General features: G+C 38.9%; 4 protein-coding genes and 1 long non-coding RNA gene across 13 annotated transcripts in view; 2 read left to right on the top strand and 3 right to left on the bottom strand.

Moving 5' to 3' along the window:
* Nucleotides 1–90830: 90830 nt before the first annotated feature.
* On the bottom strand, nucleotides 90831–97124 carry LOC141550500 (uncharacterized). The gene is made up of 2 exons (XR_012484609.1): nucleotides 93997–97124; nucleotides 90831–93392 (listed from the first exon to the last, which is right to left on the bottom strand). It is a non-coding gene; the product is annotated as an uncharacterized LOC141550500 (long non-coding RNA).
* Nucleotides 97125–99427: 2303 nt separating this feature from the next.
* Nucleotides 99428–254289, top strand: TNRC18 (trinucleotide repeat containing 18). Its single transcript, XM_074281226.1, is given in 31 exon segments — nucleotides 99428–99800; nucleotides 102138–102356; nucleotides 102358–102526; nucleotides 151871–152026; nucleotides 168765–168890; nucleotides 170718–172523; nucleotides 187056–187161; nucleotides 190791–190996; nucleotides 191810–191959; nucleotides 197645–197829; nucleotides 199526–199949; nucleotides 200663–201649; nucleotides 205715–205887; nucleotides 206129–206265; nucleotides 206576–206704; nucleotides 208851–209025; nucleotides 211120–211480; nucleotides 215099–215377; nucleotides 222246–222494; nucleotides 227549–227982; nucleotides 229488–229637; nucleotides 233860–234001; nucleotides 239327–239444; nucleotides 241599–241674; nucleotides 242401–242509; nucleotides 243528–243644; nucleotides 244268–244432; nucleotides 246007–247328; nucleotides 248594–248830; nucleotides 249856–249930; nucleotides 251973–254289. Coding segments are annotated over 30 exon segments (9015 nt in total). The 5' UTR covers nucleotides 99428–99800; nucleotides 102138–102311; the 3' UTR covers nucleotides 252180–254289.
* Nucleotides 254290–263637: 9348 nt separating this feature from the next.
* SLC29A4 (solute carrier family 29 member 4) lies at nucleotides 263638–339628 on the bottom strand. Of its 6 annotated transcripts, none has more exons than XM_074281223.1 (11): nucleotides 339507–339628; nucleotides 312253–312425; nucleotides 307909–308040; nucleotides 292323–292436; nucleotides 288214–288342; nucleotides 284757–284831; nucleotides 281806–282071; nucleotides 274127–274262; nucleotides 273022–273209; nucleotides 268898–269138; nucleotides 263638–267272 (listed from the first exon to the last, which is right to left on the bottom strand). In XM_074281223.1, the coding sequence occupies exons 2-11, from the start codon at nucleotides 312413–312415 to the stop codon at nucleotides 267130–267132; spliced, it is 1587 nt and encodes a 528-aa protein (XP_074137324.1). In that variant the 5' UTR covers nucleotides 312416–312425; nucleotides 339507–339628; the 3' UTR covers nucleotides 263638–267129. The 6 variants fall into 6 exon arrangements, with proteins under 6 accessions (XP_074137324.1, XP_074137325.1, XP_074137321.1 ...); XM_074281224.1 differs by lacking the exon at nucleotides 339507–339628 and adding an exon at nucleotides 328660–328734; XM_074281220.1 differs by lacking the exon at nucleotides 339507–339628 and adding an exon at nucleotides 328179–328558.
* A 145786-nt stretch (nucleotides 339629–485414) lies between these two features.
* Nucleotides 485415–513296, bottom strand: WIPI2 (WD repeat domain, phosphoinositide interacting 2). 3 transcript variants are annotated; one of them, XM_074281218.1, is made up of 12 exons: nucleotides 512925–513276; nucleotides 507254–507336; nucleotides 503392–503561; nucleotides 502591–502737; nucleotides 501087–501203; nucleotides 500702–500794; nucleotides 498892–498962; nucleotides 497803–497910; nucleotides 496657–496821; nucleotides 495515–495622; nucleotides 488857–488987; nucleotides 485415–486119 (listed from the first exon to the last, which is right to left on the bottom strand). In XM_074281218.1, the coding sequence occupies exons 1-12, from the start codon at nucleotides 512996–512998 to the stop codon at nucleotides 486007–486009; spliced, it is 1380 nt and encodes a 459-aa protein (XP_074137319.1). In that variant the 5' UTR covers nucleotides 512999–513276; the 3' UTR covers nucleotides 485415–486006. The 3 variants fall into 3 exon arrangements, 2 of the variants coding, with proteins under 2 accessions (XP_074137319.1, XP_074137320.1); XM_074281219.1 differs by having other exon boundaries at nucleotides 501087–501184; nucleotides 502641–502737; nucleotides 512925–513273; XR_012484608.1 differs by lacking the exons at nucleotides 485415–486119; nucleotides 488857–488987 and adding an exon at nucleotides 492929–495300 and having other exon boundaries at nucleotides 495354–495622; nucleotides 501087–501184; nucleotides 502641–502737; nucleotides 512925–513296.
* Nucleotides 513297–558633: 45337 nt separating this feature from the next.
* MMD2 (monocyte to macrophage differentiation associated 2) overlaps nucleotides 558634–561937 on the top strand; it is a 110144-nt gene continuing 106840 nt past the window's right edge. The window contains exon 1 of one of the 2 annotated variants that reach the window (XM_074281217.1): nucleotides 558634–559153. Coding sequence is in view for 1 of the 2 variants with exons in the window: in XM_074281216.1 (XP_074137317.1) it covers nucleotides 559107–559153 (47 nt within the window). In the remaining variant the exon portion in view is untranslated. The remainder of the gene's footprint in view (nucleotides 559154–561937) is intronic. The other variant, XM_074281216.1, reaches the window with a different exon arrangement.

The following is a 561937-nucleotide window of genomic DNA, read 5'->3' as shown; positions in this document are numbered from 1 at the left end:
GTCCGGTGGCAAGACACAGATTAAGAGACCTCAGTCAGACTGAGACCTGTTGAAGGCCTTACCTTACAAAGGCCCAGGTCCCCTATGGCATCCAGGGCCATCCCCAGTGGTCCTGCTCTGTATCTTGCCACCGGACCCAGATGGTTCTGGAGGGGGAAATGAGGTGCCCTTGCCCTGCCCTTAAGTCCAGTTCACTTTCCTTCCACAGCACCACCTCCCTGCTGTCATGCATGTCTGAGAAGGAAGGACAACTACGGAAATCTTAAGTAAAATATGTCCCAGAACGGACAGTCTCTTCTCGCGCTTGGTCGCCTCACAGGATGGCTGTTAGCTGGGTCCCTGAGCCTTCGATCCCTGATGTTCCGAATGGGCCAGCACCCCTCCGGTCGGGGAGACCCCCCTCCCCAGGGCCCCACAATGCAATTCCCTGTTTCTTTTTTGGGCCTAACTCCACAACAGTCTCTGTGGCAACCGAAGCTGAAGTGGGCAAAGCTCTTACCTAGTGCTGCTTTCCACACTTTCCCGCCCCCCTCCTGCCCAACACATGCCTTTGCAAACGTGTGCTCACTAGGGATCTGGACAAATGGAAGTAATTAGCAAGCCGGGGAGGTGGCCGTTCTTGGCTGTCTGGGGTGGGAGAGAGGCCGGTGCGGGCCCGCTGGAGAGCGCCGCCGGCCTGGTCTTTGTGTAAGGAGTGGGGGGTGGGGGAAAGCCCCGCTCTGTGTGGGAAGGCATGTCAGCTCATGCCGCAGGAGGAGGATTTTCCCAGGGGCCTGTTGGGGCCAATGCAGCTTTTCACTGCCTCCTGATCTGAACGGTTTCTGCTTGTTTTCCTGCCAAACCTGGCTGCTCCCCCCTCCCATTTCACCCTCCATCTTTGTTAGACTCCCCCTCCCCAAATTCTATAACTGACGGTGGCCAGAAGCCTAGTAGAGGCAAACTGTACAGTAGCACTTACTGATGTCTCCCACCATTGTCCGGCCTTGCCCCTCACCCGCACGGGAGGGACTCCTTGGAATAAAGGAGACACAAGTTAACACAAGCACAAAAATTCCAGAAAAGCCCCAATCCTCTTCAAAAGAAGTAACTCCCCCCAGTTTGTTAGCCTAAAAAAAAAAAAAAAATCCCTTTTTAGCATAAGTCCTGGTTTTTTTTCACACTTACTAGCTGTATTACCCTGGACAAGTCACTTTTTAAAAAGTCTTTTTTTTTTCTTTTTCTTTTTTTTTTTTCATAAGGAAGCATTTAAGCTTTCTAGAGAAGCACTGGGTATAGAGGAAAGAACACTCAGTTTGGGAGAAAGCACCGAGTTGTGATCCTGACTGTCATCAGATCTGGCAGCAGGGGGTTTGTGTTCAAATCCTGGCTCTGTCCCTTTCTACCTGTGTCTTTTTGGACAAGTATTTGACTTAATCTCTCTGGGGAAAAGGAATAGACATTTATTAAACATCTCTGAGACACAATATACAAATAGCATCTCCTTTGTTCCTTTCAACAACCCTGCACGACAGGTGCAATTTTACAGCTGAGGACACTGAGGTAAACAGAGGTTAAGTGACTGGCTCGGGGTCGCACAGCTGGGAGATGTTGGGGGCCAGCTTTATGTCCAGATCTTCTGATTACAGAGCTAGCATTCTACCCACCAGGCTGCCCAAGCAACTAAGCCCTTCCGGGTAAGATGAGGGATGCTGAATAACCTTGAAGATCTCTTGCTGCTCTAAACCTATGATCTCATGACTTGTTTAGAATCTGAGCTGGAAGAGATCCTAGAATTTACTGAAATATTCCTACCACACGGGAGAGAAAAGTCGGTCAATCTGTCAGGAGTCCAGGAGGTCTTAGCCTGGTGTCCATGAATTTAAATTTTTTTCTTTGGTAACCATGTCAATATAATTTGTTTCTCTTATTATCCTATGTGTTTTATTGTATCAATTAAAAATATCATTCTTTATGTTTATAAGAATTGCACATGTTTAACCTATATTGTTGTCCTGGGTGGGGGGGAGAGGGAGAAAAGTTTGGAACACAGATTTTTTTTGCAGAGGCAAATGCTGAAAATCATCTTCACATGTATTTGAAAAAATAAAATGCTATTGAAAAAAATACCATTCTATGTAAATTGTTAGCACTACTGTCTATCTACCCAGGTTACTTATACCTTCGGAATCTAATACTTAATGTGCAACAAGAAAATGGTATTTACACACATATATTCTATCTAGGTTTTATTGTAACACGTGTAAAATGTATGGGATTGCCTGTCATGGGGGGAGGGAGTAGAGGGAGGGAGGGGATAATTTGGAAAAATGAATACAAGGGATAATGTTATTTAAAAAATGACTCATGCATATATACTGTGGGGAAAAAATTCTAAATAAAATTAAAAAAAAAAAAAAAGAAAAAGAAAAAAATACCGTTTTAAAATGAATTTCATCAGGCTTCCAAAGGGGACCATGACACAAAATAAGTTAAGAGCCTCCCTCCTTGGGTCCCATCTTGTTTAATTCTCTCATGCAGTCTTAGTTTTAGAGCGAAGGGTCTAATTTTTTTCACTTTACAGATAGGGAAACTGTGGTCCAGAGAGTAGTTAGTGACTTGCCTGATATTGTACCACTAAGAAATATTAGAACCCGATTTGAACTCAGATTTCCAAATTCTAAAGTCAGAATTCTTTTCCTATATCACATATTCTCCTTTAAAAAAAAAAAAAGAAAAGAAACTGAGGCAGAAAGGGGAGATGATTTGTTCAGAGTTGCATAGTTAGTAAGTGGTAGAATCAAAATTCAAAGTCAGTATTTTTTTTACTCTACTGTACCCCTTCATTTTACAGAAGAGGAAACTGAGACAGGTAAGTGATTTGCCAGTGACTTGTCCAGACCCAAACCCCAAGGCCATTCCCCTAGAAAGTCTACTTCTCGTCCCACTAAGTCAAGCTGCCTTCCTTTCAGCCTTTTCAATTGATTAAATTCAGGGAAAAGTGAGCTCTCCCTGATCATACAGAGAGGCCCCAGGGAAGGAACCAACTTGATTACTAGAGTTTTTCCTGGCAAACCCCCAAAGATGACAACAATTATCCAACCCTACCTATAGACTCTGGCCAATGTTATTTTATTTAATTTATTCAAGTCCACAATTCATAGTATCATGAAAAGAACCTTGGATTGGGAATTATGACACTTAGATTCCTATATTGGATCTGCTGCTTTCTCTGAGTGACCTTGAAAATTAAACCTCCTTGGGCCTCCACGTTCTTTGCTTTCAAAGAAAACAATAGGCTTACTGATGCCTGTTCAAACTAACACAGGAGTATGGGAAGGCTCTGGGGAGTTTAGTCAAATAGCCTACCACATGGGAGACAGAGGAGTCAGTCTGTCAGTCAGCAGTCAACAAACATTAAGTACCTACTGTATGCCTGGCACTGTGCTAAATTCTGGGTATACACAGAAAATTAAAAAAACAACAAGAATTGGTCTTAATATTTCAGAATGAGGGAAGGAGAAAAGTATAGGATATAATGAAATAAGAAATAAGAGTTGGGAGAGTAAGGAGAGTTAAGCAGGATTGAGATGGTCACTGAAGCCAGGATTAGGAAATGGATTTAGGATTTCCTTGTTACAGAAAACTCCAATATCTATCATTTGTCCAAAGAGGCACAGAGTCCAGATCTTCTCCTTTCCATGCCAAATACTTTCCCTATTATTACTTTATTATACTGCCTCTCAGGAAATTTTAAAATTAGAAATATTTAGAAGTACTTGGCCAAAAAAAAAATGGTTAAAAACATAAAAGAATTTAGCATCAACCTTCAGTTAGCCAGAAACCTAATTAACTGATCAAACATTTATGAATTCATCAGAATGCTTTCTCCCTGGGATCTTTTGGTTAATTGAGGTTTCACTACTTTCATTCATTCATTTATTCATTCAGCAAATACTTTGGCCTGCCTCAGAGTGTTACATGGGTTTTAAGCCTAGTAGACACATAAGCAGAATATATAACACGTTGCTGAGGAAGGAGGAGGATCAGCTTGTCTCTGGCAGAGCTGACTCAGGGATTCTAGGGCCCTCACTTGCTGGGTGACCTTGGAAAGTCAGGCAGCCTTTTTGGACCACAATTTCCTTCTCTTTCAAATGGGTGGGTTGGGCCAGGTGATCTCTCAAATCCCTCCCATGTTTAATAGTCTAAGCCTGTGACTCCAAGCAGAGCTGCTGACATTAAAACACCATTTAGGTACGAGTACAGAGACCAAGAGAAGGAAGAGCTACAGAACATTAATGAAGCAGGACAAAAGTAAAGGAAAATCCCTTTAAGCAAGGAAGCTGACATGAATGTGGGCTTTAGATTTACAAAGCCCTTTGTACACACAAGCTCATATGATTCTTGCTACAACCCTAATAGGGGAAGGCTACAGGTATTATCTCCATTTGACAGAGAAGGAAACTGAGACTTAGATTGATTGAGTGTCTTGCCCAGGGTCACAATCCAGTAAATAATGGGGGGCAGGATTCTAACTGGGTTACTTTTTAAAATTGTTACTGCTATCTATTATTTTCACATCACCGTCATTTTCTGAATACATTCCTCCCCCTTCCCATTATTCAGTGAGTCACCTATTTATTGTAATAAAGAATAAAAGAGAAAGGAGGAAAAAAAACCAGTTCCTCAAAACTGAACAACCCCTCAACCAGATCCGCACTTCCACACCCATAATCCCTGACCTGTGCAAGGAGGAGACAGACAGAGGTACATTTTTCTCTGGGGCCAAGCTTGGTTATTGGAATTACACAGAGTATAACCCCTGGTTTGTTTTGTGTTTTTTTTCCCTGACTCCTAATCCAGCATCTTTTCCCCTATATACCATAATGTCTCTAGGTAAAAATCCCATGGGGAAAGGATGTTGTGAAATATTGGGGCATTATAGGTATCTAGCATTTATATGGGGCACTAAGTGGCACTCAACCTAGCGTCAGGAAGTCCTGAGTTCAGATTTTACCTCACTTATTTACTAGTTGTGTGACCCTGGTTAAGTCACTTAACCCTACTTGTCTCAGTAAAATAAGCCAGAGAAGGAAATGACAAACTACTCCAGTATCTTTGCCAAATGGGGTCATGGAGACCCCAAGAAATGACTTCTTATTGTTGTTGTTGCTTTTTGTCCTTGGGCTCACATCAGGGAGGAAACAACATGATGTGCGAGTACGGGAGAGCTGTGCAAGGTTATCTGCCTCACTTTCTCCTCCAGAACCATTGGGGTCCAGTGGCCAGATGCAAATGAAGCTCACAGCTGCTACTTGAACTACTGTACAACAACAATAGTAGCATTTATATGATGCTTTAAGAATTGCAAAAAGGGGGCAGTTAGATAGCACAGTGGATAGAGCACCAGCCTTGAAGTCAGGAGGACCCGAGTTCAAATCCAACTTCAGACACTAGTACTTCTTCACTGTGTGACCCTGGGCAAGTCACTTAACTCCAATTGCCTCAGCAAAAACAAACAAAAAAGTTTGCAAAGAGCTGTTCATATCATCACATGTGAGATAGGGACTATTAATATCCAGCATAGTGGATATGGTGTTGGGCCCAGTGTTGAGAAAAGTGGATTTGAATTCTGGCTTTGAACCTTAATTAAATGAAATTATATCTGTAAATTGCTTTGCAAACCTGAAAGCATTGTGTCCATATAAGCTATTATTGTTTTATTATTATTATTAATAATAATAATGTTTGTTGAGTTTTCTGTAAATCTGGCTAAATTACCTCTATGGGTTTTTTTTCACTCTCTGATTCTGTGAAGTCATTTCATTCTTTGAGTTTCAGCTTTCTGATCTGTAAAATGGGGAGAATTAAATTTGTACAGTTTGCCTCCCAGGATTATTGTGAGGAAATGACTTTATAGGTTATTCAGTCAAAGGATCTAGGTTCAAAGCCAGCCTCTGAAATTTACTTGCTGTATGATCTTGGACAAATCTTTTTGGACTTCACCAGATGACCTCTGAATTCCCTTCTATCATAGGACTTATTGAGCCTAAAACTTCAAGTGCTATAGATATGGGAATTCCTAAAGCACTCTGTGTGTTCTCTTACACTGTGAAGATTTCATCCTCACAACATCCTGTGAAGAAGGAGTAACTATTATTTTCCCATTTTTATAGAGAAAAAAAACAGAGGTTCAGAGAGAGAGAAATTTGTCTAGAATTAGTATAGATATGGAGTAGTAGAGTTAAAACTCAAATACACAAACCTCTAACTACAGCTTCACAGTGCTTACAGGTAATAGGGCTGGGTAGAGAGAAGAAAATATATCTAAGAGCTAGAGTGACATGGTTCCCCTGGAAGGGAGTTTGCCCCATCAAGCAGTTTTCATTCTGGCCTTTTGAGGCACACTACTGCCAACCAGCTGCATGGTTTTTCAGCTGGGTTGTTTTTATTGTTTTATGTAACAACCAAACTAATATGACTTGAAAATAGTTGACATGTCTGACTCCTTGTAAAAGAGGCTGGGAACAATTAGCAGAGACCTGGTTTGGGAGATTGATTTGAGAAGGCTTTCTGTTTAGTTGAGAAAGGGGAGCTTTAGAGTATTGCTGGTAAAGTGAGATTTCAAAGAAGAAAGAGGAAGAAGAGAGAAGAGGAAGAGGAAGGGAAAGAAAAAAGGAGGAAAAGGAGAAATGGGGAAAAGGGTGAGCACAAAGAGAAAAAAAGAAGAAGCAAGAAGAGGAATAAGAAAAAGGAGATAGGAAGAAGCAGGAGGAAAAAGGAAGATAAGGGGGGAAAAGGAAATAAAAAGATAAGGAATTAAAAAATGAAGAAGGCAAGGCAAGAAGTATTTGTTAAACACTTATCAAGACCCAGGCACTGTGCTAAGTTCTGGAGATACTAATGTAAGAAAAAGAAAGACAATCCTACTCTCAAAGAATTTACACTCTAATGTGGGTGGGATTGGAGGAAGAGAGATGGGGCTGAAGTCTGAGGCAGAGCCAAAAAAGAAAGGAAGGCTGGCAGTTCCCCCAAAGGGAAGCTAGGAGGAACTCATTAATGGGAGAAGGGGGTTGGCCTGGAAGAGAGTTGTTTCAGGATGGGACTGCTCAAGCATAATGTTGAAAAGAAAGGAAAGAAGAAAAACCAGAAAAGGAAAACAAATCAGTAAAAGGAGAATGTAAGGGGGAAAAGAAAGATGAAGAAGAAAAATGAAGAGAAAGAAGAAGACAAAGAGGGAAGGGGAAAAATTATGAACTAAAAGGGGGGGTTAATGTTGTTCAGGCTTTGTTTTTGAAGGGGACCAATAGCATCACAATAATGGAGTATAAGTGATGTCTTAATTTGCCTGTGGATTGGATTTAAGTGAGACATTCTCTCTTCCAGTCATTAATTCCAGTGGCAAGACAAAAGTCAAGATGAATGGCAATGGCCCAGGATGCAATGGATGATCTTGGCATTTTTTATTTCTGATGCTCCACAACCCCTGCTTTACCCTCCTTCATGGGCATTAGAGCAAATTGTTCTAATCTGATCATTTCACTTGGGGAAGCCTCCATGCACTTGATGTAGACATTCCCCTACTCATGGAGAGAGAAGGTTTACCAGGGTGTAGCAGCTGCACATGCTCTGGCTTCTTGGAGCTACATACAGGTGAGGATGGGGTGAGAGGTTCTCCAAATCTAGATCTACTTTTAAGAGGTGCTCTGAGGTGATGATAAGGGACAGGAAGAACAATAGAAAATGCTTAAAGAAAGGCATAAATTGGTGTGGTTTACCTGAGAGAAAAAAGATTAAAACATAACCTAATCAGTCAATGGCCATGAAAATTGCTATCTCTCATTACTATTATGATTATTTTTAAAATTTTATTCTTAATAGTACTTTATTTTTCCAAACACATGCAAAGATAGTTTTCAACATTCACCTTTGCAAAAGTTGGTTCCAAAATTTTCTCCCTCTCTTCTCCTTCCCCTCTCCCCAAGGCAGCAAGGACTCTGATATAAGTTAAACATGTGCAGTTCTTCTAGATGTATTTCCATATTTTCATACTGCACAAGAAAAATCAGATTAAAAGGGGAAAAAAACATGGGAGAAAAAACCAAGCAAACACACCGCAACAACTTAAGGTACAAAAATTATGCTTTGATCCATATTCAGTCTTCATGGTTCTGTCTCTGGATGTGGCGGGCATTTTCCAACTCAAGTCTGTTGGAATTGTCTCGTTGTTACAATTATTATTGAAGAATCTAATAGAGAACATGTCATGGAAATGTTCGAGATAATCAGGAAGATATGAGTTCAAATCTCACATCTGATACTTACCAGCTATATGTATCATCATATAGGAACTAACCTTCAACTTCTTTGTCCAGAAAATAAGAACAATAATACTTGTACTTATGCCTCCATGTGTCTAGAATATATTCTTTTCCTTATCTCTGAGTCATAGAATTCCTAGTTTTATTCAAAACTTGGATCAAATGACATTTTTTCCCTCATCCGATCAGCATAGTGGGCTCTTCATATTTGCTTATATTTTTTTATCTTGTACAAATTGAAAAAACAAACAAACAAAAAAACAAAAAACAAAAAAACAGAATTTGTCTCATTGAAAATTCCTTATCACAAAATTAAAGAGATGAATAGAATTTTAGAAAAGTTAGATATGATAGACCTCTAGAAAAAAATGAATTGGAATAGAAAGGTATATGTTTTTTTTTTTTTTTTCCCCCAGCAATATGTGCAATCTACACACAAAAAAAATGGCCATTTATTAGGGAATGAAAGTTTTCTGTTCCAATGAAATGTGCTTTTTTTTATTCCCCTGACCCAATTATTTTGTATATATCTTTATGTATACACTCCATGGCATATAAATTCCTTGAAGACAGGAATTATTTCATTTTTATCTAGAATCTAGCACAGTGTCTCTAGCACATAGATTAGGGAGAATTAGTCAGCTATCACTTATGGAGTACTTACCAAGTGCCAGATTCTATGCTAAGCAGTAGAGATACAAAGAAAAGCAAAAGATGGTCCCTCTTTTTTAAGGTTCCTGTTTTTTAAAGATGATCCCCATCTAATGGGGAGATTACATGAAAACAACGATGTACAAATAAGATATTGAAATAAAAAATTAGGCACCAGCCCTGAAGTCAGGAAGAACTGAGTTCAAATCCAGCCTCAGACATTTAACACATACTAGCTGTGTGACCCTGGGCAAGTCACTTAAGTCCAATTGCTTTAGCAATAAGTAAATAAATTAGAGATAATCAACAGCAGGAAGGCACTATTAAGGGAGATATGGAAAGTTCTTAAAAGTGAGATTAGACCAGAGTTTAGGAAATTCCTAAATGAGGAAACTCCTTCTAATGTGCAAGTCTGTACCTAAGAGATGACTAATAATACTCATGGATTCAGGTAGCCAGATAGTAGAGTGGATAAGGGACTCAACTTGGTATCAAGAAGGTCTGATTTCCAATCTGCTCTCAGATACTTGCTAGCTCTATGATGAGCAAGTCACTTAGCTTCTGTCTGCCTCAGTTTTTTTATCTGCAAAATGGGAATAATAAAAGCAACTACCTCCCAAGGTTATTGTAAGAACAAAAAGAAAAAAAATATTTATAAAGCTCCTTGTCAATTTTTTTGTTGTTGTTCAGTTATTTAGTGTTTGTGTCCTCATCTTCATGACCCCACTTGAGATTTTCTAATCACAAATACTGGATTGGTTTGCCATTTCCTTCTCCAGCTCATTTTACTGGTGAGGAACCCAAGGCAAATAGGATTAAATGTTTGTCCAGGGTCACAAACTAGTAAGTGTCTGAGGTTAAATTTGAACTGGGGAGGAAGATGAATCTTCCTGACTTCAGGCCTGGTATCTAACCACTGCACCACCCAGTTGCCTTTGTAAATCTTAGAAAGCACTATATAAAAGATAGTTATTATTATTAAATCCTTCCTAAGACACTAACTATGCAACCTGGGTAACCTTGACCCATCTCTTATCTGTAAAATAAGAATGATAAAACTTGTCTACTTCACAGGGTGATTGTGAGACTTTATGCATCTGTAAAGTGCTTTGCAAACTTGAAAACATCATATAAGGGTCATTTATTATTGTTATTAGCAATTATATTAATAAATTAAGATTAGTGAAAAGCGAGAAAATTCATCAATTAAAAGAGGGAGGAAAAAATGAGGGATGAGAACATGAGGAAAGAGATGATTTGTGTTCACTCCTTTTATTGTTATTGGTTTGAGAAATGTGATATTTTAAAGAAATTGGATCAAGCTAAAGAGAAAAATGGTTGACAGACTGGTAATGCAGAGAGGAGAGAAGGGATTTGGATGAATAATACCGTTTTTAATGTTTTTTAAAGAAGCACCCCCTTTTAGTCTAGCCAGAAATGCCTTTCAATAAAAATCCATACTCCCTCATGAGATAATAGATGTGAAGAGGCTTTGATCTCTTGAAAGAAAGATGTTCGATAAAGCCAAAGCATTGTGACTATTTAATTTTTATTTCTCATTTTAATCTAGTCTTAACAGATGAGGATGAATTCAGCATTGGCTAACTCAGAGTGTATAATTAAAGTGACCAGACATTCTGATTTGGTCAGGATTGGTCTTAATGACCAATATTGGGTGGGCAAGCATCCTGCAAAATTCCCTCTAAACCGATTTCTCCTTGGGAGCTATGGATCAATTAAGAAATGTTTTTTCAGCTCTGTAAATTTCCATATTGAAAAAAACAGAGGATTTTAGAAAGTCTTTAGAGGTCATCTGGTCCAACTTCCTTATTTTACAAAAGAAGAAACTAAGAGTGAGAGGATGCAAGTGTAGTGAGAAGAATCATGGATTTGGATGAGTTCAAATCTTCACTCTGTGTGTTGGTCAATGCACTTAACTTTTTGGGACTCAGTTTTCACTTCTGCAAAAATGAGATTAACTTGATGACCTGTGAAGTGCCTTGTAGTACTAAATCAAAGATTTATATATGATCCACACGTACAAAGTTGTCTAGTAAAAATGCTCGCAGTCTAGAGAGTGGACATTGTCCTTCATTCTTTTTTTTTTCCCCTAAATTTGCTAGGACAGTTGGGGTTAAATGACTTGCCCAGGGTCACACAGCTGGGAAGTATTAAATGTCTGGGGCTGAATTTGAATTCAGATCCTCCTGACTTCAGGGCTGGTGCTCTCTCCACTGCACCACCTAGCTGCCCCTTGATGGAGTACTATTGTCCATGAGAACTACCTTCAATGTCTCTATCATTTTATCCTTCCCCCAACCTTTTTCTCCTATAATCCTGGAGGCAAAGAGCAGATTCTCTTGAGAATGGGCAGGAGTCTCACACAGGTACCTTTTGTGCTAACCTATAAGAAGGGAATCTTTATCATGAACTTAGTTATTTTTTGTCCATTTCATCTTATCTGCGAGAACTTGAGAGTTCAATAGAGCTAGGAGGGCTTGGGAATTAAGGAATGCCTTGACTTAAAGCACATAGGAGCTAAATGCACTCCAGCCCACTTGTCTTCAGAGAAGCCTTGGAGAGTCAGAAATATAACCTGTCATGTATAGGGTAGCGGTGGAAAAGGAACTATATGGTCTTATTAGAATGAATTCTTGAATCCCAATTTTCCTAAGGAGTTGGAATATACCCTTCTATCAAAAAAGAGGGAAGATATCAAAATTTCCTAGATTCCAAGATATTAAAAACCCCAGAATCCAATTTTCTAAGTAGAAAAGGAGAATTTTCTGGGCAGAACAAATATTGAGTGTTGCATTTCTAGTTAATCCCAAGTCCTAGAGTTCAGCACCCTCGTCTTTTATCAAGAGAAGGGGAGATTTTAGATACAGTCAATATCTTACAGAGAAAAGAGGATCAGGGAGGTGATCCCCATTTCCCCCTTTTGATGGAGCAAGAAGGCCACAAAATGGGGGGAAAGGGCCCTAGACCTTGCCTTCTGTTATTACCATGATTTTTTTTGGATGAAATGGAGATCATTTCTAAAGCAGTCACAAATTCATTTTCTTTCCTAATTGAATCCAAATCACAGGGTAATCCTCTGAGTAGGAAAGACTTTAGGACTCTGGGGAATATGGGGCTCTGAGAGATTTGTTTCTATTGTTTAAGGACCACCCTGAGTACTGTATTTGTTTTCTGCCTCTTAGGTGGGGAATAATAACCGCTATCCTGTACCTGATATATGTATGTGTTATCTTGAGTGCTTGTGGGGGAACAAAGGACCCTTTTACCAACATCTGGAGGATCCTATACCAGCTCCATTTAAGCTATTATTCCAAAATTTCCCAGAGACAACTGTAGATGAAGAGAACATGAGACAAAGAGATTGATTTGGAGAATAGATCCGTGTAAGCTCAATGATATTATTATGTTGTTGTTGTTCTCGGTAGGGAACCTTCTCCAGGATGCACCAAGGAGAATTAATTGGCCATATGTGAAGGGACATTAAATGACCCCATCCCTGACACTCTGTCTCTCACCTTCTGGCCTGAGAAGGAGCCCTATAATAAACAACATTACAGCTTTATTCCTGTGGATTACAGAATTCTCTCCAGAAGGCTCTTATTAAAATGCAGATTGCTATGGGGCACTTCAGGGAGGGTAGGCTTGGGTGAGTGCCCCGGTGGGTGGGCTCTGGAGGGCAGCAGGAGAATCTGGACAACCATTGAGGCTGACCAAAAGGAAAGAAGAAACATTCAAAAGAATTCTGAAGGATGCAACAAAGGCAAATTTAGACGTTTTTATTGTTTTGTTTTTTCAGTTTTTCAAATCACCAGAAAACTGGCAGCCTTCATGGCTACCTTACCTAATGAGGAATGTTTGAAGAAACTAGGGAATCTTGAACTTAGAGAAGAAAGCCTTACAGGAGGCAGGGTAGCTGTCTTTAGACATTTGAAGGGTTGTCTTGTGGAAGAAGCATTAAACTTAATCTGCTTGGCCCTTGAGGGCAGAACGGGGTCCAGTGGGTGGAAGATACCGGGAGAATGATTTCTATTCAGCTTAAGGGAGTGCATCCTCAGCTGACAATTAGAGGTGTCCAAAAATGGAATGGGATGCCTTGGGAGCTAGTTAATTCTCTTTTGCTGCAGGCCTTTAAGGGAAAACCAGATGACCCCTTGTTGGAAAGGTTGTAGAAGGGTTACCTACTTTGAGCCATGAGTTTGACTGAAACTTCCTTGACAATACGATCCCAGAATTCAAATTTCTAGATAGGAAAGGAGGATTTTTCTGGATAAATATGGGGGCTGAATCTCTCTTAACCCCAAGTCCCAGAGCTCAGTACTATAGTGTTCCATCAGGAGAAGGGGACATTCTGGATAGAGTCAATATCTTGTAGAGAAAAAAACATCAGGAAGGTGACCCCACAATTTGGTGGAGCAGGGAGAGAGGGCCCTGGACCTTGCCTCTGAGCTCTGAGTTCCTCTCCAGGTCTGTGAGTCTTTCATTTTAACTCTGGAAGCTCCCTTGCTTTGCAGCAGAGAAATTCAAGGTTAAAATGATCTCCTGGATCCCAAGAGAAAAGAGAGACATTGTCTCTTACTTTTTTCCTGTCTTCTCTTCCCCCTCCCCCCAATCTCTCCATTCCTATGCTTCACTGCACATTGACTATTTGGAAATATGGTCACTTTGATTACAACCTGTCATTAGAGTTGTTATTATTATTTAGTGAGCCCACCCAGCAAAGCAAAAAAGGAACCATTGTCCTCGGGAAAGGGCTCCACCCTGGGCCCTGCTCCCTCCCCACTCCCTCCCCTGCTCCGCTCCCCACACTCCCCAGCACACTGACACACATTGAGCTGGGGCTGTGAAACGCCCTGAGTTTCTTTTTTTAGACTTGCTTTTCTGCCTGATGCTGAACATGTGCCTGTACCTCCCTGAGATGCCAAAAACTAGGCCAGCCATCATCCTTCTGGTCTGTGCAAATGCTTGGAGCTCCCTGGAATACGGCTTTAGCAGAATAAGTGTGGACACTGTTGGAAACCTGGGGAACTGGAAAATTAAGGGAGAAGAGAGAAAGAATAGAGAAGGACAATGCAAAGGCTCTCTCTTCCTTCCGTGGAGTGGGGAGTGGAGAGGGAATTAATTACTCTAAGTCATTTCTATTGCCCTATCCCCTTCATTTTACAAAAGGGGAAACTGAGACTCAAGGAGGAAAAATTGATTTCCCTAAAGTCACACATCAAATTAGTAGCAAAGCCAGAGCGTGGACTCAAGTCTCTGGAATCTGGGTCTAATGCTAACTTGGAGACAGAAGTAGCCACAATCCAGGGACGCAGGGCAGAGAAAAATGGGAATTTCCCTTTATTCTCTAATTTTCCTCCAATTCACCCTTTACAATTTTACCCAGTACTAAATGTTTTCCCTCATACATGATTAGCTCCTCCTCTAGAACTGATGATTTCCTTGGGATCTAGGGATGTAGGAGGCACTTTCAAAGGATTAGCTGCATTTTAGGGCAATTCAAGACTGTAAGGAATAAAGATGCTCCTGATTTTCTAGCCAGATCTAGGTATTATAAGGTGCCTTGTCACCTTCCCTAACTCTGGCCTCTCACTGGTTGTTTCATATTCAAGAATTGCGTAGTCTCTGGTACTTGCCATAGTTTTAAAGCTGTGGCCCTTCTATATACATCTTAGGGTCACAAAAGGGCCTTCACATCTGTTGTTTCATGAGGAGCTTCACAAATGTTTTGTCAGAGATTGTTATCCCCATTTTTCAGATCAGGAAACTAAAGCCCAGAGTGATAAAACACTTTGCCAAATGTAACACACCTAGTAAGTAACTGAGTTAAAATTCAAACTTAGACCTTTTTGTTCTGGGTCCCATCCCGGTCCCTAGTTAGACCCAAAGAAGACAATTTGGAAAAAGTAATTATTCTCAAGTTTAGAAGTCTTTCATTTCACGGGTATTTTAATTCTCCTGCTGCTATCACCAGAGTTATAACTAGGGCAGGGTGATTGGGGCTTTTCCCCAGGGTGCCAAATTTTGGAGGCATTTGATTGTAGTTGAAGTCTTTCGATAAGGTAAAAATAACAGAGTTTAGCACCTAGTTAACAAGAAAGCTAACTAAAATAGTAAGCCACCAGATGGCTGGTTGGGGTAAACATATCCTTTGCCAACCCTTGCACTCCACCACTCCAACAGTGGGTGGTCTTTAAGCCATTTGTACTGGGTGATGTTTATGGCGCTTGTTCTGATACAAAAATTACTAGCTATATCTTTGGTCACCACCTCCCTAAAAATAATATTAGTAATAGCTGATATTTACGTAAGACTTTTTGATTTATAAGATGCTTTATAGATATTAGCTCCTTCAAAGTAGATATACTTATTATTATCCCCATTTGACAGATGAGGAAACTGAGGTTCATAAAAAATAAACCTTCACAAAGTTCTCCATGACTATATGGTTGGTAATAAACTTGCTGGTTTTTTCTTGCTCTTAAGCAACTAAAAAACAGATAGATATTGCAGTGGAAAGAGAACAGGGAACCGAGAGTCAGAAAGATCTAAGTTCATATTTGACCTCAGCCATTTCTGGCTTTGTGACCCTGGGTAAGTCACTTAGCCTTATTTGCCTCAGTTTCCTCTTCTAGAAAATGAGCTGGGAAAGAGATGCCAAACTGCTCTAGTATTTTGCCAAGAAAACCTCAAATGGGGTCAGCAAGAGTTGGACTGAAAATAACTCAACAATAATAATCTGTACATAAGAATTTCTATGGGTCACATATTGACCTAGAAAACTAAATATAAACAATATCTATATTTTATTACATTTTTACTTATCTTGTTAAATATTTTCCATTTTATTTTAATCTAGTTAGGGCCACATTCAGAGTGTTGTGGGCTTGTGGACCACATATTTGTTACCTCTGTTCTAGAACATCCAGGTTTCTTATGTGTCAGTATTGTCTCTCAACCATAAAGGGACATCAACATGATGCCCATAACAATGCCTGTGGCTCACAATCTTTTTTTTTAATTATAACTTTTTATTTTCAAAACACATACATGGATAATTTTCAACATTCACCCCTACAAAACCTAATTTTTCCCTCCTTTCTCCTCCCCCAATTGGCAAGTGATCCAATATATGTTAAACATAGGTTCACAATCTTTATCAAGGATTTGGTCTCTTTTGCCCCTGCATATCTTTGAAGGAAGGGTTCAGGCTGTGCTTCTTTGTACTATTCCAAATCCCATTCCCAACCCAACCCCACATACCTCTCCCACTATACACTTGTCACAATAAGCAGGTATCCAGGATATCCTCCATACAGATCTATTGACTGATTAATGAGTGTACTAGGATAACACCTAAGGGAGGAGAAACTATGCAATTAGGAGATTCCTACATTGAGTTAATGGCTTCAAGATGATAATTCCCCAGAGTTAGGATTCCGGTTTAGAGCTGGAAAGGTGTCCACCCCTCATTATTTAGAAAAGGAAAACGAGGCTAAGAGAGAGATTAAGTGGCTGTAGTAAAAGGCAGACCTGCACCCAGATCATCTGACTTCTAATCCTGGGCTTGTCCCCCCAAGTTAACATATTTCTCTTCCTTCTCCTTGCCTCCAGTTCTAGGTTTCCTCCCTGTTCTCCCTTTCTTCTTCCTCTTACTTACATCTGAGGATTATTGTAGCATTTTTCTTCTCATCATGGACCAGGTTTCTTTTTTAGATGCCAAGTATAATATTTGCCTGTACTGATTTTTACAGCAGTTTCTCAAGGGCATCAAAACCCAGAAATAATTTGCATCAAAAAGAGAAGACTTGATGGGGAGGGTGGGTTAATGGCTCTATATTGAAAGGCTGACTGTCATGTGGAAGGAGTAGACTTGTTGTGTATGACCCCAGAGGGCAGAGCTAAGCCCAGTGGGTAGAAATTATAGGGAGGTAGATTTCAGCTCAGTATGAAAAAGACTTCAGAGCTGTCCAATGATGAAATGGGCTGACTCCCTGGCTCCAGAGGGGATCAGTGGAGGTGGGGTGGCCATCGTTAAGGATCCTATTAAAAGAGGTTCCTGTGAAATTAGACTATTTGATTGCCAAGTTTATTTCTCACTCTTAAAATTCCTCTCTTTGTCAGATTTCTTTTGTTGTTATTATTAATTGGTTGCCGAACCATAGATTTGGAGTAGGACCTTAGAGGCAAACTGAATTAAAATCTAACTCCCTCATTTTACCGATGAAGAAACTGAGACTCAGACAGAAAAAGTAATTTCTCCAAAGTTACACAGCTAGTATCAGGGACAGGATTTGAATTTGGATCTTCTTAAACCCTTAAGCTTGACAACATGGGATAGTGGTAGAGAATCAGTCTTGGAGCCAAGAAGATCTGGATTCAAGTCTTATCATTGACATATATTGACCATGTGACTGAGAAAATCATTTAATCTTTTAGTAGTCTAAGCAACCGTTAAAGAAGGTGCCCAACTACTTTGGTCAAGGGAATTTTCTCTTTGAGAATTTCCTTTACTACTGAAATCATATAGGGATCGCTAGATGGTACAATGGATAGAGCACCATCCCTGAAATCAGGAGGATCTGAGTTCAAGTTCAGCCTCAGATACCTAATACTTACTGGCTGTGTGATCCTGAACCAAGTCCCTTCACCCCAATTGTCTCTCAAAATAAATAAATAAATGAAATCACAGGTACAGCTCCTATCCTATGAATTGGTTAACTCTATATATTTGTTTAAGTGTAGTAAAGAGAAAACCAACTAAGACAAGTTCCCAGTGTTCAGTCTTTTTGCAGAAAAACAGAATGTATCCTCCTCATCAAGAGGAAAAAAATTCTATATAAAAACCAAAAATGAAAATCCCAGGTAGGGATGGGACATTTGGCTTCATAAGGGGAGATGGGTAAAAAGAGGCTGAGACTTTGACGATGAATATGTACTTTGGAGGTTATAATGCAGTTCTTCTATAGACCAGGGGAAGTGGGCAAAATAGAACACACCAATGTACCATAATTGTTGTTATGGGCATCATATTGATGTTCTTCAGCCTTGCCCTCTAAGATTACCCCAGAAGAGAACAACCTCCTTCTCTTCCTTTATCCTTCCCTATGGTTTCTGTGTCTCTCCATCCTTTTCAAAACTTCCACACCCACATTCTCATTTGATTCTCACAGTATTAATGTTTTAATTAATTATTAATGATTAAGTAATAATCAAGGCAGGGTTTATTATTATTATTATGGCCATATTACTTTCCTGCTCAAAATTCTTCAGTGACTCCCAGGTGCCCATTGAGCAGTGTAAATGTTCCCTACCATTCAAGACCCTTTACAATTTATTACTACCCCACTATTTAGGCTTATACCATTACTTTTCTCCCTCTATTTGTAGCCAATAATTATAATTTGTTGTTGTTCAATTATTTCTGACTCTCTGTGACCCCATTTAGGGTTTTTGTAGTAAAAGTACTAAAGTGGTTTCCAGCTCATTTTACAAATGAGGAAAAGAGGCAGAGTAAAGTGACTTGCCCAAGGTCACACAACTAGTAAGAGGCCAGATTGGAATTCAGGAAGATGAGTTTTCTTAATGCCAGACTCAGCTCAGTCCACTGGACCACCTAGCCAATAGATAGGACCTGAAGGTTTGCAGTGCATACGCACAGGGGTGTGCTGGAGCCAGCTTATCCTGAGTAAGAAGAGTCAATTGTTAAATTTTCATTCTGGGCCTTTTCATCTTGAAAATTGGCAAATACTACAAATTAGGGCTTGATTTATTGTTTTATTGATTGTCTAGACTTAAGAAAGTGATGGAGAAAATGTTAATAACACACATTAAACTCAAAAGCCAACTGGCATTTTGAGAGGGTTTGCTGTTAAACATTTACCAGCACACTCCTATATATCCATGATCTCATTTTGTCCTCACAGCAACCCTGCTAGGCCATAGGACGGGAGAACCTTGTCCCCCAGACACACTCTGTGTTTTTTCCTCCCTAGCCTTCCTCACACTATTTCCTATTACTATAACACTCTCCGGCCAATTCCTGTCCATCCTCTAAAGATGATTCAGATGTCATTTCTACCATGAAGCCTTTCCTGATTCCCTTAGTGAGTCCATAATGACCTTTCCCCTTAGACTTCACACAGCAGTTTGTACTATAAACACTCAAGCTCTTATCATTTAACACTTTATATTACAGTAATCAGGTTTTTTTAGTTTTTTAATAGTATTTTTTTGAAATTTTGGAAATTATTTTGGAATTTTGGAAAATTATATTTTCCAAATATATGCAGATATTTTTTATTTATAATTTTTTTCACAGTATATATGCATGAGTAATTTTTTTTATAATATTATCCCTTGTATTCATTTTTCCAAATTATCCCCTCCCTCCTTCTACTCCCTCCCCTAGATGACAGGCAATCCCATACATTTTACATGTGTTACAGTATAACCTAGATACAATATATGTGTGTAAATACCATTTTCTTGTTGCACATTAAGTATTAGATTCTGAAGGTATAAGTAACCTGGGTAGATAGACAGTAGTGCTAACAGTTTATATCCAATTCCCAGTGTTCCTTCTCTGGGTGTAGTTATTTCTGTCCATCATTGATCAACTGGAAGTGAGTTGGATCTTCTTTATGTTGAAGATATCCACTTCCATCAGAATCTGGTTCTGTTCATTTCACTCAGCATCAGTTCATGTAAGTCTCTCCAAGCCTCTCTGTATTCCTCCATGCAGATAGTTTTTAACATTCACCTTTACAAAACCTTGTGTTCCAAATTTTTCTCCTTCCTTTCTCTCCCTTCCACCTCCCCAAGACAGCAAGCAATCCGATATAGGTTAAACATGTGCAATTTTTCTAAACATATTTTCATATTCATCATGTTGTAAAAGAAAAATCTGATCAAAAGGGGGAAAAACATCAGAAAGAAAACAAAACAAATAACAACAACAACAAAAAAATGAAAATATTATGCTTTGCTCCCCACTCAGTCTCCATAGTTCTCTCTCTGGATGTGGATGGCACTTTTCCATCACAAATCTATAGGAATTGCCTTGAATCATCTCATTACTGAAAAAGAGTAAGTCCAATCACAGTTGATCATAACATAATCTTGTTGTTACTAGGTATAATGTCTCTTGGTTCTGCTTATTTCACTTTGCATCAGTTCAGGTAAGTCTTTTCAGGCCTTTCTGAAATCAGCCTGCTCATTTCTTATAGAACAATAATATTCTAATGCATTCATATACTATGTGTTTATGTTTTATTCTCCCAACTGGACTATAAGTTCCACGATGGCAGGATCCCTACATTATTTCAACTTTGTCTCTCTCCTTCCTTCTGAGGTTTTATATTTAGTAAGTTCCCAATACATAAATAAATAAATAAATAAAATAAAGGGATCCTGTGGAATGACTTGAAGAACCTAACCAGCTCCTATGCCCAAAGTCACATTTGGAAGTGAATGTGGCAAGAAGAATGCTATATAGAAATTGCATCAAGTTTGAGTCCAATTTTCCCAAGGAATGAAATGGGATGGGGGAGAGTGTGTCCCCAAACATTAGGGGAAATGTTGATATTTCTGTTCTTATTGTAAATAAATTACTTATCTGTTACTTTTGAAGCATCAATGAACTGAGGATCAAGAGCTCTGGTTCTAATGCAAATCCTAGATGGCCTGACCAGCATGACTTTGGACAAGTGTCCCCCTAGGTCTCCATCTAAAATGTGGGAGTAGTCCTGGAATGATTCCTGAGAATCTAAGACTTCAAGAAATCGACCTTGTGTTTCCGCCATACAAGCTCCTCATTGTCTCCCTCTGTCAAACACAGGGGTATTATTGAAAACATATGGAATTGGGGTTTGGAAGCCCAAGGAAGAGACAAAGTCCAGGGTCAGCTTTTAAACAGTCTGTTGCCATTTAAATGTTCTACTGTAATGGTCCCCCTAAATTGGATTCAACCGATGACATAAACCAGAGATTGCATGTTAAAACAAATATCACTTGATTATTAAAATGTGTGTAACTGCACTCCCCGGCCTCCAGAATCCCAGGGAGCTCTCCTGAAGTTGAGGCTGAAACGGTCCAGGCGTGATCCCTGGTTTTCAGAAGCCTTATTAACTTTCACCTGGAATTATATCTTCAGGCCGAAACTTTACAGACCTTGTTGTCGAGAATAAAGGTAAGTTTAGCCCAGGGAGAGAGAAATTGGTGAGAAACGAGTGTTTGTTTCTGTCATAGAACTGTCATAGAATCAAAGCTGGATGGAGCCCTGCAGGCCATCATGTTCAACCCTCTTATTTTACATATGAGCAAACTGAGGCTCAACACAACCCAGATGGTAAGTTGCAGAGGTAAGCTTTAGACCTAGGTCCTCTAATTCAGATCCATTGTTCAGAGGCATCTACATAGCCCAGTGGATAAAGCACGACTCCTAAGTTAAAATCAAATCTACTGTGTGACCCTGATCAAGTCACTTAACCACTGTCTGCCTCAGTTTCCTGGATTGTAAAATGAGATTAATAACAGCACCTACCTCTTAGAATTGTTGTAAGGATTACTTGAAATAACTAATACCTTTAAAGCACAATGACTATCATATAACAGGTGCTTAATAAATATTTGTTTGCTTTCTCATGTATCACATTGCCTTTCCTACTGTCCACAACTCCTAGTCTTTTAAGCAACAACTTATATGTCTGACATACTTCTTTTCCTACTCTACTTTATGCGTCTTTCCTGTCCTTTGTTCCAACTCTATTGATTTGTTTGGGCTTGAAGTCAGAAGTCAGAAGATCTGAGTTAAAATCTCAGTTTTGCAATTTTTTAACTTGTGTGACACTTTTACCTGAGCCCCAGCTTTCTCATGTGTAAAATGAGATATCAGGGCTAGATGATCTCTATGGCTCCTTCTACCATGAGCCTGAGAATAAATTCACCTTTAGGTGATGTGTGATGCCATAAGAACTGACTGGCAATCAGAAATCTCAAGTTAAAGTTTGAGTTCGGAACCTTACCATGTAACCTAGGAAAGAAGTGCTCAGCACTTCCATGCCCTCATCTGTAAATTAGGAATAATAATATTTGTACTACTTACCTCCCAGGACTGTTGTGAAAAAAACATTCGATATACCTTAAAGTGCTATACAAATGAATTATTTTTATTATCGCTAATAATCGTAAAAATGATAGCTCATAGTAGTTTAAGGTTGTATCCCTTGAGTAATGTTTGCATTTTAACATCAGCCTTCAATGCTCTAATTAAGGTGAAAGAATGAATCATAGAGTCATAGAAGGTGAGATCTGGGAAAGAATCTACTACAAGCTAGATTTTACCAAATGGGAAACTTGAAGTTTAGAAGAAAAGAAGAAAATACGGAAGGTCCAGCACTTAGCACAGTACCTGGCACATAGTAAGATCTTAAATGTTTGTTTATTAACTGACTAACTGAAGGTCTCCGAATCAACTAATGGCAGATCTGGAAATAGAAGGTGAGTAATGTGGGAATTTCAAGCATCATAGTAGGGAGAGAGAGGCAGGGAGAGTCTTGCTGGGAATGGTGCATCTTTCTCAGCATTTCTTTCATTCCACTGTATAACAAGATGCTTCTTCTTCTTTCTTGATATCCCAACTCCCTCATCCTTTCCCCAGGAATTTTTTTATTCAATTCAATTAATTAAACATTTTTAAAGCTTTTTATTTTCAAAACATATGCATGGATAATTTTTCAACATTAACCCTTGTAAAACCTTGCGTTCCAATTTTTCCTCCCCTTCCTTCACTATCTCCTCTAGATGGCAAGTAATCCAATATATGTTAAAGATGGTAAAAATACACATTAAATCCAATATATGTATACATATTTCCACAATTATCTTGCTGCACAAGAAAAATCAAATCAAAAAGGAAAAAGTGAGAAAGAAAATAAAATGCAAGCAAACAACAACAAAAAGAGTGAAAATGTTAAGTTGTGGTCCACACTCAGTTCTCACAGTTCTCTCTCTGGGTGTAGATGGCTGTCTTCATTACTGGATCATTGGAACTGGCTTCAATCATCTCCTTGTTGGAAAGAGTCACGTCACAATTGATCATCGTATCATCTTATTGTATAATGATCTGGTTCTGCTCACTTCTCTTAACATCATTTCATGTCGCTCCAGACCTCTCTGAAATCATCCTTTCTTATAGAAAAATAATATTCCTTATTGTTCAGTAAGAAATGACCAGCAGGATGAATACAGAGAGACGTGGAGAGACAGCATCAACTGATGCTGAGTGAAACAAATAGAAGTAGGAGATCATTATACACTTCTACAATGATACTGTATGAGGATGTATTCTGATGGAAGTGGATATCTTCAACATAGAGAAGATCTAATCCAATTCCAATTGATCAATGATGGACAGAATCAGCTACACCCAAAGAAGGAACATTGGGAAATGAGTGTAAACTGTTTGCATTTTGTTTTTCTTCCCAGGTTACTTTTACCTTCTGAATCCAATTTTCCCTGTGCAACAAGAGAACTGTTTGGTTCTGCACACATATATTGTATCTAGGATATACTATAACATATTTAACATGTATAACACTGCTTGCCATCTAGGGGAAGGGGTGGAGGGAGGGAAGGGAAAAGTCAGAACAGATGTGAGTGCAAGGAAAATGTTGTAAAAAATTAACCAGGCATATGTTCTGTCAATAAAAAGTTATATAAAAAAAGAACAATAATATTCCTAGTTTTCAATATTCACCTTTGCAAAATCTTGTGTCCAAATTTTTCTTCTTCTCTTTTCCCCCCTACCCAAGATAGCAAGCAATTCAATATAAGTTAAACACGTGCACTTCCTCTAAATATATTTCCATATTCATCATGCTGTACAAGAAAAATCAGATTAAAAGTGAAAAAAGATCGAAAAGAAAAAAAAAACAAGTAAACAAACAATCAAATGACAAGGTGAAAATAGTATGTTTTAATTCAATCTCTGTATCCCTCTCTCTGAATGCACATGGCATTTTCATCCCAAGTCTATTGGAAGTGACTTGAATCACCACATTGTTGAGAAGAACCAAGTCCATCGCAGTTGATCATCAAATAATCTTGTTGCTGTGTACAATATTCTCCTGGTTCTGCTCACTTCACTTACCATCAATTCATGTAAGTCCCCCTTCTTACTTTTCAGAGCTTTCTTATGCCTGCCATGATCCAGCTGACCCAGACTACTCACTGAGTTCCTAAAACAAAGAACTTTGTAGCCCATCTCCATACCTTTCCACTGGCTGTCTCCTCTGTCTATCATAATCTGTTCCCTTACCTCTATCTCTTAATTTTAAGACTCAGTACAAATCCTACCTTCTGTAAATTTTTCCCAGTCCCCATAGCTGCTAATTTCTTCCCCTTTCTGATTATCTTCCAGCTACTCTGTATTTATTCTATATGATCTAGTTTTTGATTGTTGGTTCAGTATTGGAATGTAAGCTCCTCAAGAATGTGCTATGATCAACTTCAAAAGACTTGGTTCTTCACAGTGGTTCAGTTATCGGAAGCAATCCCAATAGGCTTTGGACAGAAAATGTCATCTGTATCCAGAAAAAGATCTGAGGAGACTGAATGTAAATCAACACATGCTATGCTTACTTCTTTTTTCTGGTTTTTTGTTTTGTTTTGTTTTGTTTCTCTCTCCCAGGGTTTTCCCTTTTTGCTTTGATTTTTCTCTTCCAACATTATTCATAAAATCATGTGTTTTAAACATAAATAAACTTACTATTAAAAAGGAAAAAAAAAGGAATATAAGGTCCTTGAGGACAGGAACTATTTCTTTCCCTACCTTTGTAGTTTGTATTCCCAGAGATTAGCACAGTCCTTAGAACATAAGTGCTTAATAAATATTTGTTGATTGATTGATCTATTGACAAGTGACAAAAGATGAACATGGAAAATGTTGGAGGGTCTGTGGGAAGAAGGACATACTAATGCATTTTTGATGAAACTATGAATCAATCCAAATTTTTGGACAATTTAGAAAATTCACTAAACTGTATATGCCCTTTCATCCAAAGATACTATAAATAGTTATATATACCATGGAAGTGAAAGACAGAGGGAGAGGTCTCATATATACCAAAATACTTATAGTAGCAAATATCTGGGGCAGGAAGGGGTGGAGGGGGAAAGTGAGTATCCATGTATTAGACAATGTTTGAATAAGTAAAATTTTAAATTAAAAAAAAAAAGTGTCATCAACCACTTTAACCACTCTCCTAAGCCTTAGTTTCCTTAACTATAAAATGAGGGAGTAGGGCTCCATGATTTCTAAGGTCCCTTCCAATTCTAACATTTTGTTAATCTCTGATGATTGCAAGACAACTTTGAGCCAAATCCACCCTGTTTCATTCTTCCCTCCTCCACTGTTAGGATTCCTTGATGACCCAGATTTCAATTAATTAAATATGTACATGCCTATGTGTGTTAGTCACGGGCTGTCAAAAAACAATCTTTTGAACAGTCTATGAACATGTTATATGTTTTCCTGACTCCATACTTTTGCTGATTACATTCCCCTTAACTGATATGCCTTGCTCCCTGCTCTCCACTTGACCAAATACTATCCATCCTTCAAAGACCCAGATCAATTCTTTTTTTAAAAAAATAATAGCTTTTTATTTTCAAAATACATGCATTCAACATTTACCCTTGCAAAACTTTGTGTTCCAAATTTTGAAAATTGCAGAGAAAGTACCAACATGTATTGGTTGAAGGAGCTTCCTCACTGGTAATTCCCTCTACCAGTGAAATCATATATGCTTAAATCTTTTTCTTGAGAGGCACTACACTAATGAAAAATTTCTAGGCTTAAGAACAGGAAAGGATGAATTTGAATCTTACCTCTGATATTTATAGTATGATCATGGACAAGTAAATCCCTTCCCCCTCTCTTGAATTCCTGTTTCTTTAATCTATAAAATGAGAAAAACAATACCCAGAGTACCACAATACAACCATACATCGTTGCTCTGAGACTTAAATGAACAATATTACAAAATGATTTGCCAGCCTTCCAAAAACAGGGTAAGGGTGGCTTTTGTTCTGATTTTCCTTTCACAACATGACTGATATGGAAATATGTTTAATATAATTGTATGTGCATCATATTGCTTGTCATCTTGGGGAAAGGGGATGAGAGACAGACAGACAAAGACAAAGATAGAGTCAGAGAGACAGAGAAAGAAATAGAGACAGAGAGAGAAAATCTGGAACTCAAAATGTTATAAAAGTGAATATTGGAGGTAGCTAGATGGAGCAGTGAGTTAGGTAGAGCACTGGTCCTTCAGACAAGAGGACCTGAGTTCAAATCCACCTTAAGATACTTAATATTTACAGTTGTGTGACCCTGGGCAAGACACTTAACCTAAATTACCTCAAAAAAAAAAAAAAAGTGAATGTTGAAAACCATCTTTGCATGTAACTGGAAGAAATAAAAGACTATTAAGTGAGGAGGAAGAAATAAATAAAAAGGGGGGAATGACAAAAAAGGGGGAGGCTAAGTAAGTATCAGTTGTTATGGTGTTAATTCCCCAGACTCACTCAGCATAGATATAGGGGTGGGAATATCCTACCCTCAGTCCCAGTGGGTCTGATTAATTTCCTTATTCTTAGCACATAATGGATGCTCCTTATCTTTCAAATAAACAAAGTGATCATTCCAAAATTGTAAGCATCAAATAGAAGTACCTTAATCTTTTTTTCTTCTCCAAGCTAGAGATTCCTCCAGAACAAGATAGTATAAGGGAGAGAATGCTTGAGTTGGAAGTAGGAGAACCCAAATTCAAATCGTCTCTGAGATACTAACTCTGTGATCCTGGGTGAATTATTTAACCTTCCTCAGCCTTGATTTCTTTATCTATAAAGTGGGGATGATAGCACCTTCCTCAGAGGGTGTTGCGGAGATCAAAGAAGATAACAAACCTAAAATGCTGTTTCTGTGGTTCTTAAAATATGTTCTGGGGGTGCCCCTGAGGGTTCTGGAACAAGATCAAAACTGTTTTCAACACGAGGCCATTTAAATTTCTAGTATGGTAAATATTAATAGATTTAACTTACATAAACAAAAACTCTTTGAGGGGATCCTCAATAATTTAAAGAATCTTAAAATAGTTCTCAGATCTGAAAATCACTGCACTATATAAATGCTAATCCTTATTATTATCTTTATTCTTAGATATTGTAAGCAACTAGATGGTATAGTGGTTAGAGAATGAGACCTGTAATCAGAAAGACTCGAATTCAAATCTGACCCCAAATACATATTAGCTGTGTGACCCTAAGTCATTTCCCTACTGTTTCCTCATCTATCAAATGGGGAAAATATAGCACTTATTTCTCGAGGTAGTTATGCAGATTAAATGAGATAAAATAGGCAAAATGTTTATCAAACTTAAAAACAATATGAATGTTAGCTATTTTATTATTATTTTTATTCCCAGTTTAAAAATAAGTGAAATGGAACAATATGCCAAATAATATAACAATATACTATATATGTATATATTACATATGAATGTAATATACTAATGGAAATATACTACAATAAGGTAAATGAAAAGAATTCTAAAAGGAAGAGGGCCATATCTGAGTAATTTCAATGGTCAAGTCCAGGATCACTTGTTGAGAATAGTGGATGTGTTGATTTAGATAATAGTTGAACTAGATGACCCAGGTGGTCCCTTTGAACTCAGTGCAAATGATTCGATGAATCTCTGGGAGCCTCGATTTCCTGTCTATCACATGGGGACGATAAGAGGATCAGTGTGAGGGAAGTACTTTGCCAACTTTAGATGCCATTGAAATGTGTATTGGAATTATTGCTCCTCTCTCTGAGCGACAAACATATGGTGACCAGGCATCCCAGGGGATTATAGTCCCAGTTTCCAGAAAAGAATGTGTATTTTTGACAATTCTTTGCAGAAGGCATATCATTTGTCATACCACATGCCCTGATTTTAGGTTTGGAAAATGTGGTCACCATCTCCCTGAAAAGGTGGTTGGGGGGAACTGTCTCCTTCCTGGAACCCCCACAGTGAGTGAGTGTTCCATGATCCTTCTCTTCCCTGAAAGAGATCTGGGTGCCTTTATTCAGAGGTGGCCTGATAGAGGGAGAAGAGGATAGGATTTGGAGTTAGAATTATAAAGCTAGGGCTAAAAAGATCTCTTGTTGTTCAGTCATTTTGCTTGTGTCCTGCTCATTATGATCCTATTTGAGGTTTTCTTGGGAAAGATACTGGAGGGGCTTTTTTCTTCTCCAGTTCATTTTACAGTTAAAGAAAATTAAGGAAAACTGGGTTAAATGAATTGCACAGGGCTTGACATTTGAACTCAAGTCCAACTCCCTCTACTCATTAGCTCTGGTCATCTACCTGATACTCTAAGATTACCTCATTCAAATTTTAGAAATGAGAAAAGTGAAATTCAGTGACCTGCCTAAATGACAGTCACTGACAGAGGTGGGATTTGAACCCATGTCCTCTACCTCTGGGAACAACACCATATTTCACCGAGTGAAGCAAGGATCCCTCTATACTCAAGGAGACTTGGGCACCTGAGGGAAGTCAACCTCTCTGAGACTCAACTTTCTCATCTGTAAAATGGAGACAATAATAGCATCTACCTTACAGAGTTGTTTTGAGGACACAATCAATGTATATAAAATGTTTTTTCAAACTTTAAAATATTCTGTCAGCCTCATCTGGAATTTTTTTATTTATTTAATATTTCCCCTAGTTACATTCAAAACAAAAATTTTTTTTTACATTTGTTTTTAAAATGTTTGAGTTCTAAGTTCTCTCCCTTATCCCTACTCACAATTAAGAAACCACTTATGAAGTTATGCAAAACATTTCCATAAGAGTCAAGCTGTGAAAAAACCCACAAATCTCCCACACTAATGAAAATAAAAACCTCAAGAAAAACTAAGTTAAAAAAAGGAAAGAGGGAAGAGAAAGAGAGAATACTTCAGTCTGTATTCGGACACAATCAATTCTTCTCTGGGCATGGATAGGATTTTCGTCTTAAGTATTTCAGAGTTATACATGTACATCCATTTTTTTACATATTTCCTTATGAGTCATGTTGGGAAAGAAAAAAGCAGAACAAAGGGGAAAAACCACAAGAGAGAAAAAAAAGAACAGGAGAAAAAAAAAGGTGAAAATGGTATGTTTATCCACCTTCAGTCTCCATCGTTCTTTCTCTGGATGCGGATGGCGTTTTCCATCCAAAGTTTATTGGAATCGCCTTGGATCACTGAATTGCTGAGAAGAACCAAGTCTATCATAGCTGATCATAGGGTTATTCTTATTATTCCTCTGTTCCCCCTCTGGCTCTGACCTGATCCCAAGTCCAGGTCATTTAATCTCCTTTCTCCACAATGCAGTTCTTTTTTCCGACTTTTGTTTCCTTGGTCACCCACGCAAGCTGCTCTGTCCCAAGAGGTTGTCAGTGTTGTTTGCCAGTCTTCTGTCGTGGTCATAACTACTGAGGGGGGTCCGATGGGTGGCCATTTGGTGATATTTCATGTACCACATACTCACATGCATGCATGTCCCTCAGGCGCTATGTGCCTCAGTTTCCCTGTCTGTGAAACAAGGAGGCTGCCCTCAGTCTCTAGGACCCCTTCCAGCGCTAGACGTCCGCAGTCCCCTGCACATGTGTACCCGTAGGCGCACACCCACCCTTGCATAGCTCCCCTTTTTTCCCTTGCTGCCTTGGGGAGGTGAGGCCGGGAAGGGAAGGCAGGGGAGAGGAAATTCCCCACACAAGAGGCTTCTTTTCTTCCCGGAGAATGTAAAGCTTTCCTGTACATTGTAAGAACAGTAATGAATGGGTTTGGATGGGTGACTGGGCTGTAAATTAGCCCCCATTTCGGGCGCGACGGCAAACCTTGGGTATCATCAGAACCTGTTGGCTGATTTACAGCCCCGCAATCATCGGCCTGGCCATTATCCCCCGCGCAGGCTGGCTTCGGGATTCTTGTAGTGGCTTGTCTTTTGTGCACCAGCCTCCTCGCAGCTTTGTTTTGAATTATGTGTGTCTCCCACGTTTCGCTAGTCTTTTGTCGGCCTGTTTAGTGCCGTAAATTTTGCATTCAGCCTTTGAGTCCTTCTCTGCAGAGGAGATTGTAATCTCCAGGGCTTTCTACCTGGTTAGAGAAAAGCACAGAATCGAATCGGGTTTCACGGAGCCTCGGCATCCCTAGCATCCCCCACAAAACGGGGAGCGGGCGCTTCCGAACAGGTGAGGGAGGGCTGTCTGCGCTCCCTTTCCACAGGTCCCCCGTTAGTCTCCCACCCTGGGGGTGGGGAGTCTGAGAGGGGGGCCACTGATAGACTTAAGGGGAAACCGATGTTCTAGCGGGGGGGGGGGGGAGCCCTTGGAGACAACTTAACATTTAGCAGTTCTCCAATCCGCCCGTTCCGTTTGCCGTCTCCTTCCCCCCCAAAGCAGCTTAGGAATCATGGCGCCGTATCTAGGAATCCGACCTGCTGCAGCGGAAAGTGCACAAGCTCTGGAATCCAAGGACCTGGATTCAAATGTTGCTTTTTCCCGTGCGGTTTTGGACAGGTCTCTAATCTGTCAGGGTTTGGTGCAGGGGTCTCTGAGGTCCCTTCTAACTCTGGAGATAGATTCTTGATGGGCTTCTCTGGTCAGTGCTCCTTTCACTTGAGACAAACAAACACCAAAAAAAAAAGTTGAGTGGAAGTGAAGGAGTGGGTAGTTGAGTGGGAAGATAGTCTAACATTAGATATCCTGGGAGACAGGGTAGCCCATCCCATAAAGAATCACATTCTAGGGGTTTGGGGGAGAAGGTGAATCCTAGGAAAGGGGGAGAGGGCATGGTGATGGTCCTGGGCCAGGCCAGGGACAGGGGCTGTGCTGTGTGGTGGAGGTGGGTGGAGATCTAGGAGGCACAAGAGAAAGAAATGTGCCCCTCCCCAGATTTCAGCACCCAGGGACATAGTCCTAGCTGCCCTGACTTAGTTATGGTTCTGAATGAGAAAAAAGACTGGGGAAACTACAGCTGCCCCCTGAATTCCTTTATGTGGAGACAAAGGTCCCTGTCAGCTCTCCTAACTTCCCCTGACATTGGGAAGGTCATTGGACCTTAGTTTCCTTCTGTGTCAAATTATGAATTTGGCCTTGATGATATCTAAAGTCCCTCTAGCTCTAAGTCTTGTGACCCTGTGACTGGTTTCCATTACTGAGAACAAAGGTTTACATTCATGTATAAGCTCTCTTTTCCAGTTTGGTTGGATTCAAAGCCCAGGGTGGGCTAGGCAAGAGGAACTCTGCTTTGCAGCACTATCTTAAAATCCCTACACATCAAGGCGGAAACCATTTTTTGAAAAAATCCTTTTGTTTGTCTCTCTTTCCTTTTCCCTCATCCCTTTTATCCTGCATTTTCTATTGATCCTCTGCCTGCTATGGAGGAGGCTAAAAGGCTCATTATTGCTGTTTTCTGAAGCTCTCTGAGAGACACAATCAGGGGAAGGATCACAGCACCTGGCCTCACTATATAACCTTGACCAAGATGGCAGTTTGACCTTGACCTTGAGCAGGAAGTGACTTCTCCCTGTCAGACTTCTAGACTCTCAAATCATTTGCACTGATGAGGCCAGTTCCAACGGTCTTGTGATGGAGAGAGCCATCTGCACCCGGAGAGAAGACTGTGGGAACTGAGGGAACTGAGGGTGGATCACAACTTAGCATTCTCACTCTTTTTGTTGTTATTTGCCTGCTATTTTTTCTCTTTCTCATTTTTCCCCCTTTTTGATCTGATTTTTCATGTGCAGCATGATAAATGTGGAAATATATTTAGAAGAATTGCACAAGTTTAACATAGAGGGAGAAGAGGTTGGGAGGGAGGGAGAAAATTTAGAACACAAGATTTTACAAGGGTGAATGTTGAAAACTATCTTTGCATATATTTTGAAAATTAAAAAGCTATTTTTTTTAATCCATTTGCATTGGTTTCATTATAAAGTAAGGAATCTGAGTTTTTACTTCTCTTCTTTTCCCCCTCTTTTTTCTAGTCCTGGAGGTAGGCCCTAATCAGGAAGTTGTTTCAGAAATTCCACCTGCCCTTAGAAATGCCTTCCTCCATCTAATTCTGCATTCTTGCTCCCCATCCTGGTATCTCCCCCTCTTTTATATCCAGACTCTAGGCTGCCTCTGATAGACCAACTATTTAAACTTACCAGGAAGGGAGTGATTGACTGGCCACCCATAGAAACTCACTCCTTTCTCCTAAGTGCTGTCCGTTTAGGGTCGCAACCTAGCACAGGTTAGGAAATTCTACTAGGGTCAGCAAAGATCTCTCAGCTGGAGGAGCCTCCTTCTATCTCTGTCCATGCCATCCCTCCCCCTCTACTTTCATAGGATCCCAGATTTAGAGCTGGAGATCTTCTAAGGCAAGAATTTTTTTGGTGTCATGATCTCAGAAGAATTTTTTTTAATTAAAGCTTTTATTTTTTAAATATATACTTGAATAATTTTCAACATTCACTCTTACAAAACCTTGTATTCTAAATTTCCCCCCTTTTTTCCCACCTTCTCCCCCCTAGATGGCAAGTAATCCAATTTATGTTAAACATGTGCAATTCTTCAGAAGAATATTCTTAAATAATTCAAGGAAATACTATAGTACATCAACATTATAGTAATGTAATTAACATTACAGTTAGGGGTTAACGAAAAATAAAGATGTGTTTTTTCTATGTTCATAGATGATAGACCCTTGGGGGAGGGTACGCTATAGACCCCAGGTTAAGAACCTCTGATGTCCAAACCCCTCCTTCTATAGATGAGGAAAATGAGATCTAGAGAAATTCAGTGATTTTCTCAGTGTCACAAAGGTGGTGAGTGACAGTCAGCCAACCTGTCAACAAGCATCTATTAAGTATTTACTATGTGCCAGGAACTGTGCTAAGCATTAGGATACAAAGAAAATTTAAAAAAATAAATTAAAAAACATATGGTCCCTGGCTTTGAGGATCTCACATTTTAATGGGGAAGACGATATGCAGATAACTGCATACAAGATACATAGATTGTAAATTGTAAAGCGATCCCGGAGGAAGGGAGCAGAAGTGGGGTGCGAGGGAGGGGGGAGTGTGAGGAAAGGCTTCCCTGTAGAAAGTAGGATTTAAACTGGGTCTCGAAGGAGTCCAGGGAATCCACGATGGGAAGAGTGTATCGTAGACAATGGAGAACCTCCGAGTTAGTGATGAGCATTTGAACCCAGGACAGCTAACTCCCCAAACGCAAAGTTACAAGACTGCATTGGGGTGCTCCTTCCCTTCTCTCCCATCGCCCTCCTCCTCCTTCCCTCCTCTTTCTCTAATCACACACTCACACACACCCTCCTTTTCCATTGTTAATGACCAGCTGGTAGCTGCATCCCCTAGCTAATATTCTCAGAACAGCAGCAGCCCCGGGTTGCCTCCAGGACAGCTAATGAGGGAACCAGTAACAGCCAGTTCCAGGGGTGAGGGGGAGGAGGTGTGTAATTACGTTAAATATTCAGTGTGTTCACACTTCTTTTCCTATTCATCCCCTTGGTTTTCTTTAGCTGGAACCAGTGGCCTGTCAGGCCACATCAGTGCCAAGATCAGTGAGTAGATTCCCAGAAGTCAGTTCCCTACCTTGTTAAGGAATAAAATATAAAATAAAAGAGGATCATAAAATCAGTGCTCCCCTCCCCCACCCGGTCTCTCCCCCTGGTCCTCTCAGGCAGCGGGGCCAGGTTGGATTTGACAAGCTTCAGCCAGAAGGGTAGGGGCCCGATGGCCTGGTTTTGGAACCAGGGGGTTGGCTGGAACACTTAGAGGTGGGAAACAAGTGGGGCTCCCAATGGCCCGGAGGAGCTGCCGTTTGCAGAATGAAGCTCTGGGCCGCTGAGTTGCAGCTTGCTGCATCAGTAGCTTTGGGTTTCCAGCCCTGGGCAGCTGGGACTATGTACATGGAAATAAACATGGATTGACTTAAGCAGGCTGGAGCTGTACGCAGAAGGGCATCAGGCTAGGTGTCAGGAGCCCTGGGGCCTTATTCCAGCTCAGCTCCGAGGTCTCTCTGTAATCTTGGAGGGGGAGAGGGAGGCCCTTTGTTCCCCAACATCACCTCCCCGTAGGTCTCAGTTACTTTAACAGATATAAAATAAGCGTGATGTTTCCCTTCCTTCTTTTCAAAGATGGGGAAAATTACACAGACTGTTATTTGCTGGCTAGTTTTTCTAAAAGGCTTCTCCCTTTCATTAGAGCTCTGTATAGGAGAAGGGGAGCAGATCTGTTTGGAAATAAAGGAGATATAAAAAGAAAAGCAAAAATCAAAATATTTTAAAATATATTAAAAAATTAAAAGATGGATGGTACGTCCTTGAGCAGCTAGGTGACAGTGAATCGAACGAGGGGCTTGGGGCAATTCAAATCTGGCCTCAGACACTTACCAGCTGGGCAAGTCATCTCACCCTGTCTGCCTCCGTTTCCTCATCTATAAAATGAGTAAGAGGAGGAAACAGCAAACCACTCCAGAGTCTCTGCTCAGAAAGTCCCAAAGATCCCTTTGTGGGATCACAAAGAGACATGTCATTTTCAGTCATATCTAACTGAAAATAACTGAACAACTGATGCCTTCCTTTTCCTTTTGCAGAAGTCAAGAGGACTATAGAACATTGTAAATATGGTCCACATTTGATTGGCGTGTTGGTTAGTTTTGTTAAAGTGCATTTACCTATATTATCTTGTTTGGTTCCATCCCTGTGAAGTAGTAGATAATATTATTCCCATTTCACAGATGAGGAATCTGAGGTTCAGAAATATTTAAGTGACTGGTCTAGGCTTATGTAGAATGTCAGAATCAAGATTCAAATTAAGGGGGAAAATTTAAATTCAGTTCTTCCTCACTCCAAGTACTTTCCTTTCTTCCACTTTTAAATTGCCTTAGGCCCATTTGTGTAATTCAGAACCTGGAAAATCAGGTGGAGGTAATCCCCACACACACTCTCATACACAGGATCGCTGCCTCTCATTGCTCTTCCTTTTGTCCCTTGGTGAACTTTGAGAAGATTCCTTCTAAATTGGGCATTTTTGAACTGGAGTCTCCAGACTTACCTGTGTATAAGACTTGATGGAGGCTGAAGTGACTATGAATAGGGAAAAAATTACATCTTTAATTTTACTAACTGCAGTTTCACATTTCCTTCCATCATAAATGTAGGATAGCAAACACTATTCTTTGAAATATTTCATAAGTTTTACCAGACAACCACAGGGGTCAGTGACATAATAAAGGTTAAGAAACCATGCTCTGTAGGGAATGGCTGAATAAGTTACAGTTATGAATGTAATGGAATAATATTGTTCTTCCAGAAATGATGAGCAGGATGATTTCAGAAAAACCTGGAAAGACTTACATGAATAAACACTAAATGAAGTAAGCAGAACCAAGGATTGTACACAGTAACAAGATTAGGTGATGATCAGCTGTGATGGACTTGGCTATTTTCAACAATGTGGTGATTCAAAGCAATTCTGATAGACTTGAGATGAAAAATGCCATTCCCTTCCAGAGAGAAAACTATAGAGACTAAATGTGGATCAGTGCATAATATTTTCATCTTTTTTATATTGTTGTTGTTTTCTTGTTTTTTTCTCATATTTTTCCCTTTTGATTTGATTTTTCTTGTGTAACATAACAAATATGGAAATATAATTAAGAAAAATTACACGTTTAGCCTAAATCAGATTGCTTGTTGTCTTGGGGTAGAGAGGGGAAGAGGGAGAAAAAATTGGAATACAAGGTTTTGCAAAGATGAATATTGAAAACTATCTTTGCATGTATTTGGAAAAATAAAATACTATTTTTAAAAAATCCAATAAGGAAAAAAAAAGAATTGCACATGTTTAACCTATATCAGATTTCTTGCTGTCTTTGGGAAGGAAGGAGGTAAGGTAGGGAGGGAGAAAATTTTGGAACACAAAGTTTCATGAAAACAAATGTTGAAAACTATCTTTACATGTATTTGGAAAAATAAAATACTATCTTAAAAAACAAATCCTGCTCTATGGGGAAACATTTCAAACAATTTGGAGCTAAGGTTAAAGAAAGTCTGGGTCGGTGAAAAGTATTTTGGATTTTAAGTCCCAAAGCTGAAACCTTGACCCTGCTGTTTCCTACCAAGTCACTTAGCATCTCTGGACCTCAGTTTCCTTATCTGTAAAAACTGTAAGGACCTGTAAGATCCTTTCTGGATCTAAATCTATGCTCCTGAAGGAAGGGAACCAGTTTCATTTGTAAATTATCTTCAAGTTATTCAGGATCAACTTGTCTTATCTTCTCCAATGGACAACTAACTCTTTGAGGACAGACCAGTGTCATGTTCATCTTTGTAATTATCCCCCCAGTGTCTAGCACTCAGGAAATGCTCTATACAGACTCGATGAATAAAAGAACAAATGGTAGAAAGAAGATATGGTAGGGGAATAAAGAAAAGTCTATATAAAAGGAATATCTTAGGCTCCATATGATCAAATGTCCTTTGGTTCTCAGAATCCCACATCCAGGCAGCAGGCAGAGTCCTTGTGGCTACTGCAGAACAGTGTGTGACTTGAGCCCCGTTTATTGAATTAACAACCCCCCAAACACAAGATAGAACATTAGCATCCTGCAGTCACTGGCAATATTCTGGGCATTGAGACCACAGTGGGTGCTTTTAGGGTTTAAGTGGTCTCTCTGCTGGGTCGTAGCAATTCACTCCAGGGGAGGTGAGCCTCCTTTGCAGGCTGTGTTCACCCCCTGCCTGAGAGATGCTGGGAAATGGAAAAGGGAAAAATTGATCATACCGGGGACTGGGAGGACAGCATGTTTCACAACAGCTTTTTATGAGGTGCTCTGAGATCACTAGCACAAAGTAGCTCCATTTCTCTATTCTTCCTGCAGATGGGAAGCAACTTGAGAGCAGGATGCCCAGGGCTACTCTGGTCCCTGCAGACAACACCCTGTACTCTGCCAATCCTCTGAAAATACAAATCAAAGATGAGAATGTGTGATAGGCATTATAGAGTTTATTAAGGATTTAAGCATGGCCGGTGCTTGATAAAGGTTGTTGACTGACCGCCTGCTTCACTGATTATAGAGAGGGCAATGGTCAGCTGTTCTGTATCCCCATATGAGACAGATCAATAGTAAATGAGATTAATCTTTAGCTGGGGAGAGCTAGGAATCTTCTGGAGGAAAGGTTAGTTGCTCTTTGGAGCTGATGATCAAGAGAGAAGAGGAAATGGAATGATGGAGAGGTAGCCAAAGAGATGGGCTACGGGTGGTACTTCTGAAGGGTGGTGGATGGCTTGGCTCCAAATCCCTTGCAATGCTCAGATTCTATGAGGATCACCCCTTGTCTGTATGGAGAAACCTGAACATTCTTTGTGTGGGGCAAATCACTTAATTTCTAAAGGTTCCAAAAAACTCTCTAAAGTTCTAATTTGCAAAGTAGGTACTGATCTGCATTCTTAGAAGGAAGTTCCTCATTTGGGAATTCCCAAACCTAAATAGATCCAGCAAAAACAAAAACAAAAACAAAAAACCTATGTTGTCCAACAGGGTTATTGTGACACTCATATAAAATGACATATTTAAAGTGCTTTATAAATACTAAAATACTATTCTATGTGTCAATATTTTTATTACTATAATATTACACTAAGATTATAAATTGCAGAAAAAGCATCAACTTGAATTGGTTGAAGGAAGTTTTCTATACTAATGAACTCACAGGTATAATCCCTATCCCTCCCCTCTTTTACCATAGACATTTTATGTAAATGAATTTGATAGGTTAAGATATACATTTACATAATCCTTTTAGGCTTATGATCCTACCACAAGACTCATATGTCTATTATTTGAGGACCAGCCAAAGTTCAAACAGGTTCATCAAGTCAAATGAAAAAAGCACTTAATTGTTTTGTTTACTTAAAATTTTTTTGAATATTTTATTTTCCCAAATATATATAAAGATGATTTTCAACATTTTGTTGTGTTCCAAATTTGTCTCCCTCCCCCTCCCTCACCTCTTCCCTCTCCAAAACAGCAAATAATCTGATATAGGTTAAATATGTGCAATTATTTTGAACATATTTTCATATTTGCCGTGTTGAAAGCACTTATTTGTTAAATACATAATATGTGCTAGGCACTTTACTAAGCCCTTGCTTTGTGCTAGGCTCTTTGCCAAATCCTGGGACTACAAAGAGAAGTAAAAATCCCCAAATAATGACAGCAACAAAAAAACCGTTTCTGTTATTAAAGATCTGTAGTTTAATGGACAAGACAACATAGAAGCAACTATATGGAAGATGTATGTGGAATAATAATTTGACGATGTTCTCAAAGGAAAGGTACTAACATTAAGGTATCAGGAAAGATTTCTTGTAGAAGGTGAGATTTTTGGCTGGGATCTGAAGGAACCTAGAGAAACCAAAAGGCAAAGCAGAGAGAAGAGAGTTTCAGGCATAAGGGACAACATAAAATATCCAGAGTTGAGAAATGGAGTGTGGTGTGCTCATTATCATATGAGGAAAGATGAGAATTTTTTTTTTAACTACAGCAACTCTGGAAGATGCTAACAAGTCATACAGGGGTTAGAATCTACATCAATGGAAGAAACACCTAGATTCGTGAAAAATTTTGTTGAACCCTTAAGTACTGTAGCATTTAAAGGCCTTCAAAGCATGTGATCTCAATTGTGTCTATCCCCAGAGCTTGCCTCCCCAAGGAAGGCTGAGCCCTTCTGCTTTACCAGCATTGCCTGGACAGGATAAATACACCACAGCTGTGTTCCAGTTGTCACTCACCAGCATCATTGCACTGATTGTCTATGCCATTTGTTTAGTAATTATTTTAGTGATAGAGGGGCGGTTCTTAACATGGGGTTCATAGATAGATTTCAGAGGGTCTGTGAATTTAGATGGGGAAAAAAATTACATCTTTATCTTCACTGACTACTAATTGAAATTTTGCATTTCTTTCAATTATAGTTTAAACAAACAAACAAACAAACCAGAAGGGTTCTGTCCATGAGATTTCACCAGACCATCTAAGGTGTTCATGGCACAAGGAAGATTAAGAACCCCTGACCTTGGGCTACTTTATTATCATTTTTTGAATTCTTTCATTTCTCACTAGTTTGTATTTTGGTTCCTGGACCAGATTGTAAGCTCCTTTGGGTGAGGAACGAAGTGGGGAGCAGTGAAAAGCATACCAGATTTAGAGCAGGCCACCTGTGTTCAAATCCTAGTCCTACCATTTGCTACTGTGTGACATGGGTTAAATCATTATTTCTTGGTCTTAATTTACTCATGTATAAAATGAGAATTCGGAGTATAATGATCCCTAAGTTCCTTCTAGCTCTAAACCTATGCTCCTATGTTGCTAAGATCTGCTCAGGTAGGATTTTTTCCCCTTGGGAACAAAAACAGTAAGGAAGATTCTTAGGAATTGGATTCTGTTGTTGGTATCCTCCAGTTGTTTCGGGCAATTAACATGTTAGTACCTGGAACAAAGACTTCTTCATACCACACTAGTACCAACTATAGCTCTGCTTTGGCTCCTTGTGTCTCTCAGGCACACAGTAGGTACTTTCTAGTGAATTCTAGGGATTGATTTTGTGATCACCTCCCTTTTGTGTTCTCACCTCCCTTCCTGAGAAGTCAGGGATGACGTGACCACCTGTTCTAAAACAAAAGAATGCGGGAGATTTAGAGGACCTCAAGTAGTGGGAGAACTCTGGGAAAGATACTCTAAGCAAAGATACTTACAGCATGGTGTTTACTCAGTGTGATTGATGAGATGATGGTTCTCTGCTTCACATATACTTAGTGTGATGTAATGATGTAATCACTCTAGTTGGCTTATACTTAGTGTGATATGGTGATGTCATGGTTCTGCAGTTGGCACATGCTCAGTGTGCTATAGTGATGTAATTGTTCTAAGGTATTTGAGGGCTGAGAGGATTTGAAATAAAGGGACTCAATCTTTGACCATCCTCGTGAGTCTCCTGCCTTCATCACTCCTCCACTAAGACCAAGGACTCCAGCTGGTCCCAAGGTCCCTCCAGAGAGCTAGTCCGGACGATATGTTTTGGTACCCCAGTGCAGGGACTGTAGAAAGCAATGGTATATTTTGTTACTCCAACTTGACTACCTACTAGGTTATAGAAATGCTTGTTTTATTCCATAAATTAATGAAAAAAAATTTTAAATCAATATGGAAAATCACAAAAAAGAGAACAAAATTTCTTACTCTCCCTACCTGTGAGGATCAAATAAGAGAACTGAAGTAAAGTGCTTTGTAAACTACAAAGCACTATATTGATATAAGGACTTTTTCCTCTCTCTTCTTCTCTATTTCTGTCCATGGTACCAATATTCATCTAGTCTTCAAGGAGGCAAGGAATCTCACCTTTGACTCCTCTCTTTTCTTTATGATCTATATCTCATCTGCTTTTGAGTCCTCTTATTCCTTCCCATGAAAGCTCTTTCCGCTAGATGGTTTCCTCTGTGTTCCTACTTTTACACAACTTGATCCAGGACTCCTGACTTGAAAGCTAAGCTCTTCCTAGTTTGAGCTTCCTCACCACAATCTCCACCACCTCACCTCCAATACAACCCATATACCAGAAGCATCTTCCTAAAATGGTCCTTTTCTTACATCACTAGCCGATTCAAGAGCCAACCAGTGGCTCCTTTTTGCTTATCAGATTAATTCCAAAATTCTCTCAATGACATTCAAGGCCTTCTGGGGTAATCCTTTCTTTTTGTTGCTCAGTTATTTTTTTAGTTGTGTCTAATTGTGAGCTCATTTGAGGTCAAAAGATACTGGAATGGTTTGTCATTTTCTTCTCCAACTCATTTTACAGATGAAAAAACTGAGGTAATTAGGGTGAAGTAACTTCCCAGAGAAACACTGCTAAAAAAAAAAAAAAAAAAAAAAAAAAAAAAGAAGCAGATTTGAACTCAGAAAGATGCCATGAATTCAGACATGACATTGTATCTACTGTGCTTATTGGATCTAAACAAAAGAATAAATGCAAATAAAGTAATAGAGATATGTGTGTATGTATGTATATATGTGGGGCTGTTATTGTTATTATTACTACTACTATAATAATAAATGTTTCTAATAGTAGGTACTTAATGCTTCTTTCCTTCCTTCTCCTGTTCATCCTCATCTCTATTACTTTATTTGCATTATTCTTTTGTTTAGATCCACTAAGCATTTATAAAACATTTATGATATGCCAGGCAACAATTAGATTTTGAGGATTGCTGAAGTTAAGGATTGGATCTATGATTTCTTTAATAATGGGGATTCTTGGGCATAAATATATGTGAGTTTGGTTTACTTACCATATTTTGTGAACAGTTGTCATTTATAAAACTAAGAATATCTGTTCAAGTATGGTATGGGTCAAGTAAGTTGGGTTATTTTCTCCTAAGGCCCTGCCATGTAAACTGGGCTAATTTCCCCCTAAAAGGTAAGGAAATTATCTTCAAGAATTGATTGGTCAAGGGGCTATGGCCTGAGCCATTGATGTGACTTTCCAGTGGCCCATGGAATTAAAAATCTGCTCCACAGGGAATCGGTGACTTTCCTACTTGATAGATATTCTGCTGTCAACCCTGTCAGCATCCCCTTCTTACCAGACATGGTTCTGTAATGAGATGAGACTGTATCTTTGCTGAATATTCTTTCTGTATTATGGTGGAGAAACTTTTTTTTGGCATCCTTCAGATGGTGTAAGATAGAGTGATAAAGCTTTTGTTTAGCTCTTACTGCATGCCAGGAACACTGGACACAAGTGATTTGTTTTGTTCCAATCCCTAGACATACCTGAGTCAGTCAGGATCTCCAAAAGTATCACATCCTGTAGTGGTTAGTGGAGGCTGGGCTTAAATTAACCTTGCAAATAAGTACTTACCCATAGAAAATTTGTACCAGCCAGCCCTTCCCATAGCCTATATTCAGATAGGAGATTTAATCAAATCTTTTTTTTTTCTTCTTACCTATCCTGTGCCAGATGTCTCTGGTTATTAGTGATTCTTAAAGCTGGCTATATTGAGTAGGAGTCAAGGTTAATTAAGTACTTCCTTTACTAAGAAGCAGTGCAATAGAGTGGAAAGAGTCCTGAATTGGGAGCCAGAAGCTCTAGACCAAGTCACTTAACTTCTCTGTGGCTCTCTTTCCTAATCAATAAATCTCAGAATCTTTCTCTACAAAATTATAGATTTCTTGCTGTGTGGCTATACATAAATCATTCACGCTATTTTAGCCTCTGTTTCTTCATCTGTATGATGGAGAGATCCATAGTCCCTCCCTATTTTACAGGGTTGTTGCCATACTCAAATGAGATTATGTTTTCAGAGTCAGCTAAGAAACAAAATGTAAATAGAATGTTGGACCTGGAGTCAGGAGGAAATGAGTTCAGAACTAGCCTCAGACATAATCCATGTGACTCTGAAATAGTCATTTACCTTTCTTTCTTTTTTTTTTTTTAATAGAATTGTTTAATATGTTGTTTATAAGAGAAAACATTTGAAGCAGAAAGACACACAAAGAATGTAAGCAAGGGGCTGGAGCATAATCCACCTATGCCTAAGATGAAGAACAAAAAAGCAGAGGTAGTAAAATGACCTCAAACAAAACAAGTAAAAAATACATCTAATTAAAAGACTGAAGGAAAGAAACTATATTCTACTAAAAGATATCATAGACAATGAAGTGTGTGTATGTGTGTGTGTGTGTGTGTGTACTAACTGGTATAATATCCATATTCTTTTTTTTTTTTTTATTCATTTTTCCAAATTATCCCCTCCCTCCCTCTACTCCCTCCCCTAGATGACAGGCAATCCCATACATTTTACTTGTGTTACAGTATAACCTAGATACAATACATGTGTGTAAATACCATTTTCTTGTTGCACAATAAGAATTAGATTCCGAAGGTACATGTAACCTGGGCAGACAGATATTAGTGCTAACAATTTACATTCACTTCCCAGTGTTTCTTCTCTGGGTGTAGCTACCTCTGTCCATCATTAATCAACTGGAAGTGAGTTGGATCTTCTTTATGTTGAAGATTTCCACTTCCATCAGAATACATCCTCATACAGTATTGTTGTTGAAGTGTACAGTGATCTTCTGGTTCTGCTCATTTCACTCAGCATCAGTTGAAGTAAGTCTCTCCAGGCCTCTCTATATTCCTCCTGCTGGTCATTTCTTACAGAGCAATAATATTCCATAACCTTCATATACCATAATTTACCCAACCATTCTCCAAATGATGGACATCCATTCATCTTCCAGTTTCTAGCTACAACAAAAAGAGCTGCCACAAACATTTTGGCACATACAGGTCCCTTTCCCCTCTTTAGTATTTCTTTGGGATATAATCCCAGTAACAGCAATGCTGGGTCAAAGGGTATGCACAGTTTGATAACTTTTTGGGCATAGTTTGGGCATAATTGCTCTCCAGAATGGCTGGATTCTTTCACAACTCCACCAACAATGCATCAGTGTCCCAGTTTTCCCACATCCCCTCCAACATTCATCATTATCTGTTCCTGTCATCTTAGCCAATCTGACAGGTGTGTAGTGGTATCTCAGAGTGGTCTTAATTTGCATTTCTCTGATCAGTAGTGATTTGGAACACTCTTTCATATGAGTGGAAATAGTTTCAATTTCTTCATCTGAGAATTGTCTGTTCATATCCTTTGACTATTTATCAATTGGAGAATGGTTCAGTTTCTTATAAATTAGGGTCAGTTCTCTATATATTTTGGAAATGAGACCTTTGTCAGAATCTTTAACTTTAAAAATATTTTCCCAATTTGTTACTTCCCTTCTAATCTTGCTTGCATTAGTATTATTTGTACAGAAACTTTTTAGTTTGATGTAATCAAACTCTTCTATTTTGTGATCAATAATGATCTCTAATTCTCCTCTGGTCATAAATTCCTTCCTCCTCCACAGGTCTGAGAGGTAGACTATCCTCTGTTCCTCTAATCTATTTATGATCTCATTCTTTATGCCTAAATCATGGACCCATTTTGATCTTATCTTGGTATATGGTGTTAAGTGTGGATCCATATCTAATTTCTGCCATACTAATTTGCAGTTTTCCCAACAGTTTTTTCCAAATAATGAATTTTTATCCCTAATGTTGGTATCTTTGGGTTTGTCAAAGACTAGATTGCTATAAATGTACCCTTTTTTGTCCTTTGTATCTAATCTGTTCCACTGATCAACTAGTCTATTTCTTAGCCAATACCAAATGGTTTTGGTGACTGCTGCTATATAATATAGCTTTAGATCAGGTACACTTAGACCACCTTCCTCTGACTTTTTTTTCATTAGTTCCCTTGCAATTCTCGACCTTTTATTCTTCCATATGAATTTTGTTGTTATTTTTTCTAGGTCATTGAAATAGTTTCTTGGGAGTCTGATTGGTATAACACTAAATAAATAGATTAGTTTGGGGAGTATTATCATCTTTATTATATTCTCTCGGCCTATCCCAGAGCACTGAATGTCTTTCCAATTATTTAAATCTGACTTTATTTTTGTGGCAAGTGTTTGGTAATTTTTCTCATATAAATCCTGACTATTCTTTGGTAGATGGATTCCCAAATACTTTATACTCTCAACATTTGTTTGGAAAGTCATTTACCTTTCATTCTTAGTTTCTTCATCTAGAAAATGGGGATAATAATAGCACTACATCCAGGGATGATGTAAAGATCATATTAAATAATGTTTGTAGGGGCAGCTAGGTGGTGCAGTGGATGGAGCACCAGCCCTGAAGTCAGGAGGACCTCAATTCAAATCTAATCTCAGACACTTTGGGAGAGTTATTTAGCCCCAGTTGCCTGAGGGGAAAAAAACTGTAAAGCATTTTGCAATTTAACATTCTATACAAATAATAATTATTATTGTTACTTAAAGTGCTTTGACAGCCTTAAAGCCCTGTATAAATGTAAATTAATGGATTGATAATAATTAAAATTGAAGAACAAATGAGATAACAGGAAAGTGCTTTGGAAAGCCATATTCAAATTTAAGATGGTATTAGTAGAAATAGTATCACCATTGTTATTCTTTCTTTGTTTTCAAAGAGAATTGGTGACATCATGAATATCTTGACTTGTGCATGGATTAGATTTTATCTTGTGTTCTCCAAAGGACCATGATATCAGGGAGGTGACGCCATGACTTGGGAGTGAATTGGATTTAAGTGAAGGTGGCTGTGCGAAGTAGTAGCAACAACAGTAACAATAGTGCTATTGCCATACTGTCCCCTAACGTGTCCCTGCATTTCCTACATTGCTACCTCCAGAGACTAAGAACAGACTCTTTGAGGGAGGTCATTGTGCCCTTGTTTGAGCTGAGAGTTCATCTTGCTTCTGAGTTGAAGAGCCCATTTACTCTTGTATATTCTATCATGTAATCGAATCTGTATAACTTCTCAGGTTACCGCTCACTGCTTGCTTTTGATAAATATGTTTGCTCGCTATTCATGATAGTCTTGGGTGTAATAAGTATCCTGTAAGAGAGAAGACAAGTTGACCAAAAGTAAGCTAACTGTTATCCTCCCGATCTGGGGAGTGCTTTCTGCTGAAAGTGACCAAAAGAAATGGCTTTTATTCTGAATTCCAGAAGAATACCATACCTCTCAACCACAAATATTTGATGTATAATAGATATAATTCAACCCTTCCTCTCAGTCCTCCCCCAAAAAAAGAAAATGAAATAGTGATAGCCCATTCAAGACCATTCTCCAGCTCCCCACTAAGGCAGATATTGCAGTCAACCTTGGAAGATGAAATTTGCCAGATCCTAGATGCAGCTAAACCGAGAGTTTAAACTAGGAGGTCCATATACCCCAAATTGTTAACAAACAGATTTCAGGGGCTTCATGAACTTGGATATAGAAAAATTGCATCTTTATTTACATTTCTTTCAATTACTAATTTTTTATAATTGTTGTCAGGAAAGCTCCTTCACTAAACTATCTAAAGCACATGAAAAAGGTTGAGTCTCTGACGTAGACAAATTCCTGCTACATGAGAGCCTTCCATGTTAGGTGGTTATCTATATTAGAGATAGCTTTCTATGTTAGATATATTCTGTCAGTGATAAATGCTCGTTTTGGTTTGCTCATCATTTCTGGGAAGAATACTTTGCGGTTGGTTTGCATATCTGGTTGGTTTGCATCTGCTGAATAAAAACATTTTTTAAAGTACCCATAGTATTCAACCACCATTTTATTTCAAAGCAGCAGCATTATCCACAAATTAAATGTAAGGTTTATCCTGGTGTCCTTTATCAAATTGCTTACCCTTTCGGGGAAGGGATAGGGGAAGGAGGGAGGGAGAAAATTTGGAACTCAGAAGTTTTTTAAAATGCTTAAAATTGTTTTTATATGCAATTGGGAAAAATATTATTTTAGAAACATGAGATACTGACTTGAAAAGTTAGAGTGAGAGAAATGGACCAATAAACATGAATCCTGAATATTTGGTGTGATGCAATATGGAAAGAATTCTGATTCTAGAATCAGAGGTACTGAGTTCAAATCTCAATTCGGATATTTGCTTTGTGACCTTGTACAAGGTTCTTAGATTTCAATTTTCTTAACTGTACAATAAGGAAAAGGGGTGATGGTGGTGGTTGGCAAGCAGTTGGACAGGGAAAGGGGGATAGTCTTTAAGATCCTTTCTAGCTAATTCTCGGATGAAGAAATTGAAGCTATTTCTAGCCATATGAAAAGATGCTCCAAGTCATTATTGATCAGAGAAATGCAAATTAAGACAACTCTGAGATACCACTACACACCTGTCAGATCGGCTAGAATGACTGGGAAAGACAATGCAGAATGTTGAAGGGGATGTGGGAAAACAGGGACACTGATGCATTGTTGGTGGAGTTGTGAATATATCCAGCCATTCTGGAGAGCACTTTGGAACTATGCCCAAAAAGTTACCAAACTGTGCATACCCTTTGACCCAGCAATGTTGCTACTGGGCTTATAACCCAAAGAGATCTTAAAGGAGGAAAAGGGACCTGTATGTGCAAGAATGTTTGTGGCAGCTCTCTTTGTAGTGGCCAGAAACTGGAAACTAAGTGGATGCCCATCAATTAGAGAATGGCTGAATAAATTGTGGTATGTGAAGGCTATGGAATATTATTGCTCTGTAAGAAATGACCAGCAGGAGGAATACAGAGAGGCTTGGAGAGACTTACATCAACTGATGCTGAGTGAAACGAGCAGAACCAGAAGATCACTATACACTTCAACAATGATACTGTATGAGGATGTATTCTGATGGATGTGGCCCTCTTCCACAATGAGATGAACCGAATCAGTTCCAATAGAGCAGTAATGAACTGAATTAGCTACACCCAGCAAAAGAACTCTGGGAGATGACTATGAACCTACATAGAATTCCCAATCCCTCTATTTTTGTCTGCCTGCATTTTGGATTTCCTTCACGGGCTAATTGTACACTATTTCAAAGTCTGATTCTTTTTGTACAGCAAAACAACTGTATGGACATGTACACATATAGTGTATTGTACTTTAAGATATTTAACATGTATTGGTCAACCTGCCATCTGGGGGAGGGGGCGGGGGGAAGGAGGGGAAAAGTTGGAACAAAGGGTTTTGCAATTGTCAATGCTGAAAAATTACCCAGGAATATATCTTGTAAATAAAAAGCTATAATTAAAAAAAAAAAAAAAAAAAAAAGATCCTTTCTAGCACTAGATTTGTAGCTTTGAACCTAAGTCCAACCTACTCATTTTTAGTTGAAGAAATGGAAACCTAAAGAATTCAAGAGGTTCAGTAGTCAGCAGCTGAGATTGGATTTGAACTCAAGTCCTCTAACTAGGGAGACAGTTCTACACTAGCTCTCTTCCAGCTCTAGTACAACTGTGATCTAGTCAGTCGAACCCATTGAGCAGTTGGAGAAGTTGAGGACCACAGAAAAAGCAATGACTTCTCCACTTTTCCAGTTTGGTTAATAACCAAACAGAAAAGAAACCCAATAATGTTTCCTAAAAATTGTCCTCACTACATTGTCCCAACCCCCACATTGTGATCAGCTAGGCAACATACTGCTATTATGACTTTTGGTATCTCTTTTCCCCTTCATGCCTGATTGGTTTGAACAGTATTTGTTTAAACTTTCATTTTATTGGTGTTTTTGTTGAATGTACAGAATTATTCATGGTTGATTTCAGAGCTCTCCTTGAGACAATTTCTTCCCCATGCGTAAGGTACAAATTATATGTCAGCTCAATTTACCATCAATAAGACAATGCGGTCCAGCATTAGCTCTGAGGAGTACTTGCTAAGCCTTTCCACATTTATTTTTCTGTTCAGGTGATGGTGAGGAATCTCATTTGGCTGTAATAATGAATGACACTTGGTTTTGAGAGCAAAACCTTCATTCCAGAAGGCCCTCTGAAGCACCCAACACGATCAGTACCCCACCATGCCATAGGAGGGAAAGTCAGACAAATCCATGTTTTAAGAACTAAAACAGATTCATTTTAAAGATGAGTCCCAGAGAAATTAAGATATTTTTCAAGGTCATACAAGTAGTAATCACCAGAGGTGAGATTTGAACCCTCAACCTCTTACTCTATCATCTATCAGTTTCCATTGTAATCCCATGCTGTAGTGGTCAATGCCATCAGTCTACGGGACAAAGGGAAGAAATAGGTAACCTGCAAGGCCATAGCTGAAGTTAAGACTATTCTGGGGAAAAAAAAAAATTCTGGTTTATTAGATTCTTCTTTCACCTTCCAGTCCCCATCCCTTCTGTTTCAAGATCATAATGAAAACAAACAAATAAATAAAAAATACCTTAGGAGGACTAGAATATGTGCAGTCAACAAGCATTTAATAAGCACCTATTGCATGCCAAACACTGGGTTCAGTGTTAGAATCAGCGACTCAAAATAGAAACATTCCCTTTTCTCAAATAGCTTACATTCTATTGGAGATAATAATTAGGACCCAAAGAAACAAATATACAATCTATGCAAAGGAAATCAAAGTGATTTCAGAGTGGCAAAGATATAGACTCAGTTTTATGTTTTGGAAATGTTTAGCAATGAGATGGGGTGGGGCTAAGCTTATCACACTTTAATTTTTGTTTTTTATTTAATATTTATTTTTTATTTCTCCATCACTTTCTAAAAGCTTATTAGTTTTCAACATTTACTTTTACAATATTTTGATTTCCTTTTTTTCTCCCTAAGATGGCAAGCAATCTGATTTAGATTTTACAATCATATTAAACATATTTCTTTTCTTTTATTTTATTTTTTTAAACTGGCTTTGGCCAGTTTATTAAAAAATACTTTTGTACAATTTACTTTTCACTGATCTGTTTTGTTTTATCTCCTGAACCAATGATAGCTAGTATACATACATAGTACTTCCCACATGCTGTTCCCAACTCAATGTTATTGCCATTGTAGTGATGTACGCCAATTTTGGCCAATGTAGCATAATATTTGATCTCTGATTTCCTGAGGATTGGGCGATTGTTGGCGAAGATGATCAATTTGGCTTTGCCTTGTCCCATCATTTTCAGGGTTTGTTTGTAGATTAGCATGTATTTGGTGTTTTTTAACCAGTTGAAGCCTCCAGTTAATGGACTCCAGCAACATTTTTGTCTTCTTTATGGCCACCATCTTCCTGCCTGGTATGGGAGGACCCTCAGCCAGAGAGCTCTGCCACCAACATGGCTGGGAAGTGAGAAAGGAAGAAACTCCCACAATAGCATATTAAACATATTTCCACATTAGTCATATTGTGAAGAAATATCATATAAAAAAGGAGAAAGAAAAGACACAAAAAAGTAATATGATTCAATCTGCATTTCCCAGTTCTTTTTCTGGATGTGGGTAGTATTTTCCATTATGAGTCTTTTGTCATTGCCTTAGATCGTTGTATTGCTGAGAAGAGCAAAGTCTCTAATAGTTGATCATCTGCACAATGTTGCTGTTAATGTGTCTAATGATCTCCTGGTGCTGCTCACTTCACTCAGCACCAGTTTGTGTAAGTTTTTCAGATACCACGTTGGACTCTTAAAGCTTATTTGGCTCAGGAAGAATCATTCAACCTCTTTATATTTTAGTTAATTCCTAAGACTTATCTGCTAAATCAGATAATTTGGAAGTAAATCATAGATACTTGCATTTGATTTGTTGAAATTATGGATTCTTTACTATATGCATCCATTAGGAATTACTGGTTATTTTGAAGACTGACTATTTCTGTCTTCCCTAGTTGGGGAATGTCAGATTTTCTGGAAAATGTGTTAAATAGTAAATTTAATAAATATTAAGTTTTTTAAAAAATTAATTAACAGTTTCCATGAGCCCCTGGGTATCACTAACAACTGGAAGAATTGGAATATAAAAGATGACACAAGTTCAGCTTAAAGTTACAGGTGCTTAGAAAAAGGAAGAAAGTCTAGGAATTGATAACAGTCTGGGCAAAGCTATTAGGGTAGAAATTTTAGAATACCATAGTCTGAAAATCTCACCTTCAGGAATTCAAATCTGGCTTCAGACACGTAAAAGCTAGGTGATCTTGGGCAAGTCACTTAAACCTGTTAACTCAATGTCCTCATCTGTAAAATGAGCTGGAGAAGGAAATGGCAAAGGACTTTAGTATCCAGTTGAGAAAACCGCAAGTAGAGCCAGGAGGCATAGATATAGTTATAAAGACTAAACAACAACATATGAGGATGAGAACCACAATTGCAGTTATTCTGAATTCTGGTATCTCCTTTCCCTAAGGAGCTTTAATAAGCTCCTCCTAAATATAGCACCAATACAAAGTAATTCAATTGAACATTAAATAAACCCTACTATATGCAGAATACTTTGTAACCTGAAGAAAAGCTTTCCCTGGTCCTTTATTCTGAGCTTGGATAAAAAAGTCTACATCCTGACTTTTTTTAGGACACTCCTCTCTTTCTTTTGAGCCACAATCTTGTGGAAACATGGGTAAACTGATATTGTGATAACAAGGAAATCCTCAACTAGGAGAAAATTCAACAGAAGCATCTTTTACAACCAGCCTCACATAGGTGGAGTCAGGAGAAACTGAGTTCAAATTCAACCTCAGACCTCCTACTAGCTGTGTGACCTTGGGCAAGTCATTTAACCCCAATTGTCTTAAAAAACAACAACAACAATAACCATCAAACCATTTTACACTTCATACTTCTCAGATTGGCTAAGATGACAGGAAAAGATAATAATAAATGTTGGAGGGGAGGTGGGAAAACTAGGACACTTATGCATTGTTGTTGGGATTGTGAAATGATCCAACCATTCTGGAGAGCAATTTGGAACTATGTCCAAAGGGCTATCAAATTGTGCGTACCCTTTGATCCAGTAATGTCTCTACTGTGTCTGCATCCCAAAGAGATCATAAAGGAGGAAAAGGGGCCCACATGTGCAAAAATATTTGTGGCAGCTCTTTTTATAGTGGCAAGGAACTGAGTGGATGCCCATCAGTTGGAGAATGGCTGAATAAATTGTGGAATATGAATGTTATGGAATATTATTGTTCTATAAGAAACGATCAGGAGGATGATTTCAGAAAGGCCTGGAGAGATTTGCATGAACTGAGGCTGAGTGAAATGACCAGAACCAAAAGAACATTATACATGGCAATAACAAGATTATGTGATAACCAACTGTGATGTTCTTTTTTTTTTTTTTTTAATAGTTTTTATTTACCAGATATATGCATGGGTGATTTTACAGCATTGACAATTGCAAAACCTTTTGTTCTAATTTTTCCCCTTCTTCCCCCACCCATGGCAGGTTGACCAATACATGTTAAATATGTTAAAGTATAAATTAAATGCAATATATGTATCCATGTTCAAACAGTTGTTTTGCTGTACAAAAAGAATCGGACTTTGACATAGTGTACAATAGCCTGTAAAGGAAATAAATAGTGGAGGTGGACAAAATTAGAGGGATTGGGAATTCTATGTAGTGGTTCACACTCATTTCCCAGAGTTCTTTCACTGGGTGTAGCTGGTTCAGTTCATTATTGAACAAATGGAGCTGATTTGGTTTATCTCATTGTTGAAGAGGGCCATGTCCATCAGAATTGATCAACATATAATATTGTTGTTGAAGTGTATAATGATCTCCTGGTCCTGCTCATTTCACTCAGCATCAGTTCATGTAAGTCTCTCCAGACCTTTCTGAAATCATCCTGCTGGTCATTTTTTACAGAACAATAATATTCCATAACATTCATATACCACAATTTATTCAGCCATTCTCCAACTGATGGACATCCACATAGTTTCCAGTTTCTTGCCACTACAAAGAGGGCTGCCACAAACATTCTTGCACATACAGGTCCCTTTCCCTTCTTTAAGATCTCTTTGGGATATAAGCCTCAACTGTGATGTTCTTGGCTCTTTTCAACAATGTGGTGATTCAAGGCAATTCCAATAGACTTGTGATAGAAAATGCCACCTGCATCCAGAGAAAGAACTATGGAGACTGAATGTGGGATTGAAGCATAATATTTTCATCTTTTTTGTATATTTTTTCTTATGGTTTTTTTTCCCTTTTGGTCTGATTTTTCTTGCACAACATGACAAATATGGAAATATGTTTTAAAGGATTGCATAAAGATTTTACGATGATCAATTCTGATGGATAGGGCTCTCATCAACAATGAAGTGATTCAGACCATTTTCAATGTCTTGAGATGAAGAAAGCCATCTGCGCCCAAAGAGAGGACAATGGGAACTGGATGTGGACCACAATAGAGTATTTTCACTCTTTTTGTTGTTGTTTGCTTGCATTTTCTTTTCTTTTTTTTTTTCCTTTTGGATCTGATTTTGTTTCTTGTGCAGCATGATATTTGTGGAAATATGTATAGAGGAATTACATATATTTAACATGTATTGGGTCACTTGCCAACTGGGGAAAGAGAGGAAGAGAGGAGGAAAAATTAGAACACAGGGTTTTGAAGGGGTGAATGTCAAAAATTAATCATGTAGATGTTTTGAAAATAAAAAGCTATAATTTAAAAAAATTTTTTAAAAAGGATTGCATATACGTAACCTATATCAGATTGCTTCCTGTGTTGAGCAGGGAGAAGGTAAGGAAGAGAGGGAGAAAAATTTGGAGCACAAAATCTTACAAAATCAATGTTGAAAGCTATCTTTACATGTATTTGGAAAATAAAATACTTTTAAAAATTAAAAACAAATAAAACAAAAAAATTCTAAAGTATTAAAAGTGGAGTGGGATTTTGGGAAGGAAGCACATGCAGAAGATCAAGAAAGAAGGTGATAGGAGGGAAAGAGAAGATTGGAATAAAGAAAAGAGATTTTCACTGACCTTTTTGAACAAGCCCCAAATCACAATGGTAAACTAAAGTTTCACCTTAGGGGCAGCTAAGTAGAAGAAATGGAAAGAACACTGGCCCTGGAGTCAGGAGGACCTGAGTTCAAATGCGACCTCACACACAATACTTCCTAGCTGTATGACTCTAGGCAAGTCTCTTAACCCCAATTGCCTCTCAAAAAAAAAGAAAAGAAAAGAAAAAAAAAGAAAGTAAAAAGGCACCAGAGAGCAATGGAAAGCTGAGCTTTCTAATAACTTACTGTAAGACTTAGACAAATTATTTCCTCTCTCTAAGACTTAACTTATCCCTCCACATGTTAGACCAGATATCATCAAAGGTCTTTTCCAGTTCAAACTGTATTCTAAATAACATCCTTTGTTTTATTGTTTCTCAAGTATAGTATCTTATGTCATCTATGAAAGGCCATGTAGTGGAACTAGACTTGGAATTGCCAAAACTTCAGTTCAAATTCTGCTTCTGACACTTATTTGTCAGCCTATCAATAAACATTTATTTTAAAATATATATATATATACCAGCAGTATCCAAATGGTGTTCCAAAGAGATAAAGCAAAGAATCCATACAGTGACGGTGAAAAATGAAAAATATTTATGAGACTCTAAGCCTTCAGGGTTTTTTCATTTTTAATTTTTTTAAGGCTTCAGATTTTAAGTGTGGTTCTGATTTCTATGTCACTGAACAGTTTAAATTAATTGAAAGATCTACTTTGAAGAAATTTCCTGATTTTAAAAACACATGACAATAATGAGACAAAAATGAGGAAAAAATATATTAAATAGTTTTAGAAATTCTATATAAAAAGTAATAAATAAGTAACCTTGAGGGTAGCTAGAAGCACAATGGACAAAGCACTGTCAGAAGGGACCTGAGTTCAGGTCCCACTTATTATATGACAAATCACTTCACTCCAATTGCTTCAACAAAAAGAAAAAAATTAATAATAATTAACCTGGAAAAAATTACTAAATTGTATTGTTTTGCTTGATTGAATATGTTTAACCTATAACAAATTGCTTACTGTGTCAGAGAGTGAGGAGATGAGAGAGGGAGAGAGAAAATTTGGAACTATTTTAGGAAAAGAATGTTAAAAATTGTCTTTATATATAACTAGAGAAAAATAAAAGGAAAAATAAACATTTACTAAGCACCCATTATATTATGAATCAAGTATTGTGTAAGAGTTCTAAGAATATATATATATATGTATATATATATATATATAAAGAACAAAGAAAATTTCTGTCCTTGAGGAGATTACAGTCTAATGGGAGAAGATAGAATGTAAAGGGAGGCTAAAAACCGGGGTAAACAGGGGAGGGGATTGTTGTTCAGCTATCTGTCTGTGTTGTCCGACTCTGTGGCAGAGATAATGGAGTGATTTCCATTGAGTTCTCCAGCTCATGTGACAAATAAGGAAACTGAAAAAAAGAGGGTGAAGGGACATGATGACAAAATCCAAGAGGACTGCAGGGAGATAAGGGGGGGAAGTGTAAGTTTGCTCCTTAAATGAAGATTCTGGGAGAAGCTCTCCATCTCCTCCCTATCCAGTCAAAAGGAGGAACCTCAGGGAAGATGGTACTGATGAGGTGGAGTTCCAGCATTGAAAGCATCCTTCAGGATGATGAGATTCAGTCCACATCACCATTGGCCCCTCCCTTGAAACTCTATTTCTTCATCTGTGAAATAGGGATAATAATACTATTAGTAACTACCAAACAGGGCTGTGGTGAGGCTCAAATGAGATAATACACACATATAAAGCTCTTAGCAAACATTAAAAAGCAGTATATAAACGTCAGTTATTATTAAATTCCCAGGTCCCTCCCAGTTCTGACATTTTGTAATTCTAAGTTTCTGGCTGGGTGGGGAGGGGTGCAGGAAACTGTCCTTTATTTGTGAGTGTTCCTGAGTGTCATGGTGACTTCTGATGAAGTGCCAGGAAATCCTGGGGCCCCAAGTCCCCAGAGCAGACTAATATTATAACAGCTGGGATGAGCTAGGATGACACAAAGCACAGATGGAAATTATTTCAATTTTTATCCCAGCTTCCTGAGTAGAGGATGCATGGTATAGTAGCAGAAACAGTACTGATTTTGGAGTCAAAGGATTTGCATTCAAATCTCACTTCTGATGCTTATTTCTCTCTTTTTAAAAGCTTTTTTCTTTTCTTTTTTTCCTAGCACATTCATTTATTTTTAATACACATTGCTTTATGAATCATATTGGGCGATAAAATCATGAGAAAGATTAAAAAAAAAAAAAGAAGAAGCAAACATAGCATGTGTTGATTTACATTCAGTCTCCTTTAGTTCTTTTTTTCTGGCTGCAAATGGCATTTTCAGTCCATTGGGATTGCTTTGGATCACTGAACCCCTGAGAAGAAACAAATCTTTCATAGTTGATCATCATACATTGTTACTATTATTGTATACAATGTATTCCTGGTTCTGCTTTCACTCAGCATCAGTTCCTGAAAATCTTTCCAGTCCTTCCTAAAATCAGCTTGTTCACTATTTTTTATAGAACAATAATATTCCAGTATCTTCATATACTACAACATGTTCAGTCATTCCCCAATAAGCTTTTTATTTTCAAAACTTATGCATGGATAATTTTCAACATTCACCCACATTTTTTTTTCTCTTCCTTCCCCTTGATGGCAAGGTATCTGATATTCTTCCATATATATTTCTACAATTATCATGCCGCACAAGAAAAATCAGAGCAAAAAGGGAAAAAATGAGAAAGAAAACTAAATGCAAACAAACAACAACCAAAAGTGAAAATACTATGATATGACCCACATTCAGTCCTCATAGCCTTCCCTCTGGTTGCAGATGGCTCTCTCTCTCTCTCACAAGTCTATTGGAACTGGCCTGAATTATCCTATTGTTGAAAAGAGCTACGTCCATCTGATGCTTATTTCTCATATGAATTTGGACAAATCACTTTACTTTCTTAGCCCTCAATTTCTTCAAATGTAAAGTGAAGGGAAGGAGCTTTGAAGTCCTTTCTGGATCTATGGACCCAGCCCTCTAAAAAATTCCTTTGATGACCTTGCACTGTTGCTAGGTCAGTGGTTGTAATATTCTTTTTTTTTTTTTTTTTTTTTTTAATGCTCTTCCTACTTCTGACATTTTATGTCATCTGTGAAAGGTCATGTTGTTGTTTAGTCATTTTTTAGTCATGTCTACTCTTTGTGACCCCATGTGGGGTTTTCTTGGCTGAGATATTAGAATATTTTTGCCATTTCCTTCTCCAGTTCATTTTACAGATGAGGAAACTGAGGCAAACAGGGGTAAGAGACTTTCCCAGGTCTGTTACTCTATCCACTGAACCACCTGGCTGCCCCCCAAGGCTATGTAGTATAGCAGATATAAAGCTGAATTTGGAGTCAACAAGATCTGAATTCAAATCTTCTTACTGGCCATGACAAGTCAATCTGTCAATAAGCATTTATTAATCATATTTAATTAATATCATAAAAACTGATATATTAAACCTACCCCAGACCTTTAGGGTCTTCAGTTAATAACCTCTGAACCAGGACAAGGAATGCCACACTCCCAAGGGGACTCCTGTTGAATCTGACAGTCCCAGCATTTCCACTTAGGGCTATGGTGACCAGTACTCCAAGAATATTGCTGTGCGTTATTTGGGGAGACTTGCTAAGTGCTAAGTGCTAGAAATTATTATTTTTTAATTAATAGGACATCAATCTAAGCCATCTTATTTAACAGGGGAAGAAAGTGAGGCTCATACAGATGGCAAAAGATTATAGATCCTGTAAGGACCAGCCTGATAAGATATGTAATCAAGAAGAGGACAGGGGACAGGGGAACTGCTGCCATATGGCAGACAGATAAACATATGGAATCTATGCTCATACTTAGCTCTCTATCATCACTCCTACAGGTCTCCGCCTCCTATTGTCTAGAATTCCTTGCCTTTCTCCCCTTTGCTTCTGGCAAACCCTTTAAAATCTAGCCCTTCTAGATTTCACCAGCCCAAGCTTGAAGCTTCTTCTTCTAAATTTCCTGGATTCTCCTTAATTTTTACCTGCTGCATCGAGAAGGCTTCAGAATAATATCTCAGTAAATTTCCTGACAGAAAACTGCCTCGCCTCCCCCGATTTTGCAAATTAACCAAGATTTCTGGGAACAACCAAGGCAGACTTTCCTGACCTTTTTTTTTTAATTCTGTGAACGCCTTTGGCAAAGCAGTGAAGTCTATACATATCTTCTCGGAATAACATATTTAAATAACTGAAGGAAATGCTTTATTTCACTAAGTGAAATAAGTGATTAGTGAAAATAAAGATGAATGTTTTTTTTTTCCATCTGAATTCACAGATACCCTGAAATCTGAAATGATAGGTAGCTAAGTAAAGTAATGAACATGGACCTGGGTTCAATGAATCCAGCCTTAGAGTTAATAGTATTGGAGGATGCTTTCTCAAAGGGGCTCCTGTTGAGTCTGCTGAGCTCCTAGATAGTCCCAGCATTTTCACTTGGAGCTATAGTGACCAGTAGTCCAAGAATATTGCTGTGCATGATTTGGGGAGACCTGCCAGTTTCTTTGAACCCCAGTAAGAACTGTGAAGTGAGCTTAAGGTAGAAACCTAATGGGGTTAGTGGTCACAGGGGGGCAGCATGGACTCAGAGGTTGGGGCTGCTATTTATGGACTAAAATTAAAATGCTCTCCAAATTGCCCTCCCTTTTAGAAAAACATGTGTTATAGCACTTAGCCCAGCACACAGTAGGTGCTAAAAAAATCTTTCTGGATTTGAATGTGAATTAGTTTTTGAGGGATCCCTGAAGGGCTATACAGGAGGTGTACCAGAATCAGCTAAAACCAGCTTGTGAAAGTCAATTGTTACATTTTCAGCATGAGCATTTTACTAAGTGGAAACAAGTAAATACTACAAATCAGTACTTGATTTATTGTTTTGACTTAAGAAAGTGATGGAGAAAATGTTAATAATGCAAATTAAAACATAAAACTGTGTCACGCATATATTTCCCCCAGACAACCAGTTGTTAAACATTGACCAGCACACTACTGAGCACACTACTGCATGTATGTGTTTCTGTGACTCCCTAGGTCTGTGCCTGAGGAAAAGGAAGGTTTATTGTGACACTTTTTTTAAAGTTTTATTGATGCCCTTTGTTTTTTATACTAGTCATTTCCTGATATGGACCACTCCTGTTTAAAAGGAAAAGTAATTTGGCTGAACCAACGGATCCAACAACTTTGCCTGATGGTCCATCTAGCATTGCACATCTTTACTGAGAAATGTTTCATCCTCTGTTCCCTTGAACCAGTTTTGGTTATGGCGTGTAATCTGAATTCAGCCATTTTTAGCTCTGTTTTCATCATTATATTTGCCATTCATTTCTGTTATTGTGTCTATCATCCTCCTGGTTCTAATCAATGTCTTTTCCTTGGGAAAATCTTTCTGACTCATTCTCCTGCCTTAAGTGTAACTCAGAGCCAGGGGTCACTCGTTGGATATGACTTTGTAGAGATGGGGAGGTCTGATAGTTGACATTTTAATAGAGGAAATAAAGCTTAACAAGGAGAGATAAGGCTAAGATATGGTATAATACAAAACATAATGCAAATTCTTTACAAGGAAAGTAGACACAAAGAGCTATAGACTTCAAGGAAGCATAGATTATTTCTTACTAGGGACTGAGGGTGAGGGGATATCAAGAAAGTCTTCAGCCTGACCTATATGACAAACCCCAACTCTACAGTCATTCTTGAATCCTCAAGTCAACCTTTTGAGAACCCTCAATGATTCTAATAGAGGAAAGATAATAATTTCAGCAGGAGCTTCTGATTATCTGAGCAGATGTGCCTGAACCAAGTGCCAGAAGGACTGACCTGTAGAAGGAAAGAGGGGCACAGGAGAACTTCCAAATCTTGGCCCTCTGCAAGTGAGAAATGCGTCAGATTCCGTAATATTTCCTGTCAATAATCAAAATGCTTCCATGGTGCCAGGAAGGGGCCACTCAGGTCCTGGCCCATCCCTCTAGTCCTTGGCTGCAGACTGATATGGTAACATTATAGACATCCCTCTTGGGTTCCCCTGATGCCAACCAATAGGATTGCCAGTTGCCAAGAGAGTAACCAGTAGGTATCCAGCCCCCAGCAGAAATGAAGGGGAAGAATGTGACCTCCTGGCAGTTCCAGCTGAGGAAAACTGACCTGAGAGAGGGGAGGGGAAGGAGGAGGATTAAGGATTCTTGAAATCTTTAAAGTAACATTGTGGACCAGTTGGGCCTTGGCAGCCAACCCCCCTCCTCCTGCCTTCCTTTGCCCCCTCCATCTGTCCCTGCTTAAAAGGAAAACATCAAATGTCCAGGGTAATTCCCAGGTACCTATCCAGCCCTCAGGGTTTTCATGAGGAAAGCACTCTGTGATTCTGTGAGTGCTGACTTATCATAACTAATGCTTACCTTGCAGCTGTTATGACTGTATCATAACTGCAGTTACTATAACTGATACCCACCCTGATCACCCTGAGATGGCAGATAACAGCCCAATGACAACAATAATAATTTCTTGCAGATGTGTAGCACTTCTATGTTGTTTAAAGCACTTTCCTCTCTGCTATCTCATTGGATTCTCAGGATAACTCTCTAAGGGAGGCAGAGGGAGTTTCAAATTAACAGCACATTTATTAAAGGTTTATTATATGCAAGACCTCATGGTAAGGATACAAAGATGAAAAATAGCAGAACTGCCAGCGTTATAGCATCTCACTATTTAGAAGCAGCTAAATAATGGGCAGGTGGTGCAGGGCTGGGCCCCAGCGACTCAGATTCAAATACTACTTCAGACAGTTATGAGCTGGGAAATCATTTAACCTCTGTCTGCCTCAGTTTCCTCAACTATAAAGTGGGGATAATAATAGAAACTACTTCTCAGGGTTGTTGGGGGGACCAAATGAGATAATATTTGTAAAGGGTCTAACACAATTGTCTGGTACATAGCAGATGCTTAATAAATGCTTATTTCTTTCCTTCCTACTAAGACACAAATGCTAAGTGTAATTTTAAATTGGAAGGTAATCCTAGCAAAGAGAGATCTAGATAAAGGATTACCAGCTTGGGCTGCAAGAAGTCCATCTAGGAGAACACAGGAAGTAGTTTCATACTAACTGATGTCTACTTGGTGTGAGTCATTACCATGAAACAGCACTATTTTGATTTGATTTTTACAATTGATTTCCTATCAAAGAAGTTATCAAAGGTTTGGCCTCTTCTTAGAGATGTCTATCCTGAGCTTATTTTTCTTATGTAAACTTAATCTCCCTAATTTATCTTCTTTTATATTGAATAGGCTGGGTGTGAGTAGGGTTTTTGTTGTTGTTGTTGTTGTTGTTTGTTTGTTTGTTTGTTTGAAAGCCAAGGGGTAGGGGAATCAGAAAAGGTTGGGAATCAATTCTTGGTCTAGACTAGATGCTTTAAGAGGAAGAAAGGAAAAGTATTTGTATTTATATGGTATTTATATGGTACCTTTTATGGGCCAGGCACCCTGAAAGAAAAAGAGAGGAGAGAAATCATGGGAAAGATATTCATGAGGCAAGAAGGTGATTTGATGGATAGAGCATTAACTTCAGAGCCAGGAGAATCAGTTCAAATTTGACTCCAGATACTTACTATTTGGATAAGTCACTTAATTCTGATTGCCTCAAAAAAAAAAAAAAAAAAAGAAAAACAATTGTGTGATAGTAGAATTTACAGGTTGAATATGGAGAGTAATGGAGAGGAAAGACTCAAAGGATGGTGTCATCCAACAGTAAGAATTGAGTTGGATGGAGGGATAGGCTTTGAGGAAGGGTCAGTTCGATAAGTTCAATTCTAGACATGTTATATTTGAGGTACAAGTGGATTTGGGAGTCATCCCCAAAGAAGTAATCATTGAAGCATTGGAAATTTTTTTTTTTTTTTTTTTTTTAGTTTTAGGAAAGAAGAGGCAAGAATTCAGAAGAAATGACTGATGAAGGTGTTTATCCCAAGCTTAATATGAACCAAACAAATTAACAATGTAAAATAGGTCATAGGATGTCTATTCTGAAGAGAGAGTTTACAGATTATCTTAGTTCATCTTCCTTATTTAGCAGATGAGTAAACTGAGCAAGGTAGGTGGTTCTGGGTGGTAAGAGTGCCCATCCCAGAGTCAGAACCCTCATCTCTTCCTGAGACCTGAGTGGTCTCAGACACTAGCTGTGGGACTCTGGCCAAGTCATTTCATCTTGTCTGCCTCAGTTTCCTCATCTGTAAAATGAGCCGGAGAAGACAATGGCAAACCACCCCAGTATTGCTGCCAAAACCCCAAATGGAGTCATCAAGATTAGGATGTGACTGAAAACGACTGAACAACAACAAAGCCAAAATATCCTCAAATCTGAAGAGATATATAATATTTCACATCACAGTTCCCTGATGATTGCAGAAAAGAGAGGGCGGTTCATTTCTTTTCCTCTTTGGAAACAAGCTTGATCATTCTAATTACCCAGTGCTGATTTTTTTCCAGTCATTTTGTGTATGTGGTTGTGGTTATTATTGTTGTTTATCCTTCTTGAAGAGAACTAAGACATCAGAGAGGGGATGCCAAATTGGATTTGAGTGGAGGGCTGTGCTTCCCTCTCCCAGATTTTGTTTGTGTAGAGAAAAAAAGACCAAGTTCAGCTGCTACCCCCTACCTGAAGCCCTCCAAGATCACCTCAAGCCCCTGGAATCTCTGCCTTTTCTGAGTTCCTTCAGCCCTTACTTTCTTTTAATGCATTTAGAACCATGTTGTTTCTCAGTTTATTGTTTTTTGTTCCTAACTTCTCATATGTCTAAGAGTCTCTTATATCCAACTAAAACAGGAACTTCTTGTGGGTAGAAATCCTGACATGTTTCTTTTTTGTACAAGAGAAGTACATAGACACAATGCTAAAAATGTCTATTGAGTGAATGAAAATCTCTCTTTTTTTAAGTATTTAATGTGTACTCTTAGCTTGTTGTCTTCTATTGCCTAAATTGTCATATGTCTAAGAGTCTCTTCTATCCAACTAAAGCAGGAACTTCTTGAGGGCAAAAATCCTGACATTCTTCTTTGTACAATAGAAGTACATGTACAAAATGCTAAAAATGTCTATTAAATGAAAGAGAAACCTTTTTTTTGGAAGCATTTATCAGTCCAATTCCAACAGATTTGTGTTGGAGAGAACCATCCAGAGAGAAGACTATGGGGAATGAATGCAAATCACAACATAGTATTTTCACCTTTTTTGTTGTGTTTTTGTTTGCTTATTTGGTTTTTTTCTCATTTTTTTCCTTTTTTGATCTGATTTTTCTTGTGCAGCATGATAAATATGAAAACATATTAAGAATTGCACATATTTAACCTCTATTGGATTACTTGCTGTCTAGAGAAAGGAGGAAGAAGGAGGGAAGAAGAAAAATTTGGAAGACAAGATTTTGTAAGGGTGAATGTTGAAAACTATGCATGTATTTTGAAAAATAAAGCTATTATGTAAAAATACAATTAAAATTTAAAAGCATTTACCGTATGCTAAACATTGTGCTAAGTTATCCTTAGAGATACAAAAAGAAAAATGGATACAGGCCCTGCTTGCAAGAAGCTCATACTCTTAACTGTTTTGAGGCACCGTAGATGAGAGTTCATTTGCAGGACAGCTATCCAGGCCCAGGGGTCCTTAGGATGATTGAGAAGGTCATAAGAATAGACTAAGCTCATAAACTCTGACCTTTGGCAGGCTATGTTTCAAGTCATCAATCTGCATTGATGGGTGTCCATCTGAATCTTAAAGGGGGTAGGTTAGATTCCTGTTTCTTCAAATCCTCCCTTCTTTCCCAGATGTCCTAGAGATACATGATCATTTTGTTGATGAGCATAAACCCTCAGGAAACAAATGCAGCTGAACAGGAGCTGTGAGAGTGGCTAAGTATCCATTCAGAGAGGAGAAATAAGGCCTTGCTGTCTGGGGAGGAAGTTATTCTGCTGTATATCAAAGGGAGTGAGCTTAGAGATTCTTCTATTCTCAGAGGCTCTTGAAAAAAAAGCTTGGATGGTCTTTGAATGAGGCTTGAAAGAAGGGCAGTGTTCTCTGCTGGAGAATGTATGCATCCTGTCACTGGTCCTGGGCTCGGGCTTTATAAATCCCAGGCTTGCTGTCCCAAGGCAGTATGACCCAGGAAAGCAATCTTGGGGGAGGAGGTGAAAGGCCCCAAAGAACTCTGATTTCAAACTATGAACAGTCAGCTAACATTCTCCAAGAAAAAACTGCCTCTCCCTAAGCAGATTGGATAGAGCAGTGGGCCTGGAGTCAGGAAGCCCTGAATTCCAATTTGACTCTAGACACTTACAAGCTGTGTGACACTGGACGAGTCACTGAATCTGCCTGCCTCAGTTTCTTCATTTGTAAAATGGAGATTATACTATCACCTACCATGAAGTATCATTTGTGAGAATCAAATAAAAATAAGATTGGTAAGACACTTAGCACTGTGCCTAGCACATAGTAGATATTTAGTAAGTGTTTGCTGAATGTGAATCAATTCATATTATTTTTACCCTTTTTTTCTGTTTCCCCACCTGATTTTTCCCTTTTGTTCTGATTTTTCTCTCCCAACATGACTTATATGGAAATATGTAAAAAATGAATGTACATGCATAAACTAAAAGAAATAAAGAAAAAAATTTTAATAGAAGAAAAAAGTATTCTCTCCCTCCAACCTCCCCTATTGGACTGAAGTTCTGGCCTTAGTATGGAACATGTTGTGAGTTTTTCTTTTTTTTTTTTTTTAATATAAATCTCCTCCCTTCCTCCCATTAACAAGCATTTATCTCTTCTATTCCCTCCCTACCCCTACTGAACAACAAAAGAAAAAGTAAAAGAATACCCTCATAACCAATATGCATAGTCAAGAGAAGCACATTTCCTTGTTGGCTATATCCAAAAACATGTGTTTCATTCTCCATCTTTAGTCCATCACCTTTTGACTAAGAGTTGGGTAGTGTATTTCATCTCTGATCTTCAGAATATGTGGATTTTATCCATTTCATTGATCAGAGTCCTAAAGTCCTTAGTGTTGTTTAATATTATTTTACAAATTGTCCTTCTGGTTCGGCTCACTTTGCTCCCTGTCCATTTATAGTTTTCTCAATGTCCTCTGAAACTATTGATTTTATTTGTTATATTGTAATAATCGTTCATTATATTCCTACATTCTAATTAATTTAATCATTCCCCAACAGGGCACTTCCTTAGGTCTCTTTCCTACTGTTCTGAATTTTCCCAATAGGAAAGTCAGCTAAACCAAGATCTAGCCATGTTAATGTTGCAAAGGCTGGGGATTTGGATCTTCATGAGTAAACTCCCAATCTCAGGACTAGACATTCTCCACACATCAGGAATGAGGGGGAGGAGTAGGTGGCAAACCCAAGAAACAGTGCTGTGACTAGCCCTGCACTTGGAAAGGACGGCAAGGCCAGGAAGGAGGAAAAGGGTAGGCCTCTTGAATTCTTTTCAAGACTCTATTGTTGTTTAACTCTTTTATTAAATTAAATTAAATTCATGCAGAAGGTGGGATTTTAGCCAAGACTTAAAAGGAAGCCAGGGAAGCCAGGAGGTAAAATCAACTAAACTTGAATTCCAGGCCTTTTTCTGACATATCCAAGACATATTCAAGCCATGTGACCATGAGCAAATCCTGCAGAGCATCAGAAATCTCTTTAAAACTATACATTGTAGGAGTGGAGAGAGTTTTAGACAGATTTAGATAAAACCAAAAAAAAAAAAACCACACACACACACACACACAAAAAAAAAAAAAAAACCTGTGCTGGGCATTGAGGAAATGAAGACAAAAATGAAATGGATACTGTCCTCAATTGGATCATTCATTCTTTTGTTCATTCAATGAACATTCATTAAATACCCATGTTCAGTCTCTATGTGAGATTGGGGATGAAAAACTCAGTTAATTAATTAATTAAAATTTAATAGTCTCTGCTGTCAAGGAGCTTAATTCCACTGGGGGAAAATAACTTGTAAACAGCTAACTATAGGGATTAGACCTATGACTACATCAGTGTAGGGCCTCTGTCAGCACAGGTGATCCCATTTTCTCTGCAGCTTGTAGGCAGAAAGAGATGCTTGGATCAGAGAAGTCAAAAACATTGGTGTAAGATGAGGTAGCTGAGTAACACAGCAAACAGAGCACTGGCCCAGGAGTCAGGAGGACCTGATTTCAGATTCAACCTCAGATACTAGATGTGGGCAAGTCACCTAATTTTGCCTCCAAAACAAACAAACAAACAAAACCCCCAAAATGAAACAGGTAGTCCATAACACTTCCTACTGCTGCTGGAACCAGATGGAAATCCAACTGGGAAATATAACAAAATAAATAAAAATAAAATAGAACATAGATAAAGTTGTTATATGATTTTCCCTTTGTGAGTTTGACATCCCTGACTTGGAACAAGAGGCTAAATATGTCAACCAGAGACAGAGCCATTGGAAGCAGGATTCAAAGGCTGGTCTTTCTGGCTCTGAGTCAGGATTCTCTCTTCTACTTTCCCTTGTTTCAGAAACATAAAGTAATCCCCAAAGCTTACACGGGTGAGGTTAGTGGTGAAGATGGTGATGGCAGACTTTGTAGTTTTCTAAAACCTAGAGGATAAAGTTCAAATTACTTAACCTGGCATTAGAAACCCTTCGGAGACCCTCCATTTTTCCAGTGTGTGGCTCCTAGGTAACATTATTCATATGGGTTCTCTTTGGTTTTGAGTGACTAACACTCCTCTCTTAAATTGTTAATTGATTTTCTGTCTCCAGATTGCGGTTACTTCTCCTATATTCTTCTATATTTGCTTCCAAGGTCAGGGTCCTGCTCTTTCTGGCTTCCCTGATTGACATCCTTCCCCTTTCAAACAGTAGCAGGTCCTTTCCACCCCTCCCACTCCTGCCCTTCCTAATAGCCAAGCCATTAAAAAGGGCATGTTAACAGGATATATACATACATAGTGATATATCACAGCATGGGCAGGCACTATATACTGCATATATATATACCCTGCTTTCCATTATCAGGCATCTCATAAAGGCTCTGTCTCTCTCACCTTTCCCCTCCTTTTCTTCCTCTTCCTTTCCCCCCTCTCTCTCTCTCCCACTTTCTGTCTGTCCTTTCTCTTAGTATCCCCTTCTATCTTCTCTCTGTCTCTGTATCTCATGTTTATCTCTCTATCTCTATCTCTCTATCTCTGTCTCTTGTGTCTCTCTGTCTAATCTGTCTATTCATTAGTTTCTCTACCCTCTTATCCTCCAACATTTTCTTACAAGGACACGAGCAGGACATTGGAACAGGCACAGTATAAAAGAAAATTGCTAAGCTGAGATTCAAGAGACCCAGTTCTAATCTCAGCTCAAGCAAATTCAATTGAATTCAACAGTTATTTATTAAGTACATATTATGTGTGAGATAGAGAATGAAATAGATGGTTCCACTTCTAAGTTCTAAAATTCTGTGATCCTGAAAACTTTAAGCCTCAAATTTTGCTCATAAGGGAATGTGCCTAGTTTTCTGGATCCAGAGAGATTGGCTGTTACAGCTGGGAAGAGGAAAACCTAAACTGAGAGCTTGGAGTTTTCCCCATGTGACTCTTAGCATTGGTCCCTGCCCTAAAGTGGGTCACAGACAAGTATTTTGGATCAAAGTTGAGTTATGGCTAAAGAAGATACCCTGCTAGGCTAATTTCAGAAAAGCCTGCTAAGATTTACATGAACTGATGCTAAATGGAGTGAGCAGAACGAAGAGAACATTATATATAGTAACAAGATTATATGATGATTAGCAGTAATGGACTTGGCTATTTTCAATAATGAAGTGATTCAAAGCAATTCCAATAACTTGGGATGAAAAGAGACATCTAGGGGCAGCTAGGTGGCGCAGTGGATAGAGCACCAGCCCTGAATTCAGGAGGACCCGAATTCAAATCTGGTCTCAGATACTTAACACTTCCTAGCTGTGTGACCCTGGGCAAGTCACTTAACCCCAGCCTCAAAAAAAAAAAAAAAAAAAAAAAAGAGAGAGAGAGAGAGAGAGAGACATCTGCATCCAGAGAGAGAACTAAAGAGACTGAATGTGAATTGAAGAATACTATTTTCACCTTTTTGTTATTGTTGTTTTTTACTTAATTTTTTTCTCTCATGCTTTTTCCCCTTTTGATCTGATTTTTGTTGTGCAGCATGATGAATATGGAAATATGTTTAGAATTGCACATGTTTAACTTATATTGCTTGCTCTCCTGGGAGAAGAGATGGAGAAAAATTTGGAAAACAAGGTTTTGCAAAGATGAATGTTGAAAACTCTCTTTACATGTATTCTGAAAAAATAAAATACTCTCTTAAAAAAGGTTAAATAAAAAGTTATACTGCAAAACAAAGTAATGGCCCATGATGTCCTTTTCCAAAGATCCTTTCCCCCCCACCCTTGTCCCAAACCTGAGTAAAATATTAGACAATTGTTGCTATTCAATTGTTTCAGTCATGTCTGAGTCTTCATGACCCCATTTGGGGTTTTCTTGTCAAAGATACTGGAATGATTTGCCATTTCCTTCTCCAGTCCATTTTATAGATCAGGAAACTGAGGCAAAATGGGTGAAGTGACTTTCCCAGAGCCACATAGCAGTGTCTGAGATTGGATTTGAACTCATGTAGATGAATCTTCCTGATTCCAAGCCCAGTGCTGTATCCATTGTACCATATATTGGACTATTTAGTCATAATATATTGCCTCATATTACATATTGGACTAGTTGGGCATAGTACAGGTATTGTGCAGGTCTTATGCTGGTCTGTAGAGGTCTAATCTCTGAAGTCTAGTCCTTACAAAATAGAGATCTGGGAGCACATCTAGTCCAACTTCCTAGTTTTCAGACAAGGAAACAGAAGCCCAGAAAGAAGGATGTATTTGTACATAGCTAATAAGTGACAGAGGGAGGATCTTGGAGCCAGGCCTTCAGACTCCATTATCAGTGGTGTCTTCCCAGCATAGTAAAGTATCTCTCCTTTCCAATCCCTCTTGCCTGGCAGTGGAAGCAGAAGAGGGACCATGGACAGTGGCACAGTGACCCATTCAACCTACGCTACAGAGACTTGGGATGTGGAGAACTTCAGTCTCTTACAGGAGAAAAAATACCCACCTACCTGAAGGGACAACTAGATGGTGCAAGGGAAGGAGCACTGGTCCTGGAGTTTAGGGAGGAAAAATACCTACCTGATGGGAAAACTAGATGGTGCAATGGATGAAGCACCGGTCCTGGAGTCAGGAGGACCTGAGTTCAAATGTAGCCTCAGAAATATAACCCTTATTAGCTGGATGATCTTGGGCAAGTCACTTAACCCTGATTGCCTTGCTCTCCTAAAAATACACCTATCTGCCGAGCCAGCTCCCCTTTATCATGGGTTCTTTTGTAACCCCCTCACCTGCTAACCACACCTCTGCTAGGTTGTTGCTTCTCCTCCTTTAAAGGACAATTCATCCTTTACCTGCCCAGAGCTGCATAGGGTATAGCCAACAATCAGGGCCCCCTCTTCAGGCTCCCATACTCAGCATGATTGTTTTTAATGATACCCAGGACATGCCAGTTCAGCCTAGAGTCTCTACCAGTACCAGGTCCCCTAAGCCTTGCCTTCAGTGACCTCATCTCTGAGCCTGAAAGTCCCCATGGATTACACACATCAAGGCCTGTTTATTTCTTTTAATTATTCCTTTTTAGAGGGACATGTTATTAAAAAGGTTAAAATTGTTAAGCTTCAGTTTTCTAGGCCAAATTCTCCACGCTTCTTTTCCAAGGGAGCTCCCTCTGGAATGGCATCTGAGCACTGGAATTTCTTTCAGACAACCACTCTTTTCTGGGGTGAGGGGGGACAATGAGAAGCAAGGACCCACTGAAAAATGATGATGTCATTGCAATAAGTCTTTATGGTCCACTCCCTATCCCTCTAGTCAGTGTCTCAATGTCCATTTTCCAGGTACTGCCCTTTGTTCTATTTCTACCAGGTTCTCAGCCACTTTAAATATTAATTCATCCCCAAAAAGGATATGAACAGTAATAGCAGACCTTTGAAACCAGGAAAACCATCAGGATCTAAAAGAATGAATTTCTGATAGTGGAATTTTAAGAACCATTGACACAGGTTGGTGGTGAAGCTATATTTGGGAAGTCGCTTTATTAAGATCCCTTTAATCACATTGCACAGGGAGCTGCCCACACTTGACACCCAGGACAGTGACATATGCATAGACAGCCTTGGTCTTGCTTTGAAACTTAGGTCTAGTTTCTCCAGCTCCCCTGTCCTGGGTTTCCTGCCAATCTGACCCATGTAATAGGATCTTTTTGGTCACAGCTGTTCCCCAGGCTCTGTGAAGTTGACTAGAAGGTGCTGGGCCTCTGTGAATGATGTAAGGATTGGGAGGCAGGATTGAAATCAAGCAAAAAAAAAAAATTCATACCAAAGGAGAGATTCATTAACCCGTATCTAGTGACTTTGGGGAGAAGAGTTTCCAAACTGTGGAATCTCAGGGTGGGGGAAGAATGCAAAGGGAACCTTGCAAAAGGACAGTCCCTTTGTTTCCCTCCTGGGAGCTATTCCCTCCTCTAGTGGGTAATCTGAGTGACAGGGTGTGAAATAGCAACAGGGTAGTTTGCTAAGTCCCTGTTAGGCACGCTACAGATAGAGACACATGTATCCATCCATCTCAAGGGTGTGATTCAGAGCACCAGGAGACTGCCTGCCAGTCATGAACATCACAGGCTCCCAGCGTTGGGGGAGATTTGAAAGGTCAAGACAGAACCACAGACTCTCCAACCTCGGGATTCTGTGATTCGGGCTGCAGGGACCATCTAGTACTTCGGGATCCATAAGAACTTGGGAGAATCCCTCCGTCCCTGTGAGGGTCCATTTCTAAAATAACAGGGTTGGACTTAAACACCTCCACAAACCTCTCTAACTTTCTCTCTGTGGTCCTATGCTATTTATCGTCACAAATCCTTTCCACTGGTGCAGGGGGTAGAGGACTGGGCTTGGAATCAAGAAGATTTAACTTCCTGAGTTCAAATCTCATCTTAGACACTTGTACGTGGGCCAGGCACCTAAGGCTACTCACTTTTGTTCCTCTTCATCTGTAAAATGAGCTGGAGAAGGAGATGCTAAACTACTCCAATAAATTTGCCAAGAAAACCCTAAGTGGGTTCACAAAGAGTCAGACACGACTGAATGACTGAACAACAATCCTTCCTACGGTATTGATCAACAAGCATGCCCTGGGACCCAACTATATGTCAGGTACTTGTGCTAAGAGCACAAAGGTGAAAATGACATCCCCAACAAATAGACATCCACCTAAGTAAGGTCCTTCTCCCTACTTCTTTCCTTTATCTCCTTATCCTCCCAGACACTTACCCTTCTAGGCTAGCCCTCTTTCTCCGGTAAGACCAATCCCATGCGGAAACTTTCCAATTTCATTCAAGAAGCATCAGTTCCGTGCCAGTTTTTGTTTATCTATTTGGGGAGAGACCATCGGAATTAAGTGATTGCCCAGGGTCACACAGGGAGTAACTGAGGTAAAATTGGAACTCAGGCCCACTCTACGGTCAGTGCTCTATTCATTGTGCCATCTAGCTGTCTCTCTATGCCAATTATAAAAGACAATGTGGATAACCACTTAGCATTGAGGATTCCTCCAAGAAAGGAAGTCTAGGGTATGTGACTTTGACACATAAAGGCTGTGCAACCCTGGGTTTTCCCCTTCATTTCTCAGCATTCTCTCAGCCTATAAGTTGACAAGATGGTGTTGATGTGTATTGATAGAGGGAGTTTCCTTAGTTGAGACCCATGAACCCCTTTGTTGTAAATTCTTCCTGTCCTGTAGGGAAATTCTGCCTGAATCCATGTCCTAATTCCTTTCTGTTACTGCTTCCTTCATTCTCTATCCACTTGCTGCAGAGACGAGAACAGCAGGTTATCATCCTACAGACCCAGTGCAAATGCTTCTTAAGGGCCTTTGATCATCGGACAGAAAAATGTAGATATTCTGTGGGAAATATAGAAAGGAGCATTGTTGCAAGATCCCCAAGTGGGGTGAGAAGATACAGACCAGAGTGAGTGTACAGGAATCAGCTTCAGTTGGGGATGGAGTGGGAAGGTTGGGCTGGATGTAGGGGCTTCTTCAAGTCAATAAGTATTTATTCTGTTCACTTTGGTGCTCGGTATCCTTCTAATCACTGCAATACAGATACAAACAGCCCCACCTTAAGGGGTTCTACAAAGCCTAAGGTGTGGGGTGAGGAAAAGTATTGTTTTGGTGGAAAATAATGAGATGGCTGACCTAAGCCTTCTTTGAATGGTTCTAGGAGAAGCCCTCTACTCTCTAATCCGAGGAGGACGCTCTGAGTTGGGAGTTCCAGAGCAGAGGGAGCTTCCAGGGGTGTGATAGAGCACCAGATGGAAGAGATTTCTGGGGCTTGATGAAAGAGTTTCAAGAGAAAAAAGACCTGTGTTTGATGTAGGAGGGGAAGAAAATATTAAAGAAGAAATTAAATTAAGAAAATATTAACAGATTTGTTGTTGTTTCTAAAAATGAACTTGTGATTTCCTTGATATAGGAACCTCTCCATGGTAGGTACCTTCATTCCAGGTAATAGTCTTCCATCAGTTCCCTGACTCACTAAAAAGGGTGTGGGACTTAGGGATGACTAGAGCCTCTATGAGGACTTGCTGAGCCCTTTTCAGGGCTGCTTATTGATGACCACCTGGCACCTACCTCCCACCTGTGGCTCCAGGGAGGACATGCAGCAGCCACATGAAGTAGAGCCATTCAGTGGATGGGCTAAACAGACTGAGGAGAACCCACAGACCTCAAACCTGTCAGTGACTTAGGGAGGTGTCTACCCCAAATGAAGACTTTTCTCTGTGGAATGGACAGATGAGAACAATCAGTTGCCATGAAGGCAACTGAAGCAGCGGCCATCGCCTTTCGTCTGGACATTGTCCTGACACTGGACTTTGATGACTTAGGAAGAGTTGAGGACTTTGTGCAACTCTTCCTTAATTAAATCCAATTCATATTCATTTCAAGTCATCACCCCATGATATCATTGGGTGCCTCTGAAAGACGAACACTTAGAGAAATGACTTGCCTAATCAGAGGCAGTTCATGGACCTGAGTCCATCCCATGTGTTTTTTTTCAGGGGGGAGGTGCGTTAAGTGACTTGTCCAGGGTCACACAGACTGTAGTCTCTGACTCCAGAGTGGATGTTCCATCTACTGCAGCTGTCCCACTATCCTGTCTGCATTCATACCCCTCAGCACTTATTTTCAGTTTCTTTCATCCCTTAAGGCTTACAAAAGCTGGACTGTGTTGGGATAGTATCTTCTATTTCTATCTTACCCTCCTACCCTTACATCCATCATTCTGCATCTGCACTTAGAGGGAGGTCATGTTCTTAGTCAGAGTCTCTAAGTAAGAGTGGAAGTAGAACTCAGAACCCAGTTCTTTGGACAAGAGGTCCTGGGTCACTGAGGTTGTCAGACAAAGCCAGAAGTACTGATAAAAGTACTCCCTGAGGAGAACAGAGAAGGGCACTGAAGGGGATCAGTTCAACCTTACGGTCACAGTCTCTGTGGTGGTCATGGGTCCAGTCAAAAATCCATGTTATGTCAAATCCCTGAGGTTAAATTTCCCCTATAAATCTATCGATGTCCCGCACTATCTCTGTGAATCCCTCTTGAGGTTAGCCCACCATGGCTCATTTCTCCTTCTTATAACTAACTCTTTTAGGGCGCTAAATGCCTTTTAGGATTTAGCCTGCCAGTCAGTAGTATGCTTCCACCTCATGGAATACTTCCTTTTTCCTAGTTAACTGGGAGTTCCACTAGGGAATTTGTCCTTTCCATTGTTAATTGTTGTTAAAACCGCTTTGCTGTCTAACTCTGCTCTCACAGCCCTATTTCATATTTCCTGGTTACTTTGTCTGTAATCTCTTCTCCTAAATAAACTTACCTTTTGCCAAAAGGGATGGCCATTGTGAATTCACGTGACAGGACCCCAACATTTGGTGCCTACATCCATCCCATCATGTGGTACTGTACCCCAAATACATCCCTTACCACTACACACTATGATGGAGAAAATTATTCCTGTTTAGAAGGGATAGCTCGCTGGGAGGGAGGAGAGGAGATGGATACAAAGGGAAATTTAGGCAAGGCACAAAACAAAAAAAAAGTGTGAATAATTTTTTTAAGTTTAAGGGGAGAAAAGAAACCTGAAGTCTTTGCACCAGAGAGGGAAGAGAAAGCCAAGAAGATTTATCTTTGTCCATGGAATGAACTGGGCAGTGGAAGCTCCAATACAGATTGCCAATTTGGGAGAATTCCATTTGGTGAAAGGACAGAGAGTACAGAGGGACCATGAGAAAGTGACCTTCTCACAGCTATTGCAAACCTGGGTTCAATTCAATTCAAAAACATTTACTGAGCATCTGTTATGTGGAAGGCACTCTGCTGGATGCATGGGATACACAGCTGAAATAAGACCTGAAATGTGTGACCTTAGCAAGACAACTTACCTCTCGGAGTCTCAGCCTTCCCATCTGTTAACTGGAGACTATGCTTCCCTCATGGGGTGACAGTGAGGATTAAATGACAACAAATTTTATTCATTCAAAAATATTTATTTAGTAATTACTGTGTGCAAGACATTGATCTGGACACCCGGGATATAGAGATAAAAAATACAATCCCTGTCCTCAAGGAACTTACATTCTCCTGGGAGGATAAATACAAATAAATACATATAACTAACTAAATAAATATACAGTAATTTGAGGGGTAGTAATAGAAAAAACAATTAGGGGAATCAGGACTGAGCTAAGTTTGGAAGTAACTAGCGATTCTAAGAGAGTCATAAAGGAAAAGAGTATCATTAAAAAAAAAGAAAAGATGAAATATGTATAAAGAATTACGCATGTTTAATATATATTGGAATACTTGCTGTCTAGAGGAGGGGGGCAGGAAGGGAGAAAAAAACTTGGAACACAAGGTTTTGCAAGGATGAATGTTGAAAACTATCTTTGCATATATTTTGAAAATAAAAGGCTATTATTTAATATTAATCAAAAAAAGAATTTGGAACCTATTAAAAAAAGATGAAAATTATTGATGGTTTCATATTCATATTAAAGACAGACCTGAGGCTAGGCTGAAGGATAATGCCAAGCTCTCTGGGCTTGACCTTTGTGCCTTATTTTGATGACAGACAGCAAAGCTCTGTGGGAGATGTACTTCTAAAAAATATCCAACAGTGGGTCAGACCCATGTAGTTCTGTAGGGTTTCTCTGGCAGGAACCACCCTCCAAATTTTTTTAGTTTAAAGGCACAGAAGTTTTGTTTAGTTGTTTTCCCTCATGTCTAAGCCTTTGTGACTCTATTTTGGGTTTTCTTTGGCAAAAATAATGGAGTGATTTGCTATTTCCTATTCTATCTTATTTTACAGATGAGTAAGCTGAGGCAAAGTGTCTGTCCCACAGCTAGTAAATGTCTGGGGGTAGATTTGAATTCCGGCTTCTCTTACCTAGCTTTTCCTTTACCAAAGAGTTAAAAGGAATTTCTAATCCTAAATCAAATCAAGTTTTCTGACAGAGAACCCTGCCCCTGGTAAGCAGGAAGCCAAGGTTAAAAATAGATTTAAGCCCGCTTATGGATACTAGTTATCTGGTTCCTAAGGCAAGGACTCTCCTTTTGGAGAGGAATCTTCAAGGCTAAAATTACACAGAACCTACTTAAATGAGGGAAAACCACTAAGAGTTTTTCCCTAGACTCTGGTTTTCTAAGAGCTGTAGCAAAAGGCATCTTTCTTCTTGGGGAGAAGCAGTGGGAGCTGAGCTGTGAATTCCAGCTAAACCAGGAACTGAAGTCAGAAAGGAGCTCCAAAGCTTGTGTTGTATGGGAGAGGGACCCTTAAATCAATAGAGAATATGAGTCACGGAGACCATTTACCACGCTCCCATGCTTAACACAGACTCTGTGTCTGGCAGAGACCAGCAGGAACAGCATTAACATCCCTGGAAGAGGCTGGCAACCTTCCACATGTCAGAAGTGGTATTGTCCTTTCATGGGCGCGTATTTGTCCCACATGTTCATTCTGTGCATGTTCCTCTGTGCCATGTGCTTTGGCCACATGCCCTTTCTATATTTGTGCTTCTCTATCCATAGCCCTTATATGTGCCCTCTCTTCCCACTGATGGAATATATGTTTGTGGGAGAGTGTTTCCCAGGTGGACAGGTAGAATTTTTTATCCTTACTTTTCTTGCTTCTTATTTCGTTAAAAATTAGTTTGAAGCCTTGGCTCTGAATTATTTATGTTTAATGGTTCACTAGTAAATACAAATACATCAGTGGGGGCTTGTCATCTATGGCTTTTGAGAAAATGTAGACTCACAGAGTACCTTGAAACTGGGGTAGCTGGTCCTCTCAGCATGGGATGGGGGTACCTCAGGTGTTGTATTATAATTATATGAAATAGGGATAGTCAGTCTTCCATTGGGCAGGAGGTGGGTCAGGGTGGAGGAGAATTCTTGATCCCTTTTCAAACTGCCACACAGCGAACGGCTTTCTTCCCCTAGGTGAGAAAAGGAAAAATTCAGGGACTCCTGGTAACATCAGATGAAGTTCTGTCTCTCAGGTTGATTGTTTCTAGTTTTCACCATTGTCTTAATGGGCTTTGTGGCCTGGAGAGGGGCAAACAACCCCATCAGCTCCCAAATCCTTCTGCCTTTTTTCTCCCCAGCAAATTTAATTAAAAGTCATTGCTGTCCTTCTGAAGGAAAATGTCTGCCAGGGACACAATTACATTTTAACCAACCAAAGCAGGGCTTGTGCCAATATATTGGCATTGGGAGAGGGCTGTCGTTATTAGTTCTAAGCAAGTAATTTATTCCCGTTATTGTGTTCAAATTACAGGATATTACCTCCTGAGGAATAATCCCGTTATTTGAAATGTAAAGAGAATTTGTCTGGACAACAATAGCTTCTTAAATGAGTGAACAAGGAATGCAGGATGGAAAATTTTTTTACAATGCCTCATGAAACCATCATTCAGTGACATGGAGATGCAAGATGGGAAAGGATTACATTCCTTTGGACTGGTCTCCCCCTCCCCACGACTGTCTCCTTCCCCTACCAAAGTGGGGACAAAACACAAAACACTCAAATTCTATGTGGGTAGAAGGAGAAATAAAGGCTTTTAAAGGGAAGTGGGTTTGTGAGAGTGAGAAAGATCTCTACTTGTAGTTCAATCACTTGGTTTTATAAATTTGAAAAACTGTGGTTAGTGAGATTAAGTGATGTATCCAGTGGGAAGTCTCCTACCCAGAGTCACACAATGGGAAAGATTCTGAGGCAGAATCTGAACTCAGATCTTCCTGACTTCTTCACTTTTTCAATATCCACAGCAGTAGTTATTCTGAGTTTTATATGCTTTGAATTCATCAAAGGTAGACTGCTGTTATTCTCTTACTGTCTCCTTTACTTATATTGACTGTCAACACCCTTTGAATGGTTTTTGTTCCATTCTTTCCCATCCACAGGATATTCTCTTTGGCAGAGAAAGTATGCACTTCTGCCTTTTCTTTATGGACTATTACAGTTATCCAATTTATCTCCAAACAATAGGCAGATATTTTATTTGATTTTCTCTTCCCCTAATGTAGGTTTTTTAAAATCCTCACTTAGTGTTGTTCTTAACTAATCTCATCAGCCTGGGATTGTTCTGAATTCAACTACTCTTGGGCTGTTGCAGTAAATGCAAATTTTTAAAATTTGAATCTCCTGTTCTCACTTTCATGGTTTTTATGTCTTTTAAAAATCTAAGTTGGTTAGTGAGTTCTTTGCCTCTACATAACTTCTCTGTTTTTTCCCCTAAGTGGAATCACCTCTTTGACTTTTAGGGAATCTCATTTTTGGGAACTTCCCATATATCCTCCCCTACAGAATTTTAGTCAATGATATCTTACCTGTTCTTTCTCTGAACACTTGAAATTTGCTGTTCCCAAATTAATAGGGATGTGCTGGAATCAGCTTGAATCATTTCAAGAGAGCTGATTGTTGAATTTTTCTGTGAACTTTTACAGCTTGAAAATCAGTAAACTCTACAAATCACGATTTGACTTATTGTTTTAACTTAAGAAAGTCATGGGAAAAGATTAATAATGCAGATTAAATTTAAAAGTGTGTCATCTGTACATTTATTTTTCCTAGAAAACATTACCCCTGAGTGGATGTCAGACTATACCTGTTTTTCCTTTTTTCTATCACAGATTTTTAAAAATTCACTTTTCCTCTTCTCCAGTGTTCCCATCATTTTCACCCAAGAACCACTTCCTTCTTGTTAGTGAGAATCAGATCTAGAAAAGAATTCCTCTCGGTTGCTTCTTCTACCTTTTGAAGGATGAAATTATCATTAAGGGAAGTCAAGAAGTTATTAGCTACTCGGATTTTGGCAGAGAGAGAGAGGGAGAGCCAGTAGCTGTCTGGATAATTGAAGTCCCCAGTCACTAGTACATCAGGCCTCGGAGCCAGACCTGTGATCTGTTTCTCAAGCGCCTCATTTATTTCCCCTTTTTGTGCAGGTAGCCTATAATATACTCTGATGACAAAATCGTTTTTATTTTATCCTCTATTGATCTTCACCCATATGCTCTCTACTAGTTTTTCTCCTTCTAATTCCTGAATTTTCTCCCATCAGCATACCTTATTAATATGCCATATTACTCTTTGACATTATACTTGGTTATTTTCAAAAAAGTACATCTTTCCAGAGTCAAGTTCCAATTATAGGTTTAATCTCAATAAATTTCTGTTGTACTTAGAAAGTTAACTTTGTTTACCTGTATTAGGACCTCAAGTTCATTTTGCTTGCTGTTTAGACTTAGGCTATTTTTTGGATAGAAATTGAGGCCTGGATTTTATTGCTAGTTGCTTTTTTCAGTTTTTTTTTTCCTGTGAACTTGAATATTTTAGCTACTGGTGTTCTTACGTACAACTCACCAGGTATTCATGTACATAGATAAATATAAAACATATGCAAAGCAAATATAAGGTAATTTGGGGGAGACTGAGGTAACTAGCAGCTGGGGGGACAGGGACAATCTCTTGTATAAAGTGGTACTTAAATTGAACTTTGAAGGAATTTAGAGATTCTAAAAGGTAGAGGAGATAAGAGTCTATATTTCTGTTGGGGAATACCATATGTGCCTTGGGATCCCAGAACTTGAAGGAGATGGCCGAGAGGAGTGGAAATAGCACTAGACCTGGGTGTGAGTCCTGATTTTTGCCTCTTATTAGCTGTGGGATCTTGGGTAAAACATTTTAATTTCTTTAGATTTCTTTTTCTTCCTTTGTAAAATTAAGGTAGTTGGGTTGATGATCTCTTAAGCTACCTTTCAGTTTAAAAAAGCTGTATAACTATATACCTCAGCTCTTCTCTGCTTAGCCTATTATATAGGCCAAACTAGTTTTCTTTTAAAATTGCATAGGTATACTGCATTTTATTGTGCTTCAAAGATACTGCATTTTTTGTGGATAAATTGAAGGTTTGTGGCAATCCTGTATCAAGCAATTTTAGGGATGCCATTGTTCCAACAGCATGTGCTCATGTTGTCTCTGTCACATTTTGGTAATTCTTGAAATATTTCAAACTCGTTCATTATTATTATATCTGTTATGGGGATCTATGATCAGTGATCTTGTATGTCACCGTTGTAATTGTTTTGGAGCGCCATGGACTACGCCTATGTAATTTGGTGAACTTAATGCATAAATCTTTTGTGTGTTCTGACTATTCCACTAACCATCTGCTCCACATCTCTCCTTGGACCTCCCTATTCCCTGAGACACAATATTGAAATAAGGCCAATTAATAATCCTACAATGGACTCTCACTGTTCAAGTGAAAGGGAGAGGCCATTGATGCAGAAAAGTTCATTGTTGTCTTGTTTTAAGAAATTGCCACAGCTACCACAGTTTTCAGAAACTACAGCCACGATCAGTCAGCAGCCATCAACTTCAAGCCAAGACCTATCAGCAAAAAAGATTATGACTTGCTGAAAGCTCTGATGATGGTTAGCATTAAATACTTTTTAATTAAGGCATATATATATATATATATATATATATATGTACATATATATATATATATATATATATATATATATATAGACAGTACAATCATATACTTAGTAGACTACAGTATAGTGTAAACATAATTTTTAGAGGCATTGGGAAGCCCAAAAATTCATGTGACTTGCTTTATTGAGATATTTGCTTTATTGTAGTGGCCTGGAACTGAACCCACAGTACCTCCAGGGTATGCTTTTATTGAGAAACTAAAGATTCAGGCTGTTGACCAAGCCTTCTAGTGGCTTCAGTTCAAAGCCCAGTGGAGAGGGAAGAGTGACTCTCCTTCTCCAGGTAGATTGGCAGACCAGCATGGCAGGAAACATAGAACAGGGAAATTGAGGATAACTTAATCAGGCTGTGTCTTTGCTGAATAGATTTCCCCGGATTTGGCTAAGCAATTATCTTGTGGTTAGCTTAATATAGTTTAAAAGTGTGAGCTCAAGCCCAAAGTCTGGTACTTTTTGCCATTGTGTCACGGCTACTTCAGTTCTTAGGTTCCCTTCCTCTTAGAATACCCCTTAGCTCAGCCTTCGGTCACACCAGCCCCTTATTTCCACTGATGAGTTCCACCTGGTCCTTCCATTCTGAGGCACATTCCAAATTAGCCATCTGATGGACAGAAACAACTACATCCAGAGAAGGAACACTGGGAAGTGAATGTAAGCTGTTAGCACTACTGTCTATCTACCCAGGTTACTTATACCTTCGGAATCCAATACTTAACGTGCAACAAGAAAATGGTATTTACACACATATATTGTATCTAGGTTATACTGTTACACATGTAAAATGTATGGGATTTCCTGTCATCAAGGGGAGGGAGTAGAGGGAGGGAGGGGAAAATTTGGAAAAATGAATACAAGGGATAATGTTATAAAAAAAATTACTCATGCATATATAATGTCAAAAAAATTTATAAATAAAATTTAAAAAAAAATAAAGTAAAAAAAAAAAAAAAAGCCAAATTAGCCATCTGAGATCCTGTCTTTTACTTTGCTCCTGACTTTCTAGACATCAATACCATGTCCCTGTGTGACTACCTCCCCATCCACCATCATCACTCCCCTGTATGGTTTACTACCTTTTGTGTATTGTCTTCCCTGGTTAGAATGTAATTCTGGGGACCATCTTTCTTGCATTTGCATCTCCAGCATTGTACCAAGCGTTTAATAAAGGCTTTCAGCCTATTCTCAATGCTTATCTTAATGAGACAGGGTTTACCCTAGTTTCCAAGATATGACCCCCACCTACTTATCTAAATCAAGTCAAGTCAATCAACATTTCTAGGTTTTAGGCTGAATTAACTATACAAAATCGAGTGGAAAGACAGTCCCCACTGACAAAGAGTTTACATTCTAACGGAGGAAGACAACACATAAGAAGAAGCTGAAGGGAGAAGAAGGGTGGGAGGTGAAGATGCCCAGTGACGGTGGGGAAGGGAAAACAAGTGGCAGACAAAGTCCACAGTGGAGAGGAATTAATACTTATCTTTAGTTCTTCTTCAGAGACTTCGAGACAATGACAAACTGGATTCACTGACACAGTCCTACTCTTCCCTTCCTCAGGGGTTTTGCTCCTACCCACTGATGGGCATCCCCTATATTTGGAATGGGTTCCCTTCTCTTCCACAATGTTATGCTTAAGATTGGGCTAGGCAGGCTACAGGAATATGTGAATCTGGAAAGAACAAGTTGGTTTTTGAAGAGGTGGAGAACTAGAAACCAAATTGCCAACATTCACTGGATTATGAAGAAAGCAAGAGAGTTCTTCTGTTTCATTGACTAAAACCATAGCAAAATGTGGAAAGTCCTCCAAGAAATGGGAGTACCAGATCATCTAACTTGTCTCTTAAAGAAAATGTATGTAGGTCAAAAAGCAAGTGGAGAATCAAACATGTAATAACTAATTGGCTTAAGATTGGAAAAGAAGTGCACTAAGACTGTATATTAATTTAACTTATTTGCAGATTACATTATGCAAAATACTAGGCTGGATGAATCAAAAACTGGAATTAACGTTGCTAGGAAAAATATCAACATTCTCAGATATACAGATAACACCGCTCTGATGGCACTACAGTCAGTGACTATAATCATGCAGTTAAAAAACACATATTCCTTGGAAGAAAAACTATGGCGAGTCTAGACAGTATATTAAAAAGCAGAGATATCACCTTACCAAAAGAAAGTCTCTATAGTCAAAGCTATGGTTTTCCAAGGAGCAAAACATGGTTGAAATTTGGACTCTAAGGAAAACTGAGTGCCACAGAATCAATGCTTTCAAATCCTGGTGCTTGAGAGGACTTTTGAGAGTCCCTTGAACACCAAGGAGATCAAATCAGTCAATACTTAAAAGAAATTAATTCAAACTCTTCATTGAAAGGTCAAATGCTGAAACTGAAACTTAAATGCTTTGGCCACACAAGACTCATTGGAACTTTAACATTGGGAAAGATTGAAGGCAAAAGGAGAAGGAATAGCAGAGGATGAGATACCAATATCCCACTGTTGAAAAATCTTGATTTGTCAGGCTCTAAAATTACATTTATCCATCTCTTTTACTAGGCCTTCCTGCCACATTATACTTTTAATTATATGTTGGTTTTGTATCAGTTTTGAAATTACTTACCTCTCCATATATTTTTCCCCCTCTTTAGCATGCAAGCACCTTGAAAATTGGCAGGTAGGTGGCAAAGTGGATAGAGTATAGGACTTGGAGTCAGAAAGCCTCATCTTCCTGAGTTCAAATCCAACCTCAGATACTTGCACAAGTCATTTTACTCTATTGCCTCAGTTTCCTCATCTGTAAAATGAACTAGAGAAGGAAATGGCAAAGCATTTCAGTATCTTTGCCAAAAAAACAACAACATCCCAATGAGGTCACGGAAAATGGAAAATCACCTTGAATATAGGGATTGCCTTAGTTTTTGTTTGCCTTTCTAGCCCTTGCATTTTACCCAAATGTAGATAGTTGATAAATGTTTGCCAATTTTTGTTACCAGGTTTTATTTTTCAATGGGATGTGGATGGGAAGGAAGGAAGAAAAGGAGACAAGACAAATGTTGGTAAATTTAAAAGTAAAATAAAAATTTTAAAGGAATGCTTGTTGAATGGGATTGAAATAAATCTCCACTAAATTTCATTTTAATAGATTCAGCCCCAATCGCAGCTTATTAAGAGCTCCTTGAAATGTGGATCTGTCATCTAACATGTTAACTATCCCTCTTTAATTCCATCTGATATCTGTAATGTGGAGAATACCTCCCTTGCCTCCATCCCTTTCTGGTCTTCTTATACCTTATATCCTCCAGTGAAATAACATCCTCCAATGACACTGATCTTCTTTCTCAAAATGATACCCCATCTCTTGACTCAGGGATTTTCACTAGCTGTGACTCAGCATAGTAAACTCTTCATTTCTGCCCTCTAACTTCAGCTTCCTGCAAGTCCCAGCTAAAATCCCACCTTTTAGAAGATGCCTTTTCCAATCACCTTTAATTCTAATATATTCTCTCTGTTAGTTATTTCTAGTTTATCTAGGATATAGCTTTTATCTGTACATAATTACTTATATTAGACTATAAGCTTCTTGAAATCAGGGCCTTGATATATGATAGGAATGTAATAAATATTTATTGATTGACTGACTTTTGTCACCTGAAAATTTAATAAGCAGGTTGTTTATGTCTTTATTATTAATAAAAATGTATGTGTGTGCTGTTGTATTTGTAGTCAGAGGCTATGAGTTCAAATCTCTATTGCTCTGTCTGTAATCTCAACACAGGTCACTTAACCTCAGAGTGGATCAGTAGAATCTACTTGTCTCATCTGTCAAATGAAGGGATGGGATTATATGACTTCTAACATCCCTTCTAGCTCCAAATGTTTCTTCCTAAGATTTTATGATCCTAAAATAGAGCACATGGCCAAACACAAATGGGAATACTTATTCAGAGACCTTTTAAAATGGACATTTTAAATTTAAGTGGACATTCAACCTGTGTTATTCACTGTAATTCAGTCATGTCCAACTCTTCATATGACACCATTTGGAGTTTTCTTTTTTTTTAATTAATGAAAGCTTTTTTATTTTCAAAATATATACATGAATAATTTTCGACATTCACCCCCACAAAACCCAGTGTTCTAATTTTTCCCTCCCTTCCCCCACCTCCTCCCCAGTTGGCAAGTGTTATATATATGGTGAACATGTGCAGTTCCTCTACACATATTTCCACAAATATGCTGCTCATTTGGGGTTTTCTTAGCAAAGGTACTGGAGTAATTTGCTATTTCTCTACCTTATTTAACAAATGTGGAAACTGATATAAACAGGGTGAAGTGACTTGCCCAGTAGGTAATGACTCAGATCTTTCTGACTACAGGCCCAGAGCTCTATCCACTGTCACCGAGTTGCCACTTAACAGTATTTTTGTCTATATCATATCTCTCCATTTTGCCCGTTAGAATAAAGACCCACTATATGGATAAAATCTGGGTGGATATCCACAGCATTTTTCTGATCTCCCAGTTTAGTAACTGTCAACCAGGAAATGAGTTTAATCCTATTTGTTCTTGGATGAAGATTTGCTGGCTGTTTGGGATGATTTTTTCCTTTTCTAGTTCACTAACTATCCTCCAAAAACATTATAGAATTGTACCAGGAACATGAATTGAGCTCACTGGCCTATAGTTTGAATTGTCTATTTGTTCCTTTTTTTAGAAAACTGGCACATTTTGCCCTCTCCAATCTTTAGGCACCTCTCCCATTCTTCATGATCTTTCAGAGATTACTGATATTGTCTCAGCAATTACATAACATATATTTGTTCTTTCAGCAACTGAGGAGGTGGTTCATTTGGTAACTTGAACTCGCTCACCAAGGGCAGCTTGGTGGTCTCTTACTGTCTTTACTATTTATCTAGAATTCCAACTCCCTAATAGCTATTTCTCTTCTGTCATTCCTAGGCTAAAGCTCATTCTCCTTTGCAGGAGGAAAAAAAAAAAAAAAAGATTAAAGTAGTTTGCCATTATCATTGTCCTATCTGCTTTAGCCACAGTCCTTTTCCTTTTTTTTGATCTTCCTTTTCTCCCATATAGATTAAATTTCTTTTTTATTATTGTCCTTTTTCACTAAACTCAGATGATTCTGAACTTTACCACTGAGATATTTTTTTATAGGCTCATGTTATGCTGCTTAAAAACTAAGTTGGATTCTTTACATTCTTGGCTGTTCTGTCAGATGACTCCATTTTTTCTTCTTCATCAAAATTATTTCTCTTTGTGACTTTAAGAATTTTATTCTTGAATTTTAAAAAAAATTTTCTTCAACTGATTTTCCCTATTACATTTTAGTTTATAGGATCCTCCCTATTCTTCTGAATACTTTGAAATCTGTTGTATGTTTCATACTATACCTTGGTGTTTTTTTTTTCTCCTTTTCAATCATATATTCTAAGCTGATGACTTCCCTATAACGTTCCTATTATTATCATTATCAACAAACATTTATTAAGGGCTTACTATGTGCCAAACACTACACTAATCATGAGGGATAGAAAGACAAAATTATACTGCTAACTTCAAGGAGTTCACATTTTAAGATGGAAGGCAACATGCTAACAATTATATACATGTTATGATATAACTGTTATAATAATAAATGAAAAGTAATTTTAAAAAGAAAGAACCAGCAAAAAGATCTGAAAAGTGGGGAGAAGGCTCTTGCAGAAGTTGAGATTAGAACTGCGTCTTAAACGTAGCACAGAATGCCAAAAGGCAGAGGAGTGAGGAGGGAGATTATTCCAGACAAGGAGAAGGAACAAAAACACAAAGTCAGAAGATGTTATATTTGAGGAATAGCAAGAAGATCATAAAGTACAAGGAAGGCAGTGAAGTAGAAGACCAGAAAAGTAGGGAGGGACCAGGCTGTTTGAGCTTTAAAAACCAGATGATTTTATTTCCACTTCAAGCAGCTAGTTCCTCCTACCTTGTGAGAATCAGATTCTAGAATATTATTTCCCCTGGTTGGTTATTTCACTTTTTGAAATATCAAATTAGCATCAAGGCAAATCAAAATAGTTGCTCTGCTTTTTTATTTTTATTTTAGGTGAACAAGTATCTAGATAGTTGAAGTACTTCCATCGTTATTATTCTTAACTAGTGATGTTTCCCAAACTTTTCTTCTCTTTCTTCTTTCTGTTGGGGTGGTTTATAGTACACTCTGATGACATTACTTTTATTTCTTTCTTTCCTAATTCTTTTGAATATGCCCTGAGGCAGCTACATGATATTGTAGATAGAGTCCCAGAGTTGGGAAGACCTGAATTCAAATCCCAGCATTGACCCTAGGCACTAATCTCTATTTGCTTCTGTTTCATCAATTATAAAAAGGGGATAATAATATCATATTTACTTGCAAGGTTATTGTGAGAATCAAATGAGGTCCTATTTGGAAAGCATTTAATCCAGTGCCTGTCATCTAGTATCCAATGATGTGTTCTTTTCCTTTCTCCCTTTCAGCATCATTCTAGTCATGGGGTCCCAAGCTACTAAGTCTTATTGATGTTAGTGAGATTCTAATCTTTGTCTTAGAATCTCAAGTTTTTGCTTATTATCCATAGAGTGCACATTTTATGTATATATATACATGTGTGTGTGTATATATATATGTATGTATGTATGTATATGTATATATATATCTGAGGCCAGTTTTTTATTGTCAAATCCTTTTTAGGCATTTCTCCTATGAATTTCTGTACTCTGTTCTTTCTCCTTTTTTCTGTTATAATTATTGTCTAACCAGAATATTCAAGTCTAGTGACTGTACATAGTTTTCCCTTATTCCCTTTCTTTTTGATTTAAATACCTTTTGATTATATTTCAAATACTATAAACCATTTTTAAAAATTTTAGAAGCTAAACTATTTTTATCAATCAGTGCTGGGTGAATATTTCTGGGCACAAACTTGTCATTATTGTAGTCGAGGTTATGGTCCAGAAATGTAAATCTCATTTTTAGACACTAACTTCTTAACTAGATATCCAACACCTGAATCTCTGTCCCATCTTTCAAAGCTAAATTCTAGTGTCATCTTCTCTGTGACACCATCCATGTTCTCCTGGAAGAAGTCTGCTCTGATCTTTCATAGGATTTGAATCATACCTCTTCTATGCTCTTTTATCATCCTTTTGTACCCTGGTATTTTTATGTATGGCTTATCTCCTTAGTGAGACTGTAATCTCTTTGAGGACCGGGACTAAGTTTTGCTTGGCAGATAAGAGTTAAATGATTGATTATTGAATTAATTTGTTAATATCTCCAGATCTAAAGATTTAGGCCAGTGGTCAGGTTAATGCAGACTCTCAAACAAATGATACAGTATACTTTCTCACTTAAAGCACTTACTCGGCTAACTTCTAGTCACCTTGAACATCAAGGACAAGCTGGGAAGGAAAAAGAAATCTCAAAAGGGATATCCATGTGTGCAGGCATGAGGGTGGGGCTGCTCCTTGAGAGAAAATGAGTCTTGTAAACAAATATATATAATTACTTCTATATGAACCTTAGGCCTTAAAAGTATTTGCTGTAGAAAAAATCTTTTCTTCCAAAGACCCTGCCTCCTTGAGTCACTAACCCATCTGCTAACAGATGGAATACCCCAGATCACAGGCTCCTTAGACCATTCCCCTAATTTCAGGGTCTGGAGGGTAGGTTCTGCACAGGCTAATAATAAACTTTAACTCTTTAATTTCCTTCACTTTGGGCTCTGGGCTTTGGCCACTATAAAAAACTGAACTTTCCCCTCCTCTCTTCCTCATACCTTCTGGGACTTAACTCCTTTGGGTAGAAGACTCCTCCCTTTATAATTTAGGGGTCATTTTCTTTAAATAAATGATAGACTCTTAGAAACGATCCTGACTCTCCACTACTGTGCAATGAGCTGCGGAAGGTGGGGATTGGGGGTTTCTGTTTCTAACTGATCAGAGTTGAAGATGTTGGAGAAAAAAAAAAAAAGGACATAGGAGAGGAAGAAGGGCGGAGGAGTGCAGCTAGCAAAGTCTGTTTGGAGAGATTTTTTTTTTTTTTTTTTTTTTAATCTTTTCAGGTTTGTTTTTGGACTTTGAGCTGCAAGCCCGAGGAAGATTGAGACGGGTGGGAGGAAGCAACGAGAGGGAATCTTTCAAAGTAGTAGCCATGGGAAATGTTTTTATTTTCTGCTTGAAAGAAAATGTCAGAGAATAAAAACCTAGAGGGAGGAGGAGCGTGTGTGTAAGACTCTTTTTTCCAAAGACTGTCAGTGACACTGAGGAAGGTGAGAACTAGTTTACCTTGCCTTTCTTTTTCTCTCCACTCTCTCCTTCTTTCAGAAATTTCCCTTTCCCCAATTAGTACCCTTTGATTTGATGACCCTGGTTGGAAAAAAGATATATACAGAACAGCGCAGGGTGTTTGTCTTTGTATTCCACGGTGAAATACTATAGCTGAAAAAAACGAGCACCCAGGGGTCGGGACATTTCTAGAAAAAGGAAATGAAGAGCATCCTTCCCTTCCTGTACCCCTAGAGTCCCCGGGAACCCGCATGCCCCGTCCCACCAGATTCTGGCCTAAGTACTGAGTTTTGGCCCCCGGGAGGCTTCCTCCTCGCTTTAGCCGCAGCCTTTTGCTTCGAAGCTACCTTGGCGATTATTGAGATGGCTTTCCTTACACAAGGCAGACACATCTCTAGTTAACTGAATGATTCAGCCAGCTTTCAGAAACCCTTTTGGTTGGAGATGTGGAAGAAACCCTGGGCTTCAGTTCTCGGAGTGAGACCAGGGGTATGGGCTCTGATGCACTGTTTAATGTGCACGGCCCGGCGGTCCCCTAATTAGACTGTAAGCTTTTCCAGGGCAGGACAGGCCTCTACTCAACCACAAAGTTGCAGCAATTAAGTTCACGGAAAAGAAGGGAGCTCCTAAGTGGTTCCTTTGATCCTTGGGGGATGGGAAGGGTGGTGAATTTCCACTGTAATTGGCAGCCCAGAGCAGAAGGACTGAGGGGAAAAGCCGGCACGTATCGGGTGTCCCAGGCCCTGAGTCGGAGGATATACGATCCTAGGGGCTGCGGGGAGCTCGGAAGTCCTCCAGCGCAGCCCTTCACAGATAAGGAAACTGAGGTTTCCTCTTGCTTAAGGTCACTGCGGTAGTGAGCACCGAAGGTGGTATTTGAACCCAGGTCCTTTGAATTGACGATCCACGCTCTTTCTTTCAAGGCCGGCCTTGAGGAGTCAGTTCTCGGCGCTTTTGCGGGAGACAGCGGGGTGCAAGCACAGATCGCAGTATGGCTAAGGGTTGCGGGCGCAGTAATCAGAGCTCGTTCCCGCAGTCACTTCCCTCACCCCCCAGCCCAGCCCAGCTCTGCTTAGCTTAATAGCACAGCAGGGGCTGAGGGCAGGACTCCGGCGGCGCGCTCTGACACTCAAGCAAAGGTTACACTGATTGGCATCTCACGCGGAGTCAAAGGCTCGGCCGAGTTTGGCAAGAGGCCTCTAAGGTCACCCCCTCTCCCTAGCCCGGGATGTGAGAGGCCCGAGCCAGGCTGGGCCGGGCTCACAAGGCTAAACAGAGCTCGTGAAGGGAATATTTAGGATGCCCGAGGTGTGGGCAGAAATGAGCCGGACTGAGAGTCTTCCTCCCTCCCCCCCATTGGGGTGGGACTGCCTGGGGGAGGCGCCGGGATAGGCGGCCAAAGGCTGCAGATGCTCTCGGGCGCCTATGGGGTTAGGGGGTGGGGTGGGGTGGCGTGAAGGGTCGCTCTCAGCTGTCCAAAGCCCGGGACGGTTGGAGGACTCTGCCGGCATGCTTGGAGCGCCGGACTGCTGGGATTCGGGGCTGGGGGCACAGAGAGGGGAAATCGCAGCTATTAATACAGTCAGGTCTGATCCCTGGCGGCCCCCAAGGAGAAGAGGCGCCCCAGCAGCTTCCTCCAGGTTTGGCCGCTGCAGCTATTTCTGGGCTGGAATCCGCAGCGCGCACTCCCCAGTTGCCTGCCCGAGGTTGGCCGAGAACTAGCGATGGGTGATAGCGGTGGCCCAGACCGCAGCAGGCTGAAAGCACGGGGAGAAATCGGAACTAGGGCCGGCGCCAACGCCCGCTGCCTCCTCCGCCTCTCCGGGAGGGTCAAATGCCTTCCATTTTGGCTTCTCCCTAAGCTAAAGCTAGCTGGGAAGAGCCTTTTCACGACATATAGGCAATAACACATACATCTACAAATACGGATCCTCCCCACTCACATATAACCCCCCCCCATAATTACACATGTGTGTATAACTGTACACAAACCTGAATACCGTTTTTCTTTCAAGATTTGGCTGGGTGGGGGAGAGCGGAAGGGAGAGACACACTGGCGGAGGTGATAGGATGTCAGGGGCTACTCTTTCTTAAATCTCTTCCACTCCCTCATCCCTCTACAAGGGTCCACAGGGTTAAGAAATGCAAGTTGCTTAAGGTTGCCGGGAGCCCTTCAGCCAAGCCAGTCCCTGGGGAACCGGGCCGCCTGGCTGATTTATTGGCGGTTTATTTGGAGAAACGCTATCTTCGATTCTGTGTAAAAATGTGTGTACTGGAATGTAACCTTGGGCTGGAAACTGCGGAATTTTTTTTAAGAGTGGGGGAGAGGAGAGAAGGAAGTTGCTTCTCCATTGGATTCCAAATCTGGGTTTTCCAGTTCCTTGAGGGTTCTGGTTTAAATAGTAGTGGTTTAAGACAAAGATAGAGGCAGCCAACTTCTGAATTCCTTTCTCTCTGACACCCGCTGAGCAAGTCCTGTAAGATCTTGTCCAGCAGCCCTTAAATCCCTGTCCCTTTAGCAAAAACAGACAGCGAGAAAAAAATGTAATTTTAAAAATATACCCATAGTGGTTGGAAATGTGGTTTAAAGCAGATGCGAAATCCATAGAGACTGGTTTCTGTGGCAGAGACACCTGGGAGAACTTCGCTTAATTCATTGATCAGTGTTTCTAAAAGCACGGGGCCCAATGCACCCCGGACATCTGTCAGTCAGTGTATCTTGATGGCCCATCTGTGAGTTTCTGAATGATTACTTTCCCTAGATTTTTTTTTTTTTTTTTTTTGAAACATTTAGATTTCAGCCTTCTGGCTTTATCAGTGACTGATGGTGTTTGCTGTTTAAAAAAAGGGGGGGGGGGAGGAAGGAAATGTTAACTATCTCCCCTCTCTGAAAAAATACTGGGAAAAAAACCATAAGAAAATAAGGCAAAAGAAAAGATAAGGGAGTATTTTGCTGTCCCCAGAATTCCTGTATCTTGAGTCTTTAACGTAGAGGTCACAAGATGTAATGGCATTTCCCCCCCCCTCAGCTGGTAGGCAGAGTAATGCAAAATAATTCGTGATGGAATTAATTAAGAGAAAATAAACTCTCTCTGGATTTATATACTAGGTTCCCCAGGCACAGCTGACTACGTGTTGATGTTTTTCCACCTTTATACCCAGGGAAAAAACTGAGAAGAGAAATGTTTTTATCTCTGTCCATGAACTAGGCTTTAGAATCAATGGACTGTTTTCTCAGACTTCCAAATTTACAGAATTATAAATACTTGTGGTGAATTACAACCCTTGAAGCAAAAGAATCCAGCCCCAGGGCCTTGGGACTCTCAAAAGATGTAAACAAGAAGATTTTCAAGAAAGGCAGGAATTTTGAAAGTTCTCAGGCTATTGCCAGTTTTACAGGTCAACTGATAGTGACATGGAAATCTGGATGTTACCATCCTTGGTTTGTTTTTTGGAGTTTATTGTGTCGATCTAAATATTTCTGTCTGGGTTCAGGTGGAATTCAGCTCCATGTGAGTGAGAAATAGGGTATCAGTGAGGTGGATGGGTCAGCGGCCATGGAAAAGGGAGATTAGTCAAGTGCATTTTGGAGATTTTATCAAGATATTCGTGAAAGAATTTTCCAACCTCCCTCTCCACCAGCTTTGTCTGAGGTCAAGAAACAGTGAAGAAAACTAAAGGATAAGAGTTAAGTCAAAAATCGGATAAGAATGGAAACATTAGATGAAGACCAACCCAGATTAACCGTGTAATTTATCTCTCAAGTCAAGGGTATCCTCCCTGTTCTATCCCAAACCTTTAGGGGTGACCTCTTCCATTATATTTCCGATCCAGAATGAATCCAAACCCGCCTGGCTTGGATAGGGTGGAAATGGAACTTCTGGAACTGGCAATTCTTGCAGCTCCCTCCACTCCACTGTATTTGGGGCGACTAGTCTGTGTAGTCTACGGCTGCCCCTTTGGACTTGTAGCTCAGCTCCCAAGGGCGGCTGTGGATAGGCAGACCCATATGGACGCGGCACAGATCTCAAAGCGGCTGGGTCCTCTCTCCCTTTATCATGCAGCTGTCCCAGTCTTCCTCCTTGCTGGGACAACTTCAGGCCCCAACGAGGAAGTGATTGAGTCAGACCGAGCCTCAGAAGCCGATTCCGGAGACTCCAGTCTCCCCTTGGGGTCCTGTGGGGCCTCGGTGCAGACAAGAGCGCCTTGACACCCGTGGGCTCAGAAGGTAGACTACACAGAGGACACTCATTGAGTGTCGGCCTTCCAGCTAGGCTTTACCCCGGAACTTTTCGCCTTCGGATTCTACAGCAAAACGAATTACAGTGCCGCTGTTCAAGCTCCCTAACCTCCCTCAGCTCGGTACGGATGGGGGACCCACAAGCCTTAGAGACTTTCTTGGTTCGGAATGAAAGGTCTCCGGGGAAGGGGAGGGGGGAAGGAAGGAAATCAATTTGTTCGCTCCTCTCCTGTAGAAGCTTTGGGGCTACCGAAGTCAGCCGCCCAGGCTTATCTACTAAGCTCCAGCCCGCCCGGGCCCCAAACTCTAGTCGCCCGGATTTATCTTCCGAGGAGATCCTTTCCTCTTGTGTACGGAATGTTAACTAGGGTAGCTGCTGTGGAATCCGACAGACCAGAGGATGGAGTCGGAAGGCGGAGAGGGTGACCGATTTCTGGCTAAGAAAAATTATCCTCTCTCACAAGAGTGGAAGGAAGAGCTTGGGCTCAATGCCCTGGTTACCAGGTGCCGAAATGGGCCAGGAAAAACTACTTAGGCTCGGAACTATGCACCGACTACCGAGCTCTAGGGACTGGGGATAGCCCTATCTGAATTGACTTGAAGGGGGGGAACTGAGGGACTGAAGCTTGGGAGCAAAGCCTATCTCCAGTAACCCCAGATCCCGTATTCCCTCTCAGTCCATACCACTCCCGGCCCAAACCGGTAAGAAACCCCAGCCGTTTCGGCTTGATCCAAGCGTCCCCTTGGGGGGGACCAGATTCTGTTTTCCCTCTACGCCTCCCACCCACGGTCCTAGCTCGGAGTTTTGGGGAGGGGACAAGTAGTGAAAGTCGAAGATGTCCACTAATTCCAGACAAGAAGTTGAGCATGGGGGAAGAGCTGGAAGAAAGGAGAGGAACTCGTAGAAGCTAACACAAGATTTATGGCTGAAACTGTCCTCCCTCGGCGAGGAGTCTTTAATTCCTTTCCAATCAAAACAGAGTTGAGTGTAAGACCCGGCCGGGCGTTGGGATGGGGGCTGAAGCTTCGGCTCACGCCAGGTCCTTTCTAAAGACAAACAGGGGGGAGGTGAAACTCTAGCGATCCCCCAAACCGCTTGGCCTCCCTCTTACGCCAAACCTATTCAGGGCAACGCGCTGCTCTCTTCCCGATGGACCCATTTTCACTTTGCCAAAGGGACCATGGGAGGGGTGCAGACGCTGGCTGTGCTTCTCCGGGTCTTCCCTAAGAATAAGAGAAGTAGGTAGAAAGAACTGGAGACTGCAGCCCCGGTTTAGAAGCTAGTCTCCGCTAAGTAGTCTCTGGACTCCATTGGAGGCCCCTAAGGCCTCACTTCGGCCAATCTCCGAATAAACACAGCAAGCAGGAAAGTCAGAGGTACTTGGACCTCCTAGTTTAAAGAGCTGGAGGAATGAGGATTGGGGAAAGCAAAAAAAAAAAAAAAAAATCCCCCCAAAACCCCCAAAAACTTTACAAATCGCCTCCCCTTTCCTTCCCCAAACGCAGTGAGATTACAGTGTGTTTTGTCCAGGACAACAACTTGGAAAAACCCAGATTTAGATTTGGAATAAAAAAAATCTCAGTTTTATAATTAACCCCAAACTTTTTGATTCTGGAATTAAATAAATGCTTTCGTTTATCGGGATACAACCTTTAGGCGAACAGTCTTGGGTCCCTCAGCCAGGAAATGACCGCGTCATTTTTTAAGGCTCCATTTTGGGATTTGCAAAGTTTTTAGCCAGTAAGCATTGTTTACGCCACAGGGCATCGCCGCCCAGGCACTGGGAAGCCCAGTGGAGAGCCCCAGAGGGAGGTTGGAAGGACAGGGGTGCTCTACGGCAGTCGCCCAGCACCGGGTTATTTGGGTAGGGCAGGAGTAAGTGCCCTTGAGTCTACAAAGAATGGGGGGCTGGGCTAGATTGGGGGGGAAGAGACTGGAAGACGGACTAGTCACTAGATTTTAGAGCTGTTAGGAACCTTGGAGAAGCTCGTTCGGATTCGGAGATGAAGACTGCGTTAGTTTTCCTTTTTTCCAAGGTGAATGAGAAGGGACAGAGGCTGAGGCTGACGACGGCGACAGGCAGCGAGGAGAGATTCCTATCTGGTCCCCGGGCCGAGAGGATTGCGCCGTGGGAAACAAAAGAGCCGTTTCTCCCCTGCTAAGCCAAGCAACAACTGGGGGGGGAGGGGAGGAGGAGGCTGTGGATATGAGTGTAAAAGCCTCAAGGTTGGCTTGTCCTTTGATTTAAAAAGGGGGGGGGGGGAGTATTTTGTCAACCCAGCTGGGGCATGGTTACGTGTTTATGCTACATTCCGTCAGAAAAAAAGGCCCCCACAGTTCCGAATAGACCGCAGCGAAACAAAAGAAGGGCTTAATCTAATTAACACAGCCCGAGAAGGGAGCTGGGACTGGGGAGAAGGGTGGTGGGAGAGGGGCTGGGAGCTATCGAATGCACTTTCCCTCCAAGGATTTTATTTGGAGAAAGCAAATTCAGGTCCGAAGGGCGGTTATACTCACCCCTTTCTCTACTCCCTCATCCACCCTTTCTCGGGAGTGCGCAGCTTGGGGGGAGTGGGGGAGCGGGGAAGACAAAAGGGGAAAACCTAACCCAACCATTGAAACAATTTGCCTAAGTCTTATCAAGTCCATTTGAAAACAAAACAAATAAAACTAACTCTTAAGCCATAGCTCTCCCAGCCAGCGTGCAAGGCGAGTGGAAGTTGGGATGGAGGTGCTGGTAGTGCGGGGGTGGCGAGTTGCACTGGGACTTGTAAAGCTGAACGTTTCAGCTCGGAAAATGGCTGTTGTGAAGTCGAGCACAATCCTGTCCCCGCTCCCGGAGGCTTGGGAGAAGCGGGGGGTGGGGGGTGAAGAGAGAGAGGAAGAAATTACAAGATCTAGTTTTTAAATTTAGGTTTTCGGGTAGTGGAGGGGGGAGAAGGCGGGGGCAACACACCAAACACAACCCACAATTTTCAAGCGAGGAGAGTAGAGCGAAGCCAATGATTAACACCCCAGCCACCCCGCTCCCCACCCCCAAATAAATAAAAAGAAATTCAAACGCCCGCTAGAAGGAGAAGGAGCGGAGCAGCAAGAGCCCTGCTGAACCAGCCGCGGGTGGACGCGTTATTCAACACTGTACAAGCTCTCTCGCTTGCCTGCTTTGCTTATTGGCGGGGGTTGGGGGGGGGCACTCCATTCCTCTTATACAACACAAGCAACCCTCGTTCATTCCACACTTACACCTCCCCTTCCCCTCCCCCCCACAATCGGTTGTTGTTTTTTTTTTTTTTTCACTACATTCCCTGCAAAGCTCCTGGCTTCGGTTTCCCCACCCAACCTACAAGATGGCTCCCAGCTGCTGTTTACCAGACTGACTGCAGCAAAAGGGGGGGCGGGGGGCCGCAGGAAGAGAGAAGGAAAAAAAGGGCTTAATTCAAGTCGTGACTTCACTATCGGTGGCAAAGATCAAGGCAATTAAACATTCGCCACGGAATCAGACCTCGTTTCTTCGGGGAGGGCCCGATCTTGCATCAACAACCGTATTATGCACACACACATATTTAGGTCCTACATAAACATGCCAGCCAGCTTGTTTACTGCTCTAGTGTTAACAGGATCTGTTTTGCATGTTTTCCTCACCCCAGTGTATCCCCACCCTATTCACACACGCCCCCACCCTCGGTTAAAAAAAAAAAAAAAACAACTAAAAATCCAACCCTTCAGTCTCTTGTCTAGGTAACCATTTGATTATATAAAACATTCTTCAAAATAGCAGAGGTCTTGGATTTGTGGGGTTTGGAGCGACTAGTCCCGCGAAATATTCTCACTTAAGCTTTTTTTTTTTTTTTTTTAATTGAGGTGTGTGGGGGGAAGGGGAAAAGATAGGTTGGATGACTGACAAAAGAAAGGGGTGTGTATGGAGGGGTTGGGAGAGAGAAAAAAAGATTGATCAACACCGAAATTGCAGCTTTAATGAAATGCAGATTCTCTTTGCCCGCTGATGAGAAACACTTGAAAAATGCAAGCGCCATTGGCAAACTCAAGACAAACAAGCAGAATTTTTATTAGCAACTAAATGATTTATTGCATACATACCCCACCGTCACAATTATAGCGTCTTGTAGCATCCGGGTGTGAAAGCATTAAACATTTATAAAAATATGCTTTCCCTCCATCTTCGTCTTGCCCCCCCCCAACGGTAAGCGATTAAACCCTTATTTCTTCATGTCTGTATATTTTAAATTAAAATTACCTCTATACAAGAATTTAAGACTTTCTCCAGTTTCTGAGTGAGGTCGGGAGAAAAGGGGGGGAGATTCTTAATCTAAATCCCGGTATGTATGGGGGGGGTTGAATTTGCAAGGTTTTCAAAGAATAAAGAACTACTTTTTAAAAAGCTTAGAGAGAGCGCCTGTCACTCATTGCTGCTCCAGTGATCGCTCAAGATCCCTCGGCATTCTGTTCAGGCAGCCATATAAGCTTCAGACTTGCATTAATTTTTCCAGCAATCACCTCCCCCCATCCCAAGTCTCGCACTCTCATTCTCTCAGCACCCCCCACCCCTCCTACCCCTTCCCTCTCCCTTTTCATCGGGAGGATCCTCCTGCTAATTTGGGAGCCGTTCGCTGTAGTGTCCTACCCAAGTCAGTGTCCTTTCCTCCGTCGAGTCCGAAGTGCCTGGGTGATATTTAGATGAGCGCTTCCTTGCTTTTAACATACAGACATTGCTTTCCTCCTTGGCTCATTACTATTTTAGTTTCTTTCTTTCCTCTTCTCTCCCTTCCCCCCACTCCCGCCTCCCGCCTCCCTCTTCCCTCCCCTCCCCTTCTAGATCTTCTGCTTCCAAAAGAGGGCAGCCTAGAAACCAGCTAGATAGGCTTTGGCGAAGGGCAACTTGAAACTGCCCTCCAGAGACTGAACTTTTTTTTTTAATTTATACTGGAATTAAATTAGACCCCCCTCCCCCGCTCGCGCCACCTCCCCCCTTTTTTCTTTCTAAAAGTCGAGAAAAAAATAGAATGGAGTCGAAGTAGCAGAATGCTCTCTTCTGAAAGTTTAAAAGAAGTGGATATGAAAAATAAAAAAGGATAAAATCCTTAAACTTGCAGTGATTTGGGGAATACTCTGGGGTTCTGAGGCCTTAATTTAAAAAACGACTCAGCTTCCTTTTGTAATCAGAGAACAGGACTTACATCTTCCCCTCAATGTCTTCTTGTTAATTTTATTTAGCTAAAATAAGGAAACAGACGAGCACTAGATTTTTCATTGTGTTCATAGCTACCGTCATCCTTAGACACTCTCCCCCGATTTCTTTTCTCTACAAGAGAAAGCCCCAGATATATCCGAGCAGCTCTTGCTTAACCTCCGCCTGGGAAGTCACGGCGGAGCCCGAGAGGTTCCGCGGTGACTCGGGTGGCTGCTCCGGCTCGGGAACTGCAGGCAGCAGAGCTTCCCTTATTACCGAGTCGCTAGCCCCTTTATTTCCCCTTCTAACCAGGTACGTACTCTCTCCTCTGCAGACAGGCGAGCACGAGAGAGATTTTGCTGAAAGGGCAGTATGGAAAGTACAAAGTCTGGGGAATTGGGGGGACTCTTACCCCTCCTTCCTCTCCCTCCCGTACGAGCGGCCAGTAAAGCAGTTTAGGGGTTTGGCTGCTGCTTTCCTTTAGCTAAACACATCGCCCCCCCCCCCCCCCCCGCCCGTAGTCCACCCCGCCTTCCTTCCAGTAGGGAGCAGAGAATGAGGGGCCGGAGAGCAGGGGGTTGAGAGGAAAAGGGATGGGGATGTGGAGCGGTTGGAGAAGGACCTACGCCAAGAGTTTTTAATATTACAGTTTAATAGGTTTCAGAAGGCCCCGCAGAGAAATGCAAATAGGATGAAATGTCAGAATCAAGTGGGATTCTGTACTCTAGCTCAGCCGCTTTAATCCTGTTTTCTGCTCAGATTTTTTTGGGGGGAGGGGTGACGGCGCTTAAAGAGGGGTTTGGGAGGGGCTGGAGGAGGAACGACTGTAAGTGGCTTCTTCGGCTCTAGAGCACATCAGCTTGGGATTGTTTTAGGCAGGGAATACTCTTATCACGCATCCGCACCCCCACCTTCGTTTCTATAGGAACCCCCCCCCTTAGAAGATTATATAGACACTCACCCGCTGTCGCCTTGACCTCTCCAAAATATTAATCATTAACGATCTGACACTGCGTTAAAGGGAGGGACCGGGACTAGGAAAACTGCGTTTGCTTCCCCCCTGCCCCCCACCAGAGAGAATGAATGGTGGCTTTGTAAAGAAAAAATAAATCACGTCGCTTCCTCCCTCCTATTCTACACACAATTGGATTGTTACTGCACCGTCCTCCATGGTTGTGCAACTTGGAAAAGATCTGGGGGAAAAAGGAGATGTATTTTCTGTGTGTGTGTGTGTGTGTGTGTGTGTGTGTGATATGAGGAGGAGGGAGGGAAAGACTAAAGAGAACAGGGGGTTAGGGAAAAGCAAAGCAAACGGCCTCAGAGCTCTCCTTTCTCCCCTGGTTCCTCTGGATCCTACAAACTCTGTAGTCCTCGTCCCTTTGCCAGGTCCCCAGTACGCAGGAAATTGACAGCATTCCCATTAAACAGCGGAATGAAAAGAACTGAATTGCAGCTACAACCATCTTCTACTATTTTGATCAGTCAGCCCAGACTGGGAGGGGGTGGGGGAGGAAGAGGGAGGAGGAGGAGGAGGAGGGCAAGGGCGGGCGGGGGGGGGGGTCCACTGGTGGAGAGGGGAGGGCTGCCTGGAAACGGCCGGGAAAAATTCTCACCACCAGTTTTGATCATTCAGCCCCGCCGAGGGGAGCCTGGAAACTGCTCGAGCCCCTTGGTCCATAATTGGTTTTATAGGAATGGCTGAGGGCCAAAGTGTTTACATGAGCGTGATTGGCAGCGTAGGGAGCCAATGAGAGGTTTACTATGAGATCCTGGCTGGCCAACTCGGGAGGAGGAGGGAGCAGGGGAACAATGCTGGTTTCATTGCTAAAGAGTTGTCCTCCCCCCCCCTCCCGATTTTTTTTTTTTTTTTTTTTTTTTTTTTTTTTTTTTTAGATCCAGCGAGAGGAACTTGAAAGGGGGTTGTGTAATGTACCTTTTCCAATCCCGGGCTGTATATGGAGATTTGGGATTCTTTAAACCAGTGCTACCTGGATTTTATTAAAAAGCGGGGACCTCTGGAGAAAGAAAGCTGGATTTTCCAGGAAAGCAGAGCAAGCCGGGTCGCAGAGCCTGTTTGCTGGAGGGTGGAGGAGTTGGCGAGCCGAACGGATGGACTAAAGGACATTTTCATACCAAAAAAAGGAAAGGCGGGCAAAAAGTCTGAGTTGGATCTAATTCCCCAGAGGGAAACAAGAACGGGGGGCAGGCGGCAGGATGGCCGAGAGGCGAGGCGGTTAGGCGGGAAGGGGATCATCCGCTCCAGCAGGTAGGTTTTTCCCCAGTCTCTTATTTTTTGGAAAGTTAAATAGTTGCTTCTCCCACCGGGTCTCCTACCACAGAGGTTTTACCTGCCCTGCTCAGCCTTCACTTCAACCCTTTCCACCCTCAAAGAACTTGGGAATGCAGGGACTTTTCTGGGATCTGAGCTGCATTGAACTCTTCGACTATTCCCCATTTCCCCCACTTTAGCCCCCTCCCTGAGACTTATCCTTCAGAAAAATGCAACCGGGAAGGGGGGGATCCCCACTCCATTACAAAAACACCCCAGCTTTCCTCCATGCCCCTGCAGGCTGTGAGAGAGATGGGGAGAGGGAGAGACATTTTAGATTATAGGCTGTTTTTAATTAAAAGCCGGAATTCAGCCATTTTAACTGCATTTAAGGGAGAAGAAAAGTAGGAATCATTCAAGGCAGCGCACAGAATGATAAATCAACCCTTTCCATAATCTGAATAAGAAGCTTCAACTTTAAGTCTCCATTTTTTGTCCTGTATCTATCTTTTGAAGATAGTAAAAAAAAAATTTTTTTAATCACGTGAAGCTCATCTACCGCTGTGCTTAAGATGGAAAACATGTATCCAAGGTTGTGATATTAGATTTTTAAAAGTAAATGTTTCATCTGGTAACCAGAGAATAGGAGAGAGGGGAGGGGGACGAGGGACGGATGAGCTGTTTGTAAGTAAAAACCAGGTTAAAATAAGAAACCATTAACAAAGCTGGTAAGAGAAGCCCTGGTAAATGACTGGAGGTAGATATTTTTGGTTCAGGGTATTTTAAGCTTAAATTATGTGCAAGTCCAAAGGGAAGGAGAATGTGGCAAACTCCCTGCTAGTATTTACTCTGTAGATAAGACACCAGCAAAACCGAATACTGGAGACTTGTCCTGGGGATGTGGGACTCTTAAGACTGGGGAGGGGTTTGGGTTAGTTTGTTCGGGGGAGATAGCTACTGGGGTTTTTTGTATAGTTAAAAAGAAAAACACAATATAAAACATTTCGGCTGTTTGTAATTGCCCATCCCGCTTGCGTTTGAAAAGAGAGGGAAAATGTATCCAAACTGATTCTCCCTTCCCCCAAGAAATCAGCAAAGGACAAATCTTTTAAACAAACAGCTTTAAATTGGAACTTCGGGAATATTTACCAAACTTGGGGGTGGGGAGGACGGAGGAGGAGGATACTCCCTCTATTGAGAATTTTAGGAGTCAGATTTTAGGAGGGGAATTTTTTTTTCAAGTTTATTTTTTTTTTCGAGGGTGACTGAAGTAGACTTGATACCATCACCCACCCACCCTTAAGCCCTTCAATTGCCCACCGCCATCCTCCAGGTTAGGGTTAGCGACCTTCCTTTTCCATACAGAGTTTCAACGAAAATGAAACCATAGCCTGTCCTGTTTTATTTTAAAATTTTCTACAAATCCTAGGGTTAGAATATATGCCACGTCTCACGGAATTTTCTGAGACAATCTTGTCACAGGAGAGGAAGGAAAGAAGAAAAATCCCGACTTGATTAATAAAACCACTTTAAAACCCTTGCCCCCACTAGTTCAGAAGAATGGGAATCTGCTTTTGGTGGATTCGGGAAAAAATAAAATTCTAAAAGGGGGAAAAAAAGGGGAGATGATTTAAACTAAAGAACTAACAAGGTTAAATATTAAACTTGTTCCACCAGATACTAAGCAAATGTTTAATGAGATATTTTAATCTTCAGAAGCAAAAGATTTCACAGTTTTTAAAGCTGAAACATGTGACATTTTGGAATAAAACATTTCAGCGGGTGGGATCTGGTCTTTCCGAGAGAAGCAATACTAGCCTTTCCTTCTCTGGTTTAGGATTTCTAGAGAAAGGGAAAGGGAGGGGGGAAAGCCTATGAAAACTGCCCTGGAGATTGTGTGTGTGTGTCGAGGGGAGTTTAAAAAAAAAAAAAAAGCTATCTTCATTTTAAATAATATTTTGAAAGTCTGGATCTGAGGAAGACCGAACGGGTAGAAAGCAGTGGTGATTTTTAAAAATTGAAATGCGATGCTCCTCTTATATATATATATTTTTGGCTACGGAAATACCCGCTGGGTCTAATGAACTGCCTTGCCCCATTCAGGGGCAAAGGGAGACTTTGGGGAGAAGACACTTGGGAGATTTTTCAGAGTGGTTTCCCTTTTTTGGTGGTGGAAGGGGTGTTGTTTGTTTTTTCTTCGGGCCGGGAGAGTTCCGCGGGCTCCTGCCTACCTGCTGGCCTGGCTCCGAGCGGTGCTGCAGTACGGAGGAGGGAGCGGTAGGAGGAAAGAGCTCTAACTCTAGTGTTTGTGTCTCTGATCTCTCCCCACCGCAGGCAAAGAAAATGCCCCCAGCGGAATCTCCGCCGGCCGAAGACCATGGAACTGCTCCGAGGCTTATATTTTAAACCCCTCTGATTTGGGGTGTGTGGAGGGGGGAGGGGCCCTGGAAGGGGGGGCGCCTGGGGAGGGGTGGAGGAAAACGAAACGGCTTGGAAGTTGGCACTCAGATGATGGATGGCCGAGATTTGGGGCCTCCCCGGTCTGTCCACGGCCCCCCCCCCTCCGCTACTGTCCGGGTTGGCAATGGAGAGCCACCGGGTCGGTGCTGCCACGGCCGGTGGCCGCCTGCCTTCCTCTTCTGGCCACTTGGCCGCCGGGCTGCCGGCTCCTCTGCCGTCGGGAAAGTACATGCCGTCGGGAATCAACCTCCACTCGCACCCGGGTAAGTAAGGTCTGAGGTCCCGGCACTCGACCTCACTTCCCGGTACCGCTTCTGGCCCACTCTGTTTCCCCTTCATTGGAGAGCTGTGGCCTCCCGACCCTCCTGAGTTGCACTGTCCGGAGGTCCCTTCGGATTTCTAAAATCTGATATAAATAAGAACTGCCGACTTGAGGCAAAGGGGATCTTGGAAGATCCAGTATTAGAATATTGGGAAGGGGAACAGGGGAAAAATTCTGATAGGATTTCATTCTTTCAAGTAAATAAATGCACTTGGAAATCTTCCCTGTCTGCTGCTTCTGCAACACTTTCAGTCCACTTGGGAGTGTTTCCTTGGAGGATAAGGGAGTCTGAACAGATCATCTCCTGGCTTTAGGGACCGGATCAGAGAGTTGAGCCCCTTCCCAAGAGAAGTATCGGGCATAGATAGCAGCTGATTGTTATTTTGTTAGGATTTCGGAAAAGGAGAAATCTAGATGTTTCATTTCCTTTGGGACAAGGCGGGGACTGGAGAACTCTCGAAAGCTTGAGAATCCTTGGAGGCTTCAGCAAGAGAGTTAGTTCATTTCGTGCCCAGGCTACTCTTGGCTCCACTCGGAGCGAGCCTGGGTTGTTTGGCTGAAGCAGAGAGAGGCTACCGGAGTTAGGATGGGGAAAGGAGACAGCTCTGTTTGTGAAGGAGCTTCCTGGGAAAGGTTTGCCCTCCACTGGAAAAGCATGTGTCCTGGGAATACAGTGGGCAGATGCATCAGGGGCTAGAGATTAATTTACACTGAACCCCTTCTCCTCTCCTCACCCTCTGAGTCTGTCCTGTCCCATAGGGTGCGGCCTCCGACTGGCTTTGGCTTTTCTGCTTAGGGGGAGTTGACCTCCCGGCCCAGCTAGTTGGATATATTCCTGCGGCAGGAACCAGGAAGAGAAAGCCCGGGGCAGAGCGGACTTCGTGGGGATTAAGCCAGGTCCAGGATCCTTAAGAAGTCTCGGTTTACTATATCCTTCCTACCCAGTCCCCGGCTGGGAGAGCTGGTTGACTGCTTTGTGACCTACCGCTGGGGACTGAAACTTTGGGTAGGGTAGGGATAATTCCTAGGCAGCTTTTTGAGGCAAGTCCAACCCGAAGAGTGTCGTTTTCAATTTTAGAGCATTTTAAGATACAAAGAGAAAAATCCCGCAAAAATCAGAACGATAAAACTTTTTTCTTTGAAAAATATCTTTTCTCATTGACTGCCCTTTTTTCCCTTTAAGATTTGTTTACTAAGATTTTTGGAAGCTCCAGTGTGTTTAATAACATCCAGTCACTCTCCTCTTTGCGACTGTTTCTGTCTCTGAGCTGACTGATTCCCAGATGTTGGGCAGTCAGACTCCTAGCTGTACCGGGACTGAGCTTCAGGACTGCGGGGGAGGGTGGTAGAGGGCTCCACTGACTCGGGGTGGTGAATTGCCTTGTTCGATTGTGGCTCTTTGATGTCGCAGCTGTCGTCTGCAAAGTTGTGCGGAGACCCTCTGCCCTTCTGCGGTTCAAGACTTTTTTTTTCTGGGGTGTGGAGAAAGGGGGTTGCTGTGATGACAATAGACTTTGCTAAGGTGACAAGATTTTGTGTGTGCTGCTGCAATCAACCCTGCCTCCCTTCACCCTTCTGCAATGAATGACTTTGAAATTTTGCAAACCTGATTGCCAACATCTGCAGAGAAGGAAGCTGCCCAGATCGAGGGGAAAGATTTATGGGCTAGGGAATGGTTGGCAGTGCCAATTTTCCAGGTGCTGAAACGAGAGGTGTAAAATGAACAAAGCAATAAAAGTGAGCACATGGGCACCGGTCCCCCTTTCCACCCTTTATCCCCGACCGGCCGGAACTAAATCCAGCTTTCGGCAGTCTCCTCTCGGCTATCTTCTAGTGACCCTCTCCGCTCAACCGAACTAAGACTTACACACGGTTTACTTGAAATTAACTACTTTTGCTCTCTCTGAGCAGGGAGTCCAAGAGCTAGTTGGTCCAACTAACTTGGCCTGGAGAGAGAAGGGAATTTTGTTTGGTTGGACTCCAGCTTTGGGCCCTTCCTACCACCACTTGTCCCCGTGATTGTGACCTGTCACATTCTAAGCTTCTCTCTTGCCCTGTGTTGTTTACCAGGTCTTGCTGTCTGTTCCCTCTGCAGTTGTGTAAAGTGGGAGGCTGAGGCGGCTGCGGCGGCGCGCTGGGACGCGTAGCCTAGGGCTCGGACTATAAGGGGCCGGGGGAAGGGAAAAAGAAAAGGGAGCGAGTTCCTGAATCCTGGAAGCTGGGGTCTCTGGAGGAAGGCGCCGAGGGCCACCGGAATGCGAAATCGTCCCTCTTCCTCGCTTAGTTTTCCAGCCTCTTCCCGGTCCTTCTCCTTCCCCCGTAGCTCCCCCTCACCATTTCTAGACAGAAGAAGCATCCCAAAACCTATCATTAAAATGTAATTCTTCTCAAGAGCAGGGGGCTATTTTGTTTTTCTTTTGAGGGTTTTTTTTTTTTCCCGATCGGTATTTTAGGGCGTTAACACACTGGAAAATGTTCGACCGGTGGCTGCAGGATTCATTTGAGCGCGGGGGAAAGGAGGGAATATATCTAGCGGTGGGAAAATCTGAGAGGTGGGGTTTGTGGGGTGTTCGCAGTCTGACTGACCGGGGATTCTCTTTCCTGCCTCTGCCGGGTCGGATTGGTCCTAGCCCCGGAGCTGGCGCCTCCCTCCCCTTCTCTCTACCCCGAGTCCCGGGGGCCCAAGTCGACCTCTTCCCGCTTTCTCTCTTATTTATTTTGCGTGTTTAACTTTTCAGGAACCTGCCCGGGAGCGAATCGGAGGGACAAAGGGTCTTTGTGAAGCGACACAGTGCAGGGGGTGGGGGGGAGGGGTGGGGGCGACCTCTCGGAGCTTGCGGTGACCTAGATTGGGGGACTTTGGGGGAGAAGAAGTGGGGCGGGGCGGGATTGTGTGCTGGGGTGTAAGGAACCGACGCGGAGGAGGGTCTTAGCCCTAGTCTAGCTCTGGAACCCTCAGGGTGCCGCCGCGGAATGGATAAGTGTTTAGCGCTCTCGGTCTTTCCTAAGACTGTAAAGTGGGGGTGGGGTGGGGGAGGGTGCAAAAGGATAAAAAGCTTCGCCTGCTCCCCTCCCCCCCAAAGCCCGAAAAGACGTGATCCTACGCTTTGTTTATGAAAAACGTAGGGTGAGAAGACCCAGGAGTTCTGGCAAGACAGTTAGCCTGGCCTAGACCAATGGGCTGATCTTGCGGTGATGACCCTCCCTAGGCCCGGCTAAATTCAGTGCTCACTGGGCCTTGAAATGACTGGAACTCTATTCCCTTCCTGGCGTCTGGCCCGGATGGGCAGGGAAGGAGGGAGCAAGTCCGTACTAGACGCCACGTCTGCCTCAACTCTGCCGAAGAAATCCCCTAGTTAGGAAGCAATCTGGGGAGGGAGTCACCTGACAGGACGGGGATTGGGGTCGATCTGGGCTTTGATAGGAAGAAAAAAGGACTAGATTTGGGTTACTGTGGGATGGGAATATAGCAAATTAGTTAATAGCCCTGCCTTTTCCCAGGTGCAGACTGTAGTAGGCCACCCCCCCCTCCCCTTTCGCCCCTCCCAATTAGGAAATGGACTGCCTGGAATTGAATGCAATTTTGGGAAAATGCTTTTGTGGAAATTAAACGTCAACCCAGTCAGGGGTCTAGAATTGGGGTTTCTAAGATTAACCCCAGAGGTGAACTGGGCATTCCCCTTTTCCCAAAGACGAGGGAGAAGGGTGAAAGGGGGCGGCGCGGGCAGTCCGTAGGATCCTTTAGGACTTTGTAATTATTTCCGCTGGTTCTATTTTGGTCTGCCTCAGGCTTTTTTATTAACTGGGCCTGGCCAGTCACCCTACCCACAGCCCTGGGGCAGGGGCTGGGCTTAATCCCCGAGCCCAGACGTCGGCCTCCGTGAAATTAGACCTGCTCTGGGCCAGCCTCTTTCTTCCCCGCTTCCACCCACCATTGGCTCCCGGGAGTAGCCGGCCCTGACTGGGTCAGGTAGGTGACTGGAGGAAGGTGGAGCCAGGTTCAGTTAGGAAGCTCCCAGCTCTACGTCCCTTCCATTACTGGGACGGGGAAGCCGAGAGTTAACACTTCCTGGTGGACGTTTAAGGGTAGTTTTTCGGTAGTTTCCTGGACTACCTCTTCATTTCTTCCCCTTGAGAAAGAGCTTTTAATTCTGTCTTACAGGGAACATTTTTTAAAAAGTGCTTTCATTTACGTTTTAAATATTCAAAACAGTTATGAAGAGGGTAGCTTGTTATTACTCCCATTTTAAAGATAAGGAAACTAAAGTCCAATGAGATTAAACTTAATTTGCCCAGGGTCACATAGCTGGTTTGTGACAGATATGGGACAAGGATCCAGGTCATCTGACTGGGACCAGAGTTCAGTTCTTTGAACTCTTTTTTTTTTTTTTTTGTCTTTCTTAGTATCCCCCGAACTTACACACAGTGCCTAGTAAAATTATAGGCACTTAAAAATGCTAGTTGACTCTTTTCAACACTGTGTTTGCTTTTCTGGAAGCTAATCTCTAAAGCGTTAATTTCTGAATATTTGTTGACTGATGTCATGAAGGAAATGTCAGGAGGGTGTGTTAAACCAAGAAAAAAGCTTTCTTGTAAAAGGTCGACACATATCTAGGGAGGATATCGGTATTGTCTAAAAGCTTTACTTCGCTGGAATGCCGTGGATTAGATGGTTGAAATCTAGATTGAAATCTCCTATTTTTCTTTTCAGGTATCCTTACCTGGATCTTTGTCTATGTATTTTTTATTTTTTAAAGAATTTATCTTTTTAATAATAGCAAATATCTTATTTAAATAAGGGTTCAGTGTTTAATATAGATTCATTTGAGCCTCGAATAACAATCCTGTAAGATTGGTGATTGTGGCAGAATGATTAATACCATTGATTCCTTTTCTACATAAGCAAATGCAATTCTTTCATTTTTACAAATGAAGTAAAAGGTTAGTGGTGGAGTGATTTGCCTAAGATTATGCAGGGCTAGCTTCTGACTACTGCTCTTCTCAAAACACAAGGATGTCTTGGAGTTTGGCTGCTTCTTCATATTTACTGGGGTTTTAAAATTGTTTTTTACTTTTACTTATTATTTTGAATGGGGCCTGAGATAGTGATGCTGCCCACCAAGCTTCCTTTGGTGCCCATTGCTAAGGTTTTATTTCAGTTTCTCATTGCTGGTAGCTCCACTTCCTGAGGGTTTACTTAGGCTAAACGTGGAACTTAATATCAGTCTCCTCTCATTGGAATACTAGTAGACTATCTCAGAATACTCTCAAAAATATTAGTAGGGTCTCTTTTCTCCCTTTTTCTTCCCAGCAGAGCTTCAAGATAAAGTGGAAGGGTCAGAAGACTTGAGATTGAAGACCCTATCTACTTGTGTGGCCATAAGCAAGTCACTTTACCTGGCTGAGCACTAGTTTTTAGTGATAGAAGCTCTTCATTTTGCAGATGAGGAAACGCCAAAATGGATGAAATATCTTTCCCAATGTCTTTGAGCTAGTAATCGGGAAAGAAGTAGCATTAGAAATGAGGTGCTCCGATTTCCAGATCCAGTGATGGTAATGCTGCTTGCCAGAGCTATGTGATAATAGTTAACATTTATATAGCACTTTAGAGTTTGCAAAGAGTTTTATATTTTCCCACTTGATCCTCAAAACATTGTGAGTAAGTGCTGCTATTATTCTCATTTTACAGATGAGAAAACAAGCTGAGAGAGGTTAATTGACTCATCAAGCTAATAAGCACATGAGGAGGATTTGAACTTAGTTCTCGGGTTTGAAGTCCAGCCCTTTATCCATTGTTCCATCCTGCATAAACATAGAAGGATTGTTATTTCTTAAGCTGCAGGGTGCTGGACATAGGTTCTTTCTTTGAACTTAGCCCTTATTATGAATTTGTGGCTTTAACTTTGATCAGAAAGTCACTCTTCTTACAAGGGAGATTCCATGTTTTAGGTTAAAGCATCCCTCCTATAACTAAGCAATAGATGATACCATTCTTGCCTTGGCTGTAAGTGACCACAGATTCATTCCATTATTAGCACATGATTCCTCCCTAGGCGTTGCTGCTGGACAGTTAGCATCAGATAAAACCTATTTGTATATTTGGGTGAGGCTGAAAGATTGAAAAGTCAGTTCAGCTTTAGATTTTGGGAGGTGATATTAGGCACAGAAGTCTGAGATTATCTCATGCTGTCAGAAGCCCCAGGCACTTCAGGATCACCACAGTGTCCTGGAGCTCCCATAGACATTTCTTGTTGCTCTCTAATAATAATAATAATAATAATAATAACAATAATAATAGTTAATATTAATATAGTACTTTAAAGTTTGCAAAGTGCTTTACAAATAACTCGTTTTATCCTCACAAAAACCCATGGGAGGCAGATATTGTTATTTATTTATTTTTTAACAAATGATGAAATTGAGGCAGACAAATTTGACTCACTTGAATAGGGTCATATGTTTGTGGATTAATGGATTAGTGTCTGAGACTGGATTTGAATTTAGATCTTTCTGACTCCAAATCCAGAGCTCTTTCCATTGTGCTACCTAGCTGCTATAGGGTACAACAAGAATGTAAGGGAAATGCAGAGGAAATAGATCTTGAAATAATATTACAAATTTATACTAGATTCTAAATCTTATAACTAGAAGAAACTTTAGAGGTTATCTAATCCATGTACCTTATTTTACAGATGAGGAAAGAGTTCCTCAGTACTCCTTAGTACTCTAAAGAAGATCTGGAATTTCTAACCAAATCCAGTCACTTTCCACTTTTGTTTGATACCTCAAAAGTATCATATTAATAGTAAGGAATAAGGATAGGCTGTGGACCTGTAATTTATTGGTGAATGGGTCTCCTGGATGAGAAAACTCGTTTCAGGACCTTCTCTGCAGTTTATGCTCTTAGAATTGCCTAGGATACTTAGTAGTTAAGTGACTTGTCCAAGGTCACACAGCTAGTAGATGTCAGGTGAAAAAGATGAATCCTTGGACTTTTAAGTAAGACCAGTTTTTGTTTTTGTATTTTAAACTGTGCTACACTTTATCTCTACATTAAAGAGAAATTCTCAATATAATATTGAGAACATAGGCTATTAAACCTGGGTAGGACCTTAGACTATGAATAGCATCTGTCAGAGCTGAAAGTGACCTTAGAACAAAGAACATGAATGTAGCTTCTGGGAGAGACCTTTGAGACCATGGAACCATCCTTGCATGACTTCTTCCTTCCCTCCACCCCCAGGGTCCTTCTAGTAATGTGACCTAAAGTAATTGCTACTAAGTGTTAAAACCTGGCTAAAACCCAGGTATAATAATTTTAGTCTAGAAGCAGCTAACACCTCTGTTGCTGACACTGTAATGTGAGGGATAGGGAGGTATAAAATAGTGTCCCTACTCTTATCAAATGAGATAATATTTGTAAAACATTTATTGGGGCAGTTAGGTAGCACACTGGATAGAGCACTGGACCTGGAGTTAGGAGAACTTGAGTTCAAATTTTGTAGCACTGTGTGACTCTGGGCAAGTCCACCTCCATTTTCAGGGGGACAGGAGAAGAAGTAAAGTATTTAGCTCAATGCCTGGCACTTAATAGATACTATATAAAATGCTTATTTCTTCTTGTCCCACTTTAAAATATCCCATCTATATGTTTTAAAAATCATACATATATTTAGATCTGGAAAGAGATGTTAAGACATCATCCATTCCATCTTTCTTATTTTATCTGTGAGAAAAGGTCTAGAGAAAAGGCTTGCTAAAGGTGACATTGATAGTAGCAACTCTGCCAGTTTCACACAGATCCTTTAACTCCAAATCCACCATTCTTTCCACATTGGTAACTTAGTGAGATTTTTAGCTCTTTTTAGGGGGGAGAGGGAAGGCAAGGTCTAGAATTCATACCTTCATTGGTAAAAGTAGGAAACAGTAAGCCAACAGTATTGAAGAGTATTTGATATTGATACCGAACTGTGATTGTAAGAATAATTGTGGGAAGATTGAGTTTAGGTTAGCTGGACTTCTCTTTTAGTCTCCAGTTTTTCTCAAATGGCCAAAAAAGGACATTTCACACTGTGATCTTTAAGGTACTTTCTGGGCTCCTTCCATAGGATTCTGCGGGAAAGTGGAGAGAACTGTGCTGAAATTTGGAAATAGGGTTGGAAATCTAATATGTATATATCAACATATATTTGTGTATTATTTATATATATTTATATATATATATATATATATATATATATATATATATATATATATATGCATGCATATATATATATTTAAATAACACATGTATATACATATATGTGTGTATATGTATGCAATTAATGTAATATAAAAAATCAAAAGAAATTCCTAATTATTAATATGTCAAAGGATACAAACAAAAGAATTGCAAACTTGTCTGTGACCCTGGAAAAGATTGCTTCTGATCATTAAGAGAAATGCAAATTCAGGCAACTGACATTTCACTTTGATAGGAGTGAGGGGAAAAGGCAGGCACACTAATACACACATACTACAGCTGTGAATTGTTTATTTCATTCTGGGGAAAACAATCGAATTATGTAAGAAAAGTCATTAATAGTTGTAAAAAACCTTTAATTCAGACATTTCCTCTACTGGACTGGGAAATCAAAGGCAGAAAATTTCTATGTGTGCAAAAATTTTGGTATCTGAATGGAATTGAATTTTATTTTGTCATTTAAAAATGATAAATGCATAGGATTTATACAAACATGGAAAGATGTATGGCCATATTCAGAGTGAAACAAGCAGAAAAACCAAGACAATAATATGCACATTGGCTACAGTAATGTAAGCAAACAAACCCCCCCCCCCTAAAATGAAGGAGAAGCTTGAGTAATTATATCCAGCTTTTGGTCCCAGAGAAGAGATGAGAAAGCACTTGCCTCTTTTGGTAGAGTCTAGGCAAGGGTGGCAAATATTGCATATGCTGTGAATTATTCACTCTAGAACCCCCCGCCAGTTTTACTTAATTTATTTTCTTTGTTATGAGGGAGGCTTATTTGTTGGTAGTAAGGGAATATGTCTGAAAATGACTGACATAAAAAGAGAAGGCATGCAACCTTTGGGGGGAAAAATTATGAAAAAGACTAGAAAGGATGGGGCCTTAAAAGCCCAACTGAGAAGTTTGAATTTGATCATCTTTACCCAGTAAAGGTTCATCTTAGATTCTAGAGCAGGGGATATGATTAAGTGGTATTTTAATTCATTACAATTTAACAACATCACTGCTAAGAATACAGTCCTCTAGGAACTTACAAGAAGAGGAAAGGGGGAAATAACATATACACCAATAAGTAAGATTGGTAAATAAGTAAAATCAGGAAAATTGAGTATGGAGACAGTGTGAACATCTAGATGATAAGGGATTTAAGCCCTGAAGAAAGGACCAGCATCCTAAGGATCAAAAATGAATTAATTCCTGTCATGGAGGTACTACTCCTGTTAGAAAAGATGAGTATTGAATTCTAGCCAAGTAGTAGTAATGATAATGGTAAATAGTTATCATCTACTTTGGCTGGAATATCATCATTTCTAACAGGGAGTAAGAAGAGAAGAAATAAGTCTGACAACCCAAATGGGAGCAATGTTGTGGATGCTTTAAGTATGGTGCTAAGGAATTTGTAGTTAATCTAAGGATGGGACTGAAGGCCTTTGAGTAGAGGAATGAATGAAGTAGTCAAAGGAAAACAAGAGAATGAAGAACAAGTTGGAGGGGGCAAAGATTAAAAGCAGGGAGGACAATTAGGAAACTAAGGCATATAGTATTTGGGTTTTGAGGGCCTGACTTGGGGTAAAAGGAAGTCAGTTCATGATTTACGAGATGAATTAGATAGGAGGGAAGTTTAGTGATTCTTTCAGATCAGAAAAAAAGAATGAGATACAGGAGAGAGTCATTTTGTGGAGAATCTTCCTGTGTGGGGTGAATATGAATGGGGAAGTGTGGGAAACTGAGAATGAGTAAGGCTGTAAACTCTTACACATGTTTACTAGGTATGCCATCGGGAGCAACTCCCTTTACTTTGTTGATAATCAGTTTCTTTTTTGTAAAATGAGACTAATAATACTTGTACTATAGATTGAGACATATACTTATCTATATACATAGATTCTTATGTGTACATACATGTATGTGTGTGTGTATATATACATACATATGTATATATACACACAAACAAATATGTAGGAGTAAATGAGATAACATGTAATTTTTTATTGTCTGACTCTTCATGGCTTCTTTTTGGCAAAAATATTGGAGTTGTTAGCCATTTTCTTCTCCATATCTATCTATTTCTGTATTTTCTCTCTTTGTCTCATTTTATACCCACACACACACATATATACGGGATGGGTGGCTATGTGTATATACATATATGTGTGTGTGTATATATAGATGAATGGGTGGACGTTTCAATCTCTAGAATAAGTATGATATATAGTAAAACAGATTCCCAATTTTGTCATGTCATACATGTGTATATGTACATATACATACCTCCCACAGAGGCATATATTTATATGTGACATGACAAATTTGTCTTTATATGTATGAGATGTGACAGATTTGGGAATCTATTTTGCTTGATGTTACACATTTGTAACAAAAAACAAAAAGTCTATGAGCTTATAGGGAAAAAAAGAGTAATAATTGAACTTCATGCCCCAGGGCCTGGCTGTTAAAAAAAAAAAAAAAAAAAAAAAAGACAAAAAAACCCCCCAAACTTTGTAAACTTTGAAAAGCTTTGTACCAGTAATGAATGCAGGAGAGACTGGAGATCATCCTGTGTTAGACCAGGATTGTGGAAAGCCTAGGAGACTAGACAGGCAGTATAGGACAGGGGAAAGTGCATCATACATTAGGAATTGAGACCTGGGTTCCAGTCCCCGCTTTTACTACCGAGTAATATCTTGGATAGATTATTTTTATACTTCTCTGGGACTGATTTGTTGAGGGAATAATTTTTAAGAGTTCCTCATTGATCAGTATAAATTCAAAGCCAAAGAAGGTAGGAGCTAAAATTGCCAGGCCTTGATCCTGGGACTGTTGCTTATAAACATCTGATCTAGCTCTATTGTGAGCATGCAACTAAATTAGGTTAAATGGGAGCCAAATTTAATCAATTATGTTAATTGACCCTAATTATTATAAAAATTAAGAACTATAGTCAAGTTAGGATAAAGTGTTGAGAGTTGGAGAGGGCTGATACTGATTACAGCCTGGACTTCCAAAACCCACTGGAAAAAATGAAGACAAAGCTTCCTTAGCACCCAATTCCTTAATTTTTTAACAGTAAAGATTGCCTTAAACCTGGTTTGGGCACAGCCATCCCCAATGTCAGAGCTATTAACAGCTGATAATAATAACTGGCATTTATATAATGTTTGGGAAATGTTTTACATAGGTTAAGGTAGCTAGGTGACACATGGATAGATCACTGGGCTGAAATCAGGAAAGCTCATTTTCCTAACTCCATAGCCAGCCTCACATATTTACTAGCTGTGTGACCCTGGGCAAGTGACTTGACTCTTTATCTTAGTTTTCTCATCTGTAAAATGAAGCTGGACAAGGAAATGGCAAACCATTCTCATATATTGGCCAAGAAATCTCTACAAAGAGGTCATGAAGAGTTGGACACGATGGAAAATGACTCAATAAACAAAAATTATGTGTTATCTTATTTGCTCCTTGCAACTACTCTCTTTATCTTCATTTCTCCAAGGTCATCAGATCTTTTTGTTAAGGATCTGATTCATATTCAAAGTGTTCCTGACTCCTAGTACTATTTACTCTGCTACAGCTGCCTAGGGTTCAATACTTTAGGGCAATCTTCCATATTTTTATATGACCTTTTAATAAGTGCACATTTTAAATTCCTGGTAATTTCATTCTTCATGGTGGCTCAGTATTTATTTGGTGATAGGTCCTGTTCCATATTGGAAAACCTAACCATTCTGCCAAATTTGACATGATTGACTAACCATCCTCTCTTGAATGCCCTTTTTCCTGTCTGGGTTTTTATGATGCTTCCTTGTCCTTTCATCTTCTTGGTTATTCTCCTACCTGTCTGACTGGTCCTTCTCAGTCTTCTTTTCTGGATCATTCATTATCCACGCTCCACTCTTTATGTGGGCTCTCTTCTCTCTTTAAACTCTCCCTTTTGGTTTTTTTCCTTGTGTCCTTTAGTTGAACTATCATCTCATTCCTAGATCTGTATATCTAACTCTTTTTCCTGAACCTCTATCATTATTAAGTGTCTGTTGGACATTTCCATCCGGGCATCCTGTGACACCTTAACATATCCAAAACAGAACTCACCTTTCCCCTACCACACTCTTTCTTCCCTCTTCCTAGTGTCTATTTCTCCTGCAAGGATCTACTCTCCAGGTACTCAGCTTGGTAATTTTGGAGTCATTCTCCTTCACCTCTCATGCCCAATCGTATCCCACTTCATAACATCTCTCAGATCTGCCTTCTCTCAAGTCGTAGCCGCCATCCCAGTTTAGTTTCGTTATATTTAATCTGAGCTATTGCATTTTCCCTCTGATTTGTTTCCCCTCTTATCTGGGCTGCTACCAAATTGATACTCCTGAAGCAAAGGTTTGCACCCCAACTCAGTAACTCATAGTTCAGAGACTGAGATCTAAAGTTGGACTTCTAGCCTTGCTCAGTCATTTTACGGCTGTGGAAAATAAGACTCAGACAGTCCAAGACTGCTAACTCAGACTTTTCAAAGGTTACACAGGTGGTCAATTACAGAGCTGGGATTTGAACCTGTGTTCTCTGACTTCATATCTTGCTCCTTTCCCACTGTATCCTACTCTCTGGCTCCCTTTTGCCTCTTGATAAGAGATACATTTTACTTGGTGTTGTAAATTACTCACAATTAAGGCCCTGCCTGACTTTCCAGGCTTAATGTTATATTAATGTTATGAACTCTGCAGCAACCACTGCTATTTCTGAAAACAGACCCTGATCCCTCCTTGTCTCCCCCTTAGTATCCCAAGTTTTCTCCCGAGAAAGCCCTAGACTTGTCTCAAATGCTCAGGTAGGTGGCGGTTGAGTTTTCAGAAGCAAAAGAAGGGCATTGAGCTGAACATGTGGAAGAAAAGTGACTAAGACTTCTCTGTCTCATTTTCCTTTTTGTTAAGGGAACTGGAAGGAATTGTGTTGGTTGTTTAGTTATGTTCAATTCTTTGTAACCCCATGGATCTTACTATCTGTGTGTTTTTTTTGGTAAGGATACTGGAATGGTTTGCCATTTCCTTCTTTAGTGGGTTTGGGCAAAGAGATTAAGTGACTTGTCCAGGGTCACATAGAAACGGGATAAAGGGATTTGCCTGGGGTCATACAACTAATAAGTAGATAAGGCTAGATTTGAATTCAGGTCTCCTTGACTCCTGGACAAGTAGAGGGTATAATTTTTTAAAAAAATTATCTACAGTAATTTTATTATTTTTTTTAAATTAAAGCTTTTTTATTTTCAAAATATATACATGGATAATTTTCAACATTCACCTTTACAAAACCTAAATTTCTTCCCTCCCTGCCTTCCAACTCCCTTCTTAAAGGTCAAGTAATCCAATATATACTAAACCTGTGTAATTCTTCTATACATATTTCCACAAGAAAAATCAGATCAAAAAGGAAAAAAATGAGAAAGACAGCAAAATACAAACAAACAATAACAAAAAGAATGGAAATACTATGTTGTGATCCACACTCACTTCCCTCAGTTCTCTCTCTGGGTGCAGATGGCTCTCTCTATCACAGAACTGGGATGGTATAATTTTTAAAAATAGTATTTTATTTTTCCAAATATATGCAAAGATAGTTTTCATCATTCACCTTGGCAAAACTTTGTGTTCCAAATTTTTCTCCCTTCTCCTCTCTCTCCTCTCCCCTCCCCAGCAATTAATCCTATATTGTTCTAAACATATTTCCATATATGTATAGAAGAATTGCACGTGTTTAACATACATTGGATCACTTGCCATCTAAGGGAGGTGGTAAGAGGGGGGAGGGAAAAAATTAGAACACAAGGTTTCATAAGGGCAAATGTTGAAAATTATCCATGTATATATTTTGAAAATAAAAATATTTAATAAAAATTTTTTAAAAGATAAAAATAAACATATTTCCATATTCATCATGACACATAAGAAAAATTAGATCAAAAGGGGAAAAAACCAAACAAGCAAACAACAACTACAAAAAACGTGTAAATACTATGCTTTAATCCACAGCCTCCATAGTTCTCTCTCTGGAGGGTTCTCTCCATCCCAAGTCTATTAGAAATGTCTTGAATCATCTCATTGTTGAAAAGAGCCAAGTCCTACACAGTTGATCTAGATGGTAGCTTAGGTAGAAGGTTAGACTGGAGTCAGGAAGACCTGAGTTCAAAACTCACCTCAGATACTTATTAGTGTGACCCTGGGCAATTCACTTCATTCTATCTCAGTTTCCTCATCTGTCACATGAGCTGGAGAAAGAAATGGCAAACTGCTCCAGTGTTTTTACAAAAAAAACCCCAAATGGGATCAGAAAGAGTTGGATAGGATAAAAATGACTGAACTTGTTGACTCTAGGCACAGTGCTCTATCCATTCAGGCACCTAATTGTTTAAGGACCACTATGAGTGCTGGATTTGTTTTCTGCTGCAGGTGGGGGAGAATAAAGACTTTATATAGATATACAAATATAAACATACGTATATATACCTATGTATTATCTTGTATCTATGTATGCTTGTAGGGGAACAAAGGACCCTTTTACCTACATCTGGGGAATTCTATAGTGACTCCACTTAATTTATATTCTGAGATTTTCCAGAGGTCATTCTGGATAAAGATAAAATGAGGCTAAGGGTGTGATTTGGAGGACCCAATCCATATGAGCTCAAAGGTATTATTGTTGTTATTATTACTAGGCAATCCTCTCCAGGATACACTGAGGAGAATTAACTGGCCGTATCTGAAGGGACATTAAGTGACCCCCTCCCCGATACCCAGTCTCTCATCTTTTGCCATGAACGAGAGCCCAAGGTTTTTCCAGTGTACCTGGCTGCTTCTTTAAGGGGAATGAGAAATCTTCAGAAGAAATGCAATTTTTCCCTTGTGCTTCATATTCAGTTGGTCTGCTTGATCTCTAAGGTTCCTTCCAGCTTTTACAAATCTGTGAATCTACTATGTTATTACCATGGTGACCTGTGTTTTCTAGGACAATCCTGACTTCTGGAAAAGGGAGTACACTTGTGAATGAGGCTTTTTGAAAGAGAAGTATCTTTTGTCAGACTGCTGCATATGATTTCTGTTTGAGAAAGGGTGGTTGTGGTATTGAACCCCTCATCAACCTGTGTTTGTTTGTACGGGGCTGATGGGGTGGGAGTAGAGAAGACAAAGGGACAGAAGGCTTGATTGGTTTGAGCATCTCATGTCGTTGAGAGCCCAGGCTTTGGTCCTTCTTACTTGTATGATTCTGAGCAGGTCATTTCATGACCTCTGAGGGTCATATAACAACAAGATCCCTCTAGCTCCAACAGAAAGCCCCATGTTGACGTCTTGCCTCGGAAATAGCTGAGTGATACTGAGAAAGTTCCTTAAACCTCTCTGTCTCAGTTTCCTTATCTATAAAATGGGGATAATAATAGCACTGACTTCACAGGATTATTGTGATTATCAAGTGAGGTAATCTACAGCACTTTGCAAACCTTAAAGTGCTATATGTTATTCAGTTCTCTCCCTTTTTTGTTGGCTCCATTTGGATATTGGAGTGGTTTGCCATTTCCTTTTCTGGCTCATTTTACAGATGAGGAAACAGAGGCAAATTGGGTACAGTGACTTGCCTAAGGTCACACAGCTATTAAGTGTCCCAGGTCAGATTTGAACTCAGGATGATGAATTTTTCTGATTCAAGCCTGGCTGGCTATCCACTTTACCGCCAGGAGGCCCTGAAGTGCTATATAAATGCTGTCCTCCTAAGGAGGAAGATAAATCCCTGTAATCTGAATTTGACACATGTATACCATTGAATAGTATAGATAATAAGAGCTACAAGAGAAAAATAGGTGAGAGTTTTCACAGTAGCCTTGAAGGCTTTGTGTGGAGGTGATGAGACTGAAGAATGAGGGGGGCTTGAATAGGTTAAGTGGAAAGAGACTGATTCTTAGACGTGTAATGGTTTGGTGGGGCTGGGACTTCAGACTTGTTCAGACAACAAGGAGGACGAATGTCCTCCACACTGGCCAGGCTGGAGAGGGGAAAAGCTAAGGATGACTAAGGTGTTTGCTTCCGGCCTTGGGGACTGAAGATCAGGGTTTTATTTTTGATTATTACTCTTTTGTCAAGTCCCTCTGATGCTTCTGAGGCTGTTTCCTTCCCGTTAAAATAGGGACACACAACTCTTACTCATAGGATTGTTGTGAGACCAGGCAGAGTGCTTTGTAAATGTGATTTGTAGTATTTGTTTTCCCAAATGGTAAGAATGTCTTTGTGGAGCCCTTCTGATGGGTCCTCCTTGATACCCTACAATTTGGAAGTTTACCAAGGGGTTAACTGGGGAATGGGGGCACTGAGCCTGATTGTGCCTAATCAGCTAACCAAAATAACCTTAGACAATAACTGCTGACCTACTTGCTTCTTGAGGCCTGAGATTCTGTTATTGTCTAGGCTTTGTATTTTGCCCATCTTTTGCACACTGAGTCACTCCAGGTGGTTAGAAGGGAAAAAAAGGTTTTATTAAGTGCTTTCCTGAGTGTCTGACCTTGGTCTGAGATACAGATACAAACAAAAAGAAAGATAAACTCTGTTTGTAAGGAACTTGCATTCTTATTGGGAAAGACTGTATATAGAAGGGAGCAGAAGGAAGAGTGGGAGGTGAGATGAGGGAGGTACCTATGTAGAAAAGAGAATCAATAGCCGAGTTGGGACTGGGAATGAAGAACAACTGGACTGGACCCCTATCCCATGGAAGGCTCTAGGAGGAACTTAGCAATGGGAGAAAGCCCCCGGTGCCGAGGAAGACTATGGTCTGGAAAGACCCTGAAGCTTGGAGGTATGTGAAAGGGAACTGGAGAGGAATGAATGTTCAATTGGATTGCTTTTTATTTTGGGAAAAGATAGTAAGTAGTCCCGTGGCCTAATTGCTGTTCTAATACTGGATATCTTATCTCCCACCTCCAAGCATTTGATCTCCTTTGAAAACTCCTCCAATTAAATTTTTACCTTCTTGAAAGCTGAGGCTGGCTTGTTTTTCTATTTATATTCCCAAGGCTTATCAGCACAGTGTTTTTGAACATAAAATAAAGACTTTTTCCCCTTAATTTCATTCATTCATTCATGGAATGGACTTTCTCAACCCTTGCTTTTTAAAATGAATGCCTTTTGTTCAGTCTTATTTGACTCTTTGTGGTACCATTTGGGTTTTCTTAGCAGATATTTGAGTAGTTTGTCTTTGCCTTCTCCAATTCATTTTTATAGATGAGAAAACAGGGAAAGAGAGTAAAGTGACTTAAAATCACACAACTAGGTGTCTGAGGCTGAATTTTAACTGGTTTTTCCAGACTGCAGTCCAGTGCTGTATTCAGTGTGCTGCTTAATTTCCCTTCAATATCTGATTTCCTTTAATTTTCAACTTCTAGTACCAACTCCTTCTGGATGCCTTTTTCTTATTCTCTTTCCCCAATGCAGGGGGAATGTTTTCCCTCTTCCCCTGAATATGATTGCTCATTTATTCATATTATTTTCCCTTATGGAGAAGGTGGGTTCCTTGAAGACTGATTTTGTGTTTGTTTGGAGTACCTAGCACAAGATCTAACCCTGGAAGATTATAGATGGATGTTAGTTGGTTGGCTGAATAAATGAAGGAGTTAAACTGCTCTTGAGTCTACTAGCTTAGACTTGACTAGACTGATTCAACCTAGAGATTGTAAGGTGGAAAGTTGTGACTAGCCTGCCTTTAGGGTAGGGAGGTCTAGTGACTAATTTGGTTTTCACTGGTGTTAAAACCTACTATTTTAAGCAGTAGAGTTTTCTTTTCCTGCTTTAGAAACCTAGTGAAGAAAATAAATCTCCTTAGGTCCATACCCTAGAGATTTAGGTCTACCTCCCAAACCACTTTCTAGAAATAAGCAGCAAAAATAGTACTTTCATTAGTTCCACTTTCTATAGCACTTTAATTCAGTTTGATCAGGTATTGATTAAAGGCTTGTTCTTTGTAAGACACTAGGCTAGACAGGGGGAAATGAAGATCCTCAAAATAAAACAATTTCTGTCTTCTAAGAGCTTATATTTTATAGATAAATAGATTGGAATTGACAAAAGTTATATAAAGTAATATGAGAAATTTTCCTCCCCTTGTTGTACTAGAAGGGAGAAGTGCTTGGAGGAAATTAGGTATTCTTTGAAGTGGAGGGTCTAGGGAGTGAGTGAGTGTGTGTGTGTGTGTGTGTGTGTGTGTGTGTGTGTGTGTGTGTGTATTTGTGTGAGAGAGAGAGAGAGACAGAGACAGAGACAGAGAGAGACAGAGACATTTAGGCAATGGTCCATGGAGATGGGAAGTGAAATATCACTTAAGGGGAGCAGCTAGCAACGATTCCCCCCTTCCTTTCCCCCTCCTTAATTTCCATATTAGCTCTATCACAAAAGAAACCATACCCAAAAATAAATCCCAAGAAAAATAAATTTTAAAAAATGCTTCAATTTATACTTAAAAGTTCATAGCTTTTCTCCCTGGAGGGAGATAGCATTTTGCATCATGTGTTCTTCAGAATTGTCTTGGATCATTGTTTTGCTCAGAGTAACTCTTTCACAGTTGATTCTTGTTACAATAATGTAACAATGTACACTGTTCTTTTGGTTCTGTCCACTTGGTCCATATAATAAGTCTTCCCAAGTTTTTGTGGAACCGTTTTAAGCAGGCCAATTTGATTAGAATCGAAAGTTCATGAAAGGGAGTAATATGAAGTAATAATAGCTAACATTTATGTAGTACGTTAAGGCTTGCAAAATCCTTTATATAGGACTGGAAAGATGGATTAAAGCTATCTCATGGAGAGTTTTAAATGCCAGCCACAGGATTTTCTACTTATCTTAGAGGCAGTAGGGAGCCCTTGAAGATTTTTTTAGGTTTCTGAAGACTAGTTCTTTAAAAATCATCCTGAAGTAGGTAGTGACCTTAAAGAAAACCCAATTTCACACAGATTGGGAGAAAGAGAAGTTAGATGGTGTAAAAAAGAAGCTTGGTCCAGAAAGACACTCATTCTTCATGGTGATTTTCTAAATCAGCAGGCACTGTGAAGTTTGTGTGGTACTTGTTTTCTTGACATTTCTGCCACTTTTTCCTTTTAGCATTTAGTCATATTTTAGCTAGTGGATAGAGTCCTGGATTTGCAGTCAGGAAGACCTGAATAGAAATACTTAATTGCTGTATGACCCTGACCAAGTCATTTAACAAGTGCCTCAATTTTCTCTTCCTTTAAATGCAGATTATGGTTGGGTGAGAATCCCATGATATAATAATTGTAAAGCACCTAGCACGGTATATGGCAACATAATAAATGCCACATAAATGTTAGTTATTATTATTATTATTAGCATCTTCTCTTATGCTCTCTGTACCAAGAAGCATTTTGAAACTTAATCAGTGGCCAATTTCGTCATTTCCAGAAGGAATATTTCTTTCCAGCATAGAGTGGTGGGGAATTGGGATTGAATGGAATGTGCTTGTTGTAATGACAGGTGAGGAAGGCTACCCCTAGAGAGGGGTCTCCTTTATGATTCTGAAAGTGAATTCCCAGAGAATGGCATTCACACCGGATGGTAAAGCAGCCTGATGTGGAAAGTACCAGATTTAGTTTTGGAGGAACTGGCTTCTTGTTCCGGCTCTATCACTTCCTAGCTCTCTGATTCTGGGCAAGCCACTTTATCTGTCTAGGTCTCAGTATCTTCATCTGTAAAATGAGACCTTGTTGGATCAGGAGGCAGAATGGAAAATCTCCTCTCTCCCCCCAAGTCTATGACCTTGTACACATCATCTACATTCCCTGAGCCTCCTCAGTTTCCTCTGCTGTATATGGCCTTTGAGTTCTGTTCCTATTAATGAGGTAACCTTTATTTAAGGTTCCTTCCTGGGCTCTAAATCTATGTTCCTTTTATCTGACCTGCTCATGACCTGGCCTTAAGTCACTGAGTCTGAAAATAGCCTTCGGGGCACAGCTAATGATGCAGGAAAGGAACACTGGATGAGAGCTCCTTAATACCCATTTAATTACTGCTGCCAGTAGCCTGGTACAGGTGAGCTCAGACCCTGCACCTGGCCTGGCCCAGCCATTAAGGATGCTTGCTAACTGATGGATGCCCCTGTGTAAAAGAACCTTATCTGCTGCTGCTCTGTAAGGCCTTTGTAATGGAAAGCCCTCCGGTAGGCCTTATCTTCTGCCCGGGAATTAGAGAAGGCCCATCTGATTTGTTTTCCCCGGTGAAAGAGCCAAGAAGAAGAAAGTCCAGAAAAACCATGTTGGATTCCCCAACTCTGGCAGCAGAAGCAAAGCGGGGTGAGGGGCTGGAGGTAGGGAAAGCTAGCCCCTCCCCTTCCCCCTAGCCAGATCCTTGTCAAAAACATTATCTAGCATGGCTCCCTTAGCCATATCTTCCTTTAAGGTTTTCAAAGTGCTTTATATACATCATCTCATTGATCTGATAGACTATTATTAATGAATCATATCTGATTTGATACATTATTTCAGAAATCAATTATTTCTCCTTATAAAGATCAGGTCTTTGGGGTAGAGGACAACTCTTAGGGGAGCTATCCCAGGAAAAGACCCAGACTATTTAAAATTACCTTCTTTCCCTCCTTTTTTTCTATTCTTGTTTTACTCTAACATTTGTTTTTGTTTGTTTTTTTTTACTTGCCCTTATGGAGAATGCTAAGAGAGTGCATGTTATATAGAGGAAGAATCTCTTACAAAACCAGCAGAGGGCACACAATAGTCCCAGATCTGTCTTTGCAGCTGTTAAACACCAATCATGCTTTTAGGATAATTGCCAATGGGAATTAACATCAGTGATGATGATGATGATGATGATGATGATGATGATGATGATGATGATGATGATGATGTCCTCTGTTTACACAGCCTTTCCAACTTTTCAGATCATTTTCACAGCTGGGATTTGATCCTCACAGTCTCCCTCTAGTGAGGGGGAGGTAACCTCTTGTATTGTCCTCATTTGAGAGGAAGAAGAAGCTGGCTTAGGCAAAGGAAGGAAAGTATTTATTTAGCCAATGAATGGCATAGGCCAGAAGACTTCCATGGAGGATTTGGGATTCTACTCCAATCAATCAGTCAATTATTAAGCATTTCTCAAGTGCCTGCATTTCAGCCCTCAGCTAGAAACTTTAAATATAAATGCAAAGCCAAAAAATGAGAGCCCATGTCCTCAAGATTCTGACAGAGATAATAATGATAGTAAGGGTAATATAATATATACTAATATAATTATAAGAACTAATGTTTATCCACTGTGCTTTACAAATATTATTTCATCTAATTCTCAGGATAGTCCCGGGAGGCTGGTGCTATTATTATGTCCGTTTTATGGTTGAGTAAACTATGAAGTATCTGAGACTGGATTTGAACTTGGGTCTCTGGGCCTATCACTCTGTTCATTATTAGCTGTCAACATCAGTGACAACTTAGATACAAGAGTTCTTTCTACTATGTGAGGTTACTTACCTTCCTTAAGTTTTTTCTTTTCTTTTTTTTTTTTGCTAGGCAATTGGAGTTAAGTGACTTGCCCATAAGTCACACAGTTGGGAAATCTTAAGTGTCTGAGGATGGATTTGAACTCCTGACTCCAGGGCTGGTTCTCAATCCTTCCTTAAGATTAGAAGGAAAAAGGTGCTAGAAAAGGATTGGTAATGATTGTATAGTAAAAAAAAAACAAAACAAACTAGATTAGGAAACAGAAGTCCTGAACTCTAGTTGTACCTGTGTATATTGCAGTATCTTCACCTTTCTAAATTTCATTTTCCTATCTATCAAAAGAGGATACCAATCATTGATTACTGCAGTGGTAGTTGATCTGCCTCCCTCAAGTCTATTTCTACTCCCTTCAGCCATTAGAATGATTTTTCTAAAATATGAGTTCAGGAAAAAAAAAAAAAAAAAGGGACTATAAATAAAATATAAAATACGAGTTCAGTCTTACTCAGAAGCAAATACAAAAAATTCCCTGCTTAGCGTTCTAGCCCCCTCTCGCCGAAAGCCTTCTTATACCTTGCTCCCAGATACTTCAGTCTGTTGTGATTTGCTTCCTGGTACTTCCAGGAACCACACATTCTATCTTTGGGATCTGGCCATTTTCTCTGGTTGAATCTCCTCCCACTCCCTCCTTTGCTCTGATTATTTACTTTCCTGGCTTCCTTTAAGTCCTGGTAAAAATCCCACCTTATATAGGAAGCATTCTCTAAGCACCTTTTAATTGCAGTACCTTCTCTCTTTTAATTATTTCCAATTTATCCTGTATATGGCTGACTTTGTATAAATTTTTTTGCCTACACCTGAGTGTAGGTGCTGTTTGTGGGCTGTTTGTGAGTGTTTTGGGTGAAAGGTACAAAGCACTATGCAAATATAAGGCTTTCATTCTGCGTGAAGAAGAAGGGATGGGTCTGATAAAAGGAGGCCCAACCCCCAACCCACTCACCAAAGTGGTTCAGGTTTGGAGTGATAGATAGGACAAAATCACAATAGTTGTGAAATATAGCAAGGCACCGAAGGCCCAGGACAGACCTGTTTTGAAACCTGTTCCCCATTATAGGAAAGAAAGGCCGATCCAGATGTGCAAGAGGGAAGAGAAGGGGAGCTGGTTTGACTTGTGTGATCAGCTAAGGAGTTATTTCTGTAATGGATTTAAACACCACTTTGAGCAAATCATCCTTGAACCTGTTTCCATTTAAGAAGAAAAAGAGGGGCCTCTCAACTGTTATTTCAGGATCTACTGGGGACTCTACCTCACTCTTTGCTTCTTCATTTGTTTTGTATTTTATTTATCTGTGTATATGTTTCCCCCCATTAAGATGTAAATTATTTAATTGCAGGGACCTTGCCTTTTTATTATTCGGATGCTAATTTCAGATTCCAATTCACTTCCTTTTTTCTCTTGTTCTTTTTGCATTTTAGGTCTGCATAGGGGTATTACTATCCACTGCTTTCTCAGCTTGGTGTTTCTAGTCCTTCAGTTTTAGAATTCAGGGACATAAAATGTAGTCCCCTAAAGGCTTGTGAACCATCTATCTTTAAATTTCTTTCTAGTTCCAAAATTTCTGAGTTTTTTGATTAATTTCTTTGTTTCCCATTTCTGCAGTTTCAAGTGGGGCCCCATCGTTAGGAAATTTTTTTTACAGACAAGCCTCCATGGGAGATCCTGGAAAGAAACAGGGTTTGGAAGCCAGAGTTTAGCCCAGAGTTTAGAGAAGCTTAATGTCCTGGAGGCCCTAAGGAAAGAATTCCAATTTTAATTTGTTCTGTACTTTAAAAAAATGTAAATGGCTAAGCTGATAAACAATATTACTGTTGTCTAAAAGTCATGCTTTAACTAGCCTACCATCTGACCAACAGTGAGGATAATTTAGAAGGGATGGGAAAAAGGGAGGATTGTGAGCCATGGTCAAATCCCTCTTCTCTAGCTAGAAACTGCCTTTCCCCTGTTTCTTCAGGATGTCACCAGACTGAGACATCTAATTAGGACTTGACTGTTGTCATGGATGTTAGTGCTGGTGCTCGGGGAGGGGGTGGGGGTGGGGGGGGGGCTACCCTTGGAACAACATTTCCCTCTTCTGTTCTGTGGGTCTAGATCAGCTTCAAATTTCAATTCAAGTTCCTGTGCTAGATGGATCAGAGTGAGTGGATTAGGATAGTGATCAATCCATTAAAGTGTTCTTGAGCACCTACTGTATACTCCTCTGCTTGGCTCAAAGATAGGTAAGAAATGATCACTGCCTCTGGAATGCTTTTAAGATGTGGTTTAGGAGAAAAGACTTACATGATTAAGCAATTAGATATCAGATTTTAATGTTATATTGGATTATTTTTTTTTTTTTTAATTTAAAAAGATTTTAATGTCGCTATTAGTTGAATAGAATACAACCTCTTTAGAGATAGGAAATTCATTTTTGATTTTATGTGCTCAGTGTCTAGCAGAGTGTTTGGTAAATACTAGGTGCTTAATAAATGCTTATTAAATTCAGACCCTTCATGCTTTCTCATCCCGAATGACTTTTATTGCCCATATCTTTACGTAGTGGATGAATAAATGAAAAATTATTTATTCAGTGGATGCTTTATGTAAAAATAGCAGACTAGGATCTGCCCAGTGCATCGGAAGCCTTGCGGTCATTTCGTATTCTGTAGTACAGTACGGAAGCCATCCATCTATTTTCCTTTTTCTTGATATGGTCCTTGACTGTTCCATCTCTTTTTTCACTCACACTTTTTATGCTCGTTCTCTTGAGCGCACTTTTTACACCTTGTGTGCAGAGCCACATGTTTTGTTGAAGGTGTCTAGCCATATTCATACTTTGTGGCCTTGCTTGGGGTTTTCTTGGCATTTCCTTCTCCAACCCACTTTGCAGAAGAGATAACTCAAGCAAACAGAGTTAAGTGATTTGTGCAGGGTCTGAGACCAGATTTTGAACTCTGCTCTTCCTGACTTCCCACCTGTCACTGTATCCACTTTGCCCCCTACCTGCCAGACTGACCAAAGTAGTAGGTGCTTGTGATTTTAATTGATTGTTTTTGTCCTTGGACATGGCTGAAATTTTTATTTGTCTTTGAGCAAGGCCTTCCATGACTTGCAATTATGTAGCACTGCTGGAAGAATATTGATGAGCAATAATAAGAACCTTGCATTTCTATGGTTTTGTGGACCACACCTTGGATTTCATTAGCTTCTCATGGACATCTCAGTGGGAAAACTTAATCTGCAAATGCAGGTTGGCATTTTTTCTGTAGTTTATAAATTTGCCCAGAACACTAAGAACTTAAGTGAGTTAGACAAGGTTACACAGTCTGTATCTATCCAAGGTGGGACTTGAATCTAGAGCCTGGCTCCAAGGCCTGTTCTCTATCCACAGTGCTTTTCACTGTTTTTCTTTAGCATTTTAAAAAAGGCTCATAAAGTACTTTTCTGAATACAATTTTCTGAGGAATAGTTTATAATGGGGTTTGTCCTTTGTTCTTGAACAGGACCATGACTCAGGGAGGGGATGCCATGACATATAAATGAATTATCCCTTCTGGGTCCAGTGGGAAAAAATAGATCAGGTAGACTGGAGATCGTCCAGTATCTGTCTTGTATAACTTTCTAACTTCCCTGTGATAACATTATGGTCCTTCTAATGAGATATTATTTGTAAAGTCCCTGGCACATAGTAGTCACTTAATACGTTTCTTCCCTTTCTCCTCCCTCCTTCTTTACTTCCTATGTTAAAAATGGTATTGTCTTCCACAACTGAGTCAGTTTTTAACATGTCTGCTTTAGAGCGGTGGGACCTGCATCAGCTGAAATAGTAAATATATTTGAAATCGGGGTAGCTCTCCCCTGATGGGCCTGGTTGGTGTTAGATATACAAACATGCCACCCACACATCCTTCTCTGTTTTGCCAGGCTTTGCTTGGAGATCTAGAGAAAAATCATAGTCTGTAAGTAACCCCCTGAAGTTTGCATTATCAGGCAACAAGACAGGCTTCTACAGTTACCTCTTATCTCTCTTGATTTAAAAATAAAATAAAATAAAGTAAAATAAAATAATCCAGACACTCCTGGAGGAGGTGAGTGAGGGAAACTGACTGGCAGTTTTGCTTAGAGGGTGAAGGAGAATGATTGTCAGGTCTTCTGTGGGGGGTTGGATGTACAAGCAATGTAGGCAGAAGGTAAAAGCCAGCCCCAAACACTATTTTTGTAGATGCTGTGAAAGCATCTTAACACTTAAGTTTGGAATTTTCCCACTCTTATACAACCTAAATTTGGTGGCAGGTCTAGGCAGAGGAATGCTGAGCAGTTAGAGGGTGACAATTGAAAAATTCTCAGTGGACACCTACTGTGTGTCCAGTTCTATGGTAGAATTATAAGATTATAGATTAAAAAAAATTAATAGTATTTTATTTTTCCAAATATGTGGAAATATAGTTCTCAACATTCACCTTTGCAAAACCTTATGCTCTAATTTTTTTCTCCCTCTCTCCCGCTCTCCTTCTTCCCTAAGATAGCAAGCAGTCCTATATAGGTTGAACATGTGCAATTCTTCTAAACATATTTCCATATTCATCATGCTGCACAAGAAAATTCAGATCAAAAGGAAAAAAAAAACATGAGGAAAAAAACTCAAGTAAAGCAACAATAACAACAAAGTAGAAATACTTATGTTTTGATTCACATTCAATCTTCTTAGTTCTCTCTCTGGATACCGATGGCTCTTTCCATAGATTGTAATTGCCTTGAAAAGAACCAATAGTTGGCTCCTAGTTGATCATCACACAATCTTGTTCTCTTGGTTCTGCTCACTTCTCTCAGCATCAGTTCATGTAGGTCTCTCCAGGTCTCTCTGAAATCATCCTGCTGGTCATTTCTTACAGAACAATAATATCCCATTACATTCATATACCATAACTCATTCAGCCATTACCCTAATTAATGGACATCCACTGAATTTCCAGTTTCTTACCACTACAAAAAGAGTTGCTACAAACAGTTTTGCACATTTTCCTCTTTTGTGAATATCATAAATCTTGAGCTTAGAAGGGACTTCAGAGGCTGATTTCTTTTGGATAAGGAAAGACCTAAGGAGTTGTGATTTTTTCCCCAAGGTCCTGTAGGGAGCAGTATTTGATATTGGGCAAATCACATAATGTTTGCTTCATTTTGCTCATTTGTGAGATGAGCTGAAGAAGGAAATGGTCAATGACTTCCCTATCTCTGCTCACCTTAAATAGGGCCACAGAGTTGGACGTGACTGAATCAACTCAACAGTAACTTTATGCAGTCATCCAGGTAGCAAGTGGCAAAACTGGGCTTGGGTTCCCTGCCTCTATGGGCAGCAGTCTTTCCACTACAGCATATTGCCACTCGTGGTATGTTGCAGTTGAAGTTCCCAGATGGAGACTTTTTCTCTGTGGTGTTTGTGCTTGGATAGCAGGCTATTATAGGTTGTATCAAACCAGTTGATGGCATCCCATCGGGGGTCCCAGTTGCATTTGAAATTGATAATTTCCTTTAGGCAGCCTTCAGATTTAAAAAGAAAAAAAGTCTGTTTAGAATCTTTGAATGTAATGACTGAACATCCTCAGAAATCATCCTGGCTATTCTGATTTTACAGATGAGGAAATTAAGGTCCATGCAGGTTAAGTAACTTGCCTAAGATAATACATATACTAAGTGTGGGAAGTGGAATGTGAAGTCACATTCTCAACACCAGAGCTAGTGTTCTTGTTGTATACAATAAGATTTTCTCTTGAGAAAATGTATTTTTATCCCCTCTTTGCAGGGTGAGGGGGGTGTGAATGGACTATAGAATATTGTGGCAATGTGTATGGAATAATGCACATTCTAGCAGATGATTGATGTGTTCCCTTCTTTACAGGGGGAGGGTGGGAAGTGAGGAAATGAGCAGACTATGGAATATTGTAGAATAGTGTATGGAATAATGCATATCTGGCAGACAATTGATGTGTTGATTAGGTTTGCTGAATACTTTTTTCTCCTTTTTTTATATTGGGATGGTTATTTGGAAATGAAGGTGATGTAAAAATAAAAGCTGTCAAGCAAAATAAAACTTTAAAAAACCCAATATGATTTTCTCTCATGAGTGATTGATTAGTCTTAATGAATGGCTCTAATTTAAATTCAATTTCTTACTGACCTTCTTTATCTCAAAGCAGAGAAGCCTTGGTGGGTCAGAGGAGAATGGCAGGGCCTTAGAAAAGATGGTGAAAATAGGAGCCCACAGAGATAAGTGGTTACTTGTTTTATTTAGATTATTTAATGAGAGAGATTAGTGCAGGCTGAGAAACCTTGGTCTCCCTTTTGCTCTCCTACTGTTGGATTCTAGAGAGGCTGGTGTTTTCATGCTGAAAATGATAACAGCAATTGGGGTTGAGTCATGTCCAACTTTTGGTGACCCTATTTGGGGTTTCCTTGAAAAAGATACAGTAGCAGTTTGCCCTTTCCTTCTCCAGCTCCTTTTACAGATGGGGAAACTGAGGCAAACAGGATTAAGTGACTTGTCCAGGGTCACACAGCTAGAAAGTGTCTGAGGCTGGATTTGAATTCGGGAAGATCACATTTATAATATGTAATGTCTTGAGGTTTACAAAATGATTTGATCTTCGCAATAATCCTGAGAGCCAAGAACTTTTTTTTCTGTAAAACTGAGATCTAGAGAAGAAAAATGACTTAAGCACATGCTAGCAGTTAGTGGAATCACTGGGATTTGAACCCAGGTTCTCTTATTCTGAAGCCGGAAGTCCCAGCGAAGTCTTCTGGAAGTGGAACTGTGGGAGAAGATTCAAGCACCGGGGAGCTCAGAGATAAGAGCGCTCAGCCCCAGAGCCTTTCTAGAGAACCAAGGGTAGCCAGCCAGAGACAGGGAGGGAGAAGAGCTCAAAGGAAGGGGGAGGAGGAGACAGAAAGTGGGGAAAGAGACAGAATTTGTAGCCTTGAGAGAAGTGGGAACAAGAAATAGACCTCCCTAGATACTTACAGAGAGAAATAATACAGAGAGAAAGATCTTCTCACCAGGTTTCAGCCACAAAAGGGAAGGATTGTCAGAACAGGAAAACCACATGCACTGAAGAATTACCCAGACCCATGTCCCCGTTGGTACAATAAGTCATGGGGGCCCGATGGGTCCAAAGGACAGAGGGGAGTGACTTGACCTTCTCAAAGGGGAAGAGTTTTTTTGCCCAGCTAGAACTCAGTTATGAATCAGTTCTGTATTTTGTGTCTGGATAAATAAAAACTGCTCTATGTCTTGTCAGCCTGGGTATTTGCAAGGGAATTAAGGGACTTTTTATTTAAAAAAATTTTTTGTGTGTGTTTTTCTTTTTCTTTCTTTTTAAAATTATAGTTTTTATTTTCAAAATATATACATGGATAATTTTTGACAATCATCCCTACAAAACCCTGTGTTCTAATTTTTTCCCTTCCCCCTCCATTTGGCAAGTGATCGGATATATGTTAAATATGTGCAATTTAGAGAGAGACATGAGCCAGAAGCTGAAGAGATGAACAAATGAATGAATGAATGAAGAGCATTTCTTAAGTACTTATCCTTCTCCACCTTTGCTACTATAAGACTGGAAAAACCTGGTAACTGCACAGAGAATTATTATGGAGGGATGTTTCCAAGATGAACACGTGCCATTCTACCAAAGACCAGGTTGTCAATCACTGCATGAAGCAATCTACCCACGTAGAGGAGAAATTTGTCTCTCTGACTTTCACCCATCGGTCCTATTTCTATTCTCTGAGAATAGTATTGTAGATATAGTAGCTAATAAATGTTTGTAGTATTGAAAGGCAAACGGCCTTACATTTTTGTGAGGATAATAATGTCCTCTATAGGTCTTCCCCCCCCCCCCAAGGTTTGCTATCTCTTTTTGTTTTTGTGCTGTTTTTTTTTTGTTGGGGGGGAGGCAATCAGAATTAAATGATTTGCCCAGGGTCACACAGTTAACAGGTATCTGAAGCCAGCTTTGAATTCTCCTAACTCAGGATCAGTGCCAACCATTTGCCCCTCCGGTTCTTTTAACAAATTTTTGCATGATATGATTTCAAAATCTTTGAAACCGTGACCTCTCTTTTCCAGACTGTGTGCTAAAATTTGATCCCTACTAGTAAACAAAATATTTCAACTGTGACTACACAGGATTGGGGAACCAATGTTATCCTTGTTCTGGAAACTGCTTATGTATTAACACAGCCTAAAATCATATTAGGTTTTGTGAGTGGAATGATGACTTATGTGGGGCTGGCAGGCAATAAAATTTCTGAAGTCCTTTCCACTTATGTTGTCCAGTCACATCCCTCCCACCTTGTACAGTTGATTTTTTTTAGCCCCTTTGCAGAAAGGGTTTTACTTTCATTCCAGTTTCTTAAATTCGGCCATTTATTCCAGCTTGTAGAGCCCTTTCTAGAAATGGATTTTATTGTCCAGCATTAATGATCTCTTCCCAGTTTGTGTCTTTGGCAGATTTTGTATTTTTGTCTTTTGTCACTTAAGTCTTTAATAACAATAAATTTTTTTTATTTAATAACAATAATTGATCAAAAGGTATTGAAAATCATTGTATCATAACATGAGTTCAAACCCTTTTTTATTTTTATTTTTTTGTGGTATTTTATTTTTTCAAATACATGCAAAGATAGTTTTAAACATTCACCTTTCAAAACCTTTTGTTCCAAAATTTTCTCCCTTTCCCTCCTCCCCAAGGCAACTTTAATCCAATATGTATTAAACACGTGCAATTCTTCTAAACATTTCCATATTTATCATGCTGCACAAAAAAAATCATATCCAAAGGGAAAAAATGAGAAAGAAAAACAAACAACCACAACAAAGGTTAAAATGCTATGTTGTAATCCATACTCAGTTCCCCAGTCCTCTCTCTGGGTGTAGATGGCTCTCTCCATCACAAAATCATTGGAACTGGCCTAAATCATTTTATTGTTGAAAAGAGCCTTATCTATCAGAATTGATCATCACATAATCTTGTTATTGTATACAATGTTTTTCTCATTTCACTTAGAATCTGTTCCTATAAGTCTCTCCAGGCTTCTCTGAAATCATCTTGTTGGTCATTTTTTACAGAACAATAATATTCCATAACATTCATATACCATAATTTATTCAGCCATTCTCCGATTGATGGGCATCCACTCAGTTTCCAGTTTCTGGCCACTACAAAGAGGGTTGCCACAAACATTCTTGCACATGTGGGTCCCTTTCACTCCTTTAAGATCTCTTTGGGATATAAGCCCAGTAGAAACACTGCTGGATCAAAAGGGTATGCACAGTTTGATAGCCCTTTGAGCAAAGTTCCAAATTGCTCTCCAGAATGGTTGGATCCGTTCACAATCCACCAACAATGTATCAGTTTCTTAGTTTTCCATTTCCTGCATTATCTTTTCCTGTCATTTTAGCCAATCTGACAAGTGTGAGTAGTCAAATTTGCATTTTAGAGCATTTTTTTTTCATATGACTAGAAATAGCTTTGATTTCTTCATCTGAAAATTGTCTGTTTATATTGTTTAACCATTTATCAATTGGGGAAATCCCCCCATTTTATTAATGAGAAAAAATGAGAAGACAAGCTAAATTGATTGACCAAGGAACCACAAAGTAGGTTGTGGAGCTGGGATTTGAACTGGGGCCTGAGAACTCCCATTTATCTCACTGTCCCTTCTGGAGGTGACCCACAATGACCATCTGAGTCAATTGCTGAATTGCTTCCTCCTTCCCTTCTTTAGTCTTTGCTACAACATATGGCTCCTTGGGTAGGGGAGGGAGAGGGAGACATTCACAAATGAAGGCAATGTAAAAATAAAAAATAGCAGTAAAATAATTTTTTTAAAAAAGTAAATCCTTTCTTCGATTATATGGCTCAAATCTCCTGCTTCTCAGACTAATGCTTTTTCTTTTGTAGCATACTGCCTAACTCATTCCTCCCCAAAATCTAGATTCTAGTTAGAAGGGGAGAAATCAGAGAAAACTTTTATTCTAAGGCCTTGTCTCTAGAAGGGGCTTGTCCCCAAAGACAAACACAATTCTAAATCCTACTTTTGGCTCCACTAACAGAAAAATCAATAGGGGTACTGAGTTCTCATGGACCTTCTCTTCCTTTAAAGTGAATTCTTGTGAGAGGCAGTAGCGTATAATTGGTAGAACACTATCTGGAATCAGGAAATCATGGATTTAAAAAAAATTAATTTTAATTTTATTGTTTTTGTTTTTTGTTTATTTATTTTGATCTGACTTTCAGACTCTGATTAGCAGCATAAGTAAGCTAGTCACTTACATTCTCTGGGCTATATTTAAGTTTCCTCCTCATCAAATATAAGTATGAATCGGAAAGTTCAGTTGTTTCTTTGGTCCATAGGTTGGGACTCTAGTGGGTCTCCTAATTAATCTGCCCCAAAAGATTTAAATTTCCCCCACTGTTCTCCATCCCGTCACTCTAATGGAATCCCAGCTCTTCTCTCTGTCACTCACTACCTTTCCTGCTCTCTTCTTGGAACTTAATCATTTCTCTTCATCTCACTCTACTTTTCCTATGGGGTCCACTTCGACACCCCAAAATTGCTAATACTGGGATTCCAGCCTAGCCAAACTTTTGAATTTTCAGGCCCCCATTCTGCCTTTCCAGGAGGGAGGTTTGGCACTTGGCAGAGGTAGGGTAGGAAAAAGAAAGGATAAAGGGACTAAGATAATAAGAAATATGTTAATTAAGGTTGTAGCCTTTGGAAGCAGATTTGCATATGGCTGATTCTGTAGTCTTATGCAAATCTTGTCAATCCACTGTCAGTCAATAAATATTTATTAGTGCTTATTCTACGTCCGGCTCTCTGGCTTAGATCTGAGGGTTACAAAGGGAGGTAGACTGGATGCAAATGACTAGCTTTAAGGAGCAGAGGGGGAAGGTTTCTTTGCAGAAGGTGGGATGTTTAGTTGGGGTTTGGAGGAAGGCAAGGAAGCTGAGACGAAGAAGGAGAGAGCTTTCTTTGCTGAGACACAGCTAGTGAAAATGCTTGCAGTGGTGAGAGTATATTGTCAGAGGAAGATGGAGGAGGTCTCTGTCACTAGAACACAGCAATGTGGGGTATAAGGTGTAAGTATACTGGAAATATGATGGGGATAGATTGTGAAGGACTATATCCCAGAGTACATTTGGTCCTTAAGGGGATAGGGAATCACTTAATTTTGTTCAGAGAGTGAGAAAGAGAAAGACAGAGAGACAGACTGACAGACACATACAGAATTAGCCCTAGCCTTTAGGATTTTATTTTGACAACTGAGTGGAGAATATATTTGCATTTGGGAGAGACTTGTGCCTTGAAGAGGCAGGTGCTATTATGGAATTAGCTCTGGTCCAGACTTGGCTGAAATACTCTCACTTACCAGAGGCTTTTCTTGGTTATTGTACTCTCCACACACTGTAACTTGTATTTAGTCTGCATATATTTAGAACTCTTATTTACTTTTCTGTGTGTATGTAGTTTCCTCTTCTCATCTCTTCTCTCTTCTAATTTTCATTTCTTTAAGTAAGTTTCTGAAGGCAGGGACCATATTCCTGACCCCCCCCCCCCCCTTAAAGTATTTGGTAGGCATTTAATAAACACTTGTTGAATAGACTTGAATTGGATTGCCCTCTATCTCAATTATGTTTTGGTATTAACTGAAGACCTCCTCCTCTTTTGCAGGGGTGGAGCAGTATGGAGTAGCATTGTATATACCATTCAGGGCTGAATTGCTTTTTTGTTTATTTCTTTTTCATTTTTTGTTAGGAGCTATGACTGGTAGTGGTGGAGAGAAAATAAATAACGTTAAAAAAAAGACATAAAAATTTAAACAATTATTTTAAAGCCTGTTTCTAGGATCATCACTTCAGCTCTTCTGATTTTCCAATTATAATTGTCTCACATTTATATTACATTTTAAGCTTTTTGAAGTGATTTCTCATCCATTATTTCACACAAAAGAGAAGGAAAAAGCATTTATTTGAAGTGATTTCTTAGACATAATTTTCCATGAAAGGAAGGGGGAAAGCACCTACTATGTGCCAAGTGCTTTAAGAACAATATTTAATTTGATACTTACGTGACTCTCAAAACAGCTCAGTTAAATAAATAGCAAATTTTGTTACTCCCATTTTGTAGGTCATAGAAGATAGGAGCTGGAAAGAACCTTAAAAGAGCATCCATTCCAGCCTTTCATTTTATAGAGAAGGAAATAACAATGGTAGGCAACATATTAGGTTTAGTGAATGAGAAAGACTGTTATTTCCACCTTCACATCTCTAAATATCTATGGCCCTTAGTCTCTCTGACCATCACCTCACACCTGGCTATGTCTGCAGCCACCTGTATGGCCCTGGAACAAATTGTTCTCATCCACCTTTTCTGCTGGGGGAAATCTTAACTACAGGTAGCCACACCTCTAAAATATTTACAATTTTGGGAGCTGTCAGTTACCCTTTCAAGCTGGTTTAGCCCACTACCTGTGGGGTGTGGCTGCTGCATAAGCTACAGCTTCTTGGAGCCTGGGGGAGAGTAGTGTCTCTTTTTCTCTCCCTCCCTCCTTCATTCCTTCCCTTCCTCCTTCCCTCTTTCCTTCTTATCCTCCCTTCTTCCTTCTTTCCCTCCCTCCCTTCTTCCATCTTTCCCTCTCTCCTCTTCATCCCTCCCTTCTTTCTCCCTCCCTTCTCCCTCTTACACACACACACATACATACATACATTCTTTCTCCTCTCCTGAGATTACTTCCTGTTTATACTGTATTATATTGTTATATTATTATTATATAACTGTAGATATCTAGATAATATACTATAGTATATATATCTATATATATATTGTACTATGATATATAATATAGTAAAAACATACTATTATATAACTATACTATATGGCATATACTACACAGCATAAATATATAAGACAGCAAAGGTGAATTCACAACCCTGAAAAGGATTTAGCAAGCCCCTTGAGATGTCAAATGCTAATAGCATACAACCCAGCCAAAAGGTTAGGGCTGGATAAGTAGATTTGCGAATCATCAGCCTAGACATAATTGAATCCATGGAAATAGGTGAGACCACGAAGCGAAATAGTGTAGAGGGAGAAGGGAAGAGGGCCCAAGATGGATATCTGTGGTTAGTATCATAACCTAGATAAAGATGCAGCAGAGGAAACTGATGAGTGGGTCAAATAGTTAGGGGAAAACCAGGAGAATAATGTCACAAAGAACTAGTGGGAAAAGAGTATTAACAAGAAAGTGCTCTGCAGTGTCAAAGGCTGCAGAGCAGTCACGAAGGGTGAAGATTGATTTGGCAACTGAGAAATAATTTCTAATTTCCCAACTTTGGAGAGAGCAGTTTCAGCCAAATGATGAGATCAGCATTTAGACTGTGTAAGAGTGTGAGAGCAAGAGATGGGGGGATGGCCATTATAAGTCCTGCTGCTTGCCAGGTGCTCTAGCAACTTGACAAAAATATGGTTTGTGTTCTTAGCGAGCTCACATTCTAATGGGAGACAACACGCAAACTATATATCTCCTATGTGTGTATGTATGTGAATACACACACACACACATACATATATATTTTTTCCTCCTTTCCTGAGCTTACATTTATACCATATTATATATTATATATAAGTATATACAATAGATACCAAACGTATACTATATGCTGAATATCAGACTATAGCATAGATCTATAACATTATACTATGCTATGGAATATGCTAAAATATACTATTATATTATAACACACATATATTATATAACAATACTATATGGTATAAATTTATAGGATGTATAGTATATCCTATAACATAATATATAGTAGGATATACTATATATAAAATATCACACACACATATATTCTTTCCATTTGTACCATATTATTTTAAGTATATATAATAGATATATTTATGCTATATTTATTAATCTATATAGTATAAATCTATATATACTGAATGGATATAGCCTTAATCAAACTGAGACCTGTTGAAGACCTTAGCTTAAAGAGGCTCAGATCTCCCATTGCTCCCAGGGCCATCTCTAATCATCCTGACCTATTTCTGGCCATGGACCCAGATGGCTCTGGAGGAGAAACTGAGGCAGGTGACCTTGCCCAGCTCTCCCTCTCTTAAAGCCAACTCACTTGCATGCCTCTTTGAGAAGGAAGGACAAATAACTACAATATTATACTATGATATAATAAAGTAAAAATATACTGTTATACTATGTGCACTATTATATACATAACTATACTATATGGGTAAATTTATAGGATATAGTATATCATATGGTAGTATAACACACATAATGTATAGTAGAATATACTATATATAATATCATAAACATACACAATTGTATATACACGTATATACATATATATTCTTTCACCCACTCCCTTGAGATTATTTCCCATTTGTACCATATTACATATAAGTATATATAGCACATATCAAACATGCTATATGCTGAATATCATATTATAAACATATACTATGTTATGATAAATAATATGGTAAAATATATTATGCTTGTTGACTAATAGGTTATAACTGTACTAAAGCATACATTAGTAGGATATATAGCATATCATATGATTGTATAATAATATACCATAGGATAAACACACACAGAGAATTTAAATGATAATCTCCAAACAAGGGACTAGAGTTAAGAAAAGCTAAATAAGAAAAATTTCCCAACAATTAAAGGTAGCCAAAAATAGAATGGATTGTTTTGGAAGGAAATTCCCTGTCATTTGATGTCTATGTGGGGCCCAGTGTAGAGGGCATTCATGTATTATATATGGGTTGCACTATATGACCTACAGATCAGCAGCAAGGCACTAGGAATAAAAAGGTAGTCTCAGTCCTTGCCCGTGAGAAGCTTATAGTCTTGCCAGTCTGTTAACAATTATTAAATGCCTGCTGTGTCCCAGGCATTGTGATAGATATTGGAGGTACAAAGAACGACCCACGCTAATCTGCTCTCCAGGAGCTCCCAATCTAATGGACACTGTAGAAAAGGAGGGGGATACTCTGAAGGAGTTTTGTCCTGTGAGCTTTCTGCTCTAGGTGTTCCTTAAATGGAGGTTTTGGGATCTCTACAATCCATGTTTTCATGGACCATAGGTGGGGGAGTACTGAGAAAGTATGGTATGATGAGCTTCTGGAGACACAATGAAAGTCTCTATGACTTCAGTGAGTGAGAAATAATCTAGTTTAAAGGGGCAACAGCATGGACTTAAATTAGTATATAAGAAACATGGATTCAGACCAATTCCAATCATCTTGTGATGAAGAGAGCCATATGCACTCAGAAGGAATACTGTGGGACCTGACTGTAGATCACAATAATCTTTTTATTGTTATATGCTTGCATTTTATTTTCTTTCTCATTTTTTTCCTGTTTGATTTGATATTTTTTTTGTGCAGCAAGATAATTGTATAAATATGTATGCATATATTGGATTTTAAAATTCTACGATGTTTAACATCTATTGAATTATTTGCCATCTAGGGGAGGGGGTGGGGGAAGTGTGGGGAAATTGGAACACAATGTTTTGCAAGGGTCTATGATGAAAAATTATCCATGCATATATTGTTGGTTTTTCTTTTTAGCTAGTAAATTAATCTTTATTAAGCAAATTTTCCAAGAACTGTGCTAGGCACTGGGGGTACACAAAGAGTGTAAAAATAAATACAATTCTTAAATCTCAAACACATGCATAGGTTTGGAAAATAAAATGCTTTAATAAAAAAAATAAATATATTAAAAAAAAAAAAAAGAAAGAAAGAAACATGAAATCTCTTCAAGGTCTAGGGAGGGGGTGGGGAAGTAAGGTACTACCCAATAGAGTGACCAGGAAAAGTCTGTTCAGTCTGGAAGAAAAACAATGGCTCTTAAGAAGGTGGAGATGAGTTTGACATTGTTCTTGAATGAGGAAAAGAGTGCATGGATGGGAAGATGTTATGTTGCCTATGATGAATGGCAAGAATTCTTAGTACCATAGAGTCCAGATTTCTGCATGGTCCTTTGAAAAAATCAGATCCTATTCTTTCTAGGTAAAATTAGAGAGAAAATTGGGCTAGTCAGAAACTTTGATCTCATTGAGTAGGGTTTTAGTTCTCAATGTCTTGGGTGTGGTCTGACCTTGTTCCTAAAATGCACTAAGGAGTTGACTGACAATCAAATCAATTGGATGATGAAACATCTGAGTGAATGGGTGGGTTGTGATTTAGACTATATATATATATATATATATATTATATATATAGACAGACAGACCGACCGAGAGAGAGAGAGAGAGAGAGAGAGAGAGAGAGAGAGAGAGAGAGAGAGAGAGAGAGAAGAAGACAGTCCTGCTTCTACCTAAAGCTTTGTGGAGGGGATGGTTTTTTTTGGTAGTACCTAAAATACGTGAAAAGCTGCAACCTTTGGAAGACATGGAGAGTGTAGGAGACAGAGAAAGCAGCTTGGAGTGTCTTTAACCAAGGAGACTGCAGGCTGAGAAATCTACCTGGCCAAGTAAGACTATCACCCATGGATCTCAGTTTGGGCTGTGAGTGACCTTAAGTGTTTAGGGGGGGTGTGAGGGCACTAGAGCAGAAAGGCAAATGAGCTGTGGTGAGAGAACTCTTTCAAGTATGTTGTGTTGCACAATTGTTACTGAGTCTGTAATTTGTAACTTTCTAGTATTTGGAAGTGGAAAAACAAGTAAGATATATCTCCCAGATTGAGGGTATATATTTGCTTTTATATTTCTCTGATGTTATTTCTTTTAAAATTTTCTTGCATTATCTTATATTTCTTATATATCTTATGTTGCCTTATATTTTCTTACATATTTTCCCTATGTTAATTCCTTAAGAATTTTATTAAGAATTTGACACACGTGATTATGTTCTAGATAAGGATTGTATGTTAAAATAAGAATCTCTATTTTTTAAAAGTATGTAATACATTTTAAATAGTACTTTATTTGAAAATGTTTTTTGTTCTGAACTTAATCTCCAAAAAAAGATCGTTTCCTGAGCATTTCCAATCCCTCTGTTTTTATCCGCTTGTATTTTTGATTTTCTTCTCAGGTTAATTTTACCTTATTTCAAAGTCCGATTCTTCTTGTGCAGCAAAACAACTGTATAAATATGTATACATATATTGTATTTAACATATACTTTAACATATTTAACATGTATTGGTCTATCTGCCATTGGGGGAAGTTGTGGGGGGAAGGAGGGGAAAAGTTGGAATAGAAGGTTTGCAAGAGTCAATGCTGAAAAATTACCCATGCGTATATCTTGTAAATAAAAAGCTATAAAATATATATGTCTAATGTGGAAATATGTTTACTATGATTGTAATTGTATTACTATATTAGTTTGCCATTTTAGAATGGGGAGAAGATAGGGAGGGAGGGAGAAAAAATGGAAATCAAAATCTTAAAAAAATAAAGGTTGAATATTACACATACAAAAAAAAAAAGCATTTCCATATACACAGACACAAAAAGAGTATTTTGTATGAAATCATGAATCTCCATTTCATACTGCTTACTTTAAAAAAACCCACAATATATAATACATTCTTCACATTACTTTTGAAACTGTCTAGATTATGCTTTCTTCTGAAATTTTCTTTGGAGCATTTGTAAAAAAAAAAAAAATCAGTGACTTATTTATTTTTTGGTATCATTATTGTTAATTCTACTTTGGGACTCAGGTTTTGGAACTGAATTCTTTACTCTAGGGACTGAAATAATATGAAAAATTTTGCGGCATATTCTCCAGTCCATCTAATCATCCACTTATTGGACCTACTCTCTGCAATTTTACAACTTGCCTAGTTTCTCACAATACCTCTTTCCCACTTCTACTTCATTTCCTACAAACTTTTGCTTTGAGCACAGAAATCATTTGATTGTGTCTCCAAATGAATAATAAAAATAAAATAAAATGTAAAAGGTCTTTATAACCTCCAACAATACTAGTTATTATTGCCTTTGCTTCTAGAAAGGGTGTGTCAATTGATTTATTATTCCTTTAGATAAACTTATCTTTTTGGTGAATTCTTAGATCTGAGCCCCTTGGCTACCACAGGTGGGTTTAATTTGGTTTAGAATGTTAACTCCTCCGGGTCAAAGACCTCATATTTATTATTTGTATCACCCTGATTTAGCCAGTGCTCTGCAACATAGTATGTCCTTTAATAAATGTTTCACCCCTCATTTCATTCATTAAAGGGTCTGATAGTTATGAGTTGTTATGTTACCCATGCCCTCTAGAAGATTAAAGTAGTAAAAACACTACTGATTAGAAATCAAAGACCTAATTTTGAATTCTGGTTGTTACTTATATGTTTGTGACCTCGGACAAGTAATTTTATCTTCTTGACATTAATTTTTCCTTATTAGTCAGAAGAGAGGTTAGAGCTACATGATGCTCTCCTAGCTCCCAATCCTATGATTTAGGGTTAGCATTCTGGTTTTCCTGGGTGAATAAGTCTCCATGATCTAGGCTTGTCATATTCAATAATTATTTGACAGGATCTTACTCTTCTCCTAAAAGGACTACCAGGTATCAATAAGGTACTCCTTTATCTCAAAATAAAAAAGGTTCTTAGCATTTAGGAAAGGTGAGTCAGAGCTCATTCTGTTAAAGGGGTGATTGATGTCCAGGTTACCAGTACCCCTTGCTTCTGGATTAAAAGAAAAAAGATGGAGCTTAATTAGAATATATTGTAATGAAGGCAGGGGACTTAGCCTGAGTAATTTTGGCAGATTTTAGGAAATAATGTAGCACATGGGGTGCTACCCAACATCTAGGGTGCCTGTTCAACCTGGAAGGCAGCTTCTCAACCAAGACTGTGGTAGGTCATTGAAATGGAGAATTCTCATTACTCCATGAAACCATTGAAAGGAAGGAAGGATGAATGAAAAAGTATTTTATTAAACACTTAACTACATTCTAGGAACTCTGCAGAGCTGGGTATACAAATATTTAAAAAAGAAACATTTCCTGACTTGCAAAAGGTTACATTGTAATAGCACCGCATTACCAATAAGGGAGTAGCAGCCATGATAGGGTGTTTTGGTCTAGGGAGTAACAGAGATTGTTAAAATAAATCTTAGAAATAGTCAGTGGAGAGATGGGGCTGGGAGTGTAGTGTATGCTGTGGAGCCCTTGTTTGTGTGGTAGAATTTTTATGTTTCTGGAGGAATTATTTAAAAATTAAGCTTTTCTCATAAGCTATGAAATGTAGCCTAAGTTCACCCCAGTTTGCAGTAAGGTCTTTAATTGCCTCTCAAATACTTTGTACATCCTTTACACATTAAGGAAGCGAAGTGGTACATTAATAGAGCTCTGGGCCTGAAATCAGGAAGCTCTGAGTTTAGATGTTCCCTCAGCCTTAATTGTGTGACCTGGGCAAGCCACCTAACTTATCTGCCTCAGTTTCCTCAACTATAAAATGGGGATAATAAGTACCCTACCTCCTTTGTTGTGAAGATGAAACCTTCTTTAAAACCCTTGGCACACAGTTCCATTGGTCTTGCTATGGAGAGAGCCATCTACACCCAGGTAGAGGATTGTGAGGACTGAATGTGGACCACAACATAGCATTTTCACACATTTTGTTGTTGTTTGCTCACATTTTGTTTTCTTTTTCTTTTTCCTTTTTGATCTGATTTTTCTTGTGCAGCATGATAATTGTGGAGATATGTATGGAATTGCACATTTCACATATATTGGATTACTTGCTGTTTAGGGGATGGGATGGGGGAAGGGTGGGAGAAAAAAATTTGGAGATTTTGCAAGGGGGAATGTTGAAACTCCCCTCCACAAATCCTGGAATCCTGAAATATGTTTTGAAAATAAAAACCTTTTAAAAATTCCTTGGTACAGTGTATAGTGTGTAAAACAGGTATTTAATAAATTCTTACCCCCCCCCCCAAAAAAAAAAAAAAAAAAAAACAGAGATAGAGAGAGCAGTTAAGAAATGCTTCTTGTCATGTTTTACTAGATTAGGAAACCAGAACGTGTTAGTTCCTAGAACTCTGTTAACCCTGGTTAGTTATTCTCCTTCTTAGAATATCAAATTATTCATCTGTAAAATGACTTAGATGTCATGTGAGGTCCTTTTCAGCTCTCCCATTTTATAATTCCTACCTTTGTATATCTGCTGCTCATTAAAGTGAAAGTTTGTGTTTATATAATGATGACCTTGAGAAGCCTTGTAAGATCCTGGGATCTTACCTTTGGATGGGACCTCAAAGAGCATCTATCCAACCCCCTCATTAGCCTGATGAGGAAACAGAAGCCCAGCCAGGTGATCCAGAAGTCACTTCTGAATAATCAAGGAAAAACTCAATTATGTTCACATAGTTTTATTGTTGAATACATAAATGCATCTAATTGCAGAGTTGAGCCTTTCTTTGAAAAATCAAACCCTGGTTCTGTGTATTCATGATGCTGCTTTGTTAACCTGCCAATAATTACTGTGTAGTTACAAGAGAGAAGGAGCATCAGTTTAGCCATCAAAAGCTTCCTGACTTTTCTGGAAAAACTTGATTTTGCAGTGTGTTTGTTTTTTAAGTTGAAAAGAATTGGAATTTCAGAAAAGCACTTGAGAATTTCAAATATTCCACTTAACAATGGCCTTATCTCCTTCCTTTCAATTTCCATATTGTTTCTCAAGAGAAGTGTCTAGCCCTAGATTTTTATAGTCAGAATTGATTAGAGAACCTTTAGTTCAACCCCCTTTTTCATAAATGTGGAAACAGATCCCACTAGGGAAGAGTGAACTGCATGGATATTAAAATGGTTCTAGGGCTAGATCCAGGACTTCTTAGCCCAAAATCTTTTGGGGAAGGTACTTTCTAAAGTACTATCTCCTGTGGAAGGTCTTTCATAGAATTTAGTACTAGAAATGACAACTTGTATTCATAAAGTATTTGAAAGTTTTGTGGAGCATTTGACTAACATTTCATTTTATCTTCACAAAAATTTTGGGAGGCAGAACCTTTTTTGTTCCTTTGACCTGTGGCAATTTGGGGAAATCTGCAGATTCTTTTTAGAATATTTGTTGTTTGCATTTACATTTCAGTTTGAGGTCAGTGAAAATAAAGATGTTATTTTCCACCATCTAAGTCCTAGAGAAACCTGACATTTCTTCAGAAGGGTGGGGGAAAGTTCATGGAGACCAGATTGAAGAACACTTGTTCTGTAAGGTTTGGCCAACAGATCCACTTTAAGAAGTTTGTCCCATTCCTGGGGGAAAAGTACAGAAAATTGATAAGCATCTAAAGGATTTTTAATTAGAAAGCCCACACATAATGACTAATGAGAGGCAGAATTCCTGGGTATATTCCTGATTAGGCAGTCTGATTAATCAAGGTCAGCTTTTTGAGCCAGTCTCCCAGCTCTGGAACCTGGGCTAAGGAGGAAAAAAAGGTAGAATTGAAAAGAAGGAGTAGAAATGGCAGACTAGGGGAAATAGTTCTCTAAGGACATTATTAAAATCTGACCCAGCCAGAGGGAAGTGGGAGGAGGGAGGGGGCAGAGAGTATGTGTGTTTAGGGGGCAGTCATAGTAATGGTCAGATTGGTTCTTTTCCTTAGCTATATTTACATATGATTAACATTGCTTACTTTGGCTCTTCTCTCCAGTTCTTTAATTCCCAATTTTCTATCATGTATCTCATTTCTGAATTGTTCTTTCCCTTTCAGATCTATTCCTTCCACTTTCACTGGCTTGGCTCCCCTCCCCAAATCCTGGCTCATTCTAGGAAGAATCCTTTGATAGGCCATGAGAGAGAAGAGAAATAGTCAGGGAAAAGGTAAAATAACAGGGAGGAAACCAATGGACGTTTTCTTCAGGCCCTAGATAATGACCCTGAGAAGGAAGGACCTGGACGGATAACTGAATCTGACATGGTTTTGGCATGGTATACACAGTAACTTAATGTCTGACCTTTAGAGAAATTACCCAGAATCAACCCTAGGGAGGGGAGGGTATTAACAACAGGGATGTGGGCTTGGCAAGTCTTACATCCCTGAGGAGAGGTGTGTGTTGAGTTAATTAAATGAAAATTTCCTAAGTGTTCTGTTAAAATACTTTATGTTAAAATACTCTGTTACAAAGACATTGGTGACTGCTCTGGTGAATATTACAGTCCAGGTCAGAAGTAAGATGATAGCATTTTATAATGGACAATATTATGTGATAAGTGTATTATCACATACTTAGTATAAGAAAAGGGTTTGGAAAAGATGCTATGAGAGTTTTCAGATGAGAGATATTCCTTTAAGTTGATAGGCATAATAGCACCCTATGAATCTGCAGGAATCCATGGAGATTGGGTTCATGTGAAACAAAGCCATGATCCTTCCGAGAGTCTGGAAAAAGTGAGTGTTGGGAAGGGGGGGGGTAAGCTGTTAAATAGGATAGACCAGAATTCTGGTACTGGTCCAGAAAGTCCTCCCTATCTCATTCTCTAGCATTCTTCCCTTCTCACCCTCTTGGGGCAGACAAGTTTGGGCTTGGGAAAGATTGGACCCTGGGAATGTATTCTGAAGTTATAGTTAGAGAACTTGACGTTGATGGTGGAGGCCATCATGATCACCTCCCATCTCTGCCTTTGACCTGGATGTATCCATGATGGAAATCTGCCTTTTCATCTGCCTCTTAGAATGATTGGTTTCTATCAGGGAAGGAAGGGACATTATCCCCAACATTTGACTTTGTGAAACTACTCGACTTTTTTTTAGGGTCAATAAATAGAAGGTTATAATTTTGGCACTTGGTCCATAGGGACTACTCTTTTCTCATTGTCTTTCTGGAAAGGATCTATCTAGGACTGTCATTTTCCATGTAGCTCTGGGATATGGACAGATAGGACTATTTCCAGAGAATGTCAATGAAGAGGAACAACCCTGCAGGAAATTAAAAAAAAAAAAAAAAAAAAGAAACTTTTCCTTTTTTGCCATCTTCCTTATAATTTCTAATAGAACTTAATATAACTATCTAAATATGCTAATGCTAATAAGAGAGAGAACAAGAAATTGAGAGATATGAGAAATTTAAATTGGAATTATGAATAGGCTAATCATCCATCAATAATTAGAAAGTTCTCTGGGACAAGATTTGTTAGAAGTTTAATAAGGGAGAAGTCTCGTATGACCAATGAAAGTTTTTTTTGGCAAAGAAGGGGTTAATATAACTTGCCCTCCTGGCATGCAGGGAATTGAAGTAATAATGAATAGGACTATGTCTATTGGAAATAGCATTTTCCCTGATTTCTAAGGAATTGAAAATCATCTGATGCAATTCCTAATTTTGCCTTGCCTGCTGCTCTAAAGTTGTCCTTTGCCTTTTTTGGTGTGATCATATTTATAAAATCTGAATTGAAAAAAGTAGACTAGATTTCTTGCTAAATATTAATCAGTTAATAGTTATTAAGCACCTATTTAAGCCAGGCCCTGTGCTTAACTGCTTGGGATACACCTGAGAAAAAGGTGGTCCCTATCCTGGAGGAATTAAGACAAGATATAAAAGGAAGCTGAAAATTGGTGGGGATTGGGGATGGGGCCAGGGGTGAGACCCATCTGGCATGGTGTTCTTTGAAATCAAGCCAAGCTGAATTGCTGATGGAAAATGGAGTTGTAAGTCTTTTATAAAGGAAGACTTTGGGAGGAATTTTATATTCTGACCTCTATCCTTCTAATCAGAGGGGACAGTCTACTAAGGATGAATTGAGAAGGTGTTGAGTATCAGAGTCTCAATAAATCTGCATGGGGATAAGATTTCTGGTGATCAGCTTATCCTGGCTGGGGTATGGTGTTGCACTGAATCAAAGCTATGCTGAGCTGCTGATGGAGAACGGAGTGCTGCAGTTTTCAGTTACTATAAGCAGGGTAAGGAACATTCACAAAATCTCATCCCAGTATTTTAAATACCCAAAGAGCTGGCTTATAGTACTACACGTTGCCACTAGGTGCTGCTGTCTTAGAATATTTCATAAACTTCCACTCTAATTATGCTTTAAGTTGGAGGCTTTCAGTTATAACTCATCTTTATAGTGTGCTGTATAGTCTACAAAATGCTTCATTTCTTGTTTTATCAGATTGGTTCATTGAGAATTCAGCATATTGTGTAGGTATAACTTTAAATGGGATAGTATCCCACCCTTAAGGATTTATGATTTAGAGGGGAGATAGGACATATACATAAAAAACTTAAATTGAATTTAATCAGTGCATAAAAGCAAAGTGATTAGATTAGGACTCCAGTCTTTGATAGTTTTTCTTTACCTAGTATTACCATCTTCATTTCTTGAACTGACTAGTTGTTTATAGAGAATATGAACACTTGAGTCAGCCTAGATCTATCAGGAAATCCTTCCTTTTTCCTGGAATGCTTTTCTTCTCTCCAATGAGCATAGAGCAGTGTCCTGTTTGACTCTTGGATACAAATAAGTTTGATCTTAAGAGATAGCAAAAGATTAGATCAGGGATGTATTCCAGAAAGGATTTTTCTCTTGGATTTAGGCTGTCTTCTCCTTATGGGTGAGTTCCTTGTAGTTGTTCAAGACTAGGGTGGATCACCAATTGGATAGGGTGCACCTAAGGACTTAGGGAGCTGGGGTCATTGATCCTGGCAGGAAGGGGCGGCCTTCAGAATTCTCTGGTTGGTTAGAGCCGTTGGTGGCATCCGGGCACCTGCCCCCCACCGGGCTGTTTCTCTCCCATCATGGTATCGCCTTCCCCTCGACGTGGTCATCTATCAGAAGGCAGTCACAGGAGCCATACATGTATGACGTTGGTGGTTAGCCATATTTCACAAGAAGTAGGGGCCTTCAGACAGGCTGACAGGCCACATCTGTTTTTGGCTGTGTCGGAGGAAAGGGAGACGATGGGGAGGTTTATGTAACCGATTGTGCAAACCTTGAGGGCTGCTGGCTGCTGGGTACTGGTTTCTGACTTCCGGAGTGGGCCCGTCAGGGGGAGGGAGGAGGAAGCCGTCGTCTTGGATTCCCGACTTACTCACTGAGGGCACAGAGTGCCCACTTGGGGTGCCCTCCCCAACAGCTGTCTCCCCTATCTTTGACTGGATGGACACCTGCAAATCCTGGCTCTCACCACCTGCTCCTGGTAATGCCCCGGAGCCCGCCGAGGGGGCCGCAGCACTGCAGGAATGGGCTAGTCATGAAGTCTGGCAGGCAGGTGTCTACAATGGGTGAGATCCGCCTCTGGACTGAAGGAGCATCTTCTGTTGGAAGGGAGAAAGGGGACTGACTATGAAATTCATAGGAGAAGTATGAAGGGGAATTCAGTTAGATAATAGCCCCTTATTTTTTTCTTTTTCCTTAGACTCGCCTCAAGCCTAACTTAGAAAGGAAGAGTTTTCAGGCCCATTAGTCCTCCTAGTGACCTGAAATATTAAGAACTTTTCCTCTACACATTAGTGGGCAAGAAGGTAGCCAAAGGCTCTTGAGCTGGTGGAAGTAATACCCCACTCCAAGTTCAGTTTCTCCTTGGTTCTCCTTGTAAGCCTTTTATTTTATTTTTTGGGTTCAGTTTCATTTCCTGAAGTTATTCATAGGGTTGCTCATGTTCACCCTTGGGGTTTCCCAGAATGGGAAAGAGGGGGAGCCTGGGAAAGGGGAAGTTCCATTTAGACCCTTGAGAGATCTGCTCTAGTAGCCATCCCCAACAGGCGAGCCTTGGCGTAAGCTCATTGGTAGTGCTTTTTAGACAAATGTTTCTGCTTAGCTAGCTTTGCCGAAGGGAGTAAAGGAGGGGTGAGAGGGGCTGAGGAGGAAGGGGTGGTCAGTTGGGGGTAAAGAGAGGGCAACTTTTCTCTTGGTATGTTTTTGCTCTGCATTTTTTATTCCATGCTCAGCAAAAGGGTCATGCAGACTGACGCCAAGCCTGTTTCCCCACCTTCCCTGCTTAACCAAACCTCTTCTGCATCTGCTGAGGCTTTCCCAAGAAAATGACCTACAGACCCGGCAGCTAGCTCATTAGCAGGTTTCAGACGCCCCCTTTCCCACTCGGCCAAAGGGCAAGCTTGTCTTCTCCCTGCAGCTTGATTAAAACCTACCGACTGTCCAAGAACAGAAGAGGTCCTGTTCCTGTTGTTGGGGGAGGGATGGAAGGAGAGTAACGGCTTATGTCGAAAGCCCTTACCAAATTCTGTTAGATTGGGGGTAGGAGCCAGTGTGCCCCCTCCCTTCCTGGCCTGACCTTTCAGCCCCTAAAATGGGCTTTCAACAAAGATCTGTCTGTTTCTAGGCTTCCAGCTCACTCTCTCTTCTCTTTTTCTTCCTCTGCTCTCTTCCTCCATCCAGTGATTTCCACTTTCACCTCAATACAGACAACTCCTGGATCTCTTGACCTCTCTCCAAAATCCTTAACTTGCATTTGCAGTTGGCCACTGGACATTTTTACTATTTAAAACCAACCTGCATTTGTAAAAGGAGGAAGTTAGACTAATCTCTCTCTCTCTCTTTTTAATTAGAAGTCATGCAAAACTTTTCTATAGGAGCTATGTTGCATATCTGATCAGAGTAGCATGATCATCATTACAATATTGTTGTTATTGTGTGTAAAGGTCTCCTGGTTCTACTCACTTAATTTTGCATCAAATTCATAGAATTCTTTCCAGATTTTTCAAAAAACTTCTAATTCTGACATTCTTAATAAGTGTAATTAACAAGACTTAAGAAATTTGGAAAATTAGGAAAATCTCTTTGAGTCTTGCTTCCAGTTCTGACAGTCTTTGTAAAGTAACAAATTTTGCATCAATTCATATAACTCTTCCTAGGTTTTGCCTTATCTTGTATCCCATCTACTAGATTGTAAATTTACTCTGAGAGTAGGGATAATGTCTAATTTTTATATTAATAATGTCTTATTTCTAATACGAAATATTGCCTTCCCTCTTATCTCCTATTTGGATCACTACTTTGTATGTGGTCTGTGCTTGAATAAAAGGTTGTTGAAAGAATAAATAAAGCCGGAGCACTTTCCCCTTTCCCATGTCCATTTTCCCTTGACTTAATAAAGTAGGACAGCCTACGACAAAAGCCCTTTTCAGTCTCTGGTGTAGGCTCCGGAATATTTCAGTACAAGGCTTAGGTGATCATTTTGCCATTTCATCCCATCTTCCTTCCCTGTCTTAGTTTCAGAATGCTTGTCCCCTGTAGCTTTGTGCATAGAACTCATAGGACTTAGCAAAGAAAAGGGAATGTTGGTTAAGAAGGCTCTGTTGTGTTGAGGATTGAGTAGCATTTGGATAGACCGCGTCTGTGGGTAAAGAGCGGAGGAAATTCCCATCAGTTGGGATAGGTGCTGCTCCTGGGAGACTGGAGCAATACATGGGAGAGGGAGGCTGGGAGGGGAGCTCTGGGCTGGACTGCCTTAAACCTGCTGCCTAACCCTGACTTCTTTCTCCATCCTTCCCCATTCAGGTGAGGCCTTCCTGGGTGGGTTTGTGGCCAGCGGACTAGGGACCTCCTCCACACCCCATGGAAGCCCTGCCCCTTTGCCCTCTGACCTTCCCTTCCGGTCACCTACCCCCAGCAACCTGCAGATGGTGCAACTGTGGGCCGCCCACTCCCATGAAGGTAATGACCCGTCCTGAGGGGGAGTGGCAGTATCCCTCCTCTCCCTATCTTTCCTAGGTGAGGGGGCAGAATGGGGATGAGTGTTCTCTGGTCCCATGAGCAATCTTGGAGGCCTGAGGAGAAGCGGGGAGCAAGCAGAGGAGGGGAGGGATGTGGTGCCAGACAACAGAGGCTGGCCACTAATCAGAAACGAGGCGGGCAACCGGAGGTAGGAAGGAATGGCTGGTCGGCCGTGTGATTAGCAGGTCACCTGATGAGAGATGGGACAATTGTCTTGGTAGTTTATAGGTGTAAGGGATCCAGGAATAGAGAGTTCTTAGATCTGAACTACTGTGTCTGGGGGGAAATCTGGATTTGAAAGTTCCTTGTGTTTGCAGGTAGGGTGGGCTGGTTAAGGATGACAAGTTTCAGATAGAGAAGAGGGGCTTCTAGCATGCTCTTTTCCCCAAGAGTTTTAACTTATTTTTCTTTCATGGACTTTTTGACCATCTGCTGAAGCGTTATGGACTCCTCAGAGTAATGTTTTTAAAGATATAAAATACAATACATAGTTTACAGAGGAAACCAATTACGTTGAAATGCAGTTACCACAATATTTTCTAAAAAGCAAGTTTGTGGACCCCAGGTTAGGAACCGCTAGGCCTTGGCTGTTTTAACGGAGAAGAAACATGGGATGAGGAGTTTAGAAAGCTGTTTGTATCTTAGTGCTTGACTCTTGGAGTTATAACTTCAGGTTTCTGTGTTTCCCGATCTGTAAAAGGGGCATGATAATGCATCCCCTGCCTATCTTGTAGTTGTAAAGGAGCAAGTGAGAAAACCTGTACTGTATCAAGTTACTTTGAAACAGTAACCTGACATATAGTGTGGGGAACTATTATTATTATTCCTGAGGTCAGGGAATGGATGGACTCCTGGCATTCTTTGGTTCCTTCTAAGTGCTCCAGTGAACTAAAACATTCTGTGTTCTCTGTTAGCCTAGCCAGATGTCAGAAGAGTCCCCAGGAAGCGGTTTTCCCACTCTATTTTAATACTTTTCCCTAAATTCATAAAGCGCTTTACAGTTTTCAGAGCACTTTGGCAAATGGGATCTCATTTGCTCTTTCAACAGTGGGGGTTGTTGGTGAGGTGGAAGATGAGAAGGTGTGGGTGAGAGAAGTAGAATAATTCTCATTTTTTATTCACACTGAATATTTCCAGCTGGGGTTTTAAAGACAGCCCGGGTTCTTCTTCAACTCAGTGGCCCAAGGCCCAACAAAAACAAATGACAAGAAGTTGGAGGAAGAAGGGGAACTAATCAGAGCTTCTAGGTCCAGGCCAAGCAACCCCTACAGGGAATAACTCCTCCAGGCTCTTCCACGAGTGCCGCAGGACCTGCTGATGAGAGCAGTGGCCGGCTCCGCAAGGGTTCCTTCTCCTACATTTAATTTTAGGAGCAGGTGACAAAACGACGCTTTCCTCTGCGCTCACAGAATCAGTAAACTATTGGGCTTTGCCTTAAGGGTTAATATTTATAGCCGCCTGAGGTGTCTCTGGCAGACAGAGCTGCCCAGCTGTGCCCTGAGTATGTAAAACATAAGTACACAGACATCAGTATGGAGTCTAGCTTCATAAATTTTTCCTTCTCTCCTAGTCCTGTGAGTTAGCCTTGTGGTTGGGGAGTTCAGGATGAAATTTTGTCTATTTGTGTGTGTGTGTGTGTGTGTGTGTGTGTGTGTGTACTTTAATGTGTGAATGGGTATCCATGGTTTTTTTTTTTAATATTTGCATTAAAATTTTTTGAATTTATTAAAACGTAATTTTTTTTCAATGAACAACAATCTATTTTCTTTTCCTCTCCTTCTTCCCCATTAGAAAAAAACAAAAACAAAGCAAAACCTTTGTAATAGATTTCAATGATTTTCTTCTTTACTCATTTATCCCCTTCCTGCCTAGTTCCCTTATTTATATTGTGCTTACCTTCTGTCTGTACGCTTTAGGGGGGTATTTTTGGACATGCATTCCTTTCCCACCAGCAGAAATTGATTTCCCAATTTTTGTTTTTGTTTTTGCTTTTTTTTTTTCCCATCTGGGATGCCCAAATGAACATTGATGGCAAGGGCTGTGTTTGTGTGAGAGAGGCAGCATAAGTAGAGAGGGAGAGATAGATAGATAGATAGATAGATAGATAGATAGATAGATAGATAGAGAGAGAGAGAGACAGAGAGAGAGAAAGAGAGAGAGATACAGAGAGAGAGAGAGAGGGAGAGATAGATAGATAGATAGATAGATAGATAGATAGATAGATAGAGAGAGACAGAGAGAGAGAAAGAGAGAGAGAGACAGAGAGAGAGACAGAGAGAGAGAGAAAAAGAGAAAGAGAGAGAGAGAGAGAGAGAGAGAGAGAGAGACAGAGAGAGAGACAGAGAGAGAGACAGAGAGACAGAGAGAGAGAGAGAGAGAGAAAAAGATAAAGAGAGAGAGAGAGAGAAAGAGAGAGACAGAGAGACAGAGAGAGGAGAGAGAGAGAGACAGAGAGAGAGAGAGAGAGAAAGAGAGAGAAAGAGACTATGTGTGTATGTGTGTGAACACTTCACCATGTCAATGGCTAACCATGGTTTTTTCTTTTTAATATTTTCATTTAAAAATTTTGAATTTATTAAAACATAATTTTTTTCAATGAACAATAATCTTTTTTTCTTCTCATTGAAAAAAACAAACAAAACCTTTATAACAAATATCAATAATTTTCTTCCCCTTTACTCATTTATCCCCTTTTCTGCCTATTTCCCCTATTTATGCTGTGCGTACCTTCTGTCCATAAACTTTAGAGGGGGTATTTTCGGACATGTATTCCTTCCCCATTAGTAGAAATTTATTTCCCCAGGTTTTTTTTTCCATCTGATATGCCCAAGTGAACATTAATGACAAGAAGTGTGTGTGTGTGAGAGAGACAGACAGACAGACAGACAGACAGAGGAAGAAGGAGAGGAGTATGAGAGAGAGAGAGACAGACTGTGTGTATGTGTGTGAGAGACAGACAGACTGTGTGTGTTCTCCTGAGGCAGCTAAAGGGATATAAGAGCACTAGATGTGGATTTAGAAGTTCTGGAGTTCAGAACTTGCCTCACATACCTCACTAGTTTTGTGATTTCAGGAACAGGCTTCTCATCTGTAAAATGGGCATGATAATAATAACAGCTCCCTCCAAGATTCTTTCTGAGGATAAAATGAGATGATTGCCTTGTAGATCTTAAACCACTATATAAATGCTAGCTATTATTATTCTTCCTATCCCAGCCTCTGTTCTCATCAACCATATATCACTAATAACAATAATAATAATAATAACTAAAAATAGGACTCTGACATAAACTATCTCATCTGATCCTCCAGAAAAGCCCTTTGGAGGAAGCACTAGAGGTAATAGCTTTTTTTTTTTTTTTTTTTTTGTTCTAATTTTTATAGATGAAGAAACAAACTCAAAGATATTTAGTCTCTATTTTATAGAGGAAGGACATAGGCCCTCCTGTCCAGCATCACACAGCTGACAAGCATTTTAATGTGGAAGTTGAATCTTTTTCATTTCAAGTTCAGCACTCCTCCTATCCCAAGCTGACATACTCTTCTCATTTTTTCTTCCTTCTCCTGATTTAGTCACCTCTACCCTTTCCCTCACCCACATTTCTTTCTTTTTTTTTTTTTTTTAATTTTATAATTATAATTTTTTTGACAGTACATATGCATTACCCCCATTTCTGAACCTTTATTTCTTTAATTATAATTTAAGATGGATGGGCACACAGTCTTTTCTGGCATTAGAATCTTTGATTTTTAACCCTAAAGAGAGATTCCCCAAAGATCTGGAGCAGCATCTAGTCAGGGCCTCTGGTTGGTGTCCTGAGCAGTCAGGGGTCCAAGAGTGAACCTGCATTCTGGTTTCCATCCCCCCTTTCCCCCATGACCGTGTTTATTAAGCTTGAGTACTTTGCTTGAGGAAACTGACTAGGTGATGTCATGAATAAAATTAAAGGCAAACGTTGTATCCCATTTGTAAAACGGGGATAACAAAAGCACCTACTTCCCAGGGTGGTTGTGAAAATTAAATGTATAAACTTTGATGGAATATATAAATGCTAATATCTCTAGTGCTTCCTCCAAAGGCTGTTCTGGAGGATCAGATGAAACAGTTTATGTCAGAGTACTCACAAACTTTATTAGTGGTATATGGTTGATGTGAACAGAGGCTGGGATGGGCAGAATAATAATAATAATAATGGCTAGCATTCATATAGTGGTTTAGGGTCCACAAGGCAAATATCTTGTTTTATCCTCAGGAAGAATCTTGGAGACTAGTGCTATTATTATCATCAGACTCAATTTAGGCAGACAGAGGTAAAGAGATTTTCCCAGTCCCAAAGCTGGTTCGGTATAATTCTGAACCCCAGACAAATGACCTGATGAAGATGCTGATGATGAATCTTTTTTTTTTTTTTTTTTTTTTAATTAAAGCTTTTTATTTTCAAAACACATGAAAGGATAATTTTCAGCTCTGACCCTTGCAAAGTCTTGTGTGATGATGTTTCATGTACCTCTTCTACCTTATATTTTAGTCAAGCACCTCGTTTATAATGAAAGCTCCTCGAGGGCAGGGTCCTTTTTTCTTCATCTCTGTATCCCTTGCATCTGGTACCAAGGAGGCATTTAGTAAGTGTTTGCTGCCTTGCCAGGCTTGGCACTACTTTGCTTTGCTCCCTGCCTGGCCTTCAAGGTAATTTTCTCTCCTGTGACTCCGGGCAGGAGCCGGGAGGTGTTTAGGTCCTTAAGTCAGGCTTGTTCTGACTGTTAGGATTTTTCAGTGACCTGGTTATTGATTAAAGTTATACCCTGGGGCTCCCCGTCGGGGACTGGAAGTCACCTTGCCAAGTCCAGGACCTTGCCAAGTCCTTATACCGCTTTCTCTTGCTGTTTTGCCCTGAGGCTCTCTACCCTTGCAGCTGCCTCTGATTCCTTTGGCTCTCTGCCCCCTCCTCCACCCAACTGGCCACTGAGTGAAGCCCCCCCTCATCCTCACCCAGCAAGCCCCCCTTGGTGATTCCCTAGGTCTGGTCAGACCTTGCTTCTGTTGCCATGGCAACCACAGGGCCCAGACCTGCCTGGACCTTCCTTCCTCTCTGGGATGGAGAGGAGGCTTCCCCTGATCTTTGTCCTGGGTCCCCCCACACCTTAGTCCCCCCTCCCCTTCTGAAGCCCCCGGGGGGGCCCCCTTCACCTCTCCTCCACCAATTTCATTATTACCAGATGGCCTGACTGAGCCCTTAGCTTGACCTGGGAGAGTGGCTAGGCTGTGGGTGGAATAGGCAGGCTGGATGATTAAAGGCTTGGGAAATAAGTCCCTCCACAAAAGCCTAAAGGGACTGGGATTATTTGACTGGAAAGACTCCAGGAGGCATTTAATAAAGGTCTTGGCCTGTGTGCAAGGGCTCTCCAGCCAGAGGGTGACCAGCTTTTGACCATCTCCACTGAGGAAAGAACAAGCAGAGACAGGCTTAAGATGTAGCATGAGGGATTTGGGCTACATTTAAGAGAGAGATTCCCCCATTGATGGCTCCTAAATCCTCAGAGCCCTGGCCCAGGGGGTGGTGGGCTGACAGAAAGTTAGGGAGTCGGCTGCCTACCAGGGGTCTTTCAAAGCAAGATGGCCTTCCCTATTGAAGTGGGAAAATGGGAGATGAAAAAAAAAGCCCTTTCTCTCAAGGTCCGTGAAACTCATTGTCTTACCTCTGAATTCCCTGAAAACCTGTATGACATTCACTGATAATCTACTGAAAGGGGTTGTGGGGTGGTCGTGGGAGAGTAGGGGGATAGTGCTGAGGAAGGAATATATAATATATAGCCTCTCCTTGGTACTTCCCTTCCCCCGGCCTCTCTCCCATCCTTCCCCTACCCATTGGTAAGAGGCAGTCTTAGAACTAGGAAGGCCTAAATTCAAGTACTGTTTCTCACCCAGACTGGCTGTATAACCACTTAACCCTTAGGTGTTCTAATACTTCTTTATCTCAAGGCTCAGCCCTTATTCTAAGTGATCTTCCTAAAAACCGGTGGAATCTCAGCAGATTATTTCCATACAGAACCACTCTGTACCCTCACCAGAGAAGGTACATACATACATACACACACACACATACACACACACACACACACACACACACACATATATATATGAGATGCACAAAAATTTTTGTCTGACCTGAGCATTTGGAGCTCCTATTGATCTGCTCAGCCACAATCAGACACAGCAATTTGACTCTAGCATGGTAATGTCATTTTGTTCTCTTCAAGAACGAAGAATAACAATCCACCAAGTTTCACCTGCTCCCTATTGCTTCCAGGATCAGAATATCAAAATGCTATGTTTGGCATTTAAAGCCCTTAATGACAAAGGGAGCTCCTTTTCAGACTTACACTTTATTCTGCTCTCTACTACTTTACAGTTCAGTCACACTAGCTTCCTTACTGTCCCTCACACCGGGCTCTTGCCACTTTTTTCATTTTCTCATGCCAGGAATTCACTCCCTGCTCATCTCAGTCTGGGCTTCTCTGGCTTTTTCAGGCCTCAGTTCAAATCCCACCTTCCATTAAAAAAAGCTTTTGGGGTCCTCCCTAATTCTAGTGCCTTTCCTCTGTGCCTAATTTCTGTTGTGTCTAGTTAGTGTGAGAAGCTCCTCCAGAGAGGCACTGGAACATCTCCTTTCCGTGTATCATCCTAGTTCTTGGCACAGTGCCTGGTACACAGTAGGCACTTAATGAATGCTTATTGACTTGGCTTGATTTGGTTGAGTGCTACTGAAGGAAGTCATAGGTTCAGTCCTGTCTTTTCACCTCTATATGTAGTATATGTGTACTTGACTTGTTTCCACTGTTAAGATTTAATCTTCTTGGAGACAGATGTTTTTTTTGTCTGAGTAATGGCCATACCTGGTACAGTGCCCTGACATGTTTATAGGTGCTTAATATATAAATTCTTGTTGATTTATAGGAAAGCTTTAATTAAGGAGGGCAGATATTGGATTGAATTCCATTTCCTGGTTAATCCTCTGAACATTAACTGATAAAAACACATTTGGGTTTTGTTTGTTTGTTTGTTTTAGAAATTATCTCAATTCTCACAATCTACTTTTCTTTGGAACAGCAAAATGGTCTGAAGTCAGGAAAATTCATCTCCTGAGTTTGAATCTGGCGTATGACAATTATTAACTGTTATCTTAGGGAAGTCACTTAACCCACTTTGCCCGAAGTTTCTCATCTGTAAAATGAACTAGAGAAGGAAATGGCAAAGCCCTCTAGTATCTAGCCGGAAAAGTGCCAAATGGGTCACAGAGTCAGTCGGACATGACTGAATAACCACACATAAAAAGAACCTGGAAGATGGTGGGGGTGGGGTGGGGACAGAGAAGGTGAAGGCTGCCATTGTTGGGCATGGTAGGGAGAGTCTGGAGAAGGAGTGTCCTGGAAACCTTCCTTAAATTGAAATATCATTCAGACCTCAGATATCTCTCTCTCTCTCAATCTCTCTCTCTCTCTCTCTCTCTCTCTCTCTCTCTCTCTCTCTCTCTCTCTCTCTCTCTCTCTTTTTTAATAAAAGCTTTTTATTTTCAAAACATGCATAATTTTCAACATTCATCCCTGCAAAACCTTGTGTCCAGTTTTATTTTCCTCCCTTTCCCCACCCCTTCCCCTAGATGACAAGTATCCAATATATATTAAACACATGCAGTTCTTCTGTACATATTTCCACAACCATCGTTCTATACAAGAAAAATCAGTTCAAAAAGGAAAAAATGAGAAAGAAAGCAAAATGTAGGCAAACGGTAACAAAAGTCCTCTCTCTGGGCACTGATGGCTCTCTCCATTACAAGTCTATTCAGATTGGCCTGATTCATCTCGTTGTTGAAAAGAGCCACGTCCATCAGAATTGATCATCGTATAATCTTGTTGTTGCCAGTATAATGATCTCCTGGTTCTGCTCATTTCACTTAGCATCAGTTCATGTAAGTCTCTTCAAGCCTCTCTGAAATAGTCAGTAATATTCTATAACATTCATATACCATAATTTATTCACCCATTCTCCAATTGATGGGCATCCACTCAGTTTCCAGTTTCTGGCCACTACTAAAAGGGCTGCCACAAACAGTCTTGCACATATGGGTCCCTTTCCCTTCTTTAAAATTTCTTTAGGATATAAGCTCAGGACAAACACTGCTGGGTCCAAGGGTATGCACAGTTTGATAACTTTTTGAGCATAGCTCCAGAATGGTTGATCCGTTCACAGTTCCACCAACAATGCATCAGTGTCCCAGTTTTCCCACATCCCCTCCAAAATTCATCAATATCTTTTCCTGTCATCTTAGCCAATCATCTCTCTCTTAAGGCTGTCATTCCTGTACCCTATTCCTAAACTTACTCAAGCACTATCTGACCTATTTTCTCTTTTGCTTAGTTATTGCATCTCTTTGGGATAATGAAGATACCTGTTTAGCCTAAGAAGGAACCGAGGCAGGATTTAGGTGCTTTGCCCAGACTTTATAGCAAGAAAAATGGTAAAACTGGAATTATATCTGGGATTTCCAGAGAACTATTGTTTCACTGTTCTTGACACACTTCCCTGATATTTTATTGGCATGAATATTCCCTCCATTGAGATAGAGACCTAATTTTTTATTCAGTGGCAAATATTCAAGACCTCACACTGGTCTGTGAGGAGTTATGATGGCAAGAGCAAAGAACTCTGGATTTGGACCCAGAACATCTGGCTTTGAAGATCCCACTCTTTTTTTTTTTTTTTTACTATCTACTAGAGCAAAGAATTCTGGATTTGGACCCAGAACATCTGGCTTTGAAGATCCCACTCTGTTTTTTTTTTTTTTTTTTTTTTTTTTTTTACTATCTACTAGAGCAAAGAACTCTGGATTTGGACCCAGAACATCTAGCTTTGAAGATCCCACTCTGTTTTTTTTTTTTTTTTTACTATCTACTAGAGCAAAGAACTCTGGATTTGGACCCAGAACATCTAGCTTTGAAGATCCCACTCTGTTTTTTTTTTGTTTTTTTTTTTTTTTTACTATCTACTATCTTAAGAAAGTCACTCACATCTTATTTATCTTCAATTTCTTCATCTGAAAGACATTTCCAGCCTTAAATCTTGGAATCCTAAGATTGAAGGCCTGGATTTGTCATTTAATAGCTATTGTTGACTTTGTCTCTGAGGCTTAATATTGTTTTTGGTAAAGTGAGGAGATTGAATTGAATGAAATCATAATAATAGTGATAATTTGTAGAACACTTCATATATATTTTCTTGTGTCAACCCCACAACAAGTGAGCTCTTTTATCATCACCCTCATTTTATAGAGGAAGAAACTAGGGCTGAAAGGTTATGACAGCTAAGTCTCCAAAAAGCAGGATTTGAATTCTAGTCTTCCTACTCCACTCTATAGTATTCTATTTGCTGTAGCCACCTAGCTATGAGCTTAAAGATAGACCTCTGGGCTTGGAGTCAGGAATACCTGATTCAAATTTGACCCCAGACACTAGTTGTGTGACCCTATTCATTTAATCCTGTTTGCCTCAGTTTCCTTATCTGTAAATCGAGCCAGAGAGGGAATAGCAAACTCATCCAGTATTTTTGCCAAGAAAGATGGAATCACAAAAAGACAGGACTAGTACAACCCAACAAATATAGCATTTCAAGTTTTGTAAAGCAATTTATACATCACTTCGGTTGCTTCAATTAATTTGTTTATCTTTAAGGCAGAAAAATTTGATAGGTATATTTTCAAGTTTTAGACCAGAATTGGGACTTGGACAGTGAGTCGGTTTGCTGTTTTTTTTTTTTTGTTTGTTTGTTTTTGTTTTTTAAGTGAACTTTATTTTTTTCCCCCCGACTAGCTCCCCTCTCTGGCAAAAACAGCTTTGATATGTCTTAGGTTAAGGATGTATGTTGTATAATTGAAAAAGATGATTGAGCCAATTATGTAACTGCCTGGATTTAATCATATTTAATATTTTCTGTATTGAAATCAGAAATAAACTGTTTCCTCTACCTCCCTTTTTTCTTTTCTCCTTCATTCCCTCCTCTTTACTTTCCCCTCTCTTTTTTCCTTTTCCTTCTCATTATTTCATTTTTCATAGATTCATCTCGGAGCTGGAAGGATGCTCAATCAGACATTATTCAATATGAAACCTGATTTTCTTGTTTTCACATACCAGACAACTGAGGCTGTGTCTGATACATGTTTTAACAATGGAGCTCTCCTGAAATAATATATGTAGACACTTTTAAGTTTAATCTGCATTATTAATACTTAAGTTTAGATAATCAATTAATAAGTCAAGTCCTAATTTGTAATCATTGTTGATTTCTAAGGTATAAATACTATCACTGAAAATTTAATTGTAGACTCTTACAAGCCCAGTTCACTTCTGCTGACAATTTTTCATCCAGCCTTTATCCAGCTATGGAAGCTCACTACCTAACATTCCACTTTTGGACACCTCTTATTTTAATTACTGGTCCCCATTTTGCACTTGAGGAATCTGAGACATATAGGGATAAAATGGCTTCACACAGCCAGTAAGTATCTCAGGCAGGATTGGAATTCAGATCTTTTTTGATTGAGGATCAGTACTCTATCCACTGGACCACTTAGCTACCAGTATAGAATTGTGATTTAAACTAGAGCAAAGTACAAAACTTATGGAGTGGGAGTGGTGTTAGATTTACTCTCTAGATTTTGTATTTCTGTTAATGCAGCCCAAGTTTGCACTGAATTTTAGGGACTCTGTTTTTTAGTGTTGATTGATTTTTGACCTTATGGTCCCATAATCCTGTCCCCTTCATACCTGGGACTTTTTTCCCTTAGGAAATATTTTCTCATAGTATCTACCTGACCTTTTACTCGTATAATTATTTAGTTAATTATTTTGGAACATTATATTTATCCCTGTTAAATTTCATTTTATTTAGATTCAAGTCTATCACTTGCTCTATCTAGTCTGTCAAAATCTTTGGAATTCTCCAGTTTCTCACCCAGTATTCTTCCTCCACACTTAATTGTTGTCCACAAGTGCATAAGCATTCTATCTAAATAAAGACATCCTTCTTTGAATATTTATTAAGTCTCTACTATATTATCTCTATTATATGCCAGTTAATCAATAAGCATTTTGGTTTTATTATTTGGGGTGAGGGAGGCAATTGTGATTTAATTACTTGCCTAGGATCACACAGCTGGTAAGTGTCTGAGATCAGATTTGAACTCAGATTCTCCTGATTCTGAAGCTAGGGATCTATCAACTTTACCACCAAGCTGTCCCTTAATAAACCTTTTATTAAATTCTTACTAGGTATTAGGTACAGTGCTAATTACTGGAGGGAAGTACCTCTACATTTATCTAACTATACAGTTACCCAGTCCATACTTCTCTACATAAGGATATGGTTGAATAATATGATTAAAGATACTTTAATTTTTCTTTCTCAGGCCTTTTAAATTTAAATTAATTATCATTTGTTTAGAAGAATTGCATGTTTAACCTATATTGAATTGCTTGCTGTTTTGGGGAGGTAGGTGGGAGAAAAATGTGAAACCAAGGTGTTTTGCAAAAGTGGATGTTGAAAACTATCTTTGCATGTCTTTGGAATAATAAAAATACACTAAAAATAAAACCATTGAAAAAAGAAGAAAAAATAGTCATCAAAATTAACCCTTCTATGAAGAAACTTGTTAGGAAGACCTGATTCTTAATAAGAATAGCCAGCATTTATATAACATTTGGAGGGCAGTGAGGTGATACAGTAGATTGGGCACCAGCTTTGTAGTCTCGAGGACTTGACTTCAAATGTGGCCTGAGACACTTACTAGCTGTGTGATGCTGGTCAAGTTACTTCTGTTTGCCTCAACTTCCTCATCTGTAAAATGAATGGAAGAGGGAAAAGGCAAACCATTCCAGTATCTTTGCCCAGAAAAGTCCAAGTGGGATTATAAAGAGTCAGATAAAATTGAACAACAATAAAAAATATATAATATTTTAAGGTTTGCAAAGCAGTTTACACATGACCATTTGATTCTTACAACTCTGAAGGAAATGCTATTACTAGTCCCATTTATTATAAAGCATTTTATTTCTTTCAGTTATCAATTTTTTCCCTTCCTGCCTTCTTTCACTCACTGGAAAAATAAACATTTTACCCATGATGAAAAAGAGCCTACTTATCCAGGACTGCAGAGTTAGGCTGGATGGAGGACAGAATTTGAATTGGACTTTTAGTTTCAGCACTGGAGCCATTAAGACTAGTTTTTGCATCTTTGTGGCCTCCAGTTTTCTCCTTAGATTGGGTTTCCTAGGGCCCAATTCTAGAGTGGGGCTGAAGGTTAATTAAAGTAATTAGCATATTCCTCCTATGTTTGAATTATTTCTGGCTAAGAGGTATAGGAGAGCTTGGGTGTTTGCCTTGTGCTCTGAAATTTTATTGGGATGATAACATTTAAAGTTCTTTTACTAGGCAAAATTGCTTTTAGCCACTCTGTTACTGGGAAGCATTAATTAAAATTGGAGGCCAGTTCTCTAGCACTTCCTTCCCCAATGTCTCACATCTGGGAAGTTGTATATGCTGACCAAACTCCCTAGCCATTGTAGCCTCCCTTGCACTGAGTGTCTGTCGCTATTCCCAGTCCCTAACCCTCCTTGCCTTCCAAATTTAAGATAGGGAATATCTTTTTTAAAGTAAGTGTTAAGTGTCTGAGACCAGATTTAAACTCAAGTCCTTCTGACATCAGGGCTGATGCTCTAGCCACTGCACCAACTAACTGTCCCTGGGGATATCTTTTTTACTACTTGCTCCTGGCCCAACAATTGCTAGTTCATTGTTGTTGTGTCTTCAGTTAGTTTGGAGTTTTTTTTGGGCAAAGATGCTATTTTGCCACCTCCTTCTCCAGTTCATTTTACAGATGAGGGAACTGAGGCAAACTGAGTAAAATGACTTGTTCAGGGCCACACAGTAAGTATCCATGGTCAGATTTCTGACTCCAGGCTCAGTGATCTATCCACTAAGACACCTAATCACTGATAACTTTTTCAGAGGAAGTAAAGTAAACTTCCCACTTTCTTTGCTGAAGGGGGGACTTAAAGGTGTGGAAAACTGCATATATTATCAGATTTTTTCCACGTGTCTTAGTTTTGTTGAACTGTGTTATCCATAAGGAATGTCTCTATAGGAGAAGGAAAGATGAAATTAGAGAACAGATGTTGATGAAATTTTATTTTTAAAAACAAAACTGAATCCTGGGAACTGTCCTTTCACCTTTATTAGCTTTTTTGGAAATTCATGTTAAAGTGACAGTACCTTACTACAAGGGAATGTGTAGGAGAATGGGAATTGGTAAATTATACCCCATTGGTTTCCTGTAAATCCTTGCAAATTTAAATCTACCCTTGGACCTTAATATAGACAAAAGCATAATTCCTTTTTTAGAATAGAATAATATAGGAGATTGTCTTTCTTGGGTCCTATCCTGGAGCCAGGTAATTGCTGAAGACTTCTCTCAAAATGGCCTCGGGGCTTTATAGCTCCATTCACAGGTATGAATTTCTCAGAGAAGGACATATAGTAGTATACCTGAGTTGGAAAAGGGTATAAAGAAGAAACGTTATCCTTTGAAGTGGTAAATTACTATGATGCCTACAGGGTTTGAGTCAAGGTGACTCTGCCCGAGCAAGCAAGCTATGATTTGCCAACATACCTGCTATCAGAGACAGAGTGGGTATTTCAGGCCTGGTTTAGAAGGCCAAAGACCATCTATACTTGGATGTGTGTGAGTGTGTGTTATACATACATACACGCAGTATACACTTATGTGTGTATGTGGATATAATATATATTTTTATATAGCTATATATATATATATATATAAAAGCATGTATAATTATATAGTTATTTTTATGTATGTGTGTGTGTATATATATATAGTAGTATTAAGAAGAGTCAAGTTCAAATTTGACTTCAGATAATTATTGGCTCTGTGATCCTGGGCAAATCATTTAATTTTAGTTTGCTGCAGTTTCCTCATCTGTAAAATAGATGGAACTTAAAACACCAACCATGCTGCTCTGCAGGTGACTGAGTCTTCCCTTACTCTTGGACTTCAAGATTTGGGATTATTGCCTACTCTACTCTAAACTGCTGTATGATTTGGGACTAGCACATCCTCCCACCCAGTGCTTCACTTTATTCAGTGACATTGTCTTCTGAGTCACGGTTTGTCCCCATCCTCCACTGGGTGGCTAATCCCACATTTGCATATTCAGATTTTTCTTGATTAGATCTCTAGTGGTAAGAATACTGCTGGAGTTGGAAGGGCCTTTAGAAAGGATGAAGACCAACTCCATTATTAGAAGGTCTTCCTTGAGACTCATAAAAGAGAAGGGAAAGTCCGGTCAGAATTATCCAGTCAGAATGATCAAACACTTGTAAAAGGAATTTTTTTTTATTTCTTTCAAGAAAATAACAATTCTAGCTGGCACAGTCTGAGACAAGTGCTTGGTCTTGGGTTGAGTTAAAGATTATTTAAAGCAATTAACATTTTTCTTCATTTCAGTACTGGAAGAAAGTCTGGTTAAGGATATGGGAGAGATGGGGTTGTAGCCTTGAACTCTGGAATTTATAGAAGGAGGTAATTATAATTAGCAATTGTGTGACAAGGTTTACAGAGCATTTTACAGATACTGGGTGTTCCAAAAGTCTTTGAAGCTATAACTTTTGGAGCACCCTCTATTATTTCATTTGATTTTGATAAGGACCTTGTAAACTAGGTGGTGTCGTTCACTACAAAGTAGCAATTTCATAGATGACCGACTAAGGCTCAGAGTCTAAAGTCATACAGATAGTGTTTAAGGCAGAATTTGAATCCAGCCCTCCTTCTGGGATGCCTGGTTACCCCATAACCAATTAACATTAACATTTTAACAAAGTACTTTCAATATTTTGAAAGTAAAAAGCTAATATTAAAAAAAAAAAAGTCTACCCTTTATTGGTCAGTTGCTAATATTAGATTCTTCAATTTGGAAGGGAAAAAAAGTTTTTCATTTTTCTTATCTCTTCCCCTCCCCACAGCATGAGTATTATGGAAATTGCCTCCATTCCCAGTGGGTTTGGAGGAGGAAGGGAAAGAATATGAAATTCAAAAGTTTTAAAAAATAATGTTAAATTTTTTTTACATATAACTGGGGGAAAATAAAATACTAAATAAAAAATTTAAAAGAAAAAAAAGTACTATCAAGTCATGTTCTCTATTGGCTTGACCTAATAGATAGATTCTGACATAATTGATAGCCTCTGACATAATTGTTTTTCATTGTATACTTGAAATCAATGAAGGCTATTATTAAATAGCTTCCATGCTTTTGACAAGCTCTGTGGGAAAGTAGACCCTTGTCCTTAAAGAACTTACAATTTAGTTGAGAAGATAAAGTTAACAGAACTTGAAACAGTTACAAGTTCTACAATGTGTGGGACTGACTTGATGTGGCATCAGAGTGAGCTAGAATTAAGGGAAAAGCTGGAAGGGACCTTGGAGATCATGATTGTAAAGAGAATAACTCATTTGTTTCAATCTTGACTGACTCGTCCTGACCCCATTTTTCTTGGCAAATATACTAGAGTGATTTGCCATTTCCTTCTTCAGTTTATTCCATAGATGAGGAAACTGAGGCAAATTGAGATTTAGCCTCAATTTGCTAGTAAGTGTCTGAAGCTGGTTTATCTGTAAAATGCTTTGTAGACCTTGCCACATAATTGCTAATTATAATTATAACTGCTATAAATTCTGGAGCCCAAGGCAAAGTCCCCATCTCTCTCACAACTTGTACCAGTTTAGCATTCTATCCACAGCCCTCCTTAGCTTCTCCTCTAATAAGGAGTTAAAAGGAATTTCTAATCCTAAATCAGGTGAAGGTTTGTGAGAGAGAACCTTGCCCCTGCAGAGCTGAGGCTCTATTTGACCACTTATCTTCCCACATTTACATAATGCTTTGAAAATCACCAAGTGATTTCCCCTCCCGCCCCCCAAATTCAGTGGAAAGAAGACTGGATGTGGAGATATAGGACTAGGTGTGAATGATCCTGTGAAAGAGGCAAGGCCCAACTTCAATAAGAGGGATGACGGATATGAAATAAAAACTTTGATTCTAGGAGATTGATCCAGATCCTATGTTCATTTTTGCTTTATCCATCAATAAATGGAGATTTTAGAAATGATTTGCCCAATAGCACCCAGCAAAGCAAGAATTAAAACCCTATCTTCTGATCTGAGATTCTTATCACCCTACCATATTGTCTCTGAAGTTCACTCTTCCAGAGGAGGAAGTGGGAGGCCCACCTTCCTAGTCAAGAGCAAAGGCGAACCTAGAACCCCATTCAGCTGCTCCGGAGCAGCCTGTCCCCTTAATCAGTTGTTGTCCTGATCATCATTATCCTAGGAGGTGGAGCTTCTAAGCCTTTTCCTCTGGTCCACAGGGGTGCTGACGGGTCACTTTGGGGCCTGCCGTGTTATGGAAGGCCTTGTGTTTAAATCTAGCACTTGCCTCATCTGGCATTTGGGGTTGCCAGCCAAAACAGTCTGCAATTCTGTGTTTCAAAAAAAAAAAAAAAAAAAAATTGCTAGCATGCTGTTCCCAAAACATGTTTCCTTTTTCTGTTTTTTAGGCTTTTCCCATCTGCCTAATGGGCTGTACCCTTCGTATATTCCCCTGAGCCACCTGGAGCCCCCCAACAGCGGCAGTCCCCTTCTGGCCCAGCTGGGGCAGCCGGGCCTCTTTGACTCTCCGAAAGGTCAGTGTTCGTGGGCGGGTTGTTGGGAGCTGGGTGCCGTCTGTCTGCACACAGTAGACATATGTTTCAGCTCCCCTTTTCTCCTCATCTTCCCACATGGCGGCTTTCCTCCGCCTTTGCAGGGCTTGGCAAGATGCTTCCCTCCTGCCCTCCCTATGTCCCTCTCTTTGTTAATGCCAGTTTCTCCCTGGGAGGCATGGTGGGGGGCAGGGAGGGAAGGGAAGCCAGGGAAGGGGAGGGATGGTGAGATCTCAGAGTGCTTATGTCAGGAGTGGAGGGGGATCCCCATGGCAGGAGGCTCTGGAGGGGGAGGGGGAGCATTGCAGGCCCGCTTCCTTTTGCAGCCTGATTCTTCCCAGCTCTCAAGGACACTTACCCCTCCTCCCTCCTCTGGCCCCCTGGCCCTAGCAGTTGGTATTATTATAGAAGAGAAGTCAATCCAAGGGATTCTCTTTGGGCAGAGCCACATTCCCGGCCCTCCACAAGTAGGCCCGAGTTCTTATAGATTTGTTTGTTTCCTTGTTGTCTACCTGGGATACACCTGCATATACTCTGTGAGGATGTGTACTTCATCTGATCTCTTCTTAGCCTCCCAGTAGCTGACTTCCTCCTAGACATATTTTATGCACTGACAAAATCCTGTCCCCTTGGGCACACACACACACACACACACACACACACACACACACACACACACACACACCTTCCTGTATTTTGAGAGTAAATATTTGTTTAATAATGTGAGGATGACTGAATACATGCATATGTACATACAAATATACATATATATATGTGGGAATGCACCTCTCTCCCCCAGATATCCTCCCTTCATTAAAACTACGTCACCTTCGGTCTCTATCTCCCTTCTCCCCTACCTCCTGGGTGAAAAATTGATAAACAAGAGCGAGGAGACCTGATTCCTCACGTAACCAAGATATGTTCAGGACGCCGCAGAATATCATGATTTTATAAGATTCTGGCCTTGTCCAGCAAGGAGACAAAAACCCTTGGAGTTTGTTTTAAGAAGGCGAGGAGGTGGAGATGGCTGCTAAGTGTGACTAATCTCCGCCTCGCTTGGGGCTGTGCTGTGGGTGTGGGTGCTAAGTTCCAGACTTGGAAATTACTCTGCCTGTACTGTCAGGACAGACTATTTCAGCCTTCCTTCAGCCCTGGCTCGCTGTTTTGCCTACTTGAGGTAGGCAGACCTTCCATCATCCCTAGGAGGGGAGAAAGAGAGAGAGCTTGGTTTTATCATGGCCAATGGCGCCCACTGTATCTTTGTTGAGACCTGAAAGGGTTAGAATGAGTCTTGGGTTTACTCTAATTGGGCCTGAGATAAAGTCACATTGATTAGATTTTTTATTCTTGCCCCAGGTTAAAAGAAGTGAAAGTTTGGTGGGCCAGATTTGACTTTTTCTTTTTAAATACTCTTCATTTCATTTTATTTTTCATTTAACAAACTTTTTTTCTCTTTTTTCCCCACCATTGAACCAAAGAAAGAAAGAGGAAATGCAAATTTGCTTTGACAAATAAGCAGTCATGCCAAAGCAAATCCCTACCTCGGCCAGGTTCAAAAATGCCTTCTCCGTTATGTATTTTGAGCCCATGACCTCAGGTGGCAGGTTGCGTGCTTTATTGCTGAAACTTTGGGATATCCCACTTTGTTAAGAGGCAGGGTATCCCACTTTAGTTAGGTAGCAGAGTGTCCCACTTGTAAGGGGTCGCTCCTCCAGAACTTGCCTTAGTGGTTTGGACGACACCGGTCCTTGGGGTGGGGGGTTGGCTAGTTTGAGGAAGGGACGACTTACCGCTTTCCTGTCTTTCCAGATGGGTTCTACCTACCGGGCCAGGTGGCCCTGCACCCGCAGAACCCCGTGTCCAGGACGGCAGCCGGCCATGCCTCGGCCGCCCTGCTCCGGGACAAGGAGCTCGGCCACCTTCCCAAGGGCTCCCGGGAGGGCCCCGCCAAGGAGCACGGCAAGGAGCGGGCGTGCAGGGGGGACCTGCCGCCGCCCTTCAGCAAGAGGGACAGCAAAGCCAAGGAGGAGCCGCGGCCTCGCAGCGTCGTGGATCTGACCCAGGACGCCAAGCCCGAGGGGGAGCGGAGGCTGAGCGGGCTGGAGCGGGCGGCCAAGATGGGCGAGCGGCTCTCCCCCTTCCTGGCGGAGCACGTCAGCCACCGCGCTCTGGGGGGCGCGGAGCCCAAGTCCAAGAACCCGCTGCAGACGTCCTCCCTGAGCAACTGCAACGGCGGGGGAGACCCCCTGCTGAAGGTGCTGGGCGCCGAGCAGGACTGCTGCGGGAAGGACGCCGCCCCGCACGACGAGAACATGAGGCCGGCGCTCCACGGCCACTTGGACAGGATGAAAAGGGGCGAGGCCGTGATCCCCGCCATCACCACTTTGCACATCTCCTGCACCTGCCCCTCCCCGCACCCCGCCCAGCCGGGGAAGATGACCCCCTCGTCCTCGTCCTCCTCCTCCACAGTGACATTCCCCCCGCAGCCCGTCCATTCCAGCATGTACACCATCTTTCCCCCGGCCAAGGAGCCGGGCCGGGAGCACAAAGTCATCGCCCCCACCTTCGTGCCTTCCGTGGAGGCCTACGACGAGAGGATGGGCCCCATCCAGATCGCCTCCCAGGCCCGGGACAACAAGGCCAAGGACAAGGAGCTGAGCAAGGGGGAGGGGCTGCAGCCCCCGCTGGAGAGGGGCCTGGCCGAGCTGTCTCGGACCCTCCTGCCCCAGGACTTCCCCGGCCCGGGCGACGCCAGGCGGGCGGAGGTGCTGAGGGAGAAGAACTCGGTCATCCGGGCCAACTCGTTGGTGCTGAAGCGGCACGCGGCGTCCGAGCCCTTCCAGAGCCGGCCCGGCCTGGGCTCCCCGGAGCGCAGGGACTACCTCCCCGCCAAGGACTTGCTGAAGCCCGAGGTCGAGCACCGGGCCTGCGAGCGCGAGCGCTTCTCCAGGGCGGGCGCCAAGGAGGCGGCCAAGGCGTACGGCACCCTGGAGCCCTCCCGGCAGCACCCGGAGCCCGGCCCGCTGAAGCTGCCCCCCGAGCAGAAGTGGAAGCCCTTTGACATGGGCAACTTCGCCACCACGCAGATGGCGGTGCTGGCCGCCCAGCATAACCACGTCAGCCGGGTGGAGGAGGAGGCGGCGAAGAAGGGCTATTTGGACCCCAGCGGGCTGCAGCGGGTGTCGGTGGTGGGGGGCCCCCGGGGGGGCGGGGACCTCCACCCCGTCTCTCACAGCGAAGGCTCTGCCATGCAGAGCCTCATCAAGTACAGCGGCAGCTTTGCCAAGGAGGCCTCGGCCCGGCCCGGCAGCGGCAAGAAGAGCCCCTTCGGTGGGCTGGGCAATATGAAACTGGACCCTTCGCAGCTGGGCACCGCTAAGGTCCAGCAGCTGCTCTCCCACCCAGGGGGCAAGCAGCTAAAGAGGGACCCTGAGAGGCCAGAAAGTGCCAAGTCCTTCGGGAGGGAGAGTATCGGCTCGCAGGGCGAGGTGGAAGTAAGGCACCCGCCCGTGGGCATCGCGGTGGCCGTGGCCCGCCAGAAGGACAACAGCGGCAGCAAGCTGGGGCCCGGCCTGGCCGACCAGGACCGCTCCTTATCCCTGAGCAACATCAAAGGTAGGACCGGGGCCCGAGGCCTAACGCGCCACCGACCATGTTTTATCCTCTATCTGCCTTTCCCTTCACATCCCTGATTCTTCTCTTTTTCAATGATATTTTATCTTCCCAAATACATGCAAAAATAGTTTTCAGCATTTAAAATGCTCCTAATCTCTGCCTAGGACCAGGTAGGGATTTTGGGGAACTTGATTTTGTACTCAGCAGAGCTAAGGAATTTGGGAACTTGATTTTGTTGTATTAAGGGAGCCTAAGCCCTGTGTTGGGACAATGATGGGATATTTTGGTCTAGTGGAAAGACCATTCAAGATAAAACAATGGAGACCTGAGTTCTGGTCCTGGTGAATTTTGGCAAGACAGTTAATGCTCTTTAACTCAGTTTCCCTAATCTTAAATCTGAGTAACTCTTAATTCTCTGACCAAAAGAAATAATAAATGAGGGGTTAAAAATGTCACCAACAGACGGCCTTTCTGCCTTTGATGTTTTAGGGTTTGTAGTGTCAAGTATTTTCAAATACCATGTGCCAACAAATGCACTTTTTCTCCATGGGTTAGGATGACAGTCTGGTACTCTACTTTCATGTTTTTTGGTTCCTTGGGGTTTTTTTCCTGTTAATTTAATGGGTTAAATGTCACAGTTCCAGTGCCTCTTGTTTTTCCTTTTGTTGAAATGTAATGGCAGCTATTTCTAAAAGGTAGGAATAGGAGAGATGGGTAATAGGATAGAGATTGGATAGGATAGGAAGAGTTGACAAGAGAAAGTATACTAGATTGACAAATTAATCACCAGATAGAAGAAAAAATTCAGCCCAGGCTTCTTTAGATTCTGGACAAGAGATCTCTTGAAACTGTTCCTCTCTCCTTGTGTCACCTCAAGTTATGAAGATCCATCTTTCAGGAATTTGTAGGGAACAGATATGGAGAGGATGGTCTAGATCCAGGTTGGATGCCATTTGAACAGAGGGCCCACGAATGATTTTGTTGAACTAAGATGATGCTGATCAGGTTTAGAATATCTATGATTCCTATAGAGATGAGGAAATTTTAGCATTCATCAGTAGCTGCTTGTAGTTTATACTCTTTGAGAGTAGTCTGGGAAACTGAGAAATTAAGTGACTTTGTTCATACAGAGACTAGGGGGATTTGAATCCAGGTCTTCTATTTCCTTATCCAATACATTTTTGTATTTGTTCTATAGGACTAAAGCCCAGATCTTTTAGAGATGAATTAGTGAGGGATGCTCTTGGTATCGTCAGGGGAGTGGAGAAGGTAGGAAAACAGGACAGGAAAACTTGGATTTCCTCTTTTAATCAGGCTGGACAAAAGTGGCCATTCACTGGCCCGATCCCTATATTGATCATTATGGAAGCTTTAATCTGCTCCCTTTTCCTGACCTAGGCTGATTTGCCTTATTCTTAGATCATTCTCTCTGACCTAGTGTCAGACTTGGTGCATAAACTAGATTAATTTACTCCACGGCAGCTCAAAATTACCTAATTCAAGTGATTATGAGCCCCAGCCTTTCTGGGAGCTTGGATTGCAAACATTTATCACACCAGTCTCATGTGAATATTTAAATATCCATCCCTACCCTCTTTTATTTTTTAAATTGATTTAATTTTTTCCCTACCTACCCTCTTTTAAACCTTTGTATCTTTTTGCTATTATATTGTGATTTGAAGTTTCTGGTGGATTTTCTGGAAGGTGATTGATTAAAATAGATGACTTGAGATTTCTTTCATCTCTGAGTTTCTCTGGTTGAAGTTGGGTTGGAAGGATGAAAGTTGAAGGGTAGATATCTCTGCATGACAGAACCAAAGAGCTGTGAAGGCCTCTCTCACTATGTGAACAAATCTAGTCAGGTGCTTATACAAAATTGTAAGGCCAAAGGAGGGCCAGGAGATGGTGCAGTGGATAGAGGTCCGGGCCTAGAGTCCGGAAGATCTGAGTTTGAATCTTACCTCAGACACTTAACTAGCTCTGTGACCCTGGGCAGATCACTGAACCTAGTTTGCTTCAATTTCCTTACCTGTAAAATAAAAGGGAGAAGGAAATGACAAACCACTTCAATAGCTTTGGTAAGAAAACCCCAAATGGAGTCATAAGGAATTGAACATGACTGAACAAATGGCTGAACAATCAAGGGTAGCACTGGCTTATTCTTAGTTCAGATTTCACTCTGGGGCATGGAAATATCTTGGCTATACGTGGAAGCTTCAGTTTAATGGAACTCAATGTCATTAGAATTAATAGAATTTATTTTTCATTATTTGATATTTTTTTGCTTAACTCCTTTAAGAGCTACCCTCTATTCTTATAAGAAATACAGAGTAGATTGTCCATGGATTGTCCATCATTAATCTCTTTTTCTTCCTCCTTCTTCTCCTCCCCCCATCCAACTTTCTTTTCATACATCCCTCAAATATTTCCTTTCTTTTTCTTTATTCTAGAGTTCTTAGCCTTTTTTTAAAAGTCATTTTTTTGGTTGGCCATATGTTTGCGTATATATCTATATCTCTATATACACACACATACAAGCACCTATGAGTATATATACACATACATCCATATGATGCATTTGTATCTGTATATATTCACACAATCCACATATATACATATGTAATATAGACACATGTGCACATGTATATATGCATGAATGTGTTTATACATATAACCTGCTTTCTCAAAATATTTTAAATGCATAAAATAAAATATATAAGATTCCAGAGGAAAACAATTACATCAAAATACAATTATCAGAATAATGATAGCTAGCATTTATGTGGCACTTTACGGTTTTCAATGTGCTTTATAAATATTATCTCATTTTATCCTTCCAACAACTCTGAGAGATAGTTGTTATTATTTTCATTGCTGTTTTACAGTTAAAGAAAAAGAGGCAGAATGAGATGAAGTGCCCATTCTTGGATCCCAAAGGTAGCAAATGTCAGAAGCCAGTTGGATTTTAGACTTTACTGATTCCGGGTCTAATGCTCTAGTTAAGCACTCCAGTTACAATCCCTTAACCTTCTTCTTTCCCTTCCTCTAATCTTTTGTCCTCTCCACTTTCTTTTTTTCTCTCAGTTTTCTTCTTTTTCTGTATTCCTCACTTCCTCTTTCCCTATTATGTTTCTTTTTCAAATAATGACTGGTCTAATGATTTTGATTGAGATCCTTTTTCCTAGTTCTTTCAGAGTGGGAGCATTGACATCTATTAACATTTACCATATCAAACCTTGTTAATTATGCTGGAAAGAGAGCAGCTAGTTGCTGCATTGGCCATAGCGTTAGACCTGGAATTAACAATATTTAAGTTCAGATCCAATCTTAGATAATGATGAGCTGTGTGATTCTGGGCAAGTCACTTAACCTGCCTGCCTCAGTTTCCTCAGCTGTTCAGTGGGGACAGCTACAGCATCTATCTTCCAGGAGTGTTGTGAGCATAAAATAGAATAATATTTACAAATTTAAAAGCACTCTGAGAACTAGCTAGGAGAAATTCTACTCTATATTTAATTATTGACATCCTGAAACTAAGGATTTGCTAAATCTAATTGTTTTATAATTGTCTTAACTAAACCATGGGGGTCATTAATTAACTTGCTTTCTGGTAGAAGTCCTTGCTTTCATCTGATCAAATGGCCGTTTTGTCAAAATACCTGCACATGAGAGGCAGTTCCCCTTTAAGCCAAATTTCCCCTGACTTCCAGTGTTATTTAATATTTAATTGAGCACCAACCATGTCCTTGGTACCATTCAAAACATAGTGCAAGACATGCTTTCTACTCACGCTCTAAATAAGAAAAACAAGACAAGCGAGACAGAGAGCTCCCAGGAGAAAAGCGGGGGTAGCGTCCAATCTCACAGGAATAGTAGTGAGTGTAACATTTCGATTTCCGTCACTTCATCTCTGGACCTTCCTTCAAGTCTCCTTGGTTCTAGGACAAGAGTTCAGCAATAGCAGAGAAGGACGTAGCTAGGATAGAAACTAGAGGAACTTCTGAAAAGAAAATAGCATTTATGTAGAGATTTAAGGTTTATAAAGCGTTTATATTTTATTTTTAAGGTTTATAAAGCACTTTTATTTTATCATAACTGCAGGAAAAAGGTGCTATTTTACAGATGAGGAAATTGAGGCAGAAGTTGTGATTTGCCTCGCTTTACACAGTGATGAAATGAATCAGACTGAATATGAACTCAGGTTTTCCTGGCTTCAGGCCCAGTGCTTTATCCATGGCACCCATCCTGATGCTTAGAGACTTAGCCTGGGGAGGCAGTGTTTGCTAAAGGTTCCTCATCTGAATAATGGTTGTGTTGGATTTGATGGCCTTATTTTGAATTCCAAATCAAAGATCCTGTAAATGTCTAAGGGAAGCTGGTGGTTAGTTTGTGTGTTGGGAAGGACTTAGAAACTTTGGGTCATGAGAAGGAGTGCGAAGCCTTTTGTACTTTTTTTCATTGTGGGGGGAAAAGCTAGTTGAGTCATATTGTTCTGAGGGGTGCAAAGAACCCTGAAAACCTTTTCAGACCAGCAGTTTGGCTGAATTTAGAACCAATTTAGTCAAGATTGTCTTTTATTAGATCTATTCATATAATCATACTCCACAGTCTTATAAATAGGCAGACACTTGACCATGATGGGTAGCAGTTTAAGTAAGTTGAGAAATAAGAGCGATAGGGTTTTCCTATTCACTTCCTACCAATCTTCTCTGATTGAAGGCTGGGAATTTCTGGCAGAGGTTCACAAGACTGGATTGTGAGAAATTAAACATTGACTGGGATAGAATGAAGGCCAGAGCCAAGAAATTTTTGACTTGAAGTGGACAGTGATGGGACCAAGGAGGGAATCTTAGAGGACTATTTGGCTGCTGGGAGATTAATCTGTCATGTGTTTTGTGTGGGGAGCGCGGGGAGAAAGAGGTTGGAAAGAAGGGTGGTAGAAAGAAGCTGAAATGGTTAGAATTCCTTAGAGATGGAATCAGTAAAGAACATTAGAGAAAAAGAAGTGTTTTTAGAAGGCCAAGGAGAGCTAGTGGAAGGCAGCCCAGGTGGCAGGGAAGATCAAAAATGAGAGGATGTGGTCAGTGCTATAGTGCCAAGGAGAAGGAAAAGGCAAAGGTAGTTTCAGGTTGGTCAGGTATTTTTTTCTTACTTTAAACTTTAAACAAGTTTTATTGATGTTTTTTCCTTTTAATAGATCCCTATCACTTTCCTTGGCTCTTCCTTCTGCCCCACCCTTTTACTTCACAACCCTTCTAACAAGTCAAAAAAAAAAAAATTGACTGTGTCTGAAAATGTATGCGTCATCCTATACCTGAATGCTACCATGTCTCTACTGAGAGAAAGTAGATGTGCTGTGTAGTTCTTCTGAATTCTGTCAGGTAGTTTTTACCTTGCTTCCTTCAGCCCAGATTTATCAGGACTCTGGATGTTCTGTTTGGAAAACTGACTCAGAAGAAGCCTTTTAGCCCTTGAGGAGTGGGAGTGATTTCATACTGCAGCTCAGGGAATGCCTTGGAAATATCTTGTTAATTAGGATAAAATTGTGGTCTTAATTCTCTGGGGAAGCTTCACTCTTTTAAGTAGTGTATAGGTTAATCTGAGCTTTCCTATATGTTTTGGTTCATAAATAGAAGATTTTGGAAGAGGGAATCCAAGGGAAAAATATGGCTGGATGGATGCATCTGTCTATTCCTGGAAAAACATCACAAAGTCAATGTTCCATTATGGCTAATGGACCAGTAGTATGGTTTTTGTATCTTACTAACTGGCCATTATGGATTCCCACTTTCAAGTTCCATTATTTTTTTGGTGTTGGCACTTCCTTACACTAATAAAGATTTCTAACCCCATAGAGGCATAGGCCTTAATACATGAGCTTTCTGAGTTCCAGCTGGTCAGACATAAAACATAGTTGGTCGTTAAAATTGTTGTTTATATTTTTAAAAAACCTTAATATTTTATTAATGTTTTTAAAAAAACCCACTTACTTTCAATTGATCTGCCTCTCTTTCTTCTCTCCCACTTTGTAACAAAGGATTATTAAGTAAAACAAACTAACACACTAATGATACCTTATAACCTATGCCCTGTTTCCTACCTGTAATTCACTATTTTTCTTCAGAGAAAAGAGAATCACGATTGATACTCAGGCTTCTGACTTACCTTGAAGTCTTCCCAGCTTGATGAGACCTGCTCCCAAAGTCATTTCCATGTCACAATATAAAATCAGTTAGTGGAGGATTATAGTATTACTATTATTATTGTGTTCCATGGAGAATGAAAGCCCTATTTTACTATCTTTGTCATTTAATTCTATAGTTTTTCTCATAGGCTCCAGGCCAGGTGTTCTTAACTTTTCTGTGTTCAGGATCCCTTAAATAGTCTGGTGATACCCATGGACCTCTTCTCAGGATACATTTTAAAAAAATTATTAAGTAGGAAATATTAAATTTCAGAGGTAACTGAAAATAAAGATGCCATTTTTCTCCCATCCAAGTTCATGGTCCCCCAGTACTCTGTGCTTGGACAGAATCTGTGGACTTCAAGTTAAGAAACAACTTCCTCTCCCCCCAGCTCTAGGCCATTCTTAGGGTGCATAGGTCAGCAGAACTGACATTGGGCCACCCTTTTGTGGCTTCCTGTCTTCTTGAACACTGTCTGTTAGGGTTAAACTTTAGAGGTCCTTAATATAGCCCCATAAAACTCCAAAAAAGAGCCTGGGCAAAACATTCTACTACATCTGAAATTTTACTTATTTTGTGAGGTTATTGAGATTAAATGACTAGCTAGGAAATACAGCTAATAAGTTTTTAGTATCTGAGGCTAGCTTTGACTGGATCTCTTGACTATTATCCACCGTATTACCTAGTTGCCCTGTTCCAATGTAACTGAAATGTTTAAGTGAGGTAGGTGTTAGGAAGAAAGAAAGGGAGCCCTGATGATTTAGGATTAAAATAATCTCTTGCCTTTCATCATTAGGCAGGCTCTGTATCTTTTTTTCTCTCTCTCCTGCCCAAAGGACACAATTTTTCAGCTGAACTTTCACCTTGGATTCTGGGTTCAAATATTGGCTCACCTACTGGCTTCTGCAACCTCTGTGAGAGATTTCATTTGTAAAACAAAAGGATTGACTTAAATGACCTGGAGGGTTCTTTACATCTCTAACTGTTGTCATACTCTAGTAAGAGTCTAGACTTGGACTGTGTTTTAACTTAGGGACACTTAAGAGACCAGACAAATAGGATTTGCCTTTTGGGGGGATCTGTGGGGTTTCTTTTAGGGAAGGAGGAAAGAATGTATTCTAGACATTTTGGAATGCCTTGTATTGGTGTTAGTAGCTGCTGCCCATCTGGAGCAGGCCTGCCTGCGACCAAATAGGAGAGTCCTAGCTGTGGTAGCCAAATAACTCACTTCTTAATCCTTTACACGATCCTCACTTCTGATTGGCAGCTCCTGATAATCCTTCCCCTTCCCCTCCCCCCTTCAGGTGAAGGTTAGGGATTGTGTGTGTGTTTGTGTGTGTGTGTGTGTGTGTGTGTGTGTGTGTGTGTGTGTTTTGAAAGACGAGGGATGTTTGCCTTTTCCCAGTTTTTTCCTGGACAGACATGGCCATGTTTATTCAGTTGGTCATCTAGGTGAAATATTTGCCCCAGAAGCCATTTTTCTCAGTCCCTCTGCCATAACTGCAGAATGTCTTAGGGTTCCTCATCAGCAGGGGGGGTGGGTGGGGGTGGGGGGGGTGACTGTGTATAAGAGCCATTCAGCCACTCAGACCCTCCCACCAAGCATTAAATGTAATTTACTGAGTCCAACTCAGAGGCTGAAAACAAGGGTTGAATTCTGACAGGCCTCTGGGTCTGTTGCTAAGCAATGGAATTGGCTTGGCAACAGAAGCTGGCCCTCCTTTCCCTCCCCTCCATTCCCTATCCCCCTTTTCCTTTCCCCATGTGCCAAGAGTCTAGTAATAACATTAGTTTGCTTGCTTGGAAGTGGAGAGTGCTTGAATATTTAGACCTTTTAAGAAAGAGAAAGCAGGCTTTAGATGACTAATCTGTAGTATTTGGCTAGTAAAATGCAAGTATTTAGTACTAGGCCTTGGTTGCCATGGAAACCGGCCCTCAGCCTGTCCTCTGTGCATAATTGATTGAATTTTGTATGCAAGTTCCCTGCATCACGTTATAGATGGACAAAATGGTCATTCACTGATAGAGACAATAACTGGTTTGTACCAGAGGGAGCCATCCCAGCCCCAGAGAGTGGGAGAAGGGGGAGCTGGAGGAGAGGGGCAGGGGTGTGGTGAAAGGGGAGATGGTGGAAGCTTTAAAATTAAACCTGCAATAAATAATGACTCTTCCATAATATCATCAGCCCAAATAAGGTTGGCATTGGAAAAGTCCCGGGATGGCAGGCTCCTGTGGCAGATTTGAAAGGAAATGAAAGAGCAATTCACTGGGGGTGGTCCAGTCTGAATTTGGGGGGCTCTGAGATGTTAGCATTTCTTCTCTTTCCCCATCATTTAAAAAAAAAAAAGTTTTTTAAGAAGAAAAAGGTGGGGAAGGGATGATACAAGAATAAAAGCCTACCTTGGAGCAAGAGGTGTGTTTTTACTGGTGAAGTTAGTAAGCATTAAAAATGCAGAGATTAGTCAGACTTAAAATACTCAGAAGATTCATATTGAATATATAATCTCTTTGCTTGCCAATTAATTTGATGGATGCTTAAGTTATCTACTCCCCCCTCCCCCTCCCAGACGTGTACACACATACCTTTTATTTTTATTTTTCTGAACGGTTAGGGATTTAGCAAGCCTGGACATTTATTCTATAGGAGGTCTTTTCTTTGGGGGAATTAGCCCGGAAGACCATTTTTATCACTCAGATGAGGTGTCAGGGAGCTGTCAGGCCTACCTGCTGCCTTCCCCTCCCCATCCCCACTGAGCCATTGGTATTGGCATTCAGCCCTCTGTGGGTGGTTTGGCAGAGAGGAAGCAGAAGCTGAGAGATAAAAGGCTCTGGGCATCAGAACCCTCAGAATAATACCACCATATATTATGGGGGACATTTTCTGTTTTTCAGAATTTTCTTGAGTTTTATAATCACTCTGTTAATTTCTCTTAGTTTTTAGATGAGGAGAGAGAGGCCTGAAGAAATACAATGATTAACCTCTCTAGACTAGGCTAGGGCTAGACCTTACAGCTCCCAATCCGTAGCCATGCCTGTCTCATCCTGGCAAACTGCCTGCCACAACTACCCCAAGACACCACATTTCTGGGCCTGTCCCTATTTGGCCAGTTGTCTGGTCCCGTTAATTCTGTTAATCTGAGTTTGGTGTTAATGAGGCTAACTCATTATGAGTTGAGTTTCCATGGGGCCACTTAATTTCCCACCAAGGGACACTTTGTTCTATGGCTCCTCACTGTAGCCCAAACTCCAAGTAATCCATTTTCAAATTCCTGCTTTGATCATGAAAGAATAGCTTTTAGAATGTGTTGTTCCTTATAGGATCATAAATCTTGATTTAGAAGGAACCTTTAAACTTTAAACTTTTTGTTTAGTTTTAACTCTTTTTTTTTTTTTAACGGATAAAAAAACTGAGGTTGAGAAATTGTACCACTTGTCACAAATAGTAAGAGTCAGTGAGGATTTGAATTCTGTTTCCCTGATTCCCAAACTCAATGTTCCTTCTACTGCATGACCAATAATATCCATCTCATTAAGGGAAGAACAGCACATTTCATCCAGTATCCAATAATTTGACTTTGGGCCTCAGTGTTGTTGTTTTGATGTTGCTGTTTTCTATGCCTCAATAGTCCTACCGGATTGTGTTTATATCGAAATATAAAAAAATAGATGGACTGGAAGGAGTTAAATTCTCGGGGAGGTTGTAGAATCACCTTCTCTGGGAGATTCAAATGGCAGTATATTATCTGTATAGGTAGGTATTTAATATGCTTGCTAGCTTGAAATGGTTACAAGTAGGAGTAGGATGATTAGTTATCTTTTAAAAAGGTTACATTTCTTATTAATTATCATGGTGTGCTGGAAAGAACACTAAAGGTGAGAGCTATTGACCAGGTATCAATCGTGGCTCTATTAGTAGTACCTGGCAGTGAGACCACAAATTTTCCCATCTTTAAAACAGGGAGACGTCAGACTAGATGTGTTTTCTATATGGTCATTTCTAGATCTTAACAATGTATGATTCTGTGAGAGTAAAGTGTGTCCTTCTTGAGGGGAAGGAAAAAAAAAAGGATGCTGGGAATGGATCAAGGACCATAATGTTTCAAGAAAATTTAGGGGTCATCTTGCCCAATCTCCATCATTTTCTAGATGAGGAAATTGGGGTCTTTAAAGCAAAGGAACTAGTTCAAGGTTACACACTCTTGGGATTCAATCCCAGGAGATTCTCTTTCCAAGACAAATACACTGCTCTTTCCACAGTACTTGCTGTTTTCAGATAAGGTAGATAAATTAGATTAGAGGTAGGGAGTTTTTTTCTCCTCATTCTACTACAGGCCGTTGACCTACCCAAAGAGATCATGTTTATAAGTAGAGAGCTGCCATCTAGGGCCAAGCCCAAGACTATAATAATTAAATTCTGGTTGCTATGCCAGTGCAAACACTCTGCTGCCACCCACTCTGCTATCAACACATTTGTATCGCTCATGATGATGACTGTATGCACGAAAAATGCTGTTAGAGAAAAGTTAGAAGTGCTCCTGTCATTCAGAAGTCTGTATTTTTAGAAATAATTGCTGTGGATTTGATGAAATCAAACAATGTGAAGGCCATAGATTGTATATTCCAAGGTTAGTTTCTACAAGCTTCCCTCCACCCTCATTCCCTCTTTCTGAGAGAATTCTCTGATTTGATTTGGTGAAAAGTACTGTCTTTGTTAGAGAAGCCTGTGAACTACTGAAAACCACTTATGGTACTATGGGAAAAGGGCATAGGATTTGGAGTTAGAGTTCAAATCTAAACTCCATTATTTATTGACTTGTATGATTTTGGATAAATCATTTCTTTCCTGATTTGTAAAAATGAAGGCATTAAACTATATGTTCTCTCAAGTTTCTTCTGAAATGTGAACTTTTTGGGGCCCCTTAGGCACAAGAGGGAAGAAACAAAGCAGAAGCACAGTATTCTTCTTTGATTAAGATCAGTTTGATTTCCAAAGTCTGTGCAAAACCCCTGAAATGTTATGACATGACATCTCTAGCACTTTCCTCCAAAAGGAGAAGGCCCTTTACAGACTGACAGCCCAGCCAGGGCTTATTCCTGGGAGACAGACAGGGGCACATTTTGGTCTCCCCGTTTGACAAGTAGACAGACTGAGCTGAGCAGTAACTTTTTTTTAAAAAAGCTTTTTATTTATGAAGCACATGCGTGGATAATTTTTCAGCATTGACCCTTGCATAACCTTTTGTTTCAAATTTTCTCCTTCTTATCCCCATCTCCTTCTCTAGTTGGCAGGTAGTCCAATACATGTTAAATTATGTTGAAATACATGTTAGATCCAATATATATATACATATTTATACAGTTATCTTGTTGCACAAGAAAAATCAGATCAAGAAGGAAGAAAAAGAAAAACTGAGAAGGAAAACAAAATGCAAGCAAATAATAACAGAACGAGAATGCTATATTGTGTTCCATACTCTGTTCCCATGGTTCTCTCTCTGGGTGTGGATGGCTCTCTTCATCACTGTATAAATGGAACTGGTTTGAGTCTTCTCATTATTGAAGAGAGCCACGTCCATCAGAATTGATTGTCATGTAGTCTTATTGTTGCCATGTATAATGATCTCCTTTTTAAAGATCCCAATGGGAGACACAAACAGGAACAAATTTGGGGTCTCCTGGCTTTCCAGTTCCACATTCATTGCAAAGCACCTCTGCTCCCACTGAGACTGACTGAGCAGACTCTGGGGAGTCTGAGGTGACTGGCCTTAGTGAGGTCTTTAAGGCACCTCTGCCCCCTGGGTTATCCCAGCAGAGCTTTAGCTGGAGGTGCCCCAGTTTCCCCCCAGAGAGGAATGGGACTGAGCAAAACTTTTGTGCCGTTTGTCAGTTGGCTAGAGTAACTTCTGGTGCCTTCTTATCTTTCCCCTAATCCGGACTAGGTACATTTAATAAAAAGAGACGTCTTCTATCCTCCTTGAGACTGAGAGGGCAGGAGCCAGAGGCCCGAAGCAGAGCGGGCAGGGCGAGTTGGAGAGGTGTCAGAGGAGGCTTCCAGATGGCTGTGGAACCGCAGGGACACCCCTGTCTGCCCAGGCTTGAGCCCACTTGGCACGCCAGCGCAGCCAAGACCAGGGCTAGAACGGAGTGCGTGGAAGCCCCGTCTCTGTGCCAGCAGCTACTGTGTTTTTGTACTCAGCAGCCCAGCCTCCTTTCTGGCATTCCTGGGGAAATAGACCATGAGAAAAAGTAATTAACCACACGTAAATTAAAACATATGGAGCCTCAAGACAATTAACATATTTCTCCTTTTAAGAAAACCATCTTTGTTGTTAGCTGATGTGTCTTGGATTGTTCGTAGATAAGTTGTATCCATGTTTCCTTTCCTGCTTGTTACAGTTGTGACACTATTTATTCTGGCTCTGCTGGGCTGTGCGTACTTTATAATAACACCTGAACGGATTAAGGATCTGGAACAGGGAAGGGAGGGAAGTTGGGGGATAGAGGCAAGGTAAGGGGAAAAGCAGGGGGTCTGGGCTCCCAAAACTGTGATCCAGGGCTGGATCTACAAAGTAGGGGGATGCATCCTGTCTGGTCTTACACCTACCTGTGCTGATGAAACGTATCTTGCGGAGGGGAGGAAAGAATAAGCTCCTGGGTTCCCCCTGTTAAGGACAGAAAAGCTGCTTTTCTTCTCCCAAACTCAATCTCTTCCCCTGTGAGACAGGTACTGGGAGAAGAGCTTATGTAACTACTTAGAGAGAGTTGTTTTGGGAGTACTAGTACATAGTATAAGAAGTGATTGCTACTGCACATGGCAACTTCAGTCTAATGCCCAGATTGGACTGGAATAGGGGTTCTTAACCTTTATTATGTCGTAGACCCCTTTGGCAGTCTGGCGAAGCCTATGGACGCTTTCTCAGAATGTGATGCTTTTAAATGAATTTTATATGTGCGTGATTATAATTATATTGGAATATAGTTACTAATATTTCTAAAAAACAAATTTGTGGCTTTTTTAAAAATGGGATTTTTTTTTGCAAGCTGGATCTAGGAAAACCCTACTTATGACACTAGCTCACTAAGGCTGAGTTCCCAGAGGTGACTTCCTGGATCCTACACCTAGAAAAGTACTAATTTCATCAAAGACTGCAGTTCAAATGTCTAGTTGCTCTCTGGGATAACCTAACCTTTCCTTCCTTCCTTCCTTCCTTCCTTCCTTCCTTCCTTCCTTCCTTCCTTCCTTCCTTCCTTCCTGCCTGCCTTCCTGCCTTCCTTCTTTCCTTTTCCTTCCTTCCTTCCTTCCTTCCTTCCTTCCTTCCTTCCTTCCTTCCTTCCTTCCTTCCTTCCTTCCTTCCTTCCTTCCTTCCTTCCTTCTTGCCTTCCTTCCTGCCTGCCTTCCTTCCTTCCTTCCTTTTCCTTCCTTCCTTCCTTCCTTCCTTCCTTCCTTCCTTCCTTCCTTCCTTCCTTCCTACCTTCCTTCCTGCCTTCCTTCTTTCCTTTTCCTTCCTTCCTTCCTTCCCTCCTTCCTTCCCTCCTTCCTTCCTTCCTTCCCTCCTTCCTTCCTTCCTTCCTTCCTTCCTTCCTTCCTTCCTTCCTTCCTTCCTTCCTTCCTTCCTTCCTGCCTGCCTTCCTGCCTGCCTTCCTGCCTTCCTACATTGCTTTATGAATCATGTTTGGAGAGAAAAATCAGAACAAAAGGGAAAAAAAAATAGGAGAAAAAAAAACACATAAAAAAGAAGTGAACATAGCGTGTGTTGAATTACATTCAATCTCTATAGCTCTTTTTCTGGATGCAGATGGCATTTTCTGTCCAAGACAATCTAACTTCTGATCTGTTCTTCCTTTGAAACAGAAGTGATAGAGTGGGAAGATCTCTGAATTTGGAGCCTTAAAACATGAGTTCATCTTCGTATTCTCATCTGCAAAATTGGAATTAGGCCAGATGACCTAACGGTCTCTTTCCAGTTCTAATTCCATTTACCCCACCCCTTTTTTGACATGCTGTTGGAGAATTCAACTCTTATCTTGCTTGGCAGTATCAGTGTGCCAGTGACATCTCGGAATTTGGCCAAATACTTGTGTGAGAGCTGGTACTTCCCAACCGTGGCCAGGGAACCAAACATTGCTCCCACCCTGGTCTTGCGAAATCTGATAGATTAAAACTGTTTAATAGAAACTCTGGCAGGCTGGTCCCACATACAACCAAGGTGAAGATTAGCAGAGGGAGAGGAGAGATAAGGGAAGGATTGAGTCCAGGGGGATAGAGCAAGGTGGAGGACCTTTGGCCTCTGCAGTTTTTGTTCTTCCTCAGACTGCTCTCACTGACCGATTTGATCTTCTTGTTTAGGACACAGTCGCTCAGACGAGGACTGCGGAGATGACCGAGGCCGTCACAGGGAAGAACGCCTCCTGGGGGGAGGACGCTTGGAGCGGGACCAAGAGAAGCTGCTCAGGTGAGCCTCCACACTGGAAGAATGAGCCCCCTTACTTGCTGTGAGCCCTTCCCCATCTCCATGACTCCCATTTGTTTCCCATCTCTTAATGTCTATTTGTCTGGGGCCAGAGTGTCCAAACTCCAAGCTGTGCTCTGAGGCTGCCACTCTTGGCAGGCTGCTTTTAGGGAAGGAGCTAATTAATTCCTTGAGATCTGAAGTAAAGGATTAACATCATGGGGCCTAGAAGCTTTGGGAAGCAGGAGCGGGGGAATAAGTGGGTATGTGTAGATAAAGGGGAAAGAATAACTAGAATCTGCAGAATGTCTTGCCATATTGTCTTTTTTTTTTTTTTTTTTTTTTTCTTTTGGTAAAAGGCCAAGGTTAGTTTGAGATTAGTTTTTGTTTAGGGCCTTGCAGGGCAAACCTGCAATACAGAGAGCTTTCCCTTTTTTTCTTTCCTTACTTTTGATTAGCCTTCTTCATCTCAAGGGCCTTAGAGAAATGCCTGGGACGCGGAGAGGTTACTGGACTTCTCCAGCTAGTATGTGTCAGATATAGGAGTTTGAAATCCAGTCTTTCTGGCTTTGCAACTTGCTCTCTAGCCACTGTACCAAACTGTCGACGGGCACAGCAGATACTGTCCTAGTTCCAGGTACTCCTTTTCTGACTCCTTGAATAATAACCCCTCTGTAGCTTTTCTCCTTCACTTTATGTCTCTTTCCTTCTAAATGTCAGAACTCCCCAAGACTATGCTCTCCATTCCCTAAATGTCTTTCTCTGGGTCTCTCTTCTTTCTTTGATTCCCCAGTTCGGGCTTATCAGTGGTATATGGAAGACTCTCTGACATCTCCATGTAACTCTTCTTTTGAAGAGTTTGTTGGACATTTCTTTGGGGATGTCCCATTGCCAACGCCAACTTGGCCTATTTCAAAGAGACCTTATCATTGCCTGTCCTTGCATATTATTCTATCTCCCAATTCCCATTCTTTAGTCCTTTCCTCCTCTCAGATTCTTCTCCTATCCCATTCAGCCCGCAATTATCCTCAGTTCTCCCTTTTGTTTTCCTCTCTTTCTTGCAAAGACATCATAAATATAATTTCCTGAACCATTAGGATCAATTCTTTGATATTAGATTCCTTGTTTTCCCCCATCTGGCAGTTTCTAAATTTTATCAATCCAAAATAAATATTGAAAATTATCTTTACATCTATTTGGAAAAATGAAATACTATTTGGAAAAAAGTTTAAAAAAATTAGCAAAATCTATCAAAAAAAATTTTTTTCCTCAATCCTTCCATAATGCTTCTTCTATCTGTTCTTGTCTTTTTCTTTCTTTTTTTTAATATAAAGCTTTTTATTTTCAAAACATATGCATAGATAGTTTTCAACATTCATTTTTCTAAAACCTGTGTTCCAAATTTTTTTTTCCTTCCTTCCCTCCATCCCTTCCCCTAGATGGCAAGTATTCCAATATATGCTAAATATGTGCAATTCTTCTGTACATATTTCCACATTTATCATGCTACACATGAAAAATCAGATAAAAAAGGAAAAAAAAAAGAGAAAGAAAACAAAATGCAGGCAAACAACACAACAATTCCAGTGAAGATGCAATCCTATGGTCCACACTCAGTTTCTGCAGTCCTCTCTCTGGGTGCAGATGGCTTTCTTCATCACAAGAGCATTGGAACTTATCCTGTCTTTTTCAAAGCAGCCTCTCCCTATCTGAATTTTTGCATTAGTTTCATAGCTCTTTTTTACCTATAATTTTACGCTCTGCTTATCTTTACTTCATACAATCTACTATTATGAGATTAATTGTCTTAGTACATAACCTCAGGATTACACATAGGGCAGATTTTTAGATTCCTTAGTCTTGCATCGAAGACATCCCACAATCTGACCCCAATTTACCTCATCAGTCTTATTCCCACCTATTACAATCCCATGCTCCAATTAAATTTATCTGCTTGCTGTCTCTGGAACATACCTTATTCCTCTTTCTCTCTTTGCTCATGCATTCCCCTGTTTCCTTTCTTCAGACCCATGTCCCTCAAAACCAGCGTAATTCCCACATCATCTCTGATGAAGCTTTCTTTGACCACCCCCAATCACAATGATTTTTCCTTCCTGAGAGCTCTATTGCATTGTCTATGCTACTTTTTGGTGTTTTCCATGTTATTATATTGCTATTGGTTATCTTTTTTTCTCTACCCAACTTAGCCATGGCTCCCAGATTATAGAGACTATGGTTTTTTGTCTTCTTTAAAATCCTCTAAGGAATAGGATGGCAAAGTGTAGAGATGGTCCTAGGCTTAGATTTTGGGAAGACATGAGCAGACTACCTTTGTTTGATACTTATAATTAGCCTTGTAACTGTGGGCACATCTCCTTGAGCATCCCTCAAAGGCAACCCTCTAAGACTTATTTGCTTCCGTAGACAAGTTCCTCCACTCTAACAAAATCATAGGTTCTTGATATACTGACCACCTTTTATAGGGTTTTGTATATATTTAGGTGCTCAGCATACATTTAGTGACATTGATGACAGCTATAAGTTGTTTATCTTAACATAAAAACAGACTTTGGTCTGGGAAATCTGGAGACAGAGACTCCAGTCCTGTCTTACCATATTGTGACCTTGAATATATCACTTAACTTTTCTGTATCTCAGTGTCATTATCTGTCAACAACATTGACTGACATCTATATATTCATTTAGTCAGCAAGCATTTATTAAATACCTATTATATGTTAGACATTTTGCTAGTTATTAGGGATTCAAAGACAAAATAAAAGGATCTTTGCTCTCAAAAAAACTTACATTTGGTTGGGAGAGACATCTTGCATATAAGTATATTTAGAATAAATACAAAATGAACATAAGTTAGTTTGGAGAAGGAAGACACTTGCATCTGGGGGATCAGGAAAGATTTGGTATGGAAAGTAGAGATAAGATTTGAAGAAAGTAAAGGATTCTTTTAAAGAAGGGGAGGAAAGAGAATGCTCCAGACTTTAAGGTTTGCAAAGAGTTCTTTATATACAATGTCATTTATATATATGTGTACATTATATACTTTATATATAGATAGTATATGTAGTGAAAAAGTATATTAAAGTGTAAAATCTATATATCTCAGTATACACACACTTTTTACATATATCTCATTTGCTATTCCCTTTCTTTCTCCCTCACTAGGGATAGGTAATGGGCTTGCATGATACATTTTTGTATGTATACATGTATATTATATATAGTGTTGGATTAAGGCAGTGCATGTACCCAAGGGGCCCAATCCTTTGGCCATATATGCTCCTCAAGAAGTTTCAGAATTATCTTCTTCTAAGAAGAATAACTATATATAGTAACTATAACTGTTTTCTACCTTTTGCCTGCTATACCAGTCAACCATTACTGCCATTCTTCCTCCAACTTGACTTCTAGAGTCTCTTTATTGCTGACTGATAATACCTGAGAAAGAGATCAGACATTTCAATAAGATACTGACTTCATCTAGAGCTAAAAGCAAAAGTTTCCTTGAATATATAAATATAAGTAAATAAATAGACAACACATGTACAAACACCGATCTCTGAGTATTATGCTAACTCCTCCATTCCCCTTTATCTTCCTTCTCTTACCTTCAGAGAAAGCAAGGAATTAGCTGACTTGGCCCGGATCCATCCTGCTAGTTGTGCCACAAACGGCCTGAATCCCAACCTCATGGTGACAGGAGGCCCAGCCCTGGCTGGTTCTGGGCGTTGGTCTGCTGACCCAGCTTCCCACCTGGCTGCACACCCATGGCTACCCCGGACTGGTAGCCCCTCCATGTGGTTAGCAGGCCATCCCTATGGTGAGTGCTGAGTTAGGAGACCTGAATTCTAGTGAATATGTGGGCAGGCTATCTCTGGGTAAGATTAATTCAGTAGGGTGCTGGTAGCTCTTGAGCTTGCCTGGCAGAGAAGCATTCACTCATTTGCCAAGTGTGAGTAATGATTTGGTTCAAGCAAGTAGGAAAATAAAGTTACACATTTGACTGACTTTGGCGAAGGATTTGGCCAATAAAAAAATTAAAGGGGTGGCAAATATTTAGTACCTAGAGTCAGCTCTTAATTGCCTGAGAATGAGTTATTTATTTTGGATTAACCATGGCTTCATCTTCTCCACCACTTATGTATCCTAGATTTCCCAGTGTCAGGAGCACAAAGGGAGGGTATTGGGGCTGGGCACCAGAGGGCATGTGCATGTTTGAGTATATTAACTTGTGCGTCTGAAACTGCTGATATGGCTTCTCTGAATGTACTTTGAGAAGAAGTACTTTGGGGATTATTTGCCTCCCTGCTCCCTTCCATCAGGCAGAGAACCAAAAGCTTATGAAAAGACGTTCAAGTAAATATAAAGATAGGGCTTTGGGTACCCACCCAGCCTGTGACTGGTTCTTCTGTGTACCTTATAATGGTTCCTTAATCAAGGAGGGCGGCATTTCCTGTTTAAAGGCAAGGCCTTTGAATGCCAGTGTGAAGTCTAATCATTACCCTTTCTCCTACTGAGTCTCTTGGATGGGGATCTCATGGTTAGGGAGCATCTGAGCTAGTTTTAGTGCATGATGGGGAGTATCTTAGCAATGATATAAACTGATGTGAATCTTTTATGTTTTTTCTCCTAGGCTTAGGCCACCCTTCCTTGCACCAGGGCATGACTCCAGCTTTCCCCCCTGGTATGGGGGGATCTATTCCTTCTTCTGCTTATCAGTTTGCCAGGGACCCTCAGTCAGGACAACTGGTAGTGATCCCCAGTGAACACTTGCCTCATTTCGGTAAGTAAGCTCCTGGTAAATGGCCAAGCCCGTGGGGATCCATGGTAGAGACAGGTTGCATTTTTTACCTATCTCAGGCCTTTGCAAACCATGTCTTTCTTACACGGTGTATCCGTCTCAGCCTCAGATAACTTCCACAGTGGACTTTGGATACAAGCTTAGCTGGGCTTAGCTGGAGGGATTCAGCCACTGTTTTTTGGCTACTTTGAATGGTGTCTCTCTGGCAGAGTTAGGCATCCAGTCTGAATCAGAGCTTCAGAGAAGATAGTGTGGTTAGAGGAAAAGCACCAAGAGACTAGATATCTGCATTCTAGACAAAGCTTTATCACTCGTGAATGGCTGTATATTCATGAGCAAGTTCCTGAATCTTTTTCAGTTTCCTCATCTGTCAGATGGGGATAATAAGACCCTGTCTTTACTCTTTCAAAGAAGGTGTTGCAGTTATAAAATCAAAGTAGATTAAAATTAGAGCAACAAATTGATCCACTCATTCTGGAAAACAAAAGCATTGTGTGGGGAAAAAAAGAGGGAGAATAAAATGTTCCACTGGGGGCATGCATTCCAAAGATGTCCGAGGCAGAAAGGATCCATATAGCTAATTTTGTGTGGTGGTAAAAAACTGGAAACAAAGTGGGTGCCCATCAATTGGGGAATGAAAAATGGTTTGCAGTGGATATAATGGGATATTTTTGTGGCATAAGAAAAGAATAAATATGAAGAATTCAAAGAAACATGGGAAGACTCATGTGAATCCATGCAAAAGTGAAGTGAGCATAACTAGGAAAACCACATATAGTAACTATAACAATACCCATGGGAAAAACACTGACAAAACTAAATGATGTGAGAAAATAAAGAAAGATGTGACTATGGTCTGAGACAAACGATCTTATACATATTTATGGGATTACAATTAGATCATGTTTCCCCACACTAATTTGGGGCACTCTGGAGTTTGAAATGTTTTGATGGAATTCATTACTACTGGTCCACAGAGAGTCAAGGGACAGAATGAAATTGAAATAAGGATTGTTTTTCTTTATATATTCTTATCCACAGTTTCTAATACTGTTCTTGGTCATATAGTATCATATAGTGGTACTTATTAAACATTTGTTGCTTAATGGATTGATAGAAGGATTTTATGGAATTTTTAAAAACAGTATAAATGATTGTATGCTTTAATATTCAGATTGTCTATAAATATTTTTGATAATGCTAGTGAAATTAGGTAAAGCCATCTTACGATAGAGATACCACCCCTTGAATGAGATCTTTTTAAAAGAAAAAAAAAAAACATAAGTATGTACTGAAAAATAATTATCAAAAAAAAATCTGTGAAAGTTTCATAATTACAATTCAGTTAAAACTTTCGGCGACTAATATTAACTTAAAGGCATGGCCATTTAATTCCTTGGCACAAATTGAGAAATAGATATTTTTCATCCATTTTGTTGTTCCCTTATGGATTGTTTGGACAATATATTTGGAGTAATCTTGGATTTTATTGAGGAATATCTGTATTAGGGGCATGATACAATCAGCACGGTATCAGACAAAGAGGAATACTAATTAATAGGTGCGGGTTGCTGCCAAACGAATGCTGCCAAATTGGTTCCTTTTTTTTAAAAAAAATTCACACTGAATATTTCTATTGGTTTGAAGCTAATGATCATATCTTACATGTTTATTACATTGAACAGTATGAATTTGGTTATATGAAGCTATGTCAGGGGGCTCATTATTTCTATTAATCAAAACTTAGCTATATCTGGAGGTGATCACCATTTAAAGGAGTCCTTTTTCCATTTGGACCCAACTCAAAATATCCTCCATAGAAATAGAATTCACCTTTGGCATACATATTTCTTATTTTATCCCTCATTTGATTTTAATCATCCAGAGAGTCATTGGTTCCATTTATCAAGAAATCTTTCTGAACTAATAATAGAGTATTTTTAAAGATTGGTTTTTGTTCTACTAAGGTGGGGGAAGAGGCGGAAGGTGTAATCAGGATGCTAAATGTAACGTGATCTTGTATTCTTGGCTTTCCAGTCAGTTCTTTGACTGTAAAGATGTGCTCAGCTATAAAGGATTTTTACCAATGTCTGCCTTTTCCCATTTTCATATACTTTTGATGCAAGTGTAGACCATTCTCATAATGATACATAATTTTGGAATGTAGACTTCAGATGTATGATGAATTGAGCCCAAAATTGAATAGAAGGAAGGAAACATAATAGGCTGCATTTAGACAATTGGATCTGGTTTTTAAATCAATTTTTATTGATAGCTTTTGTTTTTATATCACATGCATTTTCTGATGTATCCCTCCTTTTCTTTTCCTCTCTGAGAGCCTTCCTTTATGACAAATAATAAAGAAAAACAAAGAGTTTAGCAAAACCAACACATCAGTTACTCTGACATTACATATGGTTCCCTATACCTATAGGTCTGCCACCTGTGTAAAGAAAATGGAAACATGTTTTCTCATAACTCTCCTTTGGGATTAAGGCCAAGACCTATCTTTTTAAGATAAATGGTCTTTTGGAATAAGAAATATGTGGGCCAAAGGTGAATTCTGTTTCTATGGAGGGTATTTTAAGTTGGGTCCACATGGAAAAAGGATTCCTTTAAATGGTGATCCCCTGCAGATATAGCTAAGTTCTGATTGATGGAAATAATGAGTTCCCTGACATGGCTTTATATATATATGCTTATGAATAATGGAATTCTGTATTATCCAAGGAATCAAAGTTGGGGTCACTCAGAAGGCTATGGAGAAACCACAGGTTATCCAATAGTATTGTATACTCAAAAATAGCATGTGGAATGGTTATAGGATCATCAATTTAGAACTAGAAGGAGCCTTAGAGGTCATTTAATAAAATTTTACAGATATGGAAACTGAGGCCCACAGAGAGCAAATGGCTTGCCCAAGATTATTCAATAACAACCTGCATTTGAATTTTAAGTCTTACGGTTACAAAAGCAGAATTATTTTTGCTGTAAGCAACACACTAGGGAAATGTATGATCAGAAAATCAGGGAGGCCTTTTATGTGTTACAAACAAGGGATAACAGATGGACAGCCACAATGCTCCTTTGGTATCTAGAGGAAGGCTTCCATCATGCTGAGTAGAGGTTCTATGGAAGAACAAAAATCCCACAGGATAATAAGCCATGAACCACCAAACCCAGAGTTGGGAAAACTCGAATTCCAATCTAGCCTCAGATACTTATTAGCTGAGTGACTTTGGTCAGGGCTCAGGTTCAATACTTGTAAAATGGGGATAATAATATCAACTGCTCATCAGGATTGTTGTGAAGATCACATTGTCTGGCAATCATAAGCCTAAAATAAACAAATAAATAACTAGATAGGTCTTTTCTTTTTCAATTAACCAACCTACAAGCATTTATTTAGCACTTACTCGGTGCCAGTTGTATTGGGGATGCAAAGACAAAGATAAAATAGCCCCTCCCCTCAAGGAGCTTACTTGCTAAAGGAGAGACAACATTTCAATTTTAATCATCACTGCTTCTGCTGTTTTCCTCTTTCTTTGTCACTCCCATTCTAAGAGAGCAACTTTAGTCAGATTTGGGGAGAAAGGGGGAAAGTATGACATTTAGACCATTGTGATACATACTTATATCAAAATATTACAGCTAATATCAACATTTTCTAATGGATTCCCCTCTTTATTTCTTGTATACTACCAGGGTTTGGCAGAATCTAGTTTAATCCAATCTTAACACATTATAACAATAAATGTGCATTAGCCAAGTATGCTGTAATAAGGTCAAGACAGAAATCTCCTGTTTATCTGATAGGTTTCTAGAAATATTTTCTTTCAAAGTTATACCTGTATTCCTTCTTTAAAATTTTTTTTCATAAGTCATGTTTTTATAGATTAGACGAATCTGATCTTAATTTCTATAATGACCTTACTAGACTTTTAGTGGGCTTTTTTTGAGCTTTAATCTGCATAAACTTCTTGGTTTATTTATCAGGTAGCCTCAGTTATTAAAATATAGCCTAGAAGGTAAAAATAAGCCAACCTTTCTCCTCTCCTTATCCCTTCAAAACACCCCTTTGAAACAGACCAAGTAAATATTGCAAAGTCCATATGTTCAAGTTACAGATTGCACTTTTAGGAGAGCTTCCCAGGTCCTTACTCCAAGCCTTTTAATTTTATTTTATTCACAATTCTAACAAGCTTGTTTACTCTAGTCCAATATAAGTAAAAATAGCAAATTGGAGTGAAAGGAGTAAGAGGAGGTAGTTTTGGCAGAGACAGGAAGGGAAAAGTCAGATTCTAAGACGCTTCCTGGGTTCATTTATTTTAGGGGCAAATAGCCCTACAGACTTCAGTTGACTCTGAGGGTTTCATTGTATCACTGCAAGTATAATATTGAATATTCATAATGTTATCCCTGAGTCATCAGGGCAAGGCAAAGTTACTTAATTCAATATACTGTTTATGAGGGCAGGGAAGTTTACGACCTATTTATTTGGGACTACATTATTATCTTCATTTTTCCAAAAGGATTTGAGATGGCATTGAAATTAAATATAATATTTGAGTTTACTGCAGTGTGAGACAATTTGGGATAAAACCAGAACAGAGAGCATGCAAAAGAAGCAGAGGTAGCTGTTGCCAGGCACCCGAGTTAAACAGATTCCTGCAGTGGAGCCTGAGTTTGGCTCCCAAATTTCTTCATTCATTTGTTTCTTCACTCAGTAAAGATTTACTCAGCATCCACTATTATAGAGTTCTCTGTAAGTTCTGAGAGAAATACCAAGATAATTAACTTAATCAAATCTAGATAACCTATCCTAATCTCTTCTCAGCTGTAGTCTACATCATCAAATGGCTGTCTGGAGATACTCACCAGAACCCTTGACCTGCCATTTAAACCCTTTCCTATGCTCCCACTTGCCTTTGCTGACTTATTTTAAATTACTCACTTTCATAACAATATTTTGGCCAAACTGACCCTCTGCCTGTTCCTTCCTTCTCCTGATGACCTTTGCACTGGTTCTCTCTCCCATACCTTGCATCTGTCTCTTAGAAGCCCTAGCTTCCTTCAAGATTCAGCTGTTTTGCATTCACTTATGCCCAGCTTTTCTTGATTTTCCCATTGTTCTTGTCTCTTTCTCTTTCCATTTTCTTTTCTGTTCACCCTTTGTCCAAGTGGACACATAGGAGGTCTCCCGATTCAGTTTTTGTTACATTAAATTGAATTTGATTCAGTTTATGAAAGTAGGCGAGATGAGTATCATCTTAAGTATAATATGTTCATATGAGTTGCAAAAATACTATGAGACTTCAGGAGAGATTGTTTAATCTTCCCCACCCCCCACCTTCCAAAAAAAATTCACATATGAGAAATCTCTCATTTCCCTGTGGGGTCAAATAAATGAATATAATTTTCACTGTGATCATGTCAGGGATGGAGAAAAAAATGAAGGGTGGGGACTTTAGCCCTTTGGGGTTGGAAACAATGTGGAGACATCAACTATATCTTAACTTAGCTTTATCTTAAACCCAGGCCTCCGGGAATCCATAAAGAAAGCTATGGACTGATTTCCCGTTCTTGATGGTCTGCTAGACAGTGAGATTTGTGGTTCAACCGAGTCTGACTTGGCTCTCCATTTGTGCATGTTTATGTTTTTTTCAGCTGAGTTGATGGAGCGAGCACCCCCTCTGTGGCCTGCGATGTACCCCCCAACCCGAAGCTCCCTCCAACATGCTCATCAGCTCCAGCTGCTGTCTCACCAGCAGTTGCTACGGCAACACGAGCTGTACATCTTGCAGCAGCAAGCTGCGCACGCCATGGAGCTGCAGAGGAGTGCCCAGCTGGTGGTGAGGACTTCACGTGGACATTTCCTGCCTTGGACCCAAACCCTGTTGGGGGTAGTGGGGCAAGCCTGTGCCAGAGATAACCCTGTCTGAATAAAACTTAGCCCCCAGGGCTCAGCTGCTGCTGCCTCTCAGAGAACAATTCCTTGACAGGATCCCCTGGGGCCATTCATAAATCAGACACAGTCCAGTTCAGACTTTGAAGGCTGATTTTATGAAACACTTGTGTCCCTTGTGGGGGCATACTAGTCACAGGAGAAGACTCGGAGGTTTTATTCTTTTTCCTAAGAGGCTGAGGTCTCTAACCCCTCTCTTGACATTTTATAGATAAGATTCTGGTGTCTCTCTTTCCCTTCTTTCCACCAATGCTTTCTTCAGTTAAATGCTTTATTTAAAGAGACTTTTTTTTTTTTTTTTTAAAGGTGGATGTGTGCTGAGGAGGGCTTAATTTACAGATAGAGCACTCGTTTGGGCCGATTCAAGTGGTTCAAGATAGTTCCCTTTATAAACCCAGCCATATCTCATTTGGCTTTCTTTTGCTCTGGAGTTCATGTGCAAAGAATGGATTGCTTGCCTTTTTATAGTCTCATGTCCTTTTTCTCCCTTCCATACTCTACAGGGAGGGAGAGGGAAAGGGTTCTGGACCGTTAAGTTTACATTTGGGTAAGAAAGAGTTCATACTACTGGAGCTACCATTTGTCATGGTATCCACTTACCAGAATCTGCCTCCGAAATTAATGGACACCTTTCTAAGTGATTCCAATTTCAGAAATAGCAGATGCAAAGGTCTGAGAGGTGCATTTATGGTGTCTACAAGAAAGAATTACTTCATCCAAGGGGACTAAACATGTCAAGAATAGAAATGTAATCCAAAAAGTTTTAGGTGAAGTTATTTTTTAAAAAAAAATTCCTTTTTAAATTTTTAAAATTTATTTTTAAAAGAGCTAGTGAAATTTTTTTTTTGTGGAGAAACTCATGGTCAAAATGACCTTTTGAAACTACTGTGAGTGAGATAACCATATTTTCCCACAAAGCATTTCTTGGTACCTCCATCAGTAACAAGAAATTTAGGACAGGGGAGAAGTGCTAGTATGGCAGCTACTATGTTCTTAGGAAGAAATCCACCATCTTATTCCTCTTTCTCTGTCACACTGATTCTCTCTCCCTGACCTCATGAAACATTCTAAATGGGCCCAACTCATGGCCCATTCATATAGAATTAGATCAATGTGGAAAATGGTGATCTGCAGGCCCTGAGTAAGCTCACCCCTGATTATTGGAGGCAATTCTTGAAAGAGCAGAATTGGCTTAAGCAGAGAGCTTCTCCTTGGAGGGGAATTGGGCTTGTCTGTTCTGAATGGAACAGTTGTGCTTATTACACGTCCTTAACAGAACAATTACGTCATAGTCCCAGAGAAGAGACTGAGCTTTGGCTGGAAGACAACAAGACCTCCTCAGAGCCCTTCTTCAGCTCTGACCAGGTGGTGTGCCAGCTTTTACCTGAGGGCTGTCAGTGTACACTTTTAACACTTCTGGGGTATAACCGAAAGAATAGTCTCCCACTCAGATGGCACCCTTTTGGTAGCATTAGATTGAGATCTACCTTTTCAGTACTGAGGGTGAGCTCAGTCCGTAGGTACAAGTGACTTCTGGACCCCTCAGAACAGCTAATGCTCTTGTGTATTTTTTTCTCCGATAGGAAAGATTAAAAGTCAACGAACAGCGGGCAGAGATGGAAGAGAAGGTCTCCAAGCGGAGCCTAGAGAATAGTAAACAGAGTCTCCCCTCCTCTGGTTCAGGACTTATCCACCGAAAGCCCCCCGTCCTCTCACCCAGCACTTCCACGTCCTACAGCAAGGCTGTGAGCCCACCGCCCTTATCCCCTCGTGCCTCACCTGTGACAGTGCTCAAAGCTAAGGTGATCCAGAAATTGGAGGAGACACCCAAGCCACCAGCTTACTCTTACCCTGCCACCCCTAGTTCCCACCCTTCTAGCCCTCCTCCTGCCTCCCCACCTCCGACCCCCGCTATCCCTCCCAAAGAGGAAGCTCCAGAAGACATAGAGAAGAAAGACTTGGAATTAGAGAAAGAAGCCTCCAGCCCATTTCAAGCCTTGTTTCCAGGTAAGAGATTCATAAACTTTTTCTTTCTTTAATATGATAATCTTGAAAGTGATCCAAGTTCTTCTTCATGACAAGTAGCTCCCCTACATTGAAGCTGGAGTTTGGCTATAGCCAAAATGATCTCAAACTTCTGCAGTCCACCATCTTTTTCTTCCGTCCCAGTGCCCATCAAATACCATAAATCATTTCATTCTCTTCCCTACATTTTCCACAGCCTGAAGTTGGTAGCAGTTTGTTTAGCAGCTAGGTTAAGGGAGAACTCATGCCAGAATCAGTATATTTTAGTTCATGAGCTGGTCAGAGAATGTGCTAACTGGGACAACCTAATTTCAGGAAAACTGATTTTTACAAGGGGCTTAGCTTGAGTAAAAGTTCCAAATGAATTAATAAGTAGTCATTCAAACACCAGCAGTGTTCTAGGCCCCAGAACACTGTTGTTGTTTTTTGGGTGGGTGGGTGGGGTAGGGAGGAAAGAATATAAAATAAGTATGCAGGACGTTATCATCCTCTAGTGATGGATTAGTGAGTAAGGACCTAGTTTGTTTACTTTTCAGTATTGATTAGCACTTATAGAAGGTGTGAACTATGCTAGATACCATACTAGAGACTAGGGAAATAATGCCTGCCCAAGAATAGCTTTCCCACTAAGACTGAGAGGAAATAAATAAGGATTTTGACAGTATCTAATGAGTGTCTCCCTATGTCTTTGGCAGAGATTCCTCCAAGATATTCATTCCAGTCCCTTCCCACTTCATTTGGGAGACATTACCCATATCTCCTCCAGCCCACAGCAGCTTCTGATGCCGATGGGTTAGCCCCTGATGTGCCATTACCTGCTGAGGGACCCGAACACATGGAATTGTCTCCTGAGGATAAGCCCCTTCATTTGCCCCCGTCCAAAATAGTCGAGACCCTCCAGGCCAGCCCCGAGGAAGAACCTTTGGAGGAGAGGGTGAAGGCTGAGGTGGAAGAAATGGAGGAGGGCCAGGAAGGACTCCCTGAGCCAAACTTGGAGCCGCCCAGTCCCCTGTCCCCAGCAGCTAGGCCAGCCCAGAGCCCGGACAACTGTAATCATCTGTCGCAGCCGGGAGAATCATTAGGCCCAATGGAGCAAGAGCTGGAGGAGAGTCAGGGCTGCCCACCAGAGTACCAGGTTGGGTCTTGCCCGGCTGAAGTTGAAGCTAAGATTCAGGAAGAGCCAAGTGCTGGGCCAGAGGCCTGCTCCATTCACATGGACTATGAAGGCCAACTGGATAAAGATGTGGAAGACCTCCCCCGAGGGGAACTTACAGAGGAGCCAAATGAAAAGCAGGGCACTCCTCTGCCCAGCGGACCTCCATCCAGTGTGGAAATACCAGAGAGGGAGTCTGGGGCCGGGGGACAGGAGCTCTACAGCCTCCCTGCGGAGGAGGCAGGGCCCGTGCCAGCCAGCCCCCCATACCTAGAAGAAGCTGCCCCCTGCCCCCTCCCCACTCTGGACATCAAGCCCGATGACCCACTGGCTGGCATGAATGCCTTGGTGGCTGCCACAGAGCTCCCTCAGGCCTATCCCTTGCTGAACACTGGCGGTGTCACCCAGGCCCTGGTGAACCTGGAGGTGGCTGAGAGCCTGTCCTTAGAGCAGAGCTTCTTACAGGGGATCACTCTGCTGAGCGAGATTGCTGAGCTAGAACTGGAGAAGAGGAAGCAGGAAGTTGAGAGTGAGTTGGGAAAGAGTTTGATGTCTTATGGTTTGGGTGGGTATTTTTTAAAGCCAGGGTGGTCACTAAGCTGGCCAAAGCATCTGGCTTTTGACTCTGTTGCATGAATAGGATCCCACTCGTGTTGGCCATGGATTCCTTTGACACTTTGCCATGTCATTTTTAAATCTTTCTGGCCCTCAATGTGCTTGTTGTGAGATGAGGAGGCTGGGCAAGATTTCTTTCTTTCTTTATAAAGCTTTTTATTTACAAAGCATATACATGGGTAATTTTTCAGCACTGACCCTTGCAAAACCTTCTGTTCCAAATTTTCCCCTCCTTTCCCCCATCCACTCCCCTAGATCTGGGCCAAATTTCTTGTCAGTCTCTTCCAAACTATAATCTTTTAATATCTTATTTTGTTTTGTTGGGGTTTTTTTTGAAACTGTCCTTTCAGTTTTATGCCTAAATCTTACTTCATTATTACCTTATGTTTCTTTACTCCTTTCCTCCAAAATTATCAAATTATAAAGATTCTCTAGACCAAGTATAGAGAGCCAGAACTCTGGAGAAGTATACTTGAAACAAGGTGTTAACTCAGTGGAATTGATGAGATGCCTGTTCTCTAGTTCACATATACTTAGTACTTAGTATGGTGTGTAATAGTTCTTTAGTTCACACATATTCAGGATGCTGCAATTGTACTAAGGTATATAAGGGCTGGGAAGGACTGGAAATGATTCATTCCATCTTTGACCAGCCATGTGGCCCTCCTTTCTCCTTCACTCCTCTAAGACCAAGGATTCAGGCTGATCCCAAGTTCCTCCAGAAAGCTAGCCCAAACATTACAACCAGGGGTCCTTAACTGTTTTTCTTTAAAATATTTGATGCTTTTCTTTAAAATTTTCCCCACTTAAGTGTTAAAACAATTTCTAACATTTGTTTTTAAGTTTTGAATTCTAAATTTGATACCTCTTTTTCCCTCTCCCCCATCTCCAAGATAGTATAAATCTAATTAGGTCATACATGTGCAATCAGAATGGTGTGTTCTTAAATGCATAAGAAAAAAAATACACAGGATTACAAAAGAAGTCAATCTTATAGAAGTACAAGGTATCCAAAAAGTCTTGTGTAGAGTTTTATGGCTTTTGGAGCTTCAAACTGCATTAAAGACTTTTGGGACACTGAATAGCTACTAATACTAAAATAGTAGTTACTAAAATAATTATTATTAATAAAATGTCATTATTAAAATTAAATAATAAAATTAACATTATTATTAATAAAATTATCAGGATACTGAACAGCTACTAATAAAAAATACACAATGTTTACTAAAATAACAATTATTAAAATTATTAGATAATAAAATTATCATTACCTTTAAATTGTAATTAAAATTAAATATTTAAAGTTATTATTATTAAGAATCTATTATTGGTGCACCAAACAACTACTAATATTAAAATACAGAATATTTACTAAAACTTATTTCTAATAAAATTTTTATTATTAAACTAAATAATAAAATCAGAATTATTATTAAAATTAATATTAAATTAATAAAATTATCAGGATATTAAATAGTAATAAAAGGCATGAAATTTTTACTAAAATTATTACTAATGAAATTATCATTACTTTTAAAATTTAATTGAAATTATTATTAAATTGTTCTTAGGGCATCAAATAGCTACTAATATTAAAATACTAACTATTTACTAAAGTTATTAATAAAATTACTTAAATCACAAAACTAACTAAATAAAATTATTATAGAGATTATTATGATGATGAATAGTTATCATTTGCTAAAATAAAATGCTAAAAATACTAGAATACTAAAAAAAAAAAAAAACAATTCATGGTGGCTAAGTGAAGAACCCCCTCTCTAAGCCATTCTAATTTGACAGAGGAAGGAACAATCCCAGAGGGACTTTCTCAGGATCACATAGTTGATTAGTGGCAGAACTGGGACCAGGACACAGATCTCCTGAGCCTTTAAAACACAGTGGCTCCTGAATTTTTCTCTGTTCTCCAGTATTGTCCACAACATCACAAAGCCCATAGTAAAATGTGACTTTTTCAGTGCTCTGCTAGGTCAGCATAAAAAGAAATCTACATTGGGGGGTCTACAGACAATCTTAAACAAAGATCATCTCTTCCTCTCTCAAGTCACATAAGTCCTAATTCCTACCCATAGCATCTTTCAGCCTGATAGAGGTACCTGTACTCCTTTCTTCCTAACTGCCCTGCTATGAACTGAGTTTAGTCAATAAAAACAGTGGAGCTTTAACCAGTGACTGGCTTTCTCTCCAAGCCAGGGGCACTTCTCAGCTTCTTTTTGCCATGAATCTGCTTGGGCAGGTAATTTTAAAAAATATTTTTCCCCAGTTATATGTAAAAACAAATTTTTGACATTCATTTTAAAAAATTCCAAATTCTCTCCCTCTCCTCAATTGATATACTGCGTAGACATTATTAAGCAAGTTAGTTGCCAACTCTGTGACTCAGTTTTTTATCTGTAACATGGTAACTCTTTATATTAGAGAAACTGTATCAGGATGGAAATGAGGTAGTCAGAGTGAGGATGCTTGAATAAAGTTAAAAGTGTTATAAAACCCAGCTTCTTAAGCTGTGATTTGCAACCCCATGTGGGGTCTCATAACTGAATGTGGAGGCTGAGAAATCATGATTTAAAATCAGTAAATGTTTGATTTATTTGGCTATTTTATATACCTATATGCCAAGGTGATGTAAAAATTTTTTAGATGAAAAGGGGTCATTAGTGGAAATAGTTTAAGTAGCCCTGTCTTAAAAAGTAAAAGGCCACCACAATGATAGTGAGGTCTGCCTTTCTCCTAATTTTGTCCTCCCACAGGTTTTCATGACATCCTAGAACCTAATAGAGAATTCAGTGTAATTTGACCTTTGGGTTTTTCATTTACTCATTCCAGTGAGTAGTTCCAGAAAAGTGGAGTGTGCCCTGGGCAAAGGAGCAGTAGATTAGGAGTCTAGAGCAAATGAACATTTTAGTGCTACCAACTAGTCATGAGAAATGTAATAGGGAATAGTGGATAGAAAGCCTGCTTCGGTGCCAAGCTATATGTCCTGCTTTTGGAATATACTGGCTGTGTGATCCTAATCAAATCATATAACTTCTTTCCTGCCGAAAAATATTAAAAGGAGTTCCCTAAACTAGTGAAATCGCAGGTACAGACCAAACTCATAATCAGTAAGCAACATAAACAGGCAAAAAAAATTAATAATAACGGTTTCATCCCATTCTGGAGAACAATTTGGAACTGTGCTCAAAAGGTTATCAAACTGTGTATACCCTTTGACCCAGCAGTGTTACTACTGGGCTTATATCCCAAAGAGATTTTAAAGAAGGGAAAGGGACCTGTATGTGCAAGAACGTTTGTGGCAGCCCTTTATGTAGTGGCCAGAAACTGGAAGATGAATGGATATCCATCAGTTGGAGAATGGTTGGGTAAATTGTGGTATATGAATGTTATGGAATATTATTGTTCTGTAAGAAATGACCAACAGGAGGAATACAGAGAGGCTTGGAGAGACTTACATGAACTGATGCTGAGTGAAATGAGCAGGACCAGGAGATCATTGTATACTTCAACAACAATACTACATGATGATCAATTCTGATGGACGTGGCCCTCTCCAACAATGAGATGACACAGACTAGCCCCAATGATCTTGTGATGGAGAGAGCCATCTGCACCCAGAGAGTGGAAACTGAGTCTTTCCACCTTTTTTGTTTTATTTGCTTGCATTTTACTTATCTTGCTGTTGCCGTGTACAACAATCTCCTGGTCCTGCTCATTTCACTCAGCATCAGTTCGTGTAAGTCTCTCCAGGCTTTTCTGAAACCTTCCTGTTGCTCATTTCTTACAGAACAATATTTTATAACAGTCATATACCACAACTTATTCAGTCATTCTCCAGCTGAGCAACTGAGGGCATCCACTTAATTGCTGGTCCTTGCCACTACAGAAAGGGCTGCCGCACTAACGGTTTTACACAAGACATTTGTTTGCTAAGTTTCAGCCTTTTTTCCCGGCCCAGGTCCAGAGAGCTGTCCTGTGCGACCCACCCTGGAGAGCTTGCTAGCTGCCAGCACCCATATGTTGATGGAGGTGCTCTCCAATCCATTCATGGACCCTTTGAAGACCATCAAGCTGCCTCGGGAACTGAATCCTAATAAGAAGTATAGCTGGATGCAGAAAAAGGATGAACCGGTATGGGTCCATTCTTACCCCTCACGGGGCCAGAATTTTAGGTTTCCTTGCATTGAGCCCCGGTCCCCTTACAAGCAGTCTTTCATTAAACAAACACATCTCTCATTCCCGTAGCGTACGTTTTCTAACCAGGAAGCCTGTCCATAAGCAGCCCCCTTGGATGGAGGCAGGAAAGGGCCGGGTGCCCTTGACCTTGAAGACCTCTAAGGTCTCCCCCTTCTCTTTTTCTTTCCAAACAAAGATGTACTCTATCAAGTCTGCCATTGAGAACATGGACGCGATGGAACTAGACTACCGGATGAGACTTGCTGAGCTCCAGCGCCGGTACAAGGAGAAGCAGCGGGAGCTGGTGAAGCTGCAGCGACGCAGAGATTCTGAGTAAGTGCTCCGCCCCCTCTCCCCCCGCCGCCCTCCCCGGCCTTCTCGGCCTTTCCTCGGTGGCCTTTCTCCCTCTCAGGTCCGAGGCCGCTTCCCTGGCCGGCCGTGCGCGTGTGGCTCGAGGGCAGGAGCCCGCCACTCTCGTCGTTAGGAAGCCATCTTTGTCTTGGTTGTTGTGGTAGTTTTCCTCTAGTGGTCTGGCAGTGGTAGGTGGTGTAGGCATGTGCGGGTCTGTGGTGTGTGTGCGCGCGCGCAGTGTGCGTGTGTTGTGTCTCCCCTGGTTAACAGCGAAGCTGTGGTTCTTTTAAAGGGAAAAACGTGAAGAGAAAAGTAGAAGTTTGGCGCGAAGAGGCCCTGGAAGGCCGCGGAAACGGAAGCATGGATCCAGTGCTCTGTCTCCTCCTCTGGAAAAAGGGAAGAGTGACAGCAAGAGCGGAAAGTAAGACTGGCATCTTGGGCCGGGGTCAGTGGCGCCCGGTGGAGGGGGAGGAGCATGTGCTTGGAGGCCCAGGAGAGCCTGGGGCCTCGTGGGGATGTTGGCGTGCTGGCGTGACTGCCGTGTGTCAGTGTCCTGGATGGTGGCTGCCCACGGGCAGTGTGTGTCGGTGGCAGGTGCGGCGCCTCCGCGGGCAGGGCCGCTGTGTGCTATGGGGTCCTCGGCGTGACCGCGGGGGTCACCGGGCCAGTGCAGCTCCGTTGGTAGTGTGTGTGCTCTTTCAAAGAAGAATGACTGGGCAAGGGAGAGTGAGCGAAGGGAAGATTCCCAGGCTGGTAATGAGGTGAACGACAGGTAGGAGGATGGACCGGCACTTGAGCACGCGTCTTGGCACTAAGCGGGAGGAATAACCCCGCGGGAGAATGTACCTTAATGGTGCGAGGGTCCAAACCCACCTCCTCTGCCGCTGGGAATTGGCTCCTGCTCTCCAGGAGTCCCGGCGCCAGGACTCTCAGTGACCGACTCCCGCCTGGGTCACGGACCTGCGCCTGATCCACTCCTGCTCCTCACAAGCCCGACCTTCCCCGATTGGCCCCAGCGCCTGGCTTCTAGCAAGTCTGCTCCCTCCATCTCCTGCTGGCCGGCCTTCCCCGCTCTGTGGCTTAATTTCTGCACGCCTGATCCATTGTTCCCGGGCCGCTCTCGCTGGCTGGAGAGGGCCCGGCCATCTGTGGGGAGTGATGTTGTTCAGACCTGACTCGGTTTGCAGGATGGTGGTCTAGTTAGCTCCGAGCGCCAGAAGTGAGCAGCTTCCCCTGGAGTGAATGAGGGGAAGGGAGATTGTGAGGAACAGGTTTTTCTCTGGCCATTCTCTTAGCTGTCCCCGAGGAACTAAGGAGGGCCTAGACCAGTGAGGCCGGAAGGTCGGCTAGGGGCAGGACTGTGAGGGAGCTGGTCTGCCCTTCGCTCTGTTGGCCTGTGTGAGCGGCCTATTGATCAATCTGAGAGTCAGTCGCAGTTTCCATTGGAGAGATGCAGAAGTGGCCTGGATGGTTTGTGGTAGTGTGCATGGAAAAAACAAAGAACAGCTGCGGAGGGATGGTTTCAGGTTATCTATAGAGAAGTAAGTTGGCCTCCAGCTCCCTCCTCCCCTCTCCAGAACTGGGCCTACTGGAACATTCCTGACAAACCACAGCATCCCTGGAGGCCACAGAGCTGTTTGGACAGAGGCGAAAATTTCTTGCTAATGACCAGCAGTGAATGAGGAAGGAGAAATAGTTTGGCAACATCTACAGCGACTTTATTGGAGTTTGAGGGAATAACAGTTTTTCCCCAACTTTTTGACTAAAAACAGACAAAAGGTCCTTTCCTTTGGGCTCCTTTCTACTTTGTTCTTCTGGGTACTCAGGCAACTGAGCAGAGAGGAATGGCTTTTTATTTTATTTTTTTCCCTGTGTAAGGTACTTTTTAGCTCTCTCCTTCCCACTTTCCCTGGATTCTACTGAACATTATAAATAACTTCTCAATCATAGCACATTGTGGTAAAGAATGATGAAATTGTGTATGTGTGTGCGTGCGTGTGTGTGCGTGCGTGTGTGTGTGTGTGTGTGTGTGTGTGTGTGTCCCTGAGCATTAATTAATGGTACATGGATGAGAATTTCTTCTCTGATTCTATACATTCTTATTCTTCCTGATGGAATTTCCTAAAATTCCTCACACAAAACCTAGCCCTTTGTCTCGGGTACTCCCAATCCGAAATCTCTAACATGTTCTCCTAGGAGATAAGGGTTTCAGTCTTTGAACGAGTTCTGGATTTGAACTCGGAGGAAGTGGGTTCATGATCTGATTCTTGAACAAAGTACCTCTCTGGACCCTCAGTTTTCCCATCTGAAAAACAAGCGGATTGAAGTAAGTTTCAACTCTAAAATTGACGAGATTTAAAATGATAATGATCCTGAGGGTGCTTCAATATCAAGCAACCTTAGGGAAACTTAAATAACTTCCTCCTTTTAGGGACCACCAAGTGCTCTTTGACTCCTGTGGGAGATTCACCTACCAACATTAAAGAGTGGTTAATGCTGGCTGATTCTGGGGGCTGAGAAATGGGATGGTACCCGAGCCAATCACCAATGGTTCATTTGGGTTGCAGGCTGAGCAAGTCTTTGCTGCTGTCAGAAGACTCGGAGACTGGAGAAGGGATGCGGAAGAGACACAAGGGGTCAATCCCTGAGGATGAGGAGGATATAGACAGTGGAATTGGGAAATCAAAGGGGAGACACCAGAATTGGGATGACCATGAGACCACGTCGGGCTATTCCAATGAGGTTAGTAATCCAGGAATTTAATGAACAAAAAAGGTTGGGAAATGTATTTATTATTATTTTGGGGTGGGCATAATGCTAAGCTGGGGGTAGAGATCCTAAGAGACAATTTCCATCCTCAGGAGGCATATATCTCAATAAGGGAAGAGAACTCTTAGGAGGAAAATGGTGACTAGGGAGGAGTGTTTTGGATCAGGAAGAAGATAGTGAATTGGGCAATTGATCAGCATGTCTAGAAACATTAGTATTAAGTTGAGTATGGACCATGTACAACAGCCACCATTTGGAAGACTAAAAGGAGACCAACTAGGTAACACTAGGTAGAATTTTGGGTCTGGAATCAAGAGAATTGAATTCAAATCTGGCCTCAAATACATATGGTCTATGTGCTCCTTGGCAAGATACTTACCTTTGTCCACCTCCATTTCCTCACCTATAAAATGGGAGTGATGATAACAGCTACTCTCCAGGGCGATTATGAGCCTCAAGTGACATATTTGGGATGTACTTAGAGTGTTATATAAACACTAGTTATTATTAGCCCATCTCCTTCAGAACACTAACTGTCTCCTTTCCCCAAACTCAGGTTTGACAGGGCAGGTTGTTGTACAGTGTTAGTAAACTAATGTTTACTTAACTGTCTTATTCTTTAGATCTAAGAGAAGACATTTGATTCCATTGTAACTCCAGAGTAGTAATCAGGATAGAGCTAGTCTTTCTTTTTACTCTGATGTTTAAAATCATTTCCCTTAAAGCCATCCCTCTTCTCTGTCATCTCTCTTTTTTTTTTAATAGCTTTTTATTTACAAGATATATGCATGGGTAATTTTTCAGCATTGACAATTGCCAAACCTTCTATTCCAACTTTTTTCCCTCTTTCCCCCCACCCCTTCCCCCAGATGGCAGCTTGACCAATACATTTTTTTTTTTCCCTGAGGCCGGGGTTAAGTGACTTGCCCAGGGTCACACAGCTAGGAAGTGTTAAGTGTCTGAGACCAGATTTGAACTCGGGTCCTCCTGACTCCAGGGCTGGTGCTCTATCTACTGCCCCATCTAGCTGCCGCCTGACCAATACATATTAAATATGTTAAATACAATATATGTATACATGCCCATATAGTTATTTTGCTGCACAAAAAGAATCGGACTTTGCAATAGAGTACAATTAGCCTGTGAAGGAAATAAAAAATGCAGACGGACAAAAATAGAGGGATTGGGAATTCTATGTAGTGGTTCATAGTCATCTCCCAGAGTTCTTTCGCTGTCATCTCTTCTTTTTTATCCTTCCTACATAAAACCCTTTGCAGGAGGTGTGAGTTGGGTTGACTCTAAATGAGAACATTGTTTTGTAGGAATGCTTTGCTATAGTTAAGGAAGCCCAATTAGCAAATTCTCGGTCAGTGTTCTGTTTATTATTTTTCATTACCATCATTTATTTATGTAATACCATAAACCTTCATTATAAACTTTTAACAGAAAAGACCTAACTAAGCCTATTTCCTCCTATGGAATTCAGACATATACAAGGAAATTAAAATACATTTGCAGTTACTTTATAGACATCAATGACCTTAATCAAGACAGAATGTCTAACTTAAAACAAACAAATGGTCAACTTTAACAATAAGGTAAAAACAAGAATGTGATTGATTGAATTCTTTTTTTGTTTGGGTTTTTTTGTTTTGTTTTTTTGGCTCTGCGCCTCAGCATGGTAAATTCATTATCAGCCGCCATGTTGTGGTATTTGCTGCTGTCCATTGGACATTCTGTGTAGTAATCTGAGGTAGTGGTTAATGTGGTCAGAATAACCAGACCAACTCTGCTGCAATCTGTTTCATTTCCATGGTATAGGATATATTGTGTTTTGTGTGTTAATTATTATTATTTTTATTCTTCCTCTCGATGCCTCTTGTACTTCCCAGCTGAAGGTCATTACTGCCTGTTCACCTACTGCCCAGCAGAGCTAGTCCTCCTTAGGAGAGGCTCTTTTATCCACTCCGTCAGACTTGGATTCCTTGCCATAAAGGCAAATTGACAAGGCCATTCCAGGGCCTCGTATCTGTATCTTAATGTGTGACCATGACTTCTCCTTTCCAGCTAAAGATCAAGAAGAAGAAGGTGGCCAGTGACCAGGAGCAGCTGGCAACTAAGCTGGATAAGGCCCTGTCCCTCACCAAGCAAGACAAGCTGAAGTCACCCTACAAGTTTTCAGACAGTTCTGGGGGGAAGCAGAAAAGTAGTGGGGTTAGCACCAGGTACTTATCTCCCCATGACACTCTGCTGAGCAAGGAAGAGAAAAAAGTCCTGACCAAGGGCCTGAGCCTATCCCTAAAACCCCCTAAAGAAGGTAAAAATAAGTTCGCTGCCAAAATGAAGATGGAGGTGGGGCTAAAGGTCAAAGGTCAACTGAAGGTTTCCCACTCACCTGTGATATCGGAAATGAGCAGCTACTCCTATAGTAAGTAATCTGCCTGTTCTTGTCAGGGCAGGGAGGGGATGTTTCTTTCTTTCTTTCTTTCTTTCTTCCTTTCTTTCTTTCTTTCTTTCTTTCTTTCTTTCTTTCTTTTTTTCTTTCTTTCTTTCTTTCTTTCTTTCTTTCTTTCTTTCTTTCTTTCTCTCTCTTTCTTTCTTCTCTTTCTCTTTCTCTCTTTCTTTATCCTTCTCTTTTTCTTCCTTCCTTCCTTCCTTCCTTCCTTCCTTCCTTCCTTCCTTCCTTCTTCTTTTCTTTTTTTTCTTGCCTTCCTTCCTTTATTTCTCTTCTGATTTTTCTTTCCCTCCCTCTTCTTTCTCTCTTCTCTCTCTCTCTCTCTCTCTCTCTCTCTCTCTCTCTCTCTCTCTCTCTCTCTCTCTCTGTTTCTCTTTTTCCTCTGTCTTTTCTCTCTCTCTTTTTCCCTCTATTTCCCCTTTCTCGTGTGTTTTTGGAAGAATGTGTTAAAATTATGCTTTACCATGTCCCATCAGAGCAGATATGTATTCCCTTCCCTTGCCACCTCTAAGTCTTTGGATGATATGTTTGGTTGCTGGGTCAGAGTGTTCTTTGCTGTGTGCTGTCTAAAAAGTCAAACCTTTGTGGTTCACTTTTACTTTCATGAAATAGCGGACGTGCATGTAGTATGTGATTTCCCTTGTTTTGGGTTGTTAACTTCTGTTGGTATCTGAAGAATTCTGATTGATGGAAGGATAGGGTTTGTTTTATGAGTGATCGCCATGATAAGCTGGTTATAGATAGAATGCTCTTCCCTGTGGTTGAAGAACTTTGTAGAATTTAGGGCTCCTGGGATAGAGCTTGGAATTATCTTTGAAGAGAAGCATTATTCCTGCCTGGTGTGAGGACAGAACTGTTTGGAGGCCAGAGGTGTTCAGTTAAGACTGAAGGAGATTAGGAGGGAAGGAAACTTTCTAGGGGAAGCAGTGACCACTCCTTATAGGTTGGCCCCTCTTCAGGAAAAACAAAAACCCATAAATCCACACTTACAAATGACATAAATTTGGTGGCATAATTACTACAGAGGGATGCTTAGCTTTCTGAAGCAATACTCAAGAAATATGTTGTATGGTTCCTTTAAACCATGAAGCTCCCCTGGTGCATTTAAAACATGAGTTGATGTGACACACTTTGCTGGAACACAATTGCTGTGTTTGAGGCACATCTGCATTTATGTTTCCTTACCTCCTATGATGAGTAAGATGGAGCTTAAGGGACCCCAGCCACGTCTCTTCTTTCAAGATTTTTTGATTCCCATGGTGATGTTTGAGTCTTTCCAACATCCATGGAATACAGCACGTGGAACTATGAGTAAATAATGGTAGACCACCTGAATGCATAGTAGTGACTAAACAGCTGTGAAATTGAGAGCTAAGATCTGCATCCCAATTGCAATTTCTTCTAGCCCTAAAGGTGAGAGATTGGGTTTGTACATATTGCCCATTCTTCCCTGCTTCCATTGATTGTTTTGCAAATTGCTTTGCTACCTGTCCCCTATTGTTATGTTGGCTTCCATACTAGGGTTTTAGAATTGGTTTCTTGTTTAGCAATTTCAGAGGCTTTAGGGTCAATTGTGTGTCTTATGTTTGGACTTTTGATTGGACCAGAAACAAGCACATATTTTTCTTAAATGATTAAATCAAACCTTTCACCTGAATTTTCCAGTGACCTAGCAGATCTCTTGCTCCATATCTCTCCAGTGTGTGATCTAAGCAAATCTCTTATGGTTTTTGCCTGGACACATCCCATGGTTAATGAAACTCCTGACTAGTCACTCATTTAGTAAAATGCCTTAGGGAAAAATCCTCCTCATCATATAGCATTGCTGCCTGGTTGTAGGAGATCTTCCTCTTACTCATAGAGGAGGTTGTGTTTGCACTAGTTTGGGTAGCATCTGCTTGTAGTAATCAATTGAAAGTCGCTCAATTTCTTTCATTGTGCCTGGTTGATATTGAGCAAATTATATGTTCCTCCATGCTACATTCTAGCATTCTCTCATTAGCAGGACTTGGTGGATATATGATACTCTATCCTGATTTTGTGCTATTGATTGACTCCACTTTGGATTAGGAATCCAATCTGATCAGAACAAACCCTATCATAAAACACAAAACAAAATAACTTTGCTATGTCTGCAGAAAGAGACGAGTTGGGGGGAGGGGTTGCTACAGTTTTGACTGAGCTTTGACACCCAGTTCTCAAAAGACTGTGTGTGCATTAGCTGTTCTCAGCTGATTTATTGCTAGAATGCCAAAAGGGCTGTCTCAAACAGTTTTGATTAGATGCTCTGTCGATAGGAGAGCTGCTGGTTTGTTTGTTTTTTTCCCCTAGGCTGGGCAAGTGGGTAGGCTGCTCATGTAAGAGAATTTTTAAAGAGTCCAACGAACCCCCCCCCCAAAAAAAAAAAAAAAAGATACACAGAAGAAAAAGTGTCTTATGATTATTAATTAGATTGCTATTATTTTATCTGAAGAAGGAAAAATTGCAAGGTGGTTTTAAAATGCTGACCATCTATTCTCTATTTTCAGAGCTAGAGAAAATGGGTTTAAAATTTTTTCAGTAAGGAAGATTTGGGTTAGATTTGCAAAAGACTTTTCTTTGAGCTGGAACAGCAGAATAAACTCCTGAGGGATCTTACTGATTAGGGAACATTTTTGCAACGATAGACAAATATGAGTACCTATGGAGGGAGGAGGAAAATGATTTTATCTTACTTGGCAAAGATAGAGTATTTATCAGAGATAAGTAGGTTAGATGAGATGACCCTGAAGTTCTTTTTAGTCTTAGAATTCTATTAACATGTAGAAATGATATGGATTCAGACCTAAAAGTTAGTTATTTTCTGGAATGTGGAATTATTGGATTACTGAGGAAGTAAACCCTAAACTCAGCCTCTGGGGTTAGGGACAAGAAGTATCATCAGCCTGTATGCTCCTGGGCTTCCCAGGCAAAGGGCTCTGGAGCTAGATAGAGATGTTGCTGCAGATCCTTCTCCCTCCTCATGGGGCAGCGCAGGAGTGTGTGCTGGGGTCTTTTCCTTTGAAAAGAGAGAGTAGGCCCAAGGGGTTGGGAAGACGAATAAGACATTAAGAGAGAGAGTTCCATTTTGTTGTTTTCTGAGACTCCCATGGGCTCTGGGAGATTACAGCTCTTCTATCAGAAAGGATAATATTCCACAGGAGGAGGGACAATAAGTTTTCAGTTGCTGGAATGTCTTTTTTCTTCTTCCTTGGCCATGGGGGGAAGAAACGCACTGGGAAGCTCAGTTGTTGGTTTTTGTTGGCGATCACAGCCTAGGAAATGGCCCAGGTCCAAGCTTCATTAAGAGGAGTTACATGGTGGCAGCAGTTTGGAGGTCAAGTCAAGTGGGAGTAAGGCAGAAATCAGGTTATATAATGTGCTGGTCAAAGTAGGGAGGATGGGGGAAATTTAAACCGCTTCCCTCGTTTGTCCCCACAGGAGTTTCAGCCTCTATTTTCAGGAGCACTATTGTTTTCACATCCCCACTTAATGTAGAAATAAATGACTAAAGGAAATGAAACCCCCAAAATTATTTGACTTAATCTCTATTAAAAACTACTTTGACTGCAGATACGGACTCAGAGGAAGATGATGAATCCCTGAGGGATGAGTGGCCTTCACAGTCTCCATCCAGCTCCAAAACGAGACCTTCCAGTCTCTACAGCGTAGTGGCCAAAAAGAGCAGCAAGTCGACTGGTGGTCTCAAACCACCCAAGAGGGGCGTGTCTGCCACCAGAACTCTCAAAGCTAAGCAGGCCACAAGCAGAAAGCAATCATTTGGTTTGCTACTCCGAGAAGCCGAGGCTAGATCTTCCTTCAGTGATTCTTCGGAGGACTCATTTGATCAAGGTTACTAGCTAAAAACACAAAAATACCTTCCATGTTTTATAGAGAAAGAGAGAAAGGGAGGGAGGGAGGGGGAGAGAGAGAGAGAAAGATTGAGAGAGAGAGAGAGAGAGAGAGAGAGAGAGAGAGAGAGAGAGGAAAAAGTGAGAGAGAGAGAGACTGAGAGAGATGGCGTTACCAAGGTTGGCCATCTTGGATGGCTGAAGGAAGGGCAGCCATCTTTGTTCTTGGCAGCGTAGCCTGCTTTATCAGTATAATTTTTTATTTTATTTTATTTTGTATTTGTATCATTGTGATAATATTATTGGCTGGCTCTTTTAGAGCTTTTATATGGACTGGTTTTTAGTCTTCACCTTTCTCCATTCCCTTCCCCCCCTCCTCCCCCTTCCAATTCCTTCACTTCTTTCCTGACCACTGTCACCATGGTTTTTGGTTTTATTTTGTTTTTGGCATGGGCCTTATAGAGGCTTCCAGAGGAACTTTTTGTAAATGGAATACTGTTGTGTGGGCGTGTGACTTGATGTTTGTACTGCGATTTGGTATACCAAGCTTTATTAAACATATCGAGTTCATTTTTAACTAAACCAGTGTGCCTTGTCTCTCTTGCTGTGTCTCTTATTAGGTGATTAGGTTGACGCTTCCCTTCATTTGTTCTACCCTCCCCCCAACCTCCTCACAACTCCAAAACAAGTAGAAATTGCATTAATGCAGTCTGACGCTCTCTCTATTATTCAAATATCCCTGGTAGCAATTGGCATTCATTTCATTTTTCAGGATTAAAATTAATTGTTCTATTATCACCATCATCATTCCTGCTCTTTTTTTTAAGCTGCTTATTTTATTTTTAAAATTTATTTTCTTAATCTCTGTTATCATTCAACAGTGGTTAAAGAATATTTGGAAACACTAGTTCAAAAACATATTTCCACTTTGAAGGGTGACAAAGCCAGAATGGGGGTGCAAAATATTTGTCATTTTAAACATTTCGTGGTTCGTATTTTGAAAAGGTAATAGCAGTGACAAGGTAATAGTTGGGCAGGCTGCACGGTGTAGTGACACGGTCACCGGACGTTGAGATTTCAATCCTAGTCTGGATTCTGTCACTCGCATGCTATGTGGCCCCTGGACAAATTACTTCTACCCTCTGGACCTCATTTTCCTGTATAACGTGCAGGGGCTTGTCCACATGATTGCTGAGGTCCTTCCCAACTCTAAAAATTTCAGTACGGTTTTCCAAACACACACTTTTTTGGGGGGAAGTCTAGGTTGTAATTTTCTCAGATTCTCCATTTCAATTGGAATGTTCAGAGAAATAGAAGTAAATGAGAATCTTTGGGAAACTACACTCCATTGACTTCCTTGGCCAGGGTCTTTGGTACCTGGGGTCCACCTCAGTATTAGCTCCCTGTTATGACTGGGAAAGAAAGATCTCTGACGACCTAATTAAAAGATACAAGGAAGTTACTTTTTTAAGGGCTCACTCATTGAGAATAACGGAGATGGGTCATCAGAATGGTTCTTTGGAATTTGGAAGTGAAGACCCTCACCCTTAACCCCAATCCCATGACAAATAAAACTACTATATAAATATGGCTTAGCCATAACCATGCAGAGGGAGGTTGACCAGCCAAATTTACATGGGGGAAGATAATTTGAAAATTCCCAGGCAGTGCTGTTTATGCTCCATCCCTTCTTACCCCTAGCTTCCTATTTCCTCCCTTTCCAAATTGGCAACTCTCCATTTTTGATGACCATTAATCCATAGCAAAATGTTCCATTCTGGTTGAATTGCTTTGAAATGGCCTTCTGATACAAATGCTGTATCAGAGAGAGAGAAAAATCTGTGTGACCAAGAAGAGAATCAGCCCTTCCTAGCTCTGTGACTGGACATCTTTCTCCCACCAACCTGCACACACACACAGACACACATACTCACTCTAGAAGGCCTTAATTTAAAGGGCCCATGCTCTAGTGTTTCCATGGAAGAATCTGGTTTGTTTTCCATTCAATTCTGCATCCCCATGTGTCCCTGCAACTTTGGGTGTTTGTCCTCTAAGCTTCCCCCCCTTCCCCCCTTTTTTTTTCTGAGTGAAGCCCAATGCTTTGAACTTTTTTAGTTTTTCCCCAACTTGGACTTCATGTACAAATATGAAATTTCTCCTGATTCATGAGGAGAAAGCCAACTGGCCAAGAGTGTATTTTTTAAAATGTGCCTCCTATTTATTCCCATTAGAATTGGGCAGGGTGGGGGTTGGGTACATTATTGATGGGAAAATGCATTTGGTCTTCCAGTGGGATTTCTTAGTGGGGAAAGGCACTGGGGATCCTCGGGGGGTTGGGAGGGAGGAGGGTGGATTATTCCTTTTATGAATGTTTATTTATTTATTTATTTCCCTGCAAATGAACCTTTTTTTTTTTTTTTTTTTCTCCCAAAGTTTCTTTTAAGGGATATTTGGGTAATAGGGTTTCTAATGACTTTCCCTGATACTAAAACAATTAATAACTTAAGCTTTTCTAGCGTGCTCGCTTTCTCCTTGCAGCTGCTTGACCATCCCTTCACCCTTGACCCCTATCCATGATGCTTTGAATGTCTGTATCGGTCTCTTGCATTTGCTCTCACGCTGCACTAAAGAAGCAAAGGGAAGGCTGGGAGTAGGGCAGACCCTGCTCAGCGAGGGGTCCCTAACCATGAACCTGAACCTTGCACATTATTATGTAGGTAGGCAAAATACCTTTTCTTTCTGTCGTCTATAAAACCTCCGGCTTTTTTGGTGTTTGCCCCCATTTGATAAAACTTAAGTATCTTTTTCTTTATTTCTTTTTTTCCTTTTTTTTTTTTTTTTTTTTTTTAACTTATTGGGTTTAAAAAAAAATAAACAAAAAAATACAGCATCCCTCCCTTTGGGTTTTTCTATAGGAAAGTTTCTTGCTATTTGTAAACCCTGCTTAGTTGGTTCTTATGCTAAGGACTCCAGAAAGAATTTATTAATTTCCAAAGATCCCTAGAGGAAGAAGCTTTTTCTCCCAAGCTCTGGGCCTTCCTCAATACTCCCAGTAGATTCGAGAGTACCCTCTGTAGGAAACTTCACATCTTTACAGATCTGCTCTTGTTTTTAAGGAGTTGATGAAGGACCATAGAGACCCAAGTTGGGTTGAGAGCTGGAGGCCTGGTAATTCAAAGTTTGATGGACACATTTGAACGGCCTGATTATTGATAGCAGTGATCACTGGTAACTTTAAGTAGGCAAAAGGAGAAATATTAGAAAATAGTACTTGGGGTTGGAGTGAGGTGGGTGGGAAGACTGAAACTCATAAATACTATTTTGCAAAGTGCCACCTGAGTCCATTCTCTCATTGGAGGAAGTGTTTAGGTAACATTTTGATGATGCCTTTACTTATAATAGAGCTAAGCATTCTCCAAGTGATTGAGTAGGGCTTGGGAGATGGGAAGTGGGGAGAAGAGGGATAATTCCATTACAAGCCAGCTGGTTCCCTTGACATGCCAGGCCTGAGCTGTCAAGCCCATTCTTGGATCTTAATTTGGATGGAAAATCTTTCTGGAGTCAGTAGCATAATATATGGGGAAGAAATCCTCCAAACCAAAGTCAAGTATCCCCATTGGAGGGGAAGACATAAAAGTGTTCAAACAGAACCAACAGGCAAAACAAAAGCAATTGCTAGATAACCCCTCCCCCCAAAAACCCCCCAATAAAACAAAACAACTCAACAACCTAGAATTGGAAAGCCCAGTCAAAGCCAGATGTGGGGGGGACCCAGATGCTGTGGAAAGTCTGCCTACACTTAGCCTGCTTTGCATGCTGTAGGCCTTGCTTGGTGCTCTGACAGAACCATGTTATTTTAATATGTGAAATGGATCTCAAGTGTGTGTTGTTCAGTCCTCTCTCTCCTTTACCCTCTCCTTCCTGCTTCTGTCTCCTTTCTGGTCATCTCAGTCGTATCCATTTCTTTCTGGAAGCTATCGCTTTCTCCTGTTTTCTGTTAACAGATCCATCTGTCCATTTTCTCCATTCCCTCTCTCTCCCCCCTCCTTTTCTTCCTTGACTTATCACTCACCTAACCGGCTCGCCTCCTTTTTGAGAGATTGCCTAATAACAGAAGTTAAACCTCAGTCTGGGTTTTGGTGCCAAATTGGTCAGACAAGATGAACTTCCCACTCTCGTTAGCCATTTCTGGCTGTCATTAGCACAGAAAACAAACAAATGGATTCTGGCAATTGCAGAAAGTCTTGGGGCTTTTCCCCCTTTGCCTTCCCAAAGTACAGTCTGCTTGCTGCTCTTGGTTCCAAAGATTTATCATTAAAAGTGACATTTGCCTTTCATCTCCATCCCATGCTTTCTTTGTGCATCTGTTAGATGTCCAAACCACATGTTTCCTTGCCACAGGCCACCATGATTGAGCTTGTGTGTCTGGTACCAGCTTAAGTGTTTCCACACCATGCATATGAACGAGACACACCCTGCTTTCCCATCCGCTGCCCTATCCTTTTGTTATTCCTCCTGGGAATGTACCCACCTTTCCAACCCTCCCAGTAATTGAAGTGTGCAGTGATGCATCTATGTGTATATACTAAAGTTGAAGGGACCTTCAGTCCCTTTGGGGCTTGTCCCCTAAAAGTTAAGCTTTGAATTAACAAAGGAGGAAAGTTGGGGAAAGGGAAAGAATAAAGAGCTGCTTGCTATTTGAATGAGAGGCCAGAGAGTTTTATAGCCCATTTTACTTGAAAAACACTTCTCTTGTGGGTAGAATGGAGGCTTCATCCTTCTACATGGGTGTTTTATTTCTTAAAATTTAAGGGACACCCATTAAGTTTTATCTGATATGACTCCTGCCTTTGTGCCCTCTTTTTTCCCCCCTTCTAATAAATAGCATGCATATTGGCTGGCCATGTCGAGTTTTAAAAGTGTTTTTTATGTCTTGTTGCATTAGAAATATTTGCACCACAAATTTTATGGAATGTATGACTCATAGGCAGAAAATGGCTCTTTTTGCCCAGATGGGATTCTTCAAATGCTGGGCAGTATTATCTCTTTCCTTCCTTTTTTTGATCTTGGCCCACCCACTTCTCTAGCTCCTTGGCCTAACCTACATAAGCTAGAGCAAATTTAATGGAAAACTCTGTTCTTTGTAAGAATCAGGCGGGAACAGTCTGCGTTACTGAAAGCCCAGCTAGATAGTCTCACTAAAGAGATGCTCCATGGAGTGCGAAGGGCAGCATCAGTCTCCTCTGATCAGACCCTTCTCAGTGGCTCAACTTGGATTTGGGATGTTTCTTTTTCTCAATTCACTCCCAGACCATCAGAAGTCATCCCAGGAAAGCAAGAGATTTGGGAAATGGAAAAAAAAGTTAGTCTTATCCCTTGTTCTGACGTCAGTCTCTTAGGTTTCTGGACACCCTCATAAAGCAGTTATGTGCTGAGATCCTGGACAGTGAACCTTGACTGCTTTCTGATGGATGTCATTTTGGTCATAATGAGCTACAAAGCCATGTCTCATTTGGCTAGCTCTTTGTAGATTAGTCTAGGGACCTTCTAACTTGAGAAAACTTGAAGTCTTTTAACAGCTTAAAGGTCTTAAAGGCCACAAATGGTTAGCCCATCAGGGGAGAAGTAGTTTCAAGTTCCCTCTAGAACAATCATCTGCATGACTCAGATACTTTTTTTGGTTTTTTCATTTTGTTTTGCTTTTAGTGAGATAGACTACAAGGGAAGACCAGCTTTCTGTGATTCATATTTGAAATAATTTCATATTTGGCTTGGTCATTGATTCTCCCCTTGACTGGCCTTTCATATCCTTTTCCTGTGATTCACCGCTGGATTTTCTTTTCTTTGCTCTTCCCACCTGGTATTGGGACAGAGGATGCCAGCAGGTCATAACAGGACTCTAGAACTACTTTAACACACTCCTAGAGGAGTGGTCTGGTCTCTGTTGCTGCTAGTTTTAAATTCTTTATGGTCACTCTCTTCTCCCAAATAGAAAGGTAAACCCCTTCCTACTGTCCCCCTGCTGGAGCCCAGCCCAATCCAGATACATTTTATTGTCAGATTTACCACTTAAAAATGTGGTTCCCCATTTCCAGACTGAGTCCTTAGAGGCAAAGGAAGCCCAAGAGCCTGGTTACTGTCTTTTCCCTTCCACACCTCAGTTTCTTCCAATTCTATCCTTTTTCTTTCTTCTTCCTTTCCCTCCATACTTGGCCCTGCTTTGCTCCATCTCTCTTCCCTTTGGGCCTTTGTGTGTGAGTGTGTTGAAGCATGTCTGTGCAAAATGTGTGTGGATGGATATGTTCCTCTGTCTTCTGTGTGTGTCACTTACTGTCACTTTCCCCTCCTCTCCCACAGCACATACTGATTGGTATTCCCCTTACAAAAACTGATTTTAAAACTACTGGGGCCTAACCACAAGGTCCCTGATTGGTTAACAAATCCAGGAAGAAATGGTACAAAATGCTGGGTATCTGTCCATTTTGATTTTAAAAATTATTTTCCTTTCTTTGATGAAAAGGGGGTAAATATTTGTTGTCCTCCTCCCCCTGTTGGGCTCATCCCAAGGAACTGGTTAGTGTTAATCCTTCCAGTTCTTGAGGGATAAGGTATTTTGGGTTCTAAAGCTGTTTGGCTGCCTGGTTTGAATGGTTTTGAGTCTGTAGCTAGGTGAGAACCTTCAACACAGAGCAGAATCCAGAGCTCAACACCGGTGTAGTATGTAGGAAAATGGGAAATGGGGGAAAGAAACTTTACTACCCAACTGGGTGAGGGGAGAGGGGAGTTCTACTGGGGATACAGACTTTGGCAACTGCATGGTCCCCCTCTCCCCCAGATGTATAACAAGCTTCCTGTTTTCTGCATGCTAGATTATAGTTCTGGAGAGGAGGAAGAAGAAGATGAAGATGATGAAGAAGACGAGGAAGAAATGGACAGCTATGGGATGAATGGCCCCAACAGGCTGTCATCCCCATCTTTAGATGAGAGTGGTCTGGGGTTGCTGGCCCGATTTGCGGCCAGTGCCATGCCTAGCCCCATTGTGGCTCCCCCACTTTCTATCATCCAGTTGGAAGCCAAACAGAAGGCAAAAAAGAAGGAAGAAAGGCAGAATCTAATGGGTGAGTTCTGTGCTTGGGGTCAAGGGTAGAGGGAAAGTTTGGAGAGAGAACAGACGTGAGTACTTCATAGAGACCATGATCAACAAAGAGCTTTTAAGTGCCTCGTAAAATACATACAGGTGGTCACTGAAAACAAATCTCATTTAAAGTGATCCATTCAATAGAGCCCACTTTAAATGAGTTCACCTTTTGTAAAGGTATATTGATGTGTGAGTCAGCCATCTTCTTTTTATTGAGTAAGCCCAGGGCATTTAGCTGATCAATATTTGTTGTTCTGTGTGGTTGAGTCTCAATGAGAGATAAAGGTAGATGTCAGTACCTATTCATGCAAGTAAATATTCTCCAAGTTTTTGGTAAGGTGGCTCTTTGGAGTACTTGAATGTTCACAAAAAGGAGATGGCATTTTTTATTTGATACTCTGAGACTAGAGGGTGCCCAAGGAGAGCTAGAGATTTGGAAAATCTCACAGCGGAGGCTGAGAACTGAGATTGACATTATTCCCTCTCTTGATGAAAGTATTTTACTTTTCTATAGATTACTGGGAAAATACTAGATTGTTTTTTTTTGAGGGAACCCTCTTCATCGTTGCCCAAGGGATTCTTTCTATACAAAGGACCATGTTGCCTAATTCTTCTGGCTAGGGACTCGTGGAATCAGAGGATTATGGATGTAGAGTTTGAAGGGATCCTCAGAGGCAATCTAGTCATTTTACGGGTGAGGTCCTTGGGGCCCTGAGAGGTTAAATAATTTGCCTATGGTCTCAGTGTTAGTAAGTATTAGAGGTGGGGTTTGAACCCAGGAGCCAGTACTTTTTCCACTGTACCACAAAGGGCCTACGGTCAACTCTTGCCTTTACTCTCAGCTCAGCATGTTTTGCTTAAGAGATCATTCCAGTCTTTTTTTTAATAAAATGAAGATATTAAAATCTGTCCAATTCCTTTCTGATCTCCAAGGATTCATTAGATCAGGAAAAAAAGAATTGTATATACAGTCCTTTGCCTGCTGGGAAATAGTGGGAACAGCATGGGGGGGGGGGGTTTGTCAAGGTGTCTCATTTTTCTCTCCCTTTAGGGGATAGAAATCCCATTTAAAGCCATACCCTGCTCAGGGAAGCTGCTTAGTTATCATCAGTCTTCTGGGAGAGAGGAAGTTTGGGATTGGGGGTGCTCCCAGGTTTCCATTCAAAATTCAGGTCTGAATCTCATTCAAAGCTATGAACCACCTTCACTTACTGCTGCTCAGACAAATTGAGGAAACAGAACTACAGCCACATGCACTGGCCCTCTCCGCCCCTCTCTGGAGGAAGGAGGTGATCTAACCAAGGTGACCTCACTCTATTCCCTTTCAGAGCAGGAAACTTCAGCTCAGAGAGGTGTCACAAGTTAGTTCACATTTGTATCTCTCAGCACAGGGTTTGTGGGCCCCAGTCATAAAACTAGGAAGTGGCAAAACTGGACTCACGGGGCTGAACTCAAGTTGGGGATTTTTTTTCACACTAGCACACTTTTGTCCCTAACAGACCCCACGCTCAGAGTCAGTCCTCTTGAGCCAAGTCCCGGTGCTGACAGTGGAATAACTGAGTCGTATGTTCAGTCCCTCACCAGCGAGCTCTGTCCTGTCTTATTGCCTAATTCATAGGGTTGCACATAGACCTAGAAGGGATTCAGCTAATCCAGTCCCCTCTTTATAGATGAGTAAACAAGAGTCCCCAGAACTCTGCCCACAGAGGGCTTGTCCAAGATCACATAGTAAGTCAGAGAAGCCTAGGTTATCAGACTCAAATTTTGTTCCTCAAAGAAGTAACAATGTGGATAATAATCTGTAACTAACGTAATATGAAGTTGTATAATAGAAATGTAACATTGTCACTTGGAGCAGCCAGCCTATTTCATTGGACGGCCGATGGCCCACAAATGAGCTCTCTCCAGGGCCGGGGGCACATGCAAGGAGATGGCTGTGAATGCATTTTAGCATCTTAGGCCCGGGAAAAACCTCAGGAGTTATCTAGACTAACATGGACCCAAAGCATCCATCTCCTTTATAACACCTCTCTTCTCCTTCCAACAAGTATTTAACTAGAAAGCCACCTAATGACCCCAGGAGACTTGAACAGGGAGCCCACTCCCCTTTCTGGAATTAGAAAACCTAAGTACAGATACCGCCTATGAGGTTTGGAAAAGGCATTTATTTTTCAGATTTCATTTTCCTTAGCTCTAAGGTGAAGGATTTGGACTCGATTACTTCTGAAGTCCATTTCTGCTCTAAATCTCAGACCATATCACTTTTTTGTATTTCATGGAAATACAAATACAGACCGTGCTTAGACATGCGTCAAGGCTGATCCCTTTTATAAAAAGTAAATGCTCTGATTAAGGTATGAATTTTCCTTGACCTATATATTCTCATTAGTGTGTTTTTTCTCTCTCTATTCCTCCCTCCCTCTCTCTCTGTTTTTAGCTCTCTATGTCTCTTGCACTCTCTGTGTCTCTGTCTGTCTGTCACTCTTTCTCTATCTCTGTCTCTGTCTCACTTTTAACAGTGATTATTTATTATAATGGAAATCAAAGTATGAATTTTGCCAACCAACAAAATTAATAGATTATGGCCTTGCTTAATGAAAACTGTTAGTCACAGTAAAAATTTTGAGCCTAAATTTTTTTAACCATCATTTTAGCACTTGTTAATGCCCCCCCCCACGTATTTGTATTTATTCAATTATTAATTTTTACATGCATTTGTCATCTGTTTCTTTCAAGGTCCCTCCAAATACTGTCTTCTTTCTAACACTTTCTCTTTCTGTCTCTGTCTCTCTCTCTCTCACACATACATACACACACACATGCACACAGAGGGAGAAATAAAACCATAATTATAAACACTCATAGTCGGGGAAAAAAGAATTATTTTTTTAAACCTGTAGTCTCTATATCCCATTGATATGACCTTCTTTCAGATTATGAGCACCAGGGAATTGACACTGATCTGAGTCCACACATCGAGGCTGGCCTATGGGCTTGGTCTTTGAAAGGAGAGGAGAACTGCCCTCCCTCTCTCCTCAGGAGACAGATTGAACCACCTGAGAGGAGAGAGAGCACTTTATAGGAGAAAGCACACTCAAACTTCCACAAAGGTCTCCTAGAAGGAAAAACCAGAGTGAAGAGACATAAAGGCATGGAAGCAGGTGGAACACTTTAGTCACAGACAGATTGGACCATGTGTAGATAGAGAAGTCACAGGCCATGATAAGGCCTACAGGAAAAACCACGTACACTAAGGGGACACTAATGTTAGGCCTGTGAGAAAAGGGCACAGGTCCCTAATACTGACTCTTGTTGACTTTAAACTCCTCAAAATACAAACACACACACAAAATACACATATATCACAAATCTCCTTAGAGACTCCACTGCCTACAAGTAACTCTTTCTAGTATCTCAATTGTATTTTTTAGGTAACCCTAAGCTATGTAGCGGGTCCCCCTTCCCCCCAGACTTAAGGTAGACACCTCTGCCCTTTCAGCCATTTCTAAATCTTGTAGTAGTGAGTTAGGTGGCAGCCCTTGCTCTGACATTCATCACAGCTGCATTTTATTGCCTGCACCCCTAATAAGCCGTGAAACCCCCAAGCTGTGTCTAGGAGCTGTTGGAAGTCTGTTAATAAAAGATTGGTTAATAGCATCATTAAACTGGCAAGCAGATCCTTCCCTTAAAATATCTCCCAGTCTGGTCTCCTTCTGCTGCTGGCTTACAAAGTTGAGAGACAGAAAATGGAGCCTGGTGTAATGAAAAGGAACTAGGAGGTGGGAGATCCTGAGCTGCAACTCACGGTGTGACCTGGAAGGTCCTTGTACTCTTTGGGTTTCAGCGTCCTCCTCCTTGATTGGAGGGATGTCATCTCTAATGTCTCTTCTAGCTGTGAAAGTACCGTTCTGCTAATTTGGGGAGTTTTCATAGGGGATTTCTAGCCCCATTTTGTGAGAAATCAGAGCTTCCAGGAAATAGACCATGATGATTCTAGCCAATAATAAGCCTCTTCCATTAGTTGGGCCAATCTGAGAGTTAACCCGATTTCTTTAAGTGAATAACATTTTTTCTTCTTTCTTTCTTTCTTTCTTTCTTTCTTTCTTTCTTTCTTTCTTTCTTTCTTTCTTTCTTTCTTTCTTTCTTTCTTTCTTTCTTTCTTTCTTTCTTTCTTCCTTCCTTCCTTCCTTCCTTCCTTCCTTCCTTCCTTCCTTCCTTCCTTCCTTCCTTCCTTCCTTCCTTCCTTCCTTCCTTCCTTCCTTCCTTCCTTCCTTCCTTCCTTCCTTCCTTCCTTCCTTCCTTCCTTCCTTCCTTCCTTCCTTCCTTCCTTCCTTCCTTCCTTCCTTCCTTCCTTCCTTCCTTCCTTTCTCTCTCTCTCTTTCTTTCCTTCCTTCCTTTTTCATTCTTTCTTTTCAAACTCAGGATATAGTGAGAATGTCCCAACAAAGTATTCTGAAGCCTGAACTGAGTACAGCACTTCCTAAGGAGTTCATGAAACTCCTTCATGAAAGTTGTTCTCAGGGCCATAACATGCTGGAATTTTTACACTGAAAAGGCCCAGAATAGCTCTAAAAAGAGCAGGAGGGGTCAGAATTTGAAGCCCTGGAGGCAGATGAGATTTGGGAACTCTCTATGCCTGGTTGAAGGGGCCATTGAAAAAATGGAGGGAAGCATATAGGATACCCTTCTGACTTGTTCTTGGCTTTGGGACTTCTGCCATTTGTCTTTCCTCCCCTGATTCATAAGACAGGGTCACTTATTTCCCAGAAGGGAGAATAGCATCTCTTCTTTGCACACAGGGTTGTCAAGAATAGAAAGGGAGCAGGGACCGAGGATGGAAAGCAATGCTTCAGATGCAGTGAATCCAATGGGGTCTTCAACTCTGTCAGATACTCTTTTGTTGAATGAATTGATTGTTATTAAGGTGTTGGAAGGGAAGGAGATTTAATGGGGACTTCAAAAATACTCTGGCACCTACTGTCCACCCGCTGCTGAGTGGTATATGCCATAATCCTTTCATCCAATTGTATTTAGGGACTGAATTTGAGTACACCGATTCTGAGAGTGAAGTTAAAATAAGGAAGAAGTCCCCACCAGGTCTGCTTCGTGGGAAGAAGGGACTGATGGAGCAGGGAGGAGCCCCACCTGTACCCTCTGCCAGTACCCTGGGTATCAGTCCCCCTGTCCCGGAGAAAACCAAGATTGCTGTGGAGAAAGGGCGAAAGTCAAAGAAACTCAAGTCCCCCAAAGATTCAAGCTTTGAGTTTGGGCTGGAGGTGAGCGATGACGATCTGTGGAACAGGCGCCGGAGTGAGCGGATTTTCCTCCATGACGCTAGCACTTCAGCCCCGGTTCTGTCCCCTGCTTCCTCCACCCCTGTCTCCAAGGGAAGCCGCTGCGGCAAAGGGACCCCACTGAGCCCCAGAAAGGAAGGCGGCAAAGGGAAGGAGAGGAAAGAGCTCAGCAAGGTAGGGAGCTGGGAGAGGGCCGTCATGGAACGGGCTGTGTGTGGAGTGCTCTGACTTTTCTTGAGGGATTTTCTTTTTAGGATCTGGGGACAGGGTCTAGTGCTCAGCACAAGGTCTACCCTATAGACACTTAATAAATTCTGGCAAGGGACATGGAAACCAACCACACAGTATCCCTCTTTGGCAAATTTCAAGAATTTGAAATCACTCAGTCCCGGGAAGTAACCCCCTATGTCTACTGCTATTGTTCCTCCCTATTTTCTACTAGCGTCTTTCTCCCAATACTGATTTCTTTCTCTAGTCTGACTGTCCCAGCCATAGGCGACAGTGAGGTGCAGTGGGAAGAGTGCTGGCTGTAGGGTCAGAGGACCTGGATTCAAATTCTACCCTCTGACAGTTGTGTGACTTTGGAAAAGTCACTTAAATGTCCAAGGACCTCAGTTTCCATATCTAGAAGATGAAGGGATTGGACTTAGCCTCTGAGATCCCTTCCAAGGACCTCAAGAGATGAATTCTCTTGACCAACGTAGATTAGTTTTTTCCCTGCTAACTTATTTTTCCCCCTTTGTTTTATTTTCTAATTTTACATGTACTATAATTTTTTAAAAATACACATTTCTTTATGAATTCTGTTAGGAGAGAAAAATCAGAGCAGAAAAAAAAAAAGTGAACATAGAATGTGTTGATGTTGATTTATATTTGGTCTCCATTCCTTGTAACTTATAGTTTTAGATGAGAGTTGGCTAGAACCCAAAGGTCACAGAGCCAGTATGTGGCAGAGGTAGGATTTGAACACAGGATTTCCTGTATTAATAATAGCTAACCTTTCTATAGCACTTTCTAAATACCAGGCACTGTGCTAAGTGCTTTCCAATTAATATCCCTGGGGAGTCAGGAGTGTGGGGTGCTATTATGCCCATTTCACAGATGAAGAAACTGAGGCAAATGCCATTTAAATGCTTTAAGTGGTTTGCCCAGGATCATGTTTGAGGTCAGATTTGAATTCAGTACTTCTTGACTTCAAATCCAGTACTCTACTCACTATGCTACACTGCTTCTGTTTTTCAGATGGTACGTCCTTAAATCCTCACCCTAATCTGTGGCCGTAGCATCTCTATCCCACACCTCCTTTTTCCTTGCCTGGTTGATCAGGTTTTGAGCTTTCTTTGGGTTCCAGAATTCTAATATATAAATTATAATTTTGGGGGGAAGTGGTCATGGGAACCAATAAGTCATAAGATCTCTTTTTAAATGCAAATTTGAAGTAAGAATAGGCTCAGGGAAAGGGAGGAATTTCTTACTCTGGACCCATCCAGTTATTATTTTTTTAAAAAGCAGGTGGAGAGTGGTTAGGTTGATGCAAGGGCAAAGGAGACCACCATTGTGAGAAGATAGGATCTCAGGGAGGGAGGTGATGCTTAATGTACTTCCTCCTCTACCAGGGCCCCTTTCCTCTCAGCTGATCCTCTGACCTTGTCCATCTGCTGTGCTTGTCCCTCCAGCAGAAGAAGAAAGGAAAGGAGAGCTCCTGTTGTTCCTCCATGTCCCCACCTGGTATCCCTTCCCTGACCTCAGAGTCTCGGACATCCTTGACTAGCTCCATGGCCAACAAGAAGAACAAGGGCAAGGCTAAAGGGAAGGAAGTAAAGAAAGAGGTAAGTCTCTTTACCTCTCTGGGGCCAAAAGTAAAAAGAGAAGTACAAAGCAATGGACTTGGTTCTTTTATCTATCTTTGTCAGCATTTGGATGAGGATAGTGGTTCCTTAGATATAAAGTGTTAGAACAGAAGGAGATGATAGAAACCATCTAGTCCATGAATTCATAACTGGCATTCTGAATTTTCTTTAATATTGTAATAATTATATTTCCATTAAAATTATTTAGTATTTTATTTTCTCCCAATTACATGTAAAAGCAATTTTTAATATTCATTTTTTAAACTTCTGAATTCCAGATTCTCTCTCCTTTCTTCCTTTCCCATTCTTTTTCATAGAGAATGCAAGCAATTCAATATAGATTATATTTATGTAATCATGCAAAACATTTCTATAATATTTGTGAAAAAATAAACATAGGACATCTCTCCCCCCAAAAAAAAATAACTCAAGAAAAATAAAATTTAAAAAAAAGTGTGCTTCAATCTGCATTCAGCACTATCAGTTCTTTGTCTGGATATGGATAGCATTTTTCATCCTAACTCCAGACTTGAGAAAAGTTCTACCTTGCACAGCTGATTATTTTACAATATTGCTATTACTTTGTACACGGTACATTTCACTTTGCCTCAGTTCACAGAAGTCTTTCTGGTTTTTTTCTGAGAGCATCCTGCTTATTGTGTCTTAACAATGCGATAGTATTCCATCGTAATCATATAACATAATTTATTCAGCCATTCCCCAGTTGATGGGCATCCCTTCAAGTTTGAATTCTTTGCCCCCGGAAAATGCCGTCAGCATTTTTGTACATACAGGGTCCTTTTCCTTTTTTTTTTTTTTTTTTTTTTAATCTCTTTTGGGAATATTAATGGTATTACTAGTCAAAGGGTATACATGGTTTTATAGCTCTTTGGGAATAGGATAACTATATTTCAATAGATTTTGGTTCATTTTGTAATCCTATATTTATTTTATATATTTAAAAACATTCTGAACTGAGCATGGTAGCCCAGACTGTAGTTCCCTGCTTTTGGCGAAGCCAGAGCTAGCCTCAGGAGTTCAAGAGTTTTGATCAGAATTTGATTTAAAGCCAAAGCCAGCGCCGATATGACAAGCTTCCAAGAGTGGTTAGGCTACCAGGCTGCTAAGAAGGGACACTGGGCTGAGAAAATGGAGTAGGTTCCAGTTTCTATATATCAGTATTAGGATCGAGCCCTCAAGGAGCTTACAATTTAATGAAAGGGGGGGAGGGTCAGGAATAGGAAAAGGACCCAACATTGTGCAAAAATCAAAGAAGTCCCAAAGTAGTACAACTGGATGAGAAATGAGGAGATATTCTAACTGGGATTTGCTCCCTAAATGAAAATTTTGGAGTTCAAGGCACCACCTTTCAATCATAGGGGACGGGGGCGGGAGGAACAGGGGTGAAGTAGAATACCAAGGCTGATAGTTTCTTGAAGGATGATGACTCTATAACTATGAGCAAACAAATCCTCTCTGTTCTTCTTTTTCCTCAACTGTAAGGTGAAATGAAAAACAATAATTGTATTACTGAGCTCATGGGATTGTTGTATGGGAAGGCTTTTTTTTTTTTTTTACTTTTTTTTTAGTTTTGTCATTTTTGCTTGTTTTGTTTTTCTTCTTTTTTAATTTAAATTTTGTTTCAATTGGCAAAAGTCAGTATTCTTTTTTTTTTTTTTTTTTTTTTTTTAAATCATTGTCATCCTTGATTTAAAAAAAGAAAAAAAAAACTAAAAACTTTGTAGCAAATGGGCACAATCAAGCAAAACAATTTTCCTCCTTGGCCCTGTCCAAAAAATCTGCATCTCGACTCCGTCACTTCCACTTCATCCTCAGTCCTTGGGAACTCTGGTTGGTTATTGCATTGATTAGAGTTCTTAAGTCTTTCAAAGTTGTTTGTTTTCATAATATTGTTATTGTATAAATTCACTCTGTAAAATACAAGTCTTCCCAGTTTCCCTAAAACCATCCTCTTTATCAGTGATTATGGCATAATGGTATTTCCTTACATTCCAGGTCCCTTAATTTGTTCAGCCATTCCAAAATGACGGGCACCTTCTTAGTTTCCAGTTTTTTGCCAATGAAAAAAGAGTTGTTACGAGTATTTTATACACAAAGTATTTTCTCTTTAATTTAGGTCTAGTAGTATTATCACTGGACTGTTGATGGGTATGTTCACACTTTAGTAATTTTCGGGGCCTTGTTCCAAATTACTTTACAAAATGGCCATACCAATTCACACTTCCACCAATAGTTCTTTAATGTGTCTCTCCCACCTTCATCCCCCCATGGCTCCTGCATCATTTGTCATTCTTCTTTTTTGGGTCAATTTTGCTAATCTGATAGGTGTGATGTGGAATCTCAGAGTTGCTTTAATTTTGAATTTCTATAATTAGTTATTTGGATTTTTTTTAACCTATTTTCATAGCTCAATTTTTTTTCTTTAGAAAATTTCTATTCATATCCTAGGAAAATTTTTTTAAGACATCTTAAATTTTTTTTTTTTATTGATAAGTTTTATTTTTTCATCACTTATTTTTCTCAATGCATCTTCCCTTTTAAAAGAATAAAAAGAAAAAAAAAGTTAAGCAAAAATAATCATTATATTTGAAAAGCTGGACTAAATTATATAATGGGCTATAGTTCCTCTCCTTTGGAAAGAACCTTGAGGAAGGGTGGCCTTCTACCTCTTCTTTGGGGTTAATCTTGGTCACTATAATTTTATCACATTCATTTTGTTCTTTTGCTACTGTTCTTTCCATTTACATCACTGTAGCCATTGTGTATATAGTTTGCCTAGTTCTGCTTAACTTCATTTTGCAGCTTTAAAATTCTGTAATTTTAGCACTCACATCAACTTCTCGGAAATTTCTCCCCCTAGATCATGGCTTCTTAAACTTTTTCCACTTGTGACCCCCTTTTTGTCCAAAAAATTTTTGTGACTCTGAGTATATAGGTACACAACTCAAACATTTACTGACAGTAAATCGTAATTTCACGACCCCTACGTTTAGTTACAAGATCCCATATGTGGTCACGAACAATTTAAGAAGCTGGGCTTTATACCTTTATTGCTATTATTCTATAGGTCGTCTTTGGGAACTAAGGAGTAGAAATAGAAGAAATGACAGCTTGTCTGGGGCTCTGAACTGACCAGGAACCAAAGAGATGAACCCTATTCAGACCAGCAATAATCTTCAGTGGTGGCTAGATCAGTTCCCATAATGCCTTGCCCCTTAATATAGTAGTCAAGAATGTCAGATCATTGATGAACCCTTTTCCATCCAGATGTTCAGACTGTTTTGCAACCCATGGGATAAATGCCTTGTTGTTCTTTGTGGTATTTTAGCTCTACCTGGTGTTGACTACCATGAATTCTATTCTTTAGATCTCTTTGAAAAATCACAATAGCCCATCTTTCATACCTGGGATTCAACATCCTAATATTTACTGAGTATCTAATGGTGCTAATTTTAATGGAAAGATGGGTCACTTGGAAAATGGAATTTTAATACAATAGTCACTATTTGTGCTTCAAAAAATACTTTCTCTTTTTTAGTCACTTATATAATTCTTTGCTCATGAAGCCTAGAAACATTAGATTAAATTATTATAAGAGATGGCTCCTGGGGAGAGAAGGTAGCAATAAAATTCGATTTTTAAAATAAACTTAAAAAAACAAGGTGACATTTAGAATCAAACACCTAGTCATTAGACATTCATGATTTACAGAGCTCAGGTCTTCTGACTGTGCTCAATGATTTCACCCTTTATGTCTAAATCATGTTCCCCTTTGGGGCTTATCTTGGTGTATGTTGTGAATTTTGATCTATACCTAATTTCTGTCAGACTATTTTCCAGTTCTCTCAATATCTGCATCTTCCTGAGTGTCTGGGACTGGCCAAAATCATCTTGGTACAGTATAATGGTATTCTGGTTCTCTCTTTGACTTCTCCTCTGTCTCTAATCTCATTACTGGAGAAAAAAAAAAATGACGTAATCACTCAGTCCTTTAGCTGGAATAATAAATAATTTTTTGAGGGTTTGTCCAACCAATGAAAATTATAAAGACTTTATTCTATAAGGATGGTTTAATAGCATGGCAATATGGTCTCCTAATTTTTGCCACCATTGAGTTACAGGGGACATAATCTCTATTTTCAAGGATTTCACAATCTTGTGTGTTTCTGACCAACTCTAGAACCGAGGGAAGGGAGGAGCTGTGAGTAAGCTGATGGAAAGTATGGCAGCTGAAGAGGATTTTGAACCCAATCAAGACAGCAGCTTCTCCGAGGATGAGAACTTGCCCTTGAGCATGTTGGTAGAGCGGCCGCTGACTCCAGGTGAGGGAAAGGAAGAACTGGGGCCTGGAGACAAAAGGACAAGGCCTTCCCATGCTATAGTACCATCCATGGGTCACCACCAATGCATTGTCAAAAATGTCCTTGGTGTGTTATTAGTCTAAGCTTTCCAAAAAGAACAAAGGGGAAAAAGAAGACTATCCTGGTGACTAAGGCAAAAGTGGAGATTTAGATAAAAGCCAGAAGTATGTAAATAAATGCAGTTATGGATGTAAATAAGACCACACAGATTTCATACATAGTCACATATTCCATTCAATATTCTGTATTTTATTGTGGTGTGTTGGGGGTTTTTAGGCCTGCTGCAGTGAATAAATAAATAAGGCACTGGAGTTGGAATCAGGCAGACCTGATCAAATCCTCCCTCAAACATCTCCTAGCTGTGTGATCACGAACAAACTACTTGGCTTCTCTTGGCTTTAGTTTCCTCCTGGGTAAAAGGAATGAGTTAGAATTGATATTTTCTAAGACCCTTTCCAATTCTTACATCTATGACTCTTTAAGTGCTACTGTGCTGGAAAGTCTTTGAATATGGGCCCAGGAACAGGCTTCAACTTGCCAAAGGCATTCAGAAGAGATATTCAGAACCTCTTTCTCATTCCCTACCCTCTCCCAACCCCATCCCACTGCACACATAGTCCCTTTCTGAAAACTTCACCAACTCTATCCTACAACTTCTGTCCACCGTAAAATGAAGTCTGTTGTCCAAGGACCAGCCTAGCTAAGTTTGGATAGATTTATCAGATTGAATAAAAGGTGATAGATTTCTAGCCATAGAAACTTTATTTTTCTTTCTTTTTTTGGCTAGGCAGTTGGGGTTAAATGTCTAAGGCTGGATTTGAATTCAGATCCTCCTGACTCCAGAATTGGTGCTTCATCCACTGGGCTATCTAGCAGCCCCACAGAAGCTTTCAAAGACCATGCTAAGCTATAGAAGGCTTATAATCTTTGTAGCAATAAGTGAGTCCTCACACTGATAAAATCACAGCTTCTTAAAGTATATATATATATAAAGTATAAAGTCAAAGTCTATGTACAAATCAATTTAAGTATATGTGTATTTATAGAGGTAAATTTAGGTATTTATATAGAAATACAAATGTATATAGTAAATATATATGTTGGTGGGAGTATGTTTGAGTATATATATACAGATATAGATGCAGATGTTAGTTATGGGCAGTAGGGTAGGAGGAGACATGGTGGATGGCTTGAGGTAGAGACACAGAATATTGATTTTTTTTTTTAAATAGTAGCTTTTTATTTTCAAAATACACACAAAGATAGTTTTCAACTTTCACCCTTGTGTTCCAAATTTTTCTCCCTTTCTTACCCCAGCCCCCCTCCCTTAGACATCAAGTAAACCAATATATGTTAAACATGTGGACACAGGCACACCTGAGATCCCATCAAATTCAGGTTCACGAGTAAAAAGGCTGCAAACAATGAGCTAAGCAGCACTGTCTAACGCTCCTGGTAGGTCTAATAGGTCTAAAACATTGTCAGAGGGGAAGGATTAAAGGGGTGAGGAAAAAAATAGATGATGAAAGCAAGTTAGAGAAAAAAGAAAGGAGATAAAGTAAGGGAAGGGAAGCAATGAAGAGAGAAAGAAAAGAAAATCTGGAAGATGACGGGCCAGGCCATAGATCTTCCTTCCCCAAATTGAATAATGTCCTGGAATCTCTGGATAAATTTGAGGAGAGCTTGCCAAGTTGATTGGCATAGTGTAATGTCCTAAGTGAGAGATGCTGTCTCTTCTTCAAATTATGCTCCCCCCTCAGTGCTAGCTATCATTCCATTTAGGCCAATGGTTTCCAATGGTTTTTGTCCCATGAATGTCTTTCAATAACAGTTTTTTAGAAAGTGACAAGAACCCTGGGGTGGATGGTTATATTCAGACAAAGTAAGGTAATTGTGCAATTATTTACTGCTTTAAAGGCACCCTTAAAGAATTTCCAGTACAAATTCTTTGGACCATCATTTTGTACTTCCAAATGATTCCCTCTAAATGGAACCATTGACTTAGACCGAACTTCTTGTACTGAAGCTCTTCCTCAGGAATAACCAAGGAAATGGATAATGAAAAGACCATAGACCGTTGAAATCTATAGAGACTCACAAGCTAACTGAAGCCAGAACTTTCAAGCTCCCTTGACTATGGTCTCAGTCTACTATGGTGTCAGTCTGGACTTCTTTGATTTCTCTTCCCAGTCCTTGCTTTAAAAAAAACAACAATAAAAATTATGATTCTGGCTTAACCACATGCTGAATAATTGCCAGTGAGCAGATAGTGATTCTGCATCTTTCTTCTGATGGAGAAAGAACCTTGGTTCTTTGAGGTCCAGATTCCAGAGCCAACACACGACTTTGTTGTCATGGTTTTAGTTAGTCCAATTAACCATCTCATCAGTATGACATAGATCAAATTCAGAACTTGGAATAAAGAAAACTTGAGTTTAGATCCTATCTCATTAAACTTACTAAGCACTCTCAGTCTCAATTTGCTCATCTGTAAAATGGGGGAAATAATAGCATCTCCTCATAAGATTGTTATGAGGCTCAAGTGTAAAGCACTTTTGCAAATATTTAAAGCACTATATAAATGTCAACTTTCATTGCTGTTATTGAGAGACAGATTCATCCTTCAAAATAATTTAAATTATGGTAGAGTGCTCTCTGTTATGCTACCTCATACTCATACAGTATGCATATCCTGAACTTTTTCTCTTATATAAGGGGGCATCAGGCTTCTAAAGCAAACTAAATTTTCTGTATTGTTTGTCCTTTGTTATTGAAGAGGACTATGACATGCAAATGAATTGGATTTGAGTGAGGGAGGGCCATGCAAGATCACCTGCCCCCTTTTCCCTCCAGAGCCACCTGGCTCCAGTGGCCAGGTATAGATCAGGATGACTGGAGATGACCCTCAAACCTTATTGATGAATAAACCCTTGGAAAGGCTCATCTTTGAATGCCCTATAGACTGTACATCAGTTCACTGAAAATGAAAGAGAGTAACCAAGGTGTGTACTCCAGAATTTTAGTTTTTGAACTTTTAGTCAGCAAATATTTGTTTAATGCCTACCATGTTCCTCTCACTGTGCTCATCTTTGGGGATAACTTTGAGGAGATCATAGTCAAGAGGGGTAAAGAACATGCAAAAAACTATGTTTTAAAAAGCTATTTATAGGATAAATTGGAAATAATCAACAGAGGGAAATGCTTCCCATATAGAAGATGGCACTTTATTTATTTTAAGTAGTATTTTATTTTTCCAAGTATACGCAAAGATAGTTTTTAACATTCACCTTTGCAAAACTTTGTGTTCCAAATTTTTCTCCCTCTCTCCCTCCCTCCCTCCTTCCCAAGACAGCAAGCAATCCGATATAGATTAAACATGTGCAATTCTTCTAAACATATTTCTATATTCGTCATGCTGTGCAAGAAAAATCAGATCAAAAGAGAAAAAAAAACACAAGAAAGAAAAAAATCCAAGCAAACAAACAACAACAACAACAACAAAAAGGTGAAAATATTATGCTTTGATCCATATTCAGTCTCCATAGTTCTTTCTCCAGATGTGGAGTCCATTGGAATTGAGATAGTGGGATTTTAGCTGGAATTTGAAGAAACCTAGGAAAGCCATCTAGGAGAAGGAAATGAAAGGGTGGAGCTCAATCGGTGAGAATGCCCAGAGTCTGGAGATGGAGTGCCTTGTTTGAGGAGCAGCAGAAGTCCCGTACCACTATAGACAGTGGAAAGAGGAGGGGGGGCCTAAGGCATTTAAAAAAAAAAAACAAAAAAAAAAGGAAAAATGGTGTGAGGAAGAAGTTTATAAAGGCCTTTGAATGTCAAGCAGGATTTTGTATTTGAGCCTTAAAGGTGATAGGGAACCATTAGAGCTTTTTGAGAGCTTTTTGCAGAGAAACCCATTTGGGTGGCAGTTAATAGCAGCCTTGAAAATTATAGGAAAGCTCTCTTGACTACTTATTGTTTGCCCTATGACACTCCCAGAGTAGAGGTGGGAAAGGGAGGGAAGTAGAAGACATAAAGCTCCATCAGTATTCTGATTGACTTGAAACGTATTGGTCCGTTGGACATTCAGAAAGTGTCTAATGCTCCTGGGTGCTGAGGAGAAGTACAGGGACTACCCAGCCCCAGCTTTGTCCACAGTGTGTCAAAATCCATGAAAAGAACAGCTATGTTAAATAAGCCAATAAGTCAAGTCACCAAGCATTTAATAAGTGCCAGTCACACTAAGATACAATAAAGGCAAGAAGAGTTTCTGCTCTCCAGGAGCTCACAATCCACTAGGCACAGTTGGTTTGGTGGATAGAGAGTGGGCCCTGAAGCCTGAAAGATCTAGCTATCAGTCCTACTCCTGCATGTCCTGGCTCTGGGATCCTGGGCACACTTCCCTATTCCGCACTTTAAGACTGTGAGTTGCAAAGCTGGTAACCTTCTTTGGTAGAGGAAATTTCATCATCTGGACTAAAAGTCAGGAAACCTGAGTTCAAATCTGCTTCCAGACTCTGCCAGTTGTGTAATTCTGGGCAAATCATTTAACTTGTTTTGTCTCCAATTCCTCAACTATAAAATGGGGATAATAATGGCCCCCTGGGGTGAGGGTCCGAGCTAAAATGCCCCCTTCCAGAGGAAGCTTTCCTGATCCCTCTGCATGGCAGGCTCTGATTCTCTCCGACTTCTCTCGTCTGCACCCGAATGGTTTTGTCTCCCCTACTGCACTGGGAGCTTCTGTATATACCACTGAAGAGCACTTCTCGGTTCCTAGGCAATTCCCTAAGACCATAAGTTACAGAGATGCTGACCTATGGATGGAAGGAGTTTTCTCGTCTGAGAGGACTCTGTATTAATGAGAATCACAGGTTCAGTTCTAGGTCTGTGTCACCTTTCCCTTTCCCCCCCTCATGAATAATTGAGAACGGGCTGCAGGAAACCATTTGATGTATTAGTGGCCTGGGGGTGATTCTGCACAGTGTACAATCTCAAAAGATCAAATAGGAGAAAGAACAGGAAAGGGGAAATAAGCATTTCTGTGGAGCCAGCTGCTCCACAAGCCAGGGGGAGAGAAGCTAGCTCCAGGAGTTCACTCGTGGGGAGAAAAAAAGCGAGTGAGAGGCTTCCTAATTGAGGTTCCCTGCATTCTGCTGAGTAGGAAGGCTGCCATTCATCTGGTGACAAGTAATAAATCCTTCCTGGACAGACACCATTTCTCTGTGCTGACTCAGATCCTTCTGATTGGGGAACAGGGTGGCTCATTCCTGCTGTCCCTTCCCTGTCCCACAGCCCCTCGATCCTGTATCATTGACAAGGATGAGCTGAAGGACGGATTGCGGGTCCTCATCCCCATGGATGACAAGCTGTTGTATGCTGGGCACGTGAAGACGGTCCACTCGCCTGACATGTGAGTTATGTGAGGAGCTGGGTCCTGGGTCCCCCCCCCCCAGTCTGGGCAAAGGTTAAAGGTAGGGGGCCCTGACAAAGGGCCCGGCAAGTCACAGAGCCAGAAGGAATCCCAAAACAGGGGAAACCATGAAGGAAAAAATGACGTACAGGCTAAGAGGGCTGGAGGATAGCCTCTTCATTGGAGTCTGGTTGAGGCTTGTCAGATTTCCCAAAGGTCTGAGGGACTGAGGAAGCTCTCCTTGGCAGTGAAGAAAACCCTTTTAATAGATCAGAATCTAGTGAAAGCTATGGACCCCTCCGAATCATGTTTTTAAGTACATAAAATAAAATGCATAGGATCAGAAAGGAAATGAGTTAGTATGAAATAGAGGAATCAAAATATTTTCAAAAAGCAAGTTCTTAGACCCCAAGTTTGGAATTCCTGCTCTAGATCATGGCTTCATTAGACTGAGGAGTTCTTGTATAACTAATTAATCAATGGCCTAGTTCTTCTCAACCACTTATATCCAACTTAATTCACAAAACATAGTACAGTATTGTATTATAGTAGTGTGTATGTACAGGGAGAGGCAATGAGAGGGTGACTGGTGCAGTGGGTAGAGAGACAACTCCTTAAGAGACAGCAAGACCATTTCAAGCCCCCTTTCTTAACATATATTGACTGTATAGGCAAATTGCTTAATTTTTATCTCAGTTTTCTCATCTGTAAAATAGGGATAATAACACTTTCCTTGCAGGGTTATTGTGAGGATCAAATGAGATAAGTAATTGTAAAATGTTTAGCACAGTGCTAGGCACATAGTAAGTGCTGTTTAAATATTAGCTATTACTATTGTTATTAACATTTTCCCTGTCACTCTCTTAAGTGCAGGCAATTCGCAAAACAACCAAGACTTGATTTATATCTTTTTATGGTTTATGGTTAAATAAGGAATAAATGCTCACACTGAAAACTGGACTGGCTCCAGCACATTCGTTTCCATCTTTATGCCTAGAACTCACTATCATAACACACTCATTCTATATTGGCAAATAGTACCCCTAGGGGTCATTACCATTAAATAATGCTAAGGGTGGCTAGGGCCAAGTGAGGGGCGAGAGCTAAGGAATCCAGGTCTTCCACAGTTACAGTTTGGAAGAATCAAGTTGCTAGGCTATGCTTTTAATTATTTAAAATTTTATGATTTTTTTTTTATATATTTTTTCCCTAATGACAAAAGTGTATTCTCTACTTCCCCTCCCCCCCTCCCCCCAATCTGGAGACAAAAGTACATAACCAAGCAAAACAAATTTTCAAATTGGCCATATCCAAAAATATATCTTCTTTTGCTCTCTGAGTCCATCCCCCTTTCTCAGGAGATAGCGTACTTCCCCTTGGGCCTCTGGAATTAGAATTGATCTCTATATTGATCAAAGACCTTATGTTTTTCAAAGTTGTTTGTTTTTACAAAGTTGTTGTATAATGTTATTGCATAACAGCAACAAAGATTTCTCTCAGTTCTGTTCATTTCACACTACTTCAGGTCATACAAATCTTTCTAGGTTTTCTTAAAAATCTTCCCTTTAGTTTTTCTATTACTTTCATTTCCAAATGTATCCCTAACTAGTTCCAAAAGTTTTGAAGAGAGAAAAAGAGCATATCAGCAAACCAACCGAACATATCAACTGAACCTGATATATATTTTATACCTACATTCCCCCACTTATCCAAAAAGATATCCCCCCCCAATTAATTGCCTGTCTTCTAAGATTCTCTTTGAGGTTCTTCTGCTATTGCTTTGACCCTCTCCCAAAGACACCTACTTGGTGAGACCCGAGGTGATGACCCATGGAGACTAAGGCATGGGGCATGGAAGAAGGAAAGGACTTCATTTAAGGGATCTCCCTTAGCCATCACTTGACCCATCAGTGGTAGTCAGAGGGAAAGTGACCTTCATCCAGTCTCTGTGGAAGGAAGCTGGAAGAGAAGGGAGCTGTGCCCTGGGGATGGAGAGCATGGCCATGTCACAACAATTGAATTCAATGACGGTCCAAAGAATTTGCAGTCCTGGTTGGAATTAAATTGAATGAATTCATTGAAGGCAATGAAAGAAGTTTTCAATATTGATGAGTTTCCCAGTGGCTTGACACTTATTCTGATCTGGTATTTTAGATACCGAGTGGTGGTAGAAGGAGAGAGGGGCAACCGGCCCCACATCTATTGTCTGGAGCAGCTCCTGCAGGAAGCGGTGAGTGAACGTGACCTTTTCCTTTGATAGGAGGGTTTGGAATAGGAGAGGAAGAAAGTTACAGAGGAAACACATAGTCATCATTCCATGGGATTCCAGTTCCACAGAGAAATATAGAGAAAATTTAAGGCTTTTCCTTTCCCCAATGCTTTGGAAGAAGCACTGAATTAGAACGAAGACTCTTCTCATGACCCCATTTTTTAAAAATAAGTTTTTATTGATACCTTTTGTTTTTATATCACTTAAATTTCCCCATTATCCTTTTCTTTTTCCCTTTCCTTCCCAGAGAGCCATTCTCTATAAGAAATAATTTTTGAAAACAAAAAGTTTAAAAGTGAAAGGAGGAAGGAAATCAGCAAAACCTTCCAATGTATCCCAGAAATCTGATCTTCAAGGGAATGAGGGAGGGGATACCCCGGTTTTAAGGAGAAATATAGGGGGAAAATATTAAAAGCTTGTCATCTTTGGAAAAGGACTTATTTTTGGACATCCACGCCTAACAGGTGGTTTTTTTCAGTTTCTGGGTGAGTTGGTAAGAGTATTCCATATTTTCCCCCATTACCATGAAGGGAATTCCCACTAATGTCAACTGATAACTCAACTAGAAGCTAGTTGCTAAATCCTGGCAAGGAGAGCGTGGGAACTATTAGGGACAGACAGGAAGCATTTTTTTAGGGTAGCCCAAGGAGACCCCAGTGTATTTACCCTGTTGCCCCCCTCCCACAGATCATAGATGTGAAGCCACCGTCAATCAGATTCTTGCCTGAGGGAACCAGGATTGCAGCTTATTGGAGCCAGCAGTACCGTTGTCTCTACCCTGGCACTGTGGTCCGAGGTGAGCCAGCCCCATCCACCATCTTGCCTGACCAGTTTTCTCAGTCATTTGTAACACCGTCAGAAAAAGTCCGAAACTCCTGATTCAGCTGTGCCCTCATTGTGGTCCTCAAATTCATCGCCAGTTTTCTCAGTCGTTTGTGTCTGTGTCAGAAAAAGTCTGAAACTCCTGATTCAGCTCTGTCTTTAACGGTGCTCCTCAAATTCACCTCTGTTTCTACTGGAACTCTCTCTGCTACTGCTCAGGCTTTCCCTGTGACACACTGTCCATTTACACGGTTGCTTATTCCCATGTTTGTCTCCTCTGTGGGGATGAGAGCTTCTTGAGGGTAGGGGTCATGAGCTTTTTTTGGGGGGTATTGTTTTTGTGTGTGTGCGCGCCATTTTTGTATTCCCGCTGTAGGGCCTGAGACCAACAAAGTTTTTGCTTGTTGGTTGATTGATAGCATCCTAGGATAAAAAATGCAGCATTAACTTGCCTCCCCAGACCCAGGATTCCACTGTTGCTGTTTCTTGTGCTGAAAGAGTGTGTGTGTGTAGGAGATGAGTGGACGTCACACTTCCATCCAATATTATCCTGAGATCTTAACATCTTAAAGGACAAGGGACCTAATTAGTAGTCACCACTCTAACAGCTCTCCCCTCCCTCCCATGCGATGCACCCAGAGAATTCTTGTGAATTGATTTAGTTGAATTTTACATAACAAGTGCTTAAAAAAAATACCCACCTGTATTAGTGTTCCCCCTTATAGGTGGAGAAACTGATTCATAAAGTCAAGTTAGTCGTTGACCCTAAAATAGAATCTAAGTGCCCTGAATTATTGACTTGTCCTTCGTCCTCCTGGAGGTCATTTGATGTGGGAACTGATGTGGGCTGGGTATTGTATGTCTTCCTGCCTTACACACACACACACACACACACACACACACACACACACACACACGCCCTACATTTTGAGGCTGGACATTGTGAGGTCCCTTGTAATGACTCCCTCTGCCTCTCCCCTTTCCTCCCTCAGGGGCACTGGATCTTGAGGAAGACGGGGATCTGATCACGGTAGAATTTGATGATGGGGACACTGGGCGGATTCCCTTATCTCACATCCGCCTCCTGCCCCCGGACTACAAGATTCAGTGTAAGTGTGGGCCTGGGTCTGACTCTCAGCTGCTTCTCTGGGCCCGCCTCAGTTGGCCCGAGCCCCCTAGGCTCGGCTCCCTTCTAACCGGAGGGAGTCCCAGAAAAGCACAACATGGACTCTTGTGACCTCTCTGGAAGTCACTTTGCATTTCTAGGCCTGACCCAAGCCAAGGCTAGGCTACCTTTGAAGCCCATTTACGCATTTTGAGAAGCCTGCTGGCTCTATTCTCTTCCCCCTGGGGAGCCTAATGGCTGCTTTGGTCCTGTTGTTTATCCTTCCTGAGAGCTGTGGCAGTCTCAGCATACACCTTCATGAATGGAAAATAAAGAAATGGAGGGGATATCAGTCTGGGGATTCCCTGGGGTGGGGTAGGTATACATTTTAATAGGGGGATTCCCAGAACCTGTCAAAGGTTTAGAAAGTCCCTTTTTTCCCCACAGATGCCCATAAACCCCGAGCTTGCAGTGAGGGAGCTCCAGGTGGAGGGGAAGGCCAAGGAATAGCAAGCATGCTGGGGGGAATGTGGCAGCTCCATGTGCACAGAAGTGCCAGAGGGTAGCTCCAGCTCCTACGCCTGGGGGCACAGCGGCTCCTGAGCCCTCCTGTTCTTGCTTCCACAGGTGCAGAGCCCTCCCCTGCCCTCCTCGTGCCCAGTGCTAAACGTCGAAGTCGAAAATCCAGCAAGGATGCTGGAGAAGGAAAAGACGGCAGCTCCCTGGGGTCAGAGGAATCTGGTGCTAAGGGCAAAGGTCGTGGGCGGAAACCGAGTGCCAAGGGCAAAGGTGGTAAGTTGGACCCGGAGGGCCGAGCTTTGTGTTCTCCTTCCTCCCTAGAGAGGATTCTTGCTTATTCTCTGATCACAAGATCACAGGTCTCATAATAGCCTCTAGCATTCATATTAGTTTATCCATAGCAAAATGCTTTACAAATGTCTCTTTCCTGGTCCTCGCAATAATCCTGTGAAAGGGATGGTATTATTAATACAGAAACTGAGTCTAAAAGTTAAGTGATTTCCCTCAGGCCCCACAGCTAGTAAGTTTCTATGGCAAGGATTTGAATTCAGGCTGTCCTGATTCCTAGATCAGTGTTCTATCTCCTGCACCACTGAGCTTCCTCCAGAGCTGGGAAGGAACACAGAAACGATCCAGTCCAGTTCCCCCCATTTTACAGATGAAGAAACTTGAGGCTCAGAGAATTCTGTGGCAGGCTGTTTCATAAAATCCTAGGCCTAAGGGCAAAAGAACCTTAGATGCCGTGTTATCCATCCCCCTCATCTTCAACCACTTTGAACAGCCACCGAATGTCACAACCTTCCTTCCAAAGTCCATTTGGAGTGGTCTGGTTTGCAGCCGGGGTCTGCTTTCTTGAATAGAGAGTGTACTGCTGTCAGTATTGTGGGGGAGCCCGCCACTTAGCCTTCCAAAGGAGCCAGAGGAGTCTCACGAGGGTCAGAATCTCGGACATAAATGGAGGCCCGGAGAGGCCGGGGCAAGGGAGGCAGCTGTGCCCTCTCGTTGCACCTTCCCTGGGCCCTCAGTTGGCAACAGAAGCTTGAGCCGGGTGGCTCCATGGGTCGGATCCACTACGACAAACTCCGGTGCTGTTCATCTTTGAAATTATATTCACCTTCCTCTCCCCTCTTCTTTTTTCCCCTAGTAAATTTTTTTGTTTTTAATACTTTTTGCTTTATGAATCATGTTGGGAAAGAAAAGCAAAATCATGAGAGAGATTAAAAAACAAACAAAAAGAAGTGGACACAGCATGCGCTGATTTACATTCAGTCTCCTTAGCTCTTTTTCCGGATGCAGATGGCATTTTCTGTCCAAAGTCTACTGGGACTGACTTGGATCACTGAACTCGTGAGAACCGGGTCTTTGCTAGCTGACCGTCGCCCATTCTTGTTGTTATTACGTACGGTGTATTCCTCCCTCTTCTTGTTTCGCTCAGCCTCAGTTCATGTCCTCTGCCCTCTTGTTGCTTTTCCTTTGGCCCTAGTGCTGGGAGAATAAGTCAAGATATTAGGAGTGCCCAGCTAGGGAGAAGGCTGTTGAGGACTCCCATTAATAGTTATTTATGGGTAAAAGAGCTTCCCCAGTATTGGCTGAAGAAATCCCTTTTAAATACTCCTCCCACCCCCAAATGAGCCATGTGGCGGGGTGGCTGGGGGGCATCTCAGGGTCCACATTGACTTGGAGATTTCTGACTCGGCTGAGTAACCCAGGGTGGCAGCTGGCGCGGCAGCTGGGGCTAGGCTCCAGAGCGCTCAGCCGTGTCCCTGTGGCTGATGGAGATCCCCATTAAAGGAGGCCCCCCGCTTTCGATGGGGGCCTTTAGCATGTCTGTTTTCTCCCCTTTCCAGAAGAGGCGAGTCTCCCAGAAGAGGTGGCCCAGAGCGACCCTTCTCCAGGGGCCCCTTTGACTCCGGAGAAGCCAGGCAATCTGGGCAAGGCGGGCACCAAGAACTCCAAGAAGAACCCGACGGCTCTCTCGGAGGAGAAGCGCAGCAAAGCAGCCAAGATGAGGATGCCCCCCAAGCTGCACGGCCCAGCGGCTCCCGCCTTCCAGACGCCCACATTCGCCAGCACGTTGGCCCCGGAGGCTTATGGAGAGCTGACAGCTTTCAGCGCAGCCGACAGCCCCTCCTCGGGGAGATCCAAAGGGAAGAAGGGCAGAGGGGCAGAGGAGGCAGCCGAGTTTGGCCCGGCCTCCAAGGGCTCGAGGAGGCCGGCGGACAGTGAGCTCCTCATCAAGCTGGACCACGAGGGGGTGACCTCCCCTAAGAGCAAGAAGACAAAGGAGGCCATGATGATGCTGGAGGACTCGGGTCTGAACGGCCGCCGGGAGAGCAAGAGCCTCGTGGCCTTGAGTGGCTACTCCTCCCTGGGGGGCTCTGAGGCGAAGGCCAAGGCCGCGCGCGGCAAGGCCTCCGAAGAGGACCCTCTGGTTCCCGGCTTTGCGGGCAAGTTTGACGGCTCTGGGGACCCACTAACCTCCATGGAAAAGGACAAGGGGGGTGCAGAAGCTGCAGACGCAGCAGAGGAGTCAGAGAGCAGCAGCAGCAGCAGTAGCAGCAGCAGCAGCAGTTCGGAGACCGAAGGGGAAGAGGAAGGGGACAAGAACGGGGGGGACGCCCGTGGGGAGGACAGTAGCTCCTCCAGTTCCCGGGCCTCCAGCCCGATGTCTTCATCCAACTCTTCCTCCTCCTCCTCTTCCTCCTCCAGCAGCAGCAGCAGCTCCTCTTCCTCCTCCTCTTCTTCCTCCTCCTCCTCCTCTTCCTCTTCCTCCTCCTCCTCCACCTCCTCCAGCTCCAGCTCCTCCTCCTCCTCCTCCTCCACGACAGACGATTCCTCCTGCAGCTCAGATGACGAGACAGTCGAGGAAGCCCAGGCCGGCCCCTCTGTCCAGCCAGACCTCCCTGCCAAGGCGGCCAAGCAGGCCGGGAAATCTCGGACCTCCTCCCACCCTCCGGGCAAGAAGCAGCCTCAGCAGCCACCCACCCCGACCCCGAAGGCGCAGCCTGGGAGCAGCAAGAGCCGCCCCAAGAAGCGGGAGGGCATCCACTTGCCCACCACCAAGGAGCTGGCCAAGCGGCAGAGGCTGCCGTCCGTGGAGAACCGGCCCAAGATCGCCGCCTTCCTCCCAGCCAGGCAGCTGTGGAAGTGGTTCGGCAAGCCCACTCAGGTAATGAGTCTCCCCTCGGGCCCTCGCAGAGCGGCCTTGTCCGTGACACAAATAGCTTTATAGAGCACTTTTCTTAGGGAATCTCTCTCGGCCCTCATGATAACCCTATGAGGTGTGAGGGTCCCAGATCGCTGGACTTAGGGTTAAAGCAAGAACAGATCTCAGAGGTCATCTCGTATAACCTCCCCATTTTACAGCTGAGAAAACCGAGGCGCAGAGCGGAGAGTGGGGCTCTGTGACACGCAGAGCAACAAATCAGGAGATGATCCTACGCTTTGCCAAAATCTTCACCTAGAATTTTTCCATGAAATAGCAGATTCCTCTAGTGCAGCTAAAATGATTCAGTTAACAGCAGTTTCAGTTTACACACAATTTCACAAATCCATTTATTATGAAAAGCAGAGTTCGGTCCCCCCATAGAGTGTCTTCCTTGGAAGGTTCGCTGTCCCATTCTGGCCAGTGAACAAGAAAGGAGACGCAGGGCTGGCCACTGATCTGCTCATCGTCCCCCTAAAGGATGGATAGACCTTTCCAGTCCCATGTTAACTGACTCCTTCCCACTGTGCCCCCCCTTCTTTCCGGCTAAGAGATTGTTAATAGTGCCGAGGGAGTTTGGCTCCGACCTGTTGAAACAAGACTCTTGTTGCCATCTGGGAGTCAACCTAAGCCCCGGCCTTGGCCCAACTGTTCCCCTTTGTTAAATCAGGTGGCGCAGCCTAATCCTCCATCCTCTGGGTAACAGTAACCCTAAGAAATCCCGTTCCTTTTAATTCAGCCACAGGGCCCAAAGGAATTTCTTGTTTATGCAGGCAATCAAAGTATGGGTGGGAGGGAAAATGTGAATCCCGTCTCACAGCAGGGGGGGGGGGGCACCTGGGCCACAAAAAAGGTCTCCTCCCTAAGACATAGAGTGTCTGCTCCGGAAGTCTTAGCGTTTTTGTGATGGTCCCATGGGTATCTGACAAAGCCTCAGGGGCTCCTTTGTGCATTATTTTTTAATGTTTTGGATCACAAAGGAAACCAGTTATATGGAAAAAGAGTTCTCAAGACGGCCCAGGCTCAGAATCCTTGCCTTCTCCTTGAGATAGCAGTAAGACAACCGAACCCACTCCCATAAATTCCTGGAAGCTAGGATGGCAACTTTGTGGCTCCTTCGTGCTGGCCCCACAGTGCCCGGTACATAAAAGGCCCTGCCTGGGGAGGGACTGATGCCCTTCTGGTGCACGCCCACACACCCATGACCCGGTACTTGTGGCTCTCCACAGAGGCGGGGCATGAAGGGCAAGGCCAGGAAGCTCTTTTACAAAGCCATCGTCCGGGGGAAAGAGATCATCCGCATTGGCGACTGTGCGGTCTTCCTGTCGGCCGGCCGGCCCAACCTGCCCTACATCGGTCGCATCCAGAGCATGTGGGAGTCGTGGGGGAACAACATGGTGGTGAGGGTGAAGTGGTTCTACCACCCCGAGGAGACCAACCCCGGCAAAAAGCTCCACGAAGGCAAGGTAGGTGGCAGGGTCCCCCGGCAAGAGCAGGCCCTAAAGCTCTCGTCCCCCCCAAAATAGCCAAGAGTGCGTGAGGCTCTAGGAAAATCTTGGGCCCTATGCTCGAGGCACTCAGGGGACAGGAAATGCTCCCAAGGAAGTAGGCGGCCAAGCCAACCAATGGGCAGTGATCTTCATGGTATGGGAGGAGAATCTTCCATAGCATCCCTATCAATAGTGGCTATCCAAGTGGCTAGCTCCATCCTCAGCAGTCTTCCTAGTGCTATGGGATTCTGGGTGATCTTAGTCTTCACGCCGTGGATTCTTAACCTCTTTGGCAATCTGGTGAAATCTATGGACCCTTCTCAGAATCACACGTTATCCTTTTTTTTATTAGAGCTTTTTTCTGACAAGATAGATGCGTGGGTAATTTTTCAGCACTGAATACAGAATATGGGTTAAGTGACTTGTCACACAGCTGGTAAGGCTAGATTTGAATGCAGTTGCTCCTGACTCCAAGACTGGCGCTGGATTCACTGTGCCAGCTAACTGCCTCACTCTGAATTTACTTTAAGAAATATCTTGATGACTATTTCAGTATGATAGTTTAACTTTGTATATTTTGTTTTTGCATTTGAAAGCCTTCAAGGAGTCCTTAGCCCTCACCAGATTGCCGGAGGGATGATCACACAGAAAAAGGGTTAAGAACCCAGTTGTAGACTGTTCCTTGTGTCCTCCAAAATGTCTATGGTGGAGAATGACTGGGGAATCAGCTGGGGCGTCCTCTGGAGATGGGAGGGCAGGGTCAGCTTGGGGCCCTTGTGGTTACCTGCATAGCGTGGGCAAGCCTGTGAGCTCCGGGTCTGTTAGAAATAGGGATCAATGCAAGAGTGGCCGTCAGGTAGAGCAGTTTGTCCTTATCCTGGCTGGGGCTGCCTAGTGCTTCTGGATCCCTGGGGCGGGCTGCAGGGGGCAACCTCGGCTCATCATCTGCATTCATTCAGGGAAACTCATTGATTTCTTCTCGTTCCTGCTTTGGGAAACAGCGCTGGGATCAGAAGTCAGGGAGGAGCATCCCCACCGCCCTGCAGACCTCCAGCCAGAGGAAGGACTTCATGGAGGTAGGTAAAAGTGGCGTCTGCCACGAGAGGAGCGGGGAAGCTCCCAGCTGGAGAGCCGGCTCCCCCCGAAAGAGAGAAGAGAACTCAGAGCATCAGAGGCAGAACTCAGTCATGGGGTCACAGATTCAGAGATGAAAAGAAACTTTTAATAGTCACTAGTCAAGCCTCTTCATTTTACAGTTAAGGAAACCGAGCCTCAAAGGTTCGTGCAACCAGTATGTGTCAGATGAAGAATTTCATGAGTTCAAATCCAGCCTGCAATTAACCCGTCCTCCTAGCTGTGTGACCCTGGGCAAGTCACTTAACCCCAGCTGCCTCAGCAAAAAAAAAAAAAAAAAAAATTTCAGCACAGGTAATTCCGGACTTCTGTGTGACACTTTGCCACTCGAGCCACTGCTGAAAACCAGAGAGGTAACAGTCCCATCCATATCTGTACAAGGAGGAAAGTGGCAGTCAGCCTGGGAGCAGGGGCGGGCTGGAGCCAGCCAGACAGCTGGAAAGAGCTGGTGGTTAAATTTTCAGCGTGAGCGTCTGCGCTTCGGGAACCAGCAAACGCTACAAACCAGGTTGATGTGGTTGTTGTTTAATATAGAGGTATGATGGAGTTTAAATTTAAAACGAACAGTTTTCTTTTTTTTCTCCTTGGAGAGCTGGTTTTTCAGTACTTGACAACATATTATTCACTAGAAGCTAAGTATTCTGACAGTAATGAAAAGAGACCCGTGCTTTTCTGACATGAAGAGCCAGATACCTTATTACGATGCCTTGTTTCCTCCTCGGCTTCACTAGGAGAATCTGAGTTTAAGTCTGGTCTCAAACATTTGTTAGCTCTGTAACTCTGAGCGATTCAAACAAAGGTGGTTGTTGTTTTTTTTTTGCCTCAATTTCTTCATCTTTAAAATGGGTATAATAGTTACCTCCCAGGGCTGTTAGAATAAACTGAGACCACGTTTCTAAAGTGTTTTGCAAACCTTAAAAGTGCATTATGAATATTAGTGGTTATTATCCTCCCAGGTGGCCTTTCCATTCAGAACAGTAGCATGGATTGATCTCTTCTTTTTTTTTTTTGCTGAGGCAATTGAGGTTAATTGACTTGCCCACAGCTAGGAAGTACTAAGTGTCTGAGGCTGGATTTGAACTCAGGTCCTCCCGACTTCAGGGCCAGCACTCTGTCCCCTTCACCATCCAGCTGCCTCTGATGGATCCCTTCTTTAAGCCATGAATATTTGAATTGATAGTACAAGTAAATTAGGAGGTTACTTTGCAGGAAGATTCACTAGAAAGTTCCCTTCAGATCACCTGCCTAACTCCAGGAAATTTGAAATATGATTGATTTTACAGATTTAAGTTTATGAAGCTAATTTTTAAAAAAAGAATAGCTTTTTATTTTCAAAATACATGCAAAGATAGTTTTCAACCTTCACTTTTTCAAAACCTTGTGTTTCAAATTTTTCTCCCTCCCTTCTGCCCACCCCACTTCCCTTGGAGAGCAAGTAATCCAATATAGTAGCTATTTTGGGGGAACTAACCTATAGTGCAAAGTCTGGCACATAAAAACCATGGCTTTGGAAGTGCCAGGCTAAGAGCACTGGTTCATCATAAGGCAGGTAAGTGGATAGAGTAGACTTTGACTGAAGATGTGAGTTCATGTCCTCCTTCAGACACATAACTGGGTATATGGTCCTCGGCAAATCACTTTTAACTCTTCTGGGATTCAGTTCCTTCATCTGTAAAATGAAGATAATAATACTTCATAGAGTAGTTGTGAAAATAATATAAGCTAGCACAGTGTAAGTCACTTTCCTTTTCTTTCCTCTTTCCTCTTCTCTTTTCTTTTACTTTTCTTTCTCTGAGACAATTGGGGTTAAGTGACTTGTCCAGGATTACACAGCTAGGAAGTGTTAACTGGTGCTCTATCCACTGTAAATCGCTTTTCAAACCTTTAAGTTCCATGATGTAAATGTTAGCTCTCATTATTATTATTAGGTGGGGTTGGGGCGATTTTCTTAATAAACTTTGATCCATCTTTCATTTCCCCTCAGCGTGCCCTGTACCAGTCATCACATGTGGATGAGAATGACGTCCAAACCGTCTCCCACAAGTGTCTCGTGGTTGGCTTGGACCAGTATGAGCAGATGCTGAAGACCAAGAAGTACCAAGATAGTGAGGACCTGTATTACCTGGCAGGGACCTATGAACCCACCACCGGCATGATTTTTAACACAGATGGAGTCCCAGTTATCTGCTGAGTTGCTGAGAAAGGGGGAGAGATCCTAGCCAGCCCAAATAGGATCTCTCTCTGACCTGGACAGAGGGATCAGAAGGGGATAAAGAGGAAGAGACAGAGAGAGAGAGAGAGAGAGAGAGAGAGAGAGAGAGAGAGAGAGAGAGAGAGAGAGAGAGAGTATATAGACGACATGATTGTTTCTTTCACTTGCCTAACCTCTGAGTCGTTGGGTGGGGGGTCATCACATAGGGACAGCAAATGCTCAGCGAAGGAGACTTGCAGATGCTTTCAGACAGCACCAAGGACAGACTTTCCCCCCTTAACCCCTCACTCCCTTTGCCGGCCCCCTCACCCGGCTGCCCGCATAGAAAGGGCTCATGACCAGCTGCCTTCACCTCCCCTGGGAAAAAAAGGGGGGAGATTCTCATGATCACTGCCACGGCGAGGGAGACTCTGTGTGAGTGAGTGAGTGTGAGTGAGTGAGTGTGTGTGTGTGTGTGTGTGTGTGTGTGTGTGTGTGTGTGTGTGTCTCCAGCCTCCATTCAGAATCCTGAGGTGCCCTTGGCTGGGGACACGGGAGAACCATCAGGGTATATATAAAATATATATGGCTGATGCTCCCTCACCCTCCCAGTTGTCCTGGATGGAGAGGGAAGCCCAGCTTCTCTTGAGCACCTTGGACATGCTTGGCTGCAGGGGTGGACAGCGGGCAGGCTGCTGCCCAGGCCCTGGAGGACAACGCTTTAGGAACGTCAGGATGTCTCCGGCGGTGGTCTGGGCGGCGGCAGCAGGAACCTAAGAGACACTCAAGCCCGGAGGGCCCCTGCAATTCGTGTTTTCTCACAAAATACAGGATCTCTGAGTGGCAGAAGAAGGCAAGTGAGAGGGGAAGGAACCAAACGGCCCGGATTCAGGACATGAACTGCATGAGAACTTTTCCCAACCCTTCCAAGGAAACTCCCAAATCCGGATCTACTTGTGGGTGGAGAGATCTGTTTCCCAAACTCAGGGCTGGCTGGCTCCCAGGCAGTGCCGTGGGGAGGTTTGTGACCAGAAGAACGAGCCTGAGGGGAATCAGATACCAGCATCCTCTCCCCAGGCTACTTATCACCCACCGAGGAGGGTGACTGGTGATGGTGGGGCTGGTCCCAAGCAGGTTCTCCCCATCCCTGTTGGAAAGCTGCGTCTCTGCCTCCTGGTACACTGCTCCACCCACCCTAAAGATGAAGCTTCAGTGGCCTCTTATTCATGGAGAATTCCCAGCCGCCCCACAAGGCCTGTGCAATCAGCAGGCTTGGGGGAAACATGAAAAAAAAAAGCCAGAAGTGTCCGGGGTCCCGCCCTTGCACTCAGAAAGGGTGCACCGACACCTGCTTGGGACACCCCATCCCGGGCCCCCCTCCCTCTAAGGACGGCCGGGGTATCGCCTCACACTCCTGGGAGCACGGCTCCCGGGGATGGATCTTGGACTCATCTGCAATGGTACTTGGGGCCCGTCCTCGGGAAGGGAAGAGATGAGGGGCAAGCCCACCTTGCAGCGCTCACACTACGAAGAACCACACATGGTGCTGAAATTGACACCCCCTCACTCGCCCCTGCACCCCCAGTCCCTCTCCCGGATCAGGGCTCCCCAAGAGCCTCGAGGAGAATGCTGTTTCTTAACCTGTACAGTTTTAATGTACCGAAAAGACTCTCTAGCCCCCCTGTATCATACGTCTTTAAATGGATTCAACTTTTTAATTATATATATAAATATAAATATATATAAATATATATATAAATATAAACTTTTTAAAACTGTGAAAAAAAGTTATGGAATTATAAAGTGAACACGGTCTGACGTTTAGAATATTATTTTTTATTTCCTGTTGGATTGTGATTGTAAAGCATTGGGCTCACGCACCACACTTCCACGCACACCCCCCGCCCTGCCCCTACCCTGCCCCTTAGGCCTAAAGTGTACTGTACTCACCCCAACGGACTGTGTGCGGACATAGGGAGGAGAGAAGCCTGAAAGAGCGAGCGAGCGAGAGTGAGCGAGCGAGCGACGGAGCACGGCTCCCCGTGCCCCACAGAAAGCACTTATCTGCCCCAGCGCCTTCTAGGAAAACACAAGGGTTTGTCCAGACAATCGCGAGGGAAGGAAAGCCAGACTTCAGTTTTGTTTTGGGGGGATTTTTTTTGTTTTTAATTTTTTTTTTTTTTTTTTTTTTTTGCAATTTTGTTTGTTGGCGAATTCTGTGTGATCTTTTTTCATAAAAAAAAAAAAAAAGATTCAACTGAAAAAAAAAAACCCCAACTAACTGTTTTCTGGCCTGGTTTTTCCTGGGGGAAAGAATTCTGGTTCTGTCTTCTGGGGGGGGGGGGGGAAGGGGATTGGGGACAGCCTTGGTCCAGCCTGCGCGGAGGTTAAGAGATCTTGTCTGAAACATTGGTCCCAGTCTTAGCTATCAGAGGAGCAGGAATTCTTGGCTTGGCAAAGGCCAACTTGGGCAGCCCACCCACAGCTGGAGGAAGGAAGCGGGAACTGCCTTTTTGAATGGGATGTCCTATCATTGGTGGGAGCGCTAGCTGTTCCTAATTGCAAGGAGACTGCCGACTGGTGTTCCAGGCCAGAGAGATGAGATATTATTCATAGATAACCCTTCAGTCTCTGAGGTGGAGAATAAGTTCCAAAGGTGCCCCCGGATTTACCACAGCGCCTCTGTGGGGGTTAAATACTCCTTGAATTGTTGGGGTGAGGATCAGGACCTGGAGGAGACGGCCACCCTGGGATAGCTGCTGTCCAGACAGGGATAGTAACTGGAGTTGGGGGGTCAGGCGGAGACGATTTGAGCCACGGCTCCACACTCTGCAAGCAGAAAAGGGCCACAGCCTTTCCCCAGTTGCCTTTCCAAGGTGTTGCCCTAGAATTTGCAGTGTCTCTCTTGAGTGGATTGGTACATGGGCACTTCCTCTGCATTTTCTGGAACAGAGAAAGGTATGACCTCAGTACCTTTCTGGAAGGGTGATTTTCCTCCTTGCCCCACCCAGTCTATTGTGGGATGATCCTGGACTTCTCTGGCTTGGAGGAATGCGAGGGGGATGCCTGGAGGGCAACTCAGGCCTATTATTAGTATGGAGGCAGGAACTGACTTGGGACTTCCCAAAACTGGCTAGACAGGTTGCTTCGAGGCCAGACTACTGGGGCAAAGTTTGCAGGTCACTGCTCAGCCCTTAATTCATTAAGCATTTATGAAGGGCTTACTGTGTGCCAGGAACTGCTGAACATTAGGAATAGCAAGAAAGGTAACAAAATTAAGAGTCCCTGCTCCCAAGGAGCTCAGCTCAAAGGACGAGGAAACACGTGAACCACCACATGCAAATACAGAGTCCCTGGGCACTGGCATTAAGGGGGATTGAAAAGGCTCCTGTAGAAGGTGGGGTGTTAGCTGAGAATCAAAGGAATCGAAGGAGAATTCCAGGCTTGGGAGATGGCTGTGAAAATTATCAGAATTGGGTGATAGGGTCATATCTGAGGAACAGCAACAAGGCTAGTGCAGCTAAATTGGAGAGTATATGCAGAGTAAGAGGGTATGAAGAAGGGAATGGTGGGAAGGGGAAGGTTTTGAAGTCTTTAAAAGCCGCCTAGGCAGCATTGGCCAGTAGCTGGATTGTAGGGCTTGCAGGGGAATTAAGTATACTCAGAAAAGATGGGAAAGGGGGCCTGGTCTGGAGTCAGGAGGACTGGGCAGGTCACTTTACCCTGTTTGCCTCAGTTTCTCCATCTGTAAAGTGAGCTGGAGAAGGAAATGGCAAGCTTCTCTAGTGTCTTTGACAAGAAAATCCCGAATCAGATCATTAAGAGTCAGAAATAAATAAGCCAAGCAAATGATTCTATATTTGGTCTTGGAGATCATGGGGAGCCACTCTAGTTTATAGAATGGGGGGGAGAGTGTCAGAGAAGAAAATCCCAAATAGGTTCATTAAGAGTCAGATATAAATAAGCCAAACAAGTGATTATATATGTGGTCTTGGAGGTAATAGGGAGCCATTGCGGTTTATGGGATTGGGGGGAGAGTGTCAGAGCTGTACTTTAGGGAGAGGTATTTGGAATGGAAGATGGATTGGACTGGGAGAGGCTTGAGGCAGGAAGATCAATTTAAAAGTTATTGCAATAGTCTAAATGTGAGGTGAGCCTGCCCTGATGTGGTGATGTCATAAGGGAGAAAGTGGGTGTCTCTTGAGTTTTATGAAGGTAGAATAGACAGTACTTGACAACTGATTGGATGTGGGAGTGCAAGGAGAGAATCAGCAGTCCTATTAAATGTCTAGGTGCAAAAGCCTGGGTGGCTGGGAGAGTAGTCGTAACCTTGGCAATAGTGGGGAAATTTGGAAGAAGGGATGGTTTGAGGGGTTCAGTTCTGGACATATCTATGGAGTATCCACTAGGAGATACCAGTCAGGAGATGGAGAAGTAAGAACCATTGTCAGGAGAAACGTTAGAGCAGAATCATCTGCACAGAGGTAATAACTGATTTCTTGGGAGCTGGGGAGATCACCAAGCAAAATAATACAGAGGCACAAGGATGGATGGCAGGGAATATCAGGGAAAAGACACCAGTAGCCAGTGTGGGGACAGAGTAGGGCCGGGCCAGAAAGGCCTCCTGTGAAAATGAGCTTTGAGCTGAGTCTTGCAGGAAGCCTGGGAGACTTAACTAAGAGTGTCTCCAAGCATGAAGGCAATCACTTCAGACAGAAGAAGAAAGATGGAGTCTTGCGTTAGTGAAAATGCCAGTCGGCCAGTAGCTGGATTGTAATGCTTGCAAGGAAATTAAGTACACTCAGGAAGAGGTGGGAAAGGGCCATGTTTTTGCAAAGGATTTCAAATGCCAAAAAGGATTTTATATTTGATCCTGAGAGTTTGCTCTTACCCTAAAGGCCTATTTTATCTGGGGAGAACTTGATCTCATTGCCTGCATCTCCCTATAACCTTATATTTGTGTAGCTCTTGGCTTTAATTTTGCATGACTTTTGACATGCTCTCCAAAATCCCTTTCAACTCTCACAGTCTAAAGTCCACAGAACTGGAAAAGATTGTGTGTGTGTGTGTGTGTGTGTGTGTGTGTGTGTGTGTGTGTGACAGAGGCAGATACAGAGAGAGATTAAGTCTAACTGCCTCATTTTATAGATGAGGAAACTCAGATTAAATGACTTGTCCAAGTTCACATAGGTGGGAGAGCTGTTGATGACTAACTTCATTTGATTCTCAGGATAGATAACTTATGGGATAATGAAGACTTAGTTCTCTTGAGAGAGGGATAGCAAGATAGAGAGAGCAGCACCCAACTGTTCTTGAACAATTCAAGTGAGATCTAGACAAACTCCATCCCGGGCTGCTAAAAGAACTTGAAATGCTATTCCTGAGCCATTATCCCAGGATCTTTGAAAGGTGACAAGAAGACTCTCATAGATCTGGGGAAAAAAGAGATTAGGATGGGGCTCGGACCAAGTTTGATTTCTGGGTAAAATCTCAGATATTATTAAAGGCATGGTTTGTGACCATGAAAAGGGAGCAGCGATCAAAGAACCAGGATAGTTTCAACAAGGACAAATCATACTTGAATAATCTCTTCTTTTTGAGAGGGGGAGTTACAAGATTGATAAATTAGAGAATGTCATAGATACTATTCAGTTCCATTTTTAGCAAAATATTAAATGTAAGCAAATTGAAGAGATGTAGGTTATCCAATAGTTCAGTTGGGTGGATTTAGAGTTGTTTGAATGATTAAATCCAAGGATTAGCCATAATAGTTGGAGATGTCAGGTTGAAAAGAGGTCTTTTTCTGCTAGCCTGTGCAAGGGAAATGGCAGACATCTGTGCTTTTATCAAGTTAAGACTTTATTTAGGGGCTATGCTAATTTAACCAAGCTAATGTGTTGAATGACATTCAGGACCCAAAAAAGATGTTGATGGACTAGAATGGACGATTTAAAATGATAAAAATAATAGGGATAATGTAAGATTACAATTGGTGAACCTGTCTGCCTCAAGTCTCTCCCTATTCCATTCAGCTACCAACATGATTTTCCTGAAGCTTTGATTTGCCCTAAAGCGCTGCTTAATAAACTTCAATGCCTTCCTGTAACCTCCAGGACCAAGTACAAAATTTCTGTGTGGCATTCAGAACCCATTCCTCCCTTCTCAGTCTTCTTATACCCTATTTCTCAGCATGTATTCTTTAATCTGGTGCTTTTAGCTTTCTCGCTGTTCCACAAACAAGATTACTCCATCTCTCCTCTCTGGGCATTTTCTTTGGCTGCCCCCCATGCCTGGAATGCTTTCTCTCCTCAACTTTGCCTACTGGCTTCCTTTAAATTCCAACTTAAATCCCCTCTTTTACAGGAAGTTTTTCCCAACCCTTTTTAATTCTAGTGCTTAATTCTGTTTTAATTATTCCCTATTTATCCTTTATAGAGTTTGTAAACATTTGTTTGAATGTTATCTTCCCCCATTAGACTTGAGCTGTCTTTTATTTTTGTATCCTAAATATTTAGCACAGTCCCTGAAATATAGTAATGCTTAATAAATGTTTACTAGTTGATTGTAAGATCATACATCTGGGTTTTTTTTAAAAAAATCCTCTTTATAAGATGGGAAAGTATAAATAGACAGCAGTTTATCTAAAGAAAAAAATTAGAAAGTTTCATTATAGGGTCAAAATGAGTCAGCCAAAAAGTTAGTGTAATTATAGACTGCATTGAGAAACTGTGAAGTGTTTTAGGGCAAGGCAAGTGATAGTTCCCTGATTAGGACACTGCTAGAGTACTGGATTTAGTTGCAGGAGAATGTCCAGAGGCAAACAACTAGTATATCATGCCATTTCAGGATCTACTAAAGGAACTAGGAATGGTAAGCCTGGAGGAGCCCTCAAGCAAATGTCGGGTGGCTTTATTTGGGAATACAGAATTCTTATTCAGGTATGGGTTGGACTAAATGACTTGCAAGATATCTTTGCATTCTGAGACCTCATGAGAAATGAAAACTTAGAAGAGGTTCTGCTAGTTGTCTTCAGGTATCTGAAGGGCTGTCATATGGTAGAGATGTCACACTTGTTTTTGGACTTGGAGGGCAGCAATGGGTAGAAGTCACTCAGACAAAATGAGGATAGAAGGAAGGAAAAAAAAATTTAACAATTAATTGCCCAAACATGGGATGGACACATCAAGAGGAGAACTAGAATTCTCCAAGCAATGACTGAATATCTCTTTATTGGGGATTCTCAGGAAGGGGTTGGATTAGAAGGCTTCAGAGTTCTTTCAAATGAAATTCTGGAGTTTGGAGGAAATCAAGACTTAGAGGTGAGAACTGAGTACAGTTGTTCACACTCTGGTCAAAGCTGTCAAAAGGTGCAAAGAGAGCCCGGGCATAAAGTTTGGGCCCCGGTGCCTTTGACCACGGCTACGATCTCCCCCTTCTTCCCCTTCACAACCCCAAAGCACAATCGACTTTTCCATCTGGAGGGATGGGATGGGAAGCCCAGGAAGTAGTTATGGTCCCAAGCAAGATGTCCGGGAGGCATCCTTCACTAGAAGGAGCCTGATGCTTCTTTGGTCATCCTACTTGCAAGCATTTGCAGTCTCTGGTCCTTTTCCCCTCAACCTTGGGAGAAAGGTCATTTGGGTGTCTGTGCTTGCTCAAAGGTGGGAGCCGCTGTATGAGGCAATAGTACCATCTAGCGGTCATGCAGGGCATCTCCCTCGGGCCCCAGCCTCCCGAGGGAGATGAGGGTCTTTGTGGTAGCCACCCTGCGAGGAACCATTCGGCTGCAAGGAACCATTCGGCTGCAAGGAAGGGAAAGGTTGGTGGTTCAGCAGGTCTTTGTTAGAGGAATAGTGAATGGACACAGAATAAAAGGAGAGTCAGAAGGCGCCGAAATCAGATAATGTCAGAGCAGGAACAGTACCAGCGAGAGGACGAGACTGATGATTTCATTTCAATTTTCCTCCACCAATCCAGGCTGATTAAGTGACTTAATCAGGTCACACAGCCATATGGGTCAGAGGCCGGACTTGAACCCAGGTCGTCATGGCTTCAAATTCAGCTTTCTGTCCACTTTGCTGCCTCTTGGGGATAATAACAATAGCTGACATTTATGTGACATTTTAAGGTCTGAAAAAACTTTATTCTTTCATGTGATACCTGAAACAAGTGTCTGAGATTGGTGTGCCATAGAGGAGGTGGTCCTGATTCAGAAGTACTCAATTTAGGGTCATAGGATTGGAGTTCAAATCCCAGCCTTGCTACTTAGTTCCTGTGGCAAATCATTGATTCTCTCAGAGCTTTGGTTTCATTTGTAAAATGTCCCTCTCATACCCCATCCAGCTCCAATCCTGTTACCTTCCAGAAAATAGGTGTCCCTATGTGATAGACAAGGACACTGAGGCTCCAAGGTGTGAGAGGCGAAGGGACTTTAGCAGAAGTTCCGTTCAAATGGAGGCTGCCTTGACCCCAAGGCTTTTATATTCTACTGTGCTGCTAGAAAGGACCTTGCACGGGTCCAGTCTGAGTCCTACCTGCGACATGAACGCCCTTTAAGGCTCCTGATGGACAGTCGGCCATCCTTAGGACAGACATTGCTAGTGACAGGGAACTCTCTACTTCAAGAGGCAGCCTGTGTGGGCCAGGTGAACAGAACCTTCAGAGGACTGGGGGCTTTCCTAAAACCTTTGTTGGGTAGAGATGGGAACAGGCTAAACCATTCAGACTCCCAGCAACCCTGGGTGGCCAAGGGCCTGAGGAAGCTGGGGCTACAACTGGACTACTCAGGAAAGCAGCCTAAAAACTACAAGTGTGTGTGTGTATATATATATATATATATATATATATATATATATATATATACACACACACACATGCATACATATATGTATAGAGTTATAGTTGTTATGTAGTTACAAAGTTATATAATTTTATGTGTAGTTGTTATATATAAGCGATACAGTTATCACTTTTTATATAGTATATTTATATATAAAGCTATAGTTATATATAGTTTTGTGTAGTTATATAGTTATAGTTTTACATACAGTTATTTTATATATAGTTATAGTTAAATATAGATATGGTTTATATATAGAATCATATATAACTATAGTTATATAATTTACTTATATATACATATTCACGTGTGTATCTGCATATGTGCATATATATAACTATATATAATTTGCATATAGTTTTAAATATATAGTTATTATTATATATGGTTATGATTATATAGAGAACTATATATAACTATAGTTATATATACATATACATATGTATCTGCATATATGCACATATAAAACTATAGTTTTACATATAGTTTTTATATATAATTTAGTTATATATACATATACACATGTGTGTATGTGCACATATGCATAAATATAATGGATAACTATGTGTGTGTGTATATATATATATATATATATATATATATATATATATATATATATATATATATAAGTATGTGTGTATGTAGACATGTTACACAAATAAACTCCACCTTAGCAACAATCATAGTTCTCATCGCCTTCTGACTACCTCAACTCTACCTATACCTAGAAAAATCTAGCCCCTACAAATGCAGATTCGACCCTGCCAAGTGTCACAGTGGATAGAGGACTGGACTTAACAGGAAAGCTCATCTGGCCTCGGACACTTACTTAATTTTGTGACCCCAAGCAAGTCATTTACCCTGTTTGCCTCAATTTCTGCATCTGTAAAATGAGCTAGAGAAGAAAATAGCAAAATATTGCAGTATCTTTGCCAGGAAAATCCCAAGTGGGATGAAGATTTGGACTCGACTAAGTGAACAATGCACACTGTATACGTATAATTTTGTGTGTGTATAAAACATGGATATATCACATGCATATGCATGGTTATATACACATGCGATCACAAAGGCATTTATGTATTGCAAACACACCTATATGTATGTGGATGTGCATGTGCATATGTATATATTATGCATATAATCTGCTTATAAACTCTCAGTAGCATTATTACCAAAACAAAAACTCTGCCCCTTTCGTACTCCATACCCTTAGGCTGTCTTTTTGGAAGGAATTTTTTCCTTTCTAGGATCGTGGAGTACAATATTATTCAAGCTAGAAGAGATTTGGGAAACCATCTCATACAGGGGTTCTTGACATGGGACCTACCTACTTGTTTTAAGGTTGTTAAAATGTAATTTTGTTTTGATACAATTGATTTCCTTTGTAATTCTCTTTTATCCTATGCATTTAAAAACATAATTAGCAGACTGCCAAGGGGGTCTATGATATCAAAAAGATGAAGAGTCCTTGCTCTCTGTTAGAGAGAAGGCAATAAGCTTAGGGAAGTGTGTGTACATACATACACATATACACATTTATGTACACACACACATACAAATGGGTTGTCTAAGAGTCATTTGCCTTTGTAATATTCATAACCTGACTTCACTCTGATAAACAAATGGGTCTCACCCCAACCCCAAGACCCACACCCAGGTCTCCAAAGGACATTCTAGTTGGAAACATCCTAGGCTGTGGAGGTGGAATATTGGTGTTTAGTTTGGGTGGGCAGTTATGATTTCTGCATAATTCTATTTTTTAAAAAATTTCTGCATAATTCTAAAAACCTCATCTCAACCTAGAGGAGTAGGGAAGGAATACTGAGATTAGAATACTTTCTCTGCCATGGATTACCTTTGTGATGTTGCACAAGTCACTTAACTTCCTCATTCCTGTTTTCTAATCTGGAAAATAAGAGATTAGGACTAGGAAGCCTCTGAGATATAGTCTAGACCTAAATCTATAATTCTATGAACTACCAAGTCACCAACTCATTTTTTTTCAAGAAGTGCTGAGTGGAGGTGAGGAAAAGTCTGCTGCTTGGCAGAAAAGGCAAGGCCCCAAAAGTGAATTTAATAATCCAGCACAGTCCATCCTACAAACAAGGCTAGTTTCTAGCACCATCTTACTTTGAAAATGGAGCAAAAAGTTTCATTCTTCCAATAACTAGTCCAAAGCCCTATGCTGCTTCTTTCTGTAGGGCTGCACTCAGCTCGGCTCTCTCACATTTAAAAAAGTGTTCATTCAATACCTGGAACATGTAAGCTAATCACAAAAAACAGGGATGTGCTAGAATTAACTTATTAATTAAATTGTTAAAATTTTAGTGCATGCATTTTGATTTTGGAAATCATAAAATGCTATAAATCAGGACTTGGTTTATTGTTTTGTTGATTTATCAACTTTAAAAAGTAATAGAAAAAATTTAAAAATACAGATTAAGCTTTCTTTTTCTTCTTCCTTCTTCTTCTTCTTCTTCTTCTTCTTCTTCTTCTTCTTCTTCTTCTTCTTCTTCTTCTCCTCCTCCTCTTCCTCCTCCTCCTCCTCCTCCTCCTCCTCCTCCTCCTCCTTCTTCTTCTTCTGCTCCTCCTCCTCCTCCTCCTCCTCCTCTCCTCCTTGTTCTTCTTCTTTTTCTTCGCATATGGAAATGTGACTTGCCCAGCGTCATATAGCTAGTAAATGTCTGAAGATATGAATTCAGGGCTCTTGATTCCAAGGTCAGTGTTCTTATACATTGCACCATCTACCTGCCTTGCACATTGAACTTAAAAGTAGAGTAGATTTTTTTTTTTAACCCAGAGAGCCTTTTGTTAAATGTTACTTTGCACAAGTCCTAGTTTTCTGCAGAGATCCAACTAGTGAGAGACTATATTATTTCTAGAGACTTCTTATTCATGTGAAAGAGGAATTAAGGCTTCTTGTGCTTGGTCCCAGGGAGCAGAATTAAGGGCAATGGGTATAAGTCCTCAGGAGGTAGACTTTATATAAGAGAAAAATAGTCTGTGACTTTGCAAATCATTTTAATCTCTCTGGGTCTTGCTTCCCTTCTCGGTAAAATGAAAGGCTTGGACCAGAGGATTTCTAATGTCCCTGAACGTCTTAAATTTATGCTCTTATGATCCTAATAAAATCTCTTCATAAATGGAATGAATTGTAGTGACTTACTCATCACTAAAGGAATTCAAACAAAGGTGGTTTAATCCCTGGAAAGAGTAGGGCACTATGAGATGCATAGCCACCCTTAATTTCAAAGGTTCTATTGTTAAGTCTATTGAGAGACTGATTCTAGTTTTATTCAGTTGATTGCCATTATCCAAAGGTCCTAGAGTCCCTGGATCTCAAATTCTTTCCTTAATCCCTCATTACAACTAGGGAAACTGAGGCTCAGGGTTGGGAAGGACATCATCCATCTGCCAGATCCACTCAGGACTGTGTTTGGGTTTTAGAATTCTGCCTCAATGTCTCCATCTCCAAGCATCAGTGGGCTTCCCTCTCATTCCCTTGCTTTCTTCCCCTCCCCTCCCCTCAGCATCTTGGCAAGCACTTTGTCGAGGGCAAGAGTGAGAAGACAGGGATGGAGGATGTGTGGACTGTATTTCTGAGATGACACAATTCTCTACATTCATATTGAAAATATATGGAGTTTAGAGTATTTCAAAGACCATAATCTGCCCTCTGCTGTAATATTTCCTCTGCCTCTTATATATTTTCACATGATCTTTTAATGGTCAAAGTGGTACATTTTTATGAACAGACAGATATATACACACACAATAAAATTCAGTGGTACAGGATGGAGGACTCCCCTCAGGGAGAGCGCAGGCTGTTGAGGGAGCTCCCATCTTCCTCTAGGCAGCATCAGAGAATTGAGCAGTGGAGATGGGCAAAGGTTGGAGATCAGAGACTTTTCTCCTTCAACTGCCCACCAATAACCAGTTGGTATCGTTTTTCCATGGAGAAGACTTTTCAAAGCTCCCATTGCTAACGTCCTTGAGGGCAACCAATTATGATCTGTAAAAATATCTTATTTCCCTCTCCAACCCTGACTTTCCTGGCCAACCTTTAGCCAGGTAAAGAATAAATTAATGCTAAGGATTGGGGGGGGGGGAGGGTTGGGAGAAATAAAGACTGCATCCAGGCTGAACTAGGTATGTCTCTTCTGTTGGCATGCCTCCAAACTAGGGTGATTTCCTTTGGCTGCCACCTTGCAGTGCTGGGGTGTCTGTCTGTACCCCATCAGAGCAGACCTAAGTACTTCTCTCACACCCCATCATACACCTGCCAGTGTATTTTATTTCTTTCCCTAAGACCCTTCCCTTCTCTTCTCAGTAGAACCCTAAAATGTCAGAGACTACAGAGCACCCCAGAAATCTCAGCTCCAAATATTCTGCTTGTATAGAGGAGGAGACAGAAGCCTGGGGTATAGAGGTGGGGGAGTGACTTGTCCCATTCATGCAGCATGTCAGCAACTGAGCTGGGACCAGGACCCTCTCTTCTGACTCCTAGCCCACGTAGAACACTAGAAAGATGTGAGCTGGGGTCCAAATCCCAAGGTCTGCTGCTTGCCTGCCCTGCCATGTATCTCTGCTAGGCCTGAGCTTTCTTATCTAGAATGAGGGAACTGGACTTGGGATTTTTTGAGATCTCTTCTAAATCCTTTGAATGATTCTTTCCACTGGACTACACTGATCTCACAGAATTAATTCTTTCCATCTCATGTTTCCTGGAAGGATTTGTTTTTCTTCTGGAGAGGTAAAAATGATCTATCCCAGCACCTACAAGGGGAAGGATGATGGTGGTGGCAGAGGGTTGGCTAAAGCAAAGGAGAAGGGACTGGCTGGACTATGGTCTGCAAACTGGACAATGGAGGTTGGCTTCTTTCCTACATGGCCTTGGGGACCACAGGACTCATTGTTGTCCTCGGTGGTCAGAAATGGTGGGAGGACATACAGAGGCACCCCCACACCCATCCTGCTTCTGGGTCACCCTGCATCTCTCAGGAACTCCCCCAGAGTGACAGTGCTGGGTCTCACGTTTGCCATGCTCCCCCCTCCCAACTTCAGGGGAGCAACAACTCCAGACATCTGTTCTGGGCTCTTCCATCTCTAAACAGCCCACACATAGAACAGCAAGTTACACAGTGTTTGAGAATAGATAGGCAGGGAAGTTAGACAGACAAAAATGACCAGGGTTCCCTCTTCCTCCCCAGAACCTTGCCAGGAGGAAGTAATCCCTGGGCTTGGCTAATTAGTCAGAGCATCCCTCAGCTGAATCTTCTTGGTTTAAAGAAGACTAATACTGGGGGGGGGGGAAAGCGAGCTGGGGGCGTTGCTGGGGGGCAGGATACACCAGATCCTGTTCAGGATTCTGTACTGGCCCTGGCCTTCACCTGACCCTGGCCTCGGCCTGCCCCTGCCTGAGAAAGGTTCTCCCAGAAGTCCTGGGAGCCTAAGAGCTACCCCATTTACAATCGAGGAGAATCTGGCTGCTTGAAGAGTTCAGAGGGTTCACTACCCTTCCCCCCCGGGGCATCTCCTCCTCTGCTCCCTGCCCTGGACACAACACTGTGGGGCTCCAGGCTGGGCTGATGTAGGATGGGGGTGCATGGCTTGGTTATAGTAAGGCTTTGGGTTGCCTTGACTCAGCTGGACTCCTCCCCTGGCCTGCTGCCTCCACACGAGCCCTAATCTCTGCCCCACAGGTTGTACCCCAAGTGTCAGGATCCGTCAGTGAGGCAGGAGGAAGCAGGAGGGAGGGAGAGAGGAATCTTCAGGGGACACACACACACACTCATTCGTATCCTCCCAGGACAGGGCTGGGGACTCAGCCTCCTTTAAGGCCCTGCCCTGAGACTTTCTCCCACACTCCTGGACTCCCAGACTTCCTATTACTGTCAGACAGAAGAAAGGGGATGAGGCTTTCTGAAATTTGGGGACTTTTTTGTTTTTCTAGGGGATTGGGGCTATGAGGTGCAGGGGAAAGGGAGGGTGCTTTAACTTACTCACAAGCAGAAGAATAAAAGGTGCCCCAGCCTGCACCCACAGCCCCATCACACACCCCCGAGACACACTGGCCAGCTGGTCTTCCTGCCGGGGCCTTAAGGCCGCTCAGTACCCTGATGTGAAGCTGGTGTTGAAGGTCTCGGTGTAAAAGCAGGTGCTGTGGGAGGTACTGGTGAGGCTATAGGCGAAGTACGCCACAGCCGATCCCAAGGTCAGTCCTGTCATGTAGGAAACCGTCATGGTGTTACCTGGAAAGAGAAGGGGACCACCCGCTCAGCCCTCCTGATCGAGAGCCTGGGGGGTGCAAGGGAGGGACCCTCTAAGGGACACCAGCCTGCTTCTGTCAGCTGCCCACCCTGCCCATCCCCGGACCTCCCCTGGGCTGGGGGGCATCTGAGAATCAGTGATGGGGAAGGAGGTGCCCGTTACTGAGAGAGTGCACAGGAGAGTACCAGGTCCGAAGTCAGGGAGATGGGACCACAGACTTCCTGGCCATGTGACCTAAAAATCAGGTCTCTCTGTAAAATGGGATAATAACAATCCTACCTCACGGTGCTCTTGTGAGGATCAAATGGGTTCAATTTACTTTATATATGTAAATTTTAAATTATGTTTTATATATTTCACTTAATATATAGTTAATATTTATCCAATATTTAATACATTTAATATTGAAACAAAATTTAATAGTAACAATTTAATAAATAAACAATATTATTAATAAATAGGAAATATAATATTTAAATATTTGATAAACATATCAATCAATACAAAAATTAATATTTGACGTGATTTATAATATAAATTTACTTTATTTATTATATTCTATATTTATTTTTATTAAAATTTATTTAATATTTGTAAAAGTGCTTAGTGCAGTGCCTGGCACACAGTAAGCACTTTATAAATGCTTATTCTTTTTCCTTCCACTCAGTTGCATCTCTGACAGAAGGTTATCCGTCTTCTGCTTATGCACTTTTAGTAACAGGAAGTTCACTACCTCCTCACAAAGCAGGACTGTTCCTTTGTCATTAGCTTTATTTGCTGGAAAATTCTTTGATATAAGAATTGACATCTGTGTCTCAGTTAGCTTTTGCCCACTGCTCTCTGGAATCACATAGAATATTTCTCATTTCCTTTTTGGGGGATGGGGAAGAATTTCATTGGAGCTTCTGGTGAGGAATTCCCTTTTTCAATTGATTTTCACACCACCCTTGTAAATAGGCGCTATTATTATTCCCATTTTATAGATAAGGTTAAAGTTAAGTGACTTGTCCAAGGTCTAAGTATATGGCTCTGAGCACACTCTGGGCAAACATTTGAGGAAGGATTCAAACTCTGATACTCCTAATTTCAAGACAGACAGTGCCATCTGGCTTTCTCAGGCTGAGATGGGCATTAACAGAGCAGAGACTGTACCAAGAGTGGGTAAAGGGACACAGGAGGATGAGAATACTGGGGAGAACCACAGGTGGGCAGTGGGTGAGGTAGAAGGGCAAAAAAAAACATAGGGGGATGATTAAAAATAAATGTCAATGGTATCAACTTTTGCTGAGGGCAGATCATTTCAATAAGTTTCAATGGCACAAGAAATAATCTCCCTGGGACTCAGTTTCTTCAGCTGTAAAATTAAGGAGTTAAACTACATCATTGCAAAGGTCTTTTCCTGCTCTAATGAACTATAAAAACCCTGGAAGGGCCTGCATGAGGGGGGCACAGAGGGAGTGAAGAAGTATTTGGGATGGGAAATTGTGCTTTTTTAATCCAGTGGTTAGTCTGAGATCTTCTGAAGCCCGGAGCCTTGAGACATTCTGCTTTGCCCAAGGCTGACCTCCTCATGTTGAGCCCCTCACGTTGAGCCCGCTCCCCATACCTGCAAGCTCTCGATGCTCAGGGCTCACTTTGCCCGCAGCCAGGATCATGGGCACACTGCCGAAGTAGCCGTTGCTGATGCCCATGAGGAGGGAGAAGATGCAGGGCCAGGCGGGGTGACTGAAGGTGGGCTTCCCACTGGGGTACACACACAAGATGAAGAGAGGGATGAAAACCACCCGTAAGCAGGAGTAGATGAGGAGGTGGGTCCCTCGCCAGTCATAGGGCAGAGCTGCCAGGATCTGTAAGACAAGGCAAAAGTATGGCAGCCCCAGCGGACATGGCGTTCAGGCAGAGGCCATAACAACGAAAGTCATCCAAATGACCATGTGTGGGGCACTTGGGGAAGATAAGATTTTTGCCCTCATATTGCCTATGTTCTAGTAAGGGGATAACCCAAATAATTATTATACAGAATACTGAAGAAATCAGGAAGTTGCACAGTGGTTAGAGAGCCCACTCTGAAACCAGGAAAACTTGGGAGAGCCTTCAAGATACAAATAGGTTGGGAAGAGCAAGAGGGCATTCCAAAGAGGGAAATGATAACAATTAAGTGGGAAAATATTAAAAATATCTCTCTCCTGAGAGACGTTAGAGTTGGGGGTTAGGGTAAATCTTGAAGAACCTGAGTTCAAATCCCAATTCTGACAAGTCACTTGATTTCTCAGTTCTCTAAGCCTAGAAGTTTTAGGTATTGTCCTTCATGGAGTGGGTAGAAAGGTGGGTCTGGAGTTAAGAAGACCCATTTTCCTGAGTTCAAATCCAGCCCTAGACACTTACTGGCTGAGTGACCTGGGCAAGTCACGTCACCCTGTTTGCCTCAGTTTCTTCATCTGTAAAATGAGCCAGAGAAGGAAATAGCAAACCATTCCAATGTCTGCCAAGAAAATCCCAAATGAGGTCACCAAGGTCAGACAAGACTGAAAAATGACTCAACAAGAGAAACAATTGATCTTCATTGGTGGATTTCTCTATCCTATCCAGGGAATTCTCTATCTGAATGAAATAATGGATCCTAACAGAGGAGAAAAGGAAGAAAGTCCTTATTGGTTAGGGTAAGGAGTGAAGAAACACCCCAAGCTAGGTTTTAGCATCAGTTCATATAAATCTTTCCAGGACTTTCTAAAATCATCTTGTTTATCATTTCTTATAGAACAATAATTACTTTCATATGCCATAGCTTATTTTTCCTCTTCTTAAAATTTATTTTAACACACATGGCTTTATGAATCATGTTGGAAAAGAAAAATCAGAGCAAAAGGGAAAAACCATGGGAAAGATTAAAAAAAAAAAGAAGTAAACATAGCATGTGTTGATTTACATCCAGTCTCCTTAGTTCTCTCTCTGGATGCAGATGGCATTTTCTGTCCAATGTCTATTGGGATTGCTTTGGATCTCTGAACCACTGAGAAGAACCAAGTCTTTCATAATTGATCATCACACATTCTTGCTGCTACTGTGCATCATGTATTCCTTGTTCTGCTTGTTTCACTCAGCATCAGTTCATGTAAATCTTTCCAGGTCTTTCAAAAATCAACTTGCTCATCATTTTTTATAGAACAATAATATTCCATTACCTTCATGTACCACAACTTGTTCAGCCATTCCCCAAATGAGCTTCCACTCATTTTCCAGTTCTTTGCTTTTATAAAAAGAGTTGCTATAAACATTGTTGCACATGTGGGTCCTTTTCCCTCCTTTAAAAGTTCCTTGGGATATAGACCCAGTAATGGCACTGCTGGGTCAAAGGATATGCACAGTTTGATAGCCTTTTGAGCATAGTTCCAAATATCTCTCCAGAATGGTTGGATCATTTCACAATTCCACCAACAATGCATCAGTGTCTTAGTTTTCTCACATTCCCTCCGATATTTATCATTAACTTTTCCTGTCATCTTAGCCATTATGAAAGTTGTGAGGGGGTATTTTAGTTGTTTTAATTTGCATTTCTCTAGTCAATAGTAATTTAGAGCATTTTTTCATATAAATATAGATGTATATACTATAATTTATTCAACCATATTCCAACTGACAGATATCCACTCATTTTTCAATTTATTGCTACCACAAAAAGAGCCATTACAAACATTTTTGCACATATGGATCTTTTTTTCTCCTTTATGATTTCCTTGGGATACAGACTCAGTAGTAGAACTACTGGATCAAAGGAGAAGCGCTATTTAATAGCCCTTTGGGCATAATTCCAAATTGCTCTCCAGAATGGCTGGATCATTTCACAATCCCAACAACTATGCATCAGTGTCCTAGTTTTCCCACATCCTCTCCAACATTTGTCATTATCTTTTCCTGTCATCTTAGCCAATCTGACAGGTGTGTAGTGGTACTTCAGAGTTATTTTAATTTGCATTTTCTCTAATCAATAGTGCTCTAACATTTTTTCATGACTATAGATGGCTTTAATTTCACCATCTGAAAATTGTCTATTCATATCTTTTGACCAAGTTAGGTTTTAAGGATTACAGGAATTCAATATGGGAAATCCAGGAATAGGCAGGCACAATGTGAAACAAAGCATGAAGTAAAGAAAGGATAGGGTGAGCTTAAGGAACAAAGACTTGTCCAAATTGGCTGGAGCAGATTATGTGGAAGGGAGTAATATAAGTCTGGAAAGGTACAAAAGGGCTGGATGGGGATGGGCATTCAATGTCAGGCAAAGAAATACATATTTTACTTGAAAGGCAGCAGGGATCCTCTAAAGGATAGCTGTGAAAAAGTGATATGCCCAGGGTAGCTAAGTGGTGCAATGAATGGATAGAGTGCTGGTCCTGGAATCAGGGAAAACTAGAGTCTACTCATGTCCAGCTTCAAGTTCCCCTCTTGGCTTTTGGGGACTTACATCTTAGAATCAAATAGAACAAGATTCTCTAATATATATTCCTGGATAACCAAATTCAATATTTAGACCAATCACATAAAGGGATCCAAGACCTGTAACCTCTTATGAACAAATTCCTTTCTTTTTACTTGTGATTCTTACAGAGCCCTGGGATTCAGGCCAGAATATTATCAATTTTTTTTTTTTTTAGCTGAAGAGATTGAAAATTAGAGCAATAAGTGACTCATCCAAAAGCCCCCAGTGGAATCAAGATTTGAATTCAGGTTAAACCAGTTCAAAGTCAGTGCTTTCTCTCTGAACCACCCTGGCTCTCAAGGAAGGCATATTGCTGCCTATCATGTACAGGGATACCCATTGTTCTTCCTAACAATAGCTCTCCCACTAACTTGTCTCAGGACATGACATTCCTTTTTTTAATTTTAATTTTTGATTCTAATTTCTTTCCCTCTCTTCAACTCTCTCGCTCAATCATTGAGAAAGCAAGAAATATGATATTCAGCATATATATACCATCAAGAACATGACATTTCGAATGCAGTTGCATGCATTATATGTCCTTACCCTCATGATGGGAGAGGAGGGGACTAGTCTAGTTAGGCTAAAATTTTATGTTATATTTTTTACCATGTTAAACATTTATTGGATTACTTGCCATTGGGGGGGGAGGGCGAAATTGGAACACAAGGTTTTACAAGGGTTAATGTTGAAAAACTATCCATGTACATCTTTTGAAAATTAAAAAGCTTTAATTAAAAATAAATAAAATCTTATGTTATAGGAGATAGATAATATAGTTAGTTTATCTGGCTAACTCTTAAGAGAGAACAGGGCCCTGAAGAGATGGGGGCAGAGAAGGGGTGAAGTATTGCCAGGGAAGATGAGGATAGAAGTCTGAAAGATGAGGTACTCTTACAGGAGGAATGAGAAAAGGAAAAAAGGGCATTGATGCTTCTGGGATCCTATTCTATGCCCAGCAGACATGCTGATCTACAATGAGGTGACTCTCCCAAAAGGGCTTGCATTTTAATATAGGCTTCCTAAGAACTGAAAACCCAGATGGAAAGGTAGAATTTTAGGTCCTGGAAAACTAAAGGGCTGTTGAGATAATTGATATGGGATAGTCTTCCCAGTATCTGTCAAGTCAGAACACGTAGGCAGCCAGCTATTTTGCAGATGCAGAAGGCAGAGGTGAGCGGTTGTCTGTTTAGGCCCTTCCCTAAGGAGCCCTTTCACTGGGCTCAGGCCTCTGCCTGGGCCCTGGGTCTTACCTTGCCCACGAAGTCAGAGAGGTTGAATATGGCCATTACGAGGATCGGGAGCCACTCGCCCAGAGTGCAGTTGCGGATCTCCGATTCCAGCCCAGGAAAGAGGCACAGTGTGATGAAGTAGGACATGGCGATGGAAAGCATGTAGGCCCAGATCACCCGGGACACCACATAACGTTGCAGCATCATGGCTGGAAGGAGGAAACACCAGAGCTCTTGTCATCAGGATGGGCCCTCCCCCTTCTTTTGCCATCATAGAATCAGAATATTTGAATCCAAAGGCACCAGAAACCTCGGAGTACAAACTCCTCCTTTCACAAAGGAGACAAATTCATACAAGATCACTCAGTGGTTAAGTCAGAACTTGAACCCAGTTCTGGGTGGAACCAGTTCTTCAAAGTCAAGTAGTATTTCCACCAACTCACCACCTCTCCAGAAGTGGTTCAAATTTCTCCCCCAGTTTCTATGGAAACCACTCGGTTCCTGGCTTTTCCAAAGAAAAAGGACCTTAGGCCTAAGTTTCTGAGAAATTATCTGGTCCAAACCTCTTATTTTACAAATAGGGAATTGAGGTCCTGAAAAATAAAGCCACTAATCAGTACTAATCAGTGGCAAAACCAAGTCTGGTTCAGACTTCTTTTTTTTGGAGTAATACAGCCCGAAATGGGAATAGCACCTGAGTTGCCAAAGGCTAAGCCAGTTTAAGAACTGGATGGTGTAGCGTTGTCCAGCCATCATTCAAGGGACACTGACATAACCTCAGGATGATTTCAGCTCTTATACAGACATAGGGTTCCTTCCATCCCCTATGAATCCCCCACACTCTGAATATGTGTGAGAGGTGAGAAGCTATAGATGTTGCTAACCCTTGGATAAAAATGACTATCCTTGCTAATCTGGTGGGCAAAAGGAGGTACAAAAGCAGGATATTTTTTTGGGATGGCCCCATGAGAAGCAGTGAAAGGGACTCCGAAATCCCTCACCATGACCTGCCTTTCAAAAGTAATAGTAATAGGAAGAATGGCAAGACATTCTGTCTTTTTTTCTCCCCACTCTTCTCCTGTCCTCTAGCCTCTAGCCTAATTGGGATGGATACCCTTCTCCTTACCTCGGAAATCGGGCCAGCTCCTCTTGAATTTGGGCTGAGGGACATCAAATCTCATGTAGGTTCCACTATCAGCCAGTTCAGTCTCATGGCCCACACTGCCTTGAGGGGAACCTCCTGGGCCATGATGCCGATCTTCCTGAAAAGGTGGAGGTGGTGGGGAAGAAAGGGGGAAAAGGGTCAGGGTCAGCAGGATCTTTCTTGGGAGAAGGGATCACCAGTGTGCACTCAAAGAGAGACTTGCATCCTAGAGCATCAGAACTGGAAAGGATATTAGACATCATCTAACCAAACCCCTTCATTTTTTTCATTTATTCATATTTTATACTGAACAATGGGGGTATTTGCATATTTGTGGTAGAACAGAAAAAGAGAGAACATTGTAAGTGAAATTTTGGATCCCTATTAGATATATCTCGCTTTTCTTTTTAAGCACATAATAATTTAACCTGTAATTTTCAGAGGATGCTGCTTATCTAACCTTCTGTATTTTTCTTATTAAAAAAAGATTTCTCTATGATTTTTTGTTTTCCTTTTTTGGGAGGGATTATTCTATTTTAATTCTACCTTACTTTTCTACTTTTTTGCATTGGATAAAAAGGAAAAACAAATTAAAACAATGCCTTTATAACAAATAGACTCAGTCAAGCAAAGCAAATTCCCAAATTGGTCACATCTAAAAGCATATATTTCATTCTGCATCTCGAGTCTATTGCCTCTGTCAAGAGTGCTGAGGCCCCAAGAAGGCTACCAATTTTGTGAAAGTCCTCATTATAATTGGGGAAGTAAGAACCTTCTCAGGCTAGGTTGAGAAAGTCCCCACTGGCTTAGGCCTCTGGAGAGAGTTACCTGAGCTCTGACTCACATTGAATATAAATAGAAATTATTTCTGCTTTGCCCAGAAAACCTGAAGGTTTTCCTCTCCCAAATTTATTGATTTATTTAATTAGATTTTTTTTTTTTTGACTAGGTGAAAGAGGAGATTCTTTGCCTCAATTACTACCCAGCTTTAATCACTGAATGGGTCCATTCTCAGTCAACTGAGAACTGTTGAAGACCTTAGCTTAAAAAGGCCCAGGTCTCTCATTGCATCTAGGGCCATCTCCAGTTGTCCTGATCTATATCTGGCCACTGGACCCAGATAGCTGTGAAGGGGAAAGGGAGGCAGGTGCCCTTACACAGCCTTAAATTAAATCCAATTTACTTGCATGTCACGGCATCACCTCTCCATGCCATGGTCCTCTTAAAAGGATAAACAACAAGAACAACAACTTCTCTGCTTGAAAATCATCAGAGCTTTTTGATTTAGGACTTAATTGTTCCCCATTCCTGGAACAGTCTCCTTCCTCGTATCTGCCTACTGGTGTACTTGGCTTCTTAAGTCCCAACTGAAATCCTGCCTTCTGCATTAAGCCTTCAACAACCCCTCTCAATTCCAGTGCTTTCTCTCTATTAATTATTTCCTATTTATTCTCTATATATCTTGAGATATATATATATGTATACCCACATATATTTGTTTGCATGCTATCTCTACCACTAGAATATAAACTCCTTGAGGACAGTCTTTTGCCTCTTTTTGTATCCCCAGTGCGGGGCACATAGTGAGCCCTTAATATTTACTTAATGGGAAAAAGTTAACTTAGTAAAGTTCACATTAGAACCAATTTCTTTTGTTTTTTCAAAATAAAAAAAATTAATATATTTTATTTCCCCCATTACATGTTTCTTTTTAAATGTTAAATCAATCTTCTTTTAAATCAACATCTTTCTTAATGATTCTACCTTTCTCCCATAAAACCCTCCCTTGTAAAAAATAAGTCTAGCAAAACAAACCCACATATCGACCATATATGAAAATGAAAATCCTATCTCCTGAGAGTCTGGAGATGTATCAATTTAAGGAAGTCAGTCTTTCTAATGTTAATTTTTTTCTATCAGATTGACTATTCCTTTCTGTGAAGCCTATATTCCAGCCAAATTGGACATGTCTCCTAGATACACCCTTCACCTTCTTGTCTCCATGCCTTTGAGAAAAGATGTTTCCTTTGTCTCCTATTATCCTGTTGAATTCCTACCCATCCTTTTAAAATTAGTTCCTCTCTAAAGCTTTCTTAGGTGTGTCCACTAGTCTATAACCTTTCCCTCATATTTCATCTAATGATAATTTTGTACTTTTCTTTTTTTGAGGTCTTTTTTTGTAACCCCAATTCTTAGCATAGTTCTTGGAACATTCAATAAGTATTTAATAAATGTTTGTTTAACTAACATTAGAGGATCATAGATTTAGAGATAGAATTCATCTTAGAGATTACCTAGTCCAATCTTTTCAAATGAGATGATGTAAAATGTTTTGTAAACCTTTAAGAGCCATTAGTTATTTTTCTCATAAATGAGAAACTGAAGCTCGGAGCAGTGAAATGAATTGATTAGAGTCATCTGGGTAGTAAGGACCAAAGCCAGGATTCAGAATTCAGTGCTCTTTCCACCTTACTATATTTCCTGCATCATAAAATATTAGAATTATCTGTGTTTTTGTCTTATTCCCTTACTAGAATTTCAACTCTGTGAGGGCAGGCAACTTGCTTGAATGGAACTTTGTATCTCCTGGAGGCACAGCAGGAATTTCCTCTACCTACAATGTCTCCTGTCACCCTGCTGTATTCCTCACAGCAGAGCAGTCATTCTGGACCTGGGCAGAGGACCTGGCTTCAAGTCCTGGCTCTTTCACCTGTATGATGTTGAGCAAATTTGCCTGAGCCTCAGTTTGTTAACCTGTAAAATGGGGGAAGAAGTTAGACAAGATGGTTTCTGAGGGAGATCTCTAGCATGGTGCTCTGAACATAATGCTGAATTTCCAGGAATTCAGGATAATGCTATTATTCTCTTGCCCACATGGCTATGTAGAAAGGATAGGAACTGAAAAATGTTTCCTTGCTCTTGTTCGGAGAACAGAAAGGGTCTCAGAAGGCAGGGATTCTTAAACTTTTTCCATTTGTGATCTTTTTGTTCAAGAAATTTTTAGTGAATTTGGGATAAAAATAATTTTATAAAATGAAAAATATATAAAACATAAAATATACAAAAATTTAAAAATATATAAAAATCAAAATTTATAATAAATCATAATTTTACAACCCCCAAATTCAGTTATGAGACCCCCTATGAGGTCACCACCCACATTTTAAGAATTTGGGCCATAAGGAATATCATGGTAAAGTAAAAAGGATGTATCTTGGTTCATGGATGAAGAGATGAACTTGGAGGCAGGAAGCTCTGGGTTCTAGTTTTGATCAGACACTTACTATCTGTATGACCCTTAACCTCTCTAGACCTCAGTGAACTCATTTGGAAAATGAGGAAGTGGGACTAACAAGCCCTTTAGAGCAGAAGGCAGGTGCGTTACTTCTGGCCACCACCAGATGGCATTCCATGCTTAGCAGGAACAGCTGGGCATCCTCCTTTGATCAGGCTAATTGGGATACAGCTGTGGTGGGAGCAGACCAAAGTCCCTGACTCTAAATGAGCATTCTGCTTAGCCCAGCAAATGTTCCCTGGATGCCCATCGGTGGGGATGCCCTCATACATCCTTCTCAAGTTAGAGATCTCCCACCCGTTCACAAGCTCCACTGGCTGAGAAATAATCTTCTCGGGCCAGATGGGCAGGAAGCTGGGGTAGATTGGCCCGCTTTGTCATCTCCCATTCACAAAACCCTGGGGCTGGGGCCCCTGGAGGCAAACAGCCTCCGCTTTCCCGTGGCCTCAAGTCTGGAGGGAGAGATATTGCCAAGGATTTCCCAGCTTACCAGACTTAATTAGCATGCTTAAGTTTCGGGATGCTGACGGGGATAAGACAAAAACACAGATCACTTTAATATTATATGATGCAGGAAACATTCTCACGTATATTACATTATGTTTTATCAAAAGACAAAAACAAAGATCCCTTTGATATTATATGATGTAGATATAGAAGAAAGAGCACTGGATTTTAAGTCTTGGCTTTGCTCCTCTCTATCTGGGTGACTTTAACCAAGTCACTTCACTTAAGATGTGGTTTATGCTTTTAAAACTCTTCTTAACCTGATCCTTCCTACATGGCCTGACAATGTTCCTATCCTAGTTAGTGCTATCGCCTCCAGGATCAAATATAAAATGCTGTTTTAACATTTAAAGCTCTTCCCAACCTCAGCCCCTCCTGGCTTTCCAATCTTATACCTTACTTCCCTCTTTTATACTCTAGCTTCTAGTGACACTGGTTTCCTAGCTGCTCCTCAAATATGTCAGACATCTCCCAACTCTGCACATTTTCCCTGGCTTTCCCTAGACAAGGAATGCTTTCCCACTAAATCTGTCTTCTCCAACTTATCCTGTATATATCTTGTTGGTACATAGTTATTTGCATTCCGTTTCCCCCACTGAACTCCTAAAGGGCAGGGGCTGGCTTTTGTTTTTCCTTATATCCTCAGTGCCTGGCACAAAAAAGTACTTAATACTTTCTGACTTGTTGACTTGACTTTATAATTCCAGAGAAGTTAACATCTTTGTGACTTGGTCTCTTCATCTGCAAAATGAGGCATTGGACTAGATAACTTCAGAGTTTTTGGAGTTCTAAAACTATGCTTCTATGTCCTTGGGGCCTTCAGAGGTGGAAGACATCCTTCAAGGAATACTTTAGGACTCTTTAGGGCCTCATACATGATTTTCTACCTCCAATTTCTGTACTTTTGCAAAGGCCTGAAATCCATTACCTTCACTTCTCTATCTGGTAGAATCTTTTACTTCTTCTGTGATTCAGCATGTGGCTCTTCCTCATCTCAACTTCAGCCCCAGGTGCTAATGCCCTTCCTCTCCCAAATAGCCTACATTTATTTTGCATTTACTCTTTATATATTTATATTATCCAAGTGACATGTAAGTTGTAAGTACATGTAAGAATGTAAGTTCTTTGGAGACATAATGCATTATAAGGAGTCCCTTATTATCTTTTATTCCTAACATTTAGCACATTGCCTGGGATGTAATAGACCCTTGGTAAAAGCTTATTGGGGACAGCTAGATGCTGTAGTTGAGACTCATGATGACTCATTCTAATTTCTAATCCAGCCTTAGACATTTACTAACTGTGTGACTCTGGGTCAGGCACTTAACTCTGTGTACCTCAGTTTCCTTATCTGCAAAATGAGCAGAAGAAAGAAATAGCTCCAGTGTCTTTGCTAAGAAAACCCTAAATGGGTCATGAAGAGTCAGACAGAATTGAAATGACTGAACCACAAAAAAGCTTATTGATTAATGGATTGATTGATAATTTCCTCCCAGCATAACTGCACTAAGGTGCTGTGACCTTATTGAGTAGCACCTTCTGGGACATCACAGACTTTCTCCCTAGTGATTTAGCCCTAGGCAGATTTGTAATTAGTGTATGATTCTACAAGGCTGGAGTATATTACTAGAGTTGAAGAATCCAAAATATCGGATGAAGTGGACTTGAGGATAAAAGTCTTCCTTCTTTCCCTCTAGGACTTGCCTGTTACCAGTAGGTGGGATGTAATTTTTTGGCCTTTTAGCAAATGTGGGATAGTGACAGTAAGTGACCTATCCCCCCAGTAACTCATAGATTTTGGGCTCATTTTACAACTAAGAAAACTGAGGTCTCACCTCAAAGAAGCATGGAATCATAGATCAAGAGATGGAAAGGGCCTTTGAGACTACTTAGTCTAATCCTGGTTTAGGCAAATTTAACAAGTTGTGCTAGCAAACTGGAGAGGAGGGGAACAAGATTAAGTACTTTGTGTTAGAGGTATACAGATAAACTATGCTAAGCACTTTACAAATGTTATCTCATTTGATCCTTGAACAACTCCATGAGGTAGGGGCTATGATTATCCTCATTTTATAGGCAGACAGAGACTGGAGCAGGATCACACACAGCTAGTAAGTATGAATCTGAACTTAGGTTCAAGCCCAGAACTCTTATTTATTATATCACCTTGTCATTGGGGGCAGAGATAGCTCACTAGTTTGAACTGTTGGGCATGAGCTGGGCTATCTCTGTGAGCTCATTTTCCTCTGAATATATACCTTTGCTACTTCCCTAGGAAGAAATTAAGTATAATTTTCCCTTCCACATTGAGACTTACTCCATTGAGATTTCCATATATTGAGGGTCAACATAAAAAATTAAATGGGAATTTGGGGGGAGTTTTGTAGAAGCTACAGATGACATGAGGAAAGTTGGCTAACCATACAGATAAACTTTAGATATTCAGATATGCATAGCCCCAGTATTGTATAATATCAATTGATTTTACTTTTTGATAACATAATAATTCAGACTTCTGCTCTGGTAAGAAGGGAAGGTTGAAAACTTTCCAAATCATGGGGGTACCAAGCTTTATCCTGCAATGTGGGAAGGATAATTATACAGGTACGGGACCTGTGATTTCATTGATATAGAGAACTCCTTCTACCAATAGATGAAGTGGACTTGAGGTCAGAAGTCCTACTTCTCCTATAGGATTTGCTCTTTATCAATGGGGGAGGTATTATCGGTTTTTTTTTGTTTGTTTGTTTTGTTTTTTGCAATTTATAGTCTTAGTTGACTTGTTCAAAATCTCAAAGCTAACATGTGTTTAGAAGGGTTTGAACCTAGATGTTCCTAGGCCCAATGCTAGATTTTGAGATAATGTTTGTAAGGTGCTTGACTTGTAGTAAACTAGATGTTATCATTGTTATTATCACTATCTCTGTCCACTATGACACCATGTCTCTTAGGAAAAACAAACAAACAAAAAAAACCTTATTATTTATACTTTTAAAATTATAAAATAATGAAGGTACTTTTTATAACTTAAAAAAAAAAAATCTTTCTTGGAATGTCTTCCCTGCTTCTCTTAACTTATTTGCATCCTGAAAACTTCTTAGACTGTAAGTTCTCTGAGGGAAAGGGACTATTTCATTTGTAGCCCCAACACCTAGAATAGTGTTTTTCACATTAGACCTTCAATAAATATTCAACAAATTGACTCTTACCTAGTCTTCAAGGACCAGCTGCCACAATGTCTTGTTTCTCTAAATTACCTCTGCACTTATACTTCATTTCAAGACTTCATTGATTACGTTCTGATTATAATCAATCTCCAAAAATCGTAAGAAGCCCTGTATGTGTAGCACTTTCTGCTTTGCAAAGGATTAATTATTGTTCATGCACGTATATTTTTGTCTTTCCAATAACCATCAGTCCTTGGCGGACAGGGATCATGTCTTATGCTTCTTTGCACAGTGGATAGAGCCCTGGGTCTTGCTTGTGTGGGGAAGATTCATCCCTAAAATCACCACGTTAGGCGGACAGCAGCACTAAAACAGTGATGATGTCTTCTGATTATCGGAGTGTGGGAATGTGGAGGAGAAGGGCTTTTTTAATGGAAGGAATGTGCACACAAGGAATGTATAGATTTTTTTTTTGAAGGGAAATAACGTGTGTGCATGTGATTTGGGGAAGGTATTTGGACAGGGGGAGTAGCGTATAGGGAACAGTATGTGTCTGTTTCTCACGGTATAAGTTGATGGGAGCTGGGTGTTTAGGGGAGCCCCCCACGGGAGGGCTCTTGGGTTTGGGTGTGTCCGGTCTAAGATCCCACGGTGAGTCTGCCTCCCCCACCCCCTTTCTCCTAAAAACTTACAAATCGCACTTCCTCGGCAATGACGTCATGGTGCACGCGGTAGCCCGTGCCGGCACTCACGCTGCCCTTGAGCTCAGGTGCGCCCTCCTGGGATCGGGCAGTGTAGTAACGGACAAAGCGGGTGCGCTTCACCAGCACGTGCAGAAGCAGGCACATGAGCTCCATGCCGATCGAGATGAAGAAGAAAATGATCGTGTTCTCCTTCTCGTCTGACAGCAGCAGCTTGGTGAAGATGCGACTGAGCGAGATGATCACCCCGGCAGTGCCTGAGCAAGGGGGAGCTAGGGTCAGATGAGGGGCTGGGGGGCCTGAGCTGACCCTCCCCACGCTTAGAGAGCGACAGCTCCACTGCGCTCCCCACATACACCGCTCCTACCCCCTAGTCTCTCTCAGACACACACTACTGCCCTCCACAAATGGATGCACGGACCGGATCCCCCCACAAATACACACAGAACCTCCCCCACAAACTCACGCACTTCCCCTCCCAGACTGGTACACAAATATACAGCACGCTCACCCACCGCTTACACAAAACCTCCAACACAAGTACACTAGTCCCAGCATAAACATTTTACACCCACTGTGCACACACAGCTCTCACAGACATACACGAAGAAAATAGTCTTTAAGTCGATTGCTTAAATTTGAACTTAAAATCGAAGAATTTGGGGATACCTTGTACATAAGCAATATCTCCAATGAGGAAATTTGTCTGTCAGTCAATTAGCATTTATTAAGCACCTATTTTGTGCTGGACATTGTGGTAAGGGCTGAGGATACACACACACACACACACAGGCAAGCAAAAAGATAGTCCCTTCCTTCAAGGAGCTCACAACCAAATGGAGGAGTTATTAAGCAAATATTTGTGCAAACAATGAGAATTAAATAAATAATAAAATAAATACTAAACACTGAATAAAGTATAAGAATGAATAAATAATAATAAAATAAATCATAAATATTAATAATGATAAATATTAAATAATAAATCAAATTATTAAATGGATGGATGAATAGATAAGTAAATAAAAGAGGGAAGATTCTTAGAGGAGTTGGAGAAAGCTTCCTCTACAGGAATTTAAAGGAAGCCAGAGAAGAGAGTAAGCCGAGATGAGGAGGAAGAGCATTCTAGAGAGGAGAAAATGCCCAGAGCTAACAGCTGGAGCATCTTGTTTGTGGCACAGACAGGAGACCATTGTCACTGGATTGAAGATATGTGTAGGAGAGTAAAGTGTAAGAAGACCGGGGAAAGGAGGGAGGAGGTGCTGCACTTTGAAGGGCTTTGAATGACAGGATTTTGTATTTGATCTTAGAGGTGATAGTGTGCCACTGAAGTTAACTGAATGGGGAAGTGGCTGAACAAAGGATGGATTAGAATGGGGAGAGACTTGAGGCAGGCTGATCCAATAGCAGGCTCCTTCCTTGACTTCATTATACATATTTGTTACAAGAAATTTATTTTTCTTTTTTTTTCCTATTGGACTGGGGGTGGAGGGAAATAGAACATTTTTAATTTTTAAATAGAACTTAACCTAGGATATACTATAAGATATTTAATATGTATGGGAATGCCTGCCATCTAGGGGAGGGGGTGGAGGGAAGAAGGGGAAAAACTTGGAACAGAAGGGAGTACAAGGGATAATGTAAAAAAAAAAAAATTACCTATGCATATGTACTGTCAAAGAAAATGTAATAATTATAAAAATTAATAAAAAACAAAATTTTAAAAAAAGGAAAAAAAAAAAAAGAACTTAAAAACAGAGAGTAAAGGGAGCTACAAATGTGGAAGATTGCATGCCCTTTCAGATAATGATACCATATTGTTAGTTTTACTCATTGTTTTACTTTGTTACAAGAGCACAAATCATAAGTTGGAATAATTTGTAAATATTTGGAAAGTAAAAACAAAATGCATCCTTAACTTTTTTTAAAAAATAAAAACCAATAACTTAGCAGTCCTAATACAGATACCACATATCCACAAATATATGCATTATTCACACACATAGCCAATCATAAATATATAGACATACTACTCTACCCCAGCGCTTATACACACATTGCACACACTTATGGTCCCCAACACACTATTCCCCCCAACACACTATTCCCCCCAAAATGGATTGTCCCACCACAAATCCTTAAACTGTACCTCCCTACTCCCCAAACCTACACATGCACACAAATCCAAGCCCACCCAAACTTGCCACACTCTCAGAATGGAATGAGTTCTCACTCATTTCAAGAAAGACTAAGTTTTATAGAGAGAGAGAAGGCAAATAAAGAAAGGGGGACAGCCAATGGTGTCAAATAGAATTGGGACCCCTAAATCCTAATGATCCCCCAAATCTTGACTTAATTTTAAAATATAATATTTATGTTTTATTTGTATTTTCATTTATTTTGTTAAATATTTCTCAATTACATCTTAATCTGGTTCAGGATGCACTTGGGAATGTTGTGGGTTATAACAGTCTGCCCCTCAGGCTAAATGTTTTGACACCTCTGTTTAAGAATGTGGGTCTGGGTCCTAAATTTCAGGTTCTTCTGATTTATTCTCATTAGCTAACACCTTGGGCAGGCATGCTTTTGTTGATCTTCAGCAGGGAGGAGAGCAGTAGCAATTAGAAATCTCAGACCTTGCTTCAGGGTCTGGCCTTATAGAGTCCTAGACCAGCTTCCTCAAAGCCAGATTAGCCTCTCCCATTGGTTTCTGTGTCCTACTGTATCCTCCACTCTTTCCCCAGCATTTCCACACTGGTAACAAGTAAGAAAGACTTCAGGATGACCTTCAGAAAAGGAATTCACTTCAAATTACCTCAAATGTACTTCTTACTCCCCATTTCCTATCATACCTCCTGTTGGGGTAGACCAGAAAGTGACCATATGAGAAAAACCAAGCTAGGAAAGCCTGCTGGTGACATGGGATGGATACAGATACTCACTCTCCCCAGTCATCACCCCTTGGGTGTACCTCTTGGGCAACATCCCTGTGTAACCGTAGAAACTGGATTGCTGCACTTGAAGAGAGAGGGGAGGGTGAGAGAAGAAAAAAAGATATGTTATTACTTCCCCACCCACTATGATGAGGTGGGGAGAAGAGAGAGTGGGAATTTTCTGTACACTGGACCTGAAATCTTTGAAACTTTTTAATTAGTCCCCTAAGTTACTCATCTCCAAAAGGTTTCAATCATGCACCCCATCAGTAAAACATGTGTGAGATTCCCCCCTCTTATGTGTAGTTTGAGATTTATTAGTTATATGTAACTATATACATATATTATATATATTAATTATATGTATAGCTTCTAACCTAAACTTTTGCATATGTGACTCTCCATATACAGGTGGGTGTGTAACCCAAGGTTCAAGTTTAGGCATAGGAAGGAACTCTTCTCATTGGTAGAGGGAATGATTAGTCTCCCACACAGCCTTCCTTCGGGCCTAGATAGTAATTATTCTTTCCATCAATAATAATCATATCAATACAAATCTACATATTTAACATAGTCCCATGTAAATATGTAGGCTTGAATCTCAGTGTTACATACATACCTGTATTTGCCTATTATATGCATATTACAAAATTTACTCAAAAACAAAAATGGAAAATAATTAAATAAAAATGATATGATATACTCCCAAGAGGTTCCTGCTGCAGCTACAAGGTGGAGGGGAGGAAGGAGAGAAAGTGGGTATGTTGGGGTGGAAGTGGGAGTAGGGAATTTTCCCAGTGGCACCCATATAGTTAATGCTGTGAGTGCCCAAGAAGAGGTTAGGTTTGAACTACTCAGTGGAGTGAAGACTCAGAAGGCTGGAAATTGGGAGTTTGAACAGAGGAGGAGGTTGATAGCTTTGGGTGATAAATACAGATGTAGTTGTGTTGGAGACAAATCCCACTTTTATGGGGAGGGTGGATTTTGACTCCTCTTCCCAACCTTTGATTAGTTGATGACATATTCCTTGGAGTTAAGCCATTACCCACCAGGACTTTGGAGACTATTGTTGAGAACCACATGGAACACCTCTCCCCTTCACCTTCCATAGAATATAAGTTCCCCGAGGGCAGGTATGTTTTATGTTTTTGTTTTTTATCCCCAGCACCAAACACAGTCTGACACATAGTAAGTATTTAATAAGTGCTTGTTAAATTGAATTGAACTGGGTGTCAAAGTGAATAGAGTGCTGTGGCTGGATTCAGGAAGACTGAGTTCAAATCCAGTCTGAGATACTTGGACTATACAAATCACTTAATCTTTATTTACCTTAGTTTCCACATCTGTAAAACAGGGATAATAATAGTATCTATGTCCTCAGATTGTTGTGAGGATGAGTGAGATGATAATTATAAAATACTATACTGTCACATAGCAAATGCTACATGATATCTATTATGATTACTTCTAGAACTACTTTAGCTAGAAAGTAACCTTTTTAGCTCCATTTCTTTTGAATTCCCAGGGTCCTTCATGGCTTGGCTACAGTATCCTCCAGCCCTAATCAGAGGGGAGAGGAGGCTGAGAGATCAAGCCTTGAGTGAGAAGCCTGGTGCTGAATTTAAAAGTGATGAGCTTATTCTGGGAGGGACTACTTATCTATGGAGTTGAAACCAGGAAGAGAAACAGTAGCAATGGAAAAGTACAATTTTTAATTCTTTCCTTTAAAATTATCTTAAATCAGTCTTGCAATTACACACACACTATACACACACACACAATTACAAGACTGATGCAAGTGTGTGCATGTATATGTACACAGGGGTTATTTCAGATTTATCTTTATATATCCTTGTGCCCAGCACTGTATGTGACACATAGTAGATATTTAATAAATACTTGTTGATGGACGGATTATTTATCAGGCCTATTCCCTCACTGGCCCAACTCCCTTCAACAGTGAAGAAGAAGCCAGGAAGGACAGGCTCCCCATATTACCTGCCTTTCCATATCTGGCTCTGGGGATCTGAGCCCTCCCTGAACTCCCCATCCCCAGACTATCCCCAGACTACCCTAGGTAGAAGTGAGAGTAGCTGAGAACCCCCTGGATTCTCACTGCAGACAAGAAGGAGCAAGGCTCCCTGGATCTGCAGGCTGCCCAGCTTGCCCACCTCATAAAAAAGCCATAAAACAAAACATAAATATTGGTGGGAATAGTTAGTGCCAATTAGCTGGCAGAAGCCTAGGTTTTAGTGGGTGAAATATCTGGCCAGACTGTGGCAACCAGATGGAACATTTTCTGACCATTAGCAAGTTGCACCATCTTGGGCTGCTGACAGAGACAGTATGAAGGTCTTGGAAAGTTCCTTCCCTCAAGGCAGACATATAAAGAATCGCATTGGGCTAACTGATTCCTGCTTATGAACAGAATAGACATAATGCAGAATCTGTCTTTCTTTTCTTCTTTCTCCTCATCCCACAAATTCCTGACTCAATTTAAAATTAATAAGAAAAGAATCAATGTTTGTACCATCCAGGCCATTCTTTATTTATCATGATTTATCAGAATATAAGCTTTTGGAAGCTACAGGCTGAGGGTATGAACAGGTTCAGTATGGTGCCCGCATATATGGGAAAAGATGGAGGAATATTCAGCTATTGAGGACCACCAGATATCAAGCCATTTTCCCTTTTATAAAGTACTCAGGAAGTCATAGAAGTACAGATTTAGAAATAGAAAGATCCTTTGAGGCCATTGAGTCTACCCTCTTCATTTTACAGATAAGGAAACTTTACAGATGAGGAATCTGAGGCAAATTGGTTTGAGTGAATTGCCCAAGGATTAATAGGTAATAAAACATTAGAGGAGAGATTTGAATTCAGGTTTTTCCTAATTTTAGAACCATTCTTCCATTCTACCTCTTAGAAAGATAGCATCTAGAAGAGCCCCCCTCCCTTGGGGAACTGACCGTGGGTCAGCTAAATCCCACCCTTCCTCCAAAAGTGGGTGAGGCTGAAATGGTGATTTCCCCCCTCCCAATACCACTTAGTGAGTTCCTGTAGCCTAGAGATCTGGTTGAAGATCAGACAAGGAGGAGAACTTTGATTCTATCTTCCCTCCCCAACTCTCAACATCATGGAGATGATTCTACCTCAAATTGAATTGAGATTAATTGAAGGGTTAGAATTACTTCAGGACTCCCAGGCCCATTGAACTCCCTTAGAAGAAGGTCATCCTCAGAGCAGATCAGTCTTTCCTGGGCTAGTCCAGGGCCTAAGAATGTATTGGAGCCCCAACAGAAGATGTTTCCTCAGACCCCATGCCCTCCCAAAAGTTGTGCTTTCCTAGGTCCAACCTCCCCTAATCTACCCCAAGATTGCCTAACAATCTAGGGCATTGTCAATAATGAAAGGAGTCACTGAAATTCCTTTGTGCCCTTCCCCATTCCAGGGTGCCTTAACCTACCTGTACAACCAAAAGCCACCGTACCCACAGCAGCCAAGTTGATGGCATATGCTTGTCTCTGGGAGAAGAGCTGCAGCCACACATCACAGATGCTGACAAACAGAAGGGGGCCCACTGCAAAGAAGTAACCTGAAGATGAGAAGATATACAGGATAGTCAGGGGCAAGGCTTGGGGAGACCTAGAGTTCATCTCCTGTGTTAAAGGTTAGAAGAAGCTCCATATCTTCTCCCCAAGCACTTTGTCAGGAGGGCAACTTCTGCTTCAGCCTCAGCTTTCTGTTCTATCCATGTAAGGTTCAGATTTAGAATGGAAAGGAATCTTAGAGATCATAATAGATTTCTTTCGTTATCTTGTGTATTTTATTTTATGCATTTAAAACCATTATTTTTGAGAAGGGGATCATTGAACTCCTTCACTATACTGCCCAAGAGGGCTCATGATACATAAAAATATTAAGAGTAACTATCACAGAGAGATGGTTATTCACTCAAAGTTTTATGGTTGTTCAATCATTTTCAGTTGTTTTCTTCATGACTCATTTGAGGTTTTCTTGGTAAAGATACTGAATTGGTTTGCCATTTCCCTCTCCAGTTCATTTTACAGATGAGGAATCTGAGGCAAATTGGTTTGAGTGAATTGCCCTGGATCACTCAGTTAGTAAAACTGTCTGCCACTGGATTAGAATTCAAGGCTTTCTGACTCCAGGTCCAGTACTCTATCCACTGCATCATCTAAATGTCCAAGGTTACATAGGTAAAAAATAGCAGATCCTTTCACTCAGGAATCAGTGCCATCTTTCACTATATCACATAGGCTATGGTGAGAAAAAGCTCCTCTGGGGAATCTATCAGCTACCTAATTTTTCTCATTGTCCTAATCCCCAGTAGTCACTGTTCTGATAAAACTAAGTATTGCTGAAAGATATATGGTATATTAAGGCTGTCTAAAAAGAAGTGAGTAAATGAATAGATTAATTTCACATCCACACAGTGGAATCCAGTGATTTGTGCCTAGAGGGGACGGAGAGGATTGAAGTAGTTTTGTTTTGGATGCCAAAAGATATGGCATAGAGGGGTGGCGAGTGTAGTCCTTGTACGGCCATGAATTGTTGAGAAGTAAAGGTGATCAAGAGTCACGGAATGGTAGAAGCTGGGAAGGACCTTAGAGATCATAATAGAAAGAGAGATGGATTTAGCACCACTCTTCACTCTGAATCCTACCTATAGCATGGAGTAGCTAAGTGACAGTGGATAGAACACTGAATGTGGAGAAAGATCTGAATTCAAATTTAACCTTCAGATACTAGCTTTGTGAACCCAGGCAAATCACTTAATCCTGTTTGCTTCAGCTTCCTCATCTAAAATGAGCTGGAGAAGAAAATGACAAACCACTCCAGTATCTTTGCCAAGAAAACCTCAAATGGGATCACAAAGAATCAGACTCAACTGAAAAACAACCAAAAAAATTTGAAGGAAAAATGCTACTCTTTTCATTAAATATTTTTGGTCTTGGAAAATATAGTCATTTTCCAGAAAAATTTCATTTATGTTGTCCTTATTTTAAATGTAATTAATGAAAATATTTTAAAAATGTATCAACTTTAATTTCCAATATGGTGAATATCCATCGATATAAGCTGCTTAAATAAAAGCTCTTGGGGGGAGGGTTCTCAATAATTTTTCAAAATGAAAAAGGGACCTGAGACCAAAAAGTTTGAGACCCATGGGATTAGAGGTCCCTTCTGGCTGTAAATTTATGATTACCTGATACTCATTTAAAAAAAAAGAAAGTGATTTATTGTGAATCTAACTTGCAACATTAAAATCAATTAAGTACATTTGCAACTAATTAAGCTTTTAAAAGATCTTCAACCTACAGATCTCATAACAACTTATCTTCCCTCTGTTCACTTCAACCATTTATCTTTCTCTTTTCTCTGCTGTACTTGCAGATAGTTTTTATATAGTTTTTTTTTTTTTTTTTTTTTTTTTTTTTTATATAGCCCATGGTCTCTTGGCTCTATTTTTCTTCATGTTAATTTTTCTTTTTCTTTTTTTTTTTATTTACTATGAACTCAATAAACATGAACAGTTTGTTATAAAAAGAACAGAAAAGATGATTTTAAAAGTGACCTATCATACTTTTTTTGTGTGTATATACTCAACTTAACATCAATTAAAAGAAAACTGCCTTGCTTATTTGTGTTTCCTTTTGTGTTTGTGTTTGTGTTTTCCTTTTTCCTCCACAGCAGTTCTTTTTTTGTATAATAATAGTAATAATAATGAACATTATTAACATAATTTTAAGGTTGGTAAAGTATTTTACATATTTTGTTTCATTTGGTCCTCATAATCACCTTGGAAGGTAGTCTTCCAACTCCATTTTATAGATGAGAAAACTAAGATTAGCAAAAATTTAAGTGGCTTGCTAAGGGTCACACAGCTAGGCAGTGTCTATAGTAGTTTTGAATCCAGGTCTTCCTGATTCTAGGTCCAGTGTTCTAGCCACTGTACCACTTAGTTGTATCTTCCAATTACTTGATATTAGTTTTACCAGATTTCTTCAATTTTGTTCTTCCTAACTGTATCCTTGCTCTAGTATTTACTGTCTGGCCGTAAACAAGTTATTATTGAGCCTATTATCTCATTTGTAAAATAGGATTGATAAATATATTATCTGCTACATAGAGTGAGAAGTTGCAAGAAAAGTGCTTTGTAAACTTTAAAGTGATATATGAATGTGAATCATCATCATCATTACCATCATCATTTTCAGGGCCTCAGAAAATTGAGACCCCAGAGATAGGAAGAGGAAGACTGCAAAGTCACATAGCAAGTTTGTGGCAGTCCGGACTAGGATGATTCATTGGAATGATCTCTGGATTGGAGCCAAAGGCCCTATATTTGAACTCTGACTGCCATTTATTGTTTGGGTGATCTTGGGTAAGTCTTTTACCTTCTTTCAGCCTCAATTTCCTTCCCTGAAAAATTGATAGCCTCTCAATTACCCTCCATTTCTAGATCTATGACTCTTAGAACCATAACTTTGTATTTGTATATTCATCACTTAGCACAGTGCTGGCAAACAGAGTAGGTGCTTAGTAAATGCTTCTTGATTGATAAGTCAAATATCAACTGTTTTAAAAATTCTTTTAAAAACTTTTTAACAGTTTTTATTTTCAAAATACATGCAAAGATAGCTTTCAACGTGCAAAACCTTGTGTCTCAAATTTTTCTCCCTCCATTCCCACCATTTCCCCCAGATAGCAAGTAATCCAATGTTAAACATGTGCAATTTTTCTAAACATATCAAATATCAACTGTTAAGAAGACCATATATTTTCACATTCAAGATAGTGTTTCTGCTAGGAATCAGGATTTAATCTAAAACCCTTATTTTACAGATGAGGAAGCTGAGGCAAACAGGATAAAGTGACTTGTTCAGAGTAGTGAGTGCCTGAGCCCTGATTTGAGTTCAGGTCTTCCTAACTCCAGGCCCAACATCCTATCCATTGTACCCATCTAGCTTCATATTTAACTGGGACCTTCTAGGCAGGACCACCATATTGTGAAGATAAACACTGGACCTTCAGTCAGAAGAACCTAAATTCAACTACAGCCTTAGGCACTTAATAAGCTGTGTGACCCTGGGCAAATCACCTAGCCACTGTCTACCTCATTTTCTTCATCTTTAAAATGGGGATAATTATGGTAACTACCTTCTAGGGTTGTTGTAAAGATTAAATGAAATAATATTTTCAAAATGCTTTGCAATTTTTATTGCACGTATATAATCTATACCAAATTGCTTACTGTCTCAGGAAAAGGGAAGAAAAAAAGGAGAAAACTTGGGACTTAAAAATTAAAAAAAAAAAAACCTAAAAATTGTCTTTACATGTAAGTGGGGAAAAATAGAATATTATTTTTAAAAGTGCTTTGCAATTTTCAAAATGCAATAAAATGCTAGTCTTATGATGATTGGAACTTTTAGGTTGGTGGGGTAGAGCTGCAATGGGGAAGACAAGCCTTTTTCCAATACACAAATAAGATAACAACCAATAGCTGGCCCTCAGATGACCCCTGAAAATCAAGGAAGGACACTCACTTACCCACAGTGATTCTGGTATGTAGGCTCAGCATCTCTACCAGAGCATTGTTCAGGAGGACAGCCACCAAGGCGACGAGGATGTAGGTGAGGCTCATGTCAAACACAATTGAAGTCCCTGCAATATAGGGAGAAGGAGGTCAGGAAAAAAAAGAGATGTTCCTTCCTTGTTTTCTCCCCATCCAAAAGGCAAGGCTGGCTTCTGGGGGGGGACCTGGCAAAAGAAAAGACTTTCCCCTTTGTTTTTGATGCACTTTGTGGAACAGACTTGGTCTGGCTCTTTCTCACATACAGGTCATTTTTCTTTCTCACCTCTTGGTGTTACTGCTCATTGGTCATTTAGATGAGGAAGAGTAGGGTTAGGACTATGTCTCTCTCAAACAGCATGGTTTACATTTAGGCAGTCAAGAAGGAGTTGGTGAGTGACAGAATGGCCAGTCTTTGATGAGACTAGGGAGATTCTCCAAGTCTTTGAAATTTTTCTTTGACCAAAAAGTTTGTGGGCAGGGAATGAACACAGAGAGTAGAGGGTGTCATATAATAATACATAGAGTGCTGAAATTGTACCCAGAAGCTGTTGCTCTTCAGTCATTTCAGTTGTGTCCAACTCTTCATGAAACCCCATTTGGGGTTTTCTGGGCAAAGATACCAAAGTGGTTTGGCATTTCCTTCTCCAGATCATTTAATGGATGAGGAAACTGAGGCAAACAGGGTTAAGTGACTTGCTCAGGGTCATACAGCTTACAAATATCTGAAGTAAGATTTGCAGTTAGGTTTTCCTGACTCCAGGCACTGTACTCAAAAAACCTGGGTTCAAAAATGCCCTTACTATGTGATCATGTGACATAACCTTTCACAGGCAATAATCTCATACATGTATTACTTAACTAGTGGGATACATTTTGTGAACCATAAAGTACCATAATAAAGATGAATTATTATTAGAATCATAGAGTTAGAGCTCCAAGAGTCATTAGAAATGATCAGTTTCCACTCCCACCCTCATTATATAGTTGAAGAAACTGAGTCCCAGAGAGTAATACTATTTAGTGTCTGGGACTAGATTCCAAGGCAAGTTCTATTATTTCCAAGTTCAGTATTTTATCCACCATGCTGTCTCTCAAGACCTTGCCACTTCCTCAGCCTTTTACTGATGTGTTTCCCTCAAACGTCCAATTGAAGAGGGACATGGGAGATGGGAAGAGGCATTGAATTACCCACAATGATCCTATTGTCTCATTTGTGCTCCAGAAACCATTCTTTGTGATCAACAGTGAGTGCTACAGTTAAATGAAATTCTCAAAACTCTGCATCTCAGTCCTTCTCATTTTCCCCATTTTGATGCTTTCCACTCTTATTCCCCAATCCCCACAAAGCCCATTATTCTTCCCAATATTCTGATTTCACCATCCAGCCAAGTTTCTAATTTCAGTCATCCTCACTGTCTTTGTCCAATTAATGGCTTATTAAATCCTACCAATTTCACTGCTACTTCTTTTGCATCTATTCCATTTTCTTACCACACACAGCCACCACTTTATTCAGACCCTCATCACCTCTTACCCATATCATTACAATTGTTTCCTAAATGATCTCCCTGCCTCATGCATTTCCCTATTCCAAAGTGTCCTCTACAAAGTCATCAAGTGATATTCTTGAAGCACAAATATCTCCCATGTCACTCACTCTTTTGCTCAATAAGCTTCAATGGCTCCCTTTTGCCTCACATACAAACTCCTTTGCTTGGTATTCAAAGATCTTTGAAATTTGCCTCTAGCCTGCCTTTCCAGACTTAATAGACATAACTCCCATCTCCACAATCTTCACTTCAGCAAAACTGACTTGCTATGAAATGGGCTATTCTCCATGCACAATATTCCATTCTTAATTTCATACCTTTGCATGGACTGCCCCTTTGCCTGTCCTTCCCTTCCCTCCTAGTAATCTCTAATTTTTTTCAAAACTTAGATCAACAATTCTGATGGGCGTGGCCCTCTTCAACAATGAGAGGAACCAAATCAGTTTCAATAGAGCAGTAATGAACTGAACCAGCTACACCCAGTGAAAGAACTCTGGGAGATGACTATGAACCACTACATAGAATTCCCAATCCCTCTATTTTTGTCCACCTGCATTTTGGATTGCCTTCGCAGGGTAATTGTACACTATTTCAAAGTCTGATTCTTTTTGTACAGCAAAACAACTGTTTGGTCATGTATGCGTGTATTGTATTTAACTACCTGCCATCTGGGGTAGGAGGTAGGGGAAGGAGGGAAAAAATTGGAACAAAAGATTTTGCAAGGGTCAATGCTGAAAAATTACCCCTGCATATATCTTGTAAATAAAAAGCTATAAAAAACAAACAAACAAAGCCCTTGGATCTTGTAAATAAAAAGCTATAAAAAACAAACAAACAAACAAAAAAACTTAGATCAAGTACAATCTTCTTGACCTCCCCAGCTACTGGTGTGCAGCCCTGAAATTACTTTGTGTTTACTTAGTATATAGATTTTATTTCTAATGCATACAAGTTGGTTCCTCAATAGAATCTAAGTTTTGTGAGGCCACTTAGGTTGCCTTTTTGTCTTTGTATCTCCAGTATCTAGTGTAGTGCCTGGTACATGCTAGGTACTTGATAAGTGTCTGTTGGATTAGAGAAATCAGCTGAATTATTTTCTTACCTAAAAGGGGGAAGAAAGTTTTCCAACACTATAGGTCATTTATAAGATTCTATGACTTGTCAAAAAAAACAAATAGGAATTTTTTTATGTTGAAAGGACCAGTGTAGTAGTGATTAAGCCTAGGTCCAGTTATGACCTATTCTTCTTCCCAGCATCCCTTATACTACAGAGATTGCCAGATCTGAAGTTCAAGTCTGGCCCCAGACACTGACTAGCTGTGATCCTGGGCAAGTCACTTTGTTTGCCTCAGTTTCCTCATCTGTTAAAATATAAGCTGGAGAAGAAAATGGCAAATTACTCCAATATCTTTGCCAAGAAAACCCCAAATGGGGCCATGAAGAGTTGGATATAACTCAATAATAACAACAATAACTCTGTAGCAATCATACTTTCATGTTTTTTTGTAGAGAGCCTGGCATGAATTTTAACATTAGCCTGGGAATAACTTACACTGACATTTCACTAGTTCCATGCCTAGGATCATAAGAGCACAAGAGCCTAGATTTAAAACTATCAGGGATATAAGAACCATTGGGTCTAATGATTCAAGAAATGAAATACAGAATAGTTAAGTGATTTGTCCAAGATCACACATCTTGTAAATATCTGAGTAAGAATTTGAACTCAGATTTTCCCAATACAACTGGCAAATATAGTATTTAATGGAAGTGATTCCAGCCTATGAAGAAACATAAGGAGAATTTAATAATTTATTACAAAAGGACTATGGATTGTCAATCATAGAAAGTCACAAAACTAGGATTTTTCCACCCCCTTCTCCCAGAAGAAATTACTAATCTGAACAAAGTTTCATAGGATAGTAGCATTAAAGGGGGCTTCAAAGGCCATCTAGCCCAATCCATAACAAAGCAGAAATCCTCTTTTTCTTCTTCATTTTTTGGGTGAACTTTTAAAATTTTACAATTAAATAGAAAATGAGAAGAAAAAAAACAATAACATTACTATGAACACAGTAGATCATAAGGAAAGACTCAATATAAAACAATAAATTTCCATTTCAAGAAAACCTATAAAATAAATACAACACATTGTTTTCAAAGCTGCCCTGCTTTTCTTTTCTTCCTTGTTGGTTTCTTTTGTTCTCTACCATGCACTTTTTACTTTACTTTTCCTCCCTCCCTTCTCTACTCTCCCTAAAGATGGCTACAATTATAATGTCAGAAAAACTGAGGCAAGATAGGGATTAGAGAGTTTTTAATATTTTATTTGAATTTCTGAGAGGGAGAGATTGTCTGAAGGCAAACCAGAATCCATTTTGCCCCCAGGGCTGAATTGGACTTTCATCTCAAAGAATTCAGCATTGAATGTGAGATTTATCTATCAGGGGTGGAGTCCTAATAATGGTAAGTGGAAATTTCCAGGAAGGGACCATCAATCTGGTTCTAACAGGTTGGGGGTAGGACCATAAATTCTGATAAATTGGGAGTGAAAGGGGTAGTCAAACTAGAGACAGGAAATCTGGAATAAGAGATATTTCCCAGATCTGAAATGATTCAGCTGTATTTTTATGACTCTTATGGAATGCTAATGGTCAGGACTCCCAGCCCTAATTATCTCAGTCCTAACGGTCAGGAAGGGGGTTGCAACCAGGGGGGTTGAGGCAGAACAATTCAAGGAACTGAGGCAGAACAATTTAGGAAACTGTGGCACAACACAACTAAGCATGGATATATAAATATATGTGTGTATGTATATATTATATATATAATTATAATATATATTTTTATATCATCATTTTTATAATCCTCATTCCTTATACCAGAGTAATATTCCATCATGAACACATGCTACAATTTATTTAGCTGTTCCCCAAATTGATGGTCATCCCCACAATTTACAATTCTTTTCCACCATAAAGAGAGTATATATATATATATATATATATACATATATATATATATATATGTATATATATATATATATATATATACACACACATATATATTTATAGTAGATGTGAACTATCTTCCCCTATCAGGAAGAAGTCCAAGCAACTATTATCACATAAAACCAAATTCCCAAACTATTCTGCTTATTTTTTTCCCCTGAGGCTGGGGTTAAGTGACTTGCCCAGGGTCACACAGCTAGGAAGTGTTAAGTGTCTGAGGCCAGATTTGCTCTTGGGTCCTCCTGAATTCAGGGTTGGTGCTCTATCCACTGCGTCACCTAGCTGCCCCTATTCTGTTTAAATAGAATGATTGTGAGGATGGAACTCCTTTGTCTATCCCTCAAACTTCTAACCATCTTTAAACAACCTTAGAAGTAATGATTAGCATATCTTTAGGAAGGTCTGGGATCTAGTCTACCAGGTGCATTCCACCTGGCTCCATGATCCCTCACCTTTAAGCTCCCTGGCTCTTTCTCTTTCTTTGATACTCCTTCTGAGTTCCTGCCTTGACTTTTCTGGTCTCTTTGAGAAACCCCCAAAGGCTATATTCCCCCATAAGTATTTCTACTTATGATGAAGATAATAAGATTTGCTAGTTCTTTTTTAGGACTAAGCTCACTGTGAGGTTACTCTTTCTCTCCCTTTCCCTTCCCAAAATGCCTTCCCTCTCATGTTATCTTTCTCTTTACTCTGGCTATTCTAACTATATGCTCTCCAAATTCTATTTCATATTTACTATATCTGATGGCTATTTTACTTCTTATTTTTGCCTGTAATCTCCTCCCCTAAATAAATTTGCCTTTTGCCAAAGCAAATAGCCATTGTGACTTTGTCACATGTTTCTTTTCTAACTAGGAATTGCTACCCTGACTCCATCATTTACACACACACATACATATGAAGATGTTTGGCTCTCCTGCACCTCTTGGGATTTGGCTCAAAGATAGGGAGTTTGGGGAACCCCCTTCTGGTGGGTGCAGGGATTCTCTGTAAAGGAATTTACAAACCCAAAAACCTAGATTAATAAAAGAGGTTTATTATAGGCATTGGGAAGTAAGGTTAGAAATTCTGACAGAGGCATAAAGTCTCATTAGGGAAATAGATAAAGGTAAAGAGAGGGTAGCGCTGGAAAAGAATATTATCCAGTAGGCAGAGGGTTTCTTGGCATAGCATGGGCATGTTTAGAACTTCTGCAAAGAAAAAAAGCATTTGATAAAATCCAACATCCATTCCTACTAAAAATGCTTGAGAGTAGAGGAATAAATGGACTATTCCTTAAAATAATAACAAGCACATATTTAAAACCGTCATATGTAATGGCGATAAACTAGAACCTTTCCCTGTAAGATCAGGAGTGAAACAAGGTTGCCCACTATCACCATTACTATTCAATATAGTACTAGAAACCCTAGCCTCGGCAATAAGAGCCGAGAAAGAGATGCAAGGAATTAGAGTAGGAAATGAGGAAATCAAACTATCACTCTTTGCAGATGACATGATGGTATACTTAGAGAACCCCAAAGACTCTGCTAAAAAGCTATTAGAAATAATTCAGAATTTTAGCAAAGTTGCAGGATACAAAATAAATCCACATAAATCCTCAGCATTTTTATACATTACCAACACAATCCAATAGCAAGAGATACAAAGAGGAATTCCATTCAAAATAACGGTCAATAGTATAAAATATTTGGGAATATATCTACCAAAGGAAAGTCAGGAATTATATGAGCAAAATTACAAAACACTTGCCACAAAAATAAAGTCAGATTTAAATAATTGGAAAGACATTCAGTGCTCTTGGATAGGCCGAGCGAATATAATTAAGATGACAATACTCCCTAAACTAATCTATTTATTTAGTGCTATACCAATCAGACTCCCAAGAAACTATTTTAATGACCTAGAAAAAATAACAACAAAATTCATATGGAACAACAAAAGGTCGAGAATTTCAAGGGAATTAATGAAAAAAAAAATTAAATGAAGGTGATCTAGCTGTACCTGATCTAGAACTATATTATAAAGCAACAGTCACCAAAACCATTTGGTATTGGCTAAGAAATAGACTAGTTGATCAGTGGAATAGGTTAGGTTCACAGGGCAAGATAGTGAATAAAAATAGCAATCTAGTGTTTGACAAACCCAAAGATCCCAAATTTTGGGATAAGAATTCATTATTTGACAAAAACTGCTGGGAAAACTGGAAATGGCAGAAATTAGGCATGGACCCACATTTAACACTACATACTAAGATAAGATCAAAATGGGTCCAAGATTTAGGCATAAAGAACGAAATCATAAATAAATTGGAGGAACATGGGATGGTTTACCTCTCGGACTTGTGGAGGAGGAAGGAGTTTGTGTCCAAGGGAGAACTAGAGACCATTATTGATCACAAAATAGAAACTTTTGATTACACCAAATTAAAAAGTTTCTGCACAAACAAAACTAATGCAAACAAAATTAGAAGGGAAGTAACAAATTGGGAAAACATTTTTACAGTTAAAGGTTCTGATAAAGGCCTCATCTCCAAAATATACAGAGAATTGACTTTAATTTATAAGAAATCAAGCCATTCTCCAATTGATAAATGGTCAAAGGATATGAACAGACAATTTTCAGATGATGAAATTGAAACTATTTCCACTCATATGAAAGAGTGTTCCAAATCACTATTGATCAGAGAAATGCAAATTAAGACAACTCTGAGATATGTCAGATTGGCTAAGATGACAGGAACAAATAACGATGAATGTTGGAGGGGATGTGGGAAAACTGGGACACTGATGCATTGTTGGGGGAGTTGTGAAAGAATCCAACCATTCTGAAGAACAATCTGGAATTATGCCCAAAAAGTTATCAAAATGTGCATACCCTTTGACCCAGCAGTGCTACTCCTGGGCTTATATCCCAAGGAAATATTAAAGAAGGGAAAGGGACCTGTATGTGTAAGAATGTTTGTGGCAGCCCTTTTCATAGTGGCTAGAAACTGGGAAATGAATGGATGTCCATCAATTGGAGAATGGTTGGGTAAATTATGGTATATGAATGTTATGGAATATTATTGTTCTGTAAGAAATGACCAACAGGAGGAATACAGAGAGGCTTGGAGAGACTTACATCAACTGATGCTGAGTGAAACGAGCAGAATTAGGGGATCATTATACACTTCAACAATGATACTGTATGAGGACATATTCTGATGGAGGTGGATATCTTCAACATAGAGAAGAGCTAATCCAATCCCAATTGATCAATGAGGGACAGAATCAGCTACATCCAGAAAAGGAATACTGGGAAATGAGTATAAACTGTGAGCACTGTTTTGTTTTGTTTTGTTTTGTTTTTCTTCCCAGATTATTTTTAGCTTCTGAATACAATCCTTCCTTTGCAACAACAACAACAAAATTCAGTTCTGCACATATATATTGTACCTAGGATATACTATAAGATATTTAATATGTATGGGAATGCCTGCCATCTAGGGGAGGGGTTGGAGGGAAGGAGGGGAAAAATTTGGAACAGAAGGGAGTACAACAGATAATGTTGTAAAAAAAAAATTACCTGTGATTTTGTACTGTCAAAGAAAATGTTATAATTATAAAAATTAATAAAAAAAAGAAATATAATAAAAAAAAAAAAGAACTGCAAAGAGAGGGTTTTAGATTGGCTCTTTTATAATAGGAGCTTTGGCTACAAGCTTAAGGGAACTAGTGGGTGGAGTCCCAAGTTGGCTCTTCCAGCGGCTGGGTTTCAGCTTGAGCTGGGATTTGAATAAGAATTGAAATAATTTCTTTAATTCAATAGAGTTGGAATTCTTTTGCTCAGTACTGAACCAACTCTACCTAGATAACAGAATGAAACTGTTGGTCTTGTTTTCCTCAGGTGGGGTCTCTCACTGAGGCAGAGTCCAAGGAGAATTTTTCCTTCAAGGAGTTTTAGAGTTTCGGGGTCCCTTCTTCACATACGCACAAATAAAAATATTTGTATATATATATATATATTTATGGATAGATATATGTATGTACAAATACATATATAAATATAGATATCTATAAATATATATACCTATATATACTCATATACATGTATTAGGCCACATTATGCTTATTTTCTCTGTTTCTCTGAAAATGGATAGCATTTTCTATCATAAGTCCAAATATTTTCATGTTTTTTTAAGGTCAACCAGCTCATCAGTTTAAAAAATTTAAATTAGCTTTTTATTTTCCAAATATATGAAAACATAATTTTCAATATTCCCCTTTGGTAAACCTTATATTCCAAATTTTTCTCCCTTCCTCTTCCCAACCCCCTTCTCATCGGCAGCAAGAAATCCAATATAGGTTAAACATGTGAAATTCTTCTAAACATATCTCCATATTTGTCATGCTGTGCAAGAAAAATCAAGTCAAGAGGTGAAAGAAAAAAATACAAGAATAAAACAAGCAAACAACAACAACAACAACAAAAGGTGAAAACACAATGCTTTAATCCATATTCAGTCTCCATAGTACTCTCTCTGAATGTGGATGGCTCTTGCCATCACAAGTTTATTGAAAGTGCCTTGAATCATCTCATTGTTGACAATCAGCTCATCATTTTATACATAACAGCAATATTCTTTTCTAAATTCATTCAGCATTTTTCTCAGAATGACTTGGTTGTTCAAAATTGTTCTTAAAACAATATTGCTGTTACTGTATACAATGTTCTCTTGGATCTGCTTATTTTGCTCTTCATTATTTCATGGAGATCTCTCCATGTTTTTCTAAAATCACCGATTTCATAATTTCTTATAGCAGAGTAAGATTCCATCATGAACAATTTATTTAGTTATTCTACAAATGATGGTCATTCTTGCAATTTCCAGTTCTTTGCCACCACAAAGAAAGATGATATAAATATTTTAAAACGTACGTTTTTTACATTTTCCCAAATTATCTTTGGAAACAGACCTAATAAGGAGTATTACTTGGTCAAAACTAACCTGTTATTGAAGATCTCTGCTGAAGGAGAGCTCATTACCTATTCAAGCACCCTGCTCCATTTTTTTAGATAGCTTTAATTATTAGGGATTTTCCCATTATATCCTTATTTCTTCTACATGACAGTTCTTCAAATATGTGAAGATAGCTATCAAGTTCCTATCTCTACCCCTCCAAATCCTCTTTTTTTCCAGACTAAACATTCTCAATTCCTTTAAGTAGTCTTCATACAGCATAGCTTTCTGGACACCTTCATTACCTTCCTCTTTTTAGAAATTAAAGTTTTTTTTTTTTCAATCAATAAACATCTGCCTTCTTTTTCTTCCATTTCCCACTCCCTAATCCCCTCTGGAAAGCAAGAAAAACAAAGCATCTGGGGCAAACAGGTATAGTCAAGCAGAACAAATTCCCTTACTGACTATATCTTTAAACACCTGTCTCAGTCAGCACTTTGAGTCACCTCTCTATCGCTTCTCTATCAGAAGTAGACAGCAAGTTCCATAATCAGTTTTCTAGAACAAAGGCTCATCATTACCTTGATCAGAGTTCCTAAGTCTTTCAAAGTTGTTGTCTTTACAATATTGTTGTTATTGTATGAATTGTTTTCCTGGTTCTTCTTTGCATCAATTTGTACAAGTCTTATTAGGTTTCTCTGAAACTATTCCCTTCATCATTTCTTCTAACATAGCAATATTCCATCACATGCATAAACTGTAATTCATTTAACCATTCCCCAATTGACTGGCATTCCCTCATTTTCAAATTCTTTGCCACTGCAAAAAGATCTGCTATGATTATTTTTGTACATATGATATGCAGAAATATTCTTCTTTCTTTGATCTCTTTGCAGATATAGATTTAGGAGTAGAATCCCTGGGCATATGCATAATTTAATAGCTTTTTGGACATAGTTCCAAATTGTCATCCAGAATGGCTGGACCAATTCATGACTCCATAAACATATTAATGTGTTTTTCCAAAGCCCCTCCAATGTTTGTCTGAGGCTGATCAAAGTTGAGATTTGCTCAAGTTCACACAATTAATAAATGTCTTAGCGTTTAAACTCACTCTTTGACATCAAGTCCAGCACACTATCCACTCTGCCACCTAGTTGCCGTTCTTTGCAGTATTTTTAATGGTGGCAAAGTCTCATCTTTTGAGGATGGATTTGATTTTTGAAACAACCCATCCATTCAAAGTTTATTCTGTTGATTAATATGGGGGATATCAGTCTGTTTGGATACTACAAAGCTTGACTATAAAGTTAAGAGAATTATTGCCATATATAGCTTATAAGCTGGCTTTGGTGTCTCTTTTCAACAAGTGGTTCCCCAAATGGTTTATGCAATGGTAGCCTCCCACTGGAATAAGTACATAGTATTCCACGTTGACTATTTTGAAGGGGCTAATATTCACCTGGTATGAACATGTTCTGGTTTTTTTGTTTGTTTTTTTGTTTGTTTTGTTTTGTTTTGTTTTGTTTTTAATGACCCAGTCTTTTGAATCCCAAGGAAATCATAAAGGAAGAAAAAAGGATCCATATGAGTAAAAATGGTTGTAGCAGCTCTTTTTGTGGAGTCAAAGTAGATGCTTATCAATTGGGGAATGGTTGAATACATTATGATATATGAAGGTAATGGAATATTGTTTTTTTTTTAAATTTTTTATTATATATATATTTTTTATAATATTATCCCTTGTATTCATTTTTCCAAATTACCCCCCTTCCCTCTATTCCCTCCCTCCGATGACAGGCAATCCCATACATTTTACATATGTTACAATATAGTCTAGGTACAATACATGTGTGTGAATATCATTTTCTTGTTGCACAATAAACATTAGAATCCGAAGGTACATGCAACCTGGGCAGACAGATATTAGTGCTAATAGTTTACATTCACTTCCCAGTGTTTCTTCTCTGGGTGTAGTTATTTCTGTCCATCATTGATCAACTGGAAGTGAGTTGGATCTTCTTTATGTTGAAGATTTCCACTTCCATCAGAATACATCCTCATACAGTATTGTTGTTGAAGTGTACAGTGATCTTCTGGTTCTGCTCATTTCACTCAGCATTAGATCATGGAAGTCTCTCCAAGCCTCTCTGTATTCCTCCTGCTGGTCATTTCTTACAGAGCAATAATAGGAATATTGTTTTTCTTTTAAAAATTATGAACAAGTTGATTTTAGAAAGACCTGGAAGGATTTACACAAACTGATGTTGAATGAAACAAGCAGAACATCATACATAGTAACAGCAAAATTGTGCAATGATCGATTATGACAAACTTGGTTTTTCTCAGCAGTTCAGTGATCCAAGGCAATCTCAATAAACTTTTAATGGAAAATGCCATCCACATCCAGAGAGAGAAATGTGGAGACTAAATATAAATCAACACATGCTATGTTCACTTTTTTCTTTTTTTTTTTTTTTCTCTCGTGGTTTTTTCCTTTTGTTCTCATTTTCCTCTCCCGATATGATTCATAAGAAATGTGTTTTTAAAAATGAATGTGTGTGTATAACCTAAAAAAATTAAATAAAAACTAAAGTGATAAAAAAATAAAAATGACCCAGTCTTATCACTTTATATCTCTGATCACTGTAACCATGGGACAAGAGGAGGACGATGACCTAGTGAAGGAGAGTCAAAAGGATCAGTCAGACAGGTAGGAAGAGAATCCAGAGAGAACAGTATTATTAATCTACATCAGATAAATTATTTGTTACTCCATCATTGTTTTAAGACCCTGAGTGCTGAGGATAGGAATGGGCACAAAAAATCATTGCTACATTGCCAGTTGCTATGAATTGGATTCTTAATCCTGGTGATGGGTTTGACCTGACCCACTTCCAATCTGTCACCTTGTTCCTCTTAGGACCAAAGGCATAAGACAAGATTCAAAATAGAAAAGCAAAACTATCTGGGCCTCTTGGAGAGATTTAACCTATCCTTGGACCTTGACCTTCCTAATGCCATACTCTAGCCACCTGAGCTATTTGAAATGAGCTCATATAAATGTGAGCTCTTATTAGTCTTTAGTCATAGGACTAACCTGTCATGTTTAGCAGAAAGTGTTAAAACCCAATACACTGCTAAAAAGAAGACTCCTTAAAGAAGGGGCCAACATATGCATATGTACATATATACATGCTCTAGGAAGATAGTTTGGCCTTCCTTCCTTCCTTCCCTCCCTCCCTCCCTCCCTCCCTCCCTCCCTCCCTCCCTCCTTCCTTCCTTCCTTCCTTCCTTCCTTCCTTCCTTCCTTCCTTCCTTCCTTCCTTCCTTCCTTCCTTCCTTCCTTCCTTCCTTCCTTCCTTCCTTCCTTCCTTCCTTCCTTTCTCCCTTCCTTTCCTTCCTTCCTTTCTCAGAATGAGTTAGCTATTGTTTCTGTTTTGGCCAGAAACTCTGAGGGTCTTCACTTCCCAGACTGATTTTTTTTTTGACTAGGTAAAATAAACCATTTGCCTCATTTCTTTCCTAGCCTTAATCACTGAACAGGCAATTGCTTCAGTCAAACTGAGACTTGGGAAAGACCAGTCTCCCACTGCATCCAGAGCCATCTCCAGTTATCCTGATCTATATTTTGCTACCGGACCCAATGGCTCTGGAGGAGACAATGAGGCTGGTGACTTTTCACAGCCTTTCCTCACTTTAATACAATTCACTGGCAAGTCATGACATCACCTTCTTGATCATGATCCTCTTTGAGAATGAAGGACAAATAATTAACACATAATTCACCATTGTGATCCTGGTTTAGATTCTCATTATCTCTTACTTGAATGATTTTAATATACTTCTGACTGATCTCTCTTCAAATCATTCCCCACTGAAGCCTATTTTTTTATTTTATTTTTATTTTATTTTTTTGCTGAAGCAATTGAGGGTAAGTGACTTGCCCAGGATTACACATCTAGGAAGTTTCTGAAGTCACATTTGAACTCAGGTCCTCCTGACTTCAGGGCTTGGTGCTCTATCCACTACACCAATTACCTGTCCCCTAAGGAGGCCTCTTTAAAGCACAACTGTGTCTATAGCACTCTTCTCTTCAAAACTTTTTCAGTGTCTCCCTACTGCTGTTGGGAAAGGTACAAAGGTACTCAGTCTGGCACATAAAGCCTTCCACATTTGGGCTCTAACCTACTTTTTTCAGACTCATTTCTCCTTCCCCCCCACTTCATTCACTCTGTATTTGAGCTGGAATGTAGCTGCTCACCAAACCCACATGCCAAACCTCATCTCCTACATAACACTCTTTTGCAGTGATTATAATGATTGTTTCCTTTTCACATAAACTATTGAAATCCTACCTTCTCTTCAGATGCCACTTTCTCCATGAAGCCTTCCCTAATTCCCCTCTTAACAAAGTGATCTTCCTCCTCTTGAGTTTTTCTAGTGCAGTTTATCTGGGTCTCTTTTTTGCCTCTACCTTGTATCATAGTGATCTGTGCACATGGTATGTATGGTATAATGCAAAGCTTCTTAAATTGTGGGTTGAAACCCTCTATGGGGTTATGTCACTGAATGTGGGGGTTAAGAAAAAATTTGGCAGCAGTAAAAGATATCAAATATTCTGCCAAGACTTAATTTTTTATGTAAAAATAAACAAGCACATCAATCTTATTAGTATATAAATTTGCTTTCCTCTTTCATGAGTGATAAAATTATATGCATGCCAAAGAATTATTTTAATATAAATTTCTTTATGATTTATTTTCAATAAATATTTGATTTGTATATCTATTTTACATACTCATATTCCCAGGATTGTGTAAAAATTTCTCAGGTGAAAGGGGGTCATGAATGGAAAAAGTTAAAAAAGGCTCAGTATAGTTTATTTATATTGGATTTAAAGTCATGAAGACCTGGGTTCTGAATTCTTAGACATTTATTAGCTGGGACCCTGAGTAAGTCATTTAAACTCTTATCAGCCTTAGTTTCCTCATCTGTAAAATGAGGACATTGGACTTGATGACCTCTTTAAATCTATGATTGAATCACTGTCACTTCCCATTCCGTTAGATTGTAAATTCCTTGAGAAATGGAATTGCTTTATTTTTCCATTTCTTTTTTTTATTCCCAGTACTGTAACTTATAGAATCAAAAATTAAATAGTTCTGAGCTAGAGACAACAGAGTTTTCTAATATAAAATATGTTCACTTGTAAAAGAGATATTAGGAAGTATCTATGTTATTTTATGTCTTAGAAAGCTGCTTATCATGAATATCCTTTGTCCTGGGTCAACTTCAGATAAAGAAGGATGTACTAAGGAGCTGGAGCTGATGAGGCTAGCCAAAGTTTATAGATCTGGAATTTGAAGAATCTTTTCCAATTCTTGATGTCACTTATTTTATAGATGAGGAAGCTGAGACTCAGAGAGGTTAAGTAATTTGCCCAAGGTCACACCATACACAGGAAGAGACATTTGAGGTTATCCTCTCCAACCTTCCTATAAGAGGATGATGAAAATAAAGTATCTTGCCTAAAGTCACGCAGAAGGCATGTAATCATAGCTCTAGAAGGACCAACATTCTCATTTTATAGATGAAGAAATTGAGGCTAATGGAGATTGAGTATTTTGTTCAAGGTCACAAAAGTCATGTGACTCTAAGTTTACTGTACCACATTTTGATTAAAGCCTCATCACAGCAAGTCAAGTAGGGACCAAAAGCTAATCTATTCACTGTCTAAAGTACCTTTAACTTCATGATTAATATTGGAAAGGGTAACTACCAAAGTATCTTCCCATTGTGAAATTCTATGACTCATCTCATCCTAATTATTTGGTCCCCACCAGCCTGTGGCAGTAAGCTATGTGGATGCTGAATGAGGCATAGTATAAAGTAAACCCAAGCCATATGTTCCCCTACAAGCCTGAAACCCCCTCTGCCCACATGGAAGGATGGATGAAGTGACTCCCAGATATCAGATCCAATGAGATTCCTGCCCATACAATTTAAGGTTCTATGAAGAGAGGTGTCTATTTTCCATTAAGAGGCTGTGACTTACCTGGGTATTTATGATGCAGATAATCAACATCTGTGATGAAGCTATTGTATGGCAGGAGAAAGCCCACTCCAGCCAGTAGCATGGCAAAATAGATCCCATGGTACTGGTCATCGGGTTCTGGCTCCTCAGTCACTAAAACCCCAAACACATGAGAGAAAAAGTCAGATTCATAACCCAACTAAACTGATTCCTGGGGGAATGAGCAACTAACTGTACTAACAACAGTTGATGTTTATTCAGTATTTTGAAGTTTGCAAATTGCTCAACAGTTTTACCTCATTTGAACTGAATGTCAAATTTGTTTGGTTAACTTGTCAACACACAAAGAAAAATACAAGACATTTAGGAGACGCAGTAGATACAATGAGAACTAGATTCAGTCAGGAGAACCTGAATTCAAACTTCCTCAGAAATTTAGTAATTGTATGATCTTGGACAAGTCACTCAAATTCTCTGGACCTCAGTTTTTCTGTCTCTAAAATGGGGAAGGGCTTTGAACTTGATGGTATGTAGGAGCCCTGGCTCTAAATCTAGGGTTCTGCCATTTTAGTTGTGTAACTTTCTTCTTGGTTGGGCCCCTTTTTTTCTTTTTTGGTCAAATAAAGGCCCAGATGCCATATTGGACTAGAGGAGTTTGGAGGTCCATTTCAACTCCATCATCCTGTTTACATCAAGAAGACAGATGAGGATGTGTGTGTATATATGTAGACGAGGATAAATGTATACACATACATCCTGGCATAAGAATTCATAACTCTAGCACTCCTAGATTTTATAGCTGATTTGACTAGCTCATACCTATTATGTACCAAACTCTTTCCTATTTTTCCATAGGCAAGACACAAGAAGAATAAGATGTGGCTTTGATCTCAAGTCACAATCTAGTTGGAAAGAAAACCAATATACATGAAATAAGATAGTAGAAGACTAAATGTAATTGAACATTATATTATATAAGAGTTGGAAGAATTCAGAAAAGGAAATTGATGGAAGATTTGAGGAGGAGGTAGTTTTGGAAAATGGGTAGAATTAAGAGAAGTAGAGAATTGGGAAAGACAACATCTTTGGAGTCAGAGCACCTGAATTCAAATCCAAGTCTATTGTCACTTCTGTGCCTTGGTGCAAGTCACATGACCTCACAGATTCTCAATTTTCTCATTTGTAAAAGGAGATGGTTGAATTAGATGACTTAGGGGGAGGAGAGGGCATCCCTGATAAGTAGAGATGTATGTACCTTCATAAAACAAATGTGAATTATGGTTTTAAGGTTTGCATATCTTTTTAAAGTGCTTGTAATAGAAAGAGAAATAGATCTAAGTATAATTATTCCCATTTTGCAGATGAGAAAACTGAGGCTTGAAAATGTTAAGTGTATTGTTGCTGGTCATACAGCTAGTAAAAATCTAATACTAGATTCAAAGTCCAGCATCCTGACTTCCAACTCCAGCCCTCTATCCTCTCTTCCCTATATGCTGCATGAAATGATCTTGGTATATTCAGGAAAGAGCAAAGAGAAGAACATATATGCTGAGGGCTGAGGGAGAATAAAATAATTTGTCAGTTTCTTTGTTTCCACATCTATAAAATGAACATAATAATGGCTATCTATTCAAAGGTAGAGTGACAAGCTATAGAAAAAAGCTGCTACTGTGGGTCTGAAGTCTAAGCATCCATTTGACTTTGTGGTAGCCCACCGAGATTATTCCCTCATCCTCTACTTCATGGGAACTGTGTTATCCTAGAAATGATGAGCAAGGTTTCTCTATGAGTATAATTTTTATCCAGAGTCAAGGTTAGAATGACTTGTTAATCAATAATAGCCCCTGTACTTAGCAGGGAGTGTTTTATTATCCCAGACGTTGAATTCTTAGCCTATGAGAAAAGTCTTTCCCCAATAAGAGCATATGGTAATATCCCAATTGGGCATGCCCCAGTAAAAGTTGGGAAGTACTTGGGAGTAAGTGAAGGGCAGGAAGGGTCCCAGGTTGGGTAGTTGTGCAGCAGGATGTCCCCCTAGGGCTTGGCAGAAGATCAATAGTGCATCTGAGCTGAGAACTAAGGGATAAATATAGCTAGTATCCCAGAGTTCCCTTGGCGTAGACAAAGAGAGCAGCCAGGGTAAGCAGTGGGAAGCATAATTACCCCTCTGGTGATGTACAAAGGATCAAAGTTGCCTGGTATGAGGCAGCCAAGACCTGAACAACCATACTGAGCAACAGGCAGGAGGGCCAGGACTGATACTAAGTATGTAAACACAGCTGGCTCTCCCCTGGCCCAGTGGTTGGAACTGCCCACTTTTAAGGGAGCCCACTGACCAGGTAGGTGGTTTTCCCATTATTGTCTCTACAATGTCTTTATTCTCTGTTACTAAGGAGATCCTATCGTGGTGTCAAATAGTACAGATCTAAATAGGAAATGATCTCTACTGTCTCCCAAGAGCTCTCCAAAAGGCAACTAATTAAAACCTCCCAGCAGTTGAGCAAAGGAGGGATTTTTCCCCTTGTTTTTGCAGCAGGAGGAACTGAGGATTAAATATTTTGGAGGATAGAGGGAGCACTTGGGAACAGCCCAAAGACGGAAATGCAGATGGTTTAAAAGGGTTCAATTTGGTAGCAGCATCACTCTGTAAATAGCTAACATTTATACAGCATATATATATGCTATATAAGCATAGTATTTGGCACATACATAATATATATATCACTTGCACATACTATGTATACATGTATCATTTGTATATACAATGTATATATATATATCACTTATATGTGCTGTATATGTCACTTATATACTATGTATATATATTACTTATATATATTATATATACCTCACATTTTTACTATGTATATATATATGTCACTTATATATATATATTATATATACCACATATAAACTATGTGTATATATATTAAAACATATATACTATATGTATATGCCTATATAATCTATATATACTATGTGCTAAGTACTGTACAATTATTATCTCATTTAATCCTCACAGCCTTCAAGGTAAGTGCTATTATTGACCCCCATGAGAAAACTGAGGTATACAGGGGCTAAATGACTTGCCCAGCATCATGTAGATAGTAAGTATCTGTGGATGGATTTGAACTCGTCTTCCTGATTCCAGGCACAGAACTATACTCACTATACCACCTAGCTGCCCCATAAAAAGAGTATTTCCTTTTCTCCTAGAACACTAAAGATTACAAAGCACTTTTCCTCCAATAACCTGAGATTTAAAAAAAATCTTGTGAGATTGACAGTACAAGTTATATTATCCTCCATTTTACAAATGAAAAAACGGAGGCTCAAAGAGTCAGACTGTTAGAGTTGGGTTTTAAACCTAGGTCTTGGTTCCAAGCTCCAAGGTCTAAACACCCTCCTGGGAATTTTTGAAGACCTTAGAACAGGAGATAAAATAGTTAGAAGAACTCTGAGAAATTATCTAATCCAGACTCCTCATTTTAAAGATGAGGAAAGTAGAGGTGAGAATTTCTGTGACATGTCTCCAGTCTTTAAGTGGCAGATTCAAACCAAATTCCAAAATCCAAATTCGAACCCAGTGCTCAATACAGTGCCCCACACTATCTCCACATTGCCTTCTCTTGAGGTCAGGTGGGGTATATGCCACTGGCTACAATGACTAAACTATTGACCCTACTGAAAGCAGAAGGATGGGTTTACTGGCTTCCCAGATCCCTTTCAGTCCCAGGATTGTACGAGCTGCATTTAATATAGTTACACTCTCAGTACCATGGTAACACTTAGTATTTAAATAGCACTTTTCATTTAAGAATTCCAAAGCTTCATGCTTTTCTTTTTATTTTAGTCCTTTATTTTATTTTTGGTGAGAAGTTTCACACAACAGATACCAGTCACCATCTTCATCTTACACAAGCAGAGCCTGAGGTCTGAGGAAGTCACATGCCTGAGCCACAGGTCTTTAGAAAAGAAGTCAAAAGAGAAAACTTATAGAATCCAAATTCTCTTCCCATTCTCTAACCACTGGGAAGCCCTCCTCCAGGCCTGGAAGAATCAGACTTTTTTTACTCACTAAGTGCAGCAACTGAAATCCACCGAAGTATGCTCAGTCTAAGATGGGAGTCAAGAGAAAATCAAAGAATTTCATAGAATCAAAGGCTCCTAGAAGTTTAAAGGAATCATGAGGAGCCATTTAATTCATTCTCCTGTCTTAGGGCTTCACTAATCCATAGCAGTTGAGTTCCCTTTGATGATGTCAATTCTAACTACATTCCTAGCCCATTCTAGTCCAACCCTAACTCCACCCCTGAGCCTTTACTGGGAAGCCTAGAGAGCCCACTTCCCCATTATAATTATTACCTGGCTCCATAAAAGTCAGAACTCCTTTGGCCTGGTTCCCTTTGGCTTGGAGCTCCTCTTCTTCCAACTGGTAGCTGTCAAAACTGAAGCTCATCACCACGTTTCCTTCCGGTGTCACTCCTGGACTGAGCTCCTTGAAGTGCTCTCCCCCAACTGACCCCATGGCTACAGCCCTTTAAAAGAAAAAAAGGAGAATGGTGAGAAAAGCATATAATTCATTTTTTGTTATTAAATTTTGTTTTTCTAGTCGATGGAAATCCTCCTCTTTCCTACTCCCTCTACAATGATAAAGAAAAACAAAACAAAACCCTATAATAAACATGAATAGTCAAACAAAGCAAATTCCTATTTTGATCATGTCCAAAAAGTGATGCTTCAATCTACACTTGAATTCAATTCTCTATCTGGAGGTGCGTAGCATGTTTCATTATGAGTCCTTTGGAATTATGGCTGGTCACTGCACTGATTAGAAGTCCTAAGTTTTTCAAAGATGTTTGTCTTTACGATATTGTGATTGAACATATTTTCCTCCAGATTCTCCTCACTTCCATCCACATCAGTATATACAAGTCTTCCCATGTTTATCTGAAACCATTCTCTTGATCTTTTCTAACATCCTATCACATTTATAAACCATAAATCATTCAACCATTCCCCAATGGTGGGTACTTCCTTATTTTCCAATTCTTTGTCACTGAAAAAAAAGAGCTGTTAAGATATTGTTTATGAATATGGATCCTATTATCTTTCTTTGATTTTCTTGGCAGCATAGACCTAGTAGAATAATTTTAAAAATAACTTTTGGAGCATAGTTAGAAGCATAGAATTCTTTTTTTTTTTTTTTTTTTGGCAAGGCAACTGGGGTTGTCATTTGCCCAGGGTCACACAGCTAGTAAGTATTAAGTGTCTCAGTCTGGATTTGAACTCCGTTATGCCACCCAGCTGCCTCAGACATAAAGAGCTAGACAGGAGTCGTAGAATTCAGTCTATCCTCTAGCAATTTGACTAACTATGATAGATGATTGTCTATTTATTCTTTGACAATGCAAAGTCTCTTGAGGCAGTAAATGATAAAATGGCTAGAATGTTGAATTTAGAGTCAGTAAGACATATTCAAATCCTGCCTCAGAAATTGAATAACTATGTGACACTGGGGTCTCTCTGAGCCTCAGGTTCTTCATCTGTAAAATGTAAATAATAGTAGCATCAGATTATTGTGAGATTCAAATAAGATAAAATATGTAAGGTACTTCATAAACCATTAGAAATCTCATAAGCTTACTCCAGCCTGGAAAGACATAAACTGATGCTAAGTGAAGTGAGCAAAACTAAGAGAACATTGTGCATAGTAACAAGAAGATGTGATAATTAATTGTTGAGGACTACAGATAGTGGGGAAACTCTGGGTGATGTATAAGACCCTTCAGCCCAGAGGGAACCTGCTGATATCTGGTTCGGCTCCCCATCTCCCCTAAGGGCTTTCGGCTTTCCAGAGAAGTCAGGGGGCACAACAATCTGTGTTGTAATTAAAGCAGAGTGATAACAAGTGGCAAAGAGATAACTACATACAGTAGCAAATTGTTTATGTGGTCCCACATGTGCAGTATATAGTTAGTGTGTATATATTATCACTATAGATATATGTAAGGCGAGCAGGGTATATATTAGGGTATATAAGGCTATCAGAGAATATGGAATAAATAGCCTCCATGTTTGACCATCCATGTGAGTGTCGCCTCTTCACTCCTCTGGACCAAGGACTCAGGCTGGTACCGAGATCCTCCAGAGAACTAGTCCGGACACAATAATTAACTGTGATGGACTTGGCTCTTCTCAACAATATAATGATTCAAGGTAGTCTCAATAGACTTGGGATGGAAAGTATCATCTGCATCCAGAGAGAAAACTTTAGAGAATGAATGCGGATCAAAGCATAATATTTTCACCTTTTTTTCCCTTGTTTGTTTGCTTATTTTTTTTCTCATGGTCTTTTCCCTTTTGATCTGATTTTTCTTGCACAATATGAGAAATATGGAAATATGTTTAAAACAATTACCCCTATTTAATCTATGTCAGATCGCTTGCTGTCTTGGAGAGGGGAAGGTAAGGGAGAGAGGGAGAAAAATTTGGAACACAAAGATTTACAAAAAAATGAATGTTGAAAATTATTTCTACATGTATTTGGAAAAATAAAATATTAAAAAGAAATCTTATTTATTATGTAAATATTATCATTTGCCTCTCTGAATCATAATTTATTCACCTGTAAAATGAGAATTTAAAAAAAAAACCATCTTACTATTTAATAGGGAGTATGGTGACAGAAGTATTTTATTAATCTTAAAGCAAGAAACTAAACTTTTTCTGCCATTGAAAGTTGGGTTGCCTACAACACCAAGAAGTTAAAGAGCAGGCTCAGTCATTAATTATATTAACGTGAGAAATTATTGTTAATATTATTGTTGTTGTTTGTTGTTGTTCAATCATTTTAGTTGTGTCCAACTCTTCCTGACCCCATTTGGGATTTTCTTGGGAAAGATATTAAAATGGTTTAGCATCTCCTTCTATAAGTAATTTTACAGATGAGGAAATTGAAGCAAACAGGGTGAAGTGACTTGCCCAGGGTAACATAGCCAGTAACTATCTTAAGGCCAGATTTTTACTCAGGAAGATGAGTTTTCCTGGCTCTAGTCATTTTATCCACTGTGGTACCTAACTGCTACTGCCTTCTCCTTCTTTGCCTTCTCCAATTCTTAAAACTCCCTCCTCTTCTAATTTTAAAAATTCCTCAGGACAAGACATTACATTAGATCCTTTGGAAAATATGCTTCTGTATTCAATGACTTAGCAGGATCATGTTCTTTTGGCCTAACCTCACTTTCTTGTTACAAATGAAACCTTATTTCCCCTTTTCCTTGAGGGGACATAGGGAACACATTTCCCAGTCTAATTCAAGCTGACTCATCCTAACTACTGGATATGACTTTGTAAGCTCCAGCCTCCTCCATTCTCCCTTCCTATTACCAAGATGACCCTCATGTGTCAAAGGGGCCAATGGCTTGAGTTATCCAAAAAGCCAATTCCAACTCAGGAAGGAAGAGCCAGAGAAATAGGAGCCAATTCAATAAAAGACAAAGAGCATTGATTAAGCATCTATTATGTACAAGTTTGGTAAGACTAAGACAAAATAAAGAAGAATTTCTGCCCTCAAGGAGCTTACATTCTACCCCACATACCCCATAATTTGAAGAAAGGGGAGAAGAAGCACTAAGGGAACCAAGAAAAGATTTCTGTAAAATGTCCTGAAAGAGCTGAGGATTAAAGAAAACTAGGAATTCTAGGAAACAGAGATACCTAGAGAAATGATAGGTTTCTCTTAATTCTTTTCATTCTTCTTCAAGCAAAGGTTGTATGATCACTTATTGAGCGTGTTATAGTGGGTATTCCTTTCAGGTATGAGATGGATTAGATGGTTGTTGAGGATCCAGCATCAAAATTCTGTCATTTTATGATCTGTGAAGTAAGGAGTGAGTGCATTCCAGGCATGAAGGCAGAGTCTGGAAGATAAATGTTGCATGGAAGGAACAGCAAGAAGACCAATTTGTCTGGAACATGCAATCTGGGAAGAGAAAGTAGGGTGTATTTTGCTCAGACAGGTAAGCTTGAATCAGATTGGGAAGGCTTTTAGCTTTTAGTATGACATTTAAAAACAGAGGAGTTTGTATCTTAATTAGAAATAGCTGAAAGTATTTTGAATAGGGACAGACATTGTCTGACTTGTGTTTTAGGAAAATTATTTTAGCCACTATGTGGCAGATGGACTGGAGAAGTTAGAGACTAGAAACTGAGAGTCTCTTTAGAAGGTTGTTATAACAGTCCAGGTGAGAAGTGATGAAAGCCTGAACTAGGATGATGTCTCTGTGGTTGAAGGAAAAGAGACACATATGAGAGATGCTTTGGAGAGAAAATTGACAGATTTGTCAACTGTCTGGGTGGCAAGGAAGGATTTATGAAATAGAAAAGTAAACTTGAAAGACTTGGAGGATGGAGAAATAAGGAAGTTTGGCAAAGGGGCTTTATACATTTATAGGAAAGAAGATAATGAGTAATATTTTAGAAAGATGAAGTATGAGATGCCACAAGATATCCACTTGGAAATGTTTAACTGATGTTGTGACTAAGTCCAATTAAGGACTACTTAACTTCTAGAGAGACCAATGTAGCAATCTTAAATGTTTCCAGGAAGATATTTTAAAGTCAAGGATACTAAACCATTGTTTGATCTACAGCATAGAACCTTAGGTTTAGAGATCTCAGAAGTCACCCAGTTAATTTTTAAAGATGAGGAAACTGAGAGTGAATTGCCCAGGGTCACACAGCTAGTAAGTACAACAGGATTTGAAACCTGATTCCAAGTCCAGCATGTTATCAACAGTGTCACATAGCTCTCTCTTCTGATGACTGTCTAGCCTAATCTATTGTACTGGTCCACCCATGATATGGAGTAAAGAAAAGAATCCTTGTACCAATTTATGAACCAAGAAAAGAATCCATTGCACTGTATATACTCTTTTCCCCCAAAGAGACCCAAATCCAGTGAAAATATGGGCCTCTTCTCCTTTGAAAGTTTAGCTTAAAAAAAAAACACCTGACTTGGGACAAACAATGGAAAATAAAGATTTGGGAAATTGGCCATCCTGGACCCCAAAGGCATAAGAAGGCAGTATGGTATAATGGATAGAACATTGTTCTGGAATCAGAGGACCAGAGTTCGGATTATTTCTCTGATATTTATTACCTGTATTATCTTAGGTAAGTCAGTTAACTTTCTTGGGCCTCTTTTCTCATCTGTAAAATGAAGGAAAGAAGGCTAGATGGTCTCTGAGGTCCTTTTCAGCTTTAGAAATATGATCCTCTGGTCTGTAACTGAGAAAGACAATATAATTTACTAGAAAGAGCACTGGTTTCAGAGACAGAAAATCTAATTTCAAATCCTGCCTTGATGACTGAATAGGTTGAGTAAAAAATAACCTTTCTGGTTCCAGTCACCTCATCGAGAAAATAAAGGCATTGCACATATAATTCTTAAATTATTTTCCAACTATAAATTTATGCTTTTAAAATCATAATTATTTGTTAGCAGCTCTTGACCATTTCAGACCTGATTAATGATTCATTTCAGTATCTCCATCAGAGAACAAAGAGAGATAGAAAGTGAAACCCAAATCAGCAAATTTTAAAATGTGCAAATAATCCTAGTAGAGCCTATGTAGGACAGGGATGTTGAAGCTCTTAACTACAAAAGGTTTTAGAATTAGCTGTGAACTTTATTCTTCTTCGATATAATTGTCCCTCATTACCATGGACAGCTCTCTGAAAGGTAAAGTCCTTAAGGGTATAGACCATGTTTTATAAAGAGCAGAATGGACCTTAGAGATGATATAGTCCTCCTTCCTCCTTTTACCAAAGGGTAATAACTTGCCTATAGATGCAAAGTAACAGTGGGCAAAACCAGGACTGAAATTTGGCTGAGTCTTTTCACTTCAAGTCTAATGCTTTTTGCACCAAAATAAGCTTTCTCCTACATTGCTTAGTACAGGGACACCTCATTTATTCAACATTACTAGGGCCTGGGCTGTGCCACTTTACACCTTTAAGTGTCAAAGCTCTTGATTTTAATAATTTGTGATTGAAATCTTTTAAAAATGCATTATTCACTTCCCTGCCTTCTTAAACACAGGACCCAACATAATTCAACCTTTTCTTGAAGGCTCAGGATAATCACTATGAATATCAATGACTGTACTGTGCTATAACACAATGATCAGGGTTACTGAGGTAAGTCAGTTTTCCCTATATTTAGTGACTCTAACTCCTGGGCTTTTATTCCCCTTTCTGTCATATCATATGTGTATGTATATATACATATATGTATTGTATAGCTATGTATAAATACACACACATATATATTGACATATACCTATATTTATACACACATTTCTCTCCAACCTCCCCATAAAGCTGGCTGCTGTCAGTATGTCTTTCTCTAGCAGTCCCATTTCCTCTTCACATCTCTCTAATTTGCTGTTTCTAATCTCCTATGGGCCGGGAAGCCAGATCATGAAGTTTATAAAAACTAATTTAATTGCACATACAGTCAGATTCAGTTGCTGTGTTTTAGGTTTGCTAAACTGCTATTTTTTATCTTTTTTATTTTTCAGGCTCACAATGTAGGGAAATATTCAGAAGAAATAAATTTAAAAACAAATTATATTAAAATTAATTTTTAAAAGAGTAAATGGGTTTACATTGAGGGGTCTGAAGGTCTTTCCCATAAATAAAATTAATGAGCTTTATAATATTTATTTTTGCTTGGTCCAAGACCTTTTTTTCTCCCTTTCTCCCTGAATGTGTTGTAAAAATTGAGGCTTCAAGATAAGTGAAGTGCTACTATATTTCATGCCACTCCAAGCACAGTGCCCTATACTTGGTAGGTACTCAAGAAATACCTATTGATTGAATGTCATGAATTCATTGGGCTTTCCTCCTCAAGTTGTAAAGCCTTGAGCTAAAAGCACAACTGAATGGAAAACATGTCACTTGCGTACAATGTTACTGAGTTTTGACTCTTTTTAAAACTTCCACAAAGGCTGGAGAGAGTAAAGACACCCTAGCACTAGCTTCTATCCCACCCCTTCACTTTATCCAAGTAGACTATCAAGTCAACTTAACAAGCTGTCCTGAGAGTTAATACACTACACTTCTGAAGGAGGAAGGTGCTGGCCATAAGCCATCCCACCTTCTATATTGTTTGCAATGATGACCACAAATTTTTCCAAAAGAAATTCTCCCTGCAGAATAAGAATAACTCTATTGATAAAATGCTTTAAGACTTGAAAACTGTTGTACACACTAATTCGAGCCTCATAATAACTCTAAAGATAGGAACTATTATTGTTCTTATTTTATAGATGAAAACTGAGGCTCAGAGAATTTAAGTGACTTGTCCAGTGTCACATAGCAAGTAAAACTTGGAGGAGGAAGTAGCCGTAGCCACTACTCTACGTTGCTTCCCTCTAAAAAATAGAATAAATCTTTTTTTTTGGGGGGGTGCTTTGGGCTCTTTTCCCAGCCTGGTAAACCTTTTCAAAATAATTATTTTAAAAATTAATTAATGAAGGAAATACTAAATTTTGATAATTTAGTGGAAATAAAGTTGTAATTTTTTTCTCATCCATTATCATAGACTCCAGGTTAAAAACTTTTGTCCTAGAATACTAATGAATGAGAGGCTATCCAGAGATCCAGGCTCAGACACATTTCTGAGACTATGCTACTCTGCCCTCACCACAATCATCTCCAGTTCTATTTGTGTTGGTGCCCTGAGTCAAGGTCAGACCCAGAACTCCATGCCAAGAAGACCCTTTAGAAGAGGAGCGTTTGCTGGCTGGCTTAGATGGGATAATAGCATTAGCACCACTCAGCTCAGGGAACATAGGAAATAATAGGAGTTATTATGAACTCCAGATCCCTGAGTTCTTAGGCTGAACTTTCCTTTCAGTCTGTCTTCTCCTGTGAACAAGGATTATATCTTATTTTTTTTTTGCATCCCCCACAGTTCCCAACATGGTGTCTCCCACAGTGCAGACACTCAATATATTGACTGATATAAAACAGAGATTTCTATTTTTGGGGGAAGAAAAGTTGGATAGGGACCAATGGGAGGGTAATAAATGTTTTTGTTTGCCACCTGGGGTGGATGTGCACAGAATAGGATTGGGTCAAAGCCCATCAGAAACTAAATTAGAAGAAGGTGGCATATTTTTGGCTCTGGGAGACAAGCCGAGACATTGATCACCTCTCCTCTTTGCTTACTGTTCAGCCAAGAGCTTCCCCCTAGCAGCTTTTAATCTTGCCTTTCAAGTCAACCATTCCAGCTCCAGCTGTTTTTATTGCTCTCCTCTGCATTGCCTCCAACCCACCCTGAATCTTGGTTCTGAAGTCTCCAACATGGCTCTACCTCTTCCAGACACAAAGAAGAAAGCCTCTGTTCTTCCTCTCTGAGTCTCACCACCAGCATCTCAAAGGTAGACTGCTTCACACAGAGAAAATGCCAAGGGGGTGGCCCCTCCAGTTTATGAATTTAATGACCCAGGGAGTTCTAGAGTGAGTGAAGAGAAGCTGGCTAAAGGCAGGCAGGACTAGTATGCATCAAAGGCAGAAATATACTACTCTTTTCCCACTTTAAGATCATTGTTCTTAAGCATCACCTGGAGACAACTTAATATCACCTATAGGCCTAGATTGGGGGGGGGGGCAACCTAGGGCACAATCGACCAACTACCTTCTCTTTCTAAAAGCCTGCTCTATAAGCAGACACTAGCCTGTTGCCCCATTTTCTGGTGTACAGAGAGTCACATACTTTAGTTCCCCTGGAGACAGAAGCTTTCCCTAGATTTTCAGTCATCCTCACCCAGTTCAAACAAAGGCAGTTGAGCTTTTCCATGTAGAATGGCAAAGAACCACTTCAGGCTTGAAGTGCATTTTTCAGTTCTTCATAATAAGTGCTTTCAGAATAATAAAAAAAAGAAACAAAGAAGGCTGTCTGCTGTGTTCTGACAAGAGGTCTGGGATTGCAGATGGGAAGGGTTGTCTGAAGTCTGAAACTCAACACTAGTCAGCAACTAGAATTTTAGGGATGGACCAGGTAAGAAGATTCTAACTCAAGTTTCTATCGGAAAAACAACATTCATAATAGAATTAATATTATTGAAAGACCAATCCAGCTGACTGATGATGAAGCATATTTCCCTCCTTTAGGCAAACAGATGGTGGACTACATGTTTGAAATGTCACTTACACTACAGATACAATCAAATCATCAGCTTGTTTTGCTCAACTGTTTTTATTTGTTAAAATATAGGGGTTCAAGGTGGAGTTGACTATTGGGAAATGATAGAAATACTGGCAAAAAAATTTGATGAAATATTTAAATAAAAAATATTTTACCACTTGATTTGTTATCTTAACCACTGACATATTCCAAATTGGGCACCATTTTCCCTGAGATAGTTGAAGGAAATTTTATTTTTATTGACAATTCATAATAAACAATTATTTATCCAAGAGGTCCTCAAAATGTAGTCTGTGGAGAGTAAGGCATCTGGAGTCAGGGAAACCTGAGTTCAAATTCAGCCTCAAGCACTTTACTTGCTGGGTAGCTCTAGGCAAGTCACTTAACCTCTGTTTACCTTAGTTTCCTCATCTGTAAAATGGGGCTAATAATAGCATTTAACTCCTGGGATTGTTGTGAGTATCAAATGGGATCGTAATTGCAAGCACAGTTCCTGGCACATAGTAAGCATTAAATAAATGTTTGCTATTTCAGAGGATCCATGATGTCAAAACTATTCCTTTAACAGGACTAAGATGTTTTAATTTTTAATATGATAAATATTATTAGATAATTTTAGGTAATTAGGTAATTAGATAAAATAAAAATGTAATGTACCAGATGCAGCTCAAAGAAGATGCCAGAGAAACTATTGTTAAATTTTTAGTGTGAGCATTTATGGATTGAAAATTGGCAAAGAGCTATAAATCAAGACTTTATTTTTTTTATTTTGTTGACTAGACTTAAGAAAGTAGTGGAGAAAATGTTGGTGTGCAGATTAAGCTTTAAAACATTTCCCATGTACCTTTTCCCCCTTCTGAGGTGTTAAATATTTACCAGAACCCCCTTGGATATAACCTATATAAACAAAATCTCTTGGGCGGGGGGGGGGGTCATCTGCAATAAGTTTTAGGTGGGTAAAGGAATCTCAAGACCAAGAATTTTGAGAATCACTGATTAATCCTATGGAAAACTGTGATGACAGCTTTACTGTAGCTCTAGAAATCTACTTTCCCAATTTAGTACAAGGCCCAGGCCCATGTGGAACTTTTATGACTTTTGATGAATTAGCATCAATGTACTTAACACTAAATCATCACTATCATGTACAGATAAATTCCCCAAAAGAAGCACCATGAAAGTCACCAAGAAATGACAAGTCACTGGAATAATGAAGTCACCCGGCTTACTTCAAGAAGATCCAAACATCCTACTTCCAATTGGGCCAATTTGGTTTTGGTAGTAAGTGACCCAGTGGGGTTGTAATCTACAGGACGTTCCCTCTTGCCTTATATCTTACCCCCACAACTCTTCAGTAAATTTCAGAAGGATCCATTCAGAAAAGTTTCTAAGTCACAGAATTTCAATTTCAGCACACACCAGTGCCAAAGTCCTTAATTTTCTAGAATTTAGATCAAAGGGCTCTTAACCTGCGGTCTGTGTTCTCCCAAAGAGTTTGTGGATAGATTTGTGGAGAAGTTTCCTGTGCAATTAGGTAAGAAAATGTTACATCTTCATTTTCCCTAATGTTTAAATGAACACTAGCAATTTCTTCAAATATGTATATAAGGCAATAAACATAATTCTGAGAAAGGGTTCAGAAGTTTCACCAGACTGACAAGAGAGATCAAAGGCACAAAATATGTTTAGAACTCTGGGGTTACGGAAACCAGAGCTTGGGGGTCCTGAATCTGGGTCTTATTAAAAAAAAAAAAAAGGTGATCCAGCCTAAAGTAGAAAAGATTAAGTGAGACTGGCTAAATTTCAAGTAGGAGAAAGATATATAGAAATAGAATAGAGATAGAAACTAAAATTGTGATTTCATTAGTACATAAAGAATTAAATGGGGGGACAGCTTGGTGGCTCAGTGGATAGAGCACCAGCCCTGAATTCAGGAGGACCCAGGTTCAAATCTGGTCTCAGACACTTAACACTTCCTAGCTGTGTGACCCTGGGCAAGTCACTTAACCCCAGCCTCAAAAAAAAAAAAAAAAAAAAAAAAAGAATTAAATGGGTATCTCTATTAAATAATTACTATGTGTCAAGAACTGTTTGAAGCACAGGGCTTGCAGCTAAATCAAGAAGAGAGTTTCTTTTCCCTAGGATCCCCCACTCCAGTTAGGGAAGACAATATATGTCCACGAGTTCAGCTCCAAGGAAGAAGGAAAGACCCAGATAGCTTTCTGGTGCTAATACAAAGCCTTGGAGAGACTCAAGTGCTCCCACTGCAGCAAGGGGGGGGGGGCGTCCTAGTCCTTCAGCTTTTTTGGAGATAGGGGAGTGAGGTAGGGTCTAGTCCTTCAGCTGCATTAGGGGATCTAGTTCTTCAGTTGCAGGAGGGGTGGTCTAGTTCTTCTGCTATATCAGAAAGTCTGCTCCACATGAATGACCCACCATCTTTAAGGAGCCATATCAGCTCATGAGATGGTCACTGTCTGTATACAAAGGGATTGCTAGACACCCCTTTTTGTAGAGGCAAGGAACTGGGAACTGAGTGGATGCTCACCAGTTGGGGAATGGCTGAATAAGTCATGGCATGTGAATGTTATGCAATATATTGTTCTATAAGAAATGATCTGCAGGGGGCAGCTAGGTGGCACAGTGGATAGAGCCTCAGTCCTGAAGTCAGAAAGACCTGAGTTCAAATCTCCCCTCAGACACTTAACGTTTCCTAGCTGTGTGACCCTGGGCAAGTCACTTCAGCCCAATTGCCTCAGGCGAACAAAAAAGAATGGATAAAGAAATGATCTGTAGGATGATTTCAGAAAAGCCTGGAGAGACTTACATGAACTGATGCTAAGTGGAGTGAGTAGAACCAAAAGAACATTGTACACAGCAACAGCAAGATTATGTGAGGATCAATTCTGATTGATGTAGCTCTTTTCAGCAATTGATTCAGGGCAATTCCAATAGACTTGTAATGGAGAGAGCAATCTGCATTCAGAGAGAGGATTATGGTGACCTAGGATGGATCACAGCATAGTATTTTCACTTTTTTGTCGCTGTTTGCTTGCTTTTTGTTTTCTTTCTTATTTTCCTTTTTTTATCTGATTTTTCTTGTGCAGCATCATAATAATTGTAGAAATATGTATAGAAGAATTCCACGTTTAACATATATTGGATTACTTGTTAACTAGGGGAGGAAGTGGGGGAAGGGAGAAAAATTCAGAACACAAGGTTTTGCAAGAATGAATGTTGAAAACTGCATATAGTTTGAAAATAAATAGTTAAAAAGACTAAAAAAAACAAAGGGGTCACTACAAAAAGAGCAGGATCACAATCAAACACATTCTATCTTTACATAAGTCAGAATAAGAGAAGTGAGCGGGAGATGGAGTGGGCATGAAATGCAGGAGAAGTCTACTAATTATCATCTCATTTGGATCGTACAACAATTCTATAGGAGAGGGCATTATCCCCATTTTGCAGATAAATACACAGAGGCTCAGACAAGTGAATTGATCCTCCTGTAATCATAAAGTGACAGTGATGTAATAGATAGAGGGCTAAACTGGCAGTCAAGAAGACCTGAATTCAAATCTTATCTGTTGGTATTGGAGAACCTCATTTTAAATCCAAGTTTTGATACTTACAGCTCTGTGACCTTGGTTGAGTAAGTCCCTTTCCCTCAGATTTCTCATCTGTAAAATAGGGAGTTGTAGTATTTAATCTTTGAGGTCATTTCCAGCTCTAAATTCTAAGATTCTATGAAAACTTTGCCATCATCCTTTGAAAGTCCAGTCACAGAGTCATGAGATAATGCTACATGAGAGAAACTACTTTCCCCATTTCACCTCCATATAAGTTCTGTAAGAGGATTTCAGGGGAGCATTTGAGGCCATGCTGTTTTTCACTGAGCATCCTCTTTGGAGGATGGAACAGTTCCTATCCTGGGCATGAAGGCAAAAGGCATTTGACAAAGATGAGCTCCAGCCCTAACATAAATACCAAAGTCACCCTTGGTTTCTTTAGCTGAATGATGCAGCCCAGGCCAGGCTGAATTGATTTATGCTGGAAGAGCAGCAAAGAATGCAGATTTTGTTTGCCATATTTCAGTGCTTTGGTCTTTACTCTTCAGTGGGGAGAAGGGTGAGTTAAAAACTTGGGTCCAGCTTGATTTATTTGGTGTGCTTTCCCACAGAGCTGTATCCACACTGTCCAGCCAGTCCTCAAAATAGCATTTGCTAATGATAAACTAGCTCTTTTCAGGATAACTCAGGAGCACCCAGTATAACTTATATTGTTCTCAGCCACCCCTCCTCCACCTCTCTCCTACTCAATGCTGCCTTGAGTCTTAATGGGATTAGAAACTTCCAAACACTGGGATTCAGAGCTTTCCATGAGCCATTCATCTCTTTCACGCCTACAGTTCCTGTAGGAGATCTGCTCCCTCTGGACCTCCTAGCCCTACTTATAACTTTCCCCATCCATCATGGAAGTGAGTGTCTTGCCAGCCCAGCTCTTTGGGCGACATCTGTTGTCTTGAAGCCAGGCATTTGGAATGGAATGTGACGTCACTCTCCAAGACCTGATTTTGGCCCAGGTTCCTAAAGCCTGGGCTTCAACTCCTCCTCAAGGCAAAAAAGAAATTAAATCTAAGTAGAAAAGCCATTCTAGGAGATCTCTTTTCTGGGTGGGAACCTTATTAGTAGGTACAGATACTTTATCTCCTTAAAGAACCTACGGATCAGGGGTTCACGTTCTTAACCTGACATCCATGGATAAATTCGAAAGGATCTGTGAATGTGGATGGAGAAAAAATATCACATCTGTATTTTCTGACCTCTAACTTAAATTTAGCATTTCCTTCAATCATTAAATAAAACAAAATGCCAACATATTGTTATTCTAAGGAGGTCCGTATTTCTTCAGACTGTCAAAAGGATCCATGACAAAAAAAGGAAAAAAAAAAAAGGCCAATAACTTCTGTTATATATCAGGAGATCAGAGCTTTATATTTGGAAGGGACCTGAGAAGTCAGCTTTTACAATCATTTTACACATTTTTTTTAAAAGGGACTTGTCCAAGGTAACAAAAGTAATAAGTTGGAGGGGACAGGATTCGAACCTTTATTATAAGGTTTAGAGGCCCTCATCCCAGCCTATAAGAGGCCATGGGATTTAAAATTTGTCCTTCCCCACTAAGCACTTTTCCAAAGTCAAATACAAATTCCTCACTTTTTCTTCCCAGATTAAAAAGGAAGCGTTTCTTCTTTCAAGCAGGGAAGAGTCACGCTTTATTAACCTTTGCTAATTCCCTTCGACAGACTCCACCCTTTCCCATCCTTCATTCCCACCTCCATCCCCTCATCTCCCCACGCACAGGCTCACAGATGAAACAGCTTACACTCAAACCCCAAACAGCACAGGCGTCAGACTGAAAACATGGGAATCCCAAGCAAACTCTCATAGACAAAAAAAAAAAAAAAAAAAAAAAAAAGTAGCATTTGGTTTTCATGTGACCTACCAACTCCAGGCTAATGAAAAGCTAGTTTTCGCAGAGATTCGATCAGAGTTTAAACCTGTCATAATCCTCCCGCTCAACCTGGGAATAACAACTTTCCACAAGGTCTGGCCAATACACCTCTATAGTAAAGAAGAGCGCAGTGTATATCCCCTCGCTTGCCACTATGCAACACCCAGTGAAAAACTTAAGACAAAAACCACTATTTCCTAAGAGTTGAAAAGCCTGAAGGGTGGCTGAGGAGCTGGCAAGGGGCAGAGCGAGGGCAAGGGGAAGATGTCCAGTCCTAGCAAATATCTCTGAGGAAAAAAAAAAAAAAAAGCTGAAATTATTGAAGACTGATGAAATTAAAACAAGTAGTAAATTTAGCTGCTGACTCTGGGCTACCACTGGAGAAAAGAGCTACATTTTAAAAAGAAAAAGAGAGGGGAGGCTTTGTAGAAATGCTGGCTTGGGGGTGGGGTGGGATGAAAATAAATGGGCCTTCATATTCTTTCATTCACCCCTTTCTGCTTCCCTCACCCGTTTCTGTGTCCTGCCCTCTCAGTGCCCTTCAGGGCTGCCACAATTTCTTGCGCAGAGTTGGAAGGATGGCGAATGGAAAAATGCATGAGGCTATTAGCTCTGGAGAGGACGCTTCGAGACTGGTAATCTTGCTGGGCTGGGGGGTGGGGCAGGGACCCCCCTTTGACCTCCCCACTCATGCTGGCCACACTGCATTGAGACTAGATACCGGCCTGGTCAAATACCCGTTCTCGGAAGGAAGTAAGTGGTAAATTTGGCAAAGTATTACCTGTGGACCTCCCTGGGGAAAGTAGACTGATGGGTTGGTGAATTTCTTCTGGCAAGTCTTGTGTAAACCATCTCAGGTACGATGGCTTTCGGGAAGTCAACGAAGTGACCAAGCAGTCCCCTTTACTGCTCCCACCCCCAAGTTAGCTCCGAGGGAGCCCAACCCTTACAGAGATTAAACGTCGCTGTCTACCCGGCTAGACACCGGACTATTCTTCCCTCCCTTCCTCCCTCCTCCATCAGGGCTCCGGGGGGGGGAGGGGTGGCTGGAGTTGGGGGGGTGCCTCCATCCCTTGACACCGGAGGCTCTTCCTCCCCAGCCCACACACCAGCAGGGGGAGCCCCGGATACGCCCAGCTGGCATCTGGCCAGGACCTGGGATGGGGATGGGGAGGGTGGGGGGGGGCACTTTGTTTTAGTACCTATAAAGAGTCTGTATTATCCTAAACCGGGGGGTGGGAGGGAGAGGGACGAGAAGAGGGTAGCAATGGAGCGCCCAGAAATAGTCAGGGTCCCGGAACAGAACAATAGTTGAGGGTCATCATGGGTCAAGTCTCACATCTCCAGCCCCATATTTTCTGAGAGTCTGGCTCGCTCTGATTCAGACCCCTAGGGTTGGGGGGCCTTGAACCGATGTCCCCACAAGCTCCTTTAGGTCTGCTCAAAACCTAGTCCCTTCCGTCCGTCCCCTTCTTCTTCTATAAGGCTGTCCTTGGAGCCCAGCCGCCGCCACAGACAAAGGGCTCCAACAGGTTAGCCGCCTGTCGGTGTCGCTTACCTCGGGGCCGGGCTGAGGGGGTCGGCAGCCGCCGCCTGGGGGGTGTTGCAACTCCCCCCGACTCGTTCCCCTCCTCAGGCTTAACGCCGCCGTCGCTGCCGCCTCCCGGGAGCTCTCAGCCGGGCAGTCTGAGCCATACCCCAACCGCTGCCGCCGCCGCCGCCTCCCTGCGCCCCTCCGCCAGCTCCATGCAGCTAGCCCCAGGCTCCCCGCGATGCTCCCCGGCGGGGGAGGAGGGGTGAGGAAGCGGACTAGGACCCGGACTGGGGCTGGGGGCGGGGGGAGAACGCCTGAGCGTGCGCGCGTGTGTAGTGTGTGAGTGAATGTGTGAGAGACTCGCCGACGGACTGCACCGGCAGTGCCTCAGGTTCGCCCCTGCCTGCCTCCTCCTCTTCTCCAGCTCGCTCTCCTCCAATCTCTCCCTCTCTCGCCTCCCACCAACCCAGCGCCGGGAGCCTCGTCCCTCCCCTGTTCGTCCCACCGCGGTTTGCCCCCGCAGGTGGCTCCGCAGGAAAGCAGAGGCAGGCAGGACCCCGGGAACCCTGAAGTTGGGGTTACTACACCACACAGACATGGGGTGGGGCGGCCCTGGGGAGCCTGACGGTCACTCTCAGCGGGGACCTCTGTCGGGCATGCTCTCCAGCAGGCTGCCACCCCTGGGAGGGAGGGGCCCGGAGAGAAGCAGGCTCCGAGGAGGCCCTCCGTCTGTGCTACTCAAAAAGATGGGCTAGCTTCTAGTAATGTGGCCGCTTTTCCCTTCCTATCCGCCCTCCCGACCCTACCGCCCGCTCTCTTCCTCAGTCCGTGAAGCCCCCGAGGGAAAGAGTGACTCTACAGAACAGAGTGTACTTTCCCCCCATCCTCATCATCTCCCAGAACTGTCCTTAGACAGGTCAAATCTGGTTAAAACCAAGGCCAGGGATGAAGGGGGGAAAGTCACAATGATTTCCTCACACTTCAGCCCTTACTCCTTGCGAATTGACTTCCCATTCACTACTCAACTTGAAATCGTGCTCTCCAAGGTTGCCAAAGGTCTCCTAATGGCTAAATCCCATTGCCTGTTCTCAGTCCCCAGCCTCTCTGCAGAATGGTGGCTCACCACCATCACCTGCACTCCCTCCATCCTCATCCTCATGTTTTGGTGATGCTGCTGTTTGTTTTTCCTTATCCCAGAGCACCGTGACATCCCAGAGGTGGTACCATGACATGCAAGTGAATTGGATTTAAGTGCAAGGTCACCTGCCTCACTTTCCCCTCCAGAACTATCTGGGTCCAGTGCCAAGATATAGATCAAGGCCACCAGATTTGGCTTTGGATGAAATGGGAGACCTGGGCCTTTTTAAGCTAAGGTCTTCCACAGGTCTCAGTCTGACTGAGAGCACTCATTCAGTGATTAAGGCTAGGGATAATTTGAGGCAAAAAATCTTCTCTTTCACCTTGTCCCCCCCAAATATAAATAAACAAATGAATCTGAAGAGTGAGATCCTCAGGGTCAAAGCAGAAACGATTGCTGTTTACATTCAATCTGAGTCAATCGGGTCCAAAACAAGGATCATCTGGGGCTTAGCCTAGGACATATCGGTGACACTGCTTCCCTTCCCTCTCAGCATTTTTTTGTGACACTGCTGTCTTCTGGTTGTCCTCCTACCAGTCTTCTCCTCTTCAGAGTCATCATTCAGGTCCCCCAATGAGATGCCAGCTATAGAATTGCTGTTTCTCAGAGGTCTGTCCTTGATTCTTTTTTCTCTCTTCATTCTTTCTTGGTGATCCCATTAGCCCACAGAAAAGCCGAATCGAACCGTTTGGTGGGACCTTAGTAACTGTCTAGTCACCCACTCTTGAAAGAATCCCCATTATTACATACCCAATAAATGATTGTGCAGCCTCTGCCTTAAGACCTCTAATGAAGTAAAACTCAGCACCTAATAGCCCATTTTTCTTTCTACAATTCTAATCCTTAGGAAGAGCAGTAAAGTGTCAAAGTGGATAGTGTAGAGTCTGAAATTTAAAAAAAAAAAAAAAACTCATCCTTGAAACCAGCAGAAACAAGAGATCATTATACACTTCAACAACAATACTGTATGAGGATGTATTCTGATGGAAGTGGAAATCTTCAACATAGAGAAGAGCTAATCCAATTCCACTGATCAATGATGGACAGATTCAGCTACACCCAGAGAAGGAACACTGGGAAATGAGTGTAAACTGTTAGCATTATTATTTTTTTGTTTTTGTTTTTCTTCCCAGATTATTTTTACCTTCTGAAACAATTCTTCCTTTGCAACAATAACAACAACAAAATTTGGTTCTGTACATATATATTGTACCTAGGATATACTCTAAGATATTTAATATGTATAGGAATGCCTGCCATCTAGAGGAAGGGGTGGAGGGAAGAAGGGGAAAAATTCGGAACAGAAGGGAGTACAAGGGATAATGTAAAAAAAAAAAATTACCGATGCATATGTACTGTCAAAAAAATGTTATAATTATAAAAATTAAAAAAAAAAACCCTCATCTTCCTGAGTTCAAATCTAGCCTCAGATAGTAATTGTGTGATCCTAGGCAGCTCATTTTACCTTCTTTGTCTCAGTTTCCTCATCTGTAAAAAATGAGCTAGAGAAGGAAATGGCAAAGCATTTTAGTATCTTGCCAAGAAAAATCCCAAATGAAGTCATTAAGAGTTGAACATTAGGAACTTTCCTTTGACAATTTGCCTAAATTTACTCCTGCAATTTCCACTCATTGTTCTTGCTTCTGCCTTATGGGGTTTAAATCCAATAAGTCTTATCTTATATGTGGAATATGACAACACTTTAAATATTTGAACAAAGCTTGGTGACCCAGTGAAGTTTTCTTTTCTCTAAGCTAAAATGTCTTGGTTTCACCAACAGGAGGAATACAGAGAGGCTTGGAGAGACATCAACTGATGCTGAGTGAAATGAGCAGAACTAGGAGATCATTATACACTTCAACAATGATACTGTATGAGGATGTATTCTGATGGAAGTGGATATCTTCAGCATAGAGAAGAGCTAATCCAATTCCAATTGATCAATGATGGACAGAATCAGCTATACCCAGAGAAGGAACGCTGGGAAATGAGTGTAAACTGTTAGCTTTTTTTTGTTTTTCTCCCCAGGTTATTTTTACCTTCCGAATCCAATTCTTCCTTTGTAACAACAACAACAACAAAATTCGGTTCTGCACATATATATTGTACCTAGGATATACTATAACATATTTAACATGTATAAGATTGCCTGCCATCTAGGGGAGGGGGTGGAAGGAAGGAGGGGAAAAATTTGGAACAGAAGGAGTACAAGGAATAATGTTGTAAAAAATCCTATACATATGTACTCTTATTAAGTGGTTTTGTTATATCAACTATTGTAGTAAACACTGGGAATACAAATATGAGCAAAAAGGAAAGACAACTCCTGTCCTCAACTCCTATCCTTATTTTCTAACCAGGAAAAACAATACATAAAAGAAAGCTGAAGGTGGGAGTAGTGGGGAGAAGAGGAAGTACCCAGGTCAAAAGCACAATGGAGAAGTTTAAGGATTCCACTGAGTAGGGAAAAAATAGATGGTTGGTCTAACCATTCTCCTTAAATAAGGTTCGAGGAAGATCTCTCTACTCTTCAAGGCAAGGGGAAGAGCCCCAGGTACTGATAATGTTGTGAATTCCAGGATCCCAAGGAATAAATAACACAGTTTGCTATCTTTCCCTCTTCCTAACTTCTCAATCCCTATCAAGAGCAACATTATCCTTCTAATCATTTATATAGGGAACATCATGGTCACCTTCCTCCATTCACTGTTCCTCACTGCCTCAGTTGCCAAATCTTGTTGTTTCAACTTCCACAGCATCTTTCCCATTTGTGTCCTTCTCTGCACTCACAGAACTATCATCCCACTTCAGGCCCTTGTCATCTCTCTTTTGGACCATTAATTTGGACTTAATTGATCTCCTTTGCATTTAAATCTTTCCTTCCTCTAACCCTTCTTCCACACAGCAGATAAATTGATATTCCTAATGCATGAGTCTGATCATGTCACTCCCTTGGTTATAAAGTTTCAGTGGCTTTTCATTACCTCCAGTCAATCAGTAAACATTTATTAAGTGCCTACTGTGTGCTAGACACTGTGCTAAGTGCTGGGGGAGGGGGAAGGGGAAAAGAGAAGGGAGGAGAGGGGGGAGGAGAAGAACATATAAAGTCAAGTAAGAGCTTTTTTTATTCTGAGGAGCTAACAATTGAGTGGGTAAGAGAACCTTGAGTATGCTTAACATCTTATGTGTCATGGATCTCTTTGGCACTGTGGCTAGGCTTATATATTCCTTCTCAGAATAATGTTCTTAAATGTATAAAATAAAATACACAGGGTTACAAAGGAAATGACTAGGATCAAATACAAACTCTTCTGTTTGTCATCTAAAGCTCTTCCCAAACTAGCACAAACCTAGACAGACAAATTTCACATTGCATACCCTTTTACACTTTACACTCCTGCCAGTCTGGCTTACTTTATATAATCCCTACGTAGCTTGATATTTTTCATTGCTGTGCCCTTATTGTCCTTTCTCACTTTAGCCTTTCAAAATCCTTAGATTCTTTCAAAGTTCAGCTCACTGCTCACACAAGACTTTTCCTTATCTTCCCAGTATTAAGTGTTCCTCCAACTACTTTGTATAAATTTTATATTCATCTATCTATTTACATATTGTTTCCTCCAAGTAGAATGTAAGCTTCTTCAGGACAGGGGTAATTTTTGTGGTTGTATTTTGCGTCTGAATCCCTTATGCCTAGAACAATTCCTGGTTCATAATAATTAATTAAGCAAATTGAACTGAACTGATATTTATATATTTAGGTTCTCAGAGTACTTTGCATATACTATACATCCCATCATCTAGTATAGTAGCTGGAACTTTGTTGTTGTGGTGGTGGTTGTTATTCAGTTGTATTGGACTCTGTGATCTCATGGACCATGGCTCATCAATACTAGTTGTGGGGTATTCCTGGCAAAGATACTGGAGTAGTTTGCCATTTCCTTCTCCAGTGGATTAAGTAAACAGGTTAAATGACTTGTCCAGTATCACACAGCTAGTAAGGGTATGAGTTAGATTTGAACTTAGGAAAATAATAAATACTGGGTAACTTGATTATATTATCTCATGTGAGCTTCACAATAGCTCAATGAGCACTACAGACTGAAGTTGTTTGTCCTTCATTCTTGAAGAGGATTCTGACATCAAGGTGTTACCATGATGTGCAAGTGAGTTGGGTTTAAGTGAGGGAGGCCTGTGCAAAGTTATCAGCTTCACTTTTTCCTCCAGTGCCATGTGGGCCTGGTGGGAAGATATAGATTAGGACGACTGGATGTGTCCCTGAATGCAGTGAGAGACTTTGGTCTTTTTAAACTAAGGTCTTTATTTAATAAGTCTCAGTTTGATTGAGACAACAGACTGAGATATGGTGGAGCCAACTCATCCAAACCTGAGGGAGATGCTTATTAAATTTTTCATTGTAAACATTTACATCTCAGAAATTGCCAAACTAATTGCCAATAAATCAGGGTTTGATTTATTGTTTTGTTGATTTTCTAGACTTTAGAAAGGGATGGAAAAGTTGTTATTAATGTAGATTATTAAAAGTCTGCTGCACATTTTGGGGGAGCCAATTGTTAAACATTTACCAGAACATCCCAATTACATGTATTATTGTCTCTGCTTAACAAATGCAGTGACTGAGACTCAGGGAGTTTGAGTGATTTGCTGGTAGTCATATTACAACCCAATTCTTCTTAATTCTCAAATCACTTGCTATCCAGTGATAGCACTGTGATGCAAATGTGTCTCAGGGTTATATTATTTATTTTGGAACTGAACTGTTACTTCATTGTTGTAGGGAACTTCCAGTGACAAAATGGCTTCTCATACCTTCATCAGAGGAGCTGTACTCTATGAGCAAAGCATAATTGAATTAAATTAGAAAACACACACACACACACACACACACACACACACACACACACACACACACCAGCTGCAAAGTTAGAGAAGCCACTCCAAATGTTCATAGATAACTCTTTGCTGAGCATTCCAAGTTCATATTTGTGATCAGCCAGAGTCAGACACTCTAGAGCTCAACTTTAGCTTAGTGATGTCATTGTGGTCCTCTTCAAAAAAAGACAACAACCAATCAGATTATATTGTCATTGACTATTTTGTCTTGTATAGCTAACCTGTTCCACCTGATTCACCATATAGTGATTGATTCCACTTCTTAGAGAATACCAAGTGGTTTTCGTGACTGCTACTATATAATTGTTTTATGTTTTAAGTGTCTTTATGCCATCTTTATTGGAATTTTGTTTTCATTTATTCTTTTGATATTCTTGACATTTTATTCTTCCAGATGAATTGTGTTATTATTTTTTTTATTTGGCTGCAAATAGATTTAATATCTTTATCTGAAAAAAAAGAGAGAAAATGGCTTCTCTGCAACTTAACTCAGTCAACTAGCATTTATTAAGCATCTAGTATTTTTAATTAACCAATTAGTTAAATTTTAAATTTATTTCTAATTTTATAAAACATGTTCGTGGACAATTCTTCAAACATTAGCCCTTGCAAAACCCTGTGTTCCAATTCCCCCCTCCCCCACACCCTCCCTTAGAGGGAGGTGTCCAATATATGTTAAACATGGTAGAAATATATGTAAAATCCAATATATGCATACATATTTATACAATTATCCTGCGGTACAAGAGAAAAAAGGCACCTAGTATTAAAAACATTTATTAATCACCTGGTTTTAAGCACCAGCTAGCATTTATTAAGCACTTATCAGTATTCTTCCAAGAGCTAGGGATACAAAAGCAAAAACAAAGAATCATAGGAAGTTACTTAGGTCACTGAGATGCTAAGTGATTTGCCTAGAGCACACAGCTATTAAGTATCTTGGAGAAGAGTCAAATCTAGGTCTTTCAGACTCCAAGTTCAGCACCTCTTTTCCCTATTTCATACAGTCTCTTTATTCCTTCCTCCCTTTCTAGATCCCTCCACTTTCCTTCCTCCATTAATACAAGGAGACTTATAGAAAGTCAGATTTGAGTTTTGTTCCCACCTGGTTGAATTCATTTTGAACTTCCTTGGCTATGTCACCAAACCCCCAGCAACCTCATCATTGGGAAATCTCAATATCTAGCAAGATCACACCTAATGAGTATCTTCTGCCCCTCTGATTGAAGGGAGTGCTGTGAACTCTTCATCCTCCATTTAAGGAGAAGGACCAGGACAGACATCTATTTCATTCCCATCTGGCTGCACTCATTCAGGATTTCTTTGACTTCTCCACCATGACTCCAATCCAAGTAACCTTCAATCCCCTCCCTAACTTTTCATCTTTCTTTTATCTATTGTCTTCTCCCATCAGATTGTAAGTTTCTTGAGAGCAGGAACTGTCCTTTGTCTTTTTTATATCCTCAACTCTTAGGAATGTAATAAGTATTTAATAAATATTTATTGACTACCATAAAAGCATATGATATTAGAACTGGAAGGGACTCTGGGATTTCACAGCATCTAGTCCAATCCCCCACTCTTTACTGAAGTTAGAGAGGTTAAGAGATTTACCTAATATGATATAGGTGGGAAAATGACAAGTTCAGATTGGAACATGAGTTTTCTGATATCAGATCTGGTGTTCAATCCATTACACTGTCCTACTTCTAGACTAAGGGCAGCTAATGGCATAGAGGCTAAAGCACTGGATCTGGAGTCAGGTCATTTTAGTTCATTGTTTCAGCTGTGTTCGATTCTTTGAGACCTGATTTGGGATTATCTTGGCAAAGATACTGGAGTGATTTGCCATTTCTGTCTCCAGCCTATTTTTATAGATGAAGAAATTGAGGCAAACAGGGTGAAATGACTTGCCCAGGGTCACACAGCTAGTAAGTATCTGAGGTTAGATTTGAACTGAGGAAGATGTCTTCCTGATTCCAGGATCAGCTCTCTATCCACTGTACCACTTAGCTCCCTAAGAGCTCAGGAAGACCTGAATTCAAATGTGACTTCAGATACTTAATAGTTATATGACGCTGAGAAAGTCACTTAACCCTGTTTGCCTCAGTTTTCTCATCTGGAAAATGAGCTAGAGAAGGAAATGGCAAACCACTCCAGAATCTTTGCCAAGGAAAACCCCAAATGGGATCATAAAAAATCAGATACAATTGAAATGACTGAACAACAACAGCTTTTAGATTAGTCCAGCTTAGTCATTTTATAGACAGAGAAGCTGAGAACCAGAGATATGAAGCCTAAGAACGTGACTCAAATCACACAAGAAGTTTGCTAGCATTGGAATTCAGGGTCCCTTGAGCTTCCCCTCCCTCCAAAGACTTTTTCATCCCTCCTCCTATTTAAAAAAAATTTCAGATTTCAGATTCTTATGTTTTAACTTTTTCATTGGCACTTTCTAGAAGACTTTCATCAGAAAAAGAGATTGGAAACTGAGTTCATTCATGCATTTATTCAATAAAAAGTTATTTATGAAGTACCTACCAGACACTGTGGTAGGTAATGGGATTAACAAAGACAAACACGGAATAGTCCCCGGTCTTGAAGAGATTAGCTTCTATCTGTGTGGACAGCATGGGCATAGATAAATCCACAGAACCACAGGATCCTAAAATCATTATCATATCTACTAGCATTTATATAGCACCTTAAGGTTTACAAATACTTTCATTGCCTATGATTCTCACAATAACTCTATGAGCTAAGTGCTAAAATTACCCCCATTTTGCAGATAAGAAAATTGAGGTTGAGAGAGGCTAAGTGGCTTGGCCAACATCATATACTAGTAATAGAAGACAGGATTTGAATTGGGGTCTTCCTGACACCTGGTCCAGAACATAGTTACTGTGCCAGCTAGATGCCACATCTTCTCCTCTTCCTCCTTCTCCTCCTTTTCCTTCTTCTCTTCCTAATCCTCCTTCATCTTTTTTCTTCTTCCTTCTTTCTTTTTTCTTTTTCCTTCTTGTTCTTTCTTCTTCTTCTTAATTAAGTATTTTATGTTTTCCCAGTCATATGTCAAAACAATTTTTAAGATTCATTTTCAAAATTTTGAGTTCTACATTATTTTCCTTCCCACCTCTTCTCACTGAGAATGCAAGCAGTTTGTTATAGGATATACAGGTGTAGTCATGCAAAACATTTCCTTAACAGTCATGTTGTGAAGTAAAATATAGATTTAAAAACTCTAAAACCCTCAAGAAAAAGAAAATTAAAAAAAAGTTTGCTTCAATCTGCATTCAGACACTGACAGTTCTTTCTCTGGATATGAATAAATAACATTTTTCATCATAATTCCTTCAGGATTGTCTTGGATCATTGTATTGCTGAGAATAGTTATGCCATGCACAGCTGATCATCTTACAATATCGTGGTTACTTTATTTGCAGTACATTTCACTTTGCATCAACTTATGGAAGTCTTCTCAGGTTTTTCTGAGAACACCTTGCTTATTATTTCTAATAGCAAAATAGTATCCCATCATAATCACATACCATAATTTATTCAACCAATCCTCAGTCAATGGGCCTCTCCTTAATTTCCAATTCTTTGCTCCAGAAAAAAAGCTGCTATAAATATTGTTTAACAATGTACATCCTTTTACTTTTTAAAAAATTTCTTTTGGTATACAGATTTAGTAATGGTATTTCTAGGTCAAAGGGGTAGTATGGTTTTACAGCCTGTTAGCCATAGTTGCAAATTGCTCTATAAAATGTAGAAACAATTCACAACTCTACCAACTGTGTATATACAATGCCTTATATTTCCCATATCACCTGCATCTTTTGTTATTATTGATCAAGATTCTTAACTTTTTTTATGTTATGGATATCTCTGCCATTCTGATGATGCCTATGGAATCAAATAATGCTTTACAAAGTATAAAATAAAATTTATATGATTACAAAGGAAACCAATTATGTGAAATACAGTTATCAAAACACATTTTAAAATAAGATTATAGGCCCCATTTAATAAGTCCCAATCTAGATCACATATTTAGAGCTGGAAAGAACCTCAGAGGTTATCTAGTCTCACCAGTTCATTCTTCAGATAAAGAAACTCTCGATTGGAGAGCTTAAATTACTTTCTCAAGGTTATATACGTAGTGTAATTCTGGTAGAGTCAGAATTCAAATAGAATTTAAATGCAGTTCCTATGATTCCAAATTCAATCTCTCCTTTCTCTCTTTCTCTTTCTCTCTCTGTCTCTCTTTCCCTCACTCCCCCTTCTCCCTGTCTTTGTCTCTTTGTCTCTCTATCTCTGTCTCTCTTTCTCTGCCCTCTCTCTCTGTCTCTCAGGTGTGTGTCTGTCCCTTTTCTCTTCTCTCTGTCTTTCTTTATCTCTGCATCTCTCTCCTCTGTCTCTTTTTCTTTTGGTATCTGTGTATCTCTGAACACACACACATGCATATTTTTCTCTCTTCTTCCTTTCTCTTTCTAGAGATGTATCAATATTTTTCTCTCTCTCCACACAAACACATATATAAATATACACACACAGATATATACATAGAAATATATGCATCTGTACAAAATACATACATGTACTTATATTCTGCAAGGAAATTTTAGTGGTAGCATGGAGAGCAGTGGTAACTGGGAGGATCAGAATAAAGCTCATTAAAGCTGATCTGCCTACCCAAAGCTGGGAAGATGGAAGCTATGCTGTCACAAGAGCAAGAGAGGAAATGGGCAGGTGGGTATGATGTGGAGTGTTACTGGACAGCTTGGAGTGGAAGGAAAGGAATGTGCAGGGAGAGGCTACCCTAGCAAATTGAGGTCCAGCAAAAGAATCAGAGATGGAAATAAACAGAGAGAGAGAGGGGGGAGAAGGAAAGAGAAAGGGAGGGAAGGAGAGAGACAGAGAAAGACAAACAGAGACAGAGAGAGTGAGAGAGAGAGTGAGAGGGAGAGAGAGAGAGAGAGAGAGAGAGAGAGAGAGAGAGAGAGAGAGAGAGAGAGAGAGAGAGAGAGAGAGAGAAGGAGAGAGAGAGAGAGAGAGAGAGGTGGCTGATCAGCAGAACATAGCTCCAAAAAGTAGATTTCTCAATGTTTGCTTTTTTCCTTCCTGAAATAGATAGCTTTGCCTAAAGTCTTGGTGGAGGAGAGGGGTATCCATCATCAGTATTCTATTCCTCAGTTCCTTCTTCAGCCTAGACAACAAAATCCTTAAGAACTGTCCATCCCCTTGAAGCTAGAAAGTCTTCTCATTTCCCAGACAAAGGCCTTTTAAAAATCACTTACCTTGCTGCTCACTGACCTTGCCTTCAGATTTGCATGAAGTCAACAAGAGTAAAACCATAGGCTTACTCAAACCGTAAGCTTCTGATGAGTGGGGAAGGTGTGGGTGTGTGTAGAAAGGTTTTTTCCCTCGAAGTCACAAGCCAACAGTGATCTTTCCCTATCTCTAGCTTTGCTTAGCTGTCTGGCTCCTTCCAAAGCATGCAAATTTATTCTCCTGGGTTCAGTCCCAGCCTCTGGCTTTCCCAAGAAGTTAATTCTCTGTCAGGGACAGCTCACCAAGGAGAAGGGGTCCGTTGCTCTGTCTAATGTAATTATACTTCACACAAGGCAATAAAACAGGGTCTTTTTTTTTTTTTTAATGCTTTAATAAGCCATGTGCTTTGGGGAGCTGGAACCACGACCTTTTCTCCACCTCCCAGGGAGATGTGGGGAGGGTGAGTGGGAATGTTAGGGTTCTTGCACCAGCAGGAAAAGGGGCTCAGAGGTTACTCTGATGGCTCTCCCTCTCTCTATACTCCTACTCCAAAGGACAGTAAATAAACCTGAAACAGAGGCTGAATAGTATGAAAGGTATATGGACTTTTGAATTTTCTAAACAAAAACAAATAAATAAACAAAATCCAAATCTTAGATGGCCTAAAAAGTCACCTTTCCTCCTCCCTTCCAATTTCATGTCCTTTCAAACTATCCCCCCTCCCCAAGCTGCAATTGTCTTCCCCTCACACCCTCCAGCAACCTCCTCCTCTGTCCTTACACCACCACCCCCTTTCTCTCCCTGCTTGAAAAAAAGATTTCTATCTCCCCTGTACAATTTAAAAGCTCTGCTAAAGGAACAGGACAGAGGGTGATTACTGGAGCCTGGCAGGGCTCCCATGGACATAATATGTTCCTTTTGTTTTTAGAAGCCAAATAAGATGGAACTAAGTGAGCTTTAACCCAGAGGCTTCTAGCTTAGTGGATACACAAGACAACACACAAGGGTTGAAGGACTTCAGTTTTCTAGTTTTTTTGAGGGGAGTTTATTTTATTGCTATTCTTTGCTTTTTAAAAATGTAAATATTGCTTCCCAGTGATATTTTTCCCCTATAGAATGCTCCATTCTAAAAAAAAATTTTTTTTCAAAATAAATCAACATATTAATCATGTCTAAAAATGTCTGACTGGTTTCTCCCTCTAGTTCATTACTGTTTTGCCAAGAACTGGGAGACAAGTAATAGTCCTTTTAAATCAAGAAGGGTCACTTTACTGATCAGAAGTTTGGAGTCTTTAATTGTTGTTTGTTTTACATGTTCAATCTTGTCTTTTACATTATTGAGATCATGGGCAAATTGTTCTGGGTCTGCTAATTTCACTCTGCATTGGTTCATATAAGTCTTCCTGGATATCCTTCATAATTACTATTTTCATAACCCATTTTACAGTAATATTCTATTATGTTTGTATATTAGTTTTTGTTTAGCCATTCCTGATCTATTGCTACTTTTCCTTCCTTATTACTATAAAAGAGCTTTCCAGTTATTTTGGGTTTTTTTTTTTAACTTATCCAGAGGGGCAGGAGACTTGGAAATTTGCTCCAAAGGTCTCTCAAGATTGAGCATCATTTGATCAATTCTGATGGACATGATTTTTTCCAACAATGAAATAATTCATATTAGTTCCAATAATCTTGTGATGAAAAGAGCCATCTACACCCAGATACCCAGATAGAGGACTATGGGAACTGAGTGTGGATCACAACATAGCATTTTCACTCTTTCTGTTGTTGTTTGCTTACATTTTGTTTTCTTTCTCAGTTTTTTTTCCTTCTTGATCTGATTTTTCTTGTGCAGCAAGATAACTATATAAATATGTATACATATATTGGATTTAATATATATTTTAACATATTTAACATGTATTGGATTACCTGCCATCTAGGGGATGGGGTGGGAAGGAAGGGAAAATTTGGAATAGAAAGTTTTGCAAGGGTCAGTGTTGAAAAATTACCCATGCATATGTTTTGTAAATAAAAAGCTTTAATTTAAAAAATACAAATAATTTTTTTTTAAATAAAAAGATTGAGCATCATTTTTCCAGATCCACTCCAGTTCTGTGAGGAACCAATGGGAACTCTGGATTGTTGGCTGGGTTTCAGTGTCTCTAATGTGATATACACTTGTTTACCATTTTGGAGTCTATGAAGCATTTCCATATATATATATATATATATATTTGGGGAGGGAGGGAACATTTAATAAGCACCTACGATGTGCTAAGGCCTTTATAAATATTATCTCATTTGTCTCTTGCAACAACTCTGTGAGGTAGGTGCTATTATTACACCTCCCCTTCCCCCCTTTACAGTTGAGTAACTTGAGGCAGACAGAAGTTAAATGAATTGTCCAGAGTCACAGAGGTAGGAAATATAAATTTGAATTAAGATTTTTCTGATTTTAGGCTGAATATTTAACTGTCATGCTACCTAGCTGTCTCTTTTGAGCTTCATTTGATCTTTGTAATAACCCTGAGAGATAGGCAAGGCAGGTATTATTGTCCTATTTTACAAATGAAGAAACCATTAGTCAAAGAATTTTGAAAAGATTTACTAAATGCCTAGTATGTACCAGCTACAGGGCAAGGTTCTGGGGTACAGAGAAAAAAGCCAAATAGTCCCTTTCTTAAAGGAGTTTACATTCAAACAAGGGATACATTTACATCTATAAATAAATATGGAACAGTCAGGTTTGGCAGTGGATAGAATGGTGGATCTAGAGTCAGGAGGATCCGAATTCAAATATGACCTCAGACACTTGCTAGTTGTATTACCCTGGACAAGTCACTTAACTATTTGCCTCAGTTTCCTCATCTGTAAGATGAGTTCGAGAATAAAATGGCAAACCACTCTAAGAAAACCCCAAAAGGGATCAGGAAGAGTTGGACATGGCTGAAAAAAAATAACAATTAAATAAGATACAAACACAAACAAAGTGTATTGGGATATGACTAATTTCCATACTTTGGAAATCAGGTTATAAAAGTAAACATAAAGTCATTTTAAGGGGGGTGAAGAAGGGAAGTCAGCCCTAATACCTGTCGATATTAAAGACTCAAATAGAAGAAGTCACTTGAACTAAACTTTGAAGAAAGGGATTCCAAGGGCATTCTAGACATGAGAAACAGCTTGGGCAAAGGTAAGGAGATGGAAAATAGAATAATGTATATGGGAAATAGCAAAATAGAGCAATTTGGCTGGAGCATAGGTTAAGCAAAGGATAGCAATGTATAAAAATATGCCTAGAAAGCTAAGTTAGAACCAGATTAGGAAGGATTTTAATTTCCAGACAGAGGCAAGTGTACGATTATAGGTGCAATAGGGAGCCACTAGGACTTTTTTGAGCAGTGGGGTGATGTGATTAGAACCAAGTTTCAGGAAGTCCCATTGTCAGCTCTGTATAGCATTGGAATAGAAATGACTGGAGGCAGAGAGATTAATCATTGTAGGAGGCTATGGCAGTAGTCAAGCAATAAAGAGAAAAAGACAGATGCCAGAGATGCTATGGAGGTGGAACTGACAATGTTTGGCAACTAATCAGTTATGTGGTATGAGTGAGAGGAAGAGGTTGTGAACAATAGTCCCTTCAGCAGAAAGAGAGGTTAGGAAGAGGGAGTGGTTTTAAGGGAAAGATAGTGAATTTTATTTTGAACATGTTGAGTTTGAGATGGCTATGGGACAAGTGTTTGGTCTACTGGTTCAGCAGATAGTTGGGGATAATGAACTAGAAGTTAGGAGGATGACTAGATTAGATAAAGATATATGGGAGTCACCTGAACAGATATGATAAATACAACTATGGAAGAGGAAGAGAAGGCCCAGGACAAAGCTTTGAGGTACATCCACAGGTAATTGGGGGGGCATTTATAGTTATTCAGCAAAGAGAAGAGGAGAGGAGAGAAAGAGAAAGAGAAAAACAAAGAAAAAGGAAAATGGAAATAAAGAGGGATGGAGGGGGGAAGAAATAAGAGAAGAGAAAGAGAGAAAGAAAGAGCGAACTAAAGAGAAGATAAGGAAAGGGGAGGGAGAGAGCAAAAATTAAAAAGAGAAGAGGAAAAAGGGGAAAAGAGAAAGAGAAGTGCAGAAGAGAATTGAAAGAGAAGGGAGGAAGAGAGAATAGAAGAGAAGGTAAAGAGAGAGAGACACACAAAGAGAGACAGAAAGAGAATGACAAAGTTCCTGATCCAATTTTATTTGTAAGCCCAGGGCTTTCCACTATACCACACTAATTTCTCATGCCCACCTGTGAAAGGCACCTAAATTTTATAACCACATTTATCTATTATGCATTATAAAAAAGAATTAGATTTGGATTAGGGGGCCTGGATTTAAAACCTTTCCTTTCCTTTCCTTGTCATAGTGAGTTACTTGACCTCTCTGGTTCTCAGTTTCTTCTGAAATAGGCTTGTATTCCAAAGTGGGATCTTTCACTTCTAAATCTACTATCCCATGATGCTATAACACAATCTCTGATCCAATTATATGTAGTTAGGTCAACAGAATTGAGAATCGTTATTCTGTAATATTAGAAAAATTTCCTCTGATTATATTTATCTTGAAAGTCCATAGACCTAAATGTCATGATGCAGGAAAAAGGGATAAAAATAATAAAACACCAGTTGGTGCTGGGGGAACTGGATCTGTGATTTTTTTAGGATAGGAAATTTCTTCTCTGCCTCCAAGTTGAACCTTAATGTTTTCATTTGTCAAATGAGGAAAAAAATGTCTGTGCTATCCATAGTATGTCATATGACTGTTGTGAAATTCAAATTAGGTAATGTATGGAAAGTACTGCCATGCACAGACACACACACACACACACACACACACACACACACACACACACACACACACAATGTGTTGGTCCACACTCATGATTTTCTTCCTTTAGGTAACTTTCAATTTGGAAACTATCTTTACCAATGCAGATTTATTTTCACTAGGTAACTCCCAGTGTGGAAACTCCTTCTACCAATGCAATTTCCTTCTTTTAGGTAACTTCCAGTCTGGAAACTCTCTGCATCAATGTAGATCAGTAATTCATTTGTAATTTTCATTGTTAAGAGAGTGACTTGAAAGGTTAAGCGAGTGGCCCAGAATCACACAACTATCCTTTCCACATCTTCCTGAATCCTAGTCTGGCCTTTTCTCCATCGTAGAAGATGGTGCAATGATTGATGCATTGTGTGAATGCATTGTTAGAAGGTTAAATTTTGTCTTAAGTGTACTGGGTTGTCAAGGAGGAAGACCGAGTATATTCTAAACAATGGCGGTACTGTTAGAATCAAAGTGTGGTCATCCATAGGGATGTCCTTGAAAAGGAAAGCATTCATTTGGATCATAAAATTCTGCCACGTTTGTTCAAAGAAAACAAAGACAAAGTGACAGTGTCTCATGTTATTTATAGTTATGTCTCATATTTTAACAACAACAAAGAAGGACACGACTGCTGTCAATACTTCTTTAACAACAAGATGTTCATGATGCTGGTGATAGAAATAGTGTCTATTTCTTTTCGTTTGGGAAATAAATTACAAAATCACTTTCTCAATCCAACCACCTCCAAATTTTCCCAACCATTCAAAACAGAATAGAAATGATTCTGGTTTATCGCCTCATTTTCCTCCTTTTGTTTGATTGCACAGTACCTAAGAGGAATACTCCAAAGGACACAAAAGGAATATCACCTATTTATTTATGCAATTTATTGAATTGCTATGGGACATGGTAAAATTCACAATAATGGAAGGAAAGAGCTATAGCTAAATGACTACAGAATGGGAGAAATTGAGGGGACTTCAGAGAATGCCTAGTTCGCAAGCTTATTTTACAGGGAGGAAACCAAAGTTCCAAAAGGGAAACTTACTAACCTGGGGTCACATGGTAAAATAAATTCTATACCAAATCCACTGGGAAAGACAAACAGGACTTTGCCCCAGGGGATGGAAATTTAGAAGGTGGTCAAAGCAGTTGAACTTCCTCAGCAGGCTTAATCAAATAAATTAAGCACTTAGTAAAAATAAATAGTTGAAATAGGAAGCTACAGATGGAACTCACTCTTTCTTTTGTTTGTTCTCCAGCACAAGCAGCCTCATCATAGGTAAGGTCTACCTTAACCTGGGTTCATCCTGCTTCCTCACCAGAAATCATCCCATTTGTAGTTTTCAGGTGTCCCAGAGCCTTCATTTAATGATACAATATTTTGTGGTCTTTGCCTTGCCTAGCAGAGTGCTCTTCTCCCATGAATTTTTATGTCATAACTTCTGAGGCTTTTTCCTATTCCCAAAAGAATTTTTCCTTAAGAAATAGCTTTTGGAGTGGCTATTCTTCTTCTTGACCTAGGTTTCAGGTTGGTAGTTATTGTTCTGTTCAGGATTAGGACCCAAGTCTGCTTAATTCCCATCGCAGTAAACTTTTCACTGGGTCATTAATATCATAAATTATAGCTCTTGAGCATATGAAGAAATATGCTATCTGCATCCAGAGAAAAGAACTGATAAATAGAAGTATATGTAGAATAATTTTACATATATATGCCTTTTTGCATCTAATGGTAGAAGGGAGAAGGAAAAAAAGAAATTTACATAATAATTTTGTTGTATATTGAAAGAAACAGCAAGTTGTATATAGTAGATTTGTAATTTCATATGCAGTCATTTTTTTATTGTGGTATGTTATGGAAATGCTTTTTTATTCCATAAATTAAAAATGAAATAAAATGTAAAAATTTATAGCTCTTGTGAACTAATTAATGCTCAAGTACATAAATACTCAAGAGCACTGTAACCACACCATTTCCCAGAGAATGCCATGCAGGAAATCTGAATTCAATCCAGACCAAAATCTCAGCAACCTCCAGAGGTCATTTAATCAACTTGTTCTCAGCTATGTCTCCTAGTAGTCTGGCACCCATGCTTGCTCAAATTTGTATCCTCATCAATAGGCAAATGTCTTGAACCACAAGGTCATTTATTATTCAATAATATTTGCTGAAAGAATAAATGGTACATCTGAATGAGGGGAGGCTAGAAATTCTACAAGGTGGTGGGAGATCTAGAAGGAGTTCATTCTACATATGGGGGGCAGCCTATGCAAGAGGCAGAAAGTGAAATGTTCTAGAAAGACATTGCAAATAGTTCCATTTGATTAGATTGGAGAATTTGTGAAGGGCAGTAATTAAAATAAAACTAGGTGAGAGACAGTTTATGGGAGGCTTTAAATAATCTCTAAGAATGGGAAGATGGAAATTGTGCTAAGTCACATAGGTTCCCAAGTGCTACAAAAACACTTCATTGGAGGTTAGAGATGTACCACTCTATGAGTGATAGAGAAACCTTGAGACTACCCCATCCAATCCAGGAATCTACAGTGTCCTCTAGAGAGCTGCAAAGATCCTGGGATAGACAAGCTGCCAAGAACAAAATACAGAGTGCTGAGCACAGGTAGCTACTTGCCAAGGAGCTTTCAAGGCAGGTCCAGTGCTCCCTGTCTGAGCTCCAAATTGCCTGAACCAAGCCCTAGTGTACTGTGATGGGGGAGGAATGGGTGAGAGGTTCTTTATGGGAAATTCAGAGCATTACTCCATGCCCAAGAAGAAGAGGGGCCACGTTTCCCTCAAATCTATGATTGGTTACTTAAATCCAGCTCATAAAGAAGCAGAACCTGAGACCGGCTACATTCCAAACAGTGTCCAAACCTAGTCCTGTTCTAGCAGAGAGCACAGTCTTGGAACATTCAGGAAGGATCAAGTGGGCCACCAATGGCTTTAGCCAAGCTGTGGGAGAGATATACTAGATAAAATCCAAATGCAGCAGTCCCTGAATTCTGTGGTGGGACAGTAACTCTTGAGCCAAGAGCAAGGGTTAGAGTTGGACCTTAGAGCAGAGTCCCAGAGCTCTGTAATAAGAAGGATCCCCATATTCCTTAGGATCAGGTAAGCCCTACTGATAGCATTCAGTTGCAGAATTTGATCTAAGCATATTCTCCATCTTGAGCAAACTAAGGAAACCTTTTGAGACTATGAGAAAATATCTTAGTTTGAGAGATACCCAGATGTAAACCCAAAAGAGAATGTCAACCCTATAACAAATGGAGGTAAAATCTCAGTGAATATATTGTACTTAATTTATATTTTAACATATTTAACATGTATTGGTCAACCTTCCATCATCTGGGGGAAGGGATGGGGGAAAGGAGGGGAAAAGTTGCAACAAAAGGTTTTGCAATTGTCAATGCTGAAAAATTACCCATGCATATATCTTGTAAATAAAAAGCTATAATAAGAAAAATCTCAGTGGAAAATATGTTCTGGTTTAGGGTTGCAGGAATAACTAGAGGAAATCAAATGAGAGAACAGAAAAATTTAGTAGTTAAGAAAAACTGATAAGTGAACTGAATGTCCTGAAAATTAGAAGTGGTCCAAACAAAAGGCAGTGATTAAACAGTAAAATAAGAAATATTAAAACAAAACCAAGAAATTAAAAAAAAAGGCAGGGGAATCTAAGCAATATAACAACAACAAAAACTGATCTGGAAAATGGATAAATAATCTAACAATTATCACTCTGAAAATAAGGATCAGAAAAATCTGAAGGCCACATTTCAGGATATGGTAAATAAAAATTGCCTGTCTTAGAATAACAGGACCAAGTGAAAAATAGAAAGAATCCACTGATCTCCTCCCAAAATAGACTCTAAAATGAAAACTCCTGAGAACCTTATAACCCAAATCTAGATCTTCCAGACCATCAAAGAGAAAAAAAATATTTAATTTAGAGAAGAACATGAGCTATAACAAGGATTACTCAAGACTTGGAATCTACCAATTTAAACAAGAGAAGAGATGAGATAGGAATGTGATATTCCAAAAGGCCAGTGACAAAGGTCAACAACAAAAGTTGATTTTTTTCTAGCAGAGCTAAATACAATCTTACAGGCCAAAAAAGGGGATTTTCAACAGAATTGGAACTTTTCAAGCATCCTAATGGAAACAAAAACTAGAACTGAGTAGTCATTTGGAAATGGAAATGCAGGCAATTAGAAAAACATAGAAAAATACATATAGTTTATAATGGAAAAGGAATATGTGAAGATGAAATATTTACATGTTAATAAGGGGATATGTTCTCACTTGTGCAAATGTTTTCAGAAGCCTATTAATTTAAGGATCAGAGGGGCAAAAAATGAAAATAATAAGATATGTGGGTATCTTTAGAGAAGACAAAAAAAGAGGGTAAGAGAGAAAGAAAGGGAAGGAAATTACTATGTATAATAGGGGCTCATAAGATGAGAAGTATATAAACATGTGGAATGGGCATCCCATGGATCTCACTTCCATCTGAATTGGATAAAAGAAGATCTCTCCACCCAGATCTTGGCCTAGAAATATATGAATATTAAAAAAAATAAGAAATAGTAAAGGACAGGAATAAAGGAGAATAGAGGGAGATCCAAGAGAAAGAGGGTGGGGATAGTTATAAGCAAAACAGTCTCAAAAGATGAAGGAATATTAAGGGATAGGGTTAAAAGGAAAAAGAAGAAAGTTTAAAACTATGGGATCAGGGTAAGAAAAAGAGATGAATTATAATAGAGAAGAAACAGACTCACTTATAACATTATATGTCAGGCAAATTTCCTTTCTTCTGCTTCCTTCTTACAATTTGTAAAGAGGGGGGTGGGAGTAAAGAAAGGAAAAAGTATAAGAGGAAAGGATGAAGGGAAATTGTCAATTAGCAATCATAACTATGAATATGAATGAGATGAACTTACCTATGATACAGAAAAGCAAACAGAATGAATTAGAAAGGAGAATCTGATAACAAGTTGTTTACAAGAAACTCACTTAAAACACAAAGTTTCACACAGAGTTAAAATGAGGGGCTAAAGCAAAATCTATTATTAACTTCATTTTTTAAAAAAAGGAGGAGTAGCAATCATGATTTCAGAAAAGGCTTCAGCAAATATAGAAAAGATAAATGAGATAAACAGGGAAATTACATTAAGCTAAAATGTACCATAGATAATGAATCTATATCAATCCTTAATGTGTACTTAAAAGAAAAGTTAATTGAATTGGAGAGAAAAAACCCCCCACAACAACCTTTGTAATAAGTGTGCCTAGTTAAGCAAAACAAATCCACATGCTGTCTATTTCTAAAAGTACCCGTCCATCACCTCCCTGTCAGGAGGTGGATAGCATGCTTTGTCATCAGACCTTTAGAATTGAGGTTAATCATGAATAACATCTTTAAGAAGAGAGCCAGAGCCAGTGGCAAGAAACTGGAAACTGAGTGGATGCCCATCAGTTGGAGAATGGCTGAATAAATTGTGGTATATGAATGCTATGGACTATTTTTGTTCTGTAAGAAATGATCAGCAGGATGAATACAGAGAGGCTTGGAGAGACTTACATGAACTGATGCTGAGTGAAATGAGCAGAACATGGCAACAACAAGACTATATGATGATCGATTCTGATGGATGTGGCCCTCTTCAACATTGAGATGATTCAAACCAGTTCCACTTGTTCAGTGATGAAGAGAGTCATCTGCACCCAAAGAGAGGACTGTGGGAACTGCATGTGGAACATAACATAGCATTCTCACTCTTTCTGTTATTTGCTTGCATTTTGTTTTCTTTCTCTGTTTTTCTTTTTCTTCCTTCTTGATTTGATTTTTCTTGTGCAGCAAGATAACTGTATAAACATGTATACATATATTGGATTTAACATGTATTTCAATATATTTAACATGTATTGAACTACTTGCCAGCCAGGAGAGAGGATAGGGAGGAGGGGAAAATTTGAAACAAAAGGTTTTACAAAGGTCAGTATTGGCAAAATTACCCATGCATATGCTTTGTAAATAAAAAGCTTTAATAAAAAAAATAAATAAGAGAGAGACTCAGGTTGTATTGGGAATGAAGAATGTCAAAAATTTGAGTACTTGAAGCATTTTTTTCCTTTTTTCAGCATGGACCACTCCTAATGTAGGAACTCCTTCTACAAACAGAACTGGTCTGTGATTTAATAGGGAAGTCCTACGAAATTGTTAGAGGCACAGAACAGTCAAATGGCTTTCTCTGGGTCACCCAAATAGCAAGAATCAGAGGTGGGATCAGGACCCAGTTGCTCCTGTCTCGAAGTCCACCACATTAGCTGCCATGCCACAATGCCAAAAACATTATAAAAAGACTATATTATGATAGACAGGAAATAACAATACTGATGTGGAAGTCATTTCCAAATTAATTCTCTATGTCAGGTGGACCACAGGCTTATTAGAACACTTCTTCTAACAGTAAGAGAAAACAATAATAAGATCTTTGCACAATTAAGGGAACTCCAATCTGACCTACATAAACAAAATGTTGAGTCAACAATATGGGAAATGGATAAGAGAAATATTGACATAACCTTTCTCAATTTCCTAAGGAAATTTGATGGATGTAAATAAAATTAAAACCCCAAGTGGAAGATGAATAGAGCCTAGGAAAAATAGCCAGGGAACATCTTCTAAATCAGAAAGAGATGGTAGCTAAGGGCAATACTAGTTCAGGATATAAACTAATGAGTAAAGCCTTACACAGAAGGATGGTAGAAAGTTACTTGTAAAACAGTGAGAAGCAATGAAAGGGAAAACAAATTAATAAAATGCTTGACCAAAGACTCAACTAAACCAAACCATCCTGAGGGTATTTAAGAATGAAAATGGAAAGAAGATAATGGAGAAGATGAAAAGTAGAAAATATCTCTGAAGATTTCTAGAAGAAAATCTTTTCTATATCAATGATGTTGGAGCCATCACATCTGGATTCTAACATCACAGTGTCAGAGATGTTTTGTTACAAAGGGCTCTAAAGAAAACAAGAATGGGAAAAGCAATTGAACTAGACCAGGGATACACAGAGGGGATCATATACTCAAGGTGACACAATTTTGAGGGCATTATGGGACTGATTTACAAGATATCTGAAAAAAAGGATACCAAATATTTTAGGGGGGAATGGCAATGAAGAAAATACCACTAACTTCTGATTTATATGTCTACTTTTTCATCTTTTTAGAAAATATACATCCATATCTGGGACATCTTTGCTAAGATTCCAGACATGATGATTCTACCAAAGAAGGGAATAGGCAGACTTTGGAAAATAGTATTTTGTAGAAAAATATATCTTTCCAATCATAAAATTGACTGAAAGGTGTAGAGAATGCAAGATCACACAAAGCATACTTATTGACTATAGAAAAGCAGTTGAATTTGTAGAGGGAAAAACTTCCTTAAAGGTTTTTCTTCAACAAGATCCTTCCCATGCACTTATCAAAATCATTTAAATCCTTGAACAAAGGAAATAACTTTATACTATGACCCTCTGTTTTAAAAGATCAAATGAGAAATAAAACAGGCAGAGATGTTCTTGCCAAAGGTATTTGCACGAAATGAAAAATGTTGATCAAACATTAATCAAGAGTGTCACAATATATTTGAAATGAAAGGACTTGGGTTTAAATCCATTTATTCCCTGTTGGGCTGGATGCTCTCAAAAATTTCTTTATGATTATTAATCTGGCACACAGTCCAAATGGAATAGAGATTTCCTACAGGTAGAGAAGTCCAACAGATGTTTCTCTCTAAGGATAAGTTGAGTACTTAAAACATTATAGTCTCCTAAATGAAAATCAAAAAAGTTCCTCACAGGAATTTTTCACTTTCCACAAACTATTCACACAGGAAAAACCCAGTGGATGAAGAATATTTATTGTTTAGGCTGGAACATTCAATTCAATGGTTAGTCCATATGTTTTGCCCACCCACACATATTCCCTAAACACACACCATTCATGGACAATGGACAGAGAACTGCCAGATTGAACATGAAGAGTAAAGCCAGCTGTATTACTTTTATGAAATTGTGCAGTGTTTTTAATGACTCCAACTGATTAACGTCAATATCCTTCCAGTGATGTTGTATGACTGTAATCTAAGAATTTAAGCTGTAAAGTATCTCAAAGATAGTAGAGAGGTACATGATGGGGTAGGGTGGGTAAGGGAATAGACATTTATTAAGTGCTTTCTATATGTCAGGTGCTGTGCTAAGTGCTTCATAAATATTAACTTATTTGATTCCCCTAGCAATATGGGAGTTAAGTGCTAGCTATTATTACCCCCAATTTTACAGTTGAAGAAGCTGAGGCAAATAAAAATTAAATGACTTATTCAGAGTCACACAGCTAGTAAGTGTTTGAGGTTGGATTTAGGTCTACACTCAGTATGCTATCCACTGTACCATTTAACTGCCTCTATGAAGTGAATGTGAGTAAGCTGCAATATTTTACCAACAAGAAGTTGCTCTGGAGAAGTGGTATAAAGGATGTCATCAAAGAGGCTTACATTCAGAAAAAACATCTTAGAAATAATACCAATGTTGCTTGTGTCCAGATTTCTATAGATGGAGCTTTTTTGTACAAGCTCCAATACCAACATTCAAGATATTATTGTACAGATTATGTGTTGGACAACCTTTATTTCAAACTATACAAAATGTAGAAAATAAAGGACACACAGTAGCTCTTCAGCAACTGAGAACTTTATCCCTCTCTAGTGAGTCCCATTTTTCTTCAAGGTTCTCCACCTATTTCCTGTGAAAGTAAAACTAACTTATAATTGTTAGACATGAAACTCCTTTTTCCTCTACCCAGAATTTTAGTGAGATCTTCTTTCACTTGAGATTCATATAGGAATCCAATCTTATGGCACTATGATAGGAAACATGGACTCATTAAAAAGAAAGAAATTTGAGAATGCAAAATTCAACTTCATTTTCATTAGATCTTCACTGTACAAAATACTCACAGTAATAATAGAGAACAAAGTTCAGGTCTTTTGTTTCATCATGTTGCAGAATTCCCTACGGTTCCTCTAGGTTCATGGACATGTGCATTATCTTCTTCTTTCTGCAAAAGGTTGCTGTTATTCAAGAACACTGGGATCATAGATTTAGAGCTGAAAGGGACCTCTTGTACTAATTAAAAGAGGTTATTTAGCACAATCCCTTCATTTTATAGTTGAAGAAACTGAGATCCAGACAAGTTAAATGATTTACCAGTGTCATACAGATAGTACATGACAGAGTCAGTATTCATATTCAGGTCTTTTGATTAAAATTGCTAAGGATACAATCTTCAGATTGATGCTATCAGGAAATACCTCTTTTCTCTCTATAAGATTAGTTTCAGGATCATGTAGCTCAGGAACTTCTCTCTCTATTATTTAAAAGAATGGGAATCAGAAATTCTTTCCCTGCTCCATATTTAATAGTATTTTTTTATTTTTTTCAATACATGTAAAGATCGTTTTCACATTCATTTTGTAAGATTTTAAGTTCCATTTATCTCCCTTATCCTACACAATCATTTAAAACATATTTCCTTATTAGTCATATTATGAAAGAAAAATCAGGACTAAAAGGGAAAACAATGAGAAAGGAAAAACAAAAGTGAAAATAGCATGATTTGATCTGCATTGTCTTCATGATTCTTTCTCTGAATGTAGATGACATTTTCCATCAGAAGTCTACTGAAATTGTTTTGGCTCACAGTATTGCTGAGAAGAGCTAAGTCTATCACAGTTAATCATCCTTGAAATGTTGCTGTTATGTTCTCCTAGTTCTGCTTACTTCAGTCAGCATCAGTTCATGTAAGTCTTTCCAGGCTTTTCTGAAATCAATCTGCTCATCATTTCTTAAAACAATAGTATTCCATTACATTCATATACTACAACTCACTCCAATTGATGGGAATCCCCCTAGGAATCAGAAATATTCTTCTACAAATTCAAGGATCAAGATCTCCTACCATTTGGACTATATGAATCCTTTTTCATAGTGGCCTCCTCTCAGACTGAAATATTCCAGGTCTTTAATGCAACCCTTAATGCAAGTCTTCAAACTAAAGTATCTAAAGTACCTCATTATCTGTTGGGAATCCCTCTCTTACTTATATTCTGTGCTAGACAAAAGAGTATAATATAATAGATTTAGAAGGAAAAAAAAAAACTTTGATGACATCCAGTCCAAACTCCTTCAATTTTACTAAAACTCCCAGGAACCTTAGGCCCAATGAAGTTAAATAATTTACCCAATATAATGCAGATAGTCCACAGCTGACACCTCTATTTTTTCACTAAAGCATAGAAAAAAAACAAAACAAAAAAACTTTGAGCTGAGCAGGAGGGAGAGGAGATGTACGAAGGAGGTTTGTGGAGAAAAGACAAAGATTGAAATAGTTTCTGTTGATAGTAGGATAAAGAATCAATTAGGGAAGAGCAAAAGGATTGTCTCCTAGAGAGGACTCAGCTGAGATTCGATAACATAAAATTATCATGAAAGCAGTAAGTTCAGTTGTGTGATTTCCTCTAGCTCCATTCAACAGAATGTGAGTAGGCGTAAGGAAGGCAGATGGCAAGAATAATCCAGGACTGGAATTCAGAAAACTGTGAAAGTTAATAGGACAGTGGAGCAAGGGATTAGAGAGCAGAAGAGAGAGTAGAGTTATCCTTGCTCAGTATGAAGCTGAATCTAGGAAGGGAAGAGAGTGTTGTCAGTGTACAGGTGATGGCCTGGGAAAATAATGAGGAATGGAGGGATTGGAGCTCCTGATAAAGACAAACAAGATGTAACAGTGTTTCTTTGGTCTTCACTCACTGAAGACCAGGTGTGTTACATTTTATCCTAGCTCAAGATTGGTATCCTTAAAAAAAAAAAAAGTAAAAATAGTTTTTTATTTTTCAAAATACATGCAAAGATAGTTTTCAACATTAACCCTTGTAAAATCTTGTGTTCCAAATTTTTCTCCTTCCTTTCCTCCTCCCCCCTTCCCTAGATAGCAAGTAATCCAATATAGGTTAGACCATGTGTAGTTCTTCTAAACATATTTCCACATTTATCATGCTGCACAAGAAAAAAGATTGGTATCCTTAAGGGAGATTTTGGAGGGTATATGGACTCAGCCATTAAAAAGCTCCAGTATCTACTAATGGTATTCCCCCAGTTGATGGGATCCCTTGCACCCCAGTACCATTTAACCACTTAATAGTCAAATTAACCTTTTATGAAGGAATATTTATATTACAATGGAATATTAATATTCCTTCAATGGTATAACAAAAATAAACATCTAAACATTTTCACCAGTGATTGGAGGCATAATTCCACTCCTTTCCCCACAGGTCTCATACTCTGAGAAGAATGGGATTAGGTTCACAGTTTAGCTTTAGCGCAGTTCCTATATAGCAATATCCTAAATTTCAAGTCTAAAGCTCCCCTTGGACTGGAATTTTGGGCACCCTGTCATTTCAGGACTTTCCTGCTAGGCTGGCAGCACTTCAACCTGGAATCCTGCCTCCAGAGTCACCGTGCCGTATGTTCCAGGATCTAACAGGGATTCCATGGCCTGTATCTAGAACTGAGAAAGACAAATGAAACAGAACAAACCAAAATGAAATCTCAATGTCAAGCCCATTTCTCAGGACCACAAAATCAGGGTGGAAAGGAGAGTAAGGTAGTTCTCACCCCAGCCTTATTAATTCATGGCATCTATGCTATGAGTAAACTTGGATCCTAGCTTTTTTTAGAGGCAATGGAAAGGATCAAAAGTGTCTTAGTCTGGAGCTGTTAGAGACATAGCCTGGTGGCGATGCAGAATGCTTTCTCCTACATACAGACCCTGGCTTTCTTCATTTTGGATAATTTAGGTATTCATAAAATAATGCCCTTGTTGTAGTTGAGTCATTTCAATCATGTCCTATTCTTTGTGACCCCATTTGGAATGGTTTGCCATTTCTTGCTTCAACTCATTCCAACTCATTTTACAGACGAGAAATGGAAACAAACAGGGTAAAAGTGACTTGCTGGGGGTCACACATCTGGTAAGTGTCCAAGGTTGAATTTGAACTCATGTCCTCCTGCCTTTAGGATAAGCACTCTATCCACTAAGCCACCTAGCTCCCCCACGCCCTTATCACAGAGATTAGGAGGGATAAGGAATAGAAAGAGAAGTAATGATATAGAAAGTTATGGTCTGATGCAGGGATTTTGGAGTTTGATTACTGAAATGAGATCTAGCCACCTCTGGAAAGGATAGAGGCAGCATGAAGGAGTGGATCATGAGAACTGAAAATATTGAGGAATTGGGAGGCAAGTGTATTTCAGGACATTTTTACATGCATTCCGAGGCTCTCTAATATAAGCCTAGGAATTGAGGGGATGATTGTGAGACAGTTATAGAGCTCTTTGAGAAAGAAATGAAAATGTCTTATTTGGTGATAAATTTAAATGGAATGAAATTTAATGGAAGAGAGTTTGCTGAGTGATGTCAGTAAAAGAAAGGGCTAAAAGTGGTTATGAAGAGTAAGGAGTATTCCTACCCTCCCTTGATCATCCTCTCTCCCCCATATCTCTTATTCCCTTCCTTTCCTATTTCCTTATTGGGTAATATACATTTCTATACCTATATATATTCTTCCTTTTTTGAACCAATTCCTTTGAGAGTGGAATTTAAACATCATCTACCACCACCTCCCCCCCCATTCACTCTAAAAGCTCTTTCTTTTTTTTCTATTTTTTATTATAACTTTTTATTTACAAGATATATGCATAGGTAATTTTTCAGCATTGACAACTGCAAAACCTTTTGTTCCAATTTTTCCCCTCCTTCCCCCCCTTCCTCCAGATGGCAGGTTGACCAATACATGTTAAATATGTTAAAGTATAAGTTAAATACAATATATGTATACATGTTCATACAGTTGTTTTGCTGTACAAAAAAGAATCAGACTTTGAAACAGTGTACAATTAGCCTGTGAAGGAAATAAAAAATGTAGGCAGACAAAAATAGAGGGATTGGGAATTCTATGTAGTGGTTCATAGTCATCTCCCAGAGTTCTTTTGCTGAGTGTAGCTGGTTCAGTTCATCACTGCTCTATTGGAACGGATTTGGTTCATCTCATTGTTGAAGAGGGCCACATCCATCAGAATCGATCATTATATAGTATTGTTTTGAGCATAGTTCCAAATTGCTCTCCAGAATGGCTGGATGTATTCACAATTCCACCAACAATGTATCAATGTCCCAGTTTTCCCACATCCCCTCCAACATTCAGCATTTTCTTTCCCTGTCATTCTAGCCAGTTTGACAGGTGTGTAGTGGTATCTCAGAGTCATCTTAATTTGCATTTCTCTGATTAATAATGACTTGGAGCATTTTTCCATATGGCTAGAAATAGTATCAATTTCTTCATCTGAGAATTGTCTGTTCATGTCCTTTGGCCATTTATCAATTGGAGAATAGCTTGATTTCTTATAAATTAGAGTCAATTCTCTATATATTTTGGAAATGAGGCCTAAAAGCTCTTTCTTAAGCATCTCTTTTATGTGAAGAAATTTTCCCTATTCTACCTCTGTTTCCCCTTTTCCCAATGCATCATTCTTTCTCATCCCTCATTTTATGGGAGGACATCATTTCATCATAATTGATTTACATTCACAGCTTCTATGTAGACTCCTTCTAACTGCCCTGATAATGATAAAATTCTTAGGAATTACATTTTCATCTTTCCAAATAAGAATGCAAACAACATAGCTTTACTAAGTCCCTTATGTTTACTCTTTCATATTTACTTTTTTATGCTTCTTTTGAGCCTTATATTTGAATATCAAATTTTCTATTGAACTCTACTTTCATCAGAAAATTGAAGGTGTTCAATTTAATTAAATATCCTTTTTTTTTTCCTCCTGAAGGATTATACTTAGTTTTTCCAAGTAGGTTGTAATCCTAGATTCGTTGCTTTCCAGAATATCAGTGAACTTTTGTACTTCCTTTTCCATTTTGCTAATTCTGCTTTTTAGGGAGTTCTTTTCTTCAATGAGTTTTTGTATCTCTTTTATCATTAGGCCAATTCTATTTTTAGGAGTTATTTTCTTCATTATTTTTTTGTTCTTTTCTTTCTATGCTATTTATTCTCTTTTCATAATTATCTTGGATCTCTTACATTTCTTCCCATTTTTTCATCGACTACTCTTACTCTTTAAAGAATTCTTGTTGGGCTTAGATCCAATTTTTCTTTGAAGCTTTTCTTGTAGATATTTTCACCTTATTGTCTTTTTTGAGTTTGTGTCTTGGTCTTCTTTGCAATCATAGTAGCTTTTTATAGTCAAGTTCTTTTTTGCTCATTTTCCTAGCCTATTTCTGGACTTAGAACTTTATTTTAAAGTTGAACTCTCACTTATGTATGGGCAGGCACTGTCCAAATCTTCAGGCTTGCCATTTTGAAAGGTAGTTCTGAGGATCTGCAAGATTTTGGTACTTCCAAGGTGATGTGATCCAGGAAAAGAGGTGATCACTGCTTTCCTAGTCTGTGCTCTGATATTCTCTGCTTCTCTGCAGCTACAAGTGCTAATGTTTTCTCTTGATCCTGGAACTGTAACCAGGTCCCCTTCACCCTTGTGGCAAACACACACATTCCTCTCTGCTTATAGAACTGTCACCCAGAACCATGTAAGGACAATAAGAGTTGCCAGTCAGCACCAGCTCCACCCAGGACTCCTATATTCTCTTTCTAACCTATTGTCTTATTCCTTTAGTGACTGTAGTGGGAGCTCCTGAAGTTGCTGCTGCTGCTATTGAGAATGTTTTCAGATCCCACAACTGATGATGCTGATGTGCCCTAGCCAGTCCCCACTCCAGTATCCTAAACCTTTTCTGCTGACCTCCTAAAATGTCTAAAGCTGGAGAAAATGTCTCATCCTGTCCTTTTGTTAACTCCACCACTCCAAAAACCTATTTGAAGCATTATTTTAAAGTTATTTGGAAGGGATTGTTGGGAGAGTTCAGCTGGGTTACAACTTGATGCTACACTCCACTGGAATTCTAACAACTTTTCTTTCTTTTTCCCCCCAAATTTATTTTATGTAAAGAAACAGAAAAAGAAAACAGAAAAAGAAATGAAACAAAACAAAAAAGAACATTATCATGTGTCCAGCAGAACATCAGGGAGAATTCAAAATATATAACAATAAGTACCAGTTCAAGAAAGTATATATATTAGTAGCAGAAATTATATTCATAAGTGTCCATCTTTTCTTTATTTCCTTGTAAATCATTCTTTTTTTCTCTGCTGTGCCCCTTTTTTACTTTATTCTTTTTTCCCCTTTCATCCGTCATCCCCACCCCCACCCCCAAACAGGCTATAAGATACATTTATATATACATATGTAGATTTATACATACACCTGTATACACACACACATAAATACAAACATATCTTTCCTATCCCTATCCTATCCCTTACCCTTTGCTTCTCTCCCCCTCCCTCTTATTTATTCATAGATTCTAGAGGGTGTTATATCCTTCATAGTATATGTGTAGTGTAATATTTACCTCATTCCCAATGTAAATGGTTTTTCAGAACTATGAACTCTTCTCCCCCTCTAATGCCAGTGTCTAATTTTCCTCTGCACTTCATTTATATGACAAAATTACTATTGTTATCTTAACTCTGCCCCAATCTTTCTTTTGCACTACCCTATTGTTGATATCAATCTTAAACATATACTATAAATTTCCCATTAAAAAACCCATAAAAAATTTGCCCATGTTGAGTTCCTTGAAACTGATCTTTGATGTTGGCTCTTATATATTACATTTTCTATTAAGTTAGTGTTGATTAATAGAAAGTCCTGAAAATCTGCAAGTTCATTGACTGTCCATTTTTACCTTGTTCAATATTATAGATAATTTTGATGGATTTGATATTTTTAGCTACAGGCCTCGTTTTTTTGATGGCCGGTAGATATGATTACAGGCCCTATAGTCTTTTATTGTGGCTGGTAAGTGCTATACAATTCTAACTGTAGCTGCAATGTAATTGAATTGTTTTTTTCTTGTTTCTTGTAAAATGTTCTTTTTCATCTGGGGATTTTGAAATTTGGCCATAATATACCTATGTGTTTTCTATAAAGGATGTCATTGAGGTGGTGATCAATGTTTTTTTTTTTTTTCTATTTCTATTTTCCTTTCATGTTCTATCACTTCAGGACAATTTTTCTTGGATTATTTCTTGGATTATTGTATCAAAATCCTTTTTTTGGTCACATCTTTCAGGCAGTCCAGTTATTCTTATATTTTCTCTTGATATGTTCTCCAAATCTGTCATTTTTCTTATAAGATGTTTCACATTTGGTTCTATTTTATCATTCTTTATAATCTGTTTTGTTATTTCTTGGTCTCACATACTTCATTGGCCTCCCCTTGCCCAATTTTAATTTTCAGAGTTATTTTTGTTTTTGAAATTTGTATCTCCTTTTCTAATTGGTTAACTTTTTTTCATAATCTTGTTTTTCTTGGATGGCTTTTAAAAAAAATTCTTCAATGTCTTTCATTTAATTTTTAAATTCTTTTTGAGTTCTATAAATTCTCTCTGGGCAAGGAGCCATTTCATGGTGTTTTTTGGGATAGAAGCTTTTTTTTCCCTTTAACTAAAGTGTCATTATTTGAAGATGAATCCTGATCTTTCCTGTTCCCATAGTATGTTTCTTTGATGAGGTTCTTTCTTCTTTGCCTGTTCCCTTTTTTTTTTTTAATAAAACATATTAAGCATAAGCATCTCTAATCATGAGGTTCATGGGGTGAGGGAATGTTGTCTCTGGCTTCTCTTCAGTTCTCCCCTTTGATCAGGAATCCTCAACTAAGAGCTCTATCCTCCTACAAGTGCTTGCAGCCAGAAGTGTCCCTGCTCCACTGCACTCACTCCCTCCTTCTAATGCTTCCTGCAGCACAGCAGGGTCTGGTGCTCCTAATCAGCCTAGGGCTCAAACCCAGATTCCACAAGTAGTCAGGGAGGTGAAAGTCTCTGTAGTTTCTGCAGGGACTCCAGCCATACCCAACTCACCCCAGGTCTCCCCACTTGGTATTTCTGTGAACTAACCAGGAGGTATTTGTACTTCACATAAATTAATCCCGGGCCTGAGTCTTTCTTCAAATCCTCTAGAATTGAATCTGGAGGACCACTATTTCTACCTCAGTCTTCTTGATTTTTCACAAATCTATATTCCCCCTGAGGTACAAATTTGTTCTATTTGTGGGGAAAATCGGGAGAGCTTGAAATTTACCAATCTATCCCCCCATTTTCCTAGAATCCTCCTCTTAGCAACTTTTCCTTTTGAGATATTTTTCCTTTATTTAGTTGTAAGTTCTTGTTTCCCTCAGTGTGTACTGCAGTGCTCTACCGACAGTAAGTAATTGATATCTTATTGATGAATTGTTGATTTGGTTGACTTAGTTCAGCCAAAACTCACTTCCTGCAATTCTTGCCCAGATTTGCTTGACAACTAACTACTTCATAAACATTTGCATTTGCCAATAGGAGACCTGCCCAGCACTTGCCCTAGAGATATCAATGAAAAGTTGGCATCTGGTGCTATTCTTGTCTCTGAAAATATTCACAGGAAACAGAGGGGCTGAAATGGTATTTCAAAGTGCCCACCTGTAATGTTCTGCTGTGCTGTGGTGCAGAAATTAAGGAGCCCTGAGGCATCAGAGAAAAGACAGCTACATCTGTCACATTCAAAGACAGGTCCTTATCACTCTCAAATTAAAAAAAAAAAAAAAACAAACAACTTTCAGAATGCCTAAATGGAGCATTTAAACCTCACCATGAAACAGATGCAGTAGTCTAAAGAACAACTTGAGAAAACATTTGCAGGGCCATCCAGCAGTCTAGTAATCTGCTTAAATTGGGAAACTACACAATTAGTGAGGAAGTGCCTTTTAACCCAACATCTACCCTAAAAGAGAATAAAGAAAATCCTTCCCTTTAATATTTTCAAATCTGAGAGGAATCTCAGAAGTCATATAGCCCAATTCCCTCATTTTGCATATGAGGACACTAGGTCAGAGTCTGTGAGCTGCTTTAGGTGAGAAAAATAGCAAATAGCAGAATCAGAATTTGAATTTATGTTCACTGGCTCCACTGCATAGTGGTTTTTCCCTCTGCTAGTGGTGTGGCTGAAGTATCAAATGATGGTCATTCTCTTCAAGATAGGTTTATTTAGGATAAGAAGTTTCAGAAAAAATGAAGAGATACAATAGACACCAGGAATGGTAATTTGAAATAAAGTAGGAGAGCACATATTTAGCAAGAAAAGGGTTTTTAGCAATTAATGATGGAAAGGGTAAGTTCCCTAGTGAAACTTACAATAGTCAGGAGAAAGGAAATATCCCAAGAGGTTGGGAAATGCCCTTAGCTTGCAGGCTAAACCCTAAGAGGGATTTAGCACCCTAAAAGAATTTGTTAGCTATAAGGAGAGACACCATGAGGCATGGTGGAGATTGAGAGGAGAGACATCATGAGTCAGTGTTGTGGTGAAATCACCCATAAGTAGATTTATAGGGAAAATTTAACCTCAGGAATATGATAGGACAGGGCAAGATATAACTGAGCACCGAGGGTAGGACCACAGAGCTAAACTGATCTCTCCCAGAGCCTTTTCCCTGCCTATGCCAGGGACCAATTCCATCAATGCTCCAGCTGTTCTCTGCCAGCCACATCCAGCCACTCAGGACCTCATCAGTAGTCCTTGGCTTCTCTAGAAAATGGGCAGTAGATGGCATAGTGAATGGAGCATTGGACTTGGAATTAGGAAGACTCATCAATTCAACTCTGGCTTCAGACACTGTGTGATCTGGGTAAACCACTTAACTTTGTTTTCCTCAGTTCCCTCATCTGTAAAATGACCTGGAGGAGGAAATGGCAAATTGTTCCTATGTCTTTGCCAAGAAAACCCAAAGAAGTTGGATGGGAATGAAAAATGACTCCACAACAACTCCTAATGCAATTTGTAAGGGAGAATGTTGAAAACTACTTTTGCACGTAATATTTTCTAGGAGTTGTTTTTTTTTTTTTTTTTTTTTTTTTACCACAAATAATAAATGTTATGTCTGGGATTTAAACTCAGATCTTCTCAATCCAAATCCAACATATTTCTCATTATATCCTGCTGACTCCTTTAGGTTCCTTCATTTCATAGATGCACAAAGCTAAAAAGTCCTACAGAAGAGTATTCTGCTTACTAAAAAGGCTAGATAGGTAGAGAAGATAAAACACTAGACTGAGAACAGAAAGACATGGATCCATGAACTTATTCTGTTAGTTATATGAGCTTGGGTAAGTCACTTGACATTTTCATGAAATGGAGATGATAGAGATTCACTTTTTAAAAACTTTCATCCTTTAAAAAAACCCAAATTTATTATTTATACTTAACATTCATTTTTTAAAATTTAGAATTCTGAATTCTCTTGCTTCTTCTAGTCCCTCTCCCACCCATAGAGAAGGCAAGCAATATGATATCAATTATACATGTGAAATCATGCAGAACATATTTCTACATTAGATGTTACCAAAAAAAGCAAGAAAAATAAAGTGAAATATACCTCATTCTGCACTCAGACTTTATCAGTTCTCTCTCCTAAAATGAATAACATTTTTCATCATGAATCCTTAGAGCTGTCTTGGATCACCATGTTGATCAGAGCAGCTAAATCTGATAAAGACTTACTTTTAAGGTTTAAAATATTTCTTTAATTTGGAATAGCAATTACTTACAAAATACCTTTCTCCTGATAAACCTGACAGATGTAAGTGGGATTCCATTTTACAAACATAGCCCAGAAAGGCTAAGAAATTGTGTAAGTTTCACTAGAGCCAGAATTTGAATCTAGATCTCCTGAGTATAGAGGTTAAGCACTCTTTCTACATGTTATATACTTCTCTACTTGTACTACTTATCTCATGGAGTCGAATTAAAAAATAATTTGTAATTTTATGCATTATAAATTATAAATTGCAGTAGAGGCTATATATATGCAGTGAACTAGAAAACTAATTAGAACCCAGAATTTCTGGTTTCCCATTGAGCTTGCTTTGTTGGTATTTATCCCATTTCTGACCAAATATACCTGACCTTTGGAATTCAGGGGAGACCTTCTGGAAAAGTCACACACTCAGCCAATAAGCATTTATTAAGTGCTTACTGTGTGTAAGTAATATAGAAAGGCTAAGGATGAGAGACTTTAAGGGCCTAGATTCTCAAGTCCTAAAATATGGGGAAGAGAGTGGGGAGTAGAGAAAAGAAAAAGAGGGCCACAGCTCCACAAATATTAGAATCCAGGGTTCCTATATCCCAGTCAAGCTCACTTTTTCTTAGGGCATTCTTTCCAATGAAAACATATTTTGTAACTGGGCCAAGAATCAGGAAAATGAGATACTTTTTCACTATGTGAACCTGGACAAATCATTGTCTACCTCAGTTTCCTCAATTGTAAAATGGAGATAATAATAGTACTTATATCATGAGGTTATTGTGAGCATTACCTATAAAACCAAGACCAAGTATACCAAATGTGGCAGGAGTTAATGTGAACTCTAAATTAAGTTATTCTCAGGAATTGCTGAAAAACACACACACACACACACACACACACACACACACACACACACACACACACCAACAACAACAAGCCCATCTTGAGCCTTTGTCTCAAGTATGAGAGACCAAATCTTTACTCAGCCTCCATTGTCTCAATGATGTGAAGGGAAACTATATCATCTCATCCTCTGTGATGAGTGTATCTCTGGACAATTCTGGGACCTGGTCAGCCATCTGGCTCCTGTATTCCTCTCTAACCTCTCCGCAATTTCTCCCTGGTTCCTCCCCTTATTCTCTAGATCCTGCCTCCACTCCCCTGAGACTTTAAGAATCAAAAGTAAATTGCTCATTTATTTACGACTCTGTTTTGACTAGTTGTATTTGCTTGAACCTGTGAAGCTATTTCACGTAAAATAAAATAGCAAACTTCTATAATTTGTGATGGATGCCTATGACATTATTTCTTTATGCCACGAACCAGATCTCTATTATACTTCTTTTATAATGTTATTTCACAATTATTCTCTCCCAAATCTATTTCATTTTACCATTCCTGGGACCTTTATTACTACTTCAGAAGTGATTAGGATGTAGCAACAGTAATCATGTCAGGGTTTTTGTTTGTTTGCTTTGAGGAAATGATGTTTTGGGGGACAAAGAAGGAGGAAAACAGGAAAGAGGATTTACTGATAATAAATCTTAAATTTGCAACCCACACATTCAGTTATGAGACCCCATATGGGGTTGTAAAGCATTATTTAAAAAGTTGGACTTTTGCTAATGGACAGGTAGGAAAGAATGGACAAGGATTCACATTTACTGTAGTTAATTATATGTGTAGAGGAGAAGTGTGAAATAAAAGGTAAGAGAAACTGGAAAACCTAGAGCACACAAAACTGAGGAGGAGCCTAAGACAAGAAATATGCCATCAGGTCCTGAGTTACCCAGATAATTTGACTATAATCATCCTAGAGGTAGTCAGTATGGAAGCTTCAAGAATGGTTACTAAATTCTAAGACATTAAGACTGCCCATGGGAATGGCTGAGTGTAAGTATCTGAACAGTGTTGGGAAAATCTAGGCCTTTGGAAAACTACAATTTATAGGTGGCCTGGGACTGGGAATTAAAATAAAAAAAAAAACAACAACCTTTTGATTGCATTCTTTTTATTGTTTTTATCATAAATAAAAATTGCAAACAGTGCAACTATGACTGGATAGTCATATTCACCTAATAAGGGTCTATTGAATAGAAATGTACCATAAAAGAATCTGGAATTTTCCCAGTGGATGAAGGCTTGATCAGCAGATGAATTTAATAAATTCACAAAATTTACATCCTGAAACTAATGAAAGAAGAACTGCCACATACAATAGAGACAGAGTAATAAGAAAAAGGTGGCAGAAAAGGTGGCCTTTCCTCAAAGTGCTCTTGTTGAAATGAAATGCATAATTGCCTGGGCAAACATGGAACTGCACATCTAAGATCAGACTATTGACCAGAAGTGCTCCCTGGTAGATTAAAAGACTTTTAAACACATTTGAGGTTTATTTGTTTTTTTAAGAAAATGAATCCTAGACTCTCACATTTAGAATGACCCTAAGAGGGGAAGAAATTGATTAAATGACCTGACCAAGATTGTGTAGCTCCTCGGTGGTGGGAGAGGAGACTAGACTTTGTGTGTGTGTGTGTGTGTGTGTGTGTGTGAGTGTGTGTATTTCTTAAAGCTCCGGAAAGCCCTAGCTGGTTCTAGATCAGTTCCTGCTTCATGACTAGATCCAAGCTTTAGGGCTAGTTAGGATACTATTAATTTTTTAAAAAACCAAAAAGGTCCCTGTTATTTGGAAGGGAGGGATGGAATAAGCATTTATTAAGCCAGGCACTGTGCTAAGCATTTTACAAATGTTATCTCATTTGACCCTAACAACAACCCTGGAAGGAAAGTGCTTCCTTTTACAATTGAAGAAATTGAGGCAAACAGAGTTAAGTGGCCTAGTTAAAAAATGTCTGAGGGTAATATTTGAACTCATAACTTCCTGACTTTGAGCTAGTCAGTCAACAAACATTCATTAAGGAATTACTATGTGCTGGGCACAAGGAGGTCACACTCTATTGGGGGAAAAAAGATTTAAAAAAAAATTAAGATAGTGTTCTAACCACTATACCACTAGGCTGCCTTTAGTGTGTGTGAAGGGGAATAATGTGAAACAAAGCCAAAAAGCTCACTTGTAGAAGACTTTGAATACTATGCTAAAGATCACAGGATCATAGATTTAGAAATCTAGCACAATCTGCCCATTTTACAGATGAGGAAACTGAGGCCCCAATAAGAAGTGAAGTCATTTACCCAAATATCACAAAGCTCTAGATCTAAAGAGTGAAGTCAAGTCATCCAAATCCAAATCCAACAGCTTTTACCACAGACTTTATTTTATCCTGCTAGTTCCCAACCTTTTGCAAGAATGATGACCTCGTTTAAAAAATTTATTGATGTATTTTCTCTTTTCATCATGTTTATTTCTGAACATGTCCCTCTCCTTCTATCTTCTGAGTCACCTGCCATTGGAGCAAAGATTTAAATAGAATAAATTGGAAAAAAAAATTTTTTTCAGCAAAATCAATCATTGACCACAGAGGAACCTTTGAAACATCAAAAAAAAATTATAACCTCTTACATAATAGCTGTTGTGCTATTAGTTCACTGATAAAACATGCAATGACAAAAGGTTATTCCGAGTCAAGTCTTTTAAATGCATTTGTATTTTATTAATCACAACAGAGTCTATATACATCTGAAAGTATTAATGCCTGTATGTAGTGGTTGTTATTTCATCATTTTCCATCATGCCCAATTCTTCATCATCCCATTTGGAGTTTTCTTGACACAGATATTAGAATCATTTGCCATTTTCATCTCCAGCTAATTGTCCAGATGAGGAAACTGAGGCAAATAGGATTAAATGAATTGCCCAGGGTCACACAACTAGTAAGTGTCTAAAGCTAAATTTGAACTCAGGAAGATACATTTTCTTAACTCCAGATCTGGCACTCTAACCATTGTGCAACCTCGTGCCCTTGTACATAGGGCATGATGCTTTTTGGCATAGACAGGTGTGTGTACTCTTTTTAAAGAATCTTCAGAACCCTAGAAATAGCTCTGGGTCCTTCCTCCCTTCTCAAGGGTCTCTGCAATCCATAAGTTGGGAACTACTCACTATTCAAGGCAATGAGGCATTATGGAAAGATTTCAAGTAGTCATCAAAAGGTTTCGAGCAGTGGAGAGCTCATGATGAGCAATCTGTGCAAGAACAGAATTAATTTATGAATATTAATTAGTGATGATTGTGATACTTCAGATAATCTTAATGTACCAATCAGGGAACTCCAGGACATGGTAATGAATATTACATTTCTAAGATACTTCTAATAATATACATAACAGACACTCAATTCAATTCAACACAATTCAATAAACATCCATCAGATGCCTACAGGTATTTGCTAGGTCTTGAGGGATACCAAGACAAAAATGAAAATATCCTCTGCCCTTAAGGAGCTTACATTCTACTGGGAAGGAGGTGGACAACATAAATATATATATATGTGTATATATATATATATATATATATATATATATATATATATATACATACTTACATATATGTACATACATATATATGTACATATATGTGTAAATAAGTTAAAAATATATGTAAAGTGATTTTTGTGAAGAGATGAGTGCTAAGAACTCAGGTGGGATGGGGGATCAAAAGAGATTTCATTATTTGGCAGTGGAATTGAAACTGCAATGAAGCTAATTCTAAGAGACATTGTTGAGGAAGTTATTCTAGGGATGGGAGACAACTTGTGAAAATACTTAGGGTCAAGAAATGGAACACATTTATTTGCAGAATTCTAAAATGTTAAAGCTTGAAAGAGACCATTTAATCTAATCTCTCTTATTTTATAGTTGAAGAAATTTGGACTTAATAAAACAAAGTGATCTGCTTGTGGTCACAAGGCTTTGTGATGTTTAAAAAGTTCGAGAGACATAGTTTCTTCCTTTTTTTCCTCAATAGTATTTTATTTTTCCAAGTACATGTAAAGATGGTTTTCAACATTCATTGTATTTCAAATTTTTCTCCCTCCCTTCCTCGTTTCCCCCCTCTCCAAGACAACAAGTGATCTGATATAGGTTAAATATATGCAATCCTTTTAAATATATTTCCATATTTGTCATGTTCTGTGAGAAAAATCAAACAAAAAGGGAAAACCATGAGAAAGAAAAAGGAAACAAACAAACAAAAAAGATGAAAATACTTCAATTCAAATTGTGGTATATGAATGTTATGGAATATTATTGTTCTGTAAGAAATGACCAGCAGGATGAATTCAGAAAGGCCTGAAGAGACTTACATGAGCTGTTGCTGAGTGAAATGAGCAGGACCAGGAGATCATTATATATTCAACAACAATATTATATGATGATCAATTCTGATAGATGTGGCCCTCTCCAACAATGAGATGAACCAAATCAGTTCCATTTGTTCAATAATGAATAGAACCAGCTACACACAGAAAAAGAACTCTGGGAAATGAGTGTGAACCACTACATAGAATCCCCAATCCCTCTATCTTTGCCCACCTGCATTTTTTATTTCCTTCACAAGTTCATTGTACACTATTTCAAAGTCTGATTGTTTTTGTGCAGCAAAATAACTGTATGGACATGTATACATATATTGTATTTAATATATACTTTAACATATTCAACATGTATTGGTCAACCTGCCATCTGAGGGAGTAGGTGGGGGGAAGGAGGGGAAAAGTTGGAACAAAAGATTTTGCAATTGTCAATGCTGAAAAACTACCCATGCCACATCTTGTAAATAAAAAGCTATTAAAAAAAAACTACTTCAATTCATTCTCCATAGTTCTGAGAGACATAGTTTCTGGGTAATTAATTACTTTATTAATAATGTTAGCATTCTATCAATAAAAGATTAATCATGGTGGTGGACTCCCAGCTTTAAAGCCCTTGGAAGAATTCATGAGGGTAGTTTACAGTTAATAAGAAAGAATGACTATTATAATGAGAGATGGACCTATTGTGATGAAGGGATTGGGGATTTAATTCTGATTAAATCATTTACTTCTAAATTACCCCCAGACTTGGGCAATCTAATCAAAGAATTTATTACCGTCAAACTCAGAAAAAACAACAATAGGCTTCTCTATCTTAGATGAAATTCCTAGTAAGTTTGGATGGGGTCTGACTGATCCCTCTTGACAAGGTTAATTCAACCTTCAGAAACTTTAAAATGAGGACTTTAGAAAAAAGAAGATCTTCCCAAACCATTGCTTGTTAAGTACTAGAGAACAGATTCAAACTTGGTTCTTCTGGCTTCAAGTCCAGTACACTTTCCCTTATGATGCCCTGATAAATCAATTACTACAGGGTTTAGTCATGGAATCCCAGACTCTTCTTCTTCCCTCTCTTCTATTAAATTCTACCATATTTTCATTCTTTCAAAGCCCCATTTCCTCATTAGGCTTAGATCAAGATGGCTCAGTCTTAATGAAGATGGGAGTGAACTGAATTTCCAAGGAATAATGATTACCTTTCTCTGGAAAGTAGGGAACAAAACTCAATAATGGAGGGAGAGAAGGAGGCCTTTCCTCCATGAAATTTTTGGCAATAGCTCTAAGGAGTCATATTATTATTATTATTATTATTATTATTATTATTATTATTATTATTTGGTGAGGCAATTGGGAAGAAATGACTTGTCCAGAGACTAGATTTGAATTCTAGGGGCCAGTGCTCTATCCATTGTGCCATCTAGATGCTTTATTATTAATATACAATTATGGTTGAAATATATAAGCATAATAAATATAATTTTTAATCTCCTTTGAGTTTATCTGTGCCATGCATAGGTCTAATGTATAGACATTAGACCAAGGGACCCAAAGATAGCTCCAGTGCCAGGAGCAGAAGTAGAAAGAGCACTGATTTTATTTTATTTTATTTTTTAGTTTGCTTTTTAAAAATAGTATCTTTTTTTCTTTTTACCAGTTACATGTCAAGAATTTTTTTAGCATTCATTTTTACAAGATTTTGAGTTCCAAATTTCTTTCTCTCTCCTTCCTTCCCTTCTTCCAAAAATGGTAGGCAGTTTGATATAGTTTATACATGTGCCATCATGTAAAACATATTTCCATATTAATCATAGTTGTGAAGAAGAAACAGATAGGAAGGGGGAAAAAAACTTCAAGAAAGAATAAAGCAAGTGGGAAAAATGCTTTGTTCTGCATTCAGAATCCATCAGTTCTTTATCTGGTTATGGATACAATTTTCCATCATGAATCCTTTGTCTTGGATCATTTGGATAAGCTGAGAAGAGCTGAGTCAATCATAGTTCACCATCATACAATATTGCAAGTACTGTAAAAGTACTTCCTGGTTCTTCTCATTTCATTTTACATCAGTTTCTACAAGTCTTTCTAGGTTTTCTAAAATCTGCCTGTTTATCCATTCTTATCACACAATAATATACCAATACCTTCATATACCACAGCTTGTTCAGCCATTCCCCAGTTGATGGGCATCCTCTCAATTCTTTACCACCATGACAATGGATGCTATAAACATTTTTGCATGTATGGGCCCTTTTCCCTTATTTATGATCTCCAGTAATGGTATTACTGGACCAAAGGGTGTGCCCAGTTTGGTTGCCCTTTGGGCATAGTCCCAGATTGAAGAGCGCTGACTTGAAAGTCAGAGAGTATAAGTTGAAATTCCATCTCTGAGTCTTCCTTCTCATATGATTTTGGGCAAGTCCTTTTCCTTCCTGAGGCTTCAGTTTGCTCAACTATAAAATGAGGAAGTTTGATGATCTGGCCTATTTAGTCCCTGTTGCCTCCAGAGCTATGAGCCTGAAATCTCCCAATCTCCACTTCTATAGCACCCCTGAAAATCTACCAATCATTTGGCAGAGGAGGTCCTCCCCTTCCTTGTGACGTGGCTTTACCCCCTTTGGAAATCTGGTGACAATTAAGATTTTCAGGATAACCTTTTTTTCAAAACTTAAAGGAAATACCAAATTTCAATTTGAAGCTTGTTAAAAAGTAAAAATGTAATCTTTCTTCCAAGCTCAAGAACTCTCTGAAATCTATTCTTGATCCCCTTAGTTATCCTTAGATTCCAAGTTAAGAACCCCTGATTTAGACTAATACTATCCTCAAAATAATAATGATGATGATGATGGTGATGATGATGATGATGATAACAAATGTGAGGCAATACAGTTGTGTTGTAAGAAGTGGGGAAATAGATGATTTCAAAAAAGACATGGACTTACATGAACTGATGCAAAATGAAGTGAGCAAGGCCAGAAGAACAGTTTACACCATAACATCAATATTATATTAAATATTAATATATTTTGAACTGATGAGAAATGAAATGATCAGAACCAAAACAATGTATATAATAACAAAAACATGTAAAAAGAAAAACTGTGAAAGGTGGAAGAACAGTGATATATATCATGCTTGTTCATGATTTCAGAGGATTGATAATGAAACATATTATCCATTAGAGAGACACAACAGACACACACACACACACACACACACACACACGATAAAGCACAATGTTCTGTGGTTTGGATTTGAAGTTCACAAAGGTGAAGTTCACAGGTTTCTTGCTTATTTGGTGAGTTGAGCAAGCCTTGGTCATGATGGCAAGATAACGGCCCCAGAAATGTGACCTCCCTTTGTGTGTGATAAGGTTGACAATGGGATCATTGAATTCACATCATTCCCAAGGACTGCATCATATATATGTGTGTATGTACATAGATATCTTATTTTGTATGTATCTCTCGTAGGTACATTAAGGACATTTCTTTTGCTTGACTATGCATATTTATTACAAAAAGTTTGTTTTCTCACATTAGTGTGAGGGAAAAATAGATTTCTATTCATTTAAGAAAAAAATAAAGAGTTGGGAGGGGATATTACAGATGTGTAATATTGTCTGAACTTTCAAATAAAATCACTGTATTGTTAGTTTTATTATTAAAAGAGACTTCTCTTGGTATAGAGGTTGGGGGACCACAGAAAGTAATCTATAAATATTTGTAACATGAAAATAAAACTTATCAATACATTTTTTTAAAAATCTGTGAATAATTGGCTGGTCAGAGAGGAATAGTGATTAACCCAAGGCCACATAGCAAATAAACATCAGAATCTAGATTAGAAGCTATTTCAGGTTTTTTCCTACTGTCCCACACCATCTGACTAGAGGAGAATGTGACCATGAGAAAGGAAAGGCAGAAAAATGAAAATATGTGATCGTACTCTCCTTTTCTCTCTTGTACTAATAGAGGTCCATTTGCATACATCCCTCTCCATGAGTTAGAGTTGGGACGGGCCAGATGCTGGTCATGTTAAGTGTCAAGAGATCCCAAAAGTACACAGTATGGAGACAGCCAACAAGACAAGGGGCCTAAAATTAGCTCAAAGCAGCTTTGTTTGAGAGTCCTGGCACAAATGCCCACGCTATTGCTCCCCCTCAGTTCTTCCTGCCTCGGTGGAAGGAGCCAAAAGGAGCTGGAAATAGCCAAGACGCTTACCACCCAGGCATCCCAAAAGTCCTGTTTTTCACCTACGCAGAGCCCCTGTGGACCTCCCTTCTAAAGAAAGACCTATGAAGAAGGAAGATGAGAGAAAGCAGTGGAAGGTGATGGCCTGTGATCTTTTCTGGTGCAGGGGAAGAGGCTGCATCTCTCCTTCCCCCTTTTTTTCCTTTCATTACTACTCTGGCTTTGGGTATCCAGAGTTTCCTGGCTGAAGTAGACAAGACAGGAGAAGCTTAAAAGGGAAACAATGAGAATAACAAAACTCCTATTACCACAGCTCCAGAAGGCTTGCAAAAACATTTTCCTCCCTGCATTCTTGGCTTCTTTGAAGATTTAATTTAAATCCCATCTTCTGGAGGTTCTTCCTCCCCCTCCAGTGCCTTCCCCTTCTTCTCCATACATATCTTGTATTTACCTGCCATCTTTTCCATTAGAATGTATGTTCTATAATGCAGCTGAGTGGTTCAGTGGATGGAGCACAAACTCTGGAGTCCAGAGGACCTGTGTTATCTCAGACGTTTTCTAGCTATGTGACCCTGAACGAATCATTTAAGCCCAAGTATCTCCAAAAAAAAGAATGTATCTCCAACACTTATAAATGCTTCATAAATGTTTACTAATGGCAACCTGGTGTCTTCACTTGAGGTGTTACACCTTGTGAGTGGTAGATGGAACCTAGATTTCACCCCAGACCTCCTATGTCATCTCTCTTTCCATTAGACCATTGGCAAAGTGAACAGAGGGGGACTTTCCACCTTCATGTATCAAATTTCAAATAGATGAAGTCTTTTAAATGGTTAGGTTTTATAATACCAAATGTCCACATGATTTCAATTCACTGTAAATATGCATCTGATGGATTCCACTTAAGAATTGAAGGGTTGTGATTGCACATGTTTAATCTATATTAGATTGCTTGACTGCTCAAGAAGGAGCTGGGAGAAGGAGGAAGGGATAGAATCGGGAATATAAAAATTTTTTAAAAAGTGTTAAAATTTATTTTTTACATGTAACTGGAGGGAAAATAAAATATGGTTTAAAATTTTATACTAAATAATTGAAATATCTCTTGCTTCCTGGATCAATGTCTTTTTATAGAAATAGTGGGATAACCTTTGAAAGTAACTTTTACCTGTAACTCTTAATGCTAGTGCTTTCCCTCTATAATCAGCTCCAATATATTCTATACCAGTCTTGTTTGTACAGTAATTTATGAATAGTGGTTCTCTCAACAGATTGTTAGTTCTTTGAGAGCAGGAACTGTTTTTGCTTTTCTTTGAATCCTCAGTGTTCAGCACAATGACACACAATGTTAATAGTTGTTATTGAAGTCATTTCAGTATGGTTCACTAATTTGTGATTATATTTTGGCATTTTCTAGGCAAAAATATTAGAGAGGTTTGACATTTCTTTCTTCAGCTCATTTTGCAGATAAGGAAACTAAGGCAAAAAAAAGGTTAAATGACTCCCCTAGGGTCACACAGCTAGTAATTGGCTGAGGCTAGATTTGAATTCAGGATGATGAGGCTTCCTGCCTCCATCTAGCTGCCATCTATGATTCTATGAGGCTACAAAAACATGGATTATCCTTATAGCCAGTTATACTTAACTAAATAATTATGCTGTAGTATGGTTAGAATACCACATACTATCAGGAAAGTGAATCAAGGTAGCACCAACACTGGAAATGATTCAAAGAAATAGAAGATATGATCTTGACTCTCATTGAAATTACCATCTAGTTGAGAACAATAAAGATCAAGTGAATCATAAAGAAAATAAATGCTAGGAATGCAGGAGAAAGTGACAGGGAGACACACAGAAAGAGAGAGAGAAAGAGATGGAAGGGAGAGGGAGAGGGACAGACAGAACAGACACAGAGACAGAGACAGAGACACACAGAGACATGGAAATAGAGATAGAGAGAGACAAAGAAACATACACATACACACAAAGAGAGAAAAGAGAGCTCATTGTACATAGTGAAATTTGTATGAGATAGTGTGACATGAACTGGATCTTGAACAGTAAGTAATAGTATCTGAATAGGCTGATAGAAGGGGGAAGACATGAATAGTATTTCAGAGAGGAGGTATGTACAAGGCAAGCTGTGGGCAGCACATCAAGAAGACCAGCCTGCTAGAGTGGGAAGTTTCATGTTGAGAAGAAAAGGCTTCTCATAGCTGATAGATGCACATGTTTTTTGAGTTGGTGATAGGTACTGTGGTGAAAGTACACTGACCTTGGAATTGAGACTTTTCCTTTTTCCTTTTACACATGAAACAAGTCCTTAGGATACTTTTGAGCTTGTTTTTTAATCTATAAAATGGGGACACACCTTCTTTTATTCAATATTTAGCTCATTGTCTCTTTAGGTGGCCTTTCACTATGTCTTCCTCCCTTACCCACTTCACTTTTATTTTGTATATTTCCTGTATTTACTTATCTGTAAATATTTTTAATTCCCTTCAGTAGAATACATAAATTTTTTTTGCTCTTTGCCTTTTTTATTTTATTTTTTATTATAATTTTTTTATATATAAAACATATGCATGGGTAATTTTTCAACATTGACCCTTGCAAAACCTTCTGTTCCAACTTTTCCCTTCCTTCCCCTCACCCTCTTCCCTAGATGAAAGGCACTCCCATACATGTTAAATATGTTAAAGTATATATTAAATACAATATATGTATACATATTTATACAATTATCTTGCTGCACAAGAAAAATCAGATTTAGAAAGAAAGTAAAAATAACCTGGGAAGAAAAAAAAATGCAAGCAAACATTAACAGAAAGAGTGGAAATGTTATGTTGCAGTCCATACTCATTTCCCAGTGTTCTTTCTCTGGGTGTAGCTGGTTCTGTTCATTACAGATCAATTGGAACTGATTTGGATCCTCTCATTGTTGAAGAAAATCACGTCCATCAGAATTGATCATTGTGTAGTCTTTTTGTTGCTGTGTATAATGATCTGCTTCTGCTCATTTCATTTAGCATCCGTTCTTATATGTTTCTCCATGACTCTCCGAAGTACATAATTTTTTAAAAATTAGTAGTATTTTACTTTTCCAATTACATGTATAGATGGTTTTTCAGCATTCATTTTTGGTTAAATTTTGAGTTCCAAATTTTCTTCCTCCATTCTGTTCCTTCACACCCCGTCCAAAACAGCAAACTGATATAGGTTATATATGCACAATGATTTTAAACATTTCCATATGAATTATGTTATGAAAGGAAAATCAGATAAAAAGGGGAAACCATGAAGGAAAAAAAAAAAGCAAACAAAAAAAGGATGAAATAGTATGGTTCGATCCACATTTGATCTCCATAGTTCTATCTCTGGATGCAAATGGCATTTTCCTTCCCAAGTCTATTGGAATTGTCTTGGATCATTATATTGGTGAAAAGAGTTGTCCATTATATTTGATCACCACATAATCTTGGTGTTATAGTTTACAATGTTCTCTTGGTTCTGTTCTCTTCACTCAGCATCAGTTTACCTAAGTCCTTCCAGGCTTTTCTAAAATCAGCCTGCTTGTGAGTTCTTATAGAACAATAATATTCCATAACATTCGTATTCCATAATTTATTCAGCTATTCCCCAATTGATGGGCATCTACTCAGTTTCCAGTTTCTTGCCACTACAAAAAGGGCTGCCACAAACATTTTTGCATATGTAGGTCCTTTCCCTTTTTTTATAATTTCTTTGGGATACAGACTCAGTTGTGACATGAATACAGAAAATTTTTGCTTTAGATAAGAGGACTGTTTGCCAGACCTTTACTTAAAGTTATTTTTACCATAATGGGTATATGCCCACAAAGGTGGGGAAGAAAGGAAGGGAGGCAAGAAGGGGATTGTGTCACCCATGGTGGGAAAGGGCTGATATATGATTCAGGGACACAAAGAGCTATGCTCCCAGCTAGAGCCAGTCCATGTTGGGGCTCAGATTGAATGAAAGTAAGAATAGTAGGGGCAGATACAGAGGGGCTGGACAGGACAGAAGCAGGAGAGGACCCAAGACCCCAGGGACAGACACAAAGCACCAGAGCTAACAAAGAAACAGACATGTGGGACTCTGACTTGGGGAGAGAGAAGTGGAGTAGTGCAAAGTCTTATACCAAGCCCCATCTAACAAAGCCAAGGGCATGGTAATATCTCTGCTTCTGCTTCCACTTGGAGAGTTTTTAAAGTTAGGTTGGTTTTCATTCTGGAGAGCAATTACTGGAGAGCTATACTCAAAGGGCTATCGAACTGTGCATACCCTTTGATCCAGCACTGTCTCTACTGGATCTGTATCCCAAAGAGATCTTAAAGAAGGGAAAGGGACCCATATGTGCAAAAAATGTTTGTGGCAGCCGTTTTTGTAGTGGTAAGAAACTGGAAACTTAGTGGATGCCTATCAGTTAGAGAATGGCTGAATAAGTTATGGTATATGAATGTCATGGAATATTATAGTTCTATAATAAATGATCAAGAGGATGACTTTAGGGAGACCTGGAGAAACTTATATGAACTGATGCTGAGTGAAATGAGCAGAACCAGGAGATCATTGTACACAGCAACAACAAGATTATACAATGATCAATGCTGATATATGTGGCTCTCTTCAACAATGAGATGATTGATGCCAGTTCCAATGATCTTGTGATAAAGAGAGCCCAGAGAGAGGAAACTGATTGTGGTTCACAGCCTAGCATTTTCACTCTTTTTGTTATGATTTGCTTGCATTTTATTTTCTTTCTCATTTTTTCCCATTTGATCTGATTTTTCTTGTGCAGCAAGATAATTGTATAAATATGCATACATATTGGATTTAACATATTTCTACCATGTTTAACATATATTGGATTACCTGCCATCCAGAGGAGGGGAGAGGTTGAGGAAGGGGAAGGAAATTGGAACACAAGATTTTACAAGGGTTAATGTTGAAAAGTTATCCATGTATATGTTTTGAAAGTAAAAGTTTTAATTAAAAAAAAAGTTAGGTTGGCTTTGTTGTATGGTGTTTTTTTTGTTTTTTGTTTTTTGTTTTTTGGTGGGAGGCTAGGAGGCCATGAACCTTGAGCTAAGGAGCAGAAGTAGAGAGAAAGAGAGGACACAGTCCAATAAAATTAACATAGGTGTTTATTTGGAATGCAGATTTTTTTTCCTTAAAATCAAATTTGGAATGTGAATTTACATGAAGGGAGAATTATCTTGTATAAGTTTCTTAAGAGTAATAATTGCCTTATTTTTGTCTTTTTATTTCCAATGTCTGGCATATAACAATAGTTATAATATAATAGCTAACATCTCCATAGTTTGTGTCCCCTATGCCTAGCATGATTCCTGGAACATAACAATATTATTATTAATAATCTTAGTTTTAGAAAATGATGATGGAGATGATGTAATATGTACTTCTAAGGCTTCTTAACTTGATGAGGTATGCATATATCATTCACCGATTCAAATTAAAAGCACATAGGATATTAAAATGACTCCTGCACTAAGATTCAGGAGTCTTTGATTCAGTATAGTATCAATATAATATTGATCAAAATTAATTTTAATGTAAGAATGGCCAACATTTATATGGTTACTACTAGTGCCAGACTTTATAAATATTATTACATTTGATTCTTACAACAACCCCCCCATTTTATAGTTGAGGAAAACGAGGCAAACACAGAGGTTTAGCGATCTGTCTAAATCAAATAGCTTGTAAGGGTTTGAGTCCACATTTGAACTCAGGTCTTAATAACTGCAGCTTCAGAGCTCTAATAATACAGGTATCTAGGTGATGTAAGTGGTAAAATTATGGACTCAAGAATCAGAAAGTTCTGAATTTGAATCTTATTTTACTTATTAGTTGTTTGACTCTGGGCAAGTCACTTAAATTCTTTGTGCCTCAGTTTCCTTCTCTATAAGAGAGTTGGACTCAGTGGATTCAAAGATCCATTTTAGCTCTAAATCTCTTATCTTATGATATTATAAATGCTTGTTGATCAATTGATAGTGGGGAAAATAGTTGAATTGTAGCTAGCCACAGGAAGGTCTTATTTTGAAATGGAATGCTTCTCTGAAGACCCTATTAGCTTACATGACTTCTGTGACTTTGCACTTAATTTGCAAGGATAGTTTATGAGAGTGACTAATGAAAGGACATTTTCCTGGTTGAGCAATATTTTTTCAGGAGCCAGAGGCTGCAGTGAAATATACATATTTGAAGGTGAGGAACTGAGAACAATGCATGCTCAGAGTCATGTCCTTTTATTGGTCACTCCCATAATCCATCCTTGCAAATTAAATTCAAAACTGTAGAATTCAGATGATATTAAAACTGGAAAAGACATTAGTCCCACCCCTTCATTTTAATGAGGAAAAAACTGAGGTCCAGTCAGTGACTTAGCCAAAGAGGCATCAATTTGGTGATATAAATAATGCAAGATCTAATAGTCAGTCAAAAAAGCATGTGCTAAGCACTAGAGATACGAACAAAGACAAAAGAGTCTTCTTTCTTTTCAGGAGTTCACAATCAATAATGGATTTTTGTATCTTCTTTTCCATTTGGCCAGCTCTAATTTTTAAGCAGTTGTTTTCTTTTTTTAAGCTGTTGACTCTTTTTTCATAATTCTCATTTCTTTTCCTTATTTTCCTTCTACCTCTCTTATAAGACTTTTAAGCTTCTTTTTGAACTCTTCCATGAATTCTTTCTGGATTTGAGATGGCTTCCCGTTTTTCTCTGGAGTTTTGCCTAGCAGTGTTTTGACATAGTTGTCCTCTTCTGAGTTTTTGTCTTGATCTTTCCTGTCACTATATCATCAGATTCTTTCTTTGCTGTTTTTGTTCATCTTTTTTTGATCTTTTTCCTTTCTTTTAAATTTGAGCCCTGATCTCAAGGGAGAAGGGGCACTGTTTCAGGCTTCTTGTGTCAGGAGCTGCAGGTATTGGATATTTACCTAGTGCTGCACTGATATTGTCCTGAAACGAACAGAGGACCCTTGTATCAGGTGCTGTGCTGAAGGGATTTATTAAGGATTTGGCCAGCACTGCTGGAGGCCATAGGGGTCTGGCAACTTTCTTAGTGCTAAACCAGGGTCTTAGATGTGGTGTTGGACCCTGCTGAAGCTAGTAGAGTGTTTCTGCATTTCCTTGGGGCTACATTGAAACATGTGGAGGGGATCTGTCTAATGGCAGCTGTCTGTTTGCCCAGGGCTATGTTGATGTATGTGGTATTTAGCTGAGCTGGAGTCTGCTCATTCTCCTGGCTATACTGAGGTGTGTGTGTGTGTGTGTGTGTGTGTGTGTGTGTGTGTGTGTGTGTGTGTGTGTGTGTGAAAGAGAGAGAAAGAGAAAGTGAGAGACAGACAGATAGAAACAGAAAGAGAGAGAGAAAAGGAATGAGAGAGAGAGAGAGAGAGAGAGAGAGAGAGAGAGAGAGAGAGAGAGAGAGAGACAGAGACAGAGACAGAGAGAGAGAGAGACAGAGACAGAGACAGAGACAGAGAGAATATGTTAGTATCGGTGATTGCTTACTCTACCACACTGGGGCTCAGAATCTACCTCTGGTTTGCTATATTGAGGTTTGCTGGGACATTTGCCTTCTTGGACTGTGTTCCCCTTTTACCCAAGTGAGATAGACCTTTCTTGTTAATCTTCCAAATTTCTTGGGCTCAAAGATTATTTTCCCCCATCTTTTTGTCAGTTGTGCTATTCCAGAATTTGTTTGGGGGTGCTCTTCTGTGGTTGTTTGGAGATGAATATGGGAGAGTTATGGTATGCTACTCTGTCATCTTGGATTCTATAGAAGCTTACAATCTAGTAGAAGAACAACATGGAAATATACTACATACCTACAAAGTGTGTACAATATATATGTATGTATTGTTATGTACAAACAAGCTCTATACAGGATAAATTGAAGATAATCAATAGAGAGAAGAGATTAGCATTTAAGGGGATTGGGGAAGGCTTCCTATAGATAATGGGATTTTATCTGGGACTTGAAGGAAGCCAGGGAAGCTAGAATGTAAAGATGAGTAGAGAAATTATCCCATAAATACAAAAGGACAGCCAATAAAAGTGCTTGTAATTGGGAGATGAAGTGTCTTGTTTGGGGAACAGTAAGGAGGAAATGTCACAAAGATCATTATGCAGCAAGGATAGGGGATAGGCTGATAAATATTGCTTTTGGCATTAGGTGGTTCAACAAGAATTATGCCAAGCTGGAACTATTCTCTATTGGTCTCCCCTGATTCCTATTAGACAGCAAAAGTGCAGACCCATGCCTTCCAAGTAGTCAAGTGAAGTTCTTCTCTGCAGCAAGAAGCTCTGGGAAACAGGTGCCTTAGTTATCCTTTGAAGTGAGTCTGTAACCCAGCATATGGGTTAGTGGATATTGTAGTGGCTGAGGTAAAAACTGGACATGGGGAAAGAGAGAAACTTAGCCAAGAAAAGGATGGGCTGACCCACTGCTACATCCCAGTCCAATCTGTGCCCTGGATCCTGAGCTGTGGATGAAGGGAACAGGATGCATCACATTGTCACTTTAGATCAAACCCACACTGACTGAAAACCCCCTCTTTGCTGACAGCAGCAAGAATTATGGTAATCTGTGTCTCTTTCCCTGTTAGCAGCACCACTCTCTTGAAGAAATGCCATCTGCCAGGATGAAAAATGAAGCCAATTAAGGACCAACAGAATGTACAGGCCAACAAGTGGCCTGGCTGATTCTGAGGCTGGGAATAATGGAAACCGGCATTTATCCCACTGGGGGCACAATATTGTTTGTTTGTTTTTTATTTGTCCCTTCAGTTGACCATAGCGTTGGCCATGGTTTGGGAGTCAGGGTCTTGGCAAGTTTGTCAGAGGCTTGGAAAAACAGCTCCTGCTTGTATATCTCTCACTAGCAGGTGGTGTGACCCAGATCTGAAGTTGACATCATAGCCATCTGTAAGACAGGAAAAGAGCCATCTATCTAGAAAGCTTCTGGGTCCCCAAATACAACTGCCTTTCTGTCACTCTGTGGGTTATAAGTACTACTCTTCAGTTACTTTTTTAAAAAATTACTATTAAACTCTCACAAAGCAGAGGTTCTGTATCAAGTTTTTGGCTATGTGTTATCTGGGGAATGGATTTAAGAGTTTTGGAGACAACCATCCTATGGTAAAAAGATAGGTCAAAGACTATCATACTTTTACTACCTTGCTTCAAAATGTCATATCCAAGGAAGGAAGAAAACATGTTTTCAAAGAATTACATCTTTTTCAAAAAGGAAAGGACTCCAATACCCATTTGGCTCCAAAAAGAATGGTATCTACAAAATACCCAATTTTTAACTTAGGTTATCTGGGACCACTGTTGTTTATTGCTGATCTAGTCTTCATTCAGTTGGCAAAGAAAAACAAAAAAAACCAACATTCTATACAGGTCTAACTGTGGTCACTTCCCTACTGGGAACTATGGCTCTCTATTGCCAAAAGGACAAAATAAACAATGGAAGAACTGGTATTTAAATATTTTAAAATGGTTCCAGTCTTTTTCTTTTCCTTTTTTTTTTTTCTGTTTTGAACTTAACAATCATGAATTGAAATAAGCATTCCTTTCCTGGCTTTGACACCACCAAGTTTGGACTTGCTGTGACCACTTTCTCCCTTCCTGCAGCACCAGGCTGCAGGACTAGCCCTGAGTAGATTGAGATGCATTATGTGCTAGTCTCTCTCCTGGCTGTCTTTGGTGGCAAAGAATAAGGACCTGAAAAAAGATCCTGGATGGCATGGGCATCAAGGCCAATGTATTGATGCTGACGAATGTCATCAGTGAGCTGAGAAGCAAGTACATAGAAGATGTGATTGCCCAGGGGAGCAGTAAGTTGGTCTCCATGCTCACCGGAGGTGCCATCCCTATTGCTGCCACCATTAGCTCTGCTGCTTGTGGCACTGCCCATGCTGCTGAGGAAGAAGGAAGAAAAGAAAGAGGAGTCCCATGAGATGATGACATGGATTTTGGTTTCTGCCTGAGCACACCACCCTTATCCTTGAGCAAATAATACTTGTATTTAAGAAAAACAAAACAACAAAAAAAATTTCTAATATGCAAAAAAAGAGAGAGAATTGCAATAAAACTAAAAGTTCCTATTTTGTACGATTTAAAAAAATATATCTATACATTACATTTAATGAAATCATAACAAAATTACCCTGTTTGTATTTTCTTTTAAAACTTTTTTCAACCTTCTTTTCCAGCTTTATTTGACATTATTCCCCCTTTTATTTCTTAGGCTTCAGTCAAACTAAATTACTAGACTATTTCCCAAACTGGAAATGCCACCCTCAATTTCCATGCTCCAATCCAGGACCAAAAGATCAGAGATCTAGATCTCAGATGGATAGATAACCTGTCAATCTCCTCATTTTATAGACAAGGAAACCAACGTCAAGCAAAGCAGTGACTTTTTCAAAGTCATATAAGCAGTAAGCAGCAGAAGCAGGATTTGAATTCAAGTCTTTTCTGCCTCAAGAATCAATGTTCTAATCATGTGACTATGCTGAAGCAAAGATCAAAACAGAGAATATTCATGCAGGACTCTTTTCAATTTTTATGTATTATTTATCTGAATCAGTGAAACATACACACATACCTGATCAAATTAGGAAGTCTTTGAAATACATACTATATCAGCCCCACCATCATTTTCAAAAGTATTTAAAATCTCAATTATATATTTCAGTCACTTTTTCAGTTGTTATCTGACTCATCATGGGGTTTTCTTGACAGAGATACTGGATTGGTTTGTCACTTCCTTTTCCAGCACATTTTACAGATGAGGGAACTAAAGCAAAGAGAATTAAATGACTTGCTCAGGACCATACAACTAAGTGTCTGAGGTCAGATTTGAACTTAGGAAGATGAGGCTTCCTGGCTCCAGGCCCAGTACTTCATCCTTTGTAAAACATAATTGCCCCCAATTAAAAAAAAAAAAAAGTGTGTGTGTGTGTGTGTGTGTGTGTGTGTGTGTGTATACTACATAAAGGGAATTGTATAGACATTATACCTGTCTTTGCATTCTAATTGTATACTTCTAATTGTAATTAGACAAAATGCCACCATATAAAGAACTACAAACATTTAGAAAAAAAGCAGAAAATGAATACAGAATGAATTAAATTTCCCTCCTTTATCCTAAGGGGCAATAGCAAAAGAAAATCACCTTTAAAAATGCTGGGGATTTTTTTTTGTTTTGTTTTTTGTTAAAACTGTAACAGTTTTGACCAAAAAAAAAAAAATTTATAATTGAATCAAGCACAAAACCACACACTCCAAACTACTTGGTTTGCTCAAAAGAAAATGTTTATATAGTGGGGGGGGGGGGGGGGAGTTGTTTTTGTTTTTTTGCTGAGGCAATTGGGATTAAGTGACTTGCCCAGAGTCACACAGCTGGGAAGTATTAAGTGTCTAGGGCTGAATTTGAACTCAGATCCTCCTGACTTCAGAGCTGGTGTTCTATCCACTGCACCACCTAGCTGCCCCTGTATAGTGTTTTAAGGTTTGTAAATCACTTTGCAAATATTATCTCATTACCTCACAATAATACTGAGAAGTAGGTGCTACTTATTACACCATTTTTCAGATGTTGAAACTGAGTTGCACAAGATTAGATTTTAATTCAAGCCTCTCCTTCTTCAAGTCCAGTTTCCTATTTATTTTGCTACATTGTATTTGTTTTGTATTTGCTTCTGAGGGGAATGAATAAAAATGAAAGGATTGGTTTAGATGCTTTCTAGAGCCCCATTCAGTCCTGCAATCCTATAAGAATTCATACTGCTTGGATTCACAATTTATAAGAAATCAGGTATTCTTATATAATGGACAACATGATATATTTAGAGCCAGAGTTGTTCAGTTGTAACCAACACTTCCTGGACTCATTGGGGAATTTCTTGGCAAAAATTCTGGAGTGGTTTACCATTTCCTTTCTCCAGCTCATGTAACAGATGGAGAAACTGAGGCAAACAGGGTTAAGTGCCTTGAACAAGGTCATATGGCTAATAAGTGTCTGAGTCTAGATTTGATATCAAGAAGATGATTTTTCTCAGCTTCAGCCTCTATGCACCCTGGTGCTACCTAGCTTTCCAGAGCCAGCTCTACTACCTACAAAGTGATTATGGTTACCTGTGTGACCTTGGGTAAGTCATAGAATCCCTGGGTCTGTTTTTTTCCTGCCAAATCAGGAAGTTGTATTATATAACTTCTAAGGCACTTCTCAGCTTTGAATCTCTGATCTCTTTTCACTTTAATTTTTTTTAATATAGTTATGGCATGGCATATTATGACATTTTTATTTTCTTCACCCTGTGTCATTTTGCTGTAGTCTTGTATTTCTTCATTTTGGAAGGTCATGGTTTAAAGCTAAGTTTATAGAGATAGACTAAGAATGTATTTGTAAATGAGGGGAAAACAGGGAACTACTGCTGAGTCATTCTCTTGGACTTAAAAAGTACAATAGGTGTCTAGGTAGCTGTGTTTCAAGACTTCTTGGAAATAAGGAAATAAGGCAGGTAGGGCTGAGTGGTCAATTACCCCGACCCCCCATCCCCACACTCCTTTGATACCTGAAATTTCACCTACAGAGATTTTCTCTTTGTGCTTAATGTTGTCCCCTCCAGGCTCCTCTCCTAAAGTGAACACATTAACTTCTTAACACCATAATTGAGAGTCTTGGATCAAGTTAGTTGACATTTCTGGGCCGCAGATTCTCACTCGGTAAAGTGAAGGAGTTGTCCTAGATAATTTCTAACTTCCTTTACACTCTAAATATATAATATTCTGACTAAATATTTTCTTAGGGTTTCTTTCAACTCTCCTAATAAGTTCATCAGAAGCCTTTCTCTCAAACCCAAACAGCTTAAGAAGGATGAAAATTACATTGATCAAATTTTACATATATAATCTCTTTTGAACTTCTCATCAACCCTGGGAATTAGGTGCTATTTATAATTCTCAATTTACAAGTAAAGAAACTGAGGCACAGAGACAAGTGGTTAGGTGACTTACTCAGAAATATTATAAGTGTCTGAGAGTGGATTTAAATTTAGATTTTCCTGACTTCAGCACCCTAACTGCTGAACCACCTAGCTGCTTCTGGGAGAAGTTAATTGAAGAAAAAGGTCTTAATAAGTAAAGGAGATGTGGATGGCGTATTTAGAGAGGACTAGAATCTCTCTAGTCTAAGGCTTGCCGAGCTCTTTTTAGGGTTGTTTATTCACCTTTGATGTCCCTCTTCATCCAACTCTTCCCTCTGGCTCCAAGAAGCATATACAGACAACGGCCACATCCTGGTAAAACTGTCTTGGCAGATGGGCTAATCCAGATAGAGTGTAAACAATAGTCAAACCCATCAGTGGGTTAAGGGAGGTTTACCCCAAGCATGTAAAGATTCCCTCTGACAGAATGGGAGGATGAGAATAATGTGTTCCAGTGGTCACAAAAGTAGCTGAAGCAGGTTTCATGGCATCCTTGGAAGGTCATCCTGCATCCTGGGCCATCACTAATCCTCTTAACTTTTGTCTCATCACTAGATTTCGATGACTTTATATAACACTACTTCACTTAAATGCAATCCACACACAAGTCATCACATCTTCAAGACAGTCATTGGTTCTCCCTTAACAAGGACGAACAATTGTGAAGTGGGGAAATAATTCTAAAAACAAACTTTGCCTTGCCTGTCTTCATTACTTTAGGACAGTAGTCATCAGGAACTCTTTCCTGTATACCAGAAGTCCTTATTTCAGAGATACCTTGTGCCCTTTATTGTCTGTGATAGATTTTGAATTCTCTTTTCATTTCTGCTATCCAATGGAAAATAGTAAGGGAGATCTCTTTATGAAGGATCATACCCCTGAGTTCCAGATTTGTCTCCACTTGCTCTTCTCTAATCATACTTCTTTCTCTTTTCTTTCTCATATTTACTATTAGCTAGGAGCCAGAAAATCCATAATCAAATTTTGCCATAATGTGATAAAAATTGGTGATAGCACTTAGTGAGAAAGACATCTAGAACATTAGATAATAAAATCAGGACCCTAAAAGATCTGGACAGGCTAAAACCATGGGCTGAATCTAACAAGGTGAAATCTGATGGGAATAATATAAAATCTAAGGCTTAGGTTCAAAAAATATCTACACAAGAAAGATAGGAAGAGAAAATGATGTGAATTAAAAGGATTTGATATTTTTGGTGATTACTAACTACTAGCTCAATGGGAATCAGTAGTATGATATGATTGTAATAAAGCTAATAATGTCAGTCAGTCAAGAAGTACTTATTTTCTTTAAAAGATTTCCAGTGTTACTTTTTAAATTTTTATTCGCAGTTCCAAAATCTCTCCCTTCTTCCATTCCCTCCCTACTCATTGAGAAGGCAAAAAATACAATACTCATTATACATATAAAGTCATACACAACATATATCTATTTTAGCTATATCAACAAGCACTTATTAAACATCTGCTGATGTGGAACCTGAACTTTAATCAGTAACTTACCCATCTTGTTTCCATTGTGACATGGACCAAGTTCTGAGACTTGATTAGCATACCAAGCCAGACTGGTGCCGTCCCAAATCACTGTTGACTCCATCAGGTCCCTCCCTGCCTCTTTCTTGGTCCCTCCCCAACTTTTCCCTAATTCCTACCCTTACTCTCTAGACTCTGCCCTGGCCCCTTCTCTTTAAAGCCTCTGAATCTGGAAGCACATTGCTTAATTATATATGATTCTACCTTGCTTAGTTATACTTGGTTGAGCCCATGAACTATTTCATGTAATAAATGGCATCCTTTGTCCCTGTGATAAATGTCTCTTGTGATTGTTTCACTTTTTAAAAATTTGTTTCTCTTTTTTTTGTTTCACTTTTCTTGAATCACTGTTCTAAAATTATACTTTCCCGCTCTATGTTTGAGGAATTTACTAAGAGCTAGGAATATAAGGAAAGATGCAAAATAGATGACCTGAATTCTCTCCTTAAATGGAGGTTCTGGAAGGAGAGGTCTCCATCTTCCATTCAGAGAAAGGGATGCCAGGAACAGAGGGTATTGATGAGGTATGAGTTCAAGAGCTAAAGTGATGGAAGGGTTTCTGGGGTGTGATGGAGAAGTCTAGGAGTACATCCAGGTTTTGTGTTGTTGTTGTTTTTTAATGAAGGTATAGGAATGTAACATATTGACTGCATGAATAAATTCAAGAGTAGAGAATAAGGAAGTTGTTAGATCTACTGTATTTTGGGCTGATCAGAGTCCATCTACATATTGTGTTTTGTCTTGGTCATCACATTTTCAGAAGAATGGACATTTAGGAGAATGAATAGAGTAGTACAAGCAGACTGGGTAGAGGACCTGGAAACTATATCATTCAAGGATGAATTAAAAGAACTGGGCATGTTTATCCTGGAGAATAGGAGACTTAATGAGGACATGATAGTAGTCTTCAAGAGTTTGAAGAGCTGAAATGGAAGTACGAAGAGAATGGGCAAAAATGGAAATCATTGAATTGCATAAATATAAAATTAGATGTGATCTAAAGGGGGGAAAAGTTTCTATCAATTAGAATTGTTCAAAAGTGAAATGGACTGATTTGAAAGATAATGAAATTGCAAATGTAAGTCTTAAAATGGAGGCAGATTATCATTTGTCTTGGAAATTGTAAAGGAGAGTCCTGCTTCAAGTATGATTTGGTCTAAGATCACAGAGTTCTATATTTCTCTGAGATCCTATGGTGCTTAGGTGAAACTCAAATCAATCAACATGAATTTTTTAGTATTCACTATGTGCCCAGCACTGTGTTAAGCAATAGGAATAAAAGTACAAAGAATGAAACAGTTTCTAGTTGCAAGAAGCTTACATTCTAAAATTAAAAACAAAAACCAAAACAAAACAAAACAAAACAAAAAAAACATTGTCCCATATGGGACATCTGGGCCCCAGCTTCAGTGGATCATTGCCCAGGACTTCTTGTAATTTAATCACTTAAATAGAAGAATAGGCACAGTATCTTCAGCATTATTTTTGTTTCCTGTCAATGGCCTGATGAGTCAGCATCAAATTAGATACTATATGTAAAATACTTTGCAAGCTCTTAAGTGATATATCTATTGTTATTTTTGTAAAAGGTGGTTGGGAGTGGGGCAGGGAGGTGGAATGTGATTCCTATTCTAACTCAATTTAAATCATAGAACTCAGGATTTTAAATTTTAAAAAAATTAATGAAAGTTAATTTTTAAAAATTTCTTCTTCCCACCTTCTTCAACCACACTAGGGAAATCTCCCACAAATCCTTGTAACAAACATGCAGGTTCAATAAAAAAATTTCCATATTGGCCATGTTCAAAAATATTTATCTCATTCTATACTCTCAGTCTGTCACTTTTCCATCAGGAGGTAGGCGCTACATCATTGATGTTCCTGGTTGACCACTGAGCTTTCCAGAGTTCTTAAGTCTTTCAAAATTGTTCATTTTTACAATATTGTTATTATAGTATAACTTATTCTGGGCAATCTTTTTAACTCCCTGGGCCAAGGTGTCCAGCTTTCTGGACCTTCCTGCAAGGCCCTTCCTCCAGATTCTCTGTTCTTTGGATTAGTGTACCCCAGGTTTTATTGGCCACATTTTCATAGTTTGTTAAAGCTGGAAAAGGCTTTAGAGGTTATTTAGTTCAATTTTCTCATTTTATGGATAAGGAAACTGAAGCCTAAAGTGTTAAGATCTGCAGTCTTACAGGTCATAAGTACCAAGCCGACTTAAGATTTTAAAACAAGTTTCAGATTCCAAAATTTACATTCTTTCTTATATCCTGTATTTTAACTCCTGTTCTTCTTTTTTTTTTTAATCTAAAAAGTGGAGGGATTCTCAGACATTGTTGTTTAGCTGTGCCTGACTCTTTATGACCTAATTTAGGGTTTTTGTTTCAAAGATACTGGAGTGGTTTGCCATTTCCTTCTCCAATTCATTTTAGAGATGAGGAAACTGAGGTAGACAGGTAAAGTGATGTGCACAAGGTCACAGAGCTAGGAAGTGTCTGAGGCTGCATTTTAACTCATATCTTCCTGATTCTAGGCCTACCTCTATCTACTACATCACCTATCTGACCTTCTAAAATGAATCCTTTCTCAATAACTGTGGATCAAATGTTCTTGACTTTATACAATCACAGAGTCACCCATCATTCTTACTCCAAATCAGGCCATTTGGATTCCATTCTCCTTCATGGCTCTTTACCTTTGCTGGACCTCAGTTCCCTCATCTGTGAAATGGAGAGGTTGTCCTAGATGGCCTTTTGGGCCCCTTCCAGGTCTATGAGATTGATGAGCCTATAAATCCTCTCTCCTTTACAATATCTTCATTTACAGATTCACAGTGTATATTAAAGTCATTAAGTTCAATCAGTCAGAAAGCATATATTACATTTTTTTCTGTGCCAGGAACTATGTCTTTTCCTACAGACTAAAACTAACAGTCCCTGCCCTCAAGGATCTTATGGTAGCCATTTGGGAGAAACCATGGACCATGGGAGTAACATATAGTCATATTGGTATATGCAAAAAGGTACAGCATAATTTTGAGGGTATGGCAATGGAGATATTGGTATCTGTGGAGTTCAGAAAATGCTTCATTAGGAAATAGCACCTGGACAAGGAATTGGAAATTGGGGAAATGCCCATCAATTAAGGAATGAATGGATAAGTTATAGTATATGAATATAATGGAATATATTATTCTATTAGAATTGATAAGCAGACTGATTTCAGAAAAGCCTGCAAAGACTTGAACTGATGCTGAGAAAAGTGAGCAGAACCAAGAGAACATTGTACAAAGTTAACAGCAAGATTATGTGATGATCAATTATGACAGACTTAGCTCTTCTCAGCAATACAGTGACCTAAGACATTTCCAATTTCCAATGCAACTCCAAAGCAATTTCCAATGAGAAATGCCATCTGCACCCAGAGACTGAATGCAGATCAAAACATACCATTTTCATCTTTTTTTTTGTTTGCTTTTTCTTTGTTATGATTTTCCCTTTTGTTCTGATTTTTCCTTCACAACATGACTACTATGGAAATGTATTTAGAATGGTTTTGCATGTATAACCCATATAGGACTACTTATCATCTTGGGGGAGGAGGGAGAAAAAAATTTGGAACTCAGAATATTAGGGACTTGAATAATGGAAACTCTATATGTAATTTGAAAAAATAAAGTACTGTTGAGGAAAAAAATGAATTAAAGTAAAAACAAAGATTATTCACTGCCTTCCAATAAAAAAAAAAAAGAAAGTTGTACCTGAGCTGAAGAATCAGAGGTGAGAAGAGAGATTATTCCTGTCATAGAGATGCTAGTGCACAGGATGATGGATCATTGTGTATAAGGAACAATAAGTAAGTTTGGCTGAACTGTAACTACAGAGAGGGTAATAATGTGTAATAATACTATAAAGGGAGGTTAGGGCCAGCTTGTAAAAGGTTTAAGTTATGGTATATGATTCAATGGAATGCCAAACAGAGGACTTTACAGTATTATTATTATTATAGCTGCTGCATTTGCATTTTTAAACCGAAAACTCTTAATCCCTATTCTGAGATCTTTTCTCAGCATGCAATCATTTGGGGAAGGAGAGGGGAACATTTCAGTACTGGCCTCTCTATAGGTATTTTCCGCATCCTTTTCCCTACCATCTGGCCCTGATGATGACAGGTAGATAAACTTATGATCCCTATGCCCTCTACTTTGCAAATCAGTCTGACTTAAAGGGAGTAGAAGCAAATGCTGTCCTTGCTTACTGACAATTCATTTTGTATTTTCTCAACCCCATAGAGTATAAGCTTTTTTGTTTGTTTGTTTTTACCTTTCTTAGAATCCCCAGAACTTAGTACTAGTCTAGCCCACTGTTTAGCAAATAGTAGGTGCTTAATAAATGTTTGTTGATTGATTGGTGCATAGTAAGTGCTTGCTGAGTGATGTTCTGTGAATATGAAGTTTCACTGGCCAAGATTGCCCAAAGCAGTTCTAGATGCCACAGTATTTATATAGTCTCTCTCTCTTAATAAAAGCACTATCATCTAAGAAGTGCTTCTTGACCTGGCAGAAAATTAGCACCATTATAGAATGATGGAGATAGAAATGCAAAGGAAAGTAATTCTATGGGATACTGAATGTGGAACTGACGTAATTTTAGAAGCTTCTCCCAAATAGCTTTTCAATAAATGTGTCAAACAAATTGGGCATCTCTGTTCTCTCCCACAGCAACAGTGGAAAAGGTCTAACAAGTATTTTGAGTTAGGTAAAAGACAAAAAGCCCAGGAAAACCACAGAGCCCATCTCTAATGGACCGTTCCAGTTAACGACATCATTGTGCCATCTGCTTCATGTAGAGCTGAAACCTAATTTATTCTGAACTTATTAACTTAAAACCTATTAGGCTCATTTACTTTGAGCTGCACATGCCACAGAGAGCCAAGCAGGGATGTGGGGCAGGAAAGGGAGGGGAGAAAGGGATTTGGTGGTAGACAGCAGCCTAGGCAGCTCCAGGGAGAGAATAACATGTCCACTTTTGAATGTCACAAGGACATTGCTTGCAGGAGACTGGATATGGAAGTCTCATATCTTCTAGAGAAAGATAATAAACTGGGGGATCTGAGCCTCACAGACAAGAAGTTGTTAGCTTCTAGTGACCTTTTCAGAGGCAGCATGAAGGGATTCAAGCAGGCAGAAAGGTAAATGTTCGCCTGGCACTAGCCAAGAGGTTTAGGCAGCTTACGCAGATGGATAAAGGTCCAAAGTCTGGGTCCTGTCAGCTTACTGCAGGAAAAAAAAAAAAAACCAAAAACAAAAACAAAAACAATGAACAGTCATCAACCTGATCCTTGGTTTTGTGCTTATGTGAAAACTTTGAAAAGGAACATCTGAGGGAAGTGTGGGATAATCAGCTTTGGTTTGCAGTAAGGGAGTTCTGGGTTCAAATTCAATTTCTGAAACATGCTGGGGCAGGTCATTTACTCTCTCAGTATTCCCAGGAAATTTTCTAAGACACTAAGTAGCAGAGATGAGCATTGACAGGGACAGCTTTCTTATCAGAACTGCTCTGTATTAAAGAAATCAGAGCTCTGGTTTGAAGAGGGAAAAAAGACACCTTTCCATTTCTAAATATCTAAATGCACAAGCCATACCAGAGAATATATGGACCTGGAGTTAGGAAGACTTCAATCCAATCTCAAACATTTGCTAGTTACATAACCTTAGGCAAGAAATTTAACTTCTACCTCGGTTTCCTCATCTGTAAAATTGAAATGATCATAGTATTTACCTCCCAAGGTTGAGAATAAAATGAGATTATACAACTGTGATGGATTTGGCTCTTCGTAGCAAAGTGATGATTTGAGATATTTCTAATAGACTTAGAATGGGAAATACCATCCACATCCAGAGAGAGAATTATGGAGACTGAATGTGGATTGAAACACCACATTTTCACCTTTTGTTGTTTGTTTGCTTTTTAAATTTTTCTTGTGATTTTTCCCCTTTTAATCTGATTTTTCTTGCACAACATGACAAATATGGAAATGTAGTTAAAATAATTTATTTAATTAAATATTTATTAAATATAATAATAATAATATTTAAAATAATATATTTAAACCTATATCAGATTACTTGCTGTCTTGGGGAGAGAGGAGGTAAAGGGAGGGAGAAAAATTTGGAAGACAAATTCTTTCAAAAATGAATGTTTAAAACTAACTTTACATATATTTGGGAAAATAAAATATGATTAAAATAAAATAAAAGTAATAATAGTTATTATTCTTAGTAAAGTGCCTGGTATATAGTAGGTGCTTAATAAAGTTTGTTTCCTTCCTTCTCTGTGTGATGGCACACAGAGCTCATTTACTTTGAGCTGCACATGCCACAGAGAGCCAAGCAGAGAGGTGAGGCAAGAAAGAGAGGAGAGAAAGAGTTTGGTGGTAGACAGAAGCCCAGGCAGCTCCAAGGAGAGAATAATAAGCCCACTTTTGAATACCACAAGGACATTGCTTGCAGGAGACTGGATATGGAAGTCTCATATCTTCTAGAGAAAGATAATAAACTGGGAGATCTGAGCCTTAGTGAGCAGTAATACAAAAAAGCCTTGAATTAAAAGGTAGGAGAGATGGTTCTAATTTTTATCAGAGATCCAGTTCAAATCCCAGCCTTGATACTAACTTGTGGGAAATATCAGGCAAATCTCTGAACCTTAGATCCTCCTAGTCACACAAAGGTCTACACTACAGGGTCTCTATTTTCTCATCACTAGAGGCCACAAATAAATGAATTACCAGAAATCTGATACTTAGATACTGGACAAAAACTTTGCTTGTGATATCCTTGTGGACAAGGTGGAGAGAAATTGACTGTGTCATAATACCACTGGGTGAATTTGGAGATAAGATAAAGAGTGTCCTCATTGATGGGCCAATGCTATCTTGAATAGAGTCTCAGCTGGAGAGCCACAAACCTGGAGAACCTATGCTGTTCAACATTTTATCAGTGATATGGATGAAGGACAAGAAGGAATGCTTGTGAGATATGCATATGATGAAAAGCCAGAACAAACAGCTAAGATGTTAGGAAAGATGATCATGACTTAAAAAGATCTCATCAGGTTAAAATGATGGGCCCAAGCTAATGAGAAAACTTTAAAAAGAGTAAATATAAAGTTCTAAATTTGGCAGCTCTATGGTATAGTGGATAGAATCCTGAGCACTACTATTTACTGCTGTAAAAATTGTACCACTTAGAGAAGGAAGGAAGCAGCAATTTATTAAGCACCTATTACTTTACGAAACACTTTTCAACTATCACTTCATTTTATGCTCACAAACAACTCTGTAAGTAGATACAATTATTATCCCCATCTTACAGAAGAGAAAACTGAGGCAGAAGTTAGTGTTAGAAAGACCAGAGTTCAAATGTGACCTCAGATATTTGTTAGCAGTGTGACCCTGGTCAAATCACTTAACCTTGTTTGATTCAGTTGCTTCCTCTGTAAAATGAAAAGGAAATGGCAAACCATTCCAGTATCTTTGCTAAGAAAAACCCAAATAGGGTCATGAAAAAAATTGGATATAACTTAAATGATTGAACTAGTGTTCAGGAAAGAGATCATCTATTGAACCCTTTTCCAGACAAATCATATCTGGAGCATCATATTTCTTGAGATCAGAGATTGTCTTTCACCCTTTTTTGTATCCTCAGAGCTTACTTAGTCCAGTGTCTGGCACGTGGTAGGTAGGTAGTTAATAAATATATCATATGGAGTCACCTGAAGAAACTGGGGGGTTTTTAGCCTGGAGAAAAGAAAGGAGGTGAGATTGGGATAGCTGTCTTCAAATATTTCCTTTAGGAGGAAATAAGCATTTATTAAAAACCTATTATGTGCCAGGTTCTCTGCTAAAAGTTCAGGATATAAATAGAAGCAAAAAAGAAAAATAGTCCCTGTCTTCAGGGAACTTACATTCGTGTGTGTGTGTGTGTGTGTGTGTGTGTGTGTGTGTGTGTGTGTTAAATAGTATTTTATTTTTTCCAACTTCACGTTGAGGTAGTTTTTAACATTCATTTTTATAAGAATTTGAGTTCAAATTTTTTCTTCCCCCCATTCCCCTATCCCTCCTTCCCTCCCCTTCCCTCTTCTAAAGATGGCAAGCAATCTGATATCAGTTATACATGTGCAATCATGTCAACATATTTCCACATTAGTAAATGCTATGAAAGAAAGAAGAGAACAAAAGGGAAAAGCCACAAAAACAAAACAAAATGAAAAAGAAAAGTAAAAATAGTATGCTTCGATCTGCATTCAGATGCCAAACTTCTTTTTATGGATATGGATAGCATTTTCCTGATTCTTTTGGAATTGTCTTGGACCATTGTATTGCTGAGAAGAGCTAAGTCTATCAAAGTTGATCACTGCACGATGTTGCTGGTGAACATTGCATAATATACTCTTAGTTTTGCTCACTTCACTCAACATCACTTTATGTTTCTACATTTTTCTAAAATCTACCTGCTCATCATTTCTAAAGCATAATAGAACTATATTCTGTTACATTCATATACCACAACTTATTCACTCATATCCCAATTGGTGGATAGCTCCCCAATTTCTAATGCTTCGCCACCACAAAAAGACTTTTGATATAAATATTTTTGTATACATGGCTCCTTTTTCCTTTTTTTTTTTTTGGTCTCTTTGAGATATAGACCTAGAAGTTGTATTGCTGGATGAAAGAGTATGTACAGTTTGGTTGCCTTTTGGACATAAAAAACTTACATTCTAATGGGGAAGACAAAGCTACAAAGGGAAGAATGGGGAAGAAGGTACCTGATTCAGGGACTTGGTTTTTAAGACTGGTAGTCAAGCCTAGGGCCAGGAGAGGACACATTTATAAAACATTTATTATGTATCAAGTTTTCTGCATGTTTGGAATCCAAATCATTGACCTCTGAGGTCACTCCCAATTCTAGAATGCTGTGATTTGATGACTTCTAAGGATTTAAAAAAAAAAAAAAAACAACGAAAAAGATTTACTGGGCACCTACCTTAATGTCAGGTGCAATGTTAAGCATGTTATAAATGTTATCTTATTTGATCCTTCCCACGGTCTTGGAAGGTAGGTACAATGATTATTCCCATTTTTCACTTAAAGGAAACTGAGGCAAGCAATGGTTGCATGACCAGACTAGCTTGAGCTTTCTCTCATCTCTCTTTTTTTCTGCTTCTGTCCCTGCCCTGCCCATTGAATATTGATGAATAGGATAGTCTGTATGATGACAAGAAGAAGAAAAGGAAGAGGTTTGAGAAGAAGCTGGATTAACCGCACTTGCAAATTTATTGGCAGAGGAGACACTCGAGTGGGGGAAGTGCCCTTGGCCAATACAGATTGGCACCTTTTGTGCAACTTACAAAGAGTTGTCTAAGAAGTCTAAAGGCTTCTTAAACTTTGTCCACTCGTGACTCCTTTTTACTTGAGAAACTTTTATGCAATTTGTATATATACAGATATATAAAATAAGTATACAAACCAAACATTTAGTGATGATAAATCATAATTTCGTGATCATCACATTCAGTTATGAGATCCCATATGAGGTCACAACCACAGTTTAAGAAGATGGGGTCTGGAACATCCTGTAGTGAGAAGATTTTCCCAGGAACATAGTGTATGCCAGAGGCAGTTCTTGAATCCAGATCTTCCTCTGTATCCAGAATTTTAAGGTCTTTCCTTAATATTTCTTTCAGAGGTTTTAACCTGGGACATGTGATAAGGATGATGAAGATATAACCAGCATTTATATAACACCTACTATGTGCCAGATATTGTGCTAAGCATTTGATAAATATTCTCGCATTGGATCCTTTCAACATTCCTAGGAGGTAGATGCTATGGTATTATTAGCCCATTTTATAGATGAGAAAACTGAAGCACCAAGAAGTTAAGATCACACAGCTAAAGTGTCTGAAGTCAAATTTGAATTCAGGTCTTCCTGACTCCAGACCTGGTGCTCTATCTGCTAAATACTGTCTAGTTGCTTTGCTCATGGAATCTTTTCTGTTGAAATATTTCACTAACTGACATCATTATAGTTGGCTTCCTTTGTAATTATGTGTCATTTATTTTATGCACTTAAAAACTTCACTCTGAGAAGGGGTTCATAAGCTTTTCCAGACAGCCAAGAGCTCTGTGACACACACACATTCACAAAAAATGAAGAATTTTTGCCTACGATAGTCTCGAGCTAGTTGGGGTCTAGTTGGCTAGTATTATATATTTGTAGGAAGTAATACAGAAAAACCTACATTCATATTTCCTGGTGAGTCCAGCTCAACTCCTTGTGGAGTGGGTCACACGGCCAGCCCACTTCATATACAAGACCTGGGGAGACCTCCTCCCTCACCCCAAAACTTTATGGGTCAGTTAGGTGGAACAATGCTTAAAGAGTTCAAATTCACTTTTAGACACTAGTTGTGTAATTCTGGGCAAGTTAATTACTCTCTGCCTCAATTTCCTCATCTGCAAAATGGGGATAATGATTGTAAACCACTTCCCAGAGCTATTGTGAAAATAAATTGAGATGATATTTATAAGGCACTTTGCAAACCTTAAAGTGTTTATAAATATAAGCTTTCCCCCCAGGTCATCTAATAAAACCTGTATTATCATAGGATGAGGCATGAGAAAAAAAATCTAACATTAAGATAGAAAGACTTCGACCTAGATACCTTCTTCTTCCTTTTGTATTTAGTGTTACAACAGCTCTTACTATGTCTTTTATGCAATTATTCAGTCAAAAATTAAATTCATAGAATCACAAGCTAGTGGGGGAGGCAGACACCACCTGGTCCAGACACAACCAGAAGCAGGAATCTCATCAACAATTGTTGTTCAGCTGTGTCCAGTCTCTTTGACCCCATGTGGGGTTTTCTTGGCAGAGGTTTAATTGGGGTAAACAGAATTAAGTGACTGGCCCAGGGTCACACAGCTAGTAAGTGTCTGGGGGTGGATTTGACTCCAGCACTCTATCCACTGGGTCACTTAGCTGCCTCATAATAAAAGCTATGTTGTAGATGTGTGTGCTTGTATAATAGGTGTACATCCACATAGACACAGATTTATATGTACATACACGCATATATATAAACACATATACATGTACATATATACACATACACAATACATTCACATTTACACAATACACACATATATAAACACATATACACATGCACACACACATATAGACATACACATATATATTGTGGAGATTAAAATTATCCCACCGGCAATAAGAGAAACTTAGGCAGAGGTCCCTTTGGTACTTTATTAAAGGGTCCATGGTCCCCTCTAATGAAGTAGACCTCAGATCTTCCTCACAATCTGAAATACCTCCTCCTTCCAGAGCCCTATTTTTATAGGGCTAGATGTTCAGTCATTCCGGAACAGTTATATCAAATATAGAATGATTCCACTGAATACTGAATAAGCAATTTGTCAGCAGGGTCATAAGTTAGGGAAAGCAAGAAATATATCTATATAAGATGGACAGGTTCTCCTTAATTTGGGCTGGAAGAAATAGGACAAGCTATCACAGTCAGTGACCTAAATGGTCATAAGATTGTCTTCTGCTTTTACAGGACAAGTGATTGATCCAGAGGTACAAAAATATTTGGGGGGACTTTCCGTGCAGATGCAATCTGCCATGCTGGGCTTGGCCACAATGACAAGGCAAAACAAAAGTGGAGGGTCTCTAGTTAACTTTGTATAGTTAAGCAAATGCACATAGAATCTGCAGCTCACAGGTTTGGGACCTTATAGTCAGAACTTTGATATGATTCTATCAAATTGACTTAATATTGATTGGAATACCAAAATTAATTATTTCTCTCCTTCTCTCTCTTTCATATTTATATTTATATATAGGAACAGACACATATATGTGTATATACATATTTATATTTATATATATATAAACACATACACATACATACATATACACACATTATATACACAGGCACACACATATATATGTGTATATATAAACCAATTAAACACAGAATAACCTTCCTGGGTCTCAGTTTCCTCTTCTGTAAAAAGAGAGTTGGCTTCTAGAGACTCCCAGCTCTAAATCAATGATGCTGTGCTCCCACACAGCATCCATCACTGATACACTGATCCTTTGATTGTTTTTGTATTTCTCATCTCTTTAACTGACTTATAAGGGGGTGAAGGATCTTGAACATAATAGATGTTTGATAAATATTTGTTTGATGAATTAAAATGGATGAATTATCAAATATAGGCAGGCACAATTTCTTACAATCTAGAGTCTAAAATCAAGACTCAATCCACTATTACCAGGACAGAAATTGAAGCTGACAGTGAAATAACTAGTCCTAGCCTCCCATTGTAATAGAATATAGAATGGAAACTGCTGAGTCTCTTGTATAAATCAGCAGAAAAACACTCTCTAAGGGGGAGTGCTTTTTCCTTTAGATTTATAGTTGATTAGCATCTTCTTTGATCTAATCCTGTGTTTTTCTTCTTTTTTCATTATATTAAAAATGCTTAAAATTATGTTCATTATAAAGGCATAGAGACATGTGGAAATTTATGTCTATGTTAGAGAATAATGAGAAATGATGATGAATTAATTCTGAGGAATATTTATTTTCATACTTGAAGAACCTATGATTTCAATGATGAGGTCATTCCCTCAAGAGAGGCATAATGATACAGTGGGGAAGAGAAATGGATTTAACATCAGAGGACCTGAATTCAAATTCTATTTCTGCTCAAGTTATTTGATTAATATGACCCTCAGTTTCCTCATTGATAAAATGTAGAAGTTTGACTTTAAGACATGTAAGGTTCTTTATAGCTATAGATGTCACCATTCTATGATTTATTCTATGGTTTTTGAGAGCCATTATGCCCCAAAAAAATTTCTACACCCTTTGGCCAGCTTAGGTTGAGTCAGAGAGACACTTTAGTAGAGACTTTGTTAAGCAGTTCATCCATGGGTTGCTACCATAAAGTCCTCTGATGCCTCTCTGTCCTGTGGAGGAGACGCTGTGTTCACTAAGGTTTTGACATAAAAGCAAGAAATTCTGTTAGATTAGAGAGAATATCTGATTTAAAATTTTAGATCCCTGGGGACTTTCTAGTATTCATTATTTCTCTCCTCTGTCTCAGTTTCAATCACCTCTTTCAGAAAGGTGTCTATAAAGATATTCACAGAAAGAAAAAGAGAAATGTAGAATTGAATGTTGAGATTGAGGGGAAAAAGAGTGATAAGTGACAGTAAAGTTCACTCTGTTTTGTCCAAATCCTTTTTGCTGGCATTTATGGGCCTCTAGATTACTCTCTTTCCTCCCTAATATATGCATCCTTAGTTCACAGTATTTTTTAATGAAAACTTTTGTATTAAGAACCATCTATTTTCTTTTCTCTTAACTCTTCCCTAGGGGAGGAAAAAGAAAAACAAAATACTTGCAATAAATAAATATAGTTGATAAAAAATTCCCATATTGGACATGTCCAAAAAAGTATGTCTCATTCTGCATATTAATCTATCAATTCTTTGTCCAGAAGATGAAGCACATTTTCTTGAAGGAATCTGGTTAATGATTGTATTGTTCAGAGTTCTTAAGTCTTCCAAAATTCTTTAGTTTTTTTTTTCTTTCTTTCTTCCTTTCTTCATTCCTCCATCCTTCCTTCCTTTTTCCTTTCTTTCTTCCCTCCCTCTGTTTTCCTTTCTTTTTCTTTCTCTCTCCCTTTCTTCCTTCTTTCCTTCCTTCTTTTTTTTGCTTCCCTCCCTCCTTTTTTATCTCTCTCCCTTGCTCCCATTTTTTCTTTTCTTCCTTCTTTCACTCTCCTTCTTTCCTTTCTTTCTTTCTCTCTCTCCTTCCCTCCCACCTTTTCTTTCTTTTTCCTTTTCTTCTTTCCTTCTTTCCTCCCTCCCTCCCTCCCTTCCTCCCTCCTTCTCTCTATCTCTTTCTTTCTTTCTTTCTTTCTTTCTTTCTTTCTTTCTTTCTTTCTTTCTTTCTTTCTTTCTTTCTTTCTTTCTTCCTTCCTTCCTTCCTTCCTTCCTTCTTTCTTTCTTTCTTTCTTCCTTCCTTCCTTCTTCCTTCCTTTCTTTCTTTCTTTCTTCTTCCTTTCGTTTTCTTTCTTTCTTTCTTTCCTTCTTTCTTTCTTTCTTCTTTCCTTTCTTTCTTTCTTTCTTTCTTTCTTTCTTTTCTTTCTTCCTTCTTCCTTCCTTCCTTCTTCCTTCTTCTTCTCTTCTTTTCTTTCTTTCTTTCTTTCTTTCTTTCTTTCTTTCTTTCTTTCTTTCTTTCTTTCTTTCTTTTCTTTCTTTCTTTTCTTTTCTTTCTTTCTTTCTTTCTTTCTTCTTCCTTCCTTCCTTCCTTCCTTCCTTCCTTCCCTTCCTTCCTTTCTTTCTTTCTTTCTTTCTTTTTCTTTCTTCCTTCCTTCTTCTTTTCTTTCTTTCTTTCTTTCTTTCTTTCTTTCTTTCTTTCTTTCTTTCTTTCTTTCCTTTCTTTCTTTCTTTCTTTCTTCTTTCTTTCTTTCTTCCTTCCTTCCTTCCTTCCTTCCTTCCTTCCTTCCTTCCTTCCTTCCTTCCTTCCTTCCTTCCTTCCTTCCTTTCTTTCTTTCTTTCTTTCTTTCTTTCTTTTCTTTCTTTCTTTCTTTCCCTCCTTTCTTTCTTTCCTTCTTTTCTTTCTCATTTTCTAAATGATATTTTTCTTTTAATTTATATTAATGCACTTTAATTTTTTTAATTTAAAAAATCTTAATTTACTACACATTATTTTCAAAGCTAATTGTTCTTTTTTTCAATGTTGTTATAGAATAAATTATTCTTCTGGTTCTGTTCACTTCATTGATTACAACTACTCAAACAATCTCAGAGATCTTGTGGTCCAATGCCCACATTTTAGAGAGAAGGAAACAAAGCCCCAGGAAGGGGAAGTGACTTCTCTAGCTGGACAGATAAGATAAATAACCATAAAATAAAATAGCAAAAGGAAGAAATTGATAAGAGTCTGATGAGTAGTGAAAACAAGAAGTACTAAACTGAAGATTTCCCATCAAGTTGAAATATTGGTGTTAGATTTCGTCCTACTTATTACATCACACATAGCCCTCCTGTGAGGTTACCATATTTTGGACAATGCTGTTCATTTGTAAGTGTTAGCTCTTTAAAGTACTCCCTAAATGCTTCAGAGAAATAAAGATTATTTAAGGGGAAAAAATAGTTACACAGCTTTAAGGATACAACTAGGTGGATAATGAGGAAGTTGCCTCGCTGGAGAGATTAAGGTCACAAAAAGTCACACCAACCAAATCAGTCATCCCGCCCATTTCCTGTGGCAGAAAATGCTGCTGCCTATTAAGCACCTCAAGAAGCTTGAAATTTCAAATTTTCAAACTTGAGTGTGTGTGTGTGTAGGGAGGGAGTGTGGAAAATAGTTCAGCCCTATAGCCCTGACTTATGGAAGAATAATTTTCATTAATATAATGCTTTAAGGTTTGTAAAGTATTTTACATACATTATCTCACTTGATTCATAGTTAGAGACGATCCTGCTAATAAGTGAGAGATTTTGGACTCAAGTTCCAGTGACCAGCAGGATGCAGGAAGAAGGATGAGGGGGAGTGAGACCAAGTTCTTCTGGCCTTAACATTCTATGAGGATTGAAAAAAATTGACTTTTTTTGTTCTTATTGTGCACCCTGGAGACTTGAGATATGATTAACATTCATAAATTAATTAATAATAAATAACAATTATTTGGGTAATTTCATGGTAGAATCTAAGTAGGATATATATTAGTAGAAGAAATTATATTCATGAATGACCATTTTTTCATTACTTCCTTGTAAATTGTTCTTTGGTTCTCTGCTGCATACCTTACTGTATTCTTTTTTTCCCCTTTCATTCTCCACCCTCATCAACCCCCAAGCAAAAATGTATATATATAAAATAAATTTAAACACATGTAGATCTACATACATATACTGCCCCCCCTCAACATACACACATCCTTCCTATCTCTGCTGACTCTTCGATTAATCTCTCCTCATCCAAGGATCCCTCCCATGTCTTCTTCCCTCACCTTTTGCTTCCCTCTCCACCCATCCCTCTCCCCTTAAAACATAAGCTTATGAAGACAGGAGCAATTTTATTTTCATAACTCCAGTTTCATTTGATTAGTAGGATTTAATAAATATTTGTTGATTTGGATTGAAATAGTGATGATGCAGAGTTGGAGATGATAAAGAGACAAAGCTCCCCATTATACTCCAAGGCTGCTTGACTGTATAAAGTCAAAGCTTAGAACCCAGGATCTTACTGGATTCTTTTTGTGGTATTTTTTACTCCATCCTTTACCATTAGGGCCCTAGGCAAAGCACAGAGAAAAGAAAAAGAGCTGGTCAGGCAGTATTGAGCTATTGGAGGTTTGCCCAGAGTAGACAATGATAAACTGTTCCTTTTTGCCCAGAGAAGAGCTTCTAGCATTAAGAAGCACTTAATTATTCCAAGCCTCAAAGGGGCAGGAACCTGTGGCCTGAGTGTGATTATGTTTTACCTGGAAGAGAACAGGAGCCTCTCCTGGGGACCTACTGGGACTTTGCCAGCTGGGAAGCTCTTGTACCAACTTGCTTCTCTAGAATCCAGGCTTATAATCAACTAGATCTAGTGTATCTTTTGATTTGGTGGAAAGATCAATGGCTTAAATGGAGATTAGACTTAACCTGAGCAGCACTTCTTCCCCAATAGTCACTGAAGTATTTTGTGTCAAAATGGTAGTAGAAGCAGTGACCAGAATCCCAGAGTTTTCTTTATCAAGAACTTATCTCATTCCCTAACACCAAGTTCTCACTGTCTTATTGTAGCTTCCAGAAACAAGAGGAAAGTTGTACACTTACATTTTGTAAAAGGGATTTTGTCGGCTATGTGGATATCCCTAGGTAAGTATGTGCATTCACATATTTATAAATACACATACATATATATGTAGGATAGCTAGATGGCACAATGGATAGAGCACTGGGTCTGAAGTCAGAAAAATGTATCTTCCTGGGTTCAAATCTGATCTCAGACACCTACTAGCTTCATGACCCTGGGCAAGTCACTTTAATCTGATTTGCCTCAGTTTCCTCAATAAAATGATCTGGAGAAGGAAATGGCAAATATCTCCAGTATTTTTGCAGAGAAAACACCTGAAACAACTAGGCAATAATATATATGCGTATGCGTGTGAGAAATATGCATATCTTCTCCATTAAAAGTCTATTGATGCCTCATGATAGCATAGATGTGACTCTGTGTTCTCCAAGGTCATTCCAGTGCATGGGATGACTTAAAAGTTTAAAAAAAAAAAAATTCTTTAGTTTCCAGGTCTAGTGATAGTCTATATATCTATTATGTGAAAACCAGGCCAGTCAAGTTTGAAGAAGCTTATCATGAGATAATGATTTTATGGGGTAAGGGGAAATTACAATTTAAGAAGGCTCTCAGGTGGGGGGAGGGGCGTCTATATCCAGTAGTGGGTATATTCAGTGGATAGAACCAGTGGAATTGAAGAGTTATTGAAATACTAATGCAGGGACAGCTAGGTGGTGCAGTGGACAGAGCACCAGCCTTGAATTCAGGAGGACGTGAGTTCAAATCTGGTCTCAAGCACTTAACACTTCCTAGCTGTGTGACCCTGGGCAAGTCACTTAACCCCAGCCTCAAAAAAAAAATATATATTAATTCATATATACATAGCTAAATATATCTTTTTATGTGTACGTGTGTAAACATATATATATTTAAATGCTTATGCATGTACATATATGTATATATGTATGTATGTATTTGCTTTAACATTTTAGACTTCACTTACAATTCTTGCCCAATGTGCCTAAGATTTGCCTTTTCACTGTCTATTAAAAAGGGAGGAGGTGTTTGCTAAGTAATTTAATAATGTAACCAAGGAAAATGTTTAGCCTACTTAAAAGTGTAGGCCAGCCATCTGTTTTCAAGTACTAGTAAAAATACTTTAGCATCAAATTCTGCATACAGATAGTCAAGAAACTTGAGTTCTAGTCTCAGATCTGTCAAATATTTGTTATGTGACCAATGGCTGAGCCACTTGTCTCTGGCTTCAGTTTCCTTTTCTGTACCATGAGGGGGGTGGAAAAGATAGCCTCAAAGGTCCCTTTCCAGTTCTTGCATTTTATAACTCTGACACTCTTCTTCTCTCCCCCTCTGTGCCAGCCCCCTTCTCCTGGGGAGCTCTACAGTGACAGAAGCAGCAGCCTCTGATGTCTGAGAATATCTAGGGCTTGATGGCACTCAGCCTAGAAGCTCTGTGCCAGGTTCAGTGGCAGAAAATGACGATGCGCTGTGAGCAGGAGACAAATACAGTGGCATCTCTGATAATTAAAAAAAATGCAGAACAGAAATAGGATGGAATTGGTGAGGCTTCAAATGCAGTGTTAAAGTCTGCAGAATTAAGAGGCATTCTTAATAGAATCCTTTTTTTTTTAATTGAAATTTGATTTTTTTTTCCCCAGGGAGACAAACACAGCTTCTAAATGACAAGCTTTCAGACTACTGATGATTGATTTAAGTCTCTGCAATTTATATCAGTGCTATTGGCCTGAGGTTATCTGTTATTTCACCTTGAAGTCCAACAAAGACAACCTCATCCATCAGGTTAGCCAGCTAAGGGAGCAGGGAAGCATAAGAGCAGATCTGAGGCCATGGGTGGACAGTTCTTCCCACCCCTAGAGAAGAAGTAACTGTGTCTAATTACATTTGGTATCATGTCCTCCATGCTAAGTAGTAATATTTATCTTTAGAAATTCCACAGCATCAGTGATCCAGGAAAGGTGTATTGCCTACAATCTTTCAGCTAGGGGGACTTGAAGGATCTTAGATCCAACACCTTGGACAGGGCCCTGTGCCCATAAGCTCATAGGACCTTAGCTCTAGAGTTAAAGAAAATTTACAGATATAGAAACTAAGGCTCAAAGAGAAGAGGGGACTTACTTAAAATTAAATAAGTAGTGGGGCAGCTAATTGGTGCAGTGGATAGAGCACCAGTCCTCAAGTCAGGAGGACCTGAGTTCAAATTTGACCTCAGACAATTAACACTCCCTAGCTGTGTGACCCTGGCCAAATCACTTAACCCCAATTGCCTCAGCAAAACAAATAAACAAACAAAATTTAAATAAGTAAACTGGAAGAATCAAGATTTAAATTTAAAAAAAAAAAAAGATTTAAACTTAAGATCTTTGATTCTAAATTCAGGGCTCTTCCCATTATACTGTACTGATGCATATATTAGGTGTTTAATAAATATTTATTTGATTTTAATTGAATTGGATTTTTTAAGCCTCTAAAATATTATCTACTTACTTCAAAAGATCCAGCTATCAATATAAGACATATTGTTAGCTATAGAAAAGCTTCTTAAACTGTGGGTCATGGCCCCATGTGGGAGGTTTGCATAATTAAGTGTGGGGGTCATGAAATTATGACTTGTTATCGTAAATATTGATTTGTATATGTATTTTATGTACTATATATCCAGGATTGTGTAAGGATTTCTCCGATGAAAAAGGGTCATGAGTTGCAAAAATTAAAGAAGCCCTGAACTATAAAGTCACAAAATTTTAGAGTTGGAAATGATAGTCAAGATATTGGTCAATATATTGCTTCCACAAAGGGGAACTGACTTCATCTCAAAGCAATCCATTCCAGTTTTTGGTAGCTTTTTTGTTATTAAGTTTTCCCTTATATCAAAGCTACATTTGCCTCTTTCCATCTTCTATCCATTTCTCTTAGCTTGGCTCTCTAAAATACAATAAGTCTAATTCTTTTTTCATGTGAGAGACCTCCAAATACTTGAAGATTATTACCATGTCCCTACTGGTTATTCTTCTTCAATTTAAATGTCCCTAACTCCTTTCATCAATCCTTAAATGTCACGGACTCAAGACCCTTCACCTCGTTCATTATTGACTTACTTTACTCCCCCTCCCCCTCTTTTCTCTTTGCTGTCAGAATAACTGAATGTCTGGACAAGCTTTCTTCCTGAAGAAGTTACTTAAGGTCTCTCCCTCCAAAGCTTGATCAGCTTCAAGAAAATCAAAACAAAACAAAAAAAAAAAATCTGTTCAATTAACCACCAAATATTAATTGAATGCTTATATGCATGGAATTTCTAAAAATAATTAGCAAAAGCAAAGAATGAAGTATAAACTATAATCCTTATCTTCAAATTACTTAAGTCTAGTCAGGGAGAGAATATAACTCTTGTGGAAAAAATAATTCCTAATGCCTGGCAATATATGACAAGTACCAAATAAATGTCTGGGTATGAGGAAAAAGATAGGATATTTGATGGTTTGGCAACTATTCATACAATTTAGTAATTCCATAAAGCACCTCTTTTTACATTGTCTAAGGTCCAAAAACTATCTGAAAAATTCATTCATTTGATAATGAATTTGATAGTGAATGACCCCTCAGATTTTGCTACTGACCAAAAAAAACTATGAATAACAGCCCAAACAAATAGCCTCATTGCATTGGGTGGTTAAAGAAAACAATAATTTTCAGTCTGTTAAAAAAGCAATCACAAGATGTATTAGTACAGCACTTAGCATAGTTTCTTATGGATTGCAAGGGATAGGGGCTGAATGCACTATTTCACTGATATGAGGAACTCCTATTGTTGCAGGTCAGTACTTTCTCTGCAGATATGCCTCAGGATTTTATTATAATTTTGGACATGAATTGTCATTTCTTGGTGCCAGTTACTCCCAATGAATACATTGCTTCCACAAAAGTGGATTGGCAACTTATACTCTTAGAACATGTCCTAGAATTTTCAGAAGTTAGCTGGATCCCACAGGATCCCCCAACTAGCATATGCTAGAGGTAGACCTTGGACTCAGATCTTCTAGGCTTCAAGGCCAGCTCTGTATGTACCACAACACATCATAGCTCATACATACTTAGCTGATAGATACAGAGGATAGAGTGTTGACCTTGGAATTAAGAGGACCTGAGCTCAATCCTACTCCAGCTTCCTATTAAATATATAAAACACTTAATTTATATATAAAATATATAAAGCACTTAATTTCTCTCACTTTCTGGAGAAGTCATTTAACCTCACTCAGACATCTTCATCTGTAAAATTACTATTACTTACTTTGAAGAGTTATGAGATAACATATATAAAGTGCCTTGCAAACCTTAGATCCCTACATAAATTCCATTTATTATTACTTTTGTTGTTATTATTGGCTACAAAATATTTGTATGTGCATAAATGAATGGACAAAAGAAAGAGTGAAAGAGATGAGTGCAAAAAGAGTAGAAAAGGAGATAAGGGGAAGGGAAGTACAAAAGAAATTCTCTTCCTTATCACTGCTACCTCTTAAAATTCAGAGCACCCCTCAAATCTTAGCTCAAATGTCATATCCTATAAAAAGACTTTCCTGATTGTCTCCCACTTGTAATTTCTCCCTGACCCTCAGAACTTAATGTATATTTATTCTGGATTTCCTTATTGATGTATATGTTGCTTACTTCAGTACAGTATAGACTTCTACAGGGCATGGATTTGTGACTTTTTTTATCATATGCTCAGCAATTAATACAGTACCTGGCACAAAGTATTCATCCAGTAGAACTAAAAGTAAGGAATCAAGAAGAAAAGTAACAGGGGAAAAGCAGGGGAAGCTGGATAGGAGAAACAAAAGATTCAGGTCTCAATTCTGGCTTTGCCACTAACTAGTTATGTGACTTTGGGAAGTCTCATTTCCTTTCTGGGTTTTAGTTTCCCTCTGAATAAAATGAGAGAGGATCAAGTCAATGATTCAAATTAACAAGCATTTATTGTTTACCTACTATGTACCAGTCACTGAGTCAAACCAACAACCATTTAATAAGTGCTTACTATGTGAACATTGGAGATACAAAGAAAAGGGAAGGGGCAACTAGATGGCACAGTGGATAGAGCACCAGCCCTGAAATCAAGAGGGCCTAAGTTCAAATCTGGCCTCAGACACTTAATACTTCCTAGCTGTGTGACCCTGGGCAAGTCACTTAACTCCAATTGCCCTAGCAAAAAGAAAAGAAAAAGGAAAAAAATAGTGCTTGCTCTCAAAGAGTTCAATTTGATGAAGAGACAACATCCACACAACTTTGTTCAAGAAAGATATATACTGGATAACTTGCAGATAATCACAAAGGGAAGACACTGAGATTAAGGACCAAGCAACACTTTTTTAAAAAGGTTAAACATTAGGTGAGATGTGATGGAAGCCAGAGAAGCCAGGAGGTAAAAATTAGGAGGGAGAGAGTTCCAGATATGGAGGAGAGCCAGTAAAAAGGGCCATTTGGCAGATAGATCACTGGATCACAGAGCACGTTGGGAGGAGTAAGATGTAAGGAAACTGAAAAGGGAAAAAGGAGCCATGCTTTGAGAGTCTTTAAAGGCCAAACAGATATTTGTTACTGATTTTACTAAGAAACCATTGGAGGAAATTGACTTGTCAGACTTTTACGTTTAAAAAAATCATTTTGACAGCTGAGTAGAAGAGAGATGATATCTTCTAGCTTCCATAACCTAATTCTTGGGATTGGAGACTGAAATTCCCAAGGACTGTACCCAAAAGAGGGAGTAAAAAATTTTGATTCTGCTCTTGCTTCTGATCCCAATCTTCACCTGTCAGAAGCTTGGGAATTTATTGCTTGGACATCTGCCATCCTCCTTTTGGCAATTCACCTGTTTCGGCTTTTAAATAAATTGCACCATCTTAAAGCATAGCCATTTCTGAGCCAAACCATCTTTCCAGATTCCAGTGGTAGTAAATTCTGATGAAGTACTGGTACTTTAAATTAGTCCTGGCTTCTGAGGCTTCTGGGGAGGACACCGCCCTGGCTGGAGGCTTCTAAGGGGGCAACTGATGTAGAGGGAGCTCAGGTGCAAAAATAACTGAGGTTTAGAGCTCCCCAATCTGGCAATTCATTGGTTGTCTCTAAAAATATGGCAACCAATTAGGAGTTTTTATAGCAAAAATAGGCACAGCCTATTCCCGTATTAAGCATACTCCAATACTCCACTGATTTATGACTTCATCCACATGTATATTCTCTTCTATTTTGTAGAAATAAACATATTCACGCCTTCCCACCTATGCAGTTCTCATCTATATCTCATCATGTACAGGGGATGTACATGATCAATGGAGCATATGGGTTGGCTATCAGTTCTCACCAAGAAATTTACCACTCCATTGTTTTATTTTGTTGTTTTTTTTCCCCGCAATTATACATATCTCTAAATCATGACATCATGTTGTAATAGAAAGAAAACAAGCCTAGGAATTATAAGGTCCACCTCAGAAACTTACTGAAAAGTTTTGTGACTTTAGGCAAGTCACAACTTCTCTGGAACTCAGTTTCCCTATATGCAAAATAAAGGATTTTTGATTCAATGATCTCTGAGATCTCTTTCAGCTCTAAATCTATGATCCTTTATTTAACTTAACTTATTCTGTCTAATTGCTTGTCTGCAATGCATTGTAGCAAACTCATTCCCAACATATACCTTTCTATTGCTCTTTGAACATGTCTAAATTTTAAGCCTTGTGAGACTATGGTATTCTATGAATTATAGCCCTACACCATCAACAGAGAGAGCTGCCTTCAACACCTGAGTGATATCAGAAAATCCTGGGGGATTTTGTAAAGGAAACAAATTATATGAAAATGCCCTTTAATTTCCATTACCAAATTAATGAGCAAGGGTAAAAATCATTTGGATTAATGACATCAGAAGTCAGGGAGTTAACTCACTTCCAAGTCATCTTGGATTAATATCACTTTTATTTTTTTCCTAGTGTGGCCTTTCTTTATAGGCAGAGATTGAGAAAGGTCTGACTGTTTCTTGTTTGGTTACATCTTCATTTTCTTAGGGCTTTAAATGTTTTAAATGATGTTTAATAATTTATATCTTCCTTGTCCTGAGTCCCTATTTAGTAGTTGAAGGGCATTCCAAATTGCTTTTTGACCCAGTTCTAAAAAATGGAAAATCAAACAAAGAGGAAAAAAGCAAAATGTATGGCTGAAGTCCTTCTTGAAATTGTTTAATTCTTTCTCAGCCCCACTGCCTGGGGAGCAAATGCCAGAATTCAAAATTCTAAGGGTTGGTGTCTATCATCTGAGATGTCATACTGAGTTATGGAGTGAGTATTAATGGATATTAATGGGCTGTACTAGTCTCATTCTCTCTACTGAGCTCCAAAATGTCATATCATCAGATAACTGCTCAATAGCTCTTATAGGCACCTTGAATTTGAGTCCAAAATAGAATTCATTACTTTTTCCTCAAAATTCATACACCTTTCTCCCCAACTTTACTATTTTGGTTGAAGGTACCATCCTTCCTTCAGCCACTAAGAGTTATATTGTCAGTCATTCTCAACATTAGACTCTTCCTTATGTAGCACATCCAATCAATTTCCAACTCTGATGTATTTTGTTGCTATTGATCTTCCATCTGTCCACTCAGATGGCCACTTCTCGTCACATTTGCCTGGGTATTGCATTCTTATTGGTCTTTCTGGTTCTATTTTTTTCCCCTCTTTAATCCATCTTTCACATGGCTGTAAAATTCCTCCCTCAAGAATTTTCAGTGGCTCCCTATTGACTATAGGAAAAACAAAATACAATCTCTTTTATCTAATTCCTAAAACCCTGAAAAATGTGAACCCAACCTACCTTTTCATAATCATTTCATATTCTATCATCTCGTATGCTCTACTCCAATTAAATTGGTTTATTTACTGTCCCTCATACATGATATCCTACTTCTGATTCAGTTCTTTTCTATGAGTGTCCTCCCTGCCTGGAATGACCTTCCTCCTCCTTTTCATCCTAGAATTCACAGCTTCACTCAAGACTCAGCTTAGGTGCCACCTTCTACATGAGGGCTTCCTGATCCACATTCCCTCCTCCCCCAATTTTTGGTGGTCTGCTTCTTATGAAATTATTTTGTATTTACTTATCTGTTAACATCTTGTAGTGTTCTGTTAGAAGGGAAGCTCTCTGAAGGAGGGGACTATTTCATGTAATAATATGCTTGTGGTACCCAACCATACTTGTTGAATTGATTTGATTTGAAATGTTGAATTGATTCAAATTAAAATTCTTGTGTCTCTATCAAGATTATAATAAAACCATTCCTTAACTTTACAGAACTACCCAATGCCCACTCTCTGTCTGGATACAGGACAGTGTCTGGCTCATCTAAGTACATCAATACTCTCTTCATAAAAAAATAATCTTCAAATAAAATGCCTGAAATGCCAGGATAGACAGATTTCTGATTCAGGGAAGGGTTGGTCTAATTGCCCTCTGAGGTTCCTTCCAACCTAGGGTTTTGTAATTCTGTGCAATGTGTCCCAGAGATGTTTTAGCCACAATCATCCACAACTGAAGGCTTGCAAGTCGGCTTCACTGATAAATCCATGTGCTATTTTACACAGGCAACAAATGTGAATTTAATAAGGCTTCCTCAAAAGTTAGCACTATGAAGTCCCTCTCAGCCAGCCTTATAGCAAAATAGTTATATATTAACATACTAGAGTGGGGAGAAATCATTTAACATATAGTCAATAAACCTGAATTAATTTCCAGGTTCTGCCATTTATTAACCGTATACCTTTGGGCAAATGGCACAAACTTTCCAAGTTTTAACTTCCTTACTTGTAAAATGGGGATAATAACACTCTCATAACCTACCTTACGGTTATTGTGAGAATTAAGTGCAATAATATAGAAAGAATGCCTTATAACTCTACAGTACTATATAAATAACAACAGGATATATTTATATAGTGCCATATGGTTTACAAAATGATTTTTCCACAACTTTTTGAGGTTGGTAGTGAGAGTATTACTATCTCGGCGTTAGAGGAATCCAGAAGGCCCTGTAGTTTCCTAGTCTCACATTGCTGACAAAGCATTTATGAAACAATGATGCATTCAAGGTCAAAGTAAAAATAAACAGCAACAATTCTGCCACTCACATAGCTGTGTGATGTTGGGTAAGTTATTTAACCTTTGGATTCTTCTCACTTTTCAAATTCATCATGAGTTCTTTAGAATTGTTTTGGATCATGTATCTTTGCTATTTTGAAAGATGTGGCAATCTACTGTCTTATGGCACTATTGAGAATTCCTATGATTTTGACTTGTAGGAGAACCAAGCATATGTCTACTTCCCTAGCCACCATCCCCAATCTTTTATACATCATCATACTAGCCCATGTTATTCCTGATCATTATAGATCGCACCTATGATCCTATTCATTTTTGAGCCTGTGGAATCCCCATTCTTCTCTGTGGGGGTCCCCTCCCCAACATTAACCATATTGCAGGGGAAAGAGAAATAAGAAAAATAAAGTGTTAGAAAATATTCTTCAGTGTGAACTCAATGTTTTTCAGTTCTCTTTCTGGAAGTAGAATTTCATCATGTATTTTTCATCCTGAGTCTTTTGGGACTGTCTTGGATCATTGTATTCCTCAGAAGTTGTCTTTCAAAGAAAAGGGACCCACATGTGCAAAAATGTTTGTGGTAGCCCTTTCTGTAGTGGCAGAAACTGGAAACTGAGTGGATCCCCATCAATTGGAGAATGTCTGAATAAGTTATGGTATATGAAGGTTATGGAATATTATTGCTCTGTAAGAAATGACCAGCAGGATGATTTCAGAAAGGCCTGGAGAGACTTACATGAACTGATGCTGAGTGAAATGAGCAGATCCAGAAGATCATTGTACACAACAACAACAAGACTATACAATGATTAATTCTGGTAAATATGACTCTTTCCAGCAATGAAATGATTCAGTCCAGTTCCAATGATCTTGTGATGAAGAGAGCCAGTTACATCCAGAGAAAGGACTGAATGCGGATCATAACATAACATTCTCACTCTTTTTTGTTGTTGTTCACTTGCATTTTGTTTTCTTACTCATTTACTTTCTTTTTTTATCTGATTTTTCTTGTGAGCAAAATAATTGTATAAATATGTTTATACATATTGGATTTAACACATATTTTAACATGTTTAACATATATTGGATTACTTTCCATCTAGGGAATAGGGTAGGGAGAAGAAAGAGAAAATCTAAAACACAAGGCTATGCAAAGGTCAATGTTGTCAAATATTCCATGCATATATTTTGAAAATAAAAATCTTAAAAAAAGTTGTCTTTCATTGTTGATCATTGTTACAATCTTGCTCTTCTCCTTCTAGCTCTGCTCACTTTACTTTGTATTAGTTCATCAGTTTTCCCAGATTTTTCTGAAACCAACTGTCTCATTATTTCTTAAAGTAAAAGTATTCTATTACTATCATATATTATAATTTATTTAGCCATGGCTAAACTTGTTCAAAATGAACATTCTCCAGTTAATTAGCATCCTCTCCATTTCCATGTTTTTAATTTTTTTTTTGGTTATACAGGTATTCATTTTTTACATATTTCTACATGAGTCATGTTGGGAGAGAAAAATCAGAACAAAAGGGGGAAACTGCGAGAAAGAAAACAAATACAAAAAAAAAAAAAAGGTGAAAACAGTATGCATTAATCCACATTTAGAATCCATAGATCTCTCTCTCTGGATATGGATACCATTTTCCACCCAAAATTTATTGGAATTGCTTTGGATCACTAAATTACTGAGAAGAGCTGTCTATGATAGTTGATCATAACACAATTTTGCTGTTGCTGAATACAATGCTCTCTTGGTTCTACTCACTTCATTCAGCATCAATTTATGTAAGTCTTTCCAGGCTTTTCTGAAATCAGACTGCTCATCATTTCTTATAGAAAAATAATATTCTATTACTTCCATATGTCATAACTTATGCAGCCATTTCCCAGCTGATGGGGCATCTACTCATTTTCCAGTTCTTTGCCACCACAAACAGAGCTGCTGTAAATATTTTCATACATGAGGCTTTTTTTCTTTGATCTTTGTTAGAGAGTACATGCTAGTAGCAGTATTGCTGGGGCAATGGATATGCACAGTCTGATAGATAGCCCTTTGGTCATAGTTTTAAATTTTTCTTCATTTGGTTAGACCAGTTCATGGCTCCACCAACAATGCCTATTTTTCTACATATATATATATATATAAATATCCATATTTCCATATACCTGAAATATCCAATTTATTATTAACAAACTACCCTCAATTATATGAGAAAAATTACAAAACACTTGCCACAAAAATAAAATCAGATTTAAATAATTGGAAAGACATTCAGTGCTCTTGGATAGGCCTAGCGAATATAATAAAGATGACAATACTCCCCAAACTAATCTATTTATTTAGTGCTATACCAATCAGACTCCCAAGAAACTATTTTAATGACCTAGAAAAAATAACAACAAAATTCATATGGAAGAATAAAAGGTCGAGAATTGCAAGGGAACTAATGAAAAAAAAGTCAGAGGAAGGTGGTCTAAGTGTAACTGATCTAAAGCTATATTATATAGCAGCAGTCACCAAAACCATTTGGTATTGGCTAAGAAATAGACCGGTAGATCAGTGGAACAGATTAGATACAAAGGACAAAAAAGGGTACATCTATAGCAATCTAATCTGTGACAAACCCAAAGATACCAACATTAGGGATAAAAATTCATTATTCGGAAAAAACTGTTGGGAAAACTGGAAATTAGTATGGCAGAAATTAGATATGGATCCACACTTAACACCATATACCAAGATAAGATCAAAATGGGTCCATGACTTAGGCATAAAGAGTGAGATCATAAACAGATTAGAGGAACAGAGGATAGTCTATCTCTCAGACTTGTGGAGGAGGAAGGAATTTATGACCGGAGGAGAACTAGAGATCATTATTGATCACAAAATAGAAGATTTTGATTACATCAAACTAAAAAGTTTCTGTACAAATAATACTAATGCAAACAAGATTAGAAGGGAAGTAACAAATTGGGAAAATATTTTTAAAAACAAAGGTTCTGACAAAGGTCTCATTTCCAAAATATATAGAGAACTGACCCTAATTTATAAGAAACCGAACCATTCTCCAATTTATAAATGGTCAAAGGATATGAACAGACAATTCTCAGATGATGAAATTGAAACTATCTCCACTCACATGAAAGAGTGTTCCAAATCACTACTGATCAGAGAAATGCAAATTAAGACAACTCTGAGATACCACTACACACCTGTCAGATTGGCTAAAATGACAGGAACAAATAATGATGAATGTTGGAGGGGATGTGGGGAAACTGGGACACTAATACATTGCTGGTGGAGTTGTGAAAGAATCCAGCCATTCTGGAGAGCAATCTGGAATTATGCCCAAAAAGTTATCAAACTGTGCATACCCTTTGACCCAGCAGCGCTACTACTGGGCTTATATCCCAAAGAAATACTAAAGAGCGGAAAGAGACATATATGTGCCAAAATGTTTGTGGCAGCTCTTTTTGTTGTAGCTAGAAACTGGAAGATGAATGGATGTCCATCAGTTGGAGAATGGTTGGGTAAATTGTGGTATATGAAGGTTATGGAATATTATTGCTCTGTAAGAAATGACCAGCAGGAGGAATATAGAGAGGCCTGGAGAGACTTAAATCAACTGATGCTGAGTGAAATGAGCAGAACCAGAAGATCACTGTACACTTCAACAACAATACTGTATGAGGATGTATTCTGATGGAAGTGGAAATCTTCAACATAAAGAAGATCCAACTCACTTCCAGTTGATCAATGATGGACAGGGGTAGCTACACCCAGAGAAGAAACACTGGGAGGGGAATGAAAATTGTTAGCACTAATATCTGTCTGCCCAGGTTGCATGTACCTTCGGAATCTAATGCTTATTGTGCAACAAGAAAATGATATTCACACACATGTATTGTATCTAGACTATATTGTAACACATGTAAAATGTATGGGATTGCCTGTCATCAGGGGGAGGGAATAGAGGGAGGGGGGATAATTTGGAAAAATGAATACAAGGGATAATATTATAAAAATATATATATAATAAAAAATTATTAATCAAAAAAACCCAAAAAAACAAACTACCCTCTACATAGATCTTTGTTTTTAATATGCTTGTTCTTTTTTTGTCTTTATGTCTTTAACATATAGTAGGCACTTAATAAATGCTTGTTGAATTGAATCCTCACTTTCCTCATCATTAAAATGGTTCTTTGTAGATCTTAAAATACTATATATGCCTATATGCGTGGTTTATTATGAATAATGAATTTATTTTAAATAAAAAGAATAAAAACTCTAGTAGCTGGGAGCTCTAAAGTCAGCTAGTCCACTGAGATGTTGCATGACCTCAGGCAAATTTCTGGCCTGCTTTATGCCTTCAGTTTCCTTAGCTGCAATATGGAGTTAAACACATTCACTTTACTCCCTAGGGTACTGTGAAAGGCAAAATGAATCTTAAAGGGTTTTACAAATGAAAAAAATCATGTTCTAGTCATCCATAGTTACTAAGAATAACTGACATTTATATAGTGCTTTAAGACTTGCAAAGCATACTATGTGCATCACCTCATTTAAGCCTTAGAAAAGGCAGTGCAGGGATTATTATCTCCAATTAACAGATGAAGAAACTGAGGCTCAAAGAATTTATGTGACTTGCTCATGGTTACATGGCTCAGAAGCATCTATGATAGGATTCAAACACTTGTTTTCCTGACTCCAAATCCAGCATTCTATATGGTACACCAGGCTGTCTCTGTTTATACATCCTTTTATATCCCAAACTAAAATGACCAATTCACAGAGCCCAGAATGAAAAAACAAAGGATTAAGACAACAAGTCCTCTGTGTGAGAGAAAATCCTTATAAAGTGAGACTTTAGCAGTGGTCTGACAGGGACTTGAGGAAGGATCACTTAGTGAAAGTTACAGATTTCTTTTCTGTTCCAAAAAATCTCTGAAGCATCATCTTTAATCTTATGGATACAAAACCTTTCACTGTGTTTCAGTCTCAGGAGCTCATTTTACCTCAATATACTTAACAGACATAATCCCTCATCATTAACTCTCTCTAAACCCATATCCTGAATACCTATCTATATATATTGAGTGATCATGGAGTCATAGGTTATATGGCTGGAAAGGACCTTAGAGAGGCAACTTGATGCAGTTTATAACACGTTGGTCTTGGAGGAAGGAAGCCTTTGATTTGAATTCTGTCTTAAGACACTCACTAGCTGGATTGCTCTGGGCAAATCACATAAGCATTCTGTTTTTCCTTTCATTGGTTTTCCTCCTATATAAAATGGAAGTAATAATTTTATCAGAGTGTGATTGTGAGGATTAATGAGATAACATTTGCAAAGTGCTTTGCAAACCTTAAAACATGATATAAATATGAGCTATTTTTGGAGGAATAAACTGAGGCCCAGAGAAGTCATTTAGGGTTACAGAAGTAGAACTCAAGTCTTATGAGTTCAAATTTAACGTTCTTTCCACAGGAAATAAAATATAGTTATAAAATCCTAGAATATTGAAATTATAAGGAAAATAAAATTAGTATGAATCCAATATCACTTAAAAATGAGTTAACTCTTTGTCTCATTATAGTAGAGACTAGGATATTAAATGCATTTGTTTCTAGGTTGGTTTTTTTAAAATGTACCTAAAATCTTCCACTAGTCTATCTATTTTTAATCATTTGTCTAATTATTTTTAATTTTTGTGGGCTCTTGGGGCCAACAATCCAAATGATTTTCATTTTCCGTGGAGGAATATTTTTTTAACCCTTGTTCATTAACTGGGTTATAGAAAATTAAAAAGAGTGTTCATGCTGTCTACTTCCTTTATAAATTCCTTCAGCATTCTCCATGGTGATGGTCCAACATATGGTGTTGACTGACTGAAAAATATATGAGTCAAGTGTTGAAGGTAATCCTCTCTGTTGATATTCCAGGACCGTCACAGAAAACCATCATTTCCAAAGGACTGATACTAAACAACATCCAAAAAGCTAGAGAGAAGGGCATGGTGGGAGGGAGTTGACAACACATTACTGACAAGTAATTAAGCAGGAGAAGATATATAAAGAATCAGAAGTTTAGAACCAAAAAGGATTTTAGAGATCATTTAAGTCTTATTTTATGATGGGGTAATTGAAATAAAGGAGAGGAAATTACTTGAGAGACAGCATGACATGGTGAACCAAGTGCTTGGCCTGGGTTTGGAAAGACCAGTTTTTGAATTTCAGCTCAAACTAACTTGGTGCAAATCACTTGACTTTTCTGACTTTCAGTTTTCTTATCCATAAAACAAGAACACAGGCACTAATACTAGCTATCTTATGGGACCATAGTGAAGTTCAAAGGAGAGAATATGTATAAAGTATTTTGCAAATTTCAGAGTGATGGCTAAATGTAAGAGCTTGTTATTGCCCAACATCACACAGTCTGTAGAGCAGAGGCTTGAACCCAGAACTCTTGATTCCCCCAGACAAAGATTTTACCCACTATGTCACATTGCCATTTCCTATATGTGTTCCAAAGCTGCAGACTTTGGGGGTATGATAATAATAATAATAATAGCTAACATTCTACATCACGCATACTATATGCCAGAAACTGTGGTAAGCACTTTACCATTCTTGCAATAACTCAAGGAGATAGATACTATAATTATCCCCATTTTACAGATGAGAAAACTGAGATTAAGTCACTTGCCCCAGATCACACAGCTAGTGATGTCCAGCCAGCTAGACATCACTAGATGTGTGATCTGGGGCAAGCTCCCAGCCAGCTACGGAGCATAGTTCATAAAGCACTGAGCCTTGAGTTAGAAAGAATTGAATTAAAATCTGGATTCAGACACTTATTAACTATGTGACTCTGGACAAATTACTTTACCTTGTTTCCTCAGTTTCCTCATCTGTAAAATGGGCTGAAGAAGGAAATGGCAAACCGATTCAGTATCTTCAGTATCAGATGAAGTGACAAAGAGTTAGAAACAATTGAACAATAAACAGACCTAGAATTCTACCCATTGTACTGCCCGGTTGATAGGGTAAACAGGATCCACGGAAGAGTTCATTAGCTATACTCTAGGATGCTGGCAGAATAATTTAGTTGTTTAGAGTTGCCACAAATACATAACGGCGATTAGGTGTTTTAGTTCTATTTACTAGTGATACCTAGCTCCTATATGTATGCTTCATGGTGTCGCGGAAAAGAAGGCTGAATTCAGGAGAGTTAGAGAATCAGGGTCCAAATTTCTGATTTGAAACCCAAGTATTTATGTGAATTGTTACTTGCCTAGGTTCACACAACTGGTTAGTATCTAAAGCCACATTTGAATTAAGGTCTTCTTGATTCTACATTTAGAGCTCTATCTAGCTGTCTTCTAATTATCCCACTCCACCTTTAAACAACTCTCATTTTGCTGAATGATTTTCTGAATGCAGAACCAAAACCTGTCTCCCTGTAACCACTGCTGCTAGTTCTGTTCTCTCGGGCCAGGCAGAACAAGAGTACTTCTTTCTCCATGTGACAAGCCCTTCAAATACCGGAGGACATCTTTCATGTGTCTTCTTGTTTTCTCTGGGGTAAACATTCTCAGTTCAAAAGGCACAAGATCCTGATCATTTCTCTTTGAACCTGCTTCCCACAATTCAGCACTATATAATTCAATTCAATATCCATTTTTACATGCTTGCTAAGTAAAAAACACTCTCATATCTATACACAGAAAGTGCACATAATTCCTTTGCACACATAACGGTATTGTCAGCCCAGTACTTTTACTGTGTTATAAGGTTCCCAAGAGCTGGGAATGCTCCTATGCTATTTCTGCCCAACTTATACTTCCCAATACTGCCCATATGATGTAGGATCAACTACTTAGTTTTTAATAATAGTTTTTTATTTTCAAAATATATGCAAAGATACTTTTCAATATTCTCCCTTGTAAAACCTCATGTTCCAAATTTTTCTCCCTCCCTTCTTTCCCCCAAACAATCCAATATATGTTAAACATGTGCAATTCTTTTATACATATTTCCACAGTTATCATATTACACAAGAAAAATAGATCAAAAGGGAAAATAAATGATAGAGAAAACAAAAAGCAAGCAAACAACAACAAAAAGGTGAAAATACTATGTTTTGATATACATTCAGTCCCCATAATCCTTTTTTCTGGAAGCAGATGAGTCTCTCCATGACAGTCTATTGGAATTAGCTTAAAATATCTCATTGTTGATTGTTGAAAAGAGCTACATCCAACAGAGTTGATCATAGAATCAACTATTTAAAGTTGGAAAGATTTTAAGAGGCTATTGGGTCTAACAACGTCATTTACAGATGTGGACACTGAGACCCAGAGAGATAAAATGATTTGTGCTATTAACAGAGGGAGCAACTAGGTGCAGTAGATAAAGCAGTGCACTTGAAATGAGAAAGATTTGTCTTCATGAGTTCATGTGGCCTCAGATATTTACTAGCTGTGTAATCTTAAGCAAGACACTTAAATCTCTGAATGCCTCAGTTTCCCCAACTGTAAAATAGGGAAAATAAAAGTACCTCCCAGGGTTGTTGTGAGGATCAAATGAATTAATATTTGTAGAACTGTAATTGGTATCAAACTGTGCATACCCTTTGATCCAGCAGTGTTACTACTGGACTTATATACCAAAGAGATCTTAAAGAAGGGAAAGGGACCCACATGTGCCAAAATGTTTGTGGCAGCCCTTTTTGTAGTGGCCAGAAACCAGAAAATGAATGGATGTCCATCAATTGGAGAATGGTTGGGTAAATTATGGTATATGAATGTTATGTAATATTATTGTTCTGTAAGAAATGACCAGCAGGAGGAATACAGAGAGGCCTGGAGAGACTTACATCAACTGATGCTGAGTGAAGTGAGCAGAGCCAGAAGATCACTATACACTTCAACAACAATATTATATGAGGATCAATTCTGATGGAAGTGGATATCTTTGACAAAGAGATCTAAATCAGTTCCAATTGATCAATGATGGACAGAATCAGCTACACCCAGAAAAGGAACGCTGGGAAATGAGTATAAACTGTTTGCATTTTTGTTTTTTTCCGAGGTTATTTTTACCTTCTGAATCCAATTCTTCTTGCGCAACAAGAGAACTGTTCGATTCTACACACATATAGTGTATCTAGGATATACTATAACATATTTAACATGTATAAGACTGCCTGCTATCTAGGGGAAGAAGTGGAGGGAGGGAAGGGAAAAGTCAGAACAGAAGTGAGTGCAAGGGATAATGTTGTAAAAAATTACCCATGCATATGTACTGTCAATAAAAAGTTATAATAAAAAAAAAAAGAACTGTAACTAGAAAATAGTAGTTACTTAATAAATGCTTATTCTCTTCTCTTCCTCATTGCAAAAAATCTTCAAGTCTCAGAGTCCAATTGACTGTGGGTAAAAGGGTTAAATTAAATAATCTCCAGTTTGTTATAACACTGATTCTCTGTGATTATGTGAATGGATAAGTATATCAATCAAATTGAGTCCCAAATCATTTTTTGTCAAATCAAGGGAGATTTCCAGAAGGATACAAACTCACGAGAATTATAGTATTCCACCCCAAATTGAAGAGTTTGAAAAAAGTTAAGGAGGAGGTATAAGGAGGAAATACTAGTCCTGTCAAAGACTTTCTAACCTTGATTCATCAAATGTAAATGAAGTCTGAGAGAAAATGACCCAGTCTTATTTCAGACTGCTGCTGCTTCAGCATTTTGGAAACTACAGTGAAACCCCTGAGGTGTTCATAGGACTATAGATTTAGAACTAGAAGGAATCTCATAGGTCATTTTCCCCCTTTTCCTTTTATTTATTTGTTTTTAGTAGGAAAATGGAAGTAGGAGAGAGAAAAAAACAAATGCTTAATTAGAAAGAAATCTAAGTATTTTTGTTTTTGAGTAGTATTTTTTTCAAATACATGTAAAGATAGTTTTCAACATTCACTTTTGCAAAAATGTTGTGTTGCAAAATTTTCTCCTTCTCTTTTCTACTACCCCCTCCTAGACAGCAAGCAATCCAATATAGATTAAACATGTGAGATTCTTCTAAACATATTTCCATATTAGTCATGCTACACAAAAAAAATCAGGTCAAAAGGAGGGAAAAAAAAACATGAGAAGGAAAAAACAGCAAACAAACAACAAAAAGTGAAAATATTATGCTTTGATACACATTCATTTTCCACATTTCTCTCTTTAGATGTAAAAGCTCTTTCCATTCCAAGTTTTTTGGAATTGCCCTTAATGACCTCATTGTTGAAAACAGCCAAGACCATCATAGTTGATCATCACATAATCTTGTTGCTGTGGACAATGTTCTCTTGGTTCTGCTAACTTGACTTACCATCAGTTCATGCAAGTTTTTCCAGTCTTTCTTTTCTGAAATCAGCCTGCTTGTCATTTCTTATAGAATAAGAAATACCATTACATTCATATATCATAGCTTGTTCATTCATTCCTCAACTGATGGGCATCCACTCAATTTCCAGCAAAAAAATCAAATGTAATAAAAACAATTAAAAATAGAAAGAACCTCTAAGGATTCCACAGGTGCTAAATGGCAGAAGCCAGGTCCATTGATCCCAAATCCAGAGCTCTTCCAGCTATACCACAAGGCAAAACAAGGGAAGGGAAAAGAAGGGAAGGGGCATCATAGTATAATGGATAAAGAGCTGACCTTGAAGTTAGCAAAAACTGACTTCTATGATTGCAGGTAAATCATAGGATCATAAATTTTACCAATGAGGAACTTGAGTTCTAAGAAAGGTGTGATTTGTTGAAGGCCTCCAAACTCTGGAGTGCAGCATTTTTTCCATCGCACTATACTATCTCATTAAGTCACTTGACCTTTCAGTGTCTTAGTGGCCAAACTGTACAGCTAGGAATTTCTTTACCAGGCATTCCTTGCACTGACATCACAAGTCTAGAGCAATACATAACACACACACACATATAGATATAGATATAGATATATATACATTGATACACATTTATGCATATTTTTAAGACAAGAAAATTATTACTATGGATTGTGGATATTTGTTTTATGACAATGTAAGTCATCCAAAAAGCAGGGAAGGCTGAAGCATTACCACAAAAGGGACACAGTTGCCATATCTTGTCTAGTATCTACTCATGCTTCCTCTGGGCTCTGCTAAGAGTTAAAACAAGAAACAGAGACCGCTTGATTACTATTCTAGTCCCTTTCATCCTGCGTGGGCTACGATTTTACTGGTATTCAGATTTCCATGGCAACCAGGAGATAAGTTCTTTTAGCCAAGAGTGACAGATTTTTTTGTAAGCAAAAAAGTTTATATTTTTATCTCTACAAATCCTGCCTAAGTCCCAAATGATTATTTCCTCACATGTTATGAACAAGAGCACAGTGGGGTCTTCCAGAGTGTCCCGACCTTTCCAACTAAGTGCTTCGGGGTTTAGGCTCAGCAGGGAAGGGTTGAGACCCTGGCAGCCTGTAGAGAATTACCGAGCATGTAAAAAAATATTTATGCTACAGATGATTCTGGATTTTTTATCATAATTTTTTTTTACTTTTCATCTCTTCCTTTGCCTCTTTCTTAGTGTTTGTATCTTTCTTTTTGCCTCCTGTCTTTCTCCATCTCCTTTTTAACTCTGTGTGTGTCTCTGTCTGTCTCTCTCTGCATCTGTCTGTCTTGCCTTCACCTCTGTTTGAAGTCTTCCAAGGACATTTATAAGAAAATTAGATTTTTGTTGTCTGTCACTTCATCTCTTCCCTTTGCCGTTTCTTCACTTAAAGTCATTATCCTCAGTGTGTGCCATGACAGTCACGCACATAAGCAAACAGGTCTTTTCAAAGATCTTGGGAGCAAATCATGGCTAGAGATGAGAGAGGTTTCCTTTAAAAGGATCCTTACTCCTGCACACTATAAGGTCTGACCATAAAGCAATGAGCATAAGTTTCCTGGAAGGAATAACAAATGAGACTACAGTCTTCCAGACTTCCCAGACTGGATGGTATTGGAGAAGTTAAGGGCTCAGATATTGATAGAGTAGATCCTTAGGCCTTGGGTCTTCCTGCTGGTGCTGCCACAGTATGGCCCATGAGCACATGCCATGCTTCCATCCCGTTGCATCTATGCTTCCTGCTTTTGGATAAGGGAGCTTAGAGATTGTGATGAGTTTTCAAACGACCAAAAGAGTGAGCCACTAGATGTCTGGGACCAGAGTCCATTCTGAGATTTGTTATAGATAAATAGTGAGAAGGGAAGACCTCAGTGACCTGCCCTCAAGACCTAATCCAACAGTAGCAGAGATGGAAACTCATCCATACATAGGCCATGCTGCATTTGAAAGTGAACTTAGTAGGGTTAGACTTAGTACTAGGTAAAAACTCTGATGCCATTCTTCCTTCTCAGAAACCAAAGTGGGATAGGAGTGTCTATCCCTTCCCTACCCTCACCAAGCATTGGGGTATGAGGACAGAAAACATACTTCTGTTCTTCCCATATTTGAGGAGAAAAGGAAGAAACAGAGGGAGGGAAGGAAGGAAGGAAGAAAGGGAGGAAGGAAGGAAGGAAGGAAGGAAGGAAGGAAGGAAGGAAGGAAGGAAGGAAGGAAGGAAGGAAGGAAGGAAGGAAGGAAGGAAGGAAAGAAGGGAAGAAGGAAGGGAGGAAGGGAAGAAGGAAGGAAGGAAGGGAGGAAGGGAAGAAGGAAGGAAGGAAGGGAGGAAGGGAGGAAGGGAAGAAGGAAGGGAGGAAGGGAAGAAGGAAGGAAGGAAGGGAGGAAGGAAGGGAGGAAGGGAAGAAGGAAGGGAGGAAGGAAGGAAGGAAGGAAGGAAGGAAGGAAGGAAGGAAGGAAGGAAGGAAGGAAGGAAGGAAGGAAGGAAGGAAGGGAAGAAGGAAGGAAGGAAGGGAGGGACGGAGAGAGGGAGGGAGGGAGGAAGGAAGGAAGGAAGGGAGGAAGGAAGGAAGGAAGGAAGGAAGGAAGGAAGGGAGGAAGGAAGGAAGGAAGGAAGGAAGGGAGGGAGGGAGGGAGGCCAAATTACCTCCTAGAACATGTACATATGCATATATTGACCCCTTTTTTAAAGTCTTTTTTTTAGCAATATATTGGATTTTAACACTCATAGAAGTCAAGAATTCTACTTAGACTTATTTAAACAAGGTCTTACATCAGTTGAGGTTTGTGCCTGTAAAAAGACTTGGTTGTAAAACACAACAAAACAAAACACATATACATGAACTCGTCTGGAAACTACAACTTGCTCTGCAGGAATCTGGGTGGGCGTAAATTGAGACTTCCCAGGCATCAGGCACCTAGCTATATTCTGAAATTAGTTGAACCCTCCCCGCAGCAAAAGGCTAAACAGCTCCACCATATGCCACTTGTGTGTTCAGCAGGCCATAGGAGCTGTTTAGGATCAGTGTGGGGCTGGAGGAGTGTGTGCGAAAGGAGTGTATGTGTGTGTGCATACGCATACATATGGAATTACAGGATAAAAAGCATCAGCAGTGTGTTGACAGTAAGCTACACACTTCAGCAGCGAGCACCCCAGCAGTCAGTTCAACAGATTGAGTTATAAAGTTATTTCTGGGCTTTTATATAGAGCTTCAAACTCAGTCTCCATTTTCACATTTCTAAGAGTCAGCTAAATGACACATCAGACACACTGACAAACACCATGGTCTCTGTCACACATCATAACTCTCAAAAGTCCCTTTTAACACCATCTCACCAAGTGAAGTTGAGCTCCTAGTAGAGTTTTTATATCTGGTCAACTTTATTAATGTTTTTATGCGTATTAACCAGTGAATCTTTTCCCACATTATGGAGTCATTTTTGCCTGAATGGAGTTTTAAATCATACAGCGCTAATTCTGTGTTTAAGACCCTACTGGTGACAGGTGTATAGCCCAGGACCCTCTCGACATGGCCTCTGCTCAGCTATTCCAAGTTGACAGAATGGTTTTGTCTATTTAAAACCATAGTTTTGAGCACCTATTGATGTATCTATCTCTTCTTGTATATGCCAAGCCAGATGGCACATCAATTCATACTAAAAGGCATTTAAAGATGATTGCAAGGTAAATAATAAGGAAAAGTTCCAAATAGACAGAGGGGTGCAATTTCCCAACAGACTCCCATGTTGCCAGTGGTAGAAAAAATGCCGTTCAGATACCTTATGAGCCTGTGGTTGCATTCCAACTGGAACTTCTTCATGTCTTCTTTGACTCAGCCTACTGTGACTCAATAATTCTCCATTCTGCCCCCAAAGCTGAAGCCTGATCTTTTCTGCAGACTATCATCTGCTACTGAGCTTCTCCTCTAAGATGCTGCCATCTGCTGGAAAGATTTTTGGCAGCTGGGTCTTCTTCCTCAAAGGCAATTATGTAGTTCTCCCTTCTCACTCCTCTGGGAGATTTCAGCTCTTTTGTTAGTCAGGTCCATGAACACACCTAGGCAGCCCAGCAAACAGTTCTTCACCTTTCTTTCTCAAAGAGATAGTTTTTAAACTACTTTTCTCTCCCTCAGTGAGAACTCCCCCCAGGTCTATGAGATATCTAGTTTGGGGTGATTAAATTCTTTTTAATTCTCATAAACCTCTGGAAATTAGTACCAGGGTCATGCAAATTAACTTGGAATATAACTTAGGAAAGTAGGAATTTAGAACTATAACTTAGGAACACTTAAGAAGGGCAGAATGGAACTGTCCACCCTTATCATTTCTACAGTTGTTTCCATCCCAACTACATATAAAGAATATATAAAGCAATTCAGTGTGGTCCATGCCATTGCCATATTAGTGCCAACCTTGGCACTGTGTTTCAGAATCCCAGTTGGCTTTCTTGGGAAGCGAGGAAGGACTCTATTAATATGTTTTTAAAAAGGAAACACATTCACATACAAAGAGCATGACCAAACTGAAATTGTCTAAAAGGCAGGTTTTGGGTGGTCCCACAAGTTCAAAGCAAAAGTAGACCAATTTGTGAAGAATTAAAGAATCTTAAATTTAGAAGAAAGTTCATAAATCAATGGAGTCCAGTTTTATCTGAAGCATGATAATATGGTGTAACGGAAAGAATTATTCTGTTTTCAGAGGCAGACAATCTGGATTGAAATCTCTCTTCTGTTGCTTACCACTAAATATAACCTTGGGCAAATTACTTTCTGTCTGTTTCCTCATATATAAAATGAGTGGTTGGGTGGAAGAGTGAGAGGAAGGAAGGGAAAGAAATTCATGATGTCCAAGCTCACTTCTATCTCTAAATCCTGTGGTGAATGACAAAGATCCCTGATTCAGTCTTCCTTGACTGGAACCTGGAGGTGCCCTTGAATTTTTTCTTTTTAATATGGGTGATCCTGTCTTGGGTCAAACTTCTCAAAGTCTCCTTAGCCCAGACTTACATGCCCATAATTGAGCTAGGATCACCTTGGCTTCCAGGGCCTGAAGTGGTCATCTACATAGATTTGTTCTATCAGTCAATTTCTGTCAATGAATGTCAGCATGAGGGACTTAGGGAGGGCTTAAAGAGTGTGAAATATCAGTAATACAAATAATTAAATATTTCCTAGATCACGAGCCAGAAGGGATCCCGGGGCTCATTTAGTCTATCCTTTTCATTTAAAAAAATTTACAGAAAAATCCTGATTCAACTTGGCAGCCAATCCCTAGGGGTGGCGGGGACTCCACTCATGGTTATTGCCCTTTCCATTATTTGAATACAAAATTTAGATGAGTTGAACAATTATGAATAGAGGCGGGACAAAGTCTGTTTTAGAAGATTGCATTTCAACCCTATAAATATGGCTCTATCTTGGGTCTCACCATCAGGCATAATTGTGCTATCTTCCATGACCCTAAAGTTCCTTTCTTTGATCCCAATTTTTTGTTCTTTCATATTTATCTCTGCTTCAATTCTTTTTTAAAAAAGAGTGTGTTAAAAGTGTATGTTAAACACAATATATGTATACATATCCATACAGTTAGTTTGCTACACAAGAAAAATCGGAGTTAGAAATAAGGTAAAAATAACCTGAGAAGGAAATAAAAACTGCAAGCAGACAAAACCAGAAGTGGAAATGTTATGTTATAGTTCACACTCATCTCCCAGAGTTCTTTCATTGGGTGTAGCTGGTTCTCTTCATTATTGAACAAAGGGAACTGATTTGGTTCAACTCATTGTTAGAGAGGGCCACGTCCATCAGAATACATCCTCATACAGTATTGTTCTTGAAGTATACAACAATCTCCTGGTCCTGCTCATTTCACTCAGCATCAGTTCATATAAGTCTCTCCAGGCCTTTCTGAAATCATCCTGCTGGTCATTTCTTACAGAACAATAATATTCCATAATATTCATACACCACAATTTACTCAGCCATTCTCTAATTGATGGGCATCCATTCAATTTCTAGTTTCTGGCCACTACAAAAAAGGCTGCCACAAACATTCTTGTACATACAGGTCTCTTTCCATTCTTTAAGATCTCTGGGATATAAGCCCAGTAGTAACACTACTTCTGCCTCAATTCTTCCTAAATCTTTGTAGCACTTGAGGCCACATGGGCCCTAACACATGTGCCCTGACCACATGAGATCCTGGCACATTTACACATTTTCCTTAGCTACATGGGAGCCATCCTTGGAGATCCCCTGTTCATACCTTTTCCCTACATGTGTATTCACTACTTGTTATATGAGTGTGTCCCCCTATGTATACGAGGTAATTTTTCCCCTATCACCTTTTTGCTAGCTGTTTAAGTTTCTTTTTTGTTTTTTCCTCTTGCTAGATAGTAAAAATAAAATTGCTGGTGGGAGCTTGGGACCTGCAGCTTTGAATGGGTGCTAATTCACAGAGTGCTCTAAACTTAGGGGTAGCACAGGTGTAGGGCTTCCATTAGAGTATGAATGCCTCAGGTGCTATGTAGATTCTTTTAACCTCTTTTTGACCTCCACTCCTCCTTTTCTGCCTTTGATTGGAAACTCGTTAAAATTACTGACAACTCAACTCTGAATCCTTATCTGGTTTGAGCTTTCTTTAGCTTTTGACTTCTCCCTATCGCTTACACAATATTGTATTTATTCTACTTCTACCTGTCTGCCAATTCCTTCTCAATCTCCTTTGTAAGAACATCAGCACAAAAAAAGATGTTCCACATGTGCAAAAATGTTTGTAGCAGCTCTTTTTGTAGTAGCAAAGAACTGGAAAATGAGTAGATGCTCATCAGTTGGAGAATGGCTGAATAAGTTATGGTATATAAAAGTAATGAAATACTGTTGTTCTATTTTTTAAAAATGACAGGCTGATTTTTGGAAAGGCCTGGAAAGATTTATATGAACTAATGCTGAGTGAAATAAGCAGAACCAGGAAAACATTGTACACGGCAACAGCAAGATTGCACAATGATCAACTATGACAGACTTGCTTCTCAGCAGTTCAGTGATCCAAGGCAATCCCAATAAACTTTGGATGGAAAATGCCATTCAAATACACAGAGAGAACTATGGAAATTGAACGTAAATCAACACTTGCTATGTTTATTTTCCCCTTTTTTTCTGTTTTTTTTCCCCTCTTGTGGTTTTTCCTTTTGTTCTGATTTTTCTCTTCCAACATGATTCATAAGAAAATATGTAAAAAAAAATGAATGTACATGTATAACCCCCAAAAAATGGTGTTTCTACATATAACTGGGAAAAATGAAAATAAAAAAGATTATCAGCAATTCCATTAAGTTGTAAGTCCTCCAAAGCTCTGTTGGGGGACTTGTACTTTTTTTCTCTTGACAACTCTCCTTTAATATCTCATCTAATCCTATGGGTTCAATTATCATTTTTATCAAGTTTATATATTCATCCCAAATCCCTTTCCTCAATTTTATTCTATCTCCCTCTATTTATTGGAATCTTCCACCTGTTGTCCAGTAGAACTATGTGCTATTTATCAGCTAACCCTTGCTCACAGCTCCTGATCATCTTACCTTCTTTTCTAATAATATATCTCTGCAATGACATCTCCTACCCTCTTACTTGTATTTGTACTTGTACACAATTCTTGATTGGTCATTTGTTGGAGTGAGTCTGGTACCTTTCCATTTTCCTTGAGGTAACCTGCAGTTTTAGTACTTTGGAGCCTTTGGGTTGTTATGATTCACATCTGTATAGTATACTGGAAGAAAAATATGTTGGGATTTTTTGTTTTCAAATAGGGGCATTGGTTTCAGGAACTTAGGGCCCATTAAACATACTACATGGTTTCACAAAGGTTAGCCAATCTTCTTGCCGTTCAGTTCAGGATTCCAAAATATATGTACTGTTGTTCCAACTCTATGGATTGTCCACTCTATTTAATATCATAGATAATTATCTAATAGGCATTCTTCATCCACATGTTGTTTTTTTTCCCCCATGTAATTAGTTAGACTGAAATTTTTTAAAGGATTACAGATCTCTTTTTGGAAGCTCTCCAACATTCTAGGACTTGATGCAATGTCAAAATAATATCAATCAATAAGCATTTATTGGTTCCTACTATGTGCAAGGCACTGTGTTAAGTATCGGGATATTATTCACAAACAGTAGAATCTGGAATATCTCAGTGTCTTTATTCTGGGCATCCTTGATTATCACGCCAAACAACTTTGTTGAATATAGTCTCCTTGTTTTATGCTTTGCTTGATGTTAATAATCAGGAGTTCCTCAAACAGTTATCTCTGTTGTTCCATCTTGCAAGGAATCTTGAATGATTTTTATATATACGCAATAGACACCATGTTGGAGGAAAACTTTTAAGGCTTACAAAATCAAATAGTTTTTAAAAGAACACTATATTTAGTTAGTTAAAAGCTAACCCAACCAATTCATAATGTTTCCCTCTTTCATGCTTTCTTTAGAGACCACATGGAAAACTAAGGATTTGTGATTGAGTTAAACTTTGGTTAAATATCTTTAGTTAATCAAGAGAATACCTGGGTAACAAAAGATAATAACATCAAAGCAGAACTGAAAAAAATTCCTTGAAATGCAAAAAGGCTTTGAAAGATCCAGAGTTCATGAAGCAAACAACAAGGATTTTGCCAACCTTCCAACAGTGCCCAGTGGATGGCCCTCACCATTACCTTGAAACAGGTAGGCAAGGATCACCCAAAGATTTTGGTTTTCATTGCTAAGATTTAATAATCCCTTAGGGTTGGATTGGGACATCTTGCTTACCTCCTTTGACTCTGCTAGAAATGGATGCCTTTAAGTGGGGCAGATTGAAATGGGCAAAACACAGAATTGCACTGCATGCAGAGGTGAAATCCAAGAAAGCCCAGGAGCCTGCCAACTTCAGCAATCTCACTGCTTAAGCCTGCTTGAGCCCTGGGAAGCCTCATTTCTTTTTGGGAGCCTATTCTTTGGTTTTCTTTTATATAGAAAAGCTCCATTTTAATCTTGTGAGGTGGATGGGCCATTTCATTCTTGCCACTCAGTCATGGGGCATTGAGAAGAGATTTCTTGATTTACTTGGGGAGGTCACTCACACTTGGATGGATCTCAGGGCATTTGTACTTCATCTTTATCAAGGACAGTGCCAGGTGGAAGAGCATACTTCTGGATGACTCAAGGAATGGGCAGCTCAAACTCTATGTAGGCTTTATTTCTTTAGGATTTTAGTAGAACACTATATCCTCAGCAGACTTTTGATAACTGCTGGCTGATGAAAAGGACTTTTAGAGGAGTTAAGTGACCTCTGTTAGAGCCTGAGGCCCTATAATGAGTCACCAGTAGAACAGAGTTGAGAGTCACAGTTCCAGCTTATGGCCCAAACCACAAAGCTCAGCTCACCTCCAAGGTTGAGTTTTCTTTCAAGTTCCCTAAGAGGAGTTCAGGCTGCTGCTCCCTGCTAAGAATAAGCTCTTATTAAAAAGAGTTACAGGACTCTCAGCCAGATTTTCATGGTGGGTATGGCCCCCCAAGGCAAAAAAGGCACCACAATCACAGCTTGGTTTGACCCACCCCTTGGTGGTCTGTAACCTTGGAGCATGCTGTGAAGGTCAAATCCTGCATTGCTCATCCAGAACAGCCACCCGCACAGGAGGCTGGCAGGGAAACTCAGCCCCTCTGGTCTCCTGGCTCTGGTCACCATGACAACGAGCCCATCTCACTGTGACCAAGGATTCAACAAGGCTTACATACCTAGAGGCCTATTTAAACAGCCACTCCTGAGGGGCCCCATGACAAAATGGACATCCCAGAGTGCAGCAGAGCCTCGTTCAACAAAACCTGGCAAAAACTGCTCCCTGTGAATTATACTTGTAACCTGTATCTCAGAGGGGATGCAAAGTAGGGAATGATTTTTAAGTTACAGCTGCTTTGGGTCATTATACATTTGGCCCACATTTTTACATTTTCTTTCTCTCTCTCTCTCTCTCACCTGATCATACCCTTTGTCTGACCCTTGGGGTTTTATATGTTCTATTCAGCTCACAGACTGGTATTCATTAAGCACAAGAATTGTGCCAACAACAAGCATGCCTTTAATCAACCAAAAGTCTGAGGGTAAACTAAGCAAAGATATTCACAAGCAGGCAGATGGTCAACTCACTGACTAGGGAGAACAAGTGCAGACTAATAAATAATAGCTGCAAGCTATGAGAGCCAGTCTTCTTCTGCATTATCCATAATTCCATCTATTTCCTGAGATTCACAGCTTCAGGTAAATGCTGGGAAATACTTAGGATCATAGGCTTTGGAGCTAGAAAGAACCTTAAGGATCATTTTCTTCAAACTCCTCATTTGTTCATGGTAATGGAGTTGGGCAGACTGGGGGTTATTACTTCCTTGAGAAAGAATAAAGTCTCTCTAAACACAGAGCTTGTGGTGTTATGGGATTATAGAATATAAAAATTAGGGACAACCTTGAAGATAATTTCATCACTTTTACAGATAGGGAAATTGAGGCCCAGAAAGATTGTTTCTCAAAAGCCCAAAGCTTGTCAAATTTAATTGACTTGCCACAACCTTGTTTTAGACCTCTTCTTTTCACTCCATCCCCTAGTTCATCCCCTAGTTCATCCCCTAGTTCAGGCTATATTACCTCTCAAACTCAGCTTACCACTCAAAATCTTTTTGTCTTTCCAGCTATAGACCCACTCCTGGGTTACTGTCTCTTTTTGCCCTTCACAGGCTCCTTCACATAATCCATGTTCTAATCAAACTGACTAACTTTGGCCTTTTCTGTCATGTTACATTCTTATTTCCTATCTGTGCCTTTGGATAAGCTGCTCCCCGTCTGAGACCTATTCGTTCCTCAATTCTGCCTTTTCAAAACCCCATTTCCATTTAAGGCAACTCTGGCCACCCCATTCCTCCTCCAGCTCTCTCCCTCTTCAAATTGTCCTGGATTTATTTAGAATATTTATGTTAACAACGTTGTATCTCTCACTGGCAAAGCTCCTAAAAGAGCTTTGAGGAAAGGAACTGTTTTGTTTGCTCTTTAATCCTTGGCATCTAGCACAGTGCCTTGAGTGTAATATATATTTAACAAACATTTATGGAATTTCATTGTTCACAATGATACCTCTTATTAACATGAGAATCCCACATCTAAACTGAGGTCTTCCAACTTAGAGGCCTATGCTTTTCCCATTATTCTATTCTTTATTTCCATCACTAAGTAAGGAAATTGAGATTTATATCATTGGATCCTGAACAATAATTAGAGGAATGATAAAGATAAGATGAAAGTCCATAAGGATAAACATTGAGAAAATCCACTCATGACAAAACAAAAAAAACAAACAAACAAACAAACAAAAAAAAACCTGGAAACCAAAGGGATATTCATCAATTGGAGAATAAATTATGGCATACAAATTTAATGGCATTTTATTGTGTCATAAAAAATAATGAGGGGAATGGTTTCAGAGAAACTGGGAAGACTTGAATTAATTGATGCAAGGTGAAGTAAGCAGAACCAATAGAGCAATTTATACAGTCACAAAAATAGTATAAAGATTAAAAAAAAAAAAAAAACTTTGAAAGACTTAAGAACTCATACCAATGATCAATTATAGAATTCCAGGGGACTGATGATGAAGCAGGCTATTTATCTACTGACACGCAAGATATGAGACATACATTTTTGGTCATAGTCAATGAGAATATTTGTTTTCCTTAATTATGTTTATTTATTATGAGAGTTTTGTGTGGGTTTTTTAAGGGAAGGAAATGGGAGGCAGAAAAGATAAATGTTTAATTGAAAATATAGAAAAAAAAATTGCTCATCTACTGCTCAAAGAAAATAAAATTTTATTCCATGGTAGCAGAAATGACAGATGATTTCTGAACTCTGATGTTTTACTTTCCCATAAATGTATACTTTCCAGTTTCCTCTTGTTTCTCTGTTGAGAATGTTTTAGCAGTGGGTAAGGCCCTTTAACAGCCTTAGTTACTAAGTTGCTAGTTACTAACTATAGCTGCAATGGCTAGAAAGTGTTTTTGCACACTTCATTTTTCTCCTACACTTCTATGTTTCCTTGGAGTCCTGTGGACTGCAAGGAATTTGACATAGTAATTGTTCATCTATGTGGAAAGGCCCCTTCCAGCAGGCTTTTGCATTAATGGACTTTCACCTCACTCACACAGATTGCTAGGACTCTGGGGGCAGAAAGGCTGGAGTGGAAATGATTTCTTTTGAGATTTTAAAGGCAAGTGAGATTTTTTTTTCACCTTTCTGGAAGTTACTCAGTTGAGAGAGAGGGGAGAGAAAGAAGAGGGAGGAAGGGGAAAGGAGGGAGACACAAAGAGACAAACACAGAGATAGAGAGAGAAAAAGACAGAGTAAGAGAGAGAGAAAAATAGGAAAAAAGAGGAGAATAGAGAAAGGGAGAGGGAAAGAGTAGAAAGAGTGAGAGAGGAAGGAAAGAAGAAAGGAAGAGGAGTGAAAGAGAGAAAGATGAGAAGGGAAGGATGAAAAGAGCGAGAAAAAGAGAGAGGAAAGAGAGAGGGGGAGAGAGAATGAGAGAGAGGAAAGAGAGAGGAGAAAGAAAGAGAGAGGAAGGAAGGGGAAAGAGAGGGGGGAAAGAAGGGAGAGGGAAAGAGAAGGAGGGAGGAAAGAAGGAAAGAAAAAAGGAAGGAGGGAAAATAAAGGGAATGAAGGAGGAAAAGATGAGAAGAATAAGGGAAGAATGAAAAGAGAAAGAAAAAAGAGGGATTGGGAAAAAGAGAAAAAAGAAAAGGAAGAAAAATAGAGGCAGGAGGAATAGGAGGGGGAAATGGAGGGAGGAAAGGAAAGAGAGAGAGGAAGAGAGAGAAAAGGGAGGGAGTGAAGAAGGGGGAATGGAGAGGGCGGAAGGGAGAGGGGGAGGGAGAGAGGTAAAGAGAGAGATCCAGCCTGTAGAACTGACAATGGGACCAATTATAATTTGAATGACCTGCCATGACAAGTCAGGTGCCTGGAAGTGGAGAGAATAAAGATGCAGATTCTTTGCAATGAAGTACTCTAGAAATCTCATAATTATTCATTGCTTAGTTTCTGAAGAGATTAGAATGAGGGGAAAGAAAAATTGTCAAGAGGTGCAGTTAATCCAGAGATTTTGAATGTGGTGACTTGTCTATAGCAGTGAACTGGGTTAGGAGTTAGGAAAACTTGGTTCAAACACTTACTGTCTTAGATTCTACCTGTTATAGTGGATAAGTCAATTTCTCAGAGTCTCAGTTTCCAATTCAATAAAATGGGGATGATATCTATCTTCAAGTATCTGAAATGAAGAGCACAAGATCATTAAGATCTTTAAGATCTCTATATCATCTTTTTCATTTTGGTAATCATCTATTTCCTTTAAATTCCCAATACTGCTTGCATATGGTTGCATACAGTTTCCAATAACATTTTTTTAAATTTTTATTGTTTGGTTTTTATTTTGGGAAATCTTGCCTAGCATCATAAATATAGGGCTAGAAGTGACCTTTAAAGCTCACCTAGTATCAAGCTTCTCATTTTATAGATGAAGAACTGAAGCCCAGGAAAGTGAACCAACTCACCATGTCACAAAAATAGTTAAGTAGCACTTCTTGGATTAGCATCTGGGTCTTCCATCTCCTAATCTGGTGGGTTTTGTGCCATACTGCTCCATCTCCTTTAGGTGAGCATCATATTAATGCATCCCTAAAGTTTTGATGAAGCTTAAAACTGCACTAAGACTTTGGGAACACCCTGCCTTTTGAATCATATCATTCTAGATCCAATTCACTTGTGATATCTCTGATATCTCTGATATCATGGTTCTTTTTGAGAATAAAGAACAAACAACAAAAACTATTATTCAGTCTGTATTCATATATAGTCTTGTACTGTTCTCTAATCATTTGATATTTGTCAGTCTTTGTTTAGACTTTGGACTTTTTAAAAATTTTATATTTTTGTTATATCTTTTTATATACAAAACATATGCATAGGTAATTTTTCAGCATTTACCTTTACAAAAACTTCTGTTCCAACTTTTCCCCTCCTTCCCCCCACCCCCTCCCGTAGGTGGCAGGTTGACCTATACATATTAAATATGTTAAATAGACTTTAGATTTCTTGAGGACAAGAACCACGTCTTATATAGCATTGTAGGCACCATGACGTAGTAGATATCCGACTTGGTTTCAGGAACATCTGAGAAAACTCCAACCTTAGACATTTTTCTGGAACTTCATTTTCTGATCTATAAAAATAGGGGTATTACAGGGTTGCTATTGCTGTTGTAGTTGTCATTGTTAAGTCATTTTCAGTCATGTCTGATTCGTTCTGACCCTATTTGGAGTTTTCTTGGTAAAGATACTGAAGCAGTTTGCCAATTCCTTCTCCAGATCTTTCTATGGAGGAGAAAACTAAGGGCAAACAGAGGGAAGTAACTTTCCTAGAGTCATACAGCTAGTAAGTATCCAAGGTCAGATTTTGTAATCAAGATGAATCTTCCTGACTCCAGACCCAGCAATCTATCCATTGTGCCACTTAGTGCCCTTCAAAGCATTGCAATAAGACTCAAATGAGATCATGCACATAAAGTACTTTGCAAAACTATGTGTTGGGCATGGATATACATGTCTATGATATCAGGCTGTAATGCCTATAATTCTAGTTCCAGAAGAAGCTGAGACTGGAGGATCATAAGCATTCTGGAGTTCTGATATATAATATAATATCTATAATATGATATAATATATATATATAATAGTATTAAAATCTAATCAGGTGTCTACACTAAATCTGGCACCTATATGGTGATTCCAAAGAAGCAAGGCCAATAGATTGTCTAAAGAGGTATGAACTGGTCCAGAATGAAAATGGAGCAGCACAGAGCTTCCAATGTGTAGTGCTATTGAGTGCGTGAGTAGCTGCTGCACTCCTAGCCTGAGCAACATAGGAAGACCAATCCCAAGAAAAGTAAAAAATTAATGTAAATGACATCTATTCTTATTTTTTCTGTGTCTCTCTGATAGTTGCCCAGAACATCATTAAACACATGATTATTGATTAATAGTCAAGCAGAATTGTGTTGTATTGCATTTTGTACCCTGAAGTAAAAACTGCATATTTGAGAGCTGTTAGTCCAATCATATTAGAAATGATCCTTCACTCAGCATCAGTTCAATTAAGCCCATGCTTTTCTGAATTCAGCCTAAACATTATTTCTTATAGCACAATAGTATTCTAGCATAATCATATACTAAAAATGTATTCAGTCATTCCCCAATTGATGGGCAACTTCTCAATTTCCAATTTTTTCCACCACAAAATAATCCAGCTCATTTTTGCAGATGAAACCGAAGCAATCAGAGTTAAGTGAGTTGCTCAGTCACATAATAAGTGTCTGAGGTTGGGTTTGAACTCAATTTTTTCTGTCTCCAGACACAGGATTTTGTCCACTCAGTCTTCTAGTGGCCACGGAGCTCATTCTGAAACTTGATACCCAAATTAATTAACAACAACTAGCATTTATAGAGGCTTTAAGGTTTGAAAAGCACTTTATATATACTAACTCTTTTGATCCTCAGAACAAGGAAGGTACATGTAGATACTTAATTTCTCCATTTTACAGATGAGGAAACCAAGAGGAAACCACAGAGAAATTCAGTGACTTGCTCAGTGTCATACAACTGATTATCTGAGGAAGGATTTGAACTCAGGCCTTCTTGATTTCAAGTTCCTAGGCTCTATCTAGAGTGTGCCACTTAGTGCCCCACAATTATTATCACATTATAGATACAATTATAAATGTCAATTATTATTATTACTAATTGATTAAAGAAGTGTTAAATAAAATTATATTAACATAATAGGATAGAGTTAGAGAACAATGAGAAGATATCCATTAACTGATGAAGAGTGAAACAAGCAGAACAAAAAGAAAAATATACAATAATGACTACAATAAAGCAATTTAAAAGGACACAAAAAGAAACCCTGTCCTCAGTAATAATTATTGTTCTAGAGAATACCAATCTACCTTCTTCTCCTTGGTAGAGAAGCAGGAGACTATTTTATTGAATATTTCCTACATGCAAGTCTCTAGAGGACTTTCCATATAAGCTAATTTGCAATTTTCCAATGTGGATTAGAAGAAAAAAAATTTTTAAGGATCCAAGATTAGAAGCCCAATTTCATCTTAGCTCTTCATGATTCCCTGAAGCCCATACAGAACACAGAATCATCAAATTCACCAATCATAGAGACTCACTTTGGTATAAGCTCCATCATCATCATCATCATCATTGACACCTGGATGCAAATCCAGTTCTGGAATCCTCTCTTGAAGATTAAATGAGATAATAATTGTGAAGGACTTAACACAATGTTGGGCACATAGTAGATATTTATTGTAGATGCTTATTTCCTTTCTTCCTTCGTGAAAGTAAGTATACCGAAACTACAATCTAACATGATGGAACTTTATTTTCCTTTCTAACTGAATTCAGAGCAGCTCAACAATTGAAAGAATTAGGTCTATTCTGGAAAGCAATATGGAACTATGCCCACAGGACCATCAAAATGTGCATATCCTTTGATCCAGAAATGTCTCTACTGGGCCTGTATCCCAAAGAGATCATAAAAAAGGGAAAAGGATCCACATGTGCAAAAATGTGTGTAGCAGTTCTTTTTGTAGTGGCTAGGAATTGAGTGGATACCCATTGGTTGGAAAATGGCTGAATAAGTTATGTTATATGAATGTTATGGAATACTATTGTTCCATAAGAAACTATCAGCAGGATTATTTCAGAAAGATTGAGAGACTTACATGAACTGATGTTAAGTGAAATGAGTAGAACCAGGAGAACATTGTACACAGCAATATCAAGTTTATGTGATGATCAAATTCTAATGAACATGGCTCTTTTCAACAGCAAGGTTATTCAGGCCAGTTCCAATAGTTTTGTGATGGAGAGAACCATCTGCACCCAGAGAGAGGACTGAGGGGACTAAATGTGAATCACAGCATGGTATTTTTACTTTTTTGTTGTAGTTTGCTTGCATTTTGTTTTTTCTCATTTTTCCCCTTTTTGATTTGATTTTTCTTGTGAACTATGATAATTGTAGAAATATGTATGGAAGAATTGCACAAGTTTAACATATATTTGATTACTTGCCTTCTGGGGAGAAAATGGAGGGAAGGAAGAGAGAAAGAAATTTGGAACACAAGGTTTTGCAAGGATGAATGTTGAAAACTATGTATATGTTTTGAAAATAAACGGCTTAAAAAAAGATTTAAAACTTATATTCTGTCATCATAGTAGGACCTATCACATAACAGATACTTAATACTGACTGATCTCTTCAATCAATCATTTGGACATTAGAACAGAATCTCAGATCTGGATCTCTTTAAGATTAGCCTGGGAAAGGGATCAGGGAAAACTTCCTTTGGATTACCAAGAGACAAAACAAATGTGATATAACTTATCCCTCTCGTTAATAAAGCTCTGGGTCCCATCTTAGGCTGGGGTTTTCTCAACTCTGAAACAAATGGTCCAATAAGGGATCTCAATATTCATTCTGTCCCATTCTGAAAGGCCAATTGTGGCCATCAAAATCTGATTTGAAGTCTTGACACTAATACAACATGGCCATGACATTAGACAAGTTCCTTAACTTCTAAGTGTCTTAAGCAATTCTAATATTATAAGTTACAGAGATGATCTATGTTGATAGAGGAAATTTCTAGATTTGGAATGGAATAAAATATTGCAACAGGTTTCATATAGGTCTCTCTCTGCTCTCAATCTTCTCTACTCAGCGGCCAAGGTAATTTTTTTTTTGTTTGTTATTTTGTTTTAACTTAAAGCATTTCTTTATTGAATGACTATATCTATTTATATATTGGATTATACATGTGCATTAATTTTTAAAGTATTTTTTCATATTAATCATGTTGAGAGAGAAAAATTAGAATAAAAGAAAAAACCCTGAGAAAGGAAAAAAAGGGGGAAAAAAAGAGAGAAAAAAATCCCGTAAAAACAATATGCTTTCATCTGCATTCGATTTCCATAGTTCTCTCTCTGGATGTGGATGGCATTTTCCATCCAAAGTTTATTGGAATTGCCTTGAATCACTGAATTGCTAAAAAGAGCTAAATCTATCATATTTGATCATCCAAAGTGATATTTCTAAAGCACAATTTGATCATTTGACCCTCTCTCCTTTTCACTCAAGGATATCTGGAATCAAATTCTATATTTGTTATTCCTCCCTTTCTAATATTCTTATACATTATTCCCCTTCATGTATTGTCCAATCTAACTCATTGGTTTACTTCTTGGTCTTTGTGAACAACAAATCATGTCCATGCCTGGAGTGCTTTCATACTTTTTCCATTTGGTATCCCCGGTTTCCTTCCAAACATGACTCAAATCCTACCATTTTCAGGCTACTTTTTCTGGCTTCCTTAACTGCTCATGCCTTCTGCCTTCAGATTACCTTCATATACTCTGTATATGAAATCAATGAACATTTATTATTGTTTCTTGTTGTTGCTGGTTCTTCGTTTTCAAAGTGAATTAATGACACCCCTACATGCCAGTCTCTATGCTAAGTTTTATAATACAAAGAAAGGCAAAAAACAGTCTCTGTTCCAAGAGATTTTTACATGTTGTCTCTCATTAGCATGTATGCTCCTTGAAGGCTGGGGGTGTGTTTTGGGTTTTGTTTTTGTTTTTTGCCTTTCTTTGTATCTTGAGCATTTAACACAGTGCTGAAACATAGTGAGCACTTGTCTGTAGCCTTGATCCCATGGTCTTAACCTGCTCTTTATAAAAATACCCTAAAAATTTTAGGGGTAGTCAAGAGAGCTCATTGTTACTCTACTTGTGTATCCCTCTGCCTCTGCCCTTATTTTATTTCCCTTACTTTCTTCCAGACACAGCTCAAATCCCATCATTCTCAAGAGGCTTCTCCTACTCTCCCCAGTTGCTAATGCCTTTCTTTTTCAGATGACCTTCATATACTCTGTACAGGTACACACTAATACTGAAGCCTGTGTAAGTTCACTGTCTCTATTAGAATGTTATATTGTCTTGGAGGGTTGAAAGCAGATCTAGAAATACTTAATGCACAAGCAATAAAAAGAAAAACTTACAGAGAATTGTAAAAAGAAGAAAGGCAGGAAAGCTGATGTGAGACTTTTTGGATGAAAACAAATTGTCTAAACTAGATTTCCTTTCCCTTTCTCAATGCTCAATCTCATCAGAGGGTAAGGAAATTGGCAAGAATGGTGGGGAGGGCTTCGAGAAATTACCAATCCTTGACTAGTTCCTTAAAAAAATCTTTTTTCACTATAGATTTGATTTATTCTTTATACCTCAGGCTCTTCTTTGGGCTAACAGTTGGATCTGCAGTGAGTGAGGAGCTGAGGTTTGTCCTTGAAGCACTGTTAGCAAGATGCAGTGGAGGCAAACATCCCCTGCAGGAGGTCTGTTTTGTTCTGATGATTCTTAGGAAAGATGGATTACATCCTGACATCCTGAAGACTTGAAGTACAAGTGATGTGAAAAGGTTCTTCAGTAGAGGTGAACCATGACCCAGCCTGGAAAATGCTTGGAAATGCAAATCCCAGGTATGAAAGCCAATCTATGGGGACAGATGTCTGAGGATTCTTCATCATGCATCTATCTACTGCCTGCTCTCTTGTTGCAAGACATTATGGGCAGGGGAAACATGTCCTGAAAGTCTAGTCGGATTTGGCATTCTTACTGTGGTGATCTAGCCTTTACTCCTGATACCTTTTGATCTTATTTGAAACATCTTTTTTTTTCTTTCACAATAGGCCCCTGAACAATTTGAATCAGAAGTGCTGGCTGCAAAACCTGCTTTTGTTTTGCTAGCTGCATGACCCAGGTCTCAATTACCTTCCCTTTAAATTGAAGAGGTTGCAACTAGATGGCTCATAAAAATTCTGCAGGCTCAAAGTTTATGATCCTAATGAAATGCTTGGGCAACTAGGTGACACCATGGATAGAGAGCCAGCTGGACCTGAAGTTAGGAAGACTCATCTTCCTGAGTCCAAATATGCTCACCCAACTTACCCTGGGCACCTCATTTCATCTGTTTCCCTAAGTTTCTTCATCTATAAAATGAACTAGAGAAGGAAATGGCAAGCAGTATTTTTGCCAAGAAAAACTCTCAAATGGGGTCACAAAGAGTCAAATGTGATTGAAATAACTGGAAATAAACAAATGAATGTCACTGGCCGTTTTATCTGCCATGACCATCATTTCTTCCCCTATATGCAAACATCATGCAGCATTCCATTTATTTCCTTATATGTGACAAATATAGAAGAAATCCTTTAGTGGGATCCCTCCAGTAGCTTTATTGTGTAAAAATACTTTTATTTAACATTTAGACTTCATTGTCTAAATTTTATTGCCTAAATTATTTTTGCCTAAATGGTCTATTAAAATTTAAACTTTATTTTAGACTTAAATTTAAACTTTATTGTATAAAATACTTTAATATAAAAAATACTTTATTTAAAAATATAAAAGCCATTTTTAGTTGGGGGCTGCATAAAAAACAGGAAGAGGGCTAAATTTGGCTGACATGCCATAGGTAGTTTGCCAACCCCTGTCTTAGGATGCCAGATTTAGAGAATGCTATATTTAGAGAGGGCTAACAGTACTTTCATTCCTTCAGTAGCATAAAAACAATAGCTTAACACCCCGTTTGAAAAATAATTAGTTAAAATAGGAAACTACTAGTTAGAATAGGGTGAATTTTTTCCTTCCACAATCCCTATCTTCCTCTTTGACCCATGCTTTACCACTTGAATTAATGGCAAATTAATGCTTCATGCTATTTGCCCAAGTACAACAATTTCTTATGGTTCTGTTGTTGTTGTTGTTTTATTATCCAAGTTCTTTCTGTAGAGTTCAATGGGCCCTGTCATTTTCTCACATTCCCCAAACAGAGATTTCCTCCTAAACCTATTCTTCTTTCTAATTTCACAATTTCTGTCAGCACTACCATGTGACCATCCTCAAATGTTCAAAACTTGGGTATTATCTTCTGCTCTTTCACTTCTCTCATCTTTCATATATTAACAATCCTTTGGATTCTATTCCTGTAATATTTCTTACATATGCTCCATCCTCCCTATTCCCATTATTTTACACTAGTACCGACCCTCATTATCATACATGTGAATTATTATAAGAGTTCGTCATCTCTTATAATAGTTCTGCATTTTATCATCTCTGCACTTTTGTTCATGCTATTACCTAAACTTGGAATGCTTTTCCCACTCCATGCAGCTTGATAAACTCCTACTCATCCTTCAAAGCTCGATTAAAATATTACCTCTTCCAAGAAACCTTCCCATATTTCTCTAATCAGTTATGACCTTTTCTTCCCTTTATATCTGGAGCACTTTGTTTTTATTTCTCTTATACATCTACATATTATTTTATAGTATAGTGTTTGTTATTGATTACTTGTTCATTTGTGTCTGATTCTTTGTGGCTCCATTTGGGGGTCTTCTTGGCAAAGATACTATAGTGGTTTGCCACTTTCCTTTCCAGCTCATTTTGCAGATGAGGAAACTGAGGCAAACAGAATGAAGTCACACAACTATTCATGAAGATGAATCTTCCTGATTTCAAGCCTAGTGGTCCATCTACTGTGCCTAGTAGACCATAATTAATGTTACTATGCATGGGCATAAAAATATGTGTATGTGCATATGTGTGTATGTATTAAATGATAAGATTCATGGACCAAAAAAAGAGAGAATAATAATTATCACATATAACATCTACTATGTGCTAGGCAATGTGCTTTCCAAATACTATCTCATCTGATCCTTACAATTCTAGGAGGCAGCTGTTATTATTATCCTCATTTGATAATTGAGGAAAGTGAGGGAAACAGATATTAAATAACTCACCCAAATGTCCATCAATAAGATAATGGTTAAATACATTATGTAGATGATTATGATGGCTTACTGGTGTTATAAGAAATGATATCAAATCTAGCCTCAGATACTTATTAACTATGTGACCCTGGGTAAGTCACTTCACTCTGTCTCAGTTTCCCCATCTGTAAATTGAGCTGGAGAAGGAAATGGCAAACTACTCCAGTATCTTTGTAAAAAAAACTCCAAATGGGGTCACAAAGGGTGGGACACATGTGAAACAATGAACAACCTGTTTTCTGAATTAAATTGAATTTTTCTCTCTTCTTCTACTAAGCCCAACTTGCTAGAAGAAGACTTAGACTGAATCGCCTGCATTCCCCATGTGGCATTCCAGTCTATTCTCCTCATATCACCATCCCACATTTGAACACTGTGTACATCCCACCTTCCTCCAGCTTGTGGGCTGGAGCTCTGGCCATCTGGTTCCACGGAGATCAAATATGGGGAGGTTCCCATTGGTTTTGAGTTCCTTGAGCAAATTAGGACCAGGAGAGGGATCAGTCACAGGTCCAGTTGTTCTTGGCATTTATCACTCTTATCTCTAACTTCCAGGTCACAATTGTCCTAAGTGTCTGAGATAGGTTACTAGGACTTAAGTTAGCTTCAACTAAAATAGAATACAATTAAACTTAAAGCCAAATGAACTGCTAATAGAAGCCTTGCACAGTGACTCCCACAGAGTCATGCACAAACATCACCAGATATGCTCAGGAAACTACATATACACAAGATAAAACATAGGAATTACAGAAAACAACAGGAAGTGACATCTCCAGGCACTTGCAACTGCTGCAATTGATTAGCACCCATCACCAATTAATCTCCAACGATTGCTTAACTCAAGAGCCTTAATTATGGTTTTGCATAATTAAAAATTTTCAAAAGACAATTAGCAGTAGGAGAAAAAGAAAAATTTTATTAATCAGAGTAGAATGTTGATAGGGGTCTGAGCTCAATCTCTAGGAATTGGTTCTGTCATTGATCATGACCATTTAAGAGGTAAATACAAATAAAGCTTATTTGGAAAACTCATCAGGAAACAATGTAAACTGAGGAAATTAGGCAGTTCCCAATTTTCTTGTGATTTTTACAAAGTTCTTTTCTTTTCACAAAGTTCAAATGAGCTTCTAGAATGGCATGTATTACTTGGAGAAGACAGTATTTGTGGCATAGTAAACAGACGATTGGGCTTATACTCAGGAAGCCAAGAATTCAAATCTGTTCTCTAATACTGTAAAATTTACCTCTAAGTGTATTGGGCAGCTACCTAGAGCTAAATTATGATCTGCGGGAGGCAGGAGTTTTCCATGTTGGGAATCCCTTCTTCTGACAAAATCCTGTTTCTAGTCTTTAATATCTACAACCTTAAGGGGCTCATCTTCCAGTAATGAAGAATGAAGGCTCTAATAGGTTGTACACTCACATCTGTATGGGGTAGACATTGGGATGAAAGGTCAGTGCAATTTCAAATCCTCCTTTCTCCATTATAGTTGCCACGACTAAGAGGATTCAACAGCAGGGTTTCTCAGAGCAAATCATTCTCATCACTGCTAATTTCTATTCACTCTTCTTACAACCAGTAAGATCCAGCTGTGGTGAGAGTCAAGAGTGGGAGCAGAGAATTCATCCCAAGACTTCTCATTCACTTCCTCTAAGACTCTTCACCACAAAAAAAAAAAAAAAAAAAAAAAATCTTTCAGATAATCTAAGAGAGAAGAAAATAGCAGCTAAAACATCCCATATGTCAATGGTCCTATTTTAATTAACTGGTCTCCCCCCCCCCAGCAGAAAGTATTGTTGCTTTAATGATTAAAATCCTCAGAAAGCAGCATGGAATAATAGATATCATCCTGGTCTTAGTTTCAAAGAGGGAATTTAAGTAATGTGGTGGCTAGAGCTGGTCAGGAGGACCTGAGTTCAAATCCAGATTCAGATGCTTACTAGCTGTGTGATCCTAGGCTTCATCCTACTCCACCCTGTTTTTCTCAAGTTTCTCACTGAATTGGAGAAGGGAATGGCAAACCATTCCAGCATCTTTGCCAAGAAAACCCCAAATGGGATCATGAAGAGGCAGATGTTTGGGTTTAAATTCTTCTTCAGATACATTATCTGTGTGATGTTAGGAAAGTCACTTAATTTCTCTAAATCTTTAATTTTCTTATCTGTAAAATGAAGGAATTGGACTCAATGGCCAGCTTTAGATCTATGATCCTGCAATTCTATGTGGATGCCTCATCATATTGTCTTAAAAGCTAAGCTCTAGAGAGCCTATCAAGCAGAAAAACCTTTAAATATGGACCTGGAAATTGATCATTTAATCAAACAAAAATTTATTAAGTATCTGTTGTGTTCTAGGCAGTATATTATGTGCTGGGAAGCTTCTTACCACCTATCTTTTTCCCTTCTACTCACAGGCAGCTAAACAGAACTGGAAGAAATCACAAAATACAAGCTGAATGGATTCACTATAACTTTATATTTGCTCTTGATAATCTTCAGCCTCTCCCTATCTACTGATTCTTTCCCAAGTGTCTACAAACATGCCCAAGTCTCCTTCATCGAAAACAAAAACAAAATCTTGAGATCCTACCATGCCCTCCAGTTATTACCCTACAAGTCATTTCTCCTTCCTGTTGATTGATAAACACAAAAAATGAAACAATTCTAAATCTAAGGAGCTACATTTTAATGAGGGAGACAAGTATGCGTGTGCATATGTATATAAACGTGCATGTATTTTCATACAGTGTATATATATATATACATGTATACATATTATATATGTGTATATACACACATAATCTCTCCCTCTGACTTAATTGACTTTAATGAATATCTTAAGAGAGGAAAAGCATTTCCAAAGAATGGGGCTTTGCTGTTCACATTCTTGGTCCAGAATTCTGACCTAGAAGCTGGTTAGGTGGTATCGGATAATTGTGGTGTCAGGAAAAATTGTGTTCAGAACCTTACTCTGATCCTGATTAGCTGACTCTTTATCACCTAATCACATGTATGCATGCATACATGCACATTTCCACACATATGCAGTCACACATAAATGCATGTATGTATTATGTGTGTACATACTTGTGTGTGGTATGTGGTCATTTTCAGAGAGGAGCAGTGACATCACAAGGTGATATCTTGATTTGAATTGGATTTGAATGAGGCAGAATAGCACAAAGTTAGCAGTCTTAACTTTCTCTTCTAGTTTTCAAGTCCACTTGCAAGTTAAGTCAAGAAGACTAGCAATGGCCTGGGATGCAGTAGATGACCATGGAGTCTTCAATATCTGACCAAGCTCTAAGTGCTTCACAGGCTGCATCTGTTGCCTCTGTGGATATTGGAAAACAGTGTTGCAAATTGCTAATATGTGTGTGTGTGTGTGTGTGTGTGTGTGTGTGTGTATGTTCATAACAGTAGAAAGAACACTGGATTTAGAATAGGAAGAACTGGATTAAAATTTTGACAATATAATTTACTAGCTGTTTGATCCTGAACAAATCACTGAATGTCTTGGGTTTGTCATCTGTAAAATGAGAATGTTGGACTCAATGACTTCTAAGATCTCTTCCAGAAAGAAATTCAAAATCCTTGGACATTTGTTGTTCAGACATAGTTTAATCATGTCCAACTTGTTCAGACATATTTTAATCATGTCCAACTCTCTATGACTCTAGTTAGGATTTTCTTGGCAGAGACATTAGAGTAGTTTGCCAATCTCTTTTCCAGGTCATTTTACAGATGAAGAAACTGAGGCAAATAGGGTAAAGTGACTTGTCCAAGGTCATATAGCTGGCAAATGTCCAATGCCAGATTTGAACTCAGGTCTTCCTGCTTCTACTGCTAGCACTCTATTTACTATATCATCTAACTTCCCTGATTCTAGGGCTGGATAATCTCAAAGATTGCTTCTGGCTCTAATCTTTTGACTCTCATCTTAAAAGAGAGACAGTGTTGAATGTTGGAAAGATATAATGAATGAGATTCCTTCTGACCAATGGGAGCTAATGCTTATAGAATGAGGGAACCAGTAGAAACTAAAGAAAAAAAAAAGCAAGATGGATATTTTTGAGGGGAAAGAGAAAGTAAAAAGGACAGCATTAAGATAGAAGTACCAATGTTAACGCCATGAAAATCTTCCAAAACGGAAAACAAGTAATATGGAGCCTCAATTTCCTCCTCATTACAATAAAGTAGCTGAAGTTGAGAACTGCTAAATCACTCTTCAGCTGTCACATGTCAGGATTCTAGGTAGTATAATCCAAAGAGCAGATGCCCTGAGAAAAAACCAGCATCTCTGAAGTCTTATAGACATTTTAAAATGGTACTCTACTTTAGAATAAGACTTGGAGCATATAAGGTTCTAGCCTTAGAACTTCAACTGAGACCTGGGGAAGACGTTAATTTAGGAAGGAAAAGATCACTCATTGCATCATAGGCTATCACCAGTAAATTTGACCTTAGCCCTGCCCCTGGATTTCTGTCTATGGAGGAGAAAATGAGGCTGATGACTTTGCACTCATATCTAATTCACTATCAGGACATCACCCTCATAATATCACTGGTCCTCTTTGAGAACCTCTTTGAGAAATGAACAACAACAAATAGTTGCTCCCAATTTTGCCATTTCTAGAAAGTGGGAGGAAGCAGGGGAAAAGAGAAGATGGAAGAGTCTCTCCCCCTGATTTAATTCAATTTAGTGAATCTCTTAGGAAAGGAAAAACACACCTAAATGATGGCACTTTAATATTCTCATTCTTAGTCCAAAGCTATTGAACTAGAAGTTGGTTAAGTGGTGCTTTTTTCTTGACTCCGGACCTGAATTCATAATCTTAACTCTGATATAGTCGTCTAACCATCTTCCTTCTTCATGGGAGCAAAATGGGGATAATAACAGTACCTATTTCATAGGATTTTTGTGAGGATCAAATCAGAATATAGATTTGAAATGCTGCAAACTTTAAAGTGCAATATAAACATCAACTATTATTACCCCTAGAGATTTTCTTTGGTTTTACATTAACATGATTTCCTTGCCCCCATTTTTTTTTTTTTTACACATGGTCAGAACTGGTATATAGTTTTCCTAGCCCTTAACTCTTCCATTTTTCTGGACCAGAGATCTTCCCATACATTTTAATGTGGAAATTTATTAATATACCTAATGGTTCCAACAGCCAAGTGACATACTAAGAAATGTAACCTGACAGGCTTGGCTTTGCTTCTGTATTTTAAAATTCCTTGATAAATTTGAATGATTATAGGTACTCTCAGTAATACCCTCATAGCTAATAAATAAATAAATAAATGCATCTCTCTGACAGAAGGAAAGTCAATCAAGGTCTCCATTGGCAGTAACAACTCAAATGATATAGCCACTATTCAGGGGAAGAGGCTACATTTCCTGCTTTAGCTCTGACTACCCCGTCTAATAAGCAGATCCTACATGAAACCCAGTGTTTCTTTGAAAGCTTCCTTCCACTAACACATGCAGCACTTTCAGCACCTTTGGAGGGATTTTGATTTGCATAATCTTAGAAGGGGAAGAAGATAGTAGGTGAAAGGGTCTCAGTAGAAAACTGATTGCTTTCAAGGGCTTAAAACAAAGTCTGGTAAATCTGCAAGCCAGTTATGAGAAGACTTTGTTTTTCTACCTATTTATTAAAATCTTTTATTATAATCCCCTTCCCACCCACCCCTCAAAAAAATCCTCTTAAATGGTTGTCTGATTATGTGTCTGATACAAACACAAAAAATGAATTTACATTCTAATAGAGGAGGCATGTGTATATAAATATACAATATGTACATATATGTATACGGAGATATGTATTCATACATATACATAAATACATATATGTACATACATATAATAGTAGAAAGAGCATTTATTTTAGAAAATTAGGACCTAAAACTTTGCCTCTGCCACTTACTCATCTTGGGTCTTTTGGTAAGCCACTAGGTCCTTTTCATTTTCAGTTTTTTTATTTGGAAAATGAAGGAGCTCAAAGAAGTCAAGTCTAACTCAAGGAAGAGTTAGAGTGGAGCAGTATTCACTTTTCAAAAATGATTTACTGAACTAAAATTTGGAGTGGTTGAGGGTATAACTGAGTGGATTTTTTCATAATGCCATCTGGGAGGAGTTCAGAATTTCTTGAAAACAAATTCTCTGAACATTTCAGGGAAATAGAAGCCATTCATTACTGGGCCCACTTTGCAGCCAGAAAAATTGAGCTGATTGTCTCTGAATCACTTGGGCATTTAATGAGTGGTAACAGCCAGAAATGGAATCTAGGTCTTATTCCCTGTGTGTTGTATTTTATAATCATACCGCCTTGGAACTGGTAGTTGGATATAGATAGATATGTGATTATGCCCACATGGCCATCTGGAGTTTATCCATGGCTGATTAGCCATTCCCGAAGGAGAATCTGAAGTATCCCTGAGCAAATTTATTTTTTAAAAGGAGTGAAGGTTCTGGAGGTGTCTAAGGTAGTGATATCTAAAGTGCTTTTTTTAAAAATTGCATCCTTATCAGTAAAATATTTTGAGAACATACCAAATATATATACTTATTTATAAAATTATATATACTTATTTACATATACTTTTATATTAATGTAAAACTTACAGAAATATGATAGAATGTTATAAATTTGAATTCAAAAATAGACATTTTAAAAAGGTGGGATAAATATGAAATTACATATTTGGTTTCTTAGGGTTAAGAAAAAGACTATAGTTTTTGAGTAGGGGAGAGAGAATGGATGAATCTTGATTTTATCAAAAATCATTTTGGCATCTTGTGGAGAATGGATCTGAGAGGAGAGAGATTGGGAAACCAATGAAAAAGTTATGTTGTAGTGATGAGAGGTGGATGAGAGTCTGGATTACTAGTAGTCTTATGAGTGGAGAAAAAGGGAAGGAAATGAGAGATGGTTATGAGGTAAAGATGCCAAGATTTGGCAACTGGGGGCATATGTGGATTGAGGGGGAAAGTAAAGGGATAGAAGGTAATTTAAAGTTTGTGAAGGTTCCCTGATTTAAAAAAAGGGAAGTTCAAAAGGATGGGGGGGTAGTTTTTTAAATAATATAATAAAATCCATTCTGCTGATTACAAACCATCCAAATATGTTCATCTTACACTGACTTATTCTCCTATTGAAAATATGAAATGGTTTGGGAGAGATGCTGAGGAAGGAATCAAGTATGAAACAGATAGAAATTGCAGTGGATAGAGTCCTGGACTTGTAGTTAGGGAGACCTGAGTTTTATTCTTCCCTTAGAAATATAGTAGCTGTGTGATACTGATCAATTCACTTAATCTCTCTCAGACTCAGTTTCTCCACCAAAATGAGGACTCGATCACTTCCAAGATCTTTTCTGGTTCTAAATCTATACAGTGTCTTACTTCTCAGCTGCTGCTTGGGGTGGAGGTTACAAAACTTAGGATTTGGGATGAGATCTTGAGGTCATCTGGGAAACAAAGTGTGGGGAGGTAAGAGAAATCTTGCCTTTGTTGCTATTTTGTTATGAGGGACCCATCCTTGAGTCCAATGAGTAGATGCAGATGTTGGGGGAGCCCTGGCAGTGTAGTAGTATAGTTGGACTGGAGTCAAGGCTCCAACGGCAATCATAAAGAGGGTGAGAATATAATCTATCTTCCAACCCTGGAACTGATCACATAACCCTTGGGGTCATGTACCCAAGAAAGCCTCAGAATCTCTTTTTTGAAGACCTAAGATAGGAGAGGTAGGGCACCAGGAAGTATCAGGCAGTTCATCCCTTTGAGAAAAAGCCTAGATTAAAAATTAAGATGCAAATGTCAGGAATCATCATGCTATTTACTGGTTATGGAATCTTGAACAAGTCACTTTCTACCCTTTTGGGTCTGTTTCATTGTCTTTTTTTTCTTTTTTTTCAAAATGAAGATAATATCCAAAGTCTTTTACAAGTCTCAGATATTTTAGTAATAATAAAAATGATAATAATTGATATTGCTTATCTTTTCTGGTCTGGGCCCACAATGTGATTATGGGGAACTATTGGCGCAAAAACTCCCTTTCTCATCCACAGCAACAGTATTTCTGTAATTTATACAATTATAAATTTGTAATTTATAGACCTAGAAAGGAGACTGACTCCAAAGCCAGCCATTTATCTACCACCAGCTACTGCCTCTCAAATGACATTGACAGAGCAATTTAAAATTTGCAGAAGGCTTACATATACTATTTCATTTAAGCCTCACAGAAGCACTGTGAACTGGATACCAGGATATTTTTAATTTATTAAAATCGAGTTTTGAACTCATGTCTATCATAGATTTAGATAAAGTAAGGGCTCTCAAGGGCCATCGAGGCCAATGGCTTCATTTTAAGGATTAGGAAACTAAAGCACAGAGATGGCAAATGGTTTGCATCAGTTCACACAGCAACTGGGGTAAGATCTGATCCTGGCTCTTCCTGATTCTAAGACCAATGTTCTGATTTGGAACCCAGAACTGATTTGGTGATTTGAATTTGTCCTGATGAGGGAACCCAGCAAAGACCAGGGTTTTAATCAGTTTGAGAACCTAAACTCTTCCTGCTAGGAAAGGCAAATCTGCTATGGAGTTTGCCGCTGACCCAGAGGCTTCTGCCTCCTCCTCCTCCCCCATAGCATGCTGCAGAAGGTCAGCCTTCAATAAAGATTTGTTGATTGATTGATGCAACCAGGACACCTGGCTCTTTAATCACAGCTGTGAGACTGGCTCCCTCTCTCTCTCTCCTTTCTCTCATCCTCTACATACACAAACAATGATGCATTTGGTTGAAAAGCTGAAATAAGCAATTGGACATCTCCGAAGGCTAGACCTTGTGGGAGGTGCTCTCTTAGCTCCACCTAAGCTGGACCCCCATGTTTGACAGTCAAGAAACAGTGACTGTCACATTCCTGTCTTGCTTTTACCTTGGCCACCCACACAGAATGGGTCATGCAGAAGTATAAACAACAGCAATAACCTCCTCTAGGAAAGAAAAAGAAAAAAGGCCATAAATCATAGTGGGACGTTTCTGGGTTTGTTTAAAAAAAATAAAAGATGTACCTTCGTGTTACTCTGTTGGTCCAAATCCCTGAACACCAGCTGCTGAAAATATCCTGAAAGCCTGCTGGTAACTGTTTGGAATATCTGAAAGACAAGTCTAGATGCCCTATGTGGAACTGAAGGGTGACAAAAAGGTCTCTTGGAAGTTAGAGAGATCTGGATCTTCCCTTCTGCAGCCATAGGAAGTACCATGGAGAATATCCCTGGCCCAGATAAGAAAGATCCTTTCCCTCAGAGGATAAATCTACTAGACTAATGCTAAGATTCTTTCCCATTCTGGCATTCTAAGAGTCCATGTGATTATATGTACAACATGTGTATGTGTATATACACACACCTCACATCACAACACATATAGTATATAGTTTTTATATATGCACATGCACACATATGTTTGTATTCATATATACATAAATACATATGCAAATTTATACATATACATAGCCATACCCATATACACTATTATACACACACACACATCTTTACTTCTATACAATTAAACATACACACATATATAAATACATATCACACACATAGATGCATTTATATGTGTATCTATATGTTTGCATCTCTATATCTATATTTATACATACATAAATTCATATAGACACAATGCTTATACACACATTTACATACACACACACACACACACACACATACACACATACACACATACACACATTCCAGGGTCAATAGATGAGATACCTACATCTCCCTAGATAGAATATAAACTCCTTGAGGAGTATTGTTTCATTTTTGTCTTAGCGTTCCCAGTGCCTGATACAAAGTGCTCAATATATGCTTGTTGATGGACTGAATGATAATTAACCTGAGACTAAAAGCTTAGATTAGGTCATTGAAAGAGGGGAAGGGAATATACATCTGTGTCTTTGAAGAAAAGAGTCCTCCGAGAATTATGTTGAACTTAGCACAATATACATCCTCTTTCCTAATATTTTCCTCAAGGTTTTCCCTCCTGAGACACCAAAAGCTTCTCCACTTTGCATTTTAAGAAAATAAAATAAAAACTTTGTATTCTTTCTCTGGGATACAAATTGTCTTTCACACTGGTATGACTTGCAAGGATTATTTTTCCTAGGTACTTCAGAGTATATTTCCACTATCTTTTTTATTTGAAGGGTAGAGGGGAGACTTTGTATTTACCCTATAAGATCATAAATTTAGAGCTGGAGAGGACATTTAGTCTGATCCCATTTTATAGAGAAGGAAACAGTACATGAAAGTTAAATGACTCCCAAGTTCACATGTGACTTCTCCCAAGGTCATGGAGATATTAAGTGAAAAAAATCTGAATTTGAACCCACCTCCTCATACTCCAAAGGCTGTTTTGTTCTCTTTCCTTCTAAGTATACCACAATGATTTTCTAGCAGTTCAGCTCCAGAGAAAGCTAAGAAATCCAACTTCCATCCTCATGAAATCCAGAAAAAGAATGAGGGTACTAGTAGACTTGGGGTTTTGAACCCAAGACAATGAAATTTAGAGAGGATTGACAAACACTTCTTTTTGTGGATGACAAAACTGCATTCTTAACCAGGTGAATTCCACAGCTAGTTGGTGGCAGCCTTGCAGGAAAATCAGTGAAGACAGAACATTTTGGAAGTTTGGGTTGAGGCTTTTTCCTGGCTGCACACACTAGGGGCAAGTAGTTGCTTAGAGGACTAAAACTAATTACTAAACTAATGATCCTTAGCATGACCTCCCCAGCTATTTCTGTTTTGGGGTTTTGGTTTTTTTGGTCAAATGACTTTTTGCCTCAGTTTCCTCAATTATAAAATGGAAATCAACAGCATCTACTTCGCAGGATTATTTTGAGAATCAAATATTATTTGTCAAGTGCTTAGCCCAATATCTGGCACATAGTAGGCACTATATAAATGCTTATCCCCTTCCCTTTCCATTACCTTGTTTTTCCTTCTTAATCTTATCTGTCTTCTCCATAACTTGAAGAGGTGTCTCAAGAAAGAAGGTAAAATATATTTAGCTCTACCAATGAGACAATGAAGGGTATGAAGCAGAATTTAGCAATCTCCCTAATTCTGTGGGAACAGAATTGGGGGAAGAATCTGGGGCATCTTTCCAGGGATTTAATCAGATGACAAAGTAGCACAAATACTATATATCACTCTTCCACAAGCCAGAGGCAACCCCAAACAGAAAGCTCTCTGGTGCTCAATTCTCAGCCTCTGATACCTTTCTACAGCACACCTCAATATAGTTTTGTTTCTGCCTGTCACAGACTGACTTCCCACCGGCTTTGCAGAGTGAGACATAAGTACTGTACTAAGCTTGGTTCTAGCTTAGATGGGCAGCCCAATAACAGGTTATTCATTCTTTGAAAATACGAGTGCCTTGTTTACTGCATGTATGACAGGATATATCAAAGAGCATCCAACAAAAGTATAAATGAAAGAGCATTTATTAAGCACTTACTATACTAAGTACTAAGTATATAAAAATGCAATAATCCCTACCCTATAGGAAGTCACAATCTAATGAGAATAGGAGATGTAATATTTTAGTAGCTACTAGAAGGTTTTGAAGTCTTTTATAGCAGATCTCCAAGCCCTCTCCAAATTTTGTAAAGATTTCCATTGGGGTCAAAGGATATGAACAGACAATTTTCAGATGATGAAATTAAAACTATTTGCACTCATATGAAAGAGTGTTCCAAATCACTATTGATCAGAGAAATGCAAATTAAGACAACTCTGAGATACCACTGCACACCTGTCAGATTGGCAAAGATGACAGGAACAAATAATGATGAATGTTGGAGGGGCTGTGGGAAAACTGGGACACCGTTGGTGGAGTTGTGAAAGAATCCGGCCATTCTGGAGAGCAATCTGGAATTATGCCCCAAAAGTTATCAAACTGTGCATACCCTTTGACCCAGCCATACTACTACTGGGCTTATATCCCAAGGAAATACTAAAGAAGGGAAAGGGACCTGTATGTGCCAAAATGTTTGTGGCAGCCCTTTTCATAGTGGCCAGAAATTGGAAAATGAGTGGATGTCCATCAATTGGAGAATGGTTGGGTAAATTATGGTATATGAATGTTATGGAATATAATTGTTCTGTAAGAAATGACCAGCAGGAGGAATACAGAGAGGCTTGGAGATGCTGAGTGAAACGAGCAGAACGAGGGGATCTTTATACACTTCAACAATGATACTGTATGAGGATGTATTCTGATGGAAGTGGATATCTTCAACATAGAGAAGAGCTAATCCAATTCCAATTGATCAATGATGGACAGAATCAGCTACATCCAGAAAAGGAACACTGGGAAATGAGTGTAAACTGTGAGCATTTTTTTGTTTTTCTTCCCAGATTATTTTTACCTTCTGAATATAATTCTTCCTTTGCAACAACAACAACAACAACAAAATTCGGTTCTGCACATATATATATATATATATATATATATATATATATATTGTACCTAGGATATACTATAATATATTTAATATGTATGGGAATGCCTGCCATCTAGGGGAGGGGGTGGAGGGAAGGAGAGGAAAAACTCAGAACAGAAGGGAGTACAAGGGATAATGTTGTAAAAAATTACCTATGCATATGTACTGTCAAAAAATGTTATAATTATAAAATTAATTTTAAAAAAGGAAAAAAAAAAGATTTCCATTGGGCTTCCAACCAGCAATAGCATCTGTTTCATGCCTTCCCCTGTCCCAGCACTCTCTCTCCAAACAAATGACTTCAGGTTTTGTAGAAAAACTTTTTGTTCTTCCTCATGAAGAAAATTACTATTATGATTATTATTTAATAACCAGTATTACCCTGTGATCCATCTTTTTCCTTATTTTTGTCAGACCCGTTTCTGAAGAGCAAGCAATTTCTGAAAGGTATTGAGTAATGTGAGCACTCCCAGACCCTAATAAAACATCTGTTTGTTAACCAGTTTGGGCAGGGCCCCTCTCAAGTGGGGACTCACTTCTGTTTAGCCTGTAAACAGGAGCCAGCTTGAGCTAGATTCTCCCCAGGGGACATGTCCCTTTTCCTTGCTTTTCCTTCAACAAAGTTAGGGGTGACCTGGTCTACAGGAGGAGATCAGACCTGGGACAATTTGATTGAGATGGCTTTTATTTTTCTAATCAAGATTGCTACAGGCATCTGGGCTCATAAAACCAGCTTAAATTTCTTAAGTGCCAAAGTAGGGGTTGTCATCCCACGTGGAAGGGGCTATGCCTGCCTTCTCTAGCCAATTTTAATCTCTCACTTCTTTAATACTGGCCAAGTACATAATTTTTGTTCTGTCCTTTTTTCTATGCTTATAATAATATATTGTTACCTTCAATTTGGGGTCTTTGGCCAAGGCAGGACCATGGACCCACCCATACTTGTTATTAGCCCAAATGCTCCTGTTAATAAATTACATCTTGTTTGGAGAATTGCCTCAGTTCACCCTTTTGTTTAATTTCACTCTCAACACTCACAAAAAGATTGGGTCTTCTGGTATAACAGCTTATTTTAAAGTAGCTTTACCCAAACAGCCATTCTTAATTTTACCCACTAGTGGAGCAGGAGCAGAAGCTTAAATGCTTCCCCCCAAAAAAAAATTATATTTGGTTTTTCATTGTGTTTTGGTAGTGACATCTGAATATAGGTATGACTGATGAACGATGAATTCACTGAAAACATGATAAGGAATCCAGGAGGCAAGCTTCCCACTTTCCATATCTTGCCCCTGTGCTCTGCCCCTCCCTGCAACCCACTCAAAAGCTGTCTGAGACTGATTTGTCTTCTTCCAAAGCTCCCTAAAAGCAAGGGAAATGGGTAAGTGCTTGGGTTTCAAAAAGGCATTTCTGCATAGGATGCTGAGGTTCGACAAAGCTGTAATTAAGCAGATGAGGTGCTTTCAACAGTTAGAGCTCAGATGTCAAGGAGGCTTGCCTCAGATCACTACAAAGGCCATCCATTATACTGCCTCTGACACCTCCTGGTTCTGTGACCTTGGGCAAAGTAGTTAACTTCTCAGTACCTCTCAGCAGATCACTCTTTTCAGACTATAAATTACTGGCAAGTTCCCATACTGGGTGTTTATCACAGATCTGGACTGATCCACTATTCCGGAGGCAGTAGGTGCCTCTGAAATGTCATTGTCTAAGTAATGTGCATAATGGAGTAGACTGTTGGGCTTGGAATCACAAGGACCTGAGTTCAAATCTTATCTTGCTAGAGGTGATTAGACCTTGTCAATATGATTTAACCTTTCACCTAAGCAATTGTCTAGGATTCTTCCAAGCTGTAGATGGATGACTTTTTGTGCTGACTCCAGTGTATTTTCCCAGACTTATTGGGATATTATTTTTTTCTCCCGCATACAGCACTATTCCTCAAACTGGACTTTTCTCTGTTCTCACTTAGGACACTTCCATTCCTATGCCTTTGGTATGGCTGCTCCCCAGGCTAAGAATGCACTCTCTCCTTATAGAATCACTCTGTCCCTCTAATATGTAGCTCAACCAATATCTTTAAAATCCTTTCTAGTTCTAGATCTATGCTCCTATTCATATTTTGGATGACATATTAAATGGAGTACCAGATCTGGAGTCAGGAAGACCTGAATTCAAATGTGACCTCAGACACTAACCAAGTTACTTCGCTCTGTTTGCCTTAGTTTTCTCATCTGTAAAATGAGCTAGAGAAAGAAATAGCAATCCACTTCAATCTCTCTATCAAGAAAACCTCATATGGGGTCACGGAGAAGTGGGCACAACTGGACAACAACAGTATCATGAGGAGCAGCTAGATGTTGTACTGGTTCTGAAGTCAGGAGGACCTGAGTTCAAGTCCATCCTCAAATACTTAGCACTTCCTAGCTGTGTGACCCTAGACAAGTCACTTAACCCCAATTGCCTCAAAAAAATAAAAATAACAAATATCATGAAATTTTGACTGTCAAAACCAGACACTAGGTTCTTAAACTTCCTAAATCTATCAAAATCAACTACCCTTTTAAGCTTAACTTCTTATTTCTTCTTCCTTCTTTTCCCAGAAAATATCAGGAACCAGTCTGGTCTGGGCCAACTTGCTCAGGCTAACCCAGTTTTTTTTTTTTTTTTTTCCAGAAGATTCCTAACATCAGGCAGTCTGCCAGCAACTCATATTAACAACAAGCAACAAATGCCAAGGGATGGAAAGATCTGGGGAATGAAAGAGGATGTTAAGGTTTCAATATGGTTTCCTACAAAAATAAAATTAAATGAAAATCTAGCCCACTGCAATCACTGCTTAATTGCTCCATGACAAGGAACCAGAAAGTACAGTAATGAGAGATGGGGTTTTTTGTTCTTTTTCTCCCTTTCCCTTTCTTTTAAATTTAGAGCAAGAACCTGAGTTTCATTACCTCTAGACCCAAATGTGCTTTTTTGCCAATAGTGAGAAGCATTGTAAAGAGATTGACTAGCTCATTCCTGGGAGGGCTCTTCTAAAGCATGAGCTTAAGTGAATAATAAATTACAAAGAAAAGGGTTTTTATTGATCCTGCCTGTTGCCTTAGAGGAATGGAAATGTTGAACCTAAATAGGGTTTTACCATGCATTGGGAATGCAGGACCAGTTGCTGGTCTGAGGCTTAGTGGAGAAGCAGGCACCCAATCCTATTGCCACGTAGCTACCCAACACCTTCCTTGGAAGTCCCTCTTGTATGAGGAAGCCCACAAAGAAGAGGCTTATGAGCTGAATCTCAGCCTCAAACAGTATGACCAAGTAGTGGATGCTGAGAAAATAATTGCATCTGACAGATGGGCCTGGCTTGCATCAAACAAGCATAGGGTTAGCTGTACTGGAGGGGGTAGGTGTTGGGAGTGCTAAGAGACAAGCTGCAAAGAGAGGCTGGTCCTGTAAGCAGCTGCCAGAGGTGCAAATCCAAAAATCACCCTTGTGTGCCTCTCAAGGCAAGGACTGTTGGTCTCTCCAGCCATGGCTCTGCCCTGCAAACACATAATTGCAGTGATTATTACAAGAAAAAGCCACCCCTACTTAATAATAATATATCTTACTTAATAATAATAATCACTAGGATTTATGTAGAGCTTTAAGATTCACAAAACAATTTACATAGTATCTCCTTTGATCCCCAAAACAGCCCTGTCTCTCCATTTTAAAGATAAGGAAACTGAGACTGAGGGAAATTCAGTGACTTGGCCAGAGGCTCATACAACTAGTAAGGATGTGTGAAGCAGAATTTGAATTTAGATCCTGACTCTAATCTATCCTACTTCTTAGATAACTAGAAAGGGACTTTGGAGATTACTGAGTCATGATATCACTGGTTCAGAGTTACAGAGGATCTCAGAGACCATCTAATCCAACCCCTTCATTTTGCAGATGAGGAAGCTCCTTACTGAGAGAACTTAAGTGACTTACTCAATATGACACAACACATAGTAAGTGTGTCAGGCAGGATTTGAACCCTGTCCTCTTCACCTCAACCCCCTCATTTTCTTCTCCAAGTCAAGCAAAAATTTCACACTAATGTGCATCCAAAGTCACGTTGTTTTCTATAAGACTTGTTATTCTAGGTAACCGTTCAATCTCCACATCCCAAGGGCATTTTGTTAAGGTAGAACAGACATTAATAAAAGGGATCTCAATCAGGGATTTCTCAACAGTAAAGGAATAGAAAGAATCTTTTCCTCATTTGCTTTGCAAGTGGAATCAGAGGCTGTTTGATGTATCCAAACATTTCCACTTTCCAAATGTGCGAAAATCAGAATTCAATGCATAAATTAAAAAAACACTCACAGGCAAACAAGTCATTTCTTTTCCAGAATCTAACAGCTATATGTGTATGTGGTGGTTTTTTTCTTATACACATGTATAACAAATAAATATTCTTTTGCACAATGTAAGTTCCATATTGTCTCTTGAAAATCAAGCATCCTAAAAGATGGTCTTCTCAAATACTTTTTTTGTACAGTCCTAAAGAAAATACATAGAAAAGATTCCTTTACAGAATAAATCTAGTACCTTCTGGATTAAACCCAAGGAGAGGTGGTTTGGGGGTACTTAGAAGCATTATTACATTGTGAATCATCTGACAAGACTTGAAGTGCTCTGGACAAGGAAGAATTCAAAAGCAGCAGCTACATCTGCTGAAAGGTTACATAGTATACACACACACACACATACACACACACTCCCATTTTTTCAGTGAATGTTTCACAAAACAGACCTCTGCTCACCAAAATAAGTTCATATGATGTAGTCCATCAAATATTAAAAATGAATATATTTTCTGAGAAGATCACCAAAGATATTTTACATAAGATACATATCTTTTTGACATGGAAAAGACTGAAGACTAGAGGCTCCATGTGTCTTCACTCAATTAATTAACATTTATTAAGCACCTACTATGTGCCAAGTGCTAGGGATGGATACAAAAAGAAGGAAAGGACAGTCCCTGTCTTCAAAGAGCTTACAATCTAATATCTTCATTAACTACATCCTCCACAGTTCTCTCAGCAACTATAGCTTTTCATCATTGCTTGTTTTCTCTTCATTTCATGTCAACTCCTTGAGAAATGGAGAGATACCACTATACACCTCTCAGATTGGCAAAGATGACAGGAAAAGGGGCAGCTAGGTGGCACAGTGGATTTCAGGCAACCCTGAAGTCAGGAGGACCTGAGTTCAAATCTGACCTCAGATACTTAACACTTCCTAGCAGTGTGACCCTGGGCAAGTCACTTAATGCCAATCTCCTCAGTGGGAGATGGGGAAAACAGGAAAAGATAATGACAAATGTTAGAGGGGATGTGGGAAAACTGGGACAGATACATTGTTGGTGGAGTTGTGAACTGATCCAACCATTCTGGAGAGCAATTTGGGAACTATGACTAAAGGCCTATCAAACTGTGCGTACCCTCTGATCCAGCAGTGTTACTACTGGGCTTATATCCCAAAGAGATATTGAAGAGAAAGGGACCCATTTGTGCAAGAATGTTTGTGGCAGCCCTCTTTGTGGTGGAAAATGCTAAATAAACTGTGGTATATGAATGTTATGAATTATTAATTGTTCTATAAGAAATTATCAGCAGGATGATTTCAGAGAGGCCTGGAGAGACTTACACGAACTGATGCTAAGTGAAAAGAGCAGAGCCAGGAGATCATTATATACACCAACAAGATTATGTGATAATCAATTCTGAAGGACGTGGCTCTTTTCAACAGAAAGATGATTCAGGCCAGTTCCAATGGTCTTTTGATGAAGAGAGCCATCTGCACCCAGAGAGAGGATTGTGGGAACTGAGTGTGGACCACAACATAGCATTTTCCCTCTTTTTGTTGTTGTTTGATTGCATTTGTTTTCTTTCTCCTTTTTTTCCCTTTTTGATCTGATTTTTCTTGTGCAGCAAGATAATTGTGGAAATATGAATGGAAAAATTGCACATGTTTAACATATATTGGATTACTAGCTGTCTAGAGGCAGGGGTGAGGGGAAGGGAGGGAAAAAATTTGGAACACAAGATTCTGAAAGGGTGAATGTTGAAAATAATCCATACATATGTTTTCATATGTTTTGAAAACAAAAAACTTTAATTAAAAAAAAAGAAAAGAAAATAGAGTTGGCTTTACTTTCTTGTTATTTCTTTAATTGCTAGCAATTAGCACAGTAATTTGAACATAGTAAACTTATTAAATGCTTGCTCACCATATCTATCTAGCTATCTATCTATCCATTTGTCTAGTTATCTTCTGCTAGCCTACTTATTCTGTATAATTCTGGCTTTTGACCCTCCATATATCCATTAGAATAGATTCATCCAACAGAGAGGTAGCCTTCCTGATGTCCTAATGAATGGCAAGGCACCACTCTGGCTATTGCTATTATTCTTCAATCTTCTTCCTCACATGAGTGGCCCACCTCCTTTGCTGGTTGTAATGCCCTCAATGACGCATTTAATGTCACTTCTTGCCCACAAGTCACCATTGGTAATGAGCTAGAGTCTACTGACAGCCACCATGCCTGTAATCCATTACCCTTTGGGTCACCCCCAATTTTGAATTGTCAGCTATTCACAGTTATATATCACTGCTAAGAGATTACTAGTGTTGGAGAGATGAGTTTTTGTGTCAAGGTGTAGGTTGGGATCATTGAAAGCACTCTGCAGTTTCTCACCTGAGAAATCTCATCCAGCTCATCTATTCAATTCTGAGCTCAGCTTATCATTCATTTATCTGCAGAGTTCACCTCACCCCTAAATTTGGGGAAGTGAATACACTTGGAATCAGGAATAGCTAAATTAGAATTTACTAGTGATAGATAGTTTTGTCATCTAAAAAACCAGAGAAATTGAGGCAGAGAAACTTACTTAACCACTGTTTGCCTCAGATAATAGTACTCATTTCTCAGAATTGTGAGGATCAAATAAATTACCTATGCAAAATTTAAAGCACTGTATATAGATGTTAGCTATTGTTATTATTAAATGATTAACCCAATATCTATTCAACTGAATGTCAATCTGAGTTATCTGTATTCTACTTGATATTTTATATTAGTTCTTTTCGATTATCTAGCACTACAGTAAAGTACAAGTACTTAGTAGGCCCTGAAAAACAGGGTGAATTAGCTAACTTTTCCTGCTTAAGACGTAGCTCAAGCTCAGTGCATTAGCTATGAAAAATGTGTTTTGGTCCAGATATTAATCTCTGTCCACACACAATCTAGCCTGGCTATTTATAAATGGACCAAATTATCTGGTCAGAATGTGAGAAAAATCTAAATTCCTGACTTAGGCAGGTCAGATCTGTAATGGCTAAGAGTCCTCAGGCTAAGATCTCAAACAAGCTGTGAAATCCCTTACAGAATTTTAACCACTTGAATGTTTTATTGCCAGGAATTGTGGCCCTTATAAATATTTCTAATGGCCTGTCCCATTTTTATACACTTTCTCTGTCATATTTGGAGATCAAGCTGAACAGTGAACCAAACCCTTTTCATCCTAACTCATTCAACCTAATTCTATAGACAGCAGTTGGTATCTTTAAAGCAGCCAGAAGGGAGAATACCTAACCAATGAATGATGAAAATGTCAATTTGAAGCTGCTCTTCAGGATTTAGCTAAATGGAATAAATTTAAAAAGAAAAAAAAAAATCATAACCTTAAATCCAATTTCTATAAGTAAGGAAGAAGGACAATACTCCAATAAAAACCAGAAAGTATCCAGAAATGCATGGGGAAATGACCGGCACTGAAAATTTCAACCCTTTTCAGGAAACAAAATAAGTTATTGAGAATCAGTGTGGTATGGTGGTTGGGGAAAGTGCAGGTCTTAGATCTAGAAAACTTGGATTCTAGTTAAGTTTCTGACATTTATTGACTGTGACTCTAGCCACGTCAATTCTGAGTCTCTGTTTTCTTGCATTCTTTTCTATTTAACTGACGGCCAACATTTGTTCTGTATCTATATACTTGTTTCCCCATTAGAATGTAAGCTCATTAACAGGAGGAATTGCTCCATTTTCTGTATTTGTATCCCCAGCATTTCCATCAGGATAACTAGTACATAGTAGGCACTTCTTTATCTGTAAAATGAAAAGATTAAACTCTAGGGTTTCTAAGGCCTCTTTCAATTCTAAATCCCATTATTCTATAATTATTTCAGGAGACAGTCTTTTAAAGACAGTGATAAAAATGCAAATTTTATCTGTAAGAGAGAATTTGGTTTAGAAGGTTACAAAGATTTTTTTTTTTTTTTTTAGAATTTTGGGGCAGTTGCTTCCTCCAGTTCTCTTAACATTCAGTTTGGTAGTCTCAGATATACTTTAAAAGAAAGTGTCTCTGATGTCAAGTGAATTTTTTTTTTTTAAGTTCTGTTTCACCTAAATTGATAAACAACAACAGTAGGGTACAGAGTTTAAAGGCAGCATGGGATCAACAAAAAACTATCTGAATTTTCAAATGAACTAACTATAGAATTTGGAAAGAAAAATGAAGGCAGATGATTAGATTGAATGCAATTAGCATTGACAACAAAAATGTAATAAGGCCGATAACTAGTCTCACTATTCTTCTTAGAAATTGGTAGTGGAAATAGGGTCTCTCTCTTTATGTTCTCTCCTTTTGTACTGTCTTTTATCTATATATACATATACAAAAACCACATATATATGTATATTGTGTACATACATGTACTATGTCCATATATATATGCACATGTGTGAATGCAGACATATGGAGTTACGTGCATACACATATACATACACATACAGATTCAAACAGGGTCAGGCAAAAGCTGTTCTACGGTTTTATATCAAAGAAAGCGAACTTGTAAGACACAAAATAAGCCATTTAACCACAAAGAGATAGGATTTGTTCAACAGTACAATGCTTTGTGCCTCAGTGTTTATGTAATGGCATGACTGTTTTGATCTGCTTCTGTGATTTTAATTGGTGTATGGCAGGAACTTTCAATGAGCAAATGCCCTCTATAAAGGTAAATTAACTCCTGTCCTACTGTGTATAATCTCAGAGATGCAAGAAGTTATATGACTTGTTCAGAGTATGTATAAAAGACTTGTACTCAGGTCTTCCCAACTTCCTATTCAGTTCTCTATCTCCCTTACTCCAATCTTTATTTATGTACATAAAGGATTTAAAATTCCTTGTGAATTTCCAAATATGGTAGGTATGATAGAAACAATTATAAACAGCATCTTTAAGTTTGAATTTTAAGCTGTGGGAAAAATACATTATTCCCCTGTACAGATAGCTGTAACTCCTATGACAAATGGAAAATAACTACCGCATTTTCCCTTTTGGCCTATTTCTTCTTTTATTGCCTGATTAATATGGAAATATATTTTACATGTTTATAGATATATTACCTATATCAAATCATTTATCATCTTGGGGAAAGGGAGAAAATTTGAAAGTCAAATTTCTTAAAAAAAAAAAAAAAAAATTGGGGGGCAGCTAGGTGGTGCAGTGGATAGAGTACCAGCCCTGAAGTCAGGAGGGCCTGAGTTCAAATATGGTCTCAGACACTTAACACTTCCTAGCTGTGTGACCCTGGGCAAGTCACTAAACTCCAATTGCCCTGGCAAATAAATAAATAAATAAATAAATAAATCTTTACATGTAATTGGAAAAAAATACTACTATATTAAAAAAAAAAAAAAAATGATGGGTGAAGGGAGAATAGCCTCTCATCTCAAGAGAAGGTCCAAACAGGGTCTTTTCTTGATATCTCTGGCTCTCTAGGCTTATACCCTACAGTCCTCCCTCGGGAAGGTCATTTAAAGCTTATATATGCTTCATTTCTACTGTCTCCCCAAAAGGGAGTAGAAGGATATTAAATGTACAATGTAAATCAAGTGTAGAACAGCTAATTCATTTCCTCCTTCAAGAAAAATACTTAATATGCAAAAGGGTAAACGAAGAGAATAAGCTATTATATGGTGACTACTATGTAGATACGGTGTCCTAAACCTTTTTTTTCCCCCCAGATATCTCATTTAGTCCTCCCATCAACTCTCAGACTCTTCCTCAGCAAGAAAGGTGCTACTATGATCTTCATTTATAGTTGGGAAAGTTGAGACAAAGGCTACATGATTTACCTGAAACACAGTTATTAGGTTTGGAGGCTGAATTTGAACTGATATTTCTGACTCTAGATCCAATGTTCTATTCATGGTTTCACTTAGCTGCCTCAAAAAGAAAAAAGACTCATGAGTGTATATTGACCAAGACATAAAGCATAACACAAAACATAACAACCTAGTACTCCTATTATATTCTTCTGGGGGTAAGGGTGGACACTTAAAATTTTACAACATGGGACATTTAGTAAGAATATTGAATGGGCATTCCAAACAACTCTTTTAAGATCCAGGGTTCTTAGCAAGCCCATGTAGAACTTGGATTCTTTCTCATGATGGCAATCATCTACTCCAAAAAATATTGCAATAGCTACAGCAGAGACTACTTCCTGTAAAGCAACTGGCACTGATTAAGTGACTCGGGAACTCTTGAACTCTTAAGGTTGCCTCTAAGGCTGAAAAGGGCATTTCAAGGATCACTGTTGAGTCACCCATACACAGAAGAAACACACACACACACACACACACACACACATGCATACATATATATGTTCACATCCATTTATCTAGCTATCCATCCATCTACCTACTTATCTATCTACATATCCATCGATCTATCTATCTACCTATCCATCTACCTACCATCCAACCATCTATCTATCTATCTATTCCTAAGAGTCTGAAGACTATTATCTAGTTCTGGCTCTATATTAATTAGTTATGCGACATTGAATATGTCACTAGTTATAAATTTCATTTGTGAATTGAAAGTTTTGGATCACACAGATGTGTTCTAAGTTTCCTTTTGAATTTAAAATGATTTTAAAGTTTGTGTGCATACAGATGCTTGTATATACAGACAGAAATATCAACTCAACAAAGAACTATGGAGTGTGTATTCTCTGTAAGGCTATGGAATCCTGGGTACAGAGGAAAATGGAGCCTAGTGATTGCTAGTGATTAAATACAATCCACAGGGCTTGTGAGAGGGCAAAAGGGTGTGACTCAAGTCTTATCTAAGACAGGCAGTGAGGCACAGTAGAAAGTGTCTAGGGACCAGCCTTCACTGAATTCAGACATATTCATCACTACGTTGACTGCAGGGTGGTGAATTTTAAGGGGCTGCAGTGATTAAAAAAGACCATTAAACTAGGAAGGGAAGACAATCTGCTTTTAATAGAGAAAGTACCAATACCAGTGGGACTATAGATCCTTGAAGGTGAGTCTTTGAGACTTGCTGTAGACAAAAAATTAATCACAGTTCCAAATATGGTGATATTCTGAACTTGGGCTGGTCCTGAGACAATAATACAAATAACAGCATTTACATAGTGCTTCAAGTTTTGTAAAGCACTTTATTATACAGGATGTCTCAAGTCTTAATGCAGTTTTAAACTTTAATAATTTAAAGTTAACAATTAAGCTTAAGTTAATAGTTTAAAACGACATTAAAATTAAGACTTGGGACATCCTATTAGCTCATTTGATCTTCAGCACACTGTGAGGTAGGTATATATATAAAGAAATTGAGGCTGAAGGAGATTGTGACTTGTATTTATAGATGAGATTATAATTCAGATCTTCTTCAACCTAAGTCCAGTTCTGTGGTATCTAGCTGACAATAGGTGTACACTCATGAGGGGGACTGGGAGTAGGTAAAGGGAATCTAGTACTCATCAATGACAGTTTTTACCCTTTCAAGGATCTGTAATTCCTGGGCAAGTGGGATGAGTATATTGGAAAGAGTACTAAACTGAGAGTCAGGAGCCCTGGGTCCTAGTTAGATGTGCAGGTAAGTCACAACTTCTTAAAGCTTGAGTTTCACAGAACTCTAGATCTATGAATGACATTTGAAATCACCTAGTTCAAAGTTTCTCAAGCTGCAGTTCACAATTCCATGTAGTGTCTCACAACTAAATTTTGGGGTCACAAAATTATGATTTTTTTACCAGTGTTTGCATAAAAAATTTCTAGGGCAAAAAGGGGTCGTGAGCTTATTTATTTAATGTTTTTATTTTTCTTTATTTCTTTATTTTTATTTTTATTTTTTTATTATTTGCCCAAGTGAAGCAATTGGGGCTAAGCGACTTGCACTTGTTATGTGACTGAGGCCAGATTTAAACTTGGGTCCTCCTGACTTCATAGCCGGCACTCTATCTAGCTGCCCCAAGTGGAAAAATTTTAAGAAATCTTGGACTCTAATTCAACTCACTTATTCTACAGTTGAGGAAACAGAGGCACAAGGAATTGAATATATATCCTCATTTGTTACTTTTCTCTACAAAGTCTTGGGGCATGGGACTTTCATTGCCTACAAAAATTGAGTACCTGATACATACAAGACACTGTACTAAGGGAAATATAGTCATATGGTTTCTGCCTTTATAATTAAGTGAAGGAGGTTATATACATAAGTTATACCCACACACACATACATACATACACACTCACAAATAGCTCTAAAGAATTGAATGTGATATATACATAAGAGAAGGTCAAACAATGGGCTTGCTGTGCACACAATATACACAAGGAAAAAGTAGCATGGCCTAAGACCTTGCTGGAACAACTAGCAGGTTTCATCAACTTAAGTGGGAGCAAAAGCTTTCCAGAAACGAGCAAAAACACTGAGACAGAAAAGGAGAAGATGTGTTTGGGGGTGCATTGAGTTGTTTCTTTGGGGTGTAAGCTATCTGAAACTTGAGATAAGTCCTGAATGTGAGGCTGGATTGGACTCAACTGGTCAATGAAACTCAAAAGCCAGAGAAGGCTTTTTAAGCAGAAGTGCAGTGATCTGAGCAGTATATTAGGAAGATTAATTGAGGGGTGGAGAGTGGGGGATGTATAACAAAATGGGGGCAGGAGAAGTTTTATCTTCTTTCATCCGGTCAATTCCCTGGATTTTTCACTCTTGGTTATCTTTTTTTCCTTCCCAATCCTGAACCTCCATTAAAGAACTCAATGTTCAGGTACCTGAAGATAAGCTGGGAAGGAAGGATACTGACAACTATCTCCATATGTAAAAAGAAATACAAAATACTAAAAATAGAGTCTATTCTCTCAATCCCCTAAAACAAGTAGTTTGTTTCAATAGATTGCTTTTTCTGTTGGGTTTTTTCCTTCTCAAAAGCACAACAGACAAAGATGATTATCTGTCCATCAAAGCCCTGCCATAGTGTGTCTGCTTTAAGCAAACAAAACAGTTTCATTATTATAGTAGTATTTTGCATTTCTATGGTTCTTCATATGGAGCTGAACATTCCAGAGTTCATCTGCTAATGTAAACTCAGATATAAATAATGGCCATGACTGGGGAAGAAGAGCAAAGAAAGGTGCACAGAAACACAAGAGAAAAAGCTTTAATCTCTGATTTTATCTCCTTCTAGCTCAGTGTTAATAGTACTGAAAACAAACAGAACAGACAAAACAAAGCAAAGGCAAGTAACTGGACACTCAACAATCTATCTAGCCTGAAGTATCTTAATAAAGAGGATGCTGCTCAAGGCCCTTTGTACTGAACATAATTAGATCATTAGGGATTGGGACAAGTACCTTTCTAAAACTGGAGGCTGCCAGTTACAAATCAAAATAATAAACCATCCAATAAGGTGGTAGTTAATGTGCTATTTAAATACTGTTCTCACTCATCCCCCTCTGAATCTTATTATTTTAGCTGGGTTAGAAGGAAAGGTGGCAATGACTTATGGAGGGAAGGCAAATGACAGGGAAATAAGAGGTTTCTCCTATAGTACTGATTTGAGCAGGAGTGTCTGTTACAAGGATTAAAAAAAAAAACAACTTCCCAAAATGACCATCGAAGTCTCTATTCCTTCAAGCAAATCATCTAGTCTCCATTCCTGAAGTGCCAGCTTCTCCACAAAAACCTCCTTAATAGCAATTGCTATCTGATGGTAGGACATTAGTTGCAAACTAGAAATCATTAAGAAAAGGAACATCTATATTGATCAAACAAAAAAGAAGTAAATACATGCTCCTAATCAAACTCTAGAAGTGAAATACAGCAGTCCTTGGATACAGTCACCTCTTATTTACATTTTGCTCTGTCCTTAGCTTCTTACTCCCACACCCTGTTTTCCCCCTCTCAAGTCCGTGAATTTAGGCTATTTATGCCTCCAGTTCACAGGAACATCAGACCTTGTGATACACTTGCACATGTTAGGGCTGTTCTCCACCTCATTTCTAATGCCTAAGTTAGGAAACATATTTAGGGGAGAAAGATTTCCCAAAGAGCAAGCTTGTTATTAACTGTAGTCACCTTCTCTTGGCCACTTTTAGCTCTGGCTCAGCTCTCTTAGGAGTTTGTTTTAGAAAAGATATCAGCTCCTATAAAATAAACATTAGACAAGAGGGGCAAGATGAAGAGAGCTTCTTTATAGACAAGATTAAATAAAATGGGTAAGAAAATGTAGTTAGCAATTGGAATACATATGTTTAGCAGAACAAGTAAGTCCCTACCTTAGTACAAATAAAGGTTTTCCATCCATTGAACTTTTCTCTTCCCTGCCTTATCTTCATCATAATTAACCACAATAAGTTCATCCTTACTTTCCTTTAGCATGTGGCTCCTCCACATTCTCAGTTCTCACATCCCATCTCCAAGAACCTCCCTGGTTGAAGGATTTCCTTCAAGGATCTAGTCAAATTCCATCTTCTATAAGAAGCCTTTCCTAATCTAACTAGGTATCTTTCCTAATTCCCCCAAATCATGATGTATTTATTTTGTATATCTGCAGACTTGCATATGTGATTTCTCTTGGTTATACTCTCAAGGGTTAAAGGGTTAAAGGATGTTCTCTTTTGCTTTTATATCCCTAGGGTATAAGACCATGACTTACATGTAAGTGCTTATGATAGATGTAACTATTCCCCCAATTTGAGGGGCCAGGATGAGAGGCAGAGACTCACTAAAAGAGCTCCTTAACTTACATAGACCAATTGTCTGATTTTACAGAAGAGGAAACTGAGAACCACATGGAGAAATGACTTGTCCAAAGAGACAGAACTGGGATTATAATTCACATTTTACATTCATCAACAGCTTCCTCCACAATCATTATTGTGCCTTTTTTAAAAAAAATAAGAAAGTCTGTATCCTATCATGAGCCATGAAAATAAAGGGCATATTTTGATTACACCAAATTAAAAAGTTTCTTCACAAACAAAAATAATGCAAACAAGATTAGAAGGGAAGTAACAAATTGGGAAAAAATTTTTACAGTTAAAGGTTCTGATAAAGGCCTCATCTCCAAAATATACAGAGAATTGACTTTAATTTATAAGAAATCAAGCCATTATCCAATTGATAAATGGTCAAAGGATATGAACAGACAATTTTCAGATGATGAAATTAAAACTATTTCCATTCATATGAAAGAGTGTTCCAAATCACTATTGATCAGAGAAATGCAAATTAAGACAACTCTGAGGTATCATTACACACCTGTCAGATTGGCTAAGATGACAGGAACAAATAACGATGAATGTTGGAGGGGCTGTGGGAAAACTGGGACACTGATGCATTGTTGGTGGAGTTGTGAAAGAATCCAACCATTCTGGAGAGCAATCTGGAATTATGCCCAAAAAGTTATCAAAATGTGCATACCCTTTGACCCAGCCATACTACTACTGGGCTTATACCCCAAGGAACTACTAAAGAAGGGAAAGGGACCTGTATGTGCCAAAGTGTTTGTGGCAGCCCTTTTCATAGTGGCTAGAAGTTGGAAGATGAATGGATGTCCATCAATTGGAGAATGATTGGGTAAACTATGGTATATGAATGTTATGGAATATTATTGTTCTATAAGAAATGGCCAGCAGGATGATTACAGAGAGGCTTGGAGAGACTTACATCAACTGATGCAGAGTGAAACGAGCAGAACCAGAAGATCATTATACACTTCAACAATGATACTGTACGAGGATGTAAGCTGATGGAAGTGGATTTCTTCAACATAGAGAAGAGCTAATCCAATTCCAATTGATTAATGATGGACAGAACCAGCTACATCCAGAAAAGGAACACTGGGAAATAAATGTAAACTGTTATTTTACTTTCTGAATCCAATTCTTCCTGTGCAATAAAAAATTCGGTTCTACACACACACACACACACACACACACACAAAAAAAAAAAAAAAAAAAAAAAAAAAAAAAAAAAAAAGAAAAGAAAAGAAAAGAAAGGGCATATTTCTAGGCTGACATTTTTGAGAAAGATGAAGACTATGGCTTTGTAAAGTCTTACAGTCCAAGAGCAAAGTCCCTAGTCCAGTCATACTTTCTTTTCCTCCTCTCACAATTGTAAAAGCTATACCAAGCTCATCCACAAAGAGGTTTTGAAGTCTCCATGGCCACAATAGTCCTTGGTATGATAAAAAGGTAGAGCCATTTGTGAGAGTTTTAAAAAACACATTTAAATGAAAAGAAAGTTACACTATTGAAATTCAAATAGACTTTTACCCAAGGGAACACATGAAAGGACATTTAAATAATATTTCTTAGAAGGGCTTCTACTACCTTTCTCTTACCTTGGCTTTTCCCCAAGAATTTAAATTTGTTGAAAAGGATGAAATGCTGTAAGCAATCTGGATAGAGATCAAATGGATTATTTCCCTCCTTCTACAGTACATGTTTTTCCAAAGTTTATTTCAGATTGATGAGTTTCCTTGAAACTTATAGAACATCACAAACACTGGTGCATACATTTGAGAATAAGATTTTTTTTTTTTAATTTCAGATGTAGAATTATAGTTTGTAGGGCTGGGACAGACTTTGGAGGTAATCTAGCTTAACATTCTCATTTTACAGATGAGGAAAGTCAAGTTCAGGGAGTGTTAAGGGATTTGATCAAGACAGAAGCAGGATCTGAATTGAATCCAATGCCTATGACTTCAGTGCCAAGGTACTTTCCATTGAATTGTGATACTTGGGAATGAAAGAAGGGTTTTGGATAGAAAGGCAATGCAAAAATATGTATATCAAGATCAGAAAAATGTTAAATGTCCTTAGACCTTTAAGCAAACAAGTAAAATCTGTTTTGAGAAATTACAAAGGTAATTTCTGAGAAACACAAGGTCAATCAGCATGGGATGACTTGAGAGATCAATAATTAAATCAAAGTTTAATAGGCAAAGGAACAGAGTTTATCATCTTAGACTTTCCTTGTGTCCCCTTAGTCCTGCTCTTGAAACAAGTAGCTTAGTTCACATATTAGCTGTGCTTAGAAATCAATCACTCAGAAGACCTCAAATATGGATATGTATTATACAGAGATCCAACCTCATGTATTTCTCATGACTGAAGCTTAACACACACTAAAGTCAAGTTTTGAGGAAATGGAATGATTACATCCTCCCAAGAGTGTTTTTATCTACGTGACATCACCTCAAATCCTGAAAAGATTCTCTGCGCTCTGAACACAGCATAGTTGTCCATTTCCCATGTCCCAGCATGGGACACAAAAACTTTGCTTTTGAACACTGAATGTTCACAACAAAAGCATAATGGCTTCTTTCACCTCTCTTCTACAATGACACTCTGTATGGAATGCCATACAAAGCATGAACTATTTGTAATTTCTTTTCTTTTGTGAAATCAGGGTTATCAGCTGCTCAGATCTGAGATTAAGTATTCTCTATGCCGATAGGGAATGAAACTAAGTTTCATGAGGTTTCATTCTGACCCTGTTACCAACTTGCTATAAAATATATAATAATCATTGTGTCCATATTTCTAAAAGTATGAGCAATAAATACAACTCTGCCTCATAAGGGATGTCAAAATAAAAAAATGTAATACTATAATGTGCTAAAGTTTTACATGGAGTTCTAAGCTTCAGGAAACACTTTCCTCACAATCCTGGTAAGACAAACAATGCAAGTATTATTCCAGAATTTAGAAAGGTTAAAAGATTTAATGACGCTTGCTTGCTTACTTCCTATCTACCCCTGAGGTACATAGGCTAGATTTTTTTTAAATGATCATGCTTTAAACCCAAATTACTCTGGCTCTTATTAATTGGCCAACAAAAAGTTCTACTTGGTCTGTTTTGGCCCCAACTGCCTCAGAGTGAAGATAGTAGCATTTGTGGTTGTTTTGTCAAGAAACCATGTCTTCCTCTCTGAGTGATTCCATTCTTTGCTTCATTTCTTTCTTACCTAGCCTTAACCACTGAACGGACAGTTGCCTGGGTCAAACCTATGAAAGATCTTAGGTTAAAAAGGCACAGACCTTCCACCCAATTCTGGGCTATCTCCACCTGTTCTGATCTCTATCTTGATACTGGACCCAGACAATTCCAGAGGAGAGTTAAGTTGGTGATTTGGCAAAGCTCTCCCTCAGTCAAATACAATGCACTTGCATGTCATGCCATTACCTCCCTGATGTTTTGACCCTCTTAGAAAAGGAAGGACAACTTGTTGGTGGTCACACAATCAGTAAGAAGAGGAGCTGGGATTCTGGGATTCCAGATCTTATAGCTCTAAAACCACTGTTTTTACCAGCATGCTAGTTATCCTAGCTTTTCTATACCATAGCTACCAGGTCATGTAAATGGAAAGAACTATATATTTAACATCCAAGTATCATGAATACTACACATTCCTCATTCCCTGCTAAACCACACACACACACACAGATATGTTTAGGGACATAGTGTATTTTAAGGCTATACCTCAAAAGACATGAGTAGTAAGAAAATTGAAAAATCTGTGCAGAGAGCTGTCCCCAACCATGATGTTCTACATATACAGAAGATATATTGTGTTCCTAGGAGATAAAAAGCAAAAAATATTCCTTTCTTGCATGCATTGTTATCCAAAATAGTGTTCATTTGGTCATTCAACATGTAATTTTCTTAATAGACATGGTACCAGTCCCTGTTGCTAAAGAAATTGCCCCTTAGTTACCTAGGTTCGAAGGCCTTAATTCTACTAAGAATGCTTTTACTATATCAGCTAATAGTACAAATGGTTATTTGAAAAAAGAAAGTTTTCTACCACCTAGTGGTGGATAAATAATGACCATTCATCTTAAGTTTTTCTAATTCTTTTTCAACACAATAATTGAAGATGTGTAGATCTGTTAACTTCTTAAAGTATTCACATTTAAAATGCAAAAACAATTGTTCATGTGAGGAAAAAAATTACTTTTTTTGATAGTTAATAAAGATTAGACACCACCTCATTTGTAAGTCATTGAAAACACTGCTAGTTTTTTCACATTAATTCTGTTTGTGGTATCTTTTAAAGTGTAGCCAAAAATATGGAACACAAGGTTTTACAAGGGTGAATATTGAAAATTATCCATGCATATGTTTTAAAAATAAAAAGTTTAATTAAAAAAATTAAAATAACTAAAATGTGGAATAAGAAACACCTGAATTAGTCTGTTATCCACCAATCAAGTTGATCTGGGCTTCCCCATAGTCTGGAAGAATTCCGAAGGAAAAAGAGAAGGGGAGGGGAGGGAAGGGAAAGGAGAGGAGAGGGGAGGAAAGGGGAGGGGAGGAGAGGTAAGGGGAGAGGAGGGGAGGGGAGAGGAGAATTTTAATAAAATTTATTTATATTCTACATCTATTATTTCAGATTTTAGGGGTGATGCAGTCTTCTGAAATAAAACCTCTTACAGAACTACCGTAATTAAAAAAATATATAAAACAATGGAATGGAAAATAATCAAGTAGAATCTTAGTATAGGACAAATAAATAAAAACTTTTCCCACTTACTTCTCTTTCTACTTCCCCCAAAAGAAAAATGAAATGAATGATTTTTGATACTTAAGATAGTAAACTAAAGAAAAGCAACATTAGATACTTACATAATCCAGGGAAACTGCTTATAAAATACGATATTATACAATTTTTTTTTTACTATCCCACTACCCTAGGCAAGCAATTTAGCAAGGTAGCAGTATTCAAAGTCATAGGCTCCACTTTTAATACATGATTCCCTATCACCTGTTTCTAAAACCTCAACCTATGTCCATAATACGAACGAGCCTTTAAAAATAAAACATAGGTCTGCAAACTCAAAACAATCTGCTACTTTATTGTCCCATTCACAATGTGTCATAGGGAACAACCTTGGAATGTATACAGAAGATATAGCTTGGAAATGCCCATTAATTTTCATCTGTATAAAGCCATGCAAATTGGCAAGGACCCACCCCCAAGAAACAGCAGATAAATTTTACAGAGACAGAGGATAAGCAACTTGGAACTTTTAATGAAAATGAAAAAATATGACCCATTAGTATTGTACTTATTTCAGGCCACTGATGTTCTCCCTATAAACATCATTATTCATCACTGTTACAAGTACCATAAGATTAAGTGTGGACAAGGGCAGATTTTTAAAAATTTTCTTTAAGGCTTTAGGCTTTACTTTGAGTAGGGCTTCCCAAGGATGTCCTTTAAAAAGGATGGTTAGTGTGGAGTTCAAAGTTATCTGTTTAACATGCACATCACCCTGTTATACCAGTTCCTTAATCCCTTACAAGAACAGCTCAGTTACAGATGTATCACAATATGTGCAGTTGGACTAATTTCCATCCTCAGCAGTTGTGCTGCCCTTAATGGATTTGATTTTGAACTCTTTTCAAGGCCTGAGGCTCAGGAAAAGACAAGGAACTAAAGATATTACAAAAAGGTCAATAGTACAGGTATTGAAGGACCCCAGAATGACCTCACAGATAAGAAATTACTACTTTTTAAATTTCTCTCCTCAAGTTATTCAGTCTTTATAATTGCTCTTTAAAACAATAGCTTGGAAAATATTTGAAAAGTAACATGAAATTACTGTAGTTTACAAAAAATATAACAAAATCAAATGATTTAACTTTTTAAAAAAGCTACTGAGACTGAAGGTAAGGCATGTTACTCCATGCTCTTATGAATTCGCATATTACATGTTAAATATAGCTAATGCATATAAATGTTTACATAATTCTCTTAATTTTTTCTAAATGAAATTCTTTAGATATGCAACTAATATAAATGAGGTGATAAAAGTCTGCAAAAACTTTACCAAATCGAGAGGCTATTTAAAATGTATGTAGTTACAATCAACCAAGCCTAGAACCACTTTCCAAGATGTTCACCTTCTAATGAAACTCATAGTATACTTCATTTGGCAGAGTGAAACTTAGAAATAAATGTCTTTCAATAAAGCTTTTCCTTAGCAAAAACACAAATTCTTCTCTAAGCAGGGAAACCTTTAACAATTGAAATAAACATAGCTTTGTGCACAATGAACACTGAACAATGAATTAAGTTTCTCAGACTGGATGAATTAAAAGTCAATTGTATGCACTAGAAGAGAGGCAATATATAATTGATAGCCTGATTGTAAGCCAAAAAGACCTAGGTTCAAGTCCAGTTTCTAATACATAATAAGTTTTGCAACAATAAGTAAACATCACTTAGCATTTCAGTGTCCCAAGCAACTAAATCACAAAATTGCAACCTGCACTTAGTAAAAGTAATTTTCTTATTGGGAATTCTCTTCACTCATGAAATCACAAGACCCCCCCCCAAAAAAAATGCAAGTACAATGTAATTATCTTCATTACACTTACTTCTCTGATTACAACTCAGATTAGGTTATTGGTTATTAATTTGGATTAGTTCCCATAATTGCTAATATTCCCTTTTGTCCCTCCAAAATTAAATAAATTTCCTCAGGAGCATAAAAATGAAACTTGCTAGCTTTGTATCAACACATAAGACCATAGCAAATTCTGATAGAGTGAATTATATACTTTCTTAAAAAAAACAATCCAGTAATTCATGTAAACAAAATTCTTAGTATAATTTTAATCTATCTTCAGAGTACTGATGCTATTGCTGCTGAAATGTTCCGGAAGATAATTAAGATGAATGCCTGATACAAATAAATTTACTATTTGCCTGTGAACATGCAATGAATTAAAGAAAGACAACATGTATAACAACACGGGTTTAATGTATTATGCAGTTATAGAACTCTTAACAGCAAAGGGCTTTTGATCAGATCTGGACAGTTCATGGAGTGGAATGTAATTTGTAAGCACATTTTTACACTGTTTACACACACATACAAGACAAACATTAGCAGCACATGCTACAGCTTCATCCAAAAAGGAAATGGGAAAAAGAATTTAAATTAAAATTCAGTAAAAATGGGGGAAAATGCATCAGACAATATGAAGTGAAATAATGAAAGGCGCTATCAAATTATAAGTTTTAATAAGGTTTGACTTTTCAAAGTCAAATTCTTCCCTAGTCCATCATTGATAAAGGATGAAAAAAAAATCATGTCTATTCAAAGCAATTTCAGGAACCCTACCTGAAACTTGCAGAATCTTAAAAAGACAATGTGAACAAAGGATTTGAAAGGAAAAAGAGATCCAATATGGACCAAAGTTATTTCTACATTATGACCCTTGTCAGGTGAGAACTAAAATATACACACAAAAAATCTGGCTGCTTGATAAATGTCTTCTAATGTGTAAGTACAACCTGAAATAAGTTATGCACAAAGAACCAGAGTTCTAGACAATGCATCCTACCAAAATTGCACCAATAGCTGAAGTGTGAAGAACAAAAAACAAAAGCTTTCACCTAACTGCATCCTTTTTGGTTTTTATAATTGTTAAGTACACTTGTAAAATATATTTGGATTTTTAGTTGCTCAAGCACAAAACTGTCAAATATTCTTTTCAATTAAGTGACTTAGTCATTCAGCATGCAAGAGATACTTATTTATATTATAAAGTCATGCTTCATATAACTTGTTTGTGCCAACTCTGTTATGAAAGTCAAGAAAATATAAAATATAAAAGGAATTTAATACAAAAAAATTTTCCAACTCAGTTTGATTGTTCTGGTCACTCTCGTTTGTAGGGTCTCAATTTTCCTTATGCAATTATCTACAAATAGCCCCTTTGTCAGACAGTCAACATTATAACATTTTAAAATATTCTGAAACAACTTTACAAGTCTCATTTGTTATGTGTGACACTATGTAGTTGAAGGGAAGAAGAGATGATCTGAAAAGGAAAACATGCCGTTTAAGTGCTATAGGGGAAACAAAGAAGGTCAGTAGTAGAAAGAAAACATCCAGGAGCTTCATAGTTGTTCCCACTACTACTTTTGGGATCACTCAAAATCACAATATAAAGAGACAATTAACTCTTTTTCCTACCTTAGGGATAACCTGGAAAAAGGTAATAAAATGGAACCAGACTTGGTGAACACAGGGACAAGAACAACTGGAGTGGGAGCAAAGTTATCTCCTTACCCCAGGAAAGGTTCAATCAATTATTTAGCTAATATAATTTTCATGGTCCCAGGGAGGAAGAGGAACAGAGTGCATATATATCAAGATATCATCCTTATCCATTAGACATTTGAGTCACTAGAGATCTCAACCAGGACAGAAGAGAACCAAGTTGGCCAGTTCATAGCCACAATTAGGAAATGTTCTGTCTTTGCTCAATATAGCCAAACTAAGGCAAATGAGCTTTCATTTTTAGTGGGTTCATATGCCAATACTAGAATCCAAAAGAACCATACTCTGGGGGGAAAAAAAATAACTCATGTACCAGTAGTCTGTTTGGTTTAAGAATCAGTGTCAAGATGCTATATATTAGCCTTCAACTTTACCAATAATTTAGGGTTGGGCTCTATGCTGTTAGTTCATTATTTCTGGTACTGAGGAATAAAAACAGCATGTATATGAAATCATAGATAATTCAAGACACCAATCATGACTAATAGTTGTTTTCCATCAAGCCTTGCATCCAAAGGACTAAAACTGAATCCATGAAGTGAGTTAAAGTTTGTTTTTTTTTTTAGTGTTTTTTTATTCAAGTTTGATGGTGGCTCAAACTAGTTTATTAGGCTTTCTTTCACTCTCAAAAAAAAAAAATTTAGAAAATACAATTTAACAAAATTTGATTTAACTAATGAACAAAGGGGGAGGAGGGAACTTTATTCAGAGTTCAGCAAATTAGTAGGATGTATAGAACTGGGTCAAGGCATAATTCTAATTTTTAATCCCATTCATCTCTGCTGTTAACAGAGCATCTAATTCAAAGGGAGGTAGGCAACCTGTGGTACTTGTTGGAGGCACTCTTAACAATCCCTAACATATGCTTAAAGGGATTATTGATTCCCCGATCAAGAGATATTAAGTTTTGTTTCAATTCTCAAGTGGAAGAGGTGCTAGTGGGCAATGAAATGGCCAAAAAGTTGGCTAAAGAATACAGACAGAAGTTCATCAATAAAGTAAGCTCTCAATGAGAAATGTTTACCTCCTTTTCTGAAGTACACTAAAAAGTTCATGTTTAAAGTCAAAGATTATTTCCTTTTCTTCTAATAAAAGGTTACAATTATTTTAAACTTTCTTTCTCTTCCAGTCACATCTTCCAAAAACTTTTGGCACTACCAATATAAAAAAGTGCAAATGTGTATCTTTTACCTCTGATGACTACCCACTTTATATTATGAAAGCAAATTCAGTCCTTGAAAACTACCTACCTACCTAAATAAATAAATAAATAAATGTGTGTGCTCCCAAAATAACATTAATGACATTTCATTACAATGGACAGGAAAAAGCAGTTCCATCTTCATTCATCAAAACACTAAGCTAAACTCTCAACTGTAAGGGGAGCACTTCTTACTCTGTATTAACAAAACCTTGTCATAAACTACAATGCCACATCTTGGTGGTGAAGAGAATTAAGAGAAAACTGAAAGCAATTAGATAACACGATAGTACAACTGCTCTACAAAACTATTCCCAGAGTAGCATTTCTACTACTTCAACTCTGATATACCCAAGTAATTCCATAATGTTCCTAAGAATCACTTTATAGCAAACTTCAAGTGAATACACCAAGTTTTTTGTTTAGAGAGATATGGGCAGTCCTCATTAACTTTTTTTTTTTTACTGCTTTGTTCTTTTAGATGCTTAACAGAGCTATACCTTATCCCCCAATTTCTGAACACATGAAGGGAGATTACATGCAGCCAGAATTTTGCTGTGAAGATTTGTTTTACTGACAGAAACTTTGGTTACCATCTGTAAATTAACTTCTTTTCTTTCACATATGATTTAATTCAGCCAGTGACCAAGACACAAAGAGCAAATCTGAAAAACCTCCCCTTTCATTCCTGCCTACTCTTCCAAATTCAACAGTGAAACCAAAAAACTAGTTAAAGCAACATTTTTCTTCCTTCTATTTATAAAGTTTAAGCCCAGCCCTGAGTCAGATTTATATCTTTCAAACCATTTTCTATCACAAAATAAATTGGTATGTGCCTTGTTTTGGAATGCCGAGATTGAGGTAATTCAGGATGCTTTAGCCTTTATCTCCCATTTAAAAAAAAAAAAAAAGAAAAGAAAAATAAAGGAATCTGACAGATTAGTGACATTTAGAACCATAATCTCATGTTTTGCTAAATATATCTCGAAAAATTAGATCACAAAAGTACACAAAACCCAACCTAGCTATATAGGATTTTATATCCAGTTTCTTTTTCTCATATTTTTGTGCCTTGAGAATTCTCCTAAAGATCAAACCCTTACAGAATGGAAATGGTATTGTTACAGTAAGAAGACAGCTTAGCAACAAATTGAATTAAAGATTTTTTTTGTGCTTTTTTGGAAAAAGTTATTGATAGTCTCCTTAAAGTCAGCACTGATTTAAAAATAATAATAATAATAATAATAATAAAAACACACACAAAAAAAACCCCCCTGAAATCTAAAATAAGGAACAGATGATTTAACTGCACATGCCATCTTAATCTCTAGATGTTTTCAAGTACTTTTTCAACTTCATGTGCTGAGAGGAAGGAGTTGGTTTTTGATCTGAAAACAGACCACCCTTATCCAACTCCCACAAAACAAAACCAAGAACAAAAGAAAAGTCTACCACAGAAAAAGTCCCACAAATGAGCAACATTCAGGAGGAATTTAATTAACGAAAAATAAAATAAATTTAAAAAAAAAAAATGGTCCAGGAGTGGGAAACTGAAGAAAGAGAGTGTCTCTTAAAAGGTCACACGTCAGTCACTAAAGCACACCGACAAGCCCATGCATAAGAAACTTTCTGGACCTTTGTCAGTGCAGAACTAACCTCAGCATTAAGAATCATGTCTTCACACTTTCTTTATATATATTTACTATTATATACATGTATAAAAAGAAATACAAACTTTAGTTTGTTATAAAGTGGCTTCTCTTTCTCCTATGCTAGCTTGGCACATGAATGCATGCAAAGCGAGGAGGTTCTAAGGATCCACCAAACAGCTGATTTTGGCAAATAAAATGGGGGAAAAAAACCAAGAAAGCTAAAATAGATAAGATTAAAAGCCACAGAAGTAAAACAATATATTTTCTAATTATCAGCCTACGGCTACAACTTAAATGTCTCTGCCATCCTGTCTCCCCAAATCATGTCAAAGTTCATAGCAGCTTAACACAGAGTCCTCAAAGAAGTATCAAGCCAGTGTTCTCTGCTTCAAGGGGTTAAAGTTCACAGGTTAAAGTTCAGTCAGTCCGAAGAATCATGGGAGGATGCTCGCTGTCTTCATCCAATCGTAGTGCATTGGTTTCATCTTCTAGACAAGTACCACCTACTGCACCCAGTTCCTCTGTGTATGCTACAAAGAAATAGGGATACAGTATTTAGAAGATATAGAAAATAAAAATTCCAGAAATAGGTTCTTTAAAAGTGTTGTCCCTGGGACACTGATGCATTGTTGGTGGAGTTGTGAAAGAATCCAACCATTCTGGAGAGCAATCTGGAATTATGCCCCAAAAGTTATCAAACTGTGCATACCCTTTGATCTAACAGTGCTACGACTAGGCTTATATCCCAAGGAAATACTAAAGAAGGGAAAGGGACCTGTATGTGCCAAAATGTTTGTGGTAGCCCTTTTTGTAGTGGCTAGAAACTGGAAAATGAGTGGATGCCCATCAATTGGAGAGTGGCTGAGTAATGAATGTTATGGAATATTATTGTTCTGTAAGAAATGACCAACAGGAATACAGAGAGGCTTGGAGAGACTTACATCAACTGATGCTGAGTGAAATGAGCAGAACTAGGAGATCATTATACACTTCAACAACAATACTGTATGAGGATGTATTCTGATGGAAGTGGATATCTTCAACATAGAGAAGATCTAATCCAATTCCAATTGATCAATGATGGACAGAATCATCTACAGCCAGAAAAGGGAACACTGGGAAATGAGTATAAACTGTTAGCATTTTTTTGTTTTTCTCCCCAGGTTACTTTTACCTTCTGAATCCAATTCTTCCTTTGCAACAACAACAACAAAATTCGGTTCTGCACATATATATTGTACCTAGAATATACTACAAGATATTTAATATGTATGGGAATGCCTGCCATCTAGGAGAGGGGGTGGAGGGAAGGAGGGGAAAATTTTGGAACAGAAGGGAGTACAAGGGATAATGTTGTAAAAAAAAAAAAAAAAAAAAAATTGCCTATGCATATGTAGTCAAAAAATGTTATAATTATAAAATTTAAAAAAAAAAAAAAAAAAAAGGTTGTCCAAACTTAAGAAATAATCTGAGAGACTGTTCTAATCTTTGTTAGATTTGGTTTTTCTGTTGTTCTAGATTTTGGTCAAATTACAAAAGAACCTTTTTTGAGACATGGATCAGCCCATCTGAAGCTTTGGTAGCTGTCAGCATGCCACACCCACTCCTTGCATGGACTGAGAGCCTCAGTCCATTCTCAGCCTGAAGCAACTTAGGTGGAGACCATCATCCCTGCTCCTGATGTAATTTGGACTGATATGGGGGGAGTGGGAAAGTGGTTGGTGAATTATTGTTAAAATTTTAACTGTATTACTGTGTGTTTAAGATTTGGGATGGAAATTGTTAAATTGTATAATTACTGCTGTTATGGATGTATAGGAATTTTATATGTGGGATGGTTACTTGATGCTTTTAGCTTTGAAATCCCTTATTTTGTTGGAATTGCTCTTACAGACTATTCTGTTTGCCTGTTTTTAGGAAATCTCCAAGATATAGACACCTGTCTTAGGACCGGCAGTCTCCAGCCCTGTAACCCCAGCTTCTTAATTGGCATCTCAGCATTCCCAAAGGCCATTGAAGTTTTGAGATCAGGCCTCTAAAGTTCGGGGTTTGCCTGCTTTCAAGTTCTAACTGTGCATATTTTGCTCAGAAATATGGATCCTTTCTGGATCCTCGTGATTCGCGCCCTGTTTTTACAGGGCAGCCAAAATAATGAAGTTTTAAGAGCATTTATTACGGGCCAGGACTGATTCCCCCAACACCAAGACTGGAGGGGTCAGTAATGAGTGGCCTCAGGGCCACATATTTATAGAAAGAAAAGAGAAACATCAAAATGTTTCTTGATACATTTGTCATAATAAAGGAATTTCTATTCTAAACAGGAGGCAAAAAGTTATCACTCTAAGAGGGTCATTCTCAGGCAGCAGCAAGCATTATTTCTTTAAGCTTATCAAGTTGTCAAGGTCTCTGGTTTGTCAGGACAGCCCACTGGGGTTGTTAAAAATACCATCTGCATTAGGGAGTGAAGAACTGTAATAAACTTCTAAATACAAAGATTAAAAAAAAAAAAAGAAATAATCTGAAAAATATCTGCAACTCTTAAGTATCTCATACTGTCGAGATAAGTGGCACAAAATTCTGAACTTTAAATATGGTTTGGAAAGAGCTCAAAAGATGTAATGCACTTACATGCTATTAGCACAGTTAAAAATTAAGACGTAAGCCTAGCTTAGTGTTTTGACTACCCACACCTGATAGATATATCAAATGATATATGTGAAATGAAATTAACACAACTGCTCTTCTACTGTTTGGCCTATCAAAAAGAAAGAGCAGAACCACAGATAAATTATTTTCCTGTCATAGACTTGCAAAGATGTAGACTGGTGCTCTGAAGCAACTGATTTTAGACATATTTAAACAAGGATTACAGAAGCAAAAGAAATACTAAAAGGACATGGCAACTCTTAAAAGTGTTAAATACCTCCAAATTATGTTTATATATAAAAAAAAAAGATCCTGAATCATGGCATTTTTGGTAAGATTATCAAACAAAATAGAGGAAAAAATGAAGTATGAATTTTTTTTAAAAAATTGGAAGTTCAGCCTGAAAAAAATCTAAAATATAATGACCTTTGGAAACTTATCAAACTTGTCATATCTGATAGCAGTTACCATTGCATCCCTACCCCACCCAAGGAAAACAGCATAAAAATATGAGAGTTCAGTGAGATTAATCTACAAAAGAACCTGTAGTAGCAAACACTAAGCAGATTATATAAAACTTTTCTATTTAATATAAGTTTCTGCTATTTTTTCCTCCCTTACCATGTCTCGTAGGTGAGGAAGGTACATAAGCACCTCTTGTCACAGCAGCATTGTAGGTCTGAGCTACTAATGGACGGTCATGGGATGCAGATTCTAAGATTTCATTGGCCGGCTCCATACTGCCATCCAACCTGGGAATATTTAGAAAAAATATAACTGCCACAATATAACATTATTTTATCATTTAATTCAACATCAACAAGGAAAAGAATACAAATGTTAAAAGTTATAAACCATGTATGATATGCCCTAAACAAAAGAATCTAAATGCTTTTCCTGGAAGCTTTCAAGTAATGAAGAAATACTACTTTGAGCCTTGAGTTAGGAGAGATACACAATCACAGTAATCTACCTGCCACTAGGTAGCTCATGGCTATGAAGGAATGGTGTCACTTGTCTCTGTAGTATATTATTTTAGATCCCTAAGTGATTGAGTCCCTGTGATGGAACAGAACAGGTTACAATCTTTTGTGAAAAGGTTAGAAAAGTCACCGACTTCCAGAGTAAGTTCAATAAGCACTCCCCAACAAATGGTGGAGATGAAAAAAAGCAAAACAAAAACAAAAAAACAAAAAAACAAAAACAAAAACAAAGCCATTAGTCCAGGCAAGAGGTGATGAGGACCTGAATTAGGGTTAATGATAGAAAATATAAAGAGGATGTATGAGACAGCAATGTTTGGGTATATGAGATGAGAGTGAGGAGATGAGGGAAATGAGATTATAGGTCTGAAAGACTAAGAAGACGGTACCCTTGAACAGTGATAGGGGAAATTTAGAAAAGGGGCAGTTTGGAGAAAACGAGTGATGCTTTGGATAAGGAAACATCAAAATTCTTGGTGGAGAAACCATAAATCAAAATGTAGAAAGATCAATTAGCATGATCCAATACAACAATGACTAGAACCAGCACATCAAGACAATTTGTTCCAGGGACAAAGGAATAATTATAATACTCATTACTATTCAGAAGTAAAGGAGGGGGTGGAAGAGTTCAATTTATCTCACTATGTAATCCCCATCAGATCCCACAGATGACCCTCAGATCTATTTATCTAATCTTCTCTTGAGGCCCATGCTTACAACAATTGCCTTTGATGCTTAAAATGTGGTGCTTAATGACACCTCAAACTCTTCCCTATTACAATACTATTGGGAACTACCATTTTCCTAACCCCAAACCAGTCATTCTGATTTATCCCTTGAATTCATACGTATTTCTAATGTTGCTATTCTTTCTCTCCACCATTCACTGAGCAATCACTCTAGTTCATACCACCATTCACTCCCACCTGAACGTTCAGGACTCGCCTCTTTCTACTATAAACGTGCAATTCTCCATGCAATTGCCAGAATAATCACCCTAAAATCTAAATCTAACCCTAAAATCTTAACCATGTCTGTCATGCTCACAACATACATCTCTAGACTTTTTGTTGAGTATCATTCTTGGAATGTATTTTCTTCTTGCTTTCTTGTTTTAAGTTCAGTGTCCACCTCCTACAAGTCTTTACTGGCCATCCCATTGCCTAAATCTGTTTTGAGATCACCTGGTTATTTGCATATATGTATATATAATTGTTATTAATATATTAAATAATGTTGATACTAATTATATATTTAATTGATATTAAATTATATATTATGTTAATATAATATATATTCCTAATACTACACTAAACACTAATTTTAGGTAAGATGGTGTAATCTGGAGCGCATGCACACATAACCCTGTGTTTTTCTAGCACTTAATATAATGCTCAATGCTTGCAGACTGACAGTCATCACTTGAAATGTTTAGTTCACTCTCTCCAGGGACAAAGAGCAAAGTATACCCTAGTACGGCAGGATGTTTTTATAATTGTAAATGGGAATATTGATTTGTAAATGGAATTTGTGTAGACAGAGGAACTTTTTTAAAAATCCTATCTTTCATGCTGCCTTGAATAAAACAGTACTGCATTCTATTTCAATGCTTTTGCAGGTAAGTGTTGAGAGAATGCTTCCAAATGCCAAGTAATATGTAAGTTCTCATCGGAACTTTCATTTTCAGGGATCAAGAAGGCTCTGGTATTTCTCTTTTGTTAGTGCCTTTTTTTCAAAAGGGTCTCCAATATTAAACACTTGCTTGTAAGTAGTAGCTTGCATGTTTTCTTTCCCATTAGATTATGAGCTTGACAAGAGACTGCTTTACTTTTTTATTGCTTTGTAAACCTAAATATTTGATTGTAATGAAATAGCTTCCATAAAATGTTAACAAAGGAAATTGGTAAGAAACTTTATTATATCAAAGTAAACCTAATAGAACAATAATACTCTGCTTGTAAAGCTCAGTGTACTGAGATGAAGTACATACCCTATCCTTCCAGCAAATGGACTAACAACGGAAAACTTTTGTCTCTGTATTAGGAAGGCTTTCTGTTCTGTACAATTGTCAGGGAGGAGGGGAAGATATACTGAGATTTGTCAGGATTTCCTATATATTTCAGAACTCCTTAGAGAAAATATTGGCTTTTATTTCAGGAACCACAAGGATGCCCCCTTGTGGAAAAACACCTGGAAACTGGACATTCAATTGGATTATATAGGTGTTTTAGAGCTCCCTGGAGAAAACATGTGTCACTTTTCAGGAACTCAGCAACTTTTGCTGAATAAACATTCAGTTGAATTCCCAAATGATTACCAGGTGTCTCCAGAGTAAAGTTTGGGGTTCTATGTTATTAGGGAAATGTACACAAAAAACTTATATGCTTAAATCCTGTCTATGAATGTAGGACCAAGAACAAAGAAGTTTCCACAATGCCCAAGGTCTGTATGCTGTAGTTCTTGGTACTCAGTTGCTACACAAACTGATCTTGTCACTGTGGGGTGACCCACAGTAAACCTTGCAAGGATAATTTCACAAGGTCTAGGAAACTCCATTGGGACCAGTATCCCTGCTATAAGAAACTTTTTTTTAATTTATTTTTATTTTTTTATTTAATATTAATATTTTTTAATTTAATTTTCAATATTATTAATTAATTCATATAATACATTATAATATATATGTATATAAAATATATAATTTAATATAATATATATTATATAATATATGTTAATTATATATTATATATTTATAATTTTATATATTTTAATTTAATATTAACAGTTAATATTAATATTTTAATTTAAATTTTATTTGACTTTTGACATGTGAATTTTTGAGCACCAAGGCAAGCTCTTGTTAAATATTACATAAACAGCAGTAACCTCTATTATTGTACTATTGTAATGTTTTATTCTTTGCTAAATCTGACTACTGGTGGGAAAATGATTTCCTGTACATATGGGACCACGAACTGTTATAAGAAATAAAAGTGCAATGGGGGAATAGCTGGATAGATTATAGTATATTAACATGATAGATGTAAAAGAATGAAGTAAGCAGAACTACTGAAGCTTTTGAAAGACTGATCTTAAAGATGACTTTGTAAGATCAATGATTTACCACTATTACAGAAAAATCAATGCACCTGATAAAGTGATAGATTCAAGTTGCAGAATGATAGTTTCAGACACAGTCCAAGTCGTCATTTGTTTTGCATGATAATGCAAAGCGTATTTTATACAAATGCTTTGATTTTTTTCCTGAGAAAAGTGGAAGGAGGCAAAGGGGAACAAGAAATAGTATTACAAAAGGCTTCCTGATCCTAGGTTAATTAATATATTTTATTTTTCTCAGGCAGCAAAAATACAAGTGGAAACAAAATCTTTATTAAAATGTATCATCAAGCAAAAAATTTTCCATTTAGTTATATAGAAGGTGGTTACCATGTCTAGGATAATGCTGAAACTGTAATGACAAACCAGAGAATTACAATTCCCAATTTTGTCACTGTACAAACTTCCAATTCTGTTCACTTCACTCTGCTCTGCAGAGTTCATACAAACATTCCCAGGTTTCTGAAATTTCTCTGAAATCATCCCTTCCAGAGCATAGGTGAGAAAACTTGTATAATTTCTTTATTTTCCAAATTATATATATATATATATATATATATATATATATATATATATATATAATCCTTCAAATTTCCATTCTTTGCCACCTCAAAAAGGACTACTATTTTTGTATATCCTTGTTTTGTTTAGAACTAATCCTTATTTCCCCCTTCCTTTTTCCTCCTGTTTCACTGTTGAGTAAAATGAAATACATATGCCCAATGTGTATTTCCTTACCCTTCCCTTTGGAGGGCATTCTTTTCCCTTTCCCATTCTTCAAGATCATCCAGATTTAATAGAAGCACTTCCAGGCCTTGGGAAAAACTAGACTTGAGAATGAACAAGTAAGAATCCTTGTTCATGGTTGCTTGTTTTTCTTTCTTTTCTAGCATGCAGCTGTCACTTTGATCAGGATCTTTGTCATTCAAGGTTCATTTTCCCTCTGAATAATTACTCTATTTTACTAAAGTGTATACATATCCAAGTTCTCTGCTCCTTTATAGCAATGGCTACTACATCACATGTAATCCTGTTTGTGGATCCTTGATTTCTTTCTGGTGGCTTTCATTATTTGACTTTGACAAATTTTGGCTATGATGTTTGACTATGAAGGTTTTATTTTGGAATTTCTTTCAGGAAGTGTATCTTTGATTTTGCCACTGGTTCTTAAGAAATCTAGACAAATGTTTTCTAGGCTCCTTTTTTGGTCTTTGCATTCAGACCCAAAGACCAATTTTTTCCATTCAAACCTAAGATATTTTTTTTTCAGTATTCTGACCATTGTCATCTCCTGGCGTCATTGGCTATTTAATATAATTTTTAGGGAGTTTTTATTATAGTTTTATTATAGCAATATAGTTTTTTTATTTATATATATATATATATTATATATATATATAGTTTTATTATAGCAATTATAGTTAATCAGTTTTCCATTTCCCCCCCCCACTCGATTGTTCCCACTTAATTTCTTCCAGGCCTTCTAGCTGTTTGTACCCAAGTTATATTTTCTCAAAGACTTATTCTTTTTCTATTTTTTTCTATTCTTGTATACTAAGCACCCTTGCAACCAAAATATTTTTTATGGCTGGCTTGTTTATTCATTCTTCCAGGTTAAATCAATTTGAATATATGTTTATAAATTATTTTTTGTGAGTGGAAGTTAATTGTATTGTTTCCTGCACCTCCATCATCTTGTCTCCAGCTGCTTTATGCTCTTCCACTGGTAAATAAGTATCTTAGTCCAGGTTATAACCCTGTAAACTTCAAAAGGTAGGAAGATCCACCAAGAAGCCTGATAATATAATGTCCTGCTGATAAGGACAAGAGCTAACTCTAGTCAGCCCTGAAGTCACCTGATCACAGATTTTAAAAAAGTCTTATTTGGCACTAGGGAAGAAAATGAAAAGGAAAACTCTCCATTACTCTACAGGTGGAGTAATTAATGGGGAGACTGGCCAATCAGTGTTAAGCCCATGGCACATGTACAATATGTGTTTGCCTGCTGGTAATGAGGTGTGGGAGTCAGTGATGAAGCTGTCAGCCCTTGTATAGATATCCAGTGACTGAACTTGTTGAACATACATGCTATTCCTTCTGTTGGTTCTGTGTAGACTTTCACAATCCTGAGTGAATCTGAGACGGAAACAGACCAGGCTATGACCTTATGAGCTTCAAAAGGTCATATCTACCAGCAGTCCAGAGTTTGCTGACAGTTATAGTAGTCAAGTGTGGTGAGGAACCAGATTTGTGGGCTTTACCTAGTTGACTCAGCCCAACAATAGCTATACTCAGTCACTGTGTCCTGAGAGCAAAGTAGCAATTCACTCATTAGTTAAGTGAATCTGTATAGAGAAATGTTTCAGTTTTCCTCTATTTCTTTGAAAAGGCTAAAAAAGCAAAAACAAAAACAAAACAAAAACAAAAGGAACTAAATGAAATATTTACAGATGAAGACATTTTAAAACCATTAACATTTAACATGGGTTTGCTTAAAAGGAGAATTAATAAAAAAGTAAAATTAATGTTAAATTCCAGTACCCGACATTTTCATGCAAAAGGACACAATGTTGTAGTGGCAGCAACTGATTTTAATGTCTTTAAAGACATCAATATACATTTTATTTTTTTGCTGAGGCAATTGGGTTTAAGTGACTTGCCCAGAGTAGCAGAGCAAGGAAGTGTTAAATGTCTGAGGTAAAATTTGAATTCAGGTCCTACTGACTTCAGGGCTGGTGATCTCTATCCATTGTGCCACTTAGCTGTTCCAATCAATACTTTATTAAGAAACTCATGTACTAAGAACCGATCTTGGTTCTCTGTATATAAAGATAAAAACAGTTCCTATCTTCAAGAATCTCATTACCACTAAGTTTACTCTGAAATGTTCAAAAGAAAAGCAAAAAATCTTGCTAATTTCAAAATCCTATTGCATTAAGACTCTCATATATATATATTATATGTATATATATATATATATATATATATATATAATATATATATATATATATATATGCAATCTCACATATATTATATATATATATATGCAATCTCATATATAAAATGCTAGCATCTACACTATTAGTCTAAAAGATAAACTTCTCTCCTCTAACCACTTCTTGAAAATTTTCAATGTGGAAGGAGACATACTTGTAAAATCAATTAGATAAACTTACTTGTGTTGTTTCATCAGAGTGCATTCCCCTCCTTCCTGAGGGTCTAGGTTATACATGTATAAGTATCCATCAGAAGCTCCCACTAATAATCGAGGAATCTTCTGAATTCTAGAGAAAATGGTTTAAAGGTAAGTTCCAGCAACATATTTCCTACAAAGACTATTCTTATAACTTATCATAAGTTTGCTGAATGACCCTGGAGAGTTAAATATGTTTTCTCATGAACAGAAAGGCAATGAGTTACAGATCTAAGTAAATTATCTATGGTCATGTAGGCAAGATTTGAAACCAGGCCCTCTTGAGTCCAAATTCAGTCACTTTCTACTACATCTCAAAATAACTATTTCTTCTATCAGTAAGGGCACTTACAGATAATGTGATCAAATGAGATAGTGTGATCATGAGATCAAATGTGATCTCATGCCAAATTGGCCAAAAAATACCAAACTTTTCATATTTAAATAAAATAAAAATCTTGCAAAATATAAAAACTTTTAAAATTTTTTTTAAAAAGTTGAAATTGTTTGAAAAGGAAATAGAAAGCAGAAATGAATGCTGAATAATTATAACTACTAAGCATGGTAGTTCAGAGGAGTTAAGAAAATGTATTACACTACATTCTCAGCAAGAGGTGGAGTATGGGATAATGCTAACTACATCCTAGGTAGGGGGAATGCAAAGAAAAGGAATAAAATAAAAAATGAATACAAATCATTTGGAATGCAAAGAGGAATCTGCTAACATCTTCAGACAAAAAAGGAATAATGAAAATGTAAAAGGGTTCTTTTTTATTTACCTACAGCTATTCACATTGAGGGCATTCAATGACTGAGCAGTCAGCACAAAACTGAAAACTAATGAATAACTAAAGAATTTCAATGTGCAAATCAAGTTATACTTGAGAACTGGTCCAAAATATTTTCAGATAATTTAGATAATTGCACTAATTCTTTGAATATCCTATTCAAAGAACTATCCTAGAAGCTAATTTCACATAAGGAAGTAGGTTCAGAAAGATTTAAGTTATTTGACCACACTCACACTATTAATCCTGCAGTTGCACCATTTGCAACCCAGGTCAGGAATTCCCTTGCTATTCAATATAAACATTGCAAAACACATTATGCAAAAACTATACTTACGTGGCAAGTGAACAGATATTTTTGTGACCGCAAAATGGTAGTCGGACAGTAGCAAATGCTCTACCCTGGTTAAACATTTCTGTTACTTGAGAGGGCAAATAGCTGGTAGAAGCCATAAGCACTTTCCCAAAGTAACCAGTCCAGGTAGTTGGTTCCTCCTGAGGTCTAGAAGAAATAGGAAATTTTCTTGATTTGCCTCATGAAAATTGTCCAGGTATAGAATATATACTACTTTTTATGAACTAAACTTCTATTTCCTCAGCAATGTTAGCCTGAACTTGAACCTTTGCACATTGCTAAAGCACAATAAAATTAAGGAAAAAGTGGAATGCTCTCTGAAGGAAAAAAAAATTCTAAGCACATCTACAGCACTATATAATGCATAATCATTCCATTTCCTTATTGTTACAAAAACACCATACACTTCAATGTCAAATAAAAACTTCTGCATAATATTAGGAGGTAATTGTGTGAATGTCACGTAAACGTAATTTTTTAAAAATTTCTTGATAGCTAAGCAATTTTACAAAGGTATTTTTTTTAAAGGAGCAATATAAGCCAGTTACTCTAAAATTTATCTTCATAGCAAACCACAAGTGAAACCCTGAGCATACTAATTCTGAGAAGGGCAAGAAAGTAATCATGATAAACAAAATGTGACTAAATAAAATGCCCCAAATTTTTTCTTTAGGAGTCACAAAAAGAAAATCATGAGTGATTGAAGAGGATTCAGGTGCCTGTTTTTTAAGGACTTCAGAGGCTGTTGTCTGTCATGTGGATGAACTGAAAAGGACCTCAGCATTTTTCTATTCTATTCTATTCTCTCCTTTTCTAAATGAAAAAATTGAGGACCAGAGAGATTGAATGAATTGCTTACAGTCTGTCACGCAGGTGACAAGCATCAAAAGAAGGATTTTATTCCAAAGTGTATTTTATCCCAAATTAAGAGTTGATTAAAGAGGAGTAAGTTATAATATTCATTACATTCAATAATATTAAACCAAAGGCAAGATGACCATTTACTTCTTGATTTTTGGGGGGCAACAGGGAAGATGGGGAGGGAGGGACACAGAGAGGAGAGTAAGGAATGAAAGGGACAAGTTTGAACTTCACAACATGTAGTAGCTTCTAAAATCTGATACTCACTTCTCTTTCACAGTCTCAAGTTTGAAGATGTGCACTGTTTCAGTATTACTGGATGCAGAGAGGAACATTCCATCCATGCTGAAGGCCAAAGAGCAGATGCTTACACACCTGAAGGAGTGTAAAGAATTCATTCAAGTAAAGATACAATTTACTCTTTACCCTCTAAAAAAACCACCAGAAAGGGCACTAGTAAATGTTAAATGATTATCGTATAAAGCATTTCCTGTAACAGAATACTTGGCTTCTCATTCTCATTTCATTTGGCCTTTTTTTCCTCATGAAGTTGACATATTATTCACAATGAATTAATTTGATTTTTATTAGTCCCAAGTTCCTTATGTTAAATATAAGAACTCTTAGGGAAAGAGGAAAAGGAACAAAAATAAGCACATACTATGTATTACAGAAACAGACATATATGGTGGTATAAATCAGCACACTTTAATGACCATTAACATGGTAGAATTATTCTAAGTGTTCTCCCTAGTTTAATTGAATTTGATCTTGGACAAAAGGAACAATTTTAGCAAGGGTAAGAGGTTTATGTTATTATAAGGTCTAAACATCATGTTGTACTTCTATATTGGGTCCATTATTTAAAATCTGTTGCTGTTGAAAGTCAAGTTGAGTATTCTAATTCAAGGGTTATACAGTAATTTGAACAGTTCAAATTCTGCCTCCTAGGTTTTTAGAAAATTGCCTAGAGCAATGAGAAGCTAAGTAGCTAGGTTAGGATTGTCTATGTCAAAAGTCTATGACAAGGTCTTCGGGGTTAGCTCACATTGCTGATAAAATTTCCAATAGCAAATTAAACCTTTCTGTTAAAACTGAAAGTTAGCCATAATATAATACATAGTACACAATAGCAATACATAATACAATATGAGGGGAAAGGTGAGGGCCGTGTAGTCAGATTCATGGTGTCACAAAGATCCCAGATCATTCTTGTAATTTGTTAGAAAACCTTTTATATAACAAATTCTTGTTGCCCTTTAAACCTAGTTTTACTTTTTAGACATAGCGGAATTATCTACAAATGAAATCCAAGTATATCCAAAAGAATTTCCAAGAAATGCAGCTATATATTACCGCTTTACTCCTCTCCGGAATTCAAAGATTTTCTGTCCTTCTGGGATGGAAAATACTCTAATCACAGTTCCCTATGATAGGAAAAAAAAAATTTTACCTATAGGTAATGAAACATGGGAAAACAGCAATGTAAATAGAAGGGATCTCCAAACCCCTCAAATTTCAAAGAATTACTATTCTTATTAATCAACAATTTATTATTGGGCATTATTCTAAGAATAACTGAAGTTGAAAATGCACCTTTTCTGCAGTGATAGGGGCCTTGGGATTTGAATACAGTTGATAGTTTTAGCTAATTCTACCTTGTTTTACCTGTTTGTTTTGTTATAGAAAGAGTAGTGAGAAGGATGTATCAAGGAAATAAAAATAGTAATTTAAAGGGGACTTACTAAGAATTCCCAAGCAGGCTCTACTACTGGGCCAGTGAAAAAGGATAAGGTTATGGGAGACATCATAAAAAAGCAACATTTTAGAAATTATGAAGCAAAATAAAATTTCATGTATAGGATTTAATAGTTCAAAACCTTGAAAATACCTCTCCTGTGATATGACCCAAATTCTAAATTTAGTTCTATAAATATTCAATAGATATTAAAAATAGGTTCAAGGGACCATACCTACTTGTCTTTTCTTACTCTAATATTTACACAAGATTGGCTAGGTGAACAGTATTGCCAAAAACCTTATATAATGTATATTATAGATCATATTATATGAACCAAGATTATATATTATAAACATAATATTATAAACAAATTAGAACATAGATAGTACGCCTTTTCAGATTTGTGGAGGAAGGAATTTGTGACCAAAGAAGGAGACCATTACAGATCACAAAATATATAATTTTGATTATATTAAGATTCTGCACAAACAAAACTAATAAGATTAGAAGAGAAAGCAATAAAGGATCTGATAAGGGCCTCAAAAAGGCCTGAATATAGACAACTGACTGAATTGATAAATGGTCAAAGGATATGAACAATTTTCAGATGAAATTAAAACTATATAGTCACATGAAAAGGTGCTCCAAATCACTACTGACCAGAGAAATGCAAAACAACTCAGATATCACTACACACCTGTCAGATTGGTTAAGATGGATCCAATCATTCTAGAAAGCAGTTTGAACCTATGCTCAAAATTTTATCCCAACTGTGCAAACCCTTTGATCCAGCAATGTTTCTACTGAGATAATTTTGTAGTGGCAAGAAACTGGAAACTGAATGGATGCCCATCAATTGGAGAATTATGGCATATGAATGCTATGGAATACTATTGTTGTCTGAAGAATGACCACCATGATGATTTCAGAGAGGCTTACATGACCTGATGTTAAATGCAATGAGCCGAATCTAAAGATCATTTTGCATGGCAACTAGAAGACTATACAAAAGATCAATTCTAATGGACTCTAATGGATAAGAGGCTCTCTTCAACAATGAGATGATTCAAACCAATTCCACTTGTTCAGTGATGAAGAGAGTCATCTACACCCAGAGAGAACTGTGGGACCAGAGTGTGCAAGAGAGCATTTCTCATTCTGTTATTTGCTTGTATTGTTTCCTTTCTCAGTTTTTCTTCTCCTTCCTTCTTGATCCGATTTTTCTTGTGCAGCAGATTTAACATGTATTTCAACATATGTATGTATTAGACTACCTGCCAGTTAGGGGAGGGGGTGGGGAGAAGGAGGGGGAAAAAAGGTTTGCAAGGGTCAATGTTGGAAAATTACCCATGCATATGCTTTGTAAATAAATTAGTTTTTAAAAAAATGATGAAATCATCTAGCCTACATTAAATTATGACCTACCTTCTCAGAAGCAGTGGCAAGTTTGGTACCACTTGCATCAAAAGCCAAGGCTGCTAGGGGACTATCATGAGCTGGTATCATATTAGCAGCCCTCTAAAAAGAGTAAAAAATAACATTATTGAATTATATTATTAATGAATTAGAATTTGTTGCTCAATACAATAAGTTATGTACTAGAAATACCTTTGAGTGCTTTACTAAAAATTTCTACAATGCAACGGATAATAGACACCTATGAATTAAATATGGGCAATGAGATACCAAAGTACCTCAGAGCTCACAGATCACACAGCAAAAGGCCTACACTCTAAAAACTTCAGAATGCCCAAACTCTCCCAGTACATAAAAACTTCCCTAACAATCATTTTGAAAAAGGGATCCTCACCAAATTAATTGTGTCAAAGACTTGTACTTCCCCAATTGTTGCACTCCCAGGATAAGCCAGATAACAATTTTCATTGTTTATTGACAGCGCACACAAACCTGTGGTAAGGGGAAAAGGCTTAAGAATTTTTTCTCATTTAAAAGACAAAAGACATACATGGTACGTAAATTTTAGCAATTTATTTCATTTAAAACATGTATCCATTTGATATTTATACAATATCAAAAATATATCAAAAAATATATCAAAAATAGAAGGCTTAAATTGTAATGAATAGCCTGAGAGCTTGAATTCTAATTGCTATCCCCATAAAGGAAAATTGGTTGCCCAATTTGAGATTTTATTCTCGTACCATTTGGCCAATTCTAAGTTTTATTTTATTTCTCTTTTTTTCCCCCCTGAGGCTGGGGTTAAGTGACTTGCCCAGGGTCACACAGCTAGAAAGTATTAAGTGTCTGAAACCACATTTGAACTCGGGTCCTCCTGAATTCAAGGCTAGTGCTCTATCCACTGCACCAGCTAGCTGCCCCTATTTTATTTATTTTCAATATTTTTTGTGCCTTTTTTGTAAATCTGTTAAAGTCATTGTCCCGAATTTCTCAAGTTTCCCTGTCACTACAGAAGTTTTTGGTGGTGGTGTTGCCTCATTTTCATATAAAAGTTGGATTCTGCTCCCTTTCTTGAAATGAGGAGGGATGCAAGGAGGGAAGGGAGAATATCTAGACAGAGCTTCCATCTCAACCTTTTGCAATTTTCACAGCTCAGTTAATTCAGTTTTTCCAACATGGTGTGATCCAGTGATAAGTCTCTTTATTGTCCTGCTGATTTGAGCTCTGATCCTTACTCAGGCTTCTAGTTTCCTTATGATCTAACTCTTCTGCCCTTGGAACTGGGTGACAGAACTGCCAGATGGTACCTCTTTGTATTCCCAGTAGTAATAGAGGATTCTCCTGGAATCTCTCTAGGCCTGCAATTTGTTTACTGTCCTTGAGCATTGCTGGGCTGCTCCTTCATACTGCTGTTACAGTCTTACTGTTTCTTGCTTTGGCCTAGTTTTTGCTCCACTCCTGTCTTCCTAAGCTGCCCTAAGCTAGACAAATGACTCACTGATTTAATTAGCTTTTCTGCTCAGAAAGAAAGCCTGCCCTACAGTTTGATAGTTTAGGTTGTTTTTGGAAGGCAAAATAGAAAAGTCACCATCTTTGACTCCACCAAAAGGCAAATTACCAATGCCCCATTTCTACCCATCATTTAAGGTGAAAATTTTTATTTATTTATTTATTGATAATGAATTTATTTAACCAAATCTGAGGATTTGGTCCTCAGAACAAATCTATAGGGAAAATACAGACATAACCAACATTCTACTAATGAAACAGACTGAGAAGTGGGACTTTTCTGATTTCATGTCCGTTCTATATTTGTTATTGTAAAATTACTAAGCATCTAGAAAAACTCCTACCTACAGTTATCAAAAATAACCAAAAGGCAAAGACAAAGATACATAATAGAAACTTAATATTTTAAAATATTTCCCAAATAGAATAAATTTACCTGCAGGGTTAGGAGGAGTTTCCCTGATTGTGTGAAGTACCTTCATATCACGAATATTATGTATGTACAGACATTCTTCTAGGCATACTATCAATCTCTGAAGAAAGAAAAGGAAAGAAAAAAAGATTTAGTAAGCTATGACTATGCTGAAATGTAAGGTCATTTAAACATACATTTTTTAATTGAAAGTAACAATTGAAAGTAACTTCATATATTAGAGTAGTTAAGATTTCTCTAATAACAGAAGTATTTATTCTACAGCCAGCTGTGCAATTATCTTTACCCTTCTCAACCCCATGCCATGAACAGAAAGCTCTTAAGGATCCTTAGGGATAAACCTTTCCCTGATAATGCACTTATTCAGTAAGCAAATAAGAGCTGTGTAGGGAAGTCTCATAAAACCAAATATAACATATTAAGATTCTCCTAGGTGTAGAAGACATTAAGGAATATAAACAAGATGAGCTAAAATTCCTGCTTTCTAGAAACACAGGAAATGGCTGGGGATTAAACATTTAAGTACTTGAGTATTTCAGAAGAAAATACACAATTGTGTAATGATCTAAGAGATAATAGGAAGGTGGAGTACTCCAAGGAGTGTTTTAGGAGACAGTGAATACATTGGTTTTGCTGAAGTATTCAGGACAGCAACTGTGAAGGCCCTTGAACCTTTAGTTTTGTAGGAAATGGGAAGCCACTGAAACATTTGGTTAAATATATTTTGCAATTTTTTAAACAGCTGCTAACTCACCTGTCTATTCAATTTAACTGCCAATATGGTATTGGAATAGCTATAATTGCATATTTCAGTCCCCTTTTTAAAGTGGCAGACTTTTAATTTCCGTGGAGCTTTGAGACTAACAATAGCCACCAGGCTGCTTGAAAACAATCTTTCCACAATACACACATCTTCAGTATCAGCTGCAATATAAGCACAAGAGGGAGAAAGTGGGAAGAATCCATGTTAGTGAAAATCATGACAAGTTCATGTTAGTGCAAATCAAGAAAAATTTAATCTGCAAATCAGGTAATATTTGACCAATTTTATAATAAAATTCTTATAAATCTTATAACAAAATTCTTATGACAGAAATCCCAATTTAGAAACTAGTGATATGGATGCTGTTTGAACCAAAAATGTTTGAACACACCAAGCAGAAATGCAAAATGATAAAGCTATCTGTTCCAGTTTAATAAACAAAAAATTAAGACAATGAGCTTTGACAAAAGCCATCACTTCAAAAGTCACGATGGAGGAATAGTAGGAATAAAAATGTCAGTATGAAATTTTTTTAATTTAAAAATTTCTTTCCTTGTTTTATTATAGCATTATATATATTATTATATATTATTATATTAATATTATAATATTATATATTATTGCTACAGCAATTCATTTATTAATGCAGAATTTACTATTAGTGCTACAATGGATGTTAAATTATCACCCATCATCTCTTTAAATATACATTTCTTTATAAATCCTATTGAGAGAAAACAAGGGAAAAACCCCCTAAAGATAAAGGAAAAAATAGCATTTCATAATTCTCTGGATGCAGATGGTATTTTATTGGGATTGCCTCGGATAACTAAACCACTGAGAACCAAATCTTTCATAGTTGGTATTACTATGTACAATCTTGGTATTATTATTTACAGTATATTCCCGGTTCACTTAGCCTCAGTTTGTGTATCTTTCCAGGCCAACATTTTTTATGACAATAAAGGCAGGAGAGTAAATCTGGAAATTTCTGATCAAAAAGAAAATCAAGAATAAGATTATAGATTTGAAGCCTAAAATGGAAAAGTTGTGAGAGACTAGCATCTCAGCTCATAGACCTAAATAAAATACCACAAAACTAGAAAATAAAACCCAAGAATTAAAGGAAAACCACAAAACACCATATAATCATGGGCAATACTTAACATGTACTCATTAATATACTAGGAAACTTACTCCGTGTCTGCAATATATTCAGTAACAAGCTATGAGAAGCACTTTATAAGCCAGTTATAAAGACTATGAGGTAATCAATGTGAACTATAGCAAAATCATACACTCAATTCAAATTTAGAGAAAGCAAAATTTACAATAGCATTTCTGATATATAAAAGGATCTTCTAGACCAATAAGTACGCTGATTTTTACTTGACTAATAAGTACGCTGATTTTTACTTGACTATAATTACTTGAAATATGAATCTATCATAAAATTTAGGGGTCCTTCAAATCTTCATCTGATGTATTTACAAATCTTCATAAGATATACTTAGAGTAATAATGAAACAATTTAAAGCATCCACCAAGAAATTTTTAGGGAGCCATTTTATTACACAAAACAAGATGCAGCTCTATTACAGATCTGTTGGTAATTGCACTGCATCTATCCAACAAGTTCTTTTAATACTTCATTTTTATGGTCACTGCACTACAATAAACAGCACGTGTTAATTATATAGCTGTAGCAATCTTTTGTAATGATTGCTACAAACCTAAGCACCTCAAGTGCCTGATGACAAGCATTAATACTATCATTAATTCTAGGAAGTGAAACTGAAGGAGAAAAAAAAAGAACCAAGTGATTTATTCCAAATGGCACACCAGGGTCAATAATTTACACAGGTTCAAATATAAACGAGCTTTCACAATTCAGCTGGGTGTTACCTGCCAGATATGAAACTGAAGCTGTGTTTTTTATAATCTAAAAAGTTGGGCCCCTGCTTTATTTCAGGTATAATGATTTTTTCTACTATGGCTGTTCCTTCTTAAGGCATTGTTTATAGCAGAAAGCATTATTGTAGGGCACTGTATGTAGCAGAAAGCATTATCTCCCATACTGAAGCAGGAAAAGAATCATAGCATGATGCACATCCATCAGATGCTTTCAATAGTTCAAGCTGTAAATAAATACCTGCTATTCCCAAGCTAAATACCTGCTTTTACCCAGATAAAGACGACTTGGGAAATAGCTAAATTACTTGAATTTCCTATCTGGTGGTCTGGTAATGCAATTCCTAAGTTTTCATTAGCTAAGCTGATGAAAAGTTCAATTCCTTATTGCAATGCATTTCCAGAATCAAACTTCCAGTACCTTACATTTAAGCTAATAGTTCATAAATATTTAAATTTTTATTTATAGATTTAATATTTAATTTAAATATTACTAAATATTTAGCTTCAGATGGGGGGATGATTTACATAGGGAGTATTTTCAGAAACATTTAATAACTCAAATTAATATATCCAAGGAACACACATCTCTTTAAGTTACTCAATTTGACATAACTTAAAGGGCATCTTCTAGATTCTGATTTTTATTCTACTATAGAATGGTTACCTCAAATACAAAATGATTTGCCTTAGGAGTTAGTTAAAGCATAATCTACCCAACTGGATTATATACACACATAAGTAATATTTAAAATTAGGTTCAAGCAACGTGTCTCTCAAAGAAAAAAATACTTAAGTGAATTAAAGTGAATTAAAATCAAATCTCCATTTTAAATTAAATTTATACATTAAGCTGTGCCTTATATAAAAGGATATAACTGATATATCCTTGGAACAGTTGACAAACCCAATTTTGCTCATTTCAAAAACGTATGGAATAAATGAAACTCTGAAAAAGAATAGCAAAAGCAAATCATATTTTTCTAAATATTTTTCTAAAGGGGTTCAGTTCACTTTTTCTATATGGCAATTGTAACAGAGATCTGATTTTATGAATCTGAACTAAAAGCTAAAGTGGGGGAAAAATGACTTTTTTCTATAAAGAAGCTAAGGACAGAGACTGAAGAACAATTAAGAAATCAACTCTTGGAAGCTAGTATTTTCTATGGACATACAACAGAGACACACACTTTTTCAATGTCCTATTGTGTAAAAAGATTTAATACTTACAAATAAAAAAGCCATTCAATAAAAACCTAGAACATTTGCCTTTTCCTAGTCATATGCAACCCAACTTCACCAGATCTATCTACAAGTTACCAGTTAAAATTTTGCATTATCAGTGAAAGAAAAGAAGTGCCCCAATGGCAACAATGTAATTCAGGATAACTAAATCATTAAATTGGTCAATTTAAGGGACAGTCAAGAACAAATTTTAGCCGTCTGTGAATCCAGTGTTTTAACAATTCTGACGTTTCTCACAACAGTAACATTGCCACAGCATAGTTCCAACACATCTAATGTGCATTTATCCATCGGGAAAATTACTTATAATAAAAATAAATCCATCATTATAAGCTCTGGTATTCTGGTATGCAAAACATAATTCTTAAAATATAAGCCTTATTTGAGGGATAAAATGGATGGTACTGGTAAACAACCAGAAAGATATTGAGATTATCAGTAGGGAGGGAAAAAATTTAATTTCTCCAAGCTCACACAGTTCCATCTATTATGAAACTTGTAATTTAACTTTTACCATCAGGTGTCATTTCTAAGATACCTAACTGCACAAAACAGATTATGGGCACCAAAATGGTAACCCATGACAGGAAAAAATTAGTGATTTACAATAACATTTTAGCAGAGATAATCCTCTCAATGTCCTAGGAGTCTTTAAGTATGGTAGCATGACACTGAAAAAAGGGAAAACAATACTTACTACATTCATAAATTTGTTCCAGCTTATCCACAGAGGAAAGGGAGAAGAATTTGTAACCAGATTTACTACCAACAGCTAAGGACCTGAAAAAGAATTAAATTATTAAAGAAAGGCAAGCCATGATATAATACTAATTCCACATAGTATTTTGGTCCTTTTAGTAAAATAAGGAACTCTCAAATTCCTTATTATTTTAAGAGAATTGGGTGGGCAACTAATTTGCCCAAGGTCATGTATAAAAAGTGGAATAGTTCTATTTGTTCAATTTTTAAATTGTTCATTTTGAAATGTGTTAGCCAATTGGAGATACAAAATAACCCAAGAATTTTTAATTTTATAGCAAAGTGAAAGAATCTGCATGAAAGATGACACAACCTTGGCTAGGAAACTAGATTCATTTGCTAAAGAAGTGCAGTTAACAAAATAGATGACCTGAGAATTTGTGTGCTAAAATTGTTTTTAATTATGATTGTATTTTAGTCAGATTTTTACCTTTAACTGTATTTCCCAACAAAATACTATAAATTGTATTTTACAAGTGTCAGGATATTGTAGTGTGTCAGAAAATTGGCCTAAAATAAGCCTAGAATGTATCAGTCAACATAATAGGTTCTGCCAAATGTATAAGTATCTACACAGGAAATCACAAGGAAAAGTATCCATGAAACCTAAATGATTTTTTCCTCTATTGATTAGCTCAGACTACTGCATATTACTAAAAAGAAAATGACTTAAGAAAAAGACAAGTACATGTCAAATAAGAAGGGAAAATAGCAGCAATAGATGGGATAAGAAACAATTATCATAAATCATTTTAAACATCACAACCAAATACACAGAATATGAAGCATAGGACCCATGATAAAGGCAGATTAAAGTTCTGTACTTAAGTTTCCCTATCTGTAAAAATGAGAATTGCCCTAATAATTTTACAAAGTTGTTATAAGTATCAAGAAAGGTTACATGCTAAAGCATTTTAGGACTGCAAAATGCTACTGAGACTAATATAGTACAAAGAACACAGCAACTAAAAATATACTACAAAAGCAGTATTTGATACCAGCTAAAATCTAGAAGTGAAACAAATTAGGCACCTAACATGGAAACAAACACAGAAGCATGTTTATTAAAGACTACTATTACTTAATTTAGTATTATCAAGACTATATACTATTACTGGGCAGGTACAATGAACTATGAACCAATTTGCTGAGAAAATGACAAGCAAATTTGGTTCACTAACCAACATCTTATATATTATATTGTTTCAAATATATAGTTATAAAAGGGTAAATAAAAAAACTAGGTGGGGGTGGGATCATGACCAATTAAGGGATAAGGATCATTCACAGAAGGCAAAATGGACAATTGATTATACAAAATTGTCTTTGCAAAGAAAATCTGATGCAATGAAAGAAAATCATTTAAAGTGGAATTTTGCAGAAAATTTCTGACAAGGAAAAGATTCAAGTAAGAACAGAAGGCAAAATGGTCAAAGAATATAAGCCCGTAGTTTTCAAACAGAAATTCTAAAATGTTACGAATCATTTTTAGCAAAATGCAAATTAAGTCTATGAACTATTAGTTATTAGTTACTATTAGTTCACTAGACTGTCACAGCTGGCAAAAATACATAAGGTAGGGAAGGATAAATTGTTGAAAAGACTGAAGAAAAATAAGCACAATAAAACGGGGTCCACCCGTTTTAGAAACAATTTGGAACTATACCCAAAAACATAGTACATTTTTACTCTACAAAAACTTTGAAAATAGTACATTTTTAATCTACAATTATTAAATTGTAAATGGCCTGACCAAGTACTACTACACTATCACAGCAACAACTAGCAAAGAGATCAAAAAAAGACCAGGTCTCAAATACAAAAATATCTATAATACATCTTTTTTTGTATGCAAAGAATTAGAAAGTAATGGGGTATCTTATCAAGTGGGGAATAAAGTATCTACATCAAGAAATTACAAAATGTTTGAGAAACCTGGAAAGACTACTCTGAATGAGAAGGGAATATGTACAACATCTAAAATAACTTATGTAAAGACTAATGAGCTCTGATCAATGGAATGATCAACAAGCATTTCAGAGGACCAGTGATGAAATATAAATACACCTACATCTAGAGACAAAGGTGATGAATGAGGCATCCATTTTCAGAGGTAGCCCAGTTAGTTTAACTATACAGCCACAGGGCTTTATCTGCTGCTCTGAATAGGGGTAAAGGTGGAGTCAATTGACAAGATTAAAAAAAAAGTAGAATAGGTTTAGTAGGAAATGATATATATTTAAAACCAAAGCAAAATTATGTAATAGATTTGATGGCTTAAAAATTCAAAATAAAAAAAAAGCTAAAATAAAAATTGATTACAAATTGGAGGGTGGGGGGTGAGAATCAAGATATACCATAGGTACCAAAATACACAACATGACCAAAATCTACTTTCTTCCCACCTTTTTTTCTTCCTTCTGGCAAAGTCCCCAAACATACAAATTTGTCCCAATATCTATTCAGTTACCAAAAATTATTTCATCTATTCACACCTCAATTCAGGTTCTTATCACCTATATTTTACTGCCAATAACATCCTACCATGCCTCTACCTGGAAAGATCCTACTCTTTTGGAGCCACTTTATTATACACAGCTGCCAAAGTGATTTTCCTTAAGCTTCTATCTGATGTCTGTCCCATATTCAGTGGCTGTTGAAGCTTCTAAAGCCCTTCACATATCTTGCTCCAATCTATCTTTCCAGCTTAACTGAACAATTACTCCTCTGCCAGCACTTTGATCCAAAATTATTTGTTCTGTGCCTATGAATGCAAAATCACAGAATCTTCCTTCAAAGTAGTACCACCTTCTTTATCAAGCATTTTCTGATCCCAATTGTCTGCCCTTTCCCAAATTTTAACTACTTTGCATTTATTTATGCTTATTACCTTCATAATTATATTCTGTATATCTTACTCTATATACTCCTATCTTTTCTTTCTCATTGGAATGTAAATTGCTTAGGAATAGACATAGCCAAACATGCCATTTTGATAAACAGGGTGTTACTAATTGGAGGATCACCTGGCCTCATCTGCCTCGCCACAGGGCTTTATCTGTCCCTCTCACTCTTCAACTCCACCTCTTTGAATGGCCCCAAAGCTGTGGTACTCTAGGTGGTACCACCTCTTCCAAATAGTCTTTTGAAACTAGGTATTGTCTTGCTCTTAAAATGCTTTTCCATTTAAATGATTAATTGAAAACAAGGGCAAAGGGGCAACTAGGTGGCGCAATGGATAGAACACCAGCCTTGAATTCAGGAGGACCAGAGTTCAAATCTGGTCTCAGACACTTAAACACTTCCTGGCTATATGACCCTGAGCAAATCACTTAACCCCAGCCTTAAAAAAACAAGATTAAGACAATTAACTATCAAAAATTCTAAAATGTCGAACAAGTGAAAAGGTTAAAAGTGAAAAGGAATTATGCTTGAGGCAGAAATAGTGAATTTTGATGGATAGGAATAGCCAGGGATTAACATTTCTGAAAGCACAAGGAAAGGAATTTTTAAAAGTACAACTTGAAATGTCTTTCTATATTCAACTATTTGGGATTCTCCATTTATATTGTTTACTCTTATAAATCCTAAAATTATGGGGGCAGCTAGGTGGCACAGTGGATAGAGAGCACCAGCCCTGGAGTCAAGAAGACCTGAGTTCAAATCCAATCTCAGACACTACTAGTTGTAATTAAAGGGAAAAGCTAAAAATTAAAATTAAAAATTAAAAATTAAAGGGAAAGCTAAAAATTTCAATTTCAAGTCCATGAAAATAGTTCTTAACTAAAGAGTTTTTGATTTTGACATTTCTCTTGATCCTCAAAAATGGCTGTGAGACAGGTATATCTATTTCTATTTTGCAGATAAAAACTGGCAATCCAAAAGCAATATTTTTCAAATACTGACAAATACTGGAGTTAAGGTAGATATTCATTAACACATATACAAAATTTGAAAACTAAGGTCTGTGAATGAAACTGTTTTGCTCAAACTAATGATTTCAAGTGTTAATTTTTACTAAACTTGAAAATTACAATTTACCATTATTTTGAATAGAATTGACACATAACTGCCCAAATACTTTATTTTACTGAAAATTTGTCATACAGTACAATGATTGATAATATCAGCTCATGAAAAGGTGTCAATTCGTTCCTTAAAAAGAATTTTTCTTCCTAGCTGTGTGATCCTGGGCAAGTCACTTAACCCCAGCCTCAGCAAAAAAAAATTTTTTTTGGTTGCAAAAATTTGTGCAACAAGTCCTGGCCTATAGTGATATCCCTTTCAAACATTGAAATTCATAAACCCACTTTTTAAACTAGTCAATACATTAGAGGAACTATGGTACTAAACAGAAAAAAAAATCTTGGTTTTACAGCAGTACATGTGGTACTTAAATGTTAAGTTGTAACTGTAAAAGGAACTGTAAAGGAAGTTTGGATCAGGTGATCTAAATCCCTGGCCCAGATGTATGATTCTGTCTAATGCAACCAACTATCCTAACCTCATTGTGAGCTCTTTTTCTCTTCAATGCAGTTCTAGACTCAATTAACACTGAAGTGAGCATTCAATTTCTAGTTGCTATTATATTGATTACATTCAGTAAAACAAACTCAATCTAAGGACCAACAATTACTCAGGACAGACATATTCCTCCACTACCACCACCCTTACATCATTTCCTCTTACTCACTTTAAGATGACCCTCCTCCCTCTTATCCTGTAAGTCATCCTCCTTTCTTCTGCAACCTCACCTCTTAATTATCTTTCTCAGTACCATCATCTCACACTATCAGTCCTTTTTTTTTTTCCACTCTAGGGGCTTGCCCTATTGACATCATTTCTGGGGGGAAAAGCCTCAAGATTTTCCCTTGACACCAGTAATGGTCCCAAATACTTTCGACAAAATAGGAAAATGGCCCCAATACTTATTAATATCCTTGCTGCCTCCGTACATTAAGATAACAGATTTCACTATTGACTTCTACAAAATGATGGCAACTTGTAGTGTCAAAAGTGGAGAAAAGAATCCCAATCTATTGACCTTTAGCCCAAAATTCTATCTCATTTGTTGTACGGCTCTAAACAAGTTCATCAGTAAAATAAAAACTCGAGTCCTGTGAATGATGGCAACACCAAGGAAAACTGTTAATTTTGATTCAAAGTGAAGCTGAAAGAAAAAAAAAAAAAGGCCATCCCCATCTCGTTTAAACTACTTCATACCGGGGAAAAATTATCTGTGGGGCATGAACTTTCCTCTCGTCTGCCCCCAGTTTCCCATTGCTGACTCGGAAAAGGTCAAGAAATCAGAGAAAGAGACAACTCTACAGCCTCGGAGTCCCACCACCAGGAAGCAATTGTCCCCACTGCTCTCGTGATTGGCCCTTGTCCACCCCACCTCTCTCCCAGCCTCCCAGGAAGGCCTGGCCTTCACCCCAATTTAGACTGGGAAGCTGCGGGGATGGGGGGTTGGGTAGGGGTGGTGGAGGATTAACTCCTAATGTCTCAAGGAACAGCGCTGTCGGGAGACAGACCCCCGAAGAGCCCCTCACCCCGGGGGATTCCACTCCGGTCTCGCCACCTCTTGGGGGGCGGGGGTCCTTCCTTACGTGTTGTCCTGGTTGAAGTTGGCGAAGAGCAGCTGGCTGGAGCCGGCCTCCCCGCTCTGACTGGCCAGGTTCATGGCTGAGGGGGGGAGCTCGGCTCGGGCGCTCTAGAGACGAGGGAGTCAGGCTCGGCTCCAGGCCCCTCTCTCCACCACCGTCGTGGGTCCTCCAGCTGCAGTGGTCGTTGCTTCGGTTCCTACTGTTGCTGTCACCGCCACCGCCGCTCGCTGCTCCAACTTCTGCCGTCGCCTCATCCCTCCCCGTCTCTTGTTTACGCTCCAGGTCCTAAACCTCGCACGGCGCTTGCGCCGCTCCGCCCCCGCGGCCGCACACGACCTAGGTCACGCACAGGCGCAATAGCCACAACACGCGAGTGGTACGGACTACCGGTGGCCGCGAAGGACGCTGGTTCTGCATGAATGCGCACGCGCGACGCGTGAAGCCCGGCATGGAGGCCTATCTCTAAGTCTGCCGACGCAAAAATCCGGAAAACTGCGCATGCGTGAATGAGCGGTCTCCTTGGAGCATGCGCATTGAGATTTTGAGAACTGGAACAAAATTTAACTTTTTTTCTATCCCTGTGGGGAGTTTGCTTTTTTAGATAAAATTAAAATTCTTAATTTTTTGTGTGGACTTTTGCCCAAAATAATATTGTTGCTTCCATTCAAAATGGAAGGAAATGCTGAATTTCAATTAGATGTTTCCCAAACTAAAGATATAAACTTTTTCCCAGATTAAGAACTGTTTAGGGGCAGCTAAGTGGCGCAGGGGATAGAGCGCCAGCCCTGAATTCGGGAGGACCCGACTTCAAATCTGGTCTCAGACACTTAACACTTCCTAGCTGTGTGACCCTGGGCAAGTCACTTAACGCCGGCCTCAGGAAAAGAAAAAGAACTGCTTGCTGCCCAGAACTTTTATTAAAAAGACATGCACGGTCCATGAGTCTGCAGTGATTAGCTTGACTTTGCAAATGGCGATGCTTCTTTAACTCCACAAGTAATAATCGGATGCCTGCTGTGAGCATAGTTTCAGAAGGGACTGAAAAAGTCTGTCAGCAATGGCCAAATTAAGTCTGCAAGGAACAAAAAGCATTTATTAAGTGCCTACTGTGTCCCCGGCAGCGCTATATAGGAGACAGAGCGCTTCACCTGTTTACAATCTCTTAGGAAAGATGAGACCTGTACGTATCAAGAATCATTAACACCGCCGGGAATATTCAACTCAATTCTACAAATACTTCCGAAGCAGCTAGAAAAAAAATGAAAGTATTAAGCAAAATATAGGTATTGCCCTCAAGGGAGGCAGTAAGAAGAAATGAATCAATAAATTAGGAAATTTAAGTGTCTAGAAAGGAGAAATACCCTTTATCGGATTCGGATTATCTGTGTTCAAAGTACCCGTAGGTAGCTGGTTCACCCGTGTGGCTGGGAAAAGTCACACGATAAAATTCAATTTAGCTCAACTTCATCACTTTTTAGATTAAACTGAGGACCAAAGAGCTTGTACTGAGTACCACAGTTGCAGAATCAAGAATCAAATTAAGATTTTCTGAAGTTAAAGCCAAGACTTTCTGCAATGCTACCAAAGCCTTTTTACGTGACTCTCGGGAGCTTCTGCTGAAGATCTGGAACTTTTCCTGCATTAAATCCTAGGATCTTTCCCAGGGGTTCCCAAACTACAGACCCAGGGCCAAATGCTGCGGCTGAGGACATTTATGCCCCCGCTGGGTTATGGCAAATGGGCTGAGGGGCGGAGACAGAGTGTGAGGTTTTGTTTTTACTATAGTCCGGCCCTCCCACAGTCTGAGGGACTGTGAACTGGCCCCCATTTAAAAAGTTTGAGGAGCACTGCAGGATCAGAGTGCTCCAAGCTTTTATCTCATCTCAAAATCGCCATAGGTCCTGGCTGCTGATAAGACACCCAGATTGCAATATTGGCTAAAGACACCTTGGTAAATTTGTTTAACCACAGGTTGTGTGGGAACACCGAGATGGGCTCCATTTAGAACTCCCGCAGTAATGGAAGAGGAAGAAGACCTGAAGACTCTCGTTATGTCTATTCACGTGGGATATCTAAATGCAGCTTTCAGGGCCCTCGATAGATAACTCCCCTAAGGGAAATATTGATTTTTGTCCAAAGAAGAGCCGGAGGAGAAGGCTGACCACTCTGTTTTCTTAAAGAGGGGTATTAGACTAAAATTATATTTCTCTGCTCCTTTTCTAAATTGTGTAAGGGAGTAAATTTTTTTTAGTTTCAAAAGCTACAAAGCCAAACATTTCCCTGGATTCTGGCTTTTCAAGATGGAATAATCCCAAATTATACTTGCCAGCTCTATTCCTTCCACCAAATGCTAATTATACAGAAGACCCACACAAATGTGAATATTGAGTAAACTCATTTATCCAAGCAGGCAGGACAGAGAAATCAAAGATGTTTGCAGATGAGAATATATCAGAAAATACACAGAATGAATGAGCTCTTCCATTGAGAATGAGATGTACTAAAATAGAGGATTCCATCATTTCACCCAAGGAGAGAATGACTCTAAGTCTGCAGGGAGGCAGAGCTGGAAATGCAAACTAAGTTGAGGAGTTTGCTTCCTCCTACATATCTGTTTTCCTGTAGAAGACCTGGAATAGATTCTGTAGAAGGCCAGGAGGTAAGAATCCATTCCAGGTCTTGAATTTTTCCAAAAAATTTCTCTTTTCAAGGAGCTTTCCGGGAAGACACTCTAGAACCTTGTATATTATTTTCTTCTAGAAGTAGGAAGAATATTTCTTATGTAGTTCTCCCAGTGAAATTATCACTCACTCCAGCAATCCAGAATCACACCTAAACCAAAACAAGAAAAACGTTTTGGGCGTGAAACTTGATTTCAGTTAAAATAACACACATGTCTGGGCTCCTTGGCTTTCCTTCTGGAAATCCTCCTTCCCGGTAACTATAGGGTCACACATTAACCTGTTGTTTGGCTGTGGTAACCTCCTTTTTGTTTAGTTGTCTCTACAGAAGTTAACTAAAAGGTGGATTACTAATGCCACTTGCTCCTTTTAATGATGTGAACTAAAGGTGTCTAGGAGGTGAAGATGAAGAACATTGCTAGAATGGAACATAGTAAAAAGGCAAAGAGAAAAGGAGTGTCATGTGCAAGGAACAGCAAGAGAGTAAAGTATACAAATACTAGAAAGGTATGAAAGGGCCAGGTTGTTTAAAATCCAAAGGATGTATATTTGATCATTAAGAATGTAATAGGGAGCCACTGGAATTTATTGAATACGGAGGTGACATGGGCAGACCTATGCTTTAGGAACATCACTTTGGCAGCTGGGAGAAGAGGATAGACTGGAATAAGGGCAGGGTTTGCAAGTAACTTTAACAATTAGCTCTTGGGGGGGGGGGGGAAGAGAATAAATGATATACTTTTAAGTTTAATTCGCATAGTTAGTAATCCTCTTCATTTTCTTAAGTCTAGATGATCAACAAAACAGTGAATCAAGCTCTGATTTGTACCTTTTGCTGATTTCCCAGATGTAAATACTCATACTGAAGATTTAATAATCAGCTCTCCAGAGCCAGTAAAAGCTGGATCCAGCACACTGGATGAAAGACTTGAGGCAAGTAAAATTAGCCAGAAGGCTTAATTCTGATGGGGGAGATTATATTTTTATATGTATTTACTATAATCATCATTGATATAAAGTACCTAAATACAAAATAGTTTAGGAAGGAAATTACTGGTTGAGGGAGATCCAGAAAGATGCAGAAGATAATGTTTGAGCTGAGTACTAATAGCAAGTACTTTCAATAACACAGGGTTGCAGTTCTAAAGACCTGGACAGTGGAAAAGAATATATGGAAGCATATTACAAAGGGAAAAAAACACCCACACAATTTGAAGATTATTTGGATATGGGAGAAGAGAAAAAATAAAAATGATCTCAAGTGTGACACTTGAATGATTAGGAAAATGAAGATACCATTAGGGTATCCTAATGGTATTCTAATCTCCCTGTCCCTCCTCCTTTCCCCGTCCTTCCACCTCTCCCCCTCTCTCTTCCCTCTTTTCCTCCTCCCCTCTCTCTCTTATGCAGGCAGTTGAGATTAATGACTTGTCCAGATCATACAGATGGTAAATTTCTGAGATGAAATTTAAACTCAGATTCTCCTAACTCAGAGCCACTACTCTATCACCAGTCCCACCTAGTTGCCCTAGAATGTTTTCTTCATTCTCTATAGAATGAGAATTTGTTCAAAATCTTTCTTCAAAGGTTATGTTGATCAATATTTAAAAAGTATCTTTCCAGAAAAAAAAATGTATAAGACAACTTTAAAATTTTAATGGTTCTTCTTATGGGAACTTGGGTATTGTTACTATACCTTTAAAGAAAGGGGGAGAAAAGGGGAGGAAGAGGGACAGGGACAGGGACAGAGACAGGGACAGGGAGAGGGAAAGGGAAAGAGGAGAAAATGAGAATATGAGAATCTTCGTGATTGAGATTGACAATTAATTGTTGTCTTTGGACAATGAGTTAAGAGAAGTTCAGATGAGCTTCTTTCCAGAGGAGGTTTGAAAAGTTAGCTGTCGCAGGATGATTTCAGAAAGATCTGGAGAGACTCACATGAACTGATGCTGAGTGAAATGAGCAGGACCAGGAGATCATTATATACTTCAACAATACTATATGATGATCAATTCTGATGGACGTGGCCCTCTTCAACAAATCATTTCCAATAGAGCAATAATGAATTGAACCAGCTATACCCAGGGAAAAAACTGGGAGATGACTATGAACCACTACATAGAATTCCCAATCCCTCTATTTTTGTCCACCTGCATTTTTTATTTCCTTCACAGGCTAATTGTACACTATTTCAAAGTCCGATTATTTTTGTACAGCAAAATAACTGTTTGGACATGTATACGTATATTATATTTAATTTATACTTTAACATATTTAAAATGTATTGGTCAACCTGCCATCTGGGGGAAAGGGTAAGGGGAAGGAAGGGAAAAGTTGGAACAAAAGGTTTTGCAATTGTCAATGTTGAAAAATTACCTATGCATATATCTTGTAAATAAAAAGCTATAATTTAAAAAAAAGAAAAGTTAACTGTCATGATAAAGGAGACTGAAATAAGTAATTGTCACTTCAGATAGTCTAGGAGTGACTTGTAGAGCTAAGTCATTTTTTGAAGGAGCCTGAAGCATAAATATGCTGGAGCCAGCTCTTATCAGCTCCTAAAAGATGATTCTTAAATTTTCAGTATGAACATTTATACTTCACAAATGGACAAATGCTACATATAAGCCTTGATTTATTGTTCTGTTGATTGTCTAGACTTAAAAGGGATATTAATGTTAAAATGTTAATGATGCAAATTAAAGTAAGACTAGGATTTGCCTTCACTAGAATCCTGAATTGTAAGTTAACCTTTATCATCTCAGCCTTTAGACTATGAGCTCTTTGAGAGTCAAGGTCTTTTACATTTCTTTTAGCATTATACTTAAGTATAGTGCCCAACAGTAATAGGTGCTTAATAAAAGTTTATTGACTGTTTACTTCAGACTCCTAGTGACTGCTAATACGGGGTTTAGCTTCTCAGCCCCCTAGTTTGTATATCTGTAATGTTTAGAATATACCAACTAAATCTTTGAAAATAATTCTATTGATTTAAAAAAAGCATTTCCAAATTACCAAATTTTAAAAAATAGTTTAGTCAAGCATTTATTAATGTTTAAACACTTCTTGAAATCCACAGATGAAAGGGCCTATTGAGCTGCTAAGGAAATGGTAGTTTTACTAACCAGATGGCTGAAAAGAATACAATAGCTCTAATAAATACAAAATACTTTTAATAAGAAACTCTTTGTGAGGTCTCTGTGCTGCTTTCACCTCTTTCATGTAGCAATGCCAACCTGGTGTTTGGTTTTGTTTAAAATTTTTTTTTTGTTTATTTTATTTTATTTTATTTTGTGGCAAGAACTAACCAATTACCAAATCAGAATAACTGAAACTTTTATTTTTTGTATTCATTTGGATTTCCCATTCTGCATTCCAAGTATATAAGATAAAAGAGCTTACTAAACTGGTTTTCAAAACTCAGTATTCCTTAATGTTGGCTTTAAAAACAAGTCTGGTGAGCTATTTCATTGTTCATGTAAAATATAATAATGTTTTCAGCCAATCAATCTGTAGTGATCACATTCCAGTAGAAGAGAGACAGCCAAAATGTGTTGCTCATTTAGCCTTTGCTTTTAGGAAGGAGGAAGAGCCCTAACTAGAACTAAGGTTAGGAAATGTAAGGAAACAGACTAAAGCAAATTCTTCTTACTCTAAATCATTAAACAGATCTTCAATAAGATATTATTCCCACCTTCAAGAAAAAGTATTCAACTGTAGGTTATCTCCCTGGTGGTCAGGAAGATATTTAGTAGATACCTTCTGTGTTAGTCTGACTATACCCAAAAGGATAATTCATGGAACTATTTGCTAAGTTAGGAGGCAGAGAAGTGGAATGTTATTAGTCAGTCAGTTGACTAGCTTTTATTATGTGCTTACTATATGCCAAGTACTGTGCCAAGCACTGATAATACAAACATAAACACAAAGAAAGATACTATCTTTCTTCAAGGAGCTTACATTTTCTTTTCCTTTTTTTTTTTTTTTTTTTTTTTTTGCTGAAGCAATTGTGGTTAAGTGATTTGCCCAGGGTCAAACAAGGAGCTTACATTTTCAAAAAATACATACTTTATTGTAAATAAACAATTTTTAAACATTTTTTCAATTGTGTTTTGTTTTTAAATTTTGAGTTACAGATCCTATCCTTTCCTCTCTTCCTTCCCTCCCCTTTCTGAGACCATAAGCAATCTGAAATAGCTTATATATTCATGTAAAATATTTCCATTTTGATCATTTTGTACAAGAAAACTAAAAAGAAGGAAAGAAAGAAAAAGACCTAATATGCCATTCCTGGCATAGCAACAACCCTCTGCCCACAAAAATAATATTCTCGTTCAGTGTTACCTTTTTTTGTCTTTCTCACTTATTTCCCTAACAAAACTTTATACCTCTCTGTTGGGATTTCTCTGTTAGAAACTTTATATCTCTCTGTCGGGACCTTGACACCAAGGAATTCAATCTCTTTCTATTCATGCATAACAAAGCCTGACTTCCCAATGTCAATAAACATAGGTGCCTGTAAGATATATGGGTAACATAGGAGAGCATTCTAGGCATAGAATTCTGAGCACATAAGTGGACCATTCTGTAGACCTTTCCCACTTCTAGCATGGTTCTGTGTAGACCTGCCCTTTCCATGGTTCAGTTGCATAATGTGAATTTATATAAAGCAAGAACTGTCTATATCTCATTTATGGCACAGGTAGGAGGCTTGTATCACTGATTTATGTGAATATGTGTAGTGCAGCAAAGCATAAGAAGACTACAATAAAAAGGGAGGAAGAATCTAAGCAATTTAGGACTTTAAATGTCAAAAGGAGAAAATTTTGTATTTGATTGGGGAGGTGATAGAGAACTTTAAGGAGTGGAGGAGTCACATAGTCTGAAATACACTTGAGGAATATCATTTCAGTAACAATAGAAGATGGAGTAGAATGGGGAGAGATTTGAGTCAGACAGATTCACTCCCTGCTAAGAATTTTGCTAGTCCTGGGGATACAAGTACAAAAATAAAAAAAAGAGAGAGAAATCCTGCCCTCAAGGAGCTTATATTTTAGTGAGAGGATACAACATATTCATAGATATGTGAATACATGATAGATACAAAATAAGTCCAATTTAGTTGGAAGTGAGGTGGAGACACTCTCAACTGGGAGATCAGGAAAGGCCTCTTAGACTTAAAGGATCCTAGGATTTCAAGAAACTAAACCGAGGAAGGAGAGCATTTTAACATGAAGGACAATCTCTACAAGAGTACAGAGAGTGAGCTCAATATCGAGTTTTAATTTGTGAGAAAAAAAAATTATTTTAGGCCAAGAAGTGAGGACATTTGTAAAAGAAATAGGATCTCAGGGGCAAAAACAGGAAGAAAAAAGAAGGGGAAAAGAAAGGAGGGGAAAGGAGGAAAGAGAACCAACGAGGACCATGAGAAATCTTTTTTTTTTTTTTTTTTTTGGAGGCAATTAGGGTTAACTTGCCCAGGGTCACACAGCTAGTGTTGTATCCAAAGTCACATTTGAACTCAGGTAGGGGGCAGCTAGGTGTCGCAGTGGATAGAGTACCAGCCTTGAATTCAGGAGGACCCAAGTTCAAATCTGACACTTAACATTTCCTAGCTGTGTGACCCTGGGCAAGTCATTTAACCCCAGCCTCAGAAAAAAAAGAAAAAGATATATACATTTGAACTCAGTCTTCCTGAGTTCAGGGATGGTATTCTATCTGCTGCACCACCTAGCTGCCCCCACTAGATATCTTTACAAGGTCTCACACACACAGCTGTGTGACCCTGGGCAAGTCCCTTAACCCCAACCTCAAAAAAAAAAAAATGATAATCTTGAGGAAAAGGAATGCCAGAAGGAGGCGGAGAGAATCTGATCATCCCAGGACCTCTGGAGAAGCTTTGGAGAGTTTGGCCAAGTTTCATCTCCACTTTCCAGATACTTCATTTGCCCAATAAAGCCTGGATGACCATTAGCCAGGAAGCACAAGGAATTTGTAGTGATGTTTGAAAAACAAGCAAACCAAAAAACCCCCAAATATTCCCTGGGAACCTGTAAACAAATGGAATAAGAAAAGAAAACAATTTCTCTTAGAGTAAAAAAAAAAACAAAAAAACCCAAACACCTATTACAATCCCATAAAGATTTTTCCTATTAAAGCCTAAAACCACATTAAGACTTTTGTGACACTCTATGTATCACATTATTATAATTCACATTTAAGTAATTAAACATAAAATGTAATTTCACACATTATAACTTTTCATAAAGTATACCTTCTTATAATGCAATGTAATTTTAAAAAATTATTCACAAAATACAATTACTTTTTTTTTTTTTTTACCAAATGTTACATTTTAAAATTCTTATAATTTTGATAGGAGATAGTTTATTTGAAAACTAAAACAATGTAGCTTGAAAAAAAATTTTAAATAGACCCTTGATAAAATATATGTATGCCACTTAAATTTTTGTAATTAAAGAATAATTAAATATTTTGAAATTTATACCTTATCATAATATAATTGTACTCAAAATGTCTAAATGATGAGGTTAGTGGCAGTCAGAGAGTTGTGGAAATCCCCTTTTGGTCAGAGGTGCAGGTTCTTCATGAAAGAATTCATGAATCCTGAAATATTAATGGCAAAAATGGAAATTTATTGTTGGATAGGAAGCCAGTTTTGCTAAGAGACTTACTTCTTTAATAGCAAAGTCCTATTAGGGAAATGGAAGTTGGCATTGAGAAGAGAATATCTTCTCAGCAGGCAGGGTCCTAACAGCTATACCAAGGCACAAGGCATAGTCCTACTTTGGACATTCTGCAAAGAAAGAGTTCAAAAATTGCCCTTAAAAAAGGAATCTTGAGGCTTAAGTTTCAGGTTGAAAAAAAAAGCCAAAGTTCCCAGGCCTAGATGCTTATCAATATCTGGGCCAGTCTCCAATTGGAGTTTCCTGAGAGGGTTTTACATCCCCAAAAGATCAATGGGAAGCTTTTTGACCAAGATTTCTAATTGAATAATGATATTTGTCTGGAGAGATATGCTTTCCCAGGAGGGCCTGAGACTCCAAGATCAAAAGGGAACACAGTTTCAGTGATTACAGAGTTCACTCGAATCATAGGGAGTAAAGATTTTAAGGAACAGAGGAGAAAGTGGGTGAATAAGTGATGCCATACAGTATAGACAATTTTTTTTCACCAGAAATTTGACAGTGAAAAGGAGCAAAAGGATATAATGGTATCTTCATGAGAGAGAAGAATCAAGGGAAAGCACTTTAGAATTGGGAAAATCTGAGCACATTTATAGACAAATGGGAAGAATGCAGTAGAAAGGTACAGAGTAAAGATGGATAAGATTTAAGGGATAATTACTGAAGCAAAGTCAGAGCAAAGGCAGAATTGATGGGATTAAGAACACAGGAAGATAAATGAGTGAGAACATTCAGAACTAAAATTAGGATGGGTACAGGGCTTTGTTCCAAAATACTGAATTTAGAGGGTGCTGAATTTGAAGCAGTTATAGAGATAAAACTAAGTGGTTGATTTACAAGAATAATTATATTTAAAATACAAAGTTAAGATGTGGCAAACTGGAGCAAATTCCTCCCCTTCTCTCTTACCAACTAACAGTTGGTAATTTCTGCAGTTGAAGTTTGTGAGAATTGCCCCAAGTACAATGATTTCTAATTGTGACTCTAGAAATCATCTTCTGAAGAAGGAAGAAAAGAGTAGAGAATGAGGGTAGATACCAATAAGTTATGAAAAGTAGAGACCCAGAATTGAAGGACAAAACAATCTCAACAAAAAGTAAAGGAGGTTAGATCACCGGTTAGTGGGGTTGGGGTGGGGAATAAAATAGGAATTGATAATAAAGTGAGGTTCTAGTTAAGCTTTAGTATTCGTAATAGGGATCTGATGCATGTACAAAATGCCTCTATTGGTGTCTGTTGATGTGGAAATGCTGAGAAGCCAGCTTCCTACTTCTGGAATAATTATGATGATGTAAAAAGAAAGTTCCTTTGACAGAAATTATGTAACTAGGGCTGATACTTCGTCACCTAGTACCACACCATCCATATGTGAAATCATTGGTTACAGCAAATGGGGTTTTGACCACCATGGATAAGTTCACTTACTTTGGCAATATACTCTTCAAGGATGCAAACATTGATAATAAGGTTGACACACATATATATTGTCAGAGCTAGCTTAGTGTTTGATAGGGTCTGAAGAAAAGTATGGGAGAAGAGTGGTGTTAGACTGACTACTAAACTAAAGGTCTGCAGAGTAATTTTGTTGATCTCATTGTTGTATGTCTTTGAAATCTAGAGAGTATACCAGTGCCATTCCAGGAAACGGAATCACCTCCATTTGAATTGTCTTAGGAAGATTTTGAAGATCATCTGGCAGAATGAGAAATCAGACACAAAGATCCTTTCTCTATCTAAACTGCCAATCATTCAAATTCTGCTGTAGAGTACAACTCCATTTGGTTGGGCACATTGTTTGAGTGCCAAATGTATACTTGTCTAAAAGACTATTTTATGGAGAATCCATACAGGGCAAGTACTCACAAGGTGGTCAAAAAAAGTGTTACAAGGACATTCTCAAGGTCTTAAGAATTTTAGAAGTGATTGTATGACATGAGAGGCACTGGCACAGGGCCACCCAGAATGGTGAGCAAAACAGAACTGAATTAGCTCAGAAGAAATGAGAGATGTGCAAAGTTAGAGAAACCATCTCAAATTTTTATGGGGACTATTTGTGTCCAACCTGTGGCAGAGCATTCTGAGCTCATATTGATCTGATCAGCCACAGTCAGACACTGTAACTGAACTTTAACATAATGATGTCACTTTGGTCCTTTTCAAAAATGAAGGATGATTAAGTGCTGGTCAATTAGCTTGCTGAAGAGAATATTTTTGATTATCTGCTGAGGCATTAAAAAAGGCCTGTTGGTTTTAGTTACTTTTTCTTAGCCTCAGTACTAAAAGAGGTCCTCAGTGACTCCTGTACTCCAGTGATCAGTGAAAGAACAGAGCCTAAGAGCTTGTGAATTCTGAAAGTTCAGAGGGTACCTTGGCATTCCAGCATTCCAGAGATCATACTTGTAGGTAATATATACAAAGGGATGGTGTCTCCCTTGACATCCTGAGATTCCATAGGTTGGCAGTCGGTATAACATCCCTACTTCTAAGAGCCAAGATGTTTGAGACTCCAGAATAGCAGTAGCTGAGTCAAAGACATCTCTAGGACTGATGCTGCCCTTGGATGTGAACTTAATTAGATACTAGAGACTGAGCTTTTGTTGTTCAGTCATGCTCAGTTCTTTGTGACCCCATTTGAGATTTTCTTGGCAGAGATACTGAAGTAGTTTGCCATTTCCTTCCACATTTCACTTTACAGATGAGAAAATTGAGGCAAACAGGGTTAAATAATTTGTTCAAGCTAATAAATGAGGCCAGATTTGAACTCGTTTTTCCTGATTCCAGGTTCAACGCTTTATCCATTACACTACCTTTCTCCTTACAATAAGTTAAGTTGAGCCTACTCTCCCAAGAGAATGAAAGATTATAGAGGAAGTATGTCCCTAAAGTATTGAGGAAAATATCTGTGCTTTGTTCTTGTCATATCTATGAAGTAAATATCTTTTTTAAAAGCTACATAATATCAGATGATTAGATGAAACTGGAATGCTGGTCATTGATCCTTAACAATGAGGGGAATATAGAATCTCTTGCTGATAGTAATAGAAATGCTAGAATCCCCAAATCTTCCATGTTCCCTAGAATGCTACAAGTAAAATTTAGTCTCCTAGCTCTGGGAGAACAAGCCAGATCATATTTATTATACATCACAAATTTATGGTGGATTTTACCAACTGCCAATATGATTTTATACATTTTCTCCATGAAGCCTTCCCAACTATTCTAGCCAAAGTCAATCAATCAGTTAACAAACATTTATTAAATACTTACTATGTGCCAGGCACTATGCTAAGCTATGTTAATATTTTTCCTTTCTGATCTCCCAAGGAATTTTAGTCTGAACCAAAGATTTTGGCCCTTAGCTATGTTGAGTGCTCAATATTGTTCTTTAATAACTAAGTTAATTTTCCCCAAAAGAATCAATTTCTTAGAAACAGGGCCTGAATCCTAGTTCTCTTATATCTTGTGAGACCTTAACTAAATCACAACCTCTCTGGGTCTCATTTTCCTCTTCTGGGCCCATGAGATAAAGGAAATAAGACAAAAGATCTCTAAAATCCTATCAAATTTTCATCAAGGGATTCCATTATATTGTGCCTATGTTCTTCACAAAGTACAACATGGTCTAGATACATGATTTAATAAGTGCCCACACAGCTAGAGAACAATATAGGCTCAGTTTAATTTAAAGAGAAATTATAGCCTCCAAACCAATCATTTTATAGATAGTTAGATGACTTAGTGGATAAAGAAGACCTAAATTCAAATCCAGCTTTACACATTTGCTAGCTGGGTGTTCCTGGGTAAATCCCTTAATCTCTGCCTTAATCCACTGAGGAAAGAAAACAAATCACTCCTGTATCTTTGCCAAAAAAATAGCATTGACATGATATTGTCTGTGGAGTCATGAAGAGTTGGACAACTTTATAATTCTGATACTCATGATTATTGTTTCTGTGCTTCAACTTCTATGTTATGAAGATTGATGGATCCTTGCCTGATTACTGAGTATTTAGAAGCTAGAGGAATGATTTCTTTTGTGGAATTTGAACACTTCACATAATTGCTCCTCTAGACTTTAAATATTTAATAGTAGAGACTTCATTAATATGATCTTAAGGTCAAAGAAGCAGAAACAATATGACATAATGAATGGAAAACCCACAGGAAGACATGAGTTCAAATCCTCCCTCAGATACTTAGGCTATGTGACTTTAGGAAAATTAACCCTTTTGAGCCTCAGTTTGAATTAGATTATCTCTAATGTTCTTTATAAAGTCTAAGGTTTTATGATAGAAAATGAGATAAAAGCTGATTTTCTGAGGCATGGTGGCTCTGTTCAGAGCTATTATGGTGTGCTAGATCAGTGTTCACATCCGAAAGACTAACAGGTCCCTCCTCTGACACATATTAACTTTGTGACTTTAGACAAGTAGTTTAATTTCTTAGTGGTTTGGGTAGCCATAAACTTTTAGTTTTTGTATATGCATACCAAACATTTAAGAACCAGCTCTCTTGATCTGGTTTTTAGCATCCCTCCTCCCCAACAAAATATTCCCAACCCAGCTTCCTAAGTATTTAGAAAACAAAGATAAAAATATAATAGTTTCTGTTGCTTCCATACTCCTACTCTTATCCCCTCACCCCTAAATCTTTATATTTTTGTTGGAGTATAATGTGAACAGATAAGGAAACACAAAGTATATTCAGAGTAATTTCAAGAGTTCTGACAACTGAAGGGTTCAGAAGAGGCAACCTGTAGGAGTTCTTTTTGAAGGAAGCTGGGATTCTGTAAAGCAGAAGGAAGAAGGAAATGCATTCCTAATATGGGGGTCTACCTGTGGAAACTCAAAAGGCAGAGTTATGATGCCAATTATAAGCAAACTAGCTGTCTAGTTTGTATGTATGTATGTATGTTTGTATGTATGTATTATATGTATTATATATATGTATGTTTATATGTAGACTATATTGGACAGTAGTTGAAGGGAAGCAATATGAAGTAAGTCAGGAAATGTTTTAAATAGGAGGAAGACCATATAGGGCTTTTAATACCAAGCTTGCTATTGTCTACTTTATCCTAAAGGCAATCAGGAGATTTTTAAGTAGAGAAATATCATGACTCCATGCTTAAGGAATAACAGCTGTGTGGGGGATGCATCCATTTGACAGCTGTAACAATGGAGACGGAAATCACCAATTGCAGGATCAAATGAAATAAAGAACCAAACTTTATTCAAGTATTAAACATTATTAAATGCCTACTAACAGAGACACTTTCTCTGCTAGGCCTTGGTGACAATGCAAAGATAAAGCTTGTATTTATATAGCCTTTTATAAATATATGAAGCATTTTCCTAAGTTTATTCCTATATTGCAAGCAATGCATATATTATCATCCCTGTTTTATATGTAGGAGATCTGAGGCTTAGCAAGTTTAAATAACTTAATTCACAGCTAATAAATGTGTAGACGAGGACTTGAACTCAGGTAGAAGTAAGGGATCAGTTCACTTGAGGTATTTGGTACAGCCCTAGCAAAAACATAGAGAGGGGAAATCGGTGTCACATGGTAGGAGTACAATCATACTACCTATATGAAGTCTAGGACTCATTCTGTCACACTAGCTTATATCTCAAATAAAACAATTCCTGCCCTTAAGGAGTCTACAAACTAGCAAGTGTGTTTGTAGTATACACTTTCATGTGTACAAATTGATATAATCTAAAATAGAATATGCTAAGTAAATAAGAAAGAATCCTTTTTGGCAGGGTTTTTCAGGGAAGACTTCATGAAGAGGAAGAATCTGAATCTTTAAGGATGGGCAGGATTTTAATAGGTGAACACATGGGAAAACATTCCAGTTTGTAGGAAATGAGATGAGAAAATTACAATAACATTTAATATTGTTTTACAAGAACCTTGCTTCATAAAAACTCTTATGAAATAATTCTTTAAGTTTCTCATATGTGACATTGCTTCTCCCAGTTCTATCTTTTTGTACTGACTCCTAACTTTCATCTTTGGAGAAAAAAAGAATTCTTTTCCTTCAAAACTCAACTTAAGCATCATATTCTCTATAAAGACTTTCTTGAAACATCCAAATGCTATTGCTTATTCTCCAAAAGTACCTTGTATTTAACTATTTGGTATTCATTCATTAACTTTATATTTATGCTTTAAAAATTATTATGTATCTTTTTCTGCTATTTTAGAATGTAAACTCCTTGTAAGGACTGTTTCATTTTTTTGTAGTTATATCTCCAGTGCCCAGACCACTATTTGTTACAATTTAGCAGCTTATTAAATATTTGTTGATTAATTGATCACTAGCATTTTGTTGATAAAGAAACAAAGATTCAGAGAGCTCAGTTAATAACTGATTTTCCCATTATAACATACACAGCTATAAAATCCTTTACCACCTCAGATTAATTGGGGAATATTTTGAGTTATCAGTGTTTCTGCCAACATATCCCAATCTAAAGCAGTTAGGGAGCATAATGGATAGAATCCTGGATCTGGAGTCTGGAAGACATGATTTTGGGCAAGTCACTTAACTTCTGTTTACCTCAGCTTCCTCCACTGTAAAATGAAGATAATCTATCTTGAACAATTGCTTTTTTCAAAATAGTATTTTATTTTTCCCAGGTATATGTAAAGATAATTTTGAGCAAAATTCTGAGTTTCAAATTTCTTCTATCCCCTCTTCCTAAAATGATAAGCAATTTGACATAGGTTGTATATAAAAAAATATAGAAATTTACATTTCTATATCAGTCACAGTTGTCAAAAAAGAAACAGACTAAAAGAGAAAAAATACAAGAAAAAGAAAAGCAAGTAAAAATAGTATGCTTCAATTTGAATTTAGAGTACATCAGCTCTTTACCTGGATGTGGATAGCATTTTCCATCATCAGTCCCTCTGATATTGTCTTAGATCATTATATCACTGAGAAGAACTAAATCATTCATAATTGATCATCTCATAATGTTGTTGTTACTGTGTAGGTTTTTTTTTTTTTTCTCCTAATTCTCATTTCACTTTGCATCAGTTTATACAAATATTGTCAGGTTTTTCTGAAATTTGCCTGCTCTTCATTTCTTATTACACATTAGTATTCCGTTGCTTTCATATACTACAATTCATTCGGCCATTCCCCAATTGAGGGGCAACCTCTAAATTTCCAACTTTTTTTGTCACCACACCACAAAAAGAGCTATTATAAATATTTTTATACATATAGGTCCTTTTCTCTTTTTTATGAGCTCTTTGGGATGAACACCTAGTAGTGACAGGTCAAAGACTTTGCATAGTTTGGTTGTCCTTTGGGCATAGTTCCAAATTGTTCTCCAGAACAGTGAACTAGTTCATAACTCCACCTTTAATTTTAATTTTAAGCATTAATGTCCTGCTTTTCTCACATCCTTTCCAACATTTATCATTTTCCTTTTTTGTCATGTTACCCAATATGATAGGTGTGAGGTAGTACCTCATAGTTGTTTTAATTTGCATTTCTCTATTCAAAAGTGAACCAGAGCACTTCTTTATTAAACTATAGGTAGCTTTGCTTTCCTTATCTGAAACCATTTGTTTGTGTTCTTTGATCATTTATCAATTATGGAATTGTTTGTATTATACATTTGATTCAATTCTTTATGTATTTGAGAAATGAGGCTATAAAGATTGTTTCCTGGCTTTCTGCTTGCCTTCTAATTTTGATTACATTTGTTTGTACAACCCCCTTTTAACTTATAATTAAAATTATCTATTTAATATTCTATAATGTTTTCTCTCTCTTATTTGGTCATAAATTCTTCCCCTTTTTATAAATCTAACAAATAGATTATTCCTTGTTATGAGGATCAAATGTGATATTTGCAAAACACTTCGAATATAACTTGGCACATAGTAGACACTATATAAATGCTTATTCCTTTCCCTCTCTGCCCTGTTCCCTCCTCCCTTCCCCACATTTGGTACATCCTTTATCAATAGACCATTTCTCCACACAAGTATACTTTTTTGAGATTTCTTTGACTTCTCTACCACTCCCCACCCTTTCCTCCCCTCCCCCTCTCAATCCTCCTCATTGGGAAATCTCATCATTATACAAGATCCAATTGTCTTTCAATATCCTTTGTCCCTCTGATTGGAAGGCAAAAAGCTCTGATCTCTTCCACCTTATTTCCCACCCAGCTACACTCATTTTGAAGCTTTTTTACTTCATAGAATGCCTATGAATCTCAGTGAGAAGTTCCTATAAGTTCCTCAAAGACTTAATGTAATGATTATAATACAATCTGAAAATAGGAATAGCTAAAGAACTTCTCAACAGGGAACCCTTCGTTTGATGTTGATACTTTGTAGACTATGAATAAAGTTTCCTTTGTCTCAGTTATAATTGATAAAAAGCCCCAATAGGATATAAGCTTGCTGAGCATATTTAATTTTTATTTTATTATTCCTGGTGACTTGTGAAGGTGCTTAATAAATATATCTGTTGAATGATTGAACAACATAATCTAATATAATCATATGTTTGTGGGAGGGACCTTATTTAAAAAGAACTATTGTTTATGGCTACATTTTGCTCGAGAAAGTGATTGTTTTATGCTTTAGTATACTTACATTTTGCCTCTTTTTGTATTCCCAGCACTTAGTACAATGCCTATGGTAGGTGCTTAATAAATGTTTATTGATTGATTGACTGATAAATGAAGAATATCCACAGCAGCTTATATTCTTTATATGCAATCTTATATTCTTTATATCTCAGTTAATTTTATGATTGAGAGTATGTAGGGGGCAAGTAGGGGACAGCGAGGCGGTGGAGTGGATAGAGCACCAGCCCTGAATTCAGGAGGACCTGAGTTCAAATCTGATCTCAGACACTTAACACTTCCTAGCTGTGTGACTCTGGGCAAGTCACTTAACCCCAGCCTCAGAAAAAGAAAAAAAAAAAAAAAAGAGAGAGAGAGAGTATGTAGTTGGCTATAGAAAATCATTTGTAGTGCCAATCTGTTCCTTTCTTAGTTTCATCATGCACACTGTTGGTGTACATTTAGACCATTTTGATAAAGATTTTCTAAAAATGTAGAATTGAGAAATGAAATAGTAGAGATAGTAGTTTGATTTCTTCTCTGACACTTTTTTGGGGAGAAAGAAATAGTACCACCTGAGATCTTTTCCATTCTTTTGAACTAGTCTACTCTTTGAAATGTCTTGAAAAATTCCCTGAAAATTACATTGCCTCTAACAGATTTCCTCCATGTACTTACTCAGGTTGTATCATAATTCTTACCAATTTCAGACTTGGTAAATTAAAGGATGAAGTCCAAATGTGGTCTAGTATTATATTTAGTATCATTGCGTACAATAATAACTTTCCATCTAAGTGCTAGCAGATCTGTGTTATTTTACATTGCTTTGTTGTTTTTCTTCCTATCCAATCTGTTGATGCATTTTAGAATTTCTGGCTCATTTGCTTACTACTAAATTATTCATAGGTTTGTTTTCCTTTCTACTCAGTTTAATACACAATCTTCCATCTTTCTTCTCCATAATATAAAAATCACCTTGCATCCTAACCAGGTGCTGTCCTTGGCTACCAAATCTGTCCCTCTCCCTACCTGGACAGTACCCAAAAGCATTACTTGCCTTGATTACCATCAGGAAACAGAGAACTCTATTTGACCATTTGATTCCCTCTACAGTATTAGCACACTCAAGTTCAGCAGTCAGCCAAAAGACTTTTCTTTACCACTCATTAAATAATAGGAAACTGTAATATTCTTCTCTAAAATGTAATCTCTTGTTAGGGTTTCCTTGGGGTCTCTGGAGGCAGCCTTAGTTTAAGTTCAGTAATTGCCCTAAATGCAGCCAGGAGTTAAAGTCCAAATCTGTTATTGTCTCCCTCAAAGTCTTATCTCCTTCACTTGGGGTTCGGCTAGTTTTTTCGGGAGGCCTTCCAGATCTTTGTTTCAGTGTTCTCCACAGGACAGCCTGCCACCACTTCTCTTTCTTCTTTAGTTCTCCTCGACTGCCTTCTGAATATCCCGGACTGAATCCTGGTTGAGGTTCCTAGCTTATATATGCTCTCTTAAAGATATAAATCTTGAAGAACTCTAGTAAGTACTAAGTACATTAGTGAACTAGAGAACTGTTAAATACCATGCTAAATTAGATAATTATTGTCTTTATCAATTCCACTGACTTAGCACGTAGTTTCAAGTTCTGGCCCATAATAGGATACAATTAGATGTTTAGGATTCAACCAAAGCAATTGCTGAACTTAATACACTTCAAGGTTGTCTCTCAGAACCTGAAGTCAACATTTAAATTGATTAAACTAATGCAAAGTTGGGCAAGCAAGGATGATAAAAACTGTATTGAAAATATACAAAAAGAAGTACCCAATTGTAACTTGGGATAGAACTCATTTGCATGAGAGAAAGAGAATAAATATAAAAGAGACACATTTTACCTATGTAGGATACTGTGTCAAGGAAACATCTAAATATCACATGGGATAGAATGTCTCACATTCTAGGGAGAGAAGGAAAGGAGTACAGAACTGATACATTTCACCATTGGAGTTAGTAGAATATGATGTCAAAAAGCTTTTACATGTATGAGGAACTAAGGAGAGGAAATATTCTTATGTGAGACACAGAGACAGCTAACGAATGAGTTGGGGGAAAGATCTCAGTCATGATCATGCATGAAGAAGAGTTAGAAGGTGCCAAAAGCAATTTTCCTTGCAGTTTTGACATCAACATCTTGGATGAGGTGATGAGACAAGGGCAAGTTTACTTAGATTTTATTCAAGCATTTAATAAGATCTCTCAATTTTTTCTCGTGGAGAAAATGGAGAAATATCAGACAATAATATATATTAGGTGTATTTGGAATGGGATTGGGTGGCCAAAGGCCATTATATACTTCAATAACACCTTGAAAGGGTGGTTTCTAACTGAATGCCCCAAAGATCTCTCCTTGACCCTTTGGTTTTTAACATTATTATCAATGACTTGAATAATTCATGGATAACATACTTAGCAAATTTGCAAATGACACACAACTAGAAGGATGACTAAGGTTGTATAAGAAGGCCAAAATTCAAAGCAATCCCAATAGACTAATACATTGGACTGAATCTCATAAGAAGAATTTTGATGGGCATTGGTATAAAATCTTACATTTGGATTTTAAAAATCACTTTTATAAGTACAGGATGGCAGAAGGGATGATTAGTTCATGAACTAACATGCTAGTTGATTTAAAAAACATCTGGGGATTTCAGTAGACCATAAGCTCAATATCAGTCAAAATAACAGTGAAAAAAAGAGATTGTATATTAAATGTTAAGAAGAGAAACATAATGTTTAGAAGAAGGAAAGTAAGAGTCCTACTATATATATATTTAACTTTATTTGGACCATATCAGGAGGGGTATGTTCTTTCTGGGGAATCACATTTTAAGAAGGACATTAATAAACCAGAATGGTTAAATAATCAAATGACAAAGAGCCTTGAGATCATGCCATTTGAGGGTCAATATAAGGAATGGAGGAGTATTTTATCTAGGAAGAAGAGATTTAAGGGAGAACTTAGTGTTTTCAAATATTTAAAGGTTTCCTCTTAAGGAAGGATTAAGTTTATTCTGCTTGGCCTGAGAGGGCAGCATTAGGAACAATAGGGTATTCTTTGAAGAGAAGCATGTCTAGGTTTTATATGTAAGGAATAAGTTCTATGCAATTAGAGTTATTAAAGTCAGCTATCTGGTTTTGGGAAGAAATACCTTCCTAGCACTCGGAACCTTCAAGAGCAGAATAGATGTTACATTGTAGAACATCTGATCAAATATAGGTTATTATTAGATAACCTCTGATGTCCTTTCTAAGCTCTTAGATTCTATGAATCTGTGGTCGGAGGACTTGGTCTCATATTCTATTTCTGAAACTCATACTTCAGATGTGACTTTGGCCAAGTCTCTTAAGTATGTAGATTTCCTATAAAATGGGATTATATGATACTTCAGGTCCTTTCTACCTCTCTATTTGTTTGTTATTATTTATTATTATTCATATTTAATGTATTATTAGTATAGTATAGTAATATTTATTAGTGTACTATTTATTAATATATTAACATTTAGTTAATAGTATAGTGTAATATATTAACATTTGTTAAGTTATTAATTATTTATTAAGTTATTGTCAGGGAGTACACTAAGCACTTTATAATATCCTTTGATTCTCAAGACAACTCTGAGAGGTAGGTGCCAAAATTATCCCATTTTTACAGTTAAAGAAACTGAGGCAGAGAAAAGTTAAGTGATTTGCCCAGAGTCACACAGCTACTAAATGTATGAGGGTAGTTTTTATCCTAGGGTTCCACACCTAGAGTCCAGGCCCAGCACTATATCTACTATACCACTTAGTTGCCTCTAATCTTGTTCCTCCTTTGTTCTTAAAGAAGACCAGGGTCATCACCAGATTTTGAATGATTCAATCACTCCTTTAGGATTTACTCATTTCCTCTTTTGGATGCTAAAGAAAGTCACGAGAATTAATCTCTGATGCACAAAGGCTAGAACCATGTGAATAGTTAGATGCAGAGTTTGTTGAGATGTGCCATAGATCATAGCATTTTAGAGAAGGGAGGGAGCTTAGCCATTATCTCTAATCCCTTCATTTCACAGAAGAGGAAACTGAGGGCCTTGAAAGAAAAAGATGTGTTTTTCTTAAGTTATAGCTAGTTAAATGATTGTTTTTCATGTTGTCTTGAAGCTCTAGCTTAACAGTACAGAGCTAGTGCTAGGAATTTTTCTGCCTGGATAAAACATCCCAAACCTTATCAAGGCAATGGCAACCTCATTTGAGGAGAAATGAGACCAGAACACAAAACTGTATTTGGGGAAATAGTCTATGATTGAAAAGAGTATAAGGGAGGGAGGAAACACCTTTTAAATTTTTATTGTAACTATTTATTCTGGCTAAGTAAATGCTAAACTCTGTTGATTCTATCCACAAAAGGACTCTTAAGTACCACCAGAGACTTTGGCATCCATCCCCACCCTAACCCTAGTTACTCTTTCTTTGTTTGCACGTAGCAGACATTTCACAAATAAGTGCTTTGTTGAATTAATTCAATCAGCAAGAATTTTTTAAATCACCTTCTACTGCAGTACACCATATTATCTGGGGAATACAAAGGCAGAAGTGAAACAATCATTGTCTTCAAGGAGTTTATAATCTATCAGGGAAGAAAATATACTTTATACAGGCATATACAAAATTCCTCATTCCTCCTTCCCCCAGTTTAGTTGTTGATAAAACTTCATGTTGATTTGGTACAATTTTTAGGAGAAATATAGCAATAATTTTATGATCCCCTAACTTTAGAGTGCTTTTGTTCTAACAATCTGTCAATGATTCTAAAGTCTTTTGGCTTTGAAATCAGTGATCTTGAGGTCCCCCAACTTTAGAGTGCTATTGTTTTAACAATCTGTCAATGATTCTAAAGTCTTCTGGCCTTAGAATAGTCCTACAAATATTGCTAATTGTCAGATACATAATCTGCTGATCCTGAGACCACTCCTCAGTTCTTCCTCTAGGACACAAAATTAGCATGTTAATGACATGAAAAACTGGATAAATTTGTTTCCTTGCTCCTGGTTCTTTGCTAAATTCTTTTGGAACTTAGCCTGCTTCAAATAAACTTGCCCCTTGACTTGGATATGGGTTCAAACCTACAAATTCTTTTGAGATCTGTGACCCCAACCTTTTGTGGTCCCTTCTGAACTTCAACAATGTGATTATCTCAACTAAGCTGAGGAAAGAAGAACTTAATCTACTTCCATTAAATAAATAATACAAGATGATCTTAAAGGGGAATACACTAACAGCTAAAAAGATCAGTTTGGGGGTGGGGTGCAATTAAAATAACTTCTTGATTTATTTAAGGTTTTGTTTTGTTTTTTTCCATTTGGATTTTAAAACCTATTAGGCTTGGTTCCATCCATTTGCTCCTCCCCACTCCCCACTTTAGCTAAGAATGTAATATTGGATCTAGCAATCTCAAAAGGAACTCTATGATAGTTTTTGATAGACTAGCAGCTTCAATTCACAGTTACTTACTCTGTGTCCTGCCTTTAAAACCACTCTGTCCTCCAGATGTTGGCCTTCTTGGCTCCAAGGAAATATGGGGCTCACAAATTAATTTGATAGTTTTAGTTAGTAGTTAAGAAAGAAATACACATTCCATCCCTTGACAGATACAAGTTAAGTGATTCTGAACTAATTACTTAAATTCTCAGTGACCTAGTCCACTCTCTAAAACTATGAATTGTAGAGTGACACTGATGGAGTTTTCTCACATGGGAAATCCTTATACCAATGAAATAATAGATTCAGTTCCTGTCTCTAACTCAATTTTTAAAAAAGAAGAGCTGTTGCTTTTCTGATCCAAGCAAAGCCAAGTCCACATCTTGCTTCCTCTTTTTCTAACCTGCTCAGACATGAGTCCCCATAGGTTTCTGCCTTTCCCATCCTGCCAAATGACTGATTTTTCCTGTCAGATTGTTTTGTGTCCTGGGGCCATTCTTTCAGTTCTGTTCAATTCTGTCTTAGTGGAGCCAATGGAAATATTAGGTGAGCTTGTCTTGCTCTGCCTGACAGCTTCAGAGCCTTGACTGTAGGCATAACTTAGTGATGAACCCTCATGGCAGCTCTCAGAACTCTTCCCCCAATGTTCTCAAACCATGAGAAAAGCGTGCCAGCTTGTGCTATGACTGAATTGTTCTAGACCCAGAGGGAAATACAAGACAGCATTTCTGACAGCTCAGAGATGCAGAACCAATACTATCAAATTGCTGTCATACCAGTTGGGAATCCTTCAATGTGTTGGCAATTAGCCAATCCCAGACAGCAACATTTCTTTTCATTTCAGTGATCTCAAAAGTACCACCTGTCACTCCAATGTGTTTGGAATGTTCCATGGTTATTTTTGTTTTGTGCAACACTCAAGGCCGAACAATCCTCCCATAGGCAATTTTCTAAATAAATGAGTGGAATAAACAGATGGCAGGGAGGAGGAAAATAGATAGATGGCTGAATAGATAGCAAGGATGATGGTAAGGAAATGTATTAGGCTTCATGCTATCTATATACTGTTACTGTAGATTACTGCCATTCAGTCTTGTTCTTGGCCACTGGAGGGCACCAAGGGTTAGCTCATGGACCACTGAAAGCCATTAAAATTCTATCCAGTACATAAGGAGCCCAGATACCAAGAATTTATTCACCTTGAGCATCCTTTCTCAAGATAGGTAATTGATCAGTTTATTCAGCAAACATTTGTGTATAAGGTCCACTGCTGGAGGATTTTAGAAGATGAATAAGTGAATGAAATTATGGATTATATATATATATATATATATAATTATGGATAAGTTACTTAACCTAACTGTCAATTTTTTTTTTCTTTTTTGAGGCTGGGGTTAAGTGACTTGCCCAGGGTCACACAGCTAGGAAGTGTTAAGTGTCTGAGTTCAGATTTGAACTCGGGTCCTCCTGAATTCAAGGCTGGTGCTCTATCCACTGCGCCACCTAGTTGCCCCTCATTTTTTTTTTTCATGAGCAAAAAGGGGATGATAGAACTTACCTTACAGAACAAATCATATCTCTTTTGTAATCTATATAATCATAGGAAAGGCAAATCATTTAAACTCCTGGAATCTTGGTTTTCCTATCTTCAAAATTTGTTGTCATTTTCAGTTGTGTTTGATTCTTTGTGATCCCATTTGGGATTTCCTTGGTGAATACTGAAGAGATTTGCCATTTCCTTCTTAAAATCATTTTATAGATAAGGAAACCGAGGCAAAGAGAGTTAAGTAACTTTCCCAGTGTCATATAGGTAGTAAGTGTCTGAGGACAGAATTGAACTCAGGAAAATGAGTCTTGCTGTCCAGGCCCAGCACTTTATTTTTTGTGCCATCCAACATAAGATTATTGTAAAGATCAAATGAAATATTTCAAAAGTAGTTCATCAATTTGAAAATAATATATAAGTATTGAATAATAAAATATTAACATGAGAAAGTAGTAGATCATCTCCAAGTTCTCTTCTGGTTTTAAAATTTACTAATTTGTTATCCTTGAGAAAAAGAAAACATTGACATGGGAATCGTAGTATCACTAAGCAAGGGACAAATATTTCATTAGCCATCAACATGAATGTTATTTGTGCATAATACATTCAATGCAATTATGTAATATGCAAAATATTATATTCTACACAATCACTACGTTGTGCCTCAGTTTCCTTGTATAAAGTTAGGATTTTGAATACCTATAAGATCCCTTCTGACTCTAAATCTATGATCCTTTGATCCTAATAAACAATAATGAATTATAATGCAGTTGTAGTAAAAAATCTTCCATAATGACATATTCACATATATAAATGTAGTCTCAAAGGGGTTGTGTTTGGAGTTATGAGGGATGAAGACCTAACTTATGAACATAGAAGCAAAGATATGTTAGAACTGGAAGGGAATTTTGAAATGATCTAGTCTAAAACTTTCTTTACATAGGAAGAAATAGAGATCCAGAAAAATTTTGTTCCAGGTCATCCAGTAAATTAATGACAGAACCTAAATTAGAACACTCAGATCTTTTGATTCCCAGTATAGGATTCCTTGATTTGGTTAAAATTTTCTAAAAAGAAAAAGAACAGATTACTCAAATGTCACAAATGTTGAATTGAAAACCTCCCATGATTGTATCTGAAGACTCTGTGAGATTTTTTTGTTTTGTATTATCTTGGTTGTCAGACACACAGGAAAAGTGATGAGCTCACACTAGAGCCTCTGCTCTCCTGATTGGGTTGTCTCTGCATTGCCCATTACAATTTCTTGGCCATGTTTCATTTCTCTTCCAGGCCATCTTCTCACCAGCTGCCTTACCCTTGTAAGGCATTCCATACCTTTCCAATCCTATATCCATAATAAAATCAAGAATATTTTTTCTCATTTCTCCTTTGTTTCCTCTCTTCATATCTATAATTTTCTTTTTTTTATATCTATAATTTTCCAAACCAAAATCCTCCCTTCCTGGTCACACTATTCTTTTATACGTATTTTTGTTCTGTTGTTTTTAGTCATGTCATATTTTTTGTGACTCATTTGAGGTTCTCTTGGCAAAGATGCTGGAATATTTGAACTTTTCTTCTCTACCTCATTTTGTAGTTGGGGAAACTGAAGCAAACACTATAAAATGACTTGCTCATGGTCACAGAATGCCTCAGACCAGATTTGAACTCAGGAAGATGAGTCTTCCTGACTCCAGACCCAGTATTCTATTTACTGCACCACCTATTTGCTCATATATATATATATACACACACACTACACACATATATGTATATATACACATATATGTATATGCATATATATATATACACATATGTGTATATGCATATATATATTCTCTTTCCCCATTAGACTAGACTTTTCTTGGGAGAAAAAACTGTCTTCACTTTTGTATTTGTATTCCCAACCCTTAGAACAATGCTTGACTCATAGTAAGTCCTTAAAAATTACATTTTCATCCATCCATGCATTCATGAAGGATACTCATTGTCTAGATTTATAACATTCAATTATATGGGCAAGCTATAGACCTAATCTATTAGTGCATGTATGTGTGACTTGCCCAAGGACATATATTAGTAAATATATGAGGCTGGGTCTGAACTCAAGTTTTCTTGACTTGGCATCCAAGTACAACACTCTTCAAATCTAGTGGAAAGAGTAGTAATAATAACAACACATGATTTAAATGTGGAAGGTTTTTAAACATATGCTTCTCAACAAATCTATGAGATAGGTAGTCTGAGTATTATCATTCCTATTTTACTGATGACGAAAATGGCACTGAGAGGTAAAGCTATTTGCCCATAGTCATATACCTAGTAAATGGCAGCGCATCTTCTAACTTCCTAGTTTATTGCTCTTCCATTTTACTAGCCTGCCTCTTGAGAGTATAAAATAATGTCAGCTCCAAACCTATATTTTTAAGTGTAGCCATAACTTGGGAAAGGCCATTAAGGTTTTCTTTTAAGGTTACTGACATCAAAGTATATACCTCTCTCCAGGGGTATATTCTTCTTCAGTTGGACCAGATAGAATTTGCCTTTCATTTCAAAGAAATATTGCCCCAACATTTTTTAAGTTCTCTGTCTGCCTGTATAATGCTTCTCCCTCAACTACACTCATCCCCAGAGACTTGTCAACATGCTGCCCCTCTTTTGGAGGCCTGCCTTCCATTATAAATCCTGCTGCACTCACTCTTGAACTAGTCTCTGTTCATTTAAACAAATACACAAAAGAGAACAAAAAGAAATTCAGAAGGGACATGGAGAAAAGCAAGACAATTATGTTGCTACTGAATCAAATTTATTGTATTCTTAAAAAACAAACTATATGTAACAAAGCTTACAATTTCCTTTCATATACCATCCTTTTTTATGTTCTTTGTCTATTGAAATGTTCATACTTGTTAATTGTTGTTTATAAGTAAAAAATAAAATTTACATAAAATAATCTTCTAGAAATAAAGTATGATTTGCTGTGTTTAGATGTGCATCAGGTGTGGTTTCTTTTAAGTATATGATAATGTAATACAGACAGTGATGATGAAAAACAGAGAGGAAGAATAGAATCTTAAGGAAAACCATAGAATTCAGAAGTGTTTCTAACCCTAGGCTTGTTTCCTATTCTCCCTCTGTAGCCAGTAGCTCTATTGAGCCTCATTTTCCCCATCCAATATCTTAATACTAATAATAATAATAAGTGGAAGAAGAATATTTTCCCTACCAATCTTATAGGGTTATGAGAAGCAAGTAAGGGAAGAGATGAAAATGCTTTGAAAATGGAAAAGCTTTAGAAAGACATGAGTTACTAGGCAATGTTTCAAGTAAAGCTAAAGATTTAATTTGTTGTTGTCGAATCATTTTAGTCACATCCAGTTCTTCATGACTCCATTTGGGATTTTCTTGGCAAAGATACTAGAGTGGTTTGCCACTTTTTTCCCCAGCTCATTTTACAGATGAGGAAACTGAGGCAATTAGGATGAAGTGACTGGCTCAGGGTTATACAGCTAGAAGGTATCTGAGGTCAAATGGTATATCCACTGCATCATCTAACTGCCTAAACAGCAAATAACAAATAAACTCCAAATTTGACACCTTTCCTTCTTTCTTCCCTTCTCTCTGCCTTTGCATTTATTTATTTTTAAGATTCATGCTTAGTATGGGTAGCTTAATGGAGTTGAAATAAAAAAAGGTTTAACTGTCGTTCAATCTTGTCTGACTTCATGACCCTATTTGGGATTTTCTTGGCAAAGATACTGAAGTGGTTTGTAATTTCCTTATCCAGTTCATTTTATAGGTAAGGAAACTGAGGCAAACAGAGTAAAATGACTTAGTCAGTCACATAGTGTCTGAATCCAGATTTGAACTCAGATATTCTTGACTTGGTGTCATCTAACTGCCCTGGATCTGGAAGACCTAGCTTATGATAACCAGTTATGTGGTTACCTTTCTGAATCTCAATTTTTTCATCTTTAAAACAGTACTAACTTAATAGAATTATTATAAGGTTCAGATGAAATTATATATGTAAAGTCCTTTGTAAAGTGTTAAAAAATTAAAAATAATAAAAAATTTTAAAAGAAAAAATTTTAAGTACTATAATAAATGTCAGCTTTTGTTATTGTTTTCTGACTAACCTGTAATTTCTTCAGTGTAGAGAACTTCCAGGAAGGAAACTTCCTCCTTAATTCAAATAAGCAAATAAGCAATTATCATGCAATTTATAGACTTGAGAGTTAACTGAGAGAATGATTCAACTACTAGTATACTGTACCAGAATCAGAGACTCCTCTGATGCTGGTGATCTGATCACTGATTTTTCCCCAAATCTCTTTCCTCTTCCCATGTCTTTCTAATCATGATCCAGGCTACCTTTCATATTACTATCCTTTTGGTTCTCTCTATTCCAGCCCACCTGCTCTATTAGCTGTTCTTTCCTTAAATGACTTTGTTGAGTTTGTGTTACCTCCCATAGGATTAAATTCTCAGGCACTCTCATAAGGGAGATATGTCTGGGAGATCAGAAAACATTGGGGAAGGGGACTTTTCTGATAGTTTATGTCTCTCTAGAAACAATCAGAAAGATTCAAAAGACTAGCCTGATTCAGGCTTCAAGGGGACAATGGTCACTAATGGGATTTGTCCCAGACTAGTCTAATTTAACTTTTATTTTAAGACATTTATTAAAGTTAAGGTAAAAGAATGTAATGGAATATTAAAGTACACTAGTTCTATAAAAAATGACAAGTAGGCTGATTTCAGAAAAATTTGGAAAGACATATATGAACTGATTCTGAATGAAGTGAGTAGAACTAAGAGAATATTGTACACAGCAACAATAAGATTGTGTGATGATTAGTTGTGGACTCGACCCTTTTCAATAATGAGGTGAGTCAAAGCAATTCAAATAGACTTGTGATGGAAAGAGCCATCCTCATACAGAGAGAGAATTATAGAGACTGAATGCAAATAAGCATAGTATTTTCACTTTTTTTGTTGTTGCTGTTTGATTGCTTGTTTTTGTTTTTTTTTTCTTTCTTTCTCATGGTTTTTTTTCCCCACTCCACACAGCATGATGAATATGGAAATATGTTAGGAGAATTGCACTATATTGGATTGCTTGCTATTTAGAGGAGGGGAATGGGGAAGAAGTAGGGTGAAGAATTTGGAACTTTAGGTTTTGCAAAGATGAATGCTGAAAACTATCTTTGCACATATTTGGAAAAATGGAAAGCATATATATATAATAACAAACCCATTTATTAAGCATCTACTCTGTACTAGATTCTATACTAGAAATTAAAAATACAAAAACAAAAAAGTGAAACAGTCCAGGCCCTTAAAAAGTTTACATTGTCACAAGAGAAGATAATACATAAAAGAAAGTAGTATTCAGGGAGCTTTTTTCATCTATAGAATTAGTTACTGGAATGCCAGAGAAGGCATACAAAACTGATTGTCTCACCATTTCTAGATTCAGTGATAGTGCTGATTTGATTACTGTTCTTAGAGCAAGAGGTTGATTACCATCCCCCTCCTTATCCCATCCTTTTCTGACTCTTTTTGTGTTAGATTATAAATTCCTTGAGGGGAGGGGTTACCTTCATTTTTCTTAATTGTATCCCTATATCTTAACACAGGGCCTGTTATACAGGAGGCACTTATTAAATCTTTTAAAAATTGACCTCAGCAACAGAGCAGATAAAAAGATATATGGGATGAGTAGGTTCTGGAATCTGAGGATAGAGAAGCTAGAAGACAGTGAAGGGTAAAAGCAAAAGAGAGGAAGGGGCCTTACAATGGTGGCAGGTATCAGGGTCTAGGAGACTTGGATAGATTCTGGTGATAGAATGGGTTAGGGAAGTTTGGACTAATTTCAGAATTCAGGTTCTGACTCAAAGGTTCTACCTGTTCTATAATAAATGGCAGCTAAGTGGTACAGTGGATAGAGTGCCAGGTCTGGGGTCAGGAAGAGTCCTCTTTCTGAGTTCAAATCTAACCTCAGACATTTGCTATCTATGTGACTCTGCACATAGCGTGAAAATCTTTCTATATCTTGGTCTCTGTCCTCTGAATATGCTTCCCTACTTTATCATTATCCTTCCTAAAAATGTGTGGGCTAGAGATGAATACAGGGCTTTCAGTGTGTTCTCCCCAGGATAGAAGGAAGAATATAAAGTTTCTTACTAATACATCCTTAATTCTTCTCTCTTTTTTTTAATAGGAAAAAGTCAATCAATAAGCATTTATTAATATTACTAAATGCCAGGAACGATGCTAAATATTAGGGAATTACAAGTAGGTTTAAAAAACCAACCTCTGCTCTCAAGGAGCTCACGTTCTATTGAGAAAGTTAAATAAATAAATGTGTACAACAATATGACAAATATGAAAACGTTTAAAATATGTTGCACATATTTAACCTATACCCATTTGCTTGCTATCTTGGGGAGATATAGAAAGAAAGAAAAAAATTGGAACATAAAGGTTTATAAAAATGAATGTTGAAGACTATCTCTACATGTATTTGGAAAAATAAAATAATTATTCAGGAAAGAAAAACAAATATGTTCAAATGAATTATCAGGTATAAATTGAAGATCATGAACAGAGGGAAGCCCTAGAAATTAGGGGGCATTAAAAGGAAAATCTTTCAGCAGAAGTCAATCAATAAACATTTATTAATCGTATACTGTGTGCCAGATGTTGCTCATAACAAATCTGTGAGGTAGGTGCCATTATGATTCCCATTTTACACTTGAGGAAACTGCTCAGAGTCACACAGTTGGCAAGAAGCTGAGTCCATATTAGAACTCAGATCTTCCTGATTACAGGCTCTTATTCACTGAGCCACCTAGTTGCCTCAAAGGGAGAATTTTTTTTTTTTTTTTTTTTTTTCTGAGGCAGTTGGGGTTAAGTGACTTGCCCAGAGTCACACAGCTAGGAAGTGTTAAGTCTCTGAAACCAAATTTGAACTCAGGTCCTCCTGAATTCAGAGCTGATACTCTATCCACTGTGCTACCTAGCTGCCCCCAAAGGGAGAATTTTTGATGGGATTTGAAGGAAACACTTAATTCTTCTCTTAAAATGTCCTAAGATTACATTAGCTTTCTGCCCATTGAGTCACACTATTAACTCATATTGAACAGCCAATATACTGAAATTCCCAAGTCTTTTTCATTTAACTTATTGTCTAGCCATGTCTTCACCATCTTCTGTTTGTGTTGATGACTTTTTGAACCAAAATTTAGGACTATAAATATAGTCCTATAAGATTTCATTTTGAAATTCTCACCCTGGAACTAAACTGACATAAATTCCATAATCCCCAATATTCATCAGTCATGCATGACATACATTTTCATTTAAAACAGTCAATAAACATTTATGGAGCACCTATTATGTCTCAGGCACAATCCTAACTGCTGGATATACTAAGAAACAAAAACTATCCCTTCCCTCAAGGAACTCACCAGGTAATGAGGAAGTACCATGGGAAGATGGTCAAAATCAGGCACAGAATAAAATAAGCTGGAAACATGAGTGCTTTTTTTTTTTTTTTTTTTTAATAGGTCTAGTATTATTTAGTGGTACACATTATAAGAAAATCAAACAATTTTTGCTGTGGGGATACTTTACTGTAAGGAAAGTATTATGTTTCGTCATTTCTGATTATTCATGACCCCATATGGGGTTTTCTTGGCAAAAAACCACTGGAGTAGTTTGCTATTTCCCTCTGTAGCTCATTTTATAGATGAGGAAACTAAGTGCCCAGAGTCATAACTAGTAATTGAGACCCAAACTCAGAAGAATCTTCCTGATTTCAGGTCTGGCACTCTCTCCACTGTGCCCCTGGTAATCCCGGGAGATACTACCAGAATTTAATTTTATATGAAGTGAATTACCTACAGCCATAAACAGTAAACTGAACCTAGAGAAAATACCAGCTGGTGGCAAAGGGGCAGACAAGAGCAGACAATTTGACCATAAGTGTGGTCACATTAGAAGAAGGAGGTTGAATGTATCTTGTAGAGAGTCTGGGCTTTACTCAGGGTTTGGAGGAAACCTGGGGAGAGGGGAACCGTGATAAAGGAGGAAACAATACATGTGGAAAGTTTCATCTGTGAATGAAGTGAGAGTCCCATGATTTTTAAGGTGCGGCTGCAAGGCAGATGGTAATTTCTCATCTTTAATGTCTATATTAACTGATAAAATTATATCAGTCTCTGATATTGAACCATTTGGCATTGCTTAGGACTTTAGTGTCAAAAACTTTCTTTTCTGGTCTCCTGTGGTCCTGACTATAGCACCTGCAGAAGTTGCCAAGGTGATCTGCCATGATGATGGCCAATGATGCTGGGCAGGAAATTTGGATTTTTTTTTTTTTTTTTTTTTTTTTTTTGAGGCTGGGGTTAAGTGACTTGCCCAGGGTCACACAGCTAGGAAGTGTTAAGTGTCTGAGACCAGATTTGGATTCGGGTCCTCCTGAGTTCAAGGCTGGTGCTCTATCCACTGCGCCACCTAGCTGCCCCAACTTTGATATTCTTACGGCTTTTGGATTGTGGATTGTTACAATCAGGTCTAAGGGGAAATGATGGTTAACGTGGTGACTGGCAACTTTAAAGGTAAGCTTCATCCCACCTTCTTGGTAAAATCTTTTATAATTTGCCCAGTCCTCACTGATCTGCCCTCTTGTTCTCAATTCTGTCAGTATTTAAGATTTAACTATAAATTCTCTTATATTATTTTCATTTATTTCAGGAATGTACTAGATTGTAAGCTCTTGAGGTCAGGACCTTGCTGTGCGCAATTGTCTGTGTGCCCCATAATATGTTGTACAAGACAGCACAGAATAGAAGATCAACAAATATTTACTGACAGATTCTGAGTGTTTTCCTCTTTAAAATTCCTTAAAGAGAAGGATTTAAAAAAAAAAAAAAAAGTATCTTTAAAAAGGAAGTGCAATCTCAGGAATAAATGGGACAGTTGACATAACTCAAACTCAGCATGGCACAATGGGAGATGGGAGGAATGATAGAATGGGCATAAAGGACCTGGGTATGAAATCTAGCTCTGCTAGATTTGCTTGTGTGACTGTGGGTGTCATTTCTCCTGTCAGGGCCTGTTACCTCATCTATAAAATGGAAGGGTTGAACTCAATTGTCATCATCAGCTCTAATTATGTAATCCTGTGATCCCAAATGGGGGGGCACTAAAATGTAGAGAGTACCAAAATTTCAATATTGATTTTTAAAAAAATCATGCAATTTTTATTTACATTTCTGTAAAATTAGTTTAAAAAAAACCCCATTAGTTAAAATAAGAAGCTACCCGATGTAATGTTCCATCCCCCATGTGGTTATGATCCATTCAAACTCCTCCCATGTAATATTCTTCTCTAAAATATAATGTTCTCTGGGATCAGGTTTCTTGGGGGGCTTCTGGGAGTAGCCTTCCTTTCAGTTCAGTAATCACCCCAAATGCAGCCAGGTATTAAAGTCCAAATCCTTTATTGTCTCTTTCACTTGGGGCTCGGCTAGTTTTTCTGGAGGCTTTCCGGATCTTGGTTTCAGTGTTCTCCACAGGACAGCCAGCAACCACTTCTTCGTTCTGCCCGCCTGCCTTCTCTGGCTTCTCAATCTCCTCGACTAAATACTGGCTGAGGCTCTGAGAGCTTCTAGTGGGTCTGTCCTTTCTGGCCCTGAGAGCTCCTCCTTATATATCCTACACTGAGTATACACCAATCATTATATCACTAGGAAACCATTATTTGTTGTAGGATTAAATCAATGCTAAACTAGATTTAACCATTGTTTCCTTAATTCCATGGATTTAGCACCTTGTTTCAAGTTCTGGCCCATTACACTCCCATACATAGTCCAGACCCTACTTAGTCAACCTACCATGCATGAAATTTCCACCTAGCCACCGTCCTTTTCCTTTCTCCTCTCTTTCTTTTTCTGTTTGTCTGTCTCTCTTTACTCCCCTCTCATCAGGATGGGAAGAGTATCTTTGGGATCACATTTTCCACTCAACTAATTTTGTTTTAATTATTTCTAATATGATTTTTAACATAATAATAATTAACATTTATATAGAATTTCACATGTATTATCTTATGTATACATAAATTCTTACTGTAGTTTTAAGCTTTAATAGCAGGCAACTAGATAATAAAGGAATACAGTACTGAACTTTGCATCTAGATGATCTGAGTTCAAATACAGCCTTAGTTGTATACTAGTTGTATGACTATGGAGACATTCTTTAATCTTTCTCAGCCTCAGTTTCTTTGTCTTTAAAATGGGAGTAATAATAGCAGCTCTCTCATAGATTGTTAGGAGGGTAAAATGAGATAATATTTGTAAAATGCTTTCCAAACCATAAATATGTAAATGCTAGATATCATCATCACCAGCATCATTGTTATTATTATTTTTACTGGGCAGCTACATTTTCCTGAGTTCAAGTCTAGCTTCAAATACTTACTAGCTATGTGACCCTGGGCAAATGACTTAACCCTGTTTGCCTCAGTTTTCTCATCTGTAAAATGTACTGGAGAAGAAAATAGCAAAGTACTCCAGTATCTTTGGCAATAAAATACCAAATGGGGGTCACAGAGAGTAAAATGACTGAAATGACCAAAAAATAACAAAATCATTTTTATTATCTCATCTGAATTTCATAATAACTCTGTGAAGTATATGCTGCTATAATCCCCATTTTAATTTGAGGAAACTAAGCCTTGGAAATAAAATTACTTACCTAGGGCCATATAGCTAGTAAGGATTTGGAGCAGATCTGGAACCCAAGTCTTCTTATCTCCAAGCCTAGTGCTCTATCTAATATTCCACACTGATACCCTGACAGGTGATATGAGGACACGCTATTCTCCTCTCCCTAGATGCTAAAATTGATCTGAAGACAATTGCATTGGGAGAAAAGTTTTGTTTTGCTTTTCTTCTTTAAGCTAAATGTTTCATATTCTTACTCTTTCTGTCTTTCCCTCTTCCCCTTTTTCGGTTTGTCTGACTCTGTCTCTGTGTGTCATCTCTGTCTTTCTCTCTCATTCTCTCTCTCTCTCTCTCTCTCTCTCTCTCTCTCTCTCTCTCTCTCTCTCTCTCTCTCTCTCCACACACACACACACACACACATTCAAACACACACAGACACACATAGACACACACTATCATTTCCTCATAACTTCCCCTCCTCCAATGGAATCCTCCCTTATAACAAAGTACTAAATAATACAAACACATTGGTCATGTCTAATAATGTATGCTTCATTCTGCACCTGTTTTCCTTCATTTTTCTATAGAGAGAAGGGAATTTTGCTTCTCTTTCAGTCCTTTGAAATCATGAAATCATGATTGGTCACTGAATTGTAAAGAGTTCTGATGTCTTTTAGGGTTGTTTTCTTTTACATCATTATGGATATTCTCCCAGTCTGATCACTTCATTTCAAATCAATTCCTACAACTTTCCCCAGGTTTCTCTCATTTTCCCACATCCATCATTTTATATATCATGTAGGCAATATGGGACATTCCCAAATTCAATGCAGATTTAAGTTATTACAGCTTAAAAATATACTAAGATTTTTGTGACAGCCTGTGTATGACACAATTTGTTTAGCATAATGGATAAGCACCCACTTTGTTTCCAGTTCTTTATTACTTGCTATTCCAGATACACAACATTTTATCTCCTATTTCTGTGCCTTAATACAGTTAGGCTCCCACACAAGACATGTACTCTCTCCTCCTCAACTCTGTCTCATAGAGCCCCTCACCCTATTCAGGATTTATCTTAAGTACCACCTCTTCAAGTGGCTGTCCTCCAGATGCCATGCCTGGGGAGATCTTCCTTTGCTCCCCCAGTTGATAGCACTCTCTTTCTAAGAAATTATTTGCATTTATTTTATATTGTATATGTGTGTATGTATACAAATACATATATACACACATATGTATATATGTATGTGTTTAATTTTTAAATATATATATTTAATGTTCACATCTTTATAAATATTTTTCTTTCTTTCCACCTTTAGAATATAAGCTTCTTGAGTGCAAGAACTCTTTTCATTTTTTGTCTTTATCCATATTAACTAATACTGAGCCTGATGTATAGCAAGTGCTTGAGAAATTGAATTGAATTACTACAACAAAAGTGCTGTTATAAATATTTGGATATGGACCCACATTTAACACCACATACTAAGATTAGATCAAAATGGGTCCAAGATTTAGGCATAAAGAACGAAATCATAAATAAATTGGAGGAACATGGGATGGTTTACCTCTCAGACTTGTGTAGGAGGAAGAAGTTTGTGTCCAAGGGAGAACTAGAGACCATTATTGATCACAAAATAGAAAATTTTGATTACAGCAAATTAAAAAGTTTCTTCACAAACAAAACTAATGCAAACAAGATTAGAAGGGAAGTAACAAATTGGGAAAACATTTTTACAGTTAAAGGTTCTGATAAAGGCCTCATCTCCAAAATATACAGAGAATTGACTTTAATTTATAAGAAATCAAGCCATTCTCCAATTGATAAATGGTCAAAGGATATGAACAATTTTCAGATGATGAAATTAAAACTATTTCCACTCATATGAAAGAGTGTTCCAAATCACTATTGATCAGAGAAATGCAAATTAAGACAACTCTGAGGTATCATTACACACCTGTCAGATTGGCTAAGATGACAGGAACAAATAACGATGAATGTTGGAGGGGCTGTGGGAAAACTGGGACACTGATGCATTGTTGGTGGAGTTGTGAAAGAATCCAACCATTCTGGAGAGCAATCTGGAATTATGCCCAAAAAGTTATCAAAATGTGAACACCCTTTGACCCAGCAGTGCTACTACTGGGCTTATATCCCAAAGAAATACTAAAGAAGGGAAAGGGACCTGTATGTGCCAAAATGTTTGTGGCAGCCCTTTCCATAGTGGCTAGAAGCTGGAAGATGAATGGATGTCCATCAATTGGAGAATGGTTGGGTAAATTATGGTATATGAATGTTATGGAATATTATTGTTCTATAAGAAATGACCAACAGGAGGAATACAGAGAGGCTTGGAGAGACTTACATCAACTGATGCTAAGTGAAAGAGCAGAACCAGAAGATCATTATACACATGATACTGTACGAGGATGTATGCTGATGGAAGTGGATATCTTCAACATAGAGAAGAGCTAATCCAATTCCAATTGATTAATGATGGACAGAATCAGCTACATCCAGAAAAGGAACACTGGGAAATGAGTGTAAACTGTTATTTTTACCTTCTGAATCCAATTCTTCCTGTGCAACAAAAAATTCGGTTCTACACACATATATTGTATCTAGAATATACTGTAATGTATTAACATGTATAAGACTGCCTGCCATCTGGGGGAGGGGGTTGGGGGAGGAAGGGAAAAAATCTGAATAGAAGTAAGTGCAAGGGATAATGTTGTAAAAAATTACCCATGCATATGTACTGTCAAAAAAAAGTTATAATTATAAAATAAAATAAAAATTAAATTATATTAAAAAAAGAGCAATAGAGAGGTATGTGGTGGGAATTAGTAATATAACATATTAGTAACTGATAATTTAATAAATAATGTAGCATAAAAGTATTATTTAATTAAAAAAAAATAAAGATGCTGAATCCAAAAAAAAAAGAAAAGTTCTTTAAAATCGGGAAAAAAAAAATAAATATTTGGATATCTCTAGGTCCTTGTAGTCTATCTTTGAGAAAAGAAACCCATTTAATGATTAGTGAAGGAGAGTTCCTGAGAAGTCAATTACATCTTCATCTGCTGGAACCAAGGAAAAGAGAGGATGAAGGGGATAAAGAAAGTACTGGATATGATAACAAAAGGACCTGGGTTTAATTCCTGCTTCTACAATATACTACTGGTATGACCTTGGCAAATCATTATCTCTGTGGGATTCTATTGCCTTGTCAACTAATCAATCTTCAAGTATTTTTATTATTTCAATAATTATTTTTAATTTTTTCAATTAGTAAAAATCTATTTTTATCTCCTTCCCATCTTTACTGTTCCCTCGAACTCTATGGGAAAAGAAAGATAAAAATAAAAGCTTTGTAACAAATATGAACAGTCAAGCAGAACAAAATAGCCTATTGGTGAGGCTCTAAAATGTATGTCTCATTTTAAACTCTGAGTCTATTACCTCTCTTTTATCATGGGTCTCCTAGAATTGAGGCTGGTCATTGTGTTGATCAAAGTCCTTAAATCTTTGAAAGTTGCCTTTATAATGTTTTTATTGCTATATAATTTGTTCTTCTAATTCTGCTGATTTGGTTCCATATTAGTTCATATAAGTTTTTCTAGGTTTCTCTAAGACCATTTTTTTTGGCCATTTCTCAGGTACAAGAATATTCCATTATATTAAAATACCACAATTTATTTTATCTATTCTCCAATTTGATGGGTTCTCCTTTCAAGTTCTTGGCTACCACAAAAAGTTGCAAAGTGTTCTATAACCACATCAAATCAGTACATAGGATGCCCTATACAGCAATAACAAAAAGAATAATACTTTAAAGGCTTAAAGATTGAGATGGTCCTATGGCAAGACTGATGATTTCTGTGAACTCTGTTATACAAATGGATATATTTTTCGGTAGTTAAGTACAGTCTTGCTCTCACCACACTTAAGCAAAAGAATTGTAATTGGGCTTGGTAGATATGGATGAAATGCTTAGTTTCATGCATCATGACTACCCAAGTTTCTTCCCATAAATCAGTTGCTGATAGGATTGTATTTCTTGTCAAACTCCTTTTTGATATGGAATGCTATGTTCTTTTATATGATATACTTCTCCAGGGGTTTAGTAGCACACTCCATGCATCTCTTCTGAAGAGTCTGCTTTTTTATTGTGGCCTTGTGATCACATATGGTGCTGCTGACAGGCTCTGACTGGTAAGGACTCAGGCACTCTAACACAGCAGATCCTTTTGCTGCCACAGCATATCTCTATCAAGTAATTATTAAGCACCTAGGATAGGGCAGGCACTCTGGAGACACAAAGAAAGACCAGATCCTTTCCCTCAAAGAACTTACTCTATTTTTTTATATGTTAAATCCAATATATATATATATATATATATACATATATATATATATATATATATATATATATATATATATATATATACAAATATTTTGATGCAATAAGAAAAATCAGATTAAAAAGTAAAAAAAAAAATCAGAAAAAAGAAAATGCAAACAAACAACAAAAAGAGTGAGGATGCTAAGTTGTGTTCCACACTCAGTTCCTATAGTCCTCTCTCTGGGTCTCTTCATTACAAGATCATTGGAACTGGCCTGAATCATCTCATTGCTGGAAAGAGTCACATTCATCAGAATTGATCATGGTATAATATTGATGTTGCCATTATAATGATCTCCTGGTTCTGCTCATTTCACTTAGGAGTGGTGACATTCCTGTAATATCTTCTATAGGGAGGCTAGGGCTGATGGGTCAATTGAGCTTGGGAGTTCTAAGCCATGTGGATATCTGCACCAACTCTAGTGCAATGGAGAGAACCATCAGATGTTGTGGGGTGGAAGGAGGAGAATGGGACTAGGCTGATTAAAGAAGGAGTGAACTAGCCTAATTAAGAAACAACAGGTGCAGATCAGTAATGGGTTCACTTATAAGTGACTTTCCAGCTTATATGAAATGGGGAGTTCTGCCTAAAAATCAATAAACAAAGAAATAAAAACAAAGTAGGAAAGAACATGTGAGTGAATAGACACATACAGAGTATGTGAAAGGTAACTTTAGGAAGGTTTGGACTGGATCAGAAGTGTCAAGCGTGCAGTCCGAAGGTCACATAGGGCAGCGATATTTCCTAGTGCAGCTTGAAACAGCTTAAAATGCATTTGGGAAGTATTTAGAAAAATAAATAATGATACATAGAAAACATTATTTTAAAACTAAGTTAATATACAGTTCATGAATATCCTTATATATAGATGAGTGACTCCCATTCCTATTTCAGTTTGATCCCACTGGAATGGAGGACCACTGAATTTACTTCTAATTCTAAATTCTAAGATTAAAGATAAATTTTCTGACTAAAGAAGTAGTTACAATGTTAGGTAAAGGAGAGATGAATATATATCCTGAAGAGAAAAAAATATTAAAAGAATCAGTTTATATGTACCATTACATGAGACAATTTTCTTTCAGAGGGGTGAGGAAGATGTTCTGCCTATGTTTTAAATTCCAATGTAGGTGAGAAATGAATCCCACTGGCATATCTCAGATACTAACTGGTCACCAGACTGAGGCACTGTCTGATCTTGACTCTGCAGCATGATTCCTGGGTCCTCTGTTGCCATAACAACTGGATTTCAGTTTTAAAAATAGTAACTTATTTTTCATTCAGTATCTTTTGCCCTCAGAACCATTTTTAAAAATCTATTTTTGTGCTTGATCTTCATTCTAGGTATCCCCTCAGGTATCCTACCTAGCATAGCACCAGGGCCTGTCCTGATTCTCCAAAAGAAACAAAAAATGTTTAGAATGTTGTGTTAAGTTGATGTATTAAAGAACAGGAAAGAGTATCGGGATAATAGGGGAGAGGGAGCTCTCAGAGGAAATATCAACAAAGCTCCTCAGCTTCTCCCATCACCATTTACCTGTCTGCCTGCTGTCTGTGAGCTTTCCAATGCTAAGGCAAAGATCTTCGATCAAAAGGGACCGGGGCAAGACTACCAGGAGGAAAGTGACTTAGTACATAAGCTTTTTTGCTTTTGTTGATTCTCCTTAGAAATTTGGGGGGAGGGGTTGAGCAAAATGGAGAAAGTATCATCCTTAAAGGCTGAAGCCCTTGGCCTTTTTTCTCCATTGTGCTTTACCAAGTGAAAAGCTGGATTATAAATCGCAGGTGTGTTTCTAGGTCAGGCTGAAGGTGTGTCTGCTGGATAGGCGGCACTCAGGAAAAATATCTAAAGATTAGGACTGAGGTACAATAATAGATTGACCATAGAGATGATCATGAGACACTGAGTTATGCCTAGTCTTTTCCACTTTCTGGATGAATAATAAAATGTATATAGTGGTCCAAAAATCAGTCAAATAAGGAAATCCTAGTACTAAAGGAATGTGAGCTCAAATTTATAGCACTTTACGGACATTAAAGTACTTCTCCCTCAAAAAATCCTATATAAGCCTAACTATAGAAAATTGAAAAGGCTTAAGAGGACATTTAGTCCTATTTAGAGAAACCAAGGTATGGAAAACTAAGGGATTCTACTAATGGATCACATAGACAAGAAGTATCAGTAAGAGGATTTGAAATAAGAGGCTGTCTCTAGAATCAGTCTTCCCAGTACACCATACTGCCTTCCCAATGAGTTAGGAAGTTCAGGGATACAGATAGAGGAACTGAGACTTGGAAATGTTAAATAACTGGTCAAAGTCCTAAAGCTAATAAACAAAGCTCATTTTCCAATCTTGGTTTTCTGATATCAAAATATTTTCTAAGGTTCTTTCCAGCTCTAATAATCTATTATTTTATGGTACTCCCACCCCAATCCCTGGAACTCCGTGTTCACTCCACTCAATGACTTAGAGGGAAAATGTCTTGTAGAAAATAACCTTTCTGTTTCTTCTTTGATCTCTTCTACCTAGTACCTTAATTTAATTTTTAAAATTAATTTTATAATTATAATTTTTTGACAGTACATATGCATGAGTAATTTTTTTTTTTTTTTTACAACATTCTCCCTTGTATTCATTTTTCCAAATTTTCCCCTCCCATCCTCTATTCCCTCTCCTGGATGACAGGCAATCCCATAAATATTAAATGTGTTACAGTATAACCTAGATATAATATATGTGTGTAAATCCAATTTTCTTGTTGCACGATAAGAATTGGATTCCGAAGGTATAAGTAACCTGGGTAGATAGACAGTAGTGCAAACAGTTTACATTCACTTCCCAGTGTTCCTTCTCTGGGTGTAGTTATTTCTGTCCATCATTGATCAACTGGAAGTGAATTAGATCTTCTTTATGATCTTCTCTATGTTGAAGATATCCACTTCCATCAGAATATATCCTCATACAGTATCGTTGTTGAAGTGTATAGTGATCTCCTGTTTCTGCTCATTTCACTCAGCATCAGCTCATGTAAGTCTCTCCAAGCCTCTCTGTATTCCTCCTGCTGGTCATTTCTTACAGAACAATAATATTCCATAACATTCATATATCATAATTTACCCAACCATTCTCCAATTGATGGACATCCATTCATCTTCCAGTTTCTAGCCACTATGAAAAGAGCTGCCACAAACATTTTGGCACATACAGGTCCCTTTCCCTTCTTTAGTAGTTCCTTGGGATATAAGCCCAGGAGTAGCACTGCTGAGTCAAAGGGTATGCACAGTTTGATAACTTTTTGGGCATAATCCAGATTGCTCTCCAGAATGGCTGAATTCTTTCACAATTCCACCAAAAATGCATCAATGTCCCAGTTTTCCTACATCCCCTCCAACATTCATCATTATTTTTATTTTTTCCTGTCATCTTAGCCAATCTGACAGGAGTGTAGTGGTATCTCAGAGTTGTCTTAATTTCTAGCACCTTAATTTAAAAAGCTAACAGAGAAAGAAAATTCTCTCTTAAAGAGAGGGATTGGGATATCAGGGTGCAAGTTGAAGTCCTTGCTCTGAGGACAGATGACTTTTGTCAAATCCTGCCTCTGACACTAAATCCCTTCATTACACTTGGAAAAGTCACTTAGCAATCCTGAGGAAACTTAGTTTCCTCTTTTGTAAAATGAAGAGGTTGGACTAGAAAGTCCCTTCCAGATCTTCATCTAGATTCTAAATTCTTTGGCCTCTCTAAACCTGTTTTCTTATCTGTTAAAATGAACATAATACTCACTTTAGTATCTCACTGGTCTCATGCGTATTGGAGATGGAGATGAGATAATACATATTTATAGTAGCCTTTTGTAAACTTGAAAGGTCTGTGTGCATATTATTAGTAAATATAAGGAGGAGTAATGCTGGGAAATGGACATCTTATAAACCCAAATCTAAGACTAACACAAATCGGACCTGCATCCGGGCAGGTGCAAACGTTGAATCTAAAAGGTAGAGGAAGAGATACAGCAAAAGTTTGTTTATACACACACACACACACACATATATGTATATATATATATATATATATATATATATATATATATATATATATATATATATATATATATACACATAGACAGAGACAAACACACACGCACACATATATATGTATATATATATACACATAGACAGAAACACACACACACACACACACACACACACACACACAGAGAGAGAGAGAGAGAGAGAGAGAGAGAGAGAGAGAGAGAGAGAGAGAGAGAGAGAGAGAGAGAGAGCGAAAGGGCAAGTTGTCATTTCGCCCACAAAGACCTTCACTACCTAGACTTCTTCCCCCTCTCCTTTCAGGGTTTTTGGATAAGGAGCTTCACCGGGTTTTGGAGGACTGTCTACTCTGCTCTAGGAACTAGTCCCTAAACTCTATGCTTCCGACGCTCCCTACCCCCACTCCATTCTGTCCACCACTTTTCACTCTCACTCTCTTCCCTTCCATCCCCCACCTCACTCGGCTCAGGCAGCTAGTCCTCTGGCAGGGGATGTATCAGACACTGAATTTATCCTCCACGTGGTCTCTAAACCGGGATGAGGCAGCTAATATTGCGGGGTGAACAAGGGCGACCCCTCAAGAGCTGTGTAGGCAGAACAGGCTTTGTTCTGAGCTAATATAGCTGATCCTCTGTAGGTACCCAACCAACCACCAACCCCATATGAAGTCATTGTAATAGGATAGTATGATGTGATGGCAAGATAGGTGGATAAAAATGGGGTCTTGAGGGTGAGAGGCTTCATTAGGAAGCTGGCTTTTGGAGCACAAGTAGGCAGCCTGGTCCAGGAGGATCCTTCTCAAGCAGCAGGTTTTTCCCCCGAGCTCGGCCTGAGTAACTGTTGCATCCCGTTTTCTTTTTCGATCTCCGCGGACGCGTTCCCCTCTGTCCCATGAATCATTCTCTGCGCAGGAATGGGCAAAGGTTAGAATTGGGGGTGGGGGAGAGTGAGGTCCAAGGCCAGGGACGGGTAAACAGGGACAATGACTTTCAAACTCCCATCCTCTTCAGCCTACACCTCTTTGAGGGGCACTGGGAACACGTTCTCTCGCAGCACGCAGCCCACACGAGAGTGTAACGAAGTAGGGAGAGGCTGCAGGGTAGGAAGGTGCAGTGAATTGTCGATAGGAAAGAGTGTTTGTATGTGAGGAATCCGCTGCTTCCCGTCCCCACCCCCAACCGCACCCATCTGAACCTAAGCAGCGGACCCTTTGGAGTAGGGGGCTAGACAGAGTTTTTTTACACCAGCCACTAGCTACAAGTCGGGGTGATAAGCATCCCAAAGGTACCCCAACAACTTAAATTTTCACGTTCTCTTCCCCAGGGCGAGGGTGTGGGGTGTTGTGGTTATAGCCCCTCTAAAGCCGCCTGAGACAGCAGAGACCATTGATTGGTGGTTACGCTCCTGGGAGTCTATCTGAGAGTAGGGCGGGGTCCCCTCCCCCCCGATTCCCCCTCCCTCCTCCCGGGTCCCTCCTCTTTCACCATCTGCTTTGGGATTTGGCTTGGGCTACTAAGCTCCCTCGGGTCCCAGTGTTTTCCCTCCTCCCTTCTCCTTCTCGGAGGAAGGGCCTTTGACAGACTTTCAGGGGAGGGGGGGGGAAGGACGGAGATTAAAGAGGAAATTGCGACCCCGAGTGGAGACAGAGACGGAACTGGAGAGACAAGAGTTGGTCCTCTTCGAAGCTTCGACTCCACAAATCTGAGACGAAAGCATACTTACCCTCCAACCTGCTGCTGAGCGGGCGAACCGGGCCAGGGATTTTAACCTGCTGCTCTTCTGAATTAAGCTCTTTCCGTCCCTCATTTGTTTCCTCACTTCCCTCCCCCCAACCCTCACGTCGTCTCCTCCTCCTCCACCCCCATCCCCCGCCTGCGTTTTCTCTGCCTCCTTCCAAGTTTCCTTCTTCACTTGGACCAGAGCAGAATTCTGATGGAACTGCAAAGATGTTCGTATCCAGATTCCTGGATTTTCAAAAGACAAAATATGCAAGGTAAAGTTGATATCTGCATGCCTAGCAATCTCCTTTTTCCTCCGTGCCCAATTTCCTTTAACAATTGGGGTACGGGTGAGGGCCAAGTCTTTTCACTTAGAGAGGAAGAAGACACTTGTGGGGTGCATCCCAAGGAGTCTACTGAATTCTTTGAGAATAGGTTTATCTGACATGTGACTGGCTCCCATGTTCATCCTTTAATCTTACTCCCCACCACCCTCAAGAAATCCAAAAAGAAAAAATGCTTAGAATAGGGAGAAAAAAAAATTCTTTCCGATATACAGGGCAGGTATGGGATCTGAAAGAATTATATTGGATTCAAGAGCATCATTGCTAGGGATAGGAGCAGAGAAAGCTATGCAATATCCTTTCCTTGAGATCTTGAATTAACTTATGATTGATTCTCAGGAAATTGGAGGAAAGGGGAAAAGAGAGGGGAGGAAGAGATATTACCTATTTAGATATCAGAAAATTCAAAGAAAATAAAAAACGAGAGTGAAAACACAGGACAAAAGAAATAGAATCCTACCATAGAACCCCAGACCTTAAAGATGCCAGATATAATCAGATTTTGTGCGTGTCGGAAAAGGTACCATTTTATGTGACGTTCTTGGAAACATTTTTAAAAATGAATATCTGACATTTTCATATCTTTGGAAATTCTCAAGAGGTTGGAACATGCTATTTCATTTGGAATCGTTAAGGAGTTTTGCACATTATAATGAATTGATGTAAAAAAAGTGTACTTAGTAAGAGGATTTTCTTAATTCTTCCTGTTGTTAAGGGAAAACTATTGGACAGATCATCCTTAAATTGTCATGTTTTTTCTCATCAAGATGCTATAGTTTGTTGTCTATAAGACAAACAGTTAAAATACATCAATGTCTGGTGTTTAGAATAAAAGACATCATTTGAAAATGAATTAAAAGTAAGTGAAGTTTCTTCCACTGTCACCAAAAGGAAAGTTAAATAATTCTTTCTAATTAATACCAATAGGAAAACCTTGATGGCTTTGTTTTAAAAAAATTGGGAAAAAACCCTAATCAAAAAACTATTCAAGCAAAAACAATCACTTTGCCTATCTTCAGGGTGAGTTGCTACTGAACTTCCTGATGGCAGGAGGCAGAGTCACAACTGTAGGAACAACAAAAGTAATTTGTTTGTGAGAAGAAGCCAGCAGCATCTAATTGGGGATTTAGGGTGGATGTTTCATATAAAACTTTTAATGTTCTTTGTCTAGGGCACAAGACATAAAAAGTTGGAAAAGTAAAAGGATTGGACAGTTGGTAGTTGAAATAATTAAGGATGTAAGGAGCAATAGAGCAGTCAATCAATAATAACATTTTGACTGCCAGGTATGCTGTATGCTAGACAGTGTTAAGTGATGAAGATATATAGAAAGACAAAAGATAAGTTTCAGTGTTCCTGGAGCTCACAGTGTAAATACAGGTGGACAACATATAAATAACTACTAACAGAAAGATATATACAGGAAAAATTGGATATAATCTAGAGAGAGAAGGCATTAAGAGGGATCAGGAAAGATGTCCTGAAGAAGGTAGGATTTTAGCTGTGAAGCCTGCAGATGGAGAAGAAGAGGGAGAGCATTCCAGGCTTCAGGCAGAGGTAGGGGGTGGGTATAATCAGTGAAAATTTCCAGAGGACTATTGCACAAGGAGCACCTACAAGGTCAGTGTCACTGGATAAAAGAATATATGAGGGTGAGAGGAAGGGGGTGTGTGGAGATAATACAGCAGTCTTTTCCCTTCCTCACTATTCTTTTCTTCACATGCAATTTAGGGTGAGGAAATTGTGAAATCAAAGAAACTGCCATGAAATAACAGAATTTTAGAACCACAAAGTGACCTAAGTGAGCAACTTAGTTTAAACTTTTTCATTTTTCCTCCATTTTACTGATGAAGAAACTGAATACAAGAGAGAGGGAAATAAGTCCAAGGTCATATGAGTCTTAAGTGAGACAACCCTAAACTCAGCTTTTCTGAGGCAATGTGTATACTTTCATTCTTCCTCCCATTACTTTACTTTCATAGGTGCAATTTAAAAAGAATAATTTTTCAAAAATCACATACATTTCTAGGTGTCTTGGGTGCCCATTTGATTAATGGCATGAAGGAAGACATTAAATAAATTAATGAATGGGATCTTCTAGTTCTGTGTTATGATTCTATGTGACTGCTTAATAAATATTGTGGGATAATGCTAAGAAGGTCCCGGGGAAGCAAAGACTTCCTACTGATTTGCAAACCAAATACCCTTAGTCTAGAACATGACCTCTAGAAAAGCTGGTGCATGCTTTGTGTTTTGTTATTGTAGATGCAAGTAAAAGGCAGCTGTATTTTGATGAGCCCTAACAACTTTGGAGGTTGCTAGGATGAATGAGTATGTCAAGATCAGGATTTTACATCTGGCAAATTGGGGACTAGAACTGGCTGGCTCCCCAGCAAATTTTGTCTGGTGATTGCTTCTCTGAATTGAGGAGAATTGGGATTGCTGCAGCTGAGGGAATGTTCCCACAGTGAAAGGATCAGAATAAGATGTGTTAGATAGTAATTAAAACACCATCTCTTCTATGAAACAGATAATGTGTGTGTAGCTCCTTGGGACAAAATTGGTAAGTAAGAATCACCACCATTTACTTTCTACTTCCTTTCCCCGGCTACTTGGGCTACTTTCCCCATCACTCCTTTCAGGTTCTTGTTACTCTCTAGTGCTACTGGTTTCTTCTACTTAAAGAAAGGCCTCAGTATCAAGTGTTTAGTCCTG

Source organism: Sminthopsis crassicaudata, chromosome 1 (assembly GCF_048593235.1).
Source record: "Sminthopsis crassicaudata isolate SCR6 chromosome 1, ASM4859323v1, whole genome shotgun sequence".
NCBI classification, from domain to species: domain Eukaryota; kingdom Metazoa; phylum Chordata; class Mammalia; order Dasyuromorphia; family Dasyuridae; genus Sminthopsis; species Sminthopsis crassicaudata.
The sequence above is the reverse complement of the archived record's forward strand: the minus strand, read 5'-3'. Positions and strand labels throughout refer to the sequence as shown.

Excerpts from the sequence above, each read along its gene's own strand:
- WIPI2 (XM_074281218.1), bottom strand. The coding sequence starts at position 512,998 with ATGAACCTGGCCAGTCAGAGCGGGGAGGCCGGCTCCAGCCAGCTGCTC. Across the intron at positions 502,738-503,391 it reads CAGTTAAATTGAATAGACAG|AGATTGATAGTATGCCTAGA; the intron begins GTGAGTTAGCAG and ends TTCTTTCTTCAG. Across the intron at positions 495,623-496,656 it reads AATATCTGTTCACTTGCCAC|AATTCAGAAGATTCCTCGAT; the intron begins GTAAGTATAGTT and ends CATTTTCTCTAG.
- SLC29A4 (XM_074281223.1), bottom strand. The coding sequence starts at position 312,415 with ATGGGGTCAGTTGGGGGAGAGCACTTCAAGGAGCTCAGTCCAGGAGTG. Across the intron at positions 284,832-288,213 it reads GGTGGCTTTTGGTTGTACAG|TGCAGCAATCCAGTTTCTAC; the intron begins GTAGGTTAAGGC and ends TCTCTCTTCAAG. Across the intron at positions 267,273-268,897 it reads TGAGCATCGAGAGCTTGCAG|GTAACACCATGACGGTTTCC; the intron begins GTATGGGGAGCG and ends TTCTCTTTCCAG.